The sequence below is a fragment of the Mustela putorius genome, unplaced genomic scaffold, assembly GCF_011764305.1.
Source record: "Mustela putorius furo isolate JIRA1106 unplaced genomic scaffold, ASM1176430v1.1 tig00000281_pilon_pilon_pilon, whole genome shotgun sequence".
Classification (NCBI taxonomy): Eukaryota; Metazoa; Chordata; class Mammalia; order Carnivora; family Mustelidae; genus Mustela; species Mustela putorius.
In genome coordinates this window covers 22,173,322-22,716,176 of record NW_025421343.1, presented here as the reverse complement: position 1 = coordinate 22,716,176, position 542,855 = coordinate 22,173,322, and the positions used below count along the sequence as shown (strand labels likewise).

General features: G+C 40.2%; 9 protein-coding genes and 1 pseudogene across 32 annotated transcripts; 6 read left to right on the top strand and 4 right to left on the bottom strand.

Annotated features, from left to right (window-relative positions):
* Positions 1-36,416: 36,416 nt before the first annotated feature.
* Positions 36,417-89,194, top strand: GALM (galactose mutarotase). The gene is made up of 7 exons (XM_004765505.3): positions 36,417-36,821; positions 47,421-47,575; positions 52,175-52,381; positions 58,096-58,177; positions 85,299-85,440; positions 86,931-87,105; positions 87,840-89,194. Exons 1-7 carry the CDS (start codon positions 36,632-36,634, stop codon positions 87,915-87,917), a joined length of 1,029 nt encoding a protein of 342 aa, XP_004765562.1. The 5' UTR covers positions 36,417-36,631; the 3' UTR covers positions 87,918-89,194.
* A 13,320-nt stretch (positions 89,195-102,514) lies between these two features.
* Positions 102,515-108,411, bottom strand: SRSF7 (serine and arginine rich splicing factor 7). Of its 4 annotated transcripts, none has more exons than XM_004765511.3 (8): positions 108,274-108,411; positions 107,069-107,249; positions 106,615-106,791; positions 105,673-105,747; positions 105,479-105,589; positions 103,992-104,045; positions 103,427-103,462; positions 102,515-102,812 (listed from the first exon to the last, which is right to left on the bottom strand). In XM_004765511.3, the coding sequence occupies exons 1-8, from the start codon at positions 108,299-108,301 to the stop codon at positions 102,758-102,760; spliced, it is 717 nt and encodes a 238-aa protein (XP_004765568.1). In that variant the 5' UTR covers positions 108,302-108,411; the 3' UTR covers positions 102,515-102,757. The 4 variants fall into 4 exon arrangements, with proteins under 4 accessions (XP_004765568.1, XP_004765569.1, XP_004765570.1 ...); XM_004765512.3 differs by having other exon boundaries at positions 105,488-105,589; XM_004765513.3 differs by lacking the exon at positions 103,427-103,462.
* On the top strand, positions 107,593-124,856 carry LOC101678914 (tetratricopeptide repeat protein 39B-like). Of its 2 annotated transcripts, none has more exons than XM_004765510.3 (2): positions 107,593-108,740; positions 122,311-122,469. In XM_004765510.3, the coding sequence occupies exons 1-2, from the start codon at positions 107,918-107,920 to the stop codon at positions 122,343-122,345; spliced, it is 858 nt and encodes a 285-aa protein (XP_004765567.2). In that variant the 5' UTR covers positions 107,593-107,917; the 3' UTR covers positions 122,346-122,469. The 2 variants fall into 2 exon arrangements, with proteins under 2 accessions (XP_004765567.2, XP_012918437.1); XM_013062983.2 differs by having other exon boundaries at positions 108,516-108,862; positions 122,311-124,856.
* Positions 124,857-133,003: 8,147 nt separating this feature from the next.
* On the top strand, positions 133,004-137,636 carry GEMIN6 (gem nuclear organelle associated protein 6). 3 transcript variants are annotated; one of them, XM_004765507.3, is made up of 3 exons: positions 133,004-133,239; positions 133,611-133,806; positions 136,708-137,636. In XM_004765507.3, the coding sequence occupies exons 2-3, from the start codon at positions 133,682-133,684 to the stop codon at positions 137,081-137,083; spliced, it is 501 nt and encodes a 166-aa protein (XP_004765564.1). In that variant the 5' UTR covers positions 133,004-133,239; positions 133,611-133,681; the 3' UTR covers positions 137,084-137,636. The 3 variants fall into 3 exon arrangements, with proteins under 3 accessions (XP_004765564.1, XP_044935149.1, XP_004765565.1); XM_045079214.1 differs by having other exon boundaries at positions 133,008-133,093; positions 133,669-133,806; XM_004765508.2 differs by having other exon boundaries at positions 133,008-133,093.
* Positions 137,637-145,378: 7,742 nt separating this feature from the next.
* On the bottom strand, positions 145,379-202,322 carry DHX57 (DExH-box helicase 57). Of its 6 annotated transcripts, none has more exons than XM_004765517.3 (24): positions 202,264-202,322; positions 195,183-195,403; positions 190,374-190,532; positions 189,138-189,323; positions 188,011-188,849; positions 186,280-186,458; positions 184,716-184,837; positions 182,858-183,053; positions 182,184-182,308; positions 177,139-177,272; positions 176,228-176,282; positions 173,907-174,112; positions 169,223-169,339; positions 165,192-165,288; positions 164,227-164,400; positions 163,489-163,689; positions 162,003-162,279; positions 159,700-159,795; positions 159,234-159,317; positions 156,847-156,981; positions 155,841-155,915; positions 154,222-154,356; positions 150,994-151,194; positions 145,379-149,147 (listed from the first exon to the last, which is right to left on the bottom strand). In XM_004765517.3, exons 2-24 carry the CDS (start codon positions 195,395-195,397, stop codon positions 149,004-149,006), a joined length of 4,152 nt encoding a protein of 1,383 aa, XP_004765574.1. In that variant the 5' UTR covers positions 195,398-195,403; positions 202,264-202,322; the 3' UTR covers positions 145,379-149,003. The 6 variants fall into 6 exon arrangements, with proteins under 6 accessions (XP_004765574.1, XP_004765572.3, XP_004765575.1 ...); XM_004765515.3 differs by having other exon boundaries at positions 202,253-202,291; XM_004765518.3 differs by lacking the exon at positions 202,264-202,322 and adding an exon at positions 201,828-202,246.
* Positions 202,323-202,358: 36 nt separating this feature from the next.
* Positions 202,359-209,512, top strand: MORN2 (MORN repeat containing 2; the record flags this gene model as incomplete). The annotated part of the gene is made up of 5 exons (XM_004765522.3): positions 202,359-202,491; positions 205,148-205,198; positions 205,970-206,076; positions 207,056-207,192; positions 209,270-209,512. Coding segments are annotated over 5 exons (531 nt in total), but the record flags the coding sequence as incomplete, so codon positions are not given.
* ARHGEF33 (Rho guanine nucleotide exchange factor 33) lies at positions 209,268-337,911 on the top strand. Of its 12 annotated transcripts, none has more exons than XR_006606484.1 (21): positions 209,268-209,319; positions 211,982-212,034; positions 217,676-217,745; positions 237,945-238,055; positions 239,597-239,646; positions 244,545-244,688; positions 246,968-247,132; positions 247,648-247,769; positions 248,716-248,858; positions 251,515-251,574; positions 252,375-252,599; positions 257,812-257,941; positions 263,483-263,615; positions 265,117-265,200; positions 266,404-266,487; positions 267,985-268,133; positions 269,171-269,335; positions 274,782-275,595; positions 279,940-280,079; positions 330,293-330,452; positions 332,569-337,911. XR_006606484.1 is itself a non-coding variant. In XM_045079205.1 (21 exons), the coding sequence occupies exons 4-20, from the start codon at positions 238,031-238,033 to the stop codon at positions 285,298-285,300; spliced, it is 2,685 nt and encodes an 894-aa protein (XP_044935140.1). In that variant the 5' UTR covers positions 209,268-209,319; positions 211,982-212,034; positions 217,676-217,745; positions 237,945-238,030; the 3' UTR covers positions 285,301-285,323; positions 287,099-287,233. The 12 variants fall into 12 exon arrangements, 11 of the variants coding, with proteins under 11 accessions (XP_044935140.1, XP_044935141.1, XP_044935142.1 ...); XM_045079205.1 differs by lacking the exons at positions 330,293-330,452; positions 332,569-337,911 and adding exons at positions 285,249-285,323; positions 287,099-287,233; XM_045079206.1 differs by lacking the exons at positions 330,293-330,452; positions 332,569-337,911 and adding exons at positions 285,249-285,323; positions 287,092-287,225.
* On the bottom strand, positions 295,155-440,885 carry SOS1 (SOS Ras/Rac guanine nucleotide exchange factor 1). 2 transcript variants are annotated; one of them, XM_004765523.3, is made up of 23 exons: positions 440,168-440,885; positions 381,042-381,167; positions 372,704-372,835; positions 370,686-370,850; positions 368,649-368,858; positions 362,760-362,903; positions 354,401-354,511; positions 354,225-354,323; positions 339,352-339,479; positions 337,905-338,560; positions 328,540-328,621; positions 327,625-327,747; positions 327,215-327,318; positions 325,792-326,014; positions 324,518-324,637; positions 319,621-319,783; positions 319,008-319,125; positions 310,499-310,671; positions 310,162-310,278; positions 308,660-308,924; positions 302,823-302,867; positions 301,003-301,121; positions 295,155-300,113 (listed from the first exon to the last, which is right to left on the bottom strand). In XM_004765523.3, exons 1-23 carry the CDS (start codon positions 440,252-440,254, stop codon positions 299,622-299,624), a joined length of 4,002 nt encoding a protein of 1,333 aa, XP_004765580.1. In that variant the 5' UTR covers positions 440,255-440,885; the 3' UTR covers positions 295,155-299,621. The 2 variants fall into 2 exon arrangements, with proteins under 2 accessions (XP_004765580.1, XP_004765581.1); XM_004765524.3 differs by lacking the exon at positions 302,823-302,867 and having other exon boundaries at positions 440,168-440,884.
* Positions 390,786-390,884, top strand: LOC123391822 (annotated as a pseudogene).
* A 55,362-nt stretch (positions 440,886-496,247) lies between the features above and the next one.
* CDKL4 (cyclin dependent kinase like 4) lies at positions 496,248-541,953 on the bottom strand. The gene is made up of 10 exons (XM_004765525.3): positions 541,219-541,953; positions 526,574-526,797; positions 523,451-523,572; positions 515,223-515,295; positions 509,526-509,616; positions 508,417-508,614; positions 506,938-507,020; positions 506,016-506,072; positions 500,217-500,351; positions 496,248-498,023 (listed from the first exon to the last, which is right to left on the bottom strand). The coding sequence occupies exons 2-10, from the start codon at positions 526,739-526,741 to the stop codon at positions 497,922-497,924; spliced, it is 1,029 nt and encodes a 342-aa protein (XP_004765582.1). The 5' UTR covers positions 526,742-526,797; positions 541,219-541,953; the 3' UTR covers positions 496,248-497,921.
* Between the last annotated feature and the right edge of the window lie 902 nt (positions 541,954-542,855).

The window sequence follows — 542,855 nt, the reverse complement described above, 5'->3', positions numbered from 1 at the left end:
AATAGTTTTGATTTATATCACTCTTACCTAATGATGTTTATGAATTTTTTATGCTTTAAGAAAAAAGGTTAAAACTTGTTGTCACCCACAACCTAGCTCCAGAGACTGATTCCCAAGTTAGCCTAGTTCATCTCTGAATTAATCTCCTGAGGATCTGAGAACTCTATAGGACAGAACGCTGCCAGCTTTACATGGTCATAGCAACATATTTTTAAACCATTTGAGGATGTCTTATGTATCATAACATGAACTACAGTTTTAAAATGACAAGTGTTAGACCTTTAAAAAGTGTTGTGCTCAGAAACAAAATCATCAGAACTCAGTTTTGTGTCTATTCACCAACAATGAAATATCTGAAAAAGAAATACAGAAAATAGTCCCATTTACAATAGCATCAAAAATAATAAAATACTTAGAAATAAATGTAACCAAGGAGGTGAAAGATCTGTACACTGAAAACTGTAAGACTTTGATGAAAGAAACTGAGAAAACACAAATAAGTAGAAAGATGTCCTGGGTTAATGGATAGGAAGGATTAATATTATTAAAATGGTCATACTGGAGCACCTGGGTGGCTCAGTGTGTTAAAGCCTCTGCCTTTGGGATCGAGCCCCATATCGGGCCTCTCTGCTCAGCAGGGAGCCTGCTTCCCTCCCCCTCCCCCCGCCTGCCTCTTTGCTTCCTTGTGATCTCTGTCTGTCAAATAAATAAATAAATAAAATATTTTAAAAAATGAAAAATGAAAAAAAAAAGTCCATACTATCCCAACCCTCCTATAGATTCAGTACAATCCCTATCAAAATTCTAACGGCATTTGACATTTGTCACAGAAATTTTTTTTTTTTAAATCCCAATATTTGTATGGAACCACAAAAGACATCAAATAACCAAAGCAATCCTGGGAAAGAAGAACAAAGCTTTAGGTATCATGCTGCCTTATTTCAAATTATATTACAAAGCTCTAGTAATCACAACAATATAGTACAGACATAAAAATAAACACATAAACCAATGGAATAGAATCAAGAGCCCAGGAAAACAAAACAAAACAAAACATGTATCTATGGCCTACTAATATTTGACAAGGAAGCCAAGAATACTTATGGGAGAAAAGACATTCTCTTCAATAAATGGTGCTGGGAAAACTGGATAATCAATCATGAAAAAGAATGAAATTAGATCCGTTACACCACTCACAAAAATTAACTTGAAATGGCCTGGGACTATAAAACTCTTAGAATAAAACATAGGGGGAAAGTTCCTGGACATTGGTCTTGGCAATGACTTTTTGGATAAGATACCAAGAGTACAAGCCACAAAAGTAAAACTAAGTGGGACTACAACAAACCAAAAAGCTTCTGCACAGCAAAAGAAACAATCGACAAAATGAAAAAGCAATCTATGGAAATGGGAGCAAATATTTCCAAACCATCTATCTAATAAGGGATTAAAATCTAAAATGTATAAAGAACTCCTATAATGCAATAGCAAAAATAGTAATAATCATTTGCAAAATGGGTACTGGACCTGAATAGACATGTTCCAAAGAACACATACAAATGACCAGAAGGTACATGAAAAGATGTTCAACATCACTAATCAAGGAAATCAAATCAAAACCACAATGAGCTCTCACTTCACATCGGTTAGAAAGGCTATTTTCAAAAAGACAAGAGTCAAGTGCTAGGGAGAGTTTGGAGAAAAGGAGGGAACCCTTATACACTGTTGGCCGGAATGCAAATCGGTACAGCCGATATGGGAAAGCAGTTGGAGGCTCCTCAAAAAATTAGATCTAACCATATGATCCAGCAACTCACTTCTGGGTATGCATCTGAAGGAAATAAAATCACTGTCTTAAGAGTCATCTGTACTGGGAGGAGGGTCGAAAAAAGGGGGTAGGGTTATGGACATTGGGGAGGGTATGTGCTATGGTGAGTGCTGTGAAGTGTGTAAACCTGGTGATTCACAGACCTGCACCCCTGGGGATAAAAATACATTATATGTTTATAAAAAAATAAAAAATAAATTAAATTAAATTTAAAAAGAAAAAGTCATCTGTATTTCCATGTTCACTGAAGTATTATTTTTTTAAAGATTTTATTTATTTATTTATTTCACACAGAGAGAGAGAGATCACAAGTAGGCAGAGCAGCAGGCAGAGAGAGAGGGGGAAGCAGGCTCCCTGGTGAGCAGAGAGCCCGATGCGGGGCTCGATCCCAGGACCTTGATATCATGACCTGAGCTGAAGGCAGAGGCTTACCCCACTGAGCCACCCAAGTGCCCCTGAAGTATTATTAATAATATCCAAGACATGGAAACAACCCAAGTATCTGTGCAAAGATGAATGGATAAAGAAAACACACACACACACACACACACACACACATTATTCAGCCATGAGAAAGGAAATCCTGCCATTTGCCACAACATGGAAGGACCTTGAGGGAATTTTGCTAAGTGAAATAAATCAGACAGAGAAAGATAGATCCTATATGATTTCTCTGATACACGGAATCTAAAGAAGCCTGACTCCTAGAAAGAGTGGTGATTGCTGGGGGCCATAGGGAGATGTGGCTCACAGGGTACACACATCCAGTGATAAGGTGAATAAATTCTGAGGACCTAATGAACAGCATGATGACTATAGTTAATGGCACAGTATTATATACTTGAAAGTTGCTGAAAGGGGCACCTGGTGGCTCAGTGGGTTGAGCCTCTGCCTTCAGCTCGGGTCATGATCTCAGGATCCTGGGATCAGGCCCCGCATCGGGCTCTCTGCTCAGCGGGGAGCCTGCTTCCCCCCCTCTCTCTGCCTGCTGCTCTGACTACTTGTGATCTCTCTCTCTGTCAAGTAAGTAAATAAAATCTTTAAAAAAATGATAATAAAGTAAAAAAAAAAAAAAGTTGCTGAAAGAGGAGATCTTAAGTGTCCTCCACACACACACACACACACACACACTCGAAAAGTAACTTTGTGAGGTAATAAGGGATCTGTTGACTAACTTTATTGTAGTAATGATTTTATAATATATACATGTATCACATCATCACTCTGCATGCTCTAAACTTACACAATGTTACATATCAGTAACATCTCAATAAAGCTGGGAGGTGGGGGAGAAACAGGATGTGCTTGCGGAACTCCTTTCTCAAGACCCATTTTACATTTTTTTGATGCTGCTCATTAACAGCCCCACATGGACACACCAACAGTCAGTTAACCCGACAGAAAGTTTCCTTAGGGAAACAGTGTCAGCCGCAACACCATCTGCTAATTCACCAATGATCATTATCTTGATTACCTGTGTTTAACAATTAGTAGTCCAGGGCGCCTGGGTGGCTCAGTGGGTTAAGCCGCTGCCTTCAGCTCAGGTCATGATCTCAGGGTCCTGGGATCGAGTCCCGCATCAGGCTCTCTGCTCGGCAGTGAGCCTGCTTCCTCCTCTCTCTCTCTCTCTGCCTGCCTGCCTCTCTGCCTACTTGTGATCTCTCTGTGTCAAATAAATAAATAAAATCTTAAAAAAAAAAAAAATTCTTAAAAAAAAAAAAAAAACAATTAGTAGTCCAAACCAAGGGTCCTCAAATGGGAATTGAGGCTCTGCTAAGCCTAGGAAACGCGCATCCGAGCCTTTGGCTGCCATCAAGCCACCCCTATTAACAACTTCCCTTACCACCTTCACAGATCCCCAGCCCCCCATAAGGCAAAGGGCTGACAGTAGCCTTTTCTCTGCTAGAGCCTGAGGGCCTGTCTCGAGAAACACTTACACCACCTCCTCCCATTGACATCCTCCCCAACAGTTCTCAGCCCCCACTCGGGGCTCTCTGTGACCTGAGGCTTTCAGGGAAGTGCTTACTCAGAAGGTAGAGGTCTCTGTGTTAGTGGGTGACAAGCCCAGGAGCGTATTTGAATCTTGGTGGCAAGTCATGTTATAGTGGTGTCGTAGAATCCTTCATGGTTTCACAAAGAGTCCTGTACTCAGTATAAGTTGCAGCCTGCCTGGGAAAAAAATCAGTAATAAAAACAGCATCTAATGTATGCAGCACGTACCCCATGCCAAGCACTCTGTTAAACACTTTACATTTATTAACTCACGTAATCCTTACAGCAATCCTGGCAAATAAAGACTCTTACTATCTCATTTTATCAATAAGAAAAGTGAGGCTAAGAGGTTAAAGAAACATAAAGTTACACAGCTAGTAAATAATGGTTAGAATCAGGTTTCCTTACCTCGTAAGCAATAGAAACCTACTTGAGCTAAATTCAGCTCCATCCTCCTACACAAAAAAGAGATTTAAGAACAGAGGGGTAGGGGCACCTGGGTGGTCCAGTGGGTTAAAGCCTCTGCCTTTGGCTTAGGTCATGATCTCAGGGTGCTGGGATCGAGGCCCACATCGGGCTCCCTGCTCCATGGGAAGCCTGCTTCTCCCTCTCCCTCTCCGCTTGTGTTCCCTCTCTCGCTGTGTCTCTGTCTCTGTCAAATAAGTAAATAAAAGTTTTACAAATAAATAAATAAATATAGTTTTTTAAATGCATAGTTGAGCTGGCTGGAATATAAAAGAAATCCATGGGAGCCAGAGACAACCAGAGAAGTTAAGTGGTGAGTTTTCACCCTGAGGAATCTGCTGATTCCTGGTGACCTAATACTTGAGTTTTTTGTTTTGTTTTGTTTTTTAAGATTGAGTGTAAGGGCTGCAAGAGAAAAGCTAGAATCTTTCACAAGATGGGAGATCAGAACAGAAACCCTCAATGCTAGAATGCTCTAAGATAACCCGCTAAATGAATGATAGAAGAAAAAACTCACCTAGTGAAGTGCCATGGGGAAGTGGGCATCTGTTTTAGCGCTGTGCTCTCCCAACCACAAAGTATGTACTATCACATAAATCCTGGGCATTCACGCTGCCTATCCTGCCAGCAACCCCATACTCTGAAAACTTAGATAAAGCGGTCTTAGACTGCCAGGGCTCCCAAGCCTTTAGGAGGTACAAAAAAAAAAAAAAAAGAAAAAAAAAAGAAAGAAAAGAAAAGAAAAAAAATTTGCTGGGACACACTTTAAATCCAGGCTTCAGAGAATTCCCACAAACTTCCAAGGAGTATGACCTCACCACCCTAAGTGAAAGTCACCAGAAACAACGAACAGCAAAATCTGCCTACCACAGATACAAATGGAAATTCAGCTTTTTCATAAATAAGACATCATAAAGACGTCCGTTCTCTCAAGGTGACGTACAGATTCAGTGCCATTTTGAATCATAACCCCCTCGGGTTTTTTTCCATTGAAACTTACAAGTTTCTTTTGGCGTTTAGTTGGAAGAGCAGCCTGCCAAGTATAGCCAAGATACTCTTGAAAAACAGATGTGGAGGTTTGTCCTACTGAATATTAAGACCTTCGGTAAAGCAGCAGTGTTAAAAACTTTGTGGTATTAACTCAGAGACAAATAGACCAACAGAACAGACTAGATAATCCAGAAATAGGTTTATATGTGATATATATAATCTTTGACAGGTTATAGAAGCATGCACACAGTATGATTGCTTGTAGATGAAAGTTGGAAATGGGGAAAATCAAGCAATGTATTATTTAGGGATACATAAGTCCCTGGTAAAATTATTTTTAAAAGCAAGAAATAAAATGCAAACTTTTGTACCCACAGGGCCTGGGGAGAATGGGTGTGGAGAGTTGCTTGCAGCCATCAAAATATTGGTAACATTCTCCTTCTTAAACTGAGTGGAGAGTACAGACATGTTCAATTTATGATTGATATTTAAAATGTACAAATACATTATATAGGCACTTTTGTTTTAATATCTTCATGTTTTTAATTTAAAAGGTGATGAGTTTATTTTAAAAATCACTACATTTAAAAGAACAAGTTGAAAATGCATAAATAATACAGAATTAAAGTATCAATGTTGTATAGAGCTTCTATAAAATGATCAGATAAGTACTAAGACCAGGTTAGAAAATGAAAGAGAAGTCAAGAATAGACAATTTCAAACAAGAGGAAATAGAAACAGCAGATAAACATACAGAGTAAAAAAAAAAAAAGTTTCACCAACCTAGTAGTAAAAGGAAATTAAAACTTAATACTTAAATATTATCACGTCTCAATTTTTTTAAAGGTTTTATTTATTTATTTATTTATTTGAGAGACAGTAGAGAGAGCATGAGAGGGGAGAAGGTCAGAAGGAGAAGCAGACTTTCTGTGGAGCTGGCAACCCAATGTGGGACTTGATCCCAGGACTCTGGTATCATGAAATGAGCCGAAGGCTCAGTTGCAACTGAGCCAGCCAAGTGCCCAGGTCTCAGATTTTAAAAAAGATTAAAAATATATCCATTTTTGGCACTGTACCACTGATAAACAGATAAATTAATACAAATTTGTGAGAAGCAATTTATCAATACCTATCATGAGTCCTACAGTGCTGATACCCCTTAGTTAAATAATCCCATTTCCAGGAATCTATTGTATAGAAATTATTCTTACACGTCAACACATGATTTTTGCTATGAAGAAGATAATATTTACTGAATGCTTATGCCATAAGCCAAGAATGGTTCTACACCATATGAAACAGGTGGTGTCACAGTCCTAATCTCACAAATAAGGAGACTTGAGCTAAGTTACTACCTCAGTTACTCAGCCGGCTGGTACTACGGCCCAATCCAAACCCAGGCAGTGTGATTCTAGAACCCTTATTGTTAAGTGCCTCACCAAGCTGGAGCATTGCGGCATTGTTTCTAATTGTCAAAAATAAAACAGAACACTTCTTCACTACTCAATAAAAGGTGGGAGACAATTCACGGAGAGGAAATGAAAGGAAAAAAAACCTAGCAACAACTTAATGTCCAACAACAGGCGAATAACACAATAAAATATGGTACTATATTTACGTGCGATAAGAGAGGGGAGATTACTCATTTCAGAGAAATGGTAGTACATGGGAGAAGAGGCACCTTAGAATTAAAGGAACGTGGCATGATGGTTCAGTGCAAATGTATTACTGTTAAGATTAAACTAAAAATGAAAGTCTTACTTATGGTAAATCAACTGCATCATCTTGTAGGCAAAAGGAAAGCACTTCTGCCTTTCTATTTTAATTTAGTGTGAGTAGATATGCTCACATTGTCCAAATATCAAACAAGAATAAAAATACACACAGCAGAAAGTCTCAGTCCTGCTCTGTCCAAATCCATTTGCCCCCACATCCGATATAACCCCAACACAGCTCATCAATACTTGTGTTTGGTTTCGCCTTCCAAGGGATTGTTCCTGGTCAAGGAGGACAACTTTCATCATCTTTTTTTTTTTTTTTACACACATAATAAAATACTAGATGCATTTTTTTCCAGCAACTTGACTTGTTTTCATTCTGTCTATCTCGAAGATCTTTCTAAATCAATACAAAAAGCACTTACTCATTCTTTTTAATAGCTGTATAGTATTCCAAAGTAGCTGTACCATAAATTATTTGACAAAGCCTATATTAATTGGTATTCGTGTTGCTGCCAGTTTTTTGCCTTTACAAAAAAATGTTGCAATGAATAATAGTTCTTAGATACTATCTCTAGAAATCACTGTTGCCAAGTGGAGTGCCGGGACTCCTTGGTGGCTCAGTTGGTTAGGCCACTGACTTTGGCTCAGGTCATGGTCCCAGAGTCCTGGGATCAAGTCACACGTCCAACTTCCCCTCCTCCGCAGGGAGCCTGCTTCTCCTTCTCCCTCTGCCTGCCACTCCCCCGGCTTGCGCTTGCTCACGCTCTCTCTTTTTCTCTCTCTGTCAAAGAAATAAATGAAATCTTAAAAAAAAAAAAATGTGGAGTACTGGGTCCAAATGTATATCCATTTATAGTTTTGATGGATCCTACCAATCCGTAATGCACTAAAACTTTATACCATTAGGTCTTCCTACCCAAAAACATGGTCTGCTTTTCCATTTGTGCCAGCCTTCTATTATGGAGGACAACACATTTTGAACACACTACTTTTTTTTTTAAAGATTTTATTCGTTTATTTGAGAGAGCAAGAGAGGAAGAGAGAGCACAGATGGAAAGGAACAGGAAGAAGCAGACTCCCCACTGAGCAGAAAGCCCAATTTGGGGCTTGATCCCAGGATGCTGGGATCATGACCTGAACTCAAGGCAGAGGCTCAACCGACTGAGCCACCCAGGCGCCCCAGAACCTGCTATTTTTCAAAAAGCAATGCATATACATAAAATCATATAAGAATGATTTTGGTTATGCAAAAAAAGGGGGAGGGGTAAAAGGAAATAGTTCATTATATTACCATGAATCCATCAGGGCCGGTGGGATGATCAGTTACATGTGTTACCTCTCGTTTTGTTTTGTTTTTTTATCTTTTTCTGCATCTTTCAATTTCTTGCTTTATTTCATTTTGATACAATGACATGATTAGTTTTTAAATAAGCGTTTTTTTTTTTTTTAAAGATTTTATTTATTTATCAGAGAGAGAGAGGGAGAGAGAGCGAGCAGACAGAATGGCAGGCAGAGGCAGAGGGAGAAGCAGGCTCCCTGCCGAGCAAGGAGCCCGATGTGGGACTCGATCCCAGGACGCTGGGATCATGACCCGAGCCGAAGGCAGCTGCTCAACCAACTGAGCCACCCAGGCATCCCAAAATAAGCGTTTTTTAATTAAACGTCATCTGGCCCAGTCTTTTGCCTTCAGTCTGCCAAGATGAGACAACTAATGCAAAAAGCTTAAGTGACAGGCCTGGGGTCACATTAAACTAGTCAGCTTGGTTGGAGGACAGTTCAAGGTTCCTGCCTCCCAGCATAGGACTTTTTTTGTTCCCCATTTCTCATACTTCTTTGCATTATTTGGCAACAATGGAGGTTTTGGTTACTTTGTAAGTTTTGGGAAAGTAGGATTCCATAAATTTCATTCTGTTTTGATGTGGTGTTTTTAATCTTGATTTAATGCTGAGTTTTTCGTTTGTTTGTTTTTAAAGGATGTTTGTTTGTTTGTTTGTTTATCAGAAAAAGAGAGAGCAGAGCACGAGCAGCGGGAGAGGCAGACAGAGGGAGAAGAAGGGAGAGGCAGCAGCAGGTTCCCTCTGAGCAAGAAGCCTGGTGCGGGACTCCATCCCAGGACCCGGGGATCATGACGTGAGCTGAAGGCAGACCCTTAACTGACTAAGCCACCCAGGCATGCCTAGTGGTGAGTTTTGATACGACTCTGGGCCGTGTTGTTGTTTTAAGATTTATTTATTTTTGAGAGAGAGAAAGAACAAGAGAGCAGAGGGTAGGGAAGACAGAGGAAGAGGGAGATAAAGAATCTCAAACAATCCCTGCTGAGCACAGAACCCCACACATCTCACAACCCTGAGACCAAGACCTCAGCCGAGTCAGCTGCTTAACAGACTGAGCCACCCAGGTGCCCCTGGGCTGCATTCTGAAAATGAGGTCACCCTATCCCTGTGATAAATATCTCCTGAGAAACCCAGGTGTCCTCATCACTTTCTGGAAGACTAAGCTAAATGCAGTTAATGCAGTTCAGTCTGGCCAACTCTCGCTCAAGCACCACATCTTCACTTCCAAATGTCCACCTGGCTCTTCACAAGTGAGGTCTACCTGCACTATAGAAAAAAAAAAATTATGAGGCTTTTGCTTGGCAAAACCTGGCCCAATTTTATGACCAATAACCCCAAGGCAATAAACACATTGGAAATTGTACGTTCCAGGAAAGACATCATTTGATAGAAAAGGTGACACGTGGTAGAGGGTAGGAAGCAGGTAGAACTGGGCATATATGGATTTTCTAGAAGCCTGAAAAGGAAGCGTAAGTCTGCAGTTATACAAAGAAGAATTTTCCTTTTTTTTTTTAAATTTATTTTTTAATTTTTTTATATCAAGTAAGCTCTACACCCAGCGTGGGGCTGGAACTCACCACCCCAAGATCAGGAGTCCTATGTATGTTCCACTGACTGAGCCAGCCAGGTGCCACTAATTTTTTTTCTTTTTTCTTTTAAGTAAGCTCTGCACCTAACATGGAAGAAAAAAAAAATATTTTATTTGAGATTTCAGATTGGCCAATTACTTTTCAAAGTAATAAGATTTAACATTATTCGTCAGGGGGGAAAAGTGAGATAAATCCATGAAAAATTGGCCCTGAGAGTGAGTTGCTTTGAGATGAAATTGTAAAGTGCCTAGATGAAGCAAATTCTCTTTTTGTTCTTACAACATCTTGTATCAAGGGATAAGTTCATGAAAGACCAATCAAGAAGCTATGTCCTTGTTCTGACTTTGACCTTTCTCAGAGAAGAATGTGGTTTTGCTAAAATAAGAAAAGAATCTATTAAGGTCATGCTGTACTTGATTGTTATGTTACAAAATTTGGCAGAAATTCTGCCCTAAACCTATCAGCTGACAGTCCCAAAGAAGAATTTGTTTAAACTGATGCCATTGTTGCTGGTGTAGAATCTCATCTTAGGAAACTTGACAGTCTTGGGAAACCACAGTTTAGAGATGTATAATTTGATTTTCTATGGGACAATTTAAATCAGAATTTCTGAAGGGAAAAATTCTAATATAGAGACTCATTGAAGGAAAAATTTACTGCAAATTTCCTTTAGGGGATATTTGCTATGTGGTATAAAACATTTTCCCCCTCTTTGGTCAATTCTTAAAATAATTTTTTTTTTTTTAACAAAGCCCTTTGAACTGCATATTTGGGGAAGGAAAGCAGGAAGGAAAGGAAGGAAGAAAGGCCTTAAAATTCTGGGGACAATAAAGGGGTACTCCGTTACCTTAGGGGCTCATCCTGGACAAAATTACAAGCAAGTCTCCTCCCCCGATATCACACCTCCCAGTCTCATGCTCCCAGTACTCTTTCTCGTATTGCTTCACACTCTTGTTTTTTGGCCAGATACCATCTTATAAACAAATCCTCATTAAGATGGTTTACCTTTCCAGGGGCACCTGGGTGGCTCGGTTGGTCAGACATCTGTCTCAGGCTCAGGTCGTGATCCTGGGATCCTGGAATCAAGTCCCATGACGAGCTCTCTGCTCACTGGGGAATCTGCTTCTCCCTCTCCCTTTGCCTGCTGCTCCCCCAGCTCGTGCTCTCTCTGTCAAATAAATAAAATATATTTTTTAAAAGATGATTTGCCTTTTCAAGGAATACACATTTCAAAAAAAAGATTTCTAAAAACCAAAAGGCACCGAACTCTGACACTGGTGCTTCAGAGCTTAGAAGAGGTTGCTGGGGAACATAGGAAGGGCCCGTAGCAGCATTTCTGATTCAAATACCCAGACTGGTCACACATGCCACCTGCTGAAGGTTAGTGCCAGTCCACCAAAATGCCAGAGAAACACAATTTCAATCATTTCTATGTTCAAACAAAGTAAGAAAGAAAAGATTTAAACTGATGGCAGATTTTATTTTTAAGATTTTTAAGATTTAAACTGATGGCACATTTTATTTTTATTTTTTGAAGCAAAAAATCAAGCCGTGGCCCCAAATCATATTTAGTCCAGTTCATTTAATGCATTCAAAATATATTTAATTATTAGACAGAGGAGTTCATGAAATATTCATAGAAAAATAATAAATGAAGCTATCTACCACACTTAATGCATACCTCACTATGAGAAATAATATTTTCAATTATAAATTTTCTTTTCTGTTAACTTGTCAGCTTACTGAGCTTTCCTGGATCAGAAGCAATGAAAACTCCTACCCACTCTTACCCAGATTGTTAGATTTTCATTCTCCTGACTTAAAAAGATGTTGGGCATCTTAGAGAGATTCATAAGTTACACAGGATAAAAATATGTAAATGAAGAGCAGCGAGACAAATAGAAATGAAGGTAAGAAAATAAAGGCATGATGCGATGCAGTCAATACCCAAAAGCCATGCCATGAGGATCCTTCCTGTTAATACAGATGGACTGTGTTTTTGGTTTCAAGCTTCCAGCAGTCAAGCAAGAGAAAAATCTAGATCAGTTATAAAATCAGAAGTCAAGTTGGAGTGCTATTCGCGGAGCCCAAGTCAACAGGACTCTGATGTTGTTGAATGCAGCAGCATGCATTTATCTGAGCTCCTCCATGAATCTGGTACCAAGGACCGAGATGCAGAATTGTAGCAGGGAAAAGATAAGCTATATTTAGGAAAGAGCAAACTCCTCACCAAATCTGATGGCTCCAGGGGATTCAAAGACCAACTGCAGGAAGGGACAGCCTCTGCACGTTAGAGCTGCCACTTGGATCATCCCCATCCAGCTGGGGGGAAAAAAAAGTGTCCTAGGGGCCCCAGGGTGGCTCAGTTGGTGGAGCATCTGACTCTTGATTTCAGCTTGGGTCATGATCTTAGGGTCGTGAGATGGAGCCCCACGTCAGGATGCCCCACACTGGGCATGGAACTTGCTTAAGATTCTCGCTCTCCCTCTGCCCATCCCACTGCCCTAATCCCCAGCCCTTGCTCGGGCTTGCATGCTCTCCCCGCCACACCACAAAAAAGAGTCCTAAAGCAACCACCAAGAATTCCATACCAAAAAGGAAAGAAAGAGAGAGAGAGAGAGAGAGAAGGAAAAGCATTCATGACACAAAATGAAGAACAGTAAGAAAGTGAAAAATGAAGTCAGCAAATGTATAGCTGATCACTGGTGAGGATTAGTCAGGAAGAATGTGTGATGACAGTCGGGATCAAAGGTACCCGGATACATTGGGGAATATTTTATTGAATACACAGAAATATACCTAAAGGCTAAAAGCAAAATATGCCAACATACTAACAACAGCTCTCAGTTCTGGGAGGTGAGAAAACTGTGTTTTATACTTATCTGTATTTCTTAATTATTTAAAAAAATTTAAAAATAAAAATAGAAGAGATTATAGTAGAAGGGGGTACATTGGCAATAGATTCCTGGAGAAGATGGGTTTTGAGGCAAATATAAAAAATGGACTTTGGATGGCCTCGGAGGAGAGTTGCCAGAGTGAAAGATGGAGGAGCTTTCTGTTTTGAAATAGACCCTGTTTTTTAGAAGCTAATTAGGGATGTAAAAATTACCCAGTGAAACACTTAGATGCCAATACAGTCACACAGAACTGAAAGTTACATCACTGGTCACTAATAACAGAGAAAGCAAAAAGAAACTATTTCAGAATGAATAATTCAGAGTTTTTCACATGACTCAACCTCAAATACACCTTTATTTCTTCCTCACTCAACCCCACCCATTCCTATGCCATTGCCATGTCTTTGATTTCTTTGGAATGCTCTAGAAATAAGAGAAAGGAAGGAAGGAAAGAAGGAAGGAAGGAGAAAAAGGGGGAGGTAAAGTGGAATGGACAGCAAAACTAAGGGGACACAGAGAGAGGAGAGAGAAGTGATTTCAGTATATATGTAGATAACTCACTAATGGGCAAGATTATCATGCATCCTGGAAAAGAAAGAAAAACCAAGTAAGTCCACAATAGATATTCCACGATATCATCTTAGAAAGTAAGAAATCTTAGATTTTGAGGGACAAAAGCAAAGGTTGCCCTAGAAGGATACACAGCAAGTCTCTCACCCTGAGATTAAAATACACCTGAACATTTTGGGCTCTGTTGGGTTGCCTATTTTTACGAGCATGTGGTTACAACAAATCCTGTTTCTATCACCTCCAGTTCTTGATGTCATTTGTGTGTTAGAGTCCTTTTCTTTAAAAAAAAAAAAATTTAAAGATTTTATTTGAGATAGAGTGAAAATGAGAAAGAGAGAGAGAGAGAGCACAAGTGGGGGGGTGGGCAGAGGGAAAAGGGGAAGCCGACTCCCTGCTGACCATAGAGCCCGATGTGGGATGCAGGGCTCAATCCCAGGACCCTAGGATCATGACCTGAGCTGAAGCAGACGCTTAACTGACTGAGCCACCCAGGTGCCCCAGGTCCTTTTCTTTCTAAGGATAGTTCATTATCTTGGTATCTTCAGATACCATGTATCAATTAACAGGATAAGCCACGGGACACCTGGCAATAGATGCTGTTAGCACAGCTGCAGAACTCATCTATGCTGTAAATCTGCATTTCAATTTTGTCTTTTAGTGTTTGAATGAAGTATGATTCCATTATGATGCTATTGAGCACATTTATAATGGGAGCATTCCGAAGCCCTCTCTCTGGGGTAAAATGCTTCAATTGCCCTTCCCCCGCCACTCCAAAGTGTTGAAGACCAGGATCTGTTGCCTGGTTTAAGGCAACTATAATGCGAGGTCAGAGTCAGATACTTCAAGTCCTGCAGATCAAAAAGCAAAACGCCATATTGACTATTTTTTTTGAGGGAAAAAAATGCATATATTTTCACTCTAATTACTATATCTTAGTCCTTAATGATGTATGTCTTTTCCAGAGAAAATTTAAAAAGAAAGTCTGATGCAGATAAAATGTTTAAATGAAGGGAGAAAGTGAGAACATTCAAATCACTCTGAAATAATGATAAATTATAACAGCTTCCAACAATTACTTAGTTCTTATGAAAAATATTTACCATGGCAACCACAGCATCAAATTGCTCTTAAATAGGAGCCATAGCCCCCCCCCAAAAAAAAGGAAGCAAAAGAAAAATTTTCTCCTAGACCCGTATTGCTCAGTTTATAGCAAGGAGGTAGCCTGCAGTCACGTGACAGATAATACAAACATAATACACAAGCACCACGCTTTCTTTGTTACACAACACCTCCCATAGCTCATGGATGCGTTCCTGATGCAGAATCAGAATCACTTTAATGATCTTGCTCTCCTTCTGGACGTTTCAGAAAGGACTCCCAGACTATTTATATGTGAAGTAAGAGGTCTTTAGCAACCAACGTGGAAGGGTCCCTTCTCTCATGGAATTACTGAAATAGTGTTACATTCTTCAGGTCCCTTCCATATCACAAGGCTCCTTCCATACTTTGATTTCATATTATAAATGAAAATACATGGGTTTAAAGGAAATAATCTCATATGGGGACAAAGATATACAGTGCAGCACTATAATAATCAAGAAATTAGAGCATGTTCTTACTCCTTGATTCCTTTTTAAATAATTTTTAAATTTTTTAACATATAATGTATTATTTGTTTCAGGGGATTAGTCTTTTATTCTTTTTTTAAGATTTTATTTATTTGACAGAGAAAGACACAGAGAGAGAGAGAGGGAACACAAGCAGGGGGAGCTGCAGAGGGAGAGGGAGAAGCAGACTCCCCACTGAGCAGAGAGCTTGATGAGGGACTCGATTGCAGGACCCTGAGATCACGACCTGAGCCAAAGGCAGATGCTTGACTGAGCCACTCAGGTGCCCTGGTCTTTCATTCTTATTAGGCCAACATTATTAGGGTACCTCTGGAGCCAGACTGCCTTGTTTTAAATCTAGGCTATGTGACCTTTTTTTATTTTTCTTAAGGATTTTATTTATTTATTTGAAAGAGAGATAGAGAGCACCAAGGAGGGGAAGGGCAGAGGGAGAGGGAGAAGCAGACTCCCTGGTGAGCAGGGACCCACACATGGAGCTCCATCCCAGGACCCTGAGATCATGACCAGAGCCGAAGGCAAACATGCAACCAACTGAGCCACTCAGGCGCCCCATGTGACCTCTTTTTGTCTCAGTATCTCATCTGTAAAGTTGGGAAAATCATAATCCCTATGTATATGATTATTACAAGGTTGATTCAAGTCAATACAGGCATAATGCATAGCACGTGCAATGTGGGTGTTTGCTAGTATTGTCATCACCATTACTAGTAAGCATCTACTATGTGCCTGGCCACAAGACCCTTTATACACATGGGCTCATTTCACCACTGCAGAAAACTTACGTGGTAAGTATTATTAGTCTTATTTTACAAATAGAAAGTCAGGAAAATGACATAATCTGCCAAAATCACCCAAGAAGTATGTAACACATAACTAGTTATAGAAATAATTTAGAGGGCGCCTGGGTGGCTCGGTGGGTTAAAGCCTCTGCCTTTGGCTCAGGTCATGATCTCAGGGTCCTGGGATCGAGCCCCACATCCGGCTCTTTGCTCAGTGGGGAGCCTGCTTCCCTCCTCTCTCTGCCTGCCTCTCTGCCTCCTTGTGATCTCTGTCTGTCAAATAAATAAATAAATTCTTTAAAAAAAAATTTAGGACTCTGGACTAGTTTTTGCCAAATTTAAGGCGGAATGGTTGTGAAGAAATAATCTGACTTAAAATATAGGCTACATGGTTTACAAAAAAATTCACTTTGGTAGAGGACTGGAGATTAGTGACTGGCCAGACCATCTGATAGTGAAGTATAATGCAAGACCATTGGGAGTGCTCACTGGGAGAGACACAAGATATTAACAAAGATATTACAGGATGAGAAAACATGGCATGATCTCAGATACCATACCCAAATCAATAATCAAAGGGCCGGGCACAGCATTGCCCCGTTACTGTGCAGAACCTCAATCTAGCTGCTTCTCAGATGCACAGCTCTGCAGGGGATAGTCCAGGAAGCGAAGAATCATTTATTATGTTTACTTTCTAGAGGAGGATCAGCAAACTATGACTCACAGACCTAATCTGGCTCACTGCCTGTTTTTGCAAATAAAGTTTTATCGGAACACAGCCACACCTATGTATTCATCCATTCTCTGTGGCTGTTTTCGAACCACAAGGGCAGAGATGAGTAGTTGTGAAGAACACCCAAAAGGCCATCAAAGCCTAAAATATTTACTACGCAGCCCATTACAGAAAACATTTCCTGACCCTGGCTCTAGAGCAATGCTGGAAAGGCCCGCCTGTCCTATCTATTTATGTTTAAAAGAGAATACACCTGAATTAGAGAGAATTCAATGATTAAGTAGATGATGTTCCTGTTTTGTAAAGAACAGTGTGCATGCCCAATGCTTTTGTAAATATGACACTCCTGTGTGTTTTATAAGGAGAGAGTTGGAGAGGAAACTGTGAGCTCTTGTCTTGAAGAGGATAAGCGTTGGTTGCAATGGTCTACCCAAGCTTCTAGTTGGGATATTTATCAGACAGATGGAGACAGAAGTCTGATGCTTAGAAGACAGGACAAGACTGGAGGTGTTGATTTGGGAGGCATCAGTCATCAAGTGCTCTTTTGAGTTCATAAAAATTTAGAAAGCCTATGAAAAAAATAGGACTCTGCATGTCACTCTCAGCTTCTAGATACAAATACTAGAGAAGCCCTCACAAGATGATATGTGTGTACACAAATGCACACACCAAGATTGTTTGCCGTGGCTGTGAATATTTGAAAACGAGCTCACTTTCCATCAATGGAACAGGGGAAAATGAATTGCACATACAATTCATGCTCAACTGCCCAACACTAGAGAAACCAAATCATTTGAATTACATGTAACAACACGAACTAATCTCATGAATATAAAGTTGAGTTAAAAATCAGGTTGAAGACGACTATTTCAAATATCGAGGGGCACGAAATGTACACTTTGGCAGAGGTCCAGTAGGTTAAAATCAATCTTTAATTGAAGGCAAAGATAAATGTCAACATCTAATAATAGCTTCTGGGGCACAAGAATGAATCTGAAATTACCCTTAAGAAATTGTTATTTTAGGGGCGCCTGGGTGGCTCAGTGGGTTAAAGCCTCTGCCTTCGGCTTGGATCATGATCCCAGGGTCCTGGGATCTGAGCCCCATGGATCAAGCCCCATATTGGGCTCTCTGCTCAGCAGGGAACCTGCTTCCTCCTCTCTCTCTGCCTGCCTCTCTGCCTACTTGTGATCTCCGTCTGTCAAATAAATAAATTATATATATATATATATATATATATACACACACACACATATATATCATGGGTGATTGTGCATGATTTTTGGAGTTTTCCCTCGGTGAAATTTTGAGATGGCACAATTGATATCCTAAATGTATCCTCATTAAAAAAAAAAAAAAGATATTCCCAGTAAGACTTTTTCTTAACCAATTCATGATCTGAATTTTAAGAGGCGCTTGGGTGGCTCAGTCGGTTATGTGGCTGCCTTCAACTCAGGTCATGATCCCAGGACCCTAGGATCATACTCAGCAGGAAGCCTGCTTCTCCCTCCACTACTCCCCCTGCTTATATTCCCTCTCTCGGTGGCTCTCTCTGTCAAATAAATAAATAAAAATCTTTTTAAAAAAACAAATAAATAAAATAAAACTAGAAATTAGGGACATCTGGGTGATTCAGTCAGTTTAGCATACAACTCTTTTTTTTAAAAAAAGATTTTTCTTTTTTATATGACAGAGACCACAAGTAGGCAGAGAGGCAAGCAGAGAAAGAGGTGGAAGCAGGCTCTCCACTGAGCAGAGAGCCCAATGTGGGGCTTGATCCCAAGAGCCTGGGATCATGACCTGAGCCAAAGGCAGAGGTTTTAACCCACTGAGCCACCCAGGAGCCTCAAGCATACAACTCTTGATTTTGGATCAGATCATGATCTCAGTCAGGGTCATGGGATTGAACCCAACATCGAGCCCCACACTGGGCATGGAGCCTGCTTGGGATTCTCTCTCTTCCTCTTCCTCCTCCCTTCCCACCCTCTAAAAAAACCCCTAAAAATTAAATAGAGTTCTTAAAGACTATTATTTTTTTAAAGAGAGGGAGAGAGCAAGAAGGGACAGGGACGGGGCGGCGGGGGAGGGAGAAGGACGCGTTGGTCACCCAACTGAGTGAGCCACCCAGGCTCCCCAAGATTGTTTAATGTTTTGGATTCTAGTATACAAATAGTTGGACAATTATTAAAATGAAGATATAACCTAATCTCTATTATTCTGACTTATATTTTTATTTTTATAAGGACTTCCCTTTATTGACATGGTAAAAATCTATTCTTCCTAAAATTGTCTAGCAAATATACTGAATATTTGCATTAACTCTTTCCCTATTTAGCTGTTGACAAGTTCTCGTTTTTTTTACATACAATTAGCAGCTTTCACAATCATCAATTATTGCAACATATTCTTCTTGCAATAATAAATACATTTACTTCAACAACTGATAGAATTTCAACATATAAAAACATAGAGATTTTTCACTTCAAGTTACATCTAAATGTTAAGCTATATTTGAAAATGCATTTTTAGATATTAACAATAAATCCAAATAACATCTTGTTTGAGTAACTGATAGGACAGCACAGATTAGCCGTAATGGTGCCCATGAGATCACATGACCCGTGTGTGATCACACCTTGAGCCCCGAACTGAGTGCCAATGATGATCCTTCAGTAGGTACTCAGCTCTTTGGCCTTCCCAAAGCCAAAACTGACACTGGAATTGTAGCACCTCCTGTCTTGAAAAGCTTAAACTATGCGGGGACGCCTGGGTGGCTCAGTCTGCCTTGGGCGCAGGTCATGATCCCCGAGTCCCAGGATTGAGCCCTAAGTTGGGCTCCCTGCTCAGTGGGGAGTCTGCTTCTCCCTCTCCCTCTGCCCCACCCACTGCTCCTTCTCTCTCTCTCTCTTGCAAATAAATAAATAAACTCTTTTTTTTTTTTTAAAGATTTTATTTATTTATTTGACAGAGAGAAATCACAAGTAGATGGAGAGGCAGGCAGAGAGAGAGAGAGAGGGAAGCAGGCTCCCCGCGGAGCAGAGAGCCCGATGCGGGACTCGATCCCAGGACCCTGAGATCATGACCTGAGCCAAAGGCAGCGGCTCAACCCACTGTGCCACCCAGGCGCCCCAATAAATAAACTCTTTTAAAAAAATAAAATAAAATATGCAGACAAACCTGATTTTGTTTAGGGTAGACTTTAAAGATCTTATTGACTTTATTTAATGTTTGATGAATTGGGCAACATCCACTTTAGCAGAAAGGAGACAGCTCTGAGCAGCTGTACAAAATAAAGGATTTTATAGGCAGAAGGGAGAGGGAACAAGGGGGCTGTACGAGGCCAATGCCCGGACTGGTGGTTGCAAGGTTACTTATCTTTAGGAGATGGTAGGGATCTAGCTGGCGGATTACCGAACGTGCCACTCAGATAATGCCTGATGGGTTTAAGATTCCATTCCTGGGAGATCCAGTACTGGAATGGTCTCAGTTTGGTAAGGTGGGTAGCATCAACAAATCTATTTGGGTCCTTTTGTCTTGTCTTAAACAAAGATGACATGAATATGTACCACAATGACAAAGGCATATCCGAGAGTGAAAACCAAAGTCAGGCACAAACTTGGTTTTTCTGTGTGGAAAGATGGGAAATGCACTTGGGAAAACATACACAGAAGGGCCAGTTGTATTTTTAACATTTCATTTATTAAGCAAAGATTTGAAACTTCAGTATTTATTATATTACTCTTTAACTTTTTTCACATGCCTCAAAATTTAATAACAAAGAAATAAGAAAAAATAGCAGCAAATAAAAAACTGTGCTTATTAAGAATGCCCATGCAGTTCCAGAAACTGGAAATATTTTTCATTTACAAATTTTAAATTGGAAAAAAATTCTAAAATAGGGATTTATCTTTTCTTCAGAGGTGATACTATTTCTTTTTAAAGCACCCACTCAGCAGTTGGTGTATTTAAATCTCAGAAAATAAGATAAAAATAAGCATAACATTAACATAGCCGTATATATATCTATACCATTTTTAATGGCAAACTGGTACAAAACATCTTTCTGCTATAGTGATAGTAAGTAAAGGAAAAAGAAAAAAAAAAGCTCAGAGGAAAAGAAGCTCGGTAGTTTGATTGGGTTTGAAACCAACCGAACATTCAAACCTGCAGTCTTCAGGTGTAAAATCTCGACTTTAAGTGGTACGAAGCCCCATCTCAGAAGCTGGCTCATGGAAATGTTCCCCTCACTTCTGTTTGGGCCCAGTTTTTCTATTTTCAGTTATTACCTGGTGCATATGTTCTGGTTTTCTCCACCGATCCCCAAACCTCTGATCAGAAAGCTGTGGCCCGGGATACTCCTCCGTGGTGGTTGTGTGCCCGCGCTAATTACCTGCCTCGTTTCCTGTTTTCTCTCTCATCTAGATACAACAGGTACCCGGCAAGGCAGGATATGACAGTTAGAGGGAATGCTGCAAACAAGAATGAAAGCCATTACTCCGAGTCTTTGGTGCATTTGCTCTGCTTTCATTTCAGCAGATAAGTGATATTATCTCTAGCATGTAAAGTGGGACAAGCTACACCCGCTCAAGGAGAGAAGAAAGGCACCTGCCTCCCATTATCACTGTCAATTAGCAGCTTACTTGGCTTCCTCAGGCCTTGGTGGGGGTGCAGGGCAGGGTGGGTGGAGATTTTTTTTTTTTAAGCCTTTCCTATAGTGAGTTTTTGAATTCGAAATTTGACTTTGTAACTTTATATCTGCTTTATGCCTTTCTAAGTCTCACTCTAAAAAATTTGGAATAGAAAACGGACAAGATTTAGCAAACAGCATGATTCTTTTGGACTAAATGAGGAAAGGGATGAGGGGCTTAGAAATTCTTTCGCTGGGGGAGATAATGAATCATTTCCTTCACACATACCAAAAAACTGTACGACAGCAGAGGAACTGCCTTTCGTGATATATTTAAATCTAAGTCCCTACCCTGAAGCTCATTTGTATAATGCTTTCTACTGACTTTCTAATAGAAAAATCACCCTTTTAAACATTTCTCTCAGAGAGTAAAAGAATGATTGCCTAGTCCTGGGGGCTTGGGGGTGAGGATCAGAGTGACTTGCTGTGGGGTGGGGGGTTATCTTTTGGGATAAGAAAATGGTCCACACTTAGATTTGGGTGGCGGGTGCATAAGTATGAAGATAAACTCTACAGATCAGAGATGGTCCTGCTGTGCTCTCCCCTCTTCCCATTAGCTGATCTCATGAATAATCCTTATAACTGATCTCATGAATAATCTAACCCAATAGATACTGGGGATTAGCAACCCCAAAGCCATTCACAAGGTCTTCTTCTCTTGCCTTTTTCTACTCTAGAGACTGGAAAACAAATGCCTGATTTTCGATTGTTGCTGTGATGAGCAGCCAAAGGGATAGATAAAACTGGCAGAGCTCCTTTTGTCCCTGTGGCCTTTCCCCCTTCTTCCTGCCCAGAAAGCAAACATGATGTGCAATAGTCGGGGGAGGGGGGGAGAGACATGAAGGGACAAGCCTGAGGATAAAAGCCCATCCGCTAAGAAAGATGGAGCAGAAAGAATGAACGTTCTCATCAGCATTTCTTAGCAGCTGTACCCGCGCTGGACTGCTCAGTTCTGGACTTCTCATTTTATAAGACAAAGCAAAGTCTATATTGTTAACGGACTGCTGCTTGCTGTTGCAAATAGGTATCCTGTTATCTGCAACCAAAAGCACTCCCAACCAGCCAATTATGAGACTTGCCTATTCATTCATTCACTCGTTCATTCATTCATTTTTAAAGATTTTATTTATTTGAGAGACAGAGCAAGCCGGCGCAAGCACGAGCAGGGGGAGAGGCAGAAGGAAGCAGCAGGCTCCCCACTGAGCAGGGAGCCCAATGCGGGGCTCGATCCCAGGACCCCGGGATCATGACCTGAGCCAGAGGCAGAAGCTTAACCCACTGAGCCACCCAGGTGCCCCAGAGACTTGCTTATTTAAAAATAATTTAAATATGTCAGTGTCAAACTGATTTTATTTTAATGGCTAGGAGCTGCTTCTTGTGCACAGAAGAGACCATTTCCAGTTAATTGGGGTTCGAGTTATTTTATAATTTAGTGAAGAATCATGTTTTGCTTAAACCTTAAAGTTTAAATCAAAGTATTTTATCTTCCTTATAGATCTAATAAGGTACGTGCCACCCTAGAGATCTGGGCGCAGATGAAGAAAAAGAACGTTTCCCAGAGAAGCATTTGAGCTAGGCCCTTAAAAATGGAGAAAAAAGAGAGTTCCAGACTAAAAGAATACATAAACTCAGAGGCAGGAAAGAGCATGATATGGGGATTTAAGGCTGGAGAAGGGGAGATGAGGTTAGAAAGCAAGTTGAGGCCAAATGCTTTCAAGTCTTGTGTATCAGACTAAGTTGCTTAAACTTTATCCTACAGAAAATAGACACTCTTAGAGGTTTTGAAGGAAGGGAGTGACATGATCGTATAGAAGGTGGGACAGGTGGGTGGCTCAGTTGGTTGAGCATCTGACTCTTGATTTCAGCTCAGGTCATGATCCCAAGGTCCTGGGATGGAGCCCTGCATCAGGCTCCCTGCCCAGCGGGAAGCCTACTTCTTCCTCTCCCAGTCCCCCTGCTCATGTTCCCTCTCTCCATATCTCTCTCTGTCAAATAAATCAAATCTTTAAAAAAAGAACTTTGGAAAAGAAATTTAAAAAAAGAAAGCAAGAAAGAGATTGGGGACCAGAGGTACGGAGGCTATTTGGAGAATACTACAGAGAGATTAGAAACCAGACAAAGAGAAGACCCCATTGCAGAGATTGCGGTGGACCCCCTGGGCAGGGGTTCAAGGGAGGACAAAGCAGAGGGTCAGGGTCCACAGTCAGAGGGAGCCGAGGGGAGGGAAAGTCTGCAAGGGAGGGTCGCAGGTTAGGAACCAGCAGAGCATGGAGCCAAGAGGTGGACAAGGCAGCCGAGGAGGAAAAGGACCCCCAGCCTGTGGACCCCGGCTCTTCCTGCTGCGGTAGCCTCCTCAGCCACACCTCTGCCTCTTCTCCGTATACCTGCTCACCATGTTAGGAAAAGAAGCAGGCAATGCAGGAGGTTATCTGAGAGTTAGAGTATTTTTATCCAAGAGAAACTGAACATACACCTATTAGATTAATTAAATAAGGAGGCCATTAGACCGAGGTGGCCCTAATGTCGTGGCAACCTCCTTAACCAAACCAAAATCTAAGCCTGTAAATGCCTCAAGGTTATGAAACTGAAACCCAAAGACAGCCAATCACAAACAGCTGACTAGCCCAAACCATAACCCATCAATAATTTCCTTACTTCCACCTTTTCTCTAGAAAGGTCTTACTCCTAACCACTTCCAGTTTGGTGCTGCCCATTCGAGTCAAGTTTTACTCAAATAAGCTCTTGAAATTTTTAATCTGCCTCAGTTTATCTTTTAACACGCCCAGAGAGGTCATTTCAATGATCAGCACCACCATGCTTTAAACGACATCAGACGTCCGGCTAATCACCACCACAACCACCAGCAACTCACCACGGAGGTGGGAGTTCTAGAGAAACCCTGATCAGTTATGGACAAAACAATAGCAAAAGCCATCTTCTCTGCAAAACACAGCTGTAGAGCCCAAGCTCGATCAGGCACCTCTGATACAGAGCCCCCAAGATAGCAGAGTCCAACATACTAATACCGGCTGATCTTATCCCGCATGTCCACGGGTGACCCTGAGCCTAGGGGACATCAGCAATCTGGTCACCAGAGGGGACTTCCCCTTAGGAAGCAGGTACATTTGGAGGATCCTGGCCCTGGCCCCAGACTCTCCAGCTCTTTGCCGCAATCTATGCTCGTCAAATGGCCTGTGATTATTACTTCCCTGTCACCGGTTCTATAATACCAGAGCCTGGTATGGGAAAAGGATACCCTTTCCCCCTTAGAAAGAAACAGAATGCACTTTTATTATTATACAGACAGGACCTAGACCCTAGCTCTGTGCAGGGCACACTCATCACATCAGAAGAGGCACCAGTCGGGATCAACCGTGTTATAATCAGCATGAGATGCGTAGAGCCCAGCAATTTCCAGAACTGTTGGGTGGGTTCTACTTTAGGGTTTTGAGTTCAGCAAAAAGACAGGAAAGAGTCAGCAGGATGGGTGATTGCCAGGAAGTCTCTGAGGAAGTAGCTGCTTTGCTAAAGACCAGCTGTGGGCTGAAGCTTTTCAGACCCAGTGGTGCCCAGCTGCCCCAGCAGTGCTTTCCTTCCCAGAGCAGTCATTATGGAGTGATGGACACCCTGGCCTGTAGCTGCCTGACTCCAGCTCCCAAGCAGGTCGCACCAGTTCCACGTGTTCCCTTTTTAGTACTCACCACTTTGACATAGGGAGCCGAGCGCGGCAGACCCGAGTTCGAACTCCCCGGAGCCTCCCCGGCCAGTCTTCCCAAGTCTCAGTCTTCTCAGCCAAGAGAGTAACAGTGGTTCTTACCTCCCAGGCAGAGACACTGCGTAAAATGTCCAGCAGGCACATCGCCTGACATGCAACAGACACTGACAAGAGTTAATTCTGCAGACTTTTTATTCCAACGTGAGGCAGAAGCTCCAGGATCCTCAAGATTGGCCTCACCCAGAGGTCCTCTGTATTCAGGTGTAATTCTTCCTCATCCTTAGTCAGGGGAAGATTGTGATCTGCAGTCAGAACTGGGGCTCTTCCTTCAGGGCATGACTGGACACGTTTCTGGAAGGAATGGTGTTGGGGGAGTTGGGGAATGACTCAAGGAAATGCTTGCTCCGGGATTCTCAAACTTTAGTGAGCATGGGAATCATTTAGGGAGTTTATTAAAAATATAGCTACCCAGGTCCCACCCTGTGACTGAGTCACTGAGTCACTGAGGGTCAGACCCAGGAATCTATATGTTTAATGGGGTTCCCAGAATATTCTAAGGTGCACTAAAGTTTCTTCCTCTTTGACCTGGTTACTCCCTGAAGACAGAGTGCATGGTAGGGCCCAGTTGGGGGCTGTAGGATAATAAAAAATATTTGGTCTTTGTCTCCACTTCTTGGCATAAAACTCTCTGGAGTGGTAAGAGTGTCTTAAGAGATGACTGTCTTATGCTAATGAGACAGCCCTTGGGTGTGGTGGGGGCCTAGATAGCTTCGGGTTGAGAACTAACTAGCTGGGAGGAAAGCCAACCAAGTAATTAGAGGGTTAGAATTTTCATCCCCTGCGCCTTGACCTCCAGGGAGGGGAGAATGGTGGAAATTGAGTTCAATCACCAATATCCAGAGATTTAATCAACCACATCAACCACTGGATTTAACCAACCACTTAGATTAATTAACCTAATGAAACCCCGAAAAGAAGGGGCGCCTGGGTGGCTCAGTCAGTTAAACATCTGCCTTTGGCTCACATCATGATCCCAGAGTCCCGGGATGGAGTCCCACATCAGGTTCCTTGCTCCTACCTGCTGCTTCCCCTGTTTGTGCAGCCTCTCATGAACTCTCTCTCTGTGTCAAATAAACAAATAAAATCTTAAAAAAAAAAAGTATTTAAAAAAAAATCCCAAAGGACAGGTTGGTGAACACATTCATGTGCTTGGACGATGGCACACCAGGACAGAACATGGAAGCTCGGCACCAATCCCCAGGCCCCACCTCGCCCCCCCACCACCACCATAACTGGTCCTATGCATCTCCTTCACTTTGCTGTTCTTGAAGTACAACCTTCAGAATGAACTGGTAAACCCAAGTAAAGTGTTTTCCTGAGTTCTGTGAGTCATTCTAGCATATTATCAAATCCGAAGGGCACCCACAGGAACTCCCAGATTTGTAATCAGCCTGGAAGAAGTCTGGGTAGCCCGCACCCCCCATTGACAACAGGTGTGTGATGTGGAGCCGGTCTGATGGGACTGAGCCCTCAAACTCATGAGATGTGACCCAGACTCTGCGTGAAGAGTGTTAGAATTAAAATGAGTTGTTGAGCACCTAATTAGTATCATAGAATTGGTTGGTATTTGTAAAAATTTGATACATTTAGTGTCAGGAAAAAAACCACACAAGGACCCTGTCGTATTTCATCTTGTCTGACTTCACAGGGCCCTTGCACAACTGTACTTCTTTACAGAATGTGGTTAAGCCCAAAAGAAATGGCCAATTCTGTTGTAATTCTCTGACCTAAATTGAGTGCTAGCCTTTTGAAGAGGAGCAGAAGTGGGGCTTACATTTTCCCTGTTCAAACCTACCCAAAGGAGGTCAGAATTTGCCTATGGGCCTCTCACCGGCTGATTGTCATCCACACCTTAGCCAGTGGACAAACTCCAACAGGCCAGGGAGGCAAGGGCCCGCTCTAGAATAGGATACAAGAGCATTTTCTGGAATCATTTTATGGGCTCACTGACCACCTTGACTCTGGCTGGACAAGACTTGACCTGCCTCGTGACCTTTTGATCTGCCAGACCCCTTCCATCTAGCTAGATTCTTCGCCTGAGCTCCTCTTGGCTATTTATCAGTAGCCAAGCCTTTCCTCATGTCCCAAAATTGCTACAGTAGACTCACTCAGCCATTTCCACCAGAATGTGCCCCAAGAGTCCAGGCAAAGGTTTTGCTAAGCTCTTCTATCCTGGCCTCATTCCTGAGGTCTCAGCTGCACTTCTGTCCCAGCCTTTATTAGGATGCTACACCTTCCCTTCCTTGCCTTCTCCTCTCTTTCCCCCTGGAGAAGCCACACTGTTTTATCAGTCAATGCCACCCATCTCGGTATGCCATCCAACATACCTGAAACCATGCAAAGGGCCCTCATTCTTCATCTTTTTTTTTTTTTTAAGATTTTATTTATTTATTTGACAGAGAGAGAGACTGCAAGAGATGGAATACAAGCTGGGTAGTGGGAGAGAGAAAAGCAGGCTCCCTGCTGAGCCGAGAGCGGGATGCGGGACTTGATCCCAGGATCCTGAGACCATGACCTGAGCCAAAGGCAGAGGCTTAACCCACTGAGTCACTCAGGTGCCCCCATTCTTCATCTTCTTAAAAATATGTAGTCATTTTTGATAGAGACTTCATCTACTAAGACCCTGGTAGGACAAACCTAACCTGGTCAATGATTGTCTTGCAGGGAGGGAGACATGATCAATTTGTAAAAGGTGGCACAAAAATCAAGGGACATGGTGGAGGCCCTGTGTGCTGAAGTCCAAGTGGAGTGAATGGGCTTAGTGCTTCTACTTGGACTAGAGGCTCAAGTCTCCCATGAAACAGAAAATCCCCAGGAACTAGAGGGCCATACTGCAGAGCCACCATTAATGAGGGGAGGGTACCTGTCTGCTTCAAGGTCAACCCCAGGCATCTCAGCGAGGCCCTCCTTGGGATAGTGCCCCAGGCAGCTCCCAGTCACTTGGCACCAGGACATTCTACACTGAGTCAACACTGACTCCTTAAAACCCTCCCTCCAACTTTGGCTCAGTGTCCTCCTCCAAGATACAAATAGCGCTTACATGGTAGACGATTGATTTGAGGTTCTAGATATCCTTCAGGGAAGCCTGTTCTGGGAGGGCTAGGGTGGGGGGGAATCCCGTGTGGCTTGAGCTCTTCCTCCATTGAAAAACGTGTCACAATCAAACTGGATCCCACCTGTACCACCCACCCTCTGGACGTGATGAACCTCTCCCACTAGAGCTGCTTCAGACCCTGTCACTTTGATTCTTGCAGTTTCGGCACCATCTTCTGGACTAAAATCTCTGTCTTCTTTTAGATCCCTGGAAAGCCTCTGACTCCTTCGTGTTCTCACCTTGGGCAGTGCCTGAAGCACACCTGATACCTGTAGTCCCATTCCCAATGTGTGCTCATAGCTACCTGGCTAGCGTACACCCAAACCAGGCTCATATTTTCATGATGTGCAAAGGATGGGAGGAACAAGGTGACTGTTAGCAGCTTTCCAAGGTGTCTGGAAAGTACTTATTGAAATACTATCAACTTTTAGCAAAGAACGTGGCAGACTGCTCCAAGATCCTCTTCTTCACACTACGAGAACAGAACCCAGAGAAAAGATTACATATTTCCCAACCTACCCTAAAATTTGATATGATCATGTGAATAAGTTACAGAACTTCCAGGATGTCTCCTCAAAGGGAGGGGGCCTGCCACTTCTCCAACATTACCGCTCCATACCTCTTCCCCTCCATCCTGCTGCTCTAAATATGGACACAGCTGCCTATGTCCTTGGCTAAGTGGACTTCAGGTCATACATTTCAGATAGTGAAGCAACAAGTTAGAGGGAACTTACGTACCAGATGGCCCATATGGAGTGAAACTGCCATCCTTACTGGGACCACTGGCTGAAAGAAGAAATCCACCAAGACCCTGAGGATCCCTGAACATCCTTTTTGGCTCTGCTAAGAATGCAAAGCCCTGACTCCTCTTTAGAAAACCATTTCTCTGGGTTGAGCTGGCAGTGAGTTGATTCATCTTCTGCCAGTCAAAGGGCAGGCTTGCTTACCACTCACTATAAAAATGGTAGATTCCCGTTGTAATGCAAACCCACCGTACATAGTGTGTCTACCTTGGTTCCTCTGTGCTGCCTCCGCAGGTCTTGGGAGGCATAGAGAAAAAGCACCAGCAGGATGCACATGCTTCTTGCTATGCAGCGAGTGATGCAATCCTTTGTCTTAGACCCAGGAATATGTGTCTTCGGTCAGTATCTGTGAAACAGTGATGTATGAACTTGCACATAGGGTAAAATCCCAGATCCTGACATACCCACGTCTGGACTGCTTTTAGGGAAAAAGAAAACAACTTGTATTTCTCTTGAGCCACTGTTATTTTGGATCTCTGTTCTAGGCAGCCAAACCTAATTCTAACTGATCAAAGAGTAAGTTTTCAAAGCTCTAATTTGGCAAAAAAAAGAAAGAAAAGAAAAAAGAAGAAGAAAACATGCTTGCTACATCTTGTCAGAAATTTGTCTTTCAAGCTGAGCCAAATGCAGTCCATTCAAAAGCAAGAAATTATAAAAGTAAGAAGTGTGTGCCACCTGGGACCTCTTGAGCCAGTGTCCTAGAGAAATGAAGGTCACACTATGATTGCTGCTGAGTACCCATCACGGGCACTGAATTAAAGGAACCTCAATCAGGCTGGCAAAATCACAAGAGCAAATTCCCCCACACTGATGTGAGTCAGATCATCTTTAAATGTTTTAAACGCTTGAATGTTCCTTTCTGTCAAAACTTAACCTCAGCCATGCTTTTTTTTTTTTTTTTTTTTTTTTTAAAGATTTTATTTATTTATTTGACAGAGAGAGATCACAAGTAGATGGAGAGGCAGGTAGAGAGAGAGAGAGAGAGGGAAGCAGGCTCCCTGCTGAGCAGAGAGCCCGATGCGGGACTCGATCCCAGGACCCTGAGATCATGACCTGAGCCGAAGGCAGCGGCTTAACCCACTGAGCCACCCAGGCGCCCCCATCAGCCATGCTTTTTGATATAGGATTCCATACTCTGAGGAAGGGAATCCAGACGAACTCAGAGAGCAATTCCCTGAGTGGCCTTGATCTCAGACAAGGCGGCGGTGAATGTGCTTCAGGTAAGGCTGAATCCAAGCTAACGTTCTTTCTAGAATGTTGGAAGCTCTTGCCCTTTGAAAAACAGCAGGGTAATTCAGGATGTTGAGAAAGGTTCAAGCAAGCTTGCGTCACTACCACATTAGTCAGGAGACCAGGGCCAACAAAAATAAAGCAAGAATAGAAGTGAGGATGTGGTGGCACCTGCTACGTAACCACGGACAGAATGTTGACAGCTCCTCGTGAGGCACAGGTATTCTTAAGTGTCAAATATTCTAAGTGCATGAACTCTCTCTGCAAGAACTCCCTGTGTCCCCACTCAGCAACTCTCTAATGAAATTAACCCCCCTCTCTTCTTGGTGGGCGAACGCTGCTTTTGCCTGTTCAGCATCCACTCTCACTTTAGAACTAGCATCTAGATTTTTCCCTTGGAGAACCACCCCTCCCTGCTCTCCCACCTGCACTTCTGGGTAAGGCAGACTCAACCTTACCAAGCACCAGGCAAGTGGTTCAGAAGGCATGGGACCTGATGAGATTCAACACTGGGACTTTAGTCCATACTATTTGGGCTTGCTGTGTCCTGAGATTGCTACTGTAGGGATAATATGAGCCTGGAGATGCTGGGAATCATGGGCAGAAAAAAACAGTCTGAAAATAAGGCCAACACAGTGGAGAACAGAACAAGAGGAGGAGAGAATTCAAGTTCTACTGACATAGTTTTAGCCCAGATCCAGCCACGCCGGAGATTCATCCATAGACTTTTCACCATATTATCTAATAATTTCCCTGTTTTGCCTATGCCAAATTTGAGTTGGTTTATGACTTGTGGAATTAAAAGAGTTCTGACTCTTGAAAGTATTGCTGTCACAAAGGACCACCAGAAGTATTTATTCAGTCTATATAAAACCAAAGAATGTGCTCAGGCCAGTTGTGGCTTTAGAATTTCTCTAAGTAGGTGCCACAATCAAGTAAAAGGGAATGGATGAGGGACTTGTTTTGAAGCTGCAAATTGGTTAATCATCTATTAATCATATCAAAAAATGAGGGGGAAGAAAAGACATCCCCCTCAAGCCACTCCCTTGGGAACACCATTCACTCAGACTAAGGAAAGATCAATCGATGAGGTTTCCAGAGCCTTATGAGGGTCTAATATGTATCTGACTATCAGTGCTTACCTGAGGCTGAAGGAAGTACTAGAAAGTGCTCTGGATTGAAATCTGAGCTCTGCAAAGGCCCCGAGCTAAATGACCCTGGAATAATAGCTTAAATTCAAGGAGATCCTACTTATTTTGCAAGGTTGAGTATATGATATAAATGATATTTCTGCATCCTTCTGCACTGTTTTTTTTTTCTTCTTTAGCATTATAATTACAAAATTTATGCCTGAGCACCTGTGGAGTCCCTAGTGCATTTATTTTCCTGTTATGTCAAATTGCATTACATGGATATATACCCAAGCTTTTTTTATCCTTTTTAAATTGATGGAGTTTAGGTTGATTCTGAATGTTTATTCTCACACATCATACTGCTATAAATATTCTTATGCCCCCAAATTTGAGTTGGTTTATGACTTGTTTATGACAGAACACTTAAAAGTGTTATGACTCTTTTGAGTTTTGAAGCTGCTTTATGTGAAATTGATTAAGGTATGCAAAAGATCATCTAGGGTATATTCCAAGACATGGAACTGCTGGGTTGTGGGCTATTGCTAGGTTTTATGCAATTTGACTTTATTAGATATTGACAAGTTGTCCTCCAAAAGTCCTCCAAAGTGGTTTTATCAATTGCAACTTCTACCACCTCTGTATGAGAGATGCTTCACTTCCTTTCCAGCATTCAAACATTCATTCAACAAATATCTTTTAGCGATTTACTGATCTGTTCTAGTTACTGGGAAACGGCAGTGGAGGTTCTCACTCTCGTGGAGCTTCGATTTTCTTGGCAGAAGACACAATAACAAATAAACAAATGACAATATAATAGGTCTGGACGTGATGAGTGTCTCTTTTCTAGAATCTGTGGGTGCAAAGGACTAGCTCTACTCCTTGGGCCCTTCTTTATCTATAGTAAGGGCCTGCAATACCCTCTTGAGCCCAATGTAACTTAATTCCAGATATTAATTTTTTAAACTTGCCATAAAAATTAGGAGATGAACATTTACATTGCTGTAATGTATTGGAATTTGTAGAGGGCTCTGGCATCCAGGTCTCAGTTGACCACAGTACCAGGCAGAGTACACGGAAGTGGTTACATGCTCCGATCTCTGCAATTAAAGTGCCCAGGATCAAATCTTGATTTCCTGACTTACAAACCATGTGACCTTGAACAAGTTACTTAACCTCAATAAGTCTCAGTTTCTGTATCTGATAATAGTGCCTGACTCAGAAGGGTGCTTATCATGGTGCCCAGGACACATGTAGCACTTTATATTTACTAGCAATCACTAAATAATAATTGGATGAACCAATCATAGGATATTATTTCCATTTTATAGTTGAGGAAACTGAAATTCAAAGTGGTTGAACAAATTGCCTGGCCAGTAAGTTCTGATGCCTTCTGAACCCAGATCTTCTGATATCAGAGTCAATTCTCCACTACGACATTGTAAATACAAAAGTACCGTGTATTCATTCAATGGTTACTTACTGAGCATTGAAGATTGCTAGTCTCTGTGCTTGGTGTCAGGAAATTCTAAAATAATCCTAATATAGCTGAATTCTCTGGGCAACCCTGAAATTAAACCTCTGTTGAGGCCAGTCCCAGTGCTTTCTTTCATCCAACATTGACTGGTAATGAATTCTGAAGATTTTACTCAAGGCTTTATGGAAGACAGAGATGAGCCTTGCATCATATTAGACTGTAAGCTCCTTGAAGGCAAGGATCCTGGTTTACTTATCAATGTACCGCCAGTGCTTAGCACAGTGCTTGGCACATACCTAGTGAATATTTGAGGAATTAACATGTCCTACAACAGCATTTAATCCATTTTCCTCAACAACTTCTCACCTGCCCCCATCATGCCTTCCCCAGCAGCTGCTCCAAAATTATCGATGCAACAGAGGTGAATTGAACTGTGAAGAATTCCACATCTTGTGAACTCGATGAGGTTCTCCCCCATATTCCTGGCTTCCAGATATAAGTAGGTTACTTCTGAAACCAAGGATAGTGTTGTTGAGGTCACCAAAAATTTGTGAGTCAACATATCAAGTCAGGGAGCCACTAGCTGAGAAAACAATGACAACAAAATGTATTCATGGAAAGACAAAGAATGATCTAGGACACCGCAGAGTTGAGTGCCCAATGAAGAGAACTGACAACAAACGCTATTGGACTTCAGAGCAACGAGGAAGAGAACAGGAAGGTGGTGACTTGTCAACTGCAGAGAATCTATTTTGGGTCTCTCTATAGACAAACTGTGAGGGGTTGTGAGTTGGTTTTATTATTATAACTCAGAGTTTTCTCTGCCTAGCAGCTTGTCAATAGCTTAAATCTTTGGAGCCATCCCTGATGGGTGTCCCAGGAACAAGACACCTGCAGTGTCTGTGTAGAATGAGGAAGTGGGGCCCAGGGTCCAAGCCCTCAGATTTCCTCATTCCTGGCTCCCCAAGCACTCAGCTTTGAGGATTAGCCTCCAGCAGAGAAGAGAAACTGACCTTATTCTTTACCTGTCCAACCTGATATCTCACTCTCTGGTTGAAAAAAAGGTATCCATTTTAAGTATCTCCTCTAAGCATAAATGTCACAATTCCTTCTCTTTTCACCTCAAAACCTCCCCCTCATCCCAAAAATAAAAATAAATACTTCCTTGAATTTGACAATGTTTCATTTTCAAAGTTACCATTGCCTTACTTCTCACCTAATCCAATCTTGGAGTTAGAAAATATTTCCTTAGGTTTAGGGTGCCTCTTCTTCTTTCTTTTTTTTTTTAAGTGTGCAAATATTCCTTTATTTTATTTTATGTATACAAAATTTATTTTATTATATATATATATGATAAGATGTTACACACACATACATATATATACATATATATATTTTAAGTAGACACCACACCCAACATAGGGCTTGAACTCATGACCCTGAAATCAAGAGCCACACGCTCTACCAAGTGAATGAGCCAGGTGCCCCCAGTGCACAAGTATTCCTTTAGACTATCACTGTGGAACTAGGAAAAGAGGATATTTTCGTAAGAAAAGTCAAGATTCGTGCCTAACAGCTGACCTAGCACAAGGCAGTCCTATTTAGGACCCTATGTTAAGACCAGTAAAAGTGAAAGGAAAATGAACTGAAGACATGTATTCTTGCCTTCATAGACAGACATCAGTATGTTTCTTTTTACACCAAGCCTGGCTACAATACCTCCCCTAGTGACACTTGGCTTTGGCCATTCCAGTGCCTTTCTCTCTTTCTGTAACAACATGAGCTTGGCAGAACATTGAGATCTGGAGGCTGAGAAAAGAAAAAGCAGTCTTCCTGCCCACAGAAGAGATTGTGAGACATCCGTGCTAACACAGCATTGCCGAAAGGGCTTGTGTATGAATCAGCCACAAATGTTAAGTGGGCTGACAAGGACTGCAGAGTTGATAGAATTTCTGAGGAAGCGGCACGCTGGAGTGCTGTCGGTGATTGTGTGAGTGCGGTGCAGACTGTAATTTCACTTGTTTGGGTCTTTTTGTTATTATGTGTTACACTTCACCAAGGCCCAGTTGCAAGTTCTCTTTTTCCTTTGCTATCACAATCCCCCCTGTTTCATGAATGAGAAGGGAGGCTTGTGGCAAGAATGTGAAATAATCCTTCAAACTACAGACAGAAAGGGCTGAGACACGGTTATGTGTATCAGCATCTGATTCCAGGAACACGATTCCAATTCTCATTTCCTGATCATAGATGCATTTTGGTGCTTACCAGAGTCTAGTTGAATCCCCTCCACAGTACCTAGGAACCAAACCGAAAGCAGTGTCACGCAAAGATAGGTATGAAGGCAGTCAAATAAAACCTGTCTTCCGGCTTCCAGCCTCCTTCCCCTTCCTAGGCCCAGGACTGTCTGGAGTTGACACATTCAGTAAAGAAATACACAAGCTTCTGTATTGTATTTGACAATCTCATTAAAGGCCTTTAGAAGCCTATCTTAGTTTTATGGCATCAGAGCCTATTGTGGGGAGGGGTTTGCGGGGAACCTGAGATTAGTCCTCAAACTGAAGAACGGCCTTTCTCAAAGTCTGATCCCAGGTAATCTGCATTAGAATAATGTAGGAAACCCTGTGAAAAGGACAGATTCCTGAGTCTTGCCCTTGACTCATTGAATCAGAAATTCCAGGGATGAGCCTGGAAATACTCATTCTTGAAAAAGAGTGTCTCCTATAATTCTGAGGCACTCTAAAGCATGACAATTATTTAATGATCTGCTTGTCTTCTCCTCTCCCATCAGTACATACTTAAAGCCTTTTTCTGCTTGTACGAAAAAGATGATAAAATTATAGTAGTTAACATTTAGGGAGACCTTACTAAATATTCCCTTAATCCCCCCCTTTTTTAAAAAGATTTATTTATTTGAGAGCGAGAGATCCAAGGAGCACACGAGTTGGAGGAGGGGCAAAGGGAGAGAATCTTCAAGCAAGCAGACTCCCCTGTTGAGTGAGGAGCCTAGGGCTTGATCCCATGACCCAAATCATGACCTTAACCCACGGGGCCACCCAGGCACCCCTCCCTTAATCTCTTCTTAAAGGAATTTTGGACTTCAGGAACCAGAAGGGGTAGATCCTCAAGGCCCTCCCCAGACCCCTGAAGAAAAGAAAGTCAGAGGCTGTCTCTTACCACCTCCGTGTAACTAAGCCCTAGTTCATCTACACTTGACCTTGTCCAGACTGGTACTCCAAGCCTACGGCCAGGAAAGCCTATGGGCAGAGGTTGCAGCATAAACATGTGGAGAGCTTCACTGCATGGACAAACAGAAGAAATCTGCAGTCAGTGTTCAGAGCTGCCTGTGCTGATTTGCCCCTTCTCTGAATTACCTGTGCCCTTTCTTCTCTGGATCAGTGTTAATTTAAAACCTGAATTGCCCCCTTCCCCGGCAACATTCGTTTGTCTCTAATTCTACTCTCTGCATTTTCCAGAATTTTCTCTGAAATTCTGCCACCAACATTAATGAGAGTTAGCTCACTGCCTGTTTGAGACCCACCCACCACCACCACCAGAGAAGCGGGGAAGGGTAGAATCCTACAGATTTCAGGATTTGGGTTGAGAGAGACTACACGCCCCAAAATGCAAGTTCACCTCCCAAAGACTACCACTCCCGACATGCACTGCGGCCAGAGTTAGCAAAGGAAAAGCCAGTCTGGAAGTTTTGCCTTCCTGTCACCCTCAGGCAAAGGAAAGATTTAGAAAGTCGCCAGAGGATATTTTTTGCAGGAGAGGTCACTCTCTAAATCTAGGCAAGGAAGGGGAGGAGTCTGAGCCGGGTCCCGCCTCTTCTCCAGTAAAGTCCCACTCCAGCTCTGGAGGCTCGAGTTCCGAGGACTGGGAGCCGCTGCACGCCCCCGACTTTCCCCCATGGCTTCGGTGACTAGAGCCGTGTTTGGAGACCTGCCCTCAGGGGCAGGGACAGTGGAGAAGTTCCAGCTGCAGTCAGACCTGCTGAAAGTGGACATCATCTCCTGGGGCTGCACCATTACGGCCCTGGAGGTCAAAGACAGGCAGGGCAGGGCGTCAGATGTGGTGCTCGGCTTTGCAGAGTTGGAAGGTGGGTTGAACTCTGACCTGGGCTGCCCGGGCGGTCCCAGACCCCGAGCCCTCCCGTACTAGCTCCTCCCCCACACCTCCCCCAATCCCGGATCGATCGATCGATCGGGCTGCAGGCGGCCGGGACCCGGAGGAAGTTCCCGAGCTTGTCGCCGTCCGGAGTGCTAGCAGTCAGCCAACTCTGTGCTTCCATCCCGTGCCCGGAAAAAGACTAATGAATGGGAACCGCTACAGGACTTGGCCTCTGGTTATCCATTTAGGCTTTGCTCTAATTAATTTAGAAAAGTTGAGGATAAGACGAAACCCCAGCAACCCAGGAGCCGTCTTTGAAGTGTCGGGTCTGTTGGGGGCAAGAAAGGGAAAAGCTGGGGAAGAGGCTCCCAGTTCTTCCCTGGTGTTCTGATGTAGAAGGACAATCCAAGATCGCCTTCTTCCACTTCCTTTCTCCTTCATCAGATCCTCTCTGAGGCCTGGTCATCTCAGAAATGCACCAGCATGGCTCTGTGGGTGTCCACAGTTTAACAGACTTGGCCTGGGGTAACTAGGGCCCAGCGCTCTGGGGCTGCTCACTAACCAGGTACTGAGTGGAAAGTGGAAGATGGACTCATTGTCTAGCAATGAGGTCTCCCGAGTAGGATGAACTTTCAGTGGAACCCGTGGGCAGTTAGGAACATGTAGGAATCCATGCATTTCAAAAAGGTTCATTCATTTATCTCACTCAGTGAGACAGACAAGGTCCTCACCATCATCGAGCTTGCTCTTTAGCTGGAGAGATAGACATTAGTCAAATAATCGGATTCATGAATGTTCATAGCTACGGTTTGATCTCAGCAAAGGAAAATGGACACAGTACTATCTCTTGTCACTACCGTATAGCTAGACAGGAGATACGTTCTGAAATAAAGCTGGCAAAGAGAAACTGCTTGACGATAAATGAATGCCCTTTGCTCAGTGGAAGGGGCGTGCACAAAAACTAGAGAGGAGGTTTGAGGTTTTCCTTTAGGTGTGTCTTTCTGTCTGCTTGGTTCTTTAGATATGTAACATGGCTCATGGTTAGAAGTTAACAGAAAACTCTGGGTCTTGGTTTTTCTCTGATGGGGGTTCAGATCTTCTGCTTTCAGAGTCAGAAGGCAGGAGGGTTGACAAGTGACAAAAGAGGAGTATTTAGAATCATTTTGCTGAGTCACCTCTCTGTTAGTAGCATAGCTATTTTCTAGGCTGACACAGAATCACAAAGAGATTGCTTGGCTGATGCAAAATTGCCCAGTGGAGTCGAAAATTTGACGGAGGGCCTAGAATTTCAGAGCTGGCAAAACTTGGGAGATGCTAAGTGGTCAGTATCTGCTTTAATCATTTCTTCCATCTCTGCTTATCACCGTTCAGGAGATAGCGGCCCTCCCTTTGTACCTCTACACACACACACACACACACACACACACACACACACGTTCACCTACCCTCACTCCTTACCTGTTTTAGTTCTGATACAAGAGTCACGCGGATCTTAAAAGACAAAGCATCCGTGGAATTCTTATGAACCTTGTGTCTTGACATGATGTCTGGGAAGCAGCACTGTTTTCATGGGCGTGGAAATGTTTTTGAGGGCATCCATACAGTGGAGTCATCTCTGAATCTAGGACTCCTGTAGCAACCAAACTAGAGAAAGTATTATCCCTACATACATGTTCCGAAAAGGGAGAAAAAAAAACCAGATCCCCTCGGATTATAGTGATCTAGCTTGTGCTGTATTGCCCGCCACATTAGTAACCTGTCTTGAGATCCTTAAATAGCATTTTTCTACTAGGATACGTCACAGCCTTCCCAAAAAGGTTGAATCAGAGCATCTAAAATATTCTGGGTGCTGGATTGAGATAGACATCCTCATTCCTATGCTATGACTTAGGTAATCGAATTATTGATTTTAAAAGGAAAGCACGCTATTTTCAGAAGAGGAGAAGCTGGAAAAAAGCCCTCCGAATATCAATTAGTGCTTTCTGATGTGTGCAGCCATCTTCGTGGTTGTTGCAGATGACCCTTTTTTCCCTTTTTACAGCCCTGTCTTTCAGGTTTTTTTGGTAGATTCTTTCAGTATTGCTAGAGATAAAAGAAGACCTCATATATGTCATAACAGGAAGCATACTCGTCTTGGTTAGAATAGTGTGAAATGGTGCTCTGCTGCTATTTTGATCAATTCTTGTGTATTGAAACCCATGTTAAGAAACTGCCAAAAGGGGGCACCTGGCCGGCTCAGTTGGTGGAGAGTTTGGCCCTTGATCTTGGGGCTATGAGTTTGAGCCCCTCTTTGGGTGTAGAAATTACTTTAAAAAAAAACAAAAAACAAAACTTAAAAAAGAGATTGCTAACAGTGATTGTCTTTAAAAGAAAGACTGGGTAGCTGGGTCCAGGGTTAAGAAGGAGACTTTATTTTCACTGCATATTCTTTTCGAGTATCTGAATATGTATTGTACGAGCAAAACGAAGTCACTTAAAGCCACAAGATATGACAGAATGTGACAGAATATGGGGTTATCTGGACATTACCGTGTCCCCAAAATGTTTTGAGCCACAGGGAGGAGTTAAGCATGGATAATTCCATGAGACGTGGTCCTTTCCTAACTGCCGGGTTAGATGTGAGCTCTCTCCAGTTTCCCAGATAGCTTATATAAACTGCTTGGATCATGGCCATGACCGGAGGTCAGAATGGTTCCATTTCTCCCTGGGAAAATTAGATCTTTCTTCTGTAGAATTCTAAAGAGGTAGATCATATGATCTTTTGGTTACAGCCTAGAAAAATCAGTAACGCCTCCAATGAATTTTTCTGCCATTTTTTGTACTTAAAATACTTAAAAATGCTTTTCATCATCATGTCCCACCTATAGTCATTATGACTTCTTTCAAAACCTGTGATGAGAGTATTTGCCTATGAGCCTCAGGTAATAAAGAGCCTACCCGCTCAATCACTGCCTGTTCTGCCCCTTTATCTTCCCCCCAGTTACTACCAAATACCCTGCTATTACTGCCATGAGAGCCATTATGGAAAAACATAGAAAAAATGGACTTTGTGCTTTTAGAAAACCACAGTTCATAGGGGCGTGGAGGGAAAGGGATGAGTTCAGAGGCTGCGGTCTAGTGTTGCAGATGCCCTTAGAGGAACCCTGAGGATTCCCCCGTTTAAATCCCTGCTTTGTCCCTTAAAGCTGTGGAACCTAAGCAAGTTATTTAACCTCCCCAGGCTTACTTCCTCGCCTGAATTAGTGGATAATGATAATTAAATGTGCTACCAGCTGTGATAGTCTCTATAGTGAATGATCAGTAGTTTTTATCTCTTTTCCTTCCCTTGCCTCCACATATCTTCCTTCACATCACTTGAACTTTTAACTTCACTGAGTTAACACTGAAAAAAAAAAGGGCATGAAGATCCATGTAGCCAACCAGCAGCCATTTGAAACTACATTAAATATTGGGGGCAGTTAAAGTGCTTGTCAATGAAAGTCAGGTCTGTTTTCCTCCGAAAGCCAAAGGGAAGTCATTCAGGTTGTGGAAGCTTCGAGCTGGGATTAGTAGGCACTTTTATTTCAGACTGTAGGGCACTCTGGCTGAAGTTTGGGCTGTAGGAGGTGGATAGCACAGCTGGGGGTCCTTGGGATGTTAGAGGAATGGAAGGATCCATTAATATATTCTGGCCAGTCCTTTGCCCAGGAAAAGGGACAGACTTTTCCTCTACCCTTTATCCCACATCAGCAATGGGCTTGAATAAATCATCATTTGGGGGCTTGACCTAGAAACTTGGCCCTTTTTGCATGGAAATCAGTATTTTCTGCATTTCAAAACAAGCTTTTTAATCACGTCCTATTTAGAATTTGAGGACTGTCACTTTCTATAATTCTGATTTGATATAAAACTTAGTAACATATGAAGATAATATAAAATCCATTTGTTCTAAAGAGTTGTTTGGAGACAGCTGGGAACAGTGGTTTCTGCTGCCCTTATGGTTCAGTCATTGAAAACTCTTACACTAAACTAAGGACTGACTAGTGCTTCTTATCTCCGTGGGCTGTTTACTGTGGCCAGAGAGTGGTGCCATCTGAGGGAATTCTTCAAGCCCATGAAGGAGCAGCACTGCTGTTGGATTTGTCATTGTCTCCAGAGCCAAGTGTGTAACTGGCAGAGAGTTGGGGCCCTGTGTACATATGCTGAATGGATCAAAGTAGATAATATTTATATACACATATATGCATATATGTTTATATTATATATAATACTTATAAATATACATATATAAATATATATACAAGTAGATACAGCTGAACAATTTTGAACAAAAATTCTGTTTTTCTTCATCTTTTTGAGCTCCTGAAAAGCAGATGAATGGTCCACATTATGCCTCATCAGGGAAATGCAGATTAAAATAATAATGAGGGCTACCAGAATGGCCAAAATCCAGAACACTGACAACACCAAATGCTGGTGAGGATGTGGGGCGACAGGAATCTCAGTCAGTGCGAGTGGGAATGCAAAACGGCACCGCCACTTCGGGAGATAGTTTGATTGTTTCTTACAAAATTAAATGTACTCTAACCATAGGATCAAGCAGTCACACTTCTTGGTTGATACTCAAAGGAGTTAAAAACTTATGTCCACACAAAACCCTGGACAAAGGTATTTATAGCAACTTTATTCATAATTGCCAAAACAAGGGACCAAGATGTCCTTTAGTAGGTGAATGAACAAATAAACTGTGGTCCATCCAGACAATAGGATATTATTCAGTGCTAAAAAGAAATGAGCTATCAGGCCATGAAAAGCCACTAAAACGCATATTACTAAATGAAAGAAGCCTACCTGAGAGGGCTACATACTATCCAATTCCAACTATGACATTCTGAAAAAGGCAAATTTATGGAGACAGTCCAAAGATCTGTAGTTCCCAGGGGCTACAGGGATGGGAGGGATGAATAGGCTGAGCACAGAAGATATTTAGGACAGTGAAAATACTCTGTATCATATTATAATGATGGATAGGTATCATTATTCATTTGTCTAAACCCACAGAATGTACAACACCAAGAGCCCTCCTGTTGAACTAGGGGCTTTGGGTGATAATGATACTCTGGTGTGGCTTCATCAATGGTTAGAAATGTGTCTCTCTGATGGGGGGTGTTGGTAATGGGAGAGGCTGTCCATCCCTGTGTGGGGACAGGGGATATATGGGGAATCTGTACAGGGGATATATGGGGAATCAGCTCAATTTTGCGGTAGACATAAAACTGCTCTAAAAAATAAAGTCGGTTAAGTGTTTGCCTTCAGCTCGGTTCATGATCCCAGGGTCCTGGGATCGAGTCCCGAATTGGGATCCTTGCTCAGTGGGGAGTATGCTTCTCCCTCTGCTGCTCCCCCTGCTTATGCTCTCTCTTTCTCTCTCTGACAAATAAATAAATAAATAAAATAAATTTTAAAAAAATAAAGCCTACTCAAAAAAAACCAAAAACAAAAACAGATGAAGCAAAACCAAGAGGAGGTTTGCTGGGCCATGGGAACTCATTTTGGTTACCCAGTTTAAGGAGTTTGAAAGCTGCAGCTTCGGAAAGAGAGGAGGGTAGGGAGGGAGGTGGTAGCTGGTGGAGAGGTCAGTCTGGCCTGTGCGAAGGGTTGATAGAAAGATCAATTCACCAGAAGGCCTTGTACTTTTCAAATAATGGGATGCTTCAGAACAAGTACGCAGGAGCCAGACAGTGTTCATATCCAGGTTTCTCTAATAACTAGCTGTATTCGGGGGCAAGTTACTTAACCTTTCTGTCCTCAGTTTCCACATCTGTAAAAGCAGGGTTGTAATACTGTCTAGTTCGTAGAACCATCCTGAAGATGAAACGAGTTAAATGTAAAGCACTTAGAAAGTGGCCAAGCCTTACGAAGAACTCGGTGTTAGCTCTTAGGGCTGGTCCGTGGGCAGGACTCTGAGGACCTGCAGGTTAGCAGGGGAGTGAATCACGAGAGACCTGGAAGAGAATGGTTAATGTCTCACTTATGCCCGACCTGTTGAGGAATGGGAACCTATGATCTATAACTGGCCTAATGGTTCAGGGTCTGTGTCCTGAGAGCCCCTCCAGCCATGGTAAAAATAATTCATATGCTTAAATTGCATACTCCTTTTTTAAAATTTAAAATCAATTAATTAGCATATAATGTATTATTATTTTCAGAGGTAGAGGTCAGTGATTCATCAGTCTTATAACACCCAGTGCTCATTATATCACATGCCCTCCTTAATGTCCATCACCCAGTTACCCCATCCATTCCCCACCGCACCTCCTCTCCAGCAACCCTCGGTTTGTTTTCTATGATTAAGAGTCTCTGGGGCACCTGGGTGGCTCAGTCATTAAGTGTCTGCCTTTAGCTCAGTTCGTGGTTCCAGGGTCCTGGGATTGAGCCCTGCATTGGGCTCCCTGCTCGGTGAGCCTGCTTCTCTCTCTCCCTCTGCCTGCTGCTCCCCCTGCTTGTGCTCTCTCTCTCTATCAAATAAATAAATAAAATCTTTTTTTAAAAGTCTCTTAAGCTTTGTCTCCCTCTCTGATTTTGTCTTGTTTTATTTTTTCCTCTCTTTCCTATGATCTTCTGTTTTGTTTCTTAAATTTCACACATCAGCGAGATCATATGATAATTGTCTTTCTCTGATTGAGTTATTTCACTTGGCATAATACCCTCTAGTTCCATCCGTGTCATTGTAAATGGCAAGATTTCACCTTTTTGATGGCTGCATAGTATTCCATTGTATATCTGTACCACATCTTCTTATCCATTCATCTGTCGATGGACATCTGGGCTCCTTCCATAGTTTGGCTATTGTGAACATTGCTGCTATAAACATTGGGGAGCATGTGCCCCTTCAGATCACTACATTTGCATCTTTGGGGTAAATACCCAATTGTGTAATTGCTGGGTCAAGGGGTAGCTCTATTTTCAGCTTTTTTTTTTTTAAAGATTTTATTTATTTATTTGACAGAGAGAGAGATCACAAATAGGCAGAGAGACAGACAGAGAGAGAGATGAGGAGAAGCAGGCTCCCTGCTGAGCAGAGAGCCCCATGCCGGACTCGATCCCAGGCCCCTGGGATCATGACCTGAGCCGAAGGTAGAGGCTTAATCCACTGAGCCACCCAGGCGCCCCTCTATTTTCAGCTTTTTGAGGAAGCTCTGTACTGTTTCCCAGAGTGGCTGCACCAGCTTGCGTTCCCACCAACAGTGTGTGTGGGGGGTCCCCCTTTCTCCACATCCTCACCAACATCTCTCATTTCCTGACTGGTGAAATTTAGTTATTCTCACTGGTGTGAGGTGGTATCTCATTGTGGTTTTGATATGTATTTCCCTGAGAAATTGCATACTCTTCTGATCCACATAGACGGGATGGATACTGAGTGCCAAAGGAAAAGGGGATGGAATTCTGGGGGCATCTGAGTGAAAAACAGAGTAGATGGCAATGCTGGTGATCATGCAAAAAACAAACTACCCCCAAACTTTAGTCTCTACCATTGTAATCATACGGTAGAGGAACTTGAAGAGAAAGATCTATGTAACATGCCTGTACACAGACTTGTAAGTAAAAGAGCACAAGCACATTGCTTTTTATAATCCCTAGAAAGCCCCACAATTTTGCTCCTCAGTATGCCACATAGCCATGAAAAGGAATATGGCAGATGGATATGTAGTCGCATGGACAGATTTTTTTTTCTTTTTTAAGATTTTACTTATTTATTTGTCAGAGAGAGAGAGAAGCGAGAGTGAGCACAGGCAGACAGAGTGGCAGGCAGAGGCAGAGGGAGAAGCAGGCTCCCTGCCAAGCAAGGAGACTGATGTGGGACTCGATCTCAGGACGCTGGGATCATGACCTGAGTCGAAGGCAGCCGCTTAACCAACTGAGCCACCCAGGTGTCCCGCATGGACAGATCTTAAGGTATTTGATAAATGAGATCCTGCAAAGTCATATGCACTGTACAGTTCTCTTTATATAAATACTGCATTTGTGTATTTGTATGTGTTTCTCTATAGTTAATTTAAACAAAACAAAACAAAAAAACTAGAAGTGTATATGCCAGACTGTTCGCAGTGGTTGTCACTGGGAGGAAGAGTTAAGGCACGAAAGAGGGAGTTTCACGTTTTACTCTTTTTTTTTTTTTTAAAGATTTTATTTATTTATTTATTTGTCAGAGATAGAGCGCGAGCGAAAGCGAGCACAGGCAGACAGAGTGGAAGACAGAGTCAGAGGGAGAAGCAGGCTCCCCGTGGAGCAAGGAGCCCGATGTGGGACTCGATCCCAGGACGCTGGGATCATGACCTGAGCCGAAGGCAGCTGCTTAACCAACTGAGCCACCCAGGCGTCCCTACTCTTTTTTTTTTTTGAAGATTTATTTAATTATTTGAGAGAGAAGGAGGGCAGGGGGGTCGAGGGGGACAAAGGGAGAGAGAGAACCTCAAGCAGACTCCTTACTGAGCATGGAGGCTGACATGGGGCTCCATCTCACAACCCTGAGATCATGACCTGAACCGAAATCAAGAGTCAGACACCTAACCGGCTGAGCCACCCAGGTGCCCCTTTCATGCTTTACTCTTTGTTAAGGTTGCCAGATTTGGTGAATAAAAATACGGGACACCTGATTAAATTTGAAATTCAGATAAATAACAGATAGGTTTTTAAAACTTTTTCTTTTAAGATTTTATTTATTTATTTGACAGACAGAGATCACAAGTAGGCAGAGAAGCAGGCACAGAGAGAGGAGGAGGCAGGCTCCTCGTGGAACAGAGAGCCTGATACGGGGCTGGATCCCAGGACCCTGGGATCATGACCCGAGCCGAAGGCAGAGGCTTTAACCCACTGAGCCACCCAGGTGCCCCGGTTTTTAAAACTTTTTGAAAAGTTTTTATTTATTCATCTATTTAAGTAATCTCTACAATCTCTACCCAACATGGGCTTATAACATAAGCATATTAACAGTAGTTCTCTCTAGTGGTGAGATTGGGATGATTTAAATTTCTTGGGGCACCTGGATGTCTCAGTCAGTTGCTCATGTGACTCTTGGTTTTGACCCCACGGTCAAGAGTTGCATGCTCTTCTGACTGAGCCAGGCTGGCACCCTAACAAATGGTTTTTAAGTGTTAAGTATGTGTCATGTATAATAATAATATGTATGTACTTATATTAAAAATTATTTATTATTTATCTGAAATTGAGACTCAGCTGGGTGTCCTGTATTTCATCTGACACGCTGCCTCTCTATATTTGTTTAATGCTCTTTAAAGGATAGTTTCATGACATAATTTTATTATTCTAAAAAAGTAAAAAGAGAAAACAATACTTCTTGAGACAACACAAAAATATGATTTTTAGTTAAGGAAGTTGATTGGCCTAGAAAATAGCAAATTACAAAGCAGCACTTAAATCAAGACTCCATTTTTTTTTAGATTTTATTCATTTATTTAACAGCGATCACAAGTAGGCAGAGAGGCAGACAGAGAGAGAGGGGGAAGCAGGCTCCCTGCTGAGCAGAGAGCCTGATGCAGGGCTCGCTCCCAGGACCCTGGGACCATGACCTGAACCGAAGGCAGAGGCTTTAACCCACTGAGCCACCCATGCACCCAAGACTCCATTTTTATAAAAAGGAGAAGAAAAGCACAGGTCCACATGTACTAAAAGGCAGGAGTATATACATAAGAATTTTATTTTAATTTTTTTCAAAGATTTTCTTTATTTATTTGAGAGAGTGAGAGAGGAGAGAAGGTCAGAGGGAGAAGCAGACTCCACATGGAGCTGGGAGGCCAATGCGGGACTCAATCCTGGGACTCTGGGATAATGACCTGATAGAAGGTAGGCGCCTAACCAACTGAGCCACCCAGGCACCCTCTACATTAGAATATTAACAGGAGGTCTCTCTCTAGTTATGAGATTGGGATGATTTAAATTTCTTGGGGCGCCTGGATGTCTCGGTCTGTTGTGCATCTGACTCTTGGTTTTGGCTTGGTTGTGATCTTATGAGTCTTGAGATCAAGCCCCAAGTGGGGTTCTGTGCTCATCGAGGAGTCTACTTAAGACTCTCTCTCCCTCTTCTTCTCTGCCCCTCCCCAAGTAAATAAATCGTTGGGAAAAAAAAAGATTTCTTTTTTTGTGCTTTATAAAGTTCTTTTACAATGTTTATAAAGAACATGCATTACTTTCGGAAAGGGAAAGTGTCATGTGTAAAGAATATCACTCTCTTGGGGCGCCTGGGTGGCTCAGTGGGTTAAGCCGCTGCCTTCGGCTCAGGTCATGATCTCAGGGTCCTGGGATCGAGTCCCACATCGGGCTCTCTGCTCAGCAGGGAGCCTGCTTCTCTTCCTCTCTCTGCCTGCCTCTCTGCCTACTTGTGATCTCTCTCTCTGTCAAATAAATAAATAAATCTTTAAAAAAAAAAAAAAAAAAAAAAAGAATATCACTCTCTGTGCTCCTCTGAGGAGCTGCATAGGTCCAAGTTGTTGCTACTTTCAGCTGCTCTCAGAAGAAGTTGGTGGGCAGCACCGTGAGCCTCACCTTTGGCTTCCAGTTTTAAACAACACTTTCATCTCATGTCCTGCAGGTTACCTCCAAAAGCAGCCCTACTTTGGAGCCGTGGTTGGCCGGGTGGCCAACCGAATTGCCAAAGGAACATTCACATTGGATGGGAAGGAGTATAAGCTGCCCGTTAACAATGGACCCAACAGTCTGCATGGAGGAGTCAGAGGATTTGATAAGGTAAGTCAGGGGCACCGGACAGGGTCTCCACCTTCGCACATACCATATGTTCGCCAGGCTCATCCTAGGCCCTATAGCAAATGTGTGGGGAGATGATACAGGAAAGAGGCCGATCCAGGGGCTCGGGGGAGCAGGGGTGCTGGCCCTGTTCCAGGACCCATCCTTCTGTAGCTCATCAGACTGTAAGAGGCAGGGGAGCCCTTAGAGAAAGGCTGACAGCTCTTGACTTGGGAAAAACAGGGCATGATTTTCTCCTGGTGTTGGGATCAGGAAGTCCAGTGGACCTTGGGCACAACGGAAAAGTGGCTTAAAAATAATACCTGTCAAGGGGCGCCTGGGTGGCTCAGTGGGTTAGGCCTCTGCCTTCGGCTCAGGTCACGATCTCAGGGTCCTGGGATCCAACCCCATATCCAGCTCTCTGCTCAGCAGGGAACCTGCTTCCCCCGTCTCTCTGCCTGCCTCTCTGCCTACTTGTGATCTCTCTGTGAAATATATAAATAAAATCTTTTTAAAAATATACCTCTCAAATAAATAAGTAAATAAATAAATAAAAATAATACCTGCCACTTACTGCACAGGTTTTGTACGTCTTCTGTCTCATGCTTGCAAGAACCCTGCGTTATCATCAAACGAGAAATCTGAGGGTGTAAAAGACCACATAACTCCTAGGTTGTGCGGCCCAGCCTGCCAGCCCTCATTTCTACACTGTAACCGCTGGTGTAGGCGTCCCCCGTCCAATACACACCCCTGAAAGTGCCGCTACGCCCCCTTTCCCCACAGTGTGGTGCCACATCCAGGTGTAGCTTCTACTGAAGTGCCTCATGCCTCAGAATCATCTCAGATTCTCTGCCAGTTGCCTCTTTCCACGTTAAAACTCCCATTCCCCGGGGCGCCTGGGTGGCTCTGCTGGTTAAGCAACCGCCTTCGGCTCACGTCATGATCTGAGTCCCGGGATCAGGTCCCACATCGGGCTCCCTGCTCAGCAGGGAGTCTGCTTCTCCCTCTGACCCTCCCCTCTCATGCTCTTTCTCTCTCTCAAATAAATAAAAAAATCTTTAAAAAAAAAAAACAAAAAAAAAATTAAAAAACTCCCATTCCCCAAGTGAATCTCTGGGAAAACAAGATTAGGACAGTAAACTGATCAAACAGCTTCTCCCTGAAGTAGAAACGCGTACTGGCCTGCTTCCTACCTGTGTGGGGCTCTGAGGGTTAACCCCCAGCGACTCTCTTACTAGTCTAATTTCAAGGAGATAATTTTGGTCGCTAACTCTCCTTTAAATTATATCCCCCAGAAAATACTAGAATATGTATGGTGGTTAAAGAGCACTGCTTCTTCCTTCCTGCCTCTCACTGCCCCCTGTCCCATTGAAGGAAGTTGGTCACTCTCTTGCCCAACTTCCCATCTGTGGTCCAGAACCACACTGTCCCATCTCTTCCCTGTTCCTCCGTGAATGGATTCCTCACCCCCAGAAGGCATGAAGGCAAGGGGTAGCCTCCGTCCTGGCAGTAGCAGGGCAGAGGGGCTCTGGAATATGGCAGGCCTGTGGGCAAAGCCCAAGCAGAGGGAGTTAGGCCCAACTCTGTTCCTCTTCCCTCTCTCCCACTGTAGCGTTTTCTGTGGTGTGGCTTCACATGCGTGCCCTGTAAAAACACAGCGAGATAGTGAGTATATACACCTCCTTCAGGGCTCTGTGCCTACTGAGTCCCTTCTATGAACCAGTAGAGTCCCTCTACTATAGTGAGGGAGCCAGACCCTTGGATAAACAGCCATTCTAGGGAACCAGCCCCCGACTGTGGATGCCAGTGGTGTGCTGTAGGAACCCTGGTGGACAGATTGAGAGGAACTGCGGAGGTAGGATTTGAATCACCCTCGAAGAAAGAATAGCATTTCATTTAGTAAGTAGGTCCTGGAAAAAATGGCTGTGCAGAAGCCCAGGGAGGGTGGGAGAAGGAACTTGGAATGTTACCCTGGAGATACTGAAAGCTTCTGAACTATAAGCTTTCCCTGCAGTAACAGGAGCCATATCAGATGAACTATTTCCAGCTGTATTCGTCTCAACAATTACTGAATAAATAGCTCGTTTGTAGATACGCCTTTTTCTGTTTATATCAACGCACTTTTTAAAAAGATGAACTTTGAATCATCTGACAGAATTGGAAATGGTATATAAGGAGGCCTAGAGATGCAAACGTGGAAATTTTTCAGGAAATTTGTGAAGTGCAGGGTCAGGGATATTCTCCTGGGAATAGGAATTGTGTTTTCCACGAAATTATACTGATCTGATAACATTTCTTTATGCAAAAAACTTTCCACGTGTTCTTTCTCTAAAGGACAAAAACTAGGTAGCAAGTGAAGAATGTTTTATTTCGGATATTTTATTCCTAAAATTTTCCATTTAGGGGATTCTTTTCTCCTTTTTTAATCATGCATATAACCGGCTTTATATTTTAAGTGTCTTGGAAGTTCAACATTTCTAGGAGATAACTAGGGTGTAAAATTAATTTTTTACTAAGGTCAGTGAGTTTGTTTCAGACACCAGCTGCGTTCACCATAGGTAAAGGCAGAGACCTTTGCTCCTGCTGGGCTCCCCTTCCTGTAAACGTGGGATTGCTCAACATCAGTGAGAAGGATCCAGGCCAGGAGCAGGTGGGCAGAGCCTGGGCTCAAAGGCTATTCCCGTGGCCCACAGAAATTATTATCTTTCAAGTCTATTCGGAATGACAGTGTTTTGCCTCAACTCTCCTGTTGAAAAAAGGAGATTCAAACAAAACATTTACTGAAATGGGTGCCTGGGTGGCTCAGAGGGTTGGGCCTCTTTCGGAATGACAGTGTTTCGAGTCCCGCATCAACTCTCCTGTTGAAAAAAGGAGATTTTAAAAAAAAAAAAAAAAAAAAAAAAAAAAAAAAAAAAAAAAAAAAGAAAGAAAACATTTACTGAAATGAAGATGTGGATGGTGTAGACTACCAGGCAAGAGTTTGAATCCTAGTTCTGTCACTAATGACGTGTATGACTTTAAACAAGATTTTTTTTTACCCCTTTAAACAATGGACATGGGGTACCTGGGTGGCTCTGTCAGTTAAGCATCTGACTCTTGGTTTCAGCTCAGGACGTGATCTCAGGGTCCTGGGATTGAGCTCTGCATTGGGCTCCATGCTCGGCCCGGAGACTGCTTGAGACTCTCTCCCTCTCCCTCTTTCTCTGCTCGTGCGTGTGTGCTCTCTCTTTCTCCATGAGTATAATAAATCTTAAAAAAAAAAAAAAAAGAAAAGAAAAGAAGAGTTTTAAACAATGAGCATAAAGTATGATAAAGCATGAAAAGGTTCTAGTCAAACCCCCTGAATATGGGATGTAGAAGTGGGCAAGGTAACACCACAGAACTCAGTTTGCTCATCTGTAAAATGGGATCATGGTATTAGTTGGAGCCATTTGAAATGGCCAGTGTTCAACTGTTTTGACCTACAAAGTTGGTCATTTCGTAAAGCACCAAGTCAGTGGCTGTTGAGAACCAAACAAATGGATGTCTCCTGTCAGCAAAGACCTCTTGACTAGTGACCTCAAGGGCTCCCCAAAGAGACTGGGGCTCTCTGGACAGGATGTCTTCTGATCGCAGAGAATAAGGAAAAAAGCTCAGGATCAGACTGCTGTCTTCCCAGCTGGAAGAAGCTGGGGAAAACCGTGTGTTCTTTCTGAGCCCAGCTCTCTCTCATCATTAAATGAAGATAATGGTGCCCACATTGAGCCAGCTCTGAGACAGATAAGAGAGTGTCTGTGAAGTCCCTAGCAAAGTGTCTTGGCTCTAGTCACGGGCGCTTAATAATTCCTGGCTGTCCCTCCCCGTAGGGGACTCTCAAGGCCTCTAAGCCAAAGGTGAGAGAAAGCACTATGTGAATCAAAAGATTCCTAGTTCCAAAAGCAAAAAATTCTAGAAAACTTTTCTTCCTATTTTTCTTGCCACCCCTAAAACCATATTTTCTAGAATGAGAAGAAGACGTCAAGATCGTTTTTTCAACCCCTTTATGGCAGGGACTGATGCCCAACATCACACAGTGAGCTAGGAACAAACCTGGCCCTCAAATCAGGACTCCTGGTGCGTGGGCAGAACTCTTCCTAACAGAACAAGTACCTTCTTATTTGCTTGGAACTCTGCCCAGGGAATATAGAGAATCTTGGAGCGTTTTTTATAAATATCCGTAAATAGTACTTCCCTGGGAAAGAGGGCCGTATTTATTAAGGTCATTTTTTAATACCACCAGCAGATAATGCCATATGACATTTCTCAGAATGGGACACCGAGATAGGAAAAAAGCTTTTAAAAAAGGAAAAGAGGAAAATAGTGTCGACACATACATATAAGTTTTGGGAGAAAGAGTATGGGAAATATGAGTAGGTAAAGAGAAGGGAAAAATGTTTCTCTCAAAATCTACTTTTTTTGTATACAACAAAATTTTAGAATAACTAAAATCCAAGCTGTTATTCAAACATCTTGAAGATCATATAACCATTTCTCTTCCTAGAATTCGCTAGCTTTAAATATTGGAACATGGCCTTCAGGTTGAGATTGCAATGACTTAACAGCTTTGAAAACTTTTTTTTCTAGGTCCTCTGGACCCCTCAGGTGCTGTCAAATGGCGTCCAGTTCTCGAGGGTCAGTCCAGATGGTGAGGAAGGCTACCCTGGGGAGTTGAAAGTCTGGGTGACGTACACGCTGGACGGTGGGGAGCTTATGATCAACTACCGAGCCCAGGCCAGTCGGACCACACCAGTCAATCTGACCAACCATTCTTATTTCAACCTGGCAGGCCAGGTAAGTGGACTCACCTCTGCCTCTGCCCTCCTGCCATGTGCTTTGTGGCAGGAGCTGTGGCCAGAGACACCAACCCAGGACGGAATTACTCTTGCAATGGGGCGGGGGGTCAACCCTGGGGATGAGGAAAAATGGCTGGCAGAGCCGCTGACTCACAGTAGGTGCTCAACAAATGGAAGTTATAGAGAAAATTAGAATGAGTACATTGTATTACCCGGAGAATTAACCCTTTCCCACGTGTCCAGACAAGCAACTAGCTATTTCAAGAACTCCCTCTCATCTCTCTGTAACAGGAGCTTCTGTTTGCTTCCTCATTCCACTCTTACCCCTCGAAATTTCCAGTTAAGGCACTTTTCCATCCTTGGAACTTTAAATTTTTTTTTTTAAGATTTTATTTATTTATTTGACAGACAGAGATCACAAGTAGGCTGAGAGGCAGGCAGAGAGAGAGAGGAGGAAGCAGGCTCCCTGCTGAGCAGACAGCCCGATGTGGGGCTCGATCCCAGGACCTTAGGATCATGACCGGAGCCGAAGGCAGAGGCTTTAACCCACTGAGCCACCCCGGTGCCCCCATCCTTGGAACTTTAAAAATGGGCTTGGCTCCGCCCCTTCAGACATGCTGCTAACATTTGTGTTCTCCAGCGTGCAGCCCACCCGAAGAGTGCTGGAGAGACACTCCCCACCCCTCAGGTAATCCCCTCTACGCTACCTGATTCCTTCCTAATGGTACTACTTGAGCTCGTCCAGGAGGCTGTTACATGAGGCAGAGTAGAAAGTGTCGCTAAGCTCTGTGGACTCTATTACTTCCTCTTCATCTGAAAAGCCATCATTGTCTACCATACTTGAATCACTTTGGCATGATTTCCTACCACAAGATGATGTTCACAGCCAACTAGTAATATCTTGCATTTTTACACTCTTTTAGGAGTCTGCTGACGATGTGCTGCTTTTTTTTTTTCTAGGATCTTTCCAAATAGCACGAATTAATTGGTTCTTATGTAATTTCCAAAGTTCTCCCCTTAAAAATAAGAAAGAGGATTCTAAACTTGTCTATCTCTTATCCTCAGAAACTTCCACCATCCTCCTTAAGATCTTAAACTCTGGGGCGCCTGGGTGGCTCAGTCGTTACGCGTCTGCCTTCAGCTCAGGTCATGATCCCAGAGTCCTGGGATCGAGCCCCACATCGGGCTCCCTGCTTCTCCTTCTCTGTCGGCCAGTTCCCCTGGTAGTGCGCGCACGCGTGAGCAGTCTCTCTCTCCCTCTCTCTCTCTCAAATAAATAAATAAGACCTTAAAAAAACCAAAAACAAACCAAAACCTGAAACCCAAACAAATATGCCCAGCCCTAAGAGACTCTGCAATAATGTGCATAAAGACCCTACTTTTTATAATAAGTTTGGAAAGAAACTTGACAGAAATAGAACAAAATATTAGTGTTTTTTTCATAGGTAGTAGATTGTGGTGAGTTTTCACTGTTTTCCACATTTTTATATACTTAGGACATCCTATTTTATACTCTAAAGAAATAGATTTGGAAATGGAAATTATGCATTGAATATGTAAGTATCTGCCGATGTGTTCCAGTTAAGGAGACAGAATGGGGATGCGGGTTCACTGAGGCTCTGTCCATTTACCAGGCAGGAGGACCCTCCCAGATCACAGACCACCCTCCACAGTGTTAACCCCCTTCTGTATACTGTCTTAATGAGTGCAGCTGGAATCCACAGCCAGGATGGGAGGGGGCCAGAGAGTGGGTGGCCACTCTCCGGGCCTGGGGCCCAGGGGCCCAGGGGCCTTTGCAGCTTCGGAATATCTCTTACCCTACTCAGGAAACCATTATTATGTGTCTTCAGCCCTCCCCAGGGAAATAACTCAAAACGTGATTATTTAAAGTGGTCAGCTCATCTTGTGCATTTTCTTGTTGCTTGTTTATTTGTTTCTTAGTTTAATAAGCAGTGTGTTTGCATTACCTGGCGCCAAATTCTGACTCATCACTTCTGAGTTTTGGTGGCCTGGGGGGAGGACAGAACTGTGCGGGTTTTTTTCCTTTTTTTTTTTTTTTAAAGATTTTTTATTCAGTTATTTGACAGACAGAGATCACAGGTAGGCAGAGCGGCAGGCAGAGAGAGAGGAGGAAGCAGGCCCCCGCCGAGCAGAGAGCCCGATGCGGGGCTGGATCCCAGGACCCCGGGATCATGACCTGAGCTGAAGGCAGAGGCTTTAACCCACGGAGCCACCCAGGTGCCCCAGAGAACTGTGTTTTTCAAAGAATGGAAAAGGTATATAGGTTGTAAGTTGTTTGGGCTTTGTTATTGTTCCTTCCTTATCTAACCCCAAACTGGGCCATCATGTAAGAAATAGGGAAGCAGCCTGGGGGAATTTGAGATGAAAGGCAATAGTGGGGTTCCAGTGTGACTGGGGAGATATGTCAGCAAGGACCCGGGTTCTTCCATCTTTCCATTCTGCCTCTTCACAGTGTTTTGGGTCTTGTCTTCAGGCTCATCGTCTCCTGGTCACAACATGGTTGCGGCCACTCCGGGAATCACATCTTCATACAGTCACACCCCAAGGCAAAAAAGGACCTATTCCCTTTGTTCATATCTCTAATATTCCATTTTTAAGAGCAAACAACACTTTCCCTGAAGCTCCCCAGTTGACTTTGCCTTCCATTTCATGAACCCAGAAGTGTGTCCCATGCCCTGCTTAATCCAGTACCAGCAAGGGAACTGGACCACCATGATGGGCTTAAGCCAGTCAAAATTCACATGGTAGGATTAGGGAGGGCGTCCTTTCCCTGAGCATATGGCCTAGCACAGGACAAATCTACAAGTCAGCGCCCTGCCAGGGGTAAAGGAGGGTGCCTGTAAGGGGGTTGCTGTGGCTTTGGGGCAGTACGCGAGTGTCCGTGCTCTCCTGCTAGAGGTGAGCAGAGCTGAATGAAGGCGGTGGTGGTGCAAGGCCTGAAGAGGTCTGTAAAGCCCCGGGCAGGCCACAGAAAGCTCTATAAATGATTAATGCTCTGAAGTAGTAGCCGCTGACCAAAGCTAACCAAAATCAACAGTGAACCTAGAGATGACTTCAAGAGCTGTTGGTGGTGGGTCAGCCTTCCTCGCCAGGTTTCCGTCGACCTAGAAAGGAAATGAATCCAGCTGGAATATTCCACCAGAGTGGACTGTTGCATTATTCCAGGTCAGAAGAATGATAAAATGAAGCCTGCTTCCCTTTCATAAAGGAACGTACGTGCCGCTTGGTTACCCGAAGCCCATTAAGGGAGTGGCTCTCTCATAAATGTTCCTTTCTTTCTCCCCCTACCAGGTTTCTTCCTAAGTTCTCAGACGCATCCGTTTATTTGGTGCGTGGTTGAATCATTTTCTTCCTGCCCTAACGCTACAAAACAAACAGAAAAGGGAAATTCCTAAGCAGTTTTATTCATAATAATAAAAACTGGAAACAAGCAGAAGTCCACGAAATATTCCTACAGTGGAATACTACTCAACCTCGGACTGAGCACTGAGCAGACGGAGCCAAGAAAAGAGTCCTCAGTTCTCTTCCCTCATCTCTGCTCCCCTCAGGCCCAGAGGCCCCTTCAGTGCTGGCAGGAGCCCCGAAGCACAAGGGGATGGGAACGGGGGACCCCACCAGGAGGGACCCCTTCTAGTCTAGGGCTGCTCTAGGTGGGGGGCAGACACCTCCCATTTTGGACCTGCTTTCTCAGGTCAGAACAGACCAAATGAATGACTAAGGTAGAGACCGTGGGTGCAGAGGAGAGGCCTCTGCCCTGCCCTTGGCTCCTGTGCGTTATTAGGGCGTTGGGCAGAATTCCTGGCTCTTCCCACTAGATGCTGGTAGCATTACCGACCCCAGTCATGACCATCAAAAATGTCTCCAAGAACACTGTCCAGTTTTGCCCTATGACAAAACCATCTCCCGTAGAGAAGCCCTAGTCTCGCTTATTTTTGAACATTCGCCAAGCAGAAGCCCTCTCCCGGTTCCCCGTCCATGTCTTCTGCTTGAAGCTTAAAAATAGACTATTAAACTATAATCCTTTTTATCAGAAACCTGTGCGTGTCTTTTCCAATTTGCAAGCAGCTCAACACAGCTCTACTAAACTGTTCTTCGCAAGAACCCTGGAAAAGGTGGAAAAAGAGCATCGTTGGCCCAGTTTTACCCTGAAAGACAAGAGATTCTAGGTTAAGGGACTTCCCTGAGGCCACTTGTTGAGAGCTGGAGCTAGATCCTGGGCCTTCTGGCTACTGACCCATCTTTTTTTTTTTTTTTTTAAAGATTTTATTTATTTATTTGACAGAGATCACAAGTAGGCAGAGAGGCAGGCGGGCAGGCGGTGGGGGAGCAGGCTCCCCACTGAGCAGAGAGCCCGATGCGGGGCTCAATCCTAGGACCCTGAGATCATGACCTGAGCCAAAGGCAGAGGCTTTAACCCACTGAGCCACCCAGTGCCCCTACTGACCCGTCTTTGACTCCTGGGGGAGGCAGGCTACATCTTTATTATTTATTTATTTATTTTTAAAGATTTTATTTATTTATTTGACAGAGAGAGAGCACAAGCTGGGGGGAGGCAGAGGGAGAAGCAGGCTCCTCACCGAGCAGGGAGCCCGATGCAGGACTCAGTCCCAGGACCCTGAGTTCAGGCCCTGACCGGAAGGCAGATGTTTAACGGTCTGAGCCACCCACACGCCCAGGCTGCATCTTTAATGGAAGAGATGGGCGAGCTCTCAAAAGCAGGAAGCCCAGGTCTGACTCCCAGGCTTCTGTCATGTGGTCATGTGGTACAGAGTAGGTCCTCTGGGTGGGAGCCAGGCCAGAGAAGGGGAAAAAATACTCCACCTCCAAGCCTCGAGGCGAAGCGTTGGCCATCCAACACTTGGGTGTTTCAGGTCAACAACTCCGGCTCTTCTGTTTGCATGTGGGGAGAGTGGGAGCAACCCCTCTGCTAATAAGTCAAAGTTGAAGAGTCTTTCAAACCACCGATGTCTCTCTGACTCTGCACACTCGTAATTCCAGTTAGGAAAGAAGATGCGTGCTGGGGTCACCCATGAAAACGTCTTCCAAATGCATCAGTTGCTATGTTGAGGACCTATCTACCTACACTTAAATGAACGTAGTAATCATCGCCATAAGTCAAATGGGAATTCTAAAGTGTTTGTCAGTGCCTGAAAACATTTCTGCAAGGAAGTTAAAAAGCAAAAATACCTGGCGCCTGGGTGGCTCAGTTGGTTGAGCGACTGCCTTTAGCTCAGGTCATGGTCATGATCCCGGACTTCCAGGATCAAGTCCCACATCGGGCTCCCAGCTCCTTGGGGAGTCGGCTTCTCCCTCTGACCTTCTTCTCTCTCATGCTCTCTCTCACTCATTCTCTCTCAGATAAATAAATCTTAAAAAAAATTTTTAAAAAAGGCAAAAATACCTGGGGCACTTGGGTGGCTCAGGCGGTTAAGTGACCAACTCTGGATTTCCATTCAGGTCGTGATCTCAGGGTCGTGGGATCAAGCCCTACATGGGGCGCCTCACTGAGCATGGAACCTGCTTGGCCTTCTCTCTCCCTCTGCCTCTGCCCTTCCCCCCTCCTCACTCCTCCTTCCCCCTAGCTCAAATGCTCTTTCTCTCTCAAATAAGTAAATAAATCTTTTTTAAAAAGAGCAAAAAGACAAAATAAGACTAAACATTAGATCTCTTCTTTCTCTACCTCTTTCCCAGGGTTCTCCAAACATATACGACCACGAAATCACTATAGAAGCTGATGCCTTTTTGCCCGTGGATGAAACCCTGATTCCTACAGGTTGGTGAACTCCAGCTATTTTTATGGGAATGCAGAGCTGCCCTGTGATTGGGAGATAACTGAAACCTCATTTACCTCAATTTATTTTCTCTGTTGGCCTGCCAGAATGCCTATAATTACCATGATGAATCGTTTATGTTGGTTAAGGTTGGTGACCATATAATTAAACACCCAAGCCAGGACACTTTTGAGAGGGAAAAGGGATGCTGTTAATAATTAAGCTGGGGCAACAGGGCAGTTCTAAGCAAACTGGGTCAGACGGCCATCCTAGCTGAGCCTTAAATGGCAAGAGTTTCTGTTAATATGTAAATCAGCTACTTCTTAGCACTTCAGCAGAGCTTAATTTACCTGAGCATTACCTCACCAGTGCAGGACTCCGACAAAACACAACAGTCGTTTTTTATCAAGGAGGAAAGGTCGTACACTGGGCAAGATCAAAGCGTCTGTCACCTCTGAGACAGAGTTGGGGGGATGGGGTAGCATGGGGAGTCCAGAGTATCAAAAGGAAAGGTGAGGTGTCACCAAACTCAAACCTTACAGGTGTGTGTGTGTATGATGCACCTCCTAGCTTAACTGGATTGAGATCATCTTGGTTATTATTATTTGTGATCAAAACTATCTTAGTTCAAATAAGCAAATCTATAGCCCCATAGAGAAAGAAAGTAGATTAGGAGGTTGCCAGGGGCTGAGGACAAAGGCGAATGGAGATTGACAATTGGTACAAGATTTTGGGGGGTAGAGTGATGAAAAGATTCTGGAATTAGATAGTGGTGATGGTAATATCCTGTAAATACACTGAACACCTGTAAATACACTAAACACTACTGAACTGTGCACCTTAAAAAGGTGAATTTTGTGGTATATGGATTATATCTCAATTAGAAAGAAAGAAAGGAAGGAAGTAGGGAGAGAGGGAGGAGGGGAGGAAGGGAGGAAGGAACACACAAACATGGCTCCTACCTTGTCTCCAGGATTAAGTGGTGTAGATTTGTATTAGATCACAAGTGCGCCGCCATCTGCCTCCAGGAATGGATGACTGCAAGATGGCGGGCGGGGGTGCCGTTACTTGTGGCAGCTTGTAGAAATTCACTTGAGGTGATAAACCCAAAGCAGTAGTTAAATATTCTTATTAGGATTTCATTAAAATCAGGGCTGAGGTAAGTGTAGAAGGCTTAGTCAAAGAAAACCAAAGTAAACAAAAGTAGAGGATGAAGGGAAAGAAGAGCAGAAATCCAGAACCATGCAGACATTTTTTGCATTAGTGTTTCTTCCCCTGGGAAGAAGGGCTGCCGCCCGCTGCCCCTTGGCTGGCCAAGATCTCCTGCCTGTGTCTGACAGAGACTTAGAGGTGTTATGTCAGAGCCCTTTTGTCAGGGCACTAATATCCTGTGGTCCACTGTCTAGATATCCATTCCGAGCTCCACAAAAGGGCACTAGTATCCTGTGGTCCACTCTCTAAATATCCATTCTGAGCTCCAGCATTCCATCAACCTGTCTGCTGGTAGCTACTTGTGGAAGGTCAGGAAGCCCTTTCCCCTTGTTCCCACTCCCTGGAAGGGTGCTACTAACTTACTTGTCTCCTCTGTTGATGAAGAGCTTAGATGACAGAATGAACACTTTGAAGCCAAGGCCACCATCAGAAGGAAATAATCAAGTTTTACATCACCACTAATAAGATGTCTTGTATCTTCCTTATATGATGTACTAGAAAAGCACATCATCTGTGTCATAGTCTGTCAGAAATGCCTAACCTCATTCCATTCAGGGGAAGGCATTGTGTGAACCCAACTGAGGGACAGTCTACAAAGTAATTAACCAGTACTCTTCAGGAGTGTCCAGGTCATGAAAGACAAAGCAAGACTCAAGAATGGTCACAGAAGAGACCGAGATAAGGACAACTAAATGCAGTAGGAGATCCTGGACTGGATCCTGAGCCAGAAAGGGGGCGATAGTGGGAACGCTGGTGAAATTCTACTGATGCATGTAGTTAACAGTATTGAACCAATGTTAATTTCTTTGTTGTGATCATTTTACCATGGTTATCTATGATGTTAACATTGGGTAAAGGACAGGTATACAGAGATGTGCTTTTTTTTTTTTTTTAAGGTTTTATTTATTCATTTGACAGAGATCACAAGTAGGCAGAGAGGCAGGCAGAGAGAGAGAGGGGGAAGCAAGCTCCCCACTAAGCAGAGAGCCCTACATGGAGCTCGATCCCAGGACCCTGAGATTATGACCTGAGCCAAAGGCAGAGGCTTAACCAACTGAGCCACCCAGGCGTCCCCCGCCTCCTTTTTTAAGATTTTATTTTTAAGAAATCTCTATCCTCACCGTGGGGCTCAGACTCACAACCCTGAGGTCAAGAGTCCCACACTCTACTGACTGAGCCAGACAGGCACCCCCAGAGATGTACTATTTTTATAACCTCTCTGAAGTCTAAAATTATTTCAAACTAAAAACATTTTTTTAGGGGGTGCCTGGGTGGCTTAGTGGGTTAAGCCTCTGCCTTCCGCCCAGGTCAAGATCTCAGGGTCCTATGATCAAGGCCCTCATGGGGCTCTGCTCAGCAGGGAGCCTGCTTCCCCTGCTCTCTCTTTCTGCCTGCCTCTCTGCCCACTTGTGATCTCAGTCTGTCAAATAAAGAAATAAAACCTTTTTAAAAAAAACAAAACAAAACATTTTTTTAAAAAGCCTAGATCTCCAAGTAGGATATTGTTTTAATTTTCCTGGACACCTGCCTTACTTTATAGGCAAGGGCTTTTTAATTTTGGCCTTTTAAAAATAATGGGGTTGCGTTTATGGCCACTAATTCAAAATTTTTATGAGAAAAATGGTAAGAATGTGAGCGTACGAAGCCGCAACTTCCAGGAACAGCAGGAGTTAGAAACCCATAACTGTAGGAACTACAGAGCTAATTAGAATAATAATGAGAAATCAAGATAAACGGATTAAGAATTTTTGCATTGCAGTTTTCCTCCTCCAAGGCTGGGTTTAAAGGCTTTTACATTTGTCTTGGTAACATGTGTCATCTTCTGATATTTATGTGACTCAACGTGAGGATGAGTAAGCTTGCCCATCCTGTCCTAGATGCTGCGGGGATTGCATTGGAACTCTGTCTTGCGAACTCCAAGGGGGAAATGGTGGTGGCTCCTGTTTTGCGACTGATAAGGGAGAAAATGAATTCAGTAGCTTCTAGGTGGAGGTGATGGAATTAGTGTATATTTATTTGTGTATACTTATAAAATCTTATGCTGTCCTGTTGCATTTTGATCAGACGAAAAATCACAAAAATGCATAATTCATGCCATGTAAAGATTATTTGTCACGATGGTGAGAGAAAATTGTGGCAAAGCACTGCAGAGCTTAACATGTCATCCAATGGAATGTTGAAAACTCGTTTAGCACAGGTGTGCACTGTGAATGGTTTTAGGATCAAATTCTGTACTTTGTTCTCATTTTGAACACCTGTGAAGCTGAGTAGGGCTGTAAGGGCTGTGGACCCTGGGTGGCAAGAGCTCTGGTTTTGGTCTCAGCGTTGCTGTTAACTTGCTAGGCAGCCTTCAGTGTATGTGTAATGCTTTAACATTTAACTTCCCTACACCCTCATTTCCTTTTCTGCAAATGGGAGGGATGTTGAACTCAATCTGATTTTATGGATCAGTACATTTTCTTTAAAAAATAATTTGAGAGACTTACATAGGGTTGCCCAACTTCTTTTCATTTTGCCAAGTTAGAAAGCCATCATAAATATAGGGCTGTTAAAACTAATGGGAAGTATGTATACTATATTTCAATTAAAAAAATAATTTAAACTAACCTGGGTAAAAATGAGGAACAGAAATAAATAGACGAGTGGTGTCTGGCTGGTTCAGTAGAGCATGAGACTCTCAATCTTGAGATCATGAGTTCAAATCCCATGTTGGGTGTGGAGCCTAGTGGAAAAAAAAAAAGAAAGAAATAGACTACATTTATTTTTTTAAAACCCAAGCTGCCATTTATAACCACCACCTTCTTATAATAGAAAATATTTTAACACCACAAAAGTGGGGAAATTTTAATCTCAGAAGAACGCTCCCTTCAATTGAATTCATCTTGCTTTTTAAAGAAATGTGATAGATTATCCAAATATATCTGTTTTCTGTAGACCAGTAAAAATGTTACCACGGACTTATGATTGTGAACCAGTCTGAAAGATCACTCGTAGCTCTTACATTATGTGATCCTATGAGGCTCTTAATATAACATCTTACTGCTATTTTTCTGCTGTCTTTCAAGTCCATTAGAACTCTGTCATGAAAGTAATAAGTTGTAAAAACTGCAGAGCACATGCAAAAATCCGTTAAGTCTCTTTACCTATCCGTACATTAGCTCAGTCCTATAGATGTTATATCTGTTTGCCCAGTGACACTTAACTGAAATTATAGGGTTGTTTCCTCTTCCCCTTTGTCAGAAGTGCATGAGAAACAAGTGAATTGTATATTAACTTTGGAACTACCTCCAAAAATGGGCAGTCACTTCCAGTCTGCCCTGCCCTGATGGAAGAATTCACATGTCTGAGCCTCTTTCAGCCAAGAGCAAATCTCTGGGAGCCTGGATTTCATCAGATTCTTAACACTGACCCAAAGCCCATGAGCATGTGGCTTAATTCTGAGACCAGTCCAAAGTCATTTGGTCCTTTGGAAGTGCCTCCCCTCTGCTGCTGGGCTCGCCAGAAGTCGACAGTCTAGTGGAGGAGTCAGCCAGAATATTACCCATTAACCTGGAAAACGTCAGGAGAAATAGAACTCGGAGACTTGACTTGGTTCAGAGGAAAAGCGCTGCCTGGGGCTCCCAGATGGAGGAGATGAGAGTTAAGTAAAACCTGAAAGGGCAGGTGGATATTTGCTAGGCAAGGAGGAGAAAGGTGCTAGGCTGGCCGGGAGTTCAAGGCCGATCTACACAGGGCAGACTCACAGGTGTTCTCGAGTCCAGTCTTTTTTTTTTTTTTTTTTTTTTTTTTTTTAAAGATTTTATTTATTTATTTGACAGAGATCACAAGTAGGCAGAGAGGCAGGCAGAGAGAGAGAAGGGGGAAGCAGGCTCCCTGCGGAGCAGAGAGCCCGATGTGGGGCTCGATCCCAGGACCCTGAGATCATGACCTGAGCCGAAGGCAGAGGCTTTAACCCACTGAGCCACCCAGGCGCCCCTCGAGTCCAGTCTTAAACTTCTGGACATCCAGCCAGAAGTGGACTCAACCACAAGGCCACTTCCTTGAGACGTGGTACAAGAAACCTGTTAGACCAGCCACACTCCGTTAAGAGTTCTGGGTAGTATCTAGAGATTGTGGTTGTGCTGAATTGAGAAAAAGGAAGATACTGCTTATTTGTGAGGTGACGTGAAGGCTTATGATAATAACAGCTAATATTTCAGAGAGGACTTTATACATGATAATCCACAGCAGAATCCAATAAGGTTGGTTCTGTTCATTTCTCTTATTTAACAGACAGGGCACCTGGAGCCTGAGAAGCGTCAGTAACTTACTGGGGAATCACCCAGTTAACAAGTGGTGGGAAGCTGGATTCAAACTCAGGCTCTTCACTACACCTGTAGTAAAGCTCAGAGTTACTCTCCGCGCCCCTCAGTAACCTCAGAGGTCCCTGTGCTATTGCAACTAGTTCTCTGGTGATGCAGCCCTTGTCCTGCTTGTTCTTGGTCTTCTCGTCCACCAGCTCTTGTCATGAACAGGCTCTTGTTGATCTCCCATCGTCCGCTGTGCATGCTGGGCGTCTCTGCGGAAGGTGGTAGGAGGTCCACCAACACAGCAGAAGAAAAGCTTCACCGTGGGCCTGGATAGCTCTTGGTGATCCGGAAGATTCACTTACAGTGAAATGCCTCATTGAAGCAGCCCGGTGCTGGGCAGTGAGTTCATGCTAGATCCTTTGGGCTCTCCCTGGAGCTGCTTGCTGCCTGGTCTCAGGGAAGCCCTGCAGAGGTTGGTGGGCTACGCTGGTTTCCTTGTGTGTGAATGGCTTTCACTCTACCATGAGTTATTTTGGGCACCATCCCCACTCTCTGCTTTCCACCCCACATCCTTGTTTGTGTTCTTCAGGTTTTTGTTTTTTTCTAAAGATTTTATTTATTTGTTTATTTATTTATTTGACAGAGAGAGCACAAGTAGGTAGAGAGATAGACAGAGGGAGAGGGGGAAGCAGGCCCCTTGATGAGCAAAGAGCCGGATGTGGGGCTCGATCCCAGAACCCTGAGATCATGACCTGAGCTGAAGGCAAGAGGCTTTAACCCTCTGAGCCACCCAGGCGTCCCTCTTTGGGTTCTTTTTTAGATTTCTCATTTTAGGGTCATAAAAATCCTCCTTGTTTTGACTCGGAGCACTCAGAGAGAAAAGTCTTTCTCATCATCGTTGTATGAAAGAAGAAACCGAGAACTCCTTACCTGCTCCCGATATCCCGAGAAGAGACAGCCACCAAACATGTCTGGAAGGGTAGCTCCGCAGGAGAATTTCGGGTGAATTTGGAGGAAGCTCGGGGCAACATTGTATAACCATGAGGGCTTTTATCAGATCATTCTTTGAATTCTGTGTGGGTTTGTCCCAAATGCTGCTTCTGACAAACTGTAATTTCTGTAGCTTCATTTGGCCAGCCTTCTCCTGACTTTCTGCCAGCGCCCCCCGGGCTTGCTTCGAAGCTCGTGTCTTTCTGTGATACAAAGATGTTTAATAGTCCCGGGCCCTGCCTTTTGTGACTATTAATTTATACTTACGCTTGTGTTTCTTTTCTTTTCTTTCTTAAAGATTTTATTTATTTATTTGACAGACAGAGAACACGAGTAGGCAGAGAGGCAGGCAGAGAGAATTGGGGAAGCAGGCTCCCCGCTGAGCAGGGGCTCCATCCCAGGACCCTGGGATCATGACCTAAGCCGAAGGCAGAGGCTTTAACCCACCCAGGTGCCCCTACGCTTGTGTTTCAACTCCTTCCTTTTGTTTTCCCCTCATAAAAATTGTTTCTGAGGGAAATGCTGATGTAAATCTAAACTTTGCGGGTGTTTTTCACCTTGGTCATAGATATTCGGTAATTTTTCAGGTGAAGGGAAAACCCATTGTCACGAGAAAGTAGCACCTCTTAGTGTACGGTAGCTGTAAATCTGTGGCTGAGGTATTCGGTAAAAAGGGGCCTCCCCCCTCCCCCGTGTGTGTGGGGAAGGGGCAGAACCTTGGCCTCCATTTTGCCTGTTGTACGGCTTACTGATGGGGCATGATCGCACAGACAGGAAAGGGTTGCCTTGGCATACAGTTGGAGGGAGCCAAAGCAAGTACATATCATGAAATCCCCTTGCCTTAAGCTCCTAGCCCCCGCTTAGACCTCTCCCCCAGGCAGTGCCCTCAGACCGCGGGGAGGCTCGGGCTCCTGCTTCGCTTCTGCCTTTCTTCCTGCTGGCAATTTGGGGAGCATATAAAATATCTTCAGCCCTTTCATCCAGTAAGACACAGAAGACAACAGCCTGTATTACGTGGCTTCCTCATTTCTCCCTTTTTCTGTGTTCCTATTAAAAAGCTATCCTTTTCCCAAAGTTTAGGGGAAAAGCCTCGGCAAGTCTTCAGAGGGGTCCGTTCAAATAATTTAGTCACATACACCGCCCCCCTGCTTTCCCCCTAGAAATTTCTGCCATTCTGTCATTCCTGGAAGCTTCCAGGCAAACGCAGGCAAACAATGTCCTTTGTGTGTTAGGCTGCAAGACTCCAGCATCTTTGCTTTTCTCTGGGGGTAGAAAATAAAAAGGAAGAAAATCGGTTGAATAAAAGAAGAGAATCCATCACCTCCCTTCTGAAGCTGCTGCTCTGGATGTAATTCTGGGTACTTTGGAGTTGGCAGTGGTGTTGGGTCACGTGGTCCTTGCTCACAGGTGTCTCTGGCGCCACCACCGGAAGGGCCTCTCTGGAAGGATGTGAACTTGGTTCACCCGGAGACCAGGAGCAGCGTCTGCAGCCAAGCCGGCAGGCTGGGTTTGCATGCCGGCAGTCAGCAGAGCTTTGCTTCTTCTAAGCAGTTGCTCTTCCCTACTTAAAAAAAAAAAAAAAAAAAAAAAAAATGCAACCCATAGTGGGAAATTGCATTTCCCACTACTTAGGATGGGCTCCTGCTCTGTTAACTGGGGCATCCTCAGATCCTCTTGATGTCTGTTTCTGTTCATTGTTGTCAGGGCTGTCCCTGTAGCTTCCCCAAAGTGCAACTCCCAGAAGCCGTTTATCAGTGTATAATCAGTGTCCACAGAGAGAACATTCCAGTGCCAGATCTCTGTGCAGCCATGCTGGCCATTTAGCTTCAGGACCGAAGTTCAGTTGTCCTGTCCTGGGGCAGCAAGAGGATACCGGTCCCTGCAGCCCTGCTCAGGTACAAAGCCCGCTAAATGTGAGCAGGTGAGAAAATCCAGACCTTCTGTCTCCCTGGGGATTAATTCATTCCCAGGGTTGTAAACATTACACGTCCCCCTTGCGCTTTATAGAACTGTGAGACTTGGAGGCAGTGCGGGCGACCTGCCCAGTGAGATATTATCATGTACACAACATTGTGCAGAACCAAGCACGTGTCTTTATAGGCATTTTTTTTTCCTTTGAATTTTGCTGTTCTTTACTTGCAGTCGTAGATGAGGAATGAAGAAAGCAAAACATGAATGCTTTGACTAGGTTTTTGCCTCTTAAAGTAACATTAGTAAAATTCTATCTTATTCTTTTCCTTGAGAAAAGATACCTTTCATTTTTATAGAAATCTACACAACCCACTCTGTCCCCCGGCCCATCTGTGTTCGCTTGCTGTTCTTGCTGCTCGTGGTTTTTGAAAGCGCCTTCTAAAATTACATGAAAGCAACGCTGTTTTGACAAAATTAGAATTCTGGTACGAAAGGCTTACCATGAGGCTGTGGAGAAAGGCCCAGCAAAAACCTTTGTATTTTATTTCACCCTCTCTGGGTTCAGCCTACAATTCCGTCAATTTTATAATTACTTCCCTAGGGCAAGTCCAATTCTCTGCCCGGGAGAAATAACAAATTCCGAAGTCGTCTCCCGGTTCAAAGACCGTGCAAATGAAGACTGTTTTGATCTACATGTTTCAGTCATTCTGGAGCTTCTTACAGAAAATTCCTTTAGACTTTCTATGATTCTGAAATGTTGGGCATCATACTTGTTCAAACCTATATCAGCATGTGTCTTCTTTCTTGGCTTCCCACTTCCCACTACCCGGTAGGATTAGTCATCAGGTGCTGCCGTTTTTTTAAAACTAAGACTGTATTTTTTTTTTTTTTAGAGAAATTTTAGATTCACAGCAAAATAGAGCCAAAGGTGCCGAGTTGTCCCATATACGCATGCCCCCACATAGGCACAGCATCCCCCCTCCCTTTTCAACATCCCCATGGGAGTGGAGCACTTATGACTTGATGAAACTGTATTGACATACCATCATCACCCGAAGTTCAGAGTTCACAGTAGGGCTCACTCTTGGACAAATGGGTGATGTCATTGGGTCCATCATTGTGATAGCACGCAGAGTACTCACTGCCCCCCAAATCCTCCGGACATATTAGCTTCAACCATCCGTCAGTCCACTTCCTCTTTCCTTTTGAGTCTCCCCTCCCCCCCAGTATTGGTGATCATCAAGGCATGCTGATTTCTAACTCGTAAGTATTTCTTGAATCTGTTTCCTCAATGTGTATTATTGATTATGTGGTTCTAGTTCCGTCGTCACTATCCTGGTTGGGCTGTCTTGTCTTGCCTAGATCACTGCCTGGCTTCTATGATGAGTTTTTCAAGTTGGGATCAGTGAATGAACAAATCAATCTGGAAAATAGCTAACTGGGGGGAAAAAAATCTCTTTAGCTCTAGCTTGCGTCTGGTTACTAATGTCTATCTAAAATGCAGATCTTGCTTGCAAACCCTACAGCTTAAAAACCTTTTAGGTGGCTCCCAGGCCACACACCAGCTGCCTCCCAGACCCACCAATTCCCAGCAGGCCTCACTCATACCCACACACCTGCCACCCACGGGGACCACCCAACTCCCCCTTCTCTGTTGCATAAACCCCTGCTCTTCAAGGCTATACTTTCTCCTTAGAAATCTTTTCCCCACTTCCTGGAAACAATAGATTCTTTGTTGTTCAAGGGTTTGTGTAATGACAGAAACTGCTCAGAGCTCACCCTGTACCTGGAGCTCCCCTTTCTTATCTTCTCCTCCACAAGTCCGCCTGAGATGATCTATCAGGATTTACTTACAGGGCTAAAGTAGGGAGCTGGAAGTGAGCTTCAGGCTTGCTCTCTTTGGCTTAAAGCTAGAAAACTAAGCTAAACACAAAAATGAAAGAGCCAGGCTGTATGTTCTAGGAACAGGTAGTCCTTCCTTTCCCTACACTTAGTCTCTCTCCGCTCTTCTCGCTTCTTGACATTGTTTTCGACGGAGCATATGAACACAACAGCGCAGGATAGCCGGGATTCAGAAAGCCTGGGCACAGGTCTCCCTTCTACTGCCCACCAGCTACGCGCCTGAGGCAGCCAGGAACACCTGCGGGGCCTCGTAACCTAATCTGCTAACTCTCATCAGATGCGGGGTACAGCCGCTGAACTCCGAAATCCTGTCGGTTTCTTACCCTGATTCAGAGACTCTGTGGAACCTCTAACCTAGATATCCATAAGCAGGACCCATACATGGGTGTCTGGGAAGATGATGAGAGATCTTTGGGGGCTTCCTGGGCCCCTAAATTCTGTGTAAAGCTCTGTATGAGCCGATCACCTCATTGTGGTCCGCAGGTCCGCAGAGGGTTTGTCTTGTGTGTGTGTGGCGAGTTGGGGGGGGGGTGTTGAATGGTCTTTCTTCCTCTCTCGAGGTAATGATAGTTTATGGTTATCCTACTCTGTATTATCATATAAGCTAGCCATTGTTTTGGAGATGAGCAATAGTGTATTCTCTCTCCGATAATCTTCAGGGTGGCTTTATGGGGTTTTTTTTGCTAATTCATCACCAACTGATTTTCTGAAGGCGGCTAGAAGACTAGCTAGAGGCGGAAGACGGCACTCCCAGAAGGAAAGTGACTTCTTCAAGTTTCCCTCTAGAGGAGCAGCAGCTACCAGGGGTGAGGTCTGGAGGGCCAGCTACTCTGTTTCTGCTTCATCAGATGAATGCAGTTGCCTTTCCGTATCCACCAGCCCATGGTGCAGTCAGGACTCCAGACCTGGCCATCGGTCCGTGGAGTACAGGGGCAGGCAAGCAGCAGGGGCCTCACCGTAGGCGGGAAGCCAGAGCATGGTGTCCTGGTTGTCACCCTCGGCTCTGCAGTTCCAGAGACAAGCACCTCTAGCTGTGGGCGTTCTCTCCAAGTTCTTCTTTTTCCGTTCTCCCTTACTGGCAGATAGTGGGCACCTGCTCTGTGCCAGTACTCTGCCAACCCCAGGGAAGTCATGTTGAACAAAACGGATCTGCCCTCAGGTGCCTGGGTGGCTCGGTCAGTAAGCGTCTGCTCAGGTCATGATCCCAGGACTCTGGGATCGAATCCCTGCTTAGCAGGGAGCCTGCTTCTCCCACTCCTACTCCCCCTGCTGGTGTTCTCTCTCTCTCTCTATTAAGTAAATAAAATCTTTAAAAAAAAACAAATGAAAAAGCAGGATCCGCCCTATCTGCATGGAGAGCACATGGCCTGTGCTTACAGAAGTAAGGCTGGTGTTACTAAGGAGAGGATTCGAATAACACTAAAAAAAGTGAATATTGGTACTTATGGGATGTTAGTTACATGGAGCTGTTTCTGCTATGACAGGTCCCTCCTAGACAGTTCAAGGAAATTCACGGCAGAAACTTTAAGGACCTCTCCGGGTAGCAATGATACTCGCCAACCGGGTGCGTTACTCAATCCTTCTCTATAAAAGGGCCCCCAGAACAGTTTTACGAGGTTCCAGAATAACTCCCGAAGCAGTACTTGTGTTCCCTGCCGGAGAACACATCCCTGCTACAAGACTGGCAAACATGAGCCAGCATGGTGGAAATCTGGCAGGAAGAAGGCTCAGAAATTAGCACTTGGCCAGGCGTTATGTAACTCCCATGAAAATTTCAGACTAACAGCAAGTACGTTTGCCAGAAGAGATGTTATTTGCCAAGCTCTGACTACCACCCTTGGAGAGCTGGTGTTTAACACCCACCTTCCCCACCCCAGGTCTGGCCAGGGGCTGGCTCTAGCACATTCCTTCAAGGTCACCCCATTCTGAAGGAGCTGAGAGGCAACTGTGGGCTTTGCACTATGGGCCTGAGGCCGATTCACACAAGTACTCAGGCAGACTTAGATTCAGTTCAACGAGCATTTATGGAGCGCCTCCTGATTGCTACCTGCTTCCTGAGGCGCTGGCCATGGAAGGGTGATCAAACACTGTCTCTGCCCTTGAGAAGCTCCCAGGGAGTGAAGAATCTAATGTGGTCAGGACAGTAGAAGAGGTAATGCCCATGGGGCTAAGGGGGCCCAGAGACCAGGGTGGGAGGAGGCTTTCTCAAGATCACCCTGAGCTGCAAGAAGTTTCTTAGTGTCTGTGAGGACCTAGCAGCAAGGAGAGTGAGATACATTTGTGAAAGCACCACCCGTATTGAAGGTGCAAGGAAAGCTTAGATGAAAGGCACCAAGGGAGCTGGTCAGAGGTAGAAGGGAATGAGAGAAGAGGTGACCGGAAGTCTCGGAGTGACCAACAGTGTCTGTACTCCGGAGAGTGTTCTCCCTGCGGAGGCCTGCGGAGAGTGCGCGGGCCCCGGTGGCTGCTCCTGCCGACCCCATTTCACAGAGTGGCGGGGGTAGAAGCCAGGCTCTGGCAGCTGGAGGAGCCACTGAAAGTGAAAAAGGAGAGGCAGGGAGCCTAGGCCAGTGCGGAGTTCCCAGCCAAGGCAGCTTCCTTGAATACAAAAATCACTAAAGCCAATGAACCAGAATCTCTGAGGTGGGGGCCCCTCCTCAGAGATTCTGGTTCATTGGCTTTAGTGTGGTGGCCACTGAGCTAGAGGGAACCACTGGTGCTTTCAGGAACCTGAGAAGAGAGGAAGACAGGGTGCCTCCGTCAGGTGCGGATGCAGGCTCCAGGAGAAGGATTCTTCCAGGGAGAGGAGCTGGTGGAGGGTTAAGTGAAATGTTCGTCAAAGGGTTCTGGGTGTAAGGACGGAGGCCGGGAATCTGGTGGCCTCAGTTGGAGCTGCTGGGAGTTTGCTCCAGGTTCTCTCAGGAGCCTCCAGTAGGGAGCAGAGAAGGTGGACTGTGGGATGATCCAAAGCTGGCGTTTTGTCAGGTAGGAGGGAGGAGTTGCTAAGAGCGGTACTACCCAAAGCCGTTCAGGTCATAGACCTGGGGCACAGGGACATAGCGAAGGACGCAAGGGGCCTGACATAAGGGACCTGACCAACGCTCTGACAGGGGAACCTGAAGACCATGGGAGGGTTCGGGTCTCTCAGGAATGCCCCTGGGGGAAGGCTGCAGACAGACAGTGGGCGCACTTTCCACTGGCAGCAAATCCCCGGGAGCCATCTTGATGTGAGTCTAGGATGGAAAAATTCTCTGCGTGAAAATGCCTTGCGTGGGCCCAACTGTGATGTATAAAATTGCTTTCTCACCTGAAAACCACATGTAACTGGGTTTAGCATTTTATGCTTCAGATGACATGTAATATCCAGAAGCAATACCCTCCCCCCAGTGCTAGTCAAAGTAAAATCAGAAAATGCTCAGTGAAAAGGAAAAAAGAAAAAGAAAAAGAAAGAAAACAGCAGTAGATAAAGCCACAAACCCCAAGCTTCGGCAGAGGGAAGAGGGAAAAACTGCAGCAGAGACAAGCTTTGAGGTTGTGTGATCTGTGAAAATGTATAGAAAAGTTACCTCAAAAAAAAAAAAAAAAAAAAAATCCCCGGGTGCTTTATTTGCCAGCCACTGGAATGAAGACAAATTCCCACCCAGGGTGTTGCTTTTAATTATCCTTCTCTTTATGTTGTTTCTTAAAATACTAACAGGCATTCTAGAGATGATATACCAAGATGGCTTAATTAGGCGTCAGATGAGTGCCTGTGCCCACGAGCCCCCTTACCGCTGGCTCCCTTATGCAAATCTGACTGACTTCTGAACCTGACTGGATAAAGCAGCAGACAGAATTGGAGCAGCTGGGCTGGCAGCACAGCTGGGCTGTCCCCATGGAGACCAGGCTCCCCTGGCAAGGCACTCTTTCCAGTCCCCCAGCTTTCCTCCCCACCCTACACCCCCTTTTTTTCTTTACTGAGGTAAATGCGCAACACATCTGAGCCTGGGTCTCCCTCAGATGGTCTCCCGCTCAGTGCTGTCCTGCTCACAGAGATCACCTGGGGAGCTTGTTAATATGCAGGTTCGGACTCCCTCCATGTGAGGGAGAGCCTCTGAGTCTGAGGTTTGGTTTCTAAAAAGCCTCAGGGATGGTCCTGGGCCCACCCTTTTTCTAGCCATCTAAAAAGTTCGAGAAAGCTCTGTCTGGCCTCAAGTTTGTTACTTTTTTCCTTGTTACCTGCCCCTCTCCTTTGCTCCCCTCCCCAGCAGCCGTGCTGTCCTCCTGCTGCGCCCTGAGCTGCCCTCCCCACTTGAGCTCTTCATTTTCCTGTGTCTGGGCCTCTCTATAGGTCATTCTACAAAGAGCGCTTTCAGCCAATGGACTTCCTACATAAGACAAGCTAACAATTTGATTTTAAAAAGTGAGAGGAGGGAAGTAACTAGATATCACAGTGTGTCCCTAAGGGGAACAGCCTGCTTCATTATGTTTATCACGTGGACCAACAGATCGACAGCCTTGGAAGGTCACAGTTGGAAAAGCTGAGTCCCAGACTGTGGTTCCGCAGGCACTCAGGTGCCTCCAGGTCAGGAGGGTCCCTGTCCTTCCTGGGTCAGCATGTCCGAAAGGCCTTCCAGAAATTGAGCTGGAATCTTGTTTACGTACAGCCAGCTCCATCTTGCCTACTTCTTGGCTGAAGGCCTTAAAAGGTAGTTGTCCTGTTGCCCCCAAGTCATTGCTTCTTCCGGAAGAGCTGTTCTTCTTCTGCCATGAGTTGGCCATTCTGGTCATGGTCCTCTGATTCTGCTTCTCTATGTCCAGGGCTCGCCATCTGGGATGCCCGCGTGGCACAAAGTTATCAAGAACTGTCACCATCTCATGGTTCTTTCTGTGACTCCCGTCAAGCTCACTGCCAGCCACATCCCTGAAGTTGTTTTCACACATGCTGTGGCTCGGCTACCTCTCCCTAGTCTGTAAGAATTGTAGTCCTTAGACTTCACGTTTGTGAGAATCAGTGTAACGCGACAGCTAAGATCCCAGGCTCTGGAACCTGACTGCCGAGGGGCGAAGCACTTCATGGAGAACCATTTCATTGTTAGTTAACACCTTCATGATTATCATCCCCACTGTGCTAAGCGCTTTGCCCACAGTAACTGTTTTAATCCCCATAACAACTTCGGGGGACAGGGACTAGATTGTCCCAATTTTACAAGGAAGGAGAGGGAACCTCCGAAGATCTTTCTCGTGCTCAGGGTTGGAGTTACAATGTAAAGCGAGGCAATGACCTTTGCTTTTTCGTTTCTGGCTTTTTTGGACACAAATGGAGGACCGTCTCCTCTGCCTTTATTTACTGATTTCATCTTCTAACCAGTGTTCTACCTCCCCTTGGCGCTGTGCTACAGATTCTTGGTTCTGTTACCCCAAGCGCATCTGCCTCCCAGCTTCACCATGTCTGTCCCAATTTGAGAAGAATACCTTCTCTGTCTTCATCTCGATCATCCACAGATCAGAGGCCACGTGACAACTCCCTGGGGATTCTGCTCCCTGAAGCCCCTGGGCTCCATCTCCCAAAGCTCCCCCACGCCAGCAGCTCTGTAACCTGGTCAGGGAACCCCAGGGTGTAGCCCGGGGATGATTTGTATTTGAATATATCTGTATCTGGCTCCTAGTGAACATGCTGCATCTTGCCTTCCAAGATTCCATTCCATTCCAGGGTTCTTCCCAGGACAGAGGGCAGCTCTGTGAAGTTGACCCTCCAGGCAGGGCCAGTTGCAAAGACTGAGTCGAATGCAGGTCTGCAGAACATACAGACCAGGGGTGACTGATCAGGTCCTGCAGATAATGAGACCTAGGAGGTTGGCTCTGCATGTCAAGGCTCCCTTCCTTCTGACTCCACAGGCCTTCTGTGTCCCGACTAAACCATAGGAGGGTGAGCAGCCATGGCAGTCAATATTTCCGTGTAGGGGGAGTCTCATTGGAAGGGAGGCTGGTGCGTGCCTTGAAACTTAAATCGTACTTTATTTAGGGCGATTTGCAAGAAAGGGGAGAACTGATGGACATCAGAGGGGCTAGATCCCCCACATAAAGCCATTTCTTGGTGCTGACTGGAAAGGCTGGACTGATTTCTTCCCTCTCCCCTCTACTGGTTCTGTTCTCTGATCCTGGGCCATCAGGGCAGTTTGGCTCTCTTTAATTACCACCCTTCTTGGCTTCCTGTGACCCATGACCGGGGAGCCTCTTGGCTTGGCTCTTGGAGGACAGCAGGAAGCCATGGATCTGCCATGAGCCTGAGCTCCCTAATATTGCCACTGTCGTTAGAGCCCACCCAAGCTACTGTGAACTGCAGAACAAGGAAAACGTTTCTGCCCCAACATGTTCTCCTTTTGAAATCCTCAAGCAAACGCCGAACACTGTCTTCCTGTGTGGTCAGGCAGAAGGGCTGTCCCTCTCCTGCTGGAGCCATGAGGGACCATGGGCAAACCAAGCCCAGTGGATCCAGGAGGATTTGAGGAAGGCAGTCTTCACAGATCGAGTCTGCCCTAGCAATGCACGCAGTCTTGGGCAGCGGGTGCCCCACCAGGATGAAAGTGATGGGGACAGGTGAGGGAGCTTCCTCTGGGGAAGGAAAATGCCTCTGACCTTAGTGAATCCTTGGTATGATGTTGAATGCCTAAATACTAATATTGGTACATTTTCAGGAAAACAAAGTGGTTAAAGCATGGACCTGAACCCTCACTGGTTAGGTTTAAATCCAGCTCTGTGACATTGGATCATTTATTTAACCTCTGCAAACCTCATGCGTAAGATAAAGGTAATCACTGGACCTACTTCATCGGTCACAAAGATTAAATGACATATTACAGATGAGGTGCATAGCACAGCTCCTGGCATTTCATAAAAGCTTTGTAAGGATTAACTGCTATTATTCCCATCTTCATCACCATCGCCGCCGTTTCTGAGTGTTGGCTGTGTGTACCAGCCACATACACGCGTTAGCTCATTTCACTACCCTTTGAAAGAGGCGTCATGCCTCAGTTATGCCTCAGTCGAGGAAACGGACATCTGGAGAGGTTAATTAGGCTGCGCCAAGCTAAGCAGGTAAGTCACTGGGAAATCATGATTTGGAGCCAAGTCTCCCTAACACCAGAGTCTCTGCTGTTCTCACCTCTGGCCATGTCCCATGGAAACAGCTCTGTTTCAGTACGTCCTGTCCAGTGCATAGGAATGCAGAGCATTTTACGTGCCTTACATGTCCCGTGAAGGAGATATTCTTCTTATCCCAGGTTTACAGATGGGGAGAGCAAGGTTCAGAGAAGCTAAACAACCTCCATACATTTTTACGATGAAGAATTTAAATCCAGGCTGCCTGACTCTTAAAATCCATTCTGATGTCTGTGGAGTATGACTGCCAAGCAAGTGAGCAAAGGTGCTGCTCCTTGGGGGTTGAGAACAGCCCTTGGTGACCTTGACTCCTGCTAGCCACTGTGACCCAGGGGGACACAGTTTGCACGATCAGTGCCCATTTTCTGAGCTGTCATTAGAGGCAATTTCCACTTTCTCTGATGCTTCACTTTCCTGCAATTTCTGTAAGCTGTTGATTTGCTCAGATGAAGACAAGCTCCTGAGTATTTCATGGATTTGTTTACTGTACATCCTGCAAGAATATGGAAGCATTGTAGATAGTCCAGAAGGAGGCCCTGATGTATTGTGCAAAGGCTTTGTCGCATTGCTAGAGGAGGAGTCTGCCAGGGGACCCCCAGACTGCATTTCTTGATGTAACCTGAGGTTTTGGGACTAGAACATTCCAGATGTGCATTTCAGTATCAGGTCATGAGAGGGCAGCTTGCTTGGTGAGGAGTAGTGGTCTAGGCAGAACAGACTCACCGGCCTGGAAATTAGGGATTCTTAACCCATGCAGTCGTGCATGGCTGGTCTTAACCCCCTGAGCCACCCACGTGCCCCCGTGCATGGCTGGTCTTCAGAGGTTCTGAGAACGCTTTACATTTCAATACTTTTTCCTAGAGAGTGAGCCCATAACTTTTACAATATTCTCAAAGGAGTGCATGACTCTAAAACCAGTTTAAAAATTATTGTTCTGGATTTAAAAATCACTAAGGAAGGAAGTTTAAAAAAAAAATCTAAACCAAGAAAACTCAGAATCCTTTTTTAAATGAAAATGGCAATGCTCCCTAGAGGCAGAAATGCACCTTCCTTTTGCATCAATGATTTATGCTACAATGAATAAGTGTTCTCTTTGTTCTCTATTTCTGGAGGGGTGGGTGGGGGAGAGAGTGAGCACGCACGTGCATGTGTGTGTGTGTGTGTAACAGAGAGACAGCACTTTGTGCCAGGTCCTAACCTAGAGATAGATTCCTTCATATCATTCTCTTAATTCAACGCACAATGTCTGTTTTAGGTAGACACCAATATAGCTTTATTTTATAAATAAAGAAATTGAATCTTACAGAGGCATAGAAACTCACCCAAGGTCAGTCTGTCCAAATCCTAAGATGTCTTACATCTATAAATCAAAATATAGGACAAATCATAGAAGATAATGTTCAAATAGTATACTTAATTTTAAAAATATTTCTTTTAAGATTTTTTTTTAAGATTTTTTTCATTTAGGGACGCCTGGGTGGCTCAGTTGGTTAAGCAGCTGCCTTCGGCTCGGGTCATGATCCCAGCGTCCTGGGATCGAGTCCCACATCGGGCTCCTTGCTCCACGGGGAGTCTGCTTCTCCCTCTGACTCTGCCTTCCACTCTGTCTGCCTGTGCTCGCTCTCCCTCTGAAAAATAAATAAATAAAATCTTTAAAAAAAAAAAAAAAGATTTTTTTCATTTATTTGACAGACAGAGATCAGAAATAGGCAGAGAGGCAGGCAGAGAGAGAGGAAGGGAAGCAGGCTCCCTGCTGAGCAGAGAACCCGATGCGGGACTCGATCCCAGGACCCTGGGATCATGACCTGAGCCGAAGGCAGAGGCTTTAACCCACTGAGCCACCCAGGCGCCCCTTAAGATTTTTTAATGGAGGAAAAAGTGGAAAAAATTTTCTCCTCTCGCCCAGATTTTTTTGAAATTCTATGCCAGATTTTCTTTTCTCTCTGTTTTTATTCCTCTCTTCCCAAAATAGTTTTTAATTGTTATTATAAATAAGACTTTCCTTAAGGACTGTCCGGTGGGACCATGGTTTTATGGCTGCCCTTGTGTCACTGGATTATGTGAAGATGAGAGAGAAAGGCGACAGCCAGGAAGGGGCTAAAAATGAATGAATGTGGAGACGCAGTGACTCTTGCAATGACCATCTGTTCATCTTCTCAGAGAGTCAGGCAGGGCCACCAGGCAGAGCAAAGAGCTGTTTCTGATGATGAGAAATTAAAAGCATTAAATTAAAATTCACCCCAGGTGGATTTTCTCAGTCAGATACCGAGAGAGTGTTCATGCCCAGATGTTACAAAAAACCATTTCACTGGAGTCAGTGTTTGATCAGGAGTTCAAAGGACTAAATTCACCTTCTACTCTGTTTCTTAAATCGTTTGCCCTCCAAATTAAGTCAGAGCTCGGAGTCTCTAGGATATGTATAATATAAATGCATCTTGCCTACACTATAGATACAACTTCACAGGGACAAGAGTCCATTCCTATGCTTGTTCTGTCCTGCACCCTGTCCACTGAGCCGGTCCTGACTTATCCCTCAAGATAAGCTCCTGGCCAGGGGTCTGGGTGGCTCAGTGGGTTAAGCCTCTGCCTTCGGCTCAGGTCATGACCTCAGGATCTTGGGATTGAGCCCCGCATCGGGCTCTCTCCTCAGCAGGGAGTCTGCTTCCCTCTCTCTCTCTGTCTGCCTCTCTGCCTACTTGTGATCTCTGCCTATCAAATAAATAAATAAAATCTTAAAAAAAAAAAAAAAGATAAGCTCCTGTTACCACCTCTGGAAGGCCTTTCCTAAACCCCACAGCGGCACTGGGGGCTGCTTCTCCCTGCTCCACGAGAGCCCACTGGTTGCCACTCTCACTCCCTTGGTCACACTCTCCTGTCAGTGTTAATTTTTTTATCTGTCTCCTTCACCAGATTGTACACTCTCTGAGGTCAGTTTTCACATCTGGTACCTGAAAGCTACTCAAAAATACGTGAACTAACAACTTTGGGTTTGTTCCCCCCTCCCGCAAAAGTAATTACAAGGATTAGTGTTAAGGTAGAACCAATGAAAGACTTTTCTGACCATGTAATAAAAGGAGGGGAGGGGGGCATTAACCTCTTGTCAAGACTAGTCAGGTGCCAAGGGGTGAAAACATCCTGAGGCAGTATACTAGTTATCTATTGCTATATAATAAATTATTCCACACTTCCTGTATGATTTGTGGTGGTTTCTGTGGTCAGGGATTTAGACAAGGCATAGCTTGTGTCTGTATGTGATGTCTGGGGCTCATTCATTCACATGCTGGCTAGAGGCTAGGGGCCTAGCTAAGGCTCTCAGCCAGAATATCTCACAGATGGCCTTTCAGTGTGACTTGAGCTTCCTTACAATATGACAGCTGGCTTCCAAGGGCAAATAACCTGGAGAGCAAGGGCCAAGCCAAAACCACTTTGTATTTATAACCTGACCTCAGAAATTGCATAGCATCCTCTGTGCTGTATGTAGTCTGTTGCTTGAAGCAGTTAAAAGGGTCCTTCCTGGTTTAAGGTAGGGAAAAGATTTAACCCCTCAGTGAAGGAATATCAACATCAGGTTGTAAGTAGAGCTTGTGGAATGGGATACATACTGGTGTGGCTGTCTTTGAAAAGTGAACTCTGCCCCAAGCTATCATGGGGAAAAGGCCGAAGTCCATATAATAGAATACATATAAGAACCCTTCATGTGATAAAAGAGATAGGAATGAAGGCACACGGGTTGCGTGAAGGCAGTGAGTTTTTCCTTTACTGCCAGAAGGTAGGTGATTATAACTCTGTCAGGAGTGCAAGTAGGAAAAGGAAGACTTAACACCTTGTGAGGGAGATCTGGAATGTTAGAGAGTCCTGTTTCCAATTAATTGGTCGACATCATCTTCTTGCAAGGATGGGGCAGCTATAGTTGCCAGAGCGACACCATCAGCTGAGGTCGCCGGTGGATATCAGCTCGTTCCTGGCTCACTGTCCTCCCAACACCACTCTTGTCATAGCCCCTAATTATGTCATTGTCCATGTTGGTGATGCTGACTCTCAGCTTCTTCTTGACATCCTCTCTTCCAATGATCTTGTCCCCCAACCTTCTCAGTTAGTCAGTCCCATGGTCTTTGGGTCCGATCCTTGACTTTGTCATCACCTCTTATTGTAGCCATCGACAGTCTCTATTTAAGATGTCTCTTTCAGCCCCAGCAACGCTTTGATGCCACACGAACCTCTAGTCCCTTGTTCCCACCATCCTTTCCCTACCCCTTGCCTGCTCAAGAGCTGGCTCCCGCCTACTTAACCAGAACTTCGTCATTAGACTCACCCCTTCGCATATGCTCTCCACTCCCTCAGCCCCCTCCCTCTCCCGTATATTCTAACAGACCCCACCCGCCACACCCTCCACAGCTACCACCACGCAGGGACCGGTCTCACCCTAAATTCACGACAGTAACCTCAGGGGAGTCTGCAGTGGGACCAGCAGTCAGGCTTTCCTTGGAATGGGGAAGTGGAAATGGCACCTTGGGCTGCTTGCCTGCCCCCAGAGCTGTGACCCCAGCTCTTTGGGTCAGAGCCCGCCATCTGCCAGGCACTGAGCATCGCTGCTCAGACCTCCGCGCACACCCAGCCAGCCTGCGGGAGCATTAAGAAACCCCCTTCAGAAAACAGCTTCTCTCTGCTGACACCCCGGCTTTCTGGTAACTTCAAAACTGAAGGCTGGTGAGGTGACATCCCCTCTGAGGGCACCCTTTCCATTTCCGCCTCATTTTCTGTACACTCAGCATTGCTGAGAGAGCTATTCTGACATCTTCTATTCTTAGCACCAAAGCACAAAGTCACATATGCAGATAGACCAAAATTAGAAGAATAGCACATTGATTTTTCCAAATTCTTTGAAGAATCAAGAACACTTAGGGGGTTGGGTGGGAGGGGTAACCAAGTCACTCCGGGGTGAGGAGCCTGGAGACTTTGACACTGTGGAGATATGTCACCTTGAGCAAGTCCCTTTAGCTGTCTGGGTCCCAGTCTTAATCATTTGCAAAGCAAGGGAACTGGATGAGGTAATTCCGAAGGCCCTTCCTGTAGATCTTTCATTCTGACTTGGCCATGGGATGATAGAACATTCACAGTTGTCCCTGTTTTTTCTGCCTCTACTTCATTCATTTATCAACTTTTCAATCAAGTAAAGTCTCGCTTCATGCTCAGAAGGTATAAAGATAAAAAGGACACAATCCCTGCCCTCTAGGAACTTGATAAAATCCTACGATTATGCCCAAAATGATCAATGTTTTGAAGAAAGTATGTTCAAAGTATGATAGGAACCAAGTAATAAAGGACATTAGTTCTAGCTCTGGAGGCTGCAATCTTTCACAGAGGAAGTGGTGTGGGAGAGTAAGTATTCTTAAGCAACTTTGCCAGGGTGTGGTGGAGGTAGGCACGGAGAGGACATTCCAGTTACCAGAAAGGGCCCAAAGGCATAGCGACTCTGGGGAACAAATTCCAAGTTTTCCCTATGCCCAATGATGAGGTACATGTGTCAGGGGATGAGGCTGGCAAAAGGGAAATTGGAATCCTCTCTCTTTTTTTCTTCTCATTTAGCAAAAATCTCATTTTGGAATTATCCCAAGGTTCTCATTTTTAAGTCAGGGCTTCTCTGCCATTCTGAAGTCTTAACCCCTCTAGGCTCTCCTTTGTGTTACATATAGTGTCCTGAAATTTGGCCTGTTTGTTTATGCCATCTCCCTGAAACCATTTATCATTTATCAAATATTTCCTGTAATGTATAACGCATCAGATAATAGCTTCATTTTACAAAGAGAAAAGTTAACGTAAGCATTGATTTGTGGATGGCTCAGTATCAGGTAAACAGACCTGAAATACACCCTCGCTCCCTCCTGCAGGAAAACTGCTGGGCTTTCTTGTTATCTTAAAGTCAAGAGAAATAAGTACTCTTGACCCACTTGTGCAGTGTTACACTGAGATTGTCATAAGGGTTAGATTCTGAGTCAGGCACGACTTAAAAGAACTAAATACTGTGAATACCATAGAAGGTCAGGGAAGAAAGCATAACACAACTTAATACTTAGAATATGGGTTGGTACGACTAACAGCTACTGTTTTTTCGCAGACTAATTGTTTCATAAGGAAAATTTAACCTTTTTAAAAATCAGTGTGGGAGTTGGTTGGTCACCCAGACTTCACAAGACAGTAGCACCCAGGTGAGAGAGTCATTACCATCCAGGATTTGGCCTTTGACCTGAACTCTTTGAACCAAAAAGTTCAACTATTCATTCTCCCAAAACTGATCACAGTTTAAAGGCTGACTCTGAATTCAGAGGTTTATAAGCAAGGTCTTTATATTGTGTCTCTAGCACCATCTACTGGGAAACAAACGTGACTTTATTAGGATTCTTAACCTTTGAAGCATCAGAAACCCGTCAGGTAGCAAAGAGAAAGGGTGAGAAAAGAAAAGCTTAGCGGATTCTAAGAAACCGAGGATTAAGTATATTGTTTTGAAGTTACTTATTTATAGATATAACCACTAAAACAAAATTACAAACTTACGAACTTACAAGACACACACACACACACACCATATAGTAGATTTTTTTTTAAGATTTTTTATTTATTTAACAGAGAGAGAGGGAGAGAGAGCGAGCACAGGCAGACAGAATGGCAGGCAGAGGCTGAGGGAGAAGCAGGCTCCCTGCTGAGCAGGGAGCCCGATGCGGGACTCGATCCCAGGACGCTGGGATCATGACCTGAGCCGAAGGCAGCTGCCCAACCAACTGAGCCACCCAAGCGTCCCCATATAGTAGAAGATTTAAAAAAGCAAGCAACAGGGGCACCTGGGTGGCTCAGTGGGTTAAAGCCTCTGCCTTTGGCTCAGGTCATGATCTCAGGGTCCTGGGATGGAGCCCCGCATCGGGCTTTCTGCTCAGCAGGGAGCCTGCCTGCCTGCGTCTCTGCCTACTTGTGATCCCAGTCTGTCAAATAAATAAACTCTTAAAAAGAATAAAAAGCAAGCAACAACAAAAATTCATAAACACAGAAAGCACAACAAAAAAATGTAATGACAGAACTAAGAATAATTAGAACATATATATATCATAGTAATGCCATAAAATGTCTCTGTTAAACAAAGTCTCTCAGACTGAATCACAAAGCAAAACCCATCAGAATGCTGTGTGTAACCAAGTCATACAGAAACATTAAAAATAGGAGATTTCAAAGCAAACCAAGCAAATGAAAGCCAAAGTGGCAGGAGTCTTAATCTTGGTATCAGTAAAGGCTGATTTCAGGACAGAATGCTGATTTCAGCATTAAATTACATAAAGGAGGGCACCTTGTAATTATAAAGGATGCAGTTTACAATGAGAGTCCACCATATCTGACACCATAAAGAAAATCTCAGGTAGTTTCACAAAATAAGAATAATACAGGCAAAAATGCCCAGAAATGTTTTAATTCTTAATAGTTCTGGAGTAAAAAGGGAATTCCAGCCCCTAAGCTAGTACTACCCAGAAAATAAGTAAATAATGTAGCATTATTATATATAATGGAAATAATATACATGGCACATATTGGAATATATAATAAATGGAGATATGTTATAATTATATATAATGGAAATTCCTATATGTGGTATAAAGTCTGTTGCTCAGAAAAACATTGTGACACTAAATACTTATATGATTCCAAAAAGTGAAAATAAATTAATGCATCTAATGCAAGATATTTGAAAAATAACAAAATAAACCCAAGAGAACAAAAGAAAAATTAATACAAATGAAATCAGAAATTATGATTTTGAAAAGAGGAAGAAAAATGTAGTACTAATACATAAATCCAAGAGCTGCTTCATTGGAGGGGGAAAAATAAAATAGATAAAGCATTAGCTAACCTATTCAATGCACAAAGTTAGAAATGAGCACAAGCCAATAACCACAGACAGATGAAATTGAAAGGATAATAAGTTACTGTCTTCCTCGACTCTACAAATAAATGAGAATAATATAGATGGGATGCATATGTTTTGAGAAAAATATAAATTTGCACTTATAATGCCAGAAAAGAAATTTTAAATTGACAGATTATCACAGAAAAAATAGAAACATGAGGGCATATAGAATTGTCCAATGAAGTACATAGGAATAAATTTAACAACAACCTCCAAGACAAACAGAATGAAAAGAGCAAGGTGGAAACAGGCTCTATCTTTGTGTGTGTGTGCATGGCTCCGTGCTCACATACTTGGATATCCTTGTAAGGTCTCTGGAAACATGCGCCAGGAGCAAGCAACAACAGTTATTTCTGTGGAAGGATACTGGATCTGTGGGGAACAAAGATGAGAGAGATTGTTTTGATTATGTAGTATTTTGTATCTTTTATATTTGTTACCTTTTAAATTGATTACTTTAATCAATTTAAAGGTGGGTGGCTCAGTCCCTTGAGCCTTTGGCTCAGGTCATGATCCCAGAGTCCAAGGATCAAGTCCTGCATTGGGCTCCCCACTCAGTGGGGAGTCTGCCTCTCCTTCTGACCCTCGCCCCTCTCATGCTCTCTTTCTCTTACTCTCTCTCTCCCTCTCAAAGAAAATCTTTTAAAAATAAATAAATAGATTACATGTGCAAATACTACCCATTCAAAAATTCTTTTGCATGCAAGCAGAAGCAAGGCGAAGGAAATAGATGGTTTTAAGGGGGTGTTTTCAAAAAGAATGCTACTTAGTTTCGCCTAAAGCTGACTCTGGTTAGGAGAAGGATTCTTCTGTGTGCTTCCCAAACTCGCTTGGTCGAATAATGGACATCAGATGCTAGGATGGTGTGGCCTCTGGCCTCTGGCCAGGCCTCTGGGCCTCCCTTGAGTCGTTGGGATCCCAGGCGTCCTCGAAGCTCTCTGTGAGCTCACAGACTGCAGGCCTCACATACCAGAAAGACCATGTTTCTGAACAGCAGCTCCGAGTTTAAGAAAAGGTTGCTCTCTTTTGCCCAAAGATAGGAGATTCGTGTTTCATGTTAGTATTTAGGAACACACAAAAGCAGAGCCAAATGTTTCGAACAGCTAAAGCTGGTTCTCCTTTTACTTGTTTAAATCTTTTAGTGGTAGGGTACAAGTTCCTGATTGTTCTTAGCCTCCTAAGATTTCAGACCCACTTTGCGTGCTACCGCTCTCTTTTCTAAAAATAGCATAGAAGCTGAGTTCCTACAATATCTCCACCTGACCACATGAAAGTAAGGTAGTTTCTCACCCTAAAAGAGTACATTAACTAACTAGCATTTGTATTCACCTTTAAATATGTGATACTATTCTAGAACAAAGGAAGACTTTTAAAGAAACCAAACTGGGCTTCCAGTTATAGAATGGATAAGTCACAGGAATAAAAGGCAGAGCATAAGAAACATAGTCTGTGGTATTGTAATAGCGTTGAGGGGTGACTGTTGGGGGCCACCCTCATGGCGAGCACAGCATAATGTAGAGAGAAGCCGAGTCACTGTGTTGCACACCTGAAACGAATGCAATATTGTGTGTTAACTATGCTTACATTTTTTTAAAAAGTTTTTAAAAATAAAGACAGAAATTAAACCGGATCACAGTGTCAGGCCCTGGAAATAGAGTCCCTCTCCACTTTCGAGAAAGCCTGGCCAGAGTACTCCAGCCTGCTGCCTTTTTCCTTGCCTCTTCCCACCAGGAGAAGTTGCTCCAGTGCAAGGAACTGCCTTTGACCTGAGGAAGCCAGTGGAGCTTGGAAAACACCTGCAGGAGTTCCGTATCAATGGCTTTGACCACAATTTCTGTCTGAAGGGCTCTAAAGAAAAGCACTTTTGTGCACGGTAGGTTCTTGTCACTTACTGCCTCTGTGGGGAAGAGAGAAGAGATCCCACCTCCTATATGAGGAGCATCAGTAGCATTTTCTGTGCTGCAGGGACTAAATACCACGTCCCTGGTCTTTTCAAAGCTCCTGGTCCTCCCCCTCCCCCACTAGGCCAGTAGCCCAGGGCTCCCACCTGGTAGCCTGTCTCTCTTTGCTCCCTCTCTCCCCATCTGTGCCTGTTCTTTAAAGCACATTTTTGGGACAAAGCCCAGTTCCTCCTAACTGAGGTCACCTCTGCTTTCCTTGAACTTCTGGAGTGCTTTGTACTTTGTTCACACGGGATTCATGCCCGGTCTACTTCCTTGGAAAGTCAGACTGCACTTCTCGTGGGGCACTCACCGGCAGCGGCCTAGGGTGGGCATCTGTGTGCACTCTCCCTCCTCCTCACTAAATTCTGAGCTGCTCACACCATCTCGTCTCTGTGAGACCCCACCTCTGCCCTAGTGCCTGACACCATGCTTGGCATCAGCAAATCATGTCTGTAGAACAAATGGATTTGAAATAAAGCAGAGGAAACGACTTAGACTCCATGGAAACTTCAAAAGCCTTCTCTCCCTTAGAGGCCACCCTGCGTTCTTCCGGCTGGAGTCTGCTCTTCTCCTCTTGACTAATGCTCAAACTTCTCTCTCTACTGCCCCCACCTCGAGGAGACTCTCCTGCCTTCGCTCCACTGTTCAAATCCTGGCCCTCCTTTTCCCAGACATCTTTCCCTGAACGTCTTCATTGACCATACTTTGCTGGGATGTTTTACCTCTCAGTAAGAGGGTAAGACTGAGGCTTTTCTTTGTCCATATCCCTTCAACACCAAGTACGGGACTGGGTAGTTACTCTCAGCTCTGTAGAGGCCTGGTTTTTGTTGTTGTTCTCTGTTTTTTGGTTTTGGTTTTTTGTTGTTGTTGTTGTTGTTTGTTTTTTAAAAAGGAAACAGTGAATCTAGCAAAAACGGATAGTACATCTGTTCTCAGGGGAGATCTGACTAAAAAGCGCAGCCTGCTGGAGCCCCAGGAAAGGGGGATGTTTTAATTTAGAAAAGCATCTCTTCTCTTTTAAGACATGGCTGGTCGCTTTGCCAGGCCAAGCAGAGAGCGCCAGCTCTTTATGAGAAAGAATCTCAGCCGCTCCTGAACCTAAAAACTGCTTCTCTTCAACCTGGCTGCCCCCGAGACACACACACACACCACACACACACCCCCCCCCCCCGCCCAATCTGGCCAGGGTGAGCCTTCCTCAGAGAAGCCAAGATCACAGTGAGAAGTCGCCAAGGATCCTCAGAACCACCTGCTCATGCCTCACCCCAGAGACTGCGGGAATTTCCCATCATGCTCTTCTCACCTTTGTCTCCGTGTCCCTGCTCTGTGGCCGGGTCTGACTGCTGGCTTCGAGGGTGCTTCCCTGCTTCTCCCTGTCCCTGCGAGCTTCTGCATCCTGTGTGGTCTGCCTTACCCCCAGGGTTCGTCATGCCGGCAGCGGGCGGGTGCTGGAGGTGTACACCACCCAACCTGGGGTCCAGTTCTACACGGGCAACTTCCTGGACGGCACGCTGCAGGGCAAGAGGGGAGCCGTCTATCCCAAGCACTCTGGTTTCTGCCTGGAGACCCAGAACTGGCCTGATGCTGTCAACCAGGTAAAGCTTCCGCTCGGCTTCTCAGGGGTGTTGTGCCCCAAGGTCACTGTCTGACAGAGGTCACGGCACTCAGGTCTGTGTGATTCAAAGGTCCACGGAGCTTCTCTTCTCCCAGTCATGATAAGGAGACCTTTAGCCAAGTACCAACATAGCATTTTTATGTATTTAATCTGTTTTGTGCCTTCAAAGCCTTTATTCAGTTTAATATTGCTCCTTGTCCACACCTGTTCATCTTCTGCAACCACACTTTTGGGCGGCGGTTGGGTGGGGGTTGGAGAAAGAGAACCCTAAGCAGGCTCCACACCTAGCACGGAGCCTGACACAGGGCTCGATGTCACAGCCTGGGACCATGAACCTGAGCTTAAATCAAGAGTCAGATGCCTGACTGAGCCACCCAAGACTCCGTGCAACCACAGTTTTAAAATGATCCCATCATCTTCCTGTTTGCTTACTGGTGACTTCTTTTTCTGGCTGCTACCTGGAGTAGTGCCCCTCAAAGCAGCTGCCCGGCAGCTCGCTCCAGAACTTAAACTGACACACAGCCTCCTTCATCAGGAGAGTCCTGCCCTAACAGCGTGCTCAGTGATGGGCCTCCGGTTCTCTATCTCGCTGCAAACCCAGGGTAAAGAGTCGTTACGTGGGCAGCTGGTTCGAGAGGCCAGTCCAGAGCTGTCCTGAACGGTACAGGGTGCAGCTGGCTGGAAAGCTAACCTGCCCTGTTGTTTCCTTCACAGCCCCACTTCCCTCCTGTGCTGCTGAGGCCCGGGGAGGAGTATGACCACACCACTTGGTTCAAGTTTACTGTGGCTTAAGCGTAAAGACATGACCTCTTCCAGGGCCAGGCCGGGAGCCCCTTCAGCAGCCTGTCTCCTTCCCAGAGAGGAGATGAAGACTTAGAGGCTTTCAAAGTGATCCTGCGAATTGAAACCATGTAAAGGGTAGCTTCATAGTAATGAGTCTGAGTATTGATTTCCTTTCCCGGTGACTGGCTCCAGGTCGGGGCTAAGGAGCAGTTCTCTCCTCTGTGTGGTTAAGAGGACCCACCCATTAATGTCATCTCTTGAGCCCCAGCCCTAGCCCAGAAGAGGTACCCACACCCCTTGTACTGGGTTGGCTCTGTCTCTCCACGCTGTTGCCGCCTTCTGCTTTTTACCCTTTCTTTGATCCTACCCTTTCCTCTTGTTGTCCTCCTCCTCTGCCTCCTCCAACCACTTCCCTCCCGTGCAGTACTGTGGCCTTTTCGGTCTCTGAGCTCCTGTACCAGGCTGGCAGAGGGGCCTGTCTGCCCTGGGAAGGCTGGAGATGCCTGAGAGGGAGGGAGCTGGGGCTTCGGGAGGGTAAACGTCCCTCGGAAAAAACACAAGGCTGGGGAGCGCCTGGGGGCTCAGTGGGTTAAGCCTCTGCCTTCAGCTCAGGTCATGATCCCAGGGTCCTGGGATGGACCCCCACATTGGGCTCTCTGCTCAGCAGGGAGCCTGCTTCCCTTCCTCTCTCTCTCTGCCTGCCTCTCTGCCTACTTGTGATTTCTGTCAAATTAAAAAAAAAAAACAAAAACAAAAACACACAAGGCTGGGAACGATTTTAGTCAGGACTTGACATCAGGTCATGCACATTCAAGTCCCCTTCTTTGCTCCGATTCAGCTTGCCAGGGCATTCCTGGGGTCACTGAGGGGGCCAGGCTTTCTTCCCAGATTCATGATTGTAAGAAGCATGAGTCTGAGTCGGAGTTTAGGTTTCTTAAAGATGTCCCTTAAAGGGCCAGGTCCAAATACCCAGAGAGAGTCTGTAATTTTGATTCTCTGTTTTTGGGATTGAGAAAGTCCCAGCTCAGCCAAGGCGAGGAGGGCAGCCAACAAGCCACTGGAGACAAGAGCCGCGTTAGTGTGGAGACGGGGCCTGAGGACGGCACATGGCACCTGGAGCGAGAAGTCGTGTTGTGTAGATGAGGCCGGGCTCCCCCCTTTCCTGAGCCATTGAATTACCAGCTATGGGTTTGGGTTGGTGGTTGGTTTACGGTTTTTAAAGAAATGTACCTTATACTTTTGTACACTAGCAACCAGTTGAAATAAAACAAAAAGCTGCATCTTCAGAAGACTCCCCATCTCCTCACTCATTTTTAAAGCTGACATGGACCTTTGGGAAATGGTGTGTTCTGGATTCCACTGTGTTCTCCAGTATAAGCGCCAGCATCTTCCTAGAAGAAAGCCACCTAACTGGCAGCCTCTTGAGCTTCCTATACTCCCTCTTTCTTAGCAACAATAAACCAAAAATAGTGTTCATTTTTAAATTCATTTCATTATGGATTTTCTGGATACCTATTATGTCCACAGTTCTCTGCTGAGTCTTTTAAGGAATTCAGAAGTAATGTCTAAGATACAGTGTCTCTTCAGGGAAGACCAATAGTGACAGTAAGATATGTAGAATTGCACCACGACAGACCCAACCCTGAGCACCAACTTTGCTAATAGCATTTATTACATGGGCAATCTAATTTCACTCAGCCTCTCAGCCTCTATTTTTCTCACCTGTGAGGCAAAGGAATTAGACTTGAAATATCTGGAAGGTAAAATCTATCTCTGCAGGGCTAGAAAGAAAACTGGCCAGTAGTCAAATTCTTTTTCCACAGGCCCTCCCCGTGCCTGTGACAGAAAGATCTGACAAAGTGGACAACAAATGCCTAAGCCAGCCAGAGCACTGAGCAAACGACACAGAGGGCCAGGAGCTGTGGTCCCGTTTCTCTTCCCAGTTGGGTCTGAGCAGGCAGTGGAAGGAGACACTGGACAACTTTTCTTTCTTTTTTTTTTTTAAGATTTTATTTGAGAGAGAGATCACAGAAGCAGAGGGGGAGGGGGAAGCAGGCTCCCCTGCAAGCAAGGGGCCCAATGCAGAGCTTGATCCCAAAACCTTGAGATCAAGACCCAAGCCTAAGGCAGACGCTTCACCTACTGAGCCACCCAGGCGCCCCCCTCTGGACAATTCTTACACTGTCACAATCTTGCCAGCAGTCTCCTTAATGGCTTGTCTTCATTTTGATTCCCAGAAGTATGATTGAAGATATTATTTCATCTGACCCTTACAACCTGTAATGAGATAGCAAAAGCCTCATTAAAAACAAGAGGTCAGCCCCTGGGGCAAATAATACATTATATGTTAATTAAAAAAACAAACCAAACAAACAAGAGGTCAGGGCGCCTGGGTGGCTCAGTGGGTTAAAGCCTCTGCCCTCAGCTCAGGTCATGATCCCAGGGTCCTAGAATGGAGCCCTGCACTGGGTTCCCTGCTTGGCGGGGAGCCTGTTTCTCCCTCTCCCTCTATTGTTACCCCTGCTCGCTTGCTCATTCTCTCAAATAAACCAGATCTTAAAAAAACAAAAACAAGAGGTCAATAGCTGGAGAAAGTAATAGTGCCGGGAAGTGGCCTATCTAGAACACAAGCTCTTCAATAAGAAACCCAACGTTAATAAAGAACAAAAGAGCCCAACATATGTTCCAGTGGCCCTACACTCCAAAAAAAGTCCTCAGTTTTTCCTTTTAGAGGGAAAAATCTAACATCGATAACATACAATTTTTTTTTTTAATTTTATTTATTCCTTTGACAGAGACAGAGAAGAAGTAGGCAGAGAGGAAGGCAGAGAGAGGAGGAAGCAGGCTCCCTGCCGAGCAGAGAGCCCAATGCAGGACTCGATCCCAGGACCCTGAGATCATGACCTGAGCTGAAGGCAGAGGCTTTAACTCACTGAGCCACCCAGGCACCCCGATAACATACAATATTGATAAGTGAAGAATTTTTACTCCATCACCATTAGTAGCAATATAAATTAAGAACATTTTTGGAGGGGAACTGGCAGAATCTATCAATATTGGCAAACTTGCAAAACTCCTGATGTAGCAAATTCTTCTTTTAGAAATCTTTACTATGGGGCACCTGGGTGGCTCAGTTGTTATGCATCTGCCTTTGGTTCAGGTCATGATCCCAGGGTCCTGGGATTAAGCCCCACATTGGGCTCTCTGCTCAGCGGGAAGCCTGCTTCTCCCTTTCCCTCTCCCTCTCCCCCTGTTTGTTCCCTCTCTGTCAAATTAAAAAAAAAAAAAAAATTTTTTTTTTCTATGGAAATACTAGTATGCACAAATCTGTAAACACAAACACTGAGACAAGGGTGTTCATTGCAATCTAATTGGCAATAATGAAAAACTGAAAACTACCTAGCACCATCAATACAAGAATGGATAAATGGTAATCCATGCAATGGAATACTATTAAAAGACCATTAAAAGAGGTAAGATCAAATTACACACTATCCTGCTTTTGTAAAATAAAACAAAAATTTACAAATATTTGTAAAGGCTAGAAGGGCTAATTAAGTTAATAATTGTGTTCTCTGGCAATAGAATTTGTAGGGGAGATAAGGACTTTCACTTTTTTACTTTACTGGTACTGTTTGAATTGCCAAAGCATCTTCCTTTTGCAATTAAAAGTTTAAGTCTGCAAAATGGTGGAGGGGGGACACATTTTATTTTTAATTTTATTTTAAAGATTTTATTTGACAAAGACAGACACAGCAAGAGAGGGAACAGAAGCAGGGGGAGTGGGAGAGGTTGGGAGCCTGATGCAGGGCTCCATCCCAGGACCCTGGGATCATGACCTCAGCTGAGGGTAGAGGCTTAACAATGGAGACACCCAGGAGCCCAGGAAGATACATTCTAAAAAAAAAAAGTATTTCCAACTTACAGGAAAGTTGCAATAATAGTACAAAATATTTCCATACACCCCTCACTCAGAGATCCCGTTCAAGTTTCACCACCTGTCTCAACACCTTTCCTGGCAGAAGGATCCAAACCAGGAGCACAAACTGTATTTAAGTTTCTTGTTCCGTTGAACCCAGCACAATTCCTCAGTCCTCCCTTGCCTTGACCTTTACAATCTTCGTATTTTTGAGGACTGCAGGAAAGTTATATACAGTATGCCTCCACTGGGATCGGTCTGTGGTGTTTCTTCCCGGTCTGACTGGTGTCCTACATCTTTCGGAGGCGTGTCACTGAAAACAGTGCCATTCTTCACGCTGCAGCCTCTCGGGTAATGCCAAGTTCCAGGTGTGGCCCCTCACCGATGAGGTTAACTTTGTTCATCTGGGTAAGGCTGCCAGGTTTCTTCACTCTAAAGCTACCAATACATACTTTTGCCAAGAGGCCTCAGAGATGAAATATTAAGCTGACTGCAACCTATCTACTAGTTTAATTGTTCAATGCAGGGCTGTAACATTCTAGATGCCAGAAATCATTCAGGAAACCCTAGAGAAGAAAGAAAAAGAGTATTTTCTTATTCATAAGGAAACATAACTACAAATTAGTTCCCAATTTAGTGGCTTCCAAGTTTGAGATTACATTTATTACCCACATACATTTGATCCCTAAGGAATGCAGGGGTTCAGGGCATCACCCCCATGCAGTAAAAAATCCAAGTGTAACTTGTGACTCCCCCAAAACTTAACGACTAAATAGCCTACTGCTGACCAAAAGCCTTACCAATAACATACGAACAGTTGATTAACACATATTTTGCATGTGACATGTATTACATATTGTATTCTTACAATAAAATAACCTAGAGAAAAGAAAACGTTATTCAGAGAATCATAAGAGAAAAATAGAGGGCGCCTGGGTGGCTCAGTGGGTTAAGCCGCTGCCTTCGGCTCAGGTCATGATCTCAGGGTCCTGGGATCAAGTCCCGCATCGGGCTCTCTGCTCAGCAGGGAGTCTGCTTCATCCTCTCTCTCTCTCTGCCTGCCTCTCTGCCTACTTGTGATCTCTGTCAAATAAATAAATAAAATCTTTAAAAAAAAAAAAAAGAGAAAAATACATACACAGTACTGGACTGTAAAAAACCCACATATATGTGGACCTGTGCAGTTCAAACCAATGTGTTCAAAGGTCAATTATTTTGTTTTCCTCTGCTCTAAAGAATTCTCTCTAAAAATAAATAAAATAGGGGCGTTTTGGTGGCTCAGTCTGTTAAGCACCTGCTTTCAGTTCAGGTCGTCATCCCAGAGTCCCGGGATCGAGCTCCACATTGGGCTCCCTGCTTAGCGGGGAGTCTGTTTCTTCCTTTCCCTCTGCTGCTCCTCCTGCTTGTGCTGTCAAATGAAGAAAATCTTTAAAAATAATTACAAAGAAAAAACAAAGTAACATATTCCACTCATTAATAAATAACAATACATAAATTAAAAATGAAGAGGGCACCTGGGTGGCTCAGCCAGTTATGCATCTGACTCTTCATTTCAGCTCAGGTCATGATCGTCGGATCAAGCCCCACATCAGGCTCCTCACTTATTAGGACGAAGTCTGCTTATCCCTTTCCTGCTCCTCCTCCAATGTGCGTGCACTCTCTCTCTATAAGTAAATAATTAAATCTTAAACACAAATAAGTAAATAAAGTTACTTAGCCCCAGTTAGGATATGCATCTTTAGAATAGCTGGAGGAAGATACTGGTAATTGTGTGTATGAAAGACAATAAAAAGGCTACGTTAAGGGCACCTGGGTGGCTCAGTGGGTTGAGCCGCTGCCTTCGGCTCAGGTCATGGTCTCAGGGTCCTGGGATCGAGTCCCGCATCGGGCTCTCTGCTCGGCGGAGAGCCTGCTTCCCTCTCTCTCTGTCTCTGCCTACTTGTGATCTCTGTCTGTCAAATAAATAAATAAATAAATAATTTAAAAAAAAACAAAAACAAAAAAACTTTATAGTCTAGTAACAGGACACTTTTAGTTCATAAGAGACGGTGAAAATAAACATGGTATCAGTATGAAAAACACCACACAACCACAGATTTATTAAAGCCTTGTTGAAAATGCAAATATCCACTAAAATGCAACACAACCTACCCCACCCCGCAAGAATAAGACTCTAGGCCTCCAGGAGTCCATGCCTTCTCTACCATACACTGCCCCCTCCCCACAACCAGACTACTGCTATTAGAAATTCTAATTCTGGGGACTCCTGGGTGGCTCAGTTGGTTAAGCAGCTGCCTTCAGTTCAGGTCATGATCCCAGGGTCCTGGGATCGAGTCCCACGTCGGGCTCCTTGCTCAGCAGGGAGCCTGCTTCTCCCTCTGCCTCTGCCTGCCATTCTGTCTGCCTGTGCACACTCGCTCTCCCTCTCTCTCTCTCTGATAAATAAATAAAATCTTTAAAAAAAAAAAAAAGAAATTCTAAGTTCTGACCCTTCACAGTTAAGCCTATCACTGATTTTAGTTCAATGATCTATGGATTCCGGTTTCAAATTCTTAGAATGTAAGTTCTTATCATTAGCTGTGGGATTTTCATTTTCCAATTCCCAAACATTTTGCCTAACCAGTAAGCTGTAATATGGAACAACTGCACAAACGCCGCTGTAAAGGCTAAAACAAGACGGCGTACTGCGGAAGTTGAACAGCTGTGCCTGTTAGGTAACCAGTGACCGACCAATCTCGAAGGACTAAAGGAAGTTAGTGTCAGTTATATAGGGATGATTTGTGAAAAGTAGCACGTGGAAAAAATACAGAACTACCAGCAGAAGACAGAAGGGAAACTTGGTGTATCTGTTCCCTAGCCAGTTTCCATTATCAGTCCTAACCATTTTAAACAACTGGATCACCAGTTTGCAGTGGGCTATTTAGACAGTTTCGGTAGGAATGAAATCCTTTTCCAATTGAGGCATTTATCTTTTCCAAGTTTTAACTTCTCCAATTACTCAAATCATAATTCAAGTCTCAGATGCTTTGGGTGGCACTTCCAGCTATATATAGCCAAGGAGGTCAGCAAATCCTCTGCTCAAAAAAGCAACTATAACGCTAAAAAAAAAAATTGACCAAACAACTTTGCTGCTCTAGAAACTGGCCAAAAGCATACAACAATCTGAGATGTTTATGTTTGAAAAACTGCAGACTTTGTATAGGAACAGTGGGAGACTATGGCATTCTAGCCTAGAGCTGCTCCCACTCCCCTCCTCCCCCAACTCAGTGACTGAGAAGGTTCTGCTGGGGCAAAACAGAACATGTGGCCTGGCGGGTTGCTATGGTTAAATGGGGTGTAATCAATTTGGAGCAGCAGGTAGTACCAATACCCAAGTTTTTTGTTTTTTTGGTTTTTAAGATTTATTTAACAGAGAGATAGATCACAAGTAGGCAGAGAGGCAGGCAGAGAGAGAGGGGGAAGCAGACTTTCCACTGAGCAGAGCCCGACATGGGGCTCCATCCCAGGACCCTGAGACCATGAGCTGAGCTGAAGGCAGAGGCTTAACCCACTGAGCCACCGAGGTGCCCCAATACCCAACAGTTTTATTAGTAAACTCATTGCTTTGCCAACAGGGACAGCTGATGGCTCAGCTATCCTGACGATGCAATTTGGTTCGAAAATGCAGACTTATGGATAATCAGAGGCTGCACACATGCGTAGCAGAGACCAGACAGAGTCCAAGCTATACACTCCTGGCCAACTCTGAGGCTACGTGCATGTGCACAGGAAATTAAAGGGGTTCAGCAAAAAGTAAAAGCCAGGACAGACTTGAAAACTGCCCAAACACTGAATTCACTCCCCATCTAAAACAGATCCATCAGCAAAGGGGAGAAATCGGACTGACTGGGGTATCTGAGAAAAACCTCTGTTTAGCGACTGGACAACCACTAAGCTATGCAGACAAAGGGCAACCCCTTAGAAAGCTAAGCTTAAAAATAAACTCAAGAATGTTCATAAAAATAACCAAAAAGTTTAATAGAGATAGGTTATAAAAAAGGACCAAGTGAAAATTACAGGGTTGAAATGTACAGTAACAAATGAGAAATTCACTAGAGAAGCTAAGAAATAGATACAAGATGACAGGAGAAAAAATAAGTGAACTGGAAGATAATCAATAGAAATTACCAAACTGAAGGGCACCTGGGTGGCTCAGTGGGTTAAAGCCTCTGCCTTCAGCTCAGGTCATGATCCCAGGGTCCTGGGATCAAGCCCGACATTGGACTCCCTATCCGGTAGGAAGCCGGCATTCCGTCTCCTAATCCTCCTGTTTGTGTTCCTGCTCTTGCTGTTTCTCTGTCAAATAAATAAAATCTTAAAAAAAAAAAAAGATGCGAAAAAAATAAAACAAGAAATATTTAAAGAGACAAAGATATTTTTATAATAAAAGCATCATCACATCAGAAAGACACAATTATAAATGTATGTATGCAGCTAGAAGAGCCGTAGATGCTTTGAAGCAGTAATTGTGACTAATGGCCATGCCTGGAGTTGCCTTAGTGTTGGGTAAAACGAACAGTTCTAATAAATACGGCTTCAAATTTCCTGAACAGAACGTTAACTTTCTTTTAGATGAATGTTTCTCTGAGCACATTGACCTCTGCTAGTTATATATTTATATAAACTAAAATGCAGTTTCTACCATTTTCATAGAAAGGTTACATTCCAGCATAAGGTCATTTAATCAGAGAAACATAAAGGATACACAGGATACATCTTCAAACCTTCCTTTGAATCACATGAGTATTGCAAACTTTCTTATAATAGCAGCAGCAGGGGCACCTGGGTGGCTCAGTGGGTTAAAGCCTCTGCCTTCGGCTCAGGTCATGATCTCAGGGTCCTGAGATCAAGCCCCGCATTGGGCTCTCTGCTTGGCGGGGAGCCTGCTTCCCCCTCTCTCTCTCTGCCTGCCTCTGCCTACTTGTGACCTGTCTCTGTCAAAGAAATAAATAAAATCTTAAAAAAAAAAATAATAATAATAATAATAGCAGCAGCAGTAAGTCAAGCCAATCTATCCAATAACTAGTGAACTAGAAGGGGGCCATCATTAGCCCCAATAGCAATAGTTTCCTATTCTGGTTATATATTAGAATCACCAGGAAGGTTTTAGAACACTAATGCTCAGCTATCACCATCCTCAGCAATTTTTGACTTCACTGGAATGTTTCTAAGGCTTCTGGGTGATCCTAATATATAAGCAGGGGTGAGAACCACTGCCCTAGAGTAAAAGCTTTCACTCATATTTAAGTGCGTAAGTGTTTAGCTAGGATTTGCCCCCTGGCTTCATGAAGCTTTTCCTCAATAATGAGTCACAGAGAAACAATCTTCCCGGACCAAAAATATGTCTTGGTAAGGCTGCTGCAACCCTACCAATAATGGCACCTAAGATCTTGAAGTAATTATATGGAAGACTGTAAACAGTTGAAGATAAATATCTAAACTAGGAATGGCACTTTCTGTAAATGGTTTTGTGACTTACAATCTGTCACAATTACTCAACTATGCCACTGTAACACAGAAAAAGTCAAGAGATGACAGGTAAACAAATGAGCCTTGGCTGCATTCCAATAAAACTTTATGGATCCTGCAATTTGAATTTTACATAATTTTCATGTCATTAAGTATTATTACACTTTTTTTCAGGTACATAATGTAGAAACTATCTTAGCTCATTAGCTGTATGAAAACAGCAGCAGGCCAGATCTGACCTGTCGGCCGTAATTTCCTAAATCCTGATCTAAATAAATAGTCTGTACTCTGAAAGAATATAAACATTAAAGCATAGTATAGCCTCCTTAGTTTAAGAAAGCAGTACGTTGTTCTTACAGGAGCCCAGGAACTCTGGTGATGGTCATTTTGACAATAACCAAGATAAACTAGCCCATCTACCTTTACCTTTGCCATATATATTTTCTTTACAGCCAGGTTTTTTATTCTTGGCACTGAACAGATTCAGTTTTGAGAATCCAGATTTCCTGCTATGTTACAACCCAAAATAAAAACGAACAGGGTCTTCTATAGGATCACATTCAGGCACCTGCAAGCTTTGGTTACCAAGAACCACCTTGGGAATCTGCAGAACTGGTCAGGATTACAGCAGGTAACCTTAGGCAGCTGACAGTCATACGAAATGGCTGCTGTTGGTCCAGTGACGTTACATTTCTTACATGGGATAGGCGATTCACCTGGGCTCACCAGCTCTTGGGAGTGGCAGGTAAGTCTCCACCCCTCTCTGCAGAGAACTTGCTGCACAGAAATTTTCCACACCCTTTCTGAGCATACTCTTGTTGGAGCTTAAACCCAAATGAGAAAAAAACCTTCCCTAAAGTTGCAGAGTGGAGCTGGACATTGTAAACAGCGGCCTATGGATCCAGATCCTCTGCAGGCAGATCCAGACAGGAGACAGAGTTAGTCTTAGAGGTGGCTAAAAGGAAACGTGAACGTTTAATTGAAATGGTGATTATAAAGGTCTCAGACAAGAGAGGAGGTTCCAATTTTATATGCTTGGTTTAACAGATTAGAATTCATTCATTCATCCATTAACTAACTTTTCCTTCATCAAATATTTAAGTACCAGGCAATGAGGAAATGGAGTAAGGCTTGGTACATGCTGTCGCAATTAGAATTTGGCAGCATACCTGCAGAGAAGTAAATAGGCCATTACCATGTGAACAGGAATCCGACTGTTAGAAGCTCATGGTGTTGAGAGCAAGGGAATGTAAACCAAACTTTTGAATATGTGCAAACTTTGCAGAATAGGAGAAAAATAGGCATTTTGGCACAATTAAAACAAAAAACAAGAACCATGCTGAGACACCATTTCCCAACACAAGATTCGTAAAATTAACAAATGACAGCCCACCATGTGGTTACACAAAGTATACTATGTAGGCAATCCTACAGAGAAACGGAAACTAACATACCTAGTCACCAGGGCCAACAATACCTAGCAAAAATATAAATGCACATCTCCTTTGACCGAGCAACTGAACTTCTAGGGATTATCCAAGATATGCAGGGTCACATGCAATGTATTGTACAAGGTGATTCACTACAGCATTGTTACAGTAATTAGAACCAACCCTCAGGGCACCTGGTTGGCTGCCTTCTGCTCAGGTCACAATCCCGGAGTCCCAGGACATAAGGCTCCCTGCTAGGTGGAAAGTCTGCCTCTCCCTCTGCCTGCTGCTCTGCCTACTTGTGCTCCCTGTCAAATAAAACAAACAAACAAACAAATAAATAAATAAATAAATAAAAGAGAGAGAGAGAGAGAGAGAAAGAACCCTCATATCAGGTGACAGAGAACTGATTCAATTCCTGTTACTCTTTGCCCAAAAGCACTCCATGGGAAAAAAGCAAGTCCTCTCCACAGTGTACAAGATCCTATATAATCTATAGTCCTCTCCCTTCCTGTGCCAGCTCTTCCCGTTCTCCCCTCTGTTGACTTCATAGTGGCCTCCTTACCCAACTCAAAACCCTTCAGAGCCTTCACGTTTACTGTGCCCTCTGCCCAAAGCTTATGTACCTTATTCCCCCCCCGGCGCAAATGTCACCATCAGAGGCCTCCCTTAGACGACCTTTACCCAACACCGAACAATACCCTCTCTCCCCCCATCCTCATGGTTGTACATATACATTATTACCCACCTGTTTGTGGTCTCTCCAGAACTTAAGCTCCATGAAGACAGACCTTGTTCACCTGTTTTCCAAGGCTAGCAGTACCTGGCACATTGAAGGGGCACAGAAGTTAAGTGCATAAATAATGCAATGTCCAGGAAGTAAATAGTATGCAACATAAAAAAATGAGGAAGCACTATTTTTACCTACATGAAAAAACTCCAAAATGTTAAGTGAGAAAAACAAGGTATATCTGTTTCATGCTAAAAGGAAAAATAAAATACTATGTATATTTGCTCAGGCTACGTAATTGGTAATAGTGGTTACCTTTGGGGAGAGAACTGTGCTGAGTCAGGGGTAGGGAGCCTTCTTACTATATACACCTTGAATATGCATTACCTAGTCAAAAAATGAAATAAAATGGGAGAAGTTGGGCCAGTGGCCTATGGGAGAAGGAAAAAGCACTAGATCCTGAGAACTGGCCTTGAGGGTGTTTAACATTAATTGGCTACTGCATTCCACCTGCTTGTTATCCTTCTATCCAGTATCTTTTCCTCATTGAGTCTGGAAAGAAATTAGCCAAGTTATTAGCAATGGTATAATCTACAATGGGTAGAATCATAGGTTGTATTTCCTCATTTTTCCATATGGTTTCGTTTTAAAGGAACAGTAAGGTGCTTTAATGACTAGAAAAGTAAAGGCTTTGAAATGGTATGTAGGATTCAAATGTTTCCTACCTCCTAGGATAATGTAAGTATTAGCAATCTTTCTGAACCCATTTCCTCTTCTGCAAGATGAGGTTAGCAGCACTGTTGTTGTGGGGATTGACAGAATGTCCTTTCGTATTTTTACTAGAATGGTAACAGGAAACCTATAAGGTGTGGAAAAAACAACCTGTCAGGCTTTAAAGCTGCCTACTGGTACTTCCCTGCCACCTTCCCTTAAGATAGAACTTTAATACTACCGTATCATAAACCTAGGCATCTTCACCCCATTTTTTTGGCTTGTCACTGGTATTCACCACCCTCCAAAAGCTCCAAGACCAGCCAGGCCCCTAGTATGTTACTTTGACCTTTACTTCTTGTCTTCCCAGCTATGCAGTTACATCTTCTAGGTTGTACAGCCCTCCCTTCCAAAAGCCTCCGAACAATGGTCGCTCAAGAATAGCCAGATCTAATGAATTCTTTACTATTACTCTTCACTCTAACTGCTCTTTACCAAACTGTTTTACAGCTTCTACTTCCTCTTATTACCTTGGAAGTCACTGTGCTCCTTTAGGCTTCAAGATAGGCTACACAAAGATGAGAATCACAATCCTACACCAGCATTTATTTAACCAAGTTTCAAAGTGATGGTGTTTCCCAACTCCCTGATTTCCTTCACCTCAGGAGGGACATGGCAAGGTGGTAGGACCTTTCACTTGATACTTAGCCTAGCTCCAAGTCCAAAGGAAAACTACCACTGTGAAGTCAAAGGTATGCATTACCTACCTCTCAACACTTCTCTGTAGCTGAAAGGAAAAGTAAGTTTCCATGCCCAACTTACTGGTGTATTCAATTAGCTACCAAGTTGCCAGGCTTAAAATTTAGAAGGAACTAGCCTAGACTAGCACTTATCAAGTCAGTCACATAAATTTAGCATTTCTAACACCTGGAACTGTAAACAAAAGTACACTGCATCCAAGTGTTATTTTAAGATGTATACTAATTATAGAAATGGTTGCTGTCAAGTATGTAAAAGGTACTAGCCTAGACACCCAGCATTCCCTTTCCCATTAAGGGCAAAACTTTTCTGTGCTTGTTTCTTAAACCCATTTTTGCCCCTACCCCTCCTCCATATTCTTTTCATCCTTTTGCACTAATCTCTAGGATGCTGCTAGTAATCCATCCCAAAGCTACCAGTGATTCCTACTCTTGGCTCAAAACTCCCACTTTCAAAAATTGATATCAGGATTGTTTGTTCTCTGCAGATTTATTAAGTGAACTTATCTTTATACGATACAGAACAATTAAAGCTGACCAAGTGCAACAAATAAACCTGCCAATTATACACAAAGCTTTATACCATTTTAATTCAGCCAGTTGTCAAAATTCTGAAAACAAAGCATCCAATCTTTCAACGCACTAGTAATCAGACCAAATAAATTTGATGCAGACCAGTATTCCCATTTTGCACCAATGCTAGTGAATACCTGGTAAAAGCTTGACCAAAAAACTCAAAATTAACTACTACTGCCCTACTAAAGATAGAAAGTCTCAATGGAAGAATCTACTGGCTATATTCTAAATCTACCAGATGCTACGAAAACAACTACATAAGGTATTGCTAAATGTAGGTGAGATTTACAAAACTGCTTTAGTCTCATTAACATTTCTGATTGACATCTTTAAATACTTTCACACCAGCCTGGCAAAATAAGATGTTGGTAGTCAGGAACTGAAAAACCTAGATTGGGATTAACAGATCTCTGCTCAGAATAAGGCAATCCATTTCAAGAGATAAGATTGTTTGGACTGGAGAATTTTGCAAAGCTGGTTTACATGAAGATCTTTTGTCCCAAATTCAGACAATTCCTCAAACATGCAAAAGTTGTGGTATAAAATTAATGTTGAAAACAAAAAAACAATGGGTAGAACTTACTAAAATCAGGAGTTCTAATTTGACACTATCTCATCTAACAGCCTGAAAACCTCACTTACTAAACTAAATGGCCTTCGGAATCAGTGGTCCCTCTAGGTTGACACACCGAGATCATTAGAGCTTGATTATCTAATAACACCAACTCCCAAGAGATTAATGTAGGGACTTGTCAGAATACACTTATGCTATTAAGGGAGCTTGAATTCTTATCTTACCCAAAGCACTAGGGGTAAAAAGGGATTTTCAAAGTGTATGCATACTACAGCTAATGATGTTTACGACTCAAGTAACACCATTAAACTTTGAAATGGAGATCTGTATGAATATGGTTATCAGGGTTTACCCCTGAAGCTTAACAAACTGAGTATTAATATTGAACACAAATCAAAAATCTAGTTAGAAACATTTTATTTAAATGTGCCAAATAAAAACCCACATTTTCAGACCATAGGATGTTAATACATTCAACAAAAATTTATATTATCTTACTGCTGTGAAATTTACAGAGTAATAATCCAAATCCATTTTGATTAGATTGTTGAAATACCCTTCCTAGGTTACACTTTTGACACCACAAATCCCTTATAATAATGTAAACAAAATAACTTTTCCCTAAAAGGTGAACTTGAGAACTTCAGTCCACTCTTTCAGGACTTGCACTTCTTCGCGGACTTCCTGATGGGGAACGACTAAAAAGAAAAACATTAAGTTCGGCACTGATTAGTATTTACTGAAATTTACTCTTCTCATGTACATGTTAGGGCAAAACTCAATTTCAATAAACTCAAAGGTGGCCAAGAGCACTATATAGCAGAAAACGAAAAACCAAAATATTTACATACAAATCCTTTGTCCCTGTTTAAGATTAGGCTTAACAGCCTCCTTGCTACTATTGCAATTTGAACTCTGGGAGGTTTTGATCGTTAAGTAGCAACTAATTAGCAAGATAATATTTTAGCTGTAAGATTTCAACATCAACATTTTTCCTTACTGTGGGTTCATATACCTATCATCCCATGAGGAGGAAAAAGCAGGTTTCTTAACATGAAGTTATACAGTTAAAGGGTCACAGCACTAAATATCTTAATAATCATCCTAACATTTCATTACTAAATATCCATCAAAAATACAAGCTAAAGTTGAAGTGGGGAAAGCAATCACCTAAGAAACTTAGTATCTAGTAATATATATAGCACCAATTCTCCAAAGAGCTCAAAGCCTGCAAAAGTAAGCAGTAAGCAAAACAAATTCCACAGAGGCCACACTTGACAGTTAAGATTTGGCAACAAATTATTTAGCTTACCTTCTTTTTGGAGATGGAGATCTGGACTTTGATCGGCTGTCAAAACATGAGAAATGCTATTAAGAAAAAATACTAACCAATCCCTTTCTTATAATCACAGTATCATGAAATGAACCCCCAAGTTGCCCTGAGCTTAAAATTAAAAGATCAGGCTGTATAGTTAAACTGAAAAAGAATCTACCAGTTTTGCAAACAGAAGCCAATCTTGTAATAACTGTTCATAAAATGAGCAAAATGCTTCACTGTATCACAATTAATCTTTACATTCTGCTTTAAGCACAATTATCTCAGAATGCTTCTCCATGTGCCCATCAGTTCTAACAAGGCCTCTTCATGTAATCCCAGAGCCAGAAACTTCTTCACTATAGCTTGACATTTCCTTGTCCAGGAAGTCAGCCACAATAGGCCGTAAGTGCAGTTCTCAAGTTCAGTTTGCTAATAAGGTACTGTGTCCCACCAACACCTAGGCTTAAAGTTAACATCTGAAATTTCAACAAAACACTTTGAACTCTTTGGATATTGGTGCCATATAACTAGAAGAGCATTAATCAGATTTTTACCCTACCTGCTTCTTGGTCGTGAAAGAGACCTGGATCTTGATCTTGACCTCGACCGTGATCTTAATAAAAAAAATAACAAATTATACCCATTAGTTAATAGGAACAATCTTTAAACACTACTGAGCACTTTATGAGGTAAACTAAGAATAGAAAAACTAAAATTAAGACACAATGGGTTGGGTATGCGACTCAATCTCAGGGGTTGGGAGTCAGAGCCCAAGCTGGGTGTAAAGGTTACCTTATGTGTTTTTTTTAACAAGGTATTAAAAAAAATAAAACCAAGCAAGACACAACTCTTTCCTTCTATCATCCTAAGACTAAACAAGTAACACTTTCAATAAGCTCTGATGTCAAAATAAAGAACCACCACTTCAAATATTTGGTTCTACCATACTCAGTGAGCTGGGCTGATTATCACAGTTCCTGTACAAAGGTACATTTCTTACAGAGTATAGAGTATCAAAGAGAAATTAAAAATGGGTTTTCATTTAAGAGTTTGGTTTAATTCTATCTCGAAAGAATCAAACCAACATCAAATAGACCCCTAAACAGAGACTTCAATTCTTCTGACGATAAGCTCAGTATAAAGTCATAACTGGTTCTTAAGACTTTATCCTTATATCATCAAGCTTTCATGGCTCAGGACCGACAATTTGTCAAACAAACTAAATCTGGCTCTAAAATACACACACTGGGGTCCTGCAGTCAAATTAAGCACATTTATGAGTCCAGTTTTCTCAAGTGAACTAAAAGTTTCTAACACCTACATTTAAAGATTTTGTGCTATTATTTAACAGTTTACTCCCAGTGGCATTCCCTACTAGTGACTCAACTGTAGTACGGTCCACTTCTCATTTTCTAGAATCTTACCCACTTCTATCACCTTAAAAGGTCTTCCACAAATGGAATAAAAACAAAACTAAACTAACGTTCTTAGTTTGCTTTTTAACTTCTTACATTTCAGTCTAAGTCTCTGGTTAAAAACAGGACACATCTGCTCACATGTGTACTACTAAACAACTTCCCATGGTCTCAAATTCACCCCCCATCACTCCAAAAAGAAAATTTATGTTTCAACTGCTTCTAAGTCTCCTTAGAGACTTCTAAGTCTCCTTTATTGGGCCTCCTTATCAGAGATCAAGCAACTATCACCTTTGAGAGGTAGCATCATTTACCTAGACAGACATAATCTGACTCTAAAGTTCAGCAACGTATCTATCCAGAGTGCTCACTGAAGGACTTGAGGATTTGTGCTCTGGACCATCCTCTACCATGACCTCTCCAACAACCCTTTAAAAATCTGACTGGGCTTTTATCTGTACAATTACGGTAACATCCATTTACAGGTCATGTAGAAATCCAACTTTTAGGTCTCAAGATATCTTCTGAAGCAATCCATTTCATTAGGTCTTTAAGACACTCATTGTCTTAAAGTTCAGTCATTAAGACGTGACAATCTGAATACAAATAAGGGAAAAAAAATGTTACATACTGGAAATACCTCGATCCTTTTATAGAACCAGACCTAGATCGTCTGAGTGAAGCTGATCTTGATCTACGAAGAGACACAGATCTTGATCGTCGTGGAGATGCTGATCTTGACCTAAAAAATAAATCAAAGTTTATTAAGTCTTATGTCCAATTAAAATTTCTTCATCTGGTAAAACTTAAGTTATTTTTCCTCACCTCCTTCCCCTGCTCCTGCTTCGCGAGCGAGAGTATCGCCTACCTCTGGATCTCGAATGTGATCTAGACCGTGACCTAATTTTTAAGTTAGAAAATAACAAAATGTTAGATGGTAACTCGTTTTTAGAGTTTGTGTGCCTCTGCTGAAATCAAATCTCAAAACTATTTAAATTTAGGTCTCATTTGGAAATAAACTCTGGGCCTATTATTATTATTATTTTTTTTTTACTACCTAAAAAAAGATTTGTTAAAAGCTGAATTACATTTTAGAATTACATAATATAAAACACTGTAATTTGTATTTAAAATAAACCTTGCAAGTTTGCAGGTCGACCCTCTTTGGCCCATGGTCTAGTAGATCTAGACGATCTAGAAGTATCTATAGCCGATCGCTGCATCTAGATGTTTTCTTCAATCTAACGACGATCAAACTGACAGCCAAATGAGCCAGGTGAGGCTTGATTGACGCAAGAAGATTTTTCTAGTTGGGAATGTGGTCAATCTGGTGTTCCTCTTTCTAAACCGGAGGGGGCCCCAATGTAAGCCAAATTTACTGTTACGGCGATCACCGTCTCAAATTTTCTGCCCTTTAAAGAATAAGGTGAAGCTAGGTGTAGATGACTCGAGGGGATCTGGCCTCTTATGCTGATCACCTCAAGGTCTAGGAGGATCTTAATTGTCGGATTTGCAAGGCGCCTCAGCATGATATCATAAGGCTCGTGACATTCTGAATCAAGGCGACTGACTCAAACGAAGAAACCTGAAAGGTTTTGACCAGGTTGATTATTAATATAGTAACATTTGTTTAATTAAACAAAAACTGTAAAATACACCTGTACAATTAACATTCAAGTTTATAGAAAAATACTAGTTTGTGCCTTGCTAATAAAAAAATTACTTGATTAACTAATATACCAACCATTCCTCTATTAAAATAAATACCTGCTTCGCCGCCGGCGGCTATAACGATGACAATCATAAGCATAATGTCCCTTTTCGCCACACTCATAGCATCTATCATTGGGATCAAAGGGACGTCGGGCGGGTGGTCTATCAAAACGAGATCTCCGAGGCATGCCTGTTGATAATTCAACTCTCACTCGGGAACCACAAATCACCCTATAAAAAAAATCAACAAAATTCTAATGCAAAAGAATACACATCACTTCTAGATTTAGAACTTTCCAACCACTCTTATCCTTCACAGACTTCAGCTATCTTTATAAACCCGTCCAACTCCACCTCTGTGCCCCCTTCATATATCTTAAAAACATACAGAATCATGATTAGCTACTGAGTCTCCTCCAGACTACAGAATCCAAGCTTATCACTTAGCTCAATACCCAGACCAGAGGAATATTCTAATAAACATCAATTTCATAACCATCTTACTTACTTGCCATCCAGGCCTCGCACTGCATCTTCTGCATCTCTAGGATCTTCAAATTCCACAAAGGCAAATCCTGGAGGATTTCTTGCAATCCACACAGTTCTTAAGGGACCATAATAACTGAAAGCCCTTTCTAACTCTCCTTTGCCGGCACCGGTTCCCAGATTACCAACATACACCTTGGTTTCTGTTTAAAAACGCAAATAGAACAATGCATGTTATGCAAAATTTTGTCTAAGCTTGAGTGAATCCAGAGCCCCAAATAGGCCAGCCTTAAGACTGTGCATAGCTCGTTTAACGCTTTATCAAAGATTTAATTTAGCCTTAAAACCAGCAAAACCCACTATATTTTGAAAAGCTAGGCGTATGACAAAGATCTTTACATTCTAATAGGGAAATAACCTCCAAAACAGAAGCACAGACACGTGGTAGGATATTCCGAGGCGTGGGGCGGGCTCCGCCCCGGCCCCGCCCCCGAGTCCCGGCAGCCCCGGGCGCGCGGGGAGCGCGCGGGCCGGCAGCGTCGGCAGCGGGCGGGCCCCGGCAGGGGCCGGACCGGGAGAGCGGGGCTGCGCCGGCTCTCGTCCTCCGCGGCAACCGCCCCAGGCGCAGGCTCGCCCAGACTCCAGCTCCCCGCCCCAGGGCCATAAACCGCGCTCGAAAAAGCTAAAAGAGAAAAGAAACCAGCCGCCAGACGAAAAGATTAGGTCTCCCTTCCCACTCCTCAATTCGACCGATTGTCTGACGAGATAACGCAGCTCGAAGCTGCCACACTTTTTGTTCAGTCTCAAATTCACCCGATTTTACGGCTGCGACCAGATCTGTCTGCTAAAGTGGCGGGAAAGCACCAAGGAAATGCGCCACCACGGTCGTCAATGTGCGCAAAATGGCAGCCGAGAGCGGGGGGGTGGGGGGGCAGGCGGGCGGCTCGAAGAAGGGCAACCGGGAAACGGGATCGTCGGCCTGCCTCGAGCTGTGGTGGGAGATGAAATCGCCCAAGAATTAATACGGAACGCACCACAGACCTGCACCCGCCATCCCCCGGCTGACTTCCATACCCCGCCCCCGCGGCCTCCGGCTTCGTATGGTGTGCGCCGAAGCCGCCATTACGCACGCGGAATAACCGTCTCCCAACCGCCGCGCCAACCCCACGGCCTCGCAATACTCACTACGTCCACAGCAACGTCCCTTACCGGGCCCTGGCCTCTTACCTCCTCCATACCGTCCGTAACGCGACATGATAACGGGCCCGCGAGCTCGGCTCTTTCAGCTCGCAGTGCCCAGGGAGCAAGGAATACAAAAGCAGCGAAACCCCGTCAGTGGCCAACGGTCCCGGCGGCACTACGAGGAAGAGTCTGGGTTCGCGTTTATATATGCGGCGGCTGCGTCTCTCTGCGCATGCGTCATTTCGACGTTCTGCGCGGCACAAAGGAGCTGGGCGGAAACAGTGGAGAAGCGGCGCGGAGGGAACTAAGGAGGCTAAGACGCTGGGAACGGGCGGAGGGATACGTTTCCATGGGAACGTCAGACCGCGCCTGTAAACCTGTGGACATCACCGCGGCGTCCCGCCCCTTCCCCTCCCCTTTTTCCTTACCTTCCCCATTTTCCTTCCCTTTTCCCTCCCTCCCTCTCATTCCCCCCAGTCTAGGGACCCTCCGCTCTAGTAATCTTACTACAGGTACTTAGACTGGCCTTATGAAAGGCTGTAAAATTTAACCGCTGATGTTGCAGCTACCGCCGCCTTTCTGCTGGGGAACCTGGCCTGGACGGCTACCCAGTCATCTTTGGGGCTCATCGGAGGTAATCGGGAGTTTGGCCAGAGTGAGAACTCCATGAACCCCGCCATTCTGACTAATGGTCACTGCACCCTGGGCCTCAAAAGGAGTGACCCCCTCTCCCCGCCCCAGACACTGCACCGACCCTCCAGCTCCTTCAGAACCAATTTTCACCAACACTATATGAATTCTTAGGAGTCTGGGGGAAAAGAAATAGAATTTTTTCGTTTGCCGGTTATAATGTAACTGTGCAAAAACCCTAAATCCTTAAAGCATTCTAGCTAGTGGCAATTACGAAATTATTTGCATTTGAAGCACAGAGTTAAACTTGTGCTTCCTTTCTAGTGCTTTCTGCTTTGTTCTGTGGTAACACATCTCATCCAGTAATACTGATATCCTGAGGAGTGGGACTTGAAGCTGTCTTTGAGTAACAGCCTTGCTGCTCAGCCACTCTCTCTATAAAATAAATGTAAACTTTAGATATCTTTAGATAAATCTTCGGATAAAATCAATTAAAATTCAGTTTTGATTTTTTTAATTTTTATTAAGCTTAGTTGACAATGTTAGATTAGTTTCACTAGTACAGCGTAGTGTTTCAATAATTCTTTACTTGATGTTTGCGGTAAGTGTAGTCACCATCTGTCACCCATGCAACATTACTGCAATATTATTGACTGTATTTCCTATGCTATACTTTTCAGTTTTGATTTTACAATGTATTTGCCAAATACCAAGTCTACAAATACAGATTTAACTTCTTTTTCACCAGTCACACACAAAAAAGACATTACACCATAAATACTTGGAATATATGAGCTGGAATTGCTGCACATGAAAGATGAAATCCTTAGATATTTGTATATCTATGTTTCTCATCTGTAACTTCACATGATGTATATACATATATGATACAGAGTACAAGAGAAAGGAAATTTAGTAGTTGAATGAAGTATGGATCCTCTCTTGACCATTCTACAAATTCATACACTTTTTTTCAGATTTATCAAATTATGGAAAGAATATATACATTGCAAAAAAATTTCTGTCAGAAAATTGAAGTTATATAGAATATGTTACATTCTCATTTTTTCTTTTTTTTAAAGATTTTATTTATATATTTGTCAGCACAAGCAGGGGGAGCCACAGGCAGAGGGAGAGCTGAGCCAGATGCGGGACTTGATCCCAGGACTCTAGGATCATGGCTGGAGCTGAATACAGACACTTAACTGGCTGAGCCACCCAGGCACCCCAGTTCTCCTTTAGTTTTATTGATTTTTGTTTACCACTTAACTGGGTTCTTCTCAAAGGATTAAATGATAAAGATCTTTTTATATACTTCCTGGAAGATAGAGTATCAATTCTGTAAAGGCTCACTAATTTGACTTTCTTCTATTAAGAAATTATGGAGACGCCTGGGTGGCTCAGTCTGTTAAGCAACTAACTCTTGATTTCACCTCAGGTCATGATCTCAAGAGTTGTGAGATCAACCCCACCTCAGGCTCCACGCTGGGTGAGAAGCCTGCTTAAGATTCTCTCTCTCCCTCTATCCCTCCCACCTCCCTCTCAAAGGAAAAAAAAAAAAAAAGGAACTTATGAAAAGTGCTGTTGCACAAAGAAAGCATAGGTAACTTATTCAAAGATAGTACTTAGGCTACAATATGAATGAAAGATAGTACTATTAGGCTACAATAAATGTTTTTAGTTTCTGAATACAAAGTCTATTGTACTAAAGAGAACTTTTTTCCTAAGATTTTATTTATGTATTTATTTGACAGAGATCACAAGTAGGCAGGGAGGGGGGAGCAGGTTCCCTGCTGAGCAGAGAGCCCAATGCGGGGCTCCATACCAGGACCCTGAGATCATGACCTGAGCTGAAGGCAGAGGCTTAACCCTCAGAGCCACCCAGGTGCCCCACTAAAGAGAATTTTGAAGATGTAATACTGTAAAAAATATGAAAAGAAGCAGTTTTCCAACTTGTAACAAACTGCTTTCAAGCACATTAAAAGAAAACGGGTAAACCTTGACAGGCTTGCCTTTCTCTCTAGAAACAGGTGCTTTGGTAGCTCTAATTATAGGTTATTTATCTCTATTAGAAGAGGACTGATTCTAGGTAGGGATTTGCTATTCTACGTACCTTGAAAAAACAGTAGTTCTGCATAGTATTTTCATACACTATTCTACTGAGCACTCTTTCTCTAAGAAAACATAACCAGTTCTTTCACTAAATGTGAATCCAAATCAGGAAGATATTATTGTAGAGAGTACTTTAATTCCCACTGATTCTTTTGAAATCAGTTTCAGCCACATAAACTTCTACCCATAGCATTGTGAGTTAAATTAAGATCATGTTCCCAGATTCAAATAGAATATAAATGCTGTTTAATTCAACAAATATTCTAAGATTTTTCTAATATGAAATACTAAGTAATTCTTACTGTTGTTAAATATTTATTATATTATTAGTTTAGGAGAGGGTGAGTTAATTCTTAATCCTTTTACAGCAGCTTTCAAAATTTATCTGCATTTCCTAGATTTAGTTTTTCTAGAGAAGCATTAAAGAAAAAGTTCACTCTTATTTTCTTCTCCATTTTAGTTTCACTTTTTAAATCACTGTCACTATTTTAAGCTTGTATGTGAATACCTTAAAACAAAAAAATTTAGAACCTTTTGCACATGTATCTATTTTTAATGTAAAGAAATAGTCTGTACATCTAAACACTAGTCTTTTAATAGGTACTTATTATGTGCTGTATATATATATATGTCTTATCGGTCAGTCCCAACAGCTATATTCAACTACAATTTTCTTTTTTCAACCTTTCATAATCTTCAATTCCCTCTACAATGCTCTTACAATTCTGAGAATCATGTTTATAATTCTTTCTTACTGTATAAAGAAATTAACTTTTCGTTAGCCAAGTACTGGACTGTGATCAGTACTGAAGTATGGAGATGGGGGTGGGGGAGCAACAGTTAAGAATGCCAGTGCCTTAACCAACCTCAAAGAGTGAAACCAGGAAAAACGAAAATGTGAAGCAAGAGTGATCCACTGATACCAATATTTCCTAAATAGGTGGCTGAAGTGTATAAAACAGTCTAGGCAGAATGAGGCTTTCTGGAGAATGCCTGATTGTATTAAAAATTATGAAACTGTAGAACCATCAAACCCTGTTCAATTATGTTGTTCCTTATCTAAAGAAAGAGTATTAAGGAAAGGGACTTAGTCAGCTTGTTGTTGTCTTAACTAGAGAGAGCTAGACTGGCTTGGATGGAGTTTAGCTGTTCCTTCAGCACTATCTGAAGAGAGAACCTATGTTATTAGCTATCCCTCAGCTATACTTAAATATTACTGCTCAAGACCATTGACTTCTCTTATTTGATGTTTTGATGCTGATCTTTTAATCCCTGGAAATGAATATCATGTACTGTAAGTTAATAAGAATGATTTTTGCTCATGAATTCTTTCCTTAAAACAGGTGTAATAGGGGTGCCTGGGTGGCTCAGTGGGTTAAAGCCTCTGCTTTTGGCTCAGGTCATGATCCCAGAGTTCTGGGATCGAGCCCCGCATCAGGCTCCCTGGGAGCCTGCTTCCTTCTCTCCCTCTCTCTGCCTCTCTGCCTACTTATGTGTCTGTCAAATAAATAAATAAAATCTTTATAGAAAAAAAAACCCAGGGGTAATAAACTTTTAGGTAGGTATAATATAGTATAGTATAACATAGTATAGTATAATGATTAAGGTAGATGGGTGTAGTGTAATGATTAAGAGCATAAGCTCATGGAGTGTGGCATTTGGGTTTGAAGCTTGGCTCCACGATTTAATAGCTGCCTACCCTTGACCAAGTTGTTAATCTCCTGGTACTGCAGTTTCCTCATCTGCAAAATGGAATTGTTGTTAGGATTAGGTGAGGTAAATCAAGCAATTAAAATTGCCCAGTGTCTAGCACATTCTGAGTACTCAATAAATGTTAGCTGTTAGGAGAATGAAGAGGAGCAGGAGTAGGCGTGGTTTGACTAACCTTTATCAGTTGCTAAAAATTTGACATGACCTGGGTGCATTGACAAAAATGAAGTTTTGTTTCTGCAAAGCTGGGGTCTAGACCCTGAAACACAGTGACCAGCCTTAAATGGCCACTCCTCAGACATCTTTGTCTCTTCCCTCATTGACTTCAAAGTGAAATTGTCACTCTTCTTCTTTGACCCTATCCACACAGACAAAAACAATCTGATACTTATAAAAAGCAACAAGGCAGAAAAAGTTTTCTTTAGGAAAAGTAAATCTACAGGAATCCTAAAATCAAATCCTAAAAGTTCTATACAAAGGCATTTGTCTATGGAACGTAGAGACACATGTTCACGAACAATGGGGAAGTTGTTGCTTTTTATTAGAAAGTCTTTGAAGCTATTTTTTTTTTTTTTTGAGAGAGAAAGAGGGAGAGAGGGACAGAAGGTGAGGGAGAGAATCTTAAGCAGGCTCCGTGTCCAACTTGGAGCCCAACTCAGGGCTCAATCACATGACCCTGAGATCATGACCTGACTGGAAACTGGGTCAGACACCTAACCAACTGAGCCATCCAGGTACCCCCTTGAAGCTAATTTCTATAAGAGTAAGCATACTTTTTTTTTTTTCATTTATTTACTTGACAGACAGAGATCACAAGTAGGCAGATAGGCAGCAGGGGCAGCCGGGGGGAGGGGGATTCAGGCTCCCTGCTGAGCAGAGAGCCCGATGTGGGGCTGGATCCCAGGGCCCCGGAACCATGACCTGAGCTGAAGGGAGAGGCCTTAACCCCCGAGCCACCCAGGCTCCCCTACCTTTTTTTTTTTTTTTTTTTGTTTTTAAAGAAAATAGAAAAGTTATTCCCAAGTCAATGACAAATGGATACATACACCATGACCCAAAGAGATAACTAAGAACCAGTTTGAGGGGTACCTACACGGCACAGTCAGTTGAGCATCTGCCTTTGGGTGGGGCCCTGATCTCAGGGTCCTGGGATCAAGCCCCAGGTCAGGCTCCCTGCTCAATGGGGAGTCTGCTTCTCCCTCTCCCCCCTGCCCAGCTCGTATTCTCTCTCTCACACACAAAATCTTTTTTTAAAAAGAGGAGTGGTTTGAAACACATAGGGAAACGAGGAATTTTTTTTTTTTAAGATTTTATTTATTTGACAGACAGAGATCACAAGTAGACAGGCAGGCAGAGAGAGAGGGGAGGAAGCAGGCTCCCCACTGAGCAGAGAGCCCAATGGGGGGCTCGACCACAGGACCTTGGGATCATGACCTGAGCCGAAGGTAGAGGCTTAACCCACTGAGCCACCCAGGTGCCCCGGGAAACGAAGAATTTTATTGAATCATTAGTCTAACCACCTCGTTTTTCAAATGAGACTAAGACCTAGAATTATAACACAGTGAGTACAGTGGTTCTCAAATCTTGCCATGAGGACTATCAGAACTTTGATAAAAATATCTCCAATTTCAGAAAACTAGGAATGATTGCCAATCACTCTTGGGAAGAACCATCTTTTATTCTGTGAATATGTCTTGTTTTTTTAAGTGTTCTTCTTCCCCTTTTAAAATTTATTTATTCATTTGAGAGAGAGAGAGAGTGACAGAGGGCACAAGCAGGGGGAAAGGTGGAGAGACAGGAAGAAGCAGACTCTGCCCAGCTGGGAGCCCAGTATGGGGCTCAATCCTAGGACCTGGAGATCATGACCTGAGCCACAGACAGAGGCTTAACCATATAAGATACCCAGGCGCCCCCCCCCCTTTTTAATGAAAGGATGCTAAGAGGTTGTTGTTTTTTTTTTTTTAATCTTATGTTTCTTTTTCTTCCTTTAAGTTTGTTTATTTTTAGTAATCTCTACAGCCAACTTGGGGCTCAAGCTCACAACCCTGAGATCAAAAGTCAGCATGCTCCTCTGACTGAGCCAGCCTGGCACTCCTCTTCATGGTTTCTTGGTGGAGAAAAGTTTGTGGGGGCGCCTGGGTGGCTCAGTTGGTTCGTTGTCTGCCTTTGACTCAGGTCGTGATCCCAGGACCCTGAGATAGAGCCCCACGTCTGGCTCCCGGCTCAGCAGGAAGCCTGCTTCTCTTTCTCTGCCTGCTCATGCTTTCTGTCAAATGAATAAATGAAATCTTCAGAGGAAGAAAGAAAGAAAAAAAGGAAGGAAGGAAGGCAGTAAGGAAAGAAGGAAAGAAGAAAGAGAAAGAAAGAAAGAAAAAAGTTTTTCAGATCTACCTTAGTTGCCAAAATCCAAGTCTGGAATCTCTAGTTAAGAACAAAATATGACAGGGTTCCGGGCTGGCTCAGTCGGTAGAGGATGTAACTCTTGATCTCAGGGTCTTGACTTCAAGCCCCACCGTGGGCACAGAGCTTGCTTTTAAAAAAAAGAAGAATGACTCCACCCAGTAAAAAAATAGAAACCCCCCCCCACAGAAACAGACAAGAAGAACCACAAAGAAAAAAATGTCTGTCCTTACAAAAAATGCAAATTAAGACAACATGCTATTTTTTTCAGGAGTACAGTAAAATTGGCACTTATACACAGTAATGGGAATGTGAAATAATACCATATATTTGAGGGTCAACTTTGCACTATGTTGTTTCCTTCTTTTACAAAGCACTTTTATAGCCTATATACCCCCCCACGCACACTTTAGAATATATAAAATTTAATTCTTCCAAAATATCCTTTAACTTTTTACTAATTCAGATAGAACATTTATAATTAGCATAAAATTTAAAAAATTTTTTTTATTTCAACAAGGCTCCATGCCCAGCATGAAACTTGAACTCAATGACCCTGAGATTAAGAATCACATGCTCTACCAAAGGGCCAGTCAGGCATCCCAATTACTATATAATTTTGATATAGTACGTGACTGATCTTTCTTTGGCAAAACGGTCCCCAGCAATTTGCACCTCATTGGTGTGGAGTATGATTCCCCACAGTCCATGATCACTGTCTCAGCCTGTGTTTATAGCTATATTCCAGCATGAATATGAATTGGAAAAAGTATTGAGTTGGGAAGACAGGCAACATATGTTCTCATCTTTTTTGTTGTTCTTATTCTCATCTTTATTATCAACTAATCATATTATCTTAGATGTGTTACAAACTTTCTGGGCCTCATTTTTCTCTCATATCAAAAGAGGGCTCTAGCTCCCAATGATCTTACTAAATGTTGGTATTCACTGAGTATTTACTATGTGCCAGATATTATACTTTGTGTTTTACATATGTTAACTCTTTTTTTTTCACTTTGTAAATAAAAGCAAACTGCTCACTTCTGAACAAACCTCTGCCCCTTCCCTTACGCCATTATCCTTATAATATTAATATTCCTTCATTGTTTCTGTGGCCAGTCTAGTTCTACCTATGATAGTCCTACTCATACTTAAAAACTTAGCTTAACTGTATTACTTCCTAGAATCATAGAAATTAAATTATTTGCCCAAGGCCATCCAGCTACCTCTTTGATGAATATAGTCTGAGTTAATGAAAAGAGCAATGACCTGGGACTTAGAAGACTTGAAATTGAATCCAGTCTCTGCAATTTACTACTTGGTTTTAGAAAAATCACTTAAGTGTTTTAGACATTTGCTGCCTCATTTGTATTCATTGATGTAATATATGTTCAAGCATACTTTGAAAAATGATTCAAAGCTAATAATCATAATCCAATTCAAAATTTTGAGTTATTTTGGATAGCAGTGTTTTATGCTCTTCTGTACTTAGCTCAATTATTCCATTGGGTTATATGGATAAGATTATTCATTACCCAGGGGTGCCTGGTTGGCTTAGACAGTTAAGCATCTGCCTTCATTTGGCTCAGGTCATGATCTCGGGGTCCTGGGATTGGGCCTTGTCTTGGCCTCTCTGCTCAGTGGGGAGTCTCCTCCCTTTCCCTCTGTGTGCTCTCTCTCTCAAATAAATAAAATCCTTTAAAAAAGATTATTGATTATCCATGTAATATTAAATTGAGAATGTAAAAACTTTCTTAAATTATAAAAAATAATTTACTTTTGCTACAGAAAATGGAAAATATAGAAAAGCAAAATGAAAAAAAAAAAAAATAAGCCTACATGGTTTAACTTTCCCAGTAAAATATGTCTTGTTCACTGCTGTAGGCCAAGCATCTTAGAACAGTGCCAGGTACAAAGTAGATGTTCAAGACATAATTGCCAAGTGACTTATTTATTTTTTAAGATTTTATTTACGGGACGCCTGGGTGGCTCAGTTGGTTAAGCAGCTGCCTTCGGCTCAGGTCATGATCCCAGCGTCCTGGGATGGAGTCCCACATCGGGTTCCTTGCTCCACAGGGAGCCTGCCTCTCCCTCTAACTCTGCCTGCCACTCTGCCTGTGCTCGCTCTCTCTCTCTCTCTCTGACAAATAAATAAATAAAATATTTTTTAAAAATCTATAAAAAAAAAAAGATTTTATTTACTAATTTGACAGATAGAGAGAGAACATAAGCAGGGGGAGAGGCAGAGCAAGAAGCAGGCTTCTCACTGAACAGGGAGCCCTACGAGAGCCAAAGGCAGATGCTTAACTTTTGGGGGGCAGCCCGGGTGGCTCAGTCAGATAAGCATTTGCCTTTGGTTCAGGTCATGATGCCAAGGTCCTGGGATTGAGTCCTGCACAGGGCTCCTTGTTCAGCAGAGAGTCTGCTTCTCCCTCTACCCTTCCCCACTGCTCATGATCTCTCTTTCTCAAATAAATAAAATCTTAAAAAGAAGAAGTTTGGGGTGCTTGACTGGTTCAGTCAGAAAAGTATGTGACTCCTCATCTTTGGGTTGTGAGTTCAAGCCCCACATGGGGTGCAGAGATTAAATAATTTTTTAAAAAATTAAATAAAATTAAACAAGTTAGCTCATGCTGTACTGTTGACTAGGACTGTGAGTTCTGCAGTCCAACCACCTGGGTTTGAATCCTATTCTCTCTACACACACCAACTATAATTTTGGGCAAGTCACTTAACTTCACTGGGATTCAGTTTTCCCCTGTGTAAGAGAAATGACAATAATACCCACTTCATCCAGTTGTGAGAAGTATATGATATAAGCCTGAAAAATTATAGGCTTTTTTTCATGATTACAAGTATCAGGTTGATTTTGGAAATTATATAATAGCACAAATACCAGGCTGTGAATTTTGTGAGGGCAGGGTCCAAATCCATCTCATTAACTATGGTATACCTAGTTCCTAGCATAGTTGGTATCATACAGTAGGTGCTTAATAGCTACTGAATGTTGTTAAATAAATATATAAATGTTATTCTTAATCCCACCACTCAGATATAACCATTATTGATGATCTGAAATGTATAGTTCTAATTTTTATCTATGCATATATCACTTTGGAAAAAATTGTATCACATAGTTTCATAAAAATCTTCTGTTTTTTACTTAGTATATGTGATGGTTAATTTTATGACTCAACATGATTGCTCCACAGGACCAGACATTTGGCCAAATATTATTCTGGGTGTGTCTGCAAGGGTGTTTGGATGAGATTAGCATTTGAATCAGTAGGCTGAGTAAAGCAGATTGCCTCCCCTGTTATGGGTGGGCCACGTCCAATCAATTGAAGACCTGAATAGAACAGAACAAAAGGCTGAGCCAGAGTCAATTCCTCCTCTGTGACTGCTTAAGCCTGGACATCAGTCGCTTCCTGCCTTAGGGCTATAACTGAAATATTGGCTCTGCAAGTTTTGAGCCTGTTGCCTTTCAGACAGAATCTATACCATTGGCTCTTGGGTCTTTCAACTAGTCAATTACAGATCTGGAGACTTCTCAGCCTCCAGAATTACATGAGCCGATTCCTTATTTTATATATTATTTTGTATGTATCTGGCATTGGTTATGATTCTCTGGAGAACATGGACTAAAACAGTGTATTACACCGAAAACAATTTCCCAAGTCCTTAAATATTCTACAACATTATAATGTTTGCAATAGTATTCTGTTTCATTAGTATCCACTACTGTAAGAAATTTACATGTTTTTCATTTTTTGTATTATAATGCTGAAGTGTATATACATTCTATAGATATTTATGTATATCCCTGATTGTGTCCTTAGACTAATTCCATAAGTGCAATTACTGGGTCAAAGAGTGTAAAAAAAAAATGTCGAAGCTCAGGTACCAAGGTGGCTCAGTCAGTTAAGCGACTGATTCTTGATTTCAGAGTTGTGGGACCAAGCCCCATGACAAGCCCCATGGGCAAGCCCCTGTAAGACTTTATGCTCAGTGGGGAGTCAGCTTTGGGATTCTCACCCTCTCCTTCTGCCCTTCCCCCCTGACCCTCCTAAAATAAATAAATATTTTTTTTTAAATGTAAAAGCTGGGGCACCTGGGTGGCTCAGTGGATTAAGCCTCTGCCTTAGGCTCAGGTCATGATCTCGGGGTCCTGAGATCGAGCCCTGCATTGGGCTCTCTGCTCAGTAGGGAGCCTGCTTCCTTCTCTCCCTCTGCCTGCCTCTCTGCCTACTTGTGATCTCTCTCTGTCAAATAAAGAAAATCTTTAATAAATAAATAATTAAAAATATAAAAACTTTTAAAACTTGTTGCCAAATAGCTCTCCAAAATGGTTGCAGCCACTTATATACCCATCAACCAGTCCACAAAGGTACTTGGTTTTCTGCACCTTCGTTAACACTGGATCAATTTTTTTTAATCTGCAAATTTCACTTTTAAGATGGGTATGTTATTTTTTTTAATTTGCATTTTTTAATTTACAGTGAGATTCAACATTGTGCTTACTGGCAGTTTGTCTATGTCCTTTGTTGATTTTTCTGTTGGGGTGTTTTTTCTAGCTTAGCGATTTTTAGGATATCTTACTATATTAAGGACATCAACTCTTTGTAGTATTCACTGGTACATTTTTCTGAATCTCATAGTTTTAACAGTCAAATGATTACTTCATCTTGAATTTATCTTAGTATATATAAATTGGAAACTGTTATTAGTCATTCAATAAATGGTAATTTAATGACTAAGTGTCAGTCATTGTACTTGGTGATGAAGATAGCTATAAAAGATGCTGAAAAAAGATATTTTATATATATATATATATATATATATATATATGTGGCAAGTGCTGGGATAGAGGTAAGTACAAGGCATCATGGGAACACACAGATGTTCGCCTATCTTAGACTGAAAGAAGAGATCAAGAGATTCTCACATCTTCTACATCTCTGCTCAAATGTCACCTTCCTGGGGAGGCTTGCCCTGACTACCCTACATAAAATACCAAGTACCACACACCCCATCACTCTTAAAATTCCCAACTCTGTCTTAAGCTGTCTTCTCCTCTTCATAGTGATATATCAACTGCTGACATGTTATTCATTTATTTATTGTCTTCCTCCCCATCAAAGCATCCCTCTCCCTGCCAGAATGCCCTTCGCCTAAGAAAATCAGTTCCATGGGATTCAGGTCTTTGTTTTGTTCACTGCTATATCCCCAGCACCGAGAACAGTGCTCAGTATCTTGAAGGAGCTCAATTCAATTTGTAGTAAATGAAGGACAGAAAAGGAGGCTCTTCTCTGTCAGTGCAAGAGACTTTTCTTCTTATCCAAGGATTTTCCTCCCTGCCTCTGTGCTTCTCTCTCTGCCTCTTCTTCATTGAATATTCCTTTGTGAACCTTCAACTCTCCCTCTCTCTTTTACTCCCCTGCTTGACTGATCTTCCCAGCTCAATATTAGTGTTCCCTAATCCCTTCTCACTAGACTGATCCTTTTTTTTTTTTTAAGATTATATTTTTAAGTAACCTCTACACCCAACGTGGGGCTTGAACTTACAACTCTGAGATCAAGAGTGGCATGCCTTATCAATGGAACCAGCCAGGCACCTTGTTAGATTGAACTTTTTAAAAGTAGATAAGCAGAGAGAGGTAAAGAAGACATTTTATACAGAACATTTTAAGCAAGAGAATGATAGAATGACTCCACTGCCATCACCAAAAGCTGTGAGACTCCTGCACACAGCAGCCTGCATCCCAAACCTATTTTAAAACAATTCAGTGTGCACCTGCTCTATGTCAGGCTATGGGGGATGTGTATAGAATAATGTATTGAGTATTTACTATGGATGCCAGGTACTATCCTGACCGCTTTACATATATTAATTTACCTAATTCTCCCAACCACTCTTCGGTAGAAGTACTATTAGTCCCTATTTGCAGTTGAGAAACAGAGACACAGTAAAATCAAGCAAGTGGAGAATCAGGTTCAAACCTAGGCAGTCTAACTTCACAGTCTGTGCATTTTATCATATTATACCATTTTACCATATTATAACCTTGTTAAGAATATCCAGGGTGATTTGGAGGACAACAGAGAGGTACTGCCTTCAGCAAAGTAGATCTGACAGGGTTTGGTTACTGATGGATATGGGAGGAGGGAAAAAAAAGAGAGATCTAGTGTGGATGATGGTACCAATCATCTAAAGAGGGAATAAAGAGTTGGAAGAGAAGGAGATGGCCTTAGGGGTCAATAAATAACATGTCTTTTCCTGCCCGAGTTCAGAACCCACAGGCTATAGATGCAAGAGGCAGAAGGCACCAAAACATGACCTTTTTATTAAGTTGATAGTTACTGTGATTTTACGTGTGATGTGCTGCCAAGGGGGCTCACTGATGCTTTATCCCCTAATTAAACATTTACCCACCTGGTCCCAGGCACAGGTAGAGAGTAGAAAACTCGACCTGGTATTTGGTTTCAAACTTTGAACAGCCAACTCCAAAAGGAGGAATTCAGAAGGCACAGAGCAACATTATTCCAGGTTCTTTTATCAACTCTCAGCAGAAAAGTCCCCTTATGGGAACATTAAGAACAAGGACACTTGTCAGGGAGGGGGTTGGGAGAGGTTGGTAAAAGAATATACATTTTCAGTTATAAGATGAATAAGGTCTGAGGATCTACTATATAACATGACTATAGTTGATTATACCATATTATATAACTCAAATCTGCTGAGAGTAGAAAAATGTTCTCATCCCCCCCAAACCATCATTATAGATTTTAAATATCTTATAATTTGTCAATTTTATCTCAATAAAACTTTTAAAACAGAATAAGCCTTCCCCATCAACATTTCTTTTTTTTTTAAAAGATTTTATTTATTTATCTGACAGATCATAAGTAGACAGAGAGTCAGACAGGGAGAGAGGGGGAAGCAGGCTCCCCTTGAGCAGAGAGACCGATGTGGGACTCAATCCGGGGCTCGATCCCAGGACGCTGGGATCATGACCTGAGCTGAAGGCAGAGGCTTAACCCACTGAGCTACCCAGGCGCCCTCCCCCCATCAACATTTCTGAAAACATATATGATCGACACAAGACTTTTTTGTTTATAAAGGACTTACTTCACATGTTTCCTATGTATTACAGATGATTTGAACTTCTCAGAAATACCTCTTAGGTAAATAAAATGATCTTTCTCGCCCTCCCCCTTTGTCTGGTATAGATGAAGATATCGTAATGCTGCACCCACACTGTTAGTCTGTCTGCCTCCATTGTTACAGCGACGCCTCAAGCTGTAGAAGGGAACCCCGTCCGGAGAGCAGGAGTGACCCTCACTGTGGCTGCATCACTCCCCTTCAGATACTGCTCATCTCTAAAGCAGGGAAGCAAATATGTCATTTACTCTCAGTAAAAGAGAAAATGATAAGGGGAGTAACTTTACATCATTCACTCTAAGTAAGGCAGAAAGTGAGGAGGACAAGTTTGAAGACGCCTATGAAGTTATCCCGGTGGCAACAACAATGACTCTAACCTCTTCCCTGGAAGAATGCACAACTGGATTGTATTTATTTCTGAATAACAGATTCTCAGAGGCCATAGATCTCATTCATCCGTGGTCGAAAAACAGCATCTACCATGCCCTGATTTATAACATCCTTATGGTTGTCAAGGCCATCTTGACTGTTGATCCCCTGGATCTACAGACTGGAATGACTGCCACAAAGGAGGCTTTGAAAACCTGTAACAGTTTCCGAAGAAAATCTAGGATGACAAGTTTTTCTCATCTCGTGAGTAAACAGGGAATAAAGGCTATCAAAGAGGAGGAATTGCATGCGGAAGTCTGCTATGCTGAGTGTTTGATTCTGAGAGCCACCATCACGTTTATACAGGATGACAGTATGTTTGGTCTTCTTAAAAGTGCAATCAACATTGGGTTAAGTTATCAAATATACAAAGACTGTCAACAAGTATTAACACAGATACCTTACAACCACAGCAAAACCTACCAACACCTGGTTGGAGGAGTAAAATTCGGATTTGGAGCATTCAACCTGATCTTATCGCTTGTGCCACCAAAGACCCTTAAACTGCTCAATATTGCTGGATATTCTGGTGATAAGGAGATAGGCCTGACTTTGCTTCATGAGAGTGCATCCGGATCCCATATCAATAATATCTTAAGTGTTTTGACTCTCCTCTTTTACTACAGTTATATCTATACAGCTGTTGGTGTTGAAAAGGGTCAGAATTCTGCTGTGGAGGACCTCTTCCTAATCTACCTCCAGAAATTTCCAAACTGTGTCATACTTAAATTTTTTCATGCGCGTTTTAGTATGCTGAAAGGAAACTTTGGAAACGCACAGTTAGTATTAGAGGAGTGCATTTTGATTCAAAACGAATGGAAGCAGGTTCATCACCTGTGTTACTGGGAACTCATGTGGTGCCACATTTTTCTGCGGAATTGGAAGCAGGCTTACCGCTATGCTGATCTACTGTATCATAACAGCAAGTGGTCCAAGGCAATATACATGTACAGTAAAGCTATGCTACATGCTCTGCTTCCTTCGGAGTCTGTCAGATCAGGAAGTGAGGACGTAAACTCTCTCTTCTTAAAAGTGGATAGCCTGAGAATCAAAATCTTGGGAACTTCTGTGCCAATAGAAAAGTTTGCTTCTGACAAGGGTCAGCGCTACGGCACTACCACGGGCTGGTTCACAGTCCAGCCCATCCTGGAATTCATTTACATCTGGAGTGGTTTCCATGTCATGAGCAAAAAATTAGACCTTATATCAAGCTGGCTCTCGATAATTAATAGAGGACAAGACCTTCTACGAGAAAATCCAAATAAAGAGTATGGCACAGATGACATCAGTTTGTTAAATTTACTGAAAGGTCTATGCCTGAAACACTTAGGCAGATATTCGACAGCTGAACAGTACTTTAATCGTGTCATTCAGAAGGAGAAATTGTTAAAATATGACCACTACTTAGTGCCGTATGCTTATTATGAACTAGGGATTCTTCACTATCTAAAAGGAGATTATGACAGTGCAACAAAAAACCTAGACAACATAAAAAACTACAAAGACTATTCCATGGAAGCCCGATTACAGTTCAGGGCTCACATAGCTCTTGAACAAATAGCCAAAGAAAAGTGACGGTTTTGACACAAAGTGTGGTTTTGTTTATTATAAGTGAAGTATCTGCAATCGGCAAGGTAATTAACAGAAAAATCATCTCTTTGTGGAAGAAATCCAAGAAGAGGCAGCTGCTAAGTATCTGATCAGTAACAACTAAGAAAGGAATTGGCCATTACTTTTCACTCTTTCCTTCTCCTTACCTATAAAATGGAATGTCTTAGACTGGCAATTGGAGTCATGCACATTCTTGAAAAAGAAAAGGCAAATGATGTACAGTTGACCCTTGAACAACACGGAGATTATGGGTACTGACCTCCACGCAGTCAAAAATCTGCATATAACTTCTTACTCCCTCAAAACTTAACCACTAATAGTCTACTCTTGACCAGAAGCCTTATCAATAACAGTTGATTGACATATTTTTGTATGTTGCATGTATTACATACTTATGTTCTTATAATAAAGGAAGCTAGAGAAAAAAGGTCAAGAAAATCACAAGAGAAAATATGTTTATAGTATTGTACCATAGCAAAACAAAAATCCATGTATAAGTTAATCCTCTCAGTTCAAACCCATGTTGTTCAAGGGTCAACTGTATATTATGAAATATACTCTCTCTTATACGTTATGGATTTTTCAATTATGTTAGATAACATTTTCAAAAACAAAAAATATGTTTTAACATCTCACTTGATAATGTATACGACTTGCAAATAAAATAGGAAAAGTAGCTACACCAGGAATCTCAATGCCCTATAAATGTTTTCACTGTTAAAAGAAAGAAAATATTTAAGGTCTTACTGACATTTCAGAACAATGGTGCCCCGAACAGCAGTCTATGAATGTTTTTCCCTCTTCATAGCAATTTTTAAAAAATAGTTTGCATTTTAAAGATTTTATTTATTTATTTGACAGAGAGAAATCACAAGTAGATGGAGAGGCAGGCAGAGAGAGAGAGAGAGAGGGAAGCAGGCTCCCTGCTGAGCAGAGAGCCTGAAGCGGGACTCGATCCCAGGACCCTGAGATCATGACCTGAGCCGAAGGCAGCGGCTTAACCCACTGAGCCACCCAGGCGCCCCCTTCATAGCAATTTTTATTGGCTTTTTATAACAGAGAAGATATTTCCCCCCATGTCTATTTTGCCTTTTACCTGTTGTAGTTTATTTTACCTTTTTTACTAGGAAGCTCAACTATGGATATATAGTTTGCCACAGGGTAGAGAAGAACAAGCCTCACCCCCTTCACACACACACACACACACACACAGGCAAACCGTTTGAAGACAATCGGAGGAAGCAGGGAGGATAGATTCACTGGGTGGAAAAAAACAGGTTAGGCCGATGGAGGGAGACTTGAGTTACTTACTGGGCCCACCCTTAGTTACCCTCCCAAAGGGTAGGGTACAACATAATTAAACGCTGAGGGTCTATCCAGTTGCCATTGTCAGTGGGCTAATCTAAGAGTAAACAGCAGCTGGAGGCATGGGGTATTGCTTTACCTGCCTTGGGGGGGGTAAAATCCGTACCTAGACCATTTAATTTCCGGGCCATTAAATCTGGCTTGAAGGCATCCTCCCTTGGGAAGTCACCCTCAGAAACAGACCTTGCTGGGGAAGTCTGGTTTGCTAAAATGAGTGAAACATTATTTTCAAAGCTTTGGGTGTCCAAGCGATCAAAACTGGAGCACAATGAGGAGCTAGTATTTCAGATTTAAAAATGCTCGCTTGGAAAAGCACGGTCCTCATTAACTAAAAATAGACTTTCAGGTGAACAACTGTGCTTAAGGTTTCCTCCACATTATTTAATTAGTACGATGGTGAAGAGGGCTCTGGTCTGGTTGCCTGGATGAGTATCCTTGCTTGGGTACTAGCTCGTCACGTGCTCCTGGGCCTCTGGGCCTCAGTGTCCCTGGCTGTAAAGCAGGGTTAATAGTTCCTCTTCCATGTTTTTTTGTGTTACTTAATATTTGAGTTAATACACATGTGCTGTTCCTACTACTACTATTACTAGTAGTAATAATAAGAATACATTGTTACTCAGTGCAGAGGACTTAAATCACTTTCTTAGAAAAAGCAAAGATGCCTTCCTCATACTGCTTTGCCAATCTGAAATTTGACCTGTTTAATTTGCTTTTTCTGTTCTTTGTTGATCTTGGTCACTTATGAGAGAAGTAACTCCTGGCTAAATTAGTTTTGTGCTTTGTCCCAGCTTCTTCCAATGAAGAGCAATTTTATTACCTGGTTAAGTAAATGTATGTGGAATGCCTACTATCTGGAGCTTAAAACAGATACTATCTGGAGTTTAAGCTTAAAACAGTTGCTTAAATAGGTAGGAGTCTGTCTCAAACACAAGAAATCTGAAGGCAGGTAGCCCAGGTCTGGTATGGCTCTTTTATTTTTCTGCATGCCATGCTGGCCTTCTTGTGCAGGTCTCCTTACTCAGTGCAAAGAGACTACCTCATCTCCAGGCCTTATGTCCTAGCTGGGCAGGCTGGAGGAGGAATGGTTAAGGAAGAAAAAAGGCTTTCTCTTTCTTAGGACCCTTTGTCTTTTTGTTTCGGAAGAGACAGCCTTCCCAGGAATTTCCTCGTAGATCTTACTGGCCAGGAATATTCATGGGGCCACTTCTACTTGTAAGGGAGGGTGAAGATTGAGTGGTAGCTTTCCAGCCTCATTAGGAGGTTGTGGGAAAGGACTGTTAAATGACTCACCCTACAGGTAACTGCCTCAATACATACGTAAATAATAAGATGCTACAAAACGGTGTAGGAAGGGCACTGTGGAAAAAGCAGCAAGGTGACAATGAGACCAAGGAATTGTCTGCAGAAGACTATGGGGATCCAGGAGGAAATCTTGCAACTGGCATTTCCTTGGTGAAGTTGCTACCCAAAGCCGAACTTTCCGACCCTTCACTGGCCCAAGGGTTGACTAGACGCATCGGGGCTGATTCTTACCAGGCAAACTCACAAGAGATTAAGGTACGCTTTACCCTGCTAATTGTTTATTTATAGTAGGGTCCATTTCAGAGTTGCAAACTCAATTTCCTGTGGGATCAGGCAACTGATGTAAACAATATAAAGCAGCCAAACATAAAATAATAAAAGTGGTTGAAACTAGTTGTGAAGAAGAGAGAGGAAACCTAAAAGCTTTCAAATTAAAAAATATATATATTAAAAACAATTTAAACTTTGCAGATATAAAACCGTCTGCATGTCCTGATATGACCCATGGTTTGTGATTTCTGGTCTATTCCTTTCTATTGACTAGAAAGTGCTCAAGTTTCCCTGTCAAGAATCACCTCTCCTGATAAACACTCTACCTAGAAAACCAGCATGGAGGAGTACAGGCAGCATGGTGAGCATGGAATCGGAATAGGAGGCAGATAGGTTTAGGAATGTCTATTCGGGGCCAGGGTGGGTCATGATGAAGCATCCGTTCCCTACAATATGTATCTATCTCTGGAAAGTCCCCGCCTTGCGGATCCAGGGTTTCTGAGAAATACCTCCCAATCTTTGGCTCACTGACCTTTCTTCTTCCATGTCTTCTGCTGCCAACCCTGGGGTGCTGAATGTACCTAGTATGGTATCATACATTAAAGCTTCCATTTACTACTAGAAAATCCCATTCCAGTTCTGCGTCCGGAGAATACAACCAGGTCGCTTAGCTTGGAATTTTGGTCATCCTCACATTCTCTGGTAATCCAGATTATAGATGTTCTCTTTGTACAAATGAATCCCAGATTGAATCACATCCATTTTAGTTAACATGTAGAGTTAGTTTATAAGAGCACGGAGGAGAGACCTCACTGTGACCTTCCTGTGCCATAAACACAAATAAAGTGTTATTGAAGCATTTTTTTATTCCAGGAAGAAATTTCTTATCTAATTTAGTAAATATAATAACTACTTGGAGGCTTGAGATCCTGAAAAAACAAAGAGGAAGAGGGGGTTATGAATGAAGAAAAGAACAGAGAGAAGCTCTGTTAAAGGATCTCAACATGCCCTTGCTCCAATCCAATCAATCACTAAATCCTGTTTATTTTTCCTTTGAGATATTTGTCAATTTCACTCCTTTTTTCTCCTCCTTTTTTCATTTCCACTGCCATCAGCTTAGGCTAGGACTTCATTATGTCCTGTCTGGAATATATATATATATATATATATATATATATATATATATCCTGTCTGAGCTGCTGCACCAATTTTTAGGAGCTCGGTAGTCAACATCTTTTGTTTTTCTAAGGAAATTCCAGGGAAAAATAAAAATAGTTAACCCCACTTTAGTTTTTTTCAAAACAAAATCTATGTGAAACATGTATATTCATACCGCTTAGACTGATTATGTCATTGACTAATCTAATGAACTAATGAACTAATGAACTCAATGTAAACAATGGCACTGATTTTTAGCCAGTATAAAGATATAGGCTGAGCATATCTGAAAAGCAATGATTACAGAAGTAGTTTGCTAAACCTTCATGCCTGACATGGGTTTAGTGCTTTAGAGTTCACAAAGTCTGTTCAAAGCGTTTTCATCTGGGGGAAAACAACTCTAGCTTCACCTTACTGCTAGGGAAATCAGCTTTCTCTGAGGTTGTAAAAATCTCCCCTTTAGGCAGGCCTGGGCAGCTCTGGGCAGAGCAGATAACTAATGAATTTAGATATACTGCCTCCCTAAATCCTATTTCCATTTGGAAAGTGTTTCTGGAATTTTTTTGTCCTGATATCACTGGTTTGTTTGGATAGAGAGGCTACATTTTACATAAAGTTTCATGCTGTATATATATATACTCTGTACTTCCCTGTTTTCTCCACCTCTTAGTTCTCTGCATCCTTTCTAATATACTGATTTAATCACGCTATTCCATTACTCAATTTTTTCCCAATCTCTTTGGTATAGTTATTCACTCAAAATGAGTTAATATCTGGAAGTTCTTAAAGTAGTGCCTGGCACATATTAGGGGATATATAACTGCCCAAGAAATGAAAATTCAGTTCAAATTGAGCACCTACTACATGCCAGGCACTGTGGTAGAGGTGGGATATATGGTAGTAAATAAAACAGACACAGCCCCTGCCCTTAGAGTTACAGTGCTTCTCAGTGACTGTATGGCTTAGTCATGAACATTTGCTGCTGACAGCATGTTATGTCATCTAATCTTTTTTTTTTTAAAGATTTTATTTATTTATTTGACATAGAGAGATCACAAGTAGGCAGAGAGGCAGGCAGAGAGAGAGAGAAAGGAGGAAACAGGCTCCCTGCTGAGCAGAGAGCCCGATGCCGGACTCGATCCCAGGACCCTGAGATCATGACCTGAGCCAAAGGCAGTGGCTTAACCCACTGAGCCACCCAGGCGCCCTATGTCATCTAATCTTACATTTTCATTTATAAATGCAGAAAGTGAAATCTAAGAGGGCTAATGACATCCAAAGTCACGAAGCTGGTAGGAACACAGTGGTGTGCGGGAACCAGTTTAAACTGTCGTAAAAGAACCCATTGTTAAATATTCAGGGATTTCTTGATCCTGTTGTTAAATCATTCGTACTCTGAAATCAACCACAGTGGGAATATTTATGTAGAAATCAGCAAATGGTACAAATCAAGACTCCTTCTTCTAGGAAAACCAATTTACCAGAATGCTACAGATTTAACCAAACGAAGCCAAGGTTGGTAAAACTTCCTGCCCACTGCTTTTCACTCCAACCTACACCTCCTTTGATTAGGTTTTCTGTTCCATAAACACAGAATTTTTTGTGGTTGGTTCATTACTTATAATCAAGTTCAAGGGCTACCTCTTTAAGAAGCTTTTCTAAGAACCCGTTCCCCAACCCTTCCCATGTATTACCACCTTAGGTAGAATGATAGCTTACTTGTTTATAAGTACAAAGAGACATGGGAACCATGTCTTACCAATTGCAAGGTAAAAGTTGACATTATCAATTTCCCAGAGGCAAGACATTTTTAAAATTAGCTTTTGAATAACTAGCTGTTAACAGAAAGTGTAGCATGGGTAGGTACCCAATGTATGCTTGATGAATAAATGCAGAAATAAAGAACTGACACTTTTAGTGGGTTCTACATGTTGAATGAATGAAAAAACCCAGATCATTAAAAAAAAAAAATCTTCGGTCAAAATGACCAGTTATGGGATGCCTGGGTGGCTCAGTGGGTTGAGCCTCTCTGCCTTGGGCTCAGGTCATGATCTCGAAGTCCTGGGATTAAGCCCCGCATTGGGCTCTCTGCTCAGTGGGGAGCCTGCTTCCCCTTCTCTCTCTGCCTGCGTCTCTCCCTACTTGTGATCCCTGTCTGTCAAATAAATAAAATCTTAAAAAAAAATGACCAGTAATTTTTTTCTGACCCTACCTTGCATGAAATAGAGTCAGCAAATTACTACCCCATCCCTACTCATTTTCTATGATGCAAAACTGTGAATTGAAAATTGTGATAGTCTGTCCAGGGCAGGGCAGGTTTATCTTTGTATCATGATAAGGTGGTAAAACTATTGACAACTTTTTAACTCCTGATTTTCTTCAGGGAAATTAAGAAAAGGTTCTTTAAACGTTTCTTGCTGGGACACCTGGCTGACTCAGTTGGAAAGCATGCACTTTTTCTTTTTAAGATTTCATTTATTTGACACAGAGAGACAGAGATCACAAACAAGGAGAGCAGTAGCCAGAGGGAGAAGGGAAGTGGGAACTAGGCTCCCTGCCCAGCAGAGAGCTGATGTGGGGCTTGATCCCAGGACTCCAACACCATGACCTGAACCAAAGGAAGAGGTTAACAGACTGAGCCACCCAGGTGCCTCAGAGCATTCAATTCTTGATCTCAGGGTCATGAATTCAAATCCCAAATTGGGTGTACAGATTACTTAAAACAATATGTCTTGCTAAAATGAAAATGTACTCCAAAATCTAGAATAAGCAGTTTTTTAAAAAAGATTTTATTTATGTATTTGACAGAGAAAGATCACAAGTAGATGGAGAGGCAGGCAGAGAGAGAGAGAGAGAGGGAAGCAGGCTCCCTGCTGAGCAGAGAGCCCGATCCCAGGATCTTGAGATCATGACCCGAGCTGAAGGCAGCGGCTTAACCCACTGAGCCACCCAGGAGCCCTAGAATAAGCAGTTTTACACTTGGCAGAGGAAAGGGTTTTGTGTGTGTGTGTGTGTGTGTGTGTGTGTGTATGACGGTTGCCGATTGGGGGGTGCAGATATTAGGAAGGAGATGGAGGGAGAGGGAAAGGGAAGAGAGGAAGAAAACTAGAAAATGTAAGAGAAGGGACATCAACTGATCTGAGGGAGGCACCAGAGGGACAAGGGTAGGGGTTGCCAGGGGAAAGGAAATGGCACCCTCTGAACTTGTTGAGGGCGGACTATATAGGAGAGGGTCTTTCTGTAAACCTGCGTTAGGGAGTGGGCTGGGCTCAGTCTGTTATAAATCAGTGATTCACATCAGCCTATGCTGGAAATGATTCTTTATCTGGGAGACTAAAGGGAGAGGGGGAAGAAGAGAAGGAATTTGCCCCAGTCTCTTTACTTTAAAAGGGGTCATTTAAGTTAAATTTGAAGTTAGCTTCCAAAGTCTTTGTACAGTGCAGATAGAAGGCTTAAAATGCAAATGACCAGTTGTCAGCAATTGGTTGAAGCTCTTTTGGACTGAATTTTTATGAGGTCATATGTTTAGCTTCACACTTTAACAATTGGTGTGTATGTATTTATACATTTTTTATTGAAGTAATCTCTGTGCCCAATGTGGGGCTCAGACTCATAAGCTGGGAGTCAAGAGTTGCATGCTTTTCTGACGGAGTCATCCAGGCACTTCCAGTTGCTATTTATTAGCTCTTTGTAGATTTATGGAGGACTTAACTGGCATCATCTAATTTCATCTGCTAAAGCCACATTAATCAGCCAATCAACGAGTGGAAGTTGCTAAAGGATTATTTGAAACGATGGCAATAAGAAACAATGTACTTCAAGGATTATGTGAACTCAAATCCCAAATTGTAAGGGAAAAGCTGACTAATTTTCAATGTTCTCTACATCATGGTTTGATAGTCCTCTAATTCAGTTTCCGTAAATCTCCTTTGGCGTTCACATTCGCGAAAACCCAACGTTTAACACTTTATACCATTTTCCAGGATCACAGTTTATCTGGACCATGCGAGGAGCAGACTACATACTTGAACGGAAATCTGTGGCAAAAGCGAGTGTTTTGGACTTTTCCACTGCGGGGATGGTGAGGGGCTGCTCGGGAAAGGCCAGGGCTTTCCTAGTGAGGGAGGCACCTCTCACTAGTGAGTGGTGGTCTAGGTGGAAATCATCCCAATCCTGTGCTTTTTCTTTCTGGCTTCTGCACCTCCTGCAGGAATGTAGCAAGGGCACATCCTAAAGGAGCAAACGTATTAATTGCCTTACATTAGCCAAACAAATATCTTGGCTTTATCGCTTTCTTCGAGGCACTTTCATCTCACACTTCTAAAGCTTTAGGATTTCCCTGGAGGGTTCTGGGGCTTTGACTCCACCGCAAGGGTGCCTTTCCAAGCCAACTCTCAATGAGGAACTTGGCACGAGACTTTTGTTGAAATGTCCATCGTGAGTGTGACGAGGACTGGTTCTAGCGAACAAGGAAGGAGCCTTGTTATTACTACGCAAAAACCTCAGGCTCTGCCCGCACCCGACCTTTATCCCCCGACGCCGGGTGACTCTCAGACTTCTAGGTGTGACCAAGGCCAAGGACTACAAAACAGAGAATTCTGGGGGACGGAAGTGACGACATGACGCAAAGCATGCTGGGCTTGGGGGTCCCGCTAGAGTGACTCCTTCCTCACCTCGCGGTTCCCGCGTACCCGTCGCTGCTGGGAGTTCTTGCTGGTATTTTTCTCCTTTTGGGGGATTAAACGTTAAGTACCACCAGGTTTGAGCGCTGTTTTAAGTATCGCGCAGCTGCAAGCTAGGCAACAGGATCTGCGCTCTAGAGCCTTTGCTGCTGCCCCGCGGTTCGTGCATCCTCCGAACAAGTAAGAGGAGATGGTCAGATCCTGGGCCTCTCCCTGACGGGATCCGGCGGGAACAGCTGCAGAGCCAGGGGGTGGATAGCAAAGGGATTTTCTTCTTCAGCTTTGCCTAAAAGTGGTGCGGAGTGAGCTCCTCTGATCGCTGGGGAGCAGAGTTAAAGGGTTTGAGCCTCTGCTGACCGGAGTTCAGAGCCAGAGTGAGGGCGATCTGGAATGGTCCGGGGTGGTGGAATAGAGAAGTAAGCCGCAGGACTTACCCCGGGCTGGGCCCCGTGGCACCTCGGCGTTTCCTGGGCTTTCAGACAGAATTGTGAATATCCGCTGTTTTCCTGCTGTGGAGCTTGAGGCAAATCACAGGGGTTCTCTCTCTCTAGGATGGCCGTTGCTTGAGTGGAACGTATAAACCCGACCTGGTGGTGGTTTTATATCTAGCCAGCTGGCAGCCATGAACGAATGGATGAGGAAAGGCCCCTTAGAGTGGCAAGATTACACGTACAAAGAAGTCAAAGTGACAGCCAGTGAGAAGGAGTATAAAGGATGGGTTTTGACCACAGACCCAGTTTCTGCCAAGTGAGTATGGGTCCTCCTCCCCTGAAATCTTTTTTTTTTTTTTTAAGATTTTTATTTGACAGAGAGAGAGAGAGAGATCACGAGTAGGCAGAGAGGCAGGCAGAGAGAGAGGGAGAAACCGGCCACCCGCTGAGCAGAGAGCCCGATGCAGGACTCGATCCCAAGACCCTGAGATCAGGAGCTGAGCTGAAGGCAGCGGCTTAACCTACTGAACCATCCAGGTGCCCCCCGCCCCGAAATCTTAATGACACTCCTTTGTGCTGCCTATGTTATGTCCAAGCTAAGGAAGAAGATAAATGAAAGGCTAGTTATTCACCCCTAAGAATTGTATTGCCTTTGAATCGAAGTGATGTTCTAAGTATGGATTACCTTGGCAGACCAGCCAAGTTTGTAAAAGCGAGACACTTTTTTTTTGTTACTACATTTTATTAGAAAATCTCAAACATACGTAAATGTACAGAGAATAGTGTAGAAGATACTAGCCTTACCTTCCCCTTCTAAACATCTGTAATCCAGTTCTAGATATATAATTTTGTTTGTAAATACCTCAATATATCTTTTGGCACATAAGAACTCTTTAATAACCACAGTAACACTATAATACCTAACAAAAGTAGTAATAACTTCATTACTAACAGTGTGTTTTTAGATTTGCCTGGTTGTCTCAAATATCTTTAATTTGTTTATCAGTTTGGTTGATATGTCTCTTAAGTATCTTAACCTATGCCTGCCTTTTCTCTTCTTAGTTTTTCCATGTCATTTATTTGTTGAAGAAATAGAATCATTTGTCTTATAGAATTGAACACATTCTGGATTTAGCTTATTGCATTATCCTGGTGTAGCTTAACATGTTCTTTTATCCTCCATATTTCCTATAAACTGGTATTCCTATCTGGAGGTTTGATTAGGATCAGATTTGGTTTTTTGCAAGACTGATTTAAAGGTGGTGATACACACACACACTTTTAATTTTGAAATGATTTTAGATTTACAGAAAAGAGTACAGAGAGGACCCATCTATCCAGCTTCCTCTAATGTTGGCATTTTACCTAACCATGGTACATTCCTCAAAACTAAAACTTTACATTAACTAAACTGCTGTCATTTGGATTTTAACAGTTTTCCACTAATTGTTTGCCTTTTTCTGTTCCAGGATCCAATCTAGGATCCAACATTATGTTTAATTGTCATGTCCTTAGTCCCTCTGATCTGTGACCATTTTTCAGTCATTCCTTGTTTTTCATGACTTTGACAATTTTAAGGAGTTCTGGTGAGGTATTTTGTAGAGTGTCTCTCAATTTCAGTTTGTGTGTTCTTTCTCATAAATAGCCTGGGATTTTAGGTTTGGGAAGGAGTACCAAGGAAGTAAATTCACATCACATTATATATTTTATTTAGTTAGGATTTTTGCATTCGTATTCATGAGTGAGATTAACTTGTAGTTTTATATTTTAACCCTCTTCTCTGCTTTTCATATCAAGATTATATTACCCTTGTTAAATGAGTTAAGGCACAGTTTCTCTTTTTATAGTCTCTAGAAGAATTTGGTTAGGTTAGAAATGTTTGAACCTTGGGGTGCCTGGCTGGCTTAGTTGGTGGAGTGTGCAACTCTTGATCTTAGGATTGTGGGTTTGAGCCCCACATTTGGTGGGGAGATAACTTAAAAATAAAATCTTTAAAAAAAAGTTTGAACCTTGGAAACATTTGTATAATTTGTTGGTAAAACTGTCTAGGCCTTTTTTACCCCCTCCATGGGAAAATCTTTTAAAATACTTAGTTTTTATGAAAGATTATAGGACTATTTATATTCTTTTTTTGACTCAGTAGTAGAAATTTATATTTTCTAGGAAATTTTCAGCACTATTGGCATAAATTTGTTCCTAATACATTAAATTGCCAATCTTTGCTGCCTTCTTGCTAATATTATCTGTTTGTGTCTTTTTCCTAATTCTAATCAGTCTTGTCTGAGTTTTGTGAATTCTTTTTTTTTTTTTTTAAAGATTTTATTTATTTATTTGACAGAGAGAAATCACAAGTAGACGGAGAGGCAGGCAGAGAGAGAGAGAGGGAAGCAGGTTCCCCGCCGAGCAGAGAGCCCGATGTGGGACTTGATCCCAGGACCCTGAGATCATGACCTGAGCCAAAGGCAGCGGCTTAACCCACTGAGCCACCCAGGCGCACCAAGTTTTGTGAATTCTTTTTTTTTTTTTTTTTTTTTTTTATTTTAAAAGATTTTATTTATTTATTTATTTGACAGAGAGAGATCACAAGTAGGCAGAGAGGCAGGCAGAGAGAGAGAGAGAGGAGGAAGCAGGCTCCCTGCTGAGCAGAGAGCCCGATGCGGGACTCGATCCCAGGACCCTGAGATCATGACCTGAGCCGAAGGCAGCGGCTTAACCCACTGAGCCACCCAGGCGCCCCGTTTTGTGAATTCTTAAATATATTTTTTTTATGACCAACATTTGGCTTTGATAATCACGTTATTAATGCTTTTATATTCTATTTCATTAATTGTGTGCTTTGTTATTTTCTTTGGTCTGCTTTGAAGCCAGGTTATTCCGTTGTTTAACTTGAAAATTAAGTCTGTACCCTTTCTTCCTTTCCAATACACATTTAAGCCATTCAAAACATTTCAGTGCTTTAACTGCATCCCGCAATGATTGGCTTTAGGCTAGACAAAAGAGTTTAGACATGTAGGACCCTCAGTGAATACTTACTGAATGAGTACAAACATTTGGTGGTGAGGGGATTATTTTTAAACAGGGAAGTTCTTATTCCCGATTTATAATTGCCTGTTGGGGCTGGCGATGCCTCTTATATTCCATTGCTTCTTTTGTAGTTCTATGGGCCTTTATATTTTTCTTTTGCAAATCTGCGCTGAACTTAACTTTTCCGCCCAAGTATTGTCCTTGTGAACTTCCTGGAAGATGGCAGCATGTCTGTGACTGGAATTATGGGCCATGCTGTGCAGACCGTTGAAACTGTGAACGAAGGGGACCACAGAGTCAGAGAGAAGCTGATGCATTTGTTCACTTCTGGAGACTGCAAGGCCTACAGCCCTGAGGATCTGGAGAAGAGAAGGAATAGCCTAAAGAAATGGCTCGAGAAGAACCACATCCCCATCACAGAACAGGGAGATTCACAAAGGACTCTGTGTGTGGCTGGGGTTCTGACTATAGACCCGCCCTATGGTCCAGAAAATTGCAGCAGTTCTAATGAGATTATTCTGTCCCGTGTTCAGGATCTTATTCAAGGACATCTTGCAGCTTGCCAGTGAGAGGCCAAGAATTGTGGATTCATCGATTGAAATAACACTTCATTTTTATTTTTTCCTTCATAAAATGTTTTGAATGTTAAATCCACCATATTATAAGACTTCAAAGCCACACAGTTGAGTGTGTGTGTGTGTGTGTGTGTTTTAATTTTCTGTTGTTTTGGAAAAATCAAGTGGATTTGGCTGTGGATTATAAGTGTTAATAAATAAGCGAACTATGGCAAGGTTAGCCTCACATGCAACAAAATAGCACAAGGACAAAAAAAAATAGCACAAGGATGTTAGAATTCTGTCTTTTTTGGTGGGAGAACACCTCCATTTTTGTTAGGCAAGAAATGTATTGGGAACTAACGCAGCATGTTAGATTCAATATAAAAAGTCTTATTAAGTCCCTTGCCCTAACTGCATGTTTCTGTTTTAAAAATATTTATTTATTGTGTAAGAATTAATGCTTTTGAATCAGAATATGTTGGGATATATGCTTTTTTGATCGAAACTTGAAAAGTTTTAACTATTTGTAAAATCTTAACACATAAACTGTGTAACTTTCAAAGTCTTTACAGTGAGTACGGCTGATAACTCTGAAGAAAAAGGTTAAGTGGGACAAGTATTCGGCTGCCGCACTGAACCCAGTTCCTGTGCCTGGTGGATTCAGCCAAGGCTTCCAGCCCATATTGCTTTCTGCCTGTAGCCCCCATTCCCGGGTCAGGCTTCACTGAAGGGAGAGAATGCAGGAAGCATGCCTCACTACACCTTGGAAGCCAGGCAGGGGCCAGGACTCCATTTGGAGGTTTCTGGCCTAGAAACTGAGGGAGGTACCTCAGATTGTCGGTTGGGTGTCTTCTCAGGGGCAGGTCAGATTAGAACCCCAGGTCTCTGACTCCCTAGGACAAGGGTCAGCAAACATTGAGCCCTTGGGATGAATGTAGCCTGCTGCATTTGATGAAAAGTTTTACTGGAACACAGCCATACCCACTGGCTTACATATTTTCTCTGGCTGCTTTTGAGCCATAATGGCAGATAACGAATATTGTGACAAACTGTATGGCTTACATTTAGAGAAAAATATAACCCTGTCCTAGGCTTGTGGGGTGAGGGACCACCCTGCCCTAGACTTGTGGGGTGAGTGTCTTTGTGATAATGACCTGTGACCAACAGAATACCCAGACCCTAAAAAGGAAGTAAGCCCTTGAAGTCATTATCAATAGAGATGTTAAAGGATTTAAGTTCCCTGGTTAGCTTTCTATTAAAGACCAACCCTAAAGTCCCCGGACAACTCTTTTGGGACCCCTCTCCTGTGATCTTTTTCTGTGTCTTCACTTCTATTGCTTTACTCAAAGAAAAAAAGAAAGAAAAAGGAAAATATAGCCCTTTGGGGCACCTGGGTGGCTTACTCAGTTAAGTGTATGTCTTTGGCTCAGGTCATGATCCCAGGGTCTTGGAATGGAGCCCCACATCGGGCTCCCTGCTCAGCCCGGAGTCTGCTTCTCCCTTTCCTCCCGGCTTACTATCTCTGTCACTATCTCTGTCACTGTCTCTCTCTCAAAGTCTTTAAATAGGTATGTATAGGTCTTTACAGAAAGTTTGCCCTAGGAAATCGTGGGAGCAGCCTGGTGTGCCAGGGCTTGGGGCAGACTTCCGAAGGCAGTTTTGAAATGGATAGGCCACGTGGGCTGCTACAGGACTGAACTCATGCTAACTTCTCCCTAGTGTGTTGGCAGGGATCCAGCTGTGCAAACCTTTCAGTTCTTATGTATGTCCCTTATTCCTACAAAAAGAGAAGCGGTGCCTTTTGCAAGAAATACTAAAATATTCACGTTTGAGGGGATCTTTGAGTGCAGCTCAGTTAGCGCTATTTTCCTGCATAGTTGTCTAATGACAGGATGTAGCCTCAAGCTCCTCACACTTCAGCCAGTCTTAGAATCAGCCCGACCGCTTGCTAGAGTTGATTGCGGGACCCTACCCACCATGGATTCTGTCTCAGGAGGTCCAGGTTGGGGCCCAGGCATTTGCATTCCTAACAGATTCCCAGATAATGATGATGCTACCTGTCTCAGGCCACACTTGCAAAAGCAGTTCAGAAACTTTGGGGAAACAATCCTTCCCTCACAACTCTAAAGTTCCCACGATCTTAGAAAGATTTAGTGCATAGCCTTGCTCGCTGTGACTAAGACCCTTCCATTCAAATCCTGGAATGTCTCTGAAAGCAAATAGGAAGTGGGGAATAAGAACCAATTAAATTTAGTGTGGAAATGATTTTGGCAAGATATGGGGACGCCTTAAGGTGAGAGAAGCCGTGTAGGACATTGCCCACAGCATCCGTTGGTCTGGAGCCCTGGCCCGGGGACAGGTGCGCTGGTGTTGGTAGATTTGTTTGCTGTCAGACTAATAAGCTGGGGAGAGAGACTGTTTCTTGGCAACTGAATCCTCTGACTGTTTAAACAGTGTGCCTGCAAACAAGCTAAGTGCTGAAGAGGGTAAATGATCTCGCTCGAACCTGGAAACCTCGTATTATCATTTTGTCATATCTATTTCTTTGTGTTTCTAATATTTACTCATGGAAATGTATTCTAATTATGTAATTATAGCATCCATATCCCTCTTTTAACTTATTTTAACGTAATTTCAGATTGATAGGAAATTTGCAAGAACACGATAAATAATTCCCGTATATCTTTTTTCAGCAAATGCATTTCACCACATCTGTATTTTCTGTGTTGTGTGTGTGTGTGTGTGTTCATTTTCTCCCCTTAAACTGTTTGAGGGTAAATCACGGATGTGATGGAAAAATGAGGACATTCTCTTACCAGTCATCAAAGTCTGGATAGTAACATTGATACAGTACTGTGATTTAATACACACCTTATCCACATTGTCTCCATGTCCTGTATTGCAACAAAACAAACCCCAAAACAAAACACAAAATGATTTTAAAAATTTGAACCATGTATCATGTTCAGTCATGTCCCTTTAATTGGGAATAGTTCCTCAGTCTTGTCTTTGATTTTTAGGACAATGACATTTATTTTGTGGAATAATCCTCAATCTGAGTTTGATGTTTCCTTTTGTTTCAGTTTGATAGGATTCTTTTGGGTAGGGCTACCCTGGAAATGATAATGTTCTTGATGCATCATATCAGGAGGCAGATAGTATTGATTTGTTCCATTTCTCATGACGTTAACTGTGATCACCTGGTGAAGGTGGTGGTGTTAGTCAAGTTTCTCCACTGTAAAGTGACTTTTTTAAAAAGTATTTTTTTTGCTCATTGCTACACCCAGAATGGGGTTTCAATTCATGACCTCAAGATCAAGAGTCACATACTCTTCTGACTGAGCCAGTCATGTGCCTATTTTTTTTTTTAATTAAAGGTATCTTACAATAAATCTTTATTTAGTTTTGTAAAGATTTTAAATAATCTCTACACCCAACATGGGGCTATAACTCAACCACCTTGAGATCAAGAGTTATATGCTCTACTGACTGAGTCAGCCAGGCACCCATTTTCTTAAAATTTTATTTATTTTTAAAAAAGATTTTATTTATTTATTTGACAGAGATCACAAGTAGGCAGAGAGGCAGGCAGAGAGAGGGAAGGAAGCAGGCTCCCTGCTGAGCAGAAAACCTGATGCAGGGCTCGATCCCCAGACCCTGGGATCATGATCTGAGTGGAAGGCAGAGGCTTTAACCCACTGAACCACCCAGGTGCCCCAGTATGCACATTTTTAAATGAAGATTTTATTTATTTGTCACAAGAGAGCACATGCAGGGGAAGAGGCAGAGGGAAAAACGGGGTCTTGATCCCAGCACCCTAGAATCATGACCTGAGCCAAAGGCAGGCAATCAACAGACTGAGCCACCCAGGCGTCCTGGAGAGAGAATCTTAAGCAGGTTCCATGCCCAGAGCAGGGTCCCATTTGGGGCTCAATCTCACGACCCTGAGATTGTGACCTGAGCTGAAACCCAAGAGTCAGACACTTAACTGAGCCACCCAGGCGCTCCAGGCACCCAACATATTTTTATTTTTTATTAACATACAATGTATTATTGGTTGCTCAACATGTTTTTAAAAAACTTTGAGGTATTATTATAAAATTCATCCACTTGAAGCATATAATGCAGTGATCTTAGTCAATTGACAGAGTCATGCAACCAGCACCACAATCCTTTATTTTTTAAACATTTCCATCCCCACAAGATTCTGTATCTCATTTGCAGTGAATTCCCATTCCCACCCTCAGTCCCAGGCAACCAGTAATCTTTTTGTATTTATGGGGTTGACATTTCTGTTCATATAAATGGGATCATACCATATGTGGTCTTCATGTCTGGCTTCTTTCACCTAGCGTTATGTTTTTGAAGTTCATCCATGTTGTAGCATGTAGCACAGGCTCCTTTTTATTACTGAGTAATACTCCATGGTGAATATACTCCTTTTTGTTTATTCATTCACCGTGGATATTTGGGTTGTTCCCAGTTTGGGGCTACTATGAATAATGCTGTGAACACTTGTGAGAGGTCTCTGTATGCACATAGATTTCTATTTCTCTTATGTGAAATACCTACAAGTGGATTGCTGGATTTAAAAAAAAAATTTTTTTTTAAAGATTTTATTTATTTATTTGACAGAGATCACAAGTAGGCAGAAAGGCAGGCAGAGATAGAGAGGGGGAAGCGGGCTCCCTCCTGAGCACAGTCTGATGCGGGGCTCGATCCCAGGACCCTGGGATCATGACTTGTGCCAAAGGCAGAGGCTTTAACCCACTGAGCCACCCAGGTGCCCCTGGAGTTACTGGATTACATGATAAATTATGTCCAACTTTTTAAGAAGTTTTACATTCCATCAGTAATGTATGAAGGCTCTAATTCCATCAGCAATGTATGAAGGAAGTTTTTCATTCCATTTTACATTCCATCAGCAATGTATGAAGGCTCTAATTTATCTGCACCCTTATCAGTATGTGGTACTGTGTGTGATTCTAGAGGCTATGAAGTAATATTTCATTTGCATTTCTCTGATGACTAATGATGTTGAACATCTTTTCATGGGCTTCTTAAGCCATCTGTATCCTTGGTGAAATGTTTACTCAAGTATTATGCCCATTTTTAAAACTGAGTTGTCTACTTGAGTTCTAAGAAGTCTTTTTTTTTTTTTTTTTTTAAGATTTTATTTTAGAGAGAGAGCATGAGAGGGAAGGGTCAGAGGGAGAAGCAGACTTCATGCTGAGCAGGGATCCTGATGCAGGATTTGATCTTGGGACTCCAGGATCATGACCTGAGCTGAAGGCATTCTCTTAACCAACTGAGCCATCCAGGCACCCAAGCTCTAAAGTCAATATATTCTAGATACAAGTGCTTTACCGAAATATAATTTGCAAATACTTCCTCCCAGTCTGTGGCTTGTCTTGGATTTTCTTAATGATGTTTTTGAGCTGCAGAAGTTTAAGAAATTGACTGATTTACCAATTTTTTTCTGTTAATGGATCATGCTTTTGGTGTCTGTGGGTAAGAACTCTGCCTAATTTAAGGTCACATAGATTTTCTAATTTTTTTTTTTTTTTTTAATTTTTTTCAAGTTTATTTATTTGAGAGACAGCACAGGTGTGATTGCGGGGAGGGGCAGAGGGAGAGATTGTCAAACAGACTCCCCCCGCCAAGCACGGAGCCCAAGGTGGGGCTCCATCAAATGACCCATGAAACCATGACCTGAGCTAAAGCCAAGAGTTGAGCACTTAACCAAGTGAGCCACCCAGGTGCCTCCCAAATACAGTGGGTCATGATCCCAGGGTCCTGGGCTAGGACCCTGAGTCAGGCTCCCTGCTTAGCGGGGAGCCAGCTTTTTCCTCTGCTGCTCCCCTTGCTTGTGCTCTCTTGCTATGTCAAATAAATAAGGTCTTTAAAAAAAAAATCTGCCTTCAGCTCAGGTCATGCCAGGACTCTGGGACCGAGACCCACATTGGGCTCCCTGCTTAGCAGGAAGTCTGCTTGTCACTCTTCTGCTCCTTTTGGCCCTCCCCCACACTCATGCTCACTCTCACTTGCTCTTTCTCAAGTAAATTAATAAAATCTTTTAAAAAAAAAGCACATCTAATTGCTGAATGAGATGAGATCCTTAAAAAGAATTAAGACTTGGTCAAAGCCATTAGTATGCTTTGTTTTAATTTCAACATATAGGGATCTAGTTTCTTTAAAACCTTCAAAGGTGAGGGGTTAATTATGCTCCTGATAGAGTTTATTCAAGTAAACTTTATTCCTCTATTGTCCTCTTTCCTGTGTCCCAGTTTATCTTTGTATCCTGGGTTCCTAGGGTGGCCGGCACATAGCACCTGCTTAAAATGTTGGTTATGTTGAAATTAAGAGCATAAATGTGGGAGGAATTTCTGCAACCCCAAAATGGGTCTCAAACTAGCCACGTAGCACACATTAGTTATAAACTGGACAATCAGCCTCCTTGTTAACTAATCAGATTGCATGCTTCCATTAATCCGTCTTAGCCATGCTTACTGTGGAAAGTATGGTATAAAGATTTATGGACCAGAAATAATGGGGACAGCTGGAGTTTAAATGGGAAAGTGCACAGGTGAATTTCAGAGACAGAAGGGCGGCATTAACAGAAACGTCTGTAATTATGGATTATTTTGTGCTGGGTCTATAATGAATGGATTAGTTTCCTCCTCAGATGGGATTGTCCCTTGGTGCCCATGGTATAGCATGGCCCCTATTTGTAAAGACATCTGTCTGAAGATCATAACACATCTCTGACTTTCAGTCCGGTAATCTTACTAATGATCAAGTCCTAAAATAAACTTTTTTTTTTGGTTGTTGTTGTTGTTGTTTTTTCCCCAGTTCAAACAGTAGGAGGATTACTGAACCTAGAAATTACAGTTCCTGATTAGGCTTCATGTTAGATTTCAACATTTTACAGTTATCCACCAATAGAGCTATATATTCCCATCCCCCTTATTTTTTTTTTTAAGATTTTATTTATTTATTTGACAGACAGAGATCACAAGTAGGCAGAGAAGCAGGCAGAGAGAGAGGAGGAAGCAAACTCCCTGCCGAGCAGAGAGCCCGATGTGGGGCTCGATCCCAGGACCCTGGGATCATGACCTGAGCCGAAAGCAGAGGCTTTAATCCACTGAGCCACCCAGGCGCCCCCCATCCCCCTTCTTAAAACCCTATTTGTGTTATATAATATTGGCCAAAGGTTGGACTCTGTTCAGGTAACAGAATGATAAAGTAAGGGTGTGTGTATTTCAGATATCTAATGTGGGCCTAAGTGTGAGAACTTGAGTTTTGCAAGTGGAAAATGTTAACAGTATTAGTGTCGCATACTAATTGTATTTTCAAAACACATTTTAACTTATTTTCACATTTTCAAAATGTGATACTTACAAAAATGAAATTTAATGGTAGAACATGTTTTTAAAGTAACTGTATCCCTATCCATCTGTATATAGCTTTTCCCATTGGTACATATAATTTCCTCAGACCTTAAGTACTCTGCATTTGGTAACAACATGATGGGCTCATATGCTCTTATTCACACAGTACATGTTGATTAGGGTTGATTTAGGCATAATTTTCAGAGACAACTGTGGGTGTAATTTATATGATTAGTAACTAATAGCTAGACATTTTAAGTAGTCACCTATCTCATTTTGTTTAAGTAGGTTCTCTCCACCTTGGCACTACTGACATTTTGAACTGGATAATTTTTTGTTCGAGGAAGATTCTGTGCATTGTAGGATACTCAGCAGCATCTCTGGCTTCTAACCCCTGGATGCCAGGAGTACCTCCCAATCCCCCCCTCAGTTGTGACAACATCTCCAGATGTTGCTAAATGGGCCTTGGTGGGCAAAATTGCCTCCAGTTGAGAACCACTGGTTTAAAACAAGCAAAATACACATTTGCTCCTGTGAGGAAACTTCTTTATAGTCTTTGTACATGGTAAGAGCCTATATTATAGTTAATCAACCTCCACGGACAAATAAAGTCTTACTTGAATGATTAACACATACTTTTAATACACTTGAAACTTAGGTATGGAATGAGGCAAAACTTATTAAAAGGGGACTCTCAGTAAGTAAATGAGTCTTTTGGGCTATGTTATCCTGTCTTGAATCACTGTAGAAGAAAATCGGCCAGGGATAATCTCCCCTTTATAAAAATAAGCTCATTTGACTTGAAAGGAAATTACCTCCTTCAGGCCAATTTTAGTAAAACCTAGGTTGGAGGAGGTATCAGTGACTGCATTTTTCTGCATAAGGAATAATAGTAACAAAACCTCTCAGTTTGAAATGCTTCTGCTGAAAATGTTTATTAAATACATTATTACACCATATTTAGGAATATTGTATTTGTAATGTCAGGGTCATCATCTCAAATACATTGTTGGTATTTATGGGAAGTTGCCTTTTTTTTAAAAAAAAGTATTTATTTACTGAGAGAGAAAGAGCCCATAAGTGGGGGCACAGGCAGAGGGAGAGAAGGGGAGAGAATCTCAAGCAGCCTTTGCTGATCACAGTGCCCAATTTGGGGCTTGATATCACCACACTGAGATTGTGACCAGAGCCAAAATCAAGAATGAGACATAAGCCCCCAGTTCTCCCTGGGACGCTGCTTTTTCAAACCAACCCCTCCTACTGTCTTTTGTTGCAATTTGTTTCTTTCCTAAAAAGTTGAAATGCAGATGGAGAAATCCAGTAAATGGATTCTAAATCATTCTCCTCCTAGCTCTCTCCTGGCTTGTTTACTCAATTCCCTGTGTTGGAACTGACTCAGGAGTAAATGTGGGGGTGGCCCCTGTTGGGCTAAGATGGGGCAGAGAGAGAATGAACTGTCTGTGGGAACAAGTTCATGTTTGGGCTGCTGTCCTGTATCTTTATGAAATATCGATGTCCCTCACTCCTGGTGGCTCATATCAGGCGAGTGATTTCCAGCACAACTCTTTCTCTGTTCTTTGACAAAGCAAATCATTAAGACATCTAAGATTTGAAAGCACCTTAAGGATTAGTGATTGGCTATAAATCTTACTGAAGACCAATCTCTTTGATATATGGTTTTGGGGGTATTAACTTTGAAATGGCAAGAAAAAAAAGTCTCTCCTGTTAATGCCTCATTGTGATTAATGGTTTACACAGTCATTATATAGCTTTACACGTGTGAGACTTAAAAAGAATGGAAGAAGCCTGCCACTCTGGAACAGTCTGAAACGATTGCTGGGACAATACACTGTGTTAGCTGTTTCTACATTGTTCCCACCGGAGGCACTGTACTGTGGGTACTCAAGTATTGACAGAGTTTCACGATCAAGATCTAACTTCTGAAAACAATAGATCACCCTGTATTTATTAACTGGCTAAAAATTTCAAGCAAACTTTCCCCTTGCATTTGGGAGAAAATAAGCTCTAGGCATTCTGCTTAATTCTAGCATGACTTAGGAGGAAAGAGCCAACATCTGCCTAGGCTTGTTTAAGCATAATGGCAGTGTGAGCATAATTATCACGCCCTCAGGGATCCTCATTTATGTGGCAACTAGGTGATACCCACAAGACACCCTCCAAGTGTGATGCCTGAGCGCCCCAGCTCAGCCCAGCAATTGAGAAACACAAGAGTGCAGTTCTCAAAAAGCCAGCCTGGGCCACATCTGAAAACCACACCCTTGGCCCCAATTTGCTTACATTTGCTACATTTTAATTTTACAAAGTGCTTTCACAAGGTCTTATTTTATGATAACCTCTTAAGGACATATTCCAACCACTGCCTAGAAAGGAAAAAGAACATTTACCATTTGCATACAGATCCACAGGCAGTGCGCTTTGGTGTATTAGTTAAACTGCCCGAATAATAGAATGGGACGATAAAGACCAAAGTTCATTACTTGTCAGGGAGTCTGAATTGTAATATTCAGGTACGGAACTCAAGGAGGAAGAGGACAGAACTAGTGCTTTGCCAACCTAGGACCACCTCTGCAAGAATGTTTATTCCCATTTCCCGAGAACTCCCCATAGACCCAGATTACAAAACCCCAATGCAGACTACTTTTGTAGCAAGTACTTTACCAATATTGTTCCCTAGCTAGATTCCAGTAATACTGGAATCTAGATACTGCAGACATTTACGACATTTACAGAATTCTCCATAAAATGAACATTAAGTGCTGACCATCTTGCTGGGGTTTAGAAATCTGATTTCACCGTGAAATGCCATACTGCATTCTGACCTTCAATTGTGAAGTCATCCTGCTTCATTGACTTCATAATTTTACTGCTGGGGTGTAAGAAGTTTGGTTTTGGCAGGGAGGATTTTCTTACTCAGTGTCTTCAGTCAAGGCTTCCTGATCTCTTCCACATTCTGGCACATCTGTGGAATGAGTTGTGCATTTGTGTGTGGCTACAAGTAACCAGCCCAAGGATAGCTTCCCTGAGGGGAGCGATTTCTCAGTGCTCAGGATGGAAAATTGTGCAGTTTACTCCCCACCATGTGCTCTGCTGCAAACCCGCGTGGAAAGCTGCAGGTCGGCTTGGGCAGATGTCTCTGGGGGCGGGGGGCAGCCAACATCAGCTCCACTGTAGCACCACGAGAGTAGAACTGGTTCCAAAAGATGTTTTAGAGGGTTAGTGTGGTCTTCTTCATTTCTCCTGAGCAGTTCTGTAACGTGAGCCTGGTTTCCGCTGCGAGTCAGAATTTGAATACAGCAGGTGCTATGCATATGCGTGTTTTTAAATTTAAAGTGATGACATGATTGATGCCTTTTAATCAATACTTAAGAGTCTAAGCTCTTCGAGTGTGCCAAGGCTTAAACACGCTGGGCAATGACCTTTTTGGACAGCCTAGAAGGTTTCCTGAAAATTTAACTGAAATAATACTGTGAAAAGTGAACTCCCTTCACTGTGGTGGTTCTGCTGATTAGTCTGAATTCCATCTATGGTATGAAACCTGCAGTGACTACCCAAGTGCCACACACACGTAAGAATATTTTTTCTACTCAGCTCTCTGCGATGCTTCTTGGCCACATGGATAAATGCCTAGAGAAAATGTCAATGTACTGATAGTTTTTCAAAATGTTAGCTCCCCATTGGTTGAAAATAAGCAGCCTCCTGGAAGACACTTTTATGGCTGAAAATCTGACACTAGCATGGCAATCTTTTCTACCTCGGCTGTGCCAAGTCTGCTCGGAGAAGACCGTCAAAATTCCTTGCTGGGTAATGTGCAATGTGGCCATTAGATCTGGGTGTTCCTAAGAAAGAGCAGAGATTCCTAAATGGAAATCCAAAAACAGAACAAAGACACCTAGACTCTTCTGCTTCTAAGAAGAAGAATGGTAAGGATAAAACCAGCTTGCATTTTAACAACAAATAAGAGCTCTTCAGGTCTTTTAGGCTGACCTTTAATGAGTAAAATAAAAATCCCTCACATATCAAGTTTAAGTTTACTTCATAGCTAATAGCCTAAAATGAAATCTTAATTTTTCTTGCTTACATGATTTTTTGTCCTTCTCTATTCTAACTTCTTTCAGATGAGCTTTTACAATAGAAAAAATTTCAGTATTTCTCCTCATGTAAATAGAAAAAAAATACATAGATTAAAACCGAATCGAGATTCAACATTCACTTTTGTATGATGAGGTGAATTTCATTCATTTCGGGATAGTCACAGAGAAAGACAGGCAAGCTGGTTTTTTAGACTGCCTCACATGGACACTCCAAATTGTGCTGGGAGTGTCCTTGTTCTGTCAGAAATACTCCGTCTGGGAACCTTCCCTAAAGGTGTGCGGTGCCTCAGGGCCTGCGCGGTGCCTGCCCTGGGCTCCTTCTCCGGGGCAGCCCAGAGAGCGGAGCCTGCCTGGAGGGAGAGGTGCTGCTGTTATTGCCCAGGTGAGCGAGAAGCAGGGGAAGAGCAAGCACTCTCCTGAGACTGGACTTTATTGTGTGGTGACAAGTTTCACAATCATGCTGATGATCCGGGATCCTCGAGGACATGTACACAGATCTATGCTTGGGTTTTTTATCTTATCCTGGAGGAGCTGGTCAAGTTCACAACGGAGTTCCTTTACTAATTCGGCCACCTAAAATGAAAGTTGCAATGTGAGCAGTGATTGGGGCACCAGGGGAGGAAAGGTTAGTAAAGGTAATGTCCCACTGATGATTATCATTATCTAGATTTCTGGTAGTAATTTTAACTCCATGCGGGGGTGGGGAGGAGAAACTAAACACATTTTTATTCTAAAGGGCTTCTAAAATTTCTTGATGCAACTATAAGAACATTCACTCAATGTCAGCTCTACAATATAATAAATAAAAGCTATTATAAAGAGGCTCCTCTGGCACATCTCATTTAACGAAAAGAGAATGGCTTCTATGTAGTGTTCTGCATATTAAAGCCTGGTCAACTTTTCAATTTGCTCCAAGAGGAAAAGCAGGAAATGGAGAATTTAAAATGTTAGCTATTGGGGCACCTGGATGGCTCAGTGGATTGAGCTGCTGCCTTTGGCTCAGGTCATGATCTTGGGGTCCTGGGATCGCGTCCCGCATCAGGCTCTCCACTCAGCGGGGAGCCTGCTTCCCTCTCCCTCTCTCTCTGCCTACTTGTGATCTTTCTCTGTCAAATAAATAAATAAAATCTTAAAAAAAAAATAAAATGCTAGATATTAAACCAAAAAATCTGTAGCTTTGGGATACATTTGATGCTTTCATGGTAAGAAACAGCTCCACATTTTTTATGGCGTTTTCTTATGCTTCTGTGTAGTGGGCATGGAGAGGTCTTCCCAACATGGTTTGCTGCTCCCCGATCATTTGGCAACTGTGCAGTTTGCACCCCAACCTAACTCCAACAGGCTCATGCCATGAGCTTTGCCAGAGTGAATGACTCAGATCATCTGGGCCTTAGAGTTTATGACATTCCTTTGGCCAGAGAAATTGATTTAGGAGAGGAAGTTTCTTGTCTCCACTCCTGCACAGTTTGCTGCAGCACAGATGTGAGGCTTGGAGCTATGCTACCATGAGGTCAGCCAGGCTTTTGTTATACTTGAGCTGCTGAATTAAACCAACCATGCCTGGCCTTCTAGACCTTTTCCATGCAAGATGGCAGACTCCTGTCACATGTGGCTAATCTAATGGCAAGTTTGAACAGATGTGCTGTGAGTGTAAAGTACACCCCAGATTTTAAAGATTTAGTATAAAAACCCAGTATAAAATATCTCAATAAATTCTTATACTGATTACATGTTGAAATTAAAACTTTTTAGCTGTATTACATTAAATAAAATTAAGATTAGTTTCACCTATTTTTTACATGTGGCTACTAGAAAAACAAATTACATATATGGCTCACATATTTTTATTGACTATGCTGCTTAAGACTTCATAGTTAGATGTGCCAATACTCATTAATGTTGGCATTTCTGCTTCTTGCTACCTTTCTACCAGATGCAAATGTTAAAATGAATTTTTAGTTCCTAAACAGATATTCCTCCTTAAATATTTCTGCAGAGATTCCAACAGTGAATATGTGAGACCTGAGAATAAAAGAATTCAGGCCCGTTACCTTTATTTTTTCCTTAATGGTAGTGGTAGAATCGGGGTGATTTTTGTTTATTTTCGCTCATCTACATTTCCTGGGAACATGCGTTTGTACAACAATTAGGAAGGTCCAACAACTCACTCACGGCTTCTGTCCCAAACCCTTCAGACCAGCCCATCCCGGGCTCCCCTCCCCATGCACTTTCCAGTCTCTCACTGAGCCTCTAGCTCTGGCCTCTGTCTAGCCTTGGTTGCTCTCCGTGTCCCACCGCCCCTCTCATCGTTCTTTCTTCCTGAGCACTGTCGTCCTCGTCCCCTGAAGGAATGCCCTCTACTTCACAGCACAAAGCCCCCCAGGGCCCACGCCTCACAGACAGGCCCACTAGCCCTTACCTGATGCGAAGCAGCCGCAAATCGGATCCAACCATCATCCAAGGACACAATAAACTCCCCTCTCTGAAGCTGCACACTCACTTGGCCTCCCCCGAACAGGACCAGTGGGTACACGGACACCACACTGCAGTCTCGAATGAACACCCGACTAGTTTTGATCTTTTCGTGGTACACCAGGTAGGGGCTGTCAAAGTGTCTGACCTGGAACAGAAAACCTCAGATGATGACACCGTCAGCAGGGGCGGGGGGACCTCCCCCTTTCCACAGACTGAAGCATCACCTGTCCGTGAACGACTCCCCCAGTTCTCTCCAGCTGGTACCTGTCCCCCAGCCGAGGCCAGGCTTCCACGCGCGACTGCCTTCTGGCGTCTCACCCTGGAGAGCTGATAAGCACCCCCCCCCCCCGACAGTACGCCCCTCCCGCTCAGGACACGATGCTCCCATTCGCCTCGCAGCTCACGTCCCACATTCGAAGCCATCCTCGACTATTCTTTCCCCTCCCTCCATCGAAATTATCCCGAGGTCCTGTCGGTTCTATTTTCTAAAAATATAAGGAACTGACATATTCTCCCCACTGCGACAGCGACCACCTCAGCTCCGAGCATTACCGACCCCCCCCCCCAGGACACCACTGTGGCTTCCTTTGCGCTCGCCAGCCTTCTGCTTTCCCTCTTCAGTCTCTTTCCCACCCAGCAGCCACCATGATCCTTTACAAAGGTACGCTCAGAACCGTCCGGGGACGAAGAAAACCTCCGATCCTTACCACGGCCTGTACAGGGCCCACAGGACCTGGCCCTGCCTGCTTGTCCCAACACAGCTGCTCTTCTGGCTCCTCACGTCCCACTCCGCCTGTCCTGGCCATTGGCCTGCGTCCCCCACCTCCCTGCCCCCCACCAGCACGCCAGTGTGCCTCCGACTTCATTTCCTCTGCTGGAATGTTCTCTCCTTAGATATCTCCATGGCTCGGCCTTCACTGCATTTAGGATCTGCTCAGTTGTTTTCTCCTCAGAGAGCTCTTCCCTGACCACTCAGCAAAATGGCCTCTCTCTGGTCACTCTCGACCTCTTATTCTGTTTTATTTCTCTTAGTAGCATTTGTCACTGACTTGAGATGATCTGTTTACTTGTTTCTTGCCTGTCTTCCTCAGCAGAACAGAAGCTCCCTGAGGATAGAGCCCTTGTCTAGTTCATCCACTGTCTTCCACAGCCCGCCACAGTGCCCGGCACAGAGGAGTCGCGAGTAGACACTGAACGGATGCATGAATAATTTGGATTCATTGCATGAATGCCATGGCAACCTTGGAAGAGGAGTGGAGCTAACTCAGACCTCTAGCTCCTAAGTACATGTGCGGCTGAGAGACCAGATGACCTCCCGGACCTCAAATTCTTCTGAGCTTTAAGGAGACCCTTTTCATGCTTTGCAGACATGTTACTCAGTAGTTGCAAGGGGCTGACCAGTCCTAACAATTCGAATTCTCTTCCTCCGTCCTCCTGTCCTCTTCTGTTCCACTCTCCTCGAAGTTTTATTGAGCATCTGCTTTCAGTTAGGCACCACGCTCGACATCGAGAATATAAAAATGCAGACATACAATTCCTGTCTTTAGGAATTTCACAATTCCACGAAGGAAATGTACCATAAACCGTAAAATAATGAGATAAACACAACAGTGGATAAAATGCACGATGGCAGAACCAGAAGTAAAAAGCAACTTTGAGGGAGAGCTGCTTCACGGAAGCTCAAAGGCTAGGAGCCTGCTGAGAATGAGAGGAAGTGTGTCCTTCCCGAGAAAGTGTGTCCAAAGTCATGGCACACAGAAGGACCTAGGGAGGAGCGGTGGGGGACATGGTACAGGAGGGGCCAGGCACGCAGGGTCCCAGGAGCATCTGCAGGAGATTCCACACAGGAAGAGTTCTAAGCCAGGGAATGACAGGACTGAATGTGTGTTTTTCAAAGTTAATTTTGGCAGCAGCACCCAGAGAAAGGACCAGAAGTCAGATCGTGCGTGTTAGCACTTTAGGCAGGAGACAGATGTTGGGGTTTGAACTGAGGAAGGGGCAGTGGGGAGAAAAGGAGTCGGCCCGTCCAAGAGTGTCGGAAGGTGCAACTGCTGGCACCCGCGGTCCAAAGGGACTGGAGTAAGGAGAAGAGTGGCAGGGACCCTGTGACCGCAGGGCTCTGACGGGGACGGTGCCGTTCACCGAGGCAGGGAAGAAAGGTAGAGAAGAGGGAAGTGGAAGATAATGAGTCTGAGGTGACTGGCAGGCATCCGGCTGATGAGCTCCAGCTGGAGAGCTCAGAAGCCCAGGCCTAAGACAGGGATCCGGGGCTCTGTGACAGCATGGAGGTGGCAGTCAGGATCACAGTGCCCTGATGGTTCGGGAAGAGTAAACTGGAACGTATGGAGAAAAGGAGGTCTACGGACAGAACCACAATTTCGGAGCGAAGGAAGAGGAACTAGTCAAAGAGGTGTCGGGGACGATGAGAGAGAGAGAAAGAAGAAAGTGGCATTTCAGGAGCAAAACCATATCAAAGATAGTTTCATGGGTGCCTGGGTGGCTCAGTTGTTAAGCATCTGTCTTCAGCTCGGGTCACGATCCCAGGGTCCTGGGATCGAGTCCCACATTGGGCTCCCTGCTCAGCGGGGAGCCTGCTTCTCCCTTTCCCACTCTCCCTGCTTGTGTTCCCTCTCTCACTGTCTCTCTCTCTCTCTCTGCCAAATAAATAAATAAATAAATAATCTTTAAAAAAAAAAAAAAAAAAGATGGTTTCAGGACAGGAGGTTAGTGCTGTCTAATACTATGCAAGAGTCAAGTTTGATGAGGACCAGGGGGAAAGGGTGTGTTCTCTGGGTTTGACGACTAGGAAGCCACGTGTAACCTCTGGTGAGTTGAGCGGAGCCGCAGGAGCGCAGCCCGGCAGCGGCAGGAGGAAGCAGCACCCAGGAGGCGCCATCGGCAAGTACAGGCTGTTCCCTTTTAAGACACACATTTAGTGATTCAGTTACAGCCTGACTTCTTAAGAAATGACTGCTGCAGAGAAACAATTTTACATCTGAAAGCAGCTTTGAGCAGTTTTTCAGTATCCAGTAGAATTTTCTTAAAATGGAAATAGTCTTTCCCCAAACAGTCCAATTTCTAGTCTGTTCATGCTTATTCAACCTTCCCCAGAGAGTGCTGCTCTCTGTAAGGCCTGCCGTGTGTAAATGCAGGTGTACCCCACCACTCCGACCTGATAGTTCACCGATGAAGGGTGGATGTGCACATAGCCATCGTTCTTGGTGACAAACTTCAGCTCCTCTGATTTGGGCTGCATTCTGACAGCTCCGGTACTGGTCTTCTGAAATTTCCCTTCTGGGCTTTTCACCTAAACAACAGGTATATTTGGCGGGGGCTGGGGGCGGGGATAATTATACACAAACACACGCATGCACGTATGCATGCACGCACACACACACACACACACACACATTTCTTTCCATGAAAGTTATTAGGAAAGAAGAAAATAATGATATCCTATAATCACACAATTAAGAGATAATTAGCACTATATTTGATAAATATTTTAGTCTTCAGTCCTAGATTTGTTTATATACAGAAACAAAGAAACTATAAATGTATGACATAAATAAAAATATACACACATTGAAACTAATGTAGGATCATTTTCTCCAATCTACTTTTTAAACTTAATATATTGAGAACATCTTTCCATGTTGTTAAATATTTTCTTAAAACACAATTCTAAATGGCTAACCTAGTTAAAAGATCTAAAATAATTTAACTAATAAATTCCCTCTTATTGGTACTTCAGACTGCAATTATAAACAGAGCTAGAATGAACATTTGCTTTGCTGTACCTTTATGCATATCTGTAATTATTTCCTAACAAATAAGTTCTCAGAAATGAAATCTAGAATGGGTGTATCAATTTGTACTCCCACTAAGAGTGACAGGATTCAGTATTATAATTTTTAAAAACTGGTGTCACATCATAATCACCCAAAGCCCATAGTTTACCTTAGGGTTCGCTCTTGGTCGTGTATATTCTATGGGTTTGTGTAAATGTAAATGATGTGCACCTATTACAATGGTATCATACAGGTCTTTTCATTGCCCTGAAAGTTTATGCTCTGCCTGCTTTACTCTTCCCAGTCCTTGGTTTTGCTTTTTTTCCCCTCTATCTCCATACTTTTGTTTCTAATGGTTTTTTAAAATAAATTTCAAATGGCTTGAAAAGCATGCAAGTACTGAATTTCTGTGCCAGAAATTCATCAGCAGATGTCAACCAAGCATTTAACAAAATGTTAAATGAGAAACAATTTAGCACTCAGAAAAACTCTTAGTCTTTCTAGGTTTGGCAAGGACTGGATAATTAAAACTTAGGTAAAAGTCCAATAGCACATAGAGGAGGATATTCCAGAAGGCTGGCCATAGGTGGTCCCACGGCAGAGCCCTGGCTTGTTTGATTTTGTTCTCATCTAACTGCAGTCCTGAGCAGAGGCCAGAGGAGAAACTGTAGTAGAACCAAACTTCTGTCTAATATAGAAGGCTAGTTATGCACAGGTTACCCGGCTGGGTGACATTTATGACCCATTCAAATTTTTAGAACATCATAATATGTCAGAAGGATTAAAAAGGCACCTCATTTTATAAAATAAATGTGTTCTTGAACAATATATCTGAACAGATTTGGGGAACTGAAGGACTGGAAATGCATACAAAGTTTAAAAGGCTCTGTGTGTCTTTGTAGGCATCTCTTTAACACAGTAAACGTGTATGTCTTAGCTTATGTCCCTTGGCCAGAGATCAAACAAGAAGTGGGATAACCTAGGAAAAATGTTTTGTTACCTGCACTACATTTGGATAAAGAGCAGCACACAGCATTGCTGATATCAGCTTGGGGTTCTCAGCATTTGAGTTTGCCTACAAGAGAAAGACAGCATTGATCTTATAAGTAATGTGGCTACTTCTGTTTGTACCTTGGAATTTACCATTGTATTTCATTTGCTTTCGGTCTTAAAACAAAACTAAAATACCTAATTTCTGTATTTTTGCTAGAAAAATTCCTTCTTTCTAAGTGAAAAGTAAGACTACTGGAACATAGTCACATAGGACGCACTCCAAGAAGCCCACAGTAACTCTGGGTCTCTGCAAAGCAGTGACAAAGCCAGTGTGCCCAAGGCTCAGGGGACATACTCTGGCTCTAGCTCGTGACATGCTCATGATCTGCAGAAAGTACTAACTGCACTGGGAACAGCGCGGCATCACGTTCATCTGGAAGAGGCATTCTTCCTGTGGTCATATAAAAAAACTATCCTCGGTTGGAAAAAGGTGGGTGTGGTTTAAGAAGACATTATTAAAACATATATTCCACCTCTTACAGGCTTATCAAGAACCGGTGTGAGGACACCTGGTGGTGCCGTCGGTTAAGCATCCGACTCGGTTTCAGCTCAGGTCGTGGTTTCAGCTCAGGTCGTGGTTTCAGGGTGGTGGGATCGAGCCCCACGACAGGCTCCGCGCTCAGCCTGAAGTCTTCTTGAGTTTCTCTAACTCTCTCCCTCTACCCCTCCCGCTTCCATGCTCCTGCTCCTGCTCTTTCTATCAAATAAATAAGTAAATAAATCTTAAACACCAAAAAAAAAAAAAAAAAAAAAAGGTGTGAAATTAAAAAAAAAAAAAGTAGCAAAAATTAACAGAAAAAGCTTCCTGTTACCTGAGACTTATTTGTGGAAAGAAAATCAAGAATGGCATCAAGCCCACTGCTCAGAGTGCTTAAATGAAAAATTAAGTGAGTTAATATACTATCCGTGTACTAATTAAAGATAAATAAAAGAACTAACTACACATTTGTTACCTCTTCTCCTGTGGCGTCCAAGATACCGTCTCCTCCTTGGGCTCTTTTCTCAATTTCCCTTGCTCTGAGTCCCTCCTTGACAAAGCCTATATCTGATAACAGTTCAGTGAATTGTCGTTTGAGGCTGGCCATTTCCTGAAAGAAGTGGGAAAAAAAAAACCTTTTTTTTCCCCCTTAAAAACTCATTAATTGGATTTGGGGTAGGTCTGACTTTTCCGGCAATTCTTAGGACACCAAAAAAACACAGTTTACTTTGGACCCCCAACTAAGGGTGCTGTGACATTGTCTAGTTTTTCCTACTTACATTTCTGCTCTGGTCCCCTTAGCTTCTCCCTGGAGCCTAGAGTGGTTAGTGCTCTTTCTCAATGGATGCAGAACACCCAGTTCAGAACTTACTATTACCTTGTGATCTCTCTGGCTCACATCTTTTCCTAGGAATAAGGACATTATTATGTGGTTTGGATTTGGATCACATAATACCACTTTGTGTAGCTGAGCACAAGTGTGAAAAAGAAATGAACAGAACTCTTTCTCTTCTGGCCACACTTCAGAGTATCAGAAGATAGGGAAGGAGGTAAGGACAGTCAAAGGAACTGTGAGCCATGCAATACTCTCCTGTCTCTTGATGACAGCTTAAGTATTTTCTTGAAATGCCTCAAGTATACATGGATAACATGGCAAAATATAGCTAGGACTTCTCTATTATGGTAAGATTTTCGTTGATAAATCTTACTCTCTTTAGTGAGAAGAGGGAACTCTAATGAACCTTTCAGATCACAGCAAAATGCACATACATCCTGAAGAAAATGAATACATTTCACAGGAAATGTAATTTGAAGGAAATATCATTTTACACTTAAATATTAATAACTTTAGGACATATCTGTGACTGCACCTTCCACATAATATACCCTCCAGACCGGGGGTTCTCAAGCCTGGCTGCATACTAGAATCCCTTGGTGCACCCAATGACGGCAATACAGAGATGTTCAGGCCCCATTCACAGAGATCCAGGTGTAATGCCTTGGGGGGGAACTGGGCATTTTTATTCATTTATTTTGTCAAGCCTCCTCAGATAAATCTAATGTGCATCCAGGACTGAAAGTTATTGTTTTGGTGTCCTTAGGACAAAGCTAGAGCCTGTGTCCTCTCGTGATGCCTCAGGGTAGTACACCTCAAGGCAGACGAGAATGAAGGCCAAGAGCAGGATTTGAAGTCTTATTTCATTTTAGTAACCACATTCATTCACTTCTGCACTTCTTCTATCAATCTTGACTGAGTGACAACTCTGTGCTAAACATTGTTCTGAGCACTCGGGCTACATTGTCAAAGAAAATGGCAAGATCTCTGCTCTGAGGGAGCTTCTGGGATAGACAGATAAATAAAAAAATAAATGTCAGGTAGTGGTAAGCACTAAGGACATTAATTTTGTGTTCTACTCCAGGACATCTTTTAATATGAAATCAAAGTCCTTCCCCTTACCCAGCCTGAAAATCTCTGAGGAAAACAGATGCTTTGTAAAGATGGGTACCGCCAGTATTCTGGCTTCTTCTACCACTTTGGAAGGCACCTACAATACTGTCACAACAGAGGACAGAGCCCTCTTCACTATGGCCCAGAAGATAAGAAACCTGCTTTTTTTTGCACTCATTATTGACATCTCAGCCTCTGACAGACATAAGGAAAATGAATAAAACCTGGTTCAGTACTCATTCTCTGGTTTTGTGGAGAAAGTAAGGAGTTTGGTGATGGTCACAGACTGCTCTGAGAATATGATGGTCCCTCTTTCCAAAGTAAAGCACATATGTATAAGCATATGATTTTGCATATAATTTCAGGGGTTTATAGATCTAGGTTAAGAATGCTTGGTAGAGGGACGCCTGGGTGGCTCAGTGGCTTAAAGCCTCTGCCTTTGGCTCAGGTCATGATCCCAGGGTTCTGGGATCGAGCCCTGCATCGGGCTCTCTGCTCAGCAGGGAGCCTGCTTCCTCCTCTCTCTCTGCCTGCTTCTCTGCCTAGTTGTGATCTCTGTCTCTCAAATAAATAAATAAAAATCTTAAAAAAAAAAAAAAAAGAATGGTTGGTAGAATTCCTAAAAAAACTGACTTCTGGTGAGCAGTCTGTATTCTTCTATCCTCCACATAAGTAAACACCAATTCACTGAAAAGAGGAAAAGTGGGTCAGTTGAAAGGTTCAGTGCAGAAGGCCTCATGTCAGAGGATGTAAAACAGGAGTGTGTTTTATACAACAGCTGATAAAGCCAAGCATATTCCAGAAATGACACTTTTAATGTTGAAGCAGGACAAGGGAGACAAAGTTGCAACACCCTCTGGTGTGTGTCTATAACAGAAAATGAACAAAAACAAACCCGCACAGAAACAACTCACCTGAAGAACTCTTCCAGACAAGAAGTTCTGTCTGCAGTAATTGTAACTTGCACGCATTCCTTCTTTTGTACTTAGCTGCCATCCCTAAATTTGGAAGAAAATAAAAGTGAACTGACCCTTTAAGTGCCAATTCTGGTCATACACCTCAGCTATTAAGTTGTGTGTATGTGTGTACACACACACACACATATATATGTATATGTATACATATACATAGTTATATGTATATATAAATATACAGTTATATGTATATATATCTATATATAACTTAATAGCTGAGATGTATGATCAGAATATATATTATATATAATTATATATTTTATTTATAATATATAATTTCTTTATATAACAAAATGTTACATATTTTATAGTATGCAATATAATTATATATATATATATATAAAATAGTTGAGGTGTATGACCAGAATATATATATATTATATGTATCATATATATATATACTTACCTTATATGCTCGTAGAAGAGCCAGATAGTCACTGTTTGCATATGCAAATTCTAGCTTTTTCTGGTTAGCTTCTTCCTTTTTATCCCAGGGAGACACCTAAATGAGGAAAACCAGGTTTGAAGAGCATATTTTACTGAGGCCTTTCTTTCTTTTTTTCTTGAAGATATTATTTTTAAATAATCTCTACACCCAATGTGGGGTTTGAAGAACTTACAACTCCAAGATGAAGAGTTACATGCTATACGGACTGAGCCAGCCAGGCGCCTCATGAATTTTGACAAGAATGCCAAGACCATTCAATGGAGAAAGAATAGTCTTTTCAGCAAATGGTACTGGGATGCTTGAATAGTCATAAGCAAAAGAATGAAGTTGGATTCTTATCTCATGCCATTTACAAAAATTAACTCGAAATAGACCAAAGACCATAAAGTAAGAGCAAAAACTGTAAGACTCCTATGGAGCACCCGGGTGGCTCAGTTGGTTAAGCATCCTATTCTTGATTTCAGCTCAGGTCACAATCTCAGGGTTGTGAGATCGAGCCCCACGACAGGCTCCGCGCTGAGCGTGGAGTCTGCTTAAGATTCTCCCTCTCCCTCTGCTGCTACCCACTGCTAAAAAATAAGGAAAAATGAAACTATAAGCCTTAGAAAAAAAAACACAGGGATAAATGGGATAAATCTTCATAACTTTGGATCTGGCAGTGGATTTTTTTTTTAGTGTAGTTGACCCACAGTGTTATATTAGTTTTAGGTATACAACATAGCGATTTGACAAGTCAATCACTGATACCTTATGCTATGCTCACCGCAAATGTAGCTACCGCCTATCATCATACAACGCTGTTACAATATTGTTGACTATAGTCTTTGTGCTGTGCCTTTTATTCCCATGACTTATTCTGTAACTGGAAGCCTATATCTTCCACTCCCCTTCAGCTATTTTGGCAATGGAGTCTTTTTTTGGTATTTTTTTTTTTTTTTGGATTCTTAACTATGACAATGGGAGCTCAAGGAACAAAAAACTGGATAAATTGGACTTCATCAAAGTTAAAAACTTCTGTGTTTCAAAGGACATATTAAGAAAGTGAAAAAAGTAACCCACAGAATGGGAGAAGATACATGCAAATCATATTTCTCTCTAACCTGTTTCCGGAATATATAAACAACCCTTACAAATCAATAATAAAAACATGAATAACCCAATTTAAAAAATGGGCAAAGACTCTGACTAGACATTCCTTGCAAGAAGATATACAAATGGCAAACAGGCAAATGAAAAGATGCTTACTATCATTAGCCATTAGAGAAACACAAGTTGAAACTACAAATTCACACCCCCAGGATGATTATAGTTAAAAAAGCCAGATAATAACAAGTGTTGGTGAAGATGGGGAGGAATTGCAACCCTGGCTGGTGGAATGTACTGTGCAGCTCCTCTGGGAAAAGAACTGGAAGTTCTTCAGAAAGTTCAATATAGAGTTACCATTTGACCTAGTAATTTTACTCCTAGGTATGTACCCAAGACCAATAAAAACGTATGTCTACGTTGTACATGAGCATTTACCAGCAGATGTCCATCCAGTGCGGATAGATAAACAATATGGGGCACGTCCATACGTAGGAATATTATTTGGCAAAGAACGAAGTACTGGTTATGCTACAACACAGATGCACCTTAGAAGCATTATTCTAAGTGAAGAATCCAGTCACAAAAGACCATGTATTATTTCGTTAATATGAAACATCTGGAAGAGGTAAATCTACAAAGACAGAAAGCCAGCGGGTGGTCACCCAGGGCTACAGAGAATGAGGTATTAGAGGGGGAAAGGGGAATGACTGCTAACGGGTTTCTTTATGAAGTAATAAAAATGTTCTAAAACTGACCATGATGAGGACCACATAAACTAAAAACTACTGGAGGTATAACTTAAATGGGCAAATTGTATTTTAAGAAAGCTGTTAAAAAAAAAAAAGCAGTCCAATGTATTTACTGCCTTTTAAAGTCATGCTGGGGCACTTTTGCTTGCTTGCATTTTCTGATTTTTCTTTAATGTGCAAGGTTGGAGCAGATACAATAAAATGCCCATTTAGATTCTTTCGGTAAATTGGATCTTCAGTTCTTAATCTTTATTTGGGGCATGGATTTCTTTAAGGATCAGACAAAAGTTATAGACATTGTGACCTAAGACTTCCCATCTATCGTCCTCACAAGAAAACATGTGGGGAGGCTCACATAACCCTGAAGCCCCCATGGTCCCCTTAGAGACCCGTGGACTCCAGTTTAGATGAATGGTGTTTACTTACAAAAGGAGACTTAAAAGCCAAACTGGCAGCAATGGTGAGGGCAGGATCCAGACAGCGGAAGATAGACCCAAACAGCATCAGTTTGCCGATTCTCACATCCACGGGCAGAGAGGCCAAGTGATACCCTAGGGGGGTCAGCTTTTCATCTGGAGTTAATGCTCCTAAGTCTCGTAATCGTATTTTTGAGGCGCGGAGAGAGTCAGTGTGCGGCGGCTCAATGAGCCGAGAGAACACAGACTGGAGATTGTGAGTGCTAAACATCTCTAAAATTTTAATTCTACAAAAAGAAAACAAAATAGTAATTTGTCCATTTTATTTCTGGAGAGATGACACAGAGGAGTAAGCTGCTTTCTTGAACAAAAATAGTTGATAATTTCCCAGACATATGCTTTCATAAGCTGACAATGCTAGTTTAAATACATTTTCTTTGTCTTTTTTTTTTTTTGCGGGGGGTGGGTGGTGGCTAGGGGGAGGGAGAGAGAGAATCTTAAGCAGAGTTTGAGCTGAGCATAGAGCCCGAAGTGGAGCTCGATCTTCCCAACCTGAGATCATGACTTAAGCCAAAATAAAGAGTTGGGACACCCAACCGACTGAGCCACCCAGGTGCCCCTGAGCTGTTTTTAAATCATATATACTATGTGATTATATTTTCCCCTTTTTCATCCTCCCTCATGGGTCATTCAACTTTCAAAGATTTCTCGAATCCCTTTGCTCCTCTTCATTTGCACCGTTACTACCTTAGTTCAAGACAACTGCTTGCCCAACTTCTCAAGACCTGACTGTGGACACTTCAAAGTGAGGCCTGGGTCTTGTATCCTATCTCTAGTGCTTAGCTCAACCCCTGGCAAATGGAAGGCTTTCAAAATATACCTGCTGGATAAAAGGAGAGCTATAACATCTTTGTATAAGTAACTCTTTTTGCTTTGGGTTATTATTTATGGGCATACTCCCTCAAAGCAGTGCCTGGGTCAGAGGACAGGGATAGTGTGAGTTCTTACATAATGCCAACCACATTTCAACCACCAAATGTTGCCCAGCTTCAGTAAGAGTTCGATCATTCATTTAATAAATCCCATTTTATGGTATTTGTTCTTCTTTGTTCATCGGGTAAATGAGGGTGTTTTTCAAGTTGTTTTTGTTCACTTCACCCTGATAATGAGGCTGTAGATTTTTTTTTTTTTTAACCTTTGATGATTTAATATTGGTGTTGCCCCTAGCAGAAATTTCTTGATCAGTTAGATTACTTTCCTGAGTTACAAATGTATTCCTAAGCTCTACTTTAGGGCCATTCTTTGCAATGTAAGAGATCTTCATGTGCAGAAAGTTACAGTGAATGGTACAGATAACACTGAAGAGCTCTTCCTTTGCAAATGAGTGAGTTCATCCATGTCCACTCTCAGCAAAATGTTCTAAGAAGAACACACGGGACTTAGGGTGAGAAACATGTGGACCTTCCGGAAGCCAGAACATAAAGATCAAGGTGTACCTCAGACATAGCTGCTCCAACGGCACTCTTTGAATCTCTGGAAGCTGTTGCTTTAACAGCTGGTGATTGAAGTGATGGCTGGTGAATAAGTGGAAGCAGACCCCAGAGGCAACACGGCCTGCTCGACCTTTCCTCTGCAGAGCATTGGCTTGAGAGACGAAAGTATCTTCTAGGCTCTCCATCCCTTTGCTGGCATCATATCTACAGAGGAAAAGAAAATGGAAAAAGGAACTATTTTATAAAAACATCCTACTGAGCATGGACAGAACAGATGCACCACCTTACTTCCACCGCAAGACACAGGTCCTGTGTGTTCTTGGATATTCCACAACCTTTTCTTTTTTTCTTTTTCTTTTTTATATTTATTTGGCAAATAAAAACTATATACTTATGGTGCACAATATGATGTTTCACGGGTACACTGTGAAATGGTTACGACAATCAAACTAATGAACACAGCCATCACCACCTAGATCACCTCTTTTTCATTCAAGCATATGGAAAGCATATGAAAAAAAGTGAGAGGAAAAAGAACTACTTCCACGGTAAAACCTGAAAATTTCCACCACGTGTGACTCTGAGACTACGGTCCTGGTACAGATCATTCAGATATACCCACAGTTTTCATAAAACATTTTTTCAAATGGCAATCCGTGTAGCTCAAGAGCATCGGTCATTGCCACATCAGCCTCACCGAGACATCTTTATCCCTCCTCTTACAGTGCCAAAGGAAAATACCTCTTCTCTTTCATTTTCCCGGAATCGATGACATAGACAACATCGTCGATGGTTATGGATGTCTCTGCAATGTTGGTGGAAATGATGATCTTGGTTACACCGGCAGGGGGTTTTACGAACACCGCCTGCTGCTCTTCACTGGATAAAGATGAATGAAGTGGGTGCACCACGCATCTGAAAGAAGACAGAAGCACATTTAGTGTTCTAGCACACAAGGCTGAAACTGGATTAATGGTGGGTGAATTTCTATTAAAATTAACAATTGGCCTCCAAGTGTCAGCAGCTTCTCTACAACCTGCACTCAGGGCCCAGCTCCTCTAAATGGGAAGGTTCCTTATGAGCCTTACAAAACATGTACGCAGGACTATGAACTAGAAACCCTACACCACCTTGGGAAGAACTGGAGTATAACTCAGTAGTATAGTCGAGGACTATATAGTTGATATTGTACGAGTAACAAGCCTAGAGCACATTAACAGTAGAGAATTATTTTTCCTGTCTTGAAATCAGAGAATGAGAGGCAGAGACAGTGACTTATGCTAAGAGACTTCCTCCTTATGCTTCTAGGGAGCGTTCCTCTCTTCAGTACTTGTCCCCTTAGATATGAAAATGCACATCTGGCTACTGGAAAAGAAGCTGTTAACAAATTCCTTTTTTCTCAAATGGCAGCATTTCTTTGTTGTTACTTACACTGGCTTCTCCCATCCCCTGTATGTGGCAACTGAAATTACATGCAATTTTGCTGAGTCACTACGCTAAGTGAAGAGAAATATTTTTATTAAATGGAATGATTGATTCCCCGGAACAAATCGGTTTGCCTCCTTCCAGCTGACATACACAAACATATGCTTGAGGAGTGACACCAGGGTCTAAGGAGCGTGATGGCTATCAGAGATGGTTCTGGTTATTTGTCTTTGCATGTAACTGCAACAGATGCTAAAGGATCTGGAAAGCAATGAACTTACCGATGACTGCGTCTGTTGTTGAAGAGAGAATTAGACTGTAGCTGTTCATACAGCATTTTTATTTCTGCTAGTCCCGGTAAAAATACAAGTATGGCACCTGGGTACATAAAAACAATCAATGTGATAGATGCAGAAAAGGGAAAATAAGTATGGACTACAGAGCTATTTTAAATTAAAAAAAAAAAATAATAATCTGAGATTTTTCCACTGTCAATTTTCTTTGTAAAGTCCCCAGGGATTTAAATGGATAGCAGTGTTTTTCATATATTTTTTGACTTAATTCCAAAATGAATGGGGTATTATTATATTTCTACAAGAGGAAAAACTGAAGTGCGGAAAAATGTAATACCTTAAGTTATACAAGAATCATGAGCAAAGCTCTTTAAACATACTTCTTCAGTGCACTGGCTACTGACATTGTTTCTATAGGAAGAGTTATCCTTCTAATCTTGTAAGACAGGAAGACTCTTCTATTAGTAAATAAAATCCATAAGCATTTTACTGGAAATGAGAAAAAGAAAATATAATTGGCTAGCCACCCTGAAAACCTAAATTCAGTTTTATATGTTGGAGAGTCAGCACAGTAACTAACCATGCCATGTTAACATTTATGGGCTTTTAAATTTTACATTAAAGAAAATAAGCAGTGATAACTAATTATAGGATATTTCTGTGCCAAGAGTGGACACTCAACAAGCCACGTTCTTTTGTGCTTTATCCCGAGAGGAGATCTTCACTAGCTCCTCCCTTAATCCCACAAATATTTATTGGGTGCCTGTGTCAGCTCTGTGCTAGGTTCAATGAAATATAAACCAAAGATCAGTCCACAAGGAACAAAGACCTATTATTTATCATAGTTATTTTCCTCACTAAGTAAATAAGGAAACTAAATTATTTAAAAAATGGAACCCTGAAGGAGGCAAAAGATACGTTTGAGGGTTAGTTTCAACACTTCCTAATATATAAAGCATGTTTACATACACTTTCTCATTTGATTCTCACAACTACCCATTAAGATTATTAGTACCTTCTTCAAAGTGACTCAGGACCTTGGCCAGGCGACAGAGTTAAGAGCGGGGCTTGGACATGAACCTAAGGTTTCGGGCAACAGACCATGTTCTTTCCATTACACATTTCATGTTCCTCTCTATTAAAATACCAAATTTAAGAGTGGTAAAATTGGCTCAGGTCACCAGCCCCGCGATAGGCTCTGTGCTCAGCAGGAGTCTGCTTAAGTTTTTCTCTCCCTCTGTCCAACCCCCACCCTCCTCATGCTCTCTCTTTAAAATAAATAATTTTTTTTTTTAGATTTTATTTATTTATTTGAGATGCTCCATGTCACAACCCCGACATCATGATCTGAGCCAAAACTAAGAGTCAGTCACTTAACTGACGGTGCCACCCAGGCAAGCCATAAATAAATTAAACATTAAAAAAAAGAAAAGGGTGGTAAAATAATCTATACAGATGAGAAAAATCTTTTTGTCATGTTTTTATGTGTCTTCTGATCTGCTCTGCCCTTACAGCTTGGCCACCTGTATTGAGGAAACCCTTTTTTTTTTTTTTTTTAAATAAAGTAAGCTCTACACCCAACCTGGGGCTTGAATTCACAACCCCAAGATCAAGAGTCACATGCTCTACTGATTGAGCCAGCCAGGGGCCCCTATATCAGGGATATCTTTAATATTCACAAATCTATCAGAATCCCTACTCACTACATTTACTCTGCTTTGAATTCAGGTAATCTTTCTTTCTTTCTTTTTTATTAGTAAAGTGATAGAAGTTTATTAAGTGAAGATACAGAAAAAGTTCTCAAGAGTGAGGTAACCCTCACAGGGTTACCACAGGGTTGCCAATGAGGGCCTTTAGGGCTGGTCTCTTACAGAAAGCTAATCAGGGAACTTAAATCGTTTTAACATCTCTATTGATCACACCTTCAATGGCTTACTTCCTTTTTAGGGCCCCGTTATTCTTTTGTTGGTCACAGATAATTATCATAAAGATACCCACCCACACAACCCACCCTGTATGCCTAGGCCAGGGTGGTTGCCCAATGAATTCGTGTAAATTTCTAACAGTTCTTTTTGTCTGCTATGCCTGATGTTTCTCAACAATCCCCTTTACCTTTGGGATGAAACAAGACATCCAGCCCAGTGACAGTGCATTAGCCAACACTTGACTACTTGCCAAGAAGTAGCAAACAGGGCACTTCAATCCCTTCATGTGGCTCCTACGTGTCTACAGAAAATATCATGTAATGACTATGGTCTAAGCAGAGGAGGGCGGCCATTCCCACTTCCTCAAAGCACTGCGTAGTGAGCGCATGACAGAATTGTTTGATCAACTTACGATCCCCCAACAATGGCTGCATCTATTCACGCAACGGATATTTACTCAGTACCTAAATATTCCAGGTGCCGTCCAGGGCTCTGAGCAACACAATGGTGCACGATAAATTCTTATTCTTAAGGAGTCTGCATTCTATTTAAGGAAACTGTCAGTAAGCAGAACTAAAATTCTGGGTATTGTGAAGTGCTATAATGAAAATGAAAATCACTTCTGGGTATCATGACGGTGTAAGGGGTGGGGGTGAGCGAACAGATAGGGTGGTCAGAGAAGACTTCCCTAAAGAGAAGATATTTGACAGAACCTGAGTGATGGGAAGGATTCAGTTATGAGAAGATTTGGGGGAGAAAGGACTACAAGTGAGGTTAAGGAGGCCACTGGGATGGGAAGACAGTGAGTAAGGGGAAAGGAGTGATTGCTCTGGGTCACGCAGCAGCAGCGGTAACAGTGAGCCTAGCAATAATATAATAATAATAATAATGACGATGCATGTTATAATTATAATGTTACCATTATTAGGGGTAGAATCTACTGGGCATTAACTATATGCCAGGCACTATACTAAGTGCTTTGCATATGGTTTCTTTCTTACTTTTTAAAAAAAGATTTTATTTTTAAGTAATCTCTACACCCAACATGTGGCTCAAACTCACAGTCCTGAGATCAAGAGTCACAAGCTCCATCGACTGAGACAGCCAGGTGCCCCCTATATATGGTTTCTTTTAATCCTAAAAACAGCTATATGTCAGAGGAATTATGATTCTCTTCATTTCACAGGCCAGAAAACTGAGGCAGAGCAAGGATAAGGACTTTATCTGAGACTAAATGTTTCTGAGTAGCAGAGCTGGAAGTTTATCAGACTCCAAACCCAGTTCTACTACCCACCCACCACCCCCCCGCACCCCCGGCCCTGTGACCTCCATGTACAGTGTCTTCATGGACTTCAAACACTCATCACCAGACTCCCATTTAGCCTGGAGTGCAGGGTTTACCATAGAGATTACCCAGGTCTTCTTTTCAGCTTTCTTCCTTTGGACTTTGTATTATTAACATCTTTTTGTTCAGAAGGAACCAAAAGAGTGCTGAACAAGAAGGAGTGGGTGGAGACACCTGGGTGGCTCAGTCAGTTAAACCACTGCCTTCAGCTCAGGTCATGATCCCAGGCTGCTGGGATCGAGTCCCATATCAGGCTCCTTGCTCAGTGGGGAGCCTGCTTCTCTCGCTGCCTCTTCCTGCCACTCTGCCTGCTTGTGCACTCTCTCTCTCCCTGACAAATAAATTAAGCTCTTTTTTTTTTTTTAAAGATTTTATTTATTTATTTGACAGACAGAGATCACAAGTAGGCAGAGAGGCAGGTAGAGAGAGAGAGAGAGAGAGAGAGAGAGGGAAGCAGGCTTCCTGTGGAGCAGGGAGCCCGATGCGGGGCTCGATCCCAGGCCCCTGAGATCATGACCCGAGCCGAAGGCAGCAGCCCAAACCACTGAGCCACCCAGGCGCCCCAATAAATTAAGCTCTTAAAATAAAACAAATTACGTGAATTGGGGGTGGAAAAGTGAGGGTGGGGGTGGGGGTGGGGGGGAGGACTCCAGGCAGGGAGGCTGCCCCACAGCACACACTATATCTCAGTGAGAGGGCTACTTTCCCTTTTGGCCATCAACACACAAAGGAAGACAAAATGAGTTTACCTGGAGGGTAGGAGTGCTTTCCATCTACAATCCACTCTAACAAGGCCTCTATTAATTCAAGATTAACCTTTTCGAAATCCATGATGGACATTGTTTTGATGACTGATTTGCTAACTCCTGAAAGAAAGGTAAAAATCAGCAGGATAATTATACCTTATTAAGGACAATGTTCCCTGTGAACTCGGTGAGTCTCTTGATTTAATGACACAGATGTTGTTCACATTTATGCACGGAAATGAATTGCTTTCTTCCAGTCTCTCAAAAAAATACATGCTGGCTAGGAGCACTTTTTGGTTGAACAGTGACTCAAAGAACATGCACCTGACCCTGCCGGAAAAACCCAGATCGGCCACGTTTTCCTTTCTTCCTTCCCCTCTTTAATCTGTCGCACATTTATTGACAATTTAAATCCTAGAAACAAAATTCAAAGTCAAGTACACTTTGGAAAGCCCTTCCAGAGTCAACCAAGTCATGAGTCAGATCAGACGGAAGTCCAGGTAACAGTGATTCAGGGAAATCGACGGACAAAGACCGCAGCTTTCACAAACACCCTCACCTCGGTGACTCTTAACCTTTAGGTTCCTTTGAAAAAAAAACAGAAGTGCTGGATCTTCCTGAAAAATACACGTGATTTTAATGGCTTCCCCAACAACCCCTGAAGTCCAGTCATAGACGTTCAGGTTAGGGTCTCCAGTCTCCTCCTAATGTATCTGAGGCCCCAGTGAAAGATGCAGTTCTTTGGGCTGCACTGTGCGCCTAAGCTCTCTTGAAAACAAACAGCATAGTCTTGGGAAGGCTAACTCCTCCAAGACTGCTGGCCTTTCTTCTCGGGGCCTATTAATAGCCCATCGCCCTGAATCTAGTCTAAATGGGACAAAACAGCTGCAGGTGATATGAAGGAAAGGAAGCTTCCTATACTATGCTGAAAAGTTTGAAGAGTGGCAAAAGCAGTTTTAAATAATGTTGTTCTGGCAGTATGAACCCTACATTGGTCAAACATGAAAAGAGGTGGGACACCTGGGTGGTTTGGTTGGTGAAGGGGCTGCCTTCTGCTTAGGTCATGATCCCGAGGTAATGGGATCGAGTCCCACATCGGGCTCCTTGCTCAGCCGGGAGCCTGCTTCTTCCTCTACCTGCTCTGCCTGTTCTGACTGCCGCTTCCCCTGCTTGTGTTCTCTCTCTCTCTGACAAATAAAACCTTAAAAACAATAACAACAAAAACCAAAAAAAAAAAAAAGCAACCCAAAAAATAAAAAAGAAAGGATGTGGTTGGGTGTGGAGGACAGAGAAGGAATCATTTTTATATGTCAAGATTCCAAAAAGCAGACTTTTCAAAAAGGAGAAAGGATTAGCTACCAGAGAAAAAAGAAGTAAAAATAATTTTTTCTTTTTTTTTTAAAAGATTTTATTTATTTACTTGACAGAGAGAAATCACAAGTAGACGGAGAGGCAGGCAGAGAGAGAGAGGGAAGCAGGCTCCCTGCTGAGCAGAGAGCCCGATATGGGACTCGATCCCAGGACCCTGAGATCATGACCCGAGCCGAAGGCAGCGGCTTAACCCACTGAGCCACCCAGGCGCCCAGTAAAAATAATTTTTTAAGAACTTTTTAATAGTTTGGTGGTTTTTGTTAATCAATTACACTTAAAAGGACTGATTATTATTATTTAACTAGAAATAGTTTTAAAAATTAAGCTCAGAAACATTATTTAATTTTCTGAAAAGTGAGAGAGCCTTGAGATCAACTACATCTGTCTTTTTGATACAGGGAAAGGGAGAAGCCCACCACCACACAGAAGCCAGTGGTAGAGCCAGGGTTCTTGACCCCAAATATTCCATCCTCCTCCTTCAGAAAGAAGTTCTCGGAAGTACTTTTTGAACTTTGGTAAACTGTGTGCTTGAAATTAGAAAGGCCTGGCTTAGATCCAGGCATAATTTATTTTATTTATTTTTAAAAGATTTATTTATTTTAGGGGTGCCTGGGTGGCTCAGTGGGTTGAACCTCTGCCTTCAGCTTGGGTCATGATCTCAGGGTCCTGGGATCGAGCCCTGCATTGGGCTCTCTGCTCAGCATGGGGCCTGCTTCCTCTACTCTCTCTGCCTGCCTCTCTGCCTACTTGTGATCTCTGTCTGTCAAATAAATAAATAAAATCTTTAAAAAAAAAAGATTTATTTATTTTAGAGCTAGAGAGCACAACGTGGGGGAGGGACAGAGGTAGAGGGAAAGAGAATCTCAAGCAGCCTCCACACTGAGCGTAGAGCCCGACAAGAGACTCAATCTTACAACCCTGAGATCATGACCTGAGCTGAAATCTGGAGTTGGATACTTAACAGACTGAGTTACTCAGGTGCCCCATCTAGTCACTATTTTTGAAGAAAATTCTGAAGTTTCTGAAATAATTCTGAAATAATTTAATAGAATAGGAAATGGGAATTATCAGCTGGTGTGATGTATAGATAGAACACAAACTTTTGACTCAGACATATTTCAATTAGAATCACAAATGTGCACTCAATAGCTGGGTGCTGTGCAGTGGATTTGTATTATCTCATTTAATTCCCTAAACAACTCCATTTTATTGCTACGGAAATGGGTATGGAGAGGGCAAAGAACTCGCTCAAGGAACTCCGCACGAGCGAGTTGAACCCGGCTCTATCCGATGCAAGTTCATGCTCTCAACCTTACTTCTCAGGATGTTGGGAAGGTTAAGTGAAATCATGTTTAGGAGCTACTCATATCTTCCTAAACAGCAGAATAACAGCTAATTCCCTAATTTCTGGATGATTGCCGTTCCCTATGTAGGACTGGGAATACAGTCTTCAGAGGAAGGAGAAAAAGAACACCCACTTGTCTCTTCTCCCATAGAAGCAGTAATAGGGGGTTAGAGGCTCTTACTCCTTGAAAGGTAAATACCCCCCCCCCCAAAAAAAGCCAAGAGGAATTGGGGTGGCAGTCCAGGGAAAAGAGTGGGAAGGGAAGCTGAGACCTGTCTCTAGTGTAGGCTTTAGGGAAGAAAACAGAAGTAGCAACCTTGGGGTTTCTTTGTGTTCAGCCCAGCTTATATGTACAGAAGACTATCCAGGAACAAAGAACAGTTAGATGGGGTCTGGCACCTAATAGGAGGAGGAAGGAGCACCTAACAACATACACACAAATGCTCAGCACGGGGTGCCCCACAAAGATGTTATTTGAAAAGCCCAAAAGTAATGCTAAAACTAGTGGATGAAATTTTGAGGCTATTATAGGATATTTAAATAGCCTCAAACATCTTTCCACAAATGACTTACTAACTATAAAGGGAACAAACAGTAACTACACACGGGAGACACCTAGCTGACATCACCTTAACCAAGTGATCAAAAATAATACCGTCAATAATAGGACAAACCGATGTCATATGCCTCCTGATATGATGTACCAAGAACGACTCAACATTGTTTCTGTGGTTTTCTTTTGTAAAAATTTAATTTATTTATTTGACAGAGAGAACACAAGTAGGCAGAGGCAGGCAGAGAGAGGAGGAAGCAGGCTCCCCGCTGAGCAGAGAGCCCGATGTGAGGCTCGATCCCAGGACTCTGGGATCACAACCTGAGCTAAAGGCAGCCACTTAACAGGCGCCCCTGTTTCTGTGGTTTTCTAACCAAAGATGAAACCCAACAGGTTAGGTTTTCTAATCTAAATTTAGTCAAAAGGAAACATTAGACAAAACCAAATGGAGGGACATTCTACAAAATAACTGGCCCAAACTCCAAAAAATGTCAAGATTTTAAAAGAAAAATACAGGCTGGGGAATTTTTCCAGATCAAAAGAAACTAAAAATACACAACAATGAATTTAATATGTAACTGTGGGTTGGATTCTGGACCAGAAAAAAAAAATAGCAATGAAGAACATTTTTTTGATAACTGACAAAATTAGAATATTGACTATGTATTAAATAATAGCATTATATCAGTTAAATATCTTCATTTTGATCATGTCCAGTGCTTACGCTTTTAAGAAATACATATTAAGAGCATCTGGATGGCTCAGTCGTTAAGCATCTGCCTTTGGCTCAGGTCATGATCCCAGAGTCCTGGGATTGAGCCCTACATCGGGCTCCCTGCTCGATGGGAAGCCTGTTTCTCCCTCTTCCATTCCCCCTGCTTGTGTTCCCTCTCTCACTGTCTCTCTGTCAAATGAATAAATAAAATCTTAAAAAAAAAATACATATTAAAATGTTAGGAATTAGGGGACACCCTCTCTGCAACTTACTCAAAAGGTTCAAGAAAGAAATAGATACATGTGCACAGAGCAGATGATAAAGCAAATGAGACAAAATAATAAAAATCGTTGAACTGAGGTGAAGGGTATCAGAGACTTCACTGTATAGTTCTGCCAACTTTAATTTTGAATTTGCAATTATATCAAAATAAAAAGTTATAAAATACTCAAGTATATATTTATATTTCACTATTTCCCAATTTTTCTATAATAAACACATCTTTCATAATCAGAAAAAAAATCCCCTACTGGTAAATACAGTAACAATTCTATTTAATATGTGCTGGTACTGCTCTTTTTCTAAGTTTAAGGTTGTTCTGATGAATTAAGACAATGTAGCTATGAAATGAGAGCCACGTTCTTCTTCCTCTGGATCACTGGTTACCTCTGGCATAAGTATATTCCCCCAGGAAACAGGTTACCTTTATAGCGGGCCAGGAGCTGCTTGAAATCTAACTGCTGGTCTGGCACTGCATCTTTGACAGAATCCTGGGGCTGGAGGTGGAGAGAGAGCCTCAGGTCTTCCTCTACTTCTTCAAATGCAGTTCTGCTGCGCCTTGCTCTCAGCTTTTCCTTTGTCATCTGCTTCGCGGAGCGCATATACGGGCTCCCGTCCTGTAACACGTACCTGAGGACAGAAGACAAAGGAATGGGTCTGGGTGGATGTGGGTCTGCTGGTGAAAAATGAAAATCTTCACCGATTTACGTGCTCATTTGGCAGAATGTTGCTCTGTTCCTGCCCAATGTGTGTGCTACTATTCCACCAGTCCAGGGTTCTGCTGGCTGGACTCTGTTTCTGGGGAGGGAACACCCTGGAATGCTTTTGCTTCTGTCTTAAGATCATTCTAGAGGCAGATGCGATAGAGGCAGTGAGTCTGAGTTTGCAGGTGAGAGAATAAAGACCCGGAAACTAGCTGAAAGATTAATTTCCCCAGAGATTCCCATTCAATGGAAATGGGAGGGGGCCCAGAGAATGACAACCGTAATGAGCTCCCTACCTATGCTTACTGCCCACCAAAGTCTGGGAGCCACTGGTTTGGGGTTTTTAGCTTGAGAATATTGTACCACTAAATAAACAGAGAATTAGGAGTGGGGCATATTAGCAATGGAAGGCGCAGGGTGAAGGAGAAAAATTCTGAATTGAATTCAGGTGCCGGACATCAAGGGTGTTTTACTTCTGGAATTCAGAGGTCAGGAATGAAGATAATGATCTGGGAATTCTTGGCACAGAAGTGACATCCGAAATCACAGGAGTCTAATGGAGGGATGAAGGAGTTTTACAGTGAGAAGAAAGAGTGCAAGGATGAAACCATGGGGAGTCTTCAAGGTCAAAGAGTGGGAAGAGGAATCAGGGCTTTCAAAGGAGAAAAATGTTTGTATCCAATGAAAATGACTGTTTCCTACCAAGTACTGAAATTACAGACATCCTGATACTCAGAGTACCCTGCAAGCTCCCTGAGGCTTGCAGGATGACGACGATGATGATAACAGCTAACACACATAAAGCATCTGCTACGTGCCAGGCTCAGTTCTAGGCACTCTGCAGCTATTAACTCCAAGAATTAATTAATTAATTAATCCTCATAACAACCTTGTGAAGCAGCTATTAATAATATGACCACTTTACATATGATGAAATTGTGTCATAGAGAGATTAAGCTACTTGTCATTTTTAGTTTGTAAGTAGAGAGGATTTTTAAAAAAATTATTTATTTAAGTAATCCCTTTATCCAATGTGCTCGAACTCACAACCCTAAGATCAAGAGTTACACACTCCTGTGCCAGCCAGACGCCCCTTGTAAGTGGAGGCATTTGAATGCTGGCAGTCTATCTGCAGAATTGGTCTTTTTCTTTCTTATTAAATTTTCCATATATTTTGTCCTTCTTCATTTTTTTTAAAGTTTTTTGTTTTGTTTTTTTAAAGATTTTTTTTTATTTATTTGTCAGAAAGAGAGAGGGAGAGAGAGCGAGCACAGGCAGACAGAGTGGCAGGCAGAGGGAGAAGCAGGCTCCCTGCTGAGCAAGGAGCCCTATGCAGGACTCGATCCCAGGATGCTGGGATCATGACCTGAGCTGAAGGCAGCTGCTTAACCAACTGAGCCACCCAGGCGTCCCGGTCCTTTTTCATTTTTTAAATACACCTCATTCTTCAGAGCTGTTTTGGTTCATAGCAATATTGCGCAGAAGGTACAGAGATTTCCCAACACCCCATTCCCCACACACGCATAGCCTCCCTCGTTATCACTATCGCCCCAGGGGAGTGGTATAATTGTTCTAACTGATGAGCCTACAGTGGTACATCATGAACACCCAAAGCCTATAGTTTACATTACGGTCCCAGTTAGTACCAAATATACAATATTGTCTGTAAATTGCAAATAATTTGTATAATAATTGCTGTAAGGGGAAAACAAAAATGCTCAAGCAGAAAAATCAGAAGAAAAATAAACACATCTGTTAAAAACTTGGCACGCTGAGGTAAAATGATCATTTTTTAAAGTTTTTTTGTTTTTTTTTTTGACACAGAGATAGAGAGCGCAAGTAGGCAGAGCAGCAGGCAGAGGGAGAGGGAGAAGCAGGCTCCCCGCTGAGAAGGGAGCCTGATGTGGGGCTCGACCCCAGTACCCTGGGATCATGACCCAAACTGAAGGCAGCCGCTTAACCAAATGAGCCACCCAGGCACCCCTAAAATGATCATTCTTTTCAAAGACTTTCACCAAACCCTCATTAATGTCTTCCTTACCTTGTCACAGCAATTGCATCTTCCAGAAAAAACTGATCAACAGGAAATGTACGACCTAGAAGAACATGAAAATAAAAGAGAGAAGCCTCAGAATACCCATTCAATTATCTTGACATAAATAGTTGGCAAATGTAAAATTCTCTTAAAATAAAGTGTGGCACAAGGGATGGTTTGTTCTGTGGTCTTAAAAATATCGAAGGGAAAAAAAGAAAAACAAAATCTTCTGATGATAGATTCCTAGAGCGGTTAGATTCCAGCTTGTAAAAAAACCCAGAAGTGCATAGGTGCAGAGATGCTCATTTAGTAATAAGACTTTTTAAAAAAAAAACTCTCTTTTTTTAAACCTATTACACTTTTCTCACCCTCCCTTTCTTCCCCAAAGGGAACTCTGAACCATTCAACATTATTCATCAAAATTGTCCCCAAATTAATTGCCAATCAATTGCCAAAGGACAGAGCAAAGCCCAAGGTGATAAATTAATCCCACAATGAGACTGTGAAAGCACCAGAAGATACGGACTTTTCAACTTCACTTTATCCCAGAATAGACTACGCCCAGAAGTTAGCAGAATTCAGCAATGAACCAATATGCTTATACACAGAGACAACTTCTCTCTTTATGACAGATTACCATTATTAACTCATACTTTGATGTTAAGCATAATGGAATGCTAGAAATCCTAATAACCTAGACTTTTCAAAAAAGCACAAGTAAAACTGAAATCTCTTAGCAAACAGACATAATGTTACTTCTTTATTTCATTATATGGTCATAATTTTATTTGTTACAAATGAATCACTTCTCTAGAAAATGGGTACAAATACCTATTATTTTATATCTCAAATGACCTTTAAAAATAATTATATTTGCTTATTAGAACAGTGCATATTTAAGGATGCAATTTAATCACCTGGTATAGTAATAACTGGGCAGGAATTGAAATATTCTGAAAAGAGCTCAGCATTTAAAGTTGCACTCATTAGAATAACTTGAAGAGTTGGTCTCTGCAACACAATGTCCTTCAAGACTAGCAGCAAGAAGTCACTAAAGGAAATAAAAGAAACACCTGAAGTTCAAAAAAATTCAATACATAAAAATGAATTAACTTTTGATGTATTTTTTAAAAAAGATTTTATTTATTTGTCAGAGAAAGAGAGAGCACAAGCTGGGGAGTGGTAGGCAGAGGGAGAAGCAGACTCCCTGCTGAGCAAGGAGCCCAATGCGGGGCTCGATCTCAGCACGCTGGGATCATGACCTGAGCCAAAGGCAGATGCTTAACTGACTGAGCCACGCAGGCATCCCAGTTTTGCTTGGATTTTTAATGAGAGCATGTTCTTGTACTATTCAGTTCTCTTTAATTTCATGAGCTAATTTAATTATGATTTTTTCTTTTTTATTTATTTATTTATTTATTTATTTATTTATTTTTTTAAAGTTTTATTTATTTATTTGACAGAGAGAGATCACAGGTAGGCAGAGAGGCAGGCAGAGAGTGAGAGGAGGAAGCAGGCTCCCCGCTAAGCAGAGAGCCCGATGTGGACTCGATCCCAGGACCCTGAGATCATGACCTGAGCCGAAGGCAGCGGCTTAACCCACTGAGCCACCCAGGCGCCCATGATTTTTTCTTTTTTAGACAAAAGGAAATAATATAACAATAGGAAATGCTTCAGTAATTTATAGTACATCCATACTTTTAAAATCTCCTTATGCGATTAAGAACTTCAAAGGCAGTGCCTGCTATTATGTTAACTACATCAGAGCAGCACATAAAACTCCAGTACTGTTTGCAGAGACACCTATCTTTCCCTACACATCTCACCCCTAATGCCTAATATACTCCCAGAGAAAAACAGACCAAAATTCCAACAGGTAATTATTATACAGGGGACAGAAACTATTCTCCTAGACATTTCTTTGATACTTGCTAAACATTTAGAAAAATCATTTCATCTCTATGATCAAGAAATTTATTAAAAATTTTAAACTAGGGGCGCCTGGGTGGCTCAGTGGGTTAAGCCACTGCCTTCGGCTCAGGTCATGATCCCAGGGTCCTGGGATAGAGTCCCGCATCAGGCTCTCTGCTCAGCAGGGAGCCTGCTTCCTCCTCTCTCTCTCTGCCTGCCTCTCTGCCTACTTGTGATCTCTCTCTGTCAAATAAATAAATAAATTCTTAAAAAAAATTTTTTTAAACTAACAACTATAGCTTTGAATATAGTTTTCTATATTCAACCTTCAATCTTGTCTGTATTTTTATTGATCTCGGTTCCTGGGTTTTAGTCCTGTTTTCTTTTTTTGTCTTTTTCCATCTGAACTAGCAAATATTCCCCTACTTTTTCTTGTAATTTGTATACCCCTACCCCTTTCCAGAGACTGGCATTTGTAAAAGCCCAAATCTCCCTTCTGCAGTGTGTAACTAACCTTTATTCAGATGTTAAAATATTTTGAATTTTTAACTGTTGATATTCTATAAGTCATTAAGTTTCATAAAACCCTCACTTTTTTTTTTTTTAAAGATTTTATTTATTTATTTGACAGACAGAGATCACAAGTAGGCGGAGAGGCAGGCAGAGAAGAGGAAGCAGGCTCCCTGCAGAGCAGAGTGCCTGATGTGGGGCTCAATCCCAGGACCCTTGAGATCATGACCCGAGCCGAAGGCAGCGGCTTAACCCACTGAGCCACCCAGGCGCCCCAAAACCCTCACTTTTGAGAACATGATTGCTCCCAGAAGCCAGATCCAGTACTATGCTTAAGTTTTTCTGAATTTATGGAAATGTAAAAGTTATGAAACCCAAAACCATTTTTTTTATTTTTTTACTGGATCTGAAAATTTAATTGTGTTGGATTTCTAAAAGGTGATCGGTTACTTGAGGATACTCACACAAACCTCTAAGAGATTATCCTTTAAACCATAATAGCAACACATGTTTATAATGGGAAACGAATCTTCTCAGTCAGCCAGATACTTTCTCCCAAGTGCCCATTCTCTGCTTCTAGGGTGATATATTTTAGGGTGTGTTTCTGGGACCTCCATATCAGAAATCACATGGGGCTTGCTGAAAATTAAAATTTCTCATCTCAATCCTGCAGAATGGGCCTTCTGGGAGTTGGGAAGGGGTCTGTGTTTTGAACAACCATCCTGAGTTCTGATCATATGGAAATGTTTGACACATACTGGTTCAGGTTCTTGGAGTAAATGAATTCTAGATGGAGAGTCTGGTAAATTCACCCCTTCAAAAAATATTTACTGAGCACTTAAAATGTGACAGGTTCTGGTGTAGGCATTTTAACTAATATGTATAGTATTATTACTATACATATACATATGTTATATGTATAGTTATACATAGTTATATATAACTATATAATGTTATAACTAACATTATATAGTTATAATGTTATAACATTATAGTTATATAATGTATTTTAATATCTGGTAAACCAATCTTTCTTAATTTCTTTTCTAAAACATTCCCGGCTATCTATTTATCTATGGATGGGCTATATTCTTTGGTGGATGACCACTTGGGCTTTAGAGTTAAATGGCCTTAATTAATTAATTAATTAATTTAAAAAAGATTTTATTTATTTATTTGACAAAAAGATCACAAGCAGGCAGAGAGGCAGTCAGAGAGAGAGGAAGAAGCAGGCTCCCTGCTGAGCCCTGATGCGGGGCTCAATCCCAGTACCTGAGATCATGACCTGAGCTGAAGGCAGAGGTTTTAACCCACTGAGCCACCCAGGCGACCCCTAAATAGCCTTAATTTAAATATCAGTTCCATCATAGACACTTGAGAATAAGGACTCCGAGAGTAAACAGCTCCCACTGACGACAAGCTCATGATTAATATTTACAAAGCACTGGAGGAAAGCCAAAGCCATTCTTTACATTCAAAATTACACTAGATATCATTTCCCCTAAAATTTTAAATGTATTTTTTATAATATAATCATTTAAGTATTATTAGTCCGGTTGAATGTTATATTTGATTTCCTCCTCCAACATTTTTTAGTGAAAAAATTTTCTTCTTTCAAATGTTCACTTGAACATTTACCTACAAAATGAAATGATTTACTATTTGGTTTTCCCCCCACTGTTTTCTGGAGTCTCTTCAAAAAAAATTATTTGCCCCTTACAGATTCTCAGGTTTTATGTATAGTCATTTAAAATTTATGGGGCACCTGGGTGGCTCAGTTGGTTAAGCCTCTGTTGCTCTGCTTTGGCTCAGGTCATGATCTCAGGGTCCTGGGATCGAGCCCTGCATCAGGCTCCCTGCTTTTGGGGAGACTGTGTCTCTCTCTCCCACTCCCCACGCTTGTGCCTCCCCCTGTGTGTGCCCTCTCTGTCAAATAAATAAATAAAATCTTAAAAAAAAAAATAAAATTTACTATTGTTGTGTTCTAGGAATTACTTCTTTTTATTTTGATCTATTCTTTTTATATGCAAGTCTGCTTTTCTTTAGTTTCTAATTACCTCATATTTCCTATTTACTAGAGTATCAGTGTATTTATTTCTTGAGCAAATAGTTTTCTGGTCATATGTCTTCCCTATTCAGTTTTAAAAACACTTTATTAGCAATAGTTGGGGACTCTTCATGTTTGTTTTTTTTCTTTTTAAATTTTTGCTATTAGCTATTTTCTGCTTTTCTGTCAGTCTGCCAACTTTACTTAGACTTTGTTTCTTCTCAAAATATTTATAATAGTATAGTCCTTTTGGGGAAAGTCTCGTAATTATTACAGGATTGTCTTTTTTTCCACACTAGTTTTTGTTGTTGTTCTAGAACATGATCTACAAACTGTGACAAACTATGAAAATGCCAACTATTTACTTGGTTCTTCCTTTTAAAATATTGAAGATTTTGATTTTATATCCCAACTCTTTAATGACTTCTAATTCCATTAAACTAAATTCTAAATGCTTTATTGCCCACGGTATACAAGACCCTGGACGATCTGGCTCTTCCCTTTTCTATCTGCTACTTTCCCCCTCATTTACTACAACCAGATGCAAGGGCCTTGCTCCAGTTTCTGGGCTCATGATGTCCTTTCCCACTGCAAAGTCTATGAATGCTGGCTTTGCTCCCATCTGTCACATGGGATGCCTTCTCATCCTACTGTTTTTTATTTAATCATCATCTCTTGAGAGATATCAGCTCTGGCCATCTCATGGATCTCTCTCCCCAAAATACACCATCCTATTTATTCCTTCTGAGTACTTACTCCAATTCCTAAATCTTCATTTATTTATTTGTTCATTATTTGTTTTTCCTACCAGACCATGAGATAAAAGAGAACCACACAGGTTTGTTTGCTATAGTATCCCCAGCAATTAACAGATCACTTGGCACTTAAGACCGTCTTAATAAATGTATGCATGACTGTCAGGACTAAATGACTGACCGAATGAACAAAGAAGGAAGCACATACTGACCCATCTATCAGCTACAGTGTGCATTAACCTGTTATTCCTGCTAAGTACAGTGCCCAGGTCAGCATGAGGCCCAGGAGGGTAAGTATCTCCTGGTAGAAGATGTCCATCTAACAGAATGACTCTTCTAGTGATGAACATGTGCCCTCCTAGCATTTCTAGTATTCCAGACCCTGGAGGTAAGGAAAGTAGTGCCTCTTCTCTAACTTGGGCCTTCTTCTTCTTCTTCTTCTTCTTCTTTTTTTTTTTTTTAAAGATTTTATTTATTTATTTGACAGACAGAGAGGCAGGCAGAGGGGGGTGGGAAGCAGGCTCCCTGCTGAGCAGAGAGCCTGATGCGGGGCTCAATCCCAGGACCCTGGGATCATGACCCGAGCCGAAGGCAGAGGCTTTAAACCACTGAGCCACCCAGGCGCCCCTAACTTGGGCCTTCTTTGTGGTCTTCCTCTCTAGCTCTATGAAACCCAACTGGAAACAGAACAAAATGATTTCACGTGTATGGCTAGTTGTTTAGAAAATCTTTGGTTTACCTTTCTTCTGTCCTCTCATGAACTTCATCAACGATGATATGGGTGACTCCTTGGAGAGCTGTGTCTCCTTCCAGCCTTCTCAGCAGCACGCCCGTGGTGCAGTATAACAGCCTGGTGGCTGAGGACTTACATAGGAAAGGGGATAGAAAGCATTCGTGGAATTTTTGCAAAAAGGAAACACTTTCAAAGCCAATATAGCAAAGCCATTCTGAATAGATAGGGACAAAGAATCTTGAAAACAGCAGCTGCATTTAATATGAAACCCCACTAAATGCACAGCTTCTTGCTTGTAACAACAGTAAAAGCTTTTGTATTTTGTATCAAAATTTTAAGGCTCATAAAAAGCTTTCAAAAATTATTATAAAACATAGAAACAACAGTGAGTGATGAACTCAATTCTCCATTTGTCCATTTCTTATTTGGTTAAATGGATTAAGTCCCAGGTTTAAGAGTAAAACAGCACTTACTAGATCATTTCTGTCAATGAAGAACAAAAGGTCTTTATAGAGGAAATGAAGCATACCCAAGTAAGAGTTATACCAAAATATTTCTAATAGGTTTTCAGCCATATTAAAGTATATATCCCAGCTTGCCTATGAGTCTCCAGACTCCAAGAACCCTTTATACATGAAAACGAAATTTCTGTTATCAGGAAATAGGCGGAGTATACAAACCTTGACACTTTCTAGCCGGATCTGGTACCCCACAGTCAGACCCACTCTTTCTGTCCTTTCTTTAGCAACACGTTCAGCAACAGATATTGCTGAAATTCGTCGGGGTTGGGTACAGATGATGTTAGCCACTTTCTCAGGCGGTCCATTCAGAGAATCATCCAGAATAAACTGAGGAATCTGTGTAGTTTTCCCACATCTGTATGTCAAAACAAATGAGTCCTAAAATGAGGGTTTTCAAGGGCTAGCTAATAGAAAAAAAGAACCATGTGCAACAGGGAAGTGAGAAAGCTAATTATAATAAAACTTGTTCAGCTTCATTTATCTTTTAAACCGACCTGCTGACTTGTAACCTACAGCTCATGACTGCTAGGAATTTGCACTTGGATTCACAGGACACTCATAATAGCTTAGTATCATTTATAAAATTGGGACAATTGAGCAGACATTAGATTAAGTTCTGCAAATACCTCTAAGAATATGAACTCTATATTTTAATCCTGAAGAAATGGAAGTATTCTCTTATGATTTTATGTATCATCTTATTGATTTGGCTACAAGGGGACTGAAGCTAAAAAAATAAGAAGTAGAAGATCTCAAATCACTACTGTATCAGTGAGTCTGGGCACAAATGTAGTTATTAGGTTGAATACCTCTGAATATAGAACTAAATTAAGCCTACAACCTGTCTCTGTTAAGTAAGTTTGGATAACATATGAAAAGTGTAAAACAGGAAAAATTGTTCCCAAGTTGTTCTTATAAGAACAAGTAAAAGCTCTAAGGAAAGCAGAATAAATTTAGAAGAGGAAAATTTCCAAGTTAAATGTTCTGGAGGGGTGCCTGAGTGGCTCAGCTGGTTAATTAGGCAGCTGGCTCTTGATTTCAGCTCAGGTCATGATTGCAGGGTCCTGGGATTGAGGGCCCCCCATTGGGCTCCACGCTCACTGGGGAGGAATTAGTTTGAAAATTCTCTCTCACTCTACCCCAGCTTGCATGCATGCACATGCTCACTCTCTTTCAAATAAATAAATCTTTTTTTTTTTTTTTTAAGATTTTACTTATTTGTCAGAGAAAGCATAAGTAGGGGGAACAGCAGGCTGAGGGTGAAATAGGCTTCTTGCTCAGCAGGGTCTGAGCAGGTCTGAGCAGGGACTCAGCAGGTCCCCCATGTGGGACTTGATCCCAGGACCCTGCATCATGACCTGAGCCGAAGGCAGATGCTTAACTGACTGAGCCACCCAGGCGTCCCAATATTTTAATATAAATAAATGTTATATATGTATGTATGTGTGTGTGTATGTATAAATGTTCTGGAACTATCCTTTACATAAAAAAATGGGCCTGTTAAAAGCATTCAGTAATGGTGCATTCAGAGGTGCAGTCAGTTAAGTGTCTGACTCTTGGTTTCAGCTCAGGTCCTTATCTCAGGATTGTCAGATTAAGCCCCATGTTGGGCTCTGTGCTCAGCACAGAGTGCTTAAAATTCTCCCACTCCCTCTGTCCCTCCCCACTGTGTGCTCATGTGCTCTCTCTCTCAAATAAATAAATATTTTTAAAAAAACGTAAAAAAAAAAAAGTTCAGTTAGACTTTTTGCCTTAAAATTGTCTCAAGGAGAGGTGTACAATGTGTATAAATTCCTGGACAGATTTCTGAGTTTGTTTTGTTTTTCTGTAATTTGGGTCTGTTGACTCCAGATCTGTAATATTAGGTTTTGTGAAATATTATTTCATATCAGATCAGAAAAAAGCACAAATAATAAGAATTACCAGTTTTTTACAAGTAAAACTGGTTATTACCATAACCAGGGTACATACCATATTCATGGATGAAAGCCGCGTTACAAATAAATTGCATTCTTACCCTGTCATACCACTTATAACGAGCACTTGGTGCTCGCTCAACAATTTAAGAATGGTTTCTCTTTCTTCCCAAGCAGGGAGTGATTGTCTTTCTTGCAGAATTGACTGGAACTGTCTGGAAGCCTAATGATATAGAAGATAAAGTATCAGTTAGGTACTTTGAATCATCTTTCACAAAGCTCTGAGTACTGAATCCCATAGCTTGACCCAGACTTTCTGCTCTTTCTTTAACAATTTGTTTAGGGTTGGAAATTGCGGATTTGTTAGGATTGGATGCTGATTACTTCAGTCAGAAGGCTGCTCAAAGAATCAGCTGTGGAATCTTTATGGCTTTCCTACATCTGAATAAACTGCAAGATCTTATAAGAGAAATAAGCCATCCTCCTTAGCACTATTATGCTCTTCCTAGCAGAAGTCTCTACACCAGCACTATCTGATAGAACTTTCCATGTTCATGGAGATGATCTGTATTAGCACTGACCAATATAAAAGCCTCTGGCTACACATGGCTAGTGAGCACTTGAAATGTGGCCAGTGTTACTGAGGAACTGAATTTTAATTTTATTTAAGTTTAATTAATTTAAATTTAAATGGCCAAATGTGGCTAGGGGCTACCCCATTGGACAGCATAGTTCTATATAATATTAGATTTTTACTAAAGTCAGTAACAGAAAGAGCACTCACGAAAGGGTTCTTTTTAGCAGGCATCACATCTATGTAACTCAGTCTGACTTCCAATGGTCAGTAAACATTGTTGTGTATGTTAAAACTAAAGAGATATTTTTGAAATTTATATTAACACATCATTTTCTGCATATAATTTTATCATATAAATTTATTACCTCTCAACACAAACTGATCAAATTCAAAGTGGAATTTTTTGTTTCTACAGTCTAACTATTTACTTATGGTGTGAATTTCTATTCACTTTGACATTCTACAGCTGTTGCACTACAATATGCTATAGTTATACTGTGTCAAGAATCAGAATCAGAACTTCACAAGTAGAAGAGCTGTTAGACAAATCTAATCCAATCCCCAAAGTGGTTAAGCAATCTTTTGTCCTATACCCAACTTTGCCCTAAAAGTTCACTAATTGGTTCTTTTAAAATAATCTTCTTATTAATGGGATAAAACATCATGGACTTAAGGAACAGAAAGTTAGCCTGAATCCCTGTTGCCACCAGTAACTATGTGATCTTGGGTTACTTACCCTGCGATTCTCTGTAAAGGGGTAAGGGCCCCTCCTTAGCCTTCTCCTTTCTACACTATCTTTTTCTAATGTAAATCAATTTTAATTTTGATTTCACTTATCAGATCATCTATCAGAGTACCAAAGTCACATGATTCCGAGAATATTTGGTATATATGCGGGTGTTTCATTTCACCAGGTTCTGGATTTTCCGAAACTATCTAGAACATGCACCCAAGTTTACTGTGGCATGCAGAAACTTTGACCACTCAGAGTTAAAGAGAAACAAAAATATACTAGGGACTTCCTAATTCCTAATCCATTCACCCATACATTAGGAAGCAATGCTAGCCAGTCTCTCAGAATACCCTACCTGTTTTATTCGGAACTGCTTGCAGATTTTAGCATTTTCAGCATGTACTGATTTTGCCTGCCAGTCATATCTTTTGGAAATCTTTTTCTTAAGGTTCACATAGCTTTCATTCTCCACTATAACTGGTGCAGGACCTTCATCCTCATCTGTTTCCTCCTCAGGTTCTGATTCTTTTTCAACTTGAAGGGGATAAAAGGAAACATTTTCGATATGGAGCCCTTTCTTTAGCAAAGGAGGAAAGTCACTATCTAATAAAGTAACAACAAAATCGTTTAAGATGGAGAAAAAACTTAAAAGCTTGAGGAAAGCAAGTTCATTCATTTCAAACAACTACTACTGCCAAAGAACTTAAAATTCATCTTCAAATGAATTTAATTAAGTACAAGTGGCTGTTGCTAAACCAAATTAAAAACAAAGAAGAAAAACATCATGGCACACCTTGTTAATTCCATAGATTCTTCACATTCAAGGAATTAACTGAAAGTTTCAACGATTTGCAAGTGTTCCTAAAATCTCATGATATCACATGATCAATCAGTAAACAAAATATGGCATGTTCATATAATGGAATATTATTCAGCAATAAAATGAAGCACTGTTACACCCTACAATATGAATGAGCCTTGAAAACATGATGCTAAGGGAAAGAAGCCAATCACAAAGCTGCATAGTGTATGATTCCATTTCTATGAAGTGTACAGAATAGGCAAATGCGTAGAGACTGAATGTAGATTCATGGTTTTCAAGGGTTGAAGGAAGAAATAAGGACTTATCACTAATAAGCTAAGTATGGGGTTTCTTTTAGGGTTAAAAATGTTCTGGAATTAGACAGTGGTCATACTTGTACAACTCTGTGAGTATACTAAAAACCCACTGAATTGTACCCTTTGAAATTAAGGGTGAATTTTATGGTAGGTAAATTTTATCTCAATAAAGCTATTACTTAAAAAAGTCCATGACACACCATTTGTCATTTCTCAAGGAATATATCTGAATCCCACATGCTAAAAGCTGCTGTTTGGGAGCAAGTGACTGGTGAGTGAACCTAGCTATCTGTCCACCATCCCCATCTCAATGCAATTTCATTGTTCTCTACTTATTGATGTTTACCTAAGAACTCCTGTGAAATAATAAAAACTTGTTTCTCTCAAGAAAGATGGCAACAAATAAGAGAGAATTCTTTGCTGAACTTCGAACATGGAGTTTAATTGTGGTGTAAGAATCGGTATAGCAAATCTGGATTTCACTAATGCCAGAAGATTGCACAAACATTTCTTTGAGGATTTAGGGATTCATAAAGGTAGCCCTATGCTAATGAACTTTGGGGGACTAGGGTAGTATAGAAAGAGAAATATCTCTAAAAACTCATTTGAAAGTCATTCCATGTAAAGCATCAGAAGTAAACATGTGAAACTAAATGAATTCAATGGAACAGTTTTTCTAGGAAGATGCTCTAGTTCTTCCAGCTCCCAATTGCTTGAATAAACTTATACAACACTACAAACCTTCAATGCAGAGAGCCCAATCATGGTGGCAAATCTGGGACTTACAATTAAAGTCAGGCCACAGTTCAGGGGATTCTCATTCCCTTTTGCCCATGGACTGAGGAGAATGACTTGCCCAAGATCACCAGGAGATCCGAGCACAGCCCTCGGAAACGCTGACTTCCTCAATCCACCATTGTGAACTCCCCCTCCACAAGGCCCTCCATGCAATCAAGGCCTTACATACCTTCAGGAATTTGATTTGAAGCAAAAGAATTATTTGGAATCACTGGTTTACGACAGACAGGATTATTTATTCTGGTCCCAGAGGATACTGGCAGAAAGTTCACAGGAGGGACACTGTACTTGTGATGGGTATTTGTCAGTAAATTGACTATTTCTGATTCTTCCTCTAAAAGGGTTATCAAAGAATACACAACAGGTTCTGAAGTTTCTGCAAATGTCAAGGCCTTGCCATAAAGGAACTCAGAAATATGTAAACGACAAGCCAGAGGTAGATTCTCATTGGTGGAATAAAATGCCACAAGAGGAGCTTGGTAAGGGTATTTGTGGTCTTTAGAAAATCGAATTTCGAGTTCATATAAAAAAGAGGCATCTTCGTGGGCATTAAGATGAGAATCATCTACAATTCTTTCCGCTCTTCCGACAATCTGATTTGGGGGCACTTCATGTTTGAATTTGCATCTTGATCCAAATTTACAATTTCCTTTGAGGTAAAATTTACAGACTTCAAGTGTAGCGTCCTGTGTATTTTTGGTACTTTCCCTTTGCTTGGATTTGCAGAATTTACTCGTCAAGTACTCCAGTTCTAATCCAATGGTCCAGACTCGGTTCTGAATTCTTTCTATAAATTTCTCTCCACAGATGGACTTGAGAGCAAATGCCTCTTCCTGACGCTGTTCCACACACTCATCCAAGCTGACATGGGCAACTGCCTCCGAGCTCTTCATCTTCTCCCCAAATGTCTCTGAAAAACACTGTGTGAGCAGATGTTCTAGTGATGCCCCGACATCTCCGTCACAGAGCCTCAGGGCTGCCTGACAGCGCTCGGTGTCGAAGCCGTACCTACCAAGTGTGGAATGTGACAAAAATATTAAGTAGTAGCAAGTCACAGAAGTGAAATTCATTTATATATGTTTGTATGAAGGTATAACCATATATAGGTAGGATCTGTATTTTGAAAAAGTATCTCTGGTAATACTCCCTAATCACCTTGTTCCGAAAGAGAAGATATTAGACATGTATCATGCACGGCCACAACCCACACACTAGCAAAGTACTCCGGAGGGTTTATAGTATGATTTCAGTCGCTTCACTTCTCCCCTAACTCCCATCAATGTTGAAAGCAATCACCTGGAAAGCTTCTGCACTGCAAATGTTGAGACGGTAAACTCTGGACTCTGAGGCTCCACTGGGCCTGAGCCAGCATATTCCAAAGGGTCACAGTCAGGAACAAGGGAAGCTTCTCGTCCAGCAGACCAGTACTGTTCATCATCACACTCAGGCTCATCATCTTCCTCCTCCCCGGAAATGCCTCTTCTGCCAAAGGTAATATATTTTACATTAGATACTAATTTCCATGTACTTCAAAGAATAAATAAGCAAGAGTCTAAGAATTTAGTTCAAGGAGCCAAAGGACCTAGGATCCTAACAATTTTTTTTGTTTGTTTGTTTGTTTTTTTTAGGATCCTAACTCTTCTTTAGTCACTGATTTATACTTTTATTGATCTATTCATTTATATCCTGGCAATTAATATTCACCAGGCATTTATGACATGCCAGGTACTATGTTAAGGGTTTTATATGGTCTTTCTCTTTAAAAGTCTTCCCACTAATCTGATACTATTAGAATCTCCATTTTTTCAGATGATCAACGAAAACTTAGAGAGGATTAGTAATCGCCAAAGGTTATACAGTAAAGAGCAACCAGAGACTGTTAACCAAGGCAGTCTGACCCCAGAGCCTATATTCTTAACCACGGAAGCCCTGCCTATTCTCTCTCCTCGTTCATAAAAACCATCCCTCATTTTTTGCTTGGCTGCATAACCACCTTTCCTAAATCTAAAGCAGATAAAGAGATTTGTAGATAAGCTGGAGATGGAGCTGTTCGCCACTGTCCACCCATTAATTGTGGCGAATGCCACGAACTGACTTTTTTGACTGAAATCACAAAGCAAAACAGTCAAAGACTCAAAGTTGTTTCTCTTCAACAGATGGTTATAAGAAAGTGTACCCCTAAGCCTTCATCTCATCAACTCGGTATCTGCTCCTACAACAACACCGCTGTTTGTTCACTCCAAGGTTTTATTAAGAAGCCTGTCAATAAAGCAATTACTGAGTCTGTTTCAGCATTGTCCTCGGGAGAAAAGATGAAAAGGCAATTTGTACTGCTCACAGATACTGCAATTGGAACTCACTCTGAAACTGTTGCTTAATAGTTATTCTTGTTATTTCTCTCAGCTCACTTCCAACTAATTACATTGTCACCATAGGATCAGTACTGAAAAGTTGTCCCAAAGACACGTGGGGCCTGCCCACTGCCAACACAGCTTCCTTCACATACGAATTTACTCAAATAAAATGATTTACTCAGATCCAGCATCTGCGTCTTGCTCCTGCAGGTCCCGGAGAAGAGCTTTCACTTTCTCCTGGTTCTCAGAAGTCATGTGCAGGGTCTGAAGGGGCACTTTGGCTTCGGGCTTCCATCTGGGGCGTGCTTCTCCTTTTCTTACGCTACTGTTGCTAGGTCTGCAAAGGACACACTGACTTGGGACCACAACTTTGACACTCACCCCACAGCCCCAACTGGACTGTCAACTACCTCACAAATGATAACAGTGAATGTGAAGAAGTCCTTGTTTTCCACAGTACTTACCAGACTTCATTATCTTGCTGCTGCTGGAAAAAAAACCTGATTAGATACTTAATCATTAAGTCTGGCTTCACTAACTCAAGAATCCTCTGGAAAAACTAATAGTAGGACGACTCCTGCTGGAATAGAGGACTTTCAAAAAAAAAAAAAAAGTGTTACACACAAATATTATTTCATTCTATTTTGGGTACCCAATCTGAAAACAATGAAGGGTCTCATCTTACTTGTGAATATTAGGCCCTGCTTCGGAAATATTTTCCTAAATTATCATTACTTCCTCGTTAAAAATAATAATAATAATAAATACATGTTCACTGGAGAAAGTAGAAAACAGAAGTCATTCTAATTCACATCAATTATTTTCACATTTATAAATAAAACTATACAGTATAATATAATCTTTTATATTTGCTTTATTTCCTTATCAAAATAAAACTGGTATTTCTCTAAGATTAAATATTCTCTTACAATGTATTTTTTTGTCGTTGTTGTTGGTTGTAATGGTGGTTTTTTTGTTTTTTGGGGTTTTTTTTGACAGAGAGAGAGATCACAAGTAGGCAGAGAGTCAGGTGGGCGGGTCGGGGGAGCAGGCTCCCGGCTGAGCACAAGCCCAATGTGGGGCTCAATCCCAGAACCCTGAGATCATGACCTGAGCTGAAGGCAGAGGCTTAACCCACTGAGCCACCCAGGCACCCTCCTACAATGTATTTTTAAGTGGGTACGTATAGATATAGATGTACTGGAATTTACTTCACTCATCTTTCATTGTTAGATTTTAGATTGTTTTAGGGACTCTTTTAAATATTTAAAACAATAATAAATTCTAAAGTTTAACATTATTCACTAAATTTCTTTTTTTCGTTTGGCATGTTTCATTATGAATTTTCACAAATCTAGGAAATGGAAGAATCTTTTTATGTTTAAAATCTCAATTCACAATACTAAGACTTTGAAAAGAACCACACATTTAAACTTGCAACACTGGATAGCAAAGGAGAAAATATAATCGATTATGGTTTTAGCCACTTAGTAATAGTTTCTGAAAAGAAATGTTGCCCCAAGTCTATCATTTCTTCTAACATTCTTTTCTTTCTTTTAAAGTAGGCTCCATGCCCACTGTGATCCTAAAGTCAATCCCTCTGTTTGTACACTGTATCCCAATCTCTCCAGTCTCCTCAAGGAAAGAATTCCAGCACTTGTATTTCCTTCTACATTGTCAGTTCTTCATTCCTCTTGGAGCAGTCCCATCAGCACACACACATCCTCTGTAATTCTACCATCTTAAAAAAACCAAACCAAATTCTCCCCCTCAAACTATTGCCTTATCTCTTCTCCCTCCTCTGCCCTTTATTGTAAAACTCCTCAGAGGGGTTATCTAAATCATTGTTTTTGTCTCCATTTCCTTCCTTTTCTCTCTGACACACACTACAATCAGGGCTTCTCCTCACCGACTATATCAAACAGCTCTTGTCAAGACCTATGCTCTAGATATATAACTCAGTGAGGCCTAAAACCAAAATTACAAGGAGAAAAATCAAACACTACACTAAGAAAATCGTGCCTCATCCTACCACCCATCAAGAGTCTTGAACACTACTGTTACTGAAGCTAAGGTGCAGACATTCACCAGCTGAGGCCTTGGAGTAAAGCTGTGAGGTAAGACCACAATGGCACCACAGAGAAGAGATCCTGTCAGCTCATTTTCTGCTAGGCATATAACTGTCATGCCACCTACAGAAACAGTGTAAGATCTGGCTTGGGATTCACAGAAAAGGGAGATACCAATGAAAAACTGAAATTACCTGATTCTTAGGAAATGGCAGGTGAGGGACATCTGGATTATAAGCCTTTCCATGTCTAAGACAATTTTCTTAGTTAATCTTACCCTGGTGGCCTGCATAACTGCAGTCCTCAATAAAACAGGGGCCTCCAATAATCCTGAATTCAAATGAATAAACACAATATAAAAATTTCCAGCCCATTCCATTGGTTCAAGAAACTCCTGGCGGCCTTCACATGTGCTCTCCAGCAGTCTTAGGGTCATAACTAGATTACATAGCACTTTTGTGGGAATGAAGAAAATGTTGCATCTTCTAGGCCTGCTTAGGGGAAGTGATCATTCCTATGGGGCAGAGGGAGAGCAAATGGGTAAAGGAAATAGAAGGGGACAAACTTTGTAATAAGACAAGTGTGTTCTGGAGATGTAGTGTACAACACAGTGACCATAGTTAAATATGATGTTTTATATATTTGAATTTGGTGAGATAGTTCTTAGAAGTTCGCTCGTATGCAAAATTTAAGAAACAACAACAACAAAAAAATGAACAAAGGGAACAAAGGAACAAAGGAAAACAAAAAGAGACAAGCAGAGAAGCAGACTCTTAAATACATGGAACCAACTGGTGGCTGCCAGAGGGGAGGAGGGTGCCCGGGGATGGGTGAACAGGTGATGGGGATGCAGAGGGCACTGATCTTCATGAGCACCGAGTAACATACAGAATTGTCGAACAATTATTCTGTGTGACTGAAACTACTAAAAGACTGTATATTCATTAGACTTGAATAAAGAAAAAATTCACACCAAAAATAAACAAAGAAACCATAATTATGTAAGGCAATGGCTGTGCAACTAAAGAAATAAAGGTTACCTATGCTACCCACACCGCCAAATCCAGAGGCCAGCTGTGAGTGCACATCTCTCGTGAGCTCTCACAAGCACTCCTTCACGACAAGCATACCCTTCATGGATCCCATCATATCCAACTGGATAATCCCTTTCAGAGCAGCTTTATTTCCTGATTCCAGAAACGAAACTCTCCTAGTTTTCCTCCTACTCCTCTGGCAACTGCTCTCTCCCCTTTGACAGATTCTCCTAATCTCTCTCAGCTATAAAGCCTAGAGTAGCCCAGCCTCCAAGTTCGGACCTCTTCTCTATCTATATAGTCCATCTCACCCAATCTCACAGTTTTAAGCTGCAATCATTTAGAGGACTCATACATTAACTTCTCTAGCTCAGATTTTTCCTCCAGGGTACTTTCTACCTGGCATTTATGGTCCTTATACCTCAAACTTGCTTCTATGAAGACAAGAACACTCTCTTATTCATTGCTCTAATTCTAGTCCCTAACACAGTATGCGGTGCATAGTAGGCGCTCAGTACATACTTGCAGCATGAATGGATGCCCAAGGCTATAAGAACTCCCAGTTACAATGTTTATGTTTTCAAAAAGACGGGAGCTGCATCTAACTCAGAAGTTAGGCTCTTAAGTCAGCAGGTAAAGTGAAAATATACCTTAAAACTCCTCTAGAAATTTCCTAGATTCCTTTTAAAAAAGGGTCAAGTTTGAGAATGATATATTAGCTCTCAGTATGTCCAAAATGATCATTTTTCTTTTAGAACAAAAAAAATTTGTAGACTCTCTGGTTGAATATTAGATGAAGTTCTTGGTTATATTAGAGACTATGTATAAAAATATGTATTTAAGCCCTAAAATCACACACTCAGTGCATCAAGTGGCTGCAACTACAAAAAGCACCTGGAAACTGAGACTGATCGAGGGAACTGTACTTCTTCCATGTCTTGCTCACTGTGGGGCCCAGATTCATTCAGTGGCAAGTTTAAACTATTTAAATGCTATCTGTTTTTCTTTTTTCTTTTTCTGAGTGCAGATAGTTCTTGTATTCATTTAAGTTAAAAGCATGTTTGATGCAGTTAAGCTCTAGCACACACCTATAATTGTATTCATTTAAGTTAAAAGCATGTTTGATGCAGTTAAGCTCTAGCACACACCTATAATCCTTTCTAATTAATATTTAGTTGGGAGTTATTTCACAAAAGAGAGAGAGAGTATATGTGCATGTAGCTTTAAAGAAACCTTTCCATCTCCAAAAATTCCGTGGACAGCTTGCAGACAGTGAGAATTCTCTATCTATGCTATATAAGCTGCAGCAATAAAACCTATACTTTTACTAAATATTCATTAGAATTATCAGAATCTATTCATATTTGAAAGCTGAAGATGAAAGAAGCCTGGATATGACTCTCTCACGGGTCATCACATGAAGCACGAGTGAAGATTTGGCTGATATGTCTGGAAAAGAAATAATTCATCAACTAAAGAGACAGACAGAGAGGACCAACAAGTAGCATTTGGGGGCTTTCAAACTACAATGTGTAAAATAGTCAAAATAATTTTTACTTTTGCCATTTCCAATACTTAGTTTTCTGGTAACATGAGTTACAGCAACAGCATTATATTTGATTCACAGTGGCATGAAAGTTGAAGTTAACTTCAGATTTCGACCTTCCAAAAAAAGCCATTAGGTGTAACCTTTTCTAGAGGCTCCCCAAAAAAGCCACCTGATGGTTAAGTTAGGTGGGAGACTGCAAGGTTTTAAAACAAGAGCTACAATTCACTTGACCAGAATTACTTGGCATTTTCCCCCCTTCCTCTTAGCTCTCCGCTGTCCCACAGGTCAGAAACTGATACTATTTCTATACTTAAATATTAAAAAAGCATAATGACCTGGATGAGCGCCTTGATTCACTGAAGATACAAAAGTCATCGCCATCATCCCAAATTCTACTTGAGGCCTTCCGACTGCCAGCGCTGCCACCACCGCCGCCGCCGCCGCCCCCGTGCGATTTATTGGTGTGACTCCTGCCTCCTCTGGCTCCTCTAGACGACCCTTTCCCACCTCCTTTGCCTGGCTTGCCTTTTCTTCTTACTGAAGAACTCATTTTCACCTGCAAGAGAGAAATTAATACACACATCATAAAACTAGACAAGTATGACAATTCTTTGTCACAGTTATGGACAGAACCCATTACAAAGAAATAAGGAAATGCATGTTTTTGAAAAGGGTCAGTCTAGGGGAAGCATAGATAAATTGTTTAAACAAAAGCTTTACAAGCACATCCCTCTGGGGATTAATATTTATTGAGTTTCTCCGACACAGATTTCTTAACCAGGAATATGTATCAGAAATACCTGCAGAAGTTTCAAAACACACATGCTTAAGCCCCAGTCCTAGATCCTGATTTGGTTAGATTTGGTATATGGCTTAAAAAACTCTAGTTGAAAAGAGATGTTCTTCATGTATTTAATATGTGATTTGATAAACAAAATTTTAATTTACATATATGCTTCCAGAGATACAGTCCTTGTTCAGAGATTTTGCCTGGGTAGAATGAAAGTATAAAGCTTTTGCATGCAAATGAAGTTAAGTTGTTAACCAGCTTAAAATAGAATATTATAACTATAAGATGCTTTATGTAAGCCTCATGGAAACTACAAAGCAAAAATCTACAGTACGTATACAAAAGAGAAAGGAATCAAAGCATACCGCTAGAGAAAACCATCAACTCACAAAGACAGCAGGAGAGAAAAAGGATTTATAAAACACCTAAGAAACGATTAGCAAAATGTCAGTTTTAAGCCCTTACCTATTAGTAATTACCTTACATGTAAAGAGGTTAATTTCTCCAAGCAAAAGACACAAAATGGCCGAAGAGATGAAAAAATAAGACCCAACCATATGCTACCTACAACATAAGTGCTTTGGCTTTTGGGACACCAACTGAAAGTGAAGGGATGGAAAAAGCTATTCCATGCAGATGGAAACCAAAAGAAAGCAGGGACAACTATACTTTTATTGGGCAAAATGTACTTTAAGGCAAAAACTAACAAGGGACAAAGATGGTCATTACATAATGATAAGGGGATTAAATCAAGAGGTTCCAACAATTGTAAATATGCACCCAACACCAAAACACCTAAATATATAAAGCAAAACAGACATAGACCAAAAAGAAAGCAAAAATGAAAATGATACATTAAAATTATAAAATATAGCCAAAGCTATTTATTTATTTCACTTAATTTTATTATTTTTTAAAGATTTTATTTATTTGTCAGAGAGAGGGAGCACAAGCAGGGGGAGGGGCAGAGACAGAGGGAGAAGGAGGCTCTCCACTGAACAAGAAGCCTGATATGGGACTCAGTCCCAGGACCCTGAGATCATGACCTAAGCAGAAAGCGACGTTTAACTCACTGAGGCACCCAGGCGTCCCCAAAGCTAACTTTAAGATATTCTCTTAGACTTGCATATTCCTATAAGAAAATAGTTTTTTAACTCAAGAAGTAATAAGCTACATTAAAAATAAGAAAGTACCTAGGAATAAATTTAACCAAGGAGGCGAAAGAACTGTGCACTGGAAACTAGAAGACATTGATGAAAGAAATCAAAGAAGATACAAATAAATGGAAGGATAGTCTGTGCTTATCGATTGGAAAAATTGACAATTATTAGAATGTCCATACTACCCAAAGTAATCTTCAGATTCAATGTAACCTCTATCAAAATCCCAATGGCATTTTTTGCAGAACTAGAATAAATAATCCTAAAATTTGCACAGAGCCACAAAGACCCTGAATAGCCAAAGCAATCTTGAGAAAGAAGAACTAAGCTGGAGGCATCATAATCCCTGATTTTAAACTATATTATAAAGCTGTGGTAATAAAACAGTATACTATTAGCATAAAAACAGACACACAGATGAATGGAACAGAATAGAGATCCCAGAAACAAATTCATACATATATGGTCAATTAATTCACAATAAAGGGGCCAAGAATAAACAATGAGGAAAGAGGTCAATAAATCGTGTTGGGAAAACTGGACAGCCACATGCAAAAGAATGAAATTAGACTATTATCTTACACCACACACAAAAAATGAACTCGAAATGGATTAAAGACTTGAATGTAAGACTTGAAGCCAAACAACTCCTAGATGAAAATATAGGCAGTAAACTCTTTGATATCAGTGTTGGTGATGAGTTTTTGACTCCAAAATCAAAGGCAACAAAAGCAAAAATGAAAATGTGGGACTACACCAAGCTAAAAAGTTTCTGCAAGCAAAGGGAAACATCAACAAAATGAAAAGGCAACCTACTGAATGGAGAAAGTATTTGCAAATCATGTATCTGATAAGAGATTACTATCTAAAATATATAAAGAGCTCATACAATTCAACAGCAGAAAACCCCAAATGATTCAATTAAAAAACTAGCAGATGATCTGAATACACATTTTTCCAAAGAGAACATATAGATGGCCAACAGGTACATGAAAAGATGCTCAACATCACTAATTATCAGAGAAATACAAACCAAAACCACAAGGAAATACCACCTCACACCTGTGCGAATGGCTATTATCAAAAAGACAAGAAATAACAAGTGTTAGCAAGGATATGGAGAAAAGGGAACTCTTGTGCACTGTTGGTAGGAATGTAAACTGGCATAGCTACTATGGAAAACAGTACAGAGATTCGTCAAAAAATTCAAAATAGAGGGTTCCTGAGTGGCTCAGTTGGTTAAGCAACTGCCTTCGGCTCAGGTCACGGATCCCAGAGTTCTGGGATCGAATCCCGCATGGGGATCACGGCTCCACGAGGAGTCTGCTTCTCCCTCTGACCTTCTTGCCTCTCATGCTCTCTTTCACTGCCTCTCTCTCAAATAAATAAACAAAATCTTAAAAAAAAAATTCAAAATAGAACTATCATACAATTTAATAATTCCACTTCTGGGTGTTTATCAAAGAAAATGAAAATATTAATTCAAAAGCATATACATATGGATATATTCAATGGAATACTATTCAGCCGTAAAAGAGAATGAAATATTGTCATTTGTGACAACAAGGATGGGACACTGAAGGCATTTTGTTAAAGTGAAATTAGTCAGAAAGAGAAAGACAAATACGTATGATCTCACTCAAATGTGGAATTTAAAAACAAAAACAACCAAGCTCACAGATAAAAAGAACAGATTGGTGGTCACCAGAGGTGGTGGGTAGAGGCTGGGTAAAATGGGTAAAGGGGTCAACAGGTACAAACTTCCAGATATAAAATAAATACATTACGGAGATATAATGTACAGCATAGGGACTACAGTAAATAATACTCTATTGCATACTTGATAGCTGCTAAGAGAGTAAATTGTAAAATCCTCATCATAAGAAAAAAAAATTTTTTTGTAACTATGTAAGGTGGTGGATGCTAACTACTAGACTTACTGTGGTGATCATTTCACAATATATACAAATGACATCATTATGTTATATAACTGAAACTAATGTTATATGTCAATTATACCTCAGTTTAAAAAATGATTCAACTATATGCTATTTATTTATCATTTTAAATTCAAAGACACAAATAAATGAAAGGAAACAGATGGTAAAAGATAAATTATGCAAACAGCGACCACAAGAAAGCTGGAGTGACTGTGCTAATATCAGACAAAATAGACTTTAAAGCAAAAAAAATGTTACTAGAAATAAAGAAGGACATTTCATAATGATAAAGGGGCTGATCTATCAGAAAGATATAACAATGATAAATATATATGCACCTAATAACAGAGCACCAAAATACACGAGCCAACAACTGATATAACAAAAAAGAAGACAAAATTTCCTCATGAAGCTTACCTTCCAAAGGGTAAGACATAAATAAATAAACAGATAATGCCAGTTAAATGCTGTACAGAAAAAGAAAAATCCCAAAACTGTTATTTTAAAGACAGTAGTCAGGTAAGGCCTCTGTGAGATCATGTTTGAGCAGGCAACCTGAACAAACTGAGAAAGAGCCATGAAATATTTGTGAAAAGAATATTCCGAGGGGAAGGTGCCAGGTCCAGAACATCTTCAATGCACTGAGCTGGACAAACAGTAAGAAGTTTGATGGGTCCGTACTGAAGTGAGGAGAGCAGATGAGGTCAGAGAGCAGAGAAGGCCAAGAAAAAGCTGGAGACAGGGGGGAGCACTGTGAGGAGAGGCAAGAGAGAAGGGGTTGTTACCTCAATAAAGTGGGCAGGCCACAAAGTTAACGTTGCATTGCCACAGCAAAGATCTGGTTGGGTTTGGTTCTTAAGTTGCAGTTATTGCCAATTTAGTCTAATACTTGACTTTAAAGATTTTATACACAATATTTTTGTTATACATCACAACTTGGCCACCTCTGCTCCAAACAAAAGAATGAATCTTAAAGTGAGCTTATTTCTTTTGGTGATTCATGTATGTACAGAGATTCTGTGATTCCATTTCATACTGTACCATACAGGAATGCTTTGTATAAATGAATTGCTTTTCATTTTAGTATCATTAGTAGTATCATGGTCCCATTACATGCCTATTAACCTCATAAATGTGTCATTAGTTTTTGAGATACCAACTAGGAAATTACTGCAGTTGTTCAGGCAAAGCAAATACAGAAAAAATAGTGCGTTGGACTAGGATGGGAGCAGTAGAGTTGAAAAGTGGTCACAGATTCTGCATGTATTTTAAATATAGATGAATGAGATGAAAAGTATGAGAAAGAAATGTCTACAATTACTGTGAGATTTTTTAGCCTACATAGTGGTGTCATGTGCTCAGAACTGAAATACTGGGGAGGAAAAAATCGGGGAGGGTGTCACAAGTTCATTGGATCTGTTACATTTGAGATGCCAATTAGATACTCACATGGAGACATACTGAAGGTAGTTGAACAAACAAGTCTGCATTAAGGGGAAAGGTAAGATTATTTCATTTAAACCTCTAAAAATCTAGTACGGTAAAGATCAATTTTTACATTTTATAGAAAAGGAGTCTAGAGCACAGATAATTATATGACATGTCTAATGGCACCTAATGTACAGAAGCAAAGTCTGGAGCCAGGGTTTGAAGCAATCTGTCTGACACCAAAGCCAAATTCTTCCTACCGTATCTCCTCCTCCTCACCACACACATGTACCTTGTATCTTCAATTCCTCAATTCAAAGTTTAGTGATAAACAAGACTTCCTTCGATTTGGGCCTGGGTCTTAATTTATAAAGGGGACAACAAGGAGAGATCAATGCCACCAAAAGAAAAGTTTAATGTTATTCACATTTGGCCAGAAAGGAGAGGGGTGTGCCGTGCCACGGCAGGCCAGGTCCATAGGAAGAAGCACCGGTGTCAGTCAGGAGGCACAAAGGAGCCAGGGGAAGGCAAAAGCCACAGCCTTTCTTAGGGTTTCCGCAGGAAAGGCAGGGCAGAGTAAACAGTTTAGGACTGGCCAGTTAAAATAATCCCAGCAGGCTTTGGGGCAGAGCGGCTGTGCTTAGTTGCCTGTGACCTGGCCCTGGGTTGATTTAGGGGGAGGGAGGAATTGGCCTGGGGTGTAAAAATTATGATAAAGGAGGTAGGTGGTGGGGGGTTGGTCTGCATATGAAAGGTGTGTTCACAGGTCAGGGTGAATTAGCTATCCCTAGGAAGGGCAGCTTCTTCCTGGCCAGGTTGGTCCCCATGTGTCAAAACAGAATAAAATACTGGAAAATAAAAAATGATTAATACACATTTCCAACACAAATTTCAAATCCCTTCATTGCAAGTTTCCCGACTCCAGATCTCTTAGATAAGAGAGTATCATAAGAAGCCCAACTACCTCAAATTCTTCTGCAAAAACAGTGGTACTTATACTCACAAAAACTTAGGGTCATTAAAAGCTTAGCAGGAGACGAAAACAATCAGGCAAACTGAAATTCTGTAAAGTTGTGCATCAGTAATTATCTATTACTTCTAGAATTCAGAAAAAGATAAAGGATATACAAATCAGATTCAGCTCAAAAAACACCCAGTCTAGGTAAGTTTGTGTAAGTAAAATACACTAGGAAAAAAGCAAGAAGATGTGCTTTGATTTTTAAAGAGTGGCAACCAGGCCACTCCCCAGCTAGCTTGCCTAAACAAACGAGCAACAACTTGTCTCACACCAACCCAGAAAATGTCAACTTTACAACCGGATGTAAGATCTGCTCTCAAAATGTTGAAGGAAGACTGCGGTACCAATACGACTCACCCCAGATGTCTTCAAGGGAATGAGAATCAGGTTGTATGATCGACATGGATTAAATGTCTCTATTCTATTCCACTTAGCCTGGGAAGATTCCAACTATTTTTCTTCACCGTGGACACAGGGACCTAAGTTTGGCTCGAAGAGGATCCTTTATTTCACACCCAGAACAGGCCCCCAGGAACAGAATCACCAAACAGGGCACTGAAACCTGATCACACACCCTCCCTTCCCAGGCAAACCTCTGACTGACCCCATACATCCAGCTCCACGCAGATACCCACACCTGGTACCTTTCTTCCAGCATATACTCAGTTCCAGACGCCGCCAAGAGACAGGAAAGGAAACCCGAGCCTCTTCAATGCAACCCTTAACCCCTCTCGTAGCTGGAATCAGCTCCCTCGCCTCCAGCCCGGGTACGGACAACCCGGGATCCTGCTAGCCCAGACTCACCCGCCCCAGCCAGCCTGCCTGGATCCCCCCCCACGCCGCCCCTCCGGCCGGATGCTCCTCAGACCCTGACCGCCCCCGGGGAGGGAGGCGGTAGCAGGGTCCGCACACTGACAACCAGGGCGGCGCGCGGACCACGCACACACGCACACATCCCTTGTCCGCGGAAGGGGGAGGCCGTGGCGGGCTCGCAGCGCCGCTTCCCGGGGCGGCTGTCTGGAGGAAGCACCCGGGGCCGAAGGGGTCCCGCCGGGGAGTCGGCACCCACCGCGATCTCACCTGGAGCGGCTCCGCGGCGGCCCAGCTGCGGCAGCACAACCCGCTGCCTTCTGATTGGCTCAGCGTCGGCCCCTCGCATATTCGCTTCCGGGTGAGAGGTGCCTCGTCGCCCCGGCGACCGAGTCGCGCTCGGCGCGGAGTTAGCGCTCCTTGCCCTCAATGCCACAGAACTGGCGGCCCAGGAGGAACCGCAGAGTCAAGAAAATATTTGCGGCACACCTCTGTCAAGTGAGTGCCCCTCCTCCCAATGCCCCGAGCCGGGAAGGTCACCTCTAAGTAGAACTCGCATTAAGCCAGAGCGTGACCACTGGTAGCGCCTGTGTGGCTGTGACTTATTTCCTAATCGTCTACACCGGGGATGACGTGGGGACTCGGAGAACCCCCCACCTCCACCCCTGGCCTGGGAATCAGAACACCTGGATTCTAGCTGTGTTTCGGCCGTCGATTTGCTGTTGTGACATCTTAGGCAAATAACATCCTCTCCGGATTTCAGTTTCCTCTATGGTGCCAGATGGTCTCCATGTCTTACATTCCCTCTCGCTCTAACATTACAAAGTTTCAAATGTGGAACCATTTAAGGACATTTGAAAACATTTTTTTTTTGTATGATCAATTTATGTGCCGTGCTTAATATGCATTTAAATATTGTGCCATTCGTTCACTAGACGTTCAGTTCCTACCTACAAGTACTAAGCACCTACAACTGAGTACTATGCTGGACGGTAGAGTGAGGAAAAAAAACAAAAACAAAAACAAAAAAAACATTTGACTAATCCCTGATCCTTGACCTAGACTTGGAGATTCCAGCACCAAAGCGTTATTTTAACAGGGTTCTAAGTACAATAGTAGGGATCTGCCCGGGGCGCTCTGGAGACTCCTAGAGGAGTCTGGGTGGATAGGGGAGATAAGAAAGGCTTTGCTCAAGTGATCCTGTCTCTTTTTGTGTGTGCTTTTTTCTGGGAAAAATTTGCAACTTTGTATTACAGTTCACCAATTTACTTTTCAGCTGTATCCATTCTGCTATTCAGTCATTACACCAATTAATGTTATTCATCTCCTAGATTGCTAATTGGTTCTTTTTCATAACCACCTATTTCGGTCTCAAGGATACTACACTCTCCCTTTCTCTCTGAGGATGTTATAGTATTTTAAAGTCTTCTACCTATTGTGTTATATTTCCTCAAAGGGGATGAGCCTCCAGTCTTTCTCGATTGACACCTAAATTAATTTTTTTTTAATTTTTAAAATTTTTTTTATTTTTTTTCATTTGACAGAGAGAGAGGTCACAAGTAGGAAGAGAGGCAGGAGGAAGCAGGCTCCCGTCTGAGCACAGAGCCCAATGTGGGGCTCCATCCCAGGACCCTAGGATCATGACCTGAGCCGAAGGCAGAGGCTTTAACCCACTGAGCCACCCAGGTGCCCCTGACACCTAAATTAATTTTTAAGTAAAAATGTTAGTTCTCTTGCCCCACCCATAGAGATTCTGATTCAGTAGTATAGGAACTTGCAAGCATCCCAAGTAATTCTGAGGCATGAGCCACACTTTGAGTAATATTCTGGTAGACTCTGTTGTCCCAGAAGTTAGAATTTACTTATCTTCTCTCTACATATGTTTTTCTTTGGTATTGGAAAAAAATAATATCTAGTGATTTAGTCCACTAAATGTCCCAGGGCTTTGAGGCATAGATTCCCCTCAATGCTTTCTTTTGACCTGGTCTCCATTCTAATCGCATTCTGTTTAGACGACCTCACCCCTACATCTCCCTACTATCATTTACTATCTTTATTTTATATTCCCTCCTTTTGCCAATTCCTCACTCCACTTTACCTCTTTAAGGGCATCAATAGGTCATATAGGCTACCCAAGAGAGAGAAAAACATATAACCACACAAAAACTGGCACGTGAATGTCCATAGCAACGTTTTCATAACAGCCCAAACTGGAGACAACCCAGCTGTCCACCAATTGATGAATGGATAAACAAACTGTTATTTCTGTATAGGGGATTATTATTTGGTGGCAAAAAGCATGGCTACTTGTTACAACATGGATGAACCCCTAAGAACATTATGCTGAGTAAATGAAGCCAATCATAAAGGACCATTAACTGCGTGACTCATTTATATGAAATGGCCAGAATAGACAAATCCATAGAGACAGAAAATAGATTAGTGGTTGCCAGGGGCTGGGGCTGGGGCTGGGGTGAGGTGGGTGGGGGTAAAGAAGACGTGGGAGTCGAAACCAGGGGAATGAAGACTAACTGCTAACATTATAAAATTAGATTCTGGTGATAGTTGCATACATCTGAATATGCTAAAAAACCATTGAATTGTATACTTTTAAAGGGTAAGTTTTGTGGTATGTGAATATATATATTTATAAAGTTATTATATTAAACAAATAAATAAAAATAGATTATCTAGACAAAGTTATTCATTTCCCCAGGGCCCTATACTAGAAAATGGGAATGCCAAGTAATCATGATATGCTTGTGATCATATGAAGTGAGTCAGTTTGGTTGGCTCTTTTTCTTTTTTTTAAAGATTTTACCCATTTTATTTATTTGACAGAGAGAGATCACAAGTAGACAGAGAGGCAGGTGGGTGGGTGCGGAGGAAGCCGACTCCTTGCTGAGCAGAGAGCCCGATGCGGGGCTCGATGTGGGGCTCGATGCAGGGCTTGATGCGGGGCTCGATGCGGGGCTCGATGCGGGGCTCGATCCCAGGACCCTGAGACCATGACCTGAGCCAAAGGCAGAGGCTTTAATCCACTGAGCTACCCAGGCGCCCCAGTTTGGTTGGCTCTTAAAGCACATTTGTTACAGGGTCTTCTCCCATAAAAATATTTAAGTTTATCTGACTTTTCTTAAATCTTTTAAAACAGCTGCTGAAGTGTATAAGATAAACTTTATATTTCCAAATGGAGACAAGTATGGTAAGCATACATTTCAATTACTTTTTATATCTAGACTAAAATTAAATAGCTTAACAGTAAAAAAATTAGAGTGTAAATTTTGTAAAACTAGTATTGGGATATTAACTCCATTAAACAAAATGACACAGAAATACTAATAGATGGACAGATTTTATATTTCTTTATTTATTTTTAAAATTTTTATTTATTTATTTGACAGAGATATAGAGCACAAGTAGGCAGAGTGGCAGGCAGAGGGAGAGGGAGAAGCAGGCTCTTCACTGAGCAGGGAGCCTGATGTGGGGCTTGATTCCAGGACCCTGGGATCAGGACCTGAGCTGAAGGCAGCTGCTTAACCAACTGAGCCACCCAGGTGCTCCCAGATTTTAAATTTAAACTGTAATGTTAAGTCTAGATAGTATGCCTTGGGAACCCATGTATGGGATCTGTTGGTCTTCCTGTCGGGTGTGTTTTTTAATGGTTACATGACTTAAGGGACACCTGTCTGGCTCAGTCAGAAGAGCATACAACCCTTGATCTTGGGGTCATGAGTTCGAGCCCTATGTTGGATGAAGAGATTACTTAAACAAACAAATAAATAAATAAACTTAAAAACAGAAATAAGACCTTGTAAGTCCATGGAGCTCCTTACTCTGGCCTCATTGGTTTCAATGCAAGGGAGCCAAAGAGACCCACAGGGATGCAGTTGTGATTAGTCCTGAACATAAATACTTTATTACCTAGTCAAACAAGGTTCCCATTCATAATGGATTATATTTCTCTCTTGTTTAGATGGTGACTGTACAAGAACATCTTCTGGAATCTTTGAGAGAAATGGAATAGGTACTCATACCACTCCTAATGGGATTGTCTATAAAGGAAGCTGGAAAGATGACAAGGTATTGTTGTTGTAATATTGATAGTGGATAAGTAAGCCTATTGCTTAAATGATTCCTGACATTTCACCATTAACGAAAAACACATGTGAGTAGACTATACAATAAAAATAACTGATATGAATATAGGAGTGATATTAAAGTCATACAGGGTTTGTAATTTTTTTTTTTAAGATTTTTTTTTTTTTTTTTTAATGAGCAGGGAGTCTGATGTAGGACTCGATCCCAGGGCCCTTAGATCAGGGCCCGAGCTGAAGGCAGAGGCTTAGCCCACTGAGCCACCCAGGCACCACTTATCACTTTTTTAAAAAGTTTTATTGATTTAAGTAATCTCTGCTTCGTGGCTGGGGGCTCGAACTCACCCTGCAGCGACCCCCTCCCCAAGATCAAGAGTTGCATGCTCCTCTGGCCGAGCCAGCCAGGCCTCCTGTCAACCTTATTATCATCTTTCTCATCTCCTATTCACTGAGTAAACTAAATACATTGCATAATTTACTCATCTAACCCTCATAGTATCTCACGAGGTAGGTACCACTCATGCTCCTCTTTTACAAATGAGGGAAATCAGGCTTAGGTTTCTTTTCCAGTGAGTGATGAAACCAGGTGTGGACCTAGGTGTGCCTGAATACAAATTTTTCTTCCTAACAACTTCTTTGTACTGTTTCCTGTGCTAACTAAACTGGCTATCCTTTAAGATTTTTGATATATTCAAGATATCTTGAGGACCTTATTAGCATCATCCCTGACCCCCTAGATGTTCAAATGCCCCAGCACAAGAACATTAGACTTAGCAGGCTTCAGAAAGAGATGCATTTGAAGGACAACGAGAAATGGTAAATGTTGTCTTATTTTTGTGGAGATAAAGGGTGATACAGCGATAGATTAAATAGTAACTAAGTAGATGATAGACATATATGTACATTTTTTTAAGTATTCTAGGGAAACTGAAAGTTACTGAGGTCATTTCCTTTGTTACAAACAGATGAATGGTTTTGGAAGACTTGAGCATTTTTCAGGAGCAGTGTATGAAGGACACTTTAAAGACAATATGTTTCATGGATTGGGGACTTATACATTCCCAAATGGGGCAAAGTATACTGGAAACTTCAATGAAAATAGGTAAGCTTGAAATAAAAAATCATTGTCATTCTAGAAGATTCTTTTCAGGTATGTTTGCTTAAATGTTTTATTTAGTCAATGCTATTATATTCTTTTGTAATATATTTCATTAAAATATATTTATAATATATTTATTAAGAATTGTTTGATTAGGGGCACCTGGGTAGCTTAGTTGGTTAAGCATCAGACTCTTAATTTCAGCTCAGGTCGTGATCTCAGGGTCCTGAGATTGAGCCCTGCATTGAGCTCTGAGCTGGGCATGGAAGCTGCTTACGATTCTCTCTCTCCTTCTGCCCCTCCTCCACCTCTCTCCCTCCCTCTCTGTTAAAAAGAAAAGAAAAGACAAGAATTGTTTGGTTATTTTTTAGGGAAAATGTTATAAAGAGAGGCTAAGACCATCATGAGCCTCCAAAAGAAAATATTCTTGTTGATAATTGATTAGACTTTTCATTTATTTCTTCTTACCTCTCCTATTGCTATAGAACGTTTTGCTATCAGCTTGGAAATGGAAAGCTTGTCACAATTATTGAGAAAATTTAGGCCAAAAATTACTTTCACTTGAAATATCCTCATAAAATTTTTTTCCCTCAATTTTAGAGAAAGAGACAGGGGCAGGGAGAGAGGGAGAGAGAGAATCTTAAGCAGGTTCCACACCCAGCATGGAGCCCGATGCCAGGCTTGACCTCACATTCTTTTTTTTTTTTTTTTAAAGATTTTATTTATTTATTTGACAGAGAGAGATCACAAGTAGGTGGATAGGCAGGCAGAGAGAGAGAGGAGAAAGCAGGCTCCCTGCCAAGTAGAGAGCCTGATGCGGGACTCGATCCGAGGACCCTGAGATCATGATCTGAGCTGAAGGCAGATGCTTAACCCACTGAGCCACCCAGGCACCCTGACCTCACGTTCTTGAGGCCATGAGTCAAAATTGGATATGTAACCAACTGAGCCACACAGACACCCCTATCCTGATAATTTTTTTAAAAAGCAGCCTTGGAGGATAATTTCATAATTGTTTATTGGATTTTGACCTGATATATGTGTGTATTTTTACTAACCTAATTTTTCAAATGTAAGCAAAATTAGTTTTTGAACTGTAGAAATGTACTCACTGTTGTCCTTTCTGGGCTTATGCTTGAAGGAAAAATAAAAATGAAATGAAACAAATGCATACTTTTATTTTTTTTAAAAGACTTTATTTATTTATTTGACAGACAGAGATCACAAGTAGGCAGAGAGGCAGGCAGAGAGAGAGAGAGAGAGTGGGAGAAGCCGGCTTCCCACTGAGCAGAGAGCCCTATGTGGGGCTCGATCCCAGGACCCTGGGATCAGACCCAAGCCAAAGGCAGAGGCTTTAACCCACTGAGCTCCAAATTCATACCTTTAAAAGCTTAATTTTTGCATTGAAAACCATCCCATGTCATCCAGAGGCTCATGTTCATTTATAAATATCCCTTTATTTCCAGAATTGGAAATGCAACCTAATTGTTAGGAAGTGGTTGATATAAATACATTTTGAGGAAGGCAGAAGAGCGTTCACCTTTTTTTGACTCCCAAGTCTGTGCTGATAACACTAATTTTTTCCACTGATGTTAATGAAGGGAAAAAATCCAACCCATGGCACAAGGTCTGTTTGTTTATGTGAAGTACATTTTCACTACTCCCAAGAGTCCAAGAAAACCCCCACATAGCTCACACAGCACCTCACACATAGTTGATGGTCTATAAATATTTGTTGACTAAATGAATGAACTAATAAGAACTTTCATTTTTTAACTGATTGATTGGTTTTGTGTAAACTTAGTATGTGTGATCCTAAAATCCTAGACACCAAAATTTGTATAATAGCAATGTTTGTTTGGAATAGTAATGGTTTTGGTACACTATAAAAGCAGGATACTGAATTTTATCTTATTATTTTATTTTATTTTTAGGATTATGAATTTTAAATCAAAGTTTGAAAGTGGAAAGATATGATATAATTCTTCAGGTGTAGAATATAATATGTTAGACAATCTTATACCTGGACTGTAAATTCTTGGTCTTGGTTAATGAACAAATTTGTTTTTCACTATTGCAGGGTGGAAGGTGAAGGACAGTATACTGACATCTGGGGACTAGAATGGTGTGGTAACTTTCATTTCACTGCTGCTCCAGGCCTGAAACTAAAGCTCCACATGTAGTATATTTTGCATTAAAATTTTAATGTGGTAACTGAACTTTTTAGTTATAAGGAAAACTTAGTCACCTAAGTAACTTCATAGACTACCTCTCTATCATAATTTTGCCAATAAAACCATCTCTCAATGCCTTTTTGAACTTTATTTTCATCATCTTATAATTACTTTAAATAAATTATATGGGAACGCCTGGGTGGCTCAGTCAGTTGAGTGTCCAGCTCTTGATACTGGCTCAGGTCATGGTCTCAGAGTCATGAGATCGAGTCCAGCATCTGGTTCTGCTCTAGGTGTGGAGCCTGCTTAAGATTCTCTCTCTCCCTTTGCCTCTCCTCCTGCTCTCATGCATGCAAGCACACACTCTCTCTTTCAAAGAAGGAAAGAAAGAAATCTTTTTTAAAAAAATAAAATAAATTATGTGATTCATTTTAATAAACATAGCAGAACTATCTAAATATTTTTTAAAAGATTTTATTTATTTATTTGACAGAGACACAGCAAGAGGAGAACACAAGCAGAGGGAGTGGGAGAGGGAGAAGCAGGCTTTCTGCCAAGCAGGGAGCCTGATGCGGGGCTTGATCCCAGACCCCAGGATCATGACCTGAGCCGAAGGTAGACGCTTAACAACTGAGCCACCCAGGTGCCCCAGAACTATCTACATTTTGGCAAAGTAAACTTCCAATCCTGTGACTGAGTTTTGTCTTCTTTAAAAAGCATATCTGTGTGTTAAAAAAAAATAAAAAAAAATTTTAAAAAAAGCATATCTGTGTGTTAAAGGAAGCTATCAAGGAAATGAAAAGAATCTACAGAACCGGGAGAAAATATTTACCAATCATTTATCTGATACAGATTTAGATTCCAGAGTATATAAAGAACTCAAATATAAATACATATAAATAAAAATACAACCCAATTAAAAATGAGCAAAGGATTTGAATAGACCTGTCTTTAAAGAAGATAGGCAAATGTCTAATAAGCAAATGAAATCATTACTCTTTAGGAAAATGCAAATCAAACCTATAATAAGACAGCACTTCACAATCACTCAGATGGCTATATTGAAACAGACAGACAATAACAAAGCTTGGCAATGATAGGGAGAAATTGGAAACTGCCAACAGTTCTAGTAGAAATATAAAATGGTACAGCTGCTATTGAACAATTTTCAAAATGTTAGATATACAGTTACAGTATGACCCAGCAATTCCTAACTATGTCCCCCAAATAAATTGACCTGTATAGGAATGTTCATGGAAGCATTATTCATAACAGCTCAAGATCAGAAACAACCCAAATGTCTATTAGCCAATGAATGTATAAACCAAATGTGGTATATATCCATATAAAGGAATATTTTCAGCCATAAAAAGGAATGAAATACTGACACATGCTACAACATGAATGAACTTTGAAAATATATTGAGTGAAAGAAGCCAGTCACAAAAGGCCACATATTGTGTGGCCTTTGTGTGAAATATCCAGAATAGGCAAATCCATAGAGATAGGGAGTAGATGAGTGGTTGCCAGAAGGAACTGGGAGGCACGGGGTTTCTTTCGGGGGAGACGGAAATAATCTAGAATTAGTGCTGATGGTCGCACAACCTCATGAACATTAAAACAATTGACTTGTTCACAAAGGGCAATTTTTGTGCTATGTGAATTATATTACAATTTTTCAAAAAGTAGATCTATGTGTCCTCATGTATTCTATGTCAAGGAAGCTTTTTTTACCTTCTAGACAATACAATTTAAAAATTACCAAAAGAGTACATGACAGGTACATATTAAAAATTACAATAAAGACCTGAGTGTTTGCTGAAACTGTTTTTCTGAAAATGACCAAAAAATGCTATAAACAGTAACTTCCATATCATATTTCTTCATTTAAAATCTTGTGGAAATTTGTATTTCTCAATATGTCATTGCTAAATTTTTAAAAATTTCTGTTGTACTACTATAAATCTGGGTTGAAATGTCTTTTAAAATATAAGTAAAAATGGTATTTTAGTTAGTTTCCCATAACCATAGATTATATATTTAATTTCAAAATACCCTATTTCTAACTGTTCAAAGATAAATTTTTAAAATTAGACACTTTTGGATTTGTTGGTTAGCACTAATTGGTATGTTTTAGGAGTAAATACTATTTACTGGAATTTATACAAATTAAGACAAAGTGAGAGGATGTTTTCAGGAAAGGACATATAATGCAATTTCAAAACTTCTGGAAAATATAGAAAAATACCTGTTTTATGGCAAACTAAATTTTCCCTGATATTTTTCTTTAAAAGTACTTAAGGTAACAAGATAAATACTTTGCTTTAAAAATCTTTAGCTTTGTATTCATATAGAAATAACTTTTTAATGCTCAAGTTCCCAGTTTTCTAGGATTAAAAAACCCATTCCTTTTTAACAGCTTTCTTTTACTCCTTGAAAGTAAATCCAGTTCAGTTGATTAGTTGGTGCTAGAATTTGACCTGAAGCTTATATAATTAGAAGAGACACTAGTTTTCCTCATTTAAAAGCCTAGTTAGCATATGACAATCTCGTTTCCGGGGAAGTCAAACCTCTCCTGCTTTTTTTTTTTTTTTTATATAACCTTTAAATTAATCTAGAATCCAGATAAGCCTTGATCTGAGGATGATATAACCACAGCAAGCAACATGGGGTAAGTGTGTGCTTTTATGTGCTTTGAAAGGCATTGACAGGGGAAATATTTTCATAAAAGAAGAAATCCCATATATCCTTACTAATTTAGATTCAAACCATGCCGACATTTATTTAAAGAAATTTAAATATACATTTAAAGAAATAACTATTTAAAAGTTATAAAATTTATAAAATATTCACTTATTTTCTTGCTTAATTTTTAAATTATGTCACAATCTGCCTTTGCACGTTGTCAACTAATGAAATGTTTGGGGACTACAGAGTGTTCGATATTTATGTATTAATTTGAAGTGGAATTAATTTTGAGAGCAATCTTAAAGAAAAGGTGACAGGATTTTTTATTTACACGGCAGATAAATCCAACATGTATATGCCTTTTTGGGATTAAGAATAAAGAATTAAAAAGATTAGGAATGCCTTTTGTAACACAGAAAAGGGACAGAGGATTCTATCAAAGTTCATTCCGCTATGTACAGAATAAGGTGTGTTGATTAATTACACAGGGACATTAGTGAAACAATTCTGAACTCTGTGGGGTTTTGGGAGCATGATGTGAAGAATCGGGTTTCACTTGAAAGCTTTCTATTATTTACTTAAGCAAGAATAGCATTCCATTTTAATTAGTATTGGAATCATAGGGGTTTTTATCTGTTGAAACTAGTATTCTGAAAATAAAGAAGTATGTCTTTTTATTACCCTCTGTCTTTTTAAATAGCTCCTTTCAATACAAAATTGTATTGCTGGAAATGGTATAGCCTTTTCATTGAAGGTACTTCTGAAGGATTTAACACAAATGATCAAAAATTTATACTAGAGAGATTTTTTGACACACATTTATTCTAAACAGCTTCCCTGAATTTAATTAATATCTACATTTTTGTTATACCACAGACTCTGAAAATACCATCTAAACCAGTTTGAAACCTCAGAGGCTTTTGAAAGGAAGATAATCATACTATACTATTGTTAAATTTAAATACAAATACAATATAAAAGTTAACAGATAAATACCTTGTACAAATTTCATATAATTTGGTTGATTTGATTTGGGACAGAACTGATGAGACTCCTGGTTTCTCTTTATTCTTCCTCCTTCCTTTTCCTCTCTTCTCTGTATATAAGAGAGAATATCAACGTAGCAGTAAACTCCAAACAAGAGGCAAGCACAAAGTCTTCCTTTCTTCCCTCCTATCTGGGGAAAAAAAAAATTGTAAAATCAATCAATGCCAGGTGATTTACAGATGGTCTGAATTTTAATCTATGCCCCCAGGTTAAGAACCTTCTGATTTTGAGTTTAGGGACTGGAGTATGAGTTCCTCAATATTTTTCTCAGGTTTTGAATTTTTAAGAAATATAAGAATATTTAATAATTCCTGCTAATCTTCTCTCAGGGACAATGTTGAAAGTACTGATTCTCCCACTGACCATCTCCCAAAACACACACACACACACACACACACACACACACACACACACACACATTACATGAGAATGAAGCACAGTTGGATCAATATCTCTAGTTTGACAATCACATTACTGCCACTTGTCCCCAGTGACTTGATTAATCATCTGTGCTTCCAAGAGTGCCAAAAATCACCTTGGGAATTGTGGAAGAAAAAAATCCTCATTACTTTATTTGTAAGGTGCTTTCCGGTGCCCCAAATAAGATGAACTAAACCGTAGATTGCTAAACTTTACAAAGGATACTCTTCTGATTATTTTGTTATCTGCTCCTGCCCTTTTTGAGAAAAGAGCTTAGTAGGTATTAACACCCATTTAAATCGTCCTAAAATAGAAAAATAAAAAGAGAAAGTGGCATGCTCAATTTTTTTTTCATTTGAGGAAAGCTCTAGAATTTATCTCCTGGGAATGAGGAAGTAGCTTTTTAAGATTTTTTTGGACAAGGGTTACTGATCTCAAAGCTATTTGAGAATACAATGACCTTATATGGGTCTGTGCCAGCTCTTTCCATTTCTCCTCAGGCCATGCTGGCATGATTTTAGTGAGCAATGAAGAGACACATAATAGAAAATTCTTATGCTCTCTGGAAAGCTTCCTCCTTCTCTTAAATTTTCCCTGGATTGCTTCCGGAGTATGAGGGTGGGTGGGATGGGTAGAGATGGTGCATAAGGGTGGTAAAGGGATAAATGGGGAGAAGCGCCAGAACCTTACGTCAGGTGCCCTGACACCTGCTATTTATTGGCCTACCTGGGCAGAGGATGAACCATGGGAAAGAAGGGATGGTTGCATTTCTTTGCTAAGATATTTTTCTTTCATTCTTTTTTTAAGATTTATTTATTTTAGAAGTGAGAGAGAGAAAGAGAGAATATGCAGGAGGGGCAGAAGGAGAGGGAAAGAGAATCTCAAGCAGACTTCTCACTGAGTGCAGAGCTTCACTTGGGGCTGGATCTAATGACCCCAAGATCATGACCGAAACCAAGAGTCAGTTGCTTAACTGACTGTACCCCCAGAAGCCCCACTAAGATACTTTTCACTACTCTTTCCCCATCAGCCAGTTATTCTGTGCACTCCCAGCTGACATCTGAGGATTAAAAAAAGTTAAGGCTCTGCTAGAACTGTAGAGCCGGTAAGTTCACAGCATAGTCACCCTCCTTTTAGTTTTGCCAGTTCAAATAAGTGTAATTTTAAAAATTCCTTAAGGGCTATATTCTTCACTGAATCTGAATCTGAGAATTACAATCCAAATCCTTTTCCTGGGCAAAGTATACATTTAGCTCAAGCAATAACCTCTGAGACGTTGCTTCTATCTGTGTCTTCTATCCTTTCCAGTAGTTGCTTCCCTAATTCAGACCGTAACTGCCTCGTCCTTGGGTTACTGAAAGTGCCCACTCACTGGCCTCTCGGCAGGGGGCTTCCCTTTGCAGGGGCGCCTATAAGAGTCATCTTCTTACTGAAGACATGTGATCTGACTCTTCTCTTGTTTAGTAGAACTTTCAGTGTCTTCTTATTCTCCCCTCTGCAGAGCAGACCCCAAGAAGATATTCATTCACAGCCTGGGTGTCTGTCCCCAGTCAGTCAGTCTAGCTTTTCCTCCTACTCCACTCTTCATGAGCCTTAGAATCCTGGACTCCCTCAGTCCACCTACGCCTTGTGACTTTCTACCGCTGTTCCTTTGCTAAGCCTCTTTTTACCATTTCTACATATTGTTCAAACCCCAGTTCAAATCCTATCTTCTCTTTTTTAAAAGAGATTTCATTTATTTATTTGAAAGGGAGAGTGAGCATGAGCTGGGGAAGGGGCAGAGGGACAAGCAGGCTCCCTGCTGAGCTGGGAGCCCGGAGCAGGGTTTGATCCCAGGACCCTGAGATTCTGACCTGAGTTGAAATCAGACACTTAACCAACTGAGACACCCAGGTGCCCCTCAAATTCTATCTTCTTCATGAAATTTTCTGTAACCCCCATAACTGGAATTCATATTTTTTCCTCTGAAAGTTTTAGGAACTTTATATTTTTCTGATTACATTTTTTGCAATCCATCACATGCTACAGTTAGTTACTCATGTGTCTTCTTGAAGGAGGAAAAATCTCATCTTTATATTTCTCCCAACACCTGGCACAGTACTTTTTACATGGTATGTGCTTAATAAATGATTGTTCAATTGAAATGAACTGTTTTCCCTTTAATCCACAAAAAAGCTGAAAACTTAATTTTAGCAAAACTTACTTCTTTCTTTCCTGGTAGAAGGGCTCTATTTTCCAAGTTCTTATCTACAGAGCTCAAATGAGTGTATAATGTCCAAAATATAGGTGTTGGGAGGGGGAAAGGTAAAGACAAGGATTGAAGTGACATTCTAGAGGCTTCTGAAGAGTGGAGAATTTTGTTACTAAGTAAAAGGGACACACCGGCTCAGAGGAGAGAAAACTTTCAAGAATTAAGAATGCTTCTTGGTTCTAGACATTTTCCTAGAGGACCTAGAGGACTAGTGGAAAAACAAAATAACAGTGGCTTAAACAAGCTAAAAGTTTCTCTCTTATGTTAAAAAAAAAAAAAAAAAGAAAGAAAGAAAGAAAAGATGCTCAGTCAGTAGAGCATGTGACTCTTGATCTCAGAATTGTGAGTTCAAGGTTCACACTAGCCAAGGAGCCTTTTAAAAACAAAAAAAGGAGGGACGCCTGGGTGGCTCAGTGGATTAAAGCCTCTGTCTTCGGCTCGATCATGATCCCAGGGTCCTGGGATCAGGCCCCATGTTAGGCTCTCTGCTCGGCAGGGAGCCTACTTCCCTCTCTCTCTGCCTGCCTTTCTGCCTACTTATGATCTCTCTCTCTGTGTCGAACAAATAAATAAAATCTTAAGGAAAAAAAAATGCCCCAGGTAGGCAGTCCAGAGCTGTTAGAGCAGGTCCTTGTGTGAAGGACCTGGTCCTTCTGTCCTGCTCTTCTGCCATCCTTAGTGTATCCCTCTTGGTCCAAGAAGGTTGCTCAGACTCCACTTATCTCATTTGTGTCCCAGCAGTGGGAAGGAAGACTAGAAAGAAAAAGATGTGTGTTCTCTTTCGAAACTTCCCAGAGATCACTCATATTTCTACTTTTCCTCAGGGGTAGGATCTAGTCTTGTGGTTACACCTAGCTGTGAAGGAAAAGGGAGAATGTGGCTTATAAACTGGGTTACTAAAAAATGAGGGACACTGGGTAGCAACGAGCAGCATCTGACAGAGCACTGCCTCTTAGATTCCTTCAGGACAAAGAGCAGTGTTAGGCAAAAGAAGGAACATTTTAAGAAAAATTTTCTGTAAAGTTCAGAGGGAAAAAAGACAAGCCAAGCTGGGAATAAGCATAGATTCTCTTAGGATAAAGGAGGGGAATTTGACATAATGCTGAAGGCGACTCAGTAATTTGTTGATACCCCTACTGCCCACGTTCTAGCTTCTGGCCCCCCCCCCCCAGCCTTCATCTCCCGTAAGCCCCACTTCTGCATGTTTATTATTATTTGTGCCAACTGTGCAGATCAAGAAACGGGTGCCCAGAAAGATTCCGTGACTTTGTCAAACTGCCCAAGAAGCTTCAGATAATGAAATAATGAAAAATAAAACATAAAGCTCATTGAAACCTGCTATATTACTCAAACAAAACAAAACAAAATAAAACAAACCCCCCATATACTCATGGGGTATTTTCCAAATGGATTTCTACTTAATTTTGGCTGTGGATCACCTCAATTAGCCCCTACAGAAAAACCCATTACGAACCTATTTCACTTGTCACTTGAAGTAGGTGACTTCATTTAATGTGGGATATTCAGGAAAATATATTTGTGGCTTTCATTATTTTAGGGTCAGATGAATTGCTTACTTTGAATGTCAGTGTACTCTAGCTGATTTTAAATACATAGGAATTAGTTTTTATTAGTCCAGAGCTGTTGGATATAAATGCCCAAAGATATAAATACCGAGGTGAACATGCCTACTCAACACCAAGTAACTTGAAAATGCAAAGACTAAAGGAAACAAGAAATTTTACTTTCTTGTTTAGAGTCTAATCAACTCTTGTTGATTAGAAATTTTTTAACAGCAATCTCTTGAATATACAATGAAAACCTTTCATTATAAAATTATTAAAGCAAAGGATGGTATAAATTACAAGGTACCTATCATTATCAATGGCATTTTTATTTCTTGTAGAACCTCTAGAAAAATCAGAAAGACTTCATAAAACATGATGTGATGTCTACCGGTGGAGACCGGCCACAAGGTGAGTGAAAATAGCAAAGAACTTCTTTCTAGTGACCACACAGGTGAACTGAGAGCTTAGTTTAAACCAGTGTACTTAGTTTAAACCAGTATTTGCACTTCATTTATAAATTGCTTACGATTCTTGTAATGCTTCTGTTTATTTATTTACATATATATATTTTAAGATTTTATTTATTTGAGAGAGTGTGCATAAGCACAGGTGTTTGGGGGGCAGAGGAAAGAGGGAGAAGCAGACTCCCCGCTGAGCAGAGACCCTGGGATCATGACCTGAGCCAAAGGCAGATGCTTAACTGACTGAGCCACCCAGGTGCCCCAACCCTTCTATGTTTGAAAACAAGCAAATATATCATGGGATTCCTTATTAGTTAGCAATCAGAGCTAACAGCCACCTTATAAACTAGCCAGACATGTCAGACTTTTACTGAATGAATGAATGTTTACAGTATTGAGATAATAATGAACTATATTTCACTGACTTCTATTTTGGATTGCAAACAAAACAAACAAAACCTTAAGGACAACAAAATTTGCATTCCACTAATATTTACTGAGTCCCTACTTCATGCTGGGCTTTGTGGAGTGATAACTAAGTGGACTATGTAAGCATTATCCTCATTTTACAGATGAGGAAATGTAGGCTTATAAAGTATAAATAACATTCCCAGGGGCACAAAACTAAATAAGTATCAGATCTGCAATTTGAAGCTAGATGTCTCATGAACTTAAGAAGAAAGTCCTATGGTTTAAAACACTGTTTTTAAGTCTCAAAATTAAAAAGCACACGAAGTGAAACAAACAAACTTGATCAAGACAGAAGAGTAAAGGGGCTGCCTGGGTGGCTCAGTCGGTTAAGCAGCCAACTCTTGATTTCAGCTTGGGTTATGACCTCAGTGTTCTGGGATCAAGCCCCGAGCCCCGTGTTGGGTTCTACCTCAGCAAGGATTAAGGATTCTCTCTCTCCCTCTCCTTCTGCCCCTCCCCCCATTTGTGTGCACTCTCTCTCTCTCTCTCAAATAAGTAAATAAATCTTAAAAAAAAAAAAAAAAGACACAAGGGTGTAAGAAAAGTTTGAAAGCCCATGCTACCCCTACCCCATCCTTCTTTCCAAGAATAGCCACTGTTAGTAGTTTGGCATAAATGTTTCCATATCTTTCCTTTTGACAGGGTACTTTTTACTGTATCATACTTTCCTACTTACTTAAAAACAACAATGAATAGAGGAAGTTGAATTTATTCTATATCTACTAATATAAATATATAGTCTAAATAATAACTGAAATGTTCATTCAGCTAACATTAGGCATCTACTTGTAGAGATTCAGAGTATAGAACTGACTTTGTGTTTCCTAGGACTCAGGGTCTAGTACAGAGGTTCTTAATTTGGTTTTGAGGGTAAATATGGACTCTGGTGTGAGTCTGTTGTGAGCTCTGAATCTTCTCCCCAGCAGAAAATGAACCTACATAAGATTTTGCCTATAATTTAGGTGATTCATGGACACCTTGAGAGTATGTGGGCCCCTCCCTCTGGTAGAAGTAAGAGTCTTAATTAATAATTTAACATAAATACTATAATAAAAGTGTGGGCAGGATGCTATGGCAGCACAAAAAAGCAAGCGTTTACTTTTAGCAAGACATGTCAAGAAAGACAGGGACGAGTGATACCTGCCCAGGCTCTTGAAGGACACAAGGAGCTTGCCAGCTAGCACAGGGTAAGTGAAGGATGTCTACTGAGGAACAACTCTCTAAAACCAGAGGCTAGAAAAGACAGGAATCCACAGTACTCTCTTTGTGATAGGGGCGTAACCGAAGAGAAGTTTGGAGAGCTGGGGAGAGGCCAGATCAGAAAGCAGAGGTCTGCTGTGTTAGGACATTTGATCTTTAGGAGTCACTGAAGGACTCTGATTAAGATTTTCACAGGTAGGTAAGAGAACTATAAATAATGCATGACTGAATAAATGATCATGGGAATAATAATTTAGATGGCAGGATGAGATCGAAAAAGGAGATAAGACCATGTGATTCAGACTTGCTGGAGGATCAGTGATGAAACAATATGCTATTAAAAAGATACGTTGCTAAAAACGGGATGGAATTCATTGCAAGGTTATTCCTTTTGCAAAGGAAATTAGGAGCATGAAGTTTAGAGACTGTGTGTGTAAGATAAAACTCAAAATTTGGGCAGTATGTCTGCCCCCTCACTGCAGTGAGTCCCAGGCACAATCAAATTAGTGTCTGTCAGGGCATATCACTCACTCCTGGTCTGCACACCCCCATGCCTTCTGCTGCGCTCCAGTAACTCCTGAAGGCTGGCTTGTTTTCCCATCAACTTTTCCACCTGCAAAGAGTAGAAAAGAGAAAGATGGTAAAATCGGCCAGTTTCTCAATATTTCTACACTGAGTATATGTATTCCTTTTATAATTATTTTTGTAATTCAGGTTGCAAAGTAATGCAATTTAGAGCAGGGCTTACAAATAATGCCATATCTGGTTCATTTCTTTTTGGGTCTTAACCTAATATACCTAGCAAAATATCCAATTTTGTCTCGCCTCCTACTACTTGGCAATGACTTCATAATTGAGGCAAGACTATAACATCTCAAGGGTATTTACTTGATAAATATTTATTATTCATTTAAAATTTTACTTATCCGACACTGTAGGAGTTTGAAGACCAAGCTTATCCATATATTGAATATGCAGTTTTGTATGATGTATCATAAAAATCTTTTCAAATACAAAGAGGCATTTGATCTTTGCCAAAGAGTAGTAGTTGCTACAAAAGATTTCTCCCATGTTTAGATAGTAAATTTTTGTTAAAATAAAATTTATATTTTTAGGTGAAATAGTATAGATTTTTCCAGCTTGCCTTTTTGAGCTTATTAACTTAAAACAAAAATGCATCTCCTTGCTATTACTATGAATGAAGTTAAAATTGTAAAACTGTAGTGTATTTAACCAGCTGATCTGTTATGTATAAATGCTGTGAAAGGATCTCTCCCACTGAGTTAATTAAAACATCCAGCACCTCACATATTTACCTTTTTTTTTTTGTAAGAACATTAAGTTCTGCTCTCTTAGAAATTTTCAATTATATGGTAATATTAACTATAGTCACTATGTTATACATTAGACCCTCAGACCTTATTCATCTTATAACTGAGAGTTTTTACCCTTTTACCTATTATTGTCTGCTTTTGGAAAAGAAAATCATTAACCATCCACATCATCTGGAACTGAATCAAATTAAACTCAAACTTGTGTTGAGTACTCATCACAAAAAATTCTCAAATGACCTCAGATGAATGTGAACAAATAATATAAATGTACTTGTCTTTTAAAAGCTAAACTAATTTTGCATGCCCCTTTATAAGATATCTCAGCATTTAAGAATATATAATAATTTTGATGTTGCTTATTATTAAGTAAAATTGCCATATAGGGAGATGATCTGTCTTTATCCTGAGGTTTAAAGTCCAGCACTCTGGTTTGGTAAGAACCAGATGCCCAGGCACTATGGCTATGAATAAGAAATGGTTCCTGCCCTAGTGGAATGGACAGTTTTGCATGGCAGTCAGACGTGGGGACCACAGCCGATCACTCTCAGCAGGGAGAGATACTCATAGTATGATCTGAGAATACAGTAGAAGAGAGGGGTTGACTAAAGATGAGTTGGAGGACCAGGGTTAGCTTCATAGGGAAATGCTTGAACTGATACTTGAGGAGGAACAAAGGTACAGAGGCCATGTGTTCAATGAAATGTATGAACTGTGATCATCTATACATCTGTATCACACATACTAACTACTATAAAGGTTTATTTGAAATATTATGAAATAGAGAAACAAATCAAGTAAGTTCAACTGGTTCTGGTGTTAGATGTTACAAGTAGCAACATTAGCCAGCCCAGGGACAGGCCAGGAGCCTTGCCCAGGCAGCCACTCCAAGGTTCCGGAGAAGAATTCCTGAAAGGATAGGATGAGATTGTGATTAGCAGAGCCGAGGAGTTGGTGAGAAGGGGCTCCTGGTATATAAAATTAAGGGTCAAGAGACCCGAGGCAACTTGCAAATCTGACACTCATTCAAATGGATTTGCTGTCAATATTGAACATTTGAGTCAAGGACAAGCAGAACCCCTCAGGGAGGAAGAGTGAGAAAGGAGCCCTGCAGGGCAGTACTAGGCCACCCAGCCCAGATTCAGGCAGTTTGGCTCCTGCCTCATACCACAGCACTCAGCAAAACAAGCATTTTATAAGGAAACCCGACTCACCTTTCTTAGAAGGCTTTTTGGTGACTTCAAGACTGTACTTGTGGGGGCGCCTGGCTAGCTCAGTGGGGAGAACATGGGACTGTGAATCTCAGGGTCATGAGTTCAAGCCCCACGTTGAGCATGAAGCCTAATTCTAATCTAAAAAAAAGAAGACCGCACCTAGGATGGCCCATCATCCCCACCCCCAAACACACCCACTCACCCACATACCCTCACCATGTTTATCTATCGAAGCATTCCTTTCAATCACACAAGATACTTTCCTTGAGAGAAGTCCTGACAAATACAGTTTTCTCGCTCTCCCATTTCCAGGGCTCTTGCAGTGCCTCTGATAGATGGGTGCCCGCACGGCTCCGTCATCCAGCTCTAACCCTGTTTTCAGCCCTGAGAGTGTCAAGCAGGCTCCCCCAGCCCACAGCTGGACCGAGGCTGCAGCTGCCCATGTGAGCTCCAGAGTCTGGCTCCCGCAGGGGTAACCGGGGCCTCTGAGCAAGCCATTTTAATATTCCAGTTCCAAACAGGAGCTCAGGACTTAGTCCAGTCACTCCACCTCTCGACCTCATTTTCTTTATTCATGAAGCAACAGGGTTTGGCTGGCTGATCTCCATGTAGTCCTTCAGTTCTGATTTTCTTCACCACTATATGCTTCATCTTTAGTTTGTACTGCAAGTCCTGCTGGTCGGGTTTGGCTTGGTCTCTCCGAACTACAATATTGGTTCATTCATTTATTCAACACCTATTTATTCAAACCTTTTCTGAGCTAGATCTTGTGTTAAACCTCAGGGACCGCAGAGTGAATAGAAATGCCCCTGCCCTCACGAAGTGGAGACGGCGGGCCAAGATGGCGGGGGAACAAAGAAAAAGATGGTTATTGTCATTTGCTGGTAAATGCGAGGGAGAAGAAGAGAGCAGTGGAAGGCAGGCGGGCAGTGGAGGCTGGGTCCTGCTCTTACACATGTGGCACAGAAGGCCTTTCTAATAACGTGACATTTAAGCAGCAACCAAAAGCCTTGGATTTTTTTTGTGTGTGTCCTTAATGTATGATTATGTAAATACTGTAAATTTGAGAAGACCCGGAAGTTGTCAGGTGATAGGAATGAAATAGGCCCCAGTGGAGGTGTGTGAGAGTTTGGGTTTCAACCTAGCTTTGCCCTGTCCCATCCTTCAGGTCCCAATATTTTTACAAACAAGATTATGATTGTTTACCTCACTTCTATGATTCTAAACATCCTAACATTTTAATGACTTTCAAATGTACTGCATCTACTTACTTATTTCACTTTTGTCAATGGGAATTATGCCCATTAACAATCAGTTCAAAGAGCTTTGACAGTTGAATGTACAGGAATTTACCAAGCAGGGATTTGTTTGGCGTGTGAATTTTGCATCCCGATGTTGAGTACTTTTCTCTTCAGTTCCACAAACACAGCCTAGAGACAGGACAGAACCTAAAAAATGTGTGGGAAGGAGGTGAAGAATCATTGACTAGACTGGAAATACTCCTTTCAAAGGGGTAGGTCTTTTTTTTTTTTTTCTCCCCCTAGATGCATCTTGCATCCACTAGTTCATTCACTGCCTATCATGTGATTTGTTCTGGAGCAGGCCAGAGGCATGGGTCCCCAGGCTGACAGATGGCGGACACTGCGGGCTAAAGGCAGGTCCTGGGGATGTTGAAAGAAAAGTAGGCAAACCCCAGGCAGTGACATTGCTAAGGTGCATTCAAAGTGGGCTAAGGATGAAAAGGATTCACTTTGCTTCTAAATCCAAAACATTAGAATCATATATATGTGATTATATGTGTATGATTGTTTTACATATATATGTGTATATGTGTATACACACACATATATATGTACACACACACACACACACACACACATACACACACGTATAGGGCTAAGCCAATGCAGATCATCCTATTTTTGAAATTGCGTCTCCCTCTCCCTCTGCCTGCCACTCCTCTTGCTGTGCTCGCTCTCTCTCTCTCTCTCTCTCTGTCAAACAAATAAAGGAAAATACTCTAGTAACAGTGCAGAGTGTTGAATAAACTCCTTAGGAAGCTCCTCCAGATGTTTAGGCACACAGCAGTCAGGGTTGAAGCAAAGGGAATGAAAAGGGAAGGAGAAAATTTAAGAAATCTGACAAAGACCCAGAAGGGTTGCACTGCTGGATTGGAGGAGAGGAAGCTCATTCGGAGGTCTTGAGCTGGGGTCAAGGGTAGTGCCAGAGACAGAGCTAGGGACCTCCCAAGGGGGAGCCTGGATAAGCTAACGGTGACCACTGGGATTTAAACAGATTGAGCTTCAGGTGACCATGGAAGAGTCAAGTGAAAATATTCACTAGAGAGAACTAGAACAACCAGAGATGCTCATTTAGCAGAAAAGAAAAGATCAGAAGACCTAAGTCCTAAAAAACAGCTAAAACTGCATAGTAGAAGAATTAAGGGTTAGGAAATTGTGAACGGCTTAGCACAATTCCAGTTGGGGGTATAGTGGGGTTTTTGTTTTTTGTTTCATTTTCCTTTTTGTTTTTTGTTTTTGGTCTTTTAGATGGAACAAAAGAACAATTATGGGAGGCTGAGGGGACTGAGGGGGTTGGGGAAGGGAGGCCATGACTTGCTCTAGCCCCATGTTGCTGAGTAATATTTGGAGACACCTCGCCAGATTTTAGTCTCAGCATTTTAGAGTTCCAAGGACTTTAAAAGCCTCCTTGAACTAGAGATGAGAAAACGGGAGCCCAGAGAGAGGACGTGGTTTCCTCTTGGCCCTGCAGAGTGAGAAGTCAGGGTTGGATCTCAGATCAGTATTCCTCCCATCACCCCTCCCTCCGCACCCTCTACCCCACCCTGACCTTGCCAGTCAGCAGGTGTACTACCATTCTGACTTGGGGGGACCATTTTCACATCAGTCTGTAGTGGAGTGCCTGGTGAAAAGGTTCAGATTGCATTATCGAAAAGCAGAAGGGATGGTCTATGAAAAGCACTAAGTACACAGCACTGGAGGCAGGAAACAATGTGATGCAGCACGTGTGCCCCCTCCACCCCCCTGTTAGACTGACTTGCCTTTGGTGAGGGAACCATTTTGAAATGGCATCAGAACAAGATGAAATGGGCATGAGCTATATAAGTTTGATTTCCTTATAGGATGTTTAAGTAGCCCTACAATAGGTTTCAAGTGAGATTGTTCAGTGTGTTTCCAGATCTATTTTTAAAGGTTCTGAAGATTAGGATTGCTATCCAATAACGTGGAATGGGCTGTATTTCAGTTTGGAGGCAGGAGGATGAAGAACTTCTGTGTTTCATTTTACTTATTCCTGTCCCAACTTGTTCCCAAAAGGAAACTGAAACAGTGCAATGAAAGATTTAGGAATCAGAATATAGCTTCTTAGCAAAACCAGCCCAGATTTGTTCTAGTCTCTTTATGAAATATTTCTAGACCTTTCACTCTGTGCCAAACTTACCAGATATTGTTAAGAAGTGGTAAGACATTACTCATTGATTAGGTGCAGTATGCCTTAATTCTAGGAAGGCCATATATGAAATAAGCTGAAATTATAGAAGAAATAATCAAGCTCATGATGAATTTACATTTTTCACTGATGAATAAAAATGTCGACTATTTCTTCTATCTAGGCTAATGTGTTGTTGAACTCTAGTAATAATAGGTTATAAGATGACCCTTGCCTTAGTGAGGAGAATGACCAAGGCAGGCTTATGAAGGGTATGACACATCAACTACCCTTTGAAGTGTGAGTGGGTTCTGGGTTGGCAGAGTGCAAAGGGCTTTAAGGCAGGGCACCTATAGGGACTGAGATCCTCAGGTAGAAATGTATACAGCCTCTGGGTAGACCAGTTTTGCAGGGAGAATTATTGTCACTTTTTAGAGGCCCAAGACCATCACTGACCCCTGTCAACAGTGCATAAGCTGGGGAGCTATTCTTCTAACAGGTTATAGATTCACAGTGTTTGTAACTTCCAATGCCTGGAAGGTAATGAGAAATTACAGTCCTTCTGAGGATTGGGTTTTCCTCTATTCTCCTTTCTAGCAGTTCTGCAAGTGCCAAAGGCAGATCCAAATTGGATGTCATTTTATCTGAACTATGAAAAAACATCTCTCAGGAGAGGCAGCAGTAACCTGGTTTCCCCTCTCACCTAAAAAAGGCTTTGTGACTGATGCTCTATTTCACAAGGTACTACTAACTCAGCCACATGATCCAGCTCCAGTGTGGCCTGCTGCTGCCTCGGCCTCAGCAGGAGGCACGCTTCCTGAGGACTAGTTAAGGTCTGCCACGTGGACAGACCCCTCTGCTAATTAGGGTTGTCCCTAGGGCTGGAGCTCTGGACTCTTTTTTTTTTTTTTTTTAAAGATTTTATTTATTTATTTGACAGAGAGAAATCACAAGTAGATGGAGAGGCAGGCAGAGAGAGAGAGAGGGAAGCAGGCTCCCTGCCGAGCAGAGAGCCCGATGCGGGACTCGATCCCAGGACCCTGAGATCATGACCTGAGCCGAAGGCAGCGGCTTAACCCACTGAGCCAACCCAGGCGCCCGCTCTGGACTCTTTCCTTCACTGTCCTCCCAGGAAACTCTCTTGCCCTTTGCTGTCTTCCTGCCCATCCCATGGGGACCAGCCTGGTGAAAATACAGTGACAGTCATTCATCTTCCTCTGAAGTAGGCATTTACTTTGCCCTGGGGCAACACTGTGTGCTCCACTCCTGAAGAGGGTCCTGGAGAGGCTCGTAACTTCGATTCAGATGAATCCAGGGAAGAGCCTATTTGAAAGGTTGAAATTAAAGCGAGTTGAACCAGGATAAGAAAAGAGAGGGAGCACATCTTCCTAACAGACCCGTGCTATAGCATTGAGGTTCACAAAATTGGCTTCTGGCACATTTACATATGCCAGTCAATAGAATGACCCAGAAGTAACAGGATCTGAAACTGTTGATACATTTTGATGTCTTAAAAGGACACAATAAATTAAATTTTAATTTAAATTTTAAAATAATTCTCTCTGACCATTGGGTTGTTTTGTCATGTGTGTGATAGCACACTGGTGTTTTTTCCTGACTAATGTTGACATATAGCAACTCAACCAAATTACTCTATCTTGACTGATACTAGGTAAACAAACCCCAAAATTAATGTGCCCATAGGGTGGAAGTGAAAGGATCTCTGCTATTCCATATTCTTATGTAAAGAACCTCTATGTGCCCTTGAGCTATGGAACTGCCCACTCTTTGCTCCCCTTCTCCCTGGCTTTGGGAGCTCTTGGGTGGAGCAGTATTTATAATTAGTTTTAGTGTGGGACTGTTCGTTAGGAGATGGCAGGACTTTTAAGCCCAATTGTGAGCCCAGGAGATATAGTTCTGCTACTAATACTTTGCTTGATGGGTTTTTTTTTTTCCCCTAACAAAAATCACATCCAGGCTAAACCCTTTCTCTATTTACCAGTAATTCTTTTTTGCTTACATGAAGCATCATGTGGTGGAAGGCCTATTTCTCTTGTCATCCTGGATGAGAATTCATTCCACTTCCACAAGTATTTGTTGATGACAAGCCCCAGAAGGGCACAAGGAGCTGAGGACACAGAGATGAATAAAACCCCACTCTGCTGCCAGGTTGCTCACAGTCTGGTGAGGGGACCAGCATTCAGGCAGTTAACCAAGGACGTGATGATGGCCTTGTGACCTGGTTCAGTGGCAGGGGCTGCCCTGTTTCTAGCAACATCCATATTTGGGAAAAAGTCAATTAAGAGGATGACTTGAGGACTGATGACCATTTTCAAAATAAGACTGCTTATTTTGGAGGATGTCTGGTGGCAGAGGCCTATATATTAGTTCTTTAATGTATTGCCTTTGCTACCATAAACTGCTATGTATTCAAGAATGATTTGGTTATCTATGTTTTTAGAAGCAGGTATAAAAAATTACATTATCATTTGGCATCCTTATTTTAATCACTTGCATCCATGCTTCTATATCGTGAAATTTGTTTTATCTCCTTATCATTTTGCTTCTAAGGGTCATGCTATGCTCTTTGTTTTCTTGCTTTATGTTGATTTATGAATTATATTAGCAGATTTATAAGCATTCAGCCATTTTTATACTCTAGAACAAACTCAAGGGCTTGTATTTTTTGCTTTCTGATATTTTATTAATATTTTCTGATATTTATTTCTATTTGTACCTTTATTTATTTAGGCTTTCCTAGAGCAGATTCAGTATCAGAACCTCATGGGATAGATTTAGTGATTTACGTATATACTATTCCCTGGTATAGATTACATAATACAGTCACTGTTATTTTTGGAAACTTCCTGTGATTTCATCCTAGGTTATTTCTTATTTGAGGGGGAGATATATGACACCCCCCTTTCAAGTATCTTCTCTAGATACTCGTTGTCGTTGACTTTACAATTTTTGAAGCCATCCATTTTCCTAGAAAATGTCCATTTCATCTGGCTTTAAAAATTATTGGTAACAGATGACATACAGAATTTTAAAAATAATGTTTCATAACCTGAATTGGTGGTTACATCCCTCTTTTTGGTTCTATTTTGTACTCTTTCTCTTTTTCTCAACCATCCTCTGTCTAAAGAACTTGCTGGAGCTTTTCTCCTTTTACCAATCCATTCAACCTATTTGTTTGAATGGCTCTCAGAGCCCACATAGCAAGGAACACATTTTTAAATACAGTAAAACTGGTTCCTTGTATTATAGTGCTTTGAAATCCGATGGCATGAAATGGTTTATTTAAAGATCAAGGCTAATAGAGTAATGGTCTTACTTGGAGCTATTTCTGAAGTAACTTTGGGCCAATAATTGTTGAGATTTTCAGTTTCCTCCCATATAAGGTGGAAGGCAACAGGGCCCCCACACAGCTGCAATGATTGACAATGGCATGTGTACAAACAAGGTCATGAAATATGTCACTGCCTGAAACCTAGGTCTCTTCTAAGCTATAGAGAAAAACAATCCTCTTCAAAAATTTTTAAAGCATTCTACATCACAAAGATTATATAGATTTTCCTCTCTGAAAATGTTTGCAGGATTTGTCCTGATGAATTAACTTTAGTTTCAGGGGAAAATATTTCCTCATCACCCTCCCCCCAACATAAAAAGTTCTCATTCTGCTAAATTAGAAATATGCACTAAAGACCCATTCAATAAAGGACACTGAAATGGAAATTAACTCCAGTCTGCTTTCAATTAATTTCAATTCCCCAAAGTGTCAAACTTTCCTTTTTTGTCATAGCGGTAATTGGAAAGTAATAGACAATCCTAAGTTTTTGTGGTCTTTTGCGTGTATGTGTGTGTGTGGCATACATTCTAGGTCACTCTGGGGGAGGGTCAGGAGATTTTTTTTTTATATTCTTTAGGCTTCCATTAACTTTATTAGTATTGTTAACTTTATTATTTGAATGAATTTCATAAAAATATGAATCTGGCTATCTGGCTATCACTTCTTAGCTTAATTCCTATTTCTCTAGTGCAATAATTTTAGAACCTCTGTCTTTCAGCAGCAGAAACTGATTTTATTTATTTTTTATTTTTTTAAAGACTTTATTTATTTATTTGACAGACAGAGAACACAAGTAGGCAGAGAGGCAGGCAGAGAGAGAGAGAGAGAAGCAGGCTCTGCACTGAGCAGAGAGCCCGATGCAGGGCTTGATCCCAGGACCCTGGGATCATGACCTGAGCCGAAAGCAGAGGCTTTAACCCACTGAGCCACCCAGGCACCCCAGAAACTGATTTTAAAAACAAATCCTTCCCCCAAATTTGCAGTTTGTTAATCAGGCAAGAACAGAGAGACTCTGGTTGAAGGGGATGGACAGGGGGCCCCCAGACCCCATGAGCTTGGTGGCTTTTTCCCTATTCCCAAGGCAGGTTCAAAAAAGCCGGATGGCTTCAAAGACTACAGACAGAAAACCATTGCTCTGTATAATGATCAGGAAAGGTTTAGTAACTAATAGGCTTTTCCTAAAAACTTAATACACGATGTTTTCCAAGGGTCTGCCAGGGCCCACATGGGTGTATTTAGAGGCTAGCCCTGCTATTGTAGAGAAGGAAAGACAGGAGGAAGATTGGGGAGGAATAGAAGCCACACTAAGCTGGTGTGAGCACAACAGCATCTGCTAGTTAGAGATTCTAGGGCAATGAAGGGCCGGCTAGAGAATGGGCTCAGAGATTGAGGGATTCCCACAGAAAATGAAGCAAGGATTGCAAGTAAGATCTCAAAGGACATGTCAGAAGATAGTAAGGCTTTTTCCAGAAAAAAATCATACTACTTTTCCATGTAATCTTGTTATTCTCCCCTTTAAAATGTGCCTTTTGATCGATATATGTTACTCATTTATATGATCACAGTGTTTGGACTAGTAATTCTCTTCTGGAAACCTTGCCTAAGAAAAAGTGTCCTTAAATATGAAAAAAAATTTTGCTATATTCCTTTTAATATTTATTTATTATAGTGAAAACCAGAAAACTACCCTAATGTTCAATAATTGTAGGAAGGAAAGAAAATGGACACATTTCCTCAAACAACTATTTTTCGGTAACTAAATATAGCAATTACATAATGATTTGGAGAAAGACACGAGTAATAAAAGCACCCATTCTGAAATCAGAGACCTGAGTTCCAACTCCGGCTCCCTCTGCCATTTTTTTATCCTTGATCCTGGGTATATTATTACCTCAAGCTAGCATAACCTTAATGACAACCCTCAATATTTTTATCTATAAAACAAGACAATGATACATGCTCAACAGGACAAATATGAGGATTTAACGAAATGTGACAATATAAATAAATATGAAGTTATAGTGCTTGGCACATAGTAGCTGTTTAATAAATGTTATTTCTCTCTCCACCATTCTTTTTCTTCTTCTTTTTTAAAGATTTTATTTATTTATTTGACAGAGAGAGTGATAGAGCACAAGCAGGGGGAGCAGCAGAGGGAGAAGCAGGCTCCCCGCTGAGCTGGCAGCCTGATGCATGGCTCAATCCCAGGACCTTGAGAGAACTGAAGGCAGATTCTTAACCACTTAACTGATTGAGCCACTCAGGCACCCTCCACCATTTTTTATATAGCACACAGAAAGATGCTTAAGCTCTATCAACAGATCTGTTGACAAATTTAAGGAAATACATAGCTTCCTAGGAAAACATAAATTAGGGATGCCTGGGGGGCGCCTGGGTGGCTCAGTGGGTTAAGCCGCTGCCTTCGGCTCAGGTCATGATCCCAGGGTCCTGGGATCGAGTCCCACATCCGGCTCCTTGCTCGGCAGGGAGCCTGCTTCTCCCTCTGCCTCTGCCTGCCTCTTTGCCTGTGCTCGCTTGCTCTCTCTCCCTCTGTCTCTGACAAATAAATAAATAAAATCTTTATTAAAAAAACACAAATTAAAGAATTAAGCAGAAAAAATTGAGTAGATCAATTACCTTTGAAAAAATTGAAGAGAGTTTAAAGATCTGTCTACCTTTTAAAGAAAGGTCCAGATGATTTCATAGCTATGCTCTAGTATCTTTTAAACAACAGGTAATTCCAATTTAAATGAAATTTTTCTAAATTATAAGAAAAGATTGAAAACTCTCTAATTTAGTTTAAGAAGCTAGCATAACCTTAATGACAAAAAAACAATAAACATTCCACAGATCAAAGTCACTCGTGAATATAGCTGTGAAATGTCTAAATATTAACAAATAGAACCTAGCAGTGTATCACAAGAGATATATCCTAGGACTGTAAGTATGATTCAATATCAGGAAAGCAGAAAATAATAAATTAAAGGGATAAAAAGAATTCTATCAATGGCTATTGAGAGGACTAATAAAATACAATATCCATTCCTAATAAGAAATTTTAGTAAAATAAAACTAAAAAGAAATTACTTAAATATGATAGAGATTATTTACCAAAGATAGCATTCTAAAATGCTATCATTTTAAATGATAATTTAAATGATCATTCTAAATGACTTTAAAGCCATTTACATGAAAATGGATAATGATGTCCACCATCACCATTATTAGTAAACATTATTCTGGAAGCTCTAAGAAATACAATAAGATAGGACAGTGAAATAACCAGTATAAATATTTGAAAATAAGGATAAAAATCACCCAAAGGGGGCACCTGGCTGGCTCAGTCTGTAGAGTGTGTGACTCTTGATCTTGGGGTCATGGGTTTGAACCCTAAGTTGGGTGTAGAGATTACTAAAAAAAAAAAAAAACTTAAAAAAATTACCTAGAGGGGCGCCTGGGTGGCTCAGTGGGTTAAGCTGCTGCCTTCGGCTCAGGTCATGATCTCAGGGTCCTGGGATCGAGTCCCGCATCGGGCTCTCTGCTCAGCGGGGAGCCTGCTTCCTCCTCTCTCTCTCTGCCTGTCTGCCTGCTTGTGATCTCTCTCTGTCAAATAAATAAAATGAAATCTTTAAAAAAAAATTTTTTTTAAATTACCTAGAAAGCTCAAGAAATACTCATTTATTTATTTATTTTATTTTTTAAGTGGGCTCCACACTGGGTTTGAACTCACAACCCTGAGTTAAGACCTCAGCTGGGATCAAGAGTTGGACAATTAATTGACTGGGCCACAGGTACCCCAAGAAATACTCATTTAGAAATCTTTCATAATCCGTAAAGGAATCTATTAAGGTCGTTAAATGTAAAACAAATATGAAAAAAAAATAGAGAATACAAAAGCCAGCTAGAAGCGGGAATAGGAAAATGCCATTCACAATAGCAATAAAAATTATAAAATACTGAACAAATTTCACAGGAGCAGAATCTTTTTTTTTTTTTTTTAAGATTTTATTTATTTATCTGACAAAGAGAGATAACAAGTAGGCAGAGAGGCAGGCAGAGAGAGAGGAGGAAGCAGGCTCCTCACTGAGCAGAGAGCCCAATGCAGGGCTCGATCCTAGGACCCTGGGATCATGACCTGAGCCAAAGGCAGAGGCTTTAACCCACTGAGCCACCCAGGCGCCCCTAGGAGCAGGATCTTTAAGAAGAAAATAATAAAATCAGATCAAAAGACCTAAAGCAAGATCCGGTCAAATGGAAAGAATATACATGCTCTTGGGTGACAAGAGCATGATCTTTTTTTTTGTTGTTGTTAAAAAAAAGATCAGTTGTCCCAAATTAATATATAAATCTAATACAATTGCAATGAGAAGCCCTTTTTTTTTTTTTTTTTTTTTGTAATGGTAAAATGATCTTGGAATCCTTTTATTCATACGGGAAAATAAATGTCAGGTAAAGCAAATTATAAAAAAAAAATAGTTGACTTGCCTTACCAAATATCTTTAAAACATGGACGGACATCTATAATTTGTGGTTTGGGAATTGAAGCACAGAGATTGGAATGGAACAGAGAGCGCATAAAAGATTTCTGTGTATATGGGAAGTTAACATGTGACAGAAATAATGTTCAAATTCTGTGAAGGAAAAGGATGGCTTGGTAACGACTGATGCAGGCACAAGCAGCCATCCATCTGGAAGGTAAACAAATTGGTCTCTGCCTCGCATCACATACAATTACAAGTTCCAGATGAATTAAACACTTAAAAATAATGAAAGCCTTGGAAGAAAATTTAGGGAAACATGTATATAAAATCTTGGGGCCACAGAGAGCTTTTAAAGTGATGCAAGAAATCTAGACTAAGGAAAAAACATCTATTTGACTTCATAAATTTAAAAATGTTTCAATAGCAAAAGTGACCACCAAGTTGGAAGTCAAAAAAGATAGATGGGGGGGGGGGGAAAGATAGATGGGGAAAATATTCAAAATTCACACAACAAATAAAAATCTAATTTCTATTATGTGAAAACTCTTGCTAGATGATAAGGGAAAGATAGATGATCCAATGGAAAAACATGCAAAGCAGAGGAATAGGTCATCTCAAAATAGCAAATCTAAACGTACCGTAAGGATATGTAGAGATGCGCAGTAGCGCTAGCAATGAACCCTAGTAACTATGAAATATCACTCGTCACTCACCTGACAAGAACTAAAAAGTGTTAACAGGCACTATAGGCTGGGATACAGGAGAGGAGGTGGTCAGGCCATATTCCTGGGGGAAATGAGAGTAATTACAGCCTTTTTGTAAAACAGCCTAGTCGTATCTGTTAAAACCCCACATCATTAAAAGCACCAATGTGTAAGCCTCCATGTACTAAGCTGTTTGTTATAGCACTGTCTGCAGTGGCAAAATGATGGAAATCGAGGGAATGTACATCAGTACAGAAATCATTAACATAGGTCATTCATGCCTCAGATACTATGGAGCCGCTAAAAATAATTTATTTCATCTATTCCAATTATCTTGGGAAGATTGTCACGATGTACTATTAAATGAAAGGAACAAGATGCAGGGAGGTCTCGTTTGAACCTACGATGACATGTATGTTCTGTGTGTATGTGTGTATATGATTATGAGAGGGGGAGAGAGGAACAGAAGAACACTCGCAGATGGTCCACACTCATCAGTGTGACTGGGGAGAAGCCTGCAGCTCTCTGCTCAGTGGCCACCGTAAAAACAACATGAGTAAAAAGGATCCAATTTTTAAAAAAGAAAGTAAAACACTTGTGCTATAATGTAGGTGAAGTGGTGATGCAAGTAGGTCCGTTAACAATCATGTAAAACATTCAACAGGAAAAAGATTGGCAGGCAATACAGCTAAATGATCATCACGGTTCCTTAAGCAGAGGCATTATAGTTGATTTTTTTCCCTCTACGCTCTACATTTTCTCTAATGTAGTTTTGTTGCTTTTGTAAATAAGTAAATAAAATAAAAATTCTAATTTACTTTATATTAACCACATACTTTTTTATCATATCTTGAAATCAGTCACTATAGGTACATATGTGAGCTTGATGACATCCTAACTCTGAAAATGTGTACCTTTACATGTTATCTATGACATATAAGAGATATTTTCTATTTGTTTTCAATTAGGCATAGATGAGATGACTAAATCCCTGGGAAATATTTATCCATAAAAATGTGGCTTTACATATTTCAAGATTTCCCCCCTGCTAAACAGTAACAGGTATCACTTCTAACAGTAATGTTCTTTTAAAAAAGATTTTATTTATTTATCTATAGAATGATAGAGCACAAGCAGGGGGAACAGCAGAGGGAGAGGGAGAGGCAGGCTCCCTGCTGAGCAGGGACCCCAGTGCAAGGCTCAATCCCAGGACCCTGGGATCATGACCTGAGCTGAAGGCAGACACTTAACCAACTGAGCCACCCAGGAGCCCCCTCTAACAGTATTTTCAAAGCTGTGTGGCCTTGGGCAAGTCATTTCTCTTCCCCTCCCTAGACCTAAGTTGCTTCACCTATAAATGAAGAAGCTGGATGAATCAATTTTCTCATGGCCTTTGGCTCTAACATTCCATGATTTAGTTTATATACATCATAGAATGCATTAGATGTCAAACAACTGAACAATTGCTATGGAGAAGAAAGTTTTCATCTTGTAATACATCAGTTGTAAAAGACTAGAGAAGATGCCCAATCTTGATGTAACTTTATGCTCATATGAAAAATGTGCAAGACTCCAAAGACTGTATAGCCTTGACTCTCTTGCTACCCCTCATTTATAATTATATAGCTATTGATCAATACTTTTTCATTCATGTTTACCTTTTTGCCCCTGCCAACTTATTATTTTGCTTCACATACCTCAATATATGAATGAAAATGGTTTTTTGTTTTTTTTTTTTAAGATTTATTAGGGATGCCTGGGAGGCTCAGTCAGTTGGGCCTTGGGTCATGGTCCCAGGGTCCTGGGATCAAGTCCCACATCAGGCTCCCTGCTCAGTAGGGAGCCTGCTCCTCCCTCTGCCTGCTTAATTCCCCTGTTTGTGCGCTGTCTTTACCTCTCTGACAAATAAATGGGTGAAGTCTTTTAAAAAAAATTTATTTATTTGAGAGAGAGGGAAAGTGAGAGCATGTGTGGGAGGGCAAGCATTGGGAAAAGGGGGAGAGAATCTCAAGCAGACTCCATGCTGAGCACGGAGCTGACCTGGGACTGGATCTCATGACCCTGAGATCATGACCTGAGTTGAAACCAGGAGTTTGACGCTCAACCGATGGTGCCACTCAGGAACCCCTGAATGAAAAGTTTTAATTCTACTTTCTTGAGGTGTAACTTGTAGAGAATAAAATGTCCCCAATGAAAATATACATTTTATGAGTTTTGACAAATGTATGCACCTGTATAACCGCCACCACAGTTAAGCAACAGAACATTTCTATCACCCTGAAAAGTTCCCTGTGCCTCTTCCCAATTAAGCCCCACCCCTTATCCTAGGTAATTATTGATAGGCATTTTGTTGCTATAGATGAGATATGTCTTTCTAGGGCAACCAACACGTTTTTGACTTTTGTTTTCTCAATCTTGGATAGTGTTAATGTATTTTGATAGTTTCAATCAGGTTTCTCAGATGCACGCAACAGAAAAGAGCTCTGGCTGATTTCAGCAGCATAGGAGTTTGCTGAAAGGATATGGGCAGCTCACAGGGTTGCTGGGAGCCTGGAGAACAAGACTGGGATTATGCAGCCAGCAACAATGTCCCAAATCATAGAGTACAGCTCTTCTGGTGAGGAAAACACCCAAGCAGCAGTTGGAGTTACCTCAACTCTGTACCAGGTCATGGTCACTGCCACCACCCATGGGGCTACTGCTATTTTAGGAACTCTGTTTCTTAGAAAGTACATCCAGGATGCAAAGTACATCCAGTATATCTGTCTTAAGAAATCCTTCTGCAACTGCCAGTGTCAACTGGTGTGAGTAAATCTGAGTGGCATACGCTAGAGCATGCAGCCTTCATGCCAAAGCGGCAGGGAGCTTAGGAGAACCTGCCACTTTCAACCTCTAGAGTAAGAGACTTAATCAACCTCTAGAGTAAGAGACTTAATCAAGCTTTGTAAGATGGGAAGACTCCCCTGTTGTTGGAAAGGGTTAAAATCCTAGATGGCCAAAAAGAAGGCCAACTTCGACTTTTTTTTCGACTGCATGCTGAACGTGCGGCTCCACGTGCGACGGTCAGTACAACCAGGCCGCATCTGATAACAGCCCCTGTGTATAAAGTGGTCTACCAGATGCCAAAAGTGAGAACGAGGTCATCAAGGCACTCACTGTGCAACGAAATAGAAACAGATGTATTGGCCTTCATACTTGCTTAAGTTTCTTCTTCTTCTTCTTCTTCTTTTTTAAGATTTTATTTATTTATTTGACAGAGATCACAAGTAGGCAGAGAGGCAGGCAGAGAGAGAGGGGGAAGCAGGCTCCCTGCTGAGCAGAGAGCCCGATGCGGGGCTCCATCCCAGGACCCTGAGATCATGACCCAAGCTGAAGGCAGAGGCTTTAACCCACTGAGCCACCCAGGCGCCCCACGTTTTTTCTTCTTAAGACGATCTCCCTCAACGATAACCTGTTAATAAAATTAATGGGTCTAAAGTAATTGATTTGATATAAAAAAATGTAGTGTATTAAAAACTGCCACAATTTTAAGTAATGCATTTCATGTTTATTTTTAAAATACCTTTAACTTTTTTTTTTTTAAAGATTTTATTTATTTACTTGAGAGAGAGACAGTGAGAGAGAGCATGAATGAGGAGAAGGTCAGAGAGAGAAGCAGACTCCCCATGGAGCTGGGAGTCCGATGCGGGACTCCATCCAGGGATTCCAGGATCATGACCTGAGCCGAAGGCAGTCGTCTAACCAACTGAGCCACCCAGGCGTCCCAAAATACCTTTAACTTTTAAGCCAAATGTTAACTTGATATTTTTACTCTTCTGAAATGACATAAACCTCAAGTTGCCTCTCATAGCTCTGTTCATTTCAATTATTATGTTAATACATAAAATAAATCCAGTTACTTCGCCAGTCCTCCTTGCTATCCCGTATTCTTGATTTCAATTGCCAGGTCCAGAGAAGAAGGGGTGGCCTGATCCAGGGACAATGAAGATGTAATGTTGAAGAATCAGCTGGAGGAAAGAAGGAACAGGCACCATGGAAAAGACCAAAACAAAGCAAGGTTAGATTTTTCCTATGTCTTGCTTTAGATCTCAGGATTTAAGAAACGGAGGTTTCAGTCTTCTCTTGCCATTGTATCAAAACACGATAATATGTTACCTTGACTACTCTCATCTCCTTCTTATCATATAATGACCATAAAGAGCACAGACTCGGTGCTGGAGAAACAGGACATGTGGAAATGCTATCTATATAATTTGGTCTGAATAATTATCTTATTTTTCTTAGCAATAACTTGAGGACTTGCTTCACAACAACCTGCTGAATAAGGCCAAGATACAGATTCAAATAATAAACATCCAACACCTTCTAGAAACATAAGTGCTCTCTCTTTTCATCTTTACCACACAGAATCAACCATATAGAAATAGTTCTGTTACCATCTCCAATTTACAGATAAGGAAACATTCATAGAGGAGTCAGGCTACAATCACAAAATATCAAAGTTTGATCTGGTCTCATGTTCTGGTTCTTGCCCTGACACCAGGCTGCTGGGACACAGTATAAAATGGGCTAAGTAATCTTTACCCAAGCTCGTGTGAGGAGTTTTGGTGATCTCAAACCACCTGGATTTTTTAGGAACAGCCTTCTGTTTACATAAGTTCTGGGCTCGGGTTACGTATTATTTATGAACTTAATACACTGAAGCTGGTTCCTCTAAGGGAGGGTTTTCTACACCAGTACGTCTTAAGGGAACAATACACACACACATTCATACATCCAAATATTTGCAACCGGTGCCTTCATCTATAAACTGCTTGATTCATGCAATGTGACACAATGGAAATATAACTAAGCGGATGAGGAATGAGCTGTGTGATTTACATGACTGTCTCGTCTTCGTGGCCAGCCAATGTGGTTCTGAATGTTTAAGCCAAGGCTTTTTCTCCCTAGTTTATAAGTGGTTTTTATAACCTACTACCTCCTTTGTATTTGCCCTGTGTTTCAGTCTCTGGTGTTGCCAATATTCTTTTCTTTCTGCCTGCGTCCTTCCCAGAATCTTTCCATTGACAGTTCCCTTTACCAGCCCTTTTGCACAGGAAGACAGCAAGATTACCTTAGAGGATCTGGGCAGTGACAGGAGGGAAACCTTAAAAATTTGGCAAGGACATTTTATGCAGGTGTCCTGAGAACAACAGAGTGATAACTAGACAGGAGTCTGGTGTAGCCTGAGTACAGAACGACCTCCTCAAGTAAACTCCTGTTAGCCTCAAGAACATGAGGGAAACCCTTCAAGGGCATTCCCTTCTGGTTGATTAATGATCACTAATCATTTAGTTTGGTTGAGAAACTTCCCCACTGTGGTAGAATATGTTTTGTTTTGTTACCACAAGGGTTTTATCAGGTAGATATGGTTAGGTCATTAGGATGTGAATATAGAAACCACCTACACCGTCTTATGTTTTGTTCTTATATCACTGGTTTCTTGTCATGCAGCCACAGATTTAAGATCCTATGAGTCGCCTTATTCCTTGCATGTGTGTGAGTAGGATAGGGACAGAATGAGTCATGTTCATTGAACAAAGCTCTTTCTTCCTACAGGAGAGAATGAACATATGCCGATGAATAACCCTTCCACACAGATTTACCAGGTAAAAACAATTAGATTGTTTTGAACACTCCTGTGTGTGATAGTGATGACTGTCGCTGACGTATGGAGTTTTCTAGCACTCGCAAGTGCTTGCATGTCCGTCATTGCGTTTGTTCGCTTACCAGGACCATGAAGTAGGCAGGGCAGAGAGCGAAGCTCACGTTGCGCCTTTGAGAAAACTGTTGAGTGAAGGACAGCTTCTCTAGGTTCTAAATTATGGCATGGCCACTCCCATGTCCATTCTGCGTTCCATGCCCATCGCCAACATCACTCTGGCCATGACACTGTGCGATGCCAACTCCATGAGAAAGGAGGAGAGAGCAAGCTCTGTTTTTCTTTGTTTCTTATTTTAACAGGGAAAATTGAAAATTGAAAGGGGGTTAACACTGCAGATGTTCACATAGGGTGATCAAAAAAGTGTTAAGCTCCCTCTGAACAATGGGAATAATTTTATTTCTAAGGAAGTTAAAAATTCTGCAGAACATTTTATAGTATGTTTGCAACAACAGTCACTTGGGGCTGCTTTGACTTTCTACAGAGTATTTATTTGGTGTCTATCTTCTAAATGTAAATTGAAAGTAAAATCCTGTCCTTAAAAATCATGGATGTTTATTCTGATATAATCTGTAATGTAAAAGAAGCTTTGGGCTAGGAAAATCCATGCTCCCCTCTCAAGTTAAGGCACTATAATCTGGAATGCAGGAGATGGAAGAAAGAATTAGCAGAGCTTGGTGGGGGCTGGGAGAAAGGATGATTTCAAAGTTGGCTGTGAAGTTTTAAGGTTTGGCAGGGGAGTGGTCTTCTGGAAAGAGCAATAGGAATCCAGAAGAGTGGGGAGTTTTAAGGGAAATGTTATTTAGATTTGTTGAGTTTAAGTGATAGTAAAATGAAAATAATGACTAGTTCCCAGAAATCTCATGCAAGAGGTCACTGCTGTGAGCCAATCAGAGCGAGCCAACACAGGATTATGAAAACATTTTTGTAATCACGCTGCTCCTAGACCAAGACCAGCAGTGGGAAGGAGTAGAGGAAACAGCCTCATTTCAATTTATTACATATTTCTTGAGCAGTTACTATGTGTAAAATCAACTGCTTGGTCTAGTGAGAAATAAAACATACATTTGCAATTGATTTTTAAGTGTCCACCTTCTGGAAAACATATACAATAAATAGCTGAAACAGGTAGGCTGATGGAAGGATTATAGCAGAGGTATTGATGTGGTGGAGAGATGAATGAATATTGGCTGAAGGCATTTAAGGACAGATTGGTCGTTTGGTAAGTGGATATGGGAAAAGGTGTTTCAAGCAGAGGGACCAGCTTGAACAAATGTCTGGAAGCAGGAGTGAGTCTTCACTCATTGCTGATTTGATGCCTCACTTGTCCACGACTTCCAACTGCCTTCCCTGCCCACCTCTCCTCTGCTCACATCACATCTGACCTGTGTATGATGGCATCGGAGTGACTGTGAGTATGTCTTTAAACTTAGGTATGATTTAAAGTCTATTATAGATTTTATGTAGGTCACTCCCTGAATGCTGGCTAAATATAGCGGCAGTGGGGGGTGGCCTCATTCTCTCATTGTATCACAAATCCAAGTACATCTGTTCGCAGTGGAACCAATGAAGCAGTGGAAGCGAAGCTGGTCTATATGACCTCTGTGGTGCTGTGATCATAAGCCCATCCTTGTTTTAAAAGAATGCTTCCTAAAACCCAGACTGGTTACTCCAAGCAACATTTAAGCAGAAGAAGATGAAGGAGAAGTAAAGAAAGAAGAAGAGGAAGAGGAAGGAGGGAAGCAGGGAGAGGTTAACTCTAATAGAATACAGTCTATACCAAGAAGGGAGAGCAAACTATGAAATTTGAAGTAAAATATGACATTTTAGCCATTTTCTATTTTATTTTCCTGATAGACCCCATCCCTTCCTGAAATTATAGTAAATAGTATTTCATTTATTTATTTATTTATTTATTTATTTATTTATTGTCTGTTTCTTTCTGTAGAATGTAAGCTCCAAGGGCAGGGACTTAGTCCATTTTGCTGTCTGTTGTATCCTCAGCATAAAGTACAGTGCCTGGATTATAACATATATATATTCAATAAATATTAGTTGAATGAATGAATGAATGAATGAATATCTACAAGATGTGTATATTGCTTTGAGCCAAGAGATCTGATGCACTCATTTAATCTGGTGTCAAATCATGTTTGGAAATGGTCTGGTTCTTCTTTGGGACAAAAAAGAAGAGATCCTTACTTCCTACCCTAATCAAATAAACTAAAAAATGGATTAAAGGGCTAGAAATTTTAAAAAATCAAATTATAGAAGTTTAGAATGAGTGAATATTTATCTTGTCTCTGGATGTGAAAAAAGCACTGGAAGAAATCACAAAGGAAAGGGCTTGAGATTTCCCCCTACATTACAATTTAAAAATTTCCTAACATAAATGTATTTTCAACCAATTCAAAGGTAAATAACAAAACAGGAAAATTTTTTTACAGAAAAATACCACAAGGGTTTAATGATATATAAATAGTCAATACAAGTCAGTAAAAAAAGAAACTTCTGATACCTCAATAGAGTATGGGCAAAGGACACAGACAACTTACCAAAGTAGAATTATAGATAGCTAACAAGTAGGAGAGAAGATGGAGGCTTTTGAAGCTTATGACAATCTGATTAGTGAATAATAAAATAATTAATAGTATTTAGTTTTGATGAGTGTGTGTAAATTGGTGGAAACGTCAATAGAACTTTTTAGTTAAAATACAGTAAAAGTGTTAAAATGTTCGTAACCCTAATTAGCTCCCTGCTCTTTAGAAGGATTTGACCTCCTTGGTAAATAAGGTACCTTGACCCAAATCAGATCACGGGAGCCAACAGGAGAACAAGCACTACCAGCTCCCAGTTCATTCCAGAATTATACAATCTGTGTGGATTCACTGATTGTTCTTTAGCTCATATTCCGTTTTATTTGACTCCAAGTCTATTCTGTTTTTCTCTCATCCTTCGTTCACTGTACAGAGGCTTCTCAGATTTCACCCACTCTCTTCTCCAGAGTCAAATTGTGTTGCTGCAGACTGATTATTTCCTTTTGCACACGGATTTTTAACTTGAGAAGTGGGGGTGAGGTCCCACAATCAAGGCCACAGATGTGGTAACTGTACCATTTGGTCCTAGCCCAACTCCCGCCTAATGATGTGAATTCCAATATGTTTCTGGCTCACCTGCAGAAATGTAAACATTGCAGCCTCCTCCATTTATGTTACTTATGTTTTGTATATTTTGTCTAAGACATGTTTTTCTAAATACACTAATTTAGCCCTTTGAGTCAAATACTACCCAATGTCCTTAAACTCACAGTAATTTCATATTTAGGAATGTGTCCTAAGGAAATAATCTGAAATGCATACCAAGCTTTAAATAAAAAGCATTATAGGTCAGCATTATTTATAATGTTGAAAAATTACAAACAGCAGAAATTTCCAAGAACTGAATGGATGGATAAACTCTGGCACATCCATAGGATGGAATATCGAGTAACCATTAAAAATAGACACATAGAGGGGCACCTGGGTGGCTCAGTGGGTTAAAGCCTCTGCCTTCGGCTCAGGTCATGATCCCAGGGTCCTGGGATCGAGCCCCACATCAGGCTCTCTGCTCAGTAGGGAGCATGCTTCCCTCTCTCTCTCTCTCTGTCTGCCTGTCTGCCTCTCTGCCTACGTGTGATCTCTGTCTGTCAAATAAATAAATAAATAAAATCTTTAAAAAAAATAGACACATAGAAAAAAATTCGAAGGCTACAGGAAAGGGTTTATAACAGTGTTTGGCAAATATATCTGTAGTATGAGTTCAACCATATAAATGTATGCACTTATATTCACAGAACAAAACAGAAGAAAATGTGCCCAAACATTTGTGGTTGTATAAAAGTAGGGAGATCTGAAGTGATTTTTTTTTCTTTTTTCCTTTTCTCTGTAATGAAAATAATTTAAGAAAATGAGTTATGTGCCAAAAGGACCCCTAACTGAAAAACTATGGGAACCAGTCCTACAGTAATAGGTTTCATCATTAAAATTGCCTTTGAAAGTTTTCTAGGATTTGTTAAGTCCCTTTTGAGCCTCAGTCTCTTTTTGCCATTAAGGAATATCTCCCAACACCAGAGAAATTAATTCTACTAGACCTGTGGTAATTCCCAGATTGATAAGATAAATTTCCAGCATGTCCTGCTTCACATCTTCTTCAGTCGTGCACTATAAGAATGACGTTAAGGGTCAACTTCTGCAGGGAGTGTAGAAGAGTAGATTTGGGAAATTTACTCGACCACTCGAACGACTTGCTGCCCACTTTTTGTTTTAAATTATCATATATCTGGGGATTATTAAAGAGGCCTAACATGAAGAGGATGAAAACTGGCAGAAAGACCGTATTTCCTCTGCACAAACCCTGGTTTGGGGGAAACCAAAGCAATTACGTTGGCATCCTTGCCATCGTGTGCTGCTTCGTAGAGTCTGTCATCAGGTGTTGTAGGAATTTGGCCTGCCTTGTGGAGCTTCCTCAAATCTTGACATTTATGACTTAGCAGGGATCTCAAGGCCCAGGCCCAGTCCCCTGAGTTGGACTCAGATTAGACTTTGACCTTGAAAATGGAACAGAATGAAGGGCAAGTCTGTGTGAGAAACAAGTTGGAACAACTTGCATCATTTATGAAAATTTAGTTTGAGGGAACTTTGGTGAAAAGTGATGGGAAGACATTGATTAAAATTCACCTTGAGAAGAGTTAAGAGGCCAAGAAAGTAAAGAACATTGAGAAACAGAAATTAAGAACAGGAAATAGGAAGAATTCGGACTCCTCTCCCCTATTTCTTTGAGCCTAAGATGCCCTCTGTGGTACCCTAGGCTTCGAAGTACAAGTCTTCCCTGAACCTGCCTCCGGTGGGAGCCCGCCTCCAGCGGCAGGACGGAGGGATCATAACCTCTCTAGAGCAGCTTCATGAAAAAATCAACGAGATGAGGAACGTGTTCAACTCGCTGGAGAACAAGGTAGACACCCATTTCTAATCCTTGGGGTGGGCTGTGGGCTGTCAAATGAGAGAGCTGAAGAGAGAGAGCAGAGAAAAGATGTTAAGTCCATGTCCTCAGAGTGTTTTTTATTCACAAGGAATGGCCAGTTGGTACTGGAAAACTAGTCTGTAGCAGCTCAAGAGGCTGAGCCCCGTGCCGTCTTCAAGGCGACACGTTTACAGTGTGCTTATGCTCACATGTGGCATCCTTTCCTTGGCTGATCCGTGGATGGAAAGCTGTTTATCAGTCAATAGTGTTATTTTGGTGGTAGGTACCCAAGGGGCTCAAAGTAATAAATGGGAAAGAAATGGGTTCCTAACCTAAAATGGTTTCAAAATCCCCCAAGTCCCTATATAACCTGGCTCTTAGGGAAACTCTTTTTTTTTTTTGAGAGCTGGGGTTCTACAGGTGAGGAAAAGTCCTTTCCCCTAGGATCCTCCTGCTGTCTTTTGGTTCCTGGGGAAAACTCCGCACCTAAGGGAGCAGTGATAATGAAACCTATTTCTGTCGGATAGTGGTTCCCTTTTTTTTTTTTCCAAACAGAAAACCAGAGCACCTGAATGAATGGCAGGTTTCCTTCCTTCAATTTTAATACTTGCACAGATTTTGCTTTGATATTATATTGCCGTCGATTTTATTTTGTTCACTGAAGATGAATTTACATAATGAGAACTATCAGATCAAAGGTAGTGGACTTGGTGATTTAATCCATTATGATGACTAGATTAGGACATGTACAAAGATCCATCGCAAAGATTAATTAAAATTAAAAATGATTGTGGCGAAATATAGATGGCTCGTGTTGTTTCTCAGGCTTCCAGCCCTGAATGCTTGGCAGGTCCTGCTTTTGTCCTCAGAATGATCTCTTTGGCTCCTCTTATTTCTCACTATTCCCGCCCCTTGAAAGAAACCTTTGTGAGGCACAGTGAACCACAAAACCCTATATTTTAAAAATATGGTGTAGGAGACCAAGTCATTTCATAGTGGGAGGTGTCGTTGTGAGCTGGAATCATTTTGGATGACCAGATTCTGAAAATGTTTAGAACTACACATTGGAAGGAATTTTGTTAATGTTGTCAAAAGTTTTGGTTCAAAGAGAGAACTGAAGCTACGAGTTCCTCTCCTTAGCAGAGTGTAAGATCATGAATTTCAAGAAAGTAATGTTATTATCTTATTGTTATTATTATCTTAACTTTCTGTGTGTTGAAAATGTTTCTTTACATTTGTTCAATAAAAAAAACCAACAACCCGAACTTTAGAAGCGTTCCATTTTCTCCACGTTTCTGTTTGTGCTTAACTTTTTGATGTGTCACTGAAAGGGGGAGAAGAATTAAATTTCTTGAACACTTTCTTTGTACCAAGCATGCACTGTGGCAGGAAGCTTACCTACATGTATTCATTGAATCTTCAGACAGCCCTGTGAAATAGGTGTCACAGTAGTTATTTTATACAGGAGGAGACTGCTACAAAGAGGTTAACCAACTTGCTTGAGGTCTTACTTCTCATAGGAGAGCTAGAATTTGTACCCTATCTGACTCCAGAATTGATACATTTTTCATGGTATGGAAGTTGACAACAGAAGTCCGATGTGTGCACTCCTACAGGACCAGGCTTGGCTCCTGAAGATAATTCAACATCACTATCAACAACAGTGTGCTGAGCTCCTAACACTGTAGTTATTTCCTGCTACTCAAATGCAAATGCCATTTACACCTTTTCCATGACATCATCATATATATATAATGTATATATATATATATGGCCTCTTCCCTTTCAAATAAATTCTCAGATATGCCTAGCTATTACTCTTTCTATCATTTAATTTTTTAAGGGAAATATAACTGAATTTCTTCATCTTCTACAACACCAGGGATAATATGACCCCTCCCTTCTTTCATGGGATTAAAAGAGTTATTGGATCAGATTGTATTTCACATGCATATGTTGCTTTTCAAGTAATCTCGTTTTAATCAAAGGTGTTAGAATAAACAGTAGCTCACAGGAGCACTTGTAAACTTAATGGTTTGCTTGCTTGTCACTGTTAAGCTTTGGCATGTGCTATATAAAAAATTCCCTCTTTCCCTAAAAGAATGGGACCAAGTTTGCCATATGTTGTCTAAACTTTAGTCTACCAGGAAATGAGGTCTGTAGATTTTCAGGGGCCTGGTGACTCAAACAAAATGAAAACTCAAAGGGCCAGTGGTAGTATTTATAACAGTTTACGGAAAACTGAATTCACTCTTGGTGCTTGTCTTTAGTTGCAGGCCTTGGCCTCTGAACTCAAAACTGGATTCACGGAAGCAATGCAAGAACTGTCAAGAATTCAACATGGAGAATATGCTTTGGAAGAGAAGGTTAAGAGCTGCCGATGTTCCATGGAAGAAAAAGTTACTGAGATGAAGAATTCGTTGAACTATTTCAAGGTAGGTTCCTCTTCTATTCCCTAGCTAAACAAAGGGTTCTTGGTCTTAGTCACAGACGTAGAAAAACACCTTTCATGTAGCAGCCAAATTCACTAATTGTCACGGAAAAAAAAAAAATCTGTTTCATGTTTTTCTTTCTTGAATCTCTGTGTTAAAATTATAGACTACAGGGGCACCTGGGTGGCTCAGTGGGTTGAGCCTCTGCCTTCAGCTCAGGTCATGATCTCAAAAGTCCTGGGATTGAGCCCCACATCCGGCTCTCTGCCCAGTGGGGAGCCTGCTTCTCCCTCTCTCTCTGCCTGCCTCTCTGCCTACTTGTGATCTCTCTCTCTGTTAAATAAATAAATAAAATCTTTAGAAAAAAAATTATAGACCACAATAGAAGTAAGATGTTCATCTCTCATTCATTGAACAAATATGTATTAAAAGCTTATTGTATACTAGATATCATGGTATATCCTTTCACCTCTTTTACCTTTTACCAAATTTAATATGTATCAATTTCTATTTTTCAGGAAGAGCTGAGCAATGCCATGTCAATGATTCAAGCCATCACTTCCAAGCAAGAAGAAATGCAACAGAAAATTGAACAACTTCAGCAGGAAAAGAGAAGGGAATCTCGAAAAGTTAAAGCCAAGTGAGTGTCTTACACAAAACCACCCAATGGCAAACCCATAAGCAGAGTCTTGCACAGTGACACTGAGAATTCCAACCCCTCTCTCAGCAGATAGCTAAGTGGTTATATACTGCTGGGGTCTGCAGGTCAGCTTGTGAAGGAGGTTATAGAATCATAAAAATCAGTTATGTTTAAAAATGGTTGGTAACTGTTGCATGGAAAATGCACTCAATACAATAGGAAGTGAAATGAAAAGGATATAAAATGACATGTAGACTTTTATTTCAACTGTAAAAAACATGTAAACTAACAATTAGAAAGATATATTTAAGGATGGTAATTGTGTGTTAAGATAGTGGGGTCACTCGTGATTTTCTTTTTTAATTAGTTTTCTAAAATTTCTCTAACGCTACTACTAGTTTACGTCTACCATCCAAAATACATTTATGTTAATATTTCAACCTGCTTGAATCAATTAAGGTTTACCATTAAACATATATAATCATTATTGTTATATCAAGTTGGAACTTTTAAATTATAAATTTGAAATAGAAATATGGTAATAATATTTGTGTGACCCCAAAGAATGGCTTGTTGTTTGTGGTTGAAGACCTGTTACTTCCTGGTACCTCTGTGTTGCTTTGTTGAGTGAATCTAAATCATCCCAAGCAAATTGTCACCATTGATAACTCTGTACAGATCCTGATGACAAGGAAGCCAGGAACAGAAAAACAAACATTTAGATATTACAATTAGGATGTGATTTGTATATATTTGAAATTTTTTCTCCAGCTTTGGCAATGAATTAAGTTGAACCCTAAGAACGGCTAGTATCTAACTTTTTAATTTACAAAAACAGCACTTTTATATGGTTTAACCTAATAATTCAGAATTTTTCTTGAATTATTCTGAACTGATTCTCTTCTTAACCCATCAGGCATTAAGACCCTTTGTTTTCCTTCCCCAGGAAAACTCAGAAAGAAGAACATGGCTCGCAGGCTGGGCCTGCTCAGGCACAAGGAAGTCCTTTCCGTTCGATCAATATCCCTGAACCTGTTCTTCCAAGTGAAGACTTTACAAATCTTTTGCCTTCTCAGGCCTATGAAAAAGGTACAGTTTGCAAATCATACTGAATTAGCCCAGCCTTTCCCCTTGATTCCTAGCGCTTGAGTAATAGTGAGAATGGGTTTATGTCTTGTATCCTTATAGGAAAATGATGTATAGCTCAGAATTTTTCCTCCTATAACTGGAATTTATAGGAATCCACAGGATCCTGGGATGCCTGGGCAGCTCAGTGTGTTAAGCCTCTGCCTTCAGCTCAGATCATGATCTCAGGGTCCTGGGATGGAACCCCAAATCCGGCTTCCTGCTCAGCAGGAAGCCTTCTCCTTCTCCCTCTGCCTGCAGCTCCCCCTGCTGTACTCTTTCTCTCTCTGTGTGTGTCAAATAAATAAATAAAACCTTAAAAAAAAAAAAAAAAAAAGAATCCAGAGGAGTCTAAGAGACAGAGGAATCTGCCCAATTTTAAAAGATTTTTTTTGGAGGGGGGGGAATACTTATCTGGGTTCTAAATTTCAAACACTAACCCTAGGAGGAAAACGTTGGAAAAATTATTCACTCTAATAACTTGTTTTATTTTCCACATTACTTTCCACCCTTGTCTCTCTGCATAGATAATTTAAAGAGAGGCATATTCTTAGCATAAAACTGTGTGTTCAGCTCTTTCTTCAGCAAGGTTTCACTGATAGAGGAGAAAATCATATCTGCCTTAAGTGGCAGGGAGTGACACAAGTGACAGTGTAATTCTGTACGCCTCTTTCTCTGGACACCCAGGGCTGGTGCTGTCTGTGGACTGACAGTCATTAGCAACACCCCTGATCTGAGGGATGCGAGAACAGATGCCAGAAAACTGCTCCTGGGCAGAGCTAAAGAAACTGGCTTTCCATCCAGCTACCTCCGTCTATGACCATGTCTGGTTACACATTTGCCTTGTCTTTGTATGCTCAGCAATGTCTAATAAAGCACCTTATATGTGCTGCAGGGTGATATAGACATTAATGTTTAGAGGAACTGTCTTTTTTTTTTTTTAATTTTTTTGGCTAACATATAGAAGGTCTCCAAACGAGGCTCAAGGCCTTCTCAACTGATTGTAAGCTCCTCTGGAGTAGGGCTGGTGGCTTTCTACCCTTATGCCTTAAGGCACAATGTATTCCTAGACGATGAATATGTTTTAAATCACTAAATTAAAAAATCTAAATCAGATGGCTTTTAATCTGTATAACTTCAAAGTATGAATCTGCTTTTTTCTTTGTAGTTTTTTTATCCCTTTGAGTTGGTACTTTAGAGACTGATAGGTGCAGCCTGGGAAAACTCACTGATCCATCTGGGGACCGAGCAGGTTCATCACAGGTGGTTCTATTTTCTCTGCTCCATGTCACGAGGAGCAGGACGTAAAAAGATGGTCTTATTAGGAAAGAATATAGGATTGCCTCGGAAAGGAGAGGTCAGATCAATGCCAGGTCTGCTGGGGAAGTTGAACGTGTTCAAAAAATAAAAGATTAAAAATTATATTTGCGAAGTGCTTAGATGGAGTTCAATGAGCTGTGTGGTAGCAACTCTTCCTTACTTCCCTGTTATAATAGAAGTGGCTTATATAACATAGTTTAGTCAACTGAGTTACTGCAGAATTTTTCCCAAATAATGTGCCATAAGAAGACATTCTGGATAGGATAGGTTATGCTAAAACTCAGGATCCAAGGGCCAAACTTTAGAAAGGGTTGGCTTACCCACTTACCCACTGTTATAAAATGGTGCAATTGTTGCTTATTGCTCCAAAATTCAGTAGCTTAAAATAGCAAAATATTCATCATGTTCTAGTTTCTCCGAGTCAGGAATCTGTGGGTGCCTCTGGCTCAAGGTCTTTCATGAGGTTGCAGTCAAGGTGCTGACTGTCCCACTACCTGTCTGTCTTTCCTTCTATCCATCCATCACCCCAGACGCTGACGTAGATGGTGAGAGATAGTAGTGAACGAAACGATAAACATCCCTGCCCTCGTGGAAGCTGACAACAAACAAGCTAGATAAAATGTGTCATTTGTTAGTGATAGGGAGAAAAATAGGGAAACACCGCTGTAATTTTAGAGAACAGGGCCAGTTAAAGACCGGAAGGAAGTGAGGGTGTGAGCTGATGCATACAGAGTGGGAAGAAAGGGAACAGCCCATGCCAAGGTCCTGGCGGGAACATCGTTGAGATGTTCAAGTTGGAGCAGGAACAGTGGCGCTAAGGCAGAGTGAACAAGAGAGACGACAGAAGATGAAGTTTTTAAGAAAAGCAGGAAACAGCAGGCATGGGAGAGGGCAGATATTTTAGGGCTTTATGGTCATTATAAAGCCTTGGGCTTCTATGTTGACCGGGGAAGCCATGAGAGGGCTAAGCAGAGGAGTGGCAGGGTCTGACTTACGTCTGGACAGCATCGCTCTGACTCTCTTCATCCTCACCATCATAGTTAGACAAGAATTTAGCTCTTACTTTGTGCAGTTTACACAAATTAACTCATTTAATTCTGTGGTAGTTTAGGAGGTAAGTGCCACTTATTATATATTCTTACAAATGTGAAAATAGTGAGCGCTTGAAATTTTATTTTATTTTTGGCTCTTCTGTCTCCCTCAGTAAGCTGTCAACTCTGAGTCTGTCCCAAGTGTCTGGCTCATAGAAGGTGCCAGCCCCTGTTAGAGGATACTGATGGAAATTTTCCTTTCTCTGCAGCCCAAGAGTCCAGATCCATGCATGTCGCAGACAGTAATGTGAAGGGGATGATGGGTCCTGGTAAGTAGCTCTGTGTTTAGTTCTTTTCTGGAAACTCTACCCTTTCCCAGCTTCCAACTTAACTTCCTCGCTTCTAGTCCCTCGGTCCCAAACCAGGCTTGAAAATAGTCAGGCAAGATAAAGCACTGTGGTTACTAAGGCTCCAAGATGTCTAGTGGAGTAAGTCAGTGATTCAGTTAAACCAAGGAGAGAGAGGGGGTGGAGAAGTTCAAGACAAAACCAGTATTCTTGCTTCTTCCCGGCTCATGTCAATTACCACTGAGATAATATTTGCTAAGAAACTCATAGGTATATGTAGCATAAAATAAATTTTATATGGACACATTTAATAGTTTACTTAATTTAAAAGTTATCCACCAGTATTTTATAAATTATTTCATCTTCCCTCCCTCCATTCCTCCTTCCTTTTTGCAACTTACCATTATCAGGGCCAAGGATGACATATTCCAAAAGAAAACATTGTCTTTGGCATCTTTCTTCCTCTGCATTTTTCCCCCTGATGTGCTTGCCTAAAAGGAAGGAGATACAGGGAGTCAATGGACACTTACTACAAATTAATTATACTATTTTATAAATTTATCGTTTAAAAAATGCCTTATTTATTAGAGACTACGTCGAGGATGCATAGGCTGGAGACAGATCCTTTGCCACTGTGGACACTTTTAAACCTTAGTTGATGTATTTAATCCTTGAGGGACAGTTTGTACCCATACAGGGGCATAATATTTCAGAGTTAATAAAAAATACAGTTGGTTTTTTTTTTTTTAAGTCAGATCTGGACAGCAGGTGTTATTTTTCAGGGATGAACCCAACAACTCCAGAAGCAGAAGAAAACCTGAAATCTTGCCTCTCGGCTGATATCCAGCCCAAGAGCCATCTCTCATCTGGTGTGTGGAGGCAGCCAAAGGATGTCAAAGAATGGGGCGAGGAATATGTCACGAAAGACCACCCAGATAAACTCAAGGATGCTGGCCAGGGCAGACACAGCTCCTTGGAAAATGTTTTATGTGAAACCTCTTTAGCTGGTAAGTCCCGAGAGGAAATAACAGGCTGAAATTGTGCAGAACAGGAAACCTATAGGCTAGAATCCTTGCAGTATAGGTTCAGGGGACATATGAGACCACTTAGTCTCCAGTTGCCTTTTCAGATGAACGCTAAAGACTATGGAGGTGGAGGGACCCACCTGAGGTCACATGGCCAGCTTGGGACCAGCACCTCTAATCTGAGTATCCATGACTTGGGGGGGACAAAAGCATAAAGTTGGTGATGAGGAGGGCAGCATTGTGTGAACTATGTAGTCAGTGATGCGAAATCTTCAATATGTGCATTTTGGATCAGTATTCTGCCACCGAAATACCAAACACAGCAACAGGGAATGTCCTCCTCTCTCCTTCTCCCTTCCTTCCTCTCCTTTGTATCACAGATTGTTACTCAACACTTATTAGAGGTCACATAATGGCACTTCCCCCCAAATATTTTGTGGAAGGCAATTTTTTTTAAAGATTTTATTTATTCATTTGACAGAGAGAGAGATCACAAGTAGGCAAGGAGGCAGGCAGAGAGAGAGGAGGAAGCAGGCCCTCCGCGGAGCAGAGAGCCTGATGCGGGGCTCGATCCCAGGACCCTGGGATCATGACCTGAACCGAAGGCAGAGGCTTTAACCCACTGAGCCACCCAGGTGCCCCAGTGGAAGGCAATTTTAAAATATTAATTTTTACTATCGAACATGTGCAAGATTAAATAGTACTAAAACATTTACTAGGAAGAAAACAGCAAGCACTTTAAATTGTTTTCACAGTTTCTTCTGGTACTTGCTTCCATGTTTTAAAGCAGGTTTATGTTGCCTTTTTTAAATCAGTATTTTACTGGGGGATAATTTATATACAGCAAAGTTCATAAAGGTTAAGTTTAAGCTCATTGACTTTTTCTATATGTATGTGTAGCCTCTTGTGATCACTGCTTGGATCAGATTACAACAGTTCTGTTACCCCAGAGAGTTCTCTCATGCATCTTACCACCTGAAGAACCACTATGGTAACTTCTGTCACTGTAGATTAGTTTCATCTGTTCTTGGACCTCATACAGAGGGAATAATACAATGTGTACTCTTTTGAGTCAGGCTTCTTTCTCTCAGTATAATGTGTAGTTCATTTCTTTTTTCGATCATTAAATAAATTTACCACAATTTGCTTACCTGTTCTCCTGTTGATGGATGTTTGGATTGTTACCAGTCCAGGGCTATTATGAGCAAAATGGATATGAATATTCTTGTACAAGTTTTTTTTGGATGTCAGCCCTCATTTCTCTTGGATTCATATGTAGGAGTGGAATCTCTGGATTAGGAGACAGGATTATACTAAACTTTGAAAGAAAACATCAAACAGTTTTCCAAAGTGGTTGGGGCATTTTATACTCCATCCAGTAATGTCCACGAGTTCTGGTTGCTTCACACGCTTCCCAATATTTTAAGTTTTAGCCATTCTCAGGGAGGTATACTGGTATTGTAGTTTAAATTTGCCCTTCCCTGATGACTAATGATGTTGAGCATCTGTTCATGTGGTTTTAGTTATTTGTACATCTTCTTTTATGAAGTGCCTGTGTAAGTCCTTTGTCCAACATTTAAAGTGCATTATCTTCTTATTATCAATTAGTAGAATTTCTTAATCTATTTTGGATATGATTTCTTTATTAGATGTATGTGTGGAGAATATTTTATTCTAGTATATGGCTTGCCTTGTCATATTCTTTTTTTTTTTTTTAAGATTTTATTTATTTATTTGACAGAGAGAGATCACAAGTAGGCAGAGAGGCAGGCAGAGAGTGAGAGAGGAGGAAGCAGACTCCCTGCTAAGCAGAGAGCCCGATGCGGGACTCGATCCCAGGACCCTGAGATCATGACCCCAGCCGAAGGCAGCGGCTCAACCCACTGAGCCACCCAAGCACCCGCCTTGTCATATTCTTAATAGTCTTTTGATGAATAGATGTTCTTAATTTTGGGGAAGTTAGTCAATTTTAACTTTTTTTTTTTTTTTTTTTTTTAAATATTTTATTTATTTATTTGACAGAGAGAGATCACAAGTAGGCAGAGAGGCAGGCAGAGAGAGAGAGAGGGGAGGAAGCAGGCTCCCTGCTGAGCAGAGAGCCCGACGCGGGACTCGATCCCAGGACCCTGAGATCATGACCTGAGCCGAAGGCAGCGGCTTAACCCACTGAGCCACCCAGGCGCCCCAATTTTAACTTTTTTATATAGATTGTGACTTATGTGTCCTTCCAAGAGATTTTTTGCCTATCCCAAAGTTGTAGAGATATTCTAGTATGTTTTCTTCTAAAATCTTTATAGTTTGAATTTTCACATATAGATCTATTACTTATCTTTTTTTTTAGATTTTTTTAGGTAAACTCTATGCCCAATGTGGGGCTCAGACTCATGACCCCAAGATCTAGAGTTGCATGCTCTACAGATTGAGTCTGCCAGGAGCTCCAATCTATTATTTATTTTGAATAGATTTTGATGTATGGTGTGAGGAAGGAATCCAGGTTCATTTTTTTCTCATATGGCTGTCCAACTGCTTCAGCACCTTTTATTAAAAATATCTTTGTTTCTTTCCATATTGAATTGTGTAAAGAACATCAAGTGATTCACATATAGGTGGGTCTAATTCTAGACTCTATATTCTTTTTTATTCCAATGAGTAGAGAATTTACAACTTGACAGTATTGAGTGTTCCAATCAAAGAACATGGTATATATCTCCCTTTATATAGGTCTTCTTTAATTTTTCTTAGCAGTGTAATGGAAAATCTATCATTTACATTCTTCTTCTTTCCTTCCCCACCAAAGTCTTTGCCCTAGAGTCCTCTGTCATCCTACCCCATTCAGGCCTGTTGTTACTGTTGCCATCCTGGGACTTTCCACTCTTCCGAGGAATTCCTTTCATAGTTTTCTTATGTTAGATTCCCTTTTGTTTGTTTTTGTCTTGTGTGTCCTTGTTGGTTTCTTGGTTTACTTCTTGTTTCATAGAACCCATCGTCCAGTAGCTTCCATATGCTTTGTTAATAATTTAGGTGAATACAAAATCATTTTCCCTCATCATTTTGAACCAATTGTTCCACTGTCCTCTAGTTTCCAATGTTACTCTTGGAATGTGCTATACCATTCTGATCCCCAGTCCTTTGTATTGTACCTGATTATTCTCTCTGGTAACTTTTAGGATCTTCACCTTTGGTATGCTAACGTGTCACAGCAGTGTGAGAATCTTCTTCATTAATTATGCTGTGCACAGTGGGCCCTTTCCTCCAGAAAGGTGTCTCCTGGTATTTTTTTTTCTATTATTAATTTGATAATATCCTTTCACCCATTTTCTTTCTTTTCTCTAAAATTTCTACTAATTTGACGTTGGGTTTCCTGGATTGATGTTCTCCACTACCATCTTTTTCTAGTCTCTTTTTCTTCATCATGTCTCTTTCTTGTTTTGGCGGGGAGTGGGGAAGAAGGCAGGATTTATCTGCCACCCTTTTATCTTTGAAAAAATGCCAAAATTTTCTCCTCTTCCTCCTTTTTTCTTTTTGGAATGTTCTCTTCTCTTAAGAAAAAAAAAAGTAGCATCCTGTAACTATTAAATAGGCAGAATGTTTTTCTCGTATCTCTTTGAGGACATTAATCATGGGATTTTTTAAAAAAGATTTATTTATTTATTATAGAGAGAGAATGTGTGAGTGGTGGGAGGGGCAGAGGGAGAGAGAAAGAATTTTTGAGCAAACTCCCTGCTGAGCAGGGTGCCCAATGCGGGGCTGGATCCTCAGACCCCAGACCAGGACCCCACCTGAAATCCAGAATCTGTGCTCCACTGGGGCACCTGGGTGGCTCAGTCCATTAACCATCTGCTTTCAGCTCAGGTCATGACCCCTAGGATGGAGTCCCACATTGGATTCCCTGCTGAGTAGGGAGCCTGTCTCTCCCTCTCCTTTTGCCTGGCATTCTCCCTGTTTGTGCTCTCTCTCTCTCTGTCAAATAAATACATAAAATTAAATAAAAAAAAAAAGTCAGTGCTTCACCAACTGAGTCATCCAGGTACCCCTTAATTATAGGATTTTTTAAAAAGTTTTGTTTCTGTGTTGTCTCTTTTTTTAAATTAATGTATAATTGACATACAACATTATATTAGTTCCAGATGTACAACATAATGATTTGATATTTGTATATATAGTGAAATGATCACCACAATAAGTCTAGTTAACATCATCACCATTCATAGCTACAAATTTTTTTTTCTTTGAGCAACTTTCAATTATGCAAAACAACACTATTAACCATGCCATATAATACATCCCCTGCATTGTCTATACTTATTAAAAATGTATATATACCTTTTTCTTCTCTTTCATTTATGGTGTAAGTTTAATTCAAATGTCTGAGGATACTTATCTGATTTTTTAAAAAATATATATATCCAAGAGAAAGGCCCTAAATAAAAAGAAATGACAATTCTATGTTGGACAAGCTTATCAGTAAATGGACTTCACTATAGGCTAATCCGGTGGCAAATTAACTTTTGGTGGCTGACCTCTTTATGTCAGTATCTGTTGGTCCTTTTCCCTTGGGTTGTTCATTTTCTTCAGTGAAAGATCCTCCAGTCTCCTGCCTGGAGAGTATAACTCTGGCTGCTGGCATTGTGGGAAGACCTGCAGGGAGAGGGGTTACTGGAGTCTCCCCATTCAGTATGCAAGCCTTCTCTGAGTCCCCTTGTTTTCATGTTGGCATCTCAACCCTTCCCTCTACAGTCTTGAGTCCAGACCCCAAAGATAAGGGCCCTTCTAGTTTAATTTTTCCCATCTTCTCATGGCAGGGGGTAGTGGCGGGGGCGGGGGTGTTGGTGGTGGTGAATGAGGAAGCCATCTGGCATGGGGAGAAGATCCTGGAAGTTCAATTGCCCTGTATGTAGACTAAGTCTCCTGTTTTCAGCATTGCTTCTTATTTGTACTTTCTGTGGTACCTGGTGTCTTCACTACTTGAGTCTTTCTGCTTCTCAGCAGATTTTCCATCTGCAGATGAGAACACCAAGATTCTGTGCCCTTACACTGCTAGATTAATTACCATGTTTCCATTCTGTTTTCCATCTTCTGAAAACTTGCTGATGTCTCTTTTTATTGCTTTCAATGTCTTTTTATTGCTTTCTATCATTTGATCGATTTTGGGAAGGAATGGTTGACAATTTCCTCTTTGATTTGTTTTTTAAAGCTAAAAGACAGACTGTGGCTCTAGAACTGCTTGAGTCAGAGAGAAAATATGTCATTAACATCTCTCTGATCCTGAAGATCAAGGCAACATTCCAAGGGTCAGATGGAAAGAGGAATTCCAAAGAGAGAAGGTATCCATGTGTTCATTGCCTTTGCTTTTCAGATTGATTAAAATTTAAGGTAAGTTGTTTATTGTTTCCACTTGGGGAATTCTGGGACCTGTGAAGAGTTCCAGAAATAGTCTTTGAAAAGAGCATAGGCAGTGACAGCAGGTAACACCTGGCAAGTCTCAAATTTAGACTTAGGGCAGATAAGAAAATGAATTATAGTCTCTGAGATTTTCAGTGTCCCTGGAGTGTCTGTAAAGAACCCAAAGGGGGGATAAATGCTATGGGTGAGGGAGACATTGCTCTCTGTTGCCATCTGCGTCTCCTCCTGGGATCTCAGGTCTCATGGAGGTAGGCGGGAATGGACGTGGTGGAGGTCTGAAATATTAAGCAGCCATTACGTAAATGGCACAGGGCTGATTAACTCTGGACTTGGACCTTTCTTATATGTATATCCTCGTGATCCCACAGTACTAGACGGTGCATAAGTGGTGTGTGTGTGTGTGTGTGTGTGTTTATGTGTGTGTGTGTGGTGGGGCGTGCTTCCACAGGGTCTATTCGAAAGGCATGCTAACTCCAAGATTACAATATCCCTCGGTCCTTCTGTTCATCATCTTTATATCTTCTCTGCTTCTCCTCCATTAAGAAAAGCAGGAAGGAGGAAACTCTGATTTGGTGGAAAGGACTAACATCGTGAAGATGTGATAATCCAGATTAGTTGAGGAAAAGGCCAAACCGAAAGAATGGAAAGTCTGGATTATGGACTATTACAGATAAACGTAGCATTAATAGTCTAAATAGTCAATTGGGTTATAGACACTGGTGGCTCATAAATCGTGAATCTATCTCGGGAAGCCTGTAATTGTATTTTCTCACTCTTTAACATCCCCCAATTTTACTTGGCTTTGCGGCTGCCAGCAATATACGTAGTCACCAGAACACGATGCTCCCCCCATCTAAATGTCCGAGGTGAGGGAATATTCCCCAACAGACTCGAAAGTGGCTTGACTCTTTTTAAGAATCATTTTACTGCAAAGCAAAGTACAGAAAACAAGGAACAGAAAGGGTAATGTGACAGGGCTAAAGCTCTGACCTCTGGAGGCCCTGGACAGAGCATCACCCTCTTTCAGTGGCCCCCTGGATTCTCGCTGGTTGTTCCTTCCCCGTCTGGAATCGGGCTCATGCTCCCCTCCCACACTGCCCCTTCGGCCCTCTGAGATGTCTGTCTGGACTCTAGCTATCTCGCTGTTGCTAGAGACCTGCTCCATTTACATTAATGAAATCAAAAGGCAAGTCTACCTTTTGGTGTAGTTTTGCTTCCACATCCGAGATTCTAAGCCAGCAGCATTTCCTCCTCATCTCTGAAAATTTGGGGATGGGGCAACGAGAGAGAAAGAGAGAATTGTTTACTCTGGAACACAGTAACCAGGTGCTTCGTTGATAACTTCATGAGATCTTCACAAGAACTCTGTGAAGACTAACTTGTAGATGAAGAAACTAAGGCCCAGAGGGCTTTAAAGCCAAATAGTCAGTTAGTGTGAGGATTCGAACCCAGGCTTGTCTCCCCCTGTCCTTGTGACCTTTCCACATCCAACCACTCCTCTGAGGACCATGTCGTTTCTAAGACATCACCTGACTATCAGCATGTCGGGTTTCTTAGCCAGATGACTCTTCCTATTTCAGTGTAAACTTCCCTTCAGATCTCAACTGATTTGTCAGGTAGGGATGCTAGAAATGTTCTTGGCTCACTGAAGCTCTCTCCTACTTGCCATCACTTCCTGCTTTTCTAGGATGTTCTTTCATGACTCATGACCTATCTCTTCCCCCCCACCCCCGCTCCGCAAAGCCTGAGATTAAAAAAAGTTTAAAACTACCATATAGTCATATAATATCATATAATCATATAATATAAAAGCAGTTATTTCTCACATCCACAATAATGCTATTGATGTTAGTTATTTACTAAGCTAACCTTCTTTTTTCTTTTCATAACCAAGACAAGTGAAGCTATAAGTCAATACTCTTAGGACTAATATAAAGACTCAAGTTCTGAGCTTAGCAGTGTTGCCATTTTTCCACCTTGGGCTTAGATTTCCAATATCCTCCTTCACTCACTACATTTCTTCTTTTTCCTAAGCTTTTCTGAAGCCTCCTTGGGTACTTTACATAGGCCGGCTGAACGAAATACACAACAGAATGAGATTATTCCTTTCTTCTTCTGGCATTTTCCCCATGCAAAGATGAAAATAAATTAGCAACATGCCCCACCTTTCCCATCAGACATTGCAAGCCACCAGCACTTTCCACCCCTGCTGTAAAGTAACCCAGGGGGTGAGAATAAAACCCAGTGTAACTACAACTGGACCCTCAAAACTGAGGTTGTCACATCTTCTCAAACCTACACGATAAAACTCTAGGTTTTTCCTGGAGAAAAGTAAAGCCCTCAACAGCCTTCTCAACGTATTTTAAGCCAGGCCTGCCCCTGGCTGAACGAAAGGGCTGGAAGCTGCAGGGAGCCCCAGCCACCAGCTGAGGTCTGAGTGGACCTTGTGGGAGGTTGTTCATTTGTTAGAGTATCACAGAAGTTGCAGTTCTTGGCTTTCCCTGGTCTGATACGCCTAGATAGAGTTACAAGCTCATGACCAAACAGTCCTATCTGTCAGAATCCTTGGTAGAAGGTCGTGGGCCGGGGGGGGGGGGGGGGGCAAGGTCAGCCTGAGGGGATTGCCCGTCAGGCTCCTGAGCTGAACATCTGCCCCAAGAAGGCCGTGTGCCACGGATCACCACCAGGTGGCACATGCTTCGTCATCAGCGCCCCTCAAATCTGGTCACGTCCTGAGACTGGAGCTCAGGAGTTATTCTGGCCTAAAATTAGATGGGCAAGAGCAAAGCTATTGATTTGAAACTCTAACTGGGTTTTCTTTGATGGCTTTTAATTTATTTCCCTTGTTTAAGTCCTGTATTGTGGGAGTTGAAATAACTTGGAAGGTTTTAAAAAGAATGAACTACTCAAATTACTCGCTATCATCTCAACCCTAGTAAGGAATAGATGAGAAGTTGAGTGCTTATACTTTTATCTTTGTGAAAAAGCTGCTTCTGGGAGTCAGGTGTGGCTCTAGGCCAAACAAGGAAGCAGGTTACGTGTGTGTCTGCATTGTTTGCTTCTTTCTCCTTCTGCTCTCCGTCTCCTGGCTCACCTCCTCCACACTCCTCTCTGATTTCAATAATATCCTTGTTAAATAAATTTTTTTTCCAATATTGGTACAGAACCCACTGTAGGCCATTGCTTTTCATAGAACTTTTGTGTTTCTGTGATACTTGATGGGAACATTACCCTTTTCTGACCCTCACCCTGAAATCTCAAACTATTACCCCAGTGGACATGTCGTCCAGGAGGCAGCTGGACCCCAGCCAAGTTACCAGCCCTCCAATTCTGCAAGGACACTGGTCACGGTATAGCAGAAGGCAGCTTTCCCAAAAGAAGAGAAAGAAGTGTAGGCCAGGTGAGGCCAGGCAAGGCCAAGAGAGGAGTAAAGAAAGAGAAAAAGACAAGACATCATCTAAGGAATATTACATAACCTATATGGACAACCCATCTCACAGGCAGATCTCACCATGGCATTAGACCCTAACATCGTTCAGTGTCACACTGAAAGTCATGGTAACCTTGGGTGGGGAGAAAGCTATCACATCGAGAACTTTCACAGGTACAGTATTTTACTCTTTCAGTCCAGTCAGTGGTGCTTTCCTCCATCAACTTAGTGTTCTCCTCCACAGACAGACTGTCTTCTAGCCGCCCCTCCAAATTCCCTCTGATCTTGTCAGGGATTACTTAGATCTTCTGAGCCCACTGTACCAGCCATAAGGGCTTAGATTGGGAAGCCCCTCCACTTGTGTTGATGGACCAGCTGGCTTCAATTATGTGGAGACTAGTGGCGTGGGACGGGGAGGGTCGGAAGACTGGAGTGAAGAAATCCTTGTATCTTTTCACAGGTGGCTGGACACCTTCTTTGGTATCTGTGTCTTCTTGGAGCTATAGACACAGGGGAGTCTTTGCTTGACTTGTAGATGGTTTGAAAAAGCTTTTTATTTTTTTTTTAATTTTTATTTTATTTCTTTTTTTGGAGGGGAGGATGAAAAAGCTTCTTATCAAACTGATGTTCTTTCTCCTGTTCTCGACAAAGGTCTGCTTGTTCAGGGTTGGCAAAGCACCCCAATTGTCCACTGGACACTTATTCTTGTGGAACCCGGGGGGAATATCCAAGTACGTTCAGCTCTCAGTGACAAGCAGACCTTCACTTTCATCTTCGTTTAACTTGCGGTCTTGCAAGCACAAGGGAACCTACTTTCAGTTCCCATAAGTCACCAAGTTGGAGCTCGAATTCTTGTAGTAGCCCAGCAAAACTCCATTTCCCTGTGGCATCCCTCCTCATTCCTACAGGCCCCTGACTGCCCCCACCCCCCTTCCCCACGCACCCCCTTCCTCCTCCGTGATTCTCTCTCTCTCCACCACATCCTTCTCTGACATCTCTCTTCCTCTCTTCATTTCCTCTGGAAAAACAACCAAACCAACAAAACACAGCTAGGATGGAGCTCTGTGAAGCTCCAGGGAGTAGCAGGCCAGGCCTCCCCAGGAAAGACTGTGTCCTTGCCCAGAAGAGAAGGGAAAAGAGCACTTTCACATGCCCGTCCTCTGAGCATTTAGGGGCCGGCTTTAACCAAGTTTTGCTTTTTACCTAAATCGGAGTCTCTTACTCAGTAGCTAAGAATGAGCAAATGCCACCGAGGTGCTGACTTTACCACACTAATGAGAGTAGACTCATTTGCACATAAAGTGGGAATAACTTTAAAATCTTGGAAAAGAGTTCCCCTAGAATTTCTACTGTCTCGTAAGTGAAACAGTAACAGTCTGGCCTTTCAAGGGGCACCTGGCTGGCTCAGCTGGAAGAGTGTGATCTCAGGTTTGTGAGTTGGAATTTTTAGATTACTAAAATAAATAAACTTTTTTTAAAAAGCCACTTAAGTGATGTGTTCTTTATTAGTGCAATATACATTTGTGTAGGAGCTATTAATAAAGGGGCCTTTTATTTTATTTTTTAAAAAGACTTCTTGAAAAGAATAAAATAACAGATTTACTTATTTATTTTAGAGAAAGAGAGTGAGCGAGTGCATGAGTTGGGGCAGAGGCAGAGGGAGAGAATCCTCAAGCAGACTCCCCTGCTGAGCACGGAGCCCTACATGGACCCTGAGATTATGACCTGAGCCAAAATTAAGAGTCGGACATTTAACCAACTGAGCCAACAGGCAGCCCTAAAGGGGTCTTTTTCTTTCTTCTTCTTCTTCTTCTTCTTTTTTTTTTTTTTTACAAATAGCAAATAGCAATAGCAAATAGATATTTGCTATTAGGCCTATAATGTCAAATTTTTAAAAAAAAATCCTGAATGCAGAGCAGTGACTCAGAATATTTCAAATGACTGGGAAAATGGAACCTGCTGCATATGTTCTTATAGGGTCTTTTCTTCTGTACACCTGGTTTGTGTGATCCTATCTCTATTCTGTTTCAAGCCTCTTCCCTGGCTCTTTACGGTACCTTGTCCAGCAGCACCTTGATTTGCTTCATGCTCTGCAGGAAAGGGTCCTGAAGTGGCCACGCCAAGGAGTTCTTGGAGATTTATTCCTTAAGTTGACAAATGATGAGGTAAGTGTTTTAAAAAAATCCTTCGTAAACTTGGAATTACATGCATCTGTGTCTCCCTTGTCTGCTTCTAAATGCAGGACCTCAAATCAGTGATTTTCAGAGTTAGAAAAACTGCTGAGATCTAGTCTAACCTCCTCACTCTACAGATAATGAAATAAAGTTCAGAGACATTAAAAGACTTTGTTGAAATCACTTGGCTAGCTAGGTAGTTGGGGGATCTGTGACCTAAGCCTCCTAACTTCCTACTCATCACATCTCACTGTACTATATCCAACCACCCCACTGAAGATGCACATAAATGTGTGTGTACACTAGTGTAAAAATATATACATGAGCCTGTACATGTCCATCCATATATACAAAATACATATAGGAGGGCTTGTGTATGTGTGTGTATTTCACACCTAATTTCATTCCTTAGAGAGATTTAAAACTGTGATGCACAGTTATCTGTCTTGAATGTTTTTTGTTTTTTGTTTTTATTTTCACTTCCTTGGAGAAAAGGGTGGTAAGTTTCAAAATCTCTATAATGTTCTGCAAAGAAAATATGACCCGGGCCAGAGGATGTGAACTCAAATGCCTACAGGGCCAGACAGTGATGTAAATGAGTGGAAGTAAGCAGAATGTAGTACAATATGGACTGTTGGGAGGTGAGCTTCAGCACATATGCTTTTCTATAGGAAGTAGTATCCAATTATTATTCAGGAAGAAAGGACTAGAGTTGCCAGATCTTCTGATATTTTAAGAGACACTGGCAATCCTGAATTTTGTGTGAACATTTCTTATTTAAAAAATATTGTGTAGGCTAATTAAAGTTGGTCTGCAAGCCAGAGTTAGCCTGCAATCAAACTCTGTATATCTATGATGTAGGTGAAATACAGAGTTTGTAAATTATTTACTTATATGGATATAATGCAATCTCTCTAATATCACTTTTACTTATTTGCATTCAGTATGCTTTCTTGAGCTGCGAATTGTTTTATCTGTGGGAATATAACTTTAGAAACTGAGAACTGTTTTCCTGAAAGCAAATAGCATAGGTGAATAAGCAATTGGTAGAAATACACAATTAATAGAAGAAGTTGAGGATCACTGGTTTAGACACCAAGAGGAGGGTTGGACAAAGTTCCTTATTGGATGTAGATGACTGAAATTAAAAGTAACTTAAAAACAAAATGGGCATTTTAATCATTTAACAATTTTAAAAAAATACTTTTTCAACATACGTGGCCCCTCTCTGTTGCGTTGGTTTTTCACTCTCTCTCATTGAAACAGGAATATTGAGTTTTGGTTCCCAAGTCCATAGTGATATTTACCTTAAAACCAAAGATTTAAGAAATGAATTAAAAAACAACCCCCCCATATTAATGAACACATTATATAAATGATTAAGATAATCTCTGCAAAGTACTCCTTTTTTATATACATGACTCTAGGAAAAATATTAGCTGTTATTCCTGCTCCCAGGTTCTTACCATGCATTTTTGTGTTTGTTTTCAAGAACAATTTCTTGGATTATTACGTTGCCTACCTAAGGGACCTGCCTGAATGCATCTCTTTGGTTCATGTTGTTGTTCTGAAGGAGGTAATGGTGACTCTGTGTGTGCACTGCCCTTTAGTTACCTGTGTATCTATAGGTATTTGCTCATCCACCTTGGGGAATGCAAAGTGCTCAGCTTGTCTTCCAGGCTGGGGAATGGCTCGAAGACAGTCATGGACACTCCTACCTGGGGTTAAAGGAGCCCATTCAAGGATGAGTGCCAGTGCTTTGGTCCTTGCCCTACTTTACTGACTTTCTTTTCTATTTCACTGGAAGTTTGCACAAAGTAAGCAGGAGTTCTTAGCAGAGATCTTCAGGCTACAGCTTGTATGCTGAATGAGGGTTCCCCCTGGCCCCAGGATCAGACAACTTGAATCTGAATATTAAACTCAAATCATCCTGTATTTGTCAGTTTATAAGATCATAAAGTGGTTCTGACCGTGTAGCTTTAAGTATTGCTACTGCAGTGCTTTATTAAGTGCTCCATAAGCCCAGATAAATATCTAACAATTCTAGTTATTTTAGGCCAGTAGGAAGAAACTCTATCAGAAGCCTAAAGTTAAGAGTTAATCAAGTTTCACAAGAATTGAGGGTCTCTTTCTTATTAATGTTGTACTTCAGCCCCTCTACTACTCCCAACCCTCTAAGTATGATGCCTACCATATATTAGCACACAGCAAATATTTGAGAAAGGGAAAAGAAGGAAAGAGAAGCATAGGGGAGGGGAAGAAAGGAGTGGGAGTGGAGGGGATGGAGTAGAAAGGAAGGGAAAGAAAGGGACATGGAGAAAATCCAACGGGTTTCCTCTGCCAGCCCAGCTGACCAGTTACTGGTTATATTCTTTATCTACCCTCATGAGGCTCCAATCCACCCTTGGTGCCTACTAAGAAGCCAATGTAATGAGTAATTCCAAGAGAATCTTAATGAATTCATTCAACTCAAATATAATTTATTGAGTGCCCACTTCTGCCCAGCACTGTGCTAAAAAAAAGTGAGGGGGGAAGGAGGAGTTGTTTGGGAGAGTTGAGTGGATTCAAAAGAATTATATGATATGCTTCCTGCTACATAAGAGTTGTCTCCTTGAGCACGTCACTCCAGTGAAGGATCCAGTGAAGGATCATAACACTTTAGAGAAAGAACATGCCTTAGGAATAAAAAAACCTCCCTCCTCTGGTAGGACTGACCTTGGGCTTCTGCAGCCAGAATTGGAGGGACACTGGAGAGTGACTCTGCCTTTCTTTCATTCAGGGTGACGAAGAGATTAAATCTGACATCTACACACTGTTTTTTCACATAGTTCAGCGCATCCCTGAGTATCTGATACATCTGCAGGTAGGCATGGCTGGGAAGCCACCAAACTGATTTTCAAGATGAGCTACTATTCGTGGCTTGCAACTGAGAAACATGGTAAAGGGTCAAGGCGGAATCAGTGGTATTTCTAAGGAGTAATGAAATGATTTATATTGCTGATTACCCCATTCCTACTTTGTGGTATGAACTGAAATCTCAATCTCTAAAATTTTTGGCTCATGACTTTTGCCTTTGAAGTTCTATCTTCATTTTCAAGCAATCACCACTTCTGCTGATCCAGGGTCTTTCTCTAGCAGCTTCTGGTGGATTCTGAGTACTTATTCAGTCCCTTCCACCTTGTTCTACAGCCATCTAAATGTACCCTCAAACCCTTACCTCACCCAAAGGCATTTAAGAGGTTTCTATGTGACCTGTCCACTTAACTGCTATCCTGACTACTTTCTTTTGGCTTGAGTCCAAGGGCCTACCATATATTGCTTATGTGGTATGTCACAGAGAAAGCATGAAGAAGATGAGCCGACTTCTGCATACCACTTTTCCCACAGCGCCCAACATGGGGCTCGATCCCATGACCCTGAGATCATGACCTGATCCAAAATCAAGAGTCAGATGCTTAACTGACTGAGCCACCCAGAGGCCCCAGTAATTATCTTATTTAATGCTTTTAATAATCCCATGAAATAGGTATCATTATGGTTGCTTAGATAAGGAAGTGGAGAGCCAAATAAATTAGGTAACTTGACCAAGTTAACACGCCTCATTGGTGAAAAAAATCTAGGACTGAAACCTAGGTTTTGCGAGCAGTCTGTTAAGTAAGAGCCCTTATCCTACCGTCTGACTTGAGTTCAAATTCTGACTCTGCTACTCATTAGATGTGTTACCTAATGAAGATTACATTAACTTCTCTGTGCCTTGGTTTCCTCATTTGTTAAATGGAAGTAATAACTGCAGTTACCTAACCTAGTTGTTGTGGTAAACACTAAATGAGAAAACAAATCTGTAAAGGCATTAGTACTCGGCGATAGGAAGACTCAATAAATGTTGCTTTCTCAGATCCAACTAATGAGCATGTTCCTCTACAGTACAGTAGGCAGTGTAATAGGAGGGACCACCAGGCCAGGCTTGATTATAACCATTATCCCCTTCCAGCCTGCCTTGATGCTTGACATTCTCACCATTGGTCTGACTTGGTTAGGTCATAAGGCATTGCTTATAGATAGTAATTGCTAGAATGGTTCTATTACCTCAGAGATCGAATGAGTAGATCCTTCGAATTTTCAGAGGGAATTATCCAACATTCACATCCAACTCAAGCAGGAACAATAGTGACTGTTATTCTCCCTTGGTGTGAAGGACAAACAGCGGGTTTAACCATTCAGCTTATAATTAGATTGGCCACGTGTACTGTTGTTCTGATTAAATGGCTACTAAACTCTCACAACGATGTAGGCAAGGTGCAGAAGAGACTAAAGTTTCGTTCTAATTATGCAATGCTGCCTCCTTTTTATCTCCATCCAGAATGTCCTGAAGTTCACAGAACAGGAACACCCTGACTATTATCTACTTCTGGTGTGTGTTCAGCGCCTCCGAGTATTTATCTCGCATTACACCTTGCTGTTTCAATGCAATGAGGATTTGCTTATTCAGAAACGGAAAAAGCTCAAGAAGTAAGCTTCTAATGCTGCCATCTAGAGGGTTGATCAAGGTTTCCCGAGAACAGGGATACAGACAATGTGGATACCTGTCACAGGTGACCTCAGTGTATGTTAGGTGGCTGAAATACAGTGACGGGGGTAGAAGAGAATAGAAAAGAGGAGGGAAATGAGGTGGTCAGGCTGGCTATAGGTGGGAGGTGGTAAAATTTCCATCAGGTAATACGTACAATTATTTTGGAAAAATAAAAACAGTTTTACTCTAATCCCTATGCAGGCCCCCTCTTATGTTATTAACCATCTGGAAAATAGTTACTGTTTCCCTAAGCTTGCCAGGTTAAAAAAAATGCAGCTTAAAGGCCAGAATGTGGTTTCTTTCATGAACTCAACAAGTATTTATTGAGCACTTACTGCCTATCAGTCACTGCTCTGTTACTGAGTATATTACAATCAACAAAACAGACAAAAATCTTTGCCACATGGAGCTTACTTTCTAGAGCTGGACAGCCAGTTAATAAATAGACAGTGTAAGTGCTATGGAAAAAAACACAACAAATAAGGGTGGCGGTTGAACAAATTTCATGCCAAAAAGAAAGAAAAAGAGCTGACTAGAGAGATCTGGGCTTCAGAAGGAACAGAAACAATTCACAGCAGAATTTCCTAATGACCTAAAAGTTCCTTTAACCTCATCCCAACCCAATGAGGAAAACAATCATTTCTGTGGATGTTTGAGAGCAGAAAAAGATGCCATCTCCCAATCTGGGGCTCCTCTAATGACAGATATCTTTCTATACCACCCCTTTCCCTCAAACTTAACTCAGGTTATTAATCAGCATCCCTCTTCTTGCCCACATCTAGCTTGCACTGTTATGGAAATAACCTGGTTTGTAGAGGGCCATGGAGAGAGAGAGAGAGGGAGAGAGGAGGGAGAGAACTTTGCAGTCTAGCTTCATTTCTGAAATATTGTCTCCTTGTCTCTCTTGGCATAATCTGTGTGTTCAGAGCCAATTTCCCACTGTACACTCCGAAAATCATTACTTCCGTTCTCATAGGTCATCCATGGCGAAGCTGTACAAAGGGCTGGCTTCCCAGTGTGCAAATACTGGACAAGATGCTTCCCCTACTACTGGCCCTGAGGCTGTCCGTGACAGTGGGATCCACTCAGAAGAGATACTGCAACCCTACCCTTCTGCTCCCAGTTCTGGCCCTGCTGTCACGTAAGCACTTGTTGCATGAAAAGGTTACATGGCAATGCCCTTGGGTGCCAAGTCATCTGTATGCAGTAGCAGAAGGAGAACGACCTACAGGACTCTTCCCTCCCTCTTGCTTCATCAGGCCTATATAAGGCAGGCAAGCTGCTGATCCTATGACTGGATCCCAGAGGAAGGCTAATGTTAAGGGGTAGGCCTGGAGGCTGATGCTACTACTAACAATTTCATCACACATATCCACGCTCTACCTACAGTTTGTTTGGGTTGAGACAATGATTGGTTGGAAGAACACAGGAAGGCATCTTACAACTCCTCAGAAGGGGGGAGGAATATACTTAAGTTCTCCAAAAGGTGTAGTAGAGGGAAAGAGAATCTCAGTCAGGGGTGAGTGGAAGTTAAGACTGAGAATAAAAATAGGCCTAAGGTGATGCAGAAAGCATGCTATTTAGCCCTTCCTAATTCCCCCTGAAGCTTCCTCAGAAAGGTATTTCATAAGTTCTTTTCTTCACTTATGACAGCTCTTTTTTTTTTCTATAAATTTTTTTTAATTTTTATTTTTTATAAACATATATTTTTATCCCCAGGGGTACAGGTCTGTGAATTGCCAGGTTTATGCACTTCACAGCACTCACCCCAGGACATACCCTCCCCAATGTTCATAGCCCCACCCCCCACTCTCAACCCCCCTCCCAGTTTGTTTTGTGAGACTACGAGTCACTTATGGTTTGTCTCCCTCCCAATCCCATCTTGTTTCATTTATTCTTCTCCTACCCCCTTAACCCCCATGTTGCATCTCCATTCCCTCATATCAGGGAGATCATATGATAGTTGTCTTTCTCCGATTGACTTACTTCGCTAAGCATGATACCCTCTAGTTCCATCCACGTCATCGCAAACGGCAAGATTTCATTTCTTTTGATGGTTGCATAGTATTCCATTGTGTATATATGCCACATCTTCTTGATCCATTCATCTGTTGTTGGACATCTAGGCTCTTTCCATAGTTTGGCTATTGTGGACATTGCTGCTATAAACATTTGGATGCACATGTCCCTTCGGAGCACCACATTTGTATCTTTAGGATATATACACAGTAGTGCAATCGCTGAGTCATAGGGTAGCTCTATTTTCAATTTTTTGAGGAACCTCCACACTGTTTTCCAGGATGGTTGCACAAGCTTGCATTCCCACCAATAGTGCAAGAGGGTTCCCCTCTCTCCACATTCTCGCCAGTATCTGTCATTTCTTGACTTGTTAATTTTAGCCATTCTGACTGGTGTGAGGTGGTATCTCATTGCAGTTTTGATTTGTATTTCCCTGATGGCATATGATGTGGAGCATTTTTTCATGTGTCTGTTGGCCATCTGGATGTCTTCTTTGCAGAAATGTCTGTTCATGTCCTCTACCCATTTCTTGATAGGATTATTTGTTCTTTGGGTGTTGAGTTTGATAAGTTCTTTATAGATTTTGGACACTAGCCCTTTATCTGATATGTCGTTTGCAAATATCTTCTCCCATTCTGTCAGTTGTCTTTTGGTTTTGTTAACTGTTTCCTTTGCTGTGCAAAAGCTTTTGATCTTGATGAAATTCCAATAGTTCATTTTTGCCCTTGCGTCCCCTGCCTTTGGTGATGTTCCTACGAAGATGTTGCTGCAGCTGAGGTCAAAGAGGTTGCTGCCTGTGTTCTCCTCAAGCATTTTGATGGATTCCTTTCTCACATTGAGGTCCTTCATCCATTTTAAGTCTATTTTCGTGTGTAGTGTAAGGAAATGGTCCAATTTCATTTTTCTGCATGTGGCTGTCCAATTTTCCCAACACCATTTATTGAAGAGGCTTTTTTCCATTGGACATTCTTCCCTGCTTTGTCAAAAATTAGTTGACCATAGAGTTGAGGGTCTATTTCTGGGCTCTCTATTCTGTTCCATTGATCTATGTGTCTGTTTTTGTGCCAGTACCATGCTGTCTTGATGATGACAGCGTTGTAATAGAGTTTGAAGTCCAGAATTGTGATGCCACCAACTTTGGCTTTCTTTTTCAATATTCCTTTGGCTATTTGAGGTCTTTTCTGGTTCCATATAAGTTTTAGAATTATTTGTTCCATTTCTTTGAAAAAAATGGATGGTATTTTGATAGGAATTGCATTAAATGTGTAGATTGCTTTAGGTAGCATAGACATTTTCACAATATTTATTCTTCCAATCCAGGAGCATGGAACATTTTTCCATTTCTTTGTGTCTTCCTCAATTTCTTTCATGAGTACTTTATAGTTTTCTGAGTATAGATTCTTAGCCTCTTTGGTTAGGTTTATTCCTAGGTATCTTATAGTTTTGGGTACAATTGTAAATGGGATTGACTCCTTAATATCTCTTTCTTCTTTCTTGTTGGTGTAGAGAAATGCAACTGGTTTCTGTGCATTGATTTTATATCCTGACACGACTGAATTCCTGTACAAGTTCTAGCTGTTTTGGAGTGGAGTCTTTTGGGTTTTCCACATATAGTATCATATCATCTGCAAAGAGTGATAGTTTGACTTCTTCTTTGCCAATTTTGATGCCTTTAATTTCCTTTTGTTGTCTGATTGCTGAGGCTAGGACCTCTAGTACTATGTTGAATAGCAGTGGTGATAATAGACATCCCTGCCGTGTTCCTGACCTTAACAGAAAAGCTTTCAGTTTTTCTCCATTGAGAATGATATTTGTGGTGGGTTTTTCATAGATGGTTTTGATAATATTGAGGTATGTGCCCTCTATCCCTACACTTTGAAGAGTTTTGATCAGGAAGGATGCTGTACTTTGTCAAATGCTCTTTTAGCATCTATTGAAAGTATCATATGGTTCTTGTTCTTTCTTTTATTAATGTGTTCTATCACATTGATTGATTTGCAGATGTTGAACCAACCTTGCAGCCCTGGAATAAATCCCACTTGGTCGTGGTGAATAATCCTTTTAATGTACTGTTGAATTCTATTGGCTAGTATTTTGGTGAGAATTTCTGCATCTGTGTTCATCAAGGATATTGGTCTGTAGTTCTTTTTGATGGGGTCCTTGTCTGGTTTTGGGATCAAGGTGATGCTGGCCTCATAAAATGAGTTTGGAAGTTTTCCTTCCCTTTCTGTTTTTTGGAACAGTTTCAGGAGAATAGGAATTAGTTCTTCTTTAAATGTTTGGTAGAATTCCCCCAGGGAAGCCATCTGGCCCTGGGCTTTTGTTTGTTTGGAGATTTTTGATGACTGTTTCAATCTCCTTACTGGTTATAGGTCTGTTCAGGTTTTCTATTTCTTCCTGGCTCGGCTGTGGTAGTTTATATGTCTCTAGAAATGCATCCATTTCTTCCAGATATGACAGTTTCTCTTAAAGCTGTTTTGTGCTGTGGATGTATTTGATAGCTTTTTAAAGTCTCTGCACACAACCCTTTAGCACACTAACTGGATTCTTATTCATGAAACTTCTTGATGATGTTTACATTAAGAATTAGGCCATTTATATATATTTGGAATTCTTTACCTCTGAAGGATAAAGTCAAATTAGCTACTTTTGAAACCAGGATTTCTGGAAAGATAATGGAAACTAAAACTCAAAATTCCAAATCTAGCACTCTGTCAAATAGAAAATTCTCATAAAAGTAATTCCTTAGACCATAATTTCTGCTTTGGGTTTTATTATCCTAAGGAAAAAATTAGAATTTTTAGCTACTTTTCTTTCCTAAAATTACAATGAAGTGAGGGGTAGGCAACTGAGATTATTTCAATTCTTAGTCACTACAATTTTTGAAATGCCAATTTTAATCATTGGAAGGAATATATGACCAGTAATGCAAAATAAACTGTTTTCTTTTTCTGCCCTCATCACTTAAAATTGAGAGCATATATCATGGAAAGGTAGAGGCACAAAAAGAGAGAGATATTCTATAATTATTCTGAAACCTATGAGACATTAACCTTTCTTTTTTTTTTTTAATATTTTATTTATTTATTTGAGAGAGAGAGAGTATGAGCAAGGAGAAGGTCAGAGAGAGAAGCAGACTCCCCATGGATCTGGGAGCCCGATGCGGGACTCGATCCCGGGACTCTAGGATCATGACCTGAGCTGAAAGCAGTCGCTTAACCAACTGAGCCACCCAGGTGCCCAAGACATTAACCTTTCTATAAATAGAGCCCAGGAAGATTTTCTTCATATAGAAAAAACCCTACAAATCCTATAGGGAACTCCATTCAGGAAACAAAACAAAACTTTTCCTGGGTGGAGAGTGGGAGACAGGTAGGCAGGAAGTGGGGGTTTACTTTGTGGGTCACTTCAGCTTTTACCACAACAATAAAGCTTTCTTCTTTGAAGTGCAACAAATAGAGCCAAAAAAAAAAAAAAAAAAATAATCCCTAGAGAGTATACCCAGACCAAAAAGATGGCTGCCATCGTACTCTGTTGGAAAATGGCCAGTAAAAATTTAACAATTTTCCAAGTGAAAAGACGATTCAAGTCAGGTCAATATTTCATTTTACCTTTGAGTGTGAGATCTTATTTTCATCTTAAGATCACCAAAAAAGATACTCAGTATTTGCATGTTTTCTTTCTTTTTAATACATCTGCATTTTTGTGGTAGAATGAATAAACTATAAATAAATAAAAGGTTGGGTCAGTGGGTAGTCATGCACTCACATCTGCTTGGCAATTATCATCCATCATAGCTGGCAAATCCCATCCAATCTGATGTTTTTGCTACGCTCATATCCTATTCATTACTCATGATTAAACATGAAATTGGGCAGATTTAGAGTGAGAGCCTTTTCATTTGGGTGGTTGTTTTTGTGGGTGAAAGTTTGAGATGACTTTAATACAGCATGCTCTATAGCCACAAATTTTTTCAGGTTTTTATTATGAAAACTTCAAATACATACAAAAGTAAAGTGTACAGTGAACCCCATATACCATCATCCAGATTCAACAGTTTTTCAGATCGTACCACATTTGTTTCATTTAAAAATTTAATTGTTCTTAAGCGTGAAGATCCATGAGTGGAACAAAAGTTCCCTCCATTATTTTGCATCCTATTGCTAGGAGAAAAAAAGGGGGAGGAGAGTAAAAGGAGGTACCTTCCATTCTGGCCCGGTGGTGGGCGGGTCAGAGCTTCCACGTGGAGAGCGGTGACCATCCTTGGCTGACCCGCGATCTCGGTGCACAGCCTCCTTGCTCAGATAGATACTTCGGTCATTTGCTTTACAGATGTTGTTTTCACCCTCCCACGTGGGGGGCCAGGGGGACTCCTTAGCTGGAGAAGCTTATGGAGCTTGGTAGGTGACGCACGCAGGCGCCTGGGAGGGCAGAGAGGAGAGGAACCGGCAGTTTTGTGCCTAAGCAGTAGCTAGCAGATGCGTGTTGCTCCAGGCCTCGAGCTTCGGGGAGAGGCCTGCACGAATCCACCGTAAGCACACCTCTTTTGTATTGTTTCCCCTTTAAAGACATTTGATGCCCCCAGTGAAGAAGAGCCAACAACAGCAAAGCCTGATGGAGAGCATGCAGCCTGGGAAGCCCAGTGAGTGGGAGATGGAGGGCAGAAAGCACGAGAGGCCCGAGAGCCTCCTGGCGCCGGCGCAGTTCTGTGCGGCCGAGCAGGACGTGAAGGCGCTCGCCGGGCCCCTGCAGGCCATCCCCGAGATGGACTTCGAGCCCTCGCCCGCCGAGCCGCTGGGCAACGTGGAGCGGTCCCTGCGCGCCCCGGCCGAGCTCCTGCCCGACGCCCGCGGCTTCGTGCCCGCGGGCTATGAGGAGTTCGAGTACGGCGGCGAGATCTTCGCGCTGCCCGCGCCCTACGACGAGGAGCCGTTCCAGGCCCCGGCCCTCTTCGAGAACTGCTCGCCCGCCTCTTCCGAGTCCAGCCTGGACATCTGCTTCCTGCGGCCCGTCAGCTTCGCCATGGAGGCCGAGCGGCCGGAGCACCCGCTGCAGCCGCTGCCCAAGAGCGCCACGTCTCCGGCGGGCAGCAGCAGCGCCTACAAGCTGGAGGCGGCGGCGCAGGCGCAGGGCAAGGCCAAGCCGCTGAGCCGCTCGCTCAAGGAGTTCCCGCGCGCGCCGCCCCCCGAGGGCGTGGCCCCGCGCCTCTACAGCACGCGCAGCAGCAGCGGCGGCCGCGCGCCGCTCAAGGCCGAGCGCGCCGCGCAGCCGCACGGCCAGGCCGCCGCCGCAGCCGCCGCCGCCGCCCGCGGCGCGCCCAGGACCTTCTTCCCCCAACAGAGGTCCCAAAGCGAAAAGCAGACCTATTTGGAAGTAAGGAGGGTAAAGTAAAACCGAACCCAAACCCACAGCGCCGGCAGCCCGGGGCCTAGATCTCCAGGGAGCAACCTGGGCTCCCCTAGCGTGGAGGGGAAGCGGGCTGACCAGAGGGGGAGCGGAGGCCGCCGGGGGAGAGCCCGGGTCGGAGGCTTGTAAGTCAGGTGCCCTCGGTGGCGAGCGGTAGCTCCCGTCCTGCAGGGCCAGGGCACGAGGGCGTGTCCTTCACGAAAGGGCTAGTAGTTCCTGAGCAAACACTTAATTTCTCTGTGTCCTGTGTCTGTAGGAAGGCAAAGAGGCCGCAGAGAAGACGGACTCTTAGACCTGTCGACACCGTTAGCCGCCCTGCCCCACACCTCCCCCGTACAGTTAGGGGTGTTCTCTGCTTTGCCGCTAAGCGGTGCGGCCCCTCACAGTCGCACTTGGCATTCAAAGTCCCGCACACTAGTCCCAGCCTTGTTTCCCCTGCCTGCGAGGCGCCCCTTCTCGTGGAGGTGTTCAAAACACAGAACCCGGGGTGCCGGTCTGCCCCACCCCCCGACCCGCACTAGCCTTGCCTGTAGCTAGGGAGGAGGCACGTTGCTCCGGCTCACTGCGGACTCCCTGCAAAGTCTGCAGCACGTGTGACTGGAAGAGAGTGTCGCGTTGCTTTGCAGATTCCACTGGGACGGGGGACAACACGATAGAGTCGAGGAGGCGATGATTCGCAAATATCTTTTTAGGCGTCCATATCAGTATTTAGTATTTTGACGTCCAGCCTTGCTCTCTGCAAGCCTTGGGACGTTTAAAGGGTTGTTAAGTACATATTCACGAAAGGGCTAGTAGTTCCTGAGCAAACACTTAATTTCTCTGCGTATGATTGGAACAACGCTATTTCTAATTAAGCAGAGAGTGACAGGACAGCTTTGACCTCTGCCACCATCCTTCCTGTTCAACCCGTTTAAGAGTAGTGGTTAGGGTTTACAGGGCCGCTCTGTACTTGTTCATCTTGAAAATGATACAGTCCGGGCCTAATTTGTATCAAGCTGGAAGACCTTTTGCCTAAACTAAAGGAGGTTTTTCCAGGAATAAGAGTCCTATAATCCATCTATTCCCATTTCCAAGTGAGGTGGGACGGATTGAGGATCACTGACTCCTTTCATTCAATCGTTTTTCAGCAGACATGGGGCTAAGGACTTGAGGGTTCAGAAATGAATGGCACCTGAGTCTCTGCCCTTCAGGACCACTGGCTTATCTCAGAAAGGAAACACAGACACACAGACTTAAAAATAAATGGTGGGAACACGTGGGAAGTGCATTTAAACCCTGCTGGGGCAATGGTGGACAGACAGGGCCTTCTGGATAAATTGGATGTCTGAATTTAATTTTAAAAGCTGCCTAGATGAAGAGTGAGGTAGGGACATAGGAAAAAGGCTCATGAGTCTTTTTTAGAAACAGCAGGGTCTTTTCCTCTTGAATACTGTGCCAGGTGGGACTGGTGGACCATAGGCCAGAGGAAAAAGAAGGGGCTGGGTCATGAAGAGCCTTGAAGCTCGTAGCCCATCTGGACTCCAGAATCAAAGTCTGGTTCCTGCAGAGGGACTTTCGTACGCTCAGCTAAAGTTGCTGAGATTCCCCAGAGTTCTGAGATCTTTTTTTTTTTTTTTTTTCTGGCATTGGTTTTCAACTCTGAACTTTACAAAATTCTATGAGGCAAAATTTCTTAGGCAAATCAATCTTAGGCCTGTGTCAAAGTTTAAAAGTCCATTAGCAAGGGAGGTAGGCAGGAAATAATAATGGCAATTCCAACTGACTTGAGATAGGCAGAGATTTACATATAAAGACTTCTAACTAGTGTAGTCTAAGCTGCCCAAATGCTTTTATGTCACATGTTCATGAAAGTCTCTCTCCCTCAGCGAATATGTGAAAAAATGGGAGTTCAACAATTGACAGGAAAAAAAAGACATTAATGAGAAATAACGAGTAATATATCTGAGAAGCAAACGATGAGTCAAATATTTGTGACTCTTTATCAGACATAGCAGATAACAATAAACAGTATATTAGGTACTGTTAATCAGACATCCTGGACAGCAGGTTTCATCCCCTAGCAGTGTCATACATGAGTCAAGTTGGTTCAGAAAGTGACAATAAGGAGATGGCAAATAGAGGTCAGCTAAAAGAGGCCTTTTCTCTTTCAGTTATCAGTAAATTTTTCAAGCATGTGAATTTTTCACACAAAGGTCACCTTGCTTATTATTTCTGTTTTTGGACAAAATTTTTCTTTCTAAAGATTCAGAAGGTATCCTAGAGAGAGATAGAATGCACAGTCCAGGTGGGCAGAGACTGTGTGTGGATATATATGTGCATGTGTGTATGTATGTGCACATACATGCATGTGTGTACGCGGGCAGTTCTCTGTACATGTATATATGTGTATATGTGTGCATGTTTGTATGTGAGTGTGTGGTTGAGGTGGAAGTGAGATGGGGTTTTCGTTACAAAAGATGAATCCTTCGAAAGCCCTATCTTTAAAGGTGTCAGCTCTTTGCTGTTGAGATGTGTAAAGCTCCTACTATTCCATCTCCTTAAATACACTCTGTGTATCTTCTACCCGTGCCCTGATGAGCTAGCCAAATCCTGTCTCCAAGAGTCAGGAAAGAAGGCTGCATGCTTTAGTATAAGGAACACCTACCTGGGTTTCAGGAGATCTGACACCTGTCCTGGCTCTGCTGCCAAATAGCTGTGTGCTTTTGGGTAACTCGCTTGGCATCTCTGTGCCTCCAGTTTTCTCATCTGTAGAATTAAGACAATACATACCTTGCATAACTCACAGTGTTGTTGTGGGGCATCAGGCCAAATAAGATCAAGTATGTGGATAGGCTTTGTAAAGTGTGGAATGCTATACAAATGCAAGATATTATCAAGATCATGATTGCACAGAGAGATTTTCCTTAAACTTAATATATTTAGTTCCTAAGCAGTCCCTAAAAGCCCAGCTGTCAAAATGTGGTCCTTAGGCTGGTAGTAAATGCGTCCATTACCTGGGAGCTTATTATAGTTGCAGAATGTAGGCTCAATCCCAGACCTACTGAATCAGAGTCTGCGTCTTAGCAGGAGTCCAGGGGGACTCATGAACGCTAAGAGCAGGTGGGCAGGAGCATACCTTAAACCACTGGTTTTTAAAATCTCAGTGTGTGTAAGGATTACCTAGACCTAACTCCAGAGTTTCTGACTCTGCAAGTCTGGGTTGGGGCTCAGGCAATATACATTTTAAATAAAAGCTCCGGTTCATCCTGTCGCCCCAGGACCACAGTTTGAGAAACAGCACACTAAGCTAAGTCAAGACGTTGCTCTCCACAGCATAGTAATGAATCTTAGTAGCGTCTCAGGGAACCTCTAGATCTGCTACTATAACTGCAAGTTAAGTTCTCAGAGTCAAACCCATGTTTCCTGGGGGGAAAAAAAAATCATCCCCACGCCTCACTTCACGGTCAGCAAGCAGTCACCCATTCAACTCATGCTCGTTTCATAGTGGTCTTTTTTGTGACTCCTTGGGTTCTCTTAGTTTCAAAATGCAGCAACTTTATTAGGTGGCTTTTAGGTCTCAGTCACTCCACAGTAAATACTTCATTCATCTGGAACAGAAATATAAGTGCATATCTGTTTTATTTAGCACATCTCACACTTAAACTAGAAAGTTCACAGAAGATAGAGCCTTATTTTTTTTTATTAATTTTTACTTCACACTGTACCTATCATGAATTAAGAATGCCAAAAACTATACTAAATGTGTATTTACAGATTAAAAGTGTGCGGCAGGCACACATACACACATGCACATATGTGCCCATGTAGACATGGTTGACACCTACTTCTAAACAGATCTGACCCCGCAAAACCTCCTTCCCTCGTTTATGTCTAAAATGGAGAGTTAGGAGCTTGAGTTTAGAACTAGCATTGCGATGAAGGAACTACCTTATTTTGTAGAAAGAGAAACATTCCCAGATACGTGAGGGGACCGCTGCTCGTTACCCAGCAAGACAGGATTGGTGCCAGAATAAGAAGTTACTCTCTGTAGCCTTTAGATACTAACTTCCCTTATGTCCTGATCTTTAATTATTGTTATACCGTAATCCTACTCTAAGACTGTTTGTCTTGATACATACAAAATACTTCTGCACTCAGCAGAATTTTCCTCTTTTCACTGATTTCTTAATTAGCCTAGGTTTGCTTTAGTGGGAATAGGGTGCTCCCCATTATTCTTTGGGGTGAGAGGGGAAAGTGACAAAGTTAAAAAAAAAATGGTCCCAGTCAGGATAACGTGAGCTTTGGAAAGAGTAAATAACCACCCCTCTTTTGTATTTTCAGGAGATGCATTTAGAAGACACCACCAGATTCTGTCCGAAGGAAGAAAGAGAAAGCGAACAAACATCTTTCAGCGATCAAAACCCCAGGCAAGACCAGAAAGGGGGCTTTCGCAGCTCCTTCCGCAAGCTCTTTAAAAAGAAGTGAGTAGCCCTTAGACAAGACAGCATTGTAACTCATTTCCCTTTGGGCTAAGTCTGGAGGTTTTAACCATAATAAGTTTTAAGTAGCCTGGTTTCACACACAGCTTCAAGCCCAGTGCCTGCAGCCAGTAGCCACAATTCCTGTCAGGGGAAGATGTTTCTTATTGTATTTTTCTAGAGTAAAAGCAGACTCAGCCCTGTTCTCTGCCTCTTTTAGCTCCACTTCCTTGTTCCCAAAGTCATGTGTCTGACAGGATGAAGCAGAGGAGGTCCCCAGGGTAATGAGCTGGTGACAATCAAATCCATTTAGATGGGGAGGTCCGGGTTCCACTGTGGGAGTTGGGTGTAATGGGTGTTCCTTCCAAATCTACCCACCTGTGGAAAGTTTTCCAAGGCGTCTCAGCATTTCTGCCTGTAGGACTCTATAGTTATCCTGGATGCTAGTACATGGTTATTGGGACTTTTGCTAGTGTCTTCCTTAGCATAAATGATGGAATGGATTTGACTTGGGCCTGAGTTAAAGAAAATTATGTTAGTGGGGTTTCCATACTCCGTAGGAGGCCAAAACAAGACATTGCCTTCGGTGGTCCTTCAAAGACTCTGAGTCCTTGCCGTAGGAAATCACTCCCCAGGCATTTAGGCCAGCACTTACCAGCATTGTCTTATAGATTGGGAGATGGTGGCCAGACCCCAGCATGAAATGTAAAGAAGAGAGATTTAAGCCTTTAGCATTTGACCTGAGAAGGATTCTCCAGTCTAGGCATTCCCTGCCTGGGAGACTACTTACTGTCCCTTATCTCCACTGGTCCTCATGCCACCTCCCCCTTCCTTGGAGAGGTTTTCCCTGCTACTTAGTTTCTCTTGTTAGAGAAGGTTCTTGCAGTCAGTTTTAAACAGTTAGTGGATGGAAAAGTTAAAGACACTGTAGCTGCCTTTGGAGAGTTGCTGGTAAGTGAGGAAGTTGAGGAACATCACTTTTTCCTTGAGGGTAGAAGTTACTGGCTGATTTAGACAATGGTTTTGATGAAAGGGGGCAGGCCTGGAGTGAGGACTTTTTTTGGATGGTGTATCTGCTTTTTCTCCCATGGGGAGGGATGTAGCAAGACAAGTGCCTCTGTGGGTGTGGGCCCTGCCTGCTGTTGCTGGAAGAATGAGGACAAGGAAGAAACCAACAGTGTCACAGTTAGACGCAGTACTGCTCCACAAAGTCCCCTTTCGGTTTTGCCAAGGTCCACATGATTATTGCTAGACCCCCTTTATGTAGGGAGTGAGGAGTTAAGACTTGGATTCCTCTCTTTACGTTCATAGATTAGATTTTTCTTGGCCTAGGGCCTACCTCCGTCGTGTTTGGCCAGGATGGAGAGACCTGGAAGCAGACAACCCTCCAGCCCAACCTTAGGATTTAGGCTCCTGAATCCTTCTAAGGACTCCTAAGAGAGGCGCTGCTTAAACCTATCTCTTTTTTTAGACCACCGTGTTCCCAAACAAATAGTCAACTTTTTGCTTACTGTCCTGTATAGTGAGTGAGTCTGTCTGTCGTAAAACAGTGAGCCATGGATTCACCACTGGTTCCTTTACAAATTCCCAGTTTTCAGAGCGATATAAGAAAACGCTCTGCCAGTTATGTGAGGCAGAGGAGGTAGACTTGTCCTCTCTGTACCTGGGGGGCAGAAGTAGGAACAGTGGGTAAGAGGGTGAACTTTCTAAAAATGCAGGTCCTGGAAGTGGAGCTGGCTGCCTCATGAGGGACTGGGTTCTCCTGAGTAGAAGCTGGGTGACCCTGGTCAGGGATGCTAATGGAAGGGACTCCTGCACGGAGTGGGGAATTGCCCAAGATGAGCACCTGAGTCCTTTCTAGTGCTGAGATTTGCTTTATCTGTACTTTGGCTTTGTTTTAGATCAATCTGAGTAATCACATCTTTTTAACACCGGGAACAAGAAATTAATATGGCGTTGGGACCTATAATTTTAAAGACTCACCATGTGGAAGACCTGATTTTATCTTTCTCTAGCCCTCCCACCACCCCCTGACCCCCAGCCTCGGCACAATGCTGAGGACTAGCTGTGGACTCTCCAAATTCATGTTGGTTAATTGCTTTCAGTCTTCTTGTACCTTTTGGGGATCCTTCTTAGAGGGTTCAGTGGATCTCCTTAGTCCTCTTACCCTTTCTCATAGATCAGTCTCCCCTGCATCAGTCACAATGCTGCCACCAAACTGCTGCTGCCTTTGTGTTTAGCGTCCAAAGTGGTCTATGAATGGAAGTTGAGGGGGTACCACACAGGTGGCCGCTCCCTCTGGCAGGTTTTCCTGGCTTTGAACATCTGGGGTAGGGTCCTGAGCACCCCCAGCTGGTACTTGCTCATCCCCTTGGGTCAGGAAGCTGCGAGGGGCGCTTTGGGACTCTGCACAGGATAAAGAAGCAGCTTGAGGAGTTTCTCCTGAGTGTTCTTGAGTAAGAACCATGGGAAATTTGCTCCATTATGCTAAGATAGAGAGGAAGGGCAAGGAGGTCCCAGAGCGACACAGAAAGGTCAGCGGCTCTTAACTCAGATGAGAACGCACCATCCTTCTCCAAAGTTAAGCATTCTTTCTTACGTGCATGTGTTCTGTGAGACACTTGTATAGGAATCGTGAATGTCATAGTCCCAGCTGTTGTGTAGGAACTTGCACTCTGAAGTCAGGCATGTGGACTGATACAGGGAGGAACTGGAAAGAGACATTTAGCTCATTCTCCTCCCATGTGTTGGGAGGTCAGGCTGGCAGCAAGCCCTGTGACTTGAAGAAGTGGTTCAACCTGGGTACCAGAACCATGCCACAGCCTGGCCTCAGAGGTCCGAAATGGACTAGTGCCAGAAGAGCCACCAGTGTCACATTTGGGGCTCGCTGCCTGCCTCCCCCACAGCCCTCTGGAGGCTCATTCCTGTCTACACTGACACCCTTTTTGTATCCATAGGGGCTTGTTTGGCTGGTGGCCCCACACACCCAGAGTGCTGCTTCGGGATGAAGCTAGGCATGGAGCCAGATGCAACAGAAAACCTGAGAAAGGGTTCTCTTCCCTCTGAGGCTGGGAGGGCCGAATACTCAGACCCACAAGGATTCAAAAGGGAGAGTCAAGTTGACATCATAAAAAAAAAAAAAAAATCCTGAAAAATGCCTAAGATATTTGGGGAAAAGGATGATGCTCTGATTATTTCTGTCTCAGGCACATTTGTCCTGGGTAGATACCAGGTCACATGTCCCTGAAAGCTGCCCAGAATTGATCAGAATAAAGACTACCTATCTAAAGCTTGGAAATGTTAAGTGACTTTAAAAATTTGAAATGAATTTCCTCAGAAGCCAGGAACAGACCTAATGTGATAGGCTGATGCTGGACTGAATCCTCTCTCTGCCTTGGAGCAGGGAGTAAGGCACACTGTCCCATTCTGGAAGGCTGTATATGGAGGCTTCAGGACTTACATCTAGACTACTCTGAAGCGTGAGACAAATGCTACGTTATCTTTATGTATAAATCTTGCACTTAGTTTAGTAAGTATTCTTGGTTGGGGGTGTGGTATGGAGGAAGAGGGTTATGGAAGACAGTTTAAGGGTACAGAGCAGAGAGGCTCTTCTTATCCTCAAATTTGGGGGAGTAGAAGAAAAAGCATATGGCTTCCAAATGATTAATTCTGCTTCCTCACCCATTCTTTTCCTCTTTAACACTTTATACCGTATATACCTCAGACTGTCTCCTTCCTACATCATCACTCTCCCTGCAGGAATCACACCAAAATCACACACACACACACGGAATATGTCTGCAGGGCTCCATGTAACTGAACATCAGCGGGTCCTCTTCTTTGGTATCTTTTCAGCTGTTTCCGCAAATGCCCAGCCTCGGCTGCGGAACAGACCATGTAATAGAAAGCGGGACTACCAAAGAACTACTTGATAATGTACCCCCCCTTCTTCACCTCCTCCCAGCCTATCTCAAGTCCTTCTCCCATTGCTTACCCACTCTGGGCTCCTCTCTCATCTCCCATCTCGTTTCCCTACATCACTTCCAAATTAAAGGAGATGATTGAAGGCATAACATTTTAGATGACTTAAACCTCATTACAAATGTGTCTTAATAGGTCATTTGAAATCCATCACTAAGTTAAATATCTTTAGTGTACTAGGCTCTGTCTAGCACAAAAGAAGTAAGAGACATAGTTGTAGCCCATTAGAAGCTTACAGTTTAAATGTAAGGGTAATCTAGCTGAAGGTTCAGTAGCTAGAACATAGGAAGCACTCAACAAACATACAGTATACGAATGCTCATTTGTCACCCTATTGGTTACCAGGACCAACTGATTTGGGCGACAGGATGGGTGTCCTCTGCTCCCTTACTTTTCCTTGCGCAGGTCTCCTAAAGCTTGCACAGCAGACAGTGTTTCCAATCAGAAAACCACCCCTTCTTAGGTCATAGGGTTCCACGGCACTGGATTCTACCCCTCCTCCCTTCCCCAGCTCCAAATAAACTTACACGGCTTATTTGTAGCAGATCTATATGTGTATGACCTACCCAGCTTGTTATTTTCTTTGTCTCTGTGGACTGAGCGGAAGGAAACGTAGCGATGATTATTCTCTTTCCATCAAGCACTTGGATTGCTCTGTGTTAGAATGTACTGGCAGCCACTGTACCCCTATCCAGCAAGCATTTGCCTGCCCATCCCTCTAGTGTCTGCTCAGATCTGCCCTGCAGTCAACCAAAATGGCCCCAGGAGCTCAAAAGCCGTTTCTGTTTTATAGATGAAGGCAATAAAAGCAAATTCACTGGCCCCTTTTCCTAGATTCTGCAGGCTATTTCCTGGTAATTTATACATTACTTCAAAGCCTAACGACCACACATTGGGAAGAGTCCAAGTGGCCACATACTCTGTAGGCATTGCAAAGAGGGCAGTTAAAATTGTCTTGAAGAGGTTAAACGGAGCATATAGTCATGGCTACAGTAGAATGCTGGATTTTGAAGAGGATTAGCAACGTAGTCATTAGTTAATTAATAGTTAATATCAAGAGATGCAGAGAAATTCAAATACTTGGAGACACAGAGAAAGTGGTTTGTGAGAAGAGCAGTTAAAAAAAGAAAATACTAAGCTGAGTTTGTGGACTTTGAAAACCAGACAGGGCGATTTTGGCATTTGTTTCAGAAATGGGAACGCAACTGGTGAAGATTTCTGTGGTCCTTGGGGCTGGTGGTGACATCAAAGCTTTCCCATTTCCAGGTAAACACTAAACAGTTGCATGTTGGAACCATCAAAGTATGACATATTGGGTTTTGAAGAGATCAGTTATAGCTAAGAGGGGGAAATGTGAAGTAAAGATTTTAAGTTTTGACTGATGATTTTCTGATGAGAAACTGCCACATGGGGGGAACCATTCAGAAGAAACACCAGCCAGATTCAAATCTTGCTTCCTATTTCCCACCCCCCAAACTTATAGGTATTCCTAGCCTTCTGGATAGCAGAAGATGTGGGGAAAGAATAAAACTGTAAAAAATATATCTTCCTGACATTTTGGGCACAACTGTACTACTCAGGGAGGATTTGAACTGTAGGTAGGTGGGAAATCTGAATTGAGAGAAGACAAGGAGTTTTAGGGTGGGGCATGTGGAGGCTGTTTCAAGGGAGAGTTCCAAGGGGGCTTCTGAAAAGGCAAAGGACTTTCACCCCACCAGATAAGATAGAATCTTATCTGATGAGTACGCAGATGGACTGGTGTTGAGAGAAAGAATATTTTTTCCTCTGTGCACTGGAGTGTAGTGGAAAAGTGCTGCTTCCTGGCCGGAAGTAGAAAACATGGTGGGCAGCTCTGGCTTCATCTGTGATACCAAGTATCAGGGTGAATAGTGAAAACGTCCAGTCAGTCATTAGGTTTCCAGACATCAATATTTTAGTCTTTGTGTGGATCCAGCTTCTTTCCTTGGATAATGTAAAGGGATGTGTGAATTCTGCCCAATGAATGCAATAAATGATAGAGTCACAGTTAACTTATCTAACAGCAGCAGTGAGGAGGATTCGTAGCATACCAAAGACAGTGAAAGAACTTACCCTTCTTTTGTGGAGAGTGGAAGCATGCTCGATTCTGCCTCAGCATATGGAGAACTTGTTCAGTTGTCTAGGAGCTTTGGACAAAGAACTTCAATAACATCACTTGCATACATCCTACATGAGGTCTTTTGATACTGGTTCTTAGTGGGCTAGTTCGACCCATTCTAGCTCAGAATTTAAGTTAGTCAAAGGGCCCCAGTGTAGCTTATCAGAGGTTATTTCCAGAAAGCCTCCTCCCTCCAGGGACTTCTGACATGAACAATCTGGAGAAGGTGCAGAGCTGGAATGGATTACCCAACTGGCTTAACCAAGATAAAGGAAGAATGCACCCTCGACTGGGGACTCAATTGGACTGATCTGAGTCGTTGACTATTGATTGGGCTTGGTCTCCTTCATGGTGGTTGAGATGATAGAATCTCCTCAATCTGACTACTGTACTAATTTCTGCATCCTACCAAATGTGGCATATATGTGTGGTTGGCTTCAATAAATCTTTCATTTCAAAATGAAAACAAGCAAAAGCAAGAGTTTGTAATGTAACGCCCAAATTCAATAATGGCCCTTGATAGATAACCTTGGCTGAGAACAATGAATCCCATCCATTTGAATTTAAGGGCCTCGGTAATTGGTGGAGTAGTTACTTGGTTGAATCAAAAATAGGATTTCTTCCATTTTCTGAGCTTTTATTCCCCCTTTACGTTATACACAGTATCTTACACTGACATACACAGTTGTCACAACTGTCTCCATAAAGCATTAGAAAGATATTCTCTTTACGTTTGTTGCAAACTTTAGTTACACATGTCCTGAGTCATGAAATGGAAGGGAAGTAAAAATTATTCCAGATCTATGAGGCAACTGTTTTACAAATGCAAAGCAATTTGGATAAAATATCTGAAAACAATTAAAACCAAATCAACCTGTACTTTATCTGTGTGCTGAGATTTTAGGTCCAGTGGATCAGAATACAGGGAAAAAACTAATGAGAATCCCTCAATGGATCCTTCACCCACCAAACAAGATTTCTTCAGAAACCGACTTGCTCTTGCAAATGACCTTGACCAAGGAACAGCTGTGTAAAACATATTTAAAGTTGTATTGTCAAGTGGTAAGATGAGGATAAAAAGCCTGTATATATCTGTGTAGGAATATATATACTTATATATATTGATGTATAAATCCCTGAGGAAAACTAGTATAAATACTTACATAGGAAACCAAATCAACATACAAGACCCTGAAGAGCTGAAGATTAGTCTATGGGTGAGAGCTGGCTTTTTGAACCTCAGCACTTGGGAAAAGGGAAATGAAGACTTTTCACAGCTTTACAGAAACACAGTAAATTTGGAAGAAAATAAATGTTTGTAAGAACAAAAACTTCCAACTTGAAGTCATTCCCCCAGTATGATACTGAGCATGTAACGTGGATGTGAGTTTTTTGCTTCCCAGGCACTTACCTTAGGAATTCATCCCAGGATTCTCAGGCTAATACACACGATGCCAGGGGCCAGTTCTGTCTTGCCATATGTCTTCCAAAAACCCAAGCCAATACCTAACATCCCTTGAGGCAAAGGATCAATTAACAGAGTTGTGTTTTACCTGTTGCCAGTCTGAGTTGTGGAGGATTTGCACTTAAGCCATAATATAGAAGATTCAAAGCTTATAGACACATTGCTCTCTGAACAGGAAGAGAACCCTGAGAGTAGTATTTCTCTTGTTCTGTGGTTATGAAAATCAGTACAGGGAACAAAGATTTCTCTTGAAACCGGGAGGCCAAAGAAACATTTTCCCTCGTGTGGGTTGTGCTGCTGATGAGAACAGTGCAGAGTCCGTGTGTTACTGAGCATTCAGGACTCAAAGATCCCTTAGTGATCCTGAGTGTCCCATTCACTCATGAACGGATGGATTGGGGGGAAAAGCACTTATTCAGCTACATCCTCTTTTTAAAAGGATTTTCTTCAGTCTGGAAAGAAGGGGCAACAACATCAGTGCTTTAGTGGCTCACAAACAGGGGTTGCTCCAAAACACCAGGTCAGAATGAAAACTTAGGGCTGGCAATACCTTATTCTGTTTTCTAGAAGTAAGCTGTAAAAAACACCAGAGTTCTTATAGTTCAGACGGAGGAATCATTGCAGTGAGGGTGGCCTGGGTATGGGGTGTTAGAATGTGCTCGTTTCCACACAGAGATGGCCAATGTGGTCCACATCCTTGACATGCCCCGAACTAAGAATAACAGGAAAAAATGAGGTTTAAACAATTTGTCTCTCTTCCCAGACAATCATCTGTAATAAATTAGAGGCATTTGGTGACTGTTCATTCAGAATCTTGGTACTCAGACCAACTTCTTGAGGGGCTGTTCCTCTAGGAACGTGCTATTTCACAGAATCGGGCAAGTTCTACTTTTGAGTGTTAAACAGGTTTTCTTCTGCTTGTCTGATGATTAGTTAGGAACTCAGCCATTATCCACTTTGAACAATAGGTGATCTGGAACACTTAAAAGATCACTGCCAAGTCTGGGGAGTTTCCAGTATTTAGGTGTAAGCCAAGCTTTTCATTTTCCTGAAATTCATGAACCCCTTGGAAGCCAGATTTCTCCCATGCGTAGGCTGAGGACGGTTTTAGGGGAGTACCTGGAAGCACAGCGCAAAAGTGACTGTGCCTGGAAAGTGAAGTACGAGTCACAGTCTTTTAAGTAAAATGTAAAAACAATAACATTTCTCTCCCCTTCATAATGTTGGCCATTAAAATGATCGACTACTGGGAAGGTTTCAAAACTGTCAAACACCTCAAATTTTCATTTTGATAACATCCTTTGAAAAAGTCTTGACGTTACATCTGTAGCACAACTCAGTTTCGTTACAGTTTATGAAACTAGCCTATAACACTAGTAATAATTAGTGCTGCTCTTCTCTGGGTCTCCATCACCTGGAATTTGGGTTTTTCTGGTAATTTCCTAACTGCCCCCAAGTACTGTCTGTGCCCATCAGTCCTACACATCTCTAACACATTAATATTCCCAAATACTGCATTGTGTGAAACTCTTTGACTGTTCTTATTTGTCAAATTCTGAACTCCTTGACTTGACCTCCAAGGCTGTCCGTGTCTGCAGCGCGGCCACCAGTCCTCTATCTGGCTGCCACCCCACACTTCGCAGGCCTGCTGGGCGGCGTGCCTCCGCGGAGCTGGGCTCTTACCGCTGGCTGACAGGCTGCGCGGCCCTGCCTCACTCCTGTCCCCAGCCGCCTTCCTCTCTGCCAGTCTTCAAGGTCCAGCGTAAGTCCCTCATCTTCCTGTGATCTCTGGTGCTGTAACTTGTCTATCTTTTGATGCGCTTTGTCTTGTCTTCCCGAGAAGAATGTAAGTCCCTTCAAGGGCAGGAACTACAACAAACTATGACGTATCTTTTTAAATTCCTTTCCACCTCTTGAATAGTACACAGTAGGCTACGGAGAATAATTTCTGCTCATCATCTGACAGAGAGTCATTCCTCATTGAGGTTGTCGCTTTACCTTCCTGCCTTTTAATTTTTTTTAAAAAGAAAAATACCAAAGGAAATAAAATACAGTTGTCTTCCAAAGCAGTTTTGCTTAAAGGCAAAAGGCACCACTGCCACTTTCACAGCATCTAGAGTTATAAAACATCACTCCACCAAAAAAAAAAAAAAAAAAAAAAAAAGTTTCCTACTTTTTTCTGTGTTGTGCTGGCTCATTTCATCATCTTTCTATGTAGCAGTATAAATTGACAGCAGAGATAGGATCTTTAATGACGTTTCTTAATGACACTTCATATAACGTTGCATGAGAGATGAAGTCAGGAAGTCAGGGTGAGAAAGAGCCTTGCAATTCCTGCATCTGTGAGCTCTAGTCTCCCGGAGAAGTGCAGTTTACATGGGAGGCCACAGCGGTCTCCTGGGAGTGCCTGGGTTCCCCCCCCCACCCCCCCCTAAGAGATGAGGGGGATGTTTCTGCACAGGCTGGGAGCTGCAGGGCAGCTCGTCCCTTCCGAAGCCTGGTGTGGTCTGTATACAAGCCCAAGCAAGGATTGCCCTGCTTTTCTGAACCCCTAACTAGAGTCTTGGAGAACCAGGGATCTGTGGACCCACGCCGCAGGGTTCTCTGCAGTGGGGGGGCTTCGTCATGGGACAAATAGTTTAAACCTATCGGGTGCTTGAAAGTAGAATGGTGTTTTGTGCTTGCCCAGGGAAAACCCTTTAAAGCTTTCTATAGCATCTCACGATCTCATACCTCATTCACTTACTTCTTCAAGTCTTTACGGATACGTTTCTTTCTCCATGAGGGCCCTTGTAAAAATTCAGATTCCTGGGTCCTAGCTCAGTCCCACTTTACTGGAGCATTTGTGAGTGGGGCCCAGGCATCTGCATTTTAAATGCTCGCAGGTGATGGTTCAGCCCACTGAGAGCTGAGAGCTGTTACCTCTTAGACCGATAAGTTGAACGATCTAGTATGTAAACTTCAGTACTCAGAGTCTAGCCATAGATGGAAATTTAGGACAGAATAAAGAACTGATTACACTTACCTTGAGATATAGAAGGTTGATGGTTCATCAAAACCCAAATGAATCTTTCTGAATTCATACATTTATTGTCTGTGTCCTTTACTATCGCATACAGTAAGATTTTGGTTAAAATATACATATATACAGGATTAGTGTCCTTTATAATAGATTGGTAGAATTGATTGTATATTCCAGATAATCGCATGTACTTAGGAAAACAATAAAATGAATGTCTTATGTTAAGTTGTACAATAAAATTAAATCTAGTTTTCAGACTAAACTTTCTCTTGAAACATCACCATGACTGATTTTCTCCCTGAGCCTAAAACCAGTAATGCTTTTGCAACACTTGAGATTCTCATTGCCCTGAAGTTGATTCAACTTAAAGATGTGAGTGTAGTCCTCTCAGCACCTGAGCATCCTGGCACTTACGGAACATGGGCCAGTGAGTCTCACATGGTGGGGAGGGCGTGAGGAAAAAGGAAAATGTGACAGAAGAGAGGTTGAGAAAATTGATGAGGACCTATATATTTTAAGGGAAAAAAATAGAAATTTTATTTTTAAAAAAGATTTTTATTTATTTGAGAGAGAGAGTGAGCACAAGTGGGGGGAGTAATGTCAGAGGGAGTGGGAGAAGCAGGCTCCCCACTGAGCAGGGAGCCCGTTGTAGGACCCGATCCCAGGACTCTGGGATCACAACCTGAGCTGAAGGCGGAACCTCAACTGACTGAGCCACTCAAATGCCCCTAGACCAAAGTTTTAAACAGCTGTATAAGAACATACGATATGATCTAGGCAGTGCTGAAAATGTTGTTTTTGGGGGTTGTCAGACATGCAAAATAGTCAAGATTTTTCTACCCAAATAGCTTGTTTTCCAAAACTTGTTTTCAAAGAGCTTATGCATGTGTGATCTTGGTAAGTCATCTGAACTTGTTTCTTTTCTATAGATTTTTTTTCCTCCCTTCTTGCCTCATTCCCTTCAGAGATAGTAGCATTAAACGCTCATACTTCTTAGCAGGAATACTGAATGTGTTTTCTTTCTTCCTCATGTATTTAAAGCCCTTCATCTGAAGGCAGTGGGATCTACTGTAAAGGCCTGTTGCAGGACACCATCTGGGTTTCTAAGTGGATTGTTTCCATTCAGCACTAGGTCACATCCCCTCTCCTCATTATCACACTTTCCAACTGGGGCAAACCCTTTAGCATTCAAGCATGCACTTCTTTCTACCATTTTTTTAAGCAAAAGATACCTTGACTGTTCTGCCTGTGCCTTATGTCCCTGCTTACCTTTCCCGGGAAGCGTGAGAGGGAACTGCTCCAGTTCTCTGCTCCCATGCTTCATTAGACTCGCTGGGCCCGCACCACTCACTGAGCTGGTTGTGTCCAGGTCATCACGGACTTTCCCCTTGCTCAATGAATGGTCCACTCTCCCTATCAAACCTATTTGACATGCTTATCCCCTCTTCCTTCTGACATAATTTACTAGGCTCCAAGAGCACAGACTGCGGTTGGCTTCTGTCTTCATTGGTCTGTTTGCTGGTTCTCCCTCCTTCTCCCTCTCTTGTCAGAGGGCCCTGGGGCTCTCCGTGACTTAGAGCTCTTCTTTTTCCCTTCTGTACTTGGCTTCTTTGGCGATCTAATCCGGTCTGCTAGCTTTCAAATATGATCTTTATGAAAGTGACTCCCAATTTTATATCCTCAGCCCACTCGACCCTGATTTCAGACTCCTAACTCCCATTGCCTCCTGGCACCCCTCAGATGTCTGACATATTTATTGAGCTGAATGTGTCCTAGCCTGCTTCAGCTCTACCTTCCCAACTCAGTTTATGGTAACTTTGTTCTTCTAGTTGCCAAAACCCTTGAAGTCCTCCTTGACAATTCTGTTTCTTTTCTTTTAATTCTTTTTTTTTTTTAAAGATTTATTTATTTATTTATTTATTTATTTATTTATTTAGAGAGAGAGAGAGCACAAGGGGTAGGGAGGGGCAGAGGGACAAGCAGACTCCCCGCTGAGCACAGAGCCCATCTTGGGGCTTGCTCCAAGGACCATGAGATAATGACCTGAGCCAAAGTCAGACACTTAACTCACTGAGCCACCCAGGCACCCCGACAGTTCTGTTACTTAAGCCCCACGTTCAGTATCTCAGCAAATTGGATGTCTCTGAGCACTTCTCACCACCTGCACTACTATTATCTTGACCAAGCTGCCTTCTGTCGGACTAAGCGCCCCACTCCCACTCTGAACCCCTAATTATTCTCAACATGGCAGCCAGAGCAAAGCTCTACTCAAATGCTCTATGGACTCTATTTTAATGGAAGCCAAAGTCATTACAAGTGATCTGGATCCCATTAAACCATTGATGGCCTCTCCTATCCTGCCCACATTCTTTCCTTTCTAGGCACACAGAGTCTCACTATTCCTCCTGCCTCTAGGCTCCCGAACTGTTCTTTCACTGCGTCTCAGCATATCCCTTCCTCAGACACTTGCATGTCTCCTTTCTTCACCTCCTTCAAGTCCTTACTCATACGCCACCTTCTCTGAGCTGACTCTGATCATCACCTTTATATACCACCACCCCATCCCTTACATTCCCAATCACCTCGTCCTTTTCTTTGCTCGTAGCAGTTACGACATTCTAACGTATATGCTGTTTCTCATTGTCTACATCTCCTCATTAGATGACTAATCTTATCAGATTAAACAGATTTTTTTTTAATTCATTGCTATGTTCCTAACATCAGAAGTGTACCTGGAACAGCAAATATTTGTTGACTAGTCAGATGGGCCCTATGAAATGCATATAATACAGTCAGTCAAAACCAAGTTAAGTGAGAGTGAACATAAAAGGAAGTTGGATGGTAAAGAATCAAGAAGTTATGGGGACTTTAGGATAAAATATCAGCCTCTTCAAAGATATCCAAAAACAGTCAAACTTTGAAAACATATCCCTCATAACTTTAGTTACCTTTAGTAAGTACCTATTCTATGAAAGGCATTGGGCTTCACACATATTACCTTTAAACTTCGTTGGAGTCCCCCAGTGGATTATTAGCCTCACATATTGAGGAGGAATAGAGACTCAGATTATATAAGTAACTTCTCCAAAGTCACACATCTAGTGAATAGATGTGAATAATGGAATAGTGAATAATGAATAATGGAACCAGAATGTGAACACAGATACGTGATTCCAAGGCATCTGCTTATTGTGCTCTCCCACAGCGATTCTTTCTTTTCTTCATGAGTCATGAAGGTAGAGAGAGTAGCTTCTAAAAAAGGACTGTATTCTTTTCTTGCCTCTAATGAGCATCAAGAGTCTTAAAACAATAGAATGTGCATAAGCTGTTTTGGAATTCTCTAGAAGCCATGTGCATCTGTCTGCAAAGAGAACCCCCCTGTTGTGGGGTATACCCTAGAGATTTAAGTGCTCTGAATGTGTGATGAGCTAATGTGATTAAAATAAATAAAAAAGCAAACCACCCACTTAAAATTCAGAAGTGACATTTCAAGAGCAAATTCAGAACCAAGTTGACTAATACCAGTATTAATGTTACTTACCTATAGCTCTTAAATTGATTACCTAGAATGTACTCAATAATACATAATTGGATTTCAGTAGCTTACACATAGAATTTGTACAAATTAATGATTTTGTGTTTTTAGAGTTGGGGCAAGGGGTGAACCCCAGATCAATTTTAGCTAGTCCTGAGAGCAGCCCTCTGTACACCTGGAACTGAAGTTGAGTCTGTTGTCTCAGGCACAGAATGGTACAGAATGCTGGCCAGGCCTCACTCCAATTTTTTAAATGAGGGTATTGGATTGCTACGTTTTTCATCAATTTTTACATTCTGTAGTTCATCATGAATGACCTCACATTAAAAAATTTGTTTGCAGCATATAACCATAAACTACATCTTTTTTTTTTTTTTTAAAGATTTTATTTATTTATTTCACAGAGAGAGATCACAGTAGACAGAGAGGCAGGCAGAGAGAGAGAGGAGGAAGCAGGTTCCCTGCTGAGCAGAGAGCCCGATGCGGGACTCGATCCCAGGTCCCTGAGATCATGACCTGAGCCGAAGGCAGCGGCTTAACCCACTGAGCCACCCAGGTGCCCCAAAACTACATCTTTTAATGCTAAGCCTGGGAAGGATTGTTAAACCTCAGGCTGCCACATTCCAACAGGTCTCGATAAAACTCGCCTGTCAAGGAATTGTGGTATCTTAACTTTTATAGAATACATGCTCTCCTTGGCCCTTTGAAACTTCATCCAGGTGACACCCAAAGTCACTAAAGTATCAATTTTCATCCCAAGGGCCTCCCACTCATTAGTCCTAGGGCTTCAGACAGAAGGAAATACTGAACTTTCTCTAAGAAGGCCACTACAGAGAGTGAACTATTTCTGTGTGGGAAGCACAAGCTCAAGGAGAATGGTGACGGACACTGAGAGGAGTGCTTTCTCAAATACAAAAATAATACACTTGTGGACTACATAAGGCATTTTTCTTTATTATTTTTCGGTTTGTCTTAGTAATGCCAGAAAAATAACAGCCATTATTTTCACTTTAAATGCAAACCAAATACTGCTGCACACAGAGTACAAAGATTACCTACGAACATGGTTAGGTACAAAGGCCATATTAGATGTGTAGACTGCACTTTGTTTTTACATCAGAATAAGACTGACAGAGCAATTTTTTGGATGATTATTTCAGCAAATACCGTGCTACTAAACAAAGGCAAATACACACACATATATATATACACACAAACACATTTCAACTGAAGTTATACATGTCACTTTGACAAAGGCTTCTTCTCTGGTGAGTTTCACCAGATATTTGCACCCCAAGGTCCCCTGCCCTGATCCCGCCCCCAAATGCTGACTTGATCTGAAGAAAAAAATTAGAGATGTTCTTAATTAAAGGCACATTTGGCAGCTACTGAAAGTGGCATGCGTCTGGCACAGGTGCAGTCTCCCTAAAGCCACACCACATGTGACTTCCATCCTATGCATCGATTTCTTTGAGTGGTAGTCCAGTGGGATCCACCTTTAGCGAACTTGCTTTATAATTGCAGCAATTGGCTACTTAATGCACTATTTTCATTAAAGGCAAAGGGAAATTTGCTCACAGTTGACAGAAAATGCACTTTACGGTGTCAAAAATGGAAAATAAGGCATGAAATTTACAAAACAAGTTACAAATGCTTTTGTTTAGATTTATCCTATAGACTTCATGCTTCTTAACTAGAGCTCAGAATATTTCATTGGCTCACATATGAGGGATTATGAAATGATTTTAAGTTAGTAAGGAGATGTTTCAAGAGAAAAATACTGAATAAATAAGTCATCACTTTCCTTTACAAATAATTCTACTGCACAGTTCTTTCAGCCAAACCGATATTAACCTTGTGATGTTTCTTTTACTGGTAAAGATTAACGTGCAACAGGACAACAGTCATATGATATAGGTTAAAAGAGTAAGTGAACCTACAGATAGCAGCAGAATACCAAGAAATAAATGGTTAAATTCCTTTCTTTCTAAATCAGGAGGAAATAAAAGGTTTTCCTCACTATATATACTACACTAACTGGGAGCCTTTCCCTCCGTTTTTATGATTTGTTTTGCTGAGCCATTTAGAACCAAATTTAAGCTATCATTTAAAGGATGAAATACATGACTAAAGTAAGCTAAACTTGAGAATTAAGATCATGGTCATGGTCATAGATACCAACTAAAATTTTGGTTTGAGTAACTTTCAATTTGTGGAAAAACCCATTAAGGAAGAATTTAGAAACATAATACAGCCTCCAAGTGAAATAGTACTTGTTCACTAGACTGTTGTGTTGATTGTAGTATTAGTGTGGTGTGCTCTTTCCTAAATTCACAACCATTAAAACATTCTTGAGCTGATAGAGCATAGCAACCCACTAAACACATAATCTGATACCCAGCCTTTAATTAAGGAAACTTTCGATGTTTGTGTATTTCCTGATAAGTCTGTACTCTTAAAATACATTGGAGGGCTGGCTGGGAACAGTCAATTATCTGTATTTCAATAAACTTAGAAACATGTACTTATCTGTTCCTGTTTTAAAAAGTTCCTAGATGTGAAAAGCCTCGCTTTCTATTGTTACTGTTTATCAGCCCACCTAATTCAACCTTGAAATATTTTTATTTTGTGATTCAAAGATAATGAACCTTCTAAGGACATTTCCATTTCTAAAAGAAATGTCCCATTTTTGGAATGTGGTTTAGAAATAGTCATGCTGCATTGACTGTCTTGTAATGTCCTGGATTCAAAAGCAGAATTTTGTGGTGATGCACTTCTCTTCTCAGCCACTTCTTGTCCCTGAATAAGTATATTTTAGTTATTACAAAGAATTAATTTGTCAGCTAGTTAATGTTTCACGTATGAAGAAGGCAAGGATACAGTTTTCTCACCTCTGTTTAAGGGCGTCCAGTTGGGGTTTTTCTAGTCAGTTACCACTGCAGAAAATATTTTTACCCAAATGTCAACTTCAGAATTAAAAATATCCTCTATCCACAATGCTGATGCACAGTGAAGTGGTCTCCTAGAACCACTAGGGTCGGAGAATGGTTTCCTTTGGGAGAAGTAGGATTAGAACTCCAAATCTGACATTTTCTTCTTTAAAAGGTCAGCAGGGTTGAAAAGCATTATTTTAGGCTAACACACTGGCCAGAGAGAGATTGAATAGGCTCTAATGTGACTTGTCAGGTTCCCATTTGGAGTGGGGTGGGGAGTAATTAAAAAGAGAAGTGATCCATAAGACACATAAAGGGAAATCCTATGGAAAATGAGGGTGATCTAATATAAAGTCATGGGGGATTCTGGAATGTGTATTATGATTAACTGTAGCAGCACTAGTAAGTAGGCTTAGATGAACACTTGTTGAATGAATGGTCTTATGGACACTTTGTGCCCAAGAGTGGATTTGAAATTAACTTGGGGGGAAACTTTTAAAAGGAGACATTTTACCAGGAGAACGATGACTACCTTAATAGGAGTGGTACAGATATTAAATGAAAAAGATTCAACTCTAACAAATAAATAAGAAAGGATATGATAGGATGGATTGCTTAATGATGATGCAATCAACATTCCGGTCTTAAAGGCCTATATGCTGTACTACTGTGATGTACATTACATTTAATGCTCTAATAAATATCACAGGAAATTATTAAAGTATGAGGTTTCCACCATGATGTAGCACTTCTTAAAAACGTCTCTGATGGCATAGCTAACAGAACTGCTGAGATGTTGCTTCATTATTCCGAGGACACATGCACATACTGATGAACTGATGACTCTCAGCATGGAGGACCGCACACTCACAGACACTGCCGTGGAGATTCGTACAGCTTTTTCTCTTCAACAAGTTGCATGCATTTCACTCACAGTATTGGTTAGACTCAGAAGATCAGTACACAGGCTTCATGAATAATCCGTATTATGATACTAATGATGTAGGCAGATGTTCTCTTATGAATAGTTTTGATAGAGCAAAGACCTCAAGCAAGGTAGAATGTTTAATATAAACTAATAAACTGTATACATGTTGCCTAGGAAATTTAAAAACTTACAAAGTTCTGCTTAAAAGATAACCATCCTATTCTAACCCAATTTTTTCCCTACATACCAAACTGTAACTTTAGATCATTCTTTAAGGTGAATACATACATCCAGAACTAGAAATCAAGGCGTACCACAATACGTGCTTTTATGCTTTGTGTGTGTGTCTGTGTGTGTTTCAACTGAAAGAAATAAGAATCAACCATTTTCTCCATATAATAATTTAATATATGCCAGCCAAACAAAGTATTTTTATCTTTATTCAATTAAATTAAAACAGACCTGCCAGGTTTATTATATAACATTCACTATATACACATGATTTCGGCAATGCAAGGTAATTCTAGATATGCTGATTACTCACTATCAGTAAAACACGAACGATGTTAGTGGTGCCCAGCAAGTGCTCCTTTTCACACTGGGTGACTGCATTTCCAGAGTATGGTTAGAGGGACAGCAATGAGCCATGACATGGATTACCAGTAAACTTTTGTGGGAGAAGTGGGGAAAATAACAATCTAGCATAGATTAACAGTCTCCTAAGTGTAAATCGAATACTTGACAGTTACATTTTTAAAAAAGTTCTTCTGTCACCTTAATGAAACAAAACTTCTCATTTGAAGGCAACACCATCACGTTTTGTTTGTGTAGGGAGGGTGGGTGGGGAAATGCTCTTAAAATTAGTATAATTACTCCTAAAAAAAAAAAAAAAAAGGAAAGAAAGAAAAAAAACAAAAGAAAAAAAAAAAGAAAAAAAGTACCTCTTTGGTGAAGCCTCGGTACCCATTCACTTCACTGTAATAATCTGTAAACAGGACTGCAGCACAGTGCTGGGCCTTGACTCCAACGAGCTCAGGCACCACAGTCCCTCCTCACAGTCCTCTGAATGATTTTTAAGAAAATATTCTAAAGTAGGATGAGTAAAAGCAAAGAAAAACAAAGGAGATGTGAAGATCCCTGTTTAAGATTTCTTTTTAAAAAGTGCATATTTTGAATTACAAAAACTGTCATTGTGTGGGCCTGCAGGACACTAGACTGTGTTTTCCATCCCTTAATGATAAAGATCACTTCACAAAAAGAGGACTCCTGCCCATTGGCTAGAAAAAGTCCCTTTACTTGATTTTCAGGTGCAATCAATCAGTTGTCCAATCTCTCCAGATCAGTCTTTCCAGATTCTACACGAATACCATTTTCATTGTATAATTATGTCTCGGGTAAAATCCACCATCTTATGCTGCATCTCAAAGGAGAGTCGTTAGTGTTGGGAGCTGTCGTTTCGACCCGTCCGCGCTGGCACGTTCGGTGCGTCCATCGCCAGCAATGGATCTGGGGCTGGGAAAACGTCTGTCCTGGAATAGAGAAGCTCAGGAGGAATGGGCATTCTCCAACAGTGGGGGTCCATCTCTGTGCATGGATGGGTGCGTGTGCTCCCTTTTATAAGTTTTTGGAGGGAGTTTAGGGATATGCTGAGAAGTGCTTTGTCGTGGAGGAACAGGCGGCCCGGTGATGGAAGGAAGGTCCACTTCTTGTGTCAGTGGTGGCGACGGCAAGTGCCTTCTTGTGCCATGAGGAGAGGGTGTTTGAGGAGGAGGTGGTGTAAAAGGGGAAGGGCTATTTGGGAAGAAGGCATTGCCATGATCGCTTTTTTTGCCCAAAGGGGGAGGCTGGAGATGTAGTGGTGAGCTGGAGAAAACATCAGGTGTCCTCACAGGTTCTCGTGGTGGTAATAAGGGAGGGCTCTCAGGAGGGTCTGATATAGAGGTCCGGTCTGATATGGAGTATCGTGGCGAATAGGCTTTTGATGTGGGCTGCCTAGGAGGAATTGCTGGGGGGCTGTCCAAATGCTTAGACATAATCTAACACAAATGAGAAAAAGAATAAAACACAAACTGATTAATAATTAGTGTAGTAGCATGAATATATTACGAATTAATTTGGGGTTTTCAAACACACTATTTATTGGTAGCACCCTAGGAGTGAACAGGGAGTTCTGCCGTATGTTTTAAATGAGGGATTATGCCAATTTATTGAGGTTTTTTTCCCCTCAGTTTTTATTTTTCTCAAAATTTTGTTGTTTGCTACTGCTTACCTATCAGTCAATCTAGTATAAATTCATTTATGATTTAACATAAGTTCATTTTATAATTTTGAACTTACTATATTAACATTTTATGATGTTCTGCAAACTAGCTTGACGTGTCCAGGTGCTCTGCTCTCTGGAGACACAGAACCAGTGAATCAGGTTAATGGCTGACAAAGAAAGAAGCTTAAACAAGTGCAAAAAATGGCTATAATAAGCCTTTAAGGTCTCTTCCAACCCAGAACTGTCATGCAAATCCCATTTAATAGCATGTCAGATTTATGATAAGGGGCTCAGATAGGTAATGTTTAATTTTCACTTAACATAGTGCTTCATATGAAGTTTCACACCTCTTCGCTTCTTTCTCTCTTTATAGTCTCTGCTTGAGACATTATTCTTTACAGATTAAAACTGTTTTTTTCTTGACATTACCCATAATTAAGATTTATAAGCGTTTTGAAAACATAAAAAAAAAATACTGCATTCAGAAGAAAGGAAATAAACACACTACTTAGGGTAAATCTGTATCTGGCCCTCGTCTAGACTCTATTAAGCTCAACCTGAAATGTTGGTCTAATCCTGTGGGAACTAAACCAGACACGGGGGCATGATTGTCATGTAACCGTAATGACCCCAGTGTCCAGGTAACAGGGCTCTCTACTTACCTTAGATGGCGAAGATTCGGCGGGGGCAGATTCCGGCCGTCTTCGTGGAGGAACAGGAGGGGGGACGGGCACCTCATCAGTGCCCTTGGTTAAACTTATAGATGATACTGAAGCAGATCCTGTGGGATGTTACATTTTTTTAAAAGTTCACACGAATTTTATTTCATCTCTTAATCCTGAAAAGCTTAGTTGAAACTGCTTATATTAAAAGAAATGTACAGAATTATCAAAAGCAGTTTAATAGACCAATACACAATAGTATTTCCTTTATTAAAGCAAACTACTATAAAAGCATGCAGAAATTTCTCAGCAAGATTTTCAGAAAAAAAAAATTGCCTAAGATATTCTGTTATTTTGCTTCTTGAACAAAATAACATTCCCACTGTTAATCTATTATTGGAATTTTTTATTTGGGTAGGATTCTCAGATATCTGGGAGAAACAGCAAACTACTACAAACTTCTGGACTGGTAATTTTGTAATGGGCTCATTTACTTTCTTTGATTTTATTAGTATAGAGTTTCCCTGCCTTTACTAGATGGTCTTTGGGATTCGTTTCTGATCCTAACTGCTCTCCCCAGGGATTCTCTCAAAGCATGCCAAGGAGAGAGCTCATGTGGGTTGGGGGAGTGTCTCTCCACACTTTGCTTAGGTATAAGCTGGCTCTCCTTGGCGGGTGAGCAAAATCAGGTTCATCGTACTCTAATCTGAGAAATTTTAACTGTGATGGAGCTATTTAAGATGACGGAGGCAGCCCTGATAAAAACAGAAATTACACTAGAATCTAGTGAACCTGATTTAAGAATAAGCTGAGGAACCAGCACAACAAAGGTAAGTAAAGCTTCTGATTAGAACTTATCCTCCAGACATTTATGATGATGAGGGCATAATATAGGCATAAAGTCATTACATTCTGAAAGACAACATTTATGTAAGTTGTTAGTTTGTGAACAGTATAAAGAAGATATGAAAAAATATATAAATGATCAGTCAGGACTATACATGGCAGGTTCTTGTTTTCCTTTAAGCATCGACAGCTTTTATTTTGTCAGTTAAAACTTAAAATATAGAACTTAGACAGTACTTTGTGTACTGGTATTATTTTGATCATTTTGACCTACCTTTTTTCTTAAGAGACTATAAATATAAAGTAAATTAATTTCACTTATAACTAATGTTTTCCATTGTATATATTTTGAAATCATTGGTATGAAGGACAGCAAAACCACTAGTTAGCTGAAAACTTATGAAATCATTTGGTGAATTGTTAGTTGACTTTAAAAATAAAAGCAAATGTCTACAGTGGAACTTTATTTTGCTTAACAGTGATGAATATTTAGGCTGTATAATTTAAGGAGTTACAATGATAAGGTAGTTCTTCTAACGTCAAGTAATAGTCATTTGCCCAGAGTCTGTGCCGTCGCCAGGCTAAGTGCACGTTGTGACTGACACTGCGGTAGCTGCCAGCATTCCCATCCGCGCATGCATGCTCTTGCTGTTTGTTTGTTTTAAAGATGGGGGTTAAAATATATTTAGAACTCTATAGTTGGAAAAGTGAAATGGTTAAATGTGGAAGTCGCCCATATAAAAATGTTCTTTTACAAGAGAAAACAGGTTTTACAAAAAGCATGAAAAGTATCTAAGTTGAAGCAAATCATTTATGATCAGAAGATAGCACACAAGTGAAGCCCTCACTTCTGATACTGCAAGCAAGGCCCCAAGGCTGCCAGACCCAAGAGGAGTTTTAGCAGGGAAGGTTACACTTGGTTTGATTTTTAAAGCCAAAGCAAGAATTAGGAGTCTTAAACCAAATATACTAACTTGGGCCATGGGGCAGTGAAACTTGGATAAAGACGGTATCGCTGCCTGTGAAAGGAAACAAGAAAGAGTGGATTTTTTTTTCTTTCATTGATAAATTCAACTCATCTGTAAAAATGCATTTATGATCAAAATGTCATTTTTGTCATTCTAATTGTAAAGAATGGTACAACAGTCTTTAGTAAAAGCTCATGACTTCTTTTGAGAAAAATAAAGAATTAAACTGAGCTGACATTATATTGGGAATTTTGAAGATTCCTTTTAGATTCACTACCTGATGTCAAAGCAAGTAAATGAAAGCATTCATGAGAAAACTAAAATATGCTCTGTTAGTGGAAGACTTTTAAAAAATGTATAAACCCAATTTAAGCAAAAAAAAATTCAGCTGGACATACAGAAATATGTCATTTACTAAAGGTTATTTTGAAAACTCAAATGTACTAAATAATGAATTTATGTTATGTCAATTGAAAAATAAAAGGGAATTTTTTACTAATATTATTATATATTTTTGAAAATGTTCTTGCAGTGTATAGTTTCATTGCAAAATAGTTACAGCTCTGGATATTACAAAACAAGCTTGGAAGTGATATAGCCCTTTCCTTCTATATTCTTGAACATTTAAAAAAATCAATAAATATTTGGTGCTTAGGCACATTTTACACAGGAAACTCACTGACAAATTTAGAATGTTTAATTTCAACAACATTAATGCTTCTTAAAAAAAAAAAAAAGAGTTGAAAACCATAAAAGCCAAAGCCCCAAGAGCACTAAAGTAGAAAAGTGAGACAAGAGGCCAAGTGATCTGTACTGACTCCAAACATAATCATCGATGTGACACTGCCTCCTGTTACCAACATACTGAACCTGTAATATCCAAAGACAAAAACAATTCCTGTAGCACTCGTCTGAGCTGATTTTTTAAAAATTCAGTTCTTTTCTCTCTCTTTTTGTACAACAGACCATCACTCAAACAATTTGGACCATTGTTTTTTTTCTAACTGCCTTGAACAAGGATAATTTTATGTTCCAGGTTCAGTGGCAAGACTATTAATGTGATTGCTTTTTATATAGATATGGTGGGTTTATTTCCCACAGAGCCCCAATTTCTAGCAACGTATCCCGTTAACCCCCTCTCCTTATGCACGGATATTTATGTGGAGGCCATAGTTACCAAGGGTAGCAATCCAGCTAATTGTACTAAGTTATCTCTCAGAAGAGTATAATTAATTTTTATACTCTTTGATTGTAAATGAAGCTGTTGCTCTGTCAATGATTTGCTCCACTATTTATTAGGCGCCTATGATGGAACAAGGATGAAAGGGGTATATTTACCTGTAGCGTTTACCCACTTTATTATTTTTTTCCACTTTTCTTGGAAAGGAAACAAATATACCTCCCAGGAGGTAAGCCTCAAGAGCATGGTAGTATACTTAGTACAAGATGGGAATAAAACAAAAACACAAACCTTATGACTGCTACAAACTGTAGGCTTTTAGAAAGTATTATGATACCTATGTATACACACCTGTCTATTCACAGACTTGGCTTTGCTCATATTTATATATATGTGTATGGCACAGATTTAGGTTTCTGTGTTTGGTAAGTTAATGGGCACTTTTCTGATTTGTCATTTTCAATGAATTTCTTGGTCTCACTGTCTAGAAAATGCTAAAGAAAAAAAAAAACCTCCTTTAGAATTATTCATGCTTTAATTAAAACTATATACTAGAGGGGCGCCTGGGTGGCTCAGTGGGTTAAAGCCTCTGCTTTCGGCTCAGGTCATGATCCCAGGGTCCTAGGATTGAGCCCCGCATCGGGCTCTCTGTTCAGCAGGGAGCCTGCTTCCTCCTCTCTCTCTGCCTGCCTCTCTGCCTACTTGTGATCTCTGTCAAATAAATTAAAAAAACAAAAACAAAAAACTATATACTAGAAATTCTATACTAGCTAGGTACTGCACAAATTTACTGATAATGACTTAGGAATGAAGCCAAATTAATTAAAAAAGTAGTATTAATTGTGAGATTTAAATCCCAGATAAGGGGCGCCTGGGTGGCTCAGTGGGTTAAGCCGCTGCCTTCGGCTCGGGTCATGATCTCAGGGTCCTAGGATCGAGTCCCGCATCGGGCTCTCTGCTCGGCAGGGAGCCTGCTTCCCTCTCTCTCTCTGCCTGCCTCTCCATCTACTTGTGATTTCTCTCTGTCAAATAAATAAATAAAATCTTAAAAAAAAAATAAAATAAATCCCAGATAAAAGGTCAGTGGTTCTCAAACTTGGCTATACATTTCAATGCCTTTGGAAAGCTTTAAAAAAAAAAAAAAATACTGATTTCTTAGTGCCCAAACCAGTCTAATTTAAGTGCAGGCTGGGGATATATGTTGTTTTTTAAGAGTCCCAGGAGATCATACTGTACAGTCAGGATTAAAACCCTGTTGAAGATACTTTTCAGTTTATAACTGGGTCCTTCTTGAAAATAGGAGCAAGCTCTTCCTATAGGAAAAAATTCTATAAATCACCAATAACTTCTTAAAGTCACAAAAGCCTGTTAAATGCAAATGTATCTGAGATTAGAAACTAAGTGCCCACAACAATCTTCTGTGAAGAAAAGCCTTACATTCCAGCTTGAAATGCCTGGAATACCTCTTCTGTGGTCAGAGCTTCCTCTCCTGAGGGCTAGAGCTGAAGCCCATCAGCAGCACAAGGCCAGGTGGGACCTCCGGCTCCCTTTCATGACCAGGCGGGCTTCGAACAGGCACCTAGAACAGGTCTTCCTCCTCTCCACCTTGTGATGGCAGCAGAAACACACCAGCAGGGAGATGGGTGTCTGTCCTCACCACCGCAAAGGTGGAGCTGACCAGGCCAATATAAGGCAGGGCTCTGAGGGGGAGGGTCCTGCGTAGGGAGGGGCCAGTTTCCTTCCCTCTCTGTCCTCACCACAAAGCTTCCCATGCCCACTCGTGCCCATCCTATGGTCCCCTTTGTGTAAACTTCCACAGGACTGGGTCTTCCCCACTCATTTAGCATTTTGCTGAGCCCTATGTATCTTCTCTGGTAAAGCCTGCAATCTTACTGAGAGTGAAAATAAACATAGTACAAAGAAAATCATGGCATTAGCAATGGTTAAAGCAGTTAACTATGATTTTCTTTGTATGACGATTATTTTTCACCTCTCAGAAAGATTATGAGCTTTACCAGAGAAGATGTGATGTGTAAGTGCTTGACAAAGAGAGAGACAGGCACTAGATACTGGCTGATTAATTATGGTTTTAAAGTAAATTATTTTTCAAGACAAAAATGTAAGAAGCAAAAAAAGCACTATTAAAACCCATCAAAAATTCTAATCAAACTTCGCCTTTTGAAAAACTTAGGCAATGGAACTTTCTGCTGGTTTGTACTGAATAGAATATGTCCAGATGACCTAAGAATGTAGGCACAGCAGCTCTTTCCTGACAGGCCCTGAGGATGCAGGAATTCTCTCTGTGGGAGCAACACAGTGGGCAAGCCGGGAGCTCCGGCAACCCCCAAAGTCCTAGCAGGTCTGTTGAGCAGAAGTGGGGTCATCAGTACAGCACAACCTTGGCTACACGAAGGCCATGGGTAAGTTTTATGTAAGGGACTGAGCATACAGATGGTTTCATATTATGTTGGCTTCTTGGATTTCAAAACCAGTTATTTTCAGTTTTTACTAAGAGCAAAGGGAATGGTAGCAGGAATTTTCTTTAACACAAAGAAAGTGAAATTGAGAAAACTCTCCAAGCTAAGCTTATAAAGCCTAACTCCTGGAACAGTGGTTTCTTCACCTTCCAGCTGTTGAATACTATTCCCTTGCCACATAGGACAGAGCACTGCATTCGTGAATGATTCCTTCTTCCCTCTATGACCAACTGCTTTAAAGATTCAGCACTAGCAGGGAATGTTAATGTGCTTACCTCCCATTTTTCCTACCGCTTCCATTTTTAGCTACTTTTTAAACTGAGAGAAGTAGAATCTGCAATTAATAGCTTTCACATGATTTCAATAATTTATTTATGTGGGAACCTTTTTTTTTTTTTTTTTTGAATCTTTATACTATAGACCACAGCTATCTGCACTAAGAAAAAAAAATCCTGCAAACAGAATTAATAATGATTTTGGGTTGGGTATACAGCAAAAAGTGCTGGTTTTATTACTTAACTTGAGAGGGTTTATGAATTGGGGAAAATAAATGGGAGTTTTTTTAACCTGGTGTTTGTCTGAACTTACCAAAAATACCTGAGTAGCTTAGTATGTATATAACGTGACTCCATAATGCCCAGTAGCCAAATAAAGCCAAGATGTAGTAGTTCAAACACATTTTAGGTTGTAAAAAGACAGGACAAACTGCTGGCTAACTAGGAATGTATTAATACAACACAGGAATAAATAAATAGGATTCTGGACCAAATCTCAGAAGAATACTTTTAAGTTGATTTTTGTTAAAAAGGTATAGCCTCTGAATTGGAAGAAACCTTAAAATTATAGCTGGATTCCCAGAAGGCACAGAAAGTCTTTTATCTAAAATCGGAAAGCTCACTAGCAGACTAAGATCCCACATCGGATTCCTAACTCCTCGGTCACCTGCTTCTCGACCTCCTTCCCCACAATAACAGCATGCTGTCTCTCAGGACTGGGTTCTGCTCTGTCAGGTACCAGCGTAGTACCTGATCTGTACATGAGCTGAGACAGCCAATGAGAAGAGCATGTGGAAGTGGCTGAGGAGGGTAAAGGTGATAGGATTCAAGTTTTGATTTAGTACTGAGCAAACAGAAAGAGACCATTTGCTCTTAGAGCTCTAAAGCTCCACGTGGTATTGACTAGAAGATGAGTGGAAGCAGGGTGACCTACATATCTAACACAGCCTCTTCCAAGGGCTGGAGCTGAGCTGTAGTGTTTTGAAGTCACAAGCTGTATGTGGATTAACAAGCACATGAATGTGTCTAGTCTGAGTTGAGATGTGCTGTAAGTGTGAAATGCATACTGGATTTTGATGATTTAGAACAAAAAGGAGAATGTAAAATAGCTCAATAAATTCTTATCTTTGAGTTCATGTTGCAGTGATAATACTGCAGCTTAACACACTAAGTTAAATAAAATATATTATTAAAATTAATTTCACTTAATTCTTTTTGCTTGTTTAAATGTGGCTATAGAACACTTAAAGTACACACGTGGCTCACATTGTATTTCTACTAGACAGCACTGATCCAGAAATAAGAAAGGAAGGAGCGACAGTATGCAGTCTGTCAGATCTGTATGGCTGGGCTCGAAAGCACAGACAGTGTATTAGCAGTGCTGTGCAGTAGCTGCCAGATGGTGTAGACTGAGAAAGGGTTAAGTAGGAGTTTAAACTGGATACTTGCTGGAAAATTTGAGACCCACAGAGTTTGGTGGAAAGAGAAGGATGTACTGAGTAGTATTCAAATATAATATTTTTGGAGGCAGCATTTAAAGAACTGGACTGAAAATTCTTGCAGATTTTAGGAGTTATCTTTGTTTCTTCTAGATATGAGGAACGCATGTTAAATTCACCAGTTGAAAACAAGTGCTCAAATCAAGTTTCAATTACCAATTTTGTCACCAGACCTTCTGGTAAAGTATAGTAAATTTAAATTTAAAGTAAATTTAAAGAACACTATTCCAATAGGTTTTTTAAAATTTCAAGTTGCTGGGGTTTACAATTTGCTTTATATTTTTATAATATCTTTTGAAATGGTATTTGTCTACAAATTTACAAAAAATAAGAAAGTTATACAGATTCTTTCCACCTCTAGCACATATAATACTACCAATTACTTTAAAGCACTTAGAATATTAGCACCTACTTGAATGAAAAGGGCTCGAATGATCGGAATCAAAAACGCTGCAAACATCGGTGGTACTAGAAGCACCAGACGCAGGAGGAGGTGTTAACGGTGTTCTTGGAGAATTTGGTGCAGATGCTGTACTTTCTGTTTCACTTTCAGGGATCCTACTGTAACTAATTTTCCTTGGCTCCTGCTGCAGAGGTGTGGGATGTCTCATGGTACCTGGTCTTGGGTTTGATGGACGAACACCAGGAGATTTTAGGGGATAGCTATATTTTTTTGGCTGCAGACATAATAAAAGAAACACAGTATTTACAACACCATAACAAAAAGGAAAGTTTTTCTCTATATGTCTGGGTAAAACTCAACTAATATCTAGGAAAACCATAAACCACTATTAAATAAGTTATATAATGATTAAAATCAAAGTGTCCAAGTTAAAATATTAACATCCCATTTCCATAAAGCCTTGGCTGTCTAAAATGTTAGGCAATGAATTTTTTTTAAATAGCTGAGTTTTACTCCTAAAAATTTATTTTTATATTTGTTATCTTAATATTTTTGAATGGAAATATTTCTAAGATATGCTGTAGATTTCTCTGGCTTTTTAAACAGAACTTGTTGAACTAACTTAACCTTGCTGGAAAAGCCAGGATCATTATTATGAACTATGATACCTTATGATGCTGTAATACTGTGATGTTGGAATCATTTGAGCTATTTACAAGTGCATTAAATTGCTTCAGTTTTCATCTGTGTGCGTGTATGTTAGTTTTGTGAAATTTTCTTAGTGCTATTAGCAAGCCTCTTTGGAGCAAGACTATATAGCTATGTCTAATTTGCTGTTTTTAATCCATCCTTTAAAAAACCATTTTAGGCCTTGAGAAATTTTCCTGGGAGTTAATTGCATAACCTTTAGTTTACAGAGACTTTGAAATTTATCTTGGTTACTAAGGAAGCCATTTATATTTACTTCTTGATTTTTTTTACTTTCTTGTGAAGAAGACAGATTATATTCAGAGCAGTGTGGTGATGATACTATATGTAAAACTGGCCAGGCACTAAGAAACAATGGAAACTTTACTTTCCCACCAAAAGTATCTTTAACCAAACTTATTTTTATGGCTAATGATTCATGGTTAAAAGTTCTCATAAGTCATTACTTTAGAAAAAAGTCATAAATGCATATGTTTATTATAAGTGATTTAGTATAAATTAATCAAATTCCCTGCCCTTATATCTCAATATTTTTGTTTAAAAAAAACATATTTGCCAATTTCTTCATCTATCAGGATTTTTTAAGATTACTAATAATGCTCACTTATTTGCAGTCAAGTGGGATATTCCTGAACATACTTAATAAGCATTCATTCATTACTTTTATCCATCACATGTACACTTCATCCCTGAATGCCCTCATGGAAAACTAATCTGCGTAACACATGTAGTGATGACATCACCAGACACAGATAACTGCAAAAATATATAAGTATGAAAAAAACAGAAATGTGAATGCTTACAAATCTTGGAAGAGGCTTAGGGTTTCGTGGTTCTATTTCTAGGGATTTGTTGAAAAGATAATCTGTAAATTCTTTTTCCATGCTATTTCCCATTGGATTCAAATTTTCAAAGAACCTCTAAAATAAATGCAAAGAAATAAACAGTTATTAATATCAATTATTTAAAATGCAGTTTGAAATTCACAAAAGTAACTTAAGAAAACATTTAACAGTATAAGAAATTTTGAGTTATTTTTAGCTTTATTTTCCTTTATCTCCTCTATGAAATAAACCTGCATTTCATCAGCCGGTTTATCAACTTAATTGGAAAGATGCATCCTCAAATAATTCAACTTACTTTGATATCTGATTCTACTCGTAAACAATAAGGCTGATTTTGGTACTGCTGGATCTCTCCTGTTATTTCTGCTACTTTCCTCCTTTTGCTAAAGTTTATAAGCTCTTTTCCATGCCTTTTTAGGACCTCAGGGTTGCCTTCTTCTGTTTTCAAGATATTAGTTAGGTAAATTCCTAGAAGATATAATAAAATTATTTTAAGGATAAAAAAGGAACCAGCTAGTTCTTTTTCTTTGTCAGTAATCGTAGGCATATTACATTGTACTATCTCAATCACCATAACCAAAGATTTAAGACACAGATTTCCATTCAATGAGAAACCAGCTAACTAAATATCGAGAGGGATATTTTTATAAGTATAAAATTCTTCTGTAGCACTTAAGTATAATAAATACAGGAGAAAAAGGGAGACCAAGTTTAACAAAATTTAACGGCTTTATCAGGAGGAATAACTCAATTTTCCATATCTCTAAAACCATATGGTATTTGACATAAGTCACTGTCCTGTTATAGGAACTTTGAGTATAACCCATCACTTAATAACATACATTTCTGGCCAGAGGGGAAAATGTTAAATTAAGGGATCATTATTTTCTGCTTACTCAAGGGCTGTTAGGATTTGTAATTCAGACATAGTACTGTTTGGATAGGGTTATTCGTGGGAATGTGGAAGGATCTGCAAGCCTACTGAACACAGTACTGCATGTAATTTATGTCTGTTCTAGTCTTCAGGACTTCTAGAATTAATCTCATAACTGAGCTCCTGTTTCCACATCACTGTAAGTTGTGCACAGGAGGAGGAGGAGAAGGACCCAAACAACAGGCACTTTCATTCTTTACAAGGCCCTCTGGTGCCAGGAGCACCTTAGTTCCTTTCTGTTTTAGCATAAAGGTCCTGGAGCCGACTGCTGCTTTCTACTTGTGTGGTCTTGTGCAAGTTGCTTAGCTTCTCTCTGCCTTGGTTTTCTCATCTGTAAAATGACGATAGCAGGGTTGCTTTGAGAAGTAAGTTTATGTATATGCTTAGAATAGGGCCTGACAAAGTAAATGCTTAATTAGTTGTGGTTGTGATTGTTGATGCCATTATTGCTAGTCTTGGCCTATTCTCTTAAGCTTCTGCCTTTTCCCCTAAAGTACTGACTGTGATGCTTTGGGGAAAGAGAGGGTGTGTCTGAAGATCTGAGTTCACTCCCCCAGTACACAAGCACTGAGTCTCTTCTGCACGCCCAGCACTGCATTACGTACTGCAGATACAAAGATGAACGACACGCACAGTCCCAGGTCTCAAGGAGCTCAGAGCTTTGAACGCGGGCTACAGTACAGTTGGGTAAGTACTGTATTAGTGGTCGTGCGTAAGATGCTAGGCGGGCACAAAGGCATGCCTGACTCTGCCTTGGGTTGGTGGGAACAGAAAAAACATCACAGATGAAGTGATGTTTACAGTAAATCTCAAAAACGAGGTGCAGTTTAATTGAGTGAGATGGAGGGACACTGTAAGCAGAGTGGCAGTGTGTCTGAAGGCACTGGTTTGTGATGAAGCCTGGGAGGCACTGTCAGAGACAGCACGCTGCACCGTACGGCCGGAGTGGACGGGTCTGGTGTGGGGTCTGGGGGAGGCGCATGCAGGTTATGAAGACAGAGACAGGCAAGGGCTTAGGAGTCCTCACCCCCGACTGCTACAGGCTGTGCACTGTAGGAGCAGAAGGAACAGAACAGGCACTTTTGTTCTAATCACACTTCAGTGGTTCTGAAGGCTTTGTGATAGAGGCCTATTTTCAAATGCTACAATATCTGGCTACCTTCTTGAAAAGATTAAATGATTGAAGCTCAGTGAACAAGTCAGCAATAATGAAACATGATAGACATCAATGCCTGTTTGGTTCTAAAAAGTATCCAGTTTTTAAGTGTATTTGTTGGCTCGCTCTTAGCACCTAGGCTACCCTTGATTTGCATTCGTAGGACAGATGTTCCATGTGTTCTCATATGCACAGGCTTTTCATCGTCCACATCTGCCTGTCACTCGGCTCTTTTACTTGCAGCCAGTTCTATGCTCCGCTACACTCTGTCGCAAGATGCACTCAGCTCACTGTTCAGTCGGACACACATATCCATATAGTACGCATATTTCAGGGCAGCCTGGAGTCAACTTTCCATACCGGTCACACACTGATGGCCCAACTGTGAAGGGTTTGTGGGTAGCAGCAGCTGGATTGGATCATGAAGAGCCTTTTTAAAAAAGAGCTTAATTTTTATTCACAGGAGATTATTAGCATCTCTGCATTCTAGAAGGATTACTCTGGCTGTACTATGAAGCCAAATGGGTTAGAAGGAGTGCAGATTAGAAGCAGGTCGAGCAGTTAGGATGAACGTGGGTCCTGGTGAGCTGTTGATGGCTGTCTGAGGGTCTCCAGGGACAGAGGGAAGTGTACGCGTATTTAAGGGGCAGGCTGCACAAGGGTTAACTGAAGTGGGCAGGGCAGGGACGGGGCGGGTGGGAAGGCGGCCTCTGCTCTGTGCCCGGCTGGTGAACTGGGTGGTGGTACAAGATGGCCCCTGGGAACACGGGGGTCATCAGTTAGGGGAGGTGGGAGCTGTTGAAAGTATACTTGAATGAAGCTGTGAACATGCTTACAAGTAGCATTTTGGGAGAGTTCAGGACAGAATCTGGAAGTTACTTTATGACATATTAATGGCTAATTAAAAGGAAAACAAATGATCAAAGAGGTGGTATCCAAATTTTGTTGATCATACATGACCAGTAAAAAAAAATGTTTAAGCATGGATCCTCTCTCTCTCTCTATATATATATAGTTTGAGTAAAAAATGTAGTACAAATGTATAAATAGACCTGAATATCATACCCTGTTGAAGGTTAATTTTTTTCAATAGATCCTTTTACATACCCTGCTCTGGTGACAGCTGTCTGGGGAGAGGGAAAGCAGAGCACTAGACCATAAATAATGAAGTGGGGTAAGGTTTCACATGGTGCTGATGCCTTTTTCAGCCTTTCTAGGGAAAAAGTGGCTGTTCAAGGTTCTGGGTTCATACTTCAATTGATACATTTCTGTGATGCAATATTACATTTACTACATCTAAATTTATTTTTCTGTTCTTTGAAGAGAGCTTATTGAGGGGAAGACTGTGTTTTGTCTCTTGATTCTTGACACCTAGCCCTGGGCTTGGTATGTAGAGGCATTCAACACTGTTTCTGAATGAATAAAAAGCAGCACAGGGGCGCCTGGGTGGCTCAGTGGATTATTTCAGAATAGAAGAGAAAGCATTTGAAGAACAGCTCAGGATGCAAGAGACATAAGAGTCAATCCTAAAACAGCAGGAAACAAGAGTGGAGAGGAAGCAGACTGACAAGAAACAGAAGCAGGACACGGAACTATAGAGCTGTATGACAGGAAAGAGCAAAGCCAATGTTGCAGACTTGGGTGAGGCTTGGCTGAAGGAAGAATCTATGTCCTTTTACCTTAGAGGAAATGTTAGTTTGCCTATATATATATCTAGAGATAGTGATATGTGTGTGTGTGTGTGTGTGTGTGTGTGTGTGTGTGTGTATATACCACTTTGGTATATGGAGAAAAACTGAGATACATTCTCAGTCTGGGAAAAGTTCAGAAGGAGAAGTTGCCTGACTTTTATTCTGTAAATGGTGTAGTGCCAGCAAACGCCCTGCATTAGAACTCTGGCAAGGTGACAGAGGAAGTAAAAGTATCAGATACTATCCCTGACCCTCCCATAGAGAGGGGGAAAAAAATCAAAAAAACCAGCCCCCAGAATTAAGGATAAGAATCTGGAAGGAGTTTCTGCAAGCTACACATATAGATGAGACAGAATTAAGCAGCAGCGAGAACATTTGGCTCTACCCTCTGGTCAGAACCATGAAAAACTGTGTGGCTAACCCCAGGAACTGGGGAACAAGATCTTCTTAGAGGTAGGAGAACTGACCTTGAAACAGAAAAGGCTCAATAACCAGGAAGATAAGCACAAATGGGTAGGAAGGCTGGCGGGTGGCTAGGTCTGAGCCTAGCACACTAGCTACAGGCTTGTGTTCACTCACCAGATCACATGGCCGACCTTAAAACACAATGCAATCGTACTCTAGAGGTCTGAAACTTTTTTTTCACGTAACAACATATTATGAAGATCAGTTATGTAAGTTCGTAAGTCTGTGAGAGGGTACTTTAGTGAGTTCAGTTTGTGTGAATCAGTGCTCATCAATCAGGGTGACGGGATAGCAGGGGCCACACAGGGAGTTGGATGAATAGGCCCTCAAGTTTCTTTTCACCTCTCACAAGTGGTGCCCATCACAAGTAGTGTGACCAGAAGCTCAGTAAATACATGGAGGGACTATGTAGTTTTCGCTTTTTCTAAGCACCTGACCCAGTCCCTGATACTTGAGAGGTAGTCAAGAAATACTTGTGTACAGTCTGCATGAAGTTGAGTATCAGGTTGACCCGGGTCTTTCCAAGGCTCCCTTGTATGAACTCACACCATAGTCACCACACTTCAAATACATGGACTTTAATACATCTGCTTCTTGATTCTCTTTTTGTAAACTATTTTAAAATTGTTCCTTAACTCCTTATCAAATTGTCTTTACACTCGTTCCTCTTGGAACTGTGGAAGGTCTGTGTGTCTTCTGTAATGCCCACATAGGGCACGATCTACACTTCTAGCTTACTAGATCTTATGTAAGATATATCCAATTTTAAAAATTAAATCTGACTGAATCTGTACCTTTTTAAAATTAAAAAAAATTTTTTTATTTTTTAATTTTTTAAAAAAGATTTTATTTATTTATTTGACAGAGATCACAAGTAGGCAGAGAGGCAGGCAGAGAGAGAGAGAGGAGAAAGCAGGCTCCTGCTGAGCAGAGAGCCTGATGCGAGGCTCGATCCCAGGACCCTGGGATCATGACCTGAGTGGAAAGCAGAGGCTTTAAGCACACTGAGCCACCCAGGCGCCCTGTACCTTTTTTTAAAAAAAGATTTTATTGATTTACTTGAGAGAGAGAGTGGGAGGGAAAGAGGAAGAGAGAGAGAGAAGTAGAAAAAGCATGAGCTAGGGCACAGGGAAGAGGGAGAAGCAGGCTCCCCACTGAGCAGGAAGCCCAACACATGACTCGAACCCAGGATCCTGGGATCATGACCTGAGCCCAAGGCAGATGCTTAACCAACTGAGTAACCCAGGTGCCCCTCAATCTGTATTCTTATAATTAAAAAAAAAAAAAAAGAAAGAAAAAAGTTCTACCAGAAAGAGAAAATAAATGAATTCAATAGTTTTGCCAAGAACATAGGTGGGGAACAAAAAGTTCCCAGGAAAAAAATGATAAGAAGTAATACATGATATAGAAAACAAAAGAAGAGAGTAATTATTGTTTAAGATTTTATCTTTTTGGGGGCGCCTGGGTGGCTCGATGGGTTAAGCCTCTGCCTTCAGCTCAGGTCATGATCTCAGGGTCCTGGGATCGAGCCCCACATCAGGCTCTCTGCGCAGCAGGGAGACTGCTTCCCCCTCCCCCTCTGCCTGCCTTTCTGCCTACTTGTGATCTCTCTCTCTCTCTCTGTCAAATAAACTAATAAAATCTTAAAAAGAAAAAAAAGATTTTATCTTTTTGAAGTGAAAAGCAAAGTAAAACAAATAAAAATAGAAATGGGAAAGATATATTACAAATAGGACAATTTAAAAAATAATGTTTTGGTAGATATAACTGATTACTATTTTTAAAATAATGAAAGGAGACAAGTGTGTAGCAGAAAGCAGAAATAGAAAAAAATTAAGGAAGAAATGAAAATGTTGCTAAAGAATTACATCCTACAAAAGACTGCAGGCCCAGATGGTTTTTCTCTTCCTCTTTCAGAGTTTAAAGGCTAGATCATTTCATGATATTCAGAACAGAATAAGATGAAAAGCTACTGAACTCATGTTACAAAGTAAATATAACTAAAATAACAAAAGCTGATAAACATAGCACAAAGAAAAATCTCAGACCAATCTCGTTTATGTAGATGGATATAAAAATCCTAAATAAAATGAAAATGAACAGAATTCATTTGTACACTTAAAAGATCAATCTATTATGAATAAATAAGGTTTAATATTAGTAAATAGGAAAGTCCTGGATTAGTAAATCTATAATTTTAATCTGCCAAGCAAGAACAATTATTTTTTCCCTGCTAAGATGGCAAACCATTATGAAAGTAAATGTATTTGCTAACAAAAACACAGAAGATAACTACAAAGAAACTTTAACATAATAAAAAGCATCTAATCAAGCAAATAGCAGAATTACACCTATTCCCACTGAAACGGAAATTAAAACAGAACTACCTATTTTTATCATTATTGTCTAATCTTTGTTTGGGAAGGTATAATCAATGTCCTAAAGCCTAACACAGAAATAGGATCAAAGGAAGAGACATGATTAAATATTTAGAAAATTTAAGAAAATTAAAAATTCTTAGATTTAAGGGTAACTGATTATTAAAAAATGAATAACATTCACAACCAAAAGTACTTAGGAGAAAGTTAAGTATCATAAATGTTCCTTCCAAATTACCTGATAGACTGTTCTAATTGTATTTTGAGGAATTATCACCCTTCCCCATTATGAAGTTCAGAGACAAAATTGGCAAAGAAAATACTGAAGCAGCATTGAAGAATCAAGTTTGTCATATATGAAAACACTATAAAGCAACGTTTCTAAACCTTGGGCATGACTGACCTTTTGGACTGGATAATTCTTTGTTGTCAGGGGCTGTCCTGTGCACTGTGGGATGTTAGCAACATTCCTGCCTTCTACCCACTAGAAGCCACTAGCACCTTCCATGTATAACAAAAAGTGTCTCCAGACAGAGCTAAGTGTTCCCTGGGGGGCAAAAATTGCTCCTTGTTGAGAATCACAGATTATAAAGTGCCAGTCATTAAAAACTGGGGCACCAGTATAAGAAGTTAATGGGAAACAGTATTTATTAAAGAAAGAGGGACCATATATTAATGGGCATAAGGAAAATTACTCGATAAACATGGGTCAACAAATAATTTGATGGAGAAATAAGTTTGAAGGTTTCATATGATATCTAAAAGAGACTTTGATTAAAGAGTTAAATGTAATTGTAAAGCCAGAAGAAAATATGGCTCTAATATTAAATTACTAGCCTGGAAGAATTTTCTAAGGTTAGAAACAACAGAAATCCTAATGGGAAAGATGGACAGATTATAGAATTTTAAATACTGTATATCCAAAAATAAAAATAAAAAAGGCAGACTGATGAAGTTTTGACTTGAGAAATTCCCAGCTAGATATAAAATATCTGGCTAGATTGGTTATCTAGTTAAAAAAAATATTCTCAAATACAGACAAAAGGCATTAATATGAAGATATCAATTATAACATTATTTAGGAAAGCAAAAATGCTAGAAACTTTCTACCTAATCATAGAGCAACAGTTAAATAAACTGTCATACCAACTTTATGGAATATTATGTAGCCATTACAAATGACATTATGTAGGCTGATAAAACACGACAATGTATTTAAGCTATAATGAGTTAAAGAGATAATAATGTGTACATGTCATATAATTATGGCTATATACAATGTGCATAGTAAAAAAGATGAGAAGGAAATACAAAAGTGGTTGGTTGTAAAGCCTGAACAAAAGCTATGGGAAAGTATATGTTAAATGAAAAAATTTCAGGAGGTAACATATAACACAAGAGGTAAGACATAAAAATTATGTGCAGTATAACTTAAAGCTTTGTGGAAAATATATAGCTGTAGAGGAAGAAAAGGCTAGATGTAAATATACCAGGAACTAAAAAACCTAAACCATAATACATGTAATAGAGAGCATAATATTTGTAAGCATTCAGAGGAAGAACCATCAGAGCATATATAAAAACAGAGAATAGAAACCAGTTGTGAAAGATACCGAAGCTATGAAATACAGCGAATCCGGTGACGGAGTCGGATAGAGGCGCCTACACGAAGGGTGAAGGTTTAGATGGTAGATGCCTCAGTCTTAAAAGGAAGGAAAGGGTACTTCCTTCCTCTGGCGCAGAAGGGCAAGAAAAAAGGGCAAAGTTTTGATGTGCAAAAGATGTGGGCTCAAAGATGCATGCACTATATGACTTTTAGCTATGCGAAACTATTTACAAGAAAGAGGATTATAAATATAAATGAGTATGGCCGTATCTCTTCTATAGAGTGTTTCATTTATTAAGATTCAACAGAAAATATTCCTATGAATATAAAAGCACAAATGAGCATTATATGATATCAAATGGCTGCCCAAGATGGAAATAAATGGAATGTATATATTGGGCATGATCATCAAAAGTCCTCTTAATAGAGTGAAATTCTATGGTGATGCAGGTGCTAATTATTTACTAAAGAAGTATTTCCTGCTGGTATATTACATATACGTATATTCAGTCATTTAATGAAATACATGTCTTGTTTTATCCAGAAACACAATAAAAATTCAAGAAATGCTCACCAAAGAAAGGCACACATGGTGGATTAATAGACCTGAGTTTTGCCAAATATTTCTTATAGTGATCTTCACTTAATTCATGAGCTTCTTCTAAGATTTTCTTTTGGCGACTTGGTATTTGCTACAATGAAAAAAACAATATTTAGGAAGCATAAGTTTACAAAAGGAATCACAGGTTTTCCCCCAAAATGCCAGGCTAAGAGTAGCCCAAACACAACAGTACCGGTTTGATTCTAAGAAATGATAGTAACTGTTTCAAAGACACGGTCCCCATCGATCCTAGAACAAACTTATGGGGGGCGGTGTACGTGTGTGTGTGTGTCTTTGTGTGTGAGAGAAATCTAGTTTATCTTGCAATTCCTTACAATTACAAGAGCATTTAATTATATGTTACATAAAGTGCTAAAATGTTTTTCATCTTCTAACCTAGCCTAGGACCTGTGAATACATTTTAACGAGAATGCCTAATTTATAAAATGCAACCAATTCAATACAAAATTTAGACAATTTTATCTTTTAAAGTGTTACTCAAAAGACAGATGAGGCACTTAAGAACTGAAGACCACAACTATTAAAATTCTGACCCTTCATTTAAAAAACGCCTATACAAACCTACCTCAAATGTGTGATCTAGTCTGTAAACAGGTGAGGAGTTCATAGCACTGACAACCTCAAGGACACCATTGAAGTTGTTCAGCTCTTGAAAGACTTGTAGAATCTCAATGATTCGACTCACCACAGCTACTCTTTCTTCTAAGTTTTCAGTTTCTACAATACATCTGGGAATCAAAGACAAAAAAAATGCATTAAATTTGTACTTTTCCCAACAGTGCTATGATTCAAGAAATTTAGTAAATAAAACAATGTCGGGTGGGGGGCATGGTTACAGAGGAACAACACAGCATGGATATTCAGGAGGCTGGGTAACTAGCAGGAGACTGGATGATGAGACAGTGCCTTCAGCCAGACATCCTGCTCTTCACTGTTTTCACACTGACACAGCAGAAACAGTCCCTAACTTTCCTACTCTATTAGAATTAACTGATGAGCCTAATGTCTTGCTGAATGTATATGCTTGGTCTAGGGGAACTGATTCTGGAGCTCCAGAATTCTGTGCCTCCTGTTCATCTAACTGCAAGATTTTAGTGATTGATTCTTTCTTTGATATACAGAAATAATTAGCTACATTTCTAGGAGCAGCTCTTTAAAAAAGCACTGAAATGTTAGAAAGTCAATTAAAGTATTTTACCATAATTAAGAATGAAATTTTTAAAATTACTAAGGAAGAAAAGTCAAAAACATTTTACATTTAAATACCAAGAATCCTTGGAAGGTATGTAAATTCCAGTAAATAGCTAAAAAAGGAAGCATACTATGCTCAAGAAGAGAAAATTCCTCAGTGAGCATTTACTAATATTTGAGAGAATTTTTAAATTTACTAATCACCAGGAAAGACAAGGGCATTTTAAACTTGGTTTTTGATAATAATTAAACAACTTATAATCTAAGAAAAGACCAGAATACATAAATAGAAAAATAAATATAAATCAATATTGAACATTTTTTAAAATGTAAAGGTGAAAATTACATTATTGTCCAATGAAAGTAACCTGCCACCAAGAAAAAAACTATTGTAAAACTATCAAAATGAATTTGTCTTGCTATCAAATTAAACATAACATGTTTACATGTTTAAAGCAGCTGGATCTCTAGAAATATGTCATACACTGGCTAACTAGTTAGCTGGACATTTAAAAAGGTACAAATATATTTACATCTTTTATTTAACTATTTCAGTTGATATTATGTAGATATACAGACTGAGATGACCTGTGGAGTTTTTGTAAAAACCAAGTAAGTCTGGGGTAATTCATCCATAGGTGACTCCAATTCTAATGTACATGCATGGCTAAGAACCATTGTAGCAAACGAACAAGAACTTCTCAACTGGAAAGGCCAGAATTGGAACCCTTGTATATGCTGGTGAGGGGAATGCAAACTGGTATAGCTATATGGAAAACAGTATGGATGTTCATGAAAATTAAAAAAAGAGCTATCATATGATCGGTCCAACAATTCCACTTTTGGTTATTTATTCAAACGTACTGAAGTCAGGGTCTCAAACAGATATTAGCGTTCCATGTTCGTTACAGTGTTTGGTCACGATAGCCATGATGTGGAAACAATTCTAAATGCCCATCTACGGATGGATGGATAAAGAAAATGTGGTATAAACACAGGATAGAATATTACTCAGCCTTAAAAAGAAAATCCTGCAATCTGTGACCACACCGATGAACACTGAAGACATTATTCTAAGTGGAATAAGCCAGTCACAGAAAGACCAACACTGTATGAATCTACACGTATGAGGAATCTAAAATAGTCAAAATTATGGAAGCATAGAATGCTGATTGCCAGGAGCTACGGGAAGGGGAAAATAGGGAGTTGCCAAGTAGCACGTATAAAATTTCAGTTATGCAAGATGAATAACTTCTAGAGATCCACTGTACATTATGCCTATAAATGAACAATACTGTATTACACATTGAGAAAATCTGTTAAGAGGGTACCTCTCATGTTAAGTGCTCTTACAACAATTATAAAAAAAAATAAAAAGGAAAAAGTGTAGGAAAAGGCCACCTTCTCAGTCATCTGTTAAAAAAATAGAACAGAGATGAAAACAGTCTCTCTTATCAGTTGTTTCCTCCTTACGGACATAAACTTTATTTATGATAGAAAAGGTCTTCTGCATCCTGAAGAATAATTATTTAATCTGATAATGAAGAAATCAGGAAGTAACATTTTTTTTTAAGATTTTTGTTTTTTAATTTTAGAGGGAGCAAGAAAGCAGGTGCTGGGGGTTCCCTCGGCAAAGGGAGACAGAGAATCCCAAGTGGACTTCCAGCTGAGCACGGAGCCCGACGTGGGGCTCCATCTCATGACCCTGAGATTATGACTGCCAGAATCAAGAGTCAGACGCTTTAATGACTGAGCCACCCAGGTGCCCCCCAAGTTTTACTTTTTAGAGGCTAAGAGATAATAACATAAAATAACACAAGTGACTTGGAATGTTTACTTCTCTTTAGGAACTGCTTTCAAGTCTTTGTCCACATCCCCGCTTAGATTCTAGTCATTCCCTATGTCACTGGCCTCTTGTTCTGATAATTCCAGTATGATCTGTGGGAACCTCACATCACCCTTATAAAATATGAGTCAACTAAGTACACTATATTTACTCAGAAAAAAAATATGGCCAGTGTATAAAATGCCACTCGGTGGCGCCAACTGTGAAACTGCCCTGAGACGCTGGATTGCGGGTATCACAGTGTAAGCAGCGCTGCTCACCCACTCCTCAAGTTATACATGTATAAAAATACAGACATAATATAAATACCCCCCCCCAACATTTAAAGTCTCTAGAAATGGTCCTAAGGGCAGATGGCAAATGAAGAAACATCTCTTTAGGAAAATCTACAAAAATTCAGTGAGAAGGGCTCGAGTTTCTGGCATTTGAACCAAGCCCGCTCCCTCCTTCCTCTCAGAGAACCGCTGGCGGCAGAGGGCAAGAGTCTGCTCCAGACAGCGCCGCCGAGCACTCAGGCCTCCCTTCCCACCTAGCTCCCAGCGGGAGCGGTTTCTTCTCTGGAGGAACACGACTTCCACGGTTCTCATCCAGTCCCCAGCTGCCCTGCGGCTGAGGCTAAATCCCTGCGGCGCTCCGCTGAGGAGTGGGGACTCCCTTCTTCTGCCGATCTCTGACCTGGAACCTAGGCTTTCACGGGAATGGGGCACGCCGAGAATGCTGGGGAGACAGTCTTTCCCTGGTTCCTGAGGCCGCGGTTCCATGCCAGCAGAGGTGAGCAAAAAGGACCTCACACACCACCCGCAAACCCCACATTCGGCTGTTAGAGCAGGAATGTTTCAGAGAAGCTTGCCATCATCCTGAGCTTGAGAGGGCAGGCTCAAACAGCTTCTACTCTCTTGGCTCTTGCAACCTAAGGGTGCTCTGGAGAACAATGAAGGAAGCCCATAGGCCCACAGATGATCATTCTTTTGAGGTACGGTGAGAAGGTCGTGAGTAGCCCGAGGCCAGGCCACGCTGTCTGGGCAGTCACATCACTTCGTCTCGTCGGGCAGGCATTTTACCATCTCACAGCATCACAAGGAGGGTGAGTACAGTACAGGAAGATATTTTGAGAGAGAGAAACCACATTCACATACTTTTGTTATATTGTTATAAATGTTCTATGTTGTTATTGTTAATTTCTTATCGTGCTTAATTTATAAATTAAATTTTATCATAGGTATGTATGTAGAGGAAAAAGACATAGTGTATGTAGGGTTCAGTACTATCCATGGTTTCAGGCATCCACCGGGGGCCTTGGAACAAATCCTCCATGGATATAGGGGAACTACTGTATGACACATTCTTGGGGGAAAAAAAAAGGCAGGGAACAGTAACAGCCTGTGAGAAGGACACAGATTTAACAGGAAAAGATTTCAAAGTAGTGATTATGAATATGTTCACAGAATTAAAGAAAGCGTGATTTAAAAAGTACAAAAAGATAGGATGACAATGTGCAGCACAGAGTATCATAAAAGACACAGCAATGATAAAAGGAACCAAACAGAAACTCTGAAATTCAAAAATACAACAGTTAAAATAAAAAACTTACTTAAGGGGCTTAATAGAACATTTGAAGTGGCAGAAGAAATAATCAGTTAACTTGAAGATAAAGCTATTGTTTAAAGATGAAGGCAAAATAAAGACTTTCCCAGATAAACAAAAACAGAGAGTCTGTTGCTAGCAAACCCACCGTCAGAGAAATACTACAGGAGGTTCTCTGGGCTGACAGCAAGGAACCCCAGATAGTAGCACAAACCCACAGAAACAAAGAGCCCCGATAGCAGTAAATCTATGATTATGTAAGACACTGTAAGTGCCTATCTTGTTCTTATGGCTTCTCTTAACTGATTTAAAAACCAACTGTATAAAATAATGTGTACATAATGTAATGTTGGACCTGTAAGATATATATATATATATATATGTAATATATTGCCAATAACTACACAGAGGCTGTGGGTGAGAGCAAAGTATAATGGGCTAAGAAAGTAATAACAAATGGCAAAGCAACAACTGTTACAATAAATTATTAGCTCTGCATCATTATTATGTGGAATACATATTATGATAATAACACAAAAAAGGGAGACAGGGAATACAGCTATATAGGAGGAACATTTCTATCTATCCCTGGAATTAAGCTAGTATAAATCTCAAGCAATTCCGATAAGATGTAGATGGTAAACTTTCAAGTGTTCACTAAACAAACCCTCAAAAAATCATTAATGAAATAAAAATGCTACATTAGAAAACTAGCCACTCAGTGCAAAAGAAAGGAGGAACAGAGGAACAAAAAAAGAACTTGAGATGTATTCAAATAGAACTGCATTTAAAATCATAATAGCTGACTGCTACGAAATGTAAGAATGTTGGTGATACTTACTTCTCAAACCACAGAGTGAGATTCGTGGTATGCCGGATCATTTTTAGGAGATTAGGAGAATTAATTTCTTTGTCTTCTTTAGTCCACACACTTCCAACTAATTCTGATGGTTGTACAGCTCTAAAATCAAGACATAATTCTACATGATACTTTTCCCGCTAGGATGCTGTTTTATTAAGTAAATGAGGTAAATAAAACTAAACTCCCATCTAAGCCTTCTTTTAACTCCCAACAGAAAGGTTTATGAAAACAAGGTATAACAAAAGTTTACAATTATGGGTATTTTTCTATAGATTAAAAAATATTTTTACGCATGTACCTGTGTACTTAATCACTTTATAATAACATTTTGCTTTTGGCCACATTGGGATTTTTTTTCATAGTATCTTTCCCAGCACTTATAAATATTATTTAATGAATTAGGGTGACAATGTAATTCGGGATGGTTCTTTTAAATAATGGTTTAAATAATCAGTTCGTTGAAGATACAGTAATCACTACAATTCATAAATCTTTTTTTTCCCCCTTCTAAAGGAGCAGGGAAAACCCTATCACAGAAAAGTCTTGGTAAATAAATGAAATAAATAGATTCTTACATTAGTCTTTGGGAATAGTGAGGATCTTTGGAGTGGATGGAGATCTATAAATTTAGTTCTTTTCATTTAGTTATTACAAAAGCTTGTTTGCAATTCTAACTTCTAAATAGTCTCCATTTAAAATGAGAAATGGACTGAGACGGTAGTTATGTCAACGAAGAAAAACTAAAAAGGGCTATGACTGGCCATGACTTCAGTTCACAAATACAAGGGCAACAGCTAACTTATTGAGCCCGACCTTGCTTTGGGCAATGTGCTAAGCACTCTATATATATACTGACGATTTTCACTCTCACAACAGCCTGTTATAGGTACTATTATTAGCCCCATTTTAATCCCGAGGAAGCTAAGGGACAGAGAGTGATAAAAGTTAATTAAACAGAAAGGCTAAAGTTGCCCAAGGATACCAAGCCAGTGATTGGTAAAGCCGGGATCTGCAGTCAGCTTTGCCAGCGAGGAGTGACTACAGACAGACAGAAACTGCAACTCCAGGCAGAGTGGGCAGATCAGGGAGTGAAGGAAGGGGAGACCTTCTGTGGATCAAGGCTGTATTACTACACACTTCATGTACCAGCTCATTTATGTCTTATCACATCCCTATAAGGCAAATACCAGTATTTCATTTAAAAAATTAATTCCTTTGAAATGATTTTTCAGCTTGAATGTAAAATTACATACCTATATAGATCTGATTCAAGTAAAGTGAGTTGTCGAGCAATTTCTATTGGGTGTAAGGTGAGCAGGTCAAAAGTCTCTATGTGCCCAGGCCTGCTTATATGCCACTCAACCGTGGGAGGTGAACTCTGAAATGTAATATTATGACCTGGTCCATTGTCTCTTGCAATTTTTTTCCTTTGGATTATTTTAGTGATGGATTCAACCCATTTTTTCATAGCTTTACCTGAAATACATTACATTTTAAATAACATTTAAATACTTTCACTCAATATTTTATCCTTTTAAAATATTTTAACTGAGCCACCCAGGTGCCCCCCTTTTAAAATATTTTAAAATCAGACAAGTGATACTTAAATATATCTTTGCTATTACAAAGTTCAAATGATCAAAATAAAAAAATGGAAGTTCCCCTTTATCATTTCCCATTCCCTGTCCCAATCTCAGTCTTCTTCACATGGGTCACCATTGTTAATAGTCTGGTACATATTCTTCTATATCCTTTCAAAATAAAATCAGAAAGTAATTTATTCATAGATTTTTCACCTCTCTTGTTCTGAACTTCAGTTCAAAAAATTATTTTATAATCTTCCATTAAAAAAAGATATTGCATGCATGGGATTCATAAGGACAGACGATACACATTCATTATTAATCTAATTAACACTGCATTTTATAAACCAAATGGCACCAGAGGATATTTCCTTCACATTAAGGTGCGTTTTTGATGTGGCTATTTTGTACTATGCATGAAAGTACTCTTATTCAACGCTTTATTTTCTGATTCTCATTTACAGCACACTGTGGAAATTAGAATCAAGTTTGTCTAGGACATTCTTAGACCTATACAGTTATGGAATCTTTAAAACTCGAGGGGAAATTCTGACATCACTGAGTCTTGCTCTCTTCATGTTACTGATAAGGAAACCAGAGTCTAGAGAATCAGAGTGGTTTTGCCTAAAGTCATGTATCTAGTGAGTGGCAGTGTTCATTCAGAACAGGACTGTTGTTTCTTGGCTCTCAATTCAATCTGCTCTGTGGCCTCTCTAATACAGGATCTAATCCCCTAACTGGGAACCACCTAGTCTCCAGCAGTGGTGTTCTGATGGCACACCAGTTCCTAATTGTCCTCTGATACACATAGCTTCAGATAAGTAGAAAAACAGCATAAATCGAGACTTTTTCTATCCAATTCCAAAGTAACCACTAAGTTGATTTACTAAATGAAAATACATTGGGTCAACAGGATGATTACTGAGCAATTTGTAGGTCAACATGTTGTTTCATGAAAATTTTCAACTTTTTCAAACCGTTGTGCTGCCACCGTTCTAAACAACTCTTAACACGAACACTAAGGACGTCAGTTGATAGTCACCACATTGGCACTTTTATTACATATAAAACTAAGCACTTAAAAAAACCATACCTCTCACTGTTCCAATAAATTCTTCCATTCGCTGCAAAAGATCTGCATCCCTTTCAAAATCATAGAAGTGGTGCTCTACCCAATGCCGACATACATTTAATACTCTATGGCATTAACACAAAAGAATAACTGAATTACATGGGAACTCAGACATAGGTGTTTACCATGATGAACGGTATAAATTAAAACAGTAATTCTTTCCAAATTAAATGATTTTGTAAGTAGTGGCTTACCACTTTCAAGATTCTATGTTAATTAAGACTTATACAATAATTTCTGATAATTGCTCTTCACTTCACTCATTTTACTTGTTACCTCCTCCTGGGTTGGGAAAGGTCCTTATTTACTTCAACTCTGAAACAAAAGTTCACTACAGACTTCATCACTTCAGTTATTTCCTTACTGCTTACCGCAGCTGTACAGGCTGTATGTATTCTTTTCTAAACCTTTTTAGTTCTGCACTCAAGGGCTGATCTCCATTCTCTATAGCTATGCGATCAGCTTCTGTGGGCTCAGGCTCTGGAATTTCAAACCTAACATAAAACAGAACAAACTAATGAAAATACTGGTAATACCAGAGTATACAAACAGAAAACTACACACCTTTTCACTAGCCAGCACAATACAGAGAGAACTGTAAAAATTACTACGGATATACATACATATTAGTAAAAACAAGTAAGGCTTCTATAATATAAAGGTTAATGATCTTATTTTAATTTTTAAAAAAGAAATTAATACTTGCCAATATTAAAAAAATGAGAAACATAATAAAGGATAAAGAATACATGCAAAGTCTAAAAATAAATGTGATTATCAAGTATGGGACTGCTGTTCATTTTTGACTTGTGTAATCACTCTGAATCAGCTACCATAACACTTTTTAAGGGTAACCCTTAAAGAGTTGACTGTTCCTTCAGTGGCTAAAACACTTTTCTTAATTATGGTATTTGTTCACTTAATGTTAAGCTCCATTTTCTTCAACATGTGATATATTTGAAAAATTCTGTTTAGAACACCTAAATCATCAAAATTTAAATTTTCAGAAACTAAATTATATATTTTTATATGGTTCTTTAACTTGACTAATGCCATAAATTTGAAATTTCAAGTACTGCGTTTCCATGTGAAAAGAAATGCTTATTTTTATACTTTAATAATCAAAACAAAAAGATTATAAAATAAATGGTCATTTAAGAGAAGTTATTTCTTTAAAAAGTACTCATGAACTACAATTCAAAGCTCCTACAATTTATTTCTGAGAAACACAGAATCTTAGCTCAATCTCTTAAAAAAAAAAAATTAAACGTTTTACATGAACAGACCTTTCTATTATAAGACTCAGTAGTTCTTGAGGTTTACAAAAGGATCTGTATGTTGTAAGAAATGTCCGAACAAAATTGGGATCTAAGAAGAAAAAAGGAAAATTATTTTATTAAAATCTTTGATTCAGAATGATTCAAGCTATTATTAACATTTTCAAAAGAGATGAAATAATCTTAAAATTCCCAAAGTCTTCTGACCACACAGAATGTTTTGGACTTTATAACAAACTGCTAGCTTGAGTGCTTCCTAAATTAGTGGCAAACTGTGGTTACTAAGATTCTGTATCAACTTACTTCTTGACCTCGGCACACTCCGACGAGCTGAACTTAAGTCCTCATGGGTTGCAGGAATGCAAAGGGAGGAAAGAAAGGCAAAGAGCATGGAAACAAGCTCCCACCTGCTACCTGGATCTCAGAACATTTCAGTTGGTTTCTATCTCCTTCATGAAGAGAAAGGCCACAGCAATAACCCATTACTTTTTCTGACATCCAGACTAGTTTATCTAGGATCAGTTATCTAGATTCCTTTAAATCATGTTAACAGAGCATACAACCTGAAACTGGATCTTATAATGTGTAGCTTACATTAAATACAGTTTCTCAATGATTTTATTCGCTAGAGGTCTTAAAACTGCTAGAAGAAGCTTACGAATACCTGGAAGTTATTAAAACTACGAAACGTGTGAGAATGTGGATTTCGTTCTATTCACAACTTAATTCCTTTTATTTCAAGTAGTCCCGCTAAGAGTTCAGTCATAAGAGCAGGAGTCTCCAGCCCTTCCCGTGAGAGGGCCCACTTTTCATTCACATCTCCATGAAGTAAATCAGGAGGCTGCCTAAGTGTGATCACTTCCCCAGGCCTGGCCTTCTGCAGTCTTTCCTGGACAGTTTTCTCCCCCAAGTTGTGGAGAAAGACTGCTGTTTTTTCATCAGCACTAGAGACCAGGACTGTCATCTTCTGCATAAACGGGGAGAGACATCTTCCCATAATGAGGGACATAAACAAACAAACAAACAAACAAAAATCACTTCCTTCTATAACTACAATTTCACCAAGGTCAACATTTAGTTGCAAGTTATTAAAAAGAAGGAGGGAAGAATTCATTAACCTTTTTATTGGGAGCATCCTTTTCCTATTTTTTACATTATGGACTGGTAAGCACTAATTTATTATTTTTTTTGTTTGTAAAACTCTAAATATTCTTTAATCTCAAATTCATTTGAGAACTTGATAACAACAAGCTATAAAGTAATTGCACAAAGATAAGCTCTAATTGAATGATGAATTCATTGAGAGTAGCAAGTACCTTTATTTTTGTTAGGCTTCACACTGGATCCTTTGTGAGTACAGTGTCCTTTATTAGCGTAGGATTTCCCAAGATCAGAGTTAATTTGTTTGGAAAATTTCTACTTAGGCTGATTCTAAGAACCATGCTAAATTTAGCATAAAATAATGATAATAGATTAAACTCCCTCCCCCAAACCAAATGCATGGATTTGTCGTAGAAATCTATTCCTAATGTATTGGTTTACGTGGCAATCAAGATAATGAATTGGTTTAAATATCAGACAACCTTGGATGTATACTGCTTTTTTGAATTAAAGAAAATTCACAGAATAAAAACATACTGGTTTTCAATGCCCCTCCCCTCCTTTACCTTCCAAGTCTAGCGGGTTACTGATAACAGTAATTTAAATATATACAATCCTTTAGTAATTTCCTCTCTGTTGGTATCTTATTGTTTGTCTTCAGTTACAGAGTTCCTCAAACGTTAAAGACTAATGTCTCATCCAGAAGAAAAGATTTTAGAACAGAAGGCTGTACGAGATTTTAAAAACAGAGATTTATATCGATTTCATCACAATCCTCCCTTTCAAGAATCTACTTGCTGTTCTGCAAATCTATTTGTCAGGTGAGGCTACTCAAAACATCACGTGTTTAGGAAGCAAAAGCAGTGGCCACGGTAGAGACGCTGAGCCAACACTGAGGGAGAGCGAGCCCAGGCCCTCAGCAGACAGTGTCTCAAGGATCCCTGAGCTGTATTCTCAATTTAGGCTGGCCTCTCCCCCAACCTTTTTTTTTTTTTTTTAAAGGAAAAGTTTATTTCAATAGTCTAAAAGTCTAAAATCAATATTCAGATCCATTGCTCCTCAGATGCCACCTAAGGTAGGCTGAAGAGTTTGGGCTATCAAAGGTACTTTAAAACTGAAAAACAGAATAAAAGCAAGTTCTAAATGAATTATTTTTTTAAGGAAACTGCCTGTTTTTAAAGGTAAATGACTTTAAAATGGTCTTTCCATCTTCAACCAAAACATCTGGTTTCAGTAGCTTAGTAACAATGACAATGCTGGGAAAGTCATGATATGCCTCGGTGCCACTTAGGTCACAGGGGGATCATATCAACTGATCTCTGTTACGGAACTTTTCAAAGCGCACTCACAGAATTTATTCCACATGACTTCTGTGAAGTGAGTGGCGCTGATGTTTTTCCTTTCTACATATGAGAGAAGGAACTAAGATTTATCCAAGGTCACACAGTCAAGTGGCAGAGATGGAACCAAAATCTAGATTGTGTAACTCCTAATTTTATGCTTTTTTCTACTGTCTCACATAAGCTCTCTGGATTAAAGGATGCCTTCAGGTTTCCACAGCTGTGACATAGAAATACAAAGAACAATTCCATGAGTTATGTAATCATTACAGAAACTTAAATAAATGATTAATTTGGAATGTAGCTGCAAACTGCTATTCCGGTTCAGGGCACTAGAGAGTCATTAAAAAATTAGCAGTCTAGTTGTGATTCCGTAATTAAGCCTTCTTCCAGACTGTAGGAAGTAGCAGCAGGACCTTCCTGTGCACTCTATGTAGAAGAGGCGTTTGTGAAGAGGGCAGTGAAATAAACACTCCCACAATCATCACTGTTGTACTAAATTCTAAAGTGACTCAACTTTTAAGTTGTTTTTAGCTTGATGAGAAATAAGAGCAGTCTTGCCAAAAAGAAAAAAACCAGCAAAAGCTAAAAATAAACCAAGAAAAATTGGCAAAAGTTTAAGGACTTTCAAAAAATATCTGACAGGCTGCATATATTCCCCGTCTTGTATTGATTTAGACTCCATTTTTAGTCTCAAGTGGTACACAAAACTGCTAATGAATGAAAAACTTAACATCTGTATTTGAGGACATCTTTCTATCTATTTGAACTTTTATTAAAAAAAAAAAGGGTACATATTCCAGAAGCTACTTTTATCTCTATTAATTTCCCCCCGTCATTGATTCTCACGTGTACTATGTCATGCTAACCCTTGGAAACCTGTATCTTACAGATGAGGTGAAGGACTAAGATAATTCATTATTTTAAAAATACACACCAATAAGTACAGATTACATAGCTTTGTAAGAAAACAAAGCACTACCTACTTACATCTCGCAGGCAATGATAAAGGCTGAGTGTTACCCTCTCTGTTGGTTCTGAGGCAGCAGCTATCTACCTGTATTATAAAATGATGTTGCAGGGGCACCTGGGTGGTTCAGTGGGATAAGCCTCTGCCTTCAGCTCAGGTCATGATCTCAGGGTCCTGGAATCGAGCCCCACCTCAGGCTCTCTGCTCAGTAAGGAACCTGCTTCCCCCCACCCCCGCCACCCCCTGCCTCTCTGCCTACTTATGATCTGTCAAATAAATGAATAAAATCTTTTAAAAAAATGATGTTGCAGAGACAGATGGAAGGCAAACACATAAAAATACAAAAGCCGGGTTGCTTTAGTTTTAGAACATGAGCGCAAATATTTGTGGAGAACATGAAAATTGGCTATTTTGAGAGTCTCTTTCTCTTTCTGTTTATTACTTGCTTATGGATGTAAATTCCACAAACCTCTTTCTCAACCATAACCCCACGTGAATTTCAGTATGAGCCATAGTAAAAGCTCTGTTGTGGTTTTTCTTCGTTATTATTTCTACCAGATTCTCAAATCCCTGCACTAAGGTTTTCGCCAAGCTCACTAGCTGCTCTGCTTCCTTCCCTCCATACAGTTTCTCTGTACCAGTAGCTGCCAACTCTCCCATCAAATCCCTGGTCCAGGTTACTTCGAACGGGAGCTGCAGTGACTTTTTTCTGCTGCCTTGTCTCCTTCACTTGAGAACTATTCTTTGATAATACTTCACTGCACAATTCTTCAAAACCTTAGGAATTCAAAATATACCTATGTTAATATGCAGAAGACAGCACGCTAAATCTGAGGTGATAATTCAATCCTTTCTTCTTAGGTACCTATTTTGATTGACACTTGACATTTTATTTGGCAAGGTCAATGAAAATTTATGAAATACTTGTTACATGGAGTTATTTATGTCAAGAATGCCCCTCCCCCCACCATAGTGAACCGCTGTTAATCAGGATGTCTGTTCATGTGATAATTCTCCCTTTAATACAGCCATTTAAAAAGCCACAAGGAACAATAAGCTTCTCAACAAGGATTTATAAACAATCACTCTTGAATTCCTTAAAAAAGGAAACAGACGCTATGCTGACGCACAAACACTTAAAAAAAATTATCAGAGAGTTTAAAAATAGAACAGCACTGCCCTATAGATCAAAAATTGTTCAAAAGATTTTTTTTTTTAAAGTTAAGACACCCAAACCGAACTTAGATAGGCCGCAAACTCAAAAGAAAGCTAATGCAGGTTTTTGAGGATTTTCTGAGGGTGTAAAATAGCAATAAATACTTTAAAGAAAACTATCAACCGGCTTGTGTTTTTTCAATATCATTTTCTAGAAAAGAGTACCACACACAGGATACACCTTTTTTCCACACTTCAATATGAAAAGCTTGTATTTGTACATAATATCAGTTCTGAATTTTCCCTACCTCATGGTCACCTCATTTCTCTAAAGTAAGATTGTCAAACCAGATACACCATTACCAAACATTTCTTTACTCGTGTCGTTTTAAGTCTCAATAATTAATCTGTACTTTATTTCCTTCCGGTAACTCTGAAACAGAATTAAAATTCTTACTCTCATCTCTTTTTTATGAACCTTGCTTTGTGCTCCTCTTAAGGTAGGTAAGAAAGTCTCTTCGTATTCTTGCCAGATTCAGAATGATCTAACTAGACAGTGTCCCCTCTCCAGCATTTCAAATGGATTCCAAAGTTCTGATGCAGTGAGCAAATTAGTCTATGTCCAGAAATACTGGATCTCAGAGATAAGCTAAAATCAGATTCCATGTAAGACCCTGGTGTAGTCTTTTAAGCGACAATTAAGCATTTTCTAATTTACCTAAATTTAACTTTTTCTCCCAGAAAGCTTTCCTTTACAGAGCAAACATCACCAGTAAACTGGGTTTTGTTAAAAAGTAAAATTATGATGCGCAATATCTAACTGTATACTAAAATCTATGCATTAAAATGGAAGTTTATCTATAGCCAGAGATTATTATTTATTTCAATAAGAGGAAAAAAAATTAGTCTGCTTACATCTTCATAGTAAACTTGTGTTTGTCCAATAAGGAAAAAGCCACTTATATTACTGGCAATTCAAACCAACCAAGAAGTTCTCTTTATTTTTATTATTTGATATCTATAATAAAAATGTATTTTAATACTGAAAAAATTTGTCTTACATGAGTCACTGTAACATGGTGAAAAGTACAGTATGTTAAGAATCAAGAAACCTAAGTTTTAGTCTTCATTCTGCAATTAATTGGTATGACTTCTGGAAAATCATGTAACTTTCAGGGGCTTTGGGTTTTTGTGTATTAGTGAGAGATTGGTCATCTTGTCTAACACTGCAAATCTATAGCTCTGCTTCAAAATTACTGTTAAAAACAACCGAGGGATCAAGTTGGCTAAAGCCATAGTGAAGTCTGAATTAAGTAAGGTTAAACCAGTTTTTCTTCTGGGGTGTTTTGTTTTGTTTTGTTTTTTGTTTGTTTTTTTGGACAATTTCTGAACAATCCAGAACCTAGAAAATGGTCTGTAAGTGGTGCTTAATGGATATTAAATTTTCTCATATATTACAGCCAATGTCTTTTATTAAAATTCTGTATAATAAAAATGTGCAAGTTAAATTTTAGCCTTTATTTCAGCCCATTTTGCACTGAATGTTCTCTCCAATAAAAATATCTACCAACTAAACCTCTCGCCCACCTCTGCAAAATAGCAGACCAATAATTCTAAAAACAAATGGTAACTTGATCTCTTATTATTGTAGTGAGGACTCAAGAGTACTTTCGAGCTGAAAGAGACCTTAAAAAATAATTGCTTTCATGTTTACGAGTTCATAGACATCTACTGAAAACACATCCCATATTGCCAGTAACATGTTTGTGACAGACCTTATAGAAGAGCTCAAATAAACTAGTAATTAATATTAATTTGTAGGTATTGTGAGCCACAACTCAAGAAAATTGCTTGTGTATGCCAGTTACACCAGTAATATACCTTCATGATCTATGTTAAAATATCCAATTAAGCCTCAAAAGAAGAAAGAAAAGAAAAATGCAAAAAAAAAACAAAAAAAACTTGGCCACATTTGTAGTCAACACTGGCATTTTATTCCTCAAGAAATTAATGAAAGGAATTTTTGAAAAACTTTAATTTCTTAAAAAAGTAAAGCAATCTTGTCAATTTAAATGTGAAACACTTTGCAAAGTGCTACAAATCTAGAAATTTCAGTGTTTTATACTAACTAGAAATAAAACCATTTAAAATACGATTCTATTCAAAAGCTAAAAGTTAAATACAAATAAGAGGAACTATCAAAAGTAATTAGTAAGACAGCACAGCAAAAGTACTATGTCTACACATTAGGCTAGTATCATGCATGTCAAGGAGAGAAACTTCCGATACCCTAGAAAAACTTTCAGCTATGCTTGTTCAAGTTTTGTTTTAAAGTGTCCTCATTCAAAAAATAAATAAAAAGCACAGTTCCCAGAAAATATTTAATTGTAATTCTGCAACGGCTTACTAATGATGTTAGTTCTATGAAATGTAGCAGTCTAAAAAAAAATTTATCATCAACAATCAAGTTTTACAGAAACAATTATATTAAAAAATTTGGAATCTGAAAATGTTTTCCAACTCCAGTACCACTGAGGTCTGATAGTAAACACTAGTTGAGTCTTTAGCACTTTTCTACTTACACTGCTCTACAGGAAAGAAACAAAACAAAATAGTACAACTTTTGTCTTAGGTAGATAAAAATCCAAGGATTAATTTTACTTTAAACAGTCTTTTCCACACTTCAACATGAAAATTATTCCATAGTTTTCATATTGAAGAACTCAAAACAAAGGTATTTAAAATCAAAGGATGAATGGTTTAGAGTGCTTATGCTAAAGAAATCAGGGAATCTTGTAAGAGCCTTAAAAATCAGAATGTGGCAAGAAGAGCAATCTGAGCTTATAGAACATTAAAAATTCCTTTAAAAAGCAAAGAAATAAATATTTTGCAACTGTAATTTTCGAGTAACTTAATGAACATCTTTGTAGTTGTATTCTAGATCTTAAAGAGTATACAGAAGTTGATGAAGATCACAAAATAGATTGGTCATATTAATATAAATGGTATTTCTTGAAAAGTTTCATATGTAAAAAAGATACCAGAATAATTGTTTTCTTTTTCATGTAAAATCCTAGGCAGATTATTTAACTTTCCCATGCTTAGTTTTTTTCATTTTTGAGTCAGTAAAATGAATACACTGACTGCATACGTTTCTAGGTGAAAAATCAACAGAAAAATTGGAATCCCAGGCTAGTCTTCTTTCACTATCTTCAACATGTGTCAGCTCCTGCCTGCTACTACCAAATGGAATCTGTTTAGAGAACCCAAAATGCTTTTAATAGCCTACAAAAAACACTAATATTTCACTATGGAAAAGGCTATCAAAAGAACCACCAATTAGAGGCCAAATAAAAATTCAAAAACAAAACAAAATCCTGGCTTATTTATTACAGAGACATGTGGAGATCATGAGATATTATATTCATAAAAGTGCTTTGGTATCACTGATAAAAATATTCTAACTTGATTTCACTCTTTTGAAGGAGGCCCTGATAGTTTCTAGGCCATTTAAGTAGTTCTGACTGGACATGTAATAAGTTGAATATATCAACATTATCAAAAGTTATTCATCTTTCTTACAGTGGATCTTTAAAAGTTTAATTTAACTGGTGCCAGAACACCTTCCAGAGAGAACTGAGAACCTATTTAGAGGACTTTAAATAAATGAAAACACAAAACACTAATAAAAAAAAAAACCCTCCCTCAGAAACACACATCTTCTAGAAACAGGAATATATTTAAGCAGGAAGTATAGGGATGGAGGTTAACTTTCACATTCGACTACTTAGAGCAGCATTTATGTTTTAAGAGTTATGTTTTGAGTTAATATCTCTTTATAATTAAAAACACTCTTTGAAAGTAAGTTTACGTTTATGTTTACAAGGAGTTTTTACAGGTCGTAGTTCATCTATTCTTTCCAAGTCTGAGGTTGCTGTTGTGATGCTCATTTTTGAGATGGAAACTGAGGTTCTGGGACCTGAAGGAACTGTGATAGAGTGAGCATGGAAATCCAGATTTGTTGCTCTTTCAACTATACCATACACTACAGTTTACAATTTCCAGTCTTTCCATTGTGTAGGAAAGTTGAAGGTCGAGGAACACTGGATTATCATGGGTGACTTTCTAGAAGAAATAAAATTACTTTAAAAAAAGAATCATTATGTTTGTTTCTTAACTCTCAAAAATTACATTTGATTTGGTCTCTACTAATCTTCCTAGGTAGTCTGGACATGTTTGTCTCTAAAAACTGCCCTGCTGAGGTAAAATTGTTTTCTTAAATGACATTGGTTGTAAAGTGCAAAAAAACCTGAAACCTTTAATGACTTTCAGGATTGCTAAATTTAACTAAGTTTTAGGAACAGAAATTAGGAAAAAACAATGCTGTGCATATTTGTACTACAGCACAATTTTGGTGATGAATGTACACTAAAATTTTTACTGACTTTATAATCTCAGTAATGGAAAGAGAAGAAAGAAAAAAGAAAAAGAGGTAAAAGTCGTTAGACCCTAATGATGATGATTTAGCACTACTTTTAGTTTTGTTTCCACCACTAATTGGATAAATTTAGCCAAGTGATTTTATATTCCCATTTGTAATTCTGGTTATAAAGTTAAAAATAATATGTGAATGTGGTAGCAAAAGTATAAATGGCAGTATTTTTAGGTAAAGGAAAATGAACTCGAAATAATGTAGAAGATCTTTTGTTGTTAGTCTGCTTTCTATTTTAGGCACAGTGACTTGTGCAGCAAAGAAAATCAGCTGGAAGCAGGAAAATAAAAGTGACAGGCCACTTTTTATTCCTTACCTGCATACATATGGTATGTGAGCCTCTCTATTAGCTTAATAACAGTTCCTGCTTTGATAATTGGAATTCCAGCCTTGGGCTGCATGTTTTCTTCAAATATTATATTCTCTTCAGAGTCAGGCTCTGCAAATCTATAAACATCGGCACTAGGGAGCCTCATCTGCTCCTCCTTCTCTTCCTGCAGCATCGTCACATCAAGCATCCTCTCCAGCGTACTCCGGTATTGTAAAGATATCAAGGCTGCCATCCAATTGTTTTTCTCTTCAGCTGACTTGGCAGAAAATATAACACTATTTTCATCTTTTAAAATTATTTCAAAAGCATGCTTGTACTCACTGGTGTCATCTTTGTCATTAATTTGTACCTTTCTCATGAAAAACTTTTCTTTAAGACGGTATTCTGCATTGCTAGCACCAGGAAGTCTTGGCTGCCCATGATTTGATTTACAGCAAATCATTAAGCCATCAAAGAGAAATATGTGTCTCTCATGTTTGGCTCCTACACGTGTAAGAGTTCCTTCCATTATAAATTCATTGCAACACTGTCCAATGTCTTTTCCCTCCCAACCATCAATATTCTTTTGAATCTCGTTCATTTTCTTGATTGCTAGTTGTTTCCCCTTCATTTGCTGACTATAAAACCGACATGCAGATTCACTGGGATAAAGGAAAAAACATTATTAGTACACAGACGACAGACAATCTAAGAATTCATGTAAATATAGGACAATGGAAAAGTACATTTTAAAAAGTTGCACTGAGAAGGTTTTCACTAATTCTCCAAATATATTAGTGTTACAAAACTGTACCATTTTAGGAACTAAAGCAACACAGTAGAGACTTTTTTAGTGCTCTAAAAAGAAACAAGGACTACTGACGAAATTCTACTCTATAAACTTAGCTAGGTAATGATTATTTCTACCTTGGCTACTAAATATTTAGAATGACATATATTAAAAAGTAGCCCAATATGGTAAAAAAAATAATTTAAGAGACTTAAAAAATTATTTAGAAATGTTTAAGTGGACAAGACCTAGAGCTAACAAACATGCACATATTATAATTAAGAAAGTGGAAGCAATGTTATCTGAATTAATACCTCAAGTTACATAATCCCTAAAATAAAGGACACTACCAATTTTACTTTGACAGAACGATGATGTTGACATAAATCTACTCAAGACATTTTTCTCTGTCTCTCCTTTAGCTTACCAGTTGACTCTCAGGAGGTCTTGTCTGGGAGTATGCAAGGAAAATGCACAAATATGAAAGGTTTTTCAAACAATAACAAATTCTCTTGGCTTTGATGTCACTTCCTCTGAAAGACCAAGCTTGTCACTAAAACTATTTTCTTCATTGTTTACTTGAGGAGGGAACTGGGATCCCTGAATTTACACCAGAATATTCAGAGTGAAAGGGAAGATTATTAAAAAAGTAAAAATATTCACCTCAATCTTCGTTTTGCAAGACTTTTAGAACATATTTTTTCCATACCACTCTGAACATTAAGCAAAGCTGTTATTGCTTGTTTCAAACATTCCTTGTCTTCTTGATCTTCACTCTTTTCTTCTAACTGCTGCAAAGGCAAAATGACAAATCTGAACCCGCAGGACAGTTTTGGATGAAAAGAACAGGAGCTCATTTTATTCAAGAATGAAAGTAACAGTAATTCAAATCTTTCTGCAACAATAAAATTTTTAAACATGTCATAAAATATATTCTTTCAAAAAAGTGTTTTCTTCTTTAAGTATTATTTTCTGTATTATCATACAACCGAGTGTTCCACATTTAAAAAAAAAAAAAAAAAGAGAGCAGAAGCAGTGTTAAAAGATGTCACAGCTTGTGACAGCCTGTGATGTGCAGTTTCTCAGAAGCATTTGTCTGAAAACAGATGAGGGACATAAATTATCTTCTTAACCTGCATAGGATTTGCCCAGTAGTAAGCACACAGAGATGTTTCTTCTCAAGCGTGGAATTTGGTCTTAGGTTTCTGATTCCAGCACTATCATAGCAACAGGATGATTCGAAAGACAAATACACAGAGAAAGATGGAGTATAGTGGAGAGGAACTTAGACACAAAACCTAGAACCAAATTATGCCTCTACTTCTGTGTGACACTGGGGCAGATTATCTGACTTCTGAGTTTCATTTTTCTCAGCTATCAAATGAGGCTTGTAAAAAGCCTGCCCTGCCTACCTAATGGGGTTCTTATTAAAAATCAAAGCACTTTATAATGTACAGAGTAAGTCTAAGTTGTTTTCTTCGTAGTTCTACTACAGGTTTAACGTTTAGTATCATGAACTTTGTCAGCATTCACAGGTTAAGATTTTGAGCAAAACCAGAAGTGTACACATTAATGAAACTCAAGCACATTTTCTTTTAGTGGCAAATATACTATATATGCTAGACAGAAAGTCTGTATTTAATAAGGACTGGGTCATCAATAAACACCACTTATCAATATAACAGGTGACTATAATTCAAGCAAGTAGTTAACTGAGGTATGAGTTATAATAGATGATAAGAATTCTGTCAACTTCTCAACCTATTTCTGGCTACCAAAAAGAAAATGTTAATAAATAACATGTATCAGTAGTTTTCATGCAACATTTAAGAACACTTATTCTCTATCATAAAAGAAAAGATGTGAGAAGTAAAACCATAAAATATTCAAAGTAATTTGCAAAGGTTTACTTTTCAATGAGCATAATTATTATTACTTTAAGGATTTATAGTTGAGATATTCCTTAAAGATCAACAACACATTCATTTTCATTTCAGCTGATAAAGATCAGTTATACAAACATACACATACTGATGACTTGTGAAAAGTAGACATACTTCTTACTCAAAGCCTCAACCATTTTTATAAAAATAATTTGCTTAAAATATCATAAATGCTCAGGTATTCCAGAAGAAGTAAATACCATATTGTGATGTCTATTTAATGCTCAGTTTTATCATCCAAATTTTGGATACTAAAACCTCACCATACTTTCAACAAAAAGGACCATCTGCACTTTGTAGTCTTAATTGTGTTAACTGTGTTTCAAGATAATCTCCCAGAAAGGGGGAAAAATATTTTTTTCTCAAAGGATAAAAAAAACTTTTATATATATAAAAAAAAATACGAGATATCATTTACTCATTAGTTTTGCTCTTCACTATGGCCAGCTAGATTAAAGGAAGTCAATGGCCAACTGTTCATAAAAAGGAAGCTATTAGGTTTTTACTTAATGGATATTACGGATAGGCTGAAGGCTGGGCTTTGGGCATTCTCTCAAAACACTCTCCATTCCTATCATTCTAGAACTACTTGCATCTTATATGGCAGAATTTCGGGTGACAAAACCTAACCATTAACCTTACTGAGTTTAGGCTTCCAACGCAACAATCTCACACTGAAAGCAATGTTCATTAAGAAAGGACAAAACTGTATGCGGTGTACCAAAAGCACCACTAAAAACTATTTCGCTGAGTTCTTTCAGAATGTAATTCCTCCAGAGTCAGTAGACCATAAGGTAAGTTTTTAATCTTAACGAGCTGGCACCAAGAGGTGGCAGAATACTGAATCCTTCATATTTATCCTTTTATTTTTTTATATTAATTCAGGCAAACATACCTAACATCACACAAAAACACACAGTTTTAGCACATGTAAAAAGAGCATGAAAGTAACCAATCCACTGAGACACACATTTGATTTTCTATTCTAAAAATGTTTAAAGCTTTTGGTCATTTATCTACTATTTAACTATAACATTTCACATATAGAATATACCAGTATCTTGAAAGTATTGTTAATATACTTTAAACCCACAAACCCAAAGTCTATGTCAAACCCGTAAGACTCTACTAATGGAGTAATTTTTAAATGCAATTTTTACCTTCATAGCATTACCTGAACATCTAAAATAAATTTCAATGTAATTAATGACCTTTCTCATAAGCACTTTTGCTTAATATAGCTGATATAAACCAGGCACTGGTGCTGAATAATTGAAGCTAACTTCCATGAAAGCGGTGGCTCTTTGTTGCTACAGAAACAAAGCAGTGGCAAAGAGTTTACCTAATTCACAACATATAAGGGCTTCCTTTTGTTTAAAAAACACAAAACCTTTGAATTCATGTTTTTATTTCTAGAAATTAATTTTTCCAACATGAGATTCTATAAAATGAAGAAACTGCCATGCACTTGATGGTGGTGACAGGCAAAACCCAAGATTTCTCAGTTCAAGAACATTTTCAATACACTACCTAAAAAACTGATATAACTTAGAAATGCCTATTAAAAAAATACTTAACAAATAAAACCTATTCCATTCAAATAGGTACATTGCAATGCACAGGATGACAAAATATATAATCAAGAAATATATAATTGTCTAATGTTTGGGACATGGAATAAACATTTGTTTTTATCTTAAATATTGTATGTGTGCATATATATATATGCACACACATATATAAAGAGCTTATCACAGAATGGGAAAACACAAGCAAAGATGGGGACTGTGTTTTGACCACGGAATGGTTACCTATATACTCTTTGATAAGATACTAAGAACAGATTACAAAGTAGAAAATACATGGTCAACTGGTAAATTTAATTTACTAGTCCTGTAAACAAATGTATGGAATACTACCCAAATTATTCCAAAAACCAATGAATTAAGCCAACTGCTCCTGACTCTTTGCTATCTCATAATTTACACATCCCTTTAAAGGCTGAGCACAAGAAAGGCAATAATCCTCAATTATTCTTTTACAGTAGCAGCACAACTAGAAAGTATGGGTGGAAAAAGATGCAATTCATAACTAAAATGAGATTTAGAAATTGCAGACTTCAATTACTCATGCTATTTAAGTTTAAAAGTACACTTCATAATCAGTTCCTTTCCCCTCAAAAGTTGTTTTATCAGTAGGGATTTTATATATACAGATAATTTTTTTAAAATACACAAAATTTCAACCAGTAAGTGATGTTATATTAACAAAATTTGATCTTCTTTTACTTAATCAGCCTAAACCCTCATTTTCCCCCAAGGGAAATGGAATAAATAGTGTAAATTTGTAGTATAAACAGTATAAACTTACAGTACAAATAGTACAGCTTTTCCATTATTGTAAATCATATAATACCTTTATTAAATTAGCCAATATAAAAATGAAATCTTAAAATATAAATTGTAACATGACTTATAATTCACTGTTAGGAAAGAAATGCAAAATTCTCAAAGTTTTTGAGAAAGTCACATATTTTATTTAGATAATTAAGTATGGTCCCCTGTATATTTAGAGTATTAATAGGACCCGAGTGGGAAAAAAAAAAAAAAAACTCAAAAGGGCATATCTACAGGGGAAAGCCCATCAAGTGCCATTTGGAATGAAATTAGCAAATACTTGCCCTTCACTGTTTCCCCTCCTACTGCTGTAAACATCACAGTCATAACCAATACTGCAGAAAAGCTTCATAAAAATGCAAGAATTTCCAGCAATGGCAATGAAGTTAAGAAGTCTTGAGAGCCCTCCCACAGATAACAATTATATAATCTGGACAAAATGTAAAAACTATTTGTAGGCGCTGGAAAACATCTAGAAGAAAGCATAAACCAGCAGCAGCAATTACTCTTGAAAAGCTACAACTCCCAAGTGTATACACTTGCAAGATTAAGGCTTTCCCCAACCTCTCAGAGCAACAAACACCGTGGGGAGGAGTGAGAGGAAGAGAGCCTCTACAGGCTAGAGATCAAAGAGCACAGTTTAGGAGGAAATTTAAGGGGGAAATCTGGAAATGAATGAACTGCAGATGTGTTGACATCCAAAATCTGAAAATAAACTTCTCCAAGTACCTGGCTGATGCACGGGAAGACCCACAGGAGGCAAAAGAGCAGGCAGAGACCAAAGAGGAATCTACTTGTGAAAGTAGAATCTACTCGTGAAAGCTCTAATGGATGAGTTCTGAGGCTCTTTAAGAACTGAGTTTAGTCCCCAAATGTACAAAGCTCAGGTAGCAGAAAGCTGAAGACTTACTGGTTTCAAGTACCAGGGGATAAAGCCTAAAGCTGACAGAGTAGCTGGAAATTAAGAGGGAAATCTCCGGGCATAAGGAAACCACAGAGACTGTGCCCCCAAATCTGAACTAATCCCTGCCCAAATACTTGTCTGACTGCCAAATCATACACATGTAAGGGAGACCCAAGAGAATCAGCTAAAAAAGCTACATATGGAAATCCTAGAAAGTGAAGAGAGATACCAGTTGCTTCATAATACAGAAGAGATCAATTTGAAGCTGAATCCAGGAAAGTTAACTGCATACTAAAGTAAAAAACCAATATTCCAAAAACAAGAAACCCAACAATCCTCCACACAATAGAATCCAGAATTGTTAATGAGCAAACAACAGGGAAATGTGACCCATGTTCAGGGGGAAAAAAGTCAGTTAATAGAAAATGACTCCAAGTGGGCCCAGATGCTGAATTTAAGAAGGGCTTCAAAGTGGCTTTTATGATCATATTCAAAGAATTAAAGGAAAACATGGTCTTACTGAGTGGACAGATAGGGAGTCTGTGGAAACTATAAAACAAAATCCAAATGGAAATTCTATAGTAAGCAAGATAATAACTAATAGTTCAATTGACAGATTAATAAAATACTAATTTGAAGAACAAGGAAGGATAAGATTAAAGAATAATGAACAGTCTTACGGATTTGTGGGACAACACAAAGTAGTTCAACACACACGCAACTGGAGCTCCAGAAGGAAGGGAAGTGAAATAAAAAATGGCAGAAATATACAAGCATAATGTAAAAGCAAGTTAAAATCTGAAGTGTGGAAAGGAGTCTGAAACTTTAAACAGGATATCAACCTTAGAAAGGGTTAGACATAACACTCATTTATGAAAATAAGATACTTTAAAAAAACCATCTCCCTGTTTTTAGCAGAGAGAAGATTCCCAAAATTATAAATGCACCTCACAGTTTAGTTGATTTAAAATTTAAAATTAGAATAGTACAACAGTCAGCTGTTTACTGTTTCTTGTTACAATGGCTACTGAATTACACTATCTTATGTTTAACTTCAGACATTTGATGTCTACAGTCAGATGGAATACCATTTAAGCTCACTGCTCTAAGTCCACAGGTTTTGGATAAGAATTTCCAAATTTAGAAATCTAGTTCAATGGAATGGAAGCTTAAAGAGACCTCCATTGGGCTTATTTTTATGACAGAATCTACGCTAAGTCTTCTCTTATTGCTGGTATTAAGTCATCAACTCGTGGCAGTACAAAAAAAAAGTGTGGGGGCGCGTGGGTGGCTTAGTCTTTAACCATCTGTCTTAGACTCAGGTCATGATCCTACCATCCTAGGATCGAGTCGCACTGGACTCCTTACACAGCGGGAAGACTGCTTCTCCCTCTGCCACTCCCTCTGTTTGTATTCCTGCTCTTGCTATGTCTGTCAAATAAATAAACAAAATCTTAAAAAAAAAGTCTGAAGCACAGAGCAGTTAAACCAGATGCAAAACATGAAAAAAAAATTAGATAAAAAATGATCTAGTGTAGATGTTTGATTCTGTCCAGCTCCCAAACTGGAAAAGCACCAAATCAAAGCCATTAACAAATGTATACAACGGGTTTGTAGTAGGGGTTTGCAGGGCAGCCCTCTTTACAAAGAGCTTTTGGCACACTATGTGAAGGCCACTAGTGGGTGTTCAAAGTGTATGATGTAGCACAATTTATATTTCGCTCTTCCAATTTGTTTTGTGTAGCATTAAAAAATTTTTTTTATTTGACAAAGCACAAGCAAGGGGATCAGTAGAAGGAAAGGGAGAAGCAGGTTTTCTACCGAGCAGGGAGCCAGATATGGGGCTCGATCCCAGAACCCTAGGATCATGACCTGAGCTGAAGGCAGACGTTTAACCATCTGAGCTACCCAGATGCCCCTTCTTCAGCACATTTTTTTTTTAAAGATTTTATTTAGTTATTTGACAGACAGAGATCACAAGAAGGCAGAGAGGCAGGAAGAGAGAGAGGAAGAGAAGCAGGTTCCCCGCTGAGCAGAGAGCCCAAGGCAGGGCTCGATTCCAGGACCCTGGGATCATGACCTGAGCTGAAGGCAGAGGCTTTAACCCACTGAGCCACGCAGGTGCCCCTTGTTCAGCTTTTTTTTTTTTTTAATTTGGGGGGATAAAAATCTCTTAATTTTAACATTTCTCAATTTTTTATCCTAAATTTTCCACTCACTGTACCATTCAGTCCTAAGATTTTATCTGTAATCCTTTCCCACAATTCTAGTACTTAAACATTTGTGGCTACAATTTTTGTAATATTTTTGTAATATTTGCAATCTTAAGGGGAAAAAGGGTCAATCTTCAAATGAGTCTGCTATGTAAAAATCTAGGAATATTAGAAAATTTAATGTTAAATTTTTTTTTAAGATTTTATTTATTTGACAGACAGAAATCACAAGCAGGCAGAGAGGCAGGCAGAGAGAGAGAGTAGGAAGCAGGTTCCCCACTGAGCAGAGAGCCCGACATGGGGCTTGATCTCAGGACCCCGAGATCATGACCCGAGCTGAGGGCAGAGGCTTTAACCCACTGAGCCACCCAGGTGCCCTTAATGTTAAATTTTTTTAAATTTCTTTTTAAATATTTTATTTTATTTTAAAGATTTTATTTATTTATTTGACAGAGAGAGATCACAAGTAGGCAGAGAGGCAGGCAGAGAGAGAGGGGGAAGCAGGCTCCCCGCTGAGCAGAGAGCCCGATGCAGGGCTCAATCCCAGGACCCTGACATCATGACCTGAGCCGAAGGCAGAGGCTTTAACCCACTGAGCCACCCAGGTGCCCTTAATGTTAAGTTTTTAAAAATTTCTTTTTAAATATTTTATTTTAATCTCTATACCCAACATGGGGCTCAAAAAAAGATCAAGAGTCACATGCTCTATCAACTGAGCCAGCAAGATACTCCAAATTTTAAATTTTAATACAGAGAAAGAATCTAACCACATGAGTCTCCAGATTAAAGTTGTTAGTGTTCTTATTTTCTAAAATAAAGCTTGTGACCAAGATAAACACTGCAATGTTATAATGAAATAACATCAACTACAATACTTACTATTCTGTTGGTCCTCAATTTAATCTTACTTAAAAACACATGGTTGTTATGATGTGTTAAAATTAAACCCGGACATGTTTTCTCTCAATTATTTTGCTAATCTTGTACTTTTTATTACCAATAAAACCTAAGAAAGGTATAGAGATTTTAAGTGTTAAATTTTCTATTTTTTCATTTAAGACAAAGCATACATGATAACCCCAAACCCAATTACATACACTTAGTCTAATTCAGATGATTATGTTAGTAATTTTGAATTCCTGTCCATTTTTACCTGGCTATAGCCCATCCTGCCACAAGTCTGTTGGCTTTTCACTAGATTTTTGTGACTAAAATTAATTGTAAGTCTATGATCAGTATGAAATTATACTTAAATTGGGTTAATAAAAACAATATATGTATATATTGGTTTAAGAAAGACATTATATACTGGAAAATCAGAAAACCAAAAATGAATATAATTCTATAGCATACCAAAAACTAATTGTAATGGGTTGAACTATATTCAAGTTCTAACCTCTGGTGCCTGCGAATGTGATCTTATTTGAAAACTGGGTCTTTGCAGATATAATCAGGTTGAGATAAGGTCAGACTGGATTAGGGTGGGCCCTACACCTGTTGACTCGGCATCTGCTGCGTAGGAGAAAGGAAGAGACTTGGATGCAGAGATAAAAGAACAGAGAGCTGCGGGAAAAGCCATGTGAAGAGGAGGGAAGGAATGAAGCAATGGCATCAAGAGCTACCGAGGACTGCTAGGATTCACCAGAAGCTAAGAGACAGGATTCTGCTCTAAAGTCTTTAAAGGGACTGTGGCTCTGCTGACACCCTAATTTTGAATTTCTAGTATCCAAAACCATGAAAGTACAAATTTTTGTTGTTTTTAAGCCATGCAGTCTGTAGTACTTTGCTCTGGAAACCCTAGGAAATGAAGATACTAATGTACGTATAATGGTATAGATCTGAACCCAGTTTTTTTTTTTAACTGAGGGGAACTTACTTTTCCTTAGATTATATGGTCAACATATTTACACAGTCCCAAGTAACAGCTCTAAATTTGTTTAATAAAGCAAATCAAACTTCACATAGAAAAAAGAGTATTATTTTTCAGTTTCAGTAGTATTCAAGTCTTAATTACTTAACTAAACTTTTACTTTCTGAATTTATAAAGTTTAAAGAATTCTAAATTTCCAGGGCACCTGGGTGGTTCAGTCTGTTAAGCGTCCGACTGTTGATTTTGGCTCAGATCGTGATCTTAGGGTCATGGGATTGAGCCCTGCATCAGGCTCTGTGCTCAGCAGGGAGTTGCAAGAGATTCTCTCCTTCTCTTTATTTTTTTAAAAGATGTATTTATTTTACAGAGAGTGCACATGAGCAAGCATAGGGCAGGGGAGAGGGGAAGAGTGAGAGAGTGTAAGAAACTTTAGCAGACTGTGCTGAGCATGGAGTCTGATGAGGGGCTTGATCTCAACACCATGAAATCACAATCCGAGCCAAAACCAAGAGTTGGACGCTGAACCAACTGTGCCACACAGGGGTCCCAGATTCTCTCCTTCTCCGTCTATTCCTTGCCCCTGCTCATGAGCTCAACTTCTAATAAATAAATAAATAAATGAATGAATAAATAAATAAATAAATAAACCTTATTGAAAAATTCTAAGTTTCCAAAATTAGTTTAATTATATACAATTTATAGTTAAGCTTCTTCAAAAATGTAAGACATTTATAGGAATTCTAAGAAAATTATTATTTTTGCCATTTTTTTTTAACAAGTATTTATTGTCTAAGAGCCAGACACTACTAGGCATGAAAATTCAAAGCTACTCAGGGCTCACATCCACTCTGTGTGGAGCACAGTCTAAAACAAGGTGGACAAAAACGGGACAAGTTCTATGAGGCAGTATGATGAGAGGGAACTCAGTAAAAGGATCAGCCTAGGGAACCAAGGGAAACTTGACCAAGAAACCAAGATTTGAACAAACTCTTTGACAAGTAGGAATTTCTCAGATGAAAGGGGATGGCAGAAATAGAAGAAAAAGTCCAGGAAACAGGAACAAAAGCAAAGTGGAATTCTGAACAGGTCTGATATATCCAAGGCTGCTAAAAATTTTCTTATGGGTAAAGCACAAGGTGGGAAAGACTAGGTATTGAGACGAGCTAGAAAGAGGCTAAAGAATTTAGACTTTGGGGAAAGCTGATAGGGAACCAACTGCACTTTTTTAAAATTTTATTTTATTTTATTTTATTTGACAGAGAGAGATCACAAGTAGGCCGAGAGGCAGGCAGAGAGAGAGGAAGGGAAGCAGGCTCCCCGCTGAGCAGAGCCCGACGCGGGACTCGATCCCAGGACCTCGGGATCATGACCTGAGCCGAAGGTAGCAGAGGCTTAACCCACTGGCCACCCAGGCGCCCCACAACTGCACTTTTAAAACTAAAGGTTCCATGAGGCATAAAGGCCATATAGGAAGCCACTACAGTAGTCCCTGCAAGACATGCAGGGAGGAGGGGGGCATGGGGGCAGGGGGTGAGGCTGGACTAAGGCAGTGTTAGTGAAATATAGGGAACAAAGTAACTTCCAGAAATGTATTATGTTTTAAAGATTTACTTTAAATCTTTAAAGTAAAGTAAAGTATGAGTGAGCACACATACAAAGATAGAGTAGGGGGAGAGAGAGAGGGAGAGAGACTCCCAAGCGGACTTTACACTGGGTGTAGAGCCTGACACCAGGCCAATCTCACAACCGTGAGATCACGATCTGAACCAAAACCATAAGTTGGATGCTTAACTGACTGCGCCACCCAGATGCCCCAGAAATGTATTGTTTTAAAAGGGTTTTATGCCTGCAACTCCACCAAAACAAAACAAAACAAAAACAAAAACAAAAACCGACTAGAACTGGTAAATGAATTCAGTAAGGTCTCAGGATACATAATTAATATACAGAAATCTGTTACATTTTTATATGCTAGCAATGAAGTAGCAGAAAGACAATGTAAGAAAACAATCCAATTTACAATTGCACCAAAAATAACAAAGTACCTAGAAATAAATTAAACCTAGGAGGTGAAAGATCTGAACTCCAAAAACTATAAAACTGATAAAAGAAACTCAGAGGACACAAACAAATGGAAAGACATAAATATTCCACACTCATGGATTAGAAAAATCAATACTGTTAAAATGTCCATACTACCCAAAGCAATCTACAGATTTAACATAATCCCTATCAAAACACTAACATTTTTTTATGGAACTAGACAAATAATACTAAAATTTGTATGAAACTACACAAGACACTGAATAGCCAAAGCAATCTTGAGATAGAACAACAAAGCTGGATGTATCAAAATCCCCATTATAAAGCTATAGTAATCAAAACAGTATGGCACTGGCACAAAAACAGACACATAGATCGAAAGAACTAAATAGAGACCCCAGAAATAAACCCCATCTTTATGGTCATTTAATCTGCAACAAAGAAAGCAAGACTATGCAATGGGTAAAAGACATTCTCTTCAACAAGTGGTGCTGGGAACACTGGACAGTTACATACAAAAGAATGAAACTGGACCACTTTCTTGTACCATACAGAAAAATAAACTCCAAATGGATGAAAGACCTAAATGTGTGACTTGAAACCATAAAACTCCTAGAAGAAAACAGGCATTCATTTCTTTGATATTGGCTATAGGAACATTTTTCTAGACATATCTCCTCAGGCAAGGAAAATAAGCAAAATTAAACTTTGGGTCTATACCAAAATAAAAAGCTTTTGCAAAGTGAAGGAAACAAACAAGAAAAATAAGAAGGCTCCCTATTGCATGGGAGATAATTGCAAATGATAGATCCAATAAGAGGTCACTATCCATGATATATAATAAACAAACTTAGGGACCCCTGGATGGCTCTGTCAGTTAAGCATCTGCCTTTGGCTCAAGTCATGACCCCAGGGTCCTGGAATCGAGTCCTGCATTGGGCTCCTTGCTCAGTGGGGAACCTTTTTCTCCCTCTACCTCTGCCTACTACCCCCCCCCTTGTGCTCTCTCTTTTTGACAAATAAATAAATAAAATCTTTTAAAAAAACAAAAATAAAAACAAAAAACCCTATATACAACTCAATGCCAAAACCCACAAGTAATCCAATTAAAAAATGGGTAGAGGACATGAACAGACATTTCTCCAAAGACAACATACAGATGTCCAACAGAGCACACGAAAAGATGCTCAACATCACTAATCATCAGGGAAACACAAATCAAAACTACAATGAGATATCACCTTCTACTTAATCAAAGTGGCTAAAATAAAAAACACAAGAAATAACAAGTGCTGGTGAGGATGTGGAGAAAAAGGAACCCTTATGTGCTGTTGGTGAGAATGCAAATTAGTCAGACACTACGAAAAAACCTCCATACTTGGAGGTTCCTCAAAAAATTAAAAATGTGATCCTGTAATTCCACTACTGGGTATTTACCTAAGGAACATAAAAATTTGAAAAGATATACACACTCCATTTATTACAGCATTATTTACAATAGCCAAATTATGGAAGCAGCCCAAGTATCTACCAATAGATGAATAAAGAAGATGTGGTGTACATATACAATGGAATATTATCCGTTCATAAAAAAGAACGAGATTTTGCCATTTGTAACAATATGGATGGACCTGCAATGTAATGCTAGATGAAATAAGTCAATGAGAGAAAGACCAATACCACATGATTTCACTCATATGTGGAATTTAAGAAAAAAACAAATGAACAACAAAGAAAAAAAGAGGACAAACAAAAAAACAAATTTAAATACAGAGAACAAACTGATGGTTGCCAGAGGGAAGGGAGGTGAGAATCCCCTGAAGTAGTTTAAGGATTAAGAGTACACCTATCTCGAGGAGCACTAAGTAATGTACAGAACCACTGAATCATTATAATATACACCCGAAACTAATACAACACTGTGTGTTAATTATACTTCAACAAACATAAAACAAAAATATAGAAGGGTTTCATGGTTCATCTAATTTGGGAAACTCTAGAAAACCATTAGATTGCTTCACTGCACAATTTTACAAAGTCCAAATATTCTAACATATTTTGAAAATTTCTAGGAGTATATAATTAAGGATGTAGTCTTTCTCCAACATATCTGACCACTGCACATCCCTCCCCACAACTTTTTATTTAGAATATCTCATGGGACTAGCATCTCAAAGAATATTCCTTGAAAATACTGCTCAATGAAAATATTTAATTAAGCAACACACCAACAAATATAAATTGAAAATAAGTACAAATAATACATTAGTACTGATGGGATGCAGAATAAAAAGGAGGGATCACAGTCCATGGGATTAACTAGGCAAGGTTTCCCACTCAATATACTGCAATTCTGCAGTGGAACCTTAGGCAGTAAGATGAACTAGGGATACATATGCTTAAACCAATAGAAATCTTTTAAATTTCTGAATGATGACTTAATTTAAAAACTCCATTATCACAACTTAACAATTTAAAACATTTTTAATTGCCTGTACTTGGGGGAGTAAATAATTACTTATATTATTAAGATGATTAGATTTTACAGCCTTTTCAACCTTCATCAGAGCTTCTTGTTCTTATTTATAAATTAAAAAATGCTTCTGGGTTTCATCTGGCTTTAATGCTTCAGAATTTCATTACAGTCTCAGGTTAAAATCCCATTATCACATAAACTATTACGAACAAGGATTCTATGTAACAAACTTGTTTGCAAATATCCTGTTAGGACTATGGTTTGTCATAATGAATTCTTTGTAAAGAATGGTTTTGTATAACAAATGCTTCCTCTTGATTATCCTCTTAAAATAATCATTCTATATTACCAAAGACCTTAAATGGTATGCTGTTTTCAGTCTAGAATGGAGAGTTAAGAGCTCTGTAATTCTGCTTGGTGATTAAATCCTTTACCTCCCTTGGTCCTTCCCTAGTTCAAACATTCCTACTTGAGAATCTAAGGTCCAAATCACTACAATGTAAAAAGAGTGGACATCATTCACTGATTCATTATAGAGAGCCCATTTCAGCATGTACTTCTGCAAACTGTAAATATAATTTCTACTAATAAATTTTCCGTAACAAAATTGTAATATTAAATAGAATTTTTCTTTAATGAAGAAAACATTCTTTTAAAAGCTAAAGAAATAATAATATTAACCCATGTCTTATTTTGTCTCTTTGGGGCTAGTCCATTAAGGGTAAACAGAGTATCTCTATTATTTCATCCCTTATTGTAAATTTTTGAAAAAAAAACCCTGATGTTTTTTAGGACATATTATCCATAGTCCAAAGAAGATATCATTAGATGTTTACATAAGAAATTTAAAAGTAAATGACTTTTTTTTCTTTTAAGATTTTATTTATTTGACAGACAAGAGACACAGCAAGAGAGGGAACACAAGCAAGGGGAGTGGGAGAAGGAGAAGCAGGCTTCCCACTGAGGAGGGAGCCCAGCACAGGGCTCGATCCCAGGACCCTGGGATCATGACCTGAGCCAAAGGCAAGTGCTTACGACTGAGCCACCCAGACACCAGAAAAGTAAATCACTTTAAGTTATACCAATGAATTATAACTTATACAGGCTAAGTGTCCCTTTTTCCTTAATTTCAGTGTGTAAAAGGAAGAGGGGGAAAAAACTCAAAATCCTTTCCTTTCAGACAGTGCTTCTTAAATTGTATATTTTGAACTGTGACTGAATAAGGAATTTTTACTGGGATTATACACAATTCACTGTTTCTAAGGTAATGTGAAGCTGTTGTATAGAGATAGTTCTAAACTTGAGTGATGAAAACTAGGTGATTAATAGTCTCCATTACTTTGGTCTTCTCTCTACATTGGGTCCCTTAGCTAAGTGCCTGAATCAATCTGCTGAGGTCCGAAAATGGAGATATGGATGCAGAAACCCAAGACTGTTTCTAAACAACTGGCTACGTAAGCAAAAGGGCACAAGATAAAAATATCTGATAATTGCTCAAAAAATCACTAGTAAAACTAGAGAAAATATGGTACTCTTTTGCAGACTCCTTTACATTTTATTCTTAACTAGAAAAAACAATTAGATATAGATTAATGTTCTCGGGTGCTAACATAATAACGCACAACTAAATTGGTAAAAAGAAGCTGTATCACATCTGAATGTTTTCTAAGTAGCAGTAAGAGTTTTCTTACCTTCAAAAGTTCAAAGTAATGCAGACAGTGGTAAACGGGGGCTAGAAGTAGCCTGGGCAGAACATACTGAACAGCTTCTTTGAAGCCTTCGCCTATTGACTAAAAAACAAAGTAATTAATTTTTTTTTAAGTTTACTTTTCAGACATCATATATCTTGATTTAAAAATTACTGTACCTGTAAATAGAGTGCTGCTCCAGGCTTTGATAACTGACTAAGGAAACGATCGTGAAAACCAGGCCGTAAGATATCGCGAGCGTATGATTCGTATGGATCAAAGGCCAGTTCCTTAGAAAACAAAGAATGTAAAACATACATAATCTTTCTCCAAGTTAAAACTTAAATAACTTACCGCCAGAAATACAGAAAGATTAAATTATAGGCACATCCAAGCTAGCACAGTTATGTGCTTCTTTTTAAGCCTCAAACAAAATTACATGGCTATCCATTATGATTTTAATTAAGGACAAGTTTAATATTCTCTAGAAGAGATAAGTAAATCAGTTCTTTCTGATGAATAGTGATATCCTTATAGGTTATGACACCTCTCCTCAAAGGATTCTAGTAGAGCATTATCAACAAAAGTGGTCAAAAGAATGGCAAGACTTTGGTTCTGGAAAACAAAATTTAGCTGGAACAACAACAAATACAAATATCAACAATGAGGTAAAGTAAAACCTTTGGAATAGGGGCATCCAACATTTATTTTCTCATGGTTATTTCTTATTGGTAGACTTTTACTTTCACATTCTTCAAGCCAAAGGTAGCAGTCTGTATCATCTAAAATTATTATAGTTTTCACAAGCAATTAAACAAGAGTTTATCCAAATTGCCAAAAATTCTACTATCATCAATCATAAATGAACTAAACAATTTGAATGGTTAGGTCTAAAAGAGTACAATCTATGGGTTTTGATGATTCCTGAGGAAAAAGAGCATCAGTGTCTTGATTTTAGAAGGAGCCATCCTCTGCCCTATTCCTTGTTAAAAAACAAACAAAACAAACTTGTGAAAATTGCGCTCTAGATTCTAGCTAGAGTTCATTTCTAGGATGGGGAATTCTAGAAAGAGGCAGAGGACATCTAGTGGAGGAGTAGAGAAGGAAGAGGGACTGACAGCTCAAATGATGTTTATGTTCATTACCCTTAATGTAGTTTCTTAGATTTTCTTTTTTTTAAGGGAAGACTGAATAATAACAATACAAGATCAGAAATCAGAAGACCTGAGTTCTAGACTTTGTAAAATATAATATGGCATATAAAGTTCTAAGTCATCCTAAATTCCTTGAACTGACTCCTGATTCATTTCCCAATTTCAACTCCTTCAACTACTTTCCCAACTAAAAATTTCTATAATAATGTAACACTGGAAATTGCAGTCCACTCCAGATTTTACAAGAACGGATGGTAACATTCCAAAAATAATTAATAGAAGGGAGTCAGGTATGAGCAGAATAGATGGGAGAGAGAAATAAAAATGTGATCTGATGCTTTATCACGGGTCTCTTGAACTCTTGAACTCTAGAAATGTTTGCCCTCTCCCTCTTTCAATGAACTCTAATTTACTACAGAATTTTTAGGACAACTATATGCAAGAAGTAAAGGCTATACAGCAAAGTGGCTTAAGAGCATAACTTTAGAGTCACAGAGACCCAAATTCCCATTCTGATTATACTACTTATTAGCTGAATGAGCTTTGATAAACTAAGCTAGTTTCTTCATTGAAAAATGGATAGTACCTACTTTCAAGGGGTTGTTTTAGGAATTAAATGAGGTATCTTAAGCAAAGTGCTTACTATGCACGTACATAGTAAGCACTGAATAAAAGGTCCCCAGTATTATCATTCTAAAATAGCATGTTTCAATAGAGAAAAAAACTAACTACTAACTAGGAATCCAACCTCTCATCACAGTTTTATTCTTGAGGATAAATACATAGAATTGCAAGCACTTCTAAGAATCCTTGTATAAGTTAACAGATTTTATGATTAGTTTATAGGTTAAAAATCAATACTTAAAAGATTCATAAAATTCTGATTGTCAATATATGTAACTGTGTATTAATGATTAAAAACGTAGAATATTCCAAACACATAGAAAGATACAGAGAAAAACCTAACTATATTCACCATGTGGCTCAAAATAGTTCAACTTTATCTTATAAACTTGTTTCAGCTTTAAAAAAAAAAAAGTAAGACACCATTGTGGTAATTGATCTACCTGAGCCCCCTTTCACAAGCTTATCTCCTCCCTTACTGATCCCCAAAGGAAATCACTGTCCTGAATTTGAATTTTATCATTTCTATGTATGTTTTTATATAATGACACATGTATCAAGAAATAAGGCAATGTTTTTTTTTTTTTTAAAGATTTTATTTATTTATTTGACAAAGAGAGAGAGATCACAGGTAGGTAGAGAGGCTGGCAGAGAGAGAGAGAGAGAGAGAGAGAAAAGCAGGCTCCCTGCTGAGCAGAGAGCCCGATGTGGGACTCGATCCCAGGACCCTGAGATCATGACCTGAGCTGAAGGCAGCGGCTTAACCCACTGAGCCACCCAGGCACCCCAATAAGGCAATGTTTTTAAACTTTATATAAATACCGTAATGTATTTATTCTTTTGCAATTTGCACTTTACATTCAAAGTTGTGTCTAAGATTTATCCATTTGTATTAATATGGTTTCTTCCATTCATTTATTCTAAACTCTGTAACATTTTATTGTATAAATATGTATTTTTTGAGATAATTTAGATTCACATGTAGTTTCATGTGTGCACACTACTCAGTTTCCCATCATGGTAACTAACATTTTGCAATAGTACAAATATAGTGCAATATCACAATCTGGCCATTGACACTGATGTAAAGTATACAATATTTCTATCACTACAGGGATCTCTCTTACTGCCTTTTTTTTAAGAAAAACTTTTTTAAAATTTTATTTTTTTAAAGTAATCTCTACACCCAACGTGAGGCTCAAACTCCAAACCCGAGATCAAGTCTCACGCTCCACTAAGCCAGCCAGGTGCCCCTCTCTTGTTGCCCTTTAACAACGACACCTCCCTCCTTCCTATAGGCACCCAAATCTGGATTATGTATTTTTTGTTTTGTAGCTCATGCTTTGGGTGTCGTATCTAAGAATTCTTTGCCAAAGCCAAGGTTGTGAAGATTAAGCCATGCTTTCTTCTTGTTCTTCTTCGTCTTCTTTCAAGATTTAATTTGACAGAGATCACAAGCAGGCAGAGAGAGAGGAGGAAGCAGGCTCCCTGCCAAGCAGAGAGCCTGACACGGGGCTCGATCCCAGGACCCTGGGACCATGACCTGAGCCGAAGCAGAGGCCTCAACCCACTGAGCCACCCAGGCGCCCCAAGCCATGCTTTCTTCTAAGAGTTTTATAATTTTAGCTCTTACATTAGATCCATTTTATGTTTGTATATTGAGTGAGGCAAAAAGTTCAAATTCATTCTTTCATGTTTCCCATAACTTTATAGTGTCTTTTTATAAACAGAAGTTTGGTGTTTTGATTTTTTTTTAAATTACCATATAGCACATAGCCTCCCCGATGTCCATAACTCAACCATCCTCTCCCTTCTCCCCTCCCCCCGGCAACCTTCAGTTTGTTTTGTGAGATTAAGAGTCTCTTATGGTTTGTCTCCCTCCTGATCCCATCTTGTTTCATTTTTTCCTTCCCTACACCCAAACTCCCCACATTGCCTCTCAAATTCCTCCTATAAGGGAGATAACATAATTGTCTTTCTCTGATTGACTTATTTTCCTCAGCATAATACCCTCTAGGTTCCATCCATGTCATTGCAAATGGCAAGATTTCATTTTTTATGGCTGCATAGTATTCCATCATATATCTATATCTATACCACATCTGTTTTATCCATTCATCTGTTGATGGACATCTAGGTTCTTTCCACAGTTTGGCTATTGTAGACATTGCTGCTATAAACATTCGGGTGCACGTGCCCCTTCAGATCACTACATTTTTATCTTTAGGGTAAATACCCAATAGTGCGATTGCTGGGTTATAGGGAAGCTCTATTTTCAACTTTTTGAGGAACCTCCATGCTTGTAAACAGAAGTTTTAAAATTTTAATTTTTCATGGTTTGCACTCTCAATGTTCTTTAAGAAACCCTTCCTATCTCAAAGTCATAAACATATTCTCCTATATTCTCTTCTGAACTTTTAAAGTTTGCTTCTCATTTTTGGATTTTTAATCTGTTGAGAACTTGCGTATGATGTGAGCTAAGGATGGAATTTTTTCTTTCCACATGGATAACCAGTTTTGACCCAACATAATTTTTTAATTCGTTTTTTCTTTCTCTACTGGTTGATAATTACAATCTCAGTCACATATAATGTGTGTATGTGTGTTTTTTTTCAGGACTCTATTCTGTTGCAGTTTGTTTATACCTTCACCAATACCGTGCTACTTACTGTGACTACATAATAAATTTTAAAATATGACAAGACAAGTACTCTTAACTTGTTCTTCCTCAAAATTTTAATTTTTGTCCCTTCATTCTTCCGCACGAGTTTTAGGACTAGTGTGCTAAGCACTGGATTTAGAGATTATTTGGGAGACTAGTATCATTATACTACTGGGTCTTTCCATACATGAACATAATATGTATTTCCACATATTCAGATCTTCTTTATGAACCTAATTATTTTATGATTTTCTTAACTGGTCTAGAATATTTGTTGGGCTTATTTCTGAGTGTCTTGTAGTTTTGTTTCTATAGTGAATGGAGTTTTTCCTTTAATATCATGTACAATGGTTTATAACTTGAGCACAGTAATGCTATCAATTTTTAAGCTAATCTTTTATGTGGCAACTATACTGAACTTGCCTAATATACTACATAAATCTTGGGTTTGCCATGTTTACATGGTTTTGAACCTCCTACAAGTGAAATTACATAGTATTTTGAATGTCTTTATATGGTTCACCATGTTGCCCTTTTTATAAAAAATCGGTTGTTCATTCTTTTTTATGGTCATAGCATTTCACTGTGTGAATATATGACAATTCACTATGAATAAACCTGCTGTGAACATTTTTTTTTAAAGATTTTTATTTATTTATCAGAGAGAGAGGGGGAGAGAGAGAGCACAGGCAGACAGAATGGCAGGCAGAGGCAGAGGGAGAAGCAGGCTCCCCGCCAAGCAAGGAGCCCGATGTGGGACTCGATCCCAGGACACTGGGATCATGACCTGAGCCAAAGGCAGCTGCTTAACCAACTGAGCCACCCAGGCGTCCCACTGTGAACATTTTTAAACATGTTTTTTGGTAAACACATGCACCCAGTTTTGTCTGGTATATGCGTAAGAGTGAAACTGCTGGATCATTTGGTACACTGTAGGCTTAATTTTAGTAGATAAGCCAGTTTTCTGAAGGGGCTGTACCATTTTATATCCCATCCATCAGCAATGCAGAGTTCCAACTATTCAGTAGTTTTACATTGCATTTCCTTGATGAATAATGATGCTGAACTTTCTTCAAGAAGTACCTGCTTAGGTCTTCTATTTTCTTAAAAAACTTCACTTAGGTCTTCTATTTTCTTAAAAAACTTCACTGTTTTTAAGTTACTGATTTTACACACTCTGGATAGGACTCTTTCACTGTCTCACCATCTACAGGTCGCCTTTTCACACTCTTAATTTTGGTTATTGATCCAGATGTTCTTACCTTTAAAGAAGTCCAGTTTATCAATATTTTTTTTCATGGTTCTGGTGTCTTAAGAAATCTTTCCTTATTTGGGGTGCCTGGGTAGCTGAATCAGTTAAGCGGCTGCCTTCAGCTCAGGTCAGATCCTAGCGTCATGGGATTGAGTCCCACATCGGGCTCCCTGCTCAGCAGAGAGCCTGCTTTTCCCTCTCCCTCTGCCTGCCACTCTTCCTACTTGTGATCTTTAGCTCTCTGTCAGATAAATAAATAAAATCTAAAAAAAAAAAAAAAGAAATAAAGCTAGCTTTCCTTATTCTAAGGTCATGAAGATCTTACATTTGCTTCTACAAGTTTTATTATCTTAAACTTTGAACTCACTTTTTTTTTTTTCTTAAGATTTCATTTATTTATTGGAGAGAGCAAGACAGACATAGTAAGAGAGGACAGGAGCAGGAAGAAGCAGGCTACCTGCTGAGCAGGAAGCCAATGTGGGATTCGATCCCAGGACTCCGGAACCATGACCTGAGCTGAAGGCAGTCACTTAACCAACTGAGCCACCCAGGGACCCTAAACTCATCTTGAATAAAAGTTCAGTTGGGCAGAAAATTCCATTTTCCCTTAGTACTTGAAGCTACCACTCAACTGTTAGCCTCTATTGTTAAAGAGAAGCCTTCTGTCATTCTATTTGTAGTTCTTTTCAAGTATTCTCTCTTTTCTCTCTCACAAATTTTAAGATTTTTCTCTTTATCCTTAATGTTCTATAGTTTCACTAGAATGTTTTTGGCTGTAGGTTTATTTTTATTAATCCCGTGCAGTATTTGGAATTCATTTCTGATCTGGGAACTCATGTCTTCATTTCTGGTAAATACTCAATTTTTACCTCTTCATGTATTTCTTCTCCATCATTCTTTAACTGAAACTCCTATTAGATGACATCAAAGCCCTTCAATGTAGCCTGTATTACTCTTAGCTATTCTTTCACATTCTAATTGTGGTTTCTCTGTGTCACATTCTGTGCTCAATTCCTTTTTCCAATTCATTAATTTTCTCTTTGAAATAAGTTTAGCAAATGTTTACTACATACTGAGTTTTTATTTATATTTAATTCCCAATATCCCTATATATTTTTTGTTACTTGCCTGTTCTTATTTTCTTTCCACCTATTTTTGCTTCAGCACATCTTCTTTATAAATGGATCACAGTTCTTCATTTAACTCTGAGCATCCTAAACTTCTTTTAAACTCTTTGTATGTCTATTGTACAAAATTAATTTCATCTGGAATGAATTCATTTTCTAATTGTTGATTTTGTTAGATAGCACTCTAAACATTAGAGTTTGTCTTGTATTTTGGAATTCTGTATTATATAGACTTCTTAGGGGGAGGCTTTTAATTTCTGGTTTCCTTTTTTTCTCTCCCATCCATTTATGGTCACTCTTGTAGACCTGAACCTGCTCTGTAAATGATTTTGGGGTCTCAGGCTCTATAATCATACCGGCTTAATACTGTAAGATAATTTGTTAAGTTTTAAAGTATTTTTGTTACAAGGTAGTGTTTCTTTGTCCCTGACCTCAAGTCCAAACCTTCCAGGGAGGAAGTTGTAGGATTGCTCCAGCATCTTCTTATAATCAGGATCCTGGAGCAAGAAGTCTTGCTCACTTTTTTTTTTTTTTTCAAGATTTTATTTATTTATTTGACAGACAGAGATCACAAGTAGGCAGAGAGGCAGGCAGAGAGAGAAGGAAGCAGGCTCCATGCCAAGCAGAGAGCCCGATGCGGGGCTCGATCTCAGGACTCTGAGATCATGACCTGAGCTGAAGGCAGAGGCTTAAACCACCGAGCCACCCAGAGGCCCCTCTTGCTCACTTTCATAGAGCACAGTTAGTCTTCATTATCCTCAAAGGCAACACCCAACTACTGGAGCTCATTACTTTGAATGTTTACTCTATTTCTGAACTTATATTTGAGCCTAGTTATGTATAGTCCTTTAAAAAAATATATACTTTATGACTTCTGTGTGTTTGAAGCAAGAATGAAGGGGTGTCGTGAAGCTTAAGCTTACCATACTATTTAGTGTAAAAATCTTAAATTTTTTTTTTTATAAACTCAACCTTATGTTTGTGGATTTTAGAGTCAGAACAAAGTAAGAGCTAAAAATCTCAGAATGATGACCAATACTAACTTATTAGGACTAAATCCTGTATTTTAGCATTTGAATACCCAAGGAGAAAGTTACTATTTTTCTACCCCCATAACATTTTATTCATCCAGGTCCTAGACTTGATTTTCCTGTTCACTTCACTCCTCCTATTCTAAATAATAATGTACAATGTGAAGGTGGTTAGCTAAATATTTAAGGTAGGTTACTTTAATTCTCACAAAGTCTTGAGTCCTACTATTGTTATTCCCTACTTTAGAAATACAAATAAGGGGATTTAGAGATTGGAGATAAATTGCCCACAGTCACATACAACTGAGCTGCAGAACTGAGGCTGGAACACAAGTATCTAATCTCAGGTCCAACTTCTGTGGCTGCTTCAATGACAGGGCATTCACGGTCTTTTCTTAGCTTTGCTATAGAAAACATGATGGACTGTCAGCTGTAAATGCCTCCCCTCTGTGGGATCTGCTTTTTTTTATAATGATTGAGAGGCTAGTTTTTTGTGGGTTTTGTAAGATAGCAGAAACAAATGTTGACAATGAGCCTCTGAGGAATGGATAATATGACTGAGTAGTCAGCAGTCAATATCTATGATTTTAGCTGGAAACAAGAATTAAGATTCCAATTTTAACACAAATGAGAGCTTTCATGCAGACTTTTTTTTTTTTTTTTTTTTTGTGTGTAATTAATTACTTACCTCTGCTAAGTCTTCAAAGCAGCTTCCTACTAAGGGATGGGGGCTACCTTCATCAGTCATTTCCACAGTATCTTCTATATGGCCCAGTAACTTTACACTAAGTTCATGTATATCTACTATACGACTAAATATATTTTCTACATCCTGTTGGGAGGAAAAGCAAATTCAGTTACAGAATAAAAAACAAATTTTGAGCCAGTAAGTCATTTTATAATCATGAAATTTAACATGGCAAATACAGTGAGAAATTTTAACTTACAAATACAAGTAAAAGACAATTCAAGAATTCTTTTTGCAAAGGTATACAATTTGCAAATACATTTCTTTAAGGCAATGGTTCTCAAAATAATATATAGTACTTTTAAAAGCAAAAAAATTACTGAGAAGAATGGCACTGTTTTACATTTCTGTAAATTTCTACCATCTGGCTTAATAAAGATAGCTGCATTTAATCTGTTGTGATACACTGTTTTTGATAAAAGCATACAAAGAAAATCCAGCTTTACATAGATAGGTGGAAAAGGGAGGAATATTTTAATAGTCTATTCAAATAACTGTAGATTGTTTTTTTTTTCAGTAGAGTTTCCTTAAGGAGATAAAAGTCATATATCATAAAATTTTCACCCTTTAAAGTGCACTATTCAATGGTTTTCACATATTCAGAGCTGTTCAGTTATCACTACTATCAAATTCCAGAATATCACTATCACTCCAGAGAGGTCTACATCCATCAGCAGCACTCACCCTTCTTCTTTTCTGCCCTGGGGCTGGCAACCACTAATCTACTTTCTAACTCCATGGATTTGCCTATTCTGGACATTTCATATAAATGAAGTAGACAGCCTTTTATGATATTATACCAAAAGTCAACAAATGGTAGTTTCTTAAATGTTAGTTGCAATGTGGAATCTGAACCCATATCAATTCTGTACTTCTACATTAAAATCCATCAGTCTATATTAAACTCTGAATGGATTATTTACTGGTGTGTGTTTTTGTAGCATTATGAATTTGGTCACCTGGAAAGTAGTGGTCCACTAAATTCCACAAATCTTCCAAATGTTAACACATTTAACACATTTCACTACAGAATATTAGAAGACCAAATCCATTATTACCACCGTATCACACATCGGTAGTGTGAGTGGATAAAAATTTTCCAAAATTTTATTTTCATTTGAAAATTCAATTTTTAACACTATCCACAAATACGGTTACTTTCCTCGAAATGACAGGTCGTTCATTTTATTCCCCCACTTCACTTATTTTTGAGAAATGTCTGCCAAATATACAAGTCTAAATAACCACAGTCTGTCAGTCATTCTTTCAGGTAGTGTCTCATGAAGAAAATAGCTCATTCGGTTAGCAATTCAGTCATATAGTGCTTTCCTTCAAAGCAACCACTGTACTTTGATATGTAGTAGAAAATGCTTATGTGTGCTTCCTAACTGCCTCAGTTCTTCTCTTCATACCTGGGCCTTCTCGGGACATGCCAAGCTCTTGTTCTACCAGTAGTGACAAAAAATTTCATGAGTCCATATGTACTGACCTTTTATTTCATTTCTTCATCTATTCGTCTATCATCTCATTTTTATTACAAATATGTATACATACAAGAATGCTCAATACAATACCTAGTGACTTCTGTAAGATTTTCTGCAGGTTAGATTCCTGGATAGACTTCTACCACGGGGTTACATATTTAAATTGTCAGTGAAGACAGAATGGGAGAAGATATTTGCAAACAACATATCAGATAAAGGGCTAGTATCAAAAATCTATAAAAAACTCATCAAACTCAACACCCAAAGAAAAAATAATCCAATCAAGAAATGGGCAGAGGACATGAACAGACATTTCTGCAAAGAAGACATCCAGATGGCCAAAAGACACATGAAAAAGTGCTCCACATCACTCGGCATCAGGGAAATACAAATCAAAACCACAATGAGATACCACTTCGCGCCAGTGAGAATGACTAAAATTAATAAGTCAGGAAATGACAGATGCTGGCGAGGATGCGGAGAAAGGGGAACGAACCCTCCTACACTATTGGTGGGGATGCAAGCTGGTGCAACCACTCTGGAAAATAGGACGGAGGTTTCTCAAGAAGTTGAAAATAGAGCTACCCTATGACCCAGCAATTGTACTACTGGGTATTTACCTTAAAGACACAAATGTAGTGATCCGAAGGGGTGTGTGTACCCGAATGTTTATAGCAGCAGTGTCTACAATAGCCAAACTATGGAAAGAACCTAGTTGTCCCTCATCAGATGAATGGATAAAGAGATGTGGTACACACACACACACACACACACACACACACACACACAAGAATACTATGTAGCCGTCAAAAGCAATGAAATCTTGCCATTTGTAATGACATGGTTGGAACTAGAGGGTATTATGCTTAGCGAAATAAGTCAATCAGAGAAAGACAACTATCATATGATCTCCCTGCTATGAGGAAGTCGAGAAGCAAGATGGGGGGTTTGCGGGGTAGGAAAAGAATAACTGAAACAAGATGGGATTGGGAGGGAGACAAACCATGAGACTCTTAATCTCACAAAACAAACTGAGGGTTGCCGGGGGAGGGGGGGTATAGGGTGAGGTTGTTTGAGATACAGGACATTGGGAATGGTATGTGCTACGGTGAGTGCTGTGAAGTGTGTAAACCTGGCAATTCACAGACTTGTACCCCTGGGGCTAATAATACATTATATGTTAATTTAAAAAAAATATATATATATACACACAAGTGATTAATGCCTCAATAAAAAACAAATAAATAAGTAAAACGTCAGTGGATAGCTTTTTAGAGTCCACTGGTTTACCCTCCCACATGTAGCATATGGGAGTAACAGTCTAACCAAACCCATCACAAAACCAAATACTGTCAATTTTAATTTATTTTTAAGATTTTATTTATTTGACACAGAGAGAGAGAGACATTGAGAGAGGGAATACAAGCAGAGGGAGGGGAAGAGGGAGAAGCAGGCTTCCCACTGACCAGGGAGCCTGATGCAGGGCTTGATCCCAAGGACCCTGGGATCATGACCTGAGATGAAGTCAGAGCTTAACAACTGAGCCACCCAGGTGCCCCAAACACTGTCAATTTTAACTTTTAGAAAAATGCCTAGGTAACTGAAAAACAAGAACTAATTACAATTATTCAGTTACTATTTTTTTATTTGATTTTCAGTAGTGAATTTTTAAAAATCAAATCAACATTGAGGCATGATTCATATCCAATAAGATAAATCTATTTTGATGTACTTCTAAATAGATTTGACGTAGTTATTCACTCTTGTAACTATCACCATAGTCAAGATACAAAAGTCTCATTACCTTAAGAAGTTTCCTTATGCCCCATCCCCAATAATCACCATTATTGCTCCCAGGAAACTAGTGATCTGCTTTCTGTCACTACAGATTAGAATTCTAGAATATTAAAAAAATGGAATCATATATAATCTTATATGTCTAGTTTCTTGGCTAATGTTTTTGAGATGCATCCTTACTGTTGCTTTTTTCTTTGAGATTTTATTTGTCAGAGAGAGAAAGAGAGAGAGAGAGCATGAGCACAAACAATGGAAGAGGCAGGCAGAGGAGAAGCAGGGTCCCCCCTGAGCAAGGAGCCCAACACGGGACTTAATCCCAGGATCCTGGGATCACAACCGGAGCCAAAGGCAGGCACTTAACCAACAGAGCTATCCAGGCGTCCCCTTACTGTTGCTTTTATAACTACTTCATTCCTTTTAATTCTGAGTAGTCTTCCTTTGTATGGACATACCACAATTTATGTATTCATTTACCTGCTGATGGATATTTGGGTTGTTTCAAGTCTGGGTCATTACAAATAAAGATGCCATGAACACTCGCAAACAAGTTTTGTGTGGATATGTTTTCATTTCTTCTGGGTAAAAACCTAGCTGTGGAATTGCTGGTAGAATGGCTAGTTTATATTTATGGTTACACAAAACAGCCAAACTCTTTTCCTAAGTATTTGTACTAGACAACATTTCCACAAGCAGTTGCTCCACATTCTTTTCAGCATTTGGTATTGTCAGTCTTTTTAATTACAGCCTTTCTATCTATTGAATCTGTAGTAATGTCTCATTTTGGTCTTAATTTGCATTTCCACAGGATACTGATGTTGAGTATCTTTCAATGTGTATTTTGGCCACTGGTATAGCTAGTTTCATAAAATCTGTGAATTTTTTACCCACTTGAAAATATCAGGCTGTTATTCCAATTATTGAATTGTAAAGTTCCTTATATATTCTGGATTCAAGTCCTTTGTCAGGTATATGTATTACAAATAGCTTCTACCATTCTGTGGCTTTTTACTTTTATGGCAGTGTCTTTAGAAGAGCAAAAGTTTTTCATTTTATTGAAGTCCAATTCATTAATTTTTTATTATGGTTCTTGATTTTTGTGTCTTAAGAGATCTTTACCTATTCTTTACTCCTTTCTATTTTATTAATTTAAAAAACTTTTATTTATTTATTTGTCAGAGAGAGAAAGAGAGAGCATAAGAAGGGGGAGCGGCAGGCAGAGAGAAAAGCAGGCTCCCCACTGACCAAGGAGCCCAATGCAGGACTTGATCCCAGGATCCTGAGATCATGACCTCAGCCAAAGGCAGTCGCTTAACTAACCAAGCCACCCTAGCATCCCCTACTCCTTTATTTTAAAAAATTTTATTTTTAAGTAATCTCTCTACGCAATGAGGGCTTGAACCCTGAGATCAAGAGTCACACTATCCACTGATTGAGCCAGCCAGGTGCTGCTGTGCTCCTTTATTTTTAAAAACAACTTTATTAAGGTAAAATTCACATAGAATATAACATCCATTTAAAATGAACAATGTTTTTTTTTTACTCTTAAGATTTGTGCAAATCATAAACCACTCCTGTAACTTTTTTTTTAAAAGATTTTATTTATTTGACAGAGAGAGATCACAAGTAGGCAGAGAGGCAGGTAAAGAGAGAGAGAGGAGAAAGCAGGCTCCCTGTCAAGCAGAGAGCCTGATGTGGGACTCGATCCCAGGACCCTGAGATAATGACCTGAGCCGAAGGCAGAGGCTTAACCCACTCAGCCACCCAGGTGCCCTACTCCAGTAACTTCTAATGGTCATCCATAGCCATGCCTTGAGCCCCTGTCTCAGCTTCTGCATGCAGTAAGCACTACATTTTTGACAGTCAGGCATGGCTAGACTTCTAGGAATTACTAGATGTAACCCCCTTAGACAATTTTAGCTGTTTTCACCACTCAGTACATTTCCCCAGGATTCAGTAAGGTTGGTTTGATTACTACTGTAAGATGAGTGATCCCTTCTCTAATTCTCAACGTTACTGGCTCTCTCTTTTTGCTCCCAAAAATACTGTTGTCATACTCTATTATGGTAATTACCATACTATATTGTCATTTAATATTCAAGTTTACATTTCAGTCTTGACTAGACTCCCAAATGAGGGAAGGAATGGTCTTATTTATCTCTGAATACCCACTGCTAAGGACTATATGATGCCTAACAACATATATAGGCAGCATTGATGAAGTATTAGTTAAATGATTTAAATGAGTCAAATTAAACAAAAATAAATCTTCCACCTTAACAAGAGGCTTTATTCCTTGGAGTACACAGAAGATTCTTTAAGTTTATTTGCATTTATAATTCAGTCTAGTTTATAATGTGTCCTCTAATTTTTGATGTTGAATTTACTGAACCTGTCGTAGCAACTCTGAGATCAGACACTATGAATTAAATCCCACAACTTAAAAAAAGTTTGACAAGTTAGCAGTCATGAACTACACAAATTCAAATTTGAGTGGTCATGTAAAATTAACAACACATGCAATGATATATGTGTATACAACAATACTTACATTAGCTGAAAACAATTTTGAATTGGAGACAAAGGGCTCTCTAAAAACTTTTATAATTAAATTTAGTTCCCTTATGTACTGTCGAATTTCTGCCATAAATGCTTTTACCAAATCATAGTAAGTTTGCTCTCCTGAGGTGGAAGGCTCTTCATCAGTTAAAGATAATATATTTATATCTTCTACATCTTGATGAAACATGTCCATTAATACCTAGAGAGTGAGAGATAAAACAAGTACAATAAAATATGAACCTATAGTTGAAGTTAAGCACCATAAGTTGCTCTTTGAATACAGTTCTTAAGTGATAAAAAGCAGATACACAATAATCTCTTCTTGGCACTATTGCTACTGCCTCCTCCATATCTTCTCTAAAACAAAATTTTCCATTTAATATCACAAACTGCCTCCTCCAAGTCCTCTGTTAATAATTGTTTTCTGTCTCTCTCTTGTTAACCTATTACGTCAAATTTGTTCCCAAATTCTGTTAGATTTCTCTCTGACTTAGTTTCCTCTGTCTCATACCCTTGCCATTACCACCTCATTCCAGGTCCTCACCACCAGGTCTCTTAATAATTCACAGTGTGCTAACTGGCCTCCTTGATTACAATTGTTGGAGACTGATCAAAACTAGTCCTTATTATTAGTAAAGAAGTCTACTATCCAAAGAAGAAGTCTACTATTCAAAGAAGTCTACTATTATTACTCTTGCTAAACCTCATCTTTCCACTTCTGTAAATTTCTACATCATCATCCCTACAACACAATTAAATAATATTTTATCTTGGATGACTTTCTGAAAATAGAAGTTTCCCATCATCAACTCTGGAGCCTTTTTTCCCCCTTAAGATTTTATTTATTTATTTGAGAGAGAGAGAGAAAATGAGCAGGTGGAGGAGCAGAGGAAAAGCGAGAAGGAAGCTTCCCGCCAAGCAGGGAGGTGGACATATGGCTCAATCCCAGGACCCCAGGATCATGACCTGAGCAAAAGGTAGATTCTTAATGGACTTAGCCACCCAGGTGTCCATGGAGCCTTGTTTTATACTTCTCTTGCACTTTCTCCCTGTGTGAGCTCATAGTATGTGCTCAGAAATATTTAACTTATCTAATTTGTTTAAAATTATCAAATATTTTACATACATAACTATTTTTAAAAATCAAAGAATTCATTTAAAAATATCAATACATTTGAAATCCTTTCTCAGATTAGGTGATTGGTATGTGTTCACAGTCTGAATGTTCACATTCTGAAAGAACAAATAAATACTAGAACATAATTAAGTGGACTTAGTAATCAGAGAGAATAGTCCAAACCAGTAGGAGTATAGTGAGAAAAAAAGGATTGAAATGCCTCATCAAAAAATATTTTCTTTTCTACAAAATCATTTTTAGGAAATGAAAATATCAAGGCAATCTAGTAAATAACTAAAAGCTTTAGACTCAGATCTAGAGTCTAAGTCTAGGCTTTGAAACTTCTAAGAAATCCTGGACCAATTTTTTTTATCTCTCTGAACTTTAGTTTCCCTTTTATAAGAGCATCTACCTTAGAGGGGTACCCTAAAGACCAAATGAGATAAATTTCATACATGCTCAACTTTCAATAACTGTTTGCTCTTAACATTATAATAAAACCAAACAAGCAGTATCTATAGATAGTTAAGTATTGAAATAAAACTCAAGAGTTTAGTATTTTTACATTTTCAAAATTTGTTTTAAAAAATCCATAATCTTCTAAGTGTCCCAATCGAAATGATTTAAAGAATTTCACTAATAAGAGATTATTACTAGTATTACCCCTACTTGCATGAACACATGAAAGAAAACTGCCTGACATGTTTTAACAGTTTAGTACTATACATACATATATATATATATAAAATATTCTATTTCCATGAAGTGTTATCTTGAGAACTTGCTATTAGGTTACTGGAAATATACCCTAACACATAATATATAATTTTATTGTCTGAATAGTATGTTAGTATTCAATAAATCAGGAATAAAAATTTAAGAATAAAACATAGAGGATCAGTATCTTACCTTATCAGCACACATTGCCACTTTAATATCCTGCTTTGTAATTTCATAATGCCGTATATTTCGTACATAATTCCCCACCAGCTTTAAAATGTCTGCAGAAATGTATTCTAATACTGCTACTATGTAAACAGAGACCTGGTGGTCAATTTTATAACCTAGGACCTCCTGAAAAATTAAAAGAAAAACATGTTTAAAAATCATATACGACAAATTTGACACACTGATTAAAAATTTTAAAAAAATATACAATTTAGCTTAACTTTTTCTGAGGCCTGTGACTACCAACAACATTTAATTGTAAGTGGTTCATCTATGAATAACATACGTACTGCTATTTGGAAATGTAAGCTAGGCAGGCAAGGCAAAATTACCCATGATCATGTAAAATACTTAAGTAGTACACATTACTAAATAGATCATCCTTAACCTAGGAAGGGAAGCTCCAATTTGGGGGAGGGGAGAAATGTTCACTTTACCTAATTCAGGATACCTGGAATTAACTATAACAAAAGATGTTTTTTCTTTATGCAGAACAAAAATTAATGTATTATTGGTATCTGGAAATATCTACAAGCCTTATACCTCTATTCTTTCCAAAGGAACCTGGGATCCTCAAACCCTGATGGCACATTCCTGATATCTATAACTGTTTCTATGGGGAAAAAAACAAACAAACAAAAAACCAAGCTATGTTCTACTGAACAACAGTGGTTATTAAGAACATGTTAAATAGTATTACTAAACTTCAAAGAAAGTATGGGATTTTGTGGGGTCTACAGGAAAACAAATTCTATTTTCTAAATAATCCAATTAAAAAAAATTTGAAATAAGAAATTTAAGTTGAGGACAAGTGGCATTTACCTTTAAAGACATGTAAAAACTATTTAAATGGTTATAGTAATAAGAATGTATTAGTAAGTTGAAATGATATCCATAATTAGATTAAAAAATTCAGTTTATGATCATTATTCATAGAGCATGGACATACCTCAATTTGTTAATTTTCTTAAAATATAATTCAATATATGCTAGTAAGACTCATGAAAAGAGAATTATAAAGTGTGCAATTACTAAGAGTTTAGTAATTTTCTCTAACTTGTACTTACTTCTTTAGACAAGTAAGATATAGGCAGATATTTCTATCCCAATAACCTAAGTACAAAACACAATCTTTTGACAGTCTTAAACATCATCCAAGTGTCAATCTTAAATCTTGGACAAGAGCAAATAGACCTAAGTTCCCTAACATTATCACTTTGAGCCCTGTGAACCTGGACTAAAAGTCAATCACTTTCTGCCTCCAGCCCCTCTTCTGCAAACTAGGGATGAGAATAGTAACTTTGTAGAGTAATAAAACTTAGAGATAATGTATACAAGCATTAGCATTTTGCTTGTATCACAGTATACAGAAAATTACTGATATGAAAAGTATTAAGGTTTTAATTACTATAGTACCTATATTTTTGATGAGTTTGTTTTATTAAATAAACAGAAACAGCATTATTAGAGTTTCCAGCAATTATTCTTTCTATTAGATCTGGAGAGATTCAGCTGACTGATTTAAATTAGGAGTAGGACTAGGTAGTTTAAGTAACCTTTAGAAAGTTTTTGTTCAAAGATTACACATAGCCCTGTGGCAGACTCAAAGAGGTCCCTTACACATCTAATTTTTTGAAGATTTATAGGGACACTTAGGTCTAACCAACAAGAAAGGAGTTTTATAAATTCTCTTTGAGGTTCTGGTAACACCTGTGATGAACAAAATTCACCATTATAACTTTTCTTAGTCTTTTCAATTTGCATATTTATGTTGGTATGAAATTACTTTAAATCATGCTACCCAACTTACAGTTTCCTATTATATCATCCCTCCCCATGACATGACTTACTGGAAAAATTAAAATGAGAGAATTTTACTCTTCAATTCACTATCTTCCATAAACATATATTCTTAGTGCTTTAAAATCATGGGTGTTATTTTACTTTTCAAAGGCAAGAAGGCAGTGTTTCAGCTTTACCTTTAGTAAAGGATGAATTTTTTCTACTGGGAGAGATAAAGGGTTTCTTCGCTTCCTCTTTTCAATAGCCGACTGGGCATCAGCTATTGCCCACTTATCAATTGGATGAGGGAAACTTTTTTGAACACGTTCCTTGGAAAATAGGAAAATAACAACTAAGCAACAAATATATTAAATAGTGCTCTTCACTTACAATTTACTTTTAAAGTCAAAGAATCCCAAAAGCAGGCTTTTCACATATGGTATAATTTATAGTGCAAACATACTTAAGCTAAGAGAAAACTATAGCTGTCAATGTATTAGTATCTTACTTAGGCAATTAAGAGATTAAATATCCCTTGTATTATCTAGGGGGAAAATCACATTCTGAATTTCAGTTTCACTGTGATAAAGCTAATGACAAGAATGATTAGAATAACCACTGCTTATATAAAATCTCAAGGAACAAGACCTAAGTTCAATAAGCAAAGAGCCAAATTCAATTTTTCTTCATTTGTTCTTTCAACAAAAATCACAATCTCAAGTGGCATTTTGTACTTGAAATCTCTAAGAATTTTTTCTTTACTTTTTCATCATGCAAAAATACCTGACTTCAAAACTATTTGCACATCATGGAAATCAAGGATTTACATTGGTAATAGTAATTTTTATACACTGTAGCTTGCGTTAATATAAAAGCTGAATTTCCCTACTTTAATACATTAATGTAATTCATTTCAAACCATTCTCTCAAGTTTTAGAATTCCACTTTCAGGATACCATAGTTAAAACCAGCAGAGGTCGCTATTAACATAATTTAAACACATGTATATAACTGTACATATATATAACATGTATATAACTGTATTAGATAAAATTAAACATCACTGATTTTAAGTCTAAATAAAAACTTTTGTCAGTTGCTATTAAAGTGGACAATAAAAAAGACTGCCATGTGATACTCTGGGGAAAAAATGTGGATCTAGGACAGATTAAGAACAAATATCTATGTTTAAGGTTAAATCAGCTGCCAAAGGTTAAGAGGTGATTGTTTCAATTCTCATTAATGGAATTAAGAGGTGTGTTGAAAGAAATTACTATTACTTACACAAATGTAGTTTAAAAACTTTTTGAAATGCCTAGCTGAAAAGCTATTTGCCAGGACAGTATACCTTCATATAATACAGGCAATACAGAGGTCCGAAATACTGGGTGAGTTTGGCAGGCGAAAAGGAGAAAAGGGAAGGGGGAAAGGGTGGAAAGGAACAACCAGAGCAAAAATTATTTTCCTTTTGCCCAGGAAATGACTTGCTAATCCAAAAGTAACAATTAAGAGACTTAGGACTAACTTAATTATGGCTTCTAATTAAAATTTTCTTTTCTTTTCTTTTCTTTTAATTTTTATTTATTCCTTTGACAGAGATCAGAAGTAGGCAGAGAGGAAGGCAGAGAGAGGAGGAAGCAGGCTCCCTGCCGAGCAGAGAGCCCGATGCGGGACTCGATCCCAGGACCCTGAGATCATGACCTGAGCTGAAGGCAGAGGCTTTAACCCACTGAGCCACCCAGGCGCCCCCTAATTAAAATTTTCAGTGATGAGTTTCATGTGGTTAATTAAATGGGTAGAACCATAATACAAACCTTACGGTGGGATGGCCCTGTGGGTTGCTAATTTTTTTTTCCTCTTCCTTAACTCTTAATACATTTTACATTACATCCTTAAACATCACACACACATACTAAACTGGAACAAAGTTCATAAAACAGAACCTGCCCTAATATGCAATGCACTGATATTTTCTATTCATTTCAAAAACGTTAGTTGGGCAATACAATGAAGTGATTTTATGACTGACTAATGGTTCATAACCTATAGTCTTAAAAAACACTGATGTACAGTGGTAAAAGAAAAGCAGAAGAGAAGAGAAGCTGAACTCAATATGACAATTCTAAATATACCGCACATACGTCTTTGGGGAAACAAAAGTCACTGGTGGAATTACAGAAGCAACACAACAGCAAGCCCTTCTCATCTCAGTTGTATTCACCTAATTCCAAGTTTATCTACTGTTTTGAGAAAGAAGGGGAAAGAAAATCAGGAATGATAAAAGAGAAGGCAAGAAAGGGAAAATATTATTGACGAAATATGTATTTTAAACTTACTTAGGAGGTAACAAAGAGGGTCAGAATGTATGGAAAAAGACTGGTAAGAGTTTAAAAAAAAAAAGTGCCTTGTCAAGTTTGAAAGAATTACTTTATCTCTTATAGTGGCAAATTTAATAGAGCAAAATAAATTTTTATGATTTTACATACTTTAAATTTTTTGTAAAAAGCCAAGGAGGAATGATCAATGAAAGAGTCATGAATTAGAATTCTATTACTGTGAGACATTAAGATTAATAATTTCATGTGTTTGAAATGAGAAATTCCATCTTCATTAATATCTAATGGCTTTGGGAAAAATCTGAGGTACAGAGCTAGGTTTGAGATTCTGCAGTCTCTTATTAGTAGAATTCTGTCTTTTCCTTTACAAAATAAAAGGGTCTAAATAGATATCCTTGTAAATCACTTCCAATACAAATATTCTAGGACCTGTGAAAATTCCCACTCAAATATTCAGACCTGCGAGTACTTTTGAAGTCCTATTTAATAGTAATAAAGGCTTACTGTGGGAGAATTTGGGGAAGGGATCCCAGAAAGGTAAAAATATAGAGAAATTACTTGGGAAATCTAAATGTTAATAGAACATTATTAGAAATTATAAGGATTCTTTAGGAAGTGAAGAGAAGTTAACAAAAAAATGAATGGAAAGGTAAAACAAACTTTTTAAATTTTAGACTATAGTTCATAGAAAAAAAAAAATCTAATTAGCCCAAGAAAGCCTGAGTTAAATGAGAAGAAAAATGCACCAGTGCCTTAAGAAATGAAAGTTGGTTAAATATAGGATGCAGAAGCCAGGAAGGGAAAGAGGAAAATTATTGACACATGGAAATCAGTCTAGCTAACCAGAGAGAAAGAGGAAAAGAACAAGTTTAATTATGAAAGGATGAGACCTAAGAAATTAAAGGAAAAAAAAGAAATTAAATAAAATATACTTTACCAGGCACATGGAAAAAATACTATTATTTTTTGCTTCTATTTTTAAAAAAAAGTTAAATATAGAAAATGGAGAGGGAGCATAAACAAGACTGGAGCAATTTTATACCTACCTCCTAAAAATAAATTATTTTGAAAAGACAGAAACAAATAATACATACCCCTCCTTTACATTACCAGAGCACTCATATAAATGCTTCTTTATTCATCTTGAACACTGCCTGACAGAAAGATACTCAAATACTGGTGGCATGAATTTTGGCCACATCAATAAAACGAAATCCCTTTCCTTTAGACTATGATAGTTCACAGTCTATGATGACCTGTAGTACAATTTATCAAACTCTTAACTAACATAAGCATGATTATAAATATGTCTATAATCCATCAGTTTTCAAGCATCTTTGAAGTATTTATCTTCCCAAAACTATAGGGCAACTAAAACTCACTTTTAGTCTATTAAAACAAATCCCTGGGGTGCCTGGGTGGTAAGCCTCTGCCTTCGGCTCAGGTCATGATCCCAGGGTTCTAGGATCGAGCCCTGCATCGAGCTCTCTGCACAACAGGGAGTCTGCTTGCCCCTCTCTCTCTCTCTCTGCCTGCCTCTGCCTACTTGTGATTTCTCGCTCTCTCTCTCTCTCTCTCTCTGTCAAATAAATAAATAAATCTTAAAAAAAAAAAAAAAAAAAAACGACAACAACAACCACCCACAAATCCCCTTGGGGCCAAATATCAAGCAAGAATTGCTATTCTACTCTGAATTATGTTTATACTTTAATCAAAATACATTCTTTAGAAAGATTAAAAATTTATATGTTGCACTAATTCAGACTGATCTATTTTTTAAGTGCAGTTTTTAATATGGCCCTCAAACTTTTATTTATTTATTTATTTTTAAGATTTCATCTATTTACTTGACAGAGATCACAAGCAGGCAGATAGGCAGAGAGAGAGGAGGAAGCAGGCTCCCTGCCGAGCAGAGAGCCCAGATGCGGGGGCTCAATCCCAGGACCCCGGGACCACGACCCGAGCTGAAGGCAGAGGCCCCAACCCACTGAGCCACCCAGGCGCCCCTGGCCCTCAAATTTTTAAAAAAAATTTGATGAATTCTCTAATACCTCAAAATTTATTTGAAGGGCTTGCAAAATTCATGGCCCTTATTATTTTAAAAGAAAGCTCTGTAAATGTATTAAAGAAACTAAATAAATATTAAAGAAATAAAAATCCTGATGAATGAGAAAAATGAAAACTATTTTCTGATAAAAGAATTTAAGACACCATTACATTCCCTTAAATATTGCTGCATATTCATATTCCTGCCTAAATAACCCTCCAGGAGTGGCACAAGAAGGGTATTTGACTATTGAATGGAAAGACCCAGGTTTCCACTTTTTAAAAAAATCTATTCTACAGTTCTGAGGGTTGTCTAACATATAAAATAAGAAGAATAATAACTCCTCTACAGGGTCTTGTAAAGACATAAATATGTACGTAGCAGTACCCTGAAATTACAATGCCTATTACACAACTGACTGCTATTCCATCTGATTCTATTATTGTCATATATTCTCTTTCCCGACCATTCCCAATCCCAAAGCCAGCTCACCAGTATATCACATGGCTACGTCTATTTTAAGGGTCCAGATTAAGTGCTTAAAAATAACAAGAAAGGGGATAGGGTAAACATATATCTTCAATATCTCAGAAGTTTTCTGAGTATTAAGAAGCTATGAAATATCCTTTATTATTTAGTCTTGAGGACCTACAACATATTGGTTAAATCTGCACAAGTAAAAAGACAGGGATTCAGTAATTTTCAAGAATTCATGGAGCTTTCCTTCAATATTGGGAAATTATATATTAGTTTCTACATAACTAAAAGGAGGAAATTAGAGAAACACAGGTATATAGTACAAGACATCTAGAAAGAGCTGAATTTGAGTTTGTAATGTAATCAAACCAGGAAATTCCTGGAATGGCATCTAACATCAGAAGGATAAGCAAGATGAGATCTGTAACCCTATTCTAATACAGTAGGCACAAAGTTGGGTGATGCATATTATAAATACTGCTACAGAACCTAATTAGGAGCCAAAAGAGCAATTGGAACTGGAATTGCTCATGAAAAGAGTCAGGCAACCAGTTCTATTCAACATCTACTCTGAATACCAATGTAATTAAATGCTTACAGGAAATCATGAATATAAGATAGCTGACCTCATAACTCAATAAGGAAAAATGGGATAACAATGTATGAAACCTACTTTGAATTACTTAAGAAATCAAAGTGAATTATTATTCTGTTGTACACAATCTTTTCTATATCCACAACACCCATAACACAATATATCTCAATATCTCTTTGCTTCAGCAGAAAATCTGGATCTCCCCTGAAGACTTCTAGAGCAAAAACTGCCCTTGTCCCAAAACCCACTTGACGGTAAATTTAACATCTTTTCCACTCCCCAAGCTTTTCTGGGTCATGTAAAATCTTGCCATCATCCTGTGTGACTTTATCATCTATATTAAGGACATATAAAATACCCTGGCCCCTTAATTCCTTGAATACCTCATCTTGGGGACCTTGGCTTCTAGCCCAGCTGCCATGACATGGCCGCATTCTGCTTTGTAACTGTGTTACTGAGGAAATCTTAAATTCCAACAACTTTGTCTCTGATCCCAATCTCTTCTTTTAATTCTCTCACTCAGGTATTCTAGTGTTATCAGTTCTCTGACCTTATTGGGAAATCCAGTACCCTAGTTCCCTGCGTGTTTTTCCCAGTTTACTTGCCCTCTCCTGGCAGAATGGCTGAGTTGGAATGTACATCCAAATGCTTAGACTTTCTGGGTTAGAGTCTTGGCTTCACTACTTATTAGCTGTGACCTTGGGCAACGGCAATTTATTTAGCCTCCCTGTGCTTCAGTTTCCACATTTATTCATCCAAAATGTATTTCCTGAGTGCCTTCTCAGTGCCAGACATTGTTCTAGGTGCTAGGAATTCTGCAGTCAGCAAGGAAAGTAACCTTGGAGTTTACATTCTAGTAAGGGGGAAAAAACAGTTTTATTAAAAACTGAATAAGGGATGTCTGGGTGGCTCAGTCGGTTAAGCTGCTGCCTTTGGCTCAGGTCATGATCCCAAGATCCTGGAATTGTAACCTTGGAGTTTACATTCTAGTAAGGGGGAAAAAACAGTTTTATTAAAAACTGAATAAGGGATGTCTGGGTGGCTCAGTTGGTTAAGCTGCTGCCTTTGGCTCAGGTCATGATCCCAAGATCCTGGAATTGAGTCTCACATCGGACTCCTTGCTCACGGGGAGCCTGCTTCTCTCTCTGCCTCTGCCTACCACTCCGCCTGCTCGTGCTCACTCACTCTCTCTCACAAATAAATAAATAAATACATAAATATCTTTTAAAAAAATAATAAGTTTTTTTAAAAAACTTTAAATAAGGGCGTCTGGGTGCCTCAGTTGGTTAGGCGACTGCCTTCGGCTCAGGTCATGATCCTGGAGTCCTGAGATCAAGTCCCCACATCAGGCTCCCTGGTCAGTGGGGAGTTTGTTTCTCCCTCTGACCTGTCCCCTCTCATGCTCTCTCCCATTCTCTATCTCTCTCTCTCCCCCAAATAAATAAATAATCTTAAAAACAACAACAACAACAAACTTTAAATAAAACACAGATCATAGAAGTGTTTAGAACAGTGTATGATACTACAGCAAGCACTCATATAGCAGCCATTATTATATTTCACATTTTTTTCTCTCTAGTTTGGGTTTTGTGATCCTCTTTTCAGAAATTTCTCTTTGGATATGCTCAAATATCAATACCTCAGCCCCCTGGGGAATGACACAGGGCCTGGGGTATTTAGATCTATCTCCTACCCAGCCACTGTTTGTGATAAAATCTTTGTTACAATCTTATGTGTGCTGGGTTCTGAAAGTTTATGAGGCACTGCTATTATCAATTTGCCCCATTCCCTGGCCGACTGTTCCATCGTCTATCCGCCATGGTGAAACACCATTCAACTCAACTACCTTTCCCGTGCTCAGGTTTGAGTACTACAAAAGATATGTCAGAGAAACCCAAAGATTTGTACCCGTATACATTCAAGGTTATTAAAGTCAAATGATCCTAATCATTACCAGAATATTTTGTATTTCCAGTTCTATCTCCCATTTTTCTGTGGTTGGGACCTTCAAACCTTCTTTCTTTTTTTCTCAAGACTTAAAACTCCTTCATTTGCCCCTCATGGGAAGCTGATCCATACGCCCCAACACCCATGTGATTAGCTGGCTCCTTTTATGGCTTCCCACATACCCTTTATGCACGGCAGATCACATAATGTTATTACTCATATTCCTATCTGTATTTCCTCCAAACCAGAAACCCTAAAAAGACAGGGGCCATGTCATCTTGGTAAGAGACTGAAAAACTTCCTAGATTTTTATGTTTCCTTCTCCTTCCAATTGGTGGAAGGAGTTCACTTACTATCTAAAATACATGTAACAAGTGAAGATCAAGAGTTCAACTGATACATTTTTTTAAATTTAAGTAGGATTTGACCTTAAGTAAATTAAAATACTTAAGTAAGGGGCCCCTGGGTGGCTCAGTGGGTTAAGCCTCTGCTTTTGGCTCAGGTCATGATCCCAGGGTCCTGGGATCGAGCCTCACGATGGGCTCTCTGCTCAGCAGGGAGCCTGCTTTCCTTCCTCTCTCTCTGCCTGCCTCTCTGCCTACTTGTGATCACTGTCAAATAAATTAAAAAAAAAAAAAACTTAAGTAAATTAAGTTTTTAAATTTAATTTAAGTGGGGCTTGAACTCACAACTCTGAGATTTAAGACCTGAGCTGAAATCAAAAGTCAGACACTTCATCAAATGAACCACCTAGCCACCCCTAAATGAAATGTTTTTTTAAATGACAGTTGGCTTTAAAAACAAAAGAAACATTTGAACATATTCCACTCTTAAAGCTATGTGTGTGTATAAAATTCTTGCATCAAGAAGTAATGTTTGGAGGCCAAAAAAGTTCTTTCCAGAAGAAAAGGAAAACATGGAATAACAGGACAGCTAAAACATACACAGATTATCATATACCCAATACAAATTTAGAGTAAATCCAGTCTTCATTTTTTTAATACCACGTATAAATTTTGTGAACTTGAAGATCGAACTCTTTCACTGGTATTAGAATAAGTACACAGATTAGATGTGTGTGTGTGTGTGTGTGTGTGTGTGTGAAAGTAAATAAAAGGCAAAATTTAACATACCTCTACATCTGAAGCACTTCGGGGCTGAGCTTGGCATAGCATATTTAATAACTGCAAAATTAATTCTTCAACATATTGAAGAGCATCATCACTAGACTCAAGAGTTGGATGAACTTGCCCCTGGACCTATAAACAAAAAGCAAAGTAATTAAAATGTAGATTTGTACGCAAGAACATGATCTGGCTTCCAGGTACAAATCTAAATGTCATGACCCAGAAGTCTGGAGTTCTCAACCTTTTTCCCAGCCACATACATCATATATGCTTTAACATGCCCCTGGAGACTGATACCTAACTGCAAATTTCAATATATATATTTTTCTTCTTAAACAACAGTTACCCTGAGGTATGGGAATGCAGAGAGGGTGGGAGAGGCTAAGCTGGGAATAAAAAATGCAGTTTATATGGTTTCCATCAAGAACCAGTGGTGGTTAGAACATTTACTCAATATACTGCTCGGGCAAAACTGACCTCCAATGGCCCTACGGCCTTTGTTTCACTCTATTTTCCCTACTAAATGATAAAATCCAACAGGGGCTTTCTTTGACTCACCAATGTAACACCAGCACCTAGCACTGTGCAGGACACATAATACAAACCTGATAAATGTTTGCTGAATATAAAGTCACCTTATCTCAAAGGACACAAAATGGTCACTTTTGACAATCTGTGACTGTCTGCTTTAGGAAGATAACTTGGTGGTCACTCATTCATAAATGCCTAATAATCTTTATTTTTGTATTTTTAAAATTAACATATAATGTATTATTTGTTTCAGGGGTACATGAGTCCTGTGATTCATCAGTCCTACACAATTCACAGCACTCACCATAGCATATGCCCTCCCCAAAGACCGTCACTCCGCCACCCCATCCCTCCCACCCTCCTCACTCCAGCAGCCCTCAGTTTTATTCCTGACATTGAGTCTGTTATGGTTTGTCTCTCTCTCTCTGGTTTCACCTTGCTTCATTTTTCTCTCCCTTTTGCTAGGATCCTCTGTCTTATTTCTCGAATTCCTCCTATCACTGAGATCATATGATAACTGTCTTTCTCTGATTGACTTATTTTGCTTAGCATAACACCCTCTAGTTCCATCCACATTGCAAATGGCAAGATTTCACTTTTGATGGCTGCATAATATTCTATCGGGTGTATATGTATACACACACACACACACACACACACACACAATCTTCTTTCTCCATTCATCTGTTGATGGACATCTAGGCTCTTTCCATAGTTTGGCTATCATGGACAATACCTAATTATCTTTACTTTCATTTTCCTCAACCATTTCTTTGGAGCCCATCAGGCCAAGAGCCTCTGTAGAACTTACATTTTAATAACCAGCAAGATAGTGTTTACCTACATCCTCTGCCACTTCACTATGGGTTGCAACTATTCCTTACTTTTATTTATATTTTTAGATTCTACTTATTCATTTGAGGGAGAGAGAGAGAGGGAGAGAGAGAGACAGCATAAACACAAGCAGGAGTGGCTGGCAGAGGAAAGAACATAGAAAGTATGTAGAAGGAAGGAAGGAAGGAAGAAGTAGACTCTCCACTGAGCAGGGAGCCCCACATGGAGCTCAATCCCAGGACCCTGGAATCATCACCTGAGCCAAAGGCAGATGCTTAACCAACTGAGCCATCCAGGCACTCCTATTCCCTACTCTTAAAAATGGCAGAAAAGGGCGCCTGGGTGGCTCAGTGGGTTAAGCCTATGCCTTTGGCTCAGGTCATGATCTCAGGGTCCTGGGATCGAGTCCCACATCAGGTTCTCTGCTCAGCGGGGAGCCTGCTTCCTCTTCTCTCTCTGCCTGCCTCTCTGCCTACTTGTGATCTCTGTCAAATAAATAAATAAAATCTTAAAAAAAAAAAAGGCAGAAAAATCAGTTCCAGGAGACAGACAATGTAAGTTTTAAAATATGTTCAACTTTAGAACAGCAGCAGAGCCTTCTTTGGAGGAAAGAAGCATGCTGGCCAAGAGCATGTGGTATGGTCTGTCCTACTACACATCAGCAGACAGGGTATGACAGCGTCAGTGTAGGGGGACATTTTAATAGACAGTATACTACATAGTGAACTTCTGAAATGTATGTTAAACATACACAGAGGACTGCTTGGGTGGTTCAGTCAGATAAACATTTGATTTGTGATTTTGGCTCAGGTCATGATCTCATGGATTGAGAGATCAAGCCCTACATCAGGCTCTGCACTCAGTGGGGCATCTGCTTGGGATTGCCTCTCCCTCTGCCCCTCCCCCACTGTGTGCACTCACGTACTCTCTCAAATAAATAAATCTTACATAAAGTTACATATATATATACATACATATGCATTTAAAATACTTATTAAAGAAAAATACTTTAGAGGCTAATAATACAACAACTCACAACTGTAGTGGATAGTGCTTCATCAAGTCTAAGGTTTAAGGCAATTTATTATTGTTTTATAGAAGAAGAAACCAAGCTCCAAAAGGCTTAAATCATTTGTCCAGTCATTTTTGGTTATGTCTGTTATAGCAATTACCAACTTGACTGTAAGTGATTTGTTTATCAATCTCTCCACCCTGTTAGATGACTGAATGGATGGACAATTAAAATAATGGTTAGTCTGGGTTTAGAGCCCAGAATTCATGTTTCTCAGCTCAGCGCTTGCTATTCTTCATTCCATCATACTCTAAAGTATATAACTAGTGTAAACTTACTCCCCTTCAACACTTTACAAGACCAAACCCACCTTTCTGTTTTTAAACTGGAGCCTGGCTAATGTTTAGTTAATTCATTTATCTGAGTATAGGTGACACACAAGGTTACAATGGTTTGAGGTGTACATCAGTGATAGCAGTGTTGCCTTCTCTACACCTTATGCTATGCTCAAAGTGCAGGTGCCATCCGTCACCACGTTACTACAGTATCACTGACTATACTCCACATACTGTGCTCACATTCCCTTGATTATTCATTCCACAACCAGAAGTATCTCCCATTCCCCTTCACCCATCCAGTCCATCCCCCTACCTCCCTTCCCACCAGCCACCATCAGTTTAGTTTGTTCTCTGTATTTCAGGTCTGATTCTGCTTAAAAGTTTTATTTTTATTCATTGAACTGCATGCACCCATTGGCTTAAATTGTCTTCTCTGTTTCCCTTCATGGCTGATTCATCCTCATTTATCAATGAATCCTAACAGCACATGGTACACTTTTCATGGGGGTCTCTCAGTCAAGTCTTCATTTTTAAAATTCTCTTTTCTCATCAGTGGCACAATCTATTCTACCTCTCTTATTTTTCCATTTTCTTGTGAAGTTCCTTATTTTCCTCTACTCTGGATTCTACTGTCATTTGTTTATTCCCTTCTTCTATTCTTTCCCCCAATCTCATTAGTTCTACATCTTAAACTATAATCTATCCAGATGACTGCAAAGCTATCTCTAATCCTGACTTCTCTCCTGAGTTTTAGACACACACCTCAAACACTTGCTAGATATCTCTACCTATCCTATCAAAATCTCTAATATGACTTGGGAAGAAAAAGGAACTTTTAATTATAAAAGTACTTAACAAGAAAAACTATGTCTCAGGGCACTTGGCTGGCTTAGTTAGTGGACCATGTGACTCCTGATTGCTGGATTATAAGGTTCAAGCCCCATATGGGGTGTAGAGATCACTTAAAAATAAAAAATAAAGGGGTGCCTCGCTCAGCTGTCTGCCTTCAGCTCAGGTCATGATCCCAGGGTCCTGGGATGGAGCCCCACATCAGGCTCCCTGCTCGGTGGGAAGTCTGCTTCTCCCTCTCTCACTCCCCCTGCTTGTGTTCCCTCTCACGCTGTCTCTATCAAATAAATAAATAAAATCTTAAAAAAATAAAAAATAAAATCTTTTAAAAAGCCCTTATAAGAAGGAAAACTGTATCTCACACATAGAGCTAAATTTAAGAAATGAAAGTACATTTTATTTTTTTAAAGATTTTATTTATCATCTGAGAGACAGTCAGAGAGAGAGAATGCATGAGAGGGGAGGGTTAGAGGGAGAAGCAGACTCCTTGCTGAGCGGGAAGCCTGATGAAGGGCTTGATCCTGGGATTCCAGATCATGATCTAAGCTGAAGGCAGATGCTTAACTGACTGAGCCACCCAGGTAGCCCAAAATGAAAGTATATTTTAGAAATCATAGTATAGCAGCCCCTGTTTTCACAAGATGTTGTACTGGAAACCATAGCTATAATTGGGGATTACATTCCTGTCCAAGGCTTCAGAATCACATGAACTATACAGCTATAGATTTACAAAACCCACAGAATTTTAGAAATAAAAGGGACTTTAGAAGTCATTTAACTCAGCCCCACTATTTAGCAAATGAGAAAAAGGAAAATACCTATGAATGGGTATGCTATAAATACTAGCAATGTTATAAATACTGAAGCTGGGCCTCCCGGTGTCTGGGCCATCACTCTTTCCACTAAACCCCTGACTGTCAAATTTGGAGTCTGAGGAGTATCCTAGTAGCCCCATCAGCATAAGGAAAATACCCACAAACTGCATCTAATCACCTGGTGGGCTTCCACAAAACACTTGGCTTGAACGTATGCTGTCACACTTTAATAAACGTTGACAAGTAATAAATGCAAAGGCACCACTATAAATCTCTATAATCTGAAAAGGTATAATCATTTTCATTCAAAATTACAAATAAGGTAAAATTTATGAAATTATAAATATACTGAATATCCAACATACAGCTAAAATGCTAGAGATAATATTCAAATAAAAATACTTATGAATTTTTTTTAAGATTTTATTTATTTATTTGACAGACAGAGATCACAAGTAGGCAGAGAGGCAGGCAGAGAGAGAGAGAGAGGAGGAAGCAAGCTCCCTGCTGAGCAGAGAGCCTGATGTGGGACTCAATCCCGGGACCCCAAGATCATGACCTGAGCCGAAGGCAGCGGCTTAACCCACTGAGCCACCCAGGTGCCCCTCAAATAAAAATATTTAATCAACAATAAATTTAATTAACTTTTAAAAATATCAGAGCCCTCTGAGGTTTAGGTACCTCGGGAACACATTTTAGAAAGTGTTCTGGAAAGTGCAAATTAATCAGATTATTTTTAAAAATGTTGTTTGTTTTTCAAAGAAACCCATGCAAACAACATAATTCTTCACTAATATATCTCCACTTCCAGCTGCTCTTCAGGTTACACTTGATGCCGAAGCAATTCAGACTATTTGCGTTTTGCTAAAACATGGCATGCAGTTTCACTCACCGTTCTCCATGCCTATCATTCATTCTCTTACCCTTTTATCTGCCTGTCTGACTTTCAAAGCCCAGGTCTCACCTCATTTGGGAAGACTTCCTTGTTTCTTGTGTCTTTCTAAGGGAGAATTAATCTCATTCATTCAAATGATTTATTGACTCTATTAAGTATCAGACTCTGATAATGTTGGATACACAGTGATAAGCCAAAAACAGTCTCTGCTTATAGGGGCCTTACACGCTGCTAATGCTTGTACTGGATACCTCTTTTTTGTTATCAGTTTGTCATACTGAGTTATAATTACATGTTCCCTTGTCTACTGGATGGACAGTGATAATCTAATTGGGCAGGGCCTTGTTTATCTAGTTCTAGAATCATATTTTCTTTGCTTTTCCCTCTAAATCCATGACATTCATGGTATACTCAAAGCCTTAGGGTTGCAAGGGTGAAAGGAATAAAATAGCTTTCTTAGAATAAAGACTGAAAAGGGGTAGTGGTAAGGCTAGAGTTTGGATGATTCCAGGAGCGTAAACTCCTTAGGAGAAACCATTCAACATATAAAGACAGAACTAAAATAGATAATTATGCAGAATCAAATAAACTGTATATAACTAGAGTGGTGAAATGCTATGGTTTAAACAAACTTGATACTCATAAAGTTTTAGAAATTTAAATTCAAACTGTTTTATTCACTTATGGTTACTAATAGCCAAATAAAACCTATTAGGTAAATTAATCACACAAAGAATTAGGCTTAAACAGAAAATAATGCATGATGCCTGCTGTTCTTCTAAGTTTCTATTAACCTTTACCATATCTTAAATCTGTCCAATTAGAATTACAAGGTTCGTTCATACAAGAGACTAATAAGTTATATTACTTCCTTAAAAAAATAATACTTTAAAACCTCCAACTGAAAAGCATGGACAACAGTAAATGTTTCAAGATAAGAACACCAATTCCTGAAATACAGACTTTGCTCTTTATTCTTTTAAGGAAGATGCTGTTAAGAGATTTAATGAGCAGACAGAAGTAGTATTGCATTTCCTGTATAGACAGAACAAAAAACACTTCTTTTCTTGGAGATAGTGTTACAGCTAAAGTGTTCCATTCCATTTAAGTGGTACTCAAGGTATTTAATAGGTCAAATGATCCAAATTATTGAAGACCATACAGAAGAGGTTACCCTGCCCAATCTTATGACAGCCTTCAGAAGTCATCTAGAGCTGATATTCACTGAAGATGTATAGGGGGGGTGTGTGTGTGTGTGTGTGTGTGTGTGTGTGTGTGAGAGAGAGAGAGAAAGAGAGAGAGAAAGAGAGAGAGACCAATTATAATAAGCATTTAGAATTGGGTTTATACACTAGATGTGGGTTTTCCCATACATACGGTTTTTTTAAATATTATATTTTATACTTACATTTACTGATATCAAAAAGTTCATATATTTTTAAACATACAATTGGGTAATTTAAATAAAGCAAATGTAAGAACTTCACTAAAGAATTAATGATAGCCATGAGTAAGAATTTTATATGATCATGAAAGTGAGTAATTCTTTTAAGGTAGAATCATCCTATTCAACAAAAGATGACACATGGAATTTTAAACATCCTTGGGGCGCCTGGGTGGCTCAGTGGGTTAAGCCTCTGCCTTCAGCTCAGGTCATGATCTCAGGGTTCTGGAATCGAGCCTTGCAGCAGGCTCTCAAAGAGCCTGCCTCCCCCTCTCTCTCTGCCTGCCTCTCTGCTCACTTGTGATCTCTGTTTGTCAAATAAATAAATAAAACTTAAAACAAAACAAAAATGTACTTTAAAGACTTCCTACATCTATCTTAGAGATGGTCCATTTTGTCTCTACTGGTTTCTAACAGATTCAGAAGCAACTTTGTGGGCTATTATTGCCAGATTTTGTGGAATCTGAAAAAACAAAGGGATCAGGTCTGTATCAATCCCTAGTTGTCCGATACAGGAGTCTTCTCAGTGTATTCAGCAATCCCCTGGGTAAACTGCCAGAAAACGCTACATTGAACTCTGATGAATTTTTCATAGGCTTTTCTAGCTAATGGCTCTCTGAAGAACGAGAAAGGCTTCTAGAGTGTATTTCATCCTATCTTGAGCCCAGATCGGCTACTTTGATTTATAAATATAACAGAATACAAAATAAAACTTGTATTCTCAAAATCTTTGCCATAGCAAATAAAGATTTGGAGGGTTAACATTTCTTTCTTAGTGTTACAAATACACTAGATGTGTATTTATTTAGCTAACATTTTATGTTTTGGGTGCTTATCTTTCCTCATTCATAGATTTAAAAACCAAAGCAAAAATTCTTTGTAAAAAAAGTTAAAAGAGACAAAAATAAAACAAATCAGAGAACTTAAATTTTTTCTATAATTAAGTTGACTAAAAATGTTTTCTCATTTCTTGGAGACTGTTAATTAGCTTTTAGTCCCATATATGTAACAATCTTATTTTTTCTTCCAGAGTTCCTCTTATTTGCAGGGGATGCAAAGAGGAATAAGGACATAACATCTACCCTCACAAAGAGTTCAGCTCACAGAGGAGCTAGACATGTACACAACTGAATTAACATAGTGTGATGGGGCTAAAATGGAGTTATATATAAGGTACAGCGATGACAAAAAAAAAAAAAAAAAGAGTGACCTTGCTCATGGGTATGAGGAGAGTATCAGAAGTATCAGAAGTCTTCCCAAGTGGGGCGCCTGGGTGGCTTAGTCAGTTAAGCTTCCAACTCTTGATTTTGGCTTAGGTCATGACCTCAGGATTGTTAGATCAAGCCCCATGTTGGGCATGAAGGCTGCTTAAGAGTTTCTCTCCCTCTGCCCCTCCCCACTCCTCCAGCTTGCACCCTCTCTTAAACAAAAACAAAACAAAACAAAAGTCTTCCCAAGGAAAACACACAAGAACTGCAGCTTATAAAGGATGAATAAGGTGTGAAAGGCAGCACATTAGGAGGCAGGGCTTTTACTAAAAAAGCTAGCATATAAAAAATTATAGAGGCCAAGACCAAATGATATGTTGGGAGAACTTTAAGAGCTGGCCCAAAGAGCGCATGTAGGGAAGGCTAAGCCTGGGAAGGCCCACTTGTGTTTAATCCTAAGAAGTAGGGAAGTTACCAGGGAAATAGAGTAATTGAAAGGTTTTAAACAAGACACTGACATAATTATATCCCTTTGCAGAAGAATTTCTCTAGTATCAGTACGAAGAATGAGTTGAAATGAAGATTAGGTTGAAGGAAGCAAAACTAGTTGGAAGGATGCTACAGGGTCTGGAAAAAGAAACAGTGGAGGCCTAAACCAAGGTAGAAACACTGGAGGTGGGTAAGTAAGGATGTGTGTTTGGATAACTATTTTGGAGGCAAGAACCACCAACTTAGTAAATACTAGAAGAGGATTTTTAAGATTTTATTTACTTATTTGACAGAGTAGGCAGAGAGACACGCCAAGAGAGGCAGGAAGAAGGCTCCCCACTGAGCTGAGAGCCCAATGTGGGGCTTGATCCCAGTACCCTGGGATCATGACCTGAGCGGAAGGCAGAGGCTTTAACCCACTGAGCCACCTACGTACTCCAAGAAGAGGATATTTTGCAGAAAAGATAAGAAATTCAAGTTGAACTCCTCAGTTTAAGGTTCTTGTATTATAGTGAAACAAAGCTGAAATTTTTTATCAAGTGGTTTAAAATTTTTATTGTATTTAATTTTTTTGGCTGTAGAGAGTTATTTCTCCTAGTAGTGTTTCAAATACTCAAGTAGCAAAACTACCTAACTACTGGGTTTTTATGGCTGAGATATATTTACTTATTAACCTATTAGCTGTCATAAGTACAGGATGTGAAGAGGGCTTTTTAAATGGATATTTGCAAATAACTTAGTCCCAATTGTCAAAATTTTTTTTTTTTACTAATGTGAAATGATTACAATGAATTAACTGCAATAAGTAAAAATTATTTAAAACTACTCATCACATATTTGGCCATGTGAGCAAAATATAAATAAATAAATAATCTGAGAACTTGTGTACACTATAGAAGTAGCCTTGGACTACTACATATAGCCAAAAAAAAATGCACGTACAAAAATAATAAAGATAACTTCAACTGTAACTTTTACAATAAAAGCAATGAAAAAAGATACAGCTAACATATAGCAACAACTTTAAATTATAGGAAATACAGTTACTGAAAAGTTCTATCTCATACCATCTGAAGAAATTTTCAATTATAGTAGGAAATATTCACACACAGAATTTTTAAAACACATACATATTTAACCCTTCATTCAAAACCACATTGTAAATGACATTATAAACCTGGGACATCTTATTGTATCAGAAAGCAAGGAAGCTCTCAGAGGTGAATGGGTCTTAACAAAACAAAACACAGGAATATTATGAAAAGGTTCCTCACTTTCAAAATATGGGCTAATTCAAAAACCAAATCTATTGTAACTATCGGAAATACACTGACTGTGCTTGCTTCAGTAGCACATTTACTAAATTCGGAATGATACAGAGACGATTAGCATGGCCCCTGTACAAGGATAACTCATGAAATACATTGAATCTATAAAAACCAAGGAGGTCAAAAGGATGTTTTAAAAAATACCAAACTCATTAAATAGCACTGAAAATAACTGGGGCACCAATTCTTAATCCTGAAATAATTAATATACATCTTTCTTTTCCTGTCCAAACTATACTCTGGGATAACCAAAAAATCCAAATTGATGAGGAATTCTTCCTTACAGAAGGATTCCAGAGAACAAATGTAAAAGGAATGCAGAACAAAAACCAACCATCTGCAACTTGAACAACATAAATTCAGACATTAATCACCAACAGATGAAACCATTATATGAAGAGTTAATCTTTTATAAAGAAGGGCTAAGGTTGTCACTTGAGAATCCCCTGATCAATCTTAAGTTAATATCACTAAAACTGAAGCCACACTTGATGCAGCATAAAGCCACAGCACCACCTGTGGAGTAATCTTGCCAAAAAAGCTAAAAATAAATCCAATCAAGATTCAAAAGCTAACTTCCATTTATAGAAACTATGACACGTATTAAGTTAGATATTACCCCAAGGAAGTAAACAGAAAAATCCAGAATGTTGAACATCTTGAATGACAACTGACCCAGTTCCTGCAATAAGTCAACTGGGAGAGAAGGGTCTGTAAATTAAAGAAAATTCAGAGACATAACAACTACATTTAATATACAGTCCTTGTTTGGGGCTTTTTGTTGTTGTTGTTGTTTGGGGCTTCTGATTCCAATAAGCCAACTGCAAAAACACTTCTCAAAAAAATGGATGAATCTGAGTTTTGACTGGCATTATTAGCGACACCAAGAAATTGTTAATTTTGAAAACTATGATAATGGCATTGCAGTTGAATGAATATATAAGAATATGTAAGAAAAAAATGCATGTTGAAATACACAGGGAGAAAATGACCTCTGATGAACATGATTTGCTTTAAAGTACTTCAGGAAAGATAAAGAGGCAGGTGGATGAAGAAGTAGATGTGGCAAAATCTAGGTAACTCTAGGTGACAGGCATATGAAGATTTGTTCTGGCTACTTTGTGTAGGTTTTAAATTTTTCATTTAAAAATATTGGAGTGGAATATAAAAATACTGCATATCACCTACAGAGACTCTCACCAATGCAAATTCACCCCACTCCCACTATTCCCTTTGCAAAGATCTGGGGTTAGGACCCACAATCTGCATCTTTAACAAAATACCTCAGAAGATTCTTTCAAGGGATCCCGAGATCACACTTGGAAAAATATTAACACAGAAGAAAGAACTTCAAAGTCAGTCCTAAATATATCTGGAGATATTAAGAGGGGGGTTGATAAAAGGTCTACAACCTGATCTGACTTTTGAAAAATGAATGGAACTCTTCCAGGTGAATCAATGAGGAAGGCAATCTGGCAGGAATGCTGTAAGTAAACACACAGAGATACAAGAGTACATACTGCAGTTTAGGAAATAGCAAGCAGTTTGGTATGATTAGAATATAAGGAAGCATGATGGGAAGATGGTAGGAGGTGAAGTGAGCAAGAGATATAATGTAAAAGATTTCTGTAGGCCATGCTAAAAAAATTACTACACTCAATATATCTGGTGCTAAGGGAAATTTTACTCTGTATTCTAAAAAGTTCAGTTATTGGACTTTAGAAACAAAATGTCCATGACTTGAGGACTATTTGTGTCTTAAAAGGGTCTTGGTAAAAAGACCTTTATTTTTTCTTAAGTTTTATTTATTTCTCTTTACCCCATGTGGGACCTGAACTCACAACCCCTTGACAAAGAGTCACATGTTCTTCCAACTAAGCCAGCCAGGCACCCCAAAAAAGACCTTTTCATAAAAAAGACAAGATATCAATATCATAGTTACCTTCAACTAAGTTCTCTACCCTGTCCATGACCTAAAATGAGACCTTAAAAAAAGGTACTAAAATTAAATGTTCTCAAACAGAACAACAAAAATCAAACAATACACCTACATGTTACCATTATGTGCATACAGTAAGTACCTATGTATTTCCTAGTTCAGTCCACTAAGAGGGCCTAAAGGTACTTATACATACCTCACTAACAAGGAGCACATTCAGTGCCCTGATCTTGGTTCCTAACATCAGTCTCCAAAAGAGAAAGAAGCGTTCTTTAGAGACATGGCTGATTCTAGGTCTGGGGATGGGAATATACAGAATGAGCCTAGAGCATACTGCAGTATTAGAAAGGGAAAAGTGCCCCAAACCCAAAAGTGTAGAGCATGTCAAAAAGTCACAGAGTGGGGAAAAAGAAGGAATGAAAGAAAGGGAAAAACATGACAGGAGTCAACATGAAAGACTTCCCAATGATCAAAGCTGATAAAATTTGAGCAAGAAAATTATAATCCGAAGTATAAAATAAATATCCATGAGCGCATTCTGATACAGATACAAACAGATATATGAAACAAATATAAACTTATTTTCCTAAATAAAGGGAAATTGTCTATTTGTCTATTTTCATATCTATATGAAATATAGTTATTTTCATATCTATATGAAATATAGTTATTTCCTTTATATATATATATATATATATATATATGCAACTACATAGTTACTCCCTCCCCTATCTTTTCCATATTCTTTAGAAGTTGCGGGAGGGATATTTAATACTATACGCTTCAGTTACAATCCAGTTCCATATAATATGTAAAAGATGTGGGACGGAGGATTAACTTTATTGTGGATAAAGCTAAGAAACACTACCTTGGCCCTGTGATCAAGGTTAACATCAACAATGACAAGTCATGTTTATAACATGTACCTTTGATATGCTATAACAAAAAATGGCAATTTACCTCTGTAGTTTTCTTACCAAAAAGCTATGACCTCAGTCTAACCATGAGAAAAGCAATGGACAAATTCAAATTGAGGAGCATTCTGCAAAAAACATGACCAGCACTTCTCAAAGTCAACAAGGATAAGGCAAGTCTGAGAAACTGTCACAGACCAGAGAAGGCAAGGGAGACAAGATGACTAAATGTGATGCAGTATCCTGGGTGCGAATATGAAGCAGTAAAAAGGACACTGGAGGGAAAACTGGCAAAACATGAATAAGGTCGCAAGTTCAGTAAATAATAATGTACTAACGATTTTTTTAGTTGTGACATATGGCATTAATAAGGAGAAATTAAGGGGTGCCCGCGTGACTCAGTTGTTAAGCATCTGCCTTCAGGTCAGGTCATGATCCCAGGGTCCTGGGTATGACCCCCATGTCGGGCTCCCTGCTCAGTGGCGAGTCTGCTTCTTACTCTCCCTCTGTCCCTGCTCATGCTCGCTCGCTCTCTCTCATAAATAAAATCTTTTTAAAAAAATGTTAACAGTAAGTAATGTTTGAAAAGCAAAACTTGGAAGCAACCCCAATGTTTATCAACATCAGAATGGATCAATACACTGTAGTAAACTCACACAGTGGAATTTTATATACCAGTGAAAAGAGTGAGCTAAAAGCTACATAACATAAATGACTCTCAAAATCAAAATACTGGGCAAAAATATAAGTTACAGACTAATAAAAACAATATGATTCCATTTATGTCAAGATCAGAAAAAGGCAAAACCAAACCAGGCATTGTTCAGGAATTTATATACATGTGATAAAACTGTAAAGAAATGTAAGCAGTCCATTAATCCACTTCCAGGTGATGGGAGAGGAGATGCAATTATGTAGAGAAACATAGGGGCCTTTTAAAGTATTAGAAATAAATTGAATCTTGAACCATGTGTTAGGTACATAGGTGTTCATTTTAAACTGAATGTGTAAGTTACATGTACTCCTTTAAATATAAGATATACTTACAAATTTTTTAAAATTAAGATTATCATGAATATTTAAAACTATTTTTCTTGTCTTGGAAGTTTTAAGTATTTTCTTCAATAAATGTTATAAAACATAAATATATAACTTTTGCAAGTAACAAAATATCCTTGTTGTTATTTGGATAACAAGTATTGAGCAAAACAAAGAAACTGATGCAACTATAAACCTGGTCCTGGCAAAGAGGCATATGAGATTTTACAAGTTTTTTTTTTTTTTTTAAGATTTTATTTATTTATTTGAGAGAGCGAGTGAGCACATGCAGGGGGAAGAGGCTGAGGGAAAGGGAGAAGCAGAGTTCCTGCTGATCAGGGAGCTAGATTCCAGGATCCTAAGATTACGACCAGAGCCACAGGCAAATGCTTAACTGCCTGAGCCACCTACAAGTTCTTAATTGGAAATCTTTTTGCAATAATAGCCTAGTATTAACCAAATCAGAATCTGCTGTCAATAAAGTTTGAAATATAACCTACAGAATCATTTTTCCATAGCAATAATGCAAGATAGTTCTTGTTTGTTAGCAAAAAATGTTCATAGTTGTTAAGTTCAAAAGTTCTGAGGATTTTGGTCATAAAAGCTTTTTTAAAAACCCAAGTATTCTCTTGTTTTTAAATTCAATATTTGCAATTGAAAAATTTAACAAAGTGATCAAAATTAGAAAAAGACATTGCACAGTGACACTGAAAAATGGCTGTCTTTTTTCCTGCATTTATTAATGAAATAAAATCCATATTATGCTCTGTAGTCAAAATTTAACTGGTAGTCTATTTTTTAATTTTTATGGAAACACCAATTAATAAATAGGGAAGAAATCCTGGTCTTTCACTCTGATTAATTAGACAACTAATAAAATTAGGTCATACTAATTTCCTCATCTAATCTTATTTTAAATTCTAAAAATGGAACCAAAATTTGTTAACTGTGGTAGGGGAAGAAAATTTGTGTTTAGGCCTGTGTATATATAATTAAGATAAGAATAAAAGTTTCTGTAACTTTGTATGTATAGATTCCTTCTATTTATTATAGGAAATTTTTTATTTTTAAATATTTGCAAATATTTAATCCATGTTATATAATTTTTGACAATTTTCCTGACTTTTAATTCATAAATACAGCATCTGACTATTCACAAGTTTCTGAATTTTTATTAAAAACATTTATTGAACCCTCTCCATAGAAATCCTCTCTTAAGTTATATAAAAAGGATATAGAAAATAATACCTATTGAAGAGTAAATAGTAAAGCTGAAGAAAGGAAACACAAACACATATAATCATAAAATCTTAGGTGTTGTGAAGAAAGAGCTAGAAGTGACTTTGTACCCTAAATTCCCACCTAAGGAGGCTGTCTTTTACAAAACAGTTTGAGGGACACCTGGGTGGCTCAGTTGGTTAAGCATCGGCTTCCAGTTCAGGTCACGATACGGGGGTCCTGGGATCAAGCCCCACATGGGGCTGCCTGCTCAGCAGCGAGTCTGCTTCTCGCTCTTTCCTTCCTTCTGCCCCTCTCCCCTCACTTGCATTTTCTCTCTCTACCTCAAATTAAGGAAAAAAAAAACAGCTTATATGTACAATGCACACATCAAAAAGTTCAAAAAGTTGACAAAGTACTAAGAAAAACCAAGTTCTGGAGTAATAAGCACAGGTGCCTGGCTTCTCTGTCTTGTTACACATTAGTAGCTTTTTATCTTATTTTCAATTCAAGCTAGAGCCAGTGAATATTAGAGTCAAACTCTTGTCTGATATAAAGATGTTGGACAGACATATTTTCACAAAACTAGTTTGAAACTTTTACCCAGAAGCATCCTATTTCTAATTTTAATGTTTGCTCCAGGGAGAAAAGTTAATCTGAATTGACTAATATCATGAACTGCTCAATTTATTCCATTTTGTTATTTATATCAAAAACGTAAAGTAAATCAAACTCAAAAGAAGGACTTAAGGGACGCCTGGGTGGCTCAGTTGGTTAAGCAGCTGCCTTCAGCTCAGGTCATGATCCCAGCATACTGGAATTGAGTCCTACATCAGGCTCCTTGCTTGGCAGGGAGCCTGCTTCTCCCTCTACCTCTGCCTGCCACTCCCTGCCTGTGCTCGCTCTAGCTCCTCTCTCTCTGACAAATAAATAAATAAAATCTTAAAAAAAAAAAAAAAAGAAGGACTTAAGCCTTCAGCTATTATGTAGCCAAGGGACAGGATAGTTAGGTACTTTACAAAACTTGTTCAAAAATCTAAATTCCTATGGGAAAATAGCAAAATAACTCAAGCTGCAGGAGGAAGAGAAATAAAATAAATACTACTATATAAATATCAGAGTTAGCACTACAGACCACATTAGCTTGACAGGTAGTTCTTCTAATCTTTCCCTTACATTTCTTTCATTCGTGCAACAAATATTTGTTGAGTAGTCCATATATATGCTCAGCAGTGTAGTAGGCATTTAGGAAAAGCAGGAAAGACAGAGTTCTAGTCCTCACAGAACTTAACATTCTTTGCTCTAGGTTAGACTTGTGTTACTGGGTCTTTTCCCTCATTTTCCTCTGTATTTTTGGCAAAGGAAAACTAGATCTATGTTAATGAAGGAATAAAGAAAAACAGAAAGATAATTTTTGAAAAAAGATAACAATGCGTAACCAAAATCTACCTTTAATTTACCCAAAAAGAGCTAGAAATCTAGCCAGATCTTAAAGCTCCAGAAAGAAGTTAAGGCCAAAGACAAGGATCTGGAGTTCACCCAATCATTCACAGGAAACAATACAAATTAAAGATGGATAAAATCTCTTACTCCGGGGTTAAGACCACAGAGCCGTGAAGGACAGGACGGAACCTTGGTAGCACGTACATCTGAGCAGCAAGCAGATGAAGATGAGGCAAAATAAAAACCACTGTCTGAGAACTTTAAATGCTGCAAATCTCAGAGTATTTTGAGAAGGCCAATTAATGAACAATTAGCACATAATTGGTGACCTCTTGGAGAAAAATGCGAGTAGAGTAGAATGAGCAGAACCCAAATGGTACTCAAATGGAACCCAACCAAATGGGACTCAAATGGAAGACGACCTCGGAGTAAATGGGAAGAGAGAGGGGGGGGGGATCCTAAATGCAGACTGCTCTTGGGGGAACTCTAGCGAAGAAAACAAGAAGAGATGCAACAGTATAAGTCTTAAAAAAGAAATGCAAAATACAAAGGGTAAAGGAAATACTAGCCCAACTTTGAGTCAAAAACTTATTACTCTTGGTATTTCATGCATTTTAGAGGAAGACATTTTACCAATGTCGATAAAGGTTTAAGAGAAATCACTGACACATTTGTGTGGTACATTCCACATTCAACACCCATGTGCCAGAGACTAGCATACCATCGAACGCATTCATTCGGGAAATATTTCTTGATAGCCCGCTATGTTCCACATATAATACCAGGCACTGGGAATGTAATGAAGAAATAGCTCTGTATGCATCATGTCGTTTACAATTTAGTGAAGGGAAAAATATTAATTAATCTTTATAATCTTTATAACTGTATGAAGGAAACAGTTTTATGAACTGTTTGAATTTAGATTTGGGGGTCAGGGAAAAATCCTCTCTGACCAAATGATGTTTAAGCTGAGGTCTAAAACAGAAGTGCCGGCATCCTGCATCACTGCTCCCAGAACTGCTCACACCTTCATGCTTTCTCATGCTTGTCCTCTGCCTTGACTGTTCTTTTCCCCTTAACCCTACCAGCTGAAATCCTTATGATCTTTTTGTGGCTCTACTATCGTATCAATTCACTTGATCTCTCAGTTAGAATTAACTTGTGCCTTCTGCAGTTATCTTGGTTTTTTTTTTTTTTTTAGATTTTATTTATTTGAGGAGGGGAGAGAGAGTGAGAAGTGGACTCCCCCAGAGCAGAGAGCCCAATACGGGACTCAATTCCAGGACCCTGGAATCATGACCTGAGCCGAAGGCAGAAGCTTAACCAACTGAGCCACGAAGGCGCCCGTTATCTTATCTTTTATTGTTAACAGCGGAACACTGATGTATACTATAATTGTTTCCCCAAAAGCTCCTGTAGGGCAGGGACTATGTCTTTTTCATGAATTGTCTGCAATGCATACTTACTGACACACAGTATACACCTAATGGAGGTCCTATTTCTTGGTTTTATTTCTAACAAAGGCTTAGTGCCTAATGAGTATGTTTTCCTTCTTTCTGTTTCTAACCAAAGTCGGTATTACATGTGTAAGAAGGTGGCCGAGGATAATTATGTAAGCACAGACTGGGAAGTATACTAAAGTCGGACATTTTATTTGGGAATAATTTTTTTAGAACTCATTTGGGAAGAAAGTGGAAGCAAACAGCAGATTGAGAAAAGAGATGGAAAAGTGTGCAAAAGCTTCAAGGGTACTGAACTGCCAGCTCGGACAAGTGGGACCACTCTGCCTGCCTCTAATAACTCTCCCTTCCCCAGTTTCCGGTTTTCCTTCCCACTTCCAGAAGTTGCAACAAAAAGAACAAGTCCCTGGTCATGATAGAACAACAGGCCCAGAAGCACCTTCCCAGGTTGAATAATTTATAAAGCCAAATACATGAAACAAAGATTTTCAGATATTGGGAAACAGGCAGTTCACACTATGATACCTAAAGAGTAGGGAAACAAATGAGGTGAGCCCTATCACTGCTCAGCTTCTGCCTGGAGGCAGTTTTCAGGCCCCTGAGCAGGGACTCAAAGAGAGCCCAACAATCCCAAATTAAGGAGACAGAAATCAGGTCAAGGTGGCTAAATATGTGCAGTAGGGCATTTAATGGAGAAGACTTTCCAAGACAGAGGAAGACCGGTTGAGAGATCTGCAATGGCAGAGTATTGATATAAACCAGTGAGAAAAATTCCCCAAGGTCAGGAAAGCAGCACCAAATGGGCTGCAGACAAAATAATTCCTGGAGCTCATAAAGGAGTGGGGTTACTAGTTCATGCTCCCACCAGCCACAGTGGAAAGATCTCTTAACACATGGGATATCATGTAAAGTTCTCAAGAAAACACTGTCTCAGTAGTAAACTAAAGTCTGTTTTGGATCTGCTCTACCAAAGCTTAGAGCAAGTCTCAAAAGGATTCAACTTATCCAAAATAACTAAATCATTTGTCAGAACACAATATAATACTGATAAATCATGATAAAATATAACAAAATCCAGTACCCAACAATGTAAAATTCACAATTTCCATCAACCAATCAGAAGTTACCAGTATGCAAAGAAGCAGGAAAATATAACCTAAAAGCAGAAGAGGAGTTAATCAATTGGATGTAGAAAATGGTGAAGATGATGCAATTAGCAGACAGTGAAACTGAAATAGCTAGCATAAGGCCACAAAACAAGTCTCCACAAATTCAAAACAAAACAAAACAAAACTGAAGTCATACCATGCATCTTTTCTGACCACAATGCTATGAAATTAGAAATCAACCACAAGAAAAAATCTGAAAAGAGCACAACTACATGGAAGTTAAATAATGTGCTACCAAACAATAAATGGGTCAACAAAATAAATAAATAAAAATAAATAAATAAAAGACATCACAAATTACACGGAAACAAATGAAAATGAAAACACAACAGCCCAAACTCTTTGGAATCCAGCAAAAATGGATGAGAGGGAAGTTTATGACAATACAGGTCTACCTCAAGAAGCAAGAAGAATCTCAAATAAACAACCTAATATCACACCTAAAGGAGCTGGAAAAAAGAACAAAACCCCAAACCAGCAAAAGGAAGGAAAATGAAGGAACATTAAAGATTAGGGCAGAAATGAATGGTATAGAAACTAAAAAAAACACAACAGAACAAATCAATGAAACCAGGAGATGGTTCTTTGAAAAGATCAACAAAATTGATGAAACTCTAGCCAGACACACACACACACACACACACACATGGGGGGGGGGGGAAACACACCCAAATAAACAAAATCACCAATGAAAGAGGAGAAATAAAAACCAACACCACAGAAATACGAACAACTGTTAACAGAATACTATAAAAACCTATATGCCAACAAATTGGGACAACTCAAAAGAAAGGGGTATTTTCCTAGAAACATAAAACTTACCAAAACTAAAGCAGGGAGAGACAATTTGAACAGACCAATTACCAGCAATGAAACTGAATCAGTAATCAAAAAATTCTCCAAAAAACAGAAGTCCTGGGGTGCCTGGGTGCTCAGTTGTTAAGCATCTGCCTTCAGCTCAGGTCATGATCCCAAGAGTCTGGGATTGAATCCCACATCAAGCTCCCTGTTTGGCTGGAAGCCTGCTTCTCCTCCTATTCCCTCTGCTTGTGTTCCCTCTCTTGATGTGTCTCTGTCAAATAAATAAAATCTTTAAAAAAAAACCCACACAAAAAACAAAACCCAGAAGTCCAGGACCAGATAACTACTAGACTGATAAATGAATTCAGTAAAGTCACTGGATACAAAATCAACATACAGAAATCAGCTGCATTCCTATTGATTAATAATGAAGTAGCAGAAAGTGAAATTAAGTAAACAATCACAATGACAATTGCACCAAAACCGATAAAATATCTAGGAATAAACTTAACCAAATAGATAAAAGACCTGTACTCTGAAAAGTATAGAACACTGATGAAAGAAATCCAAGACAACACAAAGAAGTGTAAAGGTATTCCATTCCTATGGACGGGAAGAACAAGTATCTTTAAAATGTCCATACTACCCAAAGCAATCTAGAGATTTAATGCAATCCCTGTCGCAATACCAACAGCATTTTTTCACAGAAGTAGAACAAGCAATCCTAAAATTTGAATGGAACCCCGGAAGACCTAGAATAGCCAAAACAATCTTGAAAAGGAAAAACAAAACTAGAAGTATCACAATTTCTGGTTTTAAGTTATATTACAAAGTTGCAGTAATCAGAACAGTATGGTACTGGCACAGAAACAGACCCATAGATCAATGGAATAGAATAGAAAACCCAGAAACAAACCCTCAGTTACAAAATCAATCCATCTTTGACAAAGGATGCAAGAATATCCAATGGGGAAAAGATAATCTCTTCAACAAATTGTGCTGGGAAAACAGGACAGCTACGTGCAAAAGAATGAAAATAAACTCAAAATGGATTAAAGATCTAAATGTGAGACCTGAAACCTAGAGCATAGGCAGTAATTTCTCTGACATCAGCCATAGCAACATTTTTCTGAATGTATCTCCTGATGCAAGGGAAACAAAAACAGAAACTACTGGAACTGCATCAAAATTTTAAAATTCTGCAGAGTGAAGGAATCAACAAAACTAAAAGTCAACTGACAGAATGGGAGAAGATATTCGCAAATGACTTATCCAATAAAGGGTTAGTATCTAAAACACATAATGAACTTATACAACTCAACACCCCAAAAAAACAAATCCAATTTAAAAATGGACCGTAGATATGAACAGACACTCTCTAAAGAAGACATATAGATGGCCAACAGACACATGAAAAGATGTTCAACATTACTCATCATCAGGGTAACAGAAATCAAAACCACAATGAGATACCACCTCACAACTGTCAGAATGGCTAAAATAAAAAACACAAGGACAAATGTGGGTGAGGATATGGAGAAAAGAGAAGCTTCTTGTACTGTTGATGGGTATGCAAACTGGTGCGGCCACTACGGAAAACAGCATGGAGATTCCTCAAAAAATTATAAATAGAACTACCATATGATTCAGGAATTATACTACTACTGAGTACTTACCCCAAAATACAAAAACACCCCTATGCTTACTGCAGCATTATTTACAAGAGCCGAACTGTGGATACAGTCCAAGTGCCCATCTGCCCATCTATAGATGAATGGATAAAGAAAATGCAGTATACACATACAATGGAATATTATTCAGCCATAAAAAAGAATGAAATTTTGCATTTGCAACAACATGGATAGAGCTAAAGAGTATAATGCTAGGCAAAGCAAGTCAGTCAGAGAGACAAATACCATATGATCTCATGCATATGTGGAATTTAAGAAACAAAACAAAAGAAGAAAAAAACCAAAAGAGAAACAAACCATGAAACAGACTCTTAACTATAGAGAACAAACTGATGGTTACTAGAGGGGAGGTGAGTAGGGGAATGGGTGAGACAGGGGATGGGGATTAAAGAGTGCACTGATCATGGTGAAAAAAATAAATAAATGAAACAGGCAGTATAAATATACTCCATATGCTTCATAATGCAAAGGAAATATATGAACACGATGAGGAAAAAGAGACAAAAATATCTAAATAAAACTTCTAGAGAGAAAAATTATAGTATCTTAAGTGGAAGATAACAACAGATTGGATATTGCAAAATAAAATGCAAGGGAACTTCAAGACATAGCCGGCAAACTCTCCAAAATGAAGCACAGACAGGGGAGTAGGGGAGACCAAAAAAATAACAAGCTTCCATGACCTATGGGGCAAAATTAAGCAGCCTAAGATATACATAACTGGAGTCCCAGCAAGGGAAACAGGAAAAAAATTCTAGTAATGAGGAAGCTCCCGTTCTGGGGGTTGTATCGGAACTACAGGCCCACCAAGAACACTTCGGCAAGTACTGCAACAAAGCAGTTGGTTGTCTATGTTTTAAGAAACTATAAGGATTCATATTTCTAGTTTTTACTCTGATAGGATTAAAACCTTGACTTATGTTTAGTCTAAGTATGTCTCTTTTCTTATATTTATAAATGGGGGAGGGAATAAGAACATTTTTTTAAAAAGAAAGAAAAAAGTTATTTTCTACCTCAACTGGACTCAAATATTTATTGAAGGTCTGCTATGTTAGCAAAACATTATTTTAAATGTCAGAGATTCAACACTAAACAAAGTTTACACTGAACTTACATTTTAGGAAGAGAAGGGCTCCAGCCATGTGCTTTTATTTTTTAAGAATAGGAAACCTTAATCTGAACCTCAGCCCACTAAAATGAGACATCAATAATCCGTAAGTAAATAGGATGGAGCACCTGAGTGGCTCCGTTGGTTGAGCATCTGACTCTTGGTTTCTGCTCAGGTCATGATCTCAGAGTCATGGGACAGAGCCAACAGCCAGTTCTGTGCTCAGCAGGGAGCCTGCTGGAGATTCTCCCTCACCCTCTGCCCCCTCCCAGACTCTCACTCTCACTCTAGTAAATATTTTACAAAATACATAGGTTTTAAAAAGGGAAACTACAGATGTAACTCCAGTACATGTGATAGTATTTTTTAGTACATCTAAGCTTTTCTATGAATTTAGTATGTCTCATTCCTCAAAGTACATAAAACACTCTACTTAACACTTAACTCATGAATGTATCATGTAAGCATGTAACTGGTGGTTAATGCAGAAATTATCTCTTCCCCAAAAGAGCTAGGTCTGTATCCTCCCTACCCTTTATTGTAACTATCATGTCTACGTGTTAATTTCACACCTTGCCCACTACCAGTCTTCTTGCATTCTTTTTCAGAAGCCAGAATCCCTACCCACATTAGGATAAATCAGAGGAACAGGAATTCTGTTCACAGAGTACTTATTAAGTGAATGGATGAATCACACTGTTAAATTATATATAGTACTAGCTATATCATTATGAGTTAAACATGCTTTGCAGAATAGTAAATCGTTACTGGGCTGAACTGTGTCCCCTAAAATTGCGTATGTTGAAGTTCTAATTCCCAGCACTTCAGAATGTGATTATATTTGGAGATAGGATCTTTAGAGGCAATTCAGTTAAAATGAGGTCATTAGAGTAGGCCCAAATCCAATCTGACTGATGTTCTTTTAACAAAAGGAATTTTGGACACATGCATACATTGAGGAGAGACCATGCAAAGACACAGGGAGAAGATGGCCATCTATACGCCAATGAGAGAGGTCTCGGGAGAAATCAACCCTGCCAAAATCTTGATCACAGACTTCTAATCTCCAGAATTACAATAAAATTTGTTGTTTAAGCCACCTAGTTGGTTATGGCAATCCTGGCCAAACTAATACAACTATGTATCTATTAAAACAAATTAGAGTTATGCCATTTGAAAGACTTCTATCAGGTATTTTTTTTTAAGACTGTATTTCTTTGAAAGAGAGAGCACGCACGCAAGCACGAACAAGGGCAGAGGGAGAAGCAGACTCCCTGCTGAGCAAGGAGCCCAACACGGAGCTCGAGTCCAGGATCCTGGGATCATGACTTGAGCCAAAGCCAGACACTTAACTGACTGCACCACCCAGGCGCCCAAGGCATTCTCAAGACAGAAAAATTTAAAGTACAGGGAATGCTCAAAAAAGCCATACACATGCATGCCTGTGTGTGTACAATTTATTATAAATATACATTTGTACATGAATATGACAATGTGGATGAAAATATGTAATAATATAACCTAGATTATTAACATGGGTTAGAGGTCCTGGCAGAGAAGGGATCTGGATGGAAGAGAAAAGGGAGAAAAATGAATCAACCACTCTCTCCTCACCCCCCCCCAAGAAAAAACTGTATTGAAAATAATTGTGCCATTTTATGCATTTTTATAACATTTTATGTGTGTATATAAAATAAAACATAAATTAGATCTTCCATTATATTTAGTTTTCATTTAAATAAGAATTTTATGGTTGCTTGTCTGCTGTGTGTACATTGCCATGGGAAAGACAATATTCAAAGTCTTTTCCCACAGAAAATAACTATATACAAATTCCAAACAAGTGTCAAGTGCCAAATGCATATCATCTTACATTTGTTTTGCTTTAAAAACAATAAGTATGGCCTTCCAAAACATATTTTTTTATTACTTTTTGTGATAACAGAGTTCCCACCAATAAAACAAAGAACTGATTCAAGAGAAGAATCTCTGATGGTTTTTTAGTTCTTCAAGCATTTTCTTAATCTTCATGTTCGAGTCTTCTAACTGTGGCAGAAATCCCTTATCAATGATGTCCTGACACAAGCAGGAGCGCTCTATAAAATTCCCAGTTTTTTCCCGTAGTGCTCCCATACATCTATCCTTCTGAAGTTTTAATCCCATTCTAAGAGGCATCTTTAAAGCTGAAGGAGCAATTCATAATACAGGTGTGTCTACTGTCTATCCTTTGTTAGTTTTCCTAAAAATACAAACAGATGGCAGTTTGTGACTGAATATCTTTCTAGTAAGATTCACCAATTGATTGACATGAACTTCAAAATGTTAGATTCTAAAACCTAGTGAATCGAAGACAGAAAAGCAGAAGGAAAAGCTTTTTCAAATGCAAATTTCTCCAAATAGATCAGTCCCTGATGTACAATCACTAACACAGTAAGTTGATTTACTAGACAAACTAAATGGATTTCTCCACATTTATACTTTAATTTCTAGAAGATAAAATGGTTAATGTCATCTGTGAATCCACTCGGAAATTTTATCCATTTTCAGACTTTGAGTAAAAAAGGCTATATCCCCAAATAAGATACTGGCACACAGGCATGTGTTCTCCAGGGTTTCTGCTAGATACCAAGAATGTAAAACAGACACAGTCCCTGCCCTCACAGAGCTTAGAAGTACAGGTAGGGATCAAGACATTAAACAAATAATCCAAAAAAAAAAAAAAAAAAAAAACTACATAAGAGACAGAATAGTGAAGAGGTTAAGCATGGGCTAAACTGTCTAAATTTAAATTATGGTTCTTTTAATTATCAGGCTGTAATCCTGAGTAAATTACTTAATCCTTCCTATAATACAATATACGAGCACATCTGCAGGAGTCATTGTTCAGTAAATGTTAGCTGTAGCTATCACTGTTGTTCTTATTCAAGTAAAGAACGCCATCAGACTTTAAACAGGTGCTCAAGTTAACGTAGGGTTCTGGAAAGGAAGATTAAGGCTGAAACCTAAAGGATGAATAGTAGTAATTTAAGTGGAAGTGGACCAGTGAAGTGAGAGGGTAATATTCTAGGCAAAGGGAACAGCATGTGCGGACATGAAAGGGAGAGGAAAGGAGTTCATATCAGATAGGATCAGATACGGCCCAGATCACTGGCCAAATGTACTAGATAGAGATGTATTTACTGAAATAAAGAATACAGTAAGAAGAGATGTTTTACTAAGTGGGAAGGGAAATGAGGAGATTAAGAGTTTAGTTCTGGGGTAGCCTAAATGGCTCAGTTGGTTAAGCATCCAGCTCTTGATTTTGGCTCCTAGGTCATGATCTCAGGGTCGTGAGATTGAGCTCTGAGTTAGGCTCTGTGCTGAACATGGAGTCTGCTTTAGATTCTCTCTCTCCTTCTCCCTCTGCCCCTCTCCTCTAGCACACACATGCAAACAAAATAAAAAATAAAAACAAAATAAAAATTTCTTTAAAAAAAGTTTAGTTCTTAGCTTCATTATGTTTAAGATATCTTTGAGACAAGAAATTAGCAAATGATCAGTTTAATGTATAAATAAACAAGTCTGGAACTGTATTTTTAATAAATTTAAACATACAATGCATCTATCCTATCAAAATTGCAAGAAGCAGTTAGATACTAAATCATTGTTAAATAATAATGTTACAGGAAACCAAATGAAACTTTTTTTTTCCCTCCTAGACATCCCATACCATTGAGCAGAAACTGGAGATATTTCAATGTTTTGAAGACTGTAACCCAGTTAGGGGTGCTCTTCCCCAACCAATTCCATGTCGGCAGACAGTAAGGCTACAGAGGGGATGTGTAAAATAGGAATGTTAGGAGTGGCTTTCCCCTACAACTTTCTATTATTCTAAAACATGGCTGATTGTCCCTGGCAAAGAACAAAATCTACTTACTCCTGGGCTCAATTGTGATAATTACATTCTTCAAAGGGAAGCTCTAAAAGAATAGTCACATTTAAGAGAAACATACTAGGCACAAATGGCTGGGTGTGGAGATCATTCTGATGCAAGGAAACAGTGCCACAAAATGACAGATTTCCTAATAACTGACATTAATTACTAATTAAGTATCACATATTTATACTTCATAAAAATACTTCACTAAATAGAATCAGTGTATCCTAGTCTTGTAAATATTAAGCATTGCCAACATGGCCAGAACACTGGGACTGTCAAATGATAAAGTCTTGTCTGCAAAATAAAGCACTATGACTTAACAACTTCACACTTTTCAATCAGGAGACAATTAAGTCCATGCGATCTTTATAGTAACAAGATCTGCTATTTTCTTGGAGAACGCCATTGGGGGGTAAATTATGAGTTGTCAGAACACCTATCTTTGAAGTCTGACTTTACTTGCATGTATGATCTGAAGCAAGACATTAAATTTTCTAAAATCTGAAAAGTGTCTCACTCGAAAATAGCGATATTGTTACCCATCTCCTCAGGATACTATAATCAAATAAAATCATGTATCTGAAAGCACTTTAAAAAATACAATGCTATGGGCGCCTGGGTGGCTCAGTGGGTTAAGCCGCTGCCTTCGGCTCAGGTCATGATCTCAGGGTCCTGGGATCGAGTCCCGCATCGGGCTCTCTGCTCAGCAGGGAGCCTGCTTCCTCCTCTCTCTCTGCCTGCCTTTCTGCCTACTTGTGATCTCTCTCTGTCAAATAAATAAATAAAATCTTTTAAAAAAAAAATACAATGCTAAATAATGAATGGTCATTATTCACATTACCACATGCAGTGCAGTACAAATTTTAAGCCTGAGCATAAAACACATAGATGGAAGATTAAATGTACCTGAACTCATCAATCTGACTTTCTCTTTAAAAGATACACCAACAGGTATGCCTGTTGTATTTACTGAAATAATACAGTAAGGAGAGATGTTTTACTAAGTGGGAAGGGAAATGAGGAGATTAAGAGTTTAGGCTCAGTCAGCCAAGTGTCTGTCTTCCGCTCAGGTCATGATATCAGGGTCCTGGGATCTAGATCTGAGTTGGGCTCCCTGCTTAGCGGAGAGCCTGCTTCTTCTCCCTCTCCCTCTGCACCCCGCCTCCACTCATGTGTGCATTGTCTCTCTCAAATAAATAAAATCTTTAAAAAAAATTTTTTTAATAAAAAACAAAAGATACACCAACAAAACCCAGTTTATCCCACTTCGCATTAAATAATCCCAAACATTAGCGATTCTACCCTAAACTATGTGTAACAATTATCTGAAAAGGATTTTGTTGTTGTTATTGTTTTAAATGCAGCCTTCTGAGCCTCATCCCTAGAGATTATGGTTCAATATGCCTGGGGTGAAGCCAAGGAACATGCTTCTTTTTTTTAACTGTGGTAAAATAAAAATTTACCATTTAACCATTTTTAGGTGTACAATTCAGTGGCATTAAGTACATTCACACTGTTGTACAACCATTACCTTTACCATCTGCAGAACTCTATAGCCATTAAACAATAACCCTCATCTCATCTCCCCAGTCCCTGATAACCACTCTTCTGCTTTCTGTCTCTATGTATTTGGCTAATCTAGGTACTTCATACAAGTGGCATCCTAGATTTGTCCTCTCCTGTCTTCTTTCCCCTAGCAAAATGTTTCAAGGTTCATCCACGTTGCAGCATATATCTGATTTCAGTGTCTCTTTTTTTTTTAAACTGATTAACTTCTAATTTTTTTAAAGACTATTTTTTAAAGCAGTTTTACATTCATGGCAAAACTGAGCAAAAGATACGGAGATTTCCCATATATCCTGTGCCCCTATTCGTGCATAGTCTTCCCTATACCAACATCTGTGCCAGCCTGGTACATTTGCTACAACCAATGACTCTACATTGCCACATCATTATCACCCAACACCTTTGGTTTACACTAGAGTTCACTCTCAGTGTTGTTTGGGTTCTGACAAATGCACAACGACGTGTATAGACCATGATAGTATCACAGACGACAGTTTCACTGCCCTAAAAACTCTGTACTCTATTCACCTTTCCCTCCTGCCTAACCCCTGATCTTTTAGCTTTCTCCAGACCTATGCCTTTTCCAGAATGGCATATAGTTTGGAGATACAGTAGGTAACATTTTAAGATTGGCTTCTTTCACTTAATAAAATAAATTTAAGGTCCTCCATATCTTTTCATGGCTTGACAGACCATTTCTTTTTAGTGCTAAGTAATATTCCACTGCTTGGATATACCACAGTTTATTCATTCACCTCCTGAAGGAAGTCTTCTCAATTATGAATAAAGCTGCTATAAAAAGCTGTAGGTTCGGGGTACCTGATTGGCTCAGTGGGTTAAGCCGCTGCCTTCGGCTCAGGTCATGATCTCAGGGTCCTGGGATGGAGTCCCATATCGGGCTCTCTGCTCAGCGGGGAGCCTGCTTCCTCCTCTCTCTCTCTCTCTGCCTGCCTCTCTGCCTGCTGTGATCTCTCTCTGTCAAATAAATAAATAAAATCTTTAAAAAAAAAAAAAAAAGCTGTAGGTTCTCTGTGGATGTAAGTTTTCAATTCCTTTGTGTAAATTTCAAGGACTGCGATTGCTGGCCCATATCATAAGCATATGTTCAGTTTTGCAAGAAACCACCAAACTAATGTCTAAAACGGCTGCACCATTTTGCTTTACCACTAGCAATGAAAGGTAGTTTCCTGTTACTCTGCATCTCTGCCACCACCTGATACTGTCAGTGTTCCAGATTCCATTCTAACGGGGAGTTAGTGGTATCTCATTATAGCTTTATTTTCCATTTCCCCGATGACATATTATGTGAAGTATTTTTTATATGCTTATTTGCCATTATGTATCTTCTGTGGTAAGGTATCTGTGAAGGTCTTTGGCCCATTTTTAATTGGGTTGTTTATTATTCCTGAGCTTTAAGAGTTCTTTGTGTATCTTAGATAGTATCACATTACATCCTTTGCAAATATTTTCACCCAGCCTGTAGCCTCTCTTTTTATTCACTTAACAGTATCCTTTGCAGGGCTAAAAATTTTTTAAGATTTTTTTTTAATTTTATTTTTATTTATTTGACAGAGATCACAAGTAGGGATAGAGGCAGGCAGAGAGAGACGAGGAAGCAGGCTCCCTGCTGAGCAGAGAGCCCGATATGGGACTTGATCCCAGGACCCTGAGATCGTGACCTGAGCCGAAGGCAGCGGCTTAAACCACTGAGCCACCCAGGTGCCCCAGGGCTAAAAATTTTAATTCTAATTAAAGTCCAGCTTATCAGTTATTTTCTTTCATTGATCATACCTAGTATTGTATCTAAAATGGCACTGCCAAAATCATCTAGATTTTCTGTTATCTTCTAAGAATCTTTATAGTTTTGCATTTTACACTTAGATCTGTGATTCACTTTGAATTTTTTATGACTGCTGTAAGGTCTGTGTCTAGATTCATTTTTTGCTTGCGGATGTCTGATTATTCCAGCATCATTTCTTGAAGAAGCTATCTTTGCTCAACTGTATTGCTTTTGCTCCTTTGTCAAAGATCAGTTGACTATATCTGTGTGGTATATTTCTGGGCTCTCTATTCTGTCCCACTGATCTCTTTGTCTACACTTTCACCAATACCACACTGTCTTGATTACTACAGCCTCACTGTTAACTCTTAAGTCAGGTACGGTCAGTACTTCAACTTTGTTCTCATTCAGTATTGCCTTAGCGATTCTGGATCTTTTGCCTTTCCATATAAACTTTCAAATCAGTTTGTAAATATCCACAGAGTAACTTGCTGGGATAGTTTTGATTAAAATATTGCATTGAATCTATAGATTGAGTCGGGAAAAACTAACATCTTGACAATACTAAGAGCTCCTATCCATCAACATAGAGTATCTCTCCACTTATTTAATTCTTTGATTCCTTTCATCAGAGTTTTGTAGTTTTACTCATATAGATCTTACATATATTTTGTTAAGTTTATACCTAAGTATTTCAATTTTGGGGTGCTAATGTAAATAGTATTCATTCTTGGCATTTGTCTGTTTTAAGATAAAGTCAGTCCTACTCCTTCATTTTGGATCAGCCATCACGGATCTGAAGCAGAAGTTTTCAGCATCAGGACTACTGTTATCTTGAGCCAAATAATTCTCTTTTGCGGGGAGCTGTCCTTCGTAGCATAAGACATTTAGCAGCATACCTGGCCTCTAACCACTGAATGCGAATAGCACACCTGCCCCTGCCAGGTATGACAACCAAAAATGTCATCAGGCATTGTCAAATGTCCACTGGGGGCGAGACAAAATCCCTACTGGTTGAGAACCACTGATTTAAAGCACACCTTTCTTTATCTCTTCATAGTCTACCAGGTGCAGCTGGATCTCCCACGCTACTATAAATTTTCCTGGATAAAAATCAAATCCCGAGTAGTTCATAATTCTCCAGCCTGGCCCAGCAGACCTTATCCTCACCACTGCTTATATATATTTTGTTAAATATTCCCTTCCTTGTGTTTTTGCACATGCATTCATGTTCTATTTATATCTCAACTTTTAAAAATAGCAAAGTCCATACATAAGGCAAGAGAGGTAGGTGATAGATTTAAAACCTGAAATAAAATTTTACCAAAAAATCCAAGTATGCCTCAAAAGAAAAGACAATTTCTCAAATAAAATCTCTTTAAAAGCAAGACAAATTTAAACCCACTTGGAAGCTCTTAATTAGTTGTAAAAATAGTTTCTTCCAACTAGGCATTCAAGAAAAACTTCTTTCCTCTCAAATTCTCCAATTAAAGTTTAAAATGAAAAATGACAATTTACCCCTAAATATCAAAGTGCTGCTATAACTTCAGAACTCTTATGAAGCACTATTACTTCCTTTGTAAAATGCAACTCAGAAAAGGTATACAAAGATCTTAAAAAATCAATTACTACAGAAATACTTTAACTTCTTAAATAAATGCATTTAAAATATTTTATTTATTTATTTGTTCGTTTATTTATCTGCCTATCTATATATTATCGATTGATCTGACAGGGTGCGCACGTGCGAGCACAAGCAGGGGACAAGGCAGAGGGAGAGGGAGAAGCAAGCTCCCCTGAGCAGGGAGCCTGAAGCAGGGCTTGATCCCAGGACCCGAGCCAAAGGCAGACACTTAACTGACTGAGCCACCCAGGTGCCCCTTAAATAAACTCATTTTAAAAACTAACATTTTGGGGCTCCTGGGTGGCTCAGTGGGTTAAGCCTCTGCCCTCAGCTCAGGGCATGATCTCAGGTCCTGGGATTGAGCCCCGCATTGAGCTCTCTGCTCAGCAGGGAGCCTGCTCCCCACCCACCCTGCCTGCCTCTCTGCCTACTTGTCATCTCTCTCTCTTTCTCTCTCTGTCAAATAAATAAATAAATAAATAAAATCTTAAAAAAAAAAAACAAACCCCAAACCTAACATTTTACTAAAGGTTTGCTAACTCTTACAGTAACAGAAAACTTCTTATACTTTTTCCTCTCATCTTCAAACAATCTTGCAAGATAATTAATATTTTCCCTACTATACAGATAATAAAGGGTTATACTGGCCATTCTTAATATATGTGCGCAATTAAAATCTTACTTTATTTAGTAGGTATAGGACTCTGGACAACAGATATAACGTCTAAATTCTCCTACTCCATAAATGGAGGGTAATGCCTCTATTAGAATGTTAAAACAAAGATTAAATAATAAATTTAAATATGTTATAACTTCAGGGGATTATTATGTGTAAGAAGGTGCCCATAAAATTTTAAGTAACTCCATTATCAATGAAGTGATAACGGGAGTTCCTTCACTATACATTGGTATCACACACACAGTGAGGTTTTCAATAGTATCGCATTGGTTAAGTAAGAATATCACACCCGGACCTAAGTAAGTTTATTTCAGAAATTACTAATGCAAAAATCCAGGTGCTGCTACCAACACTGGTCACTGTGACTCTTCTTAGATATGCTGAATGTCTGTCATTAAGAATCTAGAGAACAGGGGCGCCTGGGTGGCTCAGTGGGTTAAGCCGCTGCCTTCGGCTCGGGTCATGATCTCAGGGTCCTGGGATCGAGTCCCGCATCGGGCTCTCTGCTCGGCAGGGAGCCTGCTTCCTTCTCTCTCTCTCTCTCTGCCTGCCTCTCAGTGTACTTGTGGTTTCTCTCTGTCAAATAAATAAATAAAATCTTTTAAAAAAAAAAAAAAGAATCTAGAGAACATGGGAGTTGGGGTAGCAGAGTGTGAAAAAAAAAAATTCTCAAGACTGTCAATAGAATAAGCTGTGGTTTTACCTATAAGTTTAGGTAAAGAAATAACTAATAAATATTTGTTTCACTGGAATGTTATCCATAAGAACTACATTACTATTCTATAGGATTAGACATAATTTGTCTACATTCCCTGTGCCTATTGACTATTGTAGAAGTTACCATCTAACAAAGAATGGACCTGTTTATGAGGCTGTAAGTGGGATTTATTTCAACATTTATCAAAAATATACTTAATGTCAATCCAAATAAATAAATAAATAAGAGAGAGAACAGCAAACACCAAAGCCCAACACAGGAGACTGCTTAGAGGAACAAAAGGCAAGAAGTTCAGTGTCACTACAGAAAAGTCAGCAGAAGGTTTAGAGATGAGATCAGGGATATAGGAGGCCAGATCACTTAAGGACTTTGAGTGCAATGGAGCAGCAATGTGAAAAGCCAATGAGGAGGTGGGTAGATTCTTTTCACATGGGTGCACTGCTACTTTTAATTCAGGGAACAAAAAGTTCACTGCTATGTTTTCAGATTCTACAGTGCATTTAAGAAACGAACACTGGCAAGGTCTGATGTCAAAGAAAAACATTCAGAGCATGTGAAAAAGCTATTAAATACCCTTCCAACTATTTGTATCTATGAGGCTCGGTTTTCCGCATATAGCTCAAATAAACAACATTATCACAACTGATTGAATGCAGAAGCAGATAGAAGAATCCAGGTTTGTTCTACTAAGGAAGACATTAAAGAGATTTGCAAAAATGTAAAACAATACCACTTGCTTATTTTACCTTGGAAAATATAGTTATTTTAATAAAAATGTTATTGTTAATATGTAATAGCTTATTATTTTATATAAATTGCATTTTTTGTTTTATTCCAAAAATATAAATTTATGGGTATAACACATATAAATAAACAGTGCTCTTTGAGAGCCTCAATAATTTTTAAAGAATGTACAAGGTATCTTAAAATCAAAAACTTGAGAACACCCATCTATCAATCTAAGATGTCCTGGAGTAGTAGTCCCCAAACTCCATTAATGATTTTGGAGGACTCCTTGTCCAAATAACTACAGAAAATCTATTTACAAAGAATTTAGTCAGCCACACACATCATTTCTATTCTCCCACTAAAACCCTAACCTATAAACCTGTTAGTTCAGGGATTTTCATAACTTTTAGGCCAAGAGAAGGGAGCTCCCAAGAGAAGTATCTACTGAACCACAATATATAATACCAAATAGAATATGAATGAAAGTGAAGCTACTCTGGTTAAAGTAAGGGTGGTATTTTCTGCCTCCAGTTCATTCATCCCTTTAGCCACTATGAAGACCCCCAAGGTGCCACTTAGAATAAAACAAAATGCTGCTTTTAAATCTTAACTTTAAACCTCTGCTTAAATTTGGGCCCTACTCAAGCTTCAAAAAGGTTTTGCCATTGTTTTAAAATGGTCATTTCCAACTTCACCCTCCAGTAGAAACTAGACGAATGGTATTTGCATCTATACAGACAACTACAAAACTGTTTAAATCTCACAGGGAACTCTCCGACCCATGAGAATGTCTAAGGATTCCTGAGAAACTACATGAGAACTGGTAAATGAGTGGAGTTAACATAAAAAGGCTTCCTGAAGAAAGAGACACTGGTTAGAAAAGCAGGAAACGCTCAGCTCAGAGATGAGAGGTTCCAGGTTCCGTGAGGAAGGGCTAGAGTGAGCCATGGCTTCCAGGCTCTAAAGAAAACTGTCAGCCAGTCTGTGGCTCTCAAATACCAGAATTCTTCAGACTACAGGCAAAAGTTTGTAATTCAGATAGTAAAATAACTCCCTATTCTTCAAAGTGGGCCAGATGAACATTTCTTACTTTGCTAAATTCCCTATCCTAGGTGAATTTTAAAAGGTGAAAACACAAGTCTGAAGCCTTAATACGAATACCTGCTTCCAAGACAAAACTTATTTCAGTTCCACATATTCTGAGATGGACATAGGACAGGCCTGTGTCATTGTTCAAAGAACACCGAGGGGTATCATTAAGAGTTTTAAGAGTGAAGCAGAAAAATTATTTTAGCAATATTACAAAATACTTGGAAGAGGCTACTCTACACAAAGTCTAGGCATGAGCTGACCAAAGGCAACAGAGAAATAATTTTGTAAGTCAGTCAGCAATGTTTTCACAATCTATTTTTAATGTTTAATATTATTTTATGTGCATTTTATAGTTGGTGCCTGAGAAGCTAGATGTTTATATGGAGGTACCTATTTGGCTACCCAAACTGCTATAAAAGAAACAATGCAGATCAACTAATTTGGGGGGGGGGTTGCTTAACTATTAAAGTGGCGGGCTAAATGATAAAAAGACATTTTCGTAATTCCACAATATTTAAAATGAACATCTCCTGGCCTCTAACCTAGACTAGTGAAAGCAAAATTGTCTTTCCCCTTAAACAGACTTAGCTAGGGAGATTTTTTTAAAGGCAGGGGAAGGAAGGGGGAAGGGCAGGCAGCTTTATACTTTTTCTATTACTTCCTTTCCTCAGCTACTCCCTATGAATTTTCTAATAGGTAATAAGATGTCTCTAAGAAACAACCTGCTCAATGTACTTCATTTTATGAGTTTATTTATGGAAATCTATCCCGTATCTCACCAGCACAGATTCCTTAACATATATCTTCTTCCTTATACATTACCTTTAGGAACAGAGTAGAAAAGAGCCTATAAGAGACTATTTGGTTAAAGAGTACAGTTTCATTTATACAGGATGAATAAATTCTGGAGATCTGATGTTTAGCTTTTTCTTTCTTTTTTTAAGTTTTATTTATTTAAGGAATCTCTGAACCCAATGTGGGACTCAAACTTACCACCTCAAGTTCAAGAGTCACATGATCTTCCCGCTGGCCAGCCATGTGCCTCTCTGGAGATCTAATGCATAGGATGGTGACTATAGTTTGTAATACTGTATTATACACTTAAAATTTGCTACCAGAGTAGATCTGAAGTGTTCTCACCACTTAAAAACTGGTAACTATGTAAGGTAATGGATACGTTAATTAACTTTACTGTGTAAACATCTTACAGTGTAAATGTATACCCAAACATCATGCTTTACGCCTTAAATATAAACAGTTTTTGACAATTAGACCTCAGTAAAGCTGGCGAGAAGGAGAGAAAACAAAAATAAAAAGTATCTACAAAATATACCTTTTAAAACCTAATTATTTGTCAGGCTAAATTCATGTGGGTTTGTTTGGTCTTGTTTGTGTTGGTGTAGAGTGAAGGAAAAAAATGCCATCTGGCACAGAATTGAATATAAAAAGTCACTTCAAAAATATTAAGCTTTTGGGGCACCTGGGTGGCTCAGTTGGCTGAACATCCAATTCTTGATTTCGGCTCAAGTCGTGATCTCAGGATCATTAGATCATGCCCCACACCAGGCTCCGCGCTCAGTGTGGAGTGTGCCTTCCCTCTCCCTCTGCTCCTCTCTCTTTCTCTCCCTCTTGCAAATAAACATTTTTTTTAATATTAAGCTCTTTATTATCTAATGAAAATGTTACCAAGGAGATCTAGATTTGAAAAACACTAAAAATATATTAGCTGAAATATATTTTTTCTTCAAACAATAATTATTAGAAATAAATTTACTACATATACCTATGACTAATTAACTATGTGATCTTGGATTAAGTAATTTAATTAATCTCTATGGAGAGGAACTGAACTGGATGATCTGTAAAGTTTCTTTAAGTTCTTAAAATTATCAAACATTTTCTTAAGTTCAAGGAAATTTATAAGGATCTAAGGAGAGACAACCCTATGAAAAAAAGTATATTTTCTGTATATAGGAGTCTTGAAAGAATTAAACAAGTCAGTCACTAACAATGGCTAAATATCATAAGAAACTATATATGCCAGTATATGCAAATTATATTTGCAATGTGGGGTATATAAATCTAAATTTTATACTTTTTATCAGGTAGAAACTCCTCTATTCATCAGCATTACTCTAATACTTTATGACAGTTCATAGGGATCATTACGGTAGAGGTCCAGAAACCAACTCTAAAATTTTGGGCCCCACACAAGACCTTCTGAACATCTAGGAAGCTCTAGGAGGGGGCCCCAGTGAAGTAAGTTTTAACAGCCCCTCCAGTTGATTCTGATGTTTAATAAAGTCTGAGAACAGATCTAACATACAAGAGCATGATTAATGATCGAAGTCCATGATTAACCCATTATGAGGAAAGTTTAAGTATTTTCACCTATTGAAAACTGAAAATTAAATGTTTATGTAAGCTTTAAATTAACTATTCTTTATTTATCACAATATTGTATTTATATGAATGCTCTGGTTCAAATAATGGGAGAAAATATTTGCAATTCATATACCTGATAAGAAACTTGTATTTGGAATAGTTAAAGAACTCTCACCACTCAACAACAAAAGGACAAATAACCCAATTAACAAATGAGAAAAGAATCTGATTAGATATTTCCCCAAAGAAGATGTAATAAGGGGGCACCTGGGTGGCTCAGTCATTAAGCGTATGCATTTGGCTCAGGATCCCAGGGATAGAGCCCCACATTGGGCTCCCTGCTCTGCAAGGAGCCTGCTTCTCCCTTCCCCACTCCTCCTGCTTATGCTCCCTCTCACTGTCTCCCTCTGTCAAATAAATAAACAAACAAACAAATAAATAAATGAACAAATAAAATCTTTTTAAAAAAAGATTAAAAGAAGAGAAGATGTAAAAATGGCTAATATATACTGAAAATATGTTCAACATCATTACTTACTTATCAGGGAAATGCAAACAAAAACCGCAATGAAATAATCACTTCACACCCACGATGATGACTTGAATCTAAAAGGTTAAGTGTGGGTGAGGACAAGGAGACATCAAAGCTTCACACACTGCTGGTGGAATATAAAATGGTACAATCACTTACGAAAACAGTCCAGTGGCTCCTCAAACATCGATTTACCATATACCCCAGTAATTGCACTCCAAAAGAAATGAAAACATTATGTCCACACAAAAACTTGTGTTTTTAGCAACATTAAAACTATAAAAAAAAGTTTATAGCAACATTAGAACAGCCAAAATGTAGCAATAGCCCAAATGTCCATCTATTGATGGACATTTGTACAAAATGTAGTATATCCATACAATGGACTATTATTATTTGGCTATAAAAAGTGATAAAGTGCTGGTACACACAGCATGGATGAACCTTGAAAACATTTTTCTAAGTGAAAGAGTGAAAGACACTAGTCACAAAACCCCCCAAATATCATATGACCACATTATATTCAATGTCCAGAACGGACATATGTATCAAGACATAAAGTAGATTAATGGTTGCCCAGGGCTAGGCGCATATAAGGTGACAGCTGAGGGGTACAAAGTTTCTTTCTGAGGTGATAAAAAGGATTGAGAATTGACTACAGTGATGGTTGCACAACTTTTTGAATATGCCAAAAGCCACTGAATTATACTTAAAATGGGTAGAATACATAATACATAACTTATATGCCAATAAAGCTCTTACCCAAAAAAGAGATATGGAAAGAACAGAGCAAGCAAATATAATGAAAAACATATGTATCGGTTGCAAGAATATCTAGTAGTATGCCTAAACCAACTGCTGAACAAATAAATAATACAGAAAACATTATATTAATCCTGACAGCATTTTGGGCACCCATCTTACTACGCCTACTCTGAATTATATTTATTTAGAAATTAACTACCAAGATTTTTTCCAAATGTTCAAACTTCTGACAAAGGAACATTTATATTAGGAATATAAGGATATTTTAAAATTATACTTTAAAAAAGTGGATGTATGTTTTCATAAAATACTCCACTAATTTCTTTTTGCTTTTAAAGATCAGCAGCACACAGACAGCAGTTTTCAAAGAGCACAGTAATACATGTATCTCATAGGGGCGCCTGGTGGTTCAGTGGGATCGGCCTCTGACTTCGGCTCAGGTCATGATCCCGGGGTCCTGGGATAGAACCCCACATCGGGCTCTCTGATCAGCAGGGACCTGCTTCCCCCTCTCTCTCTGCCTGCCTCTCTGCCTACTTGTGATCTCTGTCTGTCAAATAAGTAAATAAAAATCTTTTTTTAAAAATACCATCTAGTGTAAAAAATAAAAATAAAAAGCAGTTTCATTACAAAATAATTTTACTAAAACTTCCCCCATTACTTTTATTTCAAGACAAACACAATACAAAACACATACAACTTCAGTTGGGAAAAAAATTATTTTTCCCAAAAAAAAAAAAGCAAACAAAAAAAACAACTAAAACAAAAAACCCATAAGCAAATACAAGGTAGAATTTCTAAACAGACTGGCATAAATGCAGCCAGAGAAAAACAACACCTTACCTATATTAAAAAAAAAAAAAATACAATGACAACAAATTTTTCATCAAAAACTATGGAGGTCAGAAGTATGCAACATAGTATTTTTTAGGTGCAGAGCAAAAAGAGTTATCAATCCAGATTACTATACCCACTAAAAATACATTCTGGAAGACAGAAGAAATTAAGACAATTGAAGCAAAATTAAGAAAATACGTTGCTGGCAGGCCTAACCTAAAAGAATGGCTAAAGGAAGTTGTCTAAAAAGAAAGAAAACAAGAAAAGGAACTTCAGAATATCAGGAAAAAAAGGAAACCATGAGAAAATAATAGGGTAAATATAATAGGATTTCTTTCCCCTCTGACCTTTATAATTATGTTTGGTGGTTAAAGCAAAATTATAATACTCTCTCCTGTGGTTCTAAATGTATGTTGAAGAAATATTAAGACAACCATAAGCAGAAGCAAATAAATAAGATTTTCTTTATATTTCAATCAAACTGATGAAATGACATCAATACACTGCAGTACACATGTATATATAAGTTAATACATAGAACCACCACTTAAAAACCATACAAAGAGATACTCAAAAACACTATAAATAAATCAAAATGGAATTCTAATAAATGTTCAAGCAACCTGCAGTTAAGGTAGGAAAAAGAAAACAGAAACAAAAAGTGGAACAAAGAGAAGACAATAACTAAAATGACAGGCGTAAGCTGTAACATAGCAATAATTACACTGCTTAAAAATGGTCAAAACATGCCAATTAAAAGCAGATGTTGCAGAGTGTATTAAAAGACATGACCCAACTATGCACTATCTACATGATACTGACTTTTAATATAATGACGTAAGTGGCAGGACATAAAAATATGTATTATACAAACATTCATCAAAGGAAAGCAGGAGTAGCGATATTAATATCAGATAAAGCAACTTCAAATCAAAGAAATTTATCCAAGACAGAGAGGGACATTACATAACCATAAAAAGGTCAACCCATCAAGAAGCTACAGCAATCCTGGGGCACCTGGGTGGCTCAGTGGATTAAAGCCTCTGCCTTCAGCTCAGGTCATGATCCGAGGGTCCTGGAATCAAGCCCCACATTGGGCGCTCTGCTCAGCAGGGAGCCTGCTTCCCCCTCTCTCTCTGTCTGCCTCTCTGCCTCCTTGTGATCTCTGTCTGTCAAATAAATAAATAAAATCTTAAAAGAAGCTACAGCTGGGGCACCTTCGGCTCGGGTCATGATCTCGGGGTCCTGGGATCGAGCTCCGCAGGAAGCCTGCTTGCCTCTCTCTCTGCCTGCCTCTCTGCCTACTTGTGATCTCTGTCAAATAAATAAATAAAATCTTTAAAAAAAAAAAAAAAAGAAGCTACAGCAATCCTGAAAGTGTATCCACCAACCAGAATTCCAAAATATGTGAAGAAAAACTGAAAGAATACAGAAACAAATCCAAAATTATAGCCTGGACAACCCAACATCCCTCTCTAAACAATTAATAAAACAACTAGACAGAAATCACCAAGAATTTAAAAAAGAAAAACAAAATCCTCAACCAACAAGAAATAATTGACATTTATAAAACATTCCATACAACAGTGGAATACACAATTTTTCAAGTGTGTAAGTAACATTTAAAAAAAAAAAAGAATATATCTAGGACTGCAAACACACCTTAACAATTTTGAAAGAAATGAAATCATACAGAATATACTCTTTAACCACAGTAAAAATCAAACTAGAAATTAGTAATAGATAACAGAAAAATCTCCAAACATGTGGAAACTAAACAATTTTATCTAAATAAACTAAAATTTTATCTAAATAAACTAAACAATTTTATCTAAATTTTATCTTCACTATGAGGTGAAGGAGCAAAGAGCAAGTCTCAAGGGAATTTATACACATACATACATACATACATACATACATACTCACATACGAAATGTATACATACATGTATATGCCAAGAAAATAAAAACACAGCATATTAGGATTTAGTGGGGCACTGGTAAAACAATGTTGGGAAGGAAATTTGTAGCATATTAGAAAAGAGGGAAAGCCTCAAATCAATCATCTAAGTTCTTACCTCAAGAACCCCAGAAAAGAAAAGCAAACTAAAAGCAAACCAAAAGGAAGGAAAGAAATAATAAAGAGCAGAAACCAATCAAATTGGAAACAGGAAAAAAATAAGAGAAAAAAATCTATGAAACTGCTGTTCTTTCTTTTTTTTAAGATTTATTTCAGAAAGACAGCATAAGAGAGCACGTGTTGTTGGGGGGGGGGGGGGAAGGAGAGGGAGAGAGAGTCTTATGGAGACTCAATGTGGAGCTCAATCCCAGGAGCCTGAGATCACGACCTGAGCCAACACCAAGAGTGAGACATTTAACCAAATGTGCCACCCAGGCAGCCTGGGAAATAAAAAATTGACAAACATCTAGTAATACTAACAAAGGGAAAAGACAAGACACATATTACAAATATTGGGACTAAATCAGAAGTGAAACATGGATAGTGCTACAGACTATAAAAGGGAAATATGGTAAGGGAAAACCAGGAACAACTATTCAGACTTAAGTTGACAATTCAGAAGAAATGGACCAATTTTTCAAAAAACAAAAAAACCTACCATAACTTACCCATATGAAAAAATTTTCATAGACACATATCTACTAAATAAGTTGAATTTGTAATTTTAAAACACTCTAAAAAAAAAGTCTTCAGGCCTAAATGGTTTCATTGAAATTTACTGCAAACTTAAAAAGAAAATTAACATCAACTGGTGTTATTCTCATCTAGAAAACAGAACTGAAACACTTTCATATTCATTCTATTAAGCTAGTATTACTCTGATACCAAAACTAGACAAAAACAGTACCAAAAGGAAAACTATAGTTATAATTATAGATCCTTAACAAAATATTAGCAAATGAAATTCAGCAATAGACACAGAATAATTATTACACACCATGACCAAGTCAAATTTATTACAGATACACAGGTCTGGATCAATATTCTAAAACTAATCAATGTAATCCACCACATTAAAAAGCTAAAGAAAAAAATCCACATGATCACATTAACTGAGGTAGAGAAAGCATGTGACAAACCTCAAAACCCATTCATGGGCAGGTGAGGGGTGGAAACCATACCTCTCCGAAAAAAACAGGAATAAAAGGACTACCTCAACTTGATAAAGACAATCTACAATAAATCTACAGTTAACATATGCTTGACAGTGAAAGACTGAATGGTTTCCCTCCTAAAATTGAGAGATGGGGAGACAAGACTATCCACTATCAATATACTGAACATAGTGCTGGAATTTCTTGCCAGTGCAATAGACAAGAAAAGGAAATAAAACACAAACAAATTTGAAAGGAAAAAATAAAACCGTCCTTATTTGCCAATGACATAATTATCTAAGTAGAAAATTCCAAAGAATCTTAAAAAAAAAAACCCAAAAACAAAAAACCTGCAAAAATAACCAAAAAAGGGAATCCTTAGAAAAAATAAGTGAATTTACTAAGGACACAGAATATAAGATCAACATACAAAAATCAACCATATTTTAATACAGTGGCAATGAACACAAGCATTCTAAACAAATTAAATTAAATTAAAAATAACCCACACACCAAAACAACTTCAGTGCAAATGTAAGAAAACAGGTACAAGGACTTGTATGCTGGAAACAACACAATGTTGATAAAAGAAATCAAAGCTCTAAACAATGGACATACAGTCTATGTTCATGGAATGGGAGATTCAACACAGTGAGAAAGTCAATTCTTCCACCCCCTTAAATTAATGTATAAGCTTAACATAACTCCTATCAATATCCCAGTGAGATTTTTTTATACATATCAAAAGATTATTCTAAAATTTATATGAAAAGGACAACAAAATAATATTGGAAAAGAATAAAATGGGAAAAATTATTCTACCCAATTTAAGACTTATTATACAGCTACAGCAATAAAAATTGTGTAGTGCTGCAGAGAGAGAGAAACGGAACAGAATAGAGAACCTAGAAATAGGCCCACAGAAATATGCCCAATTAATCTGTGAAGAAAGTGCCAAAAAAACTCAATGGAAGAGAGAATGCCTTTCTAACAAATGGTGCTAAAGCAACTGAACATCCATAGGGGGAAAAAAAAAAACTTCAACTTAAATCTTTCAATTTATGCAAACATAACTCAAAATATAGCAAAGATTTACATGTAAAATATAAAAATAAAAAACTTTCAAGAAAAAATATAGGACAAAATTTTCAGGATCCATTAAGAGGCAAAGAATACTTAGACTTGACACCACTCTATAAAGTAGAAGACTGATAAACTGCACTTCATCAAAATTTAAAACTTTTGCTCTGAAAAAGACATTGTTAAGTGGATGAGAAGACAAGCTAAGGAGTGGGACAAAATATGTATAAACCACATATCCAACAAAGAATTAGTACCTATATATATATAGATATGTGTATCTATATATATATATATAGACTCTCAAACTCTACAGTAAAAGAGCAAACAATTTCAATGAGAAAATGAGCAAAAGACATGAAGATTTCACATACTAATGATGACATGTATATACAAGTTTTCACTGAAATGGTGTTTACAGTACAAAACAATGTTTTGTTTCTCAGACTAGTTAAATAAATTAAATAAATTACAGTATAACCAAACAATAGAATGCAGCCAAAGAATGAGGCTCATCTTAAATGTTATGCTCTCCCAAATACATTTAAAGGGAGAGGAAGACAAGGATGCAAAAGAGGGTATACAAAAATTTTAAAAAAAAATTTTTTTTAAAGAAACAAAGGAAAAGAAAACCAACAAGAAAAAATATATATGCACATATATTTTACAAACACATGTGTTTATCATAAAAGAAAATCCAAAATAAAAGATGAATATTACATGATAATAAAAGGGTCAATCCAACAAGAGGATATAACATTTACAAATATTTATGCACACAACAGAGCACCACATAAATATATAAGGCAAAAATTAACAGACTTAAAGGAAGAAACACTAATATGACAATAGTAGGGGATTTTAATACCCTACTTGTATCAATGGATAGATCATCCAGATAGAAAATATAGAAGAAAACCTCAGCCTTGAATGACATGTTAAACCACTGCTCTTATATATAAAACATTCCATCCAAAAGCAAGAGAATATACATTCTTCTCAAAGTGTACCTGGAACATTTTCCAGAATCATACATTAGGTCACAAAATAAGTCTTACTAAATCTAAGAGGACTGACATCTTATCAAGCATCTTTCCCAATCATAATGATCTGAAACTGGAAATTACATGAAGAAAGCTGGAAAATTCACAAACACGTGGAGTTCAAACACCATGCTATTAAACTACCAATGGGTCAAAGAAGAAATAAAAGAGAACCCCAAAAATTATTTAAGACAACTGAAAATGAAAATATAACAACAAATTTGTGAAGTGCAGCAAAAGCAGTTTTGGGACATTAGTTCATAGCAGTAAATGCCTACCTCAAGAAAGAAGAAAGTCTCAAATAAACAACCTAACTTTATACCTCAAGGAATTATTAAAAAAAAAAAAGAAAGAAAGAAAGAAAGAAACTCAACACCCAAAGAATAAATAATCCAATCAAGAAATGGGCAGAGGACATGAACAGAGATTTCTGCAGAGAAGACATCCAGACAGACACATGAAAAAGTACTTCACATCACTCGGCATCAGGGAAATACAAATCAAAACCACAATGAGATATCACCTCACACCAGTCAGAATGGCTAAAATTAACAAGTCAGGAAATGACAGATGCTGGCGAGGATGCAGAGAGGGGAACCCTCCTACATGGTTGGTGGGGATGCAAGCTGGTGCAACCACTCTGGAAAACAGCATGGAGGTTCCTCAAGAAGTTGAAAATAGAGCTACCCTATGACCCAGCAGTTGCACTACTGGGTATTTACCCTAAAAAAATACAAACGTAGTGATCTGAAGGGGCACGTGCACCCGAATATTTATAGCAGCAATGTCTACAATTGCCAAACTATGGAAAGAGCCTAGATGTCCCTCAACAGATGAATGGCTAAAGAAGATGTGGTGTACACACACACACACACAAAATGGAATACTATGCAGCCATCAAAAGAAACGAAATCTTGCCATTTGTGATGACATGGTTGGAACTAGAGGGTATCATGCTTAGTGAAATAAGTCAATCGGAGAAAGACAACTATCATATGATCTCCCTGATATGAGGAAGTGGAGATGCAACATGGGGGGTTTGGGGGGTAGGAAAGGAATAAATGAAGCAAGATGGGATCAGGAGGGAGAAAAACCATAAGTGACTCTTAATCTCACAAAACAAACTGAGGGTTGCTGGGGGGAGGGGGGTCAGGAGAGGGGGGTGGGGTTATGGACATTGGGGAGGGTATGTGCTATGGTGAGTGCTGCGAAGTGTGTAAACCTGGCGATTCACAGACCTGTACCCCTGGGGATAAAAATATATTATATGTTTATTTTTTTTAAATTAATTAAAAAAATTTTAGACATGCATTAAAAGCATGAACACTGAAAGAAAAAATAACTGAACTTCATCAAAATTAATTTTTGTGGGGCACTTGGGTGGCTCAGTCACTGAGCGTCTGCCTTAGGCTCAGGTTATGATCCCAGGGTCCTGGGATTGAGCCCCACATCAGGCTTCCTGCTCCATGGGAAGCCTGTTTCTCCCTCTTCCACTCCCCCTGCTTGTGTTCCATGTAAGTGGAATCATATAAGATGTGTCTCTGTCAAATAAATAAACAAAATCTTTTTAAAAATTAACTTTTGAGGAAGGACATTATCAAGAAACTGAATAAAACAAATGGTTGGGTTTGAATGGGTCTAATATCAAGAACATATAGGGGCGCCGGGGTGGCTCTGTAGGTTAGATGTCTGACTGCTGCTCAGCGCCTGATCTCAGGGATCAAGCCCAGCATGGGGCCTACTTCAGGAAAAAAAAAAAAAAAAAAAAAAAAAAAATAATGATTTACTAAAACTTACAAAAATACAAATAATCTAATTTTTTAAATAGGCAATGGATGTGAATAAACATTTTCTATAAACAAGATACAGAAATGGCCAATAAGCATGTGAATATGCTCAATATCATTAATCATTAGGAAAATACAAACCAAAAGCACAATGAGATACCAGGTCACACCAACTAAGATAGCAATTTTTAAAAGAAAAACAAAAACTAAGGATAGGTGAGGATGTAGAGAAATTAGAACCTTCATGGATTACTGGTGGGAATATAAAATGGCTGCTGTGGGAAACAGTATGGTAGTTCTTCATAAAGATAAACAAAGCATGGCCAAATGACCCGGCAATTCCAATTCTAGATATATACCCAAAAGAACTGAAAATAGGACTCAGATATCTGTATGCCGATGTTCATTTGCAGCATTGTTTACAACAGCAAAAAGGCAGAAACAACTCAAGTGTCCACCAACAGATGAATGGATAAACAAAATGTGGTATTAACACACAATGGAATACTACTGAACCCTAGGAAGGAATGAAATTCTGATACATGCTACAATAGGAATGAACCTTGAAAACATACTGTGAATTAAGTCAGACACAAAAGGACAAATCTTCTATGATTCCACTTACATGAAATATTTAGAATAGGCAAATTTAGAGGCAGAAAGTGGATTAGAGGTTACCAGGGGCCGAGGGAGAGGGAAGTGGAGAGTTATTGCTTAATTTGTACAGAGTTTCTGTTTGGGGTGATGAAAAAGTTTTGGAAATAGATAGTGGTGACTGTTGCACAACACTATGAATGTAGTTATTGGCACTGAGTTATACACTTAAAAACAGCTAAAATGGCTAATTTTATGTTATATATATTTAAAATTAAGAAAAAGAGTTGTTAAATGTATGTACAAAAATCAGAATTCTACCAAAGTCCTTAACCAAAACAGGTGTGAATATAATTATCAGTAAGTGAATCCCGTTACGAATTATTTAGCCATACACAGAAATCAATTTACTTGCAAATGATTTATTATAAGTAAAATGGAAAATGAGTCTTATCTACATAGAAAGGGAAAAGTTTATTTTGGGCATTATAAAAGAATAACTAGAATTATTAGCTTATTACAAAAAGTCTCTGTTAACAAAAAACTCAACTTTTCTTCTTATCTCAAGATGTATATTTATTTTGAACCGTGAAGAGGCAAACTCCTTTCCACATACTAAATATAATCTCATTTGCAGTTGGGATGCTTTAACATATAGGGGCAGATTACAGACTTTGTTTTATCACCAGATACAAGTTTCATATAAACATTTGAAAATATATGAAAACATATGAAAATATATAATAGAAAAACTGTTTTATTTTGAATTGCATATCCATAATGCTTGCCAGACAATAAGTGCTCAACAAATTTAGTGAATAAAACCAAACCAGTCACAATCAGCAGGAAAGCAACATAAAAGAAACTTTTTTTTAAAGATTTTACTTATTTATTTGACAGAGAGAGAGAGAGATCACAAGTAGGCAGAGAGGCAGGCAGAGAGAGAGGGGGAAGCAGGCTCCCCGCCGAGCAGAGAGCCGGATGCGGGGCTCAATCCCAGGACCCTGAGATCATGACTGGAGCCGAAGGCAGAGGCTTTAACCCACTGAGCCACTTAGGCGCCCCCAAAGAACTTTTTTCACAATCATCTTCCTGTTACACTTTTAAAATACCTATTTTAAAAAATAATATGTAAGTAATTCAGAGTCCATAAAACCAAAACTTGAAATTACTTTTCTCCTATGTATATTCCTATCCTCAATGGGAAGTTACCAGAATTTGACTTTATGAGGAATTTCTTGTACTGATTTGTACTAATTTGTGTTTCTGAGGCAGCCCAAGCCTGGAAAGGAAAATCAATAAGCAGTCATCTTTGTGGCTGGATGGCTGGACTACTCAAGGTAGTGCCAAAGTGCTCCTGGTTCACTAGTTCATATAGTAGTAATAAGGGTATCATTTGCATTGTTTTCTTTTGCCTTTACTGCTTTGTTTGTGGTTTTGTACATTAAAGGTTTAATTATGAAATAAACTTGAATGTGAAATGCAAACTTTGCTTGACAGCTATGAAAACAAACTATGCACTATTAATACCAACAATAATTAAGTTCTGACTTTCAGAACTTACCCTAAGATATCTTTCTTTAAAGCATAAGGGACTTGGGGGAAACAAAGAACCCAATTTAAGTGGGGGAAGACTGTAACTGAATTATTCCGCATCAAGCAATGGACGGCCACAGAGGCAACCCCGGCTGGCTATGAGCCTCTCAGATCACTGACTACGGGAAGGCAAGGGACGGAGACTCCAGCGGCTGCGCTCTGAAATCCATCCCCGAGCTCCTGCAGAGGCCGCCCTTCTCAGTGGCAGCGACTGAGCAGGCAGGCACACTGAAGCAGGCCTATTCCCAGGAGATGAGGAATTCCTGTGACAAGCAACTTTCACTCAAGAACTTCCTGAGGCCTTGGTGAACTTTCCTTCCTTAGGACTGCACTGCAGTGTAAGACGCTTTCACCCCAAGTTCCTTCCTCCCTTCCCTCTCTCCCTCACTTGGAGTCAGACTTGCATCACAGTCTAAAGACATTCCCTGACTCCTTCCCCATTTTCTCTCGCAAGCATCCAATCCCATCTTGGCATCTGCTTCTCCCTTGCAGTACACACTAATAAAAAAAATCCTGCCATTTCGGGGCACCTGGGTGACTCAGCTGGTTAAGCGTCCGACTCTTGATCTCACCCCAGGTCTTGATCTCAGGGTTGTGAGTTCGAGCACTACTTAAACAAACAACTAGTCATGAATTATTTCTAAAAATACAGTATTTGCTTACCTATTTGCTAAAATGGTATATACTAAACATGGCAATTCCAGTGCCCTTTGAAGTTGAAGATCTTGACTGACCCCCAACTCAAGGGGATACTCAGAACCACACACAATTCAACAAATGCGTCCTTAGCAACTGCTATAGGTAAGAAATACGCTATACGGAATATAAGGCCCTATTCTTAACCTCAGGTAATTCTCAATAGAGAGAAAGAGCGAAGCTACAGATCCCAACTTTGAAGGACAGACTGTCATAGTACAACTGAAGTCTAAAGTACTAAGTGAATTAAGAGATTCATTCTACTTGGGGGATGGAGCTGTAGTAGGAAGCTTTGATGGAGAAGATGGTATTTGAAGTGTCATTTGAAAGACATTATCAGAGCCTTCAGGTTGTTACCTGCCTGTAATTCCTGAGGACAGTCCAACAAAGACACTTTCCATGCTTGCCATACTTGGCTACCCCCAAAGTGTAAACCCTTCCTAACACAATCCTCTCACACTTTCTCAGTCCCAGAGTACCGAAGCCTTCTTAGTTCTCCTCCTAACATGCTCCTCTCCCAGCATGTCCTTTTTCATCCCATTCCTACCAAGACCTCTAAGCCAGAAAGCGAGGAATAAGTCTTGACTCCTCCCTCTCACTACTTTGTCATTCAATCATCAGTCTACCTCTACATCTAAAATCTAATTTTCCCCATCCCCACAGCTGTTGCCCTAGTCAAAACCACCATCAATTCATCTTCCTGACTACATCTGGCCTTCCTGACTACAGTTCTACTACCATTTAACTTGTGCTCCACAGAGCAGCCGGTGAGCCTTCAAAATTCATTAACTGGGGGCACCTGGGTGGCTCAGTTGGTTAAGCCTCCGACTCTTGGTTTCAGTTCAGGTCATGATCCCAGGGTCCTGAGATTGAGCCCGATATCAGGCGCCATGCTAGTGGGGAGTCTAGTTGAGATTCTGTCTCTCGTTCTCCCTCTGTCCCTTCCCCCAACTGCTTGAGTGTGCACACTCTCTCTAAAATAAATAAAATCTTTTTGAAAAGATACTAAGATCTATCCCCATGCTCCAGACTCCAGCTACTCAGGACTTCTAAAATGCTGAGCTCCTCTTGCACTCCAAGCCACCACAAATCATTTAACTCTTCCTCCTCATCCTCACCTGGCTAACTCCCACTTCCACTTAAAACATCACTTCTGTCACTCCCAAACATAAACACACAGGATAGCGCCTGGGTGGCTGAGTCGGTTAAGCGTCTGCCTTCGGCTCAGGTCATGGTCCTGGGGTCCTGGGATAGAATCCTGCATTGCGCTCCCTTCTCAGAGGGAGCCTGCTTCTCCCTCTGCCTCTGCTGCTCCCTCTGCTTGCACACATGTGTGTTCTCTATCATAGAGAACACACACACATACACACACAAGATAGTCTCGAAGCTTCCTATTGCCACCCCAAGACTTTGACTTCTCAGTCCCTTCCTTTGTGGTCTACACTAGCTTTCCATTAACTAGCACCCTTAAAAGTCACTTTTTTATGCAGCAGAACCTTTTTTTTTCCTAAGGTAATCCTATGCAGAACCCTAATATGTAAAAGGGCTAAACTTCTCAGCTTAAAGCATTGGTTTCAAAGCCCTCTTCATTCAGCCTCCTTTATCCTAAGGCACTTCTTTCGTAAAATCCAAGGTGCAAGACAGTTAAAACACCACAGTACTATATTATACTGCCTACTCAAAGGAAGCAATACAGTACAGTAGAAAGAGTTATTTTTTGAAGCCAGACAGACTCGGGCTCAAATTCTGATTCTATTTCTTATTAGTTATAAGACCTTGAGCAGTCTATCTCTCTAAGGATCCATTTCCTCAGCTGTAAAACTTAGCTATAAAAACAGATAACCATACTCACTACTTCCATTCAACATTAGGTTGGTGGAGGTCCTAGCCAGTAAAATAAAAATAAATATCAGATGGTCTGTCGTTACAGATGCCATAATTACACAGAAAATTCTGTGGAATCCACAACTACCAGCAAAATCAAAGGATATGAGAACAACATATGAAAAGCAGCTTTATGTTTGCATATTTGTGACTAACAATTAGAAAATAAAATTCTAGGGGCGCGTGGGTGGCTCAGTTGGTTGAGCACTGCGCTCTTGACTTTGGCTCAGGTCATGATCTCATCGAGCTCCCCACTCAATGGGGAGTCTGCTTCTCTCCCTCTTCCCCTCCCTCTGCCCCGCACCATGCTCCCATGTGTGCTCTCTCTCAAAATAAATAACTAAAATCTTAAAAAAGAAAACTATAACAATTTACAATAGCATCAAAATACAAAGCATTTATGGTTAAACTTCACCAAAGACATGTAAGACTTCTACACTGAAAACTACAAAGTGTTGCCGACAGAAATTAAAAAGTCTTGGGGCGCCTGGGTGGCTCAGTTGATTAAGCGCCTGCCTTTGACTCTGGTCATGATCCCAGAGTTCTGGGATCAAGCTAGCTGGCCTGGCTTTCTACACAGCAGGGAGTCTGCTTCTCCCTCTCCCTCTGCCCTGTCCCCAGCTCATGCTTGTGCTCTCTTTCACAAATAAAATCTTTAAAAAAAAAGAAAAAAAAAAAAAAAAAAGTCTAAATAAATGGAGAGATATACCATATTTGTGGACCCAAAGATTTAGTATTGTTGCCAATTCTCCCTAGTGATCAATCTATAGATACAAAGCAATCACAACCAAAATCTCACCAAGATATTTTGGTACAAACTGATAAGACAGTTCAAAATTTATAGTGAAATCCAAATCGAGATACACTAAAAAAGTATTTTTAAAAGAAGAGAATTGGAGGATTTACACTAACTTCAAGACTTACTATAAATCAACAAATAACCAACAGTGTGAACGTGAACTGATGTAAAGATAAACTGATCAATGGGATAGAATGCAAATGTTTGAATATATATTTACATAAATATATGATATATATTCATTTAATTTTCACAAAAATATCAGTCCAACAGGGAAAGAAAAATCTCAACATACAGTTCTGTAATAACTAGATAATCAGCATAAAAAAATGAACCTCAATTCCCACTTTACATTTTAAACAATAATTAATCTGAAATGGTCCACAGATTATGTAAAAGCTAAACTTATATAAAGTTTTTAGAAAACAACATTAGAATTATCTTCATGACTTAGTGGCAAGCAAGGGGTTCTTTAAACACAGAGAGCAATAACCTTTAAAAATAAATAAATTTGACTCCCTTGATATTTAAAACTCTGCTCATCAAAAAACATCATTAGGAAAATGAATAGACAAACCAAAGGATAGAAGAAAATATTCATGAATTTTTTTTTGATAAAATAGTTATCCAGGATATATAAAGAACTTTTACAACTCAGTACTAAAAAGAACTCAAAATTTAAAATGGGCAACAGATTTATGCAGCCTGTCCAAAGGAAATAAGAATGGCCAATAAAGGGGCCCCTGGTGGCTCCGTTGATTAAGCGACTTGTCATGATCCCAGGTCATGATCCCATGGTTCCAGGATCGAGCCCTGCATTGGACCCTGCTTCTGGGGGAGCCTGCTTCTCCCTCTCCCTCTGTCTGCCACTCCCCCTGCTTGTGCGCGTGCTCTCTCTCCCTCCTCTCTAATAATAAATAAAATCTTAAAAAAAAAAATATGGCCAATAAGAACATGAAAAGGTGTTCAGTATCAGTCACCAGGATAATGTAAATTAAAGCCACAACCACTACACACCCACCACAGTGGCTACAATTAAAGACTGATAATATTTAATACTGGCAAAGATGTGGAGCAACGGGAACTATGAGAGTTGTTGGTGGAAATATAAAAGATACAAACACTTTGAGAAAAGGTCTGGCAGTTTCTTATAAAACTAAACAGACACTTTATGAGCCATTTCTCCTGGTACTTACCCAAGAGAAATAAAAACACAATCCTACCAAAAAAAAAAAAAAAAAAAACCTTGTATAATAAGAACATTCACGGAAACTTTATTCATAATAGCCCCAAACAGGAAACCTTCCAGGTATCTAACCACTTGACAAACTCTGATACAGTCCGATGACAGAAAAAAAGGACTGAATTTCTGATAAACACAACTTCAAAGCCATACCAAAAATATATGCTGTATGATTCTATTAATATGATGTTCTAAAATAGTTACGATTAATCTATGGTAGGATGATAAAAGATCAGAACAACGTTTGCAAGGACTGATGGACAAGGCACATGAGGGAAATTTCAGGAGTGATAGTAATGTCTGATATCTTGATAGAGGCTTGGGTTGTATTTGTCAAAACTCATTAAATGGTAAAATTAACACTTGTATATTCCACTGCACACAGATTTTACCTAAAAAACAAAAGAACTACAAACAAATACTGAACTCTAGTTAATGACATGAAGTGTTTGGGGGTAAAGTGTACTGATGTTTGTAACTGACTTTGAAATGCATCAAAATGTAAGATGGATTTGTGGATGGAGTGAGGAATGGATAGGCATGTGACAAAATGTAAATTAACATTTACATTTTACATTATTAAAATTGCACATTACTATGTTTGCATAGTAAAATGTAAAATTATAGAATCTAGGTGATGGGTATATGGGTGTCTTACTGTATAATTCTTTCAACTCTTCTGTATATTTGAAACTTTTCATAATAAAATGTTGGGTAAAAAACTTAATCATAAGACAAAAATATTCTAAAATGAAGTGAGAAGTTTTTTCCTATTCTACCCACAGTTGTGATATAAAACACGTTATGAGGAACAGGAGCAATTGTCACTTTTATTCTTTCGCTGAAGCATCCTCACTGCTGTGATTTCTGCACCTCATTACCACTGCTGGATCAGAGTCTTCCTTTCCACTACAACATAAGCCATAATCCTTGTGGATTTCGCCATCATCCATATATATAATACACCGATCCATCATTCAATACACAACTTTGGAGCTCCTAATTGTCTTATTTCTCTCATTCCTGGAATCCTAAAACCCTAAAGTATAATTATCTTCTCCAATCAGAATGCCCTATCTGCTCTCACTACCCTCCTCTTCCAACTCACCAAGATTCCTAGTCCATGGGAACCTTCATTTATACTTCCGTGACCTGCTACTTGTCTTATAGCTTTACCTCCTATCACCTGAAATATTGGTACCCTCTGAGTCCCTACTGCAGCCACCTGCAACCAATTCTTCGGTGCTCCTTTACCTGAACTGACGAGTGCTGCTGGAGGAAATCTCACAACCAGACCAATGAATGCTACTCCAAATTTATGATCTCCACATTCAGGACTGCTCAGCAATTCCTTTCTAATTCACCAGTTGGCTCCTTCTCCACACTCCACAACAGCAATTTCAAAACTTGACCATGCTTCTTAGACTCCTTACTCATACCTCTTTCCTCACTCTATGTCAAGAATCTTACCTCTTGTTTCAACATGAACTCACGGCTCCCCAACCTACAAACCCATCTTTATCTCTTTCCCTCCCATCTCAGAAAAAAAGTATGCCTTCATCTCTGTTAGAGGTAGCATAGCATAGTGTTTAAAAATGCAGACTCTCTTGGGGCACCTGGCTGGCTCAATTAAGCGTCTGGCTCAGGTCATGATCCCAGGGTCCTGGGATTGATCCCCACATCGGGCTCCTGCCCAGCCAAAAGCCCGCTTCTTTCTCTCCCACTCCCCCTGCATGTATCCCCTCTCTTTCTGTCCCTCTTTCTGTCAAATAAATAAATAAAATCTTTTTCTAAAAAAGCCCACAAAACTCTCTAACCAAATTAATCTTTCCAAACTCAGGGGTTTTTTTTGTTCAACAAGTTGCAAATATCTGAGTTGTACAATCTGTTAAATTTTAACCAATGTATATTACCCTGAAACTATCAGCACAATCAAGAAATGAACATAAAAGCCTCTCCTAAAACAACTACTGACCTTTTTGTCACTGTAGATTAGTTTGTAATTTCCAGAATTTTATGTAATTATCCAGCATATACTCTTTTTTGACCTGGCTTTCATTCAGCTTATTTTTGAGATTTAGCCACACTGCTATGTGTTATCAATAATTCATTCCTTTTTATCACCAAGTAGTATTCCAATGTATGGCTATTTCACAATCTGTTTATTCATTCATCTGTTAATGGATACTGGGTTGTTTCCATTTTTTTTTCTCTTTTTTTTTGCTGAATACAGCTGCCACAAATATCCTATATAAATCTTCGTATGGATAAAGGCTTCATCTATGCTTTTTTGAAGTTTTATTTATTTATTTGAGAGAGAAAGAGCGAGGAGAGGTAGAAAGAGACAAGGACTCTCAAGCCCACTCTGCACTGAGCTTAGAGCCTGTCAAGGGGCTCGATCTCATGATTATCAGATCAAAACCTGAGCTGAAACCAAGAGTCAGACACTTAGGTACCCCAAGCCTTCATCCATTCATTCTTAAGGCTTTACTTACACCCCTGGAAGTCCCAAATCTGCAGTGACTGATACCAAAAACACAACTGCCAGCTTGACAAGCCCACTCGGATAAGGCAAAAGGACTTAAATCAACGTGTTCCAAGCTCGTGCTTTTATGCCACTCTCTTCACCTTCAACAGCTTCTCCTCCATTCTCTGTCCTGATTAAGGCAATACAAACCAGAAACTTAGGACTCTTTCGGCCTTCTTACTTACCATTTGCCCTACTCACTCACTGGGTTACTCAGTCCTGCCAATTCTACCTTTAAACATCTCTCAAAATCCATCCCTACATGTCCATCCTAGTTCAAATGCACCCTTAATTCAAACACGTATCATCTCTTGGCTGGACTGTTAAACTAGCCTTCTAACTTTTCTCCTTACCTCAGGTCATTTTTCTCCAATCCAATTTCTATTCTATGGCCAAAGTCAATTTTCTAAAATTCCAATCTGATGTTACTCACCTATTCCTCAATGACTTTCATCCCCTCAAGATAAAATTCAAACTCTTTAGCTTAACATTCAAAAAATTCTCTATAAACCAGATTCCTCTCCAAACACATCCTCTGCCACTTTCCACCCTGTTCTAACTTGGTCATTTCTGGATGATGTCATTTACCTTTTAATCCCTAGTGCCAAGGGCATTACCTGGTCTGTAGTAAGCATGACATATTTGTGCAATAGGTAAGACAGGACTTAGACTGATGTAGTGAGACATTCTGAGCATAGTCAGGAAAAGCAGTTGTCCAGTCTGGCTGAGACATACAGAATATGAAAGATTATGGTAGGCAATCCAGTCAGAAAGGCAGGCTGAAGCCCGATCACCGATCAAGATCATCCACGCTAAGGACTGTGCACTTCATCCTACACCCTCAAAATACATCAATCGTTCTCTTTTTATTTTTGTTTTGATACAGTGGTCTGGGAAAGAGGACTCAGAGTAGAAGGTAACAGATTAGATGTCAAAGGGAAATAAATCTATGTTTATTGTGTTATATGCTCTGCCGGGGTATGGACAGTAATGTAAAGGAGAGAAGTCAGAGATGACTCCAAAGTTTTGAACCAAATAACATAATTAAGCCATTAATCAAGAGGAATTTTTTTTTTAATGGTCAGTGGAGGCAGAGACAGGTGATGGTTTTAGTTGGGATATTACTTCACCCATCCATTCAAACATAAGTGGCTACTAGGTAGGTGTCAGGGACTGCTGCCTAAAGGATGAAAAGAGGGTAAAATACTATTCCTTTTCTCAAGGACCATCGAATCTAGTTGAGGGATGGGGAAGACAAGTTAATAGGAACTTACAATTCATTGTTAAGTGCTACGGTTTGGGACTAAAAGAAAATAAAAACGATCCAACTCAGCCCTGAGGATTTGAGAAAACACTGAGGTCAAATCAGCGTTAGGCCGGACAAAGGGCAGTTCAGGTAAAGGGAGTAACATGACGACAGAACCTCAGGTAAAACAACACAAGATGGGCACATCTGCAAATAATAAAGGAAGTCTAAAGGAAGAGTTCAAGATAAGGAGATGTCCATATGGAATGTCTAGCAGGCAGCTGAAAATGCAGGTTCTGAGAGCGAACAAGAGCACATCTAGATATGCAATATATTTTCAACCTCATCATAGGTGCCTTCGAGTCCTCATCAGTGGCTATCTCAAAAAAGAATTGGAAGAACCTTTCTTATCAGCTACATTGTGTACACTTCCACCTCCCCCCAGCACTTCTGTCCTGCATGGGCATCTCTGTTTCAAGTTGAAACTGTTTTATGTAAATAGGTCACAAGGACTGGCAGGGACTGTGGTGAACTGGAGATGGACGCCCGAGCTGAAGAGGAAAGCTTTCACTCAGCTCCAGCAGTTCACTGTCTTGCCCAATGTGGAGAGATCTTCCCATTCTTCAAGAAAAACCAAAAATTCGGATTTTATGTGATATCTCTCACTTTTAAATACTGGCAACTAATTACATTAAAAGTCTGTAAAACAGCACCTTGCCAGCCAAACAAAATGCTTCTGTGGAAAGATATCAGCAAGGGCCACCAATGTGGCAGAGTTGGACCTGGTCTGCCAACTCCTACAATGCTCTTTCTACCACTTCACAGTTACCCTCAACTAAAAGTATCTTGATGGTTCCCTGGGACAGGAGCTGTTTGCTACTAAACAAAACAGCCCCAAACTGAGTGTTTTATGAGTTCTTTTGTATGTTCTCAACAATTTTTCTCTCTTCCCCACTCCACTCCACCTCCATCACTCCCAGGCTTGTAACATGACTGAGACCTCCTACTCCCCTATTATCAGCTAAGATGCCAAGCTTGCAGGTAAAGCAAAAGTGAAAAAAAAAAAAAAAAAGTGAGAGCCCTGACGGGATTTCTAATAAATAAAGTATAAAAGGAAGATGACATCTCTTTGGTCTTCTTAGAAAACAACATCACAGAGATGTTTGTTACTTACTCAGACACTTAAGGAAAAAAGTCAGTAACTTTTATAAAAAAAAAAAAAAAGAGCAAATCCTGCTAACACACTAGTTTCCACTGTAGTCTCCAAGGATCTTGGGGGTGGGGGAGAGGAGGGCAAAAGGGAAAGTAAAAGTTGCTGGCCTTTGGGAAACATCAGGCACCTTTTAAGGCACAGTTTTTAAAAGTACAAATGTTTAGAACAAAAGGTATGCCACAATCTCAACTTTTGGTAGAAGGAAAAATATAGCCTAATAACATAAAACATTCTTTGAGCAACAAGAAATTGGGATTAAGAAACACTACGAGAGTAAAGCAATCTCTGTATTTACAAGAAAAGGTAAAAGGGAAACAAAAAACACCGTTTTAATGTTCATTCACACACACCAGTTTCTGACGTTTTAATGTATATACTAACTCACAGTGCGGCTTTAGAAACTTTTAAAATGTAGCAGTATTTCCTAAATGTACTAAAACATTTAAAAGCCCAGATGATGGAGTATACAACTTTAGGTAACAATGTGGCAAACGTCAAGAAACACAGAATGGCTAAAAATTCAAACCAACAAAACAAAAGATAGTACCAAGATTCTCAAACTCTAGGGGGCAAAAACAAACAAACAAACCAACCAAACCAAAAAAGTGGCATGTGCACCCGCCCCTGTTAACCAGAGTAGTGGGGAAATTCAGGGGAATGAAGAGTGATTACAGAGGGCGAGCGAAGCAGGCCATGTTCCTGCTGGCAAGCGAGCTCTGCAATTACTTAAAGCAAGCGTTATGGCTAGAGCATTCTCGAGCCCACTAAAGCCAGCATACTGGACACCTAAAACCGGAGGCTGACAGCAGCTTCAGGGTAAGACCGAGAAGGCGGAAAAGTGGCCTGCTTTGACCTCCACTGAAAACTGAGCCTCCTCCAACTCTGGTCTCGGAATCAGGGGCAGGACATGAGCCTCTCAGAGGTTGGATGATTCGGACAAACTCTGCCGGGCTCCCTGCGGCCTTCCCACACACCGGGTGAATGTCAACACCGAGCCAGCGAAGTGTGCGGGAACCTCTCAGTGTGCGCCGTCCTTTCTGGGAGGCGGCGAGACCGGGAAGAAAGACGGCCCTGCGCGCGCCCCGCCTCCCCAGCCCTTTCCCGGCCCCGCGCCCTCGCAGGGGCTGCAAGCCGGGAAGCGGGGTCCCGCGGGCTCCTCACCTTTTTCAGCGCCGGCACCAGCAGCCCCCGCCACTTGGGTGCGTTCTCCTCGCTGAAAAACTCGTACGGCAGCTGCTGCGCCTGCATGGTGCCCCCGGGGCGCCTCTGGGCGGGGAGAGGGGCGGCGGCGGCGGCCGGGCCGGGGAGCCGCGAGAGGGCGAGCTCGCAGCACCGAACAGGGCCGCGGCCCCACCGGACGGCCCGGCCCCCTCGGGGCGCCGCGCGGCCGGGCTAGCCTTGGAGAGGGGGCTGAGGGGCGAGGCCCGCGCCCGGCCACCCACCCGACACGGGTACCAGCCGTGGATAGCGAACGCAGCCCGCAGGCGGCGGCGGCGGCATCCCGCACCACCACCCCGGGGCCGGGCCCCCCACCCCTCCCCGGCCCGCCGGCGCCGCCCCGGGCTGCCCTCCGCCGCGGCCGCCGCCCGCCGGGGCTACGCTCCCGGGCCCGGCCTGGCCCAGCGGCACAGCCGGCGGCTGGGGGGGGAGGGCGTGTGGAGGGACCCTTCTGCTGCGGCTCCCGCTCCGCGCAGCGGGGACCCCGAAACGCGAGCGGCCCGGGGCGGAGCGGGGCCGGGGTGTAGCGGGGGAGGGGAAAGGCCCGAGGTCGTCGTTGGAGTATCTGGCTGGCCAGAGGTGCCGCCGCGGCCGCCGCCGACGCCGGTGTAGCGCTCGAGCTTCCTACTAGCGAACTGAACCTGCTCGCTACTGAGCATGCGCCGCCGAGCAGGGCCGGTTCGCTCCGGGTTTTCCGGCTCCCCGGCGAAGGAGGAGGGAAGCGAGAGTGAGGGAGGGCGCCCCCGAGGACTGCAGGGGCGGAGCGAAGCGGCCCCAAGAAGTCGAACCCTGGCCTGCGGGGTGGGGTGCGAGCTATCGAGAAGCGGCCCCCATTGTGTGGTTGGGCTGCGAGAGATCCCACCTCTCTCTTGGGAGTCCCTGGGCCTTTAGTTTTGGAAAGGGGCGTGTGTGTGTGTGTGTGTGTGTGTGTGTGTGTGTGCGCGCGCGCGCGCGCGCGCGCGTGTGTGTGTGTGTGTGTGTGTGTACTTTGTTCCTGAACATGAAGATAAGAACTGCTCAGAGCATGCAATGTATAGTAAACAGACTGGACAAAAGATAGGTGCCTTTCTCACGAAACCTACTGCTCAATATTTATCGGATAATAGAAGTGATTGCAGTATTTCTGATCGGTCTTTCCACCAAGAATTATCACCAAGAATAAAATGCGTACCTGCAGTATAGATTTTGTGTGTGCGTTTCAAGTTCAATATGCTCATCTTTCTAACCCACTTAGCTTGGAACTCCAATAATCACTTAACTCAGTGGAAACTGAAACCTCTTCCGCAGCTCCCGGGTCCCAGAACATTTCACTCATGCCCCTCTCAGGGCATTTAGTTTATCTGTTCTGTAATCTCTCTTGGCTCTTTGAACTAGATAGCAAACTCCTGGAAGGCAGATCTTTTTCACTAAGGGCTCTACAAGTAAATAAGTACTTCATGAACGTTTGTAGAGTGCTACAGGAGCCTTATCTACCAACTATTCATCTCAGGGACCCAGGTGTTTAACAGTGGCACTGTGTGGCTGGTCCTCACAGTTTACCATTGCGCACTTTCTGAGCATAATCTCATTTAGTCCCACAGCAATCCTATTTTCATTTCACAGAGGAGACAGTTGAGAGAAATAGCCTTGGTTGAAGTTGATATTGTACCCTGCTATTCCAGAGAACAAAAACCAGGATCACATAGATGAAAATGTTTAAGCAGTGTTAGTGTTTTGCAATCTCTACAACACTTCTTTGCGAATCTCTTGGAAAAGTCTTGGGTCCTTCCCTTTTAAAATGTACCCACATGATTTACATCTTAATATCCTTCATACTCAAGTATTCAGAATGACATTTCGAAACATCCATACATCTTCTGAGTAAGATGCTATAGAGGAACCACAGCTTTGAGAGGAGTTGGGGTCAGGAGAAGAGATCTCAGAGGAAAGCAGGCGTCCTCACTCAACCATCTTCAAATACCTGATATCAAAGGACTGATACAGAAAAATCATACACGTGATGGGGTTTGTGTGATTTTAAACGACTGAACTAAGATGAAGCCTCTGGCCCAGATTATTCATTGGCTTCCCATTGCTCTTAGAATACATTAAGAAAAAAAAAAGATTCATTTATTTGAGATAGAGAACATGCAGAGGAAGGGCAGAAGGAGAGGCAGTGAGAATCTTAACCAGACTGCCTGCTAAGCACAGAGCCTCAGCGGGGCTCCACCCAGACATCACGACCTCAGCCAAGAGTCGCCTGCTGGTTATTTTACGATGACCCACCCAGGCGCCCCCATCCCCCGCCCCAGAATACTTTCCAAAAACTTCTTAGCATGACCCACAAAGTCTGCATCTGACTCCTGTTTACATTGTCAACCTTTTCTTTCCATTCTCCCCCGTGGCTCACCACACTCTAGTCACCACACTCTGGTCTTCTGTCTATTCCTAGAAAACACCAACCTCTTTCCTGCCTCAGGAGCTTTGCCATTCCTTCAGTCTGAAACTCACTCTGCTCCTAACTGTTCACTTGGCTGGTTAGAAACGTCATCACCTCCAAGAGGCCTCTGATCACGCTAAGTTGTTCCCACCTGTATGTTTCTAACACAAACCTTATTTCCTTGCTAGCATCAAGGCCATGAGAATGTATTCCAAGAGATGAATCTACTTCATCATTGAATCCCCAGGACCTACAGTTTTTGGTACACGGGTGCTCAATAAATGCATTTGAAGGAATTAAAGTTGGAGGAAACTTCAAAGAAGACTATCTAATCACGGGTGTCTCAGGAAACAGATGATCTTCAGGGTCGTGCAAATAAAAACCGTACATCCGTTCACTTGGGACATCGGGGTTAATGGGTTGGATTTGATGACCTCCGAGGTCCCCTACAACTTGGTAGTCTGACTGCACAGTAAGCAAGCCCTGGAAACACGGATTACGGCCCGGCATGGGCACGCTTAGCGGCCAGGGCAGGTTTTCACTAGTTCAGACGTTTTGGCCGCAGACCGAGAGCAAGCAGCTGGAGGAAAACTGCAATCGAGAGGCTCGACGCTTCTCAGCTGAGAGACCTAAGGGGCGTGGTTCTGGGCTCGGCTCCGCTAAAGTCAGGGAGCAATCGAGCCCCTCAACACCGTTTGCTTTGATCTCTTGGCACAAATCAAAACCCCTTATGGGCGTGCAGCGGTATAAGACAACCGTGGCGGACTCAAATGCGTTAGTGGAGACGTGAAAACTCCCCGGTACCCTCAGCGCGAACCGCCGACAGTTGCCAGCAGAAGCGCAGGCGCAGACGTCCTCTTCACGCCCCTCCTCAGCTCTAATGAGCCTGGAGCCAGAGCGGACGTGACGCACGGGGGCGCGCCCAGACCAGCTAGTCGAGGTCCGAGTAGGTCGCGTCCAGGAGGGCTAGCCGAGTTCGAGAGCGTCGCGACGGAACCCGGGCGGAGGGGAAGGGGGCGGGGAGGGCATTTGGTCCTGCGGTGCGCCTCCTGCAGGTGGTAGTGCTTTTTCCCTGCGTCGCCTCCGGACGCAGCGACAGGGTTCCCTGCGTGTCTGTGGCTACAATTATCTTACCGAAGCAAACTTCAGGTCTAGTTACTCCCTGTTCAAGAGCCTTCACCGCCGTCCCAGGATAAAGTCCAAAGTCCTTAGTCTGGTATTCATGACCTTGCACAATCAAGCTACCACTTATCTTTCCAGCTCTATCTCACTTAAAGTGAACTACTTTTTACCTCCTGTTAACCCATCATTTTCTCTTTTTCCTGCCTATGCTGTTCCGTCTGCCCTGTACGCCCATTACCGTTTTTTCTTTTCAATCCCACCTGCCACAGCTTTACCGCATCTCCCATCTGCGCACTCTCCGAGGAACTCTTCCACGCTCCTGCACCCACCTCGAATGTCACCTTCTCTCTGAAGTCTTTCTCAGTCCCCATTCAGGATTCTTTCCCTTAAACTTCAGAGCCCAGTAGGCATAAGAAACAGCGGTTTCAGCCACCAGCAGAATCAAACTCCTCTTCCAGCAGCATATCCTCCCGTCATCCCTCCTCACCCTTTCTTCCCAACCCCTGCTTCCAATTCCACTTCTTCAAATAGCATGTCCCTAGAAACTACCACAGAGAAAACAGTGACTAATAAAGCCACTGGATACCCACCCTTTATCACCTTTAGTTACGACTTTGATTTCTTCCCCCTGCTTCTCTCTCTCTCTCTCATTCTCTCTGTCAAAGATGGTGGGGAACAAGGTAGGTACAGTTAAAAGAAATGATCAGAAGCTCTCCAAGATATGTGGGACTGTTCCTGGCACTTGTTTTTTAAGATCCTCGTGGAGTCTAGTTTTTTGCAGAAGTCTCTTTCCAGTTGATTCAAGTTGTAATGGCACCTCAAACTCATTGCATCCCAATGCCGTGCAACTTTACTCAAATTCCCAGCGGAGTTTGTCATAATATTTGGCTATTTCTTTTCTTAAGAGATGCCTTATTTTTTCTTTTTCTTTTTTAAAAGATTTTATTTATTTATAAATAAAGAGATCACAAGTAGGCAGAGAGGCAGGCAGAGAGAGAGGGGGAAGCAGGCTCCCTGCTGAGCAGAGAGCCTGATGTGGGGCTCCACTGGGGCTGGATTCCAGGACTCTGGGATTATGACCTGAGCCAAAGGCAGAGGCTTTAACCCACTGAGCCACCCAGGTGCCCGTGGTTAACTATTTCTAAAATGTATATGGAATAACAAACAAAACAAAACAAAACCCTGTTCTATGGAAGAATGAGTTAGGGAAACTTACAAAATATGAAGATTTATTACATAGCTGGAATAATTAAAACAATGTGGTGTTAGCATAGGAACAGACAACCAACCAATGGATCAATAAAGAGCCATATATACAGAAACTTGATTTATGACATGGCGCCACTGCAGATGATTGGGGAAGGGATATACTGCTCAATAGATGAAATATGGATAATTGATAAATACATACAGAAAAAAATGAAGTTCTGTCCCCAACTCATGCCCTGCACAAAACAATCCCACCTGGATGAAATAATTAAATGTAAAAAAAAACTATGAGAAGAAAATATGGGATATTTTTATGAGCTCAAAGTAGGAAGAAAAATTTTTTAATGTTTTTTTCCCTCAGATTTTTATTTATTTATTTATTTATTTGTTTATTTATCAGAGAGAAAGAAAGAGCCCAAGCAGGAGGAGCGGCAGGCTCCCTGCTGAGCCACAACTCCGATGTGGGACTCCATCCCACTACCCTGGGATCGTGACCTGAGCCAGAGGCAGGCACATAATCAACTGAGTCACCCAGGTATCCCAATAGGAAAAAAATTCTTAAATAAGACACAAAAAAATACAAACCATAAATTTAAAATTTGATAAATTTGACATCATGAAAATTAAGAATTTCTGTAAATCCAAACATACCATTAAGAAGTGAAAGGACAAGAGGTGCCCGGCTGGCTCAGTTGGTGGAGCATGGGTGTCTTGATCTCCTGGCTGAAAAATGAGTTGGAGACCCATGTCAAGTGTAGAGTTTACTTTAAAAAAAAAAAAAAAAAAAAAGTGAAAGGACAGCGATCAAGTAAGAGAAAGCAGTTGCAATTCACATTACCAAAAATGAATTCTTATTCAGAACATGTAGTTTACTTTACTGGAAATAACAATGGCTACATATTCACCTCATTACTAATCAGGGAAATTCAAGTTAAAACCACAGTGAAATACTTTGTCATACCCACTGAATTCACAAAAATTTAGAAGCCGAAGGATCCCAAGCTTTGGTAAAGCTTTTGAAACAAAGCAATTGAAATTCTGAACTATGGCATTGTGAAAATAAATGAGTACCCAACTTCAGATAACTAGTTCTTAAAAGATGAACATGAACATGTCCTGTATAAACTAGCATGGATATATTCCCACAGCATATGTATTCCAGAGGAAGTTCCTCACTAAATTGTTTGTAATAACATAAACAGTCAAATGGGTAAACAAATTGTGGAATACTAGACACCAGCAAAAATGAATGAACGACAGTCGTACACATTCCTATAGACTGAATAGTTTATGTTCCCTTCAAAATTCATATGTTGAATCTTAATTTCCATTGCGATGATATTTGAAGGTTGGATTTTTGGGAAGTGATTAGATCCTGAGGGTGGAGGCTTTATGAATAAGATTAGTCCTAAAATAAAAGAGATCCCAGAAAGATCCCTTATTCCACCAGGTGAGAACGAGAGAGAAGATAGTTATCTGTGGACCAGAAAGCTGGCTTTCACCTGCCAGCACCTGGATCTTTGACTTGCCAGCTTCCAGAACCATGAGAAATACATTTCCGTTGTTTGAAAGCCACCCAATATGGTTATATTATATTATAACAGTCCAAACGAACTAAGGCACACATCAACACAGATGAATCTTTTTAAAAAAATAACACTGATAATATAGAAATGTGCTTTGTGAATTTCCAGCAGGGGGAAAACACTGAGAAAGACACAGAAAACTACCACTGTGTGATTCATTACATACAATGCAAATAACAACAACAACCAAATAGAACTGAGCTGCATGTTATTTATTGTAATGTCCAACCTGCAAGATGGCCCAACGCAACATACCTCCTGCTATTCTTGTCCTGGTATAGACACCACTCCCACATTGAATAGACAATCCTGTTCAGTAGTCAATCCACAAAATAGGACTGTGAAGAAATTATATAGGTGGCTTCTGAAGCTCTTAAAAAACATTGTGATTTTAGGGACACCTGGGTGGCTCAGTCGGTTGAGCCGCTGCCTTCAGCTTGGGTCATGATCCCAGGTTCTTGGGATGGAGTCCCACATGGGGCTCCTTGCTGGGCAGGGAGCCTGCTTCTCTTTCCACCTCTGCCTGCCTGTGCAAGCGCTTGCTCACGCGCTCTCTCTCCCTCTCCCTGACAAATAAATAAATAAAATCTTAAAAAAAAAAAAAAAGACATTGCGACTTTAGTGTATCTCCTCTCTCTCTCTCTCTCTCTCTCAAATTTCACATTCTGAAAGGAGCCACTACTGTTTTGTGAAAACACTCAAGCCGCCCTACAGAGAAGCCCATATTGAGAGGAACCGTGGCCTCCTGCCACCAGCACGTGAATGAACCATCTTGGAAACAGATCCCTCAGCCTCACTCAGACCTTCAGATAACTGAAATCTGTTGAATATTTTGACTGCAACTTTTCAGAGATTTTGAGCCAGAGCCACTCAGATAGTCCATTTCTAAACCCTCAATTCTCAAAAATTGTGAGATAATAGATGTGTGTTGTTTTAAGCTGCTAAGTTTTGGGATAATGTGTTAAGCAATATTAGAAACTAATATTTTTATGGATCCATACACAAATGGCAAAATCGTAACAAAGTATTAAATTAATAACAAATTCATAAAGGGGTTATGAAGAATATAAAGGTATGAAGAGATCTTTAAGACATATTGTCAATTGCAGGAAAAAATATAGTATAGAAAATTGTTTATAATTGGGAAGGTTTTATATAAGGATTAACTGAGATACTGGTAAGGTTCTGTTTCTAACCTGAGTAGTATATACACACATCTTTGTCTTATTATTTTATTTTTTAAAATATTTTATTTATTGTTTGACGGAGAGAGACCCAGCAAGAGAGGGAAGACAAACAGGGGCAGTGGGAGAGGGAGAAGCAGGCTACCCACCGAGAGGGGAGCCCGATGTGGGGCTCGATCCCATGAGCCTTGGGATCATGACCTGAGCTGAAGGCAGACATTTAACAACTGAGCCACCCAGGCACTCCAGTCTTATTATTTAAAAAAAAATTTTTTTAATGTTATTTATTTATTTATTTATTTATTTGAGAGAGAGAGAGAGAGAGACAGCGAGAGAGGGAACACAAGCAGGGGAGTGGGAGAAGGAGAAGCAGGCTTCCCATGGAACAGGGAACCCGATGCGGGGCCAGATCCCAAGACCCTGGGATCATGACCTGAGCCAAAGGCAGATGCTTAATGACTGAACCACCCAGGTGCCCCTTATTATTTTAAAATTTAAACACATACACTCTTTTTTGTATGTATGTTACAAACACATGCTACACACAAAGGAGGGTTGATGATATAATGGGCAAATATTTAGAGAGCCGAGTGAACTCATAAACAATTGTGAATGGGACTGTGATAGTCTCAGAAATGCACTTAAAAATAAAATCTACCTGCTCTTAACTATAGATCAGAGTTGGAAGAGGCTAGAAGTAAGCACAAGTAGACAGCAATTTAGAGTCAACCCATCCATACAGGCTGACAGTTTCGCTTTTCTGCTCTTCTCCCCATCAACAAAAAATGAACATTTCCAAAGTTTCTCAATCTCGAATACGAAAGGTCAGAGATGCCACCGGAGAGAGAAAATAAGAGCTACTCAGATCAGCCAACTCAGTCCTTTAATGGCTCTTTGTTGCCTTAAGCAAATTACTTAATACCTATTTTAACAACTTGCATAATTTGTTTCCAGAGGAAACCCATCAGCTAAGCACGCACTGTTTCGGGGTTGCAACATCTGAATAGGATGAACCATGATATGTAATTGAAAGATACTCAAAGGTTAATTTTTTTAAAAGATTGCATTTATTTATTTATTAGAGAGAGAGAGAGAGAGAGAGAGAGACCGTGCGCGCGTGCGCGCGCATGTGGGGGAGGGGCAGGGGAGGGCTGAATGCAGGGCTCCATCCTATCTACGAGATCTTGTCCTGAGCCAAAAACAAGAGTCCGACGCTTAACCAACTGAGCCACCCAGGCGCCCGTCAAAGGTTCGTATTTAAAATCATTTGGCATTTTAAGTTTCAAATAAGTAGTATATTCAAGTGATTCAAAAAATGTGTTTTTTTAACCCTGCCCACCAGCTGTAGTGCTTCTACCAATTCCCTAACAGGTAATGATTATTATCAGTGTCTTATTTATTCTTCCAGAGATTCTCCATACAAAAACAAGCAAGCACAAATACATTTTTTTTAAACAGAAAAGTTTCCAAGTAGGGGTACAGGGGTGCTCAGTGGGCTAAAGCCTCTGCCTTCGGCTCAGATCATGATCTCAAGGTCCTGGGATCGAGCTCAGCTTCGTTTGGGCTCTCTGCTCAGTGGAGAGCCTGCTTCCCCCCTCTCTCTGCCTGCCTCTCTGCCTACTTGTGATCTCTCTCTCTCTCTGTCAAATAAATAAATTAAATATTAAAAAAGAAAGAAAGAAAACTTTCCAAGTAGTCTCAGAAACTTTCTTCTGAAGAAGAAGCTTTTTCAAAAACTTTTCACAGAAAAGTTTCAAAAACAGTGGAAGCGTTCCTTCCCATCTATCTTTCATGTAGATTCACCAATTTTTTTTAACATTTTATTTATTTATTTGACAGAGTGAGAGATGACAAGTAGGCAGAGAGGCCAGCAGAGAGAGAGGAGAAAGCAGGAGGAGAGAGGAGGAAGCAGGCTCTCTGCTCAGGCTCTCTGCTCAGCAGAGATGCGGGGCTCGATCCCAGAACCCTGAGATCATGACCTGAGCCGAAGGCAGAGGCTTAACCCACTGAGCCACCCAGGCACCCCTAGATTCACCAATTTTTAAGGTATTGCCATATTTGCATTACCATTTACTGTCTCTGTCTTTGTCTCTGTCCTTGTCTATACACACACACACACACACACACACACACAAAGTATGTGTGTATATTTCTTCAGAATTATTTGCATACATCATCCCCTTTGCCCCAAACATTTCAGTGAGTCTGTGTGCATTTCCTAAGAACAAGGATTTTCATTTGCATCATCATAGTAAAATTATTAAATTCAGAAAACTAACAATGATACAATACTACTCTCTAATCTCCAGACCGTTTCAAATTTCATCAATTGTCTCAACAGCTTTTGCTATAGAGACTGCTTTTCTTGGTCAAGATCATTTACTGCATTCAAATTTTAGGGCTCCTCAGTCTCTTCTATCTGGAGCAGTTCCTCAGTCTTTGCCTTTTCTGGTGTTGACATTTAAGAGGACAGGCCATTTAGTTTCATATTGTTCCTCAGCGTGAGTTTGTTTGAGGTTCTCCCATGATAAGATGTAGGTTTTGCTTTTTGGCAGGAACAGTACGTAAGTAATGTGTCCTTCTGAGAGTGTCATATCAGGGGGCCCATGATGACAGTTTCTTTCATCATTGGTGATGCTAACATTGATTACTTGGTTAAGGTGGAGGCAGCCAAATTTCTCCAATGTAAAGTTATTTTTAGCCTTTGTAATTAACTATCAACTTGTACAAATATACGCTATTTTTTAAAAACAGCTTTATTCAAATGTAGTTCACATCCTGTGCAATTCACCCACTAAAAGTGTTCAAATCGGGGTGCTAGGTGGCCTAACTCCAGGTTTCAGCTCAGGACATGATCTCAGGGTTGTGAGATTGAGCCCCATACTGGGTTCCGCGCTGAGTCCGGAGTCTGTTTGAGATTATTTCTCTCCCTCTCCCTCTCCTCCACCCCCCACCCGTGTTCTGCCCTCTGTCTCTTTAAAATAAATAAATAAAATAAATAAATAAATAAATAAAATAATAACACTTTAAAGTGTTCAAATCAATGGTTTTCAGTACAGTCACACACTTGTGCAACCATCGTCATGATCAATTTTGGAATATTTTCATCACCCCCCCCCAAAAAAACTGCATATCCATTAGAGTCATTCTTCATTTCTCCCCAACCTCCCCCAGCTTCAGGCAATGACTAACCTACTTACAGCGTCCGTAAACTTGCCTATTCCAGAGACATAAATGGAAGCATACAGTATGCGGTCTTTGTGACTGGCTTCTTTTGCTTAGCATAATATCTCCAAGGTTCCTTCACGTTACAGCATATATTTCATTGATTTTTTTATTGTCAAATAATATTCTATTGTATGGATATACCACATTTTATTTATTCATGCATCAGTTGATGAAAATTTGGGTTTTTTCACTGTTTGGGTAGTGAATGCTGCTGTGAACATTTATGTACAAGTTTCTCTGTAGACGTATGTTTTCATTTCTCTTGGGTATATAAGTAGCAGTGGAATTCCTACAGCATATGCTAATCCTATGTTTAATCTTTTGAAGAACCGCCAGAACTTTCTCCAGAGTGGTTGCTTCATTTTTCATTTCAACCAGCAGTGTATGAGGGTTATGATTTTTCCATCTCCTTACCAACACTTTTTATTACCTATTTTTTATTATAGGCATCCTAGGTAGGTATGAAGTGATATGTCATTGTGGTTTTGATTTTTGTTGCCCTGATGACTGGCGATGCTGAATATCTTTTCATCTTACACATGCTTGATGGCCATGTGTATACCTTCTCCGGAGAAATATATATATATATTCAGATCCTCTGCTTATTCTTTAATTGGGCTATTTTTATTATTATTATTATTATTATTTATTGAGCTGTAAGTATTGTCTCTACATTCTAGATACAAGCCCCTTATCAGACACATGATTTGCAAATATTTTCTCTGATTCTTTGGGTTGTCTTTTTAGTTTCGTCCTTTGAAGGACAAAAGTTTTTCATTTAAGTCTGATTTATCGATTGTTGTCTCTGTGTGTTGGTGTTATTTCTTAGAAGGCTGTGCCTAACCCAGCATCATGATGAGTTAACTCTATATTTTCACCAAAGAGTTTTGTGACTTTAGCTTTTACATTTAGGTCTACGATCCATTTTGAGTTAATTTTTGTGTATGGCATGAAAAAGGGGTCCAGTTTCATTCTTTGCCTATGAATATCCAGTTGCCCTAGCACCATTTATTGAAAAAACTATTCTTTTCTCATTAAATTGTCTTGAGATTACTGAAAATTAGCTGACCATAAATGTCAGGGTTTGTTTATGGACTCTGAAGTCTATTCCTTTGATCCATATGTCTATCCTTATGCCAATATACACTGTCTTGATTACTATATTTTGTTGTAAATTTTGAAATAAGGAAGTGTGAATCCTTTGTTATTCTTTTCCAAGATTTTTTCAGTTGTTCTTGGTTCCTTGCAATTCTGTATGCATATTACGATCAGCTTGCCAACTTCTACAAAAAAAAGAAGCCTAGATTTTGATAAGGATTTCACTGAGTCTGTAGATCAATTTGGTGAATGTTGCCATCTTAACAGTATTAACTTTTTTGATTCATGAACATGAGGTGTCTTTCCACTTACAAAGACCTTCTTTAATTTTTGTAGTTTTGTAGTTTTCACAGTATAAGTTTTGCACTTCTTTTGTATTTCTGATTTCCATTTTATTCCTTTTGCTCTTATTATAACTGGTTTTTTTTTATATCATTATCAGGTTGTGTATTGGTAGTATATAGAAATACAATTAATCTTTATGTATTTATATTTTATCCTGTAACATTCTAAACTCATTTATTATGTCTAAAAATGTAGATTTTTATTTTTTTATTTTTTTTTAAATTCTATTTTACTTTATTTTATTTTATTTTTTTAAGATTTTATTTATTTATTTGACAGAGAGAAATCACAAGTAGATGGAAAGGCAGGCAGAGAGAGAGAGAGGGAAGCAGGCTCCCTGCTGAGCAGAGAGCCCGATGCGGGACTCGATCCCACGACTCTGAGATCATGACCTGAGCCGAAGGCAGCCGCTTAACCCACTGAGCCACCCAGGCGCCCTAAAAATGTAGATTTTTAAAAAATATTTTACTTATTTATTTGACAGAGATAGAGAGAACAAGCCGGTGGAGTGGCAGGCAGAGGGAGAGGGAAAAGCAGGCTCCCCACTGAACAAGGATTCCAACGTGAGACTCGATCCCAGGACCCTGGAACCATGACTTGAGCTGAAGGCAGATGCTTAACACCTGAGCCACCCAAGCACCCTAAAAATATATATTCTTACATTCCTGTTTTATTAACAAATCGTAACAAATACTGTTTTAAATCTTTTTCCTACTTTTAATGTTTTAATCTTAAAAATTTCTCCAAATCCATAAAGAAAATTCTCATGTTTTTGTAGTTACATAGAATTCTGTTATATAAATACACAATAACTTATTTTATCAGTCCCCTTTTGAGGGACATTCGGGTTTTTTTCCTCATCTTTGATTATAAAGAGCGCTGCAACAAGTAAAGTTATTTTGCTTGTATTCAAGTGTACCTGAAGATACATTTCCTGAAGAGAGATTGCTGGATCAATGAAAAATACATTTGCAATTTTGATAAGGATTGACAACCTAGAGGGCTAATTATTTAATGTTCATAATGTATTTTAGGATGCTCATCAGGAATAGTGGAGTAGTGATAAGCCAAGAGAGAACTTATCAGCTACCTAATAGTGGTTATCCTGATTATATTAGTATCTGCAAGGACTTTAAAACAGTATTTTGAGTTTCTTTGAAGTCATACTTCATGTCTTGAAGTGGTAACACCTCCCGAACTATATAGGACAAGTGATCATTTTTTATAGTATTGTTTTATTCTGTATTCATTCTCTAAAGCATGTAGCTTAATTATAGCAGATAAATTTATTCCACAATAAATCTGCTGTCAATTATTTATTTATTTATTTTTTAAAGTAAACTCTACCCCCATTGTGGAGTTGGGACTCACAATGCCAAGGTCAAGAGTTGCATGCTCTCTACTGACTGAGCCAGCCGGGCGTCCCTGCTGTCAATTGCTTGGATATGAGAGCTGTTATCCCACTGAGAGCTAGGATGATCTGCCACACCAGTGGCACTTCACTAGACTGTGTTAGCTAAATACACATGACCTACAAAATGGCTATTTTTCCCAAGTATATAAACAAATGATAGAACCAGTCAGCCCAACTGGTCAGTTGTCATTTCTTTAAAAAACAAACAAAAAAAACCAAAAAACAAATAAAAAAAACCTGATGTTGTATATAGGTTTTACATCCTCATTATTTTTTTTAATTTTTAAAAAAATATTTTTATTTATTTATTTGACAGACAGTGATCACAAGTAGGCAGAGAGGCAGACAGAAAGGAAGGGAAGCAGGCTCCCCACCAAGCAGAGAACCCAATGTGGGGCTTGATCCCAGGACCCTGAGATCATGACCTGAGCCGAAAGCAGAGGCTTTAACCCACTGAGCCACCCAGGCGCCCCTCTCATTATTTTTTTTTTTTAAACAAGGAATTGTGAAGAAGCGACACACAATTTGTTTTGTATGTAACACTGATGCTAACTTGTGGCCAATATGGAGATGCTGTGTGGCCCAGATGTCCCTTGAAGAAAGAACTCATTGCCCCGTGCAAGGATTGTGTAGTAAGCGGACAGCCTCTAGCTGTTAACCCCTTCAAGTCTTCTTCAGCTTTTGAGCCAAGGTCATATTCTTCTTGAGGTGGCCTCAATCGATGGCTCAGCAAGAGGGTAGAACAAAAAACTGGCCATTTCCATTCAATGCAAGAATCTTCTACCAGGCAATCTTTGCTCTGGAACTTCCCACTGGGATGGCAGAGTCATTGGCAGATCTGCATTGTGGCCTGCTGGCTTTTCTGCCCAGGCCCACCTCCTCCTTCCTCCCTTCACACATGTTGCTTCTCAGTAAGCCTTTTATACTCTTAGCTTCATCTCAGTTAGGTCTTCCCAGTAGACCCAACTAAACACTTGTGAATAAATATTGTTTTATGGGATATCAACTGATGTTTTTAATTATGATGCATCCATATAAACACCTCAAGTTCATTGACTATAAAAATACATCTGTACTTTTCTAAACTGATTTCTTTCTCTTGATCTGCATAGAAATTAGTATAGCTCTAAATTTCTCAGTAAAGAGATTGTAGTTTACCCTAATTTGGGTTATATTCCTTAAGCTGAGTTTAGTTATGATAAATATAGTTAAGGCATTCAAATTTCATCAGATCTATTCTTCAACTGCTTCTGAAAAAGACAGTCTCTTCATTTTTTTCTTTTTTGCCAATAAGCTATCAGCAATTCTAAAAAGAGACAGAGAAAGAAAACAGATACAAAACAAACAGTATAACCCATCAACCCTTGTGCAACAGCTTGTTTCCCCAAATCTTTGAAAATTACTTATACATGCGTGGTTTATGAAGAGAATGCCAGAAACATAGTTTCATAAGGATTATATTAAAAGTTTCTGTCCCTGAGGCAGAAGCATTGCTGCTTCAGAACTGATTTCCTTTTAACCTCCTCTGTCTAAAAATGAAAAAGTTTGCCTTGATTTATAGGGTGCATAGTTTTTGTTTTCTTAACTCTAACATGGAAGTTAAAACTTTAAGATGGAAAACAACACCAACAGCTAAAGAAGAAAGGCATTTTTTCAAAGATTTTATTTATTTATTTGACAGAGAGAAAGAGAGCGTGTACAAATAGGGGAGCAGCAGAGAAAGGGACAGGGAGAAGAAGGTTCCCACTGAGCAGGGAGCCTGATGCAGGGGTTCGATTCTAGGACCCTAAGATCATGACCTGAGCTGAAGGCAGATGCCTAACCTTCTAAGCTACCCAGGTGCCCCAGACTTTATTTATTTTAGAGAGAGATGGAGAGAGAGAGAGAGAGAGAAAGTGCATAGAATGGAGGAAGAGATGAAGAAGGGGAGAGATAAGCAGACTCAGGCTGAGCGCAGAGCCCCATGCAGGGCTCAGTGCTCAGGACCCTGAGATCATAATCTGAGCTGAAATCAGGAGTTGGTCACCCAACCGACTGAGCCACCCAGGTGCCTCAAGAACTGAAACGAGACAGTCACAAAAAGACCAATGATTCCACTTATATGAGGTATCCAGAAAGTGGAATGGCAAAAATAAGTTATCTTATTACTGAAACCAGTGGGACCAGTTCTCGCAAAATATTTTGTTATATTTCCTTTGGTTGTTTATTGATTTTAGTTAGGAAATTATGGAACATATACTGAAGGTGAAATAAAGGAAGAAAGACTTGAGATGGAATCTGTGTGCCTGTTGGGTCTAGCCCATCTCTCATAAATTTAATCCTGATTCTTGTAAACTTCAGTTGTCATCTGGAATAGAATTTTAAAATTACATTTCTACCCGATCATTGTTGGGTAAAAGAAGAAGCACCGTTCTCATATAGTTATCTCAAATCTGGGCATCTTGTGAAGTTTTTTATTCATTCCAATAGTTTTCTTTTTAAAACACCATGTCTTCAATTCTCTATGTTTCTGATCATTTTCTGTGCAAACGTTGATAATTTTTGCCTTCAGCCTTTTCACAAACGTGGTGGGAGCAAGACCTGGATCCCATAACCACTCTTCACTCTGCCTTGACCCAGATTGGGAATGCTGCCGCTACTGATGCTGAAAGCTGCTGAATCAAGAAGTCATCTGCCAAATTAATAAACTACTGCTCCTTTGACTGGCTCCAGAACCATGCCACCTCTGCCACGGTCTACACCAAAAACACCGAGGTTCTGCACGCTGCTTCGCCACGGACGACCCAGTTCCAGATCAAAATCTCACATGCGTGCTTCTGTTTGGTGGGACCCAAAGCACATCTTGAGCCCTAGCCATGAAGAGAGTCTGGGATGGGAGTATTTTAGCTTCCATCTGTGCATTCATTCCACAGTATGCCAATTTGCAATATTGGCCACAGTGTTCCTTAGCATGTTTCCTTATATTTCTTATTTTTTTAAGGCTTTTGAAGATTTTATTTATTTATATGACAGACAGAGATCACAAGTAGGCAGAGAGGCAGGCACAGAGAGAGGGGGAAGCAGGCTCCCCGCTGAGCAGAGAGCCCGATGCTGGCCTCAATCCCAGGACCCTAGGATCATGATCTGAGCCGAAGGCAGAGATTTTAACCCAGTGCCCTCTATTTCTTATTTTTATTGTGATTAGAGATGATTAACACTTATCATTTACCATTTTTAAGGGTACAGTTCAATAGTGCTAAGTATATTCACATTATTGGGCAACCAATCTCCAAAAGCCTTTTGAGCTTGCAAAACTGAAACTCTGTAAACATTAAACAACAACTCCCCATTTCCCCCTTCCCCCAGCCCCTGGCAACTACCATTCCACTTTCTGGATACCTCATATAAGTGGAATCATTGGTCTTTTTGTGACTGTCTCGTTTCACTTAGCACAATGTCCTCAAATTGCATCCACGATGTAGCATGTGTCAGACTTTCCTTCCCTTTTAAGGTTGAATAATCTTCCATTGTGTGGATATACCACATTTTGTTGATTCAGTCATCTGTCAATGCACACTTGGGTTCCTTCCATCTCTTGGCTGTTGTGAATAATACTGCTGAGAACATGGTCGTACAAATATCTTTATGAGCCTCTGCTTTTAATGCATACATATTTCTTTCTTCTTTGGGCTTTAAAAAGGCAAGGGCCAGTGAGTTTTAGCAAATGATTTTTCAGTATCTGTAGCAGGTAATACTTTTGGAAACAAACATTTTCTTTGTTTGAGAGAGAGAGCACGAGCAGGGGAAGGAGGCAGAGGGAAGGAGAAGCAGACTCCCCGCTTAGCAGGGAGCCCAACTGGGGGAGTCATTCCCAGGCCCCTGAGATCATAACCTGAGCTGAAGACAAACGCTTAACCAACTGAGCCACCCAAGGTCCCCCACAGTTGATACTTTTCAAAATGCTGAAACATTACCACCCATCCCACAGGCTTGGCATGCTTTTCATGGAGTTGTGGGATTTATATCTCCTCTCCTTAAGCCCGGACAAAGTATGGCAGAAGTGATAGTATGTTACTTCCAAGGCTGGATCATAAAAATGCCATGCATTTCTTCCTTCTGCTCCTGGGAAGCTCACAGTAGACCCCATCGGCCATGCTACAAGAGAGCTCAGATTAACCCTTGGAGAAAGCATCTGGAGAGGCCACATATGAATTTTCCACCCAACATCCCAATGTCGAGTGCAAAACCAGCGAGTGGTGGTACCTCCAGATGATCCTGTTCCTTGGTCATCAAGATACCTCAGTCTCCCCCATGGGGCTCTGGACATTTTGCAGCAGAGATAAATGGTTCCTGCTGTGCTCTATTTGATTCCTGACCCTCGGAATTTATGAGTGTAAGAAAACAGTTGTTTTATGCCCCAGAGCTTTGGGGGTGACTCGTTGCACAGTGATAACAGAAACCATGTCTAATGATATGACAATTTAGTTATTCTTCATTCCTCTTCTGATGTAATAATGAAGTACTCATGTGTTCCTAGAATAAACTGTTCTTGCTCTTGTTAATAACCTTCCAGATTTAGTTTGCTGGTGTGGTAGAGAGAAGTAATTATTATTCTAAAACAAAATCCATCTTAACCGCTTCTGCCTTCTAAGGGGGAAGGTAACATAATTACACTGGGGATCGACTAAACATCCGCACTACTCTCTTCCACTTTGACAGCAGTCTCCTACTGTTCTTTCTTCTCTCTTCATTTAGCTTAAATTCTGTGTTTACCACTACTATCAATCCTTTGAAAATATCTTCCATTTCCCTGCCTCTCTCCCTTTATCACACTTGTCTCGTGAAAAGCCCAGCCTCGGAGAAGTCCGTCCACCCACTGGTTCTGCTCCCGCCCATAGGACAGGGGCTGGGCTAGGGAATCCTACAATTATTCAGCTGGTGTCACCATAAGTTGATGAGCGCAAGCCTCAAAAAGCGCACTTGTAAGCTCAGCCAATCTTCAGGACGCCTCATTTACACCTGTGCCTCTTCTCTTACTTATCTCTCCCGTCCATTTCCACCTCTTTTTGCTCCCAATCTCAACTTTTACTTCATTAATAAAATCAAAATCATCACCCTGGAGCTCTTTCATCATGCTGTATCCTTTTCCTTCCTCTTTTTTTTTTTTTAAAGATTTTTTTTTTTTTTTTTAATTTAACAGAGACAGACAGACAGCACAAGCCCCGAGAGCAGCAGGCAGAGGGAGAAGCAGGCTCCTGGCTGAGCAGGGAGCCTGACGTGGGACCTGACCCCAGGACTCCAGGATCCTGACCTGAGCTGAAGGCAGACACTCAACTGACTGAGACTCCCAGGTGTCCCCTTCTCCTGCCTCTTAATGCAAGGACCATGGGTATCGCCCCCTGGTGTCACTCTCAAAGAGCGGGTTTGGCTATGGGCAAAGGAAACAAACATGTCTGAGCCGTTCTAACACCCCAGGTACCTTACTTACCTATGAGTTTATGAAACAAGGGTTAGCATCCCCACTTCTTGGAGGAGAAAACTGAGGCTCGGCTAGTTTAAGCACTTTGCTGGACCTCACCCAGTGCAACGCTGTGGGCTGACTCCAAAGTCCCTGCTTTCTGACTGCGCTTCATCTTCAGGGTTCCCCAGGCCAAGGACTCTATGTACTTGGCTGTTTCGGATTTATCTTTTTGAAAAATGAGACTGGTCAAAAGACGAAAGTTCCAACAGCTTCATTCTTTGATCTTGCGAAGGACACCCGTGTGTGAGATGATTTCAGGTCCAGCTGGGACGGACAGCAGGCTGGGACTTGAACAGGTCACCCTGCTCAATCCCATGCTTGTTCTTCGAAGTGTTGTTTTCGGGAGTTAATATGATCCTGAGTCACTCTGAAACTCCCACCTTTATTTATTTATTTTTTTTCAACTCTCACCTTTAAAACTTAGTCCTAGAAAAATGGATCTTTGGCCTCAGTTTGTGAAACCAAAGCATATTTTTACACTTGTGATCTGTACATGTCCTATATGCTCTTTGTAGAATGAGACCAGCCCTGAGTCTCCCCCAAATGAGAATCATTACTAAGTTATTTTAGCCTGATGTACTACCATCGAAAGCGGTGGTGGGGGGGGGTTGTTTTCTACCATTTAACAAATCTTTTGAATTTTGAAGTATTAGGACATTTTCTTAAAGCCAAATAAATGTGTATGCTTAAGAGCAGATTGGAATGTCTTTAATTATGTGTTCCTGTTGTATATAATTATCGTGGAATGTAGGCGAGCCAAAGACTGGACACGATTTTCCCCCTGGGTTCTCCGTCTGGCACATCTGACTCTGTCTTCCACTCCAGGGCACTTGGAGATGAGAGCTAAAGAGCCTGAAAGAAGGGGCCCAGCCATTCAGCGTGTGCTTTGCCCCCCTCTCTAAGCTCCAGAGCCCATCGCTAAGATGGAGAGTGACCCAAGGTCATCTGGCTGGGCTAGGAGAGTGTGGAGCATGGGGAGGAGGAGAAGGCTGTGCTGATTGAGGCATGGGATAAAAATACAGGAAAATGTTGAGCCCAGAACTGCATAATTTCGGTCTTATCAGCTCTGCTGAAAGTGACATTTATAATCCATTTGCAACATAAGAAAAAATGCAAGCCAGCCCCATTTCTCTGGGTCATCCTCCTCTTCCCCAGCTGACAGGTTTTGCCTTCAAGCAGCCCAGAGCTTTCCCCAACCCATTCCACCAACATGGCTGCCTCTAGGCTCCATCTCCCCATGTCCCAAGCCTCCCTTCCAAGCCCCTCACCCGCCCAGCCCCAAACTCCCATTTCCTCAGAGATTCTGAATTCACTGAACCCAACCCTGAACTCCCCCTTCTTCCAGTGAGAACTTTTCTTTGGAAAACCACCTCTCCCCCAGCTGCACGCCCATCATCTTGACCTGCCCTTTCCCAGCCAAGAAGATCTTTATTGATGAAATTCATGTAAAAAGGTAGGAATTAGCGAAGTGGTCTTGGAGGTACCCTTTCAATGACGCCCACTGTCGATCCAACTCCACTCATTCCTCACTATGGCTTCAAGACTGGAATGGAGACTCTAAAGAAGATAAGCCCAGGGCCGGTCGAAAAGGACATCGAGTGTTAAACCAGCTGTCTTCTATAGATTGTCAGGAGCAAAGAAACACATTTCCTGATTTGGTCTTTCTTAATCTACCTCATTATCACACAAAACTTCCTAAGAGTGGTTTATGGTTTTACGTCTAGCAAGAAGATACTACTGGTTCCAAAGAACGGAGCTAATTGATTTCTGCAAAGTAAAGTGATTCCTAGCCACGGCCCCCCCCCTCCCCAAACTGCCCCTGAAAGCAGAGTGGCTGCAGCAACATTGATTTTTTTTTTAAACTTGTCTTACAACATTTCTCTTTCACGTTCTTTTAAAATCTATATTGCTGAGATGCTAAGACAAGCAACTTTCTTAGAAAAAGAAATCCCTGATGCAATGTTATAAAAATAATTTTCGCTAGAGATGGGCGTCTCTGTATTGCTCTTTCCTGACTTCAAAGTCACAAAAGGCAGCCATTTCTCTGAGCCTAATTTCTTCAGGCTTCGGGACGCTCTACAAGCGTCTACAAGAAACATTTTGCTCGAAAGCCTAATATTTTAAGTAGAGGTATAGAGCCTAAAGAAAAATCAAGTACTTGCTTGAGATCAAACAAGTCTGTTAATTGCAAAAGTAAAATCAGATCTCTTGGTCCTAAAGTGCTTACAACATTTCAGTGTGATCTTGCCTGGTATTTCAGGGAAGGTCTGCCCTCTTCAGATCCTGTGATTCCAGGACCAGAAAATAACATGAGCAGTTTCTGAACTTAGCCAGAAAAGGGTGTTGGTTCACTTTGATTCTTTTTTCCCCCGCTCCTTTTATTATTTTTTTATTTTTATTATTTTTAAAAGATTTTATTTATTTATTTGACAGACAGAGATCACAAGTAGGCAGAGAGGCAGGCGGGGGTGGGGGGGAGGTCCCCGCTGAGCAGTGAGCCCAATGTGGGGCTCCATCTCAGGACCCGGGATCATGACCTGAGTCGAAGGCAGAGACCTTAACCCACTGAGCCACCCAGGCAGGAGCCCCTCCCCCCTCCTTTTAAATGTTTACTTTAAATATTCTTTTTTTTTTTTTTTAAAGATTTTATTTATTTATTTTACAGACAGAGATCACAAGTAGGCAGAGAGTCAGGTAGAGAGAGAGGAGGAAGCAGGCTCCCTGATGAACAGAGAGCCCAACTCGGGGCTCGATCCCAGGACCCCAGGATCATGACCTGAGCCAAAGGCAGAAGCTTTAACCCACTGAGCCACCCAGGCGCCCCTACTTTAAATATTCTTTGTGACTACCCTGCTCCTTAACAATCCATCACCCAATGGGTTCTCAAACCAGTGGTTCTCAAAGTGTGATCCTGGAACCAGCATCATATGGGACTTGGATAGAAAAGTAAATTCTTAGCCCCCAACCCCACCCCCAGACCTTCTAAACTCTGGGGGTGGCATCCAGTAATTTGTGTCTTAACATGCCTCTAATTGATTCTAATGCACATTGACATTTGAGAATCACTGATTTAGATAACTTCTTGCCAGCATTAATTACAACACTAAAGTTGCAATGTGGTAAATTTCCGTCATCCACTGAACACTTATTAGCTGGCGTTCTTCCTTTTTTTTTTTTTTAAACTGATGTATTATTGACATACATTTTATAAGTACAAGGTGTACAATGTGTTGATTTGGTACATTTCTATATTGTAATATGATCACCATAGTAGTGTTAGCTGACTTCTCTTTCAGGTCACATAATTATCATTTCTTTTTTTTTTGTGGCGAGAAACTTTATGACTGTCTTAGCAACTCTGAAGTGTCTAATACAGTATTGTTAATCACAATGCTTTGTAGCAGATCCCCAGAACTTAATTCATCATCAGCTGCTGGTCTGTACCTTTTGAACAACATTTTCCCATTTCCTCCAGCCCCTAGCCCCTGATACCACCACTGTACTCTTTCTATGAGCTCAGCTTTTTTAGATTCCACATCTAGATGAGATCCTAGAGAATTTGTCTTCTTCTGTTTGACATGTCTCGCTTAGCATAATGCTCTTAAAGTCCATCCATGTTGTCACAAATGGCAAGATTTCCTCCTCTTTCAAGGCTGAATGATGTTTCATCATTTATATATTACATCTTTTTTATTCTCTCAGCCATTGATGGACACCTCGATCTCTTGGCTGTTGTGAATAAAGCTGCAATCAACACGGGAGTGCAGATATCTTTTCAATATCCTAATTTTATTTCCTTTGAATATACATCCAGAAGTGGGATTGCTGAATCAGCAATATGATAGTTGTATTTTGAATTTTTTGAGGAAGTGTCATACTACTTTCTGTAGTAGCTGAACCAATTTGCATTCCCACCAACAGTGTGCAAATGTTCCCTTTGCTCCGCATCCTCACCAACACTTGTTGTTTCTTGTCTTTTTGACAAAAGCTCTTCTAACAGGTGTTAGAACAGCTCTGCTAACAGTGAGATCTCACTGTTGTTTTGACTTGCACTTGCTTGGTGATGAGTGATACTGAGCATCTTTTCATGTACCTGATAGCCATTTTTTCTTTGAAAACTGTCTAGTCATTTCCTCTACCAGTTTTGATGGGGTTGATGGTTTTTTGTTTTTGTTCTTTTTTTTTTTTTGGCTATTGAATTTATGAATTCTTAATACATTTTGGATATTGACCCTTTTACTGATACATGGTTTGCAAATATTTTCTTTCTTTCTGTAGGTTGCTCTTTCATTTTGTTGATTGATTAGCAGGAATCTTTTTTTTTTTAAAGATGTATTTATTTATTTGATAGAGAGAGAGAGACGCAGTCCAGGGTGGAGATGGGAAAAGGGAGAGAGAGTCTTAAGCAGACTGAGCTGAGCACAGAGTCCCACATGGGGCTTGACCTCACAACCTTGATATCACAACCTGAGCTGAAACCAAGAGTTGGTTGCTTAACTCACTGTGTCACCCAGGCACCCCTAGCTGGAACCCTTCTATACAGAGAAACTTTCCTATGCTTTGCCCTACTTTTCTCTCTATTCTCTTCTCTTCCCTCAACACTATGGGTTCATAGACTTTGGAAATTTGGTGTGCTAAAATTACAGTCACCATTCTTTCGATTATCCAAGTAGTCCCCCGTTTACCTGATGGAATCTCCTTTAAGCTGTTGCTGTGTTCTTTCCAACCAGGCTACAGAAGATGTTAAGAGCATCTTGCTGTCTGACACAAGCAGACTCAGTGATTCTTGACTATGTATTTGCCTGTTTTTATATGACTCTTGAGGGCAGGAACAAAGTCTGCTAGTTAACATTAGCCAGAAGGGACCTAATATCTAAATAATGTTCTCCACCATAAGTGCATTCAAGCAAGGTGAGTTTGACCATTACTTTGGAAAGAGCAAAGCCTGTTCAGAGTTATATCAAAGTCTCCATGATTCTTAGACTGGGGTGATTCAAAAGAGGTGTAAATTACTGTGTTTTGTTATGACTTAAGGTTAATTGACTCTGAGGTCTGATTCTTAAACAGATAAAAGAGACATTTACTCATAATTGGCAAGAGCACACTGGAGATGGTAAAATGAGATATTTGGTTTCAGTCTTTAATTTGTATAGTTTTTAGGATCTGTGTAATACAGCACACACACAGCTACTTAAAATGTTTCAATGCTTATCAGAGTAAACTAAACATCAAATTAATCTGCAAATTTAATACAACGATTGAAAATAATTAATATTTCAATGCATGCCAGAGTAACCTAAACCGAAATTAATTTGCAAAGAGAATCATACCTTACACTTATGAAATGGTTACTGTGAGTCAGGCACTGCACCACGTGCTTAACATGTATCAATCAAACCAAGTATTGCTCTTAGAACCGCTATCAGATAGGTACTCTTATTATTTCTGTTCTACAGATGAGCACACTGAGGCAGAGAAAGGGTTAATGTCTTATACCATGTAGCACAGCTAAGCAGTGGTAAGCAGTCCATGTTCTTAACTGCCACCCTATAATGCCTTTCTAAATTTGTACTGATAAATATAATTAACTAAAGAGTTTGCTCTCTGATTAACTTATTATTTCATTTCATAATATTTTCAGGAGGAGAATAGAAGCCGTGGAGTATCGTGGCAACAGCCCAAGCATTTTGAATGTCAAAACCTGCTTGTGGGTTCCAACTAAAGGTCATGTATGAACTTAGGCAAAACTGTTCTTGGCTTCAGTGTCTTCATCTGTAAAATAAATCTAATAATACGTTCTCTTCCTACCTCGTGGTCATAAGTATTAGAGAGCGTAATGGCTGTGAAAATGCTGTGTAAATTGGGTTAGACATAGACTCTTAACAGTATAAAACATATCTTATGTTTTTCTATTTATAAAGCAAGTTTAGTGTGCTTGCTTTATAAAAAGTGTGCTCTCGGAGGTAAAAAAAAATAAAATAAAATAAAATAAAAAGTGTGCTCTCAGCTTAAAATATTTTAGATCCTGGGGCGCCTGGGTGGCTCAGTCGTTGGGGGTCTGCCTTTGGCTCAGGTCATGATCCCAGGGTGCTGGGATCGAGCCCCACATCGGGCTCCCTGCTCAGCAGAGAGCCTGCTTCTCCCTCTCCCACTCCCCATGCTTGTGCTCTCTCTCTCTCTTGCTCTGTGTCTCTGTCAAATAAATAAATAAATAAAATCTTTTTTAAAAAATAAAAAAACATAAAATATTTTAGATCCTTAAACTATTTCTCTTATGCTATATTTATGGCTGAATTTTCCAAACTGGCAATTTTCTTTTTTTCCCCCCATAATTACTTGACTTCCCATCTTGGACGTATTAAAATTTTTACAAAGTCATTATGCAAATAAAGCCCGTTTTTACATGCTTCTCCCAAGGGCAAATTTTAACTTCTTGTCATGTTTCAATTTTATCTGCCACATGCAGGCAACATAATCTGCTGCTTTGGTGGCTCATGCATTTGTGTTTTGCATATTTCAGACAAGAAAATGGATTGAAGAGAGAAGTCGGCCAGATGGGATTCTCCTTCCAGGCAGAGAAGAGCTAGAAAAAAAATTGCAAGACCACGATGTCTTCTGTGGACAAAGGACGCCTGTTTTCAGGATGGGCAGTTGGTCATAGGGTGACAACCCAACCCTGAATTCCTGAGGCAGCCCCACATTTACAATCTGAGGTTCTTAACTAGTTCCCAAAATGCAATTATTTCCAAATTTAATCCACCCCAGAAAATCACTAATTAAAAATAATCATGTAAAACAGCAGGTCTCTTCTCCAAAATTAAACACACACTTTCTTTTACTGGCTGTTTAGACAAGTTTTGCCAAAGCCCAGCCACCTGCTCTGAGCAGGGGGGAAGGAGGTGCTGGAGTTCCTAGGAGGTAACTGTTCTTGGCAGCCACCTCCACCCAGGCCTTCCTGGAATCTGTCATTGTCAGGTTCTGCTAAGATATGACATTGCACTTGGTGGGGAAAGATAGGCCAGAATTTTTTTTTTTTTTAACCTCTCTTTGACTTTCTTCTCCATATTCTTGTTTACATTCTTTAAATGACATAATTAGAGTAAAGCTCTTAAAATAGTGTGTGATCCTCCCTCTGCTTCTCTCTTTCCCTCCCTTCTTGCAGCCCTGACTGTCTCCCCAGGCTCTGCCTTACTACCCAAGAAGTTGGGTGTGGTTCCCAGAAGGTTTGGTTGCGATTTACATTCTAGTTTGCATTGATGATTTAACCCATCCTTTGGGCCTTTTTCAGAAGAAGACCAGGCAGAATATTTTTCTGACTTAATTTGTTTTTCTCTAAATTAAAACCTCATGGAATAGAATGCCCCAGAGTATAAACCAGTATAGAGAGGAACGTTTTTCTAAAATCAGGGGATTCTCAAGAATTCATGGACCATCATGGAAACACTTGGAAAAACAATACTCTGGAACTGAGATTAGTGTTTTCCAGCTCAGCTTCTTTTCTGATGAATGTTCACTTGGCTTCATGGCTAAAGCAAACAAACAAACAAAAAACAATGAAAAAATACTTTAAGTTCTTCTTGGGGGTTGTGGATTTTTCGTGTTGACAGCCATTGAGCAAGCAGTGAAGAGATGAGCTCTGGCAACTCAGGAAAACCTAAATTCTTGAGGCAGTATTACATTGTACCACTTTATTTTGTAATGCTCCACAACTCTATTTTTAAACGTTTACTCATTTTTAATTCAGTTCTATTTTAGTTCACTATATTGTTTCATCTGTTTTCTTTTTAATTGGCATATTCTTTGCATAGAGCTGATGCACACATACTGGATGCACAATTGCATGAGTTTTGATGATCGTACACACCTCTGGAACCCCAATCAAGAGGCAAAACATTTTCATCATTCTAGAAAATTCCCTTGTGCTCTTTACTTATCCAGGCTTGACTCCAAATAACCACTCTTCTGATTTGTATCACCACTGCTTGATGGATCTACCTGTCTGAACTTATGTAAATGGAGCCATGCTCTATGTACTCTTCTTTTTGTATCTGGGTTCTTTTATCCATAATGTCATTGGGACAGCAAGTCTCTCATCCGTACTGTTATGTGGATCAGTAATTTGTTCCTTTTAAAAAATTTTTTTTATTTTTTATTAACATATAATGTATTACTAGCCCCAGAGATACAAGGTCTGTGAATCACCAGGTTTACACACTTCACAGCAACTTTGTCCCCTTTTTTTGCCTTTTTTTTATTGTGGTAAAATATATATAAAGTTTACCATTTAACTATTTTTCAGTGTATAATTCAGTGACATTAAGTACATTCGTAGTGTTGTGTCACCAACGACACTACCCACTTCTGGAGACTTTTCAACATCCCAAACTGAAACTCTGTACCCATTCAACTGTATCTCTCCAGCTCCTGGTAACCACTATTCTCCTTTCTGTCTCTATGAATTTGACTGTTCTAGATATTTCATAAAAGTGGAACCATGCAGTAACATTGGTGCTGCTAAATGGTGCTGCTGCACCATTTGCTATTCCCTGAAGCAGGACAGGAAGGAGTTCTCAATTTCCCAGCCAATATTCCTTCCCTTTCCTTTATTTTATTTTTCTAAATAATAGCTGTTTTTGTTGGTATCAAATGACATCTCATTGTGGTTTTGATTTACATTTTCCTAATGACATGATGTTGAATATCTTCCTACACTTATGTACATTTACTATGCAGCTTTCTGAATTTTTCCCCACATTTCTCCAATCTTTTTGCAGGAACAATTTGAAATACTGTATGATCTAGGACAAGAAACCTCAGATTTTTTTTATCCTCACAGAGAAATTTAATTTGAAAATATTTTAGAAGAATTGACTTGTTTTTTTGTAGTTGTTATTACCAAGAAAGGACTCAATCAATACTACCATGTCCTATGCCCATTCATTTTATAAATGAAAAGAAAACTTTAAGCTTTATTGAAAAAAAGCAGAAGAATAATCCTCAAATAAAGGAGACACTTTTGCATTAATGTGGCTTTAGGAAAAACTTTTTTTTTTTTTTTTGGTGGGCAGCAAAGCAAGGTTTATTGAGCAATAATAGCACTGTGATAGTACAAAGCTCCCCAGGAGGGAAGGGACCCGAGGGTTGACCCAGGGAAGATTTATTTTCTTGTCCATGTTTTTCTCATATTTGCTGTGGTCTGGAAAAACCAAATGGTCTTTGAAACTTGCTGGTCTCAAAAGCAGGTCTCTCCAAAGGCAAGAACATGCGCTCAGGGGGTATATGAGATCTCATGGAGAGAAAATATCAGAACTTTTTTTTTTTTTTTTTTTTGGCCTGGAAAACAAGAAAGAAATGAGACTTTCTACTATTTAACATGGAAGCCAACGTGGGCACCCTCACCAGCCACATCTGAGAGAAAGGATGTTCCATGATATGGATAGTTTGACAGTGAGGCTTCCATTCACTCTTTGAGTTTTAGCATTTTAGAGTGTTTGCAGAATACTGTAGCCTTGAAGACTTCTTTTTGTAAAGATTTTATTTATTTATTTGAGAGAGAGAGAGATCACTAGGCAGAGCGGCAGGCGGGGGATGGAGGGGAAGCAGCTCCCCACTGAACACAGAGCCCAATGTGGAGCTCGGATCCAGGACCCCAAGATCATGACCTGAGCTGAAGGCAGATGCTTAACCCACTGAGCCACCCAGGCAGACTTTTTTTTTTTTTAAGATTTATTTAGCTGGGAGCGAGAGAGAGTGTGCGCGTGTGCGTGCGCAGTCGCACCGGGCGCACTTGCGCAGTTGGGCTCACCAGCGTAAGCAGCTTCGGGGTGCAGAAGGAGAGAGAGAGAAAATCCCAAGCAGACTCCCCGCTGAGCACAGAACCCGATGTGGGGCTCGATCCCCAAATCCCGAGATCATGACCTGAGCCAAAACCAAGAGTTGGACTTCGAAAAGACTCAGCCCCCACAGTGCCCAGGTAAACCTTCTGAAGTGGATGTAGTAGAATATTTGTAACACTTTGTACTGAGGTAGGGAATGTGGGGAACATCTTTTCCTTTGGGACACTACCCAAAGTCTTTATTTTATTTTTAAGATTTTATTTATTTATATATTTACTTGAGAGCGTGTGTGTGGGGAGAGAATCAGAGGAAGACTCCCCACTGAGCATGAAGCCTAATGTGGGGCTAGATGAGATCATAACTTGAGCTGAAACCAAGAGCAGGACACTCAACTGACTAAGCTACCCAGGCGCCCCTTAATATTTTATTTTTAACTAATCTCTACAACCAGTGTGGGGCTTGAACTCACAACCCTGAGATCAAGAGTCACATGCTCTGTCAACCGAGCCAGCCAGGCACCCCTGGCACTACCCATAGTCTTTAGGACTGTCTCTCCACATTTTGATAACTCCCCAGAATGTAAATCTCACTTCTCAATATAAAATATGAAAAACTATATTTTCCAAACTTTTTCTGAGCTGAAGTGCGGACTTTTTAAAAAGATTTCTTTATTTATTCTAGGAGGGGAGGGGCAGAGGGAGAGAGAGAGAACTCCTCCAGCAGGCTCCCCAGTGAGTGCAGAGCCCAAAGCGGGGCTTGATTCCAGGACCCTGAGATCACGACCAGAGCTGAAAACCAAGGGCCGTTTTGATGAAGTTCTAGAACCTAGGTGAGGTTCGGTGGGCTGAGGTCTGGAGCCGATGACCAAGAAAGAATTCTTGAGACATCTTTGGTGCAAAATGATGGTTTATTAAAGCACGGGGACAGGACCCATGGGCAGGAAGAGCTGCCGCCACGGGTTGTGAGGGATGGCAGGTTATGTACCCTGCTGTTGGGGGAAGGTGAGGGGAAGGGAGGTGTCAGTGGAGTTTTCATATGCTAAAGAGGGCCTACAAGGTGCCAGGATGTCCCAGGCCTACCGGAGGCTTGCCTTTGCTGCTGGATCAATGTTGTCTTCAGACCAGCCATTAACATTAAGATAGTTGGGAGACTTTTTGGTGGGTTGTCACAATCCTGCTACCAATCATCTTTGTTAGTGAGATTTAGAACATTTGTAAGCCAAGGGAGACTCCTGTCTAGCAGGATTGTGAGCTCTGCAAGTTAACTATTTGCTTATTGTTCATGGCAGTCAGGGCTGCCTGAGGGATGCTACACATATGACAGAGGGAGAGCGGATGTAGAGGGGGTGCAAGGCGCCAGCTTTTGCTTTGTCTTCAGCCAGCCCAGTGCTCCCTCATCAGTTTGCTCTATCAACTGAGCCACTGAGGCACCCCCAAGGTGCAGACTTCTGATCTAGGGTCCATGGGTAAGGCTCCCGTGAGTGAGACTTTAATTTGGAGCTGAATTACACAGATGAAGAGACAGGGGGTGTGCGAGGCATCATTTTGCTATGGCAAAAGCTGGCATACAATTCTGGAATCAGCAGGGACAAGTGCAGACAGATCCCATGTGGAGCTGGCTCTGGGTGGGTGGGACCTTTGGAAGTTCACTCAAGGAACTGTTTCTTCAGCCCTTCTGATTATTCTTTTTACTTGACTATATCCCTTTATGCTCAAACTAGCTAGAGTAGATTCTACTGTTTTCAACCAAGAACCTTGCCTGACCAATTTCAGGAGATAACCAGAAGACAAAGGTTTCCCGATTATCTACAGGCAAAGTCCTTGAAAGAATTGTCAGCCTTGGTGAGGAGTTACCTATCTTTCTTTTACAAAAGTGCAAGCATTGATCTTGTCTTTCACATGTTGACAAAAGGCCTTCAGTCATCTGTTAAGCTTGCTACTAGATATTTTTTAGGAAAAACAAACCAGACCAACTTTTCAAGACACAGGTGACACTTTAGAAAGAGATAGTACAGTAACTGCTTTTTTTCAAAATACTTTGAAGAATTTATTTTGAAAAAGTATACTTGGAAAGGATTCCATCATTATGTGATTTTTTTAAAACCTTAAACCATATAGTCATACCTTCAGTAAAAACCTGCATATGTGCACACATGGAAAACTTAAAAACAGAGTTTTCTAACGTGTTTAAAAATCTTACAAATGAAGAGATTCAATAGGTTTCAAATACACTTGTTTAAAATAAGAATTTGACAACGTAATCTGTAAGAATAACCAATTCACTTTAAGGAAAATGGAAAATTTCCCTGACAAAATTTTAACAAAACATTAATATAATTGTTAGAGAAGGATTAAAAATGAGTATAATGATTTAGGAGCTTATCTAATAATACATGATACATATTGTTTTGAAGTATTTTCTTTTAGCTTTGACATACTTTAAAAGAATGTATTGAAAAAAAAAAAAAGCTGAACATAAAACCAGACTTCTGCTTTATTGCAAAGTGTTAAACCAAATATTACAATCATGATATATTCAATTACATTGCTCTTACTAATTATATTGCTATGCTAGCAATGATATTTTTAGTAAGAGCAAAATTTTTGTATCAGTATAACTAAATATTTTCTAAAGCATAATCATTAAGCTTTGTGTGTATTTGTGTATGATTTACAAGTCAGAAAATATAGATATTATCAGAAGTACATGCTTAAAACTTTTTTAACCCAACATATCCAAAATATTATTTTGACACATAATTGATAGAAAATTAATGATGAGATATCTCACAGTCTCTGTTTTCACACTGCCTTTCAAATCTAGTATGTATTTTACACTTAAGCATATTTCAATTAAAACCTGCCATAACTCAAGGGCTCATGTGGTCGCTCGGCCAGCACAGCTCTGGATAGTGTAGCTTTAAGTATAATTTAACTTCCTTATTTTCAAAGTCTTCTCTAACTTTGTTTCATTCTGGGACCAGGCTGTTGCAAGCAGGCAAGTGTAATACATTTTTCCAACCATCTTTTAAAACAAACAAACAAACAAAAATCAGGAAGAAACAATCTATTCAGGATAGCATACGCCTAGTTCCCTGTCGGTTTACTGGAAGTAGTGTAGAGGTTTTGCACCTTTTCATTTAAAACTCCTTATCTGCTTCTTTGCTAGGTGGAATCTATGCGAGGGGAATCTGAATGGGGGGCAGTAATTCCTACCTACCGGCTCCAAAACAGGATTCTAGGTAATTATATTTTCAACCCAAATTGTGGTATTGTAGCCACCAATTCTATCGAAGTGTCTGCATTTTATCAGATGAGGGGCAGGTACTTGTTTTGTTCTAAGAATTCATCCCTCAAACCACATCAAGTGCCTGCTTAAGATTGTATATAGTACTTAATCAACTGAGATACAATCTAATGTAGCCTTATTCTCACACTTGAGGAAAATGTAGTAGATAGTGTCTAAGAAGGGCAATTATTAAACTAATTTCTGTAAACATAACTGAGGTAAATAGAGGCCTCAGATAAGAATTCATCTCGAAATTAGCCAGAAGAGGTTTGGGGCTGTAGATGATGCCGATTGGCTGGGCTAACACAGATACAGTCTACATGTGAATCATTCTTGTTCATTAAGCCTAGAAGGGCAGTTAAAGACTTTTGGCTCTGGCTTCTACTTTTGTCTATGTGATTGGTTATTTTTAAGCAAAAATTATAGAAACCTGGTCATTATGTGGTCAGTGATGCATTTTAAAGGTCATAGAGGAGACCATGGTCACCTGGACCAGTCACCCTCATTTAATAGACGAAGAAACACAGGCCTAAGGTGCGTGGGCTGGGGCTAATTCCCAGGTCTCTAGACTCCCTGCCCAGGGCTCTTTCTACTGAGCTACTGAAGGACTCGAATAAGCAATATTGAATGCAAATTAAAACCAGAAGATACCGTTCTTCCTTGAACAAATTGGCAAAAATACAAGTTTATAACAAGGATTGGGGGGGCTGTTTTGGTTTTGTTTTATTTATTTATATTTTTAAAAATCTGGGTCTTTGGGGAAATTGGGCCCTTAAGCACTCAGCTGACTGGTGCCTGAAATTTCACAAATAAGAGATCTGTTCTTTTGGCTTAAAATGTTGTCCCATCTTAAACATGAAAAGAAGTAAAATGTCATGCTTTACCAGTCATTTACACCTCAAAGAAAATGAGTGCCTCAGCTCTTCTGCTGAAACCGGGGGTTTCCCTGAGGTAAAGGGAGAAAGTCAAATGTGTCGGTTCTGAGTGCCTTGTGAATGCTAATGTGTTTGTATGCAAAACTTGGGGAGACAGAGACAAGTGGCCTTTCTCACAGTTCACCTAGATGGCTGACTATGATAATAATTTGAGTCCACGATAGGATAATTCCGGGATGTGAGAGTCATTTAAAAAACAACTCTCTGAAAAAAATTTTTTTTTTTTTTTTAAACGGAAGATTTGCTTTTTTTTTTTTTTTTTTTTTTTTAAAGACTTATTTATTTATTTGACAGAGAGAGAGAGAGAGAGAGTCACAAGAAGGCAGAGAGGCAGGCAGAGAGAGAGGAGGAAGCAGGCTCTCCACGGAGTAGAGAGCCCGATGTGGGGCTCGATCCCAGGACCCTGAGATCATGACCTGAGCCGAAGGCAGAGGCTTAACCCGCTGAGCCACCCAGGCACCCCAAAATTTTTTTTTGATGTCTTTTTCTTTCATTCTTCAAGAGGTGGCATTTGGGTTTGGGGTGTATTTGGGAAGCATTCTTTCCTTTGCCTTCTTTAAATTGAATTTATGGCGAGGTTCTGTTTCTTAGAGATGGTTGCTTGAAGCCAGAGATGCAGGTTGAGGTCCTTGTGTCTAAAAGTTCCCTCCCTACACAAGTCCTATAGAAGCAAGGCTGTTTGTTAGGGACTCGAGAAGATGCTATGTGGATATTGGCTACTTTTTGTTCCCATATCCAAATGGCAAAAATAGGGGGTACCTGGGTGGCTCAGTGGGTTAAGCCACTGCCTTTGGCTCAGGTCATGATCTCAGGGTCCTGGGATCGAGTCCCACTTCGGGCTCTGGTCATGATCTCAGGGTCCTGGGATCGAGTCCCACTTCGGGCTCTCTGCTCAGCGGGGAGACTGCTTCTCTCTGCCTCTCTGCCTGCTTGTGATCTGTCAAATAAATAAATGGTAAAAATAGGAAAGCAATGAGGCTCCTATCTCAATTCCTTCAGATTTATGATCCTTGATTAATGTTTTCAGACAAACCTCCCCTCATTTCCAGACGGGTCTGAGGCAGTGCGAACTACTGTATTCAACCGGGAGCTCTTGCCCACAGAGGAAAGATTGCCAAAGGACCAGGGGTTTTGCGTTTTTTTTTTTGTTTGTTTAGATTCTTTGCATTATGTTATCTTACAGCAAGATAAACCAGCTAAATTTATTATCATGAGCAGCTTTTTCACCTGCATAATATTTTATAGTTTACAGAGGTCTTTAAAATCTTGATTCATTTGAGTCTCAATCTTGTAAGCTAGGGAGGAAGGGTCTTGTCAGTTTATAGATGAGGAAACTAAAAATGAGACACATTTTTTAAAGTTGTTGCTGTTGTTTTTCTGTTTGTTTGTTTTAGGTAATCTCTACACCCAAGGTGGGGTTTGAACTCATGAGATCAAGAGTCACATGCTCTACGGACTAGGCCAGCCAGGTGCCCCACAGCCCCCAAATCCAGACAGTTCTAATTTCAAAGTTACTAAGTAACAGGTAGAACTAAGATTTAAACCCAAGTCTCCTGATTCCAGCCCCTTGTTCCTTCCATTTGACCTTCCATTTTACCGCACTGCCTCTCCACAAAAGCAAAGGGGGAAAAAAAAAATCATTTGTCATTCCAATTAGGATGATAAATCCCCAGCAGCTTTATTGCTTGAAATTAATTCCCACCCAAGTGGCTCCTGGCATCGGCCGCTCTGGTCCTCAAGCAGCCCCACTGCCCTTGCACTGTCTCTGCCCTCTGCTTACCACCCCTGCTGGCGTCACCTGGTCGCTGCTGTGACCGCAGCAGCAGAGAGAGCTGGCTGTCCCTCAGCACCGAGAAAGGGCCGCAGCCAGGACGTGCCCGCCCGGCCTCCTTCCTCACAGGCGCCCTGACTAAGCGCGAACCGGGGAGGAAGAGAGATGTGGGAAAGGGCCGTCTCTCTTACGTCAAAGAAGTTCCCAGCCCTCAACTTCCCTCTTCTCTCTTCTTTTGGCTTCAGCGTTGACGATTAATCCGACCTTGGAAGCCGGCCTGTCAGGGGTGGCGGAGCAGCCATTGTGCGGGTCCCTGAGTGTGTCTGCGAGGAGCTGACGTGTCCACCGCTGCGGAGCTCTGTCTCGGGCAGTTCCGTGACAGAGAGGTTCTCTGTAGTTCGAATCCCCGAATTTTGGGGTCTCCTGTTTACAGACGTTTAGTGTTTGCCTCCACTGTCCTCCCTGTAGCTGTGACGTCTTGACTGTTCTTTTCCTGGGTGCTCCGTCCCGTCCACTGGAAAGCGCTGTAGCTTCTCTCTGTACCTCAGTACCAGGCTAGAATTTGTCGTGAGGCGTTATGGAAGCGTGGGCACAAAGGAGAGAAATCCCTGGGCGGGAGCAGCTAGCAGATACATCTTCAGTGTCCACACCAGCCGCACTCGCTTGCCTTGGGTGTCTACACCTGCACCCGCAGCAAAAGCACTTTGGGCTTTTATCGATGGAAGAGGGTGGTCGATGGTGGGAATGTCGGCTTCCCACCCACAAAAGGCACAACCATGTGAGTGTAAAAGACTTGGGTTTTGGTTTTTTTTTACATGCAACACTGGAAAAAAGAATTGTAATCCCGCTGTTCTACTTAGAAGTGCGGTGAATGGCACTCTGGTGGCCAGACTGTTCCCGGCGAGGTCGCCCACCTTAGCTGCTGCCCTCTCTGCTGCAGGGGTGGTGGGTGAAGGCGGCCACACGCCTCCCCTTCCCCTCTTCTCCTTCCCCTCCTTTCTGTCATTTAAAGAAAGCATCGCCATCAGGGCTGAGGACAGCAGGAGTTGAAAGGCTTCTATCTCTTTCAAAGTCAGATCCACGTTCTCACAGTGGTCCACAAAGGCCTCTCGTGACTGCCTGTGGTTTTTGAGCTTTTAGACACGTGAACCTTCTCTCCCTGTGGAGAAGCACGGGGAACAAGGGTACTTAAGGAACACTGTGAATGAATGGTATCAACCCTGAAGACATAAATTACTGGGGACGGAAGTTAGGGAGGAGCAGGACGGGTGATGGTGTGATGGTGTCCCCCACCTTAGGAACTGAGTATGGTTGATTGATTTTGCAAGTGTAAGTATATTAAAGGCATAAAGGGAACCAACGGAGGAACTAAATAATGCTGCATCTTTTCAGAGGGGCAGGAAGGTGGAAACAAGGAGTAAAAGTGATCAAAATCCGCAATCGGCAATCAAAACCAAAAGTAATAAATACCTAGTTTAATATCAGTACTTTTTTTTAAAGATTTTATTTATTTGACAGACAGAGATCACAAGTAGGCAGAGAGGCAGACAGGGGTCGGGGGTGAAGCAGGCTCCCCGTTGAGCAGAGAGCCCGATGCGGGGCTCGATCCCAGGACCCTGAGATCATGACCTGAGCTGAAGGCAGAGGCTTGAACCCACTGAGCCACCCAGGTGCCCCTAATATCAGTACTTTAAAGACAGCGAGTGTTAGCTTTTATGACCACTTTAGAAGCACACTTAGAGGAGGGATGCATGCTCTTAACGGTTGCCTCAAGCACTGTGGTATTGTTCTGTAAAGATGGGCCTCCATGCCATATGCCTCTTCTTATTCCTGCTCCTGGGTGACAGTCCCCTGCCACACCCAATCTGGGCTGACCCAGGACTCACTTTAATAGATGTGGCAGAGGTGACACCTGTCCATTCTGGGCCTAGACTTTAAGAAGGGCTGGCAGCTTCGGCTTTTGCCTGTTTTGGAGCCCCGAGCAAACATCTGGGAAGTCCTGCTACCCTGTCGGGAGCCTGTTGTGGAGAGACCACATGGAGAGAGAAAGGCCCTGAAATTACCAGGGGACACAGAGAGAGGCCCAGCGCCCCACCTCAGCCTCCCCCAAGCAATGAATGAAGCCATGTTGGTTGTTTCAGGCGCGTCGCTATCTGACAGCGGCAGCGCGAGACACCCCAAATGGGGCCCACAGAAATCCTCATCCCACTGAGCCCTGGCTGACCGACGCGAGTGTGAGAGATAATAAAATGGCTGTTGTTTTCAGCCTCAGAGTTTTGGGGTGGTTTGTTATGCAGCAAAAGATAACCGAAACAGGCATGTTTAATCTTCTTCTGTCAGGTCACCCACTTCCTGCTCAAGTTCCAAAATATTAATCCCCAAATTCCAAGAACCGAGGAGAGTGTGGGGCAGGGAGGAGAGAGAGGAGGATGGAGAGGAGAGAGAAGCAGCAGGATGTCTGGTTGCCACGCGGGGCGAAGCGGGAGGGAAGAGACCTCTGCGGATGGGGAGTGAAAGGACTTTTATACTCATGAATGTCAGAATTCAAATTTGGGGTTTTCTGGAGCTGCTATAAACACCCCACCTCTGTCTTCTCATTTTCTTCCAATCTTTAGTAAAGACCGCTCCCCACAAATTACTTAGTAGGAGTAGAATTTTTTATAAAAATTCAGGGGCTGAATTCATGGTTGGACACTTCCTAGGGAAAAATTCAGAACGTGGAGGAGAAGACTTATTCCATCCCTTCCCCACAGGCGGACCTGGCCTTGGTCCAGTGATTTTCCTTGGGCATCAGACTGCGAGCAAATGTGACCTGCACTGCCCTTGAATAGAAGATTCTAAAGGCATTGCAAGTTTCCACCAGGCCTTTTGTTTCTGTGCATACCCCATAGAGCACCTGCTCCTTTAGCCTGGCTCCCTAAGTGAGAAGACACACGAACCTGCTCTCAAACCACAGCCTGCCGCTGAGCTGCTGTGGACAAACCACAACCACGGGCCCGTAACATGAGCAGGAAACAAATATTTGTTGTAAGCCACTAGGATTTTGAGGTTGTTATGCAGCATAATCTAGCAAAAGCAAACAAATATGAAGCCCTAACTCCAGAAGCTTCCAGAAGGGAGAAAAGAAATCTGGTAATTTATAAAGGGTCCAAGTCAGACAACATCAGGCTTAAGATCATCAATGCCAATCAGAAATCTTAGGATCATTACCTATAGTGGGAGCCTGCCTTCAAACCACTCTGACTTTAAAATCTATAACTGATAAAATTATGAAGACGGGGTGCCTGGGTGGCTCAGTGGGTTAAAGCCTCTGCCTATGGCTCAGGTCATGATCCCATGGTCCTGGGATCAAGCCCCGCATGAGGCTCTCCGCTCAGCAGGGAGCCTGCTTCCCTTCCTCTCTCTGCCTACTTGTGATCTCTCTCTGTCAAATAAATAAATAAAATCTTTTAAAAAAATTATGAAGACATACTGATATATATAAGAACTTGGAAAGCATACCATCTGTGTGCTTCTTGTGAAATTATATATATATGTATACATATGTGTGTGTATATATTCATATGTGTGTATATATGTATATAGCATTATAGGTTTTTAATTTATTTATTTATTTATTTATTTATTTATTTATGTGTTTTAGAGAGAGAGAGAGGTAGAGAAGGCAGAAATAGAAGGAGAGAGAAAATCTCAGATTTTCTGCTGAGCACAGAGTCCAACACAAGGCTTGATTTCATGACCTCGAGATCATGACCTGAGCTGAAACCAAGAGTCCAATGCCCAACTGACTGAGCCACCCGGGTGCCCTGGCATTATATTTTATCCTACCAGAGTGAAAAGGAAATAAACAAAAACCTCTTTCCTGTAACTGAGGGTAAGGGGAAATAAATGATGGATAGAGGAAATACGTAGATTAATTTGTTTCTGGAGAATTTAGCAAAACACAAAAATTCTAAAAATGTTCTCACCTTTTGAATCAGCAATTTCGTTTGCAGAAATCTATTTGAAGAAAACAAGCATCAATATAGGCAAAAATTTAGCTACTAAGATGTGGCATAAAGCATCACATGTAATAGCAATAATTGGAAACAGCCTAATATACATACTAGGCAGGCATTACTTATGATGTTGTAATTTTTTAAAAAACTATCCCTTTGAAGCAAATACTTTTTGTCTTACAAAGTTTTTAAAAGATACAGAAATAAACCTTTTTTTAACTCTTTTTTTTTTTAAGATTTTATTTATTTGACAGACAGAGATCACAAGTAGACAGAGAGGCAGGTAGAGAGAGAGGAGGAAGCAGGCTCCCTGCTGAACAGAGAGCTTGATGCGGGACTCGATCCCAGGACCCTGAGATCATGACCCGAGCCGAAGGCATCGGCTCAACCCACTGAGCCACCCAGGTGCAGGTGCCCCTTTTTTTTAACTCTTAATGCTCCAGCCACTGAGTTTCCTCCTTGAAGGTGACTGTTCCAATTTCCCTTTCAGTCTTTCCAGAGACATTCTTCCTTGTATATGTAAACATGTATAACTAGATTATATAATAAATTTTATATGCATATATATGTATTTTATAATGGTAGCATACTGCCACTACACTGCTCTGCTCTTGGCTTTTTACACTTAATTCTTCTTAGAGATTATTCAATATAAGCATGTGGATCGTGACCTCATTCTTTTAAACGACTACAGAGTATTCCTTTGATATGTGTCCCTTAATTTATCTTAGCCGTTTTGAGAAGAGCACATCAGTAAGGGATTTATAGAAGAGTATTTAGGGCGCCTGGGTGGCTCAGTGGGTTAAGCCGCTGCCTTTGGTTCAGGTCATGATCTCAGGGCCCTGGGATTGAGTCCTGCATCGGGCTCTTTGCTCAGTAGGGAGCTTGCTTCTCTCTCTCTCTCTCTCTCTCTGCCTGCCTCTCTACTTGTGATTTCTCTCTGTCAAATAAATAAATAAATAAAAATCTTTAAAAAAAAAAAAAAAGAAGAGTATTTAATAACATGCATAGATGTGCATGATTTACTAAGTGAAAAAACAAATGACCAGCAGATTACAAAGAGCTCTAGTAGTCTGCAAGTCAACAGGTAGTCTCTTCCAAATGCTTAGGACACAAATACACATATTCACATCAAAGCCTGGCATTTGCTGTTACAAATTCCTGGACTGACTCAACCATTGTGCTCTTTGTCCCAGTGAGTTGGCCTCTGTAACCAGGGAAACAGCCCCAGCTCATAATCCAAAGAAACACTGCAGAGATAGTCCAGCTAAAGATAAGGAACTAGGTACTTGGTGATCGCTCTCTCGCTCCTTTTTTTTCCTTGCGGTTTTATGACTTCGACAATTGGTGGTTAGTTCTTATCCACCTTGTCTATAGATTTTTGACAGTGGTGACAGGTACATGAGTAACCAATGTGTGGAGTTTGTTTGGTGACTGTTCATCCTCATTAAGTTTCCTAGACAACCACACGTGGATACTGTGTAGCACGTTCTTATTCCTTTGACCCAGATACTCTGCTGATCCTGCATCGTTACACATCGACGCACATACCTGGCATTCCCATCTCCTTTAAGGCAAATTTCCAGATTTCTCTGAGTGCCTGAAGGGTTTGCTTCTTGAAGTCTGCTCCACGATGTACATGTAATTGTCGATGGTACGGTCTCTGGTCCCTACCCCACTGATGGCAGAATGACCCTTCTCTCCACCCTTCTTCTCGGAGCCATTCTGTGCGGCCCAGTTTGGAAAGACCTGGAGATCTTAACACGCTTTTCTTTTCCAGGGCCATTTATGATGCTGGGCAGCACCCAGATAGAAGCATCCAACTCCAGACTTCCCTGCTGCTTAAGTCAAGCCAGGAGTGGACTTCGCTCACATCTCCTTTCCCTGCTAATAAGCGAGTTAGAAATAGATCAGAGGGAGGGACTAAACCATGAGTGATTAGAGGCCTTTCAATCTTGTAGGAACTATAAAATCAACACCAACAAGAAACGGGTTGGAGTCCTGGGATCAGGCCCTCGAGATCTGCCTGCCCTGCCTGGTCTAAGTTTTCTTGTCCACCTGCCGCTGGTCACAGGACCCTCCCTGGGAAGCAAGGACAACAAGGAAGGGGACAGGTTCAGACCCTGACAGTATGAAAAGTCCGTCACGGCTAGAACCTTATCTCTGCCTCCACAAGGGCTGCTCATATCGAAGCAAGTGTGCTTTAAACAACAACAAGACAACTTTTTATTTTGGAGTAATTCTAGATTCACAGAAAAGTTGCAGATACGACTTATAGTTTCTATATATCCTGACCCAGGTTCCCTTAATGTTAACGTCTTGCATTACCATAGCATGTCTGTGAAAGCCCAGAAACCAATCTTGGTTCATTACCATTCACTGAATTCCAGATTTTATCTGGGTGACACTAGCTTCTCTACCAATATCCTTCTGCTGTTTTAGTATCCAGTCCAGCTCCCACGTTGCACAGAGTCCTGTCTCCTCTGCTCTGTGACAGTTTCCTAGTCTTTGTCTTTCACAACCTTGACACTTTCATAGAGTATGGTCAGGCATTTCATTGACTCAGCTTTGCATCATCTCGTGTTTTTTCTCAGGATTACACTGGGATTATGGGTTGTGGAAAGGATAGTAGAGGTGAAGTACCCTTCTCTTCATCCTAGTCTGAGTACAGCACATCAGCATGGCTGATCACTGCTGATGCTAATTTGGATCACATGGGCAGATGGGGGCTGTGGGCTTCTCCACTGTCAAGTTACTATTTTGTCCCTTTCCATATTCTATCCCTTGGAAGAGTCACTGAGTATAACCCGCACTCAAGGGGAGTGAAACTGGACTTCACCTCTTGGAGGGAATAGTATTTACATAGGTTATTTGAAAGCAGTCAAAGGAAGCTTTGTGCCTCTATCTCCCTTCCTCCCTCATTTATTGATGTGTAAAAACATATATATATATATATATATATATATATATATATATATATATATAGACACAAACACACATGTACATATGTACATACATACACACACATCCTTTTAGTTAAAAGTAATAGCCTTGTTTAAGTAAAGGGGTTGGGTCAGTACTTAGCTTTTAGCAAAGTTGACTGCCTCCTGTGACAGGGAATACAGACCCCTCTAGTGATTCCTAATGAATAAAAGAACAGGGACTCTAAAAAAGACAGTATAATCTCAGCTCTGCCACACATTAGCTATGTTACCAAGGGCAAGTTTCTTAATCTCTGTTTTACTTTTTTAAAAATGTACATATTATTTATTAAAAATACTGTGTAGGGGTACCTGGCTGGCTCAGTCGGTAGAGCATGTGATCCTTGATCCTGGGGTTGTTAAGTTCAAGCCCCACGTGGGTGTAGAGATTACTTAAACATAAAATCTTTAAAAATTACTATTTATAGAGGCATTTAATGAGGTAATTTAAATGCATAGCATAAGGTCTAATGAATAGTTAATGCTTAATAAATATTAGTGTTATTTATTACATGATTTGATTTTATTAAGTATATATATAACATGCATATGGATACACACCTACACAAAGAATCAGTGGTTGATGACTTTCATTTTCTTCTCTCTGCTTGTTTGTACATTTTAAATTTTCTTCCTTTTTTTTTTTTTAAGATTTTATTTATTTATTTGACAGACAGAGATCACAAATAGGCAGAGAGGCAGGCAGAGAGAGGAAGGGAAGCAGGCTCTCTGCTGAGCAGAGAGCCCGATGCCGGATGCTCAATCCCAGGACCCTGGGATCACGACCTGAGCTGAAGGCAAAGGCTTTAACCCACTGAGTGACCCAGGTGCCCCTTTTAAATTTTCTATAATAAACATTTGTTTACTTTCCTAGTAAGAGAAAAAAATAATAAAAGTTTCCAGATAAATAACACCTGCCTCTGCCAGAAGTATGGAAAATGACCACTTTCTCATATCACTGCTGGGGAGAAGACTTGCTAAATCTTTTCTGAAAAATGTATCGGCAATAACTAGCAGAAGCACTAAAATTTTGCAGACTGTCCTACTCAGTAATTCCATTTCTAGCTATTTATCAGATGAAGATACTGGACAGAACATATACACAAAGATTTATCCTTATAAATGTTCAGTATATCAATTATGAAAGCAAAAACTGGCAGTAACTAAATCCTATGTATGCATTACAATCTCGGGTAGCCAAAAGATCATTTTGTAGAAAATTATTTAATAAAATTATTAATATATTGACAAAATATTTAAGTGACAAAGGGCAAAAATTATGACCAGTACAATTTAATTTTTGTAAAACACACACAAAGTTGTTTAAAAAATGTATTTTAGTGGTGACAGTTATTATCTCTGTGTTGTTGGATCATGAGCAACTTCCTATTTTCTTATTTGGGTTTATCTGCATTTTCCAGATTGCTTACAAGGAACCTAAATTATTTTTGGAAATAGAAAAAGCCAATGCTATTTTTAACATGCTCATCATAGACAATTTAGAAACTATAAAATTTTATGGAGAAGGAAGTAAAGTAACAATCTTACCACTTAGGCCTATTAATAATAATGTATTGTATTTCTTTAATTCTTTTATGTAAATGTGTGTATAATCTTTGCCACCATCCCCCCCACACCCCCTGCCCAGGTTAGGATCATACCATATAGAATGTTTTATATATATATTTTTAAAGTAACACCGTATCATAAACATCGCCCTAAGTCTTGAATACTTTTAAAAACAATGTTAAAAAAAATAACAAACTAGTGGGGCAAAGGTATAGGAACTGATGTACAAAGATTCATTACAAAGCGCACAAAGCAGTTGCAAAGTCGTATTACGGGGTGATGATACAAGATAGTCACCAAGCACATAGTTTTGATTATTTTAGGAGGAGGAGGAATTATGGGGAAATAGTTGGAGGTTTAATATTTTAAAATAATGTGTATATTGTTATTATCTCTGTAATCAGAAAAATAATACAGATTTTAAAATAAAAACATTTTTAAAGGGCTGTACAATATTCCACTATACCCTAAAATTTCCTGTTGGACATTCAGATTTGTTTCCGCCTTTTCATTATATACATAATGATCATCCTAAGATGATACCTTTGTTTTCAAGCCCTTTCCTGAGCTCTTTATATCCTATGATAAATTTGAAGAGAAATTCCTAGGTCAATTTGTATGTACTGATCTTAAAGGATTTTGCTTGAAACCTATGCTTATAGATAAATGTATGCCTGTATATAAAGAATAATAGATTTAACTTTCTGTTTCTTAATAGAATTCAGCAAGCCCACTTAGTTTATAGCCTCTGGTTTACTTAGAGAATTTCTCACAGGAAAAATGTACTCTCTTTTGAAATATATTCCAGAGTCTTATTTGAAAACTCCAGTAGAAACTTTGAAAAGTGGCTGAGAATCTACAACAGAAAAATGGAGACAATAGATTGATGTTCTAGATTCATTAAGCTAATGTGATGCAGGCCAATTCACCAGCAGTACTCTGACATGGAATTCATGAGAGACTGTAAAAGATAAATATAAAAAATTTAAAAAGTCATTACTCCATGGTCTTACCCTCTCTGCTATTTTAAAAAGTAAATATAGGAGCGCCTGGGGGCTTGGTCTGTTAATCATCTGACTCTTGATTTTGTCTCAGGTCATGATCTTGAGGTCCTGGTTCAGAGCCCCCCTCCCCAGATGAACTCTTTCTCTCTCTCTCTCAAGTAAATAAATACTTTTTAAAAAGTATATATAGCCCTTCTCTTCTTAAAAAGTAAGTTTTATTGGGGATAATTCATATATCATAAAATTTACCCTTTTAGAGTATAACATTTGATGGTTTTAGTATGCTATTACTGTGCAACCATCACCACAATTGTATTTTAGAATATCTTTATCCTTCTTGCTTTTGGAAATTGTTTCCCCATTTTATGTTATAATTGTTATATATAGAAGCTGCTTCAAATCCATTATCAAATAAGGCAACAAGGAGACACCTGTAGGTAAATAAACTAATAACAGTTTTATTTAAAAAAATTTTTTTTTATTTGACGAGATCACAAGTAGGCAGAGAGGCAGGCTGGGGGGGGGGGGGGTGGAGGTGCCGGGGGTGGGGGGAAGTAGGCTCCCCACCCAGCAGAGAGCCTGATGCAGGTTCTATCCCAGGACCCTGAGATCATGACCTGATCCAAAGGCAGAGGCTTTAACCCACTGAGCCACCCAGGCGCCCCCTAATAACAATTTTGACTACCCAGTTAATCTGTGTTTAACATTTCTTTGGGGCCTTGAACTTTTTCAAGGCCTTGGTTTTCTTATCTGTAAAATCAGATGTTTGGTGTGCCTCTCATCAAGGACTCTGATTTGCATTCCTGTGACTTCATATTTCATGATAACTTCTGTCTCATCACTGGTTAGAGCCATGCCTTGCATATGCAGGGGAGGAATACACAGATGCCTTCATTACCAAATGGGATGAGATGGACCCAAAAGAGACAACAGCTTGTTACAGTTTGGGGCTGGCCAGTTAGCTAAGGACATGTTTCTACATGGTTACTTTAGTTAGGATTGGCCTTAGAGAAATTACAAGTGTCACGATTTAAGAATTCAGTGAAAATTGAAAATGACCCAGCGTAAGTGACCTGGCTTCAGACAACTAATGCTTACCACCTTTATTTTATTTATTTTTTAAGATTTTATTTATTTTTTGGACAGAGACACAGCAAGAGAGGGAACACAAGCAGGGGGGAGTGGGAGAGGGAGAGGGAGAAGCAGGCTTCCCGCTGAGCAGGGAGCCCGATGAGCCGCCAGATCCCAGGACCCTGGAATCGTGACCGGAGCTGAAACGACAGAGCCACCCAGGCACTGCTGTTTACCACCTTTAAATACAAGAATAACTGAAAAGTTTGGTGGAAGTTTTCTGAAAATTTTAAAGCCAGCTCGGCTTTAGGAAATTTGATAGGATCAAAGCAAGAGAGAAGCATTAAGTAATAACAGAGAAAAGCCAGCTCGGCTACTCTCCGAACCTGAAATTTCCTACTTGTAAAATGTGGCTAACAGTCCCTGTTTGCTCCTGTGTTTGGGAAAGTGTGTGAGAAAGCAGGCGTGAAGCATCTGGTGTGACATCTGGGGAGGGCTCACTGTAGTTTAGTTCCCTTGGACCAGTTAATCAATCTACCAAGACCATAAAGGTCATCAGAAAATAAGTGATAATGCATGATGTAATACATGACACATGTATAAATCAGTGAAATTAAGGATTAATTGAAAAAGGCATGGGGCCCTGGGTGGCTCCGTTGGTTATCTGCCTTTGGCTCAGGCACTGATCCCAGGGTGCTGGGATCGAACATGGCATCAGCCCCCCTGCTCAGTGGGGAGCCTGCTTGTCTCTGTCCCTCTGCTTCTCCCCCACCCACCCTCCTGCTCGTGTTTGCACCCTCTCTCTCCCTCAAATAAATAAATGATATATTTTTTTAAGGTAAAGCCGTTATTTGCCTCTGTAATGCATCAATGATTTGTATTTCAAGTATGATAGCTTCTTTATATTTAGAATATTGATTTAAAATATTTCTTTCCTTTCTACTACATAAGGTTTGAGATTTCTGTTATTACTTAATGCTTCTCTCTTGCTTTGATCCTATCAAATTTCCTAAAATATCCAGCTGCTTTGGTCATTATTGCTCCCTTGTGGGTTTAGAAATTCTGAAAATTAAGGGGTGCCTGGCTGGCTCAGTCAGTAGAGCATGTGACTCTTGATCTTGGGGTCGTGAATTCCAGTAGAATGTAGTAAAAAAATCTTTAAAAAAAAACCCCTCCAAATTCTGACAATTAAAAAACAAACAGGGGCGCCTGGGTGGCTAGGTGGGTTAACCCTCTGAGCCTTCGGCTCAGGTCGTGATCTCAGGGTCCTAGGATAGAGCCCCACATCAGGCTCTCTGCTCAGTAGGGAGCCTGCTTCCCCCTCTCTCTGCCTACCTCTCTGCCTACTTGTGAGCTCCTTCTCTGTTAAAGAAATAAATAAAATCTCTAAAAACAAACAAAAACACTTTGTAAATTTGTGCAAGATAGGGTCTGATGGTTAACAAGTTGAGATAAAATAAAAATACTGTAAAAAATGTTCTATATTTTATATACTGAGAGCCTGGAAAATCTCCTAGCAATGTAACTAGATGGAGTGTTCTTGGGGATCTTGGCCAAAGACTTACTTTAATCCTTAGGAATTGTGCAATTTGAAAATTGGAGTTTCAGTTTCACTTGTACTTAACGGCTGCCATTCAGCCATATGTATTCCTCCTTGTCGATGTTATTGATCAAAGGGCATGTTATGCACTTATTGGGCAAAAACGATATGCCTCCTCTTCAGAGCGGCATCCAGCTTATCTATTCATGGTGTGCCCTAATCTGTGGCAACAAGGAGTTTTGAAGTGCTTACAAAGGCAAAACAAAGGAACACAACAGCAATAACAAAACCAATACCAAGCCCACTGTCGAATCACGTAAGCGCTCAAATACCTCTTATATATTTTTGGTTTGCTGAAAAATTGACAGCTGGGCTCTTGCAAAGCAACTGCACCATCAGGATTTTGCACTCGTCACCACGGAGCTGGCTCTCAGTAGCAGACAGGTTGGAGAGAGGAGACCTTAGAGCAGATCGGGGAAGGTGGTGGAAGGACACAGGGCTAGTCCCTTCCTTGTGCAGCGGAGCAGGATCCCTAGCTGGGCTCTGGCTCTGTCCTCACTTCTCTATTCCGTCTGTGACAGACCCGAGACAAGGACGGAGGGAGGACACAGGTACAGGACAAGAGGATGACAGTTGTTCGTCTGTATCATTTCACCAGTGATCATAACCAGAAGGAACCTTAAAAGCACCGAGTTGGCTACTCCTTATTACAGACTGAGGGGCCAGAGAGAGACGAGAGCGGAAGCTCAGCACAGCGCAGTTTGCCGCAGCGTTGGCTCTACAGCCCTGCCCATGCTACTGCTCCTGGCCTGCGTGGCTCTGTAAGACATGATGCTCTGTAAGAAATGATGGCTGGGAGAGGCACTAGTACATTTTTGAAGCCCACAGTTTGCTGTTGGCCTCTTTTCACCTCCATTTCTTACCCCCTGTGGTGACCTCCCCTCCCAACCCCTAAGGAGGGTGGGGGCTCTGATGTTGCCCTCCAGCCACTCAGTAGTGCCACCCCACCGCAGCCCACACACCCATTTTCTAGCTTACTGATAACCAGCAGCTCTTGGGAAAGCTATTCCTTTAAACAAATTCACATAAAAGTCCAAGCTGGAACTTTATCTCCTTAATCTTCTCAGTGGGATTACTCTGGAACCCAGATGGATTTCTAAATGTTAAATATTTAAGTAGAATGAGGAAGAGATTTTTATCTCTTCTAGGCCAGTCAGCCTCTGGGCAGAATTAGTCATGGTCTTGCTCTATTTCAACTGTAAAGGCTCTAGATGCTGGGAAAGGCAAACTGGAAAGGCTCTAGATGCTGGGAAAGGCAAACTGGGGAGTACCAGGGCAAGAGGGACGAGGTGCTTTGTCCCAGGGGAAGTGCTAGGAGCTGTCTAGATGTTAACCCAGAAGAGCTTTCTAGAGTTTGGCGCAACAGTATCCCTGAGTTACATTATAGAATCTGGATTTGGAAATGGAAGAGGGGACCTCCAGTGGATCCCTTGAAGCCAACTCCTTGCTGAGAACCTGTGATTTAGAGGGAACATTTGATGGAATAGATTTTGGTGAGGCATTTTTCTTCTAAATGTGATCACATTAAAGGAAGAATGAAGAGTATGGCATCTAAAGAGAAGTTAGAAGTCAGTCTCTCAAAGTGTGTGTTTGTGTGTGTGTGTGTGTGTGTGTGTGTGTGTGTGTGTGTGTATTTATTTTAAAGTAAGCTCTACACCCAATGTGGGACTTGAAGTCATGACCCTTAGATCAAGATGCTCTACGGACCAAGCCAGCCAGTTGTCCCTCTAAAACAAATACATTTTAGAGATTTATTTGAATTCAATCTAAGATTATTTTCAAATTTAGTTTATATAAGGTAGTGCTAATGTTTTACAGGGGGTTCTTATGCTTGTAAGATTAAATACAGTATGATGTTCTCTGACCTGAAAATTACAAGTAATAGAAGATTAGCCAAATCCAGGAGGAAGGAAATTGGATAATGGAGAAATTTCTGCTCTTTTCTGGTGGAGCAGAAAGTGAGGTGATGGGTGCTTGACGAAGAAAGAAACAAATGACATAGGATAGGGATTCAAAATCCAAGAAAAAGTAAATGTGTGGCTAGAAAGGAGGATAATCATGAACGAGGAAGGGAGGAACCGTGCTCCTGAGAAGGGGATGGTGGCGGGACAAGTGACAAATACATTTTTCCCCTCGATGCACTTCTGACAGTTTCTCTCCTTTTTTTTTCTTCTCACTGCAAGCATTTCTCAAAAATTAGGACTGACTTTTCTCCTCACTCACAGTGTTTCCTCACTGTTTCATAAATATAAATTGTTCGTAGGATTTCAGTTGCCAAAACACACACATTAAGATTTGTCTCTAAGCATTAGTGTCTTGCTTTCTTCTCTAGTTGAGTTTCTAATAGCTAATCATGCTGGACAAACACGATACTCAATTTGTTTTGTGTATTCCCATACCTAAAACTTTTTTATCAACATATAGTTGTACCTCCCCAGCCAATTTTTCTATCTTTGATGATTCCAGCCCCTCAGGAAATCTCTTGGAGTTATGGTCAGATTATCTCATGATGCTGATGTTGGGTGTTTTCTCTAAGTTTTCTGGTGAGGTCTTAAGTTGTGGTTAACCTCATCAGGCTGTTTCTTCTTGGTGGCTATATATTCCTTTGAGGGCTTGTTTTCTGTGTCTACCCAGCATTTGATAACTTGATAGCGTTTGCTAGACAATAAGCAAACATTTTAAATAATGTCAATAAATTAAACTGATATAAAAAAGAAGAACCTGACATTTTGTCTGCTGGAAGATAAGGGCCTTTTCATGTTGGAAAGGCAAAAGCCACTATAAGAAGATATGAACGGTTGAGGAGGACAAGGTCTCATACTTTTTTGGGAGGTAACATGGCAACCACTGTATTTAAAAAAAGTCTAGATTGTTGCCAGAGGGGAGCATGGTGGAAGATGGACAAAATAGGTGAAGGGGATTAAGCAGTATAAATTTCTAGCTACAAAATAAATCAGGGGGATGAAAAGTACAGCATAGGGAATATAGTAATAATATTATAATGACTTTTATGGTGACAGCTGGTAATACACTTACTGTGGTGAACATTTCGAACTGTATATAAATGTCAAATCACTGTTATTGTACACCCGAGACTAATATAATATTGTATATCAACCATACTTCAATTAAAAAATAATAAGTGAAATAGTCAAACTAAAAAATATCCTATGGATTTCTTTCAAAGGACCACATATAACTGTAGAAGTTAATACCTTCCCAAAGTTCTAGAGGGTAATAAAAGTAATAATCAATCATTATGTATCTTGCTGTCACAAAGCACATTAACATCATCGTTTCATGTAATAGTTTTAACAACCTCAGGTGTTAAGATTCTCATTTCAGGTCAGTGTTACTCTCACTGTAGAGTTGGAGGCACTGATTATCAAAGGTCATGACCTGGAATTGGCAAAGTCAAAATATGACCTGTGGTTGGATGTCTTTCTGGTTCAGAGAGAGGGAAAATGTGGAAAGACAGTGAAAGCAGTCATCCTGAATCCTCAAAGGTGCTAGAGACCTTTCTGAATGAGGAGAAGCTCTTTTCCTGCAATTAGATAAGCCTTTTCTCTAAGAGCAGAGATGATGATGGCTAGCCCACGTCTGCTGAACCGGAGGGTACATGAGGAGCACTGGTTAAAAACACCCACCAGGACCCAAAACTGATGGATGCTTTTTGGGGGCAAAAGATAGAAAATGAATAGTTTCGCGCCTACCCAGTTGTCTAACACAGACATGAATATTTTTCTTGCAAGAAGAGGGGAAGTTTCCTCTTCTTAAAGTTTCCTCTCCTTGAAAGAGATCAGGTAAATTTCTACCAAGAATGTGTTCATGTATTTTGTAAAATCCAATGTTTGGGTCATTTCTTCATTATGCTGTTTCAGATTTCCTCCATAGGATACACATGTTTTACGAGAAGATGATGTCCTCGTTGGAAGCATAGTAGCTTTGACTAAAATAAATAATATCCAAAGAGAGGGGCCAAAGAGAGAGGGAAGAATGGTTTTTAGATTCCCTATAAATACAAATAAATATATATATTTATTTATAAATATAAATAAATAGAAACTGTATTTATAGTTCTAGGCTAAATAACATCAGATCCCTGCCTTACGTTAAGTGTGCATATTATTTGAGAACATGCTCCTCAACTTCAGTGATATACAATTGAACAGCATACTCTTTTCAGTCATCCACTGCTAAAAAACAAATCACCCCAAAATGTAGGGGCTTAAAACAATTTATTCTCATAATTTTGTGGGTGAGCTGGGCACAGCTGGGCCGTTATGCTCCTTGGCACTTACTTGGCTATGTTCGGCTGGTGGCTGCAGTGAGTTAGAAGATCCAAGAAGGCTTTACTGGCCCCTTGGTGCTCCTCCGGTGGCCTCTTTCTCTTCACACCATATCTTGTCATCTGGAGGTCTAGCCTAAGCTTCTTTACAGCATGGTGGCTGGCTTACCCAGAGAGAAAAAGCAGAAGTTGCCATGCCTTTTAAAGACCTAAGCTCCAAAATGGCACAGTGGGACATGGGCTGCATACGAATTGTCTCAGGAAGTCACTGGTCACAAGGTAGGGAGAAGGGAGGGAGACTTCACCTCTTGATCAAAGGAATGGCAAAGGGTCATTGCACAAGGCCTGCGGGATGGGAGAAACTGTTGCAGTCAGCACTGGAAAGAATCTTCTGCACTCTTCCAACATAGCACTACTAAAAATACCGACAGCAGAAAGGTTAATTCAAGAGAAAATAAAAGAATCGAAGCATCTTTAAACAATGTCCTCATTCCTTATTTTACTTTATTTTAATTGTTTTTCTCTCTTTTGATCTCTGGTCTAAGTTTGGTCTTGAGCTGCTTCAGCCTTTGAAACCTACAACAGAAACTACTGTGATGACCTGGAATTGAAGCTGCAAGAAAATTTTGTGTTTTGTAGTTTATGTATTGGGAAGGGCCAGAGAAATATTTTGATGAGTTGGAAGAAAAAGAAACTTAACAACTTCAAAGTAAATGTTCTCAGGGATAAACATCTACTGGGTTTCTTAGTTTTTCCATTTGTGAAAATTGCCAACCTAAGACACAAAAAGGAAGAGGTGCTGTATCAACTGTTCATATAGTCCAACTGGGAGGAAATGAAATAAGTTCTGAAAAAAAATTTTTTTAAATTTATTTTTAAAGATTATTTATTTATTTTTCAGAGAAAGAGAGAGAGAAAGAGAGAGAGAGAGCACAAGCAGAGGGAGAAGTAGGCAGAGGGAGAAGCAAGCGGGCCCCTGCCGAACAGGGAGCCCGATGAGGGACTTGATCCCAGGACCCCAGGACCATGACCCAAGCCGAAGGCAGACGCTTAACCGACTGAACCACCCAGGCGTCCCACAAGTTCTGAAATTTATATGTGAATACGACAGTTTTTCTCATTTAAATACAAAGTATATGGCAATGGACTAAGAGGTGAGTTGAACAGAAATAAGGAGACAGAAATATTTCTAACTTTTATTAAAATAAGCTAAAGAACATATTCAGGTTAAGTTATATATACAAATATAAGATCACCATAGTATTTAAGCCCATATTTAAGTTTTATAAATATCTGGAGCTAAACTTTCAAAATATTGTGTACATTTAACATAATAACAACTAAAACTGCTTTGTAGTGAATTGTTTTTATAGTATAAGTTGCTGTTATGCTAATTATTGTGTGCTAATTAATATTAAAGCTACAGTTTCATGTAATTTGTAATAGACCTGCTTCTATACTAATATATTCTAAAATCCTAAGTAGACACAACATCTTCAATGTGACAGTATTGAGAGACATGGTCAGTGACAAGTGTTCACAACAGAAAAGAAAATTTTAACTTTAATAAATACAAGTTGTTTCTACTCCTATTAACTAGGATAACCAATTCTCAGCTTGAGTAGATTACAAGTTAATTACAAAGTAGACTGAAACTGAGTCTCTGTTACTCAAATATAAAACGAGTATAATTCAGATATATTTGCAGAATTCCCTTAAGTTACCATTTACTGAAAGCATTAAATAAAAGTTTTGTTGAAGTTAGAAATGTCCTCAATGTTCTTTGCCTTAATGGATATCTTAAATTAGTGTTTCACAGCATATGTGTCATTTCCCAGCTAATTAGAGCTAGATTAAAACGTCAAAGAATGATTACATATTACTCTGCATTTTAAAAGCACACCTGTTTTATTTACATTAATTAAAATTTAGTGATAATTAGCTTTAAAATCCACTTTAGTTTATAAAATTTATAAATTTATAAAATTGAACCTCCACTAGACAGTTGTCTGCAAACTACTATTGCCGTGGTAGGACTAGGAGGGAGTGGTTGTGTGTGTGTTTGTGTGAGTGTAAAAGCAAACAATCAAGGGAGGGATGAGAGACAGGGAGGGAGTGGGGGAGAGAGAGATCCATCTAGCCCCTGGTTAGATCATAAAACCCAAAATCTATCTTGCTGTTGTTAATGAGAAACAATCTCTGGAAAGCCTCTTCTAATGGGAGTAACGTCCAGCACAGTAATGCCTTGTGCTTTGGAGAATCACAGAAGTCCACAACTGAATGGGAGCCCTAGAAAACACCTGACTTATCTCTTCTACTTTTCAAATGAGAAAATGAAGGCACAGAACAGTTACACATTGTGACAAGGCTACACGGAGAATTGTAAGCCAGTCAAGAACCTGGTGTCCTAATGCCCAGATCAAATGCTAAATCTACTATTCCTTAACCTACCACTCATACATTGTCTTCTACCAGAACAAGAATGAAGTTGAGTTCATGATTTTAATACAAAACAAACACCCACACTCATACACACTTACATACACCCCTCCCCAAAACATTACCTTATTATTGTATGGCATTTTTTTCTTTGTCTTAATTGTATGCATCACAAATCTATATGTAATGCATACATATGCATTATAAATCAGAATCTGTGATTCAGCTAATACCTTATACTGACTCCTCAGTTTTTTCAAGATTTTAAGGTTTGTGCAATTGTAGGATTATTCCTCTTCTGGTAGTTTGGTGGTATGTTTTAATTAACAAAAAGAGATTTTTGGTCTTTTCGCTGTTGTTGTTGTATTGTTTTGTTTTTTTGTTTTGAGGATTCTGTGCTATTCAAGTTGTTCCAAAATCAGGAATGGAAGTCATTGGTGGTGACAAATGATTAAGAAAATACCAGCTTTTTGAAAAACTATAATTCTATGACAAGTAAGCTAAAGAACAGTAACAAATCTTCAGAGTCGAGAATTTTTTCAAAATAACATTAATTTTCTTAGGTCTTAGAGTTGGGAGACCTGCAAGAGCAATGAGGAGCAGTGATACGGCTGACTGAGAAGGGGTATGATCTGCTCTCTGCTCATCTCTTTCTTTCCTGTTCAAGAACTTTCTTTGCACCCCTTCTTCAATTCTCTCCCTAAGCCAAAGCAGGAAAAGCCTCCTGAATACTACTTTTTAATCATTCAGTCTAGTTAAAATAATCTTCAAAAAGTGAACCCATGGGGCGCTTGGGTGGCTCCGTCAGTTAAGCACCTGCCTTCGGCTCAGGTCATGATCCCGGGGTGCTGGGATTGAGCCCCGCATTGGGCTCCCTGCTCAGCGGGGGGGGGGGGAGCCTGGTTCTCCTTCTCCCTCTGCTGCTCCCCCTGTTTGTGCTCTCTCCCTCTCCCAAATAAGTAAAATCTTAAAAACAAAGTGGCCCCCTCAGAGGGCTTTGTGGTTGGGGGCAAGTGGAACAAGTGCATCCAAATATCACTAGGACCGAAAGGGAGTTCAAAGGCAGAGTCCCAGCAAATAGCTTTCCAGGGCTGATAAAGATCTAATGAAACATCCTTTTTCGTGGTGTTATTTCCTTCTTCCCTGAAGAAGTAGCAGAAGCACAAAAAACTAAAGTCTACTTTTTCGGTTCTCTGTAAAGTGCTCTAAAAACAAAACAAAAAAACCCAAAACGAACTGCTTGGAGATTCTCAGGTACAATGTGATAAGTCTGGGGAAATTGGGGTGTGAAGAGCTCACGCCCGGGGTGGAGAGAGGGGATGCATTCAGGTGGTGCCGCTTACCCCGATGGCGCAGTATTTGGCTGGCAGCGGGAAAGAGCTGTGTATAATAAATTTAAAAGCTTGGAAGCTGGCACGGGTGAGACAAGTCACAGGTGAGCCAGAAACCTTACTAGGATGTAAAGGAAACACGTGGTTACCGAATTGTGTGGGCTTCTGTGAAGTGCCTGACAGGGTTCACAGAAGTCAGTACTTAATTTGGGCACTAGATGTTCCAGCGCAGCTGTCTTCCGTGTGGCTGAGAAATGCAAGGGAGTGTGTGTGCGTGCGCAGCAACTAAGTGAGAAACAGGTACTTCAAACAGAGAAGAGTTGCAGGTTGAGGTCTGTGGGCTTGTGTGGTTCAGAGGCTGGTCGCCCAGGGAAAGAGCCAATGAGCAAGTGTTACTCAGATGATTTTCTTCATGGTAAAAGAATTGCAGCAGAGCATTTTCCTACAGCATTAGATGCTTTCTCCCCCTGGCGCCCCGCCCACCCCGTGATCTCTAAATGATGGATTTGTCTATGGAAAAAAAAAAAAATTGAGAGAGAAAAATGCCAGTTTGCGTTAGTTCTTAAATGTAAGCAAAAATAAGGAAAGACAGTCACCCTATCAACCCTTGCCAAAAAGTCCATCGCTGTCTGAAGCATGATTATAAGCAAAATGGGAAGTGGAGTTGTGTGCTGTATTCTGAATTTCTGCGTGTGCGTGTGCGAGTTATGTAGATACGCGGGAGAGCTGGAGCAGGAGTAGCCCGGCAATGAGAAGGCTTACCTGGTAAAAACACTATGAACGTTGAAAAGAAATGTTTCAGCAAAGTTGCCTTTTATCTTTTATTTCTCATTTTCCTGGTTCCTGTGGCTCATTTAATTAAAAATGCGAGAAACATACAAATCTGAAGAGGCACATTCTTGATGATAAGATGACAAGAAGACCACCTTAGAAGCTTATAGTCACACTAAGCGTGTTAAATGGCCAAATAAGCCCACTTAGAACATCCTTCCAGTGAGCAGGAAACTATTGTCGAGACACCGCAATTCCTAAGTAAAGAGATGCTCCTCCCAAATAACTGAAGATTCTCTAGAAGGTTCCATGGCTATGTTTATAGGTGCAATAAACTTTTAGAGGTGAACAGAAGATGGTGTAGGTGGGAGATACCTGGTGTTTCTTGGAATTACGTGTATTTGCAAAATTTAACAACGTTCAGGTAAGCATGCCAGACCCAGGAGCAGAAAAGAGTTAATGCAATAACCTTAATATTTATTGAAACATCACTATTTTGTGCCTTTATGCCAGACAGCGATAGACAACCCCATATTATTTTACATGAGTTCCTTGCTAGCAAACAAAAAGCCCTTTAAACAGACTGCATCATTCTTCCATGTCTAGGATAAAAGGCATCTACTATGTTGTTTTAAAACTTTTAATTATAAACATATATATAGAGAAATAGGTACATATGTGTATATGTAGGTGTATCTGTCAAGTTTACTAGAGAAAATATCCCAGTGTAAACTGGGCTCATCTATTGTGGTGTTTTGTTTGTTTGCTTCTTTTTTTTTTTGGTAGGAGACACAAAGAAGGTAACTGAAAGATAATCTTTTTGCTGTTGGAAGCATTTAAAAACCTGATCTGATATACAAGTTTAGGGCTGCACAAGTTCACAGAGGCTATGGATTCAAATGTTTGGAAGTATATTGACCTTGAACCAAATATTTAGGACACACACCCAACAGGATACATCTAGGCACTGAGATGATCAAGCCAGGAAAAAGAAAAAGAAACCACGATGCTCTAAAGGATAGCATTAGAGTCAGCAGTCAATTATCACAGGATATTATGTCCTGAGGATGGTAATTCCTCGTAGTTCCTTATTTGCTATGTAAATGTATGGAATTTTCTCTGACTTCCTTTAAAATTGGAATCATCAATGTCTCATGAGACAGAGAAAGTAGTGTCTTCCCTGGAATCGAGGGATAAACCTACATGACATTTACAGGTTCCCTTCCTACACCAATATAAAATCCAGCACTACTCAACAGACCTGGTTACAATAAGCATGAATTAAAATGCAGAAACATAATGTCATTCCTTACACAAACAACAGTTAGGCAAGCTATTTGGTAATGCTCTAAGACATTATGTAGTCAGGTAAACCAAAATGACATATGTAACTCTTTTTTCCAAAAATCAACATACAAGCCCACAAATTCTCTAAATTGCCTCTGGAAGGGCTGCTCTGATGAAATGGAAAATGTCTCCTCCATATGTGCAGTTTCAGACTCTCTAACATTTAAAGAAAATGTTCTAAAAGATAAAGTTGGCATGTAAAAAGCATGGGCAGAGGAATCAGTAATGATCAGAGCAAAACAATTCTAGAAGGCATCTTAATTTTCATATGGCTCATTTGCATTTGAAACACTGAGAATCCCTATCTCTCTTGTACAAAAATGTGTACATATTAAATTACTTTCCACTTGAAAGAACATTTTCCTAAATGTTTGGAAGATGATCAAATTTTAACTGGAGGACTTGTTTTCTTCCATCAGGTGTGGGGGAGATGTGGCTTCCTGGTATGAGAGGCAACAGTTGATTCTAATAGCAGAACAAGACAAAAATAAGAAAGTAAATGGAAAAGAACTCCTATTTGTATAGTTTGATTTAATGATGGTAAAACAAAAAGATACATATGATACAAAGAAGTCAGAAGAGATCAATTTAAAAATCAAACAGGGTTACCTTTCCAAAAATTGTGATATTCTGATACTTGAAAATTAGGTTCTATTACTTATTCTAGGATTCTCATGGATATTGTTGATTTATTTCAGAATGTTCATTTCTGAGTATCTAGTCAGTGTTTAAAAGCTAGATGCCCATCAGCTATTAGACAATAATTTCTGAGCATCTACATTCTACCTATCTTAAATTAATAACTTTAGGATATTTGGCAAAACAGTAAAGATTTAATACCTCTTTACTAGCAATACTAAACAATATTTAGCGTTAAGGAAATTGTTGGGTTACTCACTCAGAGATCTACAAGTTGGTATCCAGGGGGGGAATTTGAACTCAGAAAGTGAAAGCACATTGGATGAAAAGATCTTTTTGAATTTTTAGTTTATTTTCTGATAACGGTAAAACGTTTAGGGAAGAGGCCCATGCTTTGAAAGAAAACCAGAACATGAAAGACATCCCTGCCTTCCTCTTGGCCTTGCTCTCCAGAGACTTCACCTGGTGGCAGGTTAGACATGGTCTCAAGGTGGGGGCTCTAGTAAGGCTTCCTCATGAAGTGGGGACAGGATGCAGTTGACTAAGGACAGAGAACATGACCTAAGTTCTGTAAATGAGATTATTTAGGTCTATGCTGCTCTTTGTGCTTCTTTTCCTTTTGGAGAAATAAAGTCTCTGAACTGTATCAGCTGGGCTACCGGGTATTAAGGAATGGGGGAACACAGCTGTGTAAGTCTCCAGACTTACAGGAAGGGCAGCATTCTCCACCCTACCCTCCACGCGAGGCTGGGAGAATGGCCGTCCGGAACCTAGGGGCAGGATGGGGCAGTGCTGCTGTTCACCCTCCCAGGCCAAGCGTGGGGAATCTGGTGAGATGTTTCCAAGGGGACAGTGTTTTTACACACAACTCACCCTGCATTTCGAACAGCTGGCTCAGACTTACTTGAGCAAACCCTAATCTTTTGGTTAAGATTTGGTTTTGCAAAGCGCATTGGGCTTGACCTGCAAACACATAACTTAAAACAGTAGAAGATAATATGGTCTATGTAGTAAAAATTTGAAAATCATCTTAACATATCATCTTATTAATTTGATATTTCTCAATAAACTTTGATTTTAATGATCAAAAGGTTGAAAAATAAACCCCTGCTTTCTTCCTTTATGGTAGACATGCTAATAAGAAGATAAATGACCAATAAGTAGATCCAAGGTGGACCCTGAAGCAAACAGAATGGGATGACTGTCCGTCTGCTAACTCGAAAGTTACATTTTTTTTTATTAATAAGCAGTGTTCAGCTATTTATTTGGATAATATTTACCGAGTACCTTCTATAGGTCAGACACTGTTTTAGGTGCTGGGACACAAGATAAAAAATAACTCCCAAACCAAAACAAACCTACTTCCATGGGGTTTATGTTTTAATTTCAAAGTTTTTCTGAAACCAAGTAAAGCAATAGTAAACCGAGAAACTGCAAAATCAAGGCTTGTCATATTCATCATGTTGTCCTATGATATTGATATTGGCTTCATTTTAGGAAAGAATTTGGTTCTCAGGTCTTTAAGTTTCATCTCTTAGTATCTGCCAGAACTTGTCCTTGGTTTTGAGGAAAAGCCTAGGGAAGGCAGGCTTAGGTGCCTGCCATCAGTAAGAAGGGAAGAGTTGAGTTTTCTTTATGGTGTGTCTGGAGGCGACAGAGGGTCCTGGAATTCCTTGGTAACATTCAAACTCAGTCCTGCTGTTTTGGGGGATTTTATTGTATGAAGTTGCTGTATTTTGCGTCCGTGATCTGGCAGGTGAACTATCCAATCAGCATAGCAAAAAAGTTGAGCAATACTTTGATTCAAGTATATTTGGAATAAGATTTTGCAACAAATTTGTATATTTTCATAGTTTTTATGGTTTTATTACATCAATCACCAAAATTTATTAAGATAAACAAATACAACTAAACCAGTGCAAAGAAAGGTCTTGGTGTCCACCTAGTCTCACTTTGAAAGGCAGGAAAAAAAAAAAAAAGATTCATTTTTATAGCGCTTTAACTTTTGAACAGAGGTACCTGCTGGCGTCTTCTGTTTCTTCCTTCAGTACGTGCTTTTCTTTTAATTTGGTCTTCATGAAAAGAATCAAAGTACGGGCTCTCCAGGAGTTGGGCACAGGTTAATCTGTCATCAGGATTCATCTTCAGACACTCCTTTGGAAAAAAAGAAAGTGTGAAAAGAGCGGCCCATTTTGTTACTATGACCTGAAACTGAATAACTTGTTAGAGCAAATATGAGCCTAGAAAATTTTTGGGTTTGGGGCGCCCGGGTGACTCAGTGGGTTAAGCCTCTGCCTTTGGCTCAGGTCATGATCTCAGGGTCCTGGGATTGAGCCCCACATCGGACTCTCTGCTCAGCAGGGAGCCTGCTTCCCCCTCTCTCTGCCTGCTTCTCTGCCTATTTGTGATCTCTGTCTGTCAAATAAATAAATAAAATCTTTAAAAAAAAAGAAAATTTTCAGGTTTGTATATTATCAAGTACTTGAAACTCGTTAATAACTAGAATAACTTTTTTTTTTGTTTTTGCCATTCAAAGTCTTGAGGGTGGAATTGAACATTCACTGTCTCTGGAAGGGGGGTGCTACAAGTACAGCAGGTGTTTCTTTCTTTCTTTTTTCTTCTTCAAAGACTTTATTTGTCAGAGAGAGAGAGAGAGAGAGAGAGAGAGAGAGAGAGATACAGAGTACAAGCAGGGGGAGTGGCAGGCAGAGGCAGAAGGAGAAAATGACTCCCTGCTGAGCACGGAGCCTGTGATCCCAGGACCCTGAGATCATAACCTGAGCCAAAGGCAGATGCTTAACTGAGCCACCCATGCATCCCATAGATCAGGTGTTTCTACCAATGATATCTTTTCACTACTTGTCAAAGTAAATAGTTTGTGGGATACTTTAAGTGTGATCCAAGGTGTGATCCCAGGACCAGCTGCATTAGCATTCCGGAGCAACTTCTTGTAAATGCAGTTCCTGCTCAATCAAAAGCACTGGGGGTGGGAGCCACTGGTCTGCATTTGATAAGCTCTCTGGGTGATTCTGATACCTGCTCAAGTTTGAAAACCACCAGTTTAGGGAGATGGCTAAAGTATTTGTCTTTAAAGTCTTCATAATCGGGGCGCCTGGGTTGCTCAGTGGGTTAAGCATCTGCCTTTGGCTCAGGGCATGATTCCAGGGTCCTGGGACCAAGTCCCGCATTAGGCTCTTTGTTCAGTGGGGAGCCTGCTTCCTCCTCTCTATGTCTGCCTGCCTCTCTGCCTACTTGTGATCTTTGTCTAATAAATACATAAAACCTTTTAAAAAACTAAAAAAACTAAAGTCTTCGTAATGAAACAAATCTAAAACCTGGATAATTGGTATATATATGTATATAACAATAACTAGAGGCAAAAAGGAAAAGGTACCATCATGGCCCTTTATATTAGAGACTACTACAAGCCTCTAGCTTCACCTCCAAGAGAGGGGAGGGCTCTGGCAGCAGCAGGGTTGGTGGAATCCTGTCGCAGAGATTTTCTTCAAGAAGCCCTGATACTCTTTGGCCCGAGAATGGGGCTTTTCCCATGGAGAAAGATCGTGATCCCTAAGGAATTAGAACCGCCTTAGAACATCCAGGCACAGGAGCCCTGAAATTTCTTGCCTTATGACCATAATAGAGAATTAAAATTTATCAACATAACAGACTTATTTTTGAGGCATTTGGGTGTCCAGATAATTATGCCAACTGTGTCTGCCCCAGTCGGGGCTGCCCTGTGGTGTCTGTGCCTCCCTAGCCCCAGCTGACAGGTCTCTGAGACCCTTGCGAATGCCACCACCCCTACAGTCTCACCTGCCCCTTAGAGCCAAGTCTTATTGCACCTGGTTTTAGGAAACAGTCCTGCTCGGCATACCCAAGTTCCCTTGTCCTTCCAGAGCTGGTGCCTGCTCCACACAGATCCTACCCCATGCCCATGTTGATGATCCCTACCATAATTAAGTATAACTGCTACTGGGGGTCTGTCTCCTCAAACCCTAACACTGTCAGGACTAGAACCAGCACAGAAAGACTGATATTCAAAGATTCTGAGTATAAGCTGTGGTAGTCTATTTCTTCATCACTCTGTTCTGGCTTTTGCCTCCATCATTCCACATAAGTGACTTCTGTTATTCATACCTAGACTTCCATATTCATGCATCCAATGGGTAGATCATGTTCTCATCTCCACAATGTTAGACACTACTCACCACATCCTCCTCCTTGAAACTCCCTTTGGCTTCTTGATGCCTCCCTTTCCGTCTTCTTACCTCATGACCACCCCTTCTCAAACCAGCCAGAGTTAGTTTACCTTCTTCTTTCTAGTGGGTGGGTGGGACTCCTTCAGGCTCAGTCCTAGGTTCTCCTTTCTCCTCTCTGTTTCTAGATAATCTCACGGATTCTTAAGTCTTCAATTACTAAGGTTTATCAGAGACTTCCACATGTATATTTATGGTCCAGACCTCTCCTTTGAACTCCAGACCCACATATGCTGTGGCCTACTTAACAGTTCTGATTTATCTCAAGGGCACTGTTACGGATTGACTTGTGTTCCCACCAAACCATGTTGAAGCCCTAAGCCCCAGAACTGTATCATGTTGACCTTGTTTGGAAATAGGGTCTTTGCAAATGTAAATTGTTAACATGAGATCATAATGGAACAGGCCGGTCTCTAACCCAATGGGATGGTGTTCTTATAAGAGAGAAGATAGTGCAAAGACAGACACAGAGAAAACACCAGAAGACAGAAGCAGAAGTTGAAGTTCTGCTTTCAAAAGCTCAAGAATGTCTGGAGCTACCAGAAGCTGGTAGAGGCCAGGAAGGACCCACCCTGAAAACTTCAGAGAGAGCATGGCCCTATCAACACCTTGGTTTGAGACCTCTAGTTTCCAGAACTGTGAGAATAAATTTCTGTTGCTTGCAGTCACCCAGCTCGTGGTACTTTGTTACAACAGCTCTAGGAAACTGGTACAGATATCTCATGGTTGCGGCCCTCCTCTACTTACTCCTCAGATCTGAATCATAACTAAGTCCTATCAGTTTAATTTCCAATAATTTGTTGAATTCATCAACTTTCCTTAACAGGCTTTCAATCTATTGAAATACAGTCTATTAAATACTAGTGGTTTTTACTTTAAAGAACATTTTTAGATTCTAAAAAGAGGCTGCTAATGCTGAGCTGTTCCATGGGACCTGGGCTAGAATGACATCCTATTTTGTCAGTTCTAGAAGTAATGAGATGAATTGGGTGGAGTTGAGGCTTCTGAGTTATTGGCTCTCTAGATTAATACCTTTCTACACACCAGGAGGCTGATGAATTTTCAGAGGTGCTTCCTGATCAGAGTGTCCCCAACCAGAGAAAGGTTTTTAAGAAGAGGGATAAGAAATTAGAACTGCAGGGGCACCTGGGTGGCTCAGTTGGTTAAGCCTCTGCCTTCGGCTCATGGTCATGGTTTCAGGGTCTTGGGATTGAGCCCTGCATCAGGCTTTCTGCTCAGCAGGGAGACTGCTTCCCCCTCTTCCTCTGCCTGCTGCTCTGCCTACTTGTGATCTCTGTCAAATAAATAAATAAAATCTTAAAAAAAAAAAAAAAGAAGGAAATTGGAACTGCAAAGTACATGTCAAGATCCTTTTCTTGAAACTTTAGATTTCACAGAAAAGCCTTAAAAATATTTCCAGGAGCCTACAGACTTCTTCTCTGGCCAGATTAAACTGATAGAGTGATAAGATGTTATCGCTAAGAAAGCAACTGAGAAATAAATAATACTGTGTCTGCTGTCTCATTTAAAACCTACTGAAGAGAAACACACAAGCTCTGCTGTAGATTGGCTACTCCATGCCACCACTGGCTTTGGCATTGCATTGGCTGGTACCTTCACCCATCTGAGCAGATGCCTGCATAGATGATGGCCTAGTCCCATGGGATGACTACCTATTATGGGACCTGGATCTTATTTGTTATTAAAGATGTCTCACTATGTTTTTCAGAGATGTCTCACTCTGAAAAACAATTTGAGGGTTTTGAAGGGGCGGGGGGTGGGAGGTCGGGGTACCAGGTGGTGGGTATTATAGAGGGCACGGATTGCATGGAGCACTGGGTGTGGTGCAAAAATAATGAATACTGTTATGCTGAAGAAAAAAAAAGATGTCTCAATTGCAATTAGTGAAAGAAGGCCTTTCTTCATCTAGCCTGGAGGAGGAATCTAGGAGATAGGGTGTGACCCATGCAACAGCGGAACCCCTGATGCACTTAGAGAATCCTTGGGTCTTTGGTCAGACACTACAGGTATAAATCAAATGGTTGAGTGACAAAACTAGCTTCATCCAGAATTGGGCAGGCAAATAAAGCACTTCACCTTTGGAACTAATGACAGGGGGTTTGTCCTAGACCTTGGAGTTTTTCTGCCCTGGAATTGCCTTCCAGGAAGTTTTCTCTGTCCTTAGATAGAGGAGTAACCAGCAGAAGATTTGGCCGGCACCTGAGAATGGGATTGCGGTGCTGGACAGATACCCTCACCGCAGGAGGTCTTGCTAAAGTGCAGGTGGGTCAGAACGGCCTGTCCAGAACAAGGCTGGGAAATTGGAGTTCTAGGACAGGGCATGCAGAATGCCAGGTTAAGGCAGGTCAGAGAAGGGAGACAGAGAAAGGCAGCTGAGAGCCAGTAAAGCTCTGGTAAGTGCAGTCTGAGGGCACAGAGACGTCAGGCTTTCAAGAGGACTCAGACCAAAGGAATCCAGCACCCTGGATAGCACCTTGGCAGCGACCACCACTAGCACAATGGTTAGTCTACACAATGGACTCTAGGTCATCCAGGTGGCTCTACCTTCTAGATCAGGTAACTTCTGAGCTAGGCTGTGTATCATAATCACCTACGGGGGTGTTTAAAGATACAAATTCCAAGGTCCTATACAGAGATTTTGCTTCTGTAACTCTTGAGGTTAGATACTGGAATGTATATTTTTGAAAAGCCCATTTTGATGAGTAGTCATTTTGATGAATAGTATGGAAACCACTGCTATAGATAGAACTTAATTGGTTGCTGAAAATAGATACTGTTACTAATATCCTCATCCGTATCCCAGTAAGAGCTTTCAGTATCCACAGTGGTTTTAAGAGTCACATCTTCTAGCATGGGTCAGTTGGTTAAGCATGAATGGCAGACTAGTCATAGGTGAATTTCTTCTGCTTTTTATTAGAATTTGTGCTTTTTGACTATTTCTTTTGAGCCTAGTGAAAGAGCTATATCTGGTGTCTGCTGTTTCTGAGTTTGCCTGGTCTACCAATTTTTTTTAAATAATGATTTTAAAGTTTATTTAACCCAATATATCTAAAATGTAATCAGTTCAACATGTAATTAATATCATAAAACTTGAGTGAAATATTTAATATTCTTTATTATAGCAATTTTCTTAGAAATCTAGTACATCTTCATTCTAATTAGCCATATTTCAAGTGTTCAATAGTAATATATAACTACTGACTATGATATTGGACAGTACAGTTCTAGACCTTCATCCTCATAAATTTACTGAGTCAGATTTCTTAATAAATGCAAAAGAAGTAATAGTGTTCATCACAGCAAATGCTAATTTACTCTTGTCTTTGACTAGTTTTAATGGATATGTTACAAAGATTAGTGTTTCACTTACTGATGTTCCTTTAACTATAATTATTTTATAGTTCCTTATTATTTTCAGTGACTGTTATTTTCCTATTATTTTCAGTATTATCTGCCCTCTTGTCAATCCCTCCCAGAGTTACTAGCTTCAATTATTACATCTTGCAGGCAGTAATGGTTATAATTGATTCTTAAGTACCTTCATGAAATTCAAAGACATGGGATGAGCATCTGAGAACTTTTCTTCAAGAGTTTCCTAGAAAACAAAATAAAGAATTTCAGTGTTACATGACAACAAAGTTATGTTTATTCTGACTATATTAGAAATAATAACATTTGGAGAAAGACTTCTCTAGTAGGTTAGATAATTCTTTATAAGGACTTTTTTAAAGTTTTTTTTATATAATTTTACACTATAGTATAAGATTTAAAAGACAAAAACTGGAATTATTTTTAAAATTTCACAATGTCTTAAAATTGATGCTTGGTAAATGTGAGCTCCAAGTGTCCCTGAAATCCTACAACAATAGGATTTTATTTTATTTTATTTTTTAGAGATTTTATTTATTTATTTGACAGAGAGAGAGAGAGAGAGAACGAGCAGGGGGAATGACAAGTAGAGGGAGAGGGAGAAGCCAGTTTGGAGTTTTGATTTTAGATACAATGAAGATCATTTTGTAGAATGACTTTCCACTTGAAAATATCTATTATCAAGAAATGGTTTTTATGGACTTGAGCTTTGTTTTATAAGCCAAAAAAATCGAGAATGCATGTTTTCAAAAATAAAGACTACAGTAAGTACTGTTAAACAGTAGATAATTACTTCAGGGAAAGGTACTGAGTATTTTGACTAAAAGGATCAAAGTATTTTTGTAAGGAACTAAATATATCCCACTTAAAATTTAACATTAAGTTAATCTTTGACTAGATAGGGCAAGTAGATTTTTAAAGCATTCTCTTGCTTAATTTATGCTGTTTTATATAACTTCTTTGATCTGTGTCAATGTGCTAGAAGGAAAACAGGAGCCAAAAGTACAGATAATTTATTTTTTTTTAAAGTATCTGTACTTTAAAGAAAGTTGCAACACAAATAATAAAATATCCAAGATTGAGCAGTTTACCATGTCTTCTGGCTCAGGAATACTGATGCCATGGAAAAACTGGTTACTTTTGAAGATAGATTGATGTCTTGGGATTAGTTTTCCTGCAAAATACAAACCATGTAACACATGACAAATTTAATAAAAATGAAAGTGTTTAAAAGATTAACTTCTGAAGTCCAGATATACGAGAAATACTAAGCCTGATCATTCCTTCCAGATTTGGGAGGAGCAAGTCACTGCAAAAACGTGGCTCCTCGGGGAAGGGGCGGTCCTCCCATGCAACTCTCTTTGCCATGCATGGCTCGGTCTGCCACTCAGCCCCCGCCAGAAGATCAGGCAAGAAGACCATGCTGAGGGCTTTACAACAGATCTCATAACTATCTCACAGTAGTTGCTATTTTTAATAAGCAAAATAAGGCTTAGAAGTTCAATAACCTGTCTAAAGTCACATGGTCATTAAGGGACAGATGCAGGTCTGTCTCATGTCTGCTTAATGTAAATTTCCACAGTCCTTTTCAGCAATCAGTCAAACAATATATACTTAACGTGTGGCCTGTGGTGATCCTCTACCCTACATTTTTCATGCTGTAGAATTCTTGGAAAGAATGTGTTGGAACCAAACAGGGACCAGCATCAGACCAAAGAGCAGGACTTCCATTGCCCAGGAGTTGGGCTGTCAGGATAGGCTTGGGGCAGGGATTAATAAATACCATCGGGTGTGTAAATGTATCACTTTCCTTGTGTCCGTGCTGCTTCGTGAAAAGCTGCAGCCAACCTTCTGTGTCACCTCTTCTTCCAACTGCCCACGGATGCTGACACATGGTGGAAGCTTATGGAAGGGGCCCCTTGAGTCCTATTCCTTCTCTGCATCTAACTTTTATATGACTTCAAGCCAATCATGGAAACTCCCTGAGCCTCAGTTTCCTCACTTGTAACATAGGCACAATTAAAAATGTTATAATCCTTAATGGGTTTTTCTTAAGACTGGGAGAGATTAAGTGTGTGAAAGTAATTTATAAATTCTTAAGTGCTGTACAAAGTAGCAGAGTTGAGAAGTTGCAACAGAGACAGTATAGCCTACAAAACCTAAAATATTTATCATTGGGCCCTTTGTAGAAGGTCTGTTGACCCCTGCTCTAGAGTATAGGGGGGAAAGCTCTCCTTTGCAGTGGGCAGAAATGACATTTGATCAAATATCTCTTCGAGTCTGCTCTATGCACATGACTCCTATCCTTGTGTCCCTATCTTAGTCTGACATGGAAAGTAAGTGGATAGTTTATTCCAAGGCTAATTGACTTGACTCAGAAAGGCACCTGAGCGCCCCTTGCTGATCAAAGGCATGACTCCACATGGAGAAAGTGGTTGGGTTCTGGCAACAACCCAGCACAAGCAACCGAGCAGCACTTAGGAGAAGCAAGAAGGCTCTTGTTCGGTACAGTGACGTCCTATCGCTCTAACAATTGAGCAGATCTGTAAGCCATAAAATGCAACACCTACCCAGTGTTCTGATGATCAGATAAAGCTGGTCCACATCTGATTTTCCAGGCCAGAGTGGCTGGCCTGTAAGAAGCTCTGCAAAAACGCAGCCAGTGGCCCATACGTCCACAGAGGAACCGTACTGCGTGTCTCCCACCAGAAGTTCCGGAGCTCGGTACCACCGTGTCGCCACGTAATCAGTGTAGGCATCTCCTGGAACTGCAAATGCGTCAGTCAGATCAGGTGGGTCACATTCCTGTGACATGTGGACCAGGTCAGGCATTCAAGCAAGCTTCAGTAACTCCGAGGCCACAACACTCCTCACTCTGGAGGCAGCAAAGGCCCAAGTGCCCAAAAACTTCCACTGTGCGCTCAGACCGTCAGCTCAACTCCCAAGGGTCCCTCGGCTTAGTGAACACATGTGTTGGCCCACCCAGAGAGGGGGGCAGGAGTGAGGGTTTCTGTAGTGTAACCTCAGGTTGAAGCCAACTTCCAGGTGCGCTGTGAAGCCCCCTGTGTCTGTCCTGCCAGAGTAGTGGTTGTGTACACGCACCTTGCAGTGGGTTTTTGCCTCCCATACAGTTCTAGATTCAGGGAGGTATAATGATTTGTTCCCTTTTCCCTTTGGTTCCCACCCCCCACCCCCCACCAGTGTGGAAGGACTTCCTTTATCTTAGCACTGTCTCTGAAGGTTCTCCAGAATTTTCTGCTTAGTCTTCTAGTCTTACGAACCCCACAGGGTTTTCCTGATGTCTCTAGGACACAGTAATGTCTGCCTCCAGGGAACCACCTCACCCTCACTTTTGTACTTCACTGTGAACCACCTTGTATTGTGTTTTGTTTCTTTTACTTCAGATTGTAAGTGCATGAAGAGCAGAAATGCACCTTATAATTATTTTCCTTTGTGAGGCAAAGCACATAAACATGACGTCCAGTGAATTCGACTGGAGTGGAGTGGAGTGGAATTGCAGAGCGCACTAAGGTACTGGGTAAAAGGAAAAAGTGAACTTTTCCTCTTTGAATAATCACAGCATCACATTTAGCATCTGTCCAATATCTAAAACAAGTAAGAGTTTGTATCATTTCATAATCATCTGAATTGGATGGGTAAGTGAAAAATTCCTACTTACTCAGAATTCGTGCAAACCCAAAGTCACAGATCTTGATTATTCCTTGCTTAGTTATTAGAATATTTTCAGGTTTTACATCCCTGTGAATACACTGTAAGATAATATTTGATTATTTCTCTGGGTCATCAAAATGACAAAGATAATAAACATTAAATATTAGTTTAGATGATAAACACAGCTTGTGAGATAAAGATGCTTTTCCTTCATCTTTCTAGAAAAACTTTAATTGGCAAATTTTCACTTGTAAACCTTATCCCACCAAAAGAAAAAAGTCAGAATGCTGCTATATAAGTGAAGGAATTGAAATTATAATTGTTGGATAAGAAAACTTTTTTTTTTAAAAGAAGTGTCATGCAATTATTTCTTCCACATTTTATGGGCTCTACTTAAACTGCAAGAAGTAAAACTCTAGATGAGATTAGACTCAATGTACCTCTGATAAGAACTGCCACCCAGAAATCCCCATTCAGGTTGAATAAGTATTACAGATTTGAGAAATTGGAAAAACATTTGTATGATAACAAAAAAAAGTGCTTAAAAAAATCGGCTTATAACTAGAGTGACCATATTATTTATTGCTCAAATTGGGATGTGTGAAAGGAGCTCTGCTAGTAATCACACAGGGACAACAGGACCACACCACAACTGTCCTGGGTAAGCTGGGAGGTATGGTCATCTACTGCTCCAAAGACGCTGAGGCTTCCGCATGAGGGGACGAGGACCACTGCCACTTCCTCAGCAGTGAGCTAAGCTGGGAGCATTAGCAGCTCTCCTGAGAGATGACCACACAGCGTTGTTGGCCGGGGTCCCTCCTGGGAGAGTAGGACACCCCCGTGAGGCATTGTCCCCTCACAGAAGCTCCCGTGATTCCTCTGCAGGCGGGCACCTCACAATGTGCTGCCCTGCTGTAAAGGCCCTGAACAGAACACGTGCTCCTTGCCGGACGTTGCAAGGGTCACGCTGGAGTAAGGCAGGCTGCGTGAGCCTCACTCCTTGTTCTTCCAGAAGTGGCCACTCCATGGTGTGGAGGCCCTCCAAGAACACAAGTCAGGCGCTATTCTTCAGCACTTTATCTTTCCAGACCTTCCTCCCAGACAAGCAAACCAACAAAACTGCTGGTGCTCAGCCCTCATCTAGGGCTCTGTCCTTTCCACAGTCCTTGCACGTGAATGCCTTCATTCCTGCCACTATCTTGTGACAGCAGGTGGCCACTAACAGGGTCTCTGGATTGAGTGTCACAATAACCGGCTCCTTTTGCCCCACTCCTCTGTATCCAGTCAGTCCCTTTATATATTCCTGCCACATTGACAATTCTGAAGTAATTTTTCTTTGCTTCTGTGGTAGCTATCTGGGAAGAGAAAAGGCTGAGTCCCAAATTCATTTTAGGTCACAAAAATGGCAGTGGTGGTATAAGCTTGTTCCTAGTTAGTCTCAGTTATTGTCAACTATCTCATAATTTGTATGACCAACAGAAGAAAAGTCTAGGCCTCTTTAAAGTTCTAAGGCCTTAGATACTAATTTTTTAAAAAAATACACTGCTGGGGGTGCCTGGGTGGCTCGGAGGGTTAAGCCTCTGCTTTCAGCGCGGGTCATGATCTCAGGGTCCTGGGATCGAGCCCCGCATCGGGCTCTCTGCTCAGTGAGAGTCTGCTTCCTCCTCTCTCTCTGCCTGCCTCTCTGCCTACTTGTGATCTCTGTCTATAAATAAATAAATAAAATCTTAAAAAAAAATACACTGCTGTAGCATAAACCAACATAATTTTGAGGTCCTGCCTTTTAAGCAACACATTTACAAAACTTGGATTAACACTTATGAGTCCTAGTCACAATAGCTGGTGATTTACTAGGAATGGGTTATGTACCAAAAGAGTTTGCATCAAATTCTAGAATTTCTGGACTACATGTGCCATTATCAAGGAAATAGACTTAAATCGACACTAGTCTTTTGGCCTATTTAAATACAATTTGTGGATCTAATGCAAATCCATGTGAAATTTTTAGCAATTTATTTTCCACCAAAAAACCCACAAAGTCAAATCAAGTACTGATGTTTCCCAAGGAAACAGAAAAATCACTGGTGTAGGTACAGGTAAGAGAAGCTACTAATAGAGTGGAAGAGGATACTGAAGAAAGCAAAAGAGGGCAAAACTGCCTGGAACAGTAGGAAGTCAAGCACGGAGAATGGCAGCCGCTTAGTCATACCGCATTCACTTTCTCTGCTGCCAAGCTGTACTCAGTGCACACTCACAGTGCCTCTGGCAATCAGCTTGCTTTCCACCAAAGACCAAAAAACCTGCAAGTCAGTGTGACAGAAGCAGGTTTTTTTTTTTTTTATTTTAAAAATAACTTGGGTTGCATACACAGCTTTTAGAAAATATTGTTCAAGTTGAGTTATTTTGGCTAATGTGTAATCTCATTTTTAATGGCTCACAAGTCAACAAGAAGAGGTTGACCCTCAACTTTAAGAAACTCCAGAACTTTCACAAATTGCTTCTTGTACAACCCGATCAAATAATAGTTTTCTTTTCTTTTCTTTTTTAAAGATTTTATTTTTAAAGTAATCTCTACACCCCATGCAGGGCTCGAACTTACGACCCCTAGATCAGGAATCGCACACTCCACCAACTGAGCCGGCCAGACGCTCCTAAATAATAGTTTTCTATTATCTCAAAAGGTTGTCTTCTTTGAGCTTTCGAGATGGATACCTATACAGCAGTGAGGAAAAGGACCTCCTTCTTCACAACCAGAACATTAGTATTAACTAGATGTTGCAGCCTGATAAGCACATCCTGGAAGTCACTGCAATTTTGTCATTTTGAGAGGAAGTTCTTTTTGTCTAATATATCAGGTATACACAAATCCACGAGTTCATAATGACACTAAATGGGTCACTTTAGTTAACTCATTCTAGCAATATTAGAGGGTAAGAAAGAACTGGACTTTCTTAAGTCCAGTGCCTCTCAAATATAATGAGCATATGAATCTCTTGGAGATCTTGTTAAAATGCAGATTCTGATTCAGTAGATCTAGGGTGGGCCTGAGATTCTGCATTTCTAATGAGCTTCCAGGTGGTCTCTATTAATAAGACCTTAATCCCTTATTACTTTAACCTTCCTTGTCTTGGTTAGGATCACCACTCTGGAGAGAATAAGGTAGTCATGGTCTCCATAGGTTGAAAGCTGTGAATTTTCAGCAACACCATTGGGTCAGATTGCCTTTTCTATTGAGAATATCATGAGGGTTCCTTTAAAAATAAGGAGAGGATAAAGATTTCAGATGTAGTATTGTAACAGCTTTCATCTGACCTAAATTTTTTCCTTTGCATGCACTTTAGGCTAACCATAGCATAACCAGAGTTCAGAAATAATTCCCATGTTGGAGGAGGGAAGTTTATCTGAAAAATTATCCCTTTTTAATAGAGGTCCTGGATTATCAACGGGAGGTTTAAAACCTGTTGTTCTGAGGAGAGAAATGATAGCAGTTGCATTGAGCTCTAATAATGTTTGGGTCTGGTGGGAATAGTAAGTCACAACCAGTAGGTAAGTTGTTTGATTCATTCATTCATTCATTCATCTAGTTATTCAATAAATATTTATTGAGTGAGCACCTTTTATATAAAGAGATCCATGCTAGGTGTTGAGGAGATACAAAGATAAATCAGCACAGACACTGCATTCACGTGTATAACCCAGTACAGAGGAAAGTGTCTGACTACAGAGATAAAGGACAAATACTTATGGTATACAGAATTTCAAAAAATCATTTTAATTACACAGAAGACTCCTACAAGAACCTTAGGTAAGCTTTAATACTTCTGATAATACGGTAGAAAGCAACAGAGATGTGGTTTAATTAATTTTTAAAAAGATTTTATTTACTTATTTGAAAGAGAGTGTGAAAGAGCACAAGCAGGGGAGCAGCAGAGGGAGAGGGAGAAGCAGGCTTTCTGCTGAGTGGGGAGCCCGATGCAGAGCTCGATCCCAGGTCCCTGGGATCATGACCTGAGCTGAAGGCAGACACTTAACTGACTGAGCCACCCAGGTGCCCTGAGGTGTGGTTTTAATTCAGTGTCATCTTTAGTATGTATTTGAAAGCATTTGCATCATGAAAACCAGGCTTATGTATCTTGTGAACAAAATATTTTTTATTTTTATTTTTTTTAAGTAGGCTCTACGTCCAGCATTGAGCCCAATGCGGGGCTTGAACTAACGATCCTGAGGTTAAGACCTGGGCTGAGATCAAGAGTCTGATGTTTAACCGACCGAGCCACCCAGGTGCCCCACCTCAATACTTTATTAATAGAAAATGTAAGCTTTTGATTGTTCCTAACAAACTCTTCATTGACTTTCTTAAAACTAAGGGAAGCTTCCTCTAAGTATTGAAATTTATTTCCATGATTTTGCATTCTTTTCCAGCAATCCTAGACTATGATAGATATTCTGCTGGCATCAAAACTGACCATATTGGTAGCCTCTATCCCTGAGCAGGTACTGCCTCTCTCTAGGCACCAACTCAAAAGGTCTAGAGTTATTTTTTAAAAAACTATCATTATAGCAGTGATTCCCCAGAAACCAACTTAAGCTCCCATTGGCCCAAGATGGGACAATTTGAACATCAGAGAGAACCATGATTGCAAAGGATTGAAACACATCAAATGTGTAAGATCTATAAATTTGTAATGATGCCTACATTCCTCTAAAACCTTTGTTGTTCACTCTTGGAGGCTGCTAAGATACGAACTTATCATTCTGAATAGTAGCCAGAGTCTGTCAGGGTGGGTTCTTTTCCATATAACTAAAATTAATAAATGCAGAAGAGATAATAGAGTTTGAAAATCACCATCTTTTAACCCTAATGAAATACTAGATACAGGCAGTCATCATCAATGAAGGCTAAAGTCATCAAGTAAAAAGGTTGACCAGGAAATTCATAGTGGAGAGGATCAAACTAATAGCTCTTAAACCCACTAATCTATTTCAAGATGATCAAAAATGAGTCAAGCTGACATATGCCTCATGATGTTGATGCAAGAAGACATGTACAGCATTACATATGAAATATTCTTGTCTGAAAAACTGAACCCCAAATTATCAAGTCTCTAGACACAAATACTAATTTGCTAGAAATACAGGTGAAAGAACAAGTTAAATGACACATACAAAGCAATCAGCTGCAATGATTTCTAGAACACAGTAGTATCCAAAGTGTGTTTCTTGGACCAGCAGCTTCAGTATTAACTGGGCAAATGTTAGAAATGCAAATTCTTGGGGCCCTACCCTGGACCTATGGAATCGGAAACTGTGGGTGGGCCCAGCAAACCGTATCTTAATGAGACCTCCAGGGGTGTTGATGCATGCTCAAGTTTGAGAACTATGGATCTAAAAAACTAATGCTAAATATATATATTTTTTAAAGGATAGAGGAAGAGGGCCTGTTGGAGAATAAAAGACTCAAAAAGCATAAAAACAAAATCAAACCAAGTGCCATGGGCAGAAGGAACACTGAGTTCACACAAGCTTCTAATTCATAAGGAATATTTGGTTTTCATGGAAATTGGAAAAAAAAAAAGCCATGGATTAAGTTTCCCATATTCTGTGACTTTCTTCCTTTCCCTCCATCTTTAGCTCTTTAAGGCAATCCCTGAGCTATTTAGGAGAAAAGAAGACATTAACAAATATGTTGGAAAATGTTACTTACGTTATGTTTATGACAGAAATTAAGAGCTTGAAGTGTTTGCCATAATACACTTTTGATCACTCCATCAGCAACTCTGGGGGAAAGAAAATTAAAAAGGAAATAAAAACTCCTAAGATGGGGAGTCAGGAACAGGAGCTGGGGACAGAAATGCAGGGGTGAGGGCCTGCAGTGGCCAACAAACACGGTGCAAACGGTGCTGAGGATATATATTTTTTGCATGTGTTCATGGAAGTTGGTTTACTGTATTTTCATTATAGATACAAATTTTCTTTTGTAATTTGAAAATTTTAGATATCCGTAGAAACGGTTTATCACAAAAATCCAAACAGTCTTGCAAAGTAAAGGAATAGAAAGTGCTGACTCAAAACTTTTTACCCCAAACTTTCTCTTCAGGCAGGCACCTCTGTTTCTTTCCCTCTCTCTGTCTCTCTCTGCATTTACTACTTTTTTTTCCTCTGCATTTACTTTTTAACTTTATTTTTAGAGAGGGGGCGAGGGAGAGAGAGCATCTTAAGCAGGCTCCATGCCCAGTGCAGAGGCCAGTGTGGGGCTCGATCTCGCAACCCTGAGATCATGATCTGAGCGGAAAAAGTCAGATGCGTAACAGACTGAGCCACACAGATGTTCCTTTAATTTTAAATAAATGCATTCATATGGCTCAAAATTTAAAGAGTATAAATTTAAAATTTAAAGAGTATATCCATGAAGAACTGTCTCTCACAGCTGGCTAGTCACACATTTCATTCTCTGCAACGTCCCCCTCCTCTTTCAGGAAGCATATATATGTGTAGAGGTATAAATACTAATGCGTTTACGTCTATTTCGTGGTCTCATTACATGGATGTGTCATAATTTACTTAGTTAGTTCCCACTGGTGAGCAATTAGATTGACTCAATTTCATTCCTAGAAACAAAATATGTATAATCATCCATCTTACTACAGTTGTGCAATTATCTTTTTAAGGCAAGTTCTAGAAGTGGGATTTCTAGGACCTATGGTAGGCACATGTTGAATTTTGATCCTGCAGATGTGACCTTCCGATAGACCTAAAACCTGGTTTTGCAGGAAGGAAGGCATACTCAAAGATTGACTTCCAGCCATTTGGAAACACACTCGAGTATGTGCTGCAGTTGTGTAAGTTTCTTACACCTGGTGAGCAGGCAGGTGCGCAGCTGGGGAGGCCAGGGAGAACCCGTGTCCCATGAGAATGAGAGGCTGGGTGCTTCTTGTCCCTGCAGGATCCTGGAAATACGGGAAGGTATTTTTCACTGCGGAATTGGAGATCTGGGCAATTGACATTTGTCTGGGAGTAGTCTACTTGGTGTCACCATCTCTATAAATTATAGCAATTACATTCCCTTTAACTTTCTCTTGATGCCTTTCCATGGCTCACATCACTGTCCCATGATGGCGCCTTCAGTTGCATATTGCCCACGGAACCTCTGTGTGTTCAAGTCCCTATCTCCTTACTGTCTTGCCAACATCTGGTTTTGCCATTGTTGTTTGTCAAACTGTGGTTAAAATAAAAAGATAGCTCATTTTGGTTTTCGTTGACATTTCACTATTAGCGACTTTTGTTTTCACATGATTATTGGACATGATGTGTCTTCTTTTGATTATTTCGTATTCATGGTCTTTATATCTTTTGTGACTGGTCTGTTTACCCTTTTCAAAACTGATTCATGAAGACTCATTATATACCAGAGTCTGCATATGTGCTGCACATATTTTTACCCACGCGTTGTTTTTCAACTGTGTTTGTGGGGATGGGGTGACTGCATAGTTTCGAAAATCTGAAACACAATATGTCTTTTGCTAAGTGTCTACTGTAAGAATTTTTTAATTAAAAAGTTTAAAATGATCTAATATTCCAAACATAGCCATCACTTGGCCTTAATGTTTTATCATACTTGGAAATTTAAATCATATGTTTAGATCCCTTGTTAAAAACTAAACTCATCCTACAGGTGATGCTGGTCTCACAGAGGTGTGGGACGGCCTGTGTGTGACTCGAGCATTGAACCAGCTACAAGAGCTCACCATGTGGATCTGCGGTACTTGCTGAGAAACAGCAACAGTGTGTGGAAGGATTTTCCTCAGGGCAGTTTTCTGAGTTAAGGTCATAGTTATGGCGGCACAGTCCTGATATCCTGTGGTCTGGTGGCAGCCCTCTGATTCCAGCTCTTCTAATTATTAAGTATTTCTAATATTGTGAAAGCTCCAAATTCTCAATATTAAATCTCTTTCTACTAGAAGTGTCTAGAGCCATTTCTAATTCCTGCACTCAATTCTTTTTTTTTTTTTAAGGCTGTTTGTTTTAATTTAATCAATTTATTTATTTGACAGAGAGAGAAAGATAGATAGAGAGCATAAGCAGAGGGAGTGGCAGAGGCAGAGGGAGAAGCAGGCTCCCTACTGAGAAGGGAGCCCAATAAGGGACTCAAAACCAAGACTTTGGAATCCTGACCTGAGCTGAAGGCACAGGCTTAACTGAGCCACCCAGGTGCCCCTACCTGAATTCTGATATAACCTGATCTTTTTCCCCTCTTTGCCTAGAGCCATGCCACCGACACCATTGCTTTAATGTTTTTATAAGAGAAAGACGAGTATAGCCATTTTGAGCCCTATGAGGCAGAGTTCAAATCCCAGCTGTGCTGCTTCCAAGTTTTAGAACCTTGGGTAAGTTATTTGTGCCTGCAGTTTTCCTCATGTGTACAGATGGAACAATGCCACATAAGTTCATTAAGACTATCTCCTGAGAGTCTGGGTTTTCATATCTCCATAGGTTTAGGAAATGAGGGTCTGAGATCAGGTGAGGCCAGTGGATGAACCTGAAACCCTCTAGAAAGACAAGAAGACCCCCATGAGAATGGCAAAAGCCCTGAGGTGAGAAAGAACAGGTATGTGGGAGCAACAGTTAGGAGGCCAGTGTGGCCAAAGCATGAGTGAAGAGGTTGGTGAGGCTGGCTGGGGCCAAACCATGGAGGGCCTTACAGATCTGGGTAGGTAGTTTGGATTTTACTCTAAGTCTAAAGGAAAGTCATTGAAAGTCATGAAAAAGACAAGTGGTAGAATACGGAGAGTGGATTTCTGCACGCTGAGTGGAGACAGGATAGTTTATGAGGCAGCTGACTTAACAATGTAGGCGAGATGTGGTGATGTTGGTTAGAGCGGTGGTGGTGGAGGGAAGGGAAATGGATTTCAGGCCTTGCAAGAGCCTGCGAGCGAAACACGGGCCCGATTCACGTAGACATGGAATGCTGGAGGGGATCCAAGCACTGCAGGAACGGGGGGATCAAGTCCTGGAATCAGGAAATGAGTTAGGGTGAGGGTTCAGAGACTGGTGAAACTGAAGTTTCTATGTTAATAACATCGATTTGGACATGAATGAATGCTGTAGCAAAGTCCTGAACTCTTGCTGTGGAAGAGGAACGTTTGCTTTGTGGCATCTCCCGGGTTGAATCACGGCTCTGCTCTGAACAGAAGAGCTCCGATTCCCAGAAGGCAGGTTCCATCACAGGCAACACAACATCTGTACAAAATACCGGCTACAAACACATACCACCGATCTTACAAAGAGAAGATAGTTATCGGAGAGAAGACAGATTCGTGCAGGGCTCATTCCAGAAAGATAGAGAATTGCAACACGATTCAGCCACAGGCAGCAGGTTTCAAAGTGTTTTGGGGTGAAATAAAAAGCTTCAGAAGTCAGCCGCCCCTCAGTGTTCAAGTATTAGACGCTGGGTGAGGGCAGAGACAAATACCGCAAGGAGCAGTGAAGGCCCGAGAGCAAACACCAGACGTCCTGGCGCAAGACGAAGGAGTGGGTCACCATGGGGGAATTCAGACCGGACTGCTCAGGGGCTGTGCTCTCTCTATCACTTGGAGGGACCTTGCTGCTGCCATCAGGACTCCTCATCTTTGCCTTAATTCGTTATATGACTTCACCATGGGGAAACCTCATGTCCACTGTCCATACCCCAGACAAAATGAGTCCTCAGTAAACCCTTGCTATCTGAGATTACAAGCCAACCTTGTCTCAGGTCTGCCAGCCCCTTCACGTGGTCACTTGGATTAACCTCCTCCCCTTCTGTCCCCTCCCGTCTTCCCACAGATACTCCTCCCCAGCCCCACTGGTTTCCGTTCCCTGAGCAGGCCTAGCCTGTTTACGCCTCCAGACCTTTTGTTTATTGTTCCTTCTCCTCCCCTCCCGAGACATTCTCTGACCCCTCCCTGTGTTTTCCTTCAGTTCAGGGGTAGCTTCTTCACTAAGCCCATTTCTCTGGCACTCTTGGAAATTATAAACTAGCACCCTGTCATAAATCCCTTTCTGCTTAAGCCAGTTGGAGTGAATTCTCCTGTGGAATCCTGAACCGTTCAGAATGCGATACCAGAAGTGGATGTGGGCCAGGAACTAAGGCCTTGGTGATTGGGGATTGGCTATCTGATTTAATCACTAACTACCATTAGGGACTCAACTAGCTGGTAGATGGGCACCCAGAGATGAACTAGTTGTAAAATCATCTGTCATCTGGAATAAAATGCCTACTCAAGGCAAGCCTTTGGAAGACTGAATGTGACAGAACAATATGGGAAACATAAATAATACAAGAAAAGTGGGGCGGGTTGGCTCTAACTTAATGACAAATTTAAAAAGGACAGGGTTAGGGCTCTAATATCTTTGTTCAACGCACAGTTGGGAAACCGAAAGTTTCAACGCTCGCCGTAAAAGAACCCGTTATTGCTTGTATCTATAGGACTCACTTAATGGACCTATAAGAATAACATGAAATGACTGAAGAATCAAACATGGAGAATAATCCTGCAGGGTGCTAAGTGACAACACAAATTTAACTTCTGTGAGGTTAATTAATTTCTCAGTTAATTAACTGAGAAAGAGCTATCTATACTTTGAGAATTGAAATGTGACCCTCGGGAGTGTTCATGAAACGGAGAGCACCCCAACTCCCACCAAACATCCTGTCTCAGGCAAACCAGTCCCCCAACTCGAATGATGAGGCTGGTTTTGCCTTGACAAGAACCTTCTAATGCTCTCACTTGAGTAGCTGTGCCACACGGGGATTCTTCTCAGACCTTGAGAGGTCTCCAAATCTTAACTAAAGTCACAGTCCAGTGTGTCTCAGGGGGCCTACTACAAAGTCAGAGGAAAAGGTTTACACGGCAAAAAGGACTCTGAGATGCTGCTAATTTACAATGGGGAATGCCTGTGAGCATGGATTTCACTGACGTAGGACCAGAGAGGAAGAGCCAGAGTTTAGCCTGGGCTGATTGTAACACTATGGGCGCACTTCCTAGAGATTCCAGTTTCACCAGACTACCTGGAGCAGCTAGCAATGAGTCGAGCTGATTGCTAAACTGGTGATTGAAACCTGGCTAATGGTTGCCGATGGCAATCGAAGTTGAACGCCAGAAATTCATTAGTAAAATGAGGAGGAGGAGATCCAAAGATACGAGGCGATATGAGCGTTGGAGAAGATTTTTCGTACACATCAAGCTCACCTACCTCCCAGCTGTGCCTCCTCAAGGTCCTCATAGTGTCAAGCCATGCTCTTCCCTAGACGCACAGTATGGCTTTCGGTTTTCTAGTTTGGTAAAGAAAACACAGCACAGTAGCCCCTTCCTTGGCCCAGAGCCAGCTGGCTCTTCTTCCATCTGCTGGTGTATCTCTCTAAACTATCCAGTTAGGAAAGGGGGAAATAATCTCAAGGATGGATTTGTGGACCTACTAGGACTGGTGAGGTGGATTTGAGTCAAGATTTCATTTACCACCACACTTCCTGCTTCCTGCTCCCCATTACCCCCCAACTGACCTCAGTGGCTTTCAAGGTCACTGGTGACTGGTTTTACCTCAGAGCCTGGCCATTAATTCCTGAAAGATAGGCTATTTTTCTTTTCCCAGCATATGTTCTGGTGAATGGCTGCAGAGTACTTTGGGGCAGGCTAAGAGGAAGAATTAAGTGCGGATGTGTGATGTTATTGCTGGTCCACTCCTCAAGGAAAGCCATCTTCCCTTAAGTCACAAGGCCCCGGTTCTGTGAACTGCCTATTGTGGTGACGCAAGTCAAGCCTCTAGTCTCCAGTTTTTATAGAAAAATAGAACCTTAGTGATCTGCCCATCTGTTTTGGTTCGAGAGAACGTATGGTCAATTAAACCATTTTGATCATCACTATGGCTCTGTTGCCTGTCACCGCAATTCTCGAAATGAAGAACTACCACTTGGCCTCTGTCATCCAGGGATCCCATGATCCCCACTGAAATCAGGAAGCCATTTCAAAGAAAGGATAATCTGGGACATGCTTCTTGTGCAACCCTCACTATCGTATTTCTCAGTACTCATGATTCACGGCCATCTTTCCACCAAACCACACCCCGTCTTATGGGAAATTTTCTATGAACAGTTAACTGGGAGAGAAATGCAAACCTTTTATATGTCAATTATACCTCAATAAAGCTAAAATCAAGCTGAAGTCTGACTTATGGGTGTGTATAACATGCTCCTATCAGCCAGAAGTGGAGTGGACAGCTGAAGTTTGGTAAACCCGTTAGTTTTATAATGCTATAATCGCTTATAATTGTTTCTTTGTATTTCTGGTTCCTCATTAGATCCTAAGCTTCTTGAAGGAAGGATTATTCCATTATACATAGTACAATGGAAAGGAAAATCCTTCCTCTGGAAGGGAAGCAGTTTCTGTCACATTACTAATTAACTTACCGTAGAACTCAGAGGGTCTTAGAGAATGGGAATAGATCATTTTAAGTTTAATCAGGTGATGCCAATTTCAGCTGCTGCACATACATGCAGTTTCTTTGCTTGAGCAAATCCAACACAGTGCCAGTACTGAGTACTCAGCTGTTGATCTAAAAAGTGCTTTTTGTCTCTATCCAAAAAGTAGAGGACACCAAAGGTTTCATCGGGCACGTAGCAGTACACTTCCACCATCTTGGTGTTAAATCAGATCTTCTGAATGAGATAATTGAGTCCTCGGGTCTCTTGATCTTCAGCTCACCACCCCACAGCTCATCCCACATGTCCTCTAGGTTGATTGCCTCATATCTCACACCAGTGTTTGCTCCAAACTGTGAATTTACACCCAATAAACAAAGGGCTCAAATAGGGTTGGTACATATGCGGTCTGGTTGTTTACCTCCATTTGCTATTCGCAGGGTTTACACTCTCTTGGCTGTTATTCAAGTAGGTTTTAGGAAGGGAGTGGAGGCAGGTGGATGTTTTAAATTAACCGCTGTTATATGGAAGTACCTGGCATTTCATAAAAAGGGTGGCATGGTCTGCACTGTTCGTAGTTGTATTCCCCTATGTAAATCCAAGTCTCAGGTAGGCCAAAAGCACATGTATACATTTATAAGACTAAAAATACACTTATACACTTTTAAGACTCAAAAAGAGTGAAAAGTGGGTAGTTCAGAGATCCCTGTGGGGGCGCCTGGCTGGCTCAGGTGGAAGAGTGGGAGACTCTTGGTCTCAGGGTCATGAGTTTGAGCCCCATGTTGGGTATAGAGATTACTTAAAAAATAAAACTTAAAAAGAGACAGAGAGGGGAAGAGAGAGAGAGAGAGAGAGAGAGAGAATCCTTGCTGCTAAATACATCCTGAAGGAAATGTTGTTATTTTTCCAATAGCATTTGCTCACTTTGAATCTCTGTGTTTGGTAATTCTCATATTTCATACTTTTTCATTATTATTGTATTTCATGCTGATCTGCAATCAGTGATTATGACTCACTGAAAGTTCATATGATAGCATTTTTAGAGCAATATGTTATTTTTAAATTAAAGTATATACTTTTTTAAAGATGTAATGCTCTGTACACTTAATAGACTACCATATAGTGTAAACAACTTTTACATGCAGTAGGAAACCAAAAAATTTGACTCCCTTTATTGCAATATTTGTTTTATCGCTGTGATCTGAAACCAAATCTGCGAGATCTCCGAGGTAAGCCGGTACACAAGTTAGCCTCAAAATGTATTATGATTTGTATCTGCAGTTGATTTGTTTTCCTGATGTTTTTACTCTAGGTTAATATTTGTTTCCCTCTGAGCACATCCTAACTAAGATGGGAGGGGATAGCCAGCAGATGCATCTTGATAGAAAGAGAAGTGTGCTTCAGATCTGAAATTTGCTAGTTAATTTCACATATAATGAAATTGAGTAGCCATACAGAGCTTCAGTTTCCAGATTACTTACCCTTTGGGGTTTCTTTCCAGCTCATTTAAAAGTGTGTGATCACAGTATTCAAAAACTAAATGCATTTTCCTTTTTCTTCTGAACACCTCAATGAGGTTCACAAGGTTTGGGTGTTTTAATTGCTGCAATGGAATTGAAATAAAACTTCAGCGATTTGTTTTTCCTGATAGTTTTTCCCCCAGATTCCTACAGTTTAAACAACAGAAGGCCTTGTTTATCATTCTCCATGCATCTCTTGTGGATAATTTTATTATGGTTACTCACAAGAGGAACTACTCTTAGTAAGAATCATAGACACTTAAGGTTGGAAAAAAAAAAAGGAGACATTTTTCTTCTTCTCCTTCTAATGTACCTGTAACAGATAGTAATTAAACTGCTTGAATCTCTCCGGAGATAGCAAGCAAAGCACACAACATAAAATATAGGCACTGATACCATAAATACTTTATGGATTTAGTGAAAATTCTAAATATCCAAGTCATAAAGGAACCTGGATAAAAAACTGAGGAGATGGAGTTATTGAGTAAAAGGCTATAAAAATTATCAATCCCCATTTAGCCTGCATATTGCCACGGATTTAATATAAATGTCAAGAGGTTTAAACAGAGTCTGGATTTTAGTGTTGACTCTCAGAAATATTAGAGGCCCAACTTCCAAATCTGATTAAATTTCCTATTGAGTCCCTATAGTGTGTTTTTGTTTATATTTTCAGCTCTGTTTTCTGATTCTATTGTTTTCTCTTATGCTTAGATTTTTTTATGTATTAAATTGTATCTCAAGATGAAACATTTCACAGGTAGCCTCTGTTTAATGTTGTAAACCAGAGGAAAAATTCTAATGATGTAAGATAATCCACCATAGAGTAACTATATAATTTGCCATCCTATTAGAGTACGGAGTATTAGACAAGACTGTCCCAGGCAAACAGGGATATGGTTACCCTGCCTAAGTCTAGGGTGACCATACAATTTAGCACAGAAACCAGGAGGCTTTTGAAAGAGGGTGCTAATTAGACTGGACTCTGGGACAAAAGCAATAAACCAGGATATCTGATCATTCCCCCTTTATATAACTCATCTTCCTTGTTTTTTCCCTGGTGTATTAGATACATCACTTTTCAAACCCTATACTGCTTACTCAGGGGGGATTATCCATATAGAGGGAACACAGTATTTTGCATATAGTGAGCGCTGCATAAATATTTTGCAGGCCCAAGACTGATAGCATCCTTTACTTCAGTATCTGTAAACATGGTGTGAGAGGGAAAAAAATTACCTTGCGACTATGTGCTCCACAGTTTGGGTAAAAGGACTCTATTACATATTAAAAATATGCCTAAAGCACAAAATCGATTTGCCAAGAACAGAAACGCAAAATGGAGGAAACAGTTCACACAGGTAAGTCAGCGGCTTTGTGCTACACTGAAAGCCACACGACGGAAATGAAACAATGTCTTTACCAGGAGAGCTCGGGATTCCTAGATGCTAACCTGGTCAAATCTGTCTTTGGGTAGATAAGCAATTTGTATCCCCTTTGCAAATGAAATCTACTTAGCCCAGAGAAACAGTGACTTATATAAGTAAAGCAGGTAATAAGGAGGACAGAAATCAAATCACATTTGAATAAATAATAGGAGGATGTGAGGAAGGTTAGGTAAATTTATCACGGGAGGAGCCTGCCCAGGGCCTGCGGTGTGTAACATACCAAAGCTGGCAAGAGGTTCGTTAAGAGAACCATCACGAGGCACCAAGCTAAGGTGGAATCTGGCTACTTTTCACCTTAATGTCCATGCTTACATTTGGGCATTGTGACCCAGGAGGTACTACCAGAGCGTTAACATTCCTTGCAGTCTTGAAGAGGAGAGAGGTGGTGGATAAAATCATTGCTAGTATTGGAAAACCACGCACAGCGGGTTCCGACACACCCTGTAGCTGAGCGCTGGGACAAAGTTGGCTGGCTAACCAGCGCCCTCTGCTGGCTGTGAGGTAACAGTGGACCGGTTTTAATGATGGATGTGCTCTTGAAAACCCCGTGTCTACTAACTTATATTTTAAACTAGTATTAGTTTGAGGAAACCTACTGCAAATAATACTTAGAAGGACAGATAATATGATCATTATTATCTTCCCCTAAAAACCGATTTCTGGGGTTTTCCTAAAAAAAGAGGACCCATGTCAAAAGTAAATGTCAGCTGTGTGTTCTTGAGGAAATCACACTTTTATTATTTAGAGTGTGGTCTACCAGCACCTTCTGTGCCATCGGGCAGTTTGCTGGAAATGCCATATCTCAGGCTGACCATGGACCTTTGACTCAGAAAGATAGAAAGGACCTTTGACTTTTGCAAAGTCCCCTGGGGAATTCCCACATTAATGTTTGAGAAGTGCTGTCTGTGCTTCACTTTCCTCTCTGATAAGATAAGGATGCTGGGTGAGAAGCATCCACAGTTCTTTTATGGGTCTAAACAGAAGAGTTCTAGGATAGGAAAGCATTTACATTGAAGACTTATCTTCAAATCCTTTCAGAGTAAAAACAACTTTAGGGGTACCTACTGGGCTGACTCAGTCTGTAGAGACTGTGATTTGATCTCTGAGTCCTGAGTTCAAGCCCCACATTGGGCATAGAGATTACTTAAAACAAAACAAAACAAAACAACTAACAAAATCCTTGTGGAAAATGTGTATACATAGATGGGGGAGATACTTAATATGCCTAAGAACCAGTGGAGAGCAGGAAGGACCACTCCGTCTCGATGCCTACAGGGGCACTGGTACAGTTCTGTAGGCTCCTGTGCTAGGAGATGTTCTTCTAGTTGCTGGTTTGTGGGGAGAAGGATTTGGGAAGGGGATGGGCAGAGAAAGGCCAAGAAAGGGGACAGGGAGGGCAAACACTGGGCTGAAGGACTTAGGACAGTGAATATTTACCAACCAGAATAGAGGTACTTCAATATCAGAACTGCCAAAGTCCAAAGTAATAATCAATTTATTTTCCATAGTTGCTGATACCAAGAAATTTAAGTCCAATGAGAAAAAAAAAATCACTTCAAAATTCATTGAAATTGTAATTTTGGCATACATAGGTCTTCCAGTACCATGATGTATATATATTCAGAGAAAGTCAACCTACCTTCAACATCCGTATTTCTCTTAGTGCTATTTTCTTAACAACTGGATCATCCTCAGATTCCACAAACTTTTTAATAGCTACCACTTGTCCAGAGGTTTTGTTTCTGCACTTGAATACAACCCCATAGGACCCTTCTCCAATCTTGGCTAATTTTTCATATTTTTCCATTATAGTTGACAGGACTTAAATTACTGTATTGACTGACTTGCAGCACAATGTTACACCTGGAAAATAAGATGACTCAGCTTAGTCAAGTGATCAAGCACAATGTTCTCACAGTCTTGTCGTACATGAAACCGATTTACTCAGGATGCCAAAGGCTTATTTCCATCAATTACTTTTAATATATACTCAAAAAACATTTGAACATTATTTTGGGAATTCGGTCGGCTTAATATGGTTCTTCCAGTTACTGCAAAGATTTCACATATTTCTTATAATAGATCTGCATTTACCTCAGTTGAATTAAAGGATTTGTGGAAAGAAAACTTGTCTAGTCTATTTTCATTATCCTCAAGTAAATGATTAAAATATGGTGCTGTAAAATCCAGCTAAGGAACATCTCATACTCTCACATTTAGTGTTTATCTTTTCTCACCCCTGGGATTTGGAGAACTAGAAAGAACTGAGAACAAGACACATACAAAGTACTATACTTCCCCCTGGTGGAGAGAAGAAAGAGTGAATGTGGACTGTGGAACAAAGCAGCCATTACAAAGAGTAACATCTTTTTAGCACATCATTTATTGCTCTTAGCTTTTACATGTATGAAAGAACAGATCCTTAATTTTCCAAAGAAAATAAAAAGCACAAAAAAGAAAACAGGTTTCTCTAATTTTCCTGAATGCTTTCTTTCATCTAGATTTCCACGGAAATATTTAATTTTTCTGTCCTGCCTCGCCCACTCATGAATTATGTGGCGATCGGATTACATATTAAATAACAAATAAGACCAACATTATTAAATAAATGAGTCTAGGAACTAAAAATACTTCACTAACATTGTCCTATGAAAATTACATCTTATCTGTACAACTATTCTATTAAACATGTACTTTTTTTTTTCATTTTTAAAAGTTTAATTGTTTAACTAGCACAATAGATATCTGACAGCCTAATGCTGTTTGAGCATTACATTTGCAGGTGGTAAAGTCCAACCTCTTAACATAGCTCTTTCCCACTAAGGCAGTGAATGGTCATACTCTATAAAAATTAATAATGCCGTCTGCAAGGAGCTCATTGGTCTTGAAATTTATTTTAACCCCATGCCTAATTGTCATAAACCACTGTTACATATCATTTGTTAGATGTTGTCCCTGGAAGTTCCCATTCATACCATGCTACAGTCCTAAACACAATGTTTTCCCTCCCTACTTCCTTAACTTCAAGAAAAATAGCTTCTCTGACAATGTCAATGAACACTTGTATTCTGAAATTCTCATTTAACTTAGTAGGTTCCTCAACCACCTGTCCAAAGCACCTTATTTCAATTCCTATTTTGACATTAGATCTTTATTATATTATAACCATTGAAAAAGGCTTAGCAATCCATCTATCTTTTTTTTCCTCATTTCCATTACTAGCATTATCCTTTAAGGACATGTCTGTTGGCAATACTATTATGTTGCCTGGTGCTCCCACCTGCCCAAGTAGTAGTAGATAAGCTTATTTGGCAGAGAAAACAAAGGGTTGAAAGAGTGGGGCTTCAGAGTTAGGGCCTTCTGAGTTTGAAATCTCTTGTGTTGAATGGACACATGATCTTGGGCAAAGGTCAAATAATAGCTGAGCCTTACTTTCCTGATTTGCAGAACAGACCTCAGGGCCAGGATTTTAGTGAGTGAGGTGAGTGAGGTATTCCCTTCAGGTGCAAAATTTAAGGGGGCATCAAAAAATCTGTAAGCAAGTACTATTTTTATTCAATTATGTGGATGAGAAAATCAAGGCAAAATGAAGCTAATACGGAGTTTGAACCCAGGCAGTCAGATTCCAGAGATCCCAACTTGAATCATTACGCTATGCTGCCTCTCAGTTAATTCAAAAGAATGCACAACCCCGGTCTTAGTAAAAACAAAATGTCAAGTGAAAGAGTTGACCACTTTTTAAATTTCTTGTGTTTCAAATGAGTATCCTTTTTTTTTCTTTTCCTTCACTAACATCTTTTCCATCTATACATTGTCTCAATGAGAAAGAAATCATCTACACTGACTTGCCACCACAGAAATACACAACTGAGAAAAGTGTTTGCCTGGGTAAATGACTCTTACTAAACTATTCTACGATTATATATATATATATATATATATATATATATATTTGTAGATTTTATTCTCTCTCTTATGAAAGGGAGAAAATGGAAGCATACACACTTAAAAAACATGGAAAATTCATCACAGATTAAGTTCTGAAAACTCTATTAGTTATACTGAATTGTTACATAGGTATTATTCTCTTAAATGTATTTAGATACAAACATGAATATATTTGTTCTTTAGCCTAGTTTTAAATGACAAGGAAGAAAACAGTAGAAACTAGGAATTTGCTTTAGAAAGTTATTGGTATAAATCTTTGTGGATTTATGAATTTAACCAGCTTGATAAGCCCTATGGTTACTGGAATAAACTATGAATATGCCAAAAAGCTTAATTATGATATTTAAGTCTGTATTATTTTATTTCCCTGTAGGTAGATGATTTGATCTATTGATCTAATTTTTTTTCCCCAAGTGGCTTATTAGTGATTGAGCTCTCAGACTAACATTTAGATCTCTCACAGTCCTATCAACCAAACTTCTGAATATGATGAAACAAAGCACCAGAAAATAGTACTTTATCTGGTAACATCTAAATAGTACCTGTTTTCTGAAGCCCTTATATATTCCTGGAAGATGAGTGTGAGCATGCAGGCAGGAATTAGACCAAGGCAGAAATTCCTCAAAGGGATTAATGGATCTAATTCCAGCTTACTAGGGACTCTACCAGAGTAAGAAGCAGTAATTCCTAATATCTTACCTGAGGTACAGGCCAACTATCTGTTTGATGACTATCTCTACACAAATAGAATCATCTCAAAATCCGTTTGTTTTAAATTGCCTTCTTTCTTATCCTCTACCCCTACTCAAAGTTCTCAAACCTGTTCCACATTACACCTAAATGGCTTGTGAAGATGTATATGGTGGAGAACTTTGAGAGAGCTGAGGATAATGGCAGCTGTCTAAATCAAATCTTTTCACATAGCTTTCTCAAAGCTGTAGAAATCAAGCAGAATAAAACCAGATAAATGCAATGCTTCCAAAATAACAGGAAGTATTAAGTAGAAAAGTAAACTCCAAATTCTGGAAGAGATATCTCTTAAGGTCCCACTATAAGCCTTTGCAAAGAGCAGATATAGGAATGGGGTGGGATCTGGAAAAACTGTAAAGAAGAGAGAAGAGGAAACGAAGGGCCTAAGATAGACTTAAAATCTTCCCCCCCGCCATCCCCTGAAGAGGAAATACATCACAAGTATAAAAATATTAAGTGTGTCCTGGTAGATCAGAGCATTTGCCACCAGGAAGGGATGTAAAAGTCATGGAAACTGAGGGAGATCAGTTAGCGGGACACTAATCTTGAGCAAGAGGGAAGAGAGAGGTTTATCCGATCTCGGTCAGAGACTGGAAAGTGAAAGGAAAAAGAAGCAAGAGGGATAAATTTGTGCCACTGCAAGACAAAAGAGAGCCCCCAAACTGAAGGATATGCAAATCTCTTTACCACTAAGTTGGAAAAAAAAAAAAAGAGTGCTACTCATTAAAGAAGCTGCACTTTGTTACAGTGACAGAAAGGACTTTCTTAAGCTAGGTTTCTGTCAATTATTATAGGACAAAACCTGCCTAGGAAATTATAAAATAGAGAAAAGCAGTCTCCAAACAAATCTACTATTGGAAGAAAATAGAAATGAGAATTGGACATTTTCCTTGATAACAATCATGCCAAAAAAACCTAACAATGAAGCAGAAGAAAACTAACATAATACTCCAAACTGATTTAAATATCTTCTAACATTCATTTGGAGATATGAAAAGCCACTTTTTTTTTTTTTTAAGATTTTATTTTTTGAGAGAGATAGAGGGAGAGAAAGCACAAGTGGCTGGGAAGCAGGGGGAGAGGAAGAAGCAGGTTCCGTGGTGCTCAATCCCAGGACCCAGGGATTATGGCCTAAGCTAAAGGCAGAGTTTACCTGACTGAGCCACACAGGTGCTCCCTGAGAAGCCACTTTGAATCAGAAATTCAAATAAGACTAGAAGTAAACCAAACCAAACCAAACCAAAGAGAGAGAGAGAAGGAAAAAAAGAAAAAGAAAAAAAAGAGTTGATTGAACTTAGGAAAGAAAGAGAAGAAAAAGACAAAATAAGGGACAAAGTGAGAGATGAAAGATACAAAAGACAAAAGAGACAAAGACAAAGTAAGAGAGTTTAGAGAGAAAGTGGTTGAAATGGAAGATAGGCAAAGAAGACCCGACATATGTATCCAGAGTCTCTGAAGAAAACAAAACAGTGGAACAGAACCAATAGTTGAAACTATAAACTATGAAATTTTTCTGGCAACAAAATAAGATCAGATTATACATACTGAAAAGGCCCATCAGTAGTTGGGAAAACGGAATCAGAACAATCAACTCAAAGATGTATTTGAATAAAACTATCAAAGAAAATACTCTCATAGTCTGTAGGCACAAAGACTAAACAGAAATGTAGGAAAATGAGAGTGACATCAAACTTGTCAAGAGAATATACCATGCCACAGAAAAATATAGCAGCCTTCTGAGGAATTCAAGAGAAGAAAGTGAAAGCCAGGATTTTACATTCAAACAAGCTGTCCTTCAAGTACCAAAGTTATAGATACAGTTTAAATATGCAGGACCTCCAGGAATACTGTAATCATGAACCTTCTCAAAGAATCTACAAGGTGATAACTTTCAACCAAGAGCTGATTGGGAAAACTTCAGGAAGAGATTTATAGTAAGCGTTTAACATACTTCATTGAAGGCTATAACAAAGGTGAGGACAAGGGTGGAAGAATAACATATAAATGTTAGAAATGTTTCTACATGTTAGAAATGTTATGTTTCTACACTGTTACACACTGCTGCTAACAGTGTAGAAAGTAATGCAATTAAAAATATGTTAAAGAAATGGAAGGGGAAAGAAGAAAGCAGAATAAACTCATTGATAACTGAGATGGAGGAATAAAATATACCATTAAAAACAGACAAACCAGAGAATAAAAGCTTAAATAAGAAAGCAGGGACTAGGGCACCTGGAAGGCTCAGTGGGTTAAAGCCTCTGCCTTCGGCTCAGGTCATGATCTCAGGGTCCTGGGATCGAACCCCGCATCAGGCTCTCTGCTCAGCAGGTCACCTGCTTCCCCCTCTCTCAGCCTGCTTCTCTGCCTACTTATGATCTCTGTCTGTCAAATAAATAAATAAATAAATCTTAAAAAAAAAAAAAAGGCAGGAACTAGAAGTGTTCAGAATATACCCAGGGGATCCTGGGTGGCTCAGTGGGTTAAGCCTCTGCCTTCAGCTCAGGTCATGATCTCAGGGTCCTGGGATTGAGCCCCACATCGGGCTCTCTGCTCAGCAGGGAGCCTGCTTCCCCCTCTCTCTCTGCCTGCCTCTCTGCCTACTTGTGATCTCTGTCTGTCAAATAAATAAAATCTTTAAAAAGAAAAAGGAATATACCCAAATTAGTGTAAGAAATAAAAACCAAACATAATACATAGAGAAAGAAACACAGGTTAACACTGTACACATAAAAATTGTAATATAAAACAATATGACAGAGTAAAGACTAGTATCAGTAATATCAATACATATGAGTGGGCTTAAGTCATGTATTAAATGAAAAAGATTTTCAATTTGGCTCCCAAAGAAGATCTAAATATAAGCTCTATTCAAGAGACACATCTAAAATGACTCAGAAAGGTTAAAAATAAAAAGACAAGCAAAGGTATTCAGGACAAATGGAAACATGAAGGAAGGAGATTTATGATCCTGCTATCTGATGAAGTAGAATTAAAACTACAAAAAAGCATTAAATACAATGAAAGGGGGTATTTTTAATACTAAAGCCACAATTCACAATGAAGATATAAAAGCCCCCAAATAACACAGCAATTACTGTTACAAAGCAGAAACTTTAGGACAAACTTTAGGACAGAAACACACTAATAATGAAATTTAAACAGACCACTCTCAGGAAAAGGCAAGGCAAATGAACAAAAGATATGTAAGTATGTAGAAGACCTAAACAATGTAACCAATAAGGTAGACCTTTAGGAGAGAGATATATTGAATTTTATACTCTGATTATTTAAAATACACCTTCTTCTCAAGCACATATGGAAGAAGTGACAATATATTAGGTTATCAAGAAAACATCAGAACTAGAACATTCATAAACTAGAAACACTATAAAAGCATTCTGATCACAAACTATCAAACTAGAAATCAGAATAAATATACATATATTTAATACATACATAATACACATATTATTTATACATAGTTATATTTAGGGTATACATATATATCTTATTTATTTATTTATATAGATAATACAAAAGACTTTCTACCTAGAAACTAAAAAAGCTTTCAATTAAATACCTGCTGGGTGAAGGGGGAAATACAGACTGAAATCATGTAAATAAAAATAATAATAATGAAAATATTACATATTAAATCAATGAGATACATTTAAAGCAGGGTTTCTCACCTCGGGGTGATTTTGGCCCCCAGGAGAATTTTTCAATGTCTGGAGATATTTTGGATTGTTATGAGTATGCTGAGGTGATGGATGCTGCTGAATACAATGCACAGGAAAGAACACCATAATAAAGAATTTTCTAGGGCGCCTGGGTGGCTCAGTGGGTTAAGCTGCTGCCTTTGGCTCAGGTCATGATCTCAGGGTCCTGGGATTGAGCCCCACATCGGACTCTGCTCAGCAGGGAGCCTGCTTCCTCCTCTCTCTCTCTCTGCCTGCCTCTCTGCCTACTTGTGATCTCTCTCTGTCAAATAAATAAATAAAATCTTTAAAAAAAATAAAAAAGAATTTTCTATCTAAATGTTCATAATGCCATGGTTGAGTTACCCTAACAGAAATGAGAAGAAAAAAGAAATGAGAAGAAAAAAGTCTAGAGATCAAACCAATATAAAAGAAGAAGGAGTAAAACTAACAAATGAAATCCATGCTCTAAAAAGAGAGCTACAAAATAAACCAGAAGAAAGCACAAGCAACAATAAAATTAAAGCAGAAATGAATAGAGAATACAAAAAGAATAGTTTTTTTTTTTTAAATTTTAAGATTTTATTTGTTTATTTGACAGAAAGAACACAAGCAGTGGGAGTGGCAGGCAGAGCGAGAGGGAGAAGAAGGTTACCTGCAGAGCAGAGGAAGCATGATATGAGACTGGACCCCTGGACTCCAGGATCATGACCTGAGCTGAGGGCAGTGGCCCAAACAACTGAGCCACCCAGGCATTTCAATAATAGGTCTTATTAATAAACCCAAATCCTAGTTCCTTAAAAAAATTAAAACAGACAAATCTATAACTAGCTTAATCAATAAAAAAGGGAGAAAGAATGAATATACAAAAAGAGAATACTTTTTTTTAAAACCTGAGGCTACTATGCAGGCATCTATAAAGATGAATCTGAGAACTTAGATGAAATGGGTAATTTTATTTTTTTTTAAGATTTTATTTATTTATTTGACAGAGAGGTCATAAGTAGGCAGAGTGGCAGGCGGGGGTGTGGGGGGAGCAGGCCCCCTGCTGAGCTACCCAAGCGCCCCTGAAGTGGATAATTTTCCAGAAAAACAGAGTTTATAAAAATTTACCTAATTAGAGACTGAGAATTTAGAATGGTTTCTGTGTAAGAAATATATATATATTTTTTTAATCCCATGAAAAAGCACCAGGGGTCTGACTTTGACTACTGTGGGGTAAAGAGGTTGGTGAATCCTCTTCCTAAAACACTAAGACCAGAGAAAATTAAAAAAATAAATAAATAAATAAACAAAAAAAAACCCTAAAACCAAAACCCAAAGTAACCCATAACAATTTGCGGGCTCTGGAAATCAACCAAAGGCAAAAAACAAAGTATTTATTCATGATAAATCAGAATTCCACTAAGTACACTGGGAGTCTGTGGGTTCTTACCAGGGTCTGCTGCCTTTCTTCCTCTACCCCATCCCTCAGCTCAGCAGGTGCAGTCGTTCTACCACTGTGAACTGGCCATGAACCAGAAGCCTTACTCCAAGAGAAAATGTGCTCAACATAGCTCAAACCTCTGCCAGGCTAAAAACCTGTGACAATACTGTCAGTAAAATTCTTATAAATTCAGTAGGAAACAAATACAGAAAAAACCCACAGCTTTGTAAACTCAAGGATGTAGTTCCAGTAGGGGTGAGCTACAGACTAACCAAAAATTTATGGGAAGATCATGGAAATGAAAGAACCATAGAAGGGTTAGGTTGGCTTTGCATATCTCTGGCTAACTGGGAAACTAGGAGGAATGCACAGGGAAGATAAGGGAAGGCCCTGAGGAAAGTTAAGGCTGAGGCAGATGTGAGGATTGACTGAACTATGAATGCATAATGAATGCAGTCTCCAACCCACACAATGATCCACTGGAAGAGGGTGAAAGATTATGGCTAGAGTTATTTAGGTACCGCTGCTGCCCAAATTACTGGGCAGACAATAGTGAATCCTAGAGAGCCAGGCTTACAAATAAAAAACTGAACACAGACATCAACAGTCTCACACTTGGAAGGAGATAGATTCTGGAATACAGGCAAGTTGCAAAAACAAAAAACAAAACCACACAAAAAAAAAAGCCCTCAGGAGAAAATTGGAATCCAGCATAGATAAATTATCTACAGTGTCCGGTTTTCAGTTACTAAGAAAAACGAGTGTGCCTGATATTTTGGGGGGGGGGAGGGGAGACAATAAAAATGGATTCTGAATGGACCCAGCTATTTTATTTAGCTGACAAAGACTTTAAAGTGACAAATGAAAAATTTAATAATAATAAAAAATATACCCACAAAGAAAAGGGTCAGATGGCTTCAAAAGTGAATTCTACCAAGTATTCAAAAGAAGAATTAATACCAATTCTTCACAAACTAGTCCCGAAAATAAGATAGGAGACATTTCCTAACTCAATCCATAAGGCCAATATTTACCTTGATACGCAGTCAGACTAAGAAATTACTAGAAAACTACAGATCATTATTCTCATGATATAGATACAAGAATCCCCAACAAAATAATTGACAAACCAAATCCAAACATATATGAAAAGGATTATATGTCTGATTATGTGAAATTTATTTCAAGAATGCAAGGTTGGTTTAATATCTGAAAATCAGTTATGTGTAACACCATAATAACAGAATAAAAGATGAAACTACATGACCATCGCAGTAGACCTGAAAAAAGCATTTGACAAAAGCCAACACTATCAACAAACCAGGAATAGAAGGGAACTTCCTCAAAGACATTTGTGAAAAATGTACAATTAACCTGCTTAAGGGTGAGAGACAATGCTTTCCCCCCTAAGACTGGGAAAATGATTTTGCTTTTACCACTTCTATTTAACATTGTTTTGGAAGTTCTTGCCACTGCAACAAATCAAGAAAAAGAAATTAAAAGTTGTACAGATTGGAAATGGAAACTAATGCTGTCATTATTTGGAAATGCCACGACACTATAAGCAAACAATTCTAATGAATCTATGAAAAAACAACTTGAACTAATGAACAAGTTTGCAATATAGTAGGATAGATGATCAATACAGTAACATTGTGTTTCTATGCACTAGCAACAATTTGAAAATGAAATGAAAATAATTCTACTCATCATAACATCAAAAGAATAAAATATTTTGAAATGAATTTAATAAGTGAAGTGTAAGACCTCTACACTGAAAATTAAAAATACTGCTCATGAAATGAAAGAAGAGATAAATAAAAGGAGAGAGATGTCAAGTTCATGGATTGGAAAACTCAATTACAATGTCAGTTCTCAATAAACTCACTGACAGATTAAATTCAATCCCTATAAAAATCCCAACAGACTTTTTGGGGGTAGAAATTGACAAGTTGAACCTTAGATTGATACGTAAACGCACAGTAACCAGAATAGCCAAAGCAACCTGGAATTAAAAACAAACTGGGAAGACTTATAATACCTGACTTCAAATTTTACCATAAAGTTATAGTAAATCAAAAGAATATGGTATTGGCTTAAAGACACATATGTATCAGTGAACAGAGCAGAGCATCAAGAAATGACCCTTTTTATTTATAGCTAATTGATTTCAACAAAGATGCCATGGCAATTCAATGAAGAGAGAATGTTTTCAACAAATGATGCTAAGAAAATTGAGGTCCATATGTAACAAACAAACAAACAAACAAAAACTTAGATACCTATGCAATATACCAAAATTAACTCAAAATGAATCACAGACCAAAATGTAAGAGCTGCAACTACTACTGACTTCTAATAAAAACAAAGGAGAAAAATCTTTCTGATCTTAAGTTAGGCAAAAATTTCCAAGATATGACACTAAAAGCATGACAAAAGAAAAAGTTGATAAAATGGGATTATCAAAATTATAATATTTTGCTCTCCAAAAAATTCTTTTATTAAGAAAATGAAAAAATATGGCTCAGACTGAAGAAAATATTAAAGGATTTGTATACACAATACATAAAGCCCTCTTATAATTCAACAGGCAGCCAGATAACCCAAGTTAAAAATGGACAAAAGATTTTTTTCAAGTGAACTCTACCCCCAACATGGGGCTCAAACTCATAAATCCAAGATCAAGAGTTGCATGCTCTACCAACTGAGCCAGCCAGTCACCCCCAAAATGTACAAAAGATTAATAGAGATATTTTACCAAAGAAGATATACAGATGTTTAATAAGTGCATGAAAGGATGCTATTAGTCATTAGGAAATATGAATTAAAACCAAAATAAGATACCACCACACATCCACCAGAACACGTAAAATCCAAAAGACTGACAATATCAAGGATTGATAAAGATGTATAGAAACTGGAACTCTCACACATTAATGGTGGGAATGTTAAGTGGCACAGCCCCACTGGAAAACAGTTTGGTAATATTTTAAAAATTAAACATAAAAGTTAAACACAAACAGCAATTCCACTCTTTGGTATCTACTCAGGAAAAATAAAAATATATGCCAATATGAAGACATGCATACAAATGTTATAGTACCATTATTCATAAGAGCTTCAATTGAAAACAAACTATCCATTAATCAATGAATGAAAATCCACACAATGAAATACTCATTCAACATTAAAAAGAAAGTACTGATACATGCTATTACGTGATAAGCATTAAAAAAAAAAAAAGCTGAAGACATACGCTATGTGAAAGAAGCCAGACAACTCCCCCAAACACACATATTGTATAGTTCCATTTACATGAAATTGTAGAAAGACAATGCACCACTGAGAAGGACCTAGCATCTCCTTAATGGTACTGTTGCCTGAAATGCAAAACGTGAATCGAACCATGAGAAAAAAAATAGACAAAACTGGGGCACCTGGGGGCTCAGTGGGTTAAAGTCTCTGCGTTCAGCTCAGGTCATGATCCCAGGGTCCTTGGGATTGAGGCCCCCTCCACCCCCACGTGGGCTCTCTGCTCAGCAGGGAGCCTGCTTCCCTTCTTCTCAGCCTACTTGTGATCTCTGTCTCTGTCAAATAAATAAATAAAGTCTTAATAAAATAAAAAAATTTAAAAAATAGACAAAACTTTGGCATCCTACAAATAACTGGCCTGTATTTAAAAAAAAATGGTAAGGTCATGAAAGATAAAGGTAAGATAAAGTTCAAGGTACTTTTCCAGAAGGAAGGAGACTAAAAAAATATGAAAAGGAAATGTAATGTGTGATCCTAAAATGAATCTTAGAATGGGATAACTGTCAAGAGTAATAGTGGGATAACTGGTGAAATCTAACCACTGACTGTGGACGAGGTACTAAATTTCCTGATTCTGTACTGTGGTTATGTAAGAAAATGTCCTGATTCTTAGGAAATACACACTGAACTACTTAAGGGTAAAGGCACATGGTATCTGTAACACTATCAAAAGGTACAGAAAATTAATGTGCAAGTATTTATATAGAGAGAGACAGAAAGGAAGTGATAAAACAAATGGAGCACAATTAATGAATGTAGATGCATGGGAGTTCATTGTACTTTTCTTGCAAGTTTGAAATTATTATGTTAAAATCAAACTATTTAAAAAATCTACATTTGGTGGGACTGAAGTGTCATAACTCACTTTTCTTCTGCATATCTACATTCAATACACCAAAAACACCTTTCTCAAACATCAAGATAATCAGATATTATCCTTCCTCAAAAGTGTCTTATGGCCTCTGATGCCACAGAATGAAAAAAAGATTATAGTAGGATACTTACAGTCTTTTACACTCTGGTCCCAATGTACCTTTCCCACATTGCTTCCGAGATTCTTTCCCAAACACTTTCAGATCTGTCTCTGCTTACATCACTGCTGAGAAGGTCTGACCACCAAATCCTCATCTTCTGCAGTTCAACTCAAATGTCCCTTCTTTTATCCTTCCCCAATTCCTTTTTTTTTTTTTTAAGATTTTATTTATTCATTTGACAGACAGAGATCACAAGTAGGCAGAGAGAGAGGAGGAAGCAGGCTCCCTGCTGAGCAGAGAGCCCGATGCGGGGCTCGATCCCACGATCCCAGGACTCCGGGATCATGACCTGAGCTGAAGGCAGAGGCTTTAACCCACTGAGCCACCCAAGCGCCCCATCCTTCCACAATTCCTAAAGGCAAGCTCTCTCTCTGTACACATCCTGTATTCACAACTTCTGCCACTCCTTTTTTCCACATTATTCATCACACCTGACTTGCATTCTCAGCCCAGTGGCTGGAACGTGGTGCCAGGTGCTCACCCTGTCGAAGTCCTGCCATAATTTTATTCTCAAACCTTTCCGCTAAATTCGAAAAATAATTTTCTATTTTCAGCAAAGGAAATAATCACATTTTGATGGTTAATACAGTATCTGGGCAGCAAATCAAGATCAAACAGTGATAGAGCCATTGACAGGGAATAGATGAAACTGGTTGAAAATATTTTTCATAGTCATTAATGACCTTCAGCTGAGCTTATGTATCTCTGGGCTATGGGGCCTCCTGACTTCAAAATTTACCAAACACTTGACTGTTAAATTAATCAAGTTCTGGGGTGCCTGGGTGGCTCAGAGGGTTGAGCCTCTGCCTTCAACTCAGGTCATGAACTCAGGGTCTTGGGATAGAGCCCCACATCGGGCTCTCTGCTCAGCAGGGACCCTGCTTCCTCCTCTCTCTCTGCCTGCCTCTCAGCCTACTTGTGATCTCTGTCTGTCAAATAAATAAATAAAATCTTTTAAAAAAAAATTAATCAAGTTCTGTGTACAAAGGCAAAAACAGATATAGACTTGGACCCACTGGTAAATATAGAAAGATATTTGAGTAGTACTTGAGTACTACTTGAGTGGATCATTAAATTCTTTGAGTTTCCTATTTAATTTCCTTAGTCAGAAGGAAATGATGCACACAGAAACAGAGGAAACACTGGGAGGCAGATTATTTTCAATGATTGTATCACAAAGCACGGCCTGAGGACTCAAGCACACCTATGGAAAGCACTGGGGGAAGAAAAACAAAATTAAGGGAGAGTAATGGGATGAAAAAATATTCATCAATTTCCTAATCTTAAATTTATAAGAAACTGGTGTGAACAGTGGTGTTAGGAGAGAGGGAAACAAGGAGACATTTTCAAGACTGGGCAAGCCCAGTTAAATTCTGCAGGCTTCAAGTCACAATGTGCGATGTTGTTTTACTTTTGTTTCCAGTGCACCCAAACTTGGTAGTACTCATATTTAACAGAACTGATCAAGAAAATGGGCTGCAAATGCATTCTGCATCTGTCTTATGAACGTAACACTGAATTACGGAACTTCAAAAGTACACGCACCTGTTAATAAACGTCTTGGCGGCAGTACAATCAGAGTCATTAAAAGCATCTCCGGGGAAACCAGAAGACCATATAATTCACATAACCCAAGAAACTCATTTTGCTTAAAACTCATTAAGCTCTCCAGTCAGGCGCCACCCTGTTTTCTAGCTTTGTGCCGGTTGCTGTGCTCCAGGCACGTGCTTTGGTAAATTTCATATGTACACGTATCTGGAAGCTCGGTACAGTCTACCTTACTTCCAGGCCTCTAAAGAGATCTTGACCTTTTAAAGGCAGTCCGGCTTCTCCGCCACACACGGGTTTCCCAGCGTGCCGGTGCGCCCCCGCTGTCCCCTCTGCCACCACCTCAGCACTCGCCTCCCCCAGGCCGCACCTCCCTCTCGCCCCTAGGGAGCCGCAGCAGGTGGGGCGTGCGGTCGGCGGGAGCACCCCGTCACCTCCGTCCCTCGCCTCCGCCCTGCCTGCCACTCCCCTTCTTCCCCCACAACCCGCTCTCCTGCCCTCGGGAACTTTCTTCACCTGGGCGCGTCCTGCAGACCCCGGCCCTCTCTCGGTCAGCACCCCCACTTACGGTGTGGTCCGGGGGCGCCCGCGACGCCGTCTCGCGCAATCCGGAGCGGTCCGGACCCCGGGCAGGTCGCTGCGCGCCGGCCGCCACCCGCCCAGCAACTGAGGAGCGAAGGGCCGCGGCGTCTCCGGGGCAACCGGACGCTCAGGGCGCGCGGGCCGGGCGGCTTCCGGAGCGGTCCCCCGGCGCACGCCTCACGGGAAGCCGGGGCCGCGCCGCCTGGCCTCGGGAGGGGCAGCCTCGGGGCGGAGCCGTGACGTCCCGGGTACCCACGCCGCGGCGGTTTCTGCTCCAGAGCCCTGAAGACGCCCTGGAAGGAGCTCGGGAAACAAACTACTTTTCCATGAACGCGTGACTGTAGCAAGTCCGATTCCTTTCCAAGTTCTCAGCAGCGCTTCAGAGGAAGCCCGCGTCAACGGTGACACGAGGCCGCTTCCCTGCCCGGGCGGGGACCTTCAGTCTGTCAGACCGGACATCCCCGTCTTGCTTTACGGTCCACACAGCCTTTCGACAAACCTGTGGAGGCTTTGCCGTGACAGGCAGCTGTGAGCTGTGGGACACACCGCCGCCGCGTTCGCGGTTCAGCAGACGCGCGCGCGCGCGAGGGCGGGGGGTATCTGAGCGGATTCAGAACGAGACAGATGGGCCACCCAGGGGGCAGCAAGTCGAACCAATCCTGTGATGAATGTCCTATCGAAGTAAACGTGTTAACGCTGGACGAGATCATTTTTGCCAAAGCTTACCCTCTCGTTCCCAAATGTGAACTTAAAAATACTGGATGTTGACGTGCACATACATCCTTGCTCGGCGTCAGTAACGCGCTCCCCACCGCGCGGGGCTCAGGGTGGGCACACTTCCCCCTCTCCCTTCAGGTGGCTGTCCTCCTCATCCTGTTTTTCCGTTTGCTTCCAAGTGCTTTGGAAAGAAAACCAGAAACCACCTTTGTCTCCGTTCTCTTTCAAGACCAAGCATCCTCCCAAATAAACTCAAATCGACATGAACTCCCGCCTCTTCGTTTCTGCCCTCATCATGCTATAGAGAATATTCTCAGGAGGGATACAAGGGATCACCTAGGCACAAACCCAGCGGCCTGTTCCCACGGGCGTGTGTCCGATCGCTGCAGTTCCGAAAACTCTGGACTGGAGCTCCTTTTCTCGTTGGGAAGCTCTCCAGTCAGGCGCCACCCTGTTTTCTAGCTTTGTGCCGTTTGCTGTGCTCCTGGCTCGCTAAACAGCTCAGCTGCGTTTATCCTTAAGGTCCTGGAACCCTAGTCTAGCCTACAGCTTGCTACCCTTTTGTCCCGCGCTCGTTAAACTCTTCATCTGTTAACAACACGGTTCATAGGTAACCTTCCAAACAAAGGCTTTCTTTTCCCCCCAAAGTATAATTATGTGCAGTCTTTTGTACCTTTATTTTTTTTTTTTTCATCCAAATAGGCTTCTTGAATACTGGAAATGATGCCTTTTCCATCTTTTTTCCAGTGCCAGTGAGGTGCCTGGGTACACTGCAATATATAAGTTGGTTAAACAACTAGCTCACAAAAGTAAAAAGTCTTTGCAATAAGTTTTGATTACACTTACTGAATAAGCTTTAGCTGTAATTTTATGCAAATCGTTTTTATTCTAATACAAAACACTTTG

Coding starts and splice junctions, on each gene's coding strand:
- GALM (XM_004765505.3), top strand. CDS start 36,632: ATGGCTTCGGTGACTAGAGCCGTGTTTGGAGACCTGCCCTCAGGGGCA. Junction 47,576..52,174: donor GAGTCAGAGGATTTGATAAG/GTAAGTCAGGGG, acceptor TTTTTTTTCTAG/GTCCTCTGGACCCCTCAGGT. Junction 87,106..87,839: donor GGCCTGATGCTGTCAACCAG/GTAAAGCTTCCG, acceptor TTTCCTTCACAG/CCCCACTTCCCTCCTGTGCT.
- SRSF7 (XM_004765511.3), bottom strand. CDS start 108,301: ATGTCGCGTTACGGACGGTATGGAGGAG. Junction 106,792..107,068: donor GTGCGAGGCCTGGATGGCAA/GTAAGTAAGATG, acceptor TTTTTTTTATAG/GGTGATTTGTGGTTCCCGAG. Junction 105,748..106,614: donor AGCCGCCGGCGGCGAAGCAG/GTATTTATTTTA, acceptor CTTAAAAATTAG/GTCACGGTCTAGATCACATT.
- LOC101678914 (XM_013062983.2), top strand. CDS start 122,480: ATGTCATTTACTCTCAGTAAAAGAGAAAATGATAAGGGGAGTAACTTT.
- GEMIN6 (XM_004765507.3), top strand. CDS start 133,682: ATGAACGAATGGATGAGGAAAGGCCCCTTAGAGTGGCAAGATTACACG. Junction 133,807..136,707: donor ACAGACCCAGTTTCTGCCAA/GTGAGTATGGGT, acceptor TTTCCGCCCAAG/TATTGTCCTTGTGAACTTCC.
- DHX57 (XM_004765516.3), bottom strand. Junction 177,273..182,183: donor CATGAGAGGACAGAAGAAAG/GTAAACCAAAGA, acceptor TATTTCCTTTAG/TGACTTCTTGCTGCTAGTCT. Junction 176,283..177,138: donor CCCAGTTATTACTATACCAG/GTGATTAAATTG, acceptor ATGTTCTTCTAG/GTCGTACATTTCCTGTTGAT.
- ARHGEF33 (XM_045079201.1), top strand. CDS start 238,031: ATGGAAAAGACCAAAACAAAGCAAG. Junction 247,133..247,647: donor ATTCGTTGAACTATTTCAAG/GTAGGTTCCTCT, acceptor TCTATTTTTCAG/GAAGAGCTGAGCAATGCCAT. Junction 251,575..252,374: donor GAAGGGGATGATGGGTCCTG/GTAAGTAGCTCT, acceptor GTTATTTTTCAG/GGATGAACCCAACAACTCCA.
- SOS1 (XM_004765523.3), bottom strand. CDS start 440,254: ATGCAGGCGCAGCAGCTGCCGTACGAGTTTTTCAGCGAGGAGAACGCA. Junction 354,512..362,759: donor GCTTTGAAGACTTAGCAGAG/GTAAGTAATTAA, acceptor TTGTTTTCTAAG/GAACTGGCCTTTGATCCATA. Junction 310,279..310,498: donor GAGTAGAATCAGATATCAAA/GTAAGTTGAATT, acceptor CATTTATTTTAG/AGGTTCTTTGAAAATTTGAA.
- CDKL4 (XM_004765525.3), bottom strand. CDS start 526,741: ATGGAAAAATATGAAAAATTAGCCAAGATTGGAGAAGGGTCCTATGGG. Junction 515,296..523,450: donor CTGGAAAGAAACCCCAAAGG/GTAAGTAATCTG, acceptor TCTTTCCCCCAG/AGTTGCTGATGGAGTGATCA. Junction 508,615..509,525: donor TGGGTTTGCACGAATTCTGA/GTAAGTAGGAAT, acceptor ACGCATTTGCAG/TTCCAGGAGATGCCTACACT.